The sequence below is a fragment of the Felis catus genome, chromosome A2, assembly GCF_018350175.1.
Source record: "Felis catus isolate Fca126 chromosome A2, F.catus_Fca126_mat1.0, whole genome shotgun sequence".
Classification (NCBI taxonomy): Eukaryota; Metazoa; Chordata; class Mammalia; order Carnivora; family Felidae; genus Felis; species Felis catus.
The window spans coordinates 152,412,195-152,912,030 of record NC_058369.1 but is presented as its reverse complement, the minus strand read 5'-3'; the positions used below and the strand labels follow the sequence as shown (position 1 = coordinate 152,912,030).

The following is a 499,836-nucleotide window of genomic DNA, read 5'->3' as shown; positions in this document are numbered from 1 at the left end:
TTCTGCCTTCGCCATCTCGGGATGCTGAAGAATGATGGTCTGGGCTTGAGCCAGGAGAGATGGCTTCTCCTTCAAATGGACAGTTGCAGAGGACGCCTCACACAGTGTCGTGCTCCAGAAACTGATGAAATGGTTGATAAAGGTCAATGCATTCAAGCAGAATAATGATCGTTCCATTGCAATTCCAGCATTCAAATTTAATTTTCTCCACCCAGAGAGAGTGAGGCTTCATTTGGCCTCAAAAAGAGTACCCAGGATGTTGAGATGAAAGCCATGGACTGGGCCTGAAAAACACTTTTTTTTTTTTTTTTTTAAGCAGCATGCTCATCCCTGCTTTGGTCTCCAGGGTGTATTAGTCTCCTGTTGCCTTTCCCCTCAGAGCACCTTGACCTTCTCTTCTGATCCTACACAAGGGGCCTTTCCCTGTGAAAGCTTTTTAGTAACTAACAAGAAAGGGAATAAAGGACCAGATGCTGCATTACTGATGGGACTGGGAGGTGGGAGGGCGGTCAGTTTTGCCCTGAGTTACAGGAATTGAGAGGCTTGAGTAGGGAGGCAGCCGGCTGTGAGTGGTAGAGGCTAGATGCTAATTGCCCCTTGCACTGCATGAACAAATGTGCCTTCTGGGGTCTCTTCTTAGTCCGAGAGGTAAACCTTCGTCCATCTCAAAAATTGTATCAAAAACTTTTTAGGGATCCCCTTTATGTAAGCACTTGTGCTATACCTAAAGCTCTTTCACGTGCCATCTAATGTACTTGGAGATCATCCATGAGGAAAGTGGAGAAGTCAGTATTGTCCTGTTGTTCAGTTGAGGAAATGGGGGCTGTGGAGACATGAATGGCCCTACATTAAGTTACACAGCGAGTGCAGAGCAGAATCACAAAGCATCCGTCCTGATTTCTGTTCCAGTCCCAGTCCCATTAGCCACGTCTCATCTGGGCAGGTGACACTCTAGCTGTCTAAGTCATCCATGACCCCTCCAGTGGGATCGCTTTCAAGGTGCACCTCCATATTCTTTTCCCTAGAGTTCTCAGAACTAAGACTTAGCTCAGATACATCTATTAGATCTATAGATCTATATCTAGAGATCTGTATAGATATAGATATAGATATATCTCTATATAGATCTCTAGATCTATATAGATCTATAGATATAGATCTCTAGATCTCTATATCTATATAGATCTATATATCTATATAGAGATATATCTATATAGATCTATCTCTATATCTATATAGATCTATATAGAGATATATCTAGATATATCTATAGATCTCTAGAGATCTATAGATCTATAGATCTATAGACGTATCTATAGATCTATAGATCTCTAGAGATCTATAGATACGTCTATAGATCTATATAGATATATATAGAGATCTCTATATAGATCTCTAGATCTATAGATCTATATCTATCTATAGATCTAGAGATCTATAGATATAAAAATGTATATATCTATTCCCCAAAGGCTCCTGGCTTTACAGAGAAGGGGGGAGGGGGAGGAAGACGGCTCATCTGATTTTTTTTACAAAACAATCCAAATCCCCATTTGAGAGGCTGGTTACCCTTGACCCCCTCATTATTTGATGAGCTTGGGCAGGTGGCACAAGTTGACGTTGTCTTCCGGCGGGCCCAGCTGCTGCTGCAGCTTCTGGCAACTTTAAAGAAGAGTCCTGCCCCCTGCGGAGCGGGGTGTTCTCCTCCTCCCTCTGTGCTGTTGTTTTTAGACGGAGGAACAAAAATAACCATTGAGGAATACCGTGAAAGCTGCCAGAAAGGCTGTTGTGCTGTTCTCCCAGAGTCTGTTTCAAAATGTTTCATGTTTCTTAAGTGAAAAGTATTTGGGGACTGGGGCTGCCAGAGTGTTCATGAGTAATGTCCTCCCCAGTATTCCTGCTAAAGTCGCTGGCAAGCTGGGTTTCCTGATGCGTGCCTGAAAGGTTTGTGTGCTTGGGCTGGCTCAAAGAAAAACCCTTCCCCAGGAAAAAATGTAAATACACAACCACCTACATGCTTGGAGACCACGAGGACAGAAAAGGTGCCCTCAATCCCCAAGACGCTTCCTTTCTCGACTGAGTTGTCATTTAAATGCTTTCCACGGTTGATACAGCTTGTTATCATGGTTTGAGATGGTTTAAATTGTAAATAAAGGCAGCAAAGAAAATACAGTTGAAATGGTATGTGCAATATTACACACATAATTCCATAGAATGCCCCACCCCAGGGCCAGTACTTGACTGGGGGTGTAAGTTGAACTAGGTTGGGCGCTATAGGGAAAGTCAGATAGGGACCGCATTATGGCATAACAGGGGTAAGAAAGAGGTAGATAGAATGCTATTGGAGCCAATGGCAAAATTTTCCTGCAATACAATGAAATTTAAAAATATTGCGGTTATATTGTATGTAGCTAAAAAACTTAAGGTACTAAAAAGCTCTTCTGGAAAAGTAGCAGTCCATTTTTCTGTCTTTTCTATCCACCAGTCCTACTTCTTGAAAGTAACCAATTTCAATTTTTTTCATATTTACCTCTATAGTTCCAAATAATGGGTTTATGCTGTTAATACTTGGTATATCCATTTTAGAAATTTACCATTAGTTATTCTTACGGTTGTAAGAATTTTACCACCTCCAACACACACACACGTGCATTTCTCTCCCTGTTTTCTTTCCATTTGGTCTCTCTGTCATGCTATCAACCTCCCTCAAAGGTCTGATTGGCCACTGGCCATCATTGTACAATGATGAATTATTCTAAATTTGAGAGTTAGGGGTAGGGGATATTCGTTTCCCTTTAGCCTAGTGTTCTTCAAACTGAGGGTCGAGGGGTTGGGAAATCAATTTAGTGTGTTTTGACCGACCAACAATTTAAAAAATAAATGGAATGGAATAGAACAGAATGAGATGTGTTGGAATGGAATGAGATGGAATGGAATTGCACAGAGTAAAGTAGAAAATATCAGCATCCATTGAAGGTTAACACTCTTTCATCTAACTTTAATTTCCGTTGTGTGTGTGTACTTGTGAATATTGTTCTGATCAGAAAAGTTATATCTTTCTGAGGGTCACGATAAAAACGTTTTAAATTCTCAAAAAAAAAGCATGAATAATAACCTCACTTTTAAAGAATTAAAGAATTCTCTGTAAGGAGATAAGGTGACAAGTTAGGCTTTTTTTGTTACGGTTCCCAAAGGGTAGCATCTGAGTATCTGGCACCATTCAAGCCTCTCAAGAGGGGAACATTTCAGTCCTGATTGTAACTGTGTGCAGGGACCCTGGGATCAGCATGGGGAACAGCACCAGGGAGAGTCAAATTATTCGGTACATAGTTTAGTGAATCCTGTTTTGGCCCCATGCTTCGCTTCTGCTTTCTTCTGTCTCTGGTGGCTTAAGCTGTGTTTTATTTGGATCATCTCAAAGAACCTCCAAGAATTTTCTAGATGACTCAGCACTTGCTGTCACCCCACCATTGCCTGATTGATGTAGTAAAAGGCTAGCACCAAGGATTAACAATGAGTGAGTCGTCCTCTCCCCTGCCCCAACTCCGTCTCCCTCTGCCATGGCTAAGCCTTTCGTGGTCTCTCATTGCTGTTTTCAGTGCTCTACAAGTGCCTGAGTTTTTGCACAAACAGAGGCAAAATAGCTCTGCGTGTCTACAAGAATAAATGTCATTAATAATTAAGAGCTAGAACTTTTGGCACAAATTTTGAAACAGTTTTCATGCTGGGATCAAAAATATATTCGAAGCTGAACAGATCCTGCCTTAAGTGGGGGGAGAAGTTCATATGGCAAAGAGCGGACCAGGACTGCGTGGCATTTCACACATCCTTGTAAGCTTTATTCCCTTTTCCTTTCTTGGATACCTGATTGCAGCAGCTTTGCAGGCAGAACTAAGAGGTAAAGTGGGTGGCAGCAGATAGCAGATCACTTGGTGATGGAATACCTATTTTTAGGGCCCAAACCTTACCTTTCCGAGAATAGGTTCAGGAAGCGCTGGCTTTGCAATATATCTAAAAGTTGCTGTTGTACATTAGGATGTGACTGTCAGGAAGTGAGTGCAGTTAGAACCCGCTTCCGGTCAAAGGAAGCAAGAGTCCACTCTACCCTAGTCGATTCACATGTGTAGTATTTCAGGCAGTTCTGGCTACACGTTTTAAAAGCACGTTTCATAAACCTTCTTAGGATCTGACAAATTTTTATCAGAATTGTTATATCCGTGTATTCATTTTTTTTTTACATTTATTTATTCTTGAGAGACAGAGTGAGACAGTGCATGAGTGGAGGAGGGGCAGAGAGAGAAGGAGACACAGAATCCGAAGCAGGCTTCAGGCTCTGAGCTGTCAGCACAGAGCCCGCCATAGGGCTCGAACCCACGAACTGGGAGATCATGACCTGAGCTGAAGTCGGACGCTCAACCGACTGAGCCACCCAGGCGCCCCATGTATCTGTTCATTCTTACATCCGCAATATATGTGTTCCTGCTTCCCGGTAGTAATATCAATGCTTGACTTTTTTTTTTTTTCAATTTTAATTTTCGCCAGTCTGATGGGTATAAAAATGGCATGTTGTGGTTGCTATTGTTTAAAGTAGAATACGTTGTATTTTTTTCAAGCGCGCTATTTTAGTTCTTTTCCTGCACATTTGACTTAAACATTTGAAATTAGTCAGTATGTTTACTTTTCTCTTGAACAACCTACAGACCTTGGCATGCCTTAATTCTGAGCAGCTCTTCTGTTTTCATGCAATTTCTGTGCAATATTTTAGTTGTAAAGTCGATCTTCATTATTCACAGATAGCTTGTTTGTGAATTCGCCTACTTGTCAGAATTTATCTGTAATCCCAAAATCAATGCTCACAGCACTTTAATGGTAATTCATGGACTTACACAGGACAGCAAAAAAAAATCTGAGTTGCCCGATGTACCTGTTCCCAGTGAAGGTCAAACAAGGTGATATTCTGCCTTTTTGTTTCAACTCTCATATTGTCAACAACTTTTGTGTTTTTGTTGGTGATCTTGCTGTTTAAATGCCCCCACAAGCATGTGCTGAAGTTCTGTCTAGCGTTCCTAACTCAAAAAGCAGTGATGTGCCGTACGGAGAGAGTATGTATCAGATAAGCTTCATTCAGGGATGAGTTGTAGTACTGTTGGCCATAAGTTCAATGATGATAAATCAACAATACAGTATATCCAGAAAAGGAAGAGGAAATCCTGATCTGGATGTGAGGCTACTCTGAAAAGTGCTAAAGTAACCTCTGTAATGAATGATGATGCTATTGAGAAGATGGAAAAGCAGCTAAGTTTCTGGATTTATGAGATGAGGATTCATTAAAAAAAAAAAAGCATAGTGGGCAGCATTGTTATGAAGTTGAAAGTCAAAGAAATTTATGGTCACATTAACTATAGTCAGGATAATGTTAAACCCTTTTCAGCTAGTGCTGGTTGGCTCACACATTTCAAAAAGCAATAAGGTGTGGAAATGTTAAGCTTGCAGGAGAGGCAGGTGCTATAGATCAGGAGGCTACAGAAGAATTTTTAAAATACCTGCTAAATGTTTCCCAGGAAAAGGGGTATGTGAGGGTCTTGTCTTTAATTTGTCTGTAATTATCTTTTATTCTTCCTAATCCTTAAAAGATAGTTTTGCTGGGTATACAATTTTATTTTTTACTGAGATATAATTGACATACAGCACTGTGTAAGTTTAAGGTGTACAATATATTATTTTGATATGTTTATATATTATGATTTTCATAATGGCTAACACCTCTGTCATGTCACATAATTACCACTTATTTTGATAATTTTAGATTGTCAGTTATCCTCTCTCAATATCTTGATTCCACCATCTTTAGGGTTCCAATTTTGGTACTGAGAAATCAGGTTTTTTTTTTTTTAACGTTTTATTTATTTTTGAGAGAGACAGAGACAGAGTGCAAGTGGGGGAAGGCAGAGAGAGAGAGGGAGACACAGAATCTGAAGCAGGCTCCAGGCTCTGAGCTGTCAGCACAGAACCCAACGTGGGGCTCGAACTCACGAGCTGTGAGATCATGACCTGAGCCAAAGTCAGACCCTTAACCGACGGAGCCACCCAGGCACCCCAAGAAATCAGTTTTTTTAGTTCTTGCTTATCTGAAGGCAATCTAGCTTTTTCTTCTGGCTGATTTATGATCTTTTCTTTGTCTAATAATAAACTTGATGTATTTACGGGTCGTACTTGAGATTCATTGTGTTCCCTTAATCTGAGGATTGGTGTATTTCATCACTTTCAGAAATTCTCTGCCATTATCTTTTCAAGTATTTCCTCTTCCCCTTTGCCTCTATTAACTCCTAAAGGAATTCTGACTATTCTTTTTTTTTTTTAATTTAAATTAGTTAACATCTAGTGTAGTATTGGTTTCAGGAGTAGAATTTAGTGATTCATCATTTACATATATCACCCAATGCTCATCCCAACAAGTGCTCCCCTTAATGGCCATCACCCATGTAGGCAACCCTCCCTGCCCCCACAACAACCCTCAATTTGTTCTCTGTACTTAAGAGTCTCTTATGGTTTGCCTCCCTCTCTGTTTTTTTTTGTTTGTTTGTTTGTTTATTTTTGGGAGGGGGGATGGGCAGAGAGAAAGGGAGACAGAGGATCTGACAGCTCAGAACCTTATGCAGGGTTCAAACTCACAAACTGCGAGATCATGACCTGAGTCGAAGTTGGATGCTTAACTGACTGAGCCACCCAGGTGCAACATACTTCCCTCTCTGTTTTTTTATCTCATTTTATTTTTCCTTCCTTTCCCCTATGTTTATCTGTTTTGTTTCTTAAATTCCACATATTAGTGAAATCATATATTTGTCTTTCTCTGGATGGCTTATTTCACTTAGTTCCATCCATGTTGAGGCAAATGGCAAGATTTCATTCTTTTTGATTGCCAAGTAGTATTCCAGTGTGTGTGTGTGTGTGTATACCACATCTTCTTTATCCACTCATCACTTGATGGACATTTGGGCTCTTTCCATAATTTTGCTATTTGTGATAGTGCTGCTATAAACATTGGGTGTATGTGCCCCTTTGAATCAGCATTTGTGTATCTTTTGGGTAGACACCTACTAGTGCAATTGCCAGGTCGTTGGGTAGCTCTATTTGTAATTTTTAGAGGAACATCCATACTGTTCTCCAGAGTGGCTACACCACTTTGCATTCCCACCAGCAGTGCAAAAGTGTTTCCCTTTCTCCCCATTCTTGCCAACATCTATTGATTCCTGAGTTGTTAATTTTAGCTATTCTTTTATTTTTGAAAAAATGTTTTAACATTTATTCATTTTTGAGAGACAGAATGTGAGTGGGGAAGGTGCCGAGAGAGATGGAGACACAGAATCTGAAGCAGGCTCCAGGCTCTGAGCTGTCAGCACAGAGCCTGATGCAGGGCTCAAACTCATGAACCGCTAGATCATGACCTGAGGTTGGATGCTTAACCCACTGAACCACCCAGGCACCCCAATTTTAGCTATTCTGGCGTGAGGTGGTATCTCATTGTGGTTTTGATTTGTATTTCCCTGGTGATGAGTGATGTTGAGCATTTTTTCATGTGTCTGTTGGCCATCTGGATGTCTTCTTTTGAAAACTGTCTATTCATGTCTTTTGTCCATTTCTTCACTGGATTATTTGTTTCTTGGGTGTTGAGTTTGATAAGTTCTTTATAGATTTTGGATACTACCCCTTTATCTAGTAAGTCATTCACAAATATGTTCTCTAACTCTTCTTATTCCAGATCTTGTTTTTTCTGCAATGTCTCTTAACTTTCATATTTGTCTTTCTGTGGACTGTCATTTCAGATCTATTTTTCAAGTTAATAGGTCTCCTTATTATAGTGTCTCATCTTCTGTGTCATAGGTTGAGTTCTCTTGAAACAGATACTATAACTGAATTTGGGGTATAGGCTGTTTATTGGAGATCAAAACCTGTGAAAGGAGAGAACAAAGCAGAACTAGATGGAGGAATAAGGCAAACAGCAAAGGAGTCCTAACAAAGCCTTGGCTAATCCGTGAGGGAGCTCTGTCCCATCATAGTCATCCTGCAGTGGGTTAAAACTGTCAGGGTCTTTGTATACCTCATCACTCAGTCACTGGATACAGGCTGCTCCAGTGACCTTGGGAAAAGCAGCTGTTAGCACCTGAGACAAACTCTAAAGAAGCTGACCACTGGAGGCTGTCTGATGACCACATTTTTTGCAGTTGGATAAGTCCTTCCTTGAAGGGGAATCTTGATGGCACATTTGTGAGTCTACCACATGTTTAATCTGGCTGTTGCATTTCTATTTTTAATTATCACTTTTTCCTGAAGCTCCATTTGTTTTATTTTTGTTTTTGTTTTGGAAAATGATTAGTTGTTTTGACTGTCATTTGCTCTTATATCACATGTTCAATATCTTCTTTTACTTTTAAACATATGAAACATAATTATTTTATATTCTGTTTTTACATTTCTCAGATCTGAATTTTTTGCAGGATGATTCTGCTGTTTGTTTTTTGTGGTCTCTTTCTCGTGGTACTTTGCCTCTTTATGGCTTTTGTGATTTGATTGTGAACTCATCTTTTTTCAAACTTCATCAATGGACATTGTTTGAGGCTTAGGTTTAAACTGTGTCCCTCTAAAGAATATCTGCTTTTGTTTCACAGGTGCCATGATTCTACCTACCTGGCATTAATACTTAGAGCTCTCAGTCTGTATTCATATAATTACCTGTGTTCATATGTTTAGTATGAATTCTCACCCCAAATTAACACAAATATAATCAGAAATTTCCTGAGAATACTTTTTTTTATTTCACCTTTTCCTCTCCTATCACCTTCTTCTCCTTCTTCCTCCTCTTCTCCTCCTCCTCCTTCTCCTTCTCTTCCTCCTCTTCCTCCTCCTCCTCCTTCTTTGGATACTTTTTTCTTATTTCATCTTTTCCTCTCCTACCACCTTTTTCCTCTTCCTCTTCCCCTCCTCCTTTTCTTCTTCCCTTCTTCTTCTTCTTCTTTCCTTCTTCTTCTCCTTCTTCTTCTTCTTCTTCTTCTTCTTCTTCTTCTTCTTCTTCCCCTTCTCCTCCTCCTCCTCTTTTTCCTCTTCCTCCTCCACCTTCTTCTTCTTCTTCTTCTTCTTCTTCTTCTCTCCTCCACTGCCACTACTGTTGCTTTTCCTTCACCTCCTCCTCCTTCTATCCTTTTCCTCCTCTTTCTTGCCTTCCACTTACGTTATTGTATTTTGTTGCTCACCAAGGATCCACATTGCACTCAACCCTACCAACTTCCTCTGTGATGTTGGTTTTTTCCCTAGATCTTCCACTGTGGATGCAATACATTGGGATCTTGGCTATGTGTGGGTCTTCAGTCCAACTTATCACCCTGTTTAGGCTTTATCTTCTATCTTCCAACTCCATAGTCCATTAATCATCCACTACTAGTTAACAAGGGATCAGCTTAATGAGTGAATCAGACATTTATCTTGTAAATGTTTTCTATATTTTATCCAGGATTATAGGTGGCCCATACCAAAGGAAATGTCTTTGGACAGCTAGTCCACTTTATTGCCAAGAATGAAGGTAATTAGCTGTGTAGCCTTGGAAATCTGTCAAATATTTTAGTCCTCAGTTTTGCCATCTTTAAAATGCAAGAAAAACACTGGTTGAAAAATGAGGCCGTTCCAGCCATAACATCCTATAATCCTAAATATATGAGTTCTTCATTATATGACAGATTTGTTCTCAAAGGGTTAAATTAGAACCCATAAACAGAGGTGAAAAAGAGGAAATGTTTAGCCTGGTTTAAGGAATCATACATGAATTAATTGGTTCTATAATGGGATTCTGCCCAAGAGAAATACCTACTATCTTACAGTTACTTAAGGCATAGATCCTGGAGCCAGACATGCAGAGTTCAAAGCACTAACTCTGCAGTGCACTATCTTTATTATCCTGGGAAAATCTCAAGCTCTCTGCTTCAGTTCCTTTGTGGCAACTGAAAATGAGATTTAAAATATTACCTACCTTTCAGGTTATTGTGAATATAGAGTGAGTTAATACAAGTAATATGTTAGTAATTATTACACAGTATTCATTGCATATGTTAGCTATAACTATTATTGTGTATGTAAGATTTCTAGATAGAGATTCCTCATTGTATAGAACTGTACCTATAATTTTAAACCTTCTACAAATTATCACGTATGCCGCAAAAGTTTCTTTAATGACTCTATCCATCCCAGAAATCTCTCCTGTCTGGAAACTGCTATAAACACCATTGGTTCTGCTGCAAGGGCGTTGGAAAACCATGCTACTTTATTAGATACTAACATTCACATCATGTCAAGTGCCCAGATTGTTGTACCCAGGAGAAAGCAACAAGCTTCCAGATCAATGTTTCTCAAACCTGCCTATCCATAAGAATTACTTGGGAAGTTTTTCTCAAAATGCCGATGACTGGGTTCCATTCCAATAGAATGAGAGTAATTTGATCTGGGGTGAAGTTCAGTGATCAGTATTTATTACATGCTTCCATTGAGATACTCATACTTTAAAACTTGTAAACATTCTTGTCTAGCTTAATGGCTATCCATGTACAAAAGAATGCACAGGCAGGGAAGAGGAAATAATTTTTTTGTTGGTTTTTGTTTTTTTAATTTTTTTGACATTTATTTATTGTTGAGAGACAGAGAAAGAGCATGAGCATGGCAGGGGCAGAGAGGGGGGAGACACAGAATCAGAAGCAGGCTCTAGGCTCTAAGCTGTCTGCACAGAGCCTGATGCGGGGCTTAAACTCACAAACCATGAGATCATGACCTGAGCCAAAGTCAGACGCTCAACTGACTGAGCCACCCAGGCGCCTCTGTTTTTGTTGTTTTCATGGAAAAAAAAAAATGAGTAGTTGAATGGACGGGTAAGTGGCACAAGTCAAGCACCAGGAAATGAAAAGAGGCATGTGAAATTGTGGGTGGAGCAGAGAATGAGAGAAACCAGTAAGTGAACCAGAGGTTCAAAGAATTCCTCAAAACCATTGTAACATTTCCCCAGCATTTTCTCAAGCTTTATATTAAATTAATGCCCTGGAAGATTTGAGGGATATGATAACTTGAGTGTAGATTTCAGACTCCCTGACCTTTCTGCTTTTTGCACGGGCAACTCAACCACTAAAGTAACTGTGGCCAAACATTGGAGCTTGGTGGACAGTCCATACAGGATGATTCCTGAAATCAGGAACCTGAGGGACAGTCCAGATGGCTATACCCAATGGGATTATCTCCAAACCAGAAAGCTGCAAAGGAGGCCTGCAATCTTCTGAGGTACCTTGGGCAACCAACAGGACCATCTTGGAGCAGAGGCTGAAGAAGTTTCCTGGCTGGGAAGAAAGCTGCCTTTTCCTGCTTTCTCTGGCAAGAACTTCCAGCATCAGAGGGGCATTTAGTGTTCCCTTCTTGACCAGCCTTTTTGCTGCAAGCCCACTGGAGAGAGAAATGATAACCTCATTACCTTTCACTTCTTGACTATCCACTTCTATTTGAGCGGCCCAACAGCTTGATTGCACTGTTGCTGAGGATTACTATAGGCTGGCTGGCACAGGCAGGCAAAGAAACATTACTAGCCATTTAAGAGACACGGATATTTGAAAAAGGAAGTTCAGCCTGAATAATCAGATTAAGTACTTTCTATGGAAGAACCGAAGACGATATTAATAAAAATGTAATGAGAGCTCTTCAGGATAGTTGCTTAAAGAACAAATTAGAGTTTCTGGAATCAAAAGAAATTCTGAATTTAAAAATTCATTAGAGACATACAAACTGTTTATTGTCTTTTGCTTTGTCCCCTGACACTCCCATGGACATTCCCACAAAATAGTAATCGTTGGCCAATATCTTTATCCTTTTCAAACTCGAAAAGCATTTCTTATTCATTTCCCTATTTCTGTTTTTTTGGTGTTCTTTATTACTTGCACTGAACTCTTTTAATGTCTCCATATCTTCTTCTAAAGAGGGAGGACAATTTAACCAGCCCAGTGGAGCTACCGTGTTCAATGTGATTATATGTCTCTACAGAAAGGCAGAAGCTCCCACCTCATCAACTGTTGGAGTAACACTCTAAAAAAGTCAGCATTCACAGATTCAAAGCAAATGACCCAAGTCCATTTGGCACCTCCCAGGTTGTGAGGAACAAACACATCCTTTTTGCTTGAGTTACAACTTTCAGCATAATGCGTCTTTCCTTCTTCCTTTCTATTTCCTTCCGTCTCAAAGAACTTATCCAGAGTGGTTTTAATAGTATCATTTCTGTTATTGTTATTTAATGTTTATTGAGTAATGGAGCAGGAAACCCATCAGGGAACTCTTGGACTTTAGTCATCCATTAGCTTTGATGAAGTGATCTTTTGGAAATAGTTCAATGTTCAGATTGGCAAACATGCTCATGAAATTACTTTATGAGACAAAAAAAAAAAACAAAAAACATCGAAAGGATCCATATCTGCTCCTCAGAGAAAGGGAACACACTGGTGTCTTTAAGAAGTTTCTGTAGTGTTCTTGGTGCCATTTCCCATTCTTCCCCGATGATGATAACTAAGGGAGGAATAAGAGAGAGGGAGAAATAAGAGAGAGGGAGAAATGGGGTGGGGGGAGAGATGTGAGAGAAAAACAGAATGATTGAGTAGTAAGGGTGTCATTCAGGCTGCTGTAGGACGACAAAATGTATGACAAGATGGCAATCTACCTCAGCTCTCCAGTTTCTACTTCATTCACAGGTCTTGGATTCTTGAGGTGGGAAAGAATCTTAGAGAATTTCTATTTCAACTCTTTCATTTTATAAATAAGAGAACTAATTATAAACAGAAGTTTGGTGACTTGCCCGAGGCCACACAACTGATAAAGGTAGAACAGACAGGGCGTGGCTTTCTCATCCAGCATCATTTCCATGACAAAGTCCTGAGATGGCGCTTTGACGATGAAAGGTATGGTTGTAGGTTTTCCCGGACTTACCCTATTTAATTTAACTTATTTTTTTTAAAAGAGGGCACACACCCTACTTTCTCTTTTTAAATTTTTTTTAATGTTTATTTATTTTTGAGAGGGAGAGAGAGAGAGAGAGAACGTGTGAGCGCTCGAGCTGGGAACAGAGAGGGAGACACAGACTCTGAAGCAGGCTCCAGGCTCTGAGCTGTCAGCACCGAGCCCGATGCGGGGCTCAAACTGACACACAGCGACATCATGACCTGAGGTGGAGTTGGACATGCTTAACCGACCAAGCCACCCAGGCGCCCCAGACTTACCCTATTTTAAATCTGGTTCCCACTTTCTAGCTAAGGATTTTAGTTGAATGAAAGTCAGGAAGTGTGAGTGCTCAGGTGTCCTGGTCTGAACACAAGTGGTAAATGGACCAGTACCTGTGGTGAGTCAAACAGAATCGAACCCATTTCCTGGGCAAAGTGGTAAGAATATCTTCTTTAACCCAGTGATCAACTGGTACAGATTCCAAAGCGGTAGATACTCAGGAAACCTGCATCAGTTCAGCAACCTCTGAAGCAAGGAAACAATTGGTCAACTATAATTGGTGTCAGTGGGTGTAGTTTTATGGGTGTAGGGAGAAGTCACAGAACCAAAGGACTTACCGCCCTCAAGTGACTGACAGGCAGACCGAGATAGATAGGAAACAAATGCTTTCGTGGGTATTAAGTAGATGCTGAGGGAGGGGTCGTGTAGAGTGATGTTCTTCAACTGATTCCAAGGACCTAGAGCTTCTGTTATTTCTCTTCTAAACTAAAAATTTTGCTTTGATTTATGCGGTTATCTAAACAATTAATATAGTATATGCCAACTTTGCAAGACCTAGACTATCCTCTCGATACTAAAAGACCTGTGAATTCAAAAGCCCCATTACACTGATCACTTAGTAGCACGATTTTGCAACTGTGGGCCAAGGAGCAAAGAACAGAGTTGGAATTATTATGTAAATGATGCCTTGGTGCTAAGTAAGGCCAAATGGCCTCAGGACAGGCTGTATGAGCAAAAGTTTTACAGTAATTGCAATATAGAAATAAGACCCGAGAGCTGAATATGCTCAAAGCACCCATCTCAAAAGAACTTGCTCTGGAGCAAACAGGGCCATATTTTTGTTGAAGGTGGTGATTCGCTTTGAGGAAAACAACGTTATCCATCATATATTGATACTGTGATTTTTGAATACTTGGGTTGTGCGCTTTTGTATTATATTTGTTTATTGAGTAACGGATTTGGGGTTTATTGTTATGTAACTAATGTAAGGACTCGAGGCATTGTTTTGTAAAACAATTAAGATGATAATTGAAGGAAGGTAAATGAACCTGTAGATGTCTGTAAGAATCTTTTTTTCCTCTGAGAGAGTTCAGGATATGAGTGACGCATGAGAAACAGTCGTCGAAACTATCAGTCGAATAAAAAGTTCAAATAAATGTAGTAGGAAGTGCCTTCAAGTCCCTTGGACAGCAGAAGCAATGGTGGACTAAGAAGGTTAAATTAGTGCAATTCAATTAGCGACCTGACTCACTTGCAACAAACGGGGAGATGCGAATGTTCCCGTGTGCCGCCCCGACCGACCGGTGGGTCGGACTGCCTGGGTTTTGCTAATTGCACTCCGCACCCAAGAGGGACTGTGAATAACAATGACGAAAGCCATCCTCTGAACACTCCGTCCGTGCTGCGAGTAAGTTCTGATCCTAAGAGCTGGAGCATTTGTCCTCAGGGGACTTTTCCCACTCCAATCAGTATCATCTCAGAGTGGCAGAAAATGGAAAACTCTAGTAATTCCACCCTGCGATCCTGCATTACCTTTGATTAATGAAGAGCAAAGAGCAAAGGCTCCAACCTACCGAAATCTGGTGCAGGGCTGGGCGCGGTCGGTAGTTTAGAGGGCTCCTTCAGGAAGTCGGTTCCTGCCTCGCCTTGCCCTGCCATTGCCCCCACCGGACTTCTGTTCGTTTGGACCCGTCTTCTTAGGAGAATTTATTCTTCTTGCTCATGGTCGGAGACTTAAAGTCAGACAAACTTCAAGAATTTGTGGCCTCAGCATGAATTCATTTTCTATCCCCCTCCCCCAAAAACATGGCTTTTTTTTAACCTTTGTTTCAGAGGCTTTCCACAAGTTTGTTTTTAATTTTTATTGTGGTAAAAATGTATAATATAACATTCACCAGCTTAATCTATCTCCTTTCTTTCTCTTTCTTTCAGAAGCAGCTCCTTTGGGCCAATATTTTCAAATAATTTTTTAAATGATGTTTATATTTGAGAAAGAGACAGTGTGCGAGCAGAGGAGAGCCAGAGAGAGAGAGAGAGAGAGAGAGAGAGAGAGAGATGGAGACAGCATATGAAGCAGGCTCTAAGCTCTGAGTTACCAGCACAGAGCCCGACGCGGGCTCAAGCCGAGCTGTGAGATCATGACCTGAGCCAAAGTCAGACGCGCTCAGCCAACTGAGCCAGCCAGGTGCCCCTGGGCCAGTTTTTTAAAAAAATGTTTATTTATTTATTTTTGAGAGAGACAGAGAACACAAGCAAGGGAGGGGCAGAGAGAGAGGGAGACACAGAATCTGAATCAGGTGTCAGGCTCCAAGCCATTAGCTCAGAGCCCAATGCCGGGCTCGAACCCACGAGGCCATGACCTGAGCCGAAGTCGGACACTCAACCGACTGAGCCACCCTGGTGCCCCTGGGCTTAATCTTTCTAAGCATACAGCTCCAGAGTGGTAAGTATATTCACGCTGTTGTGCAAGCAACCTCTAGAACTCTTTCATCTTGCAAAACAGATACTTTGTCCCCCATTAAACAACAGCTTTTCATTTCTTGCCACACGCAGCCTCTGGAAATCGCCAGTCTACTTTCTGTTTCTGTGAATTTGAGTACTCTAGGGTATGTCATGTAAGTCAAACTGTACACTACTCGTCATTTTGTAACGGGCTTATTTTGCTTCGCAGCATGTCCTGAAGGTTCATCTGTGTTGTGGCATGTGTCCGAATGCCCTTCCTTTTTAAGGCTGAATACTATTCCATTGTATGGACGGACCACATTTTGTTTACCTATTCATCCATCAGTGGACATGTAGGTGCTTCTACCTGTTAGCGCTTGTGAATGTTGTCTCCGCTATGAACGTGGGTTTGCAGGTCTTGCCTTCAGTTCTTCCGGATATATACCAGAAGTGGAATCGCTGGGTCATGTGATGATTTTATTTTTAATTTTTTGAGGAACCGCCACACTATTTTCCACCGTGTCTGCACCATTTTTTTCTCCCAGCAACAGTGGACCTGTGTTCCAATTCGTCCACATTCTCACCAGTTCTTATTATTTCCTGGCATTTTGTTTGGCTTTGTTTGGCTTTTTTGATAGTAGCCATCCTAATGGGTGTGAGGTAATATCTCATTGTGGTCTTGATTTGCATTTCCCTAACGATTAGGAACACTGAGTGGATTTTCATATGCTTGTTGGCTATTTACATATCAGTCTGTCCTTTTTTTGCCCTTGTCGCTTCTAGTTTGGTGTCGTGTCTAGAAAATCATGTCTAGAAAATCCAACGTCATGAAGCTTTCTCTCTCTGTTTTCGTCTAAGAATTTAATAGTTTTTCGCCTTGTGTTTCAATATTTGATCCATTGGAGTTCATTTCTGTGTCAGGTGTAAAGTGAATATTACAAATTGAATGTGTTCTCCGCAAGTTCCTACACTGAAGCCCTAACCACCAATGGGATGGTGTTAGGAGGTGAGACTTTTGAAAGAAAATTGGGTTTACATGAGGTCATGAGGATAGAGCCCTCGTGACTGGATTCGTGCCCTCCTTCTAGGAAGCAAAGACACCACACCTGCTTCTCTTCACCATGTGAGAATACAGATAGAAGGAGGCTGTCTGCAAGCCAGAAGCTCATCAAGAACTGAATTGCCAGCACCTTGATCTTGGATTTCCCAGTTTCCAGTACTATGAGAAAGAAATGTCTGTTATGTCATTTTGTTCTAGCAACTTAAGCTCTATGATATTTTGTTCTAGCAACTTAAGCTGACTATGGGAGTACAGGTCCAAATTCATTCTTTTTTGCATATGGATGTCCTATTTTCCCAATACCACTTATTTCAAAGACTATCCTTTCTCCATCAAATGATATTAGCACCCTTGCTGAAAGTCATTTGACCATATATGTATAAGTTTATTTCTGAGCTCTTTTTTTCTATTCTGTTGTCTCTGTGGCTGCCTCGACACCAGTATTTCACAGTTTTGGTTATTGTAGCTCTATAATAAGTTTTGAAATCAGGAAGCGTGAGACCTCCAACTTTGTTCTTCTCTTTCAAGATTATTTTGGCTATTCAGGGTCCTTTGGGAATCTAAAACGTTTTAAGATGGTCTTTTCTATTTCATAAAAAAAAAATGCCTTTGGATTTTGATAGGGATTTCATTAAATCTGTAGATTGCTTTGGGTAGTATTGATATCTTAATAATACTAAGTCTTTTAATTCATGAACACTAGATCTATCTTTCCATTTATTTGTGTCTTCTGTAATTTCTTTCAGCAACATTTTGTAGTTTTCAGTATACAGGTCTTTCCCCTCCTTGGTTAAGTTTATTGCTAAGTAGTATTTTATGCTTTCTGAGGCTATTATTAATGGAATCGTTTTCTTTTTTTCTGATTGTTGATTGTTAGTGTATGGAAACAACTGATTTTTGCATGCTGATTTTGTATCATAAAATTTTGCTGAATTCCTTTATTAATTCTGAGTGTGTGTGTGTGTGTGTGTGTGTGTGTGTAATCCAGGATTTTCTACACAGAAGATAATGTCGTCTGTGAACAGAGATAACTTACTTCTTCTTTTTCGATTTGGACACCTTTTATTTCTTTTTCTTGCTTATTGCTCTGGTTAGGACGTGGCCATCTTTGTCTTGTCCTGATCTTAAAGGAAAAACTTTCAGACTTTGACCAATAAGTGTAATGTTGGCCATGGGGTTTTTACATGTGACTTTTACCACATTGAGGTAGTTTCCTTCTACCTCTAGTTTGTTAAATGTTTTTTTTTTCTTACCATGAAAAAGTGTTGGATTTTATCAAATGACTTTTCTACATCAAATCAATAACCATTTGGTTATGTGTTTTTAAAATTTCTTTATTCTGTTATTATGATGTGTTACATTGATTGATTTTCATATGTTGTACCATTCTTGCATTCTGGGAATAAATCCCATTTGGTCATGGAGTATAATTCTTTCAATGTGTTGAATTCTCTTTGCTAGTGTTTTGTTGAGAATTTTGCATCAATATTCATTAGGAGTATTGCTCTGTAGTTTTCTTGTCTGGGGTCTTGTGTCTTGTCTGGTTTGGGGCTCAGGATAATGCTGGCCTTGTAGGATAAGTTTGCAAGTATTTCCTCCTCTTCAGCTTTTTGGAAGAGTTTGAGGAGGTTTGGTATTCTTCTATAAATGTTTAGTAGAATTTACCAGTGAAGCCATTTGGTCCTGGGCTTTTTCTTTGTTGAGGGTATTCTGATTACCAATGTAACTTCATTGGTAGATAGGTCTGCTCAGATTTTCTATTTCTTTGTGATTGTGTCTTGTTAAACATGACCATTATTTTTTTATTTGAACTCTCCCTTGCATAATTCATGTTTGATTAATCAGGCACTTGGTATGCTAGATATGGAAGTTTTGAGCATGATATATAGTTAAGACTATGTTAAATTTACTAGGTTCTTTGTGTTATTAGAGTCTGCCTAGAATTTCTGGAACTAATTGTTGGATTCAGCCTTGATTCTACCATTTCCCTCATTCTCTATAATTAATCCATTAAATACCTTTGGTTCTATCTCGGTAATGTCTCTCAAATATTTCAGCAATATGTATTCCTCTCCCTAGCCACTGCCTTAGTTCAAGACCTTGGTATTGCTTGCATGGATTATTTCAATAACCTCCTAATTTGTTTTTCTGCTTCTTCCTGTTCAGCTTTGTCCTCCACACTTTGATAGCTTTCTGAAACTTATATTTAATCATACCATCTTCCATGCCTAGAAACAACCCGTGATTTTTATTTGCCTATTTCACAAAGTTCAAAATACTCAGAATAGAATAGAAGGACTTCTTAAAGTCCATAACTTGCCTCCTTTACCTCTACTTCTCCCTTGCTCCTTCACTCCAAGTCTTTGCCATAGCAAAGTATTTGGTGTTCTAAAGCATAGTTCCTTCATTTTTCTGTGCTTTTGCAATGTGTTGTTTTGGATGGTGAAATTCCACTCAAACCTTCAGAAACAAGGCAAAAGCCACTTCTTTCCTGGGACTCCTCAGATACAAATTAAATCTTCTGAGGTCATGTTCTAAGGTACTTGGAATCTAGTAGAACATAAGCACTTAGGTCAATATGTCTTATATTGATTGCTTATATTATTGCTTACCCCGTAAGACTCTGATCCCGGAAGAATAGTACATTCCTTAACTTTAATACAGTGCCTAACATTGTCCAGTACATGGTAGCACAGAGTAGCTACTTAATAAAAGCTTATTTAATGAAGAATTGTTTGTTCTGGGGGATGAATAATGTTAAAGAAGGCTTGAACTGTACTCCTTCACTAACCATGTACGTGACCTTCAGTGAATCATTCAACGTTTGTAGGTGTTAGTTTCTTCACTTGTGAGATGCAAGGTGGGAACAGATAATCTCTCAAATCCTTCCCAACCCAGACATTGTATCATTGCATGCTTTATTGGTACAAAAGCCAATCTAATCATTAACATAATTTTATTGTCCATGACATGCAAAGAAGACATAAACCCAAATCAAATTCTTTAACTCATTCGATTCCACATTTCATGTTCATTCTTGAGAGAAGGAACCAGTCTAATCCTAATGAGCTTTCCTGATATTACAAATATTCACAACTGCACTGAATTAAAATCTTTTATGTTTATTTATTTAAATGAAGTATATAGCTTCGTTTATATTTCCAGCAACTCCAAACCAACAGTTTATGATACCTCTATCTTTGGTAGAGATAGAAAAAGTTTTGAAAGAAATGGCACTTAAGAAAATAATATTTATCTTTAAAATGTCTTATCATTGGGGGCACCTGGGTGGCTCAGTCGGTTAAGCATCCAGCTTTGGCTCAGGTCATGATCTCATGGTTTGTAGGTTTGAGTCCTGCATGGGGCTCTGTGCTGACAGCTCAGAGCCTGGAGCCTGCTTTGGATTCTGTGTTTCTCTCTCTCTCTCTCTCTCTCTCTCTCTCTCTCTGCCCCTCCCCTGCTCATGCTCTGTCTCTCAAAAATAAATAAACATTAAAAAAATTTAAATGTCTTATAATGTAACCATATAAATAATTTTGAAAACAATTAAAAGTCATCTGAAAGAAAACTATTTTTCTAATTGTGTATTCCTTTTCTGTCTTATATACTCATACTTTATCTACTTTCCACTATGATGTCATTCAACTTTATGTCCTACTGTTTTCATTCAGCACATCATCAGCAGCTTGTATTCGTTCTATATTGACTCATAATTATTATTTTAGCGGTCTGCATAACATTCCTTCAATGGACATTGGAAAATTTACTTAATTATTTTCCTATTGTTGATTTCTTAGATCACTTACTCGTCAATATAAACAATTCTACAACAAATATTTTCCTCTACTCAGGATCTGCTTACTAGGGATTTCTGCTTAGGATCCATTTCCAGAAATGGCATTATTTGCTTAAAGATTGTATTTTAACTTTACAGTTAATTTTGGAAATTATTTGGAAAAGTATGGTTTTGGGGGGATTTAGCCCAACTACCAAATTTGATTTAGGTTATTATAATATTTCAATCAATACATTATTTCTCTTTTCCGGATTCATTTGTGCCAACTAAAAGTTATGAATGCATTTGGCTACAAGCAAATGAAAACATGAATTCAGTCAACAGTGACTTAAATAGATTGGATTTTAATTTTTTCTTGTAATGAAAAGTCTAGTAGTAGGCAAGCTGTCCTAGGCTGGCAACTGCTCGAGGAAGTCATTGAGGACCAAAGACCATTGCATCTAACTTTTCCATCCTTAGTAAATGGTTTTTTGTCTTCATGGTTGCAAGATGGCTATTACACCTCTAGGCATTGAATTGAAGGAAGAAGAAGGGTAAAGGACTAAAGGGGCATATTATCTTTCTGTACTAATAAAACACCTTCCCAGAAGCCCCATCTGGTTATTTTGGCTTTGATCTCATTGTTCAGAACCAGGTCACATAGTCGCACTTCACTGCAGGGCAGTTTGGGAAAGAGAGTATTTTATCTTTTGTATCTTTGTAGTCTAGGAAGATGAGGGAGAAAGGGGATGTGAATGGTTTTCAGTAAAAAGATCATGGTTTCTGCCATATTACTTTTATTACTTTCAGTGAAAAAGAAAAGAAATGTGTTTCATTTATTACAATTAACTGGTAACCTTGTTCAGAGCATTTACTGAATCCATCTTCGAGCCCTTAGTATTAGCATAGTTTTCACATAGAAGAGGCTCAAGAAGTGCGTGTAATATGTTGAAAAGTAAAGATATGGGGCGCCTGGGTGGCTCAGTGGGTTGAGCGTCTGACTTCGGCTCAGGTCATGATCTCACAGTCTGTGAGTTCGAGCCCCACGTCGGGCTCTGTGCTGACAGCTCAGAGCCTGGAGCCTGTTTCAGATTCTGTGTCTCCCTCTCTCTCTGACCCTCCCCCGTTCATGCTCTGTCTCTCTCTGTCTCAAAAAATAAAATAAAATAAAATAAAATAAAATAAAATAAAATAAATAAAAAACATTAAAAAAAAAAGACAAGTAAAGATATGACCCCTGGAAATGAGAATAGGTTAATTCAAATGTCATTTTGGATTACCCTCATTGTCTTTACTATGGTTTCTTGTCTGATATTCTGGGGAAATGCCATAGAAATAGTATTGGACATAGTCCCTCAACTGGACTTAGGGAAATATGGATTCTGTAAAAGTCCAACTTGATGTTTTAATTTGGATTTCAATAACTATTCACAAAAGTTATTGATTGGAGCACTAGAATGTTTAGCACCAAGAGAGAAGAGTCTTTAGGTTTTCCTTGGTGAATCGCTAATTGCCTGGGATGGTGTATATCACATGTAGACAATGAGTAACTACCTGTAAAACAAATGACTACCAGCCTAGAGTGAGGTTACTGGGGATACACCATGCGTTCCCAACCTTACACTTTTTGGGATATTTATAAGTGAATTCACAGTATACTGCAGGTCAGATCTGTTCCTGATAAGGAACCAGGAGGGATTGTGAATGTAAGACGGACTTCAGATTCCAAAGAATTTTGGATGGTGAGTGGTGGTCAGATCACAGCAAGAGGAACTTGAATGGGAATAAATGTTAATTCCTTCAATTCGGCTTCCAAACAAGGTGCTCGAGAACAGGAACATCATAAATTATATTATTTGGGGAGGGGGGAGTGTACCAACAATTAGAATAAGGAATGACAATTTAAAAATGGGAAGAATTTTGGGGCGCCTAGGTGGCTCAGTTAGTTAAGCGACCGACTTCAGCTCAGGTTTTAATCTCACTTTCATGAGTTCGAGCCCCGTACCGGGCTCTGTGCTAACAGCTCAGAGCCTGCTTCGGATTCTGTGTCTCCTTCTCTGTCTGCCCCTCCCCCACTTGTGCACGCATGCTCTCTCGCTCTCTCTCTTTCTCTCAAAAATAAAAAAAACATTTGTAAAAGATGAGAAGACTTTTATGAAATAACCTGTTGAAAATGACTGTGTTGACTGCTTCGTAACTTCAACTGTTCAAGGTTAAAATGCATCACATGAAGGGATGCTGTGGGAGCACCAAGGATAGAAGGCCGGATTGAATGTTCTAAAGACTCCTTGCATCCTGGAGTGATAAGAGCTCTACTTTTTTAAAAAAAAATTTTTTACATTTTATTTATTTTTGAGAGACAGAGAGAGACAGAGCGTAAGCTGGGGAGAGGCGGAGAGAGAGGGAGACACAGAATCTGAAGCAGGCTCCAAGCTCTGAGCTGTCAACACAGAGCCCATTGTGGGGCTCCAGGCAATAGTCTGCGAGATCATGACCTGAGTAGAAGTTGGACACAACTGACTGAGCCACCCAGGTGCTCCTAATAGCTCTATTTTTTTTTTAAATGTTTATTTATTTTTGAGGGAGAGAGAGAGAGAGAGAGAGAGAGCGAGAGAGCATGACTAGAGGAGGGGCAGAGACAGAGCGAGACAGAACCTGAAGCAGGCTCCAGGCTCTGAGCTGTCGGAACAGAGCCCAGTGCGGGGCTCAAACTCGCAAACCACAAGATCATGATCTGAGCCAAAGTCGGATGCTTAACTGACTGAGCCACCCGGGGGTCCTGATAGCTCTATTTTTATTTAATCGTAGCCCAGAGACTGATGTACTAGAACATTGCTACCAATTCCTGTCTGTAGAACCTGAAAGATCCTCTCCATTCTGATTCACCAGGCTTCGACTACAGCTCCATATTTTGTATGGCATTGCTGTGAGTGTGAGAATCTGGGCTTTAACACACATTCCTCATGTAGATCCCCTCTTCCCTTCCTGGCTGGTAAATTTACAATTCCAGAACCCTCCTGGCTCGTTCTCAGATTATCCTTCTAAGCAGATGAATGTTGGATAACATTTATTTATTCATTCAGTAAACATGTATTATGTGCCTAGCACAGTTTTGTGGAACACATTAAGTAACATAGAGCTTATGTTCTAATAAGAGGAGAAAGACAAGAGTAAACAGATGACACGACTTAGACAATGGGGCGTGCTATGAGGAAAACAAAACAAATAAAAAGAAAACAAAGTCGTATGTCAGCTATGACCGAGAAAGGCATTTTAGGGAGTGTCAGAGATACTCCTCTGAAAAGGTGACATGTAAAGTAAGACCTGCATGATGAGAAGCACAGTGTATGGGGCCCAGTTTCTAGGACCTCTCCAGAATGACGTGGCCCCGCCTGTCCCCCCACCCTTTTGTTCATTTTTTTGCCTAACAGTCCCTTCCACTGACATGGACATTGCCTCCTATCCTACCCCTGCCAGCTTTCTCAGCTTCCCCCAAGGAGGGACGAGCTCTGGCCCAGCCTCCACTGAGACGGCAGGAGACTCACCAGCAGCTTGGTGTTCAGGTCCAACCAGTCTCTATCCTTAGAGGTTCCTCCCATCACTTCCAGGAAGAGATGAGGAGTCATGCTGTGGGGTGGGTTCTGTGTTCCCAAACAGTTGCCATAATGAGCCAGTATCACAACCTGCAAGTGAGGGTGAGTTAATTCCTTGAGGGACAAACTTCAACCGGTGAGAGACAGGACCCAAGAAGGAAGTGGCAGAGAAATGCCTCTTTCTCCCGCAGACAGAGTGTTCCCAGCTGCAACGATGATGTAAAGCCTGCCTGGAAGAAGTTCTGGTGACCAAGCAACCAGGTGCATTTATTTGTGAGGATGCAGCCGTCTCATAACTCACCCTCTTGGATTTATTTCCCTCTTTTTCTGCCGTCTTCTCTTTTCCCTTCACAGAGTGCTGGGATTATAATTCCCCCTAATGCCTTGGCTTGTGAGATTTACATCAGGATCTCTTTGTAGGGGACCCACACGAACACAAACACCATGGAAACGCTTGAGGGCAAAGCCACCGTTCCAAACTCTGCACGGAGGTGCTCAGGTTTCTGCAGTGAATTTACAGGGGCATTGCAGGATATTGTAAATTTTCAAGGGAAACGCAGTGATACTCAACAGCTGTCAGATGCCATGCAAACTACTCGCTCAAGGTAGCTGACAGCTTCAACAGTGGATCCACGTCCCTTTCTTTCCATGACATCATTATCTTGGCAGAGCTGGGTTTTCAGTGCTTGCTCTGATAAAAAGCACTCCCAGGTACAGGAAATGAGAGTGCTGGTATCTGATAGGGTTCCAAGGTTTGAGTTGTGCCATGCCCATTGCATCCCACTGATGAGTACTTGTGGCTATTTAAGAATGAGATACAAATATCATGATTCCTTTTCAATGTATGTGTACTTTTTTTTTAAAAAAAAAAACAACTGCTAAAGAGACACAACTGCTTAATAAATTGTTAGCACCTAACTCCCTAAGAAACAAAAATGTTAGCTTCTTTTTTTGGCTTAGTTTCCAGGAAAATTACTTACTGCGATGCTAAGGGTTATATGACCTGAGAAGGTTTGGGAAACCTCCGAGGTAGAGCATTGCAGGCAACGCAAATAGCAAGGATAAAGATGGGAAAGCAGGAATAAGCCTATACACATCAGCCCAACTTAGCTTTTTTCCTTTAGTGGTAGTGTTTTCAAAAGCTCTATTATCTTTTGGTTGGTCTACACATAACTGAGATCCTAAATGTGTGTGTCTGTGGGTTTATGTGTGTTACTGGCTTTTTCAAAATACACGATTCTGTGTTATTTCCTGAAAATTCTCCATCGCTACCAACATTTAAAAAAATGTTAGCTATAACGTTCTCTTTATACTGGTCTTGCAGTCTTTTCTAAAGTCTAAAAAAAATTTGTTCTTTCTTTAAAATTCCACGCTTGAAGACTTTTTGAACAGGCTGGCATTTGGAGACTCAAGTTTGGTATTTAAGACAGAGATGATACCTGTTTTAGAATGAACAGTGGTTGATAACAGAAAGGTGAAACAAGTAGCTTTAGATCCAGGGATGGAGAGATTGTCTAGGTGAGGTCTAGCATTAGGAGCACATGTTGCAACATGCTGGAAGAAGCTCATTTTCTTGTTTATGTACTTTGTTACTCAAAACACAAGATGAATTTTTAAGCCTGAATGTCAATTTCCTTTCCTGTGACTGGAATGCTTTTGATCCATTTCTAAGGATTCCACTTTTTAGAGTCAAGGTAACCAAGAAGTTGAATAAATAATTTCAAGGTTGCTTAGTGACCATTGAAACCAAAAAGGAAAATAAATTGTCTGAAAGAATATTGATCTTTCAAGTAAATTCTTAGAAAACCACCTACAAGAATTCATTTGTTTTGTGCTGGAATTATTTGTACCTCTTAGGGATAGGGTTTCTCTCTTTCTCTCTATTAAAGTCGGGTGCGTATTCAATGTCCATTTTCTTAACCCTACTTTCCTTTGTTTAGCAGCCCCTCTTTGTTGATACACTCTTTAAAAATGCAAATACACAGCTTATTGGCCCAGCTGGCTTTCCTGTTAGCAGTGGAGACCTTCTGTCTCCTGTTGGCATGTATCGATTTAATTGAGTAAAACTCAAGATTCTACAACTAGGGCCACTCTAGTGTGAGTGTCACTGTTTTCTTATATATCTTCCCTGAAATACTTTACCTGTAGCTATTCTCTTGTTTCTGTAAAGGATAGTATCCTAAGTACTCTGAACCGTGTTTCTCTTTTTTGAGCTAACATTTTTGAGACTGTTATGTATCAATATATATCAATTTGCCTTATTCCTCTCAATGGCTGCAGAGAATTCCATTGTTTGGATGAATAATAATTTAGGTAATTAGTCCTAAATTAACAAACACTTAGGTTGTTTCAGTCTTCAATTTTTGGTGTGCAGCTACACGAATATCGGAGGACAAATTCCTAGAAGTGTACTTGCTAGGTTAATTAGGTTGTGCATTTCATTTACTGATAGATATTGGCAAATTTCGCATCAGAGACACTGTATCCAACTACACCAACAATTTGAGAAAGTGTTTGTCTTCCTAATCCTTCATCAATGCCATCTATTAGAGGGAGGGATGTGGAAAAGGAGGCAGCAGACCCATGCGTGCAAAGATGGAAGCAGGGAGTATCTGAGATTTATACATAGTCCAGTTCAGAGTGGCATTATCGAAATAGTAAGAAGGGGAGGTGGTCAGGGTTGGCATGCCACCCACTAACGTGGCCTTGAAAATCAGTTCCGGGGTTGTTTGAACTTTGCCTTAATGACACCGTGGCATAATTGCAAGATTTTCATATAGAGGATAACATATCGGAAACATCTCAGGAGCTGAGCTAGAGAGTCGATTGGAGAAGTTCTGGTGGGCAGTTAGGAGGCCGTCCAATAATTCAGGTAAGATGATGGTTTTAAGATCATGTGGTTTTAATGATACACTGTATATTCATATATCTCATTTAATCTTGCTATTGAAGAACATAATTCTCCCAGGCCCCTCTGAAGATGAGGCAGACTGCACAGGGGTGAAGAGTAACCAGACAGCCTGGGTAGGATTCCTGTCTCTGCCAAGTTCTAGTTGCATGAGCAAGGTGTGTGTGTGTGGGGGGGGGGGGGGGTGGAGTTACTAACACATGAGGGGGGCTGTGACAATGTAGATATAGGCATTGGAGTGCTTAGCACCACACTTGTCATATAAAAATGAAGGCTTAATAACCACCAGCTGTTTTTTATCATTTTTATCATTACCTTTCCTCATTCCACTCCGGAAATGTCCTGACCTTTGGCTTACTATAATGTGCATATAGAGAGAATTACACAATGTGGAATTTCGGAGAGACTTGAGGTCTCTTGTTCAATCTCTTCATTGTAGTTATGAGAAAACAAAGGGAAAGAAATCAAGCAATCTGGGGTCCCCCAGCACCCACCTGCAATTCGTTTACCACAGGTACGTGTAGGTGTGTATTTTGGCGACTACACTTAGCCTTAAGTATGGATCTTTTTCCTATTTGTTAACAGCCGCGACTTCCGGGGTGGAAACCCTTAATTTGGAAAACAACCTGTCTTAGACACTTTGTAGCGCATCATTCAAACCCCATAGAGTTTTGGGTAGTAGGCTTAGAAACAAAAACTCGGGGCGAGGTGGATGACTAAATCTATAGAGACTGCAAGCGTGGCGTGCTTTTTAGCAGTGGGGTCTGACGTGGCTCGAAACCCCTCCTTGGGCGAGCTCCTCCTCTCCCGGCTCGACCGGGCGCAAGCACCCTTTGCGCCCATCCTCACTTGCCTCCTGGGTTCTCTCAGTCTTGCCGTTTCCCTGGCGGCCCTCCGATCCCAGTCAATCGAATTCACAGCCGTTTAGGAAGAGCTGGCTGCGTGTAAAGGAGACGCTGGCCTGGCTGGGCGACTCAGGGATGAAGGGGTCCCAGCCCTTATCCGGGGAAGGGAGGGAGGCGCTTCGCCTGTAGCTTCAACTTGGCCTCCCCCCTCACCGCTTACTTTACACCGCGCACGACTGCTCCCCCGGTTCGCCCTGAACTCGCTCCTACACCCCCCTGAGGTTTCCAGCGTGGGGCGCCGTCTGCCTGGCTCGAGCTCAGCCCAAGCGGGGAGCGGGGAGGGAGAGAACGCCGCCCCAGGCACCGGGCACCGGGCATCAGGGCACTCCCGGGGACCCAGGTGGGCGCTACCGCTCCAGGGCCGCCCGCCCGGGCAGGGCACCTCGCGCGTCCGGGTCCCCGCCTTCTCGTGTATTCACCGGGGCGCGGCACGCTCTCCTCCGAGTTTCCCTCCGGGGCTCTCCTCTCCCGACGCCGGGGTTCGCGCCCAGCGCCCGGCGGCTTCCTGGCCCCCTCCCTCCGTGCTCCTCTCCGGCAGCCCCCGACGCCTCAGGGCAGAGTTCAGGTTCAGCTCTGGCCGGTGCCCCCGATTTAGGAAAAGGCCAGGGTTGGGGGCCGGGGGGGGGGGCGGAGGACGGAGGGCGCGGGTTGGCGGCGGGGAGGCAGAGGGGGGCGGAGGGAGGTGGCCTCTGATTGGTCGGGGAGGGGGAGTGGAGGCACGGAGTTTCCCACAATGCCCCGGTGCGGTGCAGCGGCGGATGGATGCTGCGGGAAGGGGCTGCCATTTGCTGCCCCTGCCAGCGGCGCGCGGACCTGCTCGCTCTCCTGCGGTGGCGGCCGCCGCCCGCGCCGTCAGCCGGCCCGGCCTCTGCAGCGCCGCCGCCTCGGCTCCCTCCGCGGCCGCCGGAGCGGTCGCCATGAACCCCAGCTCCTCGGCGGGAGAGGAGAAGGGGGCGACGGGCGGCAGCGGCGGCGGCGGAAGCGGCGCCGGGAGTTGCTGCCTGGGCGCGGAGGGCGGCGCGGACCCGCGGGGCGCGGGGGCAGCGGCGGCGGCGGCGGCGGCGGCGGCCGCTGCCCTGGAGGAGCCCGCGGCCGCCGGCGCGAAGGAGAAGGACGAGGCGCTGGAGGAGAAGCTCAGGAACTTAACTTTCCGGAAGCAGGTCTCTTACAGGTAGGCGCGGGCGCCCGGGCGACCGGGAGACAGGTGCCGCCGCGGGGCTGAGACCCGCTCTCGTCCCTCACCCGGGCGCTTCCGCGGAGTTGGGGGCACCTGGCTCGCTGGCTCGCTCTCTGTTTCTCTCTCTCCTCTCTCTCTCGCTCTCTCGCTCTCTCTCTCTCTGTGTTTCTCTTTCTCTCTCCCCCTTGTGGGGAGACGTATTCTCTTCTCATCCCATCATTCTGGGCTGGAGGGAAGCTGGGTGCGCCCGGTTTCCCTCTGGAACAGGACCGAAGACTGGGTCTCTGAGATCAGAACAACAACAAAAATGCGTGTGTGCGCGGGAGGCGGGGGAGGGTGGGGGGTGGTGCAGACACAGACAGAGATGCCTAGTTTTCTTAAGAGAAGTCCTCGAAGTTGTCCCCGAGGCGGTGTCATCTGTAACCACTCCCCCCTACCTTCCAGATTTCCTTGGATGAACCTTTGGCACTAACTTGGTAGTTGAGATCACCGTCCAGGCAGGAAAGAACAGCGCTGTCCTGAGGGGAGATCCTTGTGGAAGTCGGACCTGCAGGGAGACCTCCTGTGAAGGAAGGGACGGTGTGGATCGAAGTCTGTAGATACTCAGCGGGTTAGGGGGTGACCCGTACCTGTGCTCTCTCCCTCTCTCCTGGGTGTGCCCAGCAGGAGGAGGTGGGGAGCCCGCTGGCCAGCCATGGAAGAGTGAGAGAATGGCACCATGCTTGCCCCTGAGGGTGGATGCATTTGTGAGACAAGGACAGTGTGGGCTAAATGGCCGCCAAATTATAATAAAAGATCAGCCCCAATTGTCTCAGGATCCAAAAAAGGAGAACTGAGGATTCATTAGGTTCTCTGCTCCACCCCCAGCCCCCCACCCCCGGGGCAAGAATAAAAATGTCCGAGAGATTCAGAGAGTTTCAGAGACTACCCTTACTGCTTTGTTAGTTTGAAAGTTCAGGTGATAAATCCAGCACAGAATGACGACAATTTGCACTTGCTAGGGGTTGGAGTATTTCTCGAAAAGGGGTCAGTGAAAACAGTAGTGTGACCCTGTCCTTTGAACTAGCGGTCCTTTCCAGAAACCCCTATGAAGTATTAAGCCTGTCACACCATGTGCTGTTATGTAAGCAAAGGCAGATGACAGAGGTGTGTGGGTTTGTGAGGGTGTGTGTTGTATTTATGGGGGCATGTGTGTGAATCATTGGGATCCCCATAGGCATTGCCTGGACCGGAGGCCCCAGTCACTAGGGCATGTGCTGCGTGTCTAAGCGTTGGCTTCTGATGACTCTGAGACGGTCTTCCTGGTCAGGTTGTGGTTCCCGCATTCCTTGCGTGCATTTTGTTCTCTGTGCGTCGAGGGAGTTTCCCACTTGACTTGCTCTTTTAGTTACTCGCATAGATGAGGATCAAATGAATCTTTCTCTTTATATTTTTTGGTTTCCAAAAATAGACAAGTGGTGGAGAGTGGGGTAGCTCTAGGGAGGTATGCTGGGACACAGGCAGCTCCACTTCCTCGTAATGATGGCCTGCCTGGCCCTTAGGGGAACAGGGACTGCATTCAGCCTAATTTAGGAACTGTGAGTTGGAGGGGGCTCATTACATTCGGCACATTGTGGGTCTGGGCTCCTGAGCTGAGAAACTGGCCTGTGTTACTGGTATTCGTCAGACTCCTCACTAGGTAGGGCTCCAGAGGCAGAGTTGGCAAGGGAAGTCATTTCAGCTTGCCTCTTGGCAGCGGTCATTCTCTGAGCTTCTCTCCTGGCCACGGGTGCTGTGTGGGCCATGGCTTTCCCGGTTGCAAGCTCACACATGCATGTGTAAGTGTGTGCACACACAAACAGAGACATGAACACAACATTTTTCCATAAAGGAATAATAATCCTGCGTTTGCCTTACGAACCATAGAGGTGGGTCCTACTTTGTGAACATTCCCTTTTCAGTAAAGCTGTGTAATCTCCAATTCAGGGAATCACCTCCATCAGCATCACCTCAGGTGGCTGGTTCAAAATGCCTGCTACCCCAGCCTTAGAAAATCAAACAGTCTGTGGGTGGAGATTTTTAACAGGCTCCCCGGGCAGTGCTTAAGCACACTAATATCTGAGGACCGTTGCCCTATTTTTTCCCAAAGGCTGAACAATTGATCTTTGAGCTCATAAACGGTGCCCGGCCAAACAAGACCAGGCAGTCCCAAAGTCAGAGGAAAGACAGTGAAAAGATAGTTGATTTCATGTGGGACATGTTTATCTTGGATAACCTGGAGAGTGTCTCCATTTTGATTCCCATTATTAGTTTTTTAGAGTCATGGTGAATGGTGGACCATTCACCGTGGGAGCCATTCCTGCCAGATTCAGACATAGCTGGGCCTGACCTTTTGCCGGTGGGTCAATAAATGGTCTGTAAGGAAGTACACCTCTGGCTGGAGTTGGGCATTGGCCCTTCAGTGGGGACCACCCCACCCCACTTCTGGGGGCACTCGAGGACAGTGACTGGTTGGAGTTCATGGAGAGAGGTTGGGAATACCTCACAGGATGGAGTCTGAGTGAAAGAATTCGGTTGGTGAATGAAATATGGCTGCTTGTGTAAGGGTGGGGGGAGTCATTTGAGGTGGGAAAGAGGAGATTTGCAGGTAGGTAAAAAATATCTTTTGAAGAACATGGGTATTTGCAGAATGACACTTGACAGGAAAGAAGAAGGGGGCTTTGGGAGAGGGTGTGCGTGTGCGTGTGTGTAGGGGGGTCTCATCTGCTCCTTCTGTTGCTAAGGAACATATAAGCTAGATTTTAAAAATAAATGAGGAGTGGGTGGGCATATGCAGTGACTCCTGTCTTTTTAGGAACTGGAGCCCTTTACAAAAAGCCTTTAAATAACCATTTCTGGAGGCAGATTATTCATTTTGCTTGACTTTTACTTTGTTAAGTAAAATAAACTCCTTTATATACCCCTAGATTTCCCCTCATTATCTTTTCTTTCTTGGCTGTTTTTGGGAACCATTTTTCCCATGAGAATTTTTCCTTTATTTCAGATTCTGCTCCCCTAGAGCAAATAGTCTCTGTAGACTGTAAAGCTGAAGGTTTTACAAGGCAATGCAAGTGAGCTGGTACTTTTCTCTTCAAATTACTACTTCCTTTTTCTTTGCAAATTATGGTGCTGCAACAGATACATATGTGCCAATGACTATATAATGTGTAGGAACTGTTTTTTTTTTTTTTTTTACTGCTGTAAGAATTCCCTTTTAGTAAAAAAAAAAAAGTCTTTCAGAAATGCACAGGGGAGGGGAAGGAGAAAGTAGCTGATGGTTATTGCCTTCTATGTACCAGGCACTGCAGTAACTATGTTGTATATTCCATCCTATTTACTCTTCGTGACCGCCCTATGGTATGATTATGGTTATGTCTATTTTATAGAAAATGAACGTGAGGTATAGAGCTTGGGTAGGAGGCAGAATTGAAACCCAGATCCAACTCTAAAGGACTCTCTCCTTAGACCACATTCTGCTTCTCTAAATATTCATTTCAGGTTGGAAGTCCCTCCATGTGTATGTAAGTGTGTGTGTCCATGTGTGTGCAGTGTGAGCTGTTCTTTTGCCTCCTCTGTAACATGTAGTACAGGTCATTATATATTATCTCTTGTACACTTTGGACCATATTCCTTTGACTGTATGATTTTAAGGATTTTCTCTACTATTTCAGAAAGAAAAATGAGGATCAATCCATGATCACCAAAGCTTATATTGGTTTCGCTTCATAGAACAAAACCACCTACATGACACCTGCCATCATTGTGGATACCCGTGTTAGAGTTTTAGATGCTTTTGTATAAAATGACACAGATGTTGTGTAGGTGAACCTAGATCCAGTGAAGAACTGGCCCGTGTACCTCTTTGAGCACCCCCGAAAAAACGATGAGGTGTGATTTCACTTATAAGAAGGCCTGGGCGATTAATGGTACTTATAAAATGTTGATGACGTGGTTCAGCTTCTCTGCTTATACACCAGAATAGTAGTACCAGACCCTCAAAGGGAGATTTTGGTACGAGACAGGCATAGCAGCAGGGAGTATTAAAATACTTAGGTTAGACAGCCAGGTAAAAAATCTTTTCTTATTTACAGGTTGGTGATAAGAACGTGGTAGTATTTCCCTTTGTGTTTTGTCCTGCAAAGCAAGATTATGTGATTCTAAGAAAGACAAGTGGAGTGTAAGAAAGCCAGACAGGACAGCATGGGCATTTTTTCTCCTTGCGAGAGAATCAATCCTGGGAGCGGGGAGTTTTCTTCTTCCGAAAACCGGTGTGCCAATATCCTCCTTTGTAAATCAGTTTCAGTTCTTTTATGTTTTTGTCTGTGCTTTATACATTTGTTCACTATTTCGAGTCTTTAGGGTCAGAGGAAAACTTTGGTTCTGATTTAATGTTTCCTTCCTCAGTAATCACTTCGGACTTAGCTAAAGGTAGACTTCCTCAATGCAGACACAAACTGGGCAAGATTGCACTTGAACTATTGTCCATAGTACTTCACCTGTTCGAGTTGACCTTTGAGAGCCTTGGTTTTTACCTGGGAGCGTGATGGCATCGGACCCTGTGGCATCAGGGGGTGGAGAAGTTGAAAGGAGTTTTGCTGGTGTTCATTTTCGCCGCGACAACCACAGCATTGCCTCACAGGGTCAAATCAAATTAGAGTAGAGTTAGCTCTTTGAAACATTTTACTGTCTAATAAGAGAAAATGAGGACTCCTAGTGAGGCCCCGGGCTTATTGCACCTTCCACGTCCTTCTGGGCTGGGCTCTGGGATACGCACCCCCTTTAGGCAACCCTGAATTGTTCTTAAAGTGGGCTGAGAGGCACTCATTCTGTGAAACTGGAAGCATCTAGAAGGACCACTGCCTAGATATTGTTGTGATGTTTGTTTTCTTACTTGGGTTTATGTGGGTTAACACCTGTCCAAATTATTTTTTCTGAGACCTTGTAATTTTTGCTTTAGGACAGCAGTTACTCCAAATTAACGGTGGGTAACTGAGGGAAGAAGGTAAGGAGCGAAACAAAGTCTGAGCTGAAAGGTTTCTTTTTTTTTTCTTTGAAATTTAATTTGCATGACATAACTATAAACGTGGACTAATTTCAAATTGTTTGAACTGGCTGGAACCATTTGCACTGTTGGAATTGTTTGAACTGGTAGGACTGTTATGCCTGCTGCAGGGCCTAACAAACCAATGCAGTGCAGGAAAAGATGAAAGAAATTAAAATGGTGGGGTACCTGGGTGGCTCAGTGGGTTACGCGTTCGACTTGGCTCAGGTAATGATCTCGCGGTTCGTGAGTTCGAGCCCCGCGTCAGGCTCTGTGCTGACAGCTCAGAGCCTGGAGCCTGCTTCGCATTCTGTGTCACTCTTTCTCTCTGCCCGTCCCTTGCACATGCCCTGTCTCTCTCTGTCTCAAAAATAAATAAAACATTTTAAAAAATAAAAAAAAAAAAAAGAAATTAAAATGGCAAGTTAGGTCTGCTTGAACACGCTGCTCCCATAATTCCTCTCTGGCCTGTTCACCAGGCAGACTCCTCTTAGGATTGCTCAGAGGTGTCCACTTTCTGTGGTAGGTGGTCGGTCTTCCCATGTCCTCACATGGCACTTGCAAAAAGCCGTGTTAGGACTCAGTTGTAATTTTCTGGTGTGGGAGCTTGACCGGGATTTAAACCTGGCACCTTCCGGCTGACCTTGGGCGTGTTGTGTAATCCCTTGTAGGCTCAGCATACTCATCTCTGAAATGGGGGGAATCATAACACGTACCTTAGAAACTTCTCATGAGATTTGAGTGAGTTACCTTATGCCCAGGGCGCACGCAGCACAGCGCCTTGCACCGAGTTAACTTTTCTAATTATTATTATAGAGTTGTTAGCCCCTTAGAAGCCAGAGATTGCACCTTACCATTTGAATCCCTGAATCCTGTTCTCATTACTCAGTAGGTGTTGCATAAATATTTATTGGATGAACGAATCTAATTGCCTTCTTTAAATAAACTACTGCTCTTACCATTCCCTGTCCATCTCGGGTTGTGATTTTCGTTTCTCCTGAAAGAAAGCTTTGCCTTTTTTCTCATTTACACTTTGTCCAACAGCCCTGAACTGTGTTTCCGTTTACAGCTTCCTGTATGACTACCTGCACCAGCCGTTCGGCCAGCTGTTCGGGGCTGGAGAGGGGTGGCAGAGCTCTTACTTAACCAGCTATTTGCAGCTTGTCAAAGAAAAAGCCTTAATTTGCCTTCTGAGTAGCACTAATTAGCTCTCTGGCTCTCTTTCTGTCTGTCTCATCCCTTTCCAAGGGGGCATCATTGATTTCCTCCTCGGGGAATTTTCTGTTGACTTTTTTTCCTGTGATTAGAACTTAGAAAGGCACAAAGATGGCTGCCCCGCCGTCCTGGAATCTGGCCTGACCGCTGTCCAGCCAGCCGGAGGTTTTTGCTCCCTCGGCGGCCTCTGCTCTGCAGTCCTTCGCTCTCTCCTTCCAGTTCACCCGACTGACTTTGGCGGAAAAGTTATTATAGGAAGAATTCCTTTGTCTCTTTGTAACTCTAAGCTTTTGCTTTGTTTTCAACTCGCTTAATCACAAATTCTGCAAAAAAGGGCCAGCTACTTTTTATGCACCTGTATTTATAGCACTTGAAGGGTGGCTGGTGAGTGTAGTGTTCAAAGAGAGGTGGCGGGAACGCTGCGGTGTTCTTTTAGAGAAAATCAGATCATCAGGTGTGTGTGCGCTGGCTGGCTGACGCAGGGGGCTGTGGTTGGGTAGAGGTGGGAAGAAGGGTCTTCGCAGATGAATTTTAATGTTCTTTGCTTGCAGCCCTGAGGTTTTGTGAGTCTCTGAAACGGAGCTGATACTGTTTTTTAAAGGCAACAGCTTTCTGACAGGGACTTGTGTAGTCCTTAACCTCTAGCCATTTTGCTTAAGTGGAGATTTGCCGTTAGATTTTCAGATTCATAAATAATGCTCTGATAAGAGCCAATTCTGATTTAAGCTATAACATGATGGTCTGACTTGCTGGATTGCGGTTGGGGCGGGGGCGGGGGCGGGGGTGGGGGTATGGGTGGGAAACAACCAAAACTTAAAACAGTAAGAAAGAAACTGCAACCAAATCTCATTATTCTTACTCTTCGATGTTGTGACAGACAGGTGGAATGATGGTTAAGAGCCCTGACTCTAGATCCCTGCCACCGGCTTCAGTTCTCCCTCTATCTCTGCCTGCTGTGTGACCTTGGGCACATTGCTTCATCGCTCTGTGCCTTAATTTCCCCTTGTATAAAATGGTAGCGACAGTGGGACCCTCCTTGTAGGACGGTTTGAAGGCTGACACGCATCATGCTCCCTGTCACAAAGTTAAGTGCCGTGTTTATTCCGGTGGTATCACCCATCCTTAAGTCCTGTTAGGGAGATCTGTTTATTAATCTTCAATGTGTTGAACATTAGTCAGATGTCCATGGCCAGTGATAAAATTATTCAGATAATAGGAAAGTCAGATAGCTGTATACTTGGGAAAATAAACGTACAGGTTTTGGCATTCACTGAGGTATGGGATCTGTACTTCTCCTTTCACAACTTGTTAAAAATCAGTTGACTCTCGCTAGAGGGTATGGAGAGGATCGAGCTGCCTCTGAGTGCTCTGGAAATCGGAGGAGGCAGGAAGCCAAGGTCGGAGAAGATGGGCATGGCCAGCGTGCAGAGCAATCAGCGTGCAGCGGCCCACACCCCCAAACTGGTCATCCGGGAGCAGGAAGCCAGACGCGGAGGATTGGGTAACAGGGTCTCAGAGCTCAGAGTGTCGGGAATAGATAAGTAGATAAAGACAGAGGTGCTAGAAATAGAGTTGCCACCAGGGACTCCAGGACAGAGGTTATTTCTCCTCTGGCCCGGCTCGATGCCGTCTGCTTTGTGTGTCCAGACAATGGCCAGCTGCCGCGTCCTGGCAATCAGAGAAAAAGCTTCCCAGATGCTACCTGTCCTGGATTATTTCAGAAATTGAAGGCTCAGCCTTCTGGGATGTTCTGTCAGTTTTCTCAACCAGGCCAAACAACAGAATTTACTTTTTAAAATTGTAGGTGATTATTAAATATTTGTTGAACAAATATAACTGGCTCAGGACTGTGAAATAAGTACTGAGGAAGTAAATTCATTTTTTTTTTTCCTATAAAAGATAAAGGAGAGGCAGTTTGGTCGCTTTTGTGTATCATGTAGATTTTCAGGAAATAGCCGGAAAATAGACTTCTTGAAAACTCCAGAATACATTTTTAAAATGTGTCTTGCCTTCATGTATCAGAAAGATGTAAAAAATCCTTTGGAAGAATACATTTTTGTTTTAAAAACACTTGAAAGCAGTTTGTTTAAAGGTGAGAGGGGTTTTATATAAGCGTATGTGGATGCAGTTGGAAAGGGTTCCATGTATCACTTTGAGACAAACTTCTGGAGCATTCTTCAAACCGAAAGGATTGTGTTCTCATCACTGTCCTTATGTCTGTAACTGGGTTTGAGGCAATCTCTCTCTGAGACAGAGAGCATTCCCTGTAGGGGTTTTTTGAGAAAAGAGCCTGATTTAAAACGGTTTCTTCCTTTTAAATTGGCCTCCTCTCCATGCAAAGACTAAGCCATGGCATATTTTTGTCTCTCTCCCATTGAAGCACTGTCCTCAGCATCTAAAGTGAGACAGGAAGTAGAGAAACCTTGAACTCCAGAAGCCTCCGAGCATGATCTTCTCTGGCAGAGTGAACACCCATGGGGCTGCTGAGCCTTCCCGGCCTACCCTGCCTTTTCTCACAGTGGCCAAAAAACAGCAGCCACCGCTGTTCTTGTCCTGCCCAGTGGCCTCTGACATGCCATTCCCCGAGGCAGCAAAGACAGCCCATGTACTTCCCAAGTGTTCGCGCGGTGCAGCTAAGAGAAGAAAAATGCTCTCCTTGGTTCAGATCTGGGCTGCAAGTGTTAATTTACTTAACTCTCTACTTGTGAATATTAATCAGTGTGAGGGACTGGTTTCAGTAAACGTTTCCTCTGAGCCGTGAAACATTTTATTTATGGCATTTTCACTTAACCCCCAATTAAGTAGGGGCTATCATTATTTCCGTTTTACAGATAAGAATACTGAGGCTTAGAGTTTAAGCAACTTGCGTGAGGTCCTGAGGCTTATGGCAGAGTTCAGATCCAGCTCCATATTTGCCAGCTGCTTCCCCAGTGCAGCTTTTTCCTCTGGTTCTTTCACCCATTCCCACTTCCTGTGTGCAGATAGCCATACTCGCACTGTCTAGTGGTTTATTAGACCACCATCCTTTGAGAGGAGAGACCCGTGGGCCCATCGTTTTGGGGGGCCCAGCCAGTCCTAACACAGCACATAGACAGAGGCTGATTGGCCGAGAGACCAAGAATTCCTTCCCTGTCCAAGCATGGACTCGGCTCTGTGAAAGCTGTCTGCTCCTGGCCGTTGTAGGCAGGCGAAGACCGAGCTCTCCTTTCTGAAACTATATGATTTTTCTCCATGGCATGGGGTGGAGGAAAAAATCCAGTTTCCTGGGGCCAGGGAATGCTCTGCAGGGATTATAGCTCAATACATGTCCCCTCCTTCAATTTCTATCTCCAATACAAGACCTTGTCACATGTTGTAAGCAGAGTGGAACTTGAGGGGCTGGTGGTTAATGGTACAATGGCGTGGGGTCCGGTGAAGAAGTTCGCACCAATTTATGTGTATTTTGTGTGGTTGAAGTGGCACAGTAAAAGCACCATCTGATTTTTTTGAGTATCCTTAGGAGAGTGGAGTCTTCACCTTTAACTGGAGGGCCTATTCAGGCTGTAAGTACTTTCAGTGTAAGTTTTTTCATAGCAACACCCTTCAGAATTCACAAGTATATGCATGTGTGCTGTTATAGTCACCTAGAAAGTTCCAAAGGATGATTTAAAAAACCTGAGTCATTTTTTCCTATTTGAAGAAAACCTTCAGAATTTCTTAGCAAAATAAATCTCTAGTTCAAAAATAAACGACAAAGCTATTTAAAGATTAAAACAGAAGCTTTCTATGAGCCAGTGTGGAATTATAACAAAATCTAAGGGATTTTTTTTTTTTTTAAAAGACAGATTTCTGGAGATTTCTTACACTGTTAATACCAACTAAATTTAAGTACTTCTAATAAAAACGTGTGTGGCGCTTTTCGGGCTTTGCCATTTATAAACGGCTTTCACCTGCTTGATCTAATTTTACTCTCAAAACAGTCTTAGGCAACAGGTAGAGCAGGTATTGTTTTTTAGAGCCATTGTACGTTTCCGGAAACAGGCGTGACCACTAGGTGACTTTCCCAAAGCCACAAGCCGGTAAGGGGCGTTGCCAGGCTTAGGCTAGTTTTTGGATTTGAAGTCCCATGTTCTTTTCACTTCATTACACTGCTTCCATGCCCCGCCGTATGGAAAGGTAGATAGCAGCGTTTCCCTTTCGTTAATTTTATTTACTTGACTTTATCTCAGTTGTTAATCACAATGGACAGAGTTGGAATCAGTCACTGGCTGGCCTACCAAACCCATATGGCATTGATTTGGAGGATGACCTCATTGTCATCCTCATGACTCTTTCTGTATATTCAAAAACATGGAACCACCAGCAGCATGGTATATGTTTAATACACCTTCTGTTGGGGAGAAAAAAAAGAAAAACATTCAGGCTCTTCCTTTGCATTAGTTGCTAAGCAGCAGCCATTTCATTGTAAAGGAGATTCAGTTCAAGTAATGACATAGGTATTCCAAGAATAGCATTTCATTTTTACAGCAACTGCATTTCACGTCTCCATATAGCATATGCTCCTGTGGCTCAGTGATTTTAGGGGGAGCAGTGGGCACCTCAACACATTTGTTGAATATGTGGAGAAAATTCAATATAGCTGATCACCTAATAACCAAACTCCCATGGTCTGTGACTAAGATTGTGCAGCAAGCATGGGCTGCCTGCAGTTTTAAGGATTTGGAAGCATCTCCAGAAAATACGACCGCCAAACAGGTATGTTTTTGAGGCCACATTTGACATTAACTGAGAATATCTCAATGGAATACTCTGGATAATTTAGAATTCTAAAGGTTTTTTTCTTATTAAAAATTTTAAGATATTTATTTATTTATTTATTTATTTATTTATTTATTTAGAGAGAGCGAGCGAGCACGAGCAGGGAAGGTGGATCGAGGGAGGTTGAGAGAGAGTATCCCAAGCAGGCAGTGAGCCCGACGCAGGGCTCAGTTTCCCCTGAGCTCATGACCTGAGCCGAAATCAAGGGTGGCACACTTAACCGACTGAGACACCCAGGTGCTCCTAGAATTCTAAGATTTTGAAGTAATATGACATAGAATATAATTTGGTTGCAGCAAGGAACTGGATTGTGGGCAAAATTTAATTGTATTGAGATATGGCTGGCAACTGAAGGCTCTTAAAAATGAAGATAAAAGCAAATCCTGTGCAAGCCTGGCAGAAGTCTAGGAGTTCAGTTTGATCAGCAAAAAGGGGGTGAGCATGGAGGAAGACGTGTGTGTAGGACGCGTGTGTGTACAATTCTTCTGTAGGTGTGTGTGTAAAAGAGGAGATTGTCAGATTACAGAGCTGCCAGGTGACATTTTTCTGATTGCACTATCATGAATTTTGGAGGCTGCGTGATCTGTGTGTGGAAGTCCGTGGCCCTGCTTCTCAAGGCATGTCTGTCATCTCTGTTCTAGCTGGTACGGGCTATTGTGAAACTTAGGGGTACGTAGACAAATAGATTTTCTTTAGCGAACTGCTTCGTGGGAATTGTTACAGGAGCAAACTTTGTTGTTTTCTAGGAGTGTGCTGCACCACCACCAACCCCCCTCCCCCGCCCCCTCCCCAAGCCATTTGAGAGAAAATACCTCTTTCCGGGAGCAGATGGGATGCTTGGAAGCTGGTCTTTAACTTCCAGTAAATTGACCTCCCATTTATGGCAAAGTACTTCTTCCAGGAACTAAAAGTAATGTTCAGAAGAAATAATACATGGATGAATCCACAAATGGCGAACAGTTATTCCCACTGTGGCGTGGGTTCATTAGTATAGTTGTTCTTAGCATCTCTCCAGCAATTAGTGCTTCTCATCTATTTCATTGTGCACTTTTTACAATTACTCAAAACGGCTTTGGTGGAGCAGTTGTGGTGTTCTAGGAAACCATTATCTACATGGGGAAATCAAGTCAAGAGACCTGGGAAGGAGAGGTCTGGAGCCACTGACTTCCCTCCTGGCATGAAACCACAGAGGAATAAGAGCCTAAGTGTCTTTCAGGAAAAGCACTTCTGAGAGGTGCTCAATGGTGTACCTTCAGCGTTAGTAATAGTAATATTACTAATAGCAGCAATAACATTTATTGAGGTCTTATTATATGTGCCAGGAACTGTGCTTAGCGATTAGCATACTTTATTCCAGTTAATTTTTACAACAACTTTATGAGGTAGGTACTCTTACTATTTACAGTTTTATAGAAGAGGAAACCGAGGCACAGGGTAACGAAGTACCGTCTCAGTACGTCACAGCTAGCAAGCAGTGGAGCCAGGATTTGAATGTCAGGAGACATCCTTGGCCAGTGCACTTAAATATTGCTGTGTGCTATATCCCAGTATAAATCTGTAGATATACCCTGTTTCCGTATTGGGAATCACTTCTCCCCTGTTGTGTGCGATCTTGGGAGACTGTACATCCAGATACCTGGCTCTGTGCCATGGAGGCCAATGAGTTCTTTGGAAGGTGTCACAGGTGGCTTCCTCTTACTGCACTGAGACTACCCTAGGGCATATGACCTGAGCCGGTACATTCAGACTCTTTGGGTCTGACCTCTTCAAGGCTATCACAGGGTGTGCCAGTTTGGTCGTATCCATTAGCAGCGCCCTTGTAGGACAGTTCCTCCTGCCCTCACTGCTGTCTGTTCCCAGCATGGATCCCTAGCTTTTCCATTAAGTTGTGAACTATCCAACATCTTCCCAGTGAACTTCCTTGTTGTTTAAGTAAAACAAAAAAAACACCAAAAACAAACAAAAAAAATAAAACAAACAGAAAAAAACCCCAAACACACAACAACCCCACCAAAAAACCCCCAATACCAAACACAGAAAAACAATGAAACAAAACAAAACAAAAAAACTCCAACCTAATTGATAAATATCATTGCCAAATGGTCCACCAGCAGAGGCTGGTGAATGTCTTCCATGTTAGGAGTTCTTGGCTGCATTAGGGAGAGTGTTATACCATTGGTTAGGTCTGATTGTTGGAAAGTTTTTGTTATAGAGAAAATTAGGTATTACCATTTAATGAATATCTAGCATGACTTAGGTACTTTGTGCCTCCTGTTTTGTTGTTCTCCTATTTAATTATCACAACTGTCTAAATTAGTTATTTCTATTTTACAAACGAGGACACTAAATCTTCCAGAGGGAAACAATTTGCTTAAACTCAAAGAGGTATTAGTTGAGTCAGAATTCAGACTCAGTTCTAAGTCACCCAAGGCTTACATTTTCCTCACGATCCTGTGCTGCCTCCATGTTGAGGCTTAACCCAACTCCTTTATTTTTTACCTACTGGCATTTACATTTGTGCTTCTGGGGGATATTCAGATTAACCCTCCCCTTTGTTTCCATGTGATAGTCTTCAAATATTTGAAGTCCGGTATCACATTTCTCTTTGGGCCTCTTTTCCTTGAACTAAACCATTTCCACTTTTATTCTTCAGTTATCCCTTATCTAAAGATGATTGCAAAGCCATTGTTCTGTCTGTCCCCAATTTGACAGTGTACTGGTTTATACGTGGCTTTCTTCGTAAGAGTTCAGCAGTAAACTAAAAACATGGCCCTGGTCTACCATTAGCACATGTGGAGTCTTTGTTTGAATTAGAAACAGGTTCTAAGTCTAGGTGGACAAGTTAACAAAAATCTTCCCTTACTCCTGAGCTCTGTCAGCCCCGGAGCCAGGATCTATCATGTGGTGGGTGGCACTTAGAATGGGGTTCATTCTCCCACCCCCTCTGGGTGTTCTAGTGCAGGGCACAACCTGCGTGTATGTGTGTGTGTATATATACATATACATACATATATATATATATATATATACACACACATATATCAATATATATGTGCATATATACATATATACGTGTGTATATATATATGTACATATATACATATATATGTATGTGTGTGTTTGTGTGTGTGTATATATATATATATATATATATATACGGCTCTCAGGACTTAGTTCCTTTGCTGTGGTCATTGGCTGCCATGAGTATATGGATTAGCAAGGGTTCAGGCCAATTGCTGTAAAACTCATTCCAAGAGCCAGATTCCTAGATTGGCGATTCGACAAGTTACTGATGACATTTTCAGTGTCTTACTTAGATTGCAGCCATTTCACTTAAGGTTTGTGATTTCAGTTTGGCTACATGTTTATTTGTCACGTTTCATATTTATTTCAGACACCAAGCACCTCTAGAATATTCAAGATTCCTTTTCCTTTTCTCTCTCCCTCCTTTTCTCCCTCCCTTTCTCTGTTCTTTCCTAAATAAGAAATGTCAAGCTCTCTCTTAAGAACTATTTACTGTTATCTCTATTTTTCAGACTTATGCCTTCATTGCCCTCCCCTTGACCCTGCTGCTGGTGGAGAAATGCCTGTGGTCAACCCTTCTAAAACTGGCTTAAGCTGTTTGAGAGGTTTTGGTGAACTTTCTTTTAGTGAGTTGACACAGAGCTTATAAAGAAATCCATCTGTACTTTGGCTAAACCTATATTTGGTGGCCAGGAAGATTACTTATTTTGTCCAGAGGATAGCGTTCTACTGTTTCAGATACGAGGGCTGCCCAGTACAGTAGATGGGAGCCACATGTGCCTATCAAAAGTAATTAAATACATTAAATTCAAATCCAGTTCCTCAGTCACACTAGCCACACGTTAAGTGCTTCATAGCCACGGTGATTGGTAGCCACCATATTGAGTAGCACAGATACAAACCATTTGTATCACTGAAGACAGGTCTGTTGAACAGTGCTTCTTTGAGAGATTAGTGTCGAGTCATTATCAAACCTCTAGAAACCTCTAACCAGCCATCCTTAAATGACAACCTTGAAAGATATAGTTCTTGAATTAAGAAGTCTAGTTCTCTGATTAAAAAGTTACCCCTTAGAGGTATAAGTAGGAAGAAGAGAGCATTGAAGACAGGGGCAAATCATTGTTGGTGTTCTCCTTCATTTTGCTTGTGTGTTCCTCCTCACTACAGTGGTGACTGATTTCCATAAGTGTAAGGACAGGAAATTTGTCTTCTTTGTAATCTTCATCTTCCTCTAAATTGCCAGACGTATGGGGCTCTGTGCAGGAAGGAACAAGTTCTATAGCTTTGGTGTAGACTGGCTGTTTTGCCATCAAAAATACTTAGTTTGTAGTAGTTGTTATTTGGAAGTAGAGTGAAGGGTGGGGGAAGAGCATCACTGCTTCTCCATCAGGAGATTCCTGAAATTTGGCAAAGGCATGGTCCAGGATGCAGGGTATGAACTTGGAATACGGATGTGCAGCTTTAGGTTCTATGTGGCAGAAATTTCTTATTGTGCTCCCTGTTTTATTCTTATATTAGTTCCCATCATGTTCAATAAATATTTAGTGTAAATTCACCAGGGAGGCATGGAAGTAAAAATGCATGGACTTGAACCTTTAATGTGGCTCACCTGGTTCTTATAGGAAAGACCATAGGAGTCCATGAAAAGGGCTTCAAGGACAAAGCAAAAGCCCCAGGAGAATCCTTGTGTTTGTGTGGATTCTCTGGTGCTTTGAACTGCCAATATTGCACACAAGGGTGTTCTAAAAATAACCTGAGTAATGTGCCTCCTCAGCTGAAGGGAGTGAGATAATTTGTGAGGATGATGAGAAATTGAAAAGGAGAGAAGCTTTAGAACATGAGAAATGAAATACATGAATCTCCCTGGTCTCCGAGGCTCTCCCACGCATCAAGTGCTTTCTTTGAAGTCTTGATATTGAAAATCAAGAAAAAAGTACTAAAAAAAAGCATCAAGGGGAGAATCATTGGGTTTTTCTCACCTATGTTTTATAACATGAGCAGTTCCCTGGATAAAAACTTACCAGTTTCATAGGAATAGTTGTGGAATACTCACGTGCCGTATGTGCAAATCACTATTTCAAGCCCTTGTTGAGGAATCCAAAGTTGAATAATATGATTTCTACCTTAACATTGTTTCAGATTGATTATAACTTAATGGAGAAACAACAACAACAACAATAACAACACGTGTTGAGTGCTTACTGTGTGCCAAACGCTATGCTAAGTGCTACAAATAAGAGAAGTAAGAAATTCTGCTATGAAGAATGTATGGTCTAGTGAGGGAGAGGGACGGAATTGACCCGTAACAGTACCGAGTGATAAGTTCAAAGGTGGAGGGATGGTTGGGGGCCCCAGAAGAAGGGTCCCTACATCAGATGGAAGAGTGGAAAAAGACCTTTAAGAGCAGATAATGGTTAAATATGCTTTCAAGAAAGAAGAGGGGATGGCCAGGTGGAGATAAGTGTATTTATTCATATCACTGATACAGTGGAGGAAACATACCCTAAGTTCCAAATGGCAAACTAGAAACAATTTTGGAACACAGTACATTTGCTTCTTCTCTTTTTTCAACAGCCCCTGAAATCAAACATTTGAGTTTTTTGGAGTGGAAGCTTTAAACAGGTTTCTAGCTTTAAACTACCTAGAAATTCACATATGAAGTGTCTTTACTAGGAGTTATATATCTTCTCTATACCTCTTAGACGTCAGAGCTTGAACAAAGGTAAACAACAGACATAAAGTAATGCACATGACTATTTCTGAGTTGTAGAAAAACCAAAGAGGGGGAGAGAAGTTAGTTCTGCTTGGAGGTTTTCTTGAGATGTTGGCTTTGATGGTTTGGTAATATTCCAACAAGAGCAGACAGGACACAAGGAGAGCAGGTATGGACAATCCAGGCAGAGGGATTGTCTGAGAAAGGACTTGGTGGTATGGAAATGAATAATGTACTGGGGCAGCCATGTGAATTGTGGGATAATTTTGCTTTGAGCATGGAGATATGTAGTGAAAAGTCAGGCAAGAGAGGTAACTTAATACTCTTTATAGAAAACCTTGAATGCCATTGGAGGAATTTGAATTTTGTAGTTAACAGCCATGGGAGGTTTTGGGAGAAGAGAGGTGGTGGTCTGTACCCAAATGTGAGAAAGTCTTTGTTCTTGCTGGATCCATTGCTAATTCGTCTTTCTGGAGACACTGTTATTACTACAGAAGCCATTGCTGCAAAAGTGACACCTCTACCCTGCCCTGCCATGAAACATTCCAGAGTGGACAAGAGCTTCCCTCCCTCCCTCCCTCCCTCCCTCAGGACATGAAGAGGGAAGGGAGATCCCTGTTCTCTCTGCAGTGGCCATGGTGGCTGAGAGCCATGTTCCTCTCATGCGTCTGGGACAATAGGAAGGAGGAAGGAGGACACGAGGAAGGAGGGTGAATCTCAAATCCATAAGAATCTGGGAAAGGTTGAGTAAGGAGAATGTGAGGTAGCCTCAGAACCTAAACATGAAACTAATTTTTACATAAAATAGTGTAATAAATGGTTAGATTTGATGTCATTAATTAATACTGTAGCTAGACAACCTTATCCTAAGTTCTAACCTGGTAACTATAGAGAAAATTGGGGAATTTAGATTGTCTTAGAGCTGGGAACTTTTTCTAATCTGTTTAGAGAAACTCCCCAAATCACATCATTGAACTTTTGTTAATGAAGTGGAAAGTTTTTTTCCAGATCCCAATACCTAGAAGTCACTGAACAAATTAATAGAGAAATGTGTGTTCTGAATGTATTAGAAAATAGTAGTCGAGCAGCTTAAACGTTGTTCACTGTCAGAGGGCTGTGTTACTGTCTAACGCTATTACATGAATAGGGATTGGCTGGACCAGTTAATAGAAATACAGATAATTTTGCAGCTCGGAAAGATTTGCTTTCAGCTGCGAACTGCACACTCTTTTCAGGCCTAATCTTCAGTAAATGGAGTGCAGCAATGTGGTGGAAAGTCAGTGTGACCAATTCTGTCCCCTGGCTTTCACTCCTGCTCCTGCAGGATCAGGACAATGCCCAGCTTATTCTGTGCATTATGTACATTGCATTGCAAGGCTTGAGAGCTGGCCCACACTCTACATTTTGGAAAACCATTTTTCCCATGTAAATGGAAAATAGAGAAAATTGGGTAGAAGAGAGAGCACCTTTGAGATCAACTTTGAGCAACTTCTTTAATATGCAAGAAGGAATAGGGGCTTCGTTGAGGGCCCCCCGGAGTGATGAGTAGTCTTGGGCCCACAGGCACACATGACCTGTCTGACGTGAGGATGCAACCTGCAAACGAATTTCAGAATTAAGATTAGAAAACTCTCTTTGTCCACCTTTCAACAGACCCAGTTATTAATGGTGTGGAGACCACCACTACCAAGCAGTGTCGTAATTCAGTCTGATAACAGTAAACTCCAAGACGCAAAACTTCGTATTCCTTTCCATGTTACTTAGTGAAGCCACTTTCGTTTTAAATGAAAAAAATATCGATGACCCTCAATTCTTTTCCTGATAGCCTTCTTTCATAAATGTTTATTCCTCACTCTCTTAGATCAACAGAGGCATAAATAAAATTAGAAAATAAGTCTGTTAACGTGACGTTGTTTACCCCTGTTACCGCGTGTGTGCACGCACGCACACGTGTGCACGCTCACAAATGGAGTTGGATTGTTGCTTGTCACTTGTTAACCCTTGGAGAGGTCTCACTCTCTCTGAAGTCCAGTGTCCTCGTTTGAAAAATGAGGCTGGTGGTACTTGCTGCACAGCATGGTTGTCGAGGCCGCATTGAACGATGTAGGCACTTGGTAAATTATAAACCCTATTGAGATGCAAGACACTGCTGCCCTACCACCGTGTAAATCATGTGTGTGCCATCTGCCATGGACACATGGGAAGACCTTGTGAACTTCCCAGGGTAATTACGTTTCTTCACGACAGCTCCGGAGCATAGGTTTGCCAATGGTGCACATCATTTTGGAGAGGTGCTAACGCAGGTAGTGAGGATTAGCCAACTTTTTGCTTTAGTTTTTGAACATAATATTTATTTAAATCAAGTGGTACATAAGTACAGCTTAATGCACAGTTCACAGCTAGCACAGGCTTAGAGCAAAACCATGATCCTCTTCTCTGTGTTTCTCCCATATTCCCATTTCCCCACAGCTGGTATGACTTGTTAGCTGTTTCTTCTAGGTTCGACATTTCTATTTATAAATAACATGTTTTGTAAACTGTCTCAACTGTTTCCTCTGAGAAGGTGAGGATATCATTCTTTTTTGTCCCACCTGCATGTATCCCTTCTTTCATCTCTCCAGTATGCTCAGATCACAATTTTATTTGAATCGTTCATATATGCTTCTGTTACCGACTTTGTAAATCTTAATGTATGTCTGGGCCACCCAGTGGGCTACTGAAGACATTTCCTTCCTTGTATTATTGGTCGCATTAAAAAAAAAAAATTTATGTGGACTTGTTCCTAATTCTTCCACAAACATCTATTTTTTTTATAATTTGTTTTTGTTTTTAAAGTTTATTTATTTTGAGAGAGAGCACGAGTGGAGGAAGGACTGAGAGAAGGGGAGAGAGACAATCCCAAGCAGGCTCTGCACAGCCAGCACAGTGGTAGACACGGGGCTCGATGCCACAAATTGTTAGATCATGACCTGAGCCCAAATGAAGAGTCAAATGCTTAATGTACTCAGCCACTCAGGCACCCCTTCCAGAAACTTCTTAAAAGAACCATACAACTTCTATGGCTTTTAAACATATCCAGAAATGTATCATTTTCCTTGTTTTTGAGTAGATGACCCTCCCAGGTCCCTCACATCTCCCCCTTTCTGGGCTGGTCGGGACCACAGCTCTCTTTCTTCCTCATTTTCTAGTTTTCCTAGATTTCGTCTTTGATTTATGCCTCGTTTGGTGGAATATACGAAAATTTCAAGAGCAACAGTACCCACCACATTCTTGGTTGGGTTTTTTTTTTTCCCATCATATTTTTCTTTATTTTTTTATCTTTTATTTATTTTTTCCCTGATCATATTTTTAGATGACCAAGTGGAAAAAGTTTCCCAAGAGGTGGCTTCCTTGGACTGGGTGCATAGGAGGTAGATATTTTGAGTCCTTTCATGTCCCAGAATATCTTTTTTTTTTTTTTTTCCTGACCTCACTCTTGATCAAGAGTTTTTCAGGGTATGGAGTTCTAGACCGGAAATACTTTTACCTCAGAGTGACGAGGGTGTTTCTGGGTTGCTGCTCTGCTTCCAAAAGTTGCAGTCAAGAAGTCCAAATCCATTTGGTTCTCAATAGCTTTTATTTTGTCATTCTCTGTGGATTTAATTTTTTTTCTCCTTCTGGTTAAAGAGAATATGTGCCTTAGCATGGCTGCATATATTCATGGTGTGGGAACTTTTTAGGTCTCTTCAATCTGAAAACTTTTAGTTCTAGGCAATTTTCTGGTTTTATTGTCTAGGGATCCTCCATTTTATCTGTTGGTTTTCTCTGGAATTTATATTATATAGTTACTTGTATCTAGTGGAATATTCTTCTAATTTTCTTTCCTATTAAAAGTTCTCTTTTCCTTTTATCTGCCCTCTGGGGAATTTCCTCATTTATTTTCAATCCTTTTATTGATTTTTTAATTTTTTGTGATCCTACTTTTAATTTCTAAGAGTTCTTTCTTAATTTCTAGAGTTCTTTTTTTATAGTACTCCATTTTTTTCTATGGCCTTAATATCTTCTTTTATTTCTCTAAGGATATTAATGATAATTTTTGGATGTTTTGTTTGCCCTATATTAACTGTTTTCTTTTTTTCAAAAAAAAATGTTTTTTTGTTTTGTTTTTTTGTCAGTACCTTCTTTTCATGTTGGAGTTTCTATTCAAGTATCTGATGATCCATTCATATTTAAGAGAGAGGCTCCAAAAGGCTGAATGGAAGCTCCATGTGTACATGCATGTGACTTGTGAGGCCACTAATCTTCATTACGGAGTGATTGATGAGGGACATGGTTGGTTTTATTAGGAAAACCCTAAACATTAATATTTTCTGTACAGTTCTCTGAGGAGAATGGTCTACTTTTGTTTTAAGAGGTTGATACCCGTTGTTTCTCTGTGACCGGAACTTTCACTATTTGGCGCGTAGATTTTTGGTTGATCTTTCTGCCCTAGGTGGAAGGGCTCAGACTCAAACCCAGTTATGATTGGTGTTCCTGGTTCTCTCCGGTTTAGTCTCTTTAGGAACTAAATCTCCAGCTTCCTGGCCTTGTGCTGCAGGAGTAGCCACCAGGCCTCTCAGGGTGGGGATCTGAATGGTCTCTGTAAAGCCTGCTTCAGGCCTTCTCCCACCCTCATGTTCAGGTGTACCTGGCACCTCCCATCCAGAACTTTCCTGGAGCCCTGCAGGGGAACCCACCTCCCATTTGCTTCTCTTGCCTCTGCCCTGCCTGCACTCAGTCACCTCTACTCAGTTCCCTGTCCATCTTCCAAAAATCTTGTTGTTATCCCTTTTCTGTTCTTGTGAAATTATGTCTCTTATTTCCTTTACTTTCATTTTAGCAGGAGTTTCCAGAGGGAGTTGGGATAGAGGTATGTGTCCACCTCACCATGGCTAACTGGAAGTTGTTCACTACGTTCTTCCTCAATAAGGATGATAGGAAATTTGACAAATCAGTATGTTCCTTTAGAATTTTTGAACGGACAGTAATGTTTTTGGTTCATCTAAAAGTTTCAGTAGGCATTTCATGCTACCTCTCTGTGATGGGGGAAGGGATGGGTCGTTTTACATCATTTTTCAAGCATCCAAGTAAAGGAGACACCTCCTGTCACATTCCTCAGGCATTTTGCCACAGTCCATCTGCATTCATTCAGCTCACCATTCACCTTGAGCCATCGACTTGAGTTTCATAATATCCCTTTGATTTCTAGAACCTCCTAACCTCTAACCATAGGTCACGTCAGACACAACGTTCTCTGTCTCCTGTTGGTAGCCTGTGCTCTCCTAGTTTTCTAGGAAGCCCTCAGACTTGTCATTCTAGCAGCTCAGATGCCATTCTCCCCAAACACCCAGCTTTCATTTAGCACCAAGGAGGTGCTCAGTCTGGAATTTCTGAGGGACTGTCACTGGGGAGAGGCTGTTACTAATGAGGTGCAAATTGGCAGTAGCTGGGGAGGGGCTGCTCTCTCTGGGCTAGGCCCCATGGGAGGGGTGGATTGCTACGACACTTGCAGAGGAGGCTGGCTGTGGGCTGGAAAGACTGATTCCTGGCAACGGGAAGCCCTTACACAGTGCTGGGAGATTGGTCTGGGCTCACACAGCCACACCCCTGGAGCGGCTGCCAGCTGGCTAATCTCTTGGCTGGTTTTCTTGGCCGGCTTTTCTTGCAAGTAGGAGAGGCCGTGCTCAGTCATGGGGCTTTCCCAGACAATGGAGAGACAGCCAGCAAGACCCACAGTCCCAGAGACTGTCCTTGGGGCTGGTATGCTGGAAGGTTAGGAGGTTGGGGTTTGGTAGTGGAATAGCAGTTCTGGGAGCAACTGATGGGAGAAGGGAGTGTATCTGTTGTTCTTGAGCTTTTGCCCACCAATCTTGCATGGAAGACTCTTATTCACTAACCTGCTCACCTGAGTGACCTCTTCAGCTGCTCTTCTAAGGCCCTAGAAGGTTCAGCCTTCTGACAGCCATTTTCACGTGCAAGTGTTCCCACCAGAGCTATGGCAGAGCTGTGGGTAGAAACTATGCTCAGCACCAGAAACGGTGTCCTGGTAGAGCGGAAATGGAGGGAGATGGGTGGATGTGGGATGTGGGATGTTGTATAGATGGCAAAGTGACTTTGTGCCTCCTGGGCTATATGACAGAGTGTGACTGATTAGAGTCCCTGGATGTGCAATCCGTGTGTCTATTTGGATGATCTTGAGCAAATCTCTTAAATTCTCTGATTTTAGCATCCGCTGCCTTTTCTTCTATTTCTCTTTATCTCATTTCTTCTGACTTTATAAAGAACTCACTGGGTGTCAGTCTACACACACAAATGACAGAAATGAATGAAATAAGGCCCTATCTTCAAGGAACTCACCTTCTAGTGGCAGAAGACAGATATGCAAATAACATGGATTTACACATGATGAGAGATGCACTATGTTAGAGGCATGTAAAAAGTGTCACAAATGATGGAGGAAGGGGCGATAATGCTTTCTGAAAGGGTCTGAGAATGCTCTAGAGCAGTGGGGATGTTCAAACAGATTGTTAAAGCTCCATTCTGTACAGGGACAAAGAATGAAAGTGTGCTCTAGAGAAGTCAGAGCATAGTCATGGTGGTTTGAAAAAGCATGGTATATTCTAGGAAATTCAGGTTATTTGTTGATTCTGGAGTGCGGGTACAAAGTGCCTGGCAGACAGTGGGTCTGGAAATAGATAGGGTCAGATTATGGAGGGTGCTGCTCGCTAAAGGAGTTTGGACCTCACCTCATTGGTGATAGGGCACTGTGGTGGGTTGCAGAGAACTGAGATAACTTACTAAATGAGAAGGCAGGGCTAGATCAAGATCCCTTGTAGTCTGAAATCCTTGGATTCTCTGTGTGGGTACAAAGATGTGGGTCTGGGAACACGGCTTCGTTGAAGAGTGTTATCTGGTGTAACGTCTGTGAGTAGGTGTTTAAATGTGGGCTGGACTCAATAGCTATATTAAGAGGTAGCATCAAGTGGGGTGTGGAGCTCCAGGTTTTGAGTTAAGCTAGAATTTAAATATCCAAGTGTTACTTTATTGATTAGGACTTTGATCCTGGCTAAAGCCCTTGACCTGTCTGTGCCTCAGGATGGCCACTTGTGAAACGGCACTTCAGTAAAGTTGGAAGGGTTTTTTGTTGTTTGTTTTGCTTTTTGTTTTGGAATAGTTGCATTTGATAATAACTTTGCTGTGGCTTAGGGCATTTGAGGAAAGCAAGTTATTTAAAAGTTTAGCATTATTTCCAATTGTATTTCTAGTTATCAGTAAGCATAGATATAAAAGCTATCTGTGCATGAATTTTGTGTAAGACACTTGTGATGAGTTTCTCTTGAGTTTTGGTTCATATTTAGAGTAGGAATCCATTGGGAGTTAGGGCAAGGAGATGGGAATATTTGCAAAACAGCACTGCAGAAACTAACTTAGTGAACCATACAGACACACGAAGCTTTAGCTTAGCGTTCCAGCTGGGCCATTTTAGGAATGTACTTGTGTGGCTGATGACACATTCCTGGACTCCTAAGTGTTAGTTTATGCTTGTTGAACTTTAAACCCCAGGGGATTATTATTTTCTGAAACCACATGACAAATACTTTGGCCTAATTCCAGAGCAGTTCCCACTCTCCAAGTTGCCTGTTTGCTTTTGAGTTGGGTGTATTTTCTGCAATTTTGCCTGAAGATTTTTTTGGTCACTAGCCTGTCCATTTTCTCAAATTACTCTCCAGTTAGCTCATCTTTGTAAATAAAGGGATAAATCGTTTCTGTGTGGTTTGGTCCTCCTGCTCCGAGACAGTGTCACTGATGATCTGACAGCCAAATATGGGTATAACCAAGAAGGATGTTCAAAATATGGAGCAACCAGCAAAATGTGGGCATGGACACTGGCTGTGGACAACTGATGGCTTCCTACCAGCATACACACTGTCTGGTGTCTGCCCTGCTCTGGCTCCAGAGGTGTGGGACACACATACAGGGATAAAACTTAGTAGATGTTATATGGTAAAGAGACTGGGCATCAGAAGATAATTTTTGGCCCTGGCCTAATTCAGACACACAGCTTGGGTCCCCATATTCTTAGGGTTCTTAGCGTTGAAATACTTCGCTGATATCTGCAGGTTAGCTCTGCAGTGGGAGTGATCGTATGAACCACAAGCATCCTCACATCTGGTCTGTGAGGCCTTTATTGATCACACGGTCTGTGACTATAGGAGTATGTTGGGGGATAGAAGGAGTCACAATTTAACAGCATACAGTATTTACTTTGTTCTGTGCAAATGAGTAAATACTCAGTGGAAAGTAACTTTTCTTGAATCTGAACTCTAATAACACTGTTGTTATTTCTCTTATGCCACATTTTATTTTTTGTATTATTTGAGGGTTATATCTGCATCTGTCTTGTTGGCCTCTAAGTGATTGTAGTATCCTTGAGGGCACAACAGTTCATTTATTCAACAAACATTTATTAAGCACCAAGGATGTGTCAAGAACCCAGTGTGTTTTAGGCATCAAACATAAATGAATAAGATCCATTTCTAGACCAGGAGAATCTCACTGATTAGTAGAGGGAAATAAACAAGTCGACCGACAGTTATAGCATATATATTATAGTGATAGAGATATGTACGTGGGATACTTTAAGTATTAAAGGATGAGGAAGAACGATTCAATTGAAAAGGGTGGGAAGGGTCTTCCACAGAGGTCAAACGGTCAACATAAGTGAAAACGTGGCTTAGAAATGATATGATTGTATAGAAAATTACAAGTGAGTTGATAATCCAGGAATATAAAGTAATGGCTTGGGTCAATAAATGAGACCAGATGACCGCAATTGTTATTCAATGAGTGTGATTTTGCCACAATCCTGGGGATGCTACTAGTATCTGTGGTTAGAGGTTAGGGGCACTGATAAACATCCTACAATGCATAAGACAGTCCCTCAAAAAATGTCAGTAGTGCTAAGGTTGAGCACCCCTGCTCTTGACCTTTTCATGTCTGGCTTTTATCATTCAAGTCTTAGCTCAAAGACTTCTCCTTTGAGTGTTAGCTCTGAGCTCAGAATCTTCTTGAGTTTTTGAGTCTTAGCTCCAGGCCACTTTTTTGGGGGCTGCCTAGTCACCCCACCTGTCATAGGAAAGTTTGCCTCTTCCTCTCTGTCACTGTCTGTCATCCCTATTTTCTTCTCGGTACCTTTTGATGCTGTCTGATATTATATGACGTGTTTATTTATTTTCATTATCTGCCTCTCCCTCCCACTAAAATATAAACATTGTGAGCTCTTTAATTTCTTTGCTGCTATATCCCCCAAACCTAGAATAGCGTGGGGCACATAAGCAAATGCATGGAAAGGTTTGGTATCTGCGGGTTCTCAGTGGAGACGTGCAGCAAGTTAGATGCAGATTCTGTGGTGCTGGAATAAAAACAGTGGTTAACATTTATTTTTACTATATATACACACCAGGCACTATTCTAAGCATTCTATGTATATTAACTCATTTATTTCCCAAAACAAACCTCAGGAGTAGGCATTATAATTATTCCCATTCCACATACGAGAAAACTGAGATACTGACGTAGCAGTGCTAGGGAGGAATAACACCTCATGTGATCGTTGTGTATTGGCCCAAGCTCTTTATGGTTATTAGTCTGAGTATGCTGTAGGGGGTGGGTAGGGGCTTGTGAATTGGATCTGAGGAATTTCAAATAATGTGCCCCAAAACAGAGATGCCAGGTAAGATAGAAATTTGAGGGTTGAGTGGTTGGTGAACATAGGAGATTTAATAATGAAAAGATTGGTTCCTTGCCAAGGATGGAGTTTGCTACCCTAGTGAGGGCGTCTGCTGACCCAGATAGGTCAAAGCTATTCACTAGAGGGCTCTTATTTAAAGGAATACCTTGGTTAGGAGGGCAGATACCATGAGCCCTGGCATCCATGACAATCCTGGGCTTGGGAAAAAATGTGTCTTAAGTAGTGGCATAATGCTGAGCAATACTTCTGACATAGGCCCATCAGAAGTTTCTACAGATCATTTCACGGTCAGGAATGAGCTACAGAGATAACTAGGATGCCAGCTTGGCTCAGAGGCAACCTCTGGGAGGGTCTCCGTGGCTAGGTAGCAGAGGATGCTTCTCATCACTGTGAGGTCGCTCCCTGCTTGCATCTACACACTTCCTGTCCTGGTGGCTCTGGAGTTCTCAGAACTAAGGACACACAGCTGGGTCATTTCATTCTATCTAGTTCCTGTGTGAGCACCCCAGCCTGTGTTTTGCGGGAGGCCGTGAATCTGACCTCCACAGATGACACTGCTGGCCTAGTGTGGCCCTGCTAGGATGGCAGTTGGTTACTGCTGTCCACTACCTGGAAACAAGGAAGATGACAGCCTTGTCTCCTCCCCCTCCCCCTCCTTCTCCTCCCCCTCCCCAACTTCTTCTCCTCTTCTTCCTCCTCCTCCTCCTCCTCCTCCTCCAGTTCTCCTTCACTTTCTCCTCCTCCTCCCCCTTCCCCTTCTTCTTCTTCTACTTCTTCTTCTTCTTCTTCTTCTTCTTCTTCTTCTTCTTCTTCTTCTTCTTCTTCTTTTCTTCTCCTTCTCCTTCTCCTTCTCTTCCTCCTCCTCCTCCTCCCCCTTCCCCTTCTTCTTCTTCTTCTTCTTCTTCTTCTTCTTCTTCTTCTCCTTCTCCTTCTCCTTCTCCTTCTACTTCTCCTCCTCCTCCTCCTCCTTCTTCTTCCTCTTCCTCTTCCTCTTCCTCTTCCTCTTCCTCTTCTTCTTCTTCTTCTCCTCCTGCTTCTCCTGCTCCTCCTCCTCCTGTTCCTCCTCCTCCTCCTTCTTTTCTTTTGCCAATGGTGGGACTGCAAGTGGGAGCTCAGTGAATTCTGGTGTAAATACATTTTATGGAGAAAAAGAGGGGGGGATTTCTGAGTCTTTAGTACATTTTACCTCTAGCTATTGGGGTTAATTGGGCAGGGCATATTGGGTTTTGAGTTTCTACCTTCTTTGCATGCAGTTAGACCTCGTGACACTGGAGGGCACTATTAGGTTATGAGGAGGGGCAAAAGAGGGAGGTGGCTGTACCTGTATCAGTGGGGGCTGCTGGTACTGGAATATGAAGAGCTTGGGGCTCCGTTGTTGAAAGCTGCAATCTCCTCTACATCCAGTGGAGAATAGTTCAACTGGGGCAACATGTAGATGTAGGTGATAGTGGTGAGCTGGGACCACCGTGCTAGGCTTGAACCCAGAAAGGGTCTTGATGTTTATTCTGCATCATGGTTTTTCCTCATGTCTAAGTTGTGTCCCCAGAAACTGGAGCCGTTATGGGACTGGCTGGAACCAATGTGTAGCAGTGGAAGGCAGCATGGGAGACTTCCAGTCTGAGTTATAGGTATAGCTATGTCTGGATGCAAGGACTTAAGTCAAACTGAGTTTGTCAGACAGAAAGTTTGGAAGAATAGAGTTGGGAGGTAAAGACTGGGAAATTCTTGTGAGAAAATTATGCAGAGGGAAAGCCCTTTATGAGAAGTCCTGGGCCCTGGAGGCTGATGCGAGGAGCAGTGAGTACTAAAAATGGAGGATATGTTGCTTTTTTACAGCTGGTATAGGTGGCTGTACATAGCAAAAGGCTGGTAGAGCAAGGTTTAGATCAAGGAGTGCATCTTTCAGATTCATGTCTCAGTTAGATTATTCAAATGACTGCAGAGGATGGGTCAATAGAGAATCTTGTGCCAGTGTAGCTGAGGGGAAATGGGGCAAGGACGGAGCTAGAAAATGGAGGGTATGGAGGAAGTCTTCAGAATTTAAAACAAAGAGAACTTACGGACCAAGTGAGTGAGACTTATTGGGAATGAAGGAAGAATCAAAGGTGACTTCCATGTTTCACATTTGGTTGGTTAGTGGCGCTAACACTTCAGATAAAGAGTAGAGGATGATGAACTACAGTGGATGGGGAAACGAATGAACAAAATGTCAGTCTTACTGCACGCAAGGTACCTGTGTACCAACAGGATGAGAAAATCTAATGTGCAAGGGAATCTGACATTCAAGATAACAGTCTAGTCCGGTCTAGTCTAGATTTTGTAGTGGGAGCTGAAATCACGAGAATGAACATGATTGTCTAGGGAATAGTCTATAGGATGAGTAGAAAAAGGACATGGGGAGCACCTGAAGTCACGTCAACATAAAAGAGCCTGTAAGGAAAGAGTGTTAAGAGTCACATCAGTCTGGAGTCTCTCCTCTCTGTTATAGAATTATTTTTCCTCACTTTGTTCTACCATCTTTTTTTAAATTTACGGTAGGATAAGTGATGTTATAGAAACTTTAGATGATAGCTAGTGTCATGAGTTTCATGCATGCTGCCTATAAGCTTCTTTAGGCATAGATCCTCATTGTTATCGATGTTCCTAGTATGAACTTGAGTGGCTCATGGGCAGTAGTAGGCTTTCAATAAATACATGAATTAGAAAATGTTTAATGAGAGAATGAATGCATCATTTTAGAGACTTTGTTTTTAACCCACATCAGAATAATAAATTTATGGACCAATTACGTGTTTTTTTTTTTTTCTCTCAATTTCACAATGAAATCAACCCCCAGTTGAGCAAACCAGTTAGCTAGTATCTGAAATTAGCTAGATTGGTGCCGTAGTTTATATCAGTACTGTAGACTTTGGCAGAAGCTGGACCAGCAACCCCCAAAAATATGATCCTCTAAAAGGGATCAGGTGTGCTGGTTTCTCATATGCAGAAGGCTTTCACAGTCTCCTAGCTAGCTCTCAGGTGCATACACCATTGTCTTTTCTTCACTTGTTCCAGGGCAAAAGAGGCAATGGCTTTTTAAAGATTTAGGGGAAAGAATGCAGCTTCTGTAAATACTCAAGAAAAGTAATGATAAAACAAATATTTCTACTTTCATGAACCAAAAGCCAGTGTTACTTAGTGCTGTTTATTACTGGGAGGCAAAAAGAGAACAGATCTTTTGGGTAATTATTGGTATTTCCATGTTTGCAGTGGGATTCAGACTAGCAAAGGAGAAGCTTATCTTCCACTGTCCAAACTTGGAGAAGTCTTAAGTAATCCAGTACTTGGAGAAACTGCTGCCCAAGGAATTGTTTTGTTTTAGTTTATATGCTTATTTGACCTAAGAACAGCATACCATTTGTTTTTAAATATAAATGATACACCTCCATAGTTTGTTCTGCCTCTGAAATGTTTGTAGGCTCATATTTCTTTCCATACGTCTTCTCTGGGGAGGCTTGCACCAGTTAATAACACTTAGTCTGGGGCACTTCTTAGTCTAGTTTCAAGCCTCAACTGTGTGCCAGGTTGCTTAGAACAGCTGAAATCCCTGTGGTCAGAGAAGCTAGAAGCTGTCGAATGTTCACAAGTGCAAGAGAGTCCCCTCTTCTAAGAGCGATGAAGTTGATGATGGAATTTTAACCCATTTCCCCACTTTGTACGCACAATCTTGCAGTGTTCCATTCCGGTGCTGAGAAGTTTTTCTTAACTCTTAAACTGAAAGCCTTGATATTAGAAAAGGCCTCATGAAGGCTTTTGTGAGTGGGGGTCATCATGCTTCACTGGTGGGTTCTCCTCATTCCTCTCCTCCAACCTTCATGTACCTCCATACCCACCCTTCCATCCCACTACGGAGAGCCTTTGAAAGCAGAGAATTGAAAAAACAAGCCATTGATCAAAAGAGGCAGCAAAGCTGCCCTTTGGGGTTTAATAATGTATCCTGCACTATTTTTGTATTTAGCAAAAATCAATTTTGCCTCATTATAAACGTATTTTCCCTTGGGCTTTCATTTCTGAGATTATTTCAAGGGAAATTATATCCATATATTAGTCTCATTTGTCCATATCTCACTCAATAACTATTAGAGTTATTAAATATCTTGAACCAGGAAGTTGTATATTGCCAGCATTAAATGCAGCTTGAAATTCTGAGATTCAATTTGGAGAAAAATCACTACATTTGAGTGGGTTAGAATATTGCCAAAAATGCATTTTCCATCTGTCTCAGGGTAAGAACTGTTTTAGCATTTGAAATTTATAGCCAAGGACTTTCTGCCATCTTTGCAAAGTGGTCTGGCACTGGAGAGTGTGACAAAGATTGTAGGTCCTTGGGAGCTGTCCTCATCGTGGAGGACAAAGTGGAGCGTAGAGGTCAGTTTTAGTTCCTTAAATGGTAGATGTATTTGATGTCTGTAATACAGTGAAGCCAGGACCAGCACACTCAACACCCAAGAGCGTGGTTCCCAGAGTGTTTGTGCTCAGAGCCTGCATATTCCCATGTGACGTGACCCACAGTGATGAGCATGGTTACTTCTCATCCTTTCTTCCTGACCTGCATCTGCCCTGGAAATGTTAGCCTTGGAGTCATCCTTACTCAGCGACTCTAACGCATGCAAAGAAGACTTTAAGTTTGCCAAAGCCAAATAAGAAACCAAAGGCCAAGTCAGGAATTGGTTTTCGGCCTCTTTGCTAACGTGGGCCCATATGCAGTTGTTCTGTATTGTCAGGTGATGCCCCCGAGAGCGATCTCTTCTCTCTGCTTTGCCATGCTGATAAAGCTGTGCCACTGCCTCCATCACAGACACTGTAGCTGGTTCCCCGAAGTCTGTTCTTGTGTGGATGGATCCTGCCTCTTAACCATTGTCAGTCGTCTGTTTACCTGGCTTAAAAAGGGAGGCTCCCTTCCTTTTGAGTGTGTGTCAAGTTATGTCCCTGCCATACCTCACAGTGTCATTGTTTGGGGCTCCGCTGTGTAGAATTCTTGATCATTTCTACTGTTCTCACAAGTTATGCCTCACTTCATCATGCAATAACAGCTTAAGAAACTGCAGTCATGGGGCGCCTGGGTGGCGCAGTCGGTTAAGCGTCCGACTTCAGCCAGGTCACGATCTCACGGTCCGTGAGTTCGAGCCCTGCGTCAGGCTCTGGGCTGATGGCTCAGAGCCTGGAGCCTGTTTCCGATTCTGTGTCTCCCTCTCTCTCTGCCCCTCCCCCGTTCATGCTCTGTCTCTCTCTGTCCCAAAAATAAATAAACGTTGAAAAAAAAAATAAAATAAAAAAGAAACTGCAGTCTTTTGTTTTACACAGCATTTCACAACCTGTATTATTATTGCCTCCAATATTATTATACACCTAATCAATATTGCATAGAGGCAGTCTGGCAGAGTAGGTAGAATGCACGCTTTCTGAAAGTAGATCTTGACTCTACCACTTTGTAGGTGTATGGAGTTGGACAAATTATCTACGTGCTCTTGGCCTCAACTTCTTTATCTCCAAAATGGGGATGTTAACAGAATCTGCCACAGAAGGTTACTGTGAGTGAGGATTAAATGAATTAGTACATGCCAATGGCTTGGTATAGTATCTTTCAGACATCAAGATACCAAATTTTAGAAGAGCAGGATTTCTTCATTAAGTCATTTTGCCCTGACACTTTACTGTTTATTGACTCCCAGAAAATATATGTAAAACTGCTTAAGGGGTTTGGTATAACTTTTGCCACAGTTAAATGCCTCTCCCCTTTATACTACATGGAACCTACATGATAATGATGTTGATGACAGCCAACATTTATGGAACTCTTATGATGTACCGGGACCCATCCTACACATTATATATAATCTTACTTATTCTTCATAAAAACCACATGGTGGGAAGCTTCTCTCCACTTTACCATTGAGGAAGCTGCAACTCAAATCCTCAGATTTGTGTAGGTTTGGGGCTGGGTTCATACCCAGGTCAATTCTGCCCAAAGCCTTTTGGCATTATTATAAACCATTATTTTTAACCATTATTATAAACTACCTCTTTTGTATTAGTGGACTGGTTGTCCTTCAAAGCAGAAGCCTGGGGGAAAGGGAAGAGAAGTGGTTCTTTCTGGGATCTACTGCTTAGGAGCTATTGGATCTTGAGGAAGGCGCTCAACTTCCCTGAAGTTCAGAGTTTTCAGCTGTATACTGAAGAAGACGATTACTGTGTAGGTTGTGAGAGATGTAGAACAGAGTAATATACGTAACAAAGCAAGAATAGGTGGGTACTTTGAGAGTTGCCCCCTACCTGGTTTTGCCAGGGCAATCAGAAATCATGAAGATTTTGTTTTATATACAGGTTTAATGTGTATGATGAAGGCAGGGCCGCTCATCCTGAGATTAGTTGGCATTTGTCTCCACAGTGAAATCAGAGCTCAATGGCCATTAAACAGTATGACCTGGGGAATGATTTTGGTCCAAACTGGGTGCACATGTTACAATTGTCCTGCACAGTCTGACTGATCTGGGAGGCTGTGACACAGCCATTATACTCACTCTCAGACTTTGTCAGTGTCAAGGAATTTACCTGACAGATTTCAGTTCTGTCTGATAGGCTTTGCAAAAACGCTGGCACTTCTCAGTGTTTCTAACAGAATATTTTATGATCATTTCCTTCTGAGGTTGGTCAGGAAATTATTTTGGGGGGAAGCTGGTTTTGTGGGCTGTGATTTTGGGTGATGGTGATGGGAGGGGGTGTATTAAATCCTTTTTGTCAGTTCTTGGTCAGAATGGGGCTTAGAATGGATTTTGCCATTTATGAAACCCATAACGCTTCCAATGTAATACCATTAAAGAGCCTCCTGATATCAGTAGGGAAGGAGTAACTCGGATGTTTCTGTTTAATCACTTCAGGCTCAATTTCATGTGTTTTTACCTATCTATTCTCCTTCTTTATCATTTCATCTGTGGGTAGCACACCATTACTTCAGAAGCAGAAATGCAGCAACAATTTTGGTTTCTTGACAATGAACATGTTAGATTGTCTGATCAAGTCTGATGCGTGAGCTTGATCTTTGGGATCGTGGTTAGTTAAAACAGGGCCAACTCTCCCACATCTCTGTGGTAGTCGTTGGTGCTGTTTGCTAAATATTCTGTCTCTCTTCACTCTGGGAGCATTGTAGGTTGTACTTCCTGGCTTTTTTATATTTGGGTGGGGCCATGTCAGTAGTTCTGGACAATATGTTGTGATTGTACATCATTCAGTCGTAATGTACTCCTACCGGGGATGGAATGTTTATTTGCCAACATGAGCCTATCCAAGGATCTCTTTTCCTTCTGTCATAGTTACAGACAACATTCTCGATTTTTGCCTTGGTCCCAGAGAGCCCCAGCCAGCCCTTTATAGAGAGGCCGCCCTGACTGTGGGTATTTGAACAAATGAGATATTGGTTATGTGCCTGCAGGATAAGATATCCTACTCCTCTCTGTTAATGCAGTGATCCATAGTCAAGGGCTTGCACTTTTGGGGGCAGTCAAGATATAACCTTGATCAAGTTTGTTTTCTCTGTTTTACTTTTACCATAAAATCTGTCTAGTGGTCTGAGAAAATGTAACACCTTGATAATAAATGCTTTAGGGGCAATCAAACTTGCTTCATAGTATAACTGTTTTCTTTTTCTTAAAAAAAAATTTTTTTTCCTGTATCTCTTTGCCCCAACTCCTAATATTTTGCCTGGCACATAGCAGCCACTCAATAAATGAATCGTGAATGAATTTGTACAAAAATCTATTAATTTGAAGAGAACTTGCCATTAGCATTATAGAAGTCTTTGCCTTTTCTGAACTTACTGTCGCCAATTATTCTGTTACCAATTCAACCCTAAATCATACTATTTTCCATTTTCAGGGCTCCCCCAATAACAGGAGCCCTGCTCTGGCTTATCAGTAGCTGCAGTGGCCTCTCTTGAGAGAGCAGCACAGGGCATCTCCAGTTTCTAAGCTCCAGTTTCTAAGAGCTCTAAGCTCTTCCTGGGTTCCTAAACCCAGGAAATGTATGGGAGTCTTGCTCATGCAAGCAGGAAAATTCCTTACTCTGGCATCATTTTTGGCCAAGGACACAGCACCTAAACTGTGGCCGGCTCTGGGAGAATTTTCGCCTTTTTAAATTTTCAAATCTGTGTAGTTTCGATGCTGACCCTAGAGAGTCATGTCTCTAAATTCTTCCCATTAGGACACACCTGAGATGTCTGTCAGACATGCTGAGAGGAAGAGGAACAGGGGTTAGGACAGCCCAAGGCTTCAATCTGGTACCTGGGGACAAAATACCAATCTTTTTAACATTAAGCACATATCTTGCCCAATTATAGATCTCTCTTGAAGCAATTCCTTCTCTCCATTTCTCCTGACATCACTTCAGATCAGGCTCTCAAATCTGTTGATTGCACTATTAAATCAGAACAGTGCCTGGGACACCAGTAAGTACAAGCTATTATTATCTGTATTATTGCTATTTCGGCAGCCTCATGTGTCCACGTTTTCTACATTCTAATCCATACTCTGCATCTTCTAAAAATAGATCCAATTCTGTCATTTCCCCATTTCTAAAGCCCTCTGGTCTTCACTGCCTAGGGGATAAAGCCCACAGTTCTCAGCACATTGTACTTTTTCAGCGGGGACTGTCACTCATGGTGGCCATATTGGAAAACACTAAGGGAGCTTGTTAAACTCTCCATTCCCCAGCTGTCTTCTTGAGGAGATTCTGATGAACTTATGGGTGATGTGGAAGGGAGACACATTCCTGGGGTGGGGATGTGCAGTTTGAGAAAGGTTCCACACCTAGCAACCCCCACCTCCCCGGAGAGAACCACTGCCCCCACGCTGCTCTCCCACCATGCTATCACGTGCAGTGTGGGTTCCAAGCTTCGGGGGCCTCCTCAACCTTACCATGCTCTGTCATACCCCCTTGCTCTGCACATGCATTATCATTTCCTTTTATGCTCTTCTTCCTTTCTCTGCTTGGGCCCATGGTTTTGTTTTTTGTTTTTGTTTTTAAACATTTAGTTTGAATGTCAGTTCTTAGGCCTTTCCCAGTGCTATTGGATGGCTGTCTCTCTCCTCTCGCGGCACTGTGCATTGACCTGCATTATTATACTTGCCAAAGTGCAACCTCATTATTTGTGCCTGCAGCTGCCTAGAGAGCAGAATAATGTCTTGTTCTGTGATCTTCTACAGATTTTAACTGAGTTTTGGTGCCTGGTAGGTACTTAATGAGAGGCAGCACTCTGTTGAAGTGTGAGCTTTGGAGGTTCCCCTGCTAGGGCCCTGTGACAATTAAATGAGACAGCACACAAGGCAGCCCAGTGCCTGACTCTTAGTAAGTGATCAATAAATGGCACCTATAATTTTGAGAAATAAATGTTTAGCAGTCAGTATGTATGTAATTCTCTCATTCATATGCTGAATTGTCTGCACCTTAATACCCATACCGGGATGCGTATTTTTCTCATCCAGATAATATATCAACTCCCAAGAATTGATTTAGCAATACTGGTTGCTGTGGAGAGTCTATTCTACATTGTCTCTGCTTTCAAAGAGATACAACTGAACACCACCAACACCCACACAAACACATGCAAAATAGCCGCGAGGCAATCCTAGGCAGAGAGGTTAATTGTGTAACACACCAGGCTATGAGTGCGCTGAGAATGAAAGGAGAATCAGCGAGGTCTCAGAGACAAGATTCACCCTTTTGGGAGCTACATTCACACGCACATCCCCACACTCACCCCTTAGGAAAAATGGTGGCAAGAGGGGGGTAGGGCTTGATGAGTAGGGGGAATACGGTAGAGCTGGCAGGTAGGCAGGTGAAAGGCTGGGCTGCACTGGGTAGGTATGATTCAGGGGCTGCTACTGAAGGGTGTCTGTGCAGGGCGGCATCGGCATTCCCTGGGAGCCTGCTAGAAGTACAGAGTTTCAGGCCCGCCCCCCAGCTCCCCTCCCCTGACCTGCCCAATTAGAAGCCACATTTTAAAAGCATCCCCAGAAGACTCCTGAGCACATGAAAGTTTGAGAAGCAATGACCTACAGGATGCTCAGGAATTTGACTTTATTGGCGGCTCATTTAGGGTTCTCCCGCGAGGTGCTGGAAATTATAGGGGGTCTGTAAATCCATCTGCACTTCCAGTGCAGTCTGAAAACTGCCCAGACTATGTAGCTCAGGCATAAACGTAATATTTCTTTGTTCCAAGTGTACCTAGATGCTATTATGACAAAATGCAAAATTCACTTGGAAGTGTTACTGGTTCCTAGTAGCTTTTCATCATCATGTAGTTTCTTAGGCACCCAGATCTAAAAGAAAACAGCTCTTGAGTGAAGGTTTTTGAAACAATTCATATTAAAAAGAAGTTTCAGTATTTGAAAACCAGTATTTGGAAACGGATATACATTCAGTGCTGTGTGATGCACAGTATTTTGAGTCTTCGCAGACAGGCGTGGGAATCAAAAGCGAAATGCATCCCTTCGTGAAAGAGAACAAATCACCTAACACATAGCCTGTTGCTCCAGTGACTCTGGACTTAGGGGTTTGGCACAGTTTTTACATTTGTGCCTTGTACTGTGTGAGCTTTTCCTAGGGCTCCTGGGATAGGGGAAGCAAGTACCTGCACGGTCCAATTCCTTCCCCTTTCCCGGTGCCTTCTGTCTGTCAGGCTGGTAGTGATGATTGGTGTGTGGGAGTGGAAATTTAGGGATTTTATACAATTCACATTCCACTTCTTGGTCTCGGTTGGGTTACTGGCTTGGACGATGTTATGCTTGGTGAGGAAGAGAGCAGAAGAGAAGCTTGGCTGTGTTAGTGATCTCGGTCCTGAGCAGAGTGTTAGCAGATGCAAAGTGTTAGCCCCTGGTTCTTCCCAGTCTCGTGGGGCCCTGACTTTGAAATCAGCTAGACCTCGCATCAAAACCTGTCTCCATCGCTTTGGGCTGGTTGCTTAGCCTCTCTCAGACTCACTTGCTTCATTTGTAAAATAGGAATAACAAATCTGATTCAGAGAGCTCTTCTAAAAAATGAAATGCAAGTTGCATGTCATTTGGCACATATTCACCTTCAGTAAGAGCCCCTACTATTGCTATATTCATTGTTACCGTTTGCTCTGTCTTCTAAAGACATCCCTTCACCTGTCTTTCAGGTAGGGGACCCTCATGTGGTAAGTCAGAATGCTAAAGAAGAATGGGCAGGGCAGGTAGAAAAGGGAGGCTGGGCAGTTACTCTTGCTTGCAAGTGACTCACAGTAGAGGCCAAGAAGAGGGAATGAAATACCCTGTCCCCTGATGCTTACTCAGCTCAAGCCCTGCCTGTATGATCACTTAGCATCACAGAAATTATCTTCTCATGCTTTGTTTAGTTCACCCCAACTCAGGGCCACAGCGCTGACGTTGGCTTAGCCTTGACTGACCTGTCTGGACTCAAACAATTTCCTTCACCTTCCTTAGCCTCAGTTTCCTTATCTTTAAAATGAGACCGTGAACCTTTGTGATCTCGAAGGTACTTCCAATTATAAAATTCTAAGAGATTATGCCCATCTGGGAGCAAGTGGAATTAATGAGATGAAGGGGAGCCCTCCAGGGGGAAATGCTGGAGATGGAGCAAGAATAGATGTGAACCATCTCGGTTTTGGGGCTCAGGAAAGCTTATGGCAGGTTTTGTATTTGTCTGCCTGATTGCATACTTACGCACTGCCCTTGTTTGGCCTTGAAGAACCTGGTTTTTTTCCATTGTTTCTAGTGGGGACAATACTGTATTGTTACAAATCGTTGTGTCACGTCTGCTTGGGAAAGCAAGCGCGGCTGCTTCTCTTTGGATCCTTGTCCAGGAAGTTCTCAAGCCAGCAGATTGCCTCAAGAATTCATGATGACTCCTGGTGGCTCCTCTCTGGCCAGAGACCTGTTCTCCCCACTGCCCCGGACGCCAGAGGGGATGGTAGGCGTTTTCTCTCCATTCACTCCCTCACCAGGAACGGCACTGGGGGTTGTCAGGCAGGTAAGGAAAATGCTGTCATGCTCAATAGAGATGTCAGACCAGACGTGAGTCAGCGTTAGCTTCCCCCAAGCACAGCTGAGAGACAAAGAAACGGATTTACTGGAGATGTACACAAACCAGAACCTATTGTGTTAAAAAACAAATAAAATGAAAGAAAAGGCATGCAGAGTGAAATTATCTTTTTAAATCATCTTGGCAAAATAGCACTGAATACACATCAGTACAATGGTGGAGTCATCCATGTGTGTCAACCTGTAGTTTTTAATGACAGGGATGTATAAACAAGTAGGTAATATACAGCCCAGCTGCTTCTGGGGTTTTTCTTAACCTGCTCCCTTTAAGAATGAGTTGGTGGAAACACAGCTGAAAGCACAGACTTAGAAAATGAGTAATTTAAGTTCAACATAGAAAAGGAGACGTGGATGAAGATTTAGAAAGAATATCTATTCAACTCCATAAGCCTACAAAGTAAGATTAGGCTAAATAGAAATTTTACTCTGCTCTCAAAGGATAAATATCATTTTCCATTTCTTTTGGTGGATAGGCAAAGCTATGTCGTGAACAATTTTTTTAATGCAGGATTCTTTATGAAAAGAAAAATACACCCCATTTTTTCTCCTTCCTGGTGTCCACTCAGGCTCTTAGCTCAGGAGTCCCTCTGTGTCTTCTCCTAACCTGCACCACTGCTAACACCCAGCACAGAAACACCAAAAAAGTTTAAATCTTGTGATTTTTTTCCGAGCCTGTGTTCTTACAGATAATTTGTAACAGCAGATGTGTTTTTATTTATGTTAAATGAATGTGTAGGGGGCCAAAGAGACTCGTGGATGATAGACTGAGAAAGGGACTTCTCTTCCAGAGAGGAAAAAGGGCAAAGAACCAATATGAAGTCTTATTAAATATTATTAAAGCAGATAAAGCTTGCTTTTATTTATATGCCTAGAACATTCCAGATACTTTTCTTATAGGATCTCCTTACAGTACTTTAAAGTGGTAACTTCCTTCATTTTTGAAGAGAAAACTGATGCTCAGAGAAGGTAAATAACTGGTAAAGCTCCCATATCCCATAGGGAGGCAGGTAGAGTGCAAGTACAGCACCAGTGCCTCCTTGCTTCCTTTTTTTGACAACAAGATCAAAATTAGGCACTAGGCACCTACTGTGTGCCAGCCATTTTGATGGGAACTGGAGATGTGAAGAGAAAAAGAACCAAATATTTACCGTTGAGTGCTTCACAGAGCATTTATTGAGTGCTTGCTGTTTTGTTAGGCACTCCCACAAAAGGGATATTGCAGTCAAGCCTCACAGTAGATAATTGTGCAAAGTGCACATACTTATTAGCTTATTTTTTAGGTGATGAAAAGCACGTGCTGAGACCATTTACCTTACACGGCTAAGATCATCCAGCGAATGAGTGTTAGAACTGAGGTCTGGATTCAGCTGTCTCTACGCCTCAACTCTTGCTCTTCTCCAATATGAATTTATTTATCTATCTATCTATCTATCTATCTATTTATTTGTTAAAATTTTAAAAATGTTTATTTATTTTTTGAGAGAGAGAGACACAGAATGTGAGCGGGGAGGGGCAGAGAGAGAGGGAGACACAGAATTGGAAGCAGGCTTCAGGTTCTGAGCTGTTAGGACAGAGCCTAATGTGGGACTCGAACTCATGAACCACGAGATCATGACCTGAGCTAAAGTCAGACGCTCAACCAACTGAGCCACCCAGGTGCCCCTCCAATATGAATTTAATGCTTACTGAGTTCTCCCAAGATATTTGATATGGACTTGGTATGTTACACCTGCAGAATTTTTTGTATTTTAATAGGAGATCCTGTAGGTGAAATGGCGTTTGTAAGTAATTCATAGGTGGTAAGTTGGGGAAATCACTTTGCTCAGGGAAAAATGTTAAGAGTCATCAAAATGACACTCGGTGTCAACTCTATTAGACAAAGACACCTAAATGTGAAAGGTGGATTATCTTAGCTAGTAGACCACATAAAAAAATGACATCAAAAAGAAATAACATAACGTACAAATAAACTTTTTAAAAATATTTATTTATTTGGAGAGACAGGGAGAAAGAGAGAGAGAGAGAGAGAGAGAGAGAGAGAGAGAGCATGCACCCATGTGAGTGAGCAAGGGGAAGAGAGAGGGAGAAAGAGAATCCTAAGCAGGGTCTTTTCTGTCAGTGCAGACTCTGACGTGGGGCTCGAACCCACCAACCATGAGGTTGTGACCTGAGCTGAAATCAAGAGTCAGATGCTTAAGTGACTGAGCCACTCAGACACCCAATGGTGATATAAATAGTATACATAACTCTTGAGAAAATTCGAAGTTAGTAAGGAGGATTCCTCTGAGGATCTATTTAATATACTCACTGATATTAGAATCATAAAATAGAGCTCCAGTCTTGGTACTTCCTTGTATGAGTACCTTATCTGACTATTACAAAAATCTCATCTTCTCACCATAATTTGAAATTTGTTGTCTTGCCTCTGTTCCTCCTTTGGCTAAGACCCTTCCATCTTTTCTCTCCAAACGTAGAAACATTTTAATCCACTTCTGTCTCCAAGATGACTTGGCTGTTATTTCCTTACTGCAAGTGACCTGATGTGCCTTTCCTTTGGACTCCTGTTTGAAGCGTTGATACTCACCTAGTGATCCTTATTTGCTTTGCTTTGTGTTAATTGCTTTTAGTATTCATTGTGCTTAACCTCCTAAACTATAAGTTTCTTGAGGGTTTTTCTCATCTCTTTTTATTCTTTGTAGCATCTGGCAAAAGGGTTTCACAAGTTGTGTTAATGAATATCTGTAGGTATTAGTTAAATGAAACCCAATTAAATAAGGGCCAGAGTAAAATATGCAGGCAGAACAGCCATGCGTCAGACTTTCTCTGACTGGTGCATAACTTGGCTTTGCGGCAAGGGGAGGAGTTGGAGGAGAGAGGAAGCCAGGAGAAGAAGGACCCTCTGTAATTTACAATGGAAAACCAGCATGTCTCCACAAAGCACCTTCACTCATCTGGTGAGGGAGAATATCTCCTCATGAGGCAGGATCTTATACAACTCAGCGGGAAAATCTCATAACCCCCTAAAGCCGGAACCCTACTGATGACAGCACATGTGGTTACGGAGCAACAATCATGGTATCACAAATAGAGTATTATTATGATTTCAAGTGCGAAAACAACTGCAACAGAGGATTAAAGTTAGTAACGAAAGAGAGAGATGTAGTAAATTTAGAACTAGAATAGAGTTCTTTCCAAAAACACATTTTGCATAAAGTTTCTCACATTTTGCAGTGACAAGGGGCACATCTGAAAGTTAAAGCTTTTCCTATACAGAGAGAGCTGAGGCCTGCAGTTTTTCCAGATAGCATATTTTGCAGCCACAAACCCGTATTTGTTTCTTCCAGAACATTTACTAATCCTCTTCCTCCTGCCCTCACCCCCCGTGTGTGCACGGTTGGGCCTGTAAACACACTTCATTCTTTACCATTCAGGATTAGGAATAATCTACATCATCAAAGAGAGTGGTCTTCGTTCGGTTCATAGAACTCGCTGTGAGGACTCAAATCACATTGTGCAGTAGGTGGCTGAAAGGGTGATAGTGTTGCTCACTGTGTAGTCAGTCATAGTAATTATCCATTTTGTGGTTGGTGAAACTGAGAGCTGAAACCTACAGTTTGACTTTTTCAAAATTGAATGGTTGGGAACTGGAGGGTCAAAGCTTTCTGCTCCTAGGACAAATGGGCTCATGTTTTTGTTGTTATTGCTCTTTGCTTTTGCCATATACTTTATTTTTTTTTATTTTTAAAAATTTTTTATTTATTTATTTTTTTAACGTTTATTTGTTTTTGAGACAGAGAGAGACAGAGCATGAATGGGGGAGGATCAGAGAGAGGGAGACACAGAATCTGAAACAGGCTCCAGGCTCTGAGCTGTCAGCACAGAGCCCGACGTGGGGCTCGAACTCACGGAGCGCGAGATCATGACCTGAGCCGAAGTCGGCCGCTCAACCGACTGAGCCACCCAGACGCCCCTGCTTTTGCCATATACTTTAGAGCTAGAATGAGGTAAAAGACATTGTTGTTACTTTTTTGATGTCCAGTCCCCCTTGCTTCTTCCAATCTTGATTTTTCCCCCTAAATCATGAGATTCAGAAAAGCTGATCCCATTTCTAGCTCCAGGGAGTAGGAAAGAGGCGAGCCCAGGTGGGCCTGGAGAGAGGTGATAGTTTCCTTCATTCTCTAGCTATTCTTCCATCCATTTACCATTGTTCTTTTTCTTCCTTTCCTTTTCTTCTTTTGTTTATTTATTTTTGCCTCCTTTCTTGTATGCTCAAAACAACATCAAGAATATCTTTGCAGGTTAAGAAGAAGACGCCTCCATGCGAGGGGCACAGTACGAGAGCATAGAGAAGGAAGTTGGATGTTGACTTGAAAGTTAGGGGGTCATTTGACCTTCCAGCCTTTTAAGCACCAGCTGGTACTTCCTTTTCTTCTCTCGCTCATCTACGAGTCATGCCTCATCAAAAGTTTCCCAGGCCCCTGAGGTAAAAATGACAAATCAGTGGGTATGAGTGATAGGAGAAGTACAAGATTTCATTAGATGGAGTAGAGTGAAACACTGCAAAATGAAGAATTGTAAAGAGTACTGACACTTGTACTACAGAAAGGGCATCAGCACTTAGCTGCCACTAAGCTTTGCATTTTAGGATGAAACCCTTGAAACTGAATATTATCTAAGGTGAGGCAGCAATTCTTTGCTCCAAGTTACACAAAATTCTTGCTTTAGAATCTGATGGTGTATAATTATTGAGGATCAACTGACAGTTGATTAGGCATCATGAGCATTGGATGGGGGCAGAATATTTAAAGACGGTGCGAGATATCAAAGAATGTACAATTCCAAAATAAGACTTGAATATCAATAAGATTTAAGCCAGAAAGTTTGAAAAGAATCTCCACTCTTCCATTCTTGTCCGGGTCTAGATTTATACTTATTAATAATGAGCACCAAACTGTTTTATTCCTTTCCTGAAACCAGTGAGAAGCCATCTGGATAGTGTATCACTAACTTGTTCTAAGGAGGTAGTAAATATTTGTCAGTTCTGTTGAGCAACAACCTCACACCCTATCCTGCCACATTCTCTAATGGAGAAGCTGGCACCCTCCTATCTCCTGGGTACCTGAGATTTTTCATCCCTCTTATAAAAGTCGTGGAATTATTTATCTAAAACAACCATGCCCTGTGTTCCTGCTGTCTCTGGTACTTTCTTCCTGCTTTATTCCCAGCAGTCATCTGGAGACAAGCATGTTGAACAGTTGAAATAGGTGATTTCTGATGTCATTGAATACCAAAAATCAGTAAGGAACTGATCAGTACAGAAGGAGATTTCAAAAAATTAAAGCACATGGTTCATAATCACAGTGAGTTTAAAATCTAGTTAAAGATTCAAACTTGATGCATCTGACGGGAGAGTAGGCAGGACTTATGTTGTATGGGAGGTATTGTAACTAATTTCTCTTTTGGTCCTTCTTTTATTCAAGCATCCCTTGACTGAGATGGATGAGGCTGATTGCTTTACCATTTCACATTGGCTTTCATGTTCTGACTTTAATTCTTGGAGGTTTCAAAATGTATTTTGATCCCTTTTCCTTAGGAAAATAGGTGATCAACTTCCTAACCAGTCTAGCCCAAAACTAATGAACCATAATGTCAAAGTGATTACTTTTAAAGGAATAAATTAGAGGCAGAATAACTGAACTCAATCTGTTCTTCTGAGGAATTTGGCTGTTTTTTTTTAATAGCAGCTTTATTGAAATACAATTTACATACCATAAAATTTACCCTTTTCAAGTATACACTTCGGTAGATTTTTAGTACTGTATATTCACAGAGTTGGGCAATCATCCACACTATCTATTTTTGGAACATTTTAATCATCCCCCAAAGAAACTCTGTACTCATTAGTAGTCTCTCTCCATATCCCTATTTCCTGCAGCTTTTGGCAACCTTAATCTACTTTCTGTCTATGTATTTGCCTATTCTGGACATTTGGAATAAATGGAATCATGCAATCTATGATATTTTGTAGCTTTCTTTCACTTAGCATGATGGTTTCAAGGTTCCTCCATGTTGTAGCACGTATGAGACTTCCTTCCTTTTAATTGTCAGCTAATATTCCATTGCATGGATATTCTGCATTTTGTTTGGCTATAATGTACTGCTATGAACATTAACGTAAAAGTTTTTGTGTGGACTTAGGATTTCATTTCTCTTGGGTTTAAACCTAGGAGTGATATTGCTGGATCTCATTTGAAGAACTGCCAAACTGCTTTCTAAAGTGCTGCACCGTTTTATAATCTCACTAGTGATGAATGAGGGTTCTATTCCTCTACATCCTTGACAATCTATATATCTATATATTTCGATGTATATATTTGTATATCTCCTACTGGCTCTGTTTCTTTGGAGAACCTGACTAGTACACAGGGTAATACTGGCCAAATAGAGTAAGCTGGAAAGGGCTTCTTAGTCTTCTAGTTTTTGCAAGATTTTTGAAAGACTGGTATTAATTCTTCTTTAAATGTTTGGTAGATTTCACCAATGAAGCCATCTGGGGCTAGGGATTTTTTTTTTTTTTTCTGTATGTGAGAAGTTTTTAAATTACTAATTCAATCTCTTTACTTGTTATAGGTCTATTTAGATTTTCTGCTTTTTTCTTCAGTCTTTTTCAGTAGTTTGTTTCTAGGAATTTTTCCATTTCATCTAGGTTTTATAATTAGCATAGGGTTGTTTATAGTATTTCCTATATTTATGTGAGGTTAGTAGTAATGTCTTTCTTTTATTCCTGCTTTCTATAATTTCCTTCTTTTCTCTTGGTCAGTCTAGCTCAGGAATTTTCAGTTTTATTAATCTTTTCAAAAAAATCATTTGATTTTGCAGATTTTCTCTATTATTTGACTAGTCCCTATTGCATTTATTTCTGCTCTAAACTTTATTCTTTCCCTCTGCTTGCTTTGGGTTTAGGTTTATTTTCCCCCTAGTTTATTAAGGTGGGAAGATAAATTATTGATTTGAGACCCTTCTTTATATATTTTTTGCTATTGTATTTCTTCATTACTGCCTTCTTTTTATTGAATATATATTTAAATATATATTTCTTAGTGTACCATTTTAATTACCTCCCATTTTAATGATATATTTTTTACTTATTTTCTTAGTGGTTGCTCGGGGGATTACAGTTAAAATCTTTTCTTATGAAATCTAGTTCAGATTAATACAAATTCAATTTCAATAGTACACAAAGACTTTGTTCATATGTAGCAGCTCAGCTCCCGCCTTCTCTTTTGTGCTGTTATCATCATACAAATCACCTCCTATACGTTATAGCCACACTAACACCGTCTTGGAATTATTAATTGATGCAGTTCCCATTTAAATCTGATAGAAAGGGAGTTATGAATAAAAATACATTAGTACTATCTTTTGTATTTACTATGTGGTTACTTTCACTGGTGATCTTTATTTCTTCATGTGTATTCAAGTTACTGTGTAACATCCTGTTATTTCAGCCAGAAGGACCCTCTTTAGTGTTTCTAGGGCAGGTCTGCTTGTGATGGGTTCTCTCAGTGTGCAGTTATCTGGGAATGTCTTAGTTTCTCCTTCAAATTGCAGGATGGTTTTACTGAATGTGGTATTCTTGTTGAGAGCTCTTTTAATAACATGTCATCCCATTGGCTTTTGGCCTCTACATTTTTGATGAGAAGTCACTGTTCATGTCATTCAAGACTGCTTGCCATGTGATGGGTCAGTTTTCTTTTGCTGCTTTCAAGATTCTGGTGGGTTTTTTTTTTGTTTTTTTTGTTTTTGTTTTTTTTTTTTTTGCTTTTGCAGTTTGTGAATCTCTAGATGTGGGTCTCTGAGTTTATCCTACTTGGAGTTCACTGAATTTCTTGAATGTGTACATTAATGTTTCCATAATCTGGGACATTTTCAGCTATGATTTTCTTCAACTACCCTCTATGCCCTTCTCCCTCCTTTCCTTTTGGGACTCCCATTTTGCATATGCTGGTGTGATGTTCATGTCCCAGTCTCTGAGGCTCTGTTTGTTTTTATTATGTTCTCTTTCTGTTCCTCAACTGACCTGTCTTTAAGTTTGTTAATTCTTTCTTTTCCCCACTCAGTTGGGCTGTTGGTTCTCTCCAGTGAGCTTTTCACTTCTGTGATTGTATTTTTGAACTCTAAAATATCTGTTTGACTCTTTCATAATTTCTCTTTGTTAATATTGTCTGTTTGGTGAATTATCATTCTAATATTTTCCTTTAATTCTTTAGGCAAGATTTCCTTTACTTCTTGGAACATACTTCTAATAGTTCATTTGTAAGTTGCTGTAGTAACTCCCAACATCTGAGCTTTTCAGTAGTTTTCTTGATTTTTTTTCCTATTTATGGGCCACACTCTCCTGTTTCATTATATGTGTCTTTTTTTATATTTGTTTTTTGTTTTTTGGTTAATGAAATTGGGCTTTTAAAATAATTTAATGGGGCATCTCTAGGAGTCAGATTATCTCTGTGCCCCCCATACTCGGTTTGTTTTGTTGCTGCATGTAGTAGTAGCAGTTATTGTTATCAGGGCTATTTGTTTGATTAATGACTTTATTAATTTTTAAAGTCGATATTTGCTGTTCTATGCACCATCTAAAGCATCTGTTTAATTAGCTTAGAGGTCAGCTAATGAGTGGACATATATTTCCTTGAATTCCTTTAACTAATAAGTTCCCACCCTTTTGCTACAGATATATATGTGTGAATTGGGGTATGCCTTCAATTTTCTGGCAGTTTACAACTCTGCCTTAGCCTTCACCTACTTGGTGGCCAGCCATAGGTGAGAGATTAAAGCCTTCTCAGGTCTTTCCCAAGAATATGCACATCCCTGTACACACATATGGCCCTCTAGATTCCCAGGAATATGTCAGAGCTTTACAAATCCCTCTATGGACATCTCATATCCTGGATATTTATTTTAAGTTTTTTGTTTTTTAATTAAGATAAATCCTATGGGTGGGAGTTTCCAGGGAGCTGCCAGACAATGGTGATAATTCTCTGAAGATGGGGCTTCTGGGGGAGCTTCAGACCTGTTCTCCTCTCTCAAATGGGTGGTAGAACACTGTTTTTCACAGCTACCATGTTTGTAAAGCTGTTGGTTTTCAAGGCTACAGTAATGCTGGGGAGAGGGAGATGGGAAAAGAGCAAGTTTAAATGCCACAGGGCTTGCTGTTCTTCTATAGAAACAGCCATCTTTCTTTCCATCCTTTGGTTAACTCATAGAATTCTGAAAATGTTTATTTTGACTGTTTTGCCACTGCTCTCATTGTTTTGATGGAGCACCATCCTGGAAGTGTTTTTCTTCCGGAGTGACCTTGATATCAGGGCTGCCTTTGAGACATAGATTTCAGACCCGAAAGTTGTTTGGTGAGTACAGAGCCAGAAAAATGGGAATGGGTGTACTAGCAGGGTACAGCTGGATGATTAAGTCTGGTTCTTGTTTCCACTCTGGGGAGATTGATATTTATGTCTCCAGGGGAATGTTGTACCTCATCTTTCTGTGTACAAGAGCCACCATGATGAGATATTTCCCTTAAGCCTTGAGATCACAAAAGAGGAGGAGGGGCACTTGCTGCTGCTGAGAAAGTCTGAGTGGAAGTCTCAGCTGGGAACCCTAATAAGGCAGCAGAACAGAATTGTGGCAGTGAGGCTTTGGAACTGACGGGCTGATCGTGAGCTGTTGACTGGGGACCCTTGAGATGTGCCTGCTGTTGATTGGCTACTTGATGTGTAGCTCAGCAACCACAGCACCAGCAGCACCCGAGAGCTTGTTGGAAATGGAGAATCTCAAATCCCACTCTGGTCTTGCTGAATCAGAATCTGCATTTTAACGAGGCAATTTGTGTACCTACTTAAGTTTGAGAATACATGCCTATAGCATATTTACATCTTTATGTGGTTGTCCTGGGAAGATTCCTGTAATTGGGGAGCCAATCACCATCTATTTCATGTGATTTTTATCAACCTAAATCCCTGATGTATGTCATCTGCTTTCCTAAAACTTCAGAGAATACCAGTCTTCACACAGTCTTGTCCTTGTAGTTTTTTATAGTGAAGATAAAGAGTTGAACTTCAAGATCTCAGAGAAGCAGAATGTGTGTGAGCTGGAGTGGTCTAGAAAGCATTATTTAAGTTGGACTTTGAGGAAAGGAAGGGGAGGAGGTGAGTGCATATCAAGGGGATGACAGAACATGGGCCAGCCTACAGAGGTGGGAATTACCTGTCATAGGTAGTAGATCTTCAAATTGCAACATTTTGGAGGGCGTAGATTATGTCTTGTTCATATATACGTCCTCAGTGACTGGCACAGAGTAGGCACTCTATGAATTCTTTATGAACTAAACAGTGGGAAGATTGGCATCACCAGAGGTGAGGATTTATGTAAGAATTATGGGAACTGATACAACTTGCTTAGGATATGACCAGGTGATGGGGACCTTGAAAGCTTGGTAGGAGTTTGTATTTATGTTTGTTGGATAATTTTCAATAAGGCATGTGGAAATGGAAGGAGGCTTATTTGGGGCTTATTAGAAAAATGATTAAAAATTAAAAAAAACCCTCTATTCAAACTGCAGAAAATAAAGCCTTCTAAAATCTTCTTGGCTCTTCTAGATATGCATAGATTTGAGTGAGAATGTACAATGGGAATCACCCATTTAGGAGAAAGAAAATTGGAGAAGAATGGTAGACAGTAGTGGCACATTTCAACTTTTTGTGTGTTGTAAGATCTTAGGCGGGGGATGCAATGTGAAAAAATGATGTTTGGCAGTGATTAAAATGCAGCACAATGCTAGCTGGATTGGAATGGGAAGAGAATGGAGTCAGATGGATCAGCTAGAGGACTGTTTTCAGAAACTAGGGAAGAAGGCAGGTGGATGTAGACCAAGGTCTGCAGGGCAGAGGATAGTTGCTACTGGAAGTTCCTGGTTTTATAAAAGAGACAAATCTTATCAAGCAGTTTGGGTCTTATATTAAAGAGAAAGAAGAAAGGAGAAAAGAGAGAAACTACCTGATGCAGTACGAGTTACAACCACTTTTCTTCACCATTCTTATAAGGCAATGGTAAGAATTGAATGAGCTAATTCTTGTAAGTTGCCTGGGTAAAAGCCTGGCACAGGGTAAGCATTCAATGTAAATTTTAGGTCTTACCTATTGTTTCCTGAAAGAAGGGACCACCTGGTGCTATTAAGTAGCATGTCTGTTCCTCAAAATCAGCACCCAGCTCAGTGCTTATTCGTAATAGATGCATAATAAATATTTGATGAATGGGAAATAAAAATATCTGTTAACGTAGGAACTAAATATATTGATTCCAAGTAAAGACACATTTTACTGTTGATATCTATTATAAAATATTATACCCCAGTGTAGGTTTGGGGGAAGGTGGTTATTTACCTCTCATCTTCTGCTCTCCAAACCAACTTTGTCTCTTTCTCTTTCTCTGTTTGTCTACTCCCATCCTAATGGTTCCTGTCATAATACCCATAACTCCTGGAAGCCAGCTGTCCCTGTCTGTCTGTGTGTGACAGTAGGTGCTCAGTAAATATTTGTGTTAATTGGTAAACCAATGTTTTCTAGACCTGTGGCTCACCTCTCACAGCATTGCTATCAATGCGAAAGATATCCTCGTTTCTTTGCCATACGTAATCCAGCCCTTTTAAATAGTTTGTCCTCTCTGAATGATCAGTAAAATGTTTGGTACAACCAACTTAATGACTTGTGACTAAATTCCTCTATATCATGGGGCTGGAATACGTTGAACTGCACATTTGTGCATGAGCCTGAATCTCTAGAAGTTTCATGATTACTTGACAGGATAATTGAAGAAGAGGGAAAGGACTGAGTGGTTCATTTTTGCATATATTTTTTCACCCGCCACTAAAATAAAATATTTTCCTGAGCAAAAGTCAGGAACTTTTCCCACCCCTATCACTGTATGATGGCAAGTTGGAGCGTGGAATTAAAATAGAGTTATCTAGCAACCTTTTCCAAGAAGCTAAAAGTTCTTTTTATGCCTCACCAGAGAATCTCTGTGATAAAAAAGAGGTTTCCACATGTGATGATGGCTGATTTTCATATGTGAGGAATCTTATAGGATCTTACAACTTTGAAGGGACTTAGTTTCACCGGAAGTCTACAGAAACCTGAAGTCCAGCTCTTCTGATCTCTTTGGATCCATTTAAAGTTGGCTTGCCTTTTGCCATTAAACAAGCCTTTTCTTTAATGCTTAACAATGGTGAGCTTTTTGGAAGAGATTTGCTATGGAGATTTTTGAACATGGGTAGAGCATCTATATCAGGGAAACCGACTCACCAAAAAAGATTAATTAGGTGCACTTAAGAAAGAGCAACCTAATTTAGGTTATTTGAAAGGAAATGTGAAATCATTAAATAGATATACTTTCTATCATGTCCAACTGAGAAAGGTGAGGCAGGAAACATAAGGGAAGAAATAGAATGGATCAGAAGAAGGAAAAAAGCAGAGGAAAATACGTACGCAGAAGTAGACAGATGCCCATAACTACAGAGAGGGACAGCAAGAAGGGAGGGCCTCTGTGAGTTCTGAGGTGAGATGCTTGTCCCATGCTGTTGCTCACTTGGACTGATTTCTGTGCTAATGAGTTGTTTAAACATTGCTTATAGCTCCTTCTACAGCAGTTTGCCAGGAGGAAAAAAAAAAAAGTGTTCCTTGGACTGTGGCAACATGGACCCAAGTGCTGTCTCTCTAAGAGAACAAATTAAATTCAGCCAAGAGCCGAAAGTTTGTCTGCTCTCTTGAAGGGAACGCAAGTGACACAGTTGAACCCTTATTCTGTAGCACATGTTCTCCATAGGTTATCTCATTTAATCCTCAGCGAGTCCAGCAACAGGCATTGTTATACCCATTCTACAGATGATAAGACAGTCAGTCATGCAAGGATTTGGCAGGTAGCACAACTACTTGAAGGAGGACCTGGAATCGTTACCATCCGTCTCCTGAGTCCTGTACTTTCTGTTTTTACCAGCTGTATCCAAGTGTCTTTCTAGAACTTAAAGGAACTTGAGAAAAGCATCCAGATTGGCAAATTGGTTGAAATTTCTCCAGGCTTCACACTGATAATAATTTGCGTTATTGAATAGAGATGCAGCACTGGGCCCCATGCCATCTGGTCGGGCTTCTTATCCATTTAAAGTAGAACAGCATCCAGTTGGTTGTAGGGAGTATTGTACCTACCCTTCTCTGACAGATGGCTTTCGATTTGGCTTTTGAAATTTTTCTGGGAGGGAAGTTCACAGTTTCTCTCTGTAGCTTATTGCAGTCATTTCCAGAGTCCGTGTTAGGATCATCAATACGACAATCCCTTGTTCCTCCCTTTGAGTGTGGCACACTGTGTGGGCCTGGCTTTCCTGCTGGGCTAATGATGGTGGGACGGTGTTTCCCAGACACACATAAACTGTGAGTTTACAAGGAATATGTGTGAATAATGAGTCAGCAAACTGTCACCCTTGGGCCTGATTTGGCTGGCTGTTTTTGCAAATAAAGTTTTATTGGAACACACTGTGCTTATTCGTTTGTGTATTGTCTACAGTTGCTTTTATGCTTCAACAACTGAGTTTAGTTAAAGTTGTGACAGAGACTATATGACCAGCAAATTCTAAAATACATATTACTTGCCTTTAAAGAAGAAATCTGTGACCCCTGCTATCGATTAACAAGTCACCTAGAGAATTCTTGAAGGGAAAAGGGAGCGTGGATGTTACCTAGGCCACAGCACGATGAGAGTCTGCTACTGATAATGTTTTGAAGGTGCCCCTGTTTGTTTGGGGGAATCCAAAAGGGAGAGTTCTCTTGGCTATGCCCTCGTGGTAAGGATCGAGAGTCCCCAGTAGAGATGTTACTTGTACAACAAAATACGGAGTTGTGCTGCTCTGTTCTGTGGTTCTTGTCCAGACAAGTTTGGAAACTGTGACTCCTGGAAACCATGTAGGAAGCCAAGTATTCCAGCTGATGTTTTGTGATTTTCCCCCCTTTGTTTAAAAATAAACTTTGTAGAATCTTTTTTTCTTTTTTTTTCACGGCTCTCTAAATATTCTGTTTTGAAACATTTAATTACCCAGGTTACTTATATGGAAAGGTCTGATAATGTTTCTATGGGAGTCTGTTATTTATTTCTTTTGCTAAATTTTATCTTATATTAGGGGAAGGGCTGGTTGGTTACTATGACAACGTTCTCAAAACTGCAACAATCCTATTATGGATGCTAAAACTATAGTCATTCTGGTGGGAAGGCAGCATGGGTAGTGGGTGGTAGTCTTTTTATTTTTATTTTATATATTTTTTAAGAAAACCGCTCCCACTTCCAACTCTTTTGCATTCATTTATTTTAAGCTTTGCTGTGTAGGGTACTGGAATGAGAAATGAACAGGAAAAAAGGGTGTCCTGTCTGTCTCCATTAAATTTCTGTAGTCTTTATCTGCTCCATTTGTAAGGATACCCTGCCTTCTATCTGATCTTTTATTCATTTATGCCTTCATTTATTCACCACTCTTTATACTGAGGCATACTCTGGGATAGAAATGAATAAGACAGAATCTCTTCTCATTTCTTCTTTTAAATTACAAATTCCTTGAAGTCATTAATTCACTTCACTTTAATTCAGTTAAATAAATATTTATGAGGACATATTCCAAACCAAGCCTCATGCTGGCATATAAAAAAAAGGGGGGGTTTGGTCAAGGAACATTGTTTTGTTTTGTTGGGCAGCACGAGGAAGGGCGAACCATTATGCACTGAGGTGATTAAAATAAAATTTGATCAGTGCTAACACAGAAGTATGTAATCCACTTAACTCTCCAGCCTGGAGATCAGAGGAAAGATTTTGCAAGGGAGGTAACATTTGGGCTGATTCAAAGACAAATGGACATTTTCCAGTTAGGGCCCTGGGGATGGGTAGGGCATTCCAAGCAACTCTGGACCAGCAAGAATGGGAGTATGGTGGTGAGGGAGGCCTTGGCAGTGTGCAGATGTTTAAAAACATGCAGACAAATGGTATTGGAATAGTCTGGAGGTGGGGGTTAGACCCATCAAGAGATGTTACGTCTGGAACGTTGGATTTTGGAGATTGGGAGCCACTGAAAAATTCAGATAGAGTAGCAAATTGGATGTTCTGGTTTAGAAAGATCTTTTTGTTAGTGGTGGGTGGGATAGTAGATAATGAAGGGAACGGAGCATATTGGGTTGGATAGAAAACATGGAGATTTGAAAAGATGGCTGGTTTCCTCTTGGGATATGGTGAGCTTCAGATGAGCCCCACCAAATTGGACACTCTAGTAAGCAATTGGAAATACGGGTCCAAGAATGAAGGAAATGTGAGTGGGAGCCAGAGACCTGGGTGCTGTCAGAGGCTTGTGGGTGGGATGGAAGCAGCTAGAACAGGAGCTGTTCATTATTGTATCCTCATAGTGCCTAACTCGGTGTTGTACTTTGAGTAAAAGATTAATCATTTAAAAAAATATTCTGAAGGACTGATGTGACCAAAAGAAGAAGAGTCATTAGATTCACAATTCTTCAAGATTCACTTGGGACTTCTAAGCTCAACACATGAGATATAACCATAAAACAGGCTAGCTTTCTCCTTCCATTCCTTCTTTAAACAGAGGAACGTGGTCAGCTTCTTCTTGCTTTCTCCACGATGCCTTTTCACCTTTGTCTACTATTTGCTAGCGTCAGTTGCAGACCCCTCTCTAGCTGAAGCTGTACTGGCAAGAGAGGAGGAGGGAGGCGACAGTTAAGTTCCTACTTGGCTAGTGATGGATTGTCCCCGTAGTCAGTGCTCTCTGAATCTTGCAGATATGTAAGTTGATTTTTTTCTCTTTAGAGTTCTTCTGCAGAGTTTTTACAGTCTTCCTTTGTCATTGCCGACAATCTCCTATTTGCAGTTCCCTGAGACAAGGGCAGCGCATTGCTCTCCTGGCTACAGTTTTCTCAACCCTTAGGATCCTGGTAGTGCTCCTAGCCAAACTGCTATGGTGTTTTAGGTAGTGTCTAAGCCAATCTTGAGATGACTTCTCTGGCACAGAGCCCACACCTTGCTCCATGGGACACACAAGCATCCTCTTTTAGGATCTATTATCTATTGTTTCTTGAGCCTCTCAGAGAGAATATTCATTGAAACATCTTGTTGCATATATATAACTGCTCTCTCCTTGTTTCCTTTAAACTTTCCAATCTTGTGGAGACAGTTTTGTTACACAGACGTAGGATTGACTGCTTCCGTGGTGGATTTAGTGGATGACAAGTTTGGAACCGGGTCATCATTGTGGGGCTTGTGTGCATACCTTCCGTGTAGATAGGGCGTCCTTAGATGATAAGCTGTGCATCTAATAGGAATGCAATTTACAAGATTGATCTCCTCCTCTCTGCTAATGGGTCCCAATCTCTTTGCAGCCCAGATGTCTTCCTGAGATGCAGACCCATTTATCTGACAGCTTACTGGGCTTCTCTGATCAAAATGTTACAGACTTAACTCACATCATTACTATGAACCCCACTCTTTATCCTGAGTACCCGGTCATCTTCATGAAATTTCTCTTTAGTCTTAACAAATAGCCCCTAGAAAACTCACTTAACTGCTCAAATCAGAAACCTGGGAATGATCTATAAGTTCTTAAGCTCTTATCCACCATGGGTGCCCCCTTTAGCAATCTAGTGAAATCTATTGACACTTTTCAAAATCATGTTTTTAAATATAGAGAACCATTATGGTGATATGAAAATACAGTTCTATTCTGGATGACTTGAAATCTATGAATTTCCCCTTTTCTTTTACCTCTCACATGGGTTTAGTTTCAGCCACCAGTCACCTGGGTAGCGGTTAGACTCATTTCATCTTGTCTCACTTTACTGCTACTTTCTTCATTCAGGCCTTCATCATCTTTCACTTGAATTGCTGCAGTTAAATTTTTAAAAGAATTTATACTGGAAAATTTCAAATATGTACAAAGTACACAAAATAGTATAATAAACCTACAGATAACCATCACCCAGTTTTGATAGTTATCAACATAATACCTCAACCCATTTTCCACTACTGCTTGATGATGGTGATGATGATTTTATAAGTTTTTTGTTTGTTTGTTTTTAGAGAGAGAGAGAGAGAGAGAGAGAGAGAGCGTGAGAAGGGGAGGGGCAGAGAGAAGAGAGGGATAATCTTAAGCAGACTCTACACTCAGTGCAGAGCTTGTCGTGGGGCTCCATCTGATGACTAGGAGGTCATGACCTGAGCCGAAGTCAAGAGTTGGATGCTTAACTGACTGAGCCACCCAGGTGCTTGGCCCTTCAGAGGGAAACGCTCTGACATATATATAGATATAGATATCTATATATATATATATATATATACACACACACATATATGTGTGTATATATATATATACATATATATGTATGTGTGTGTATATATATATATATATATATATATATATATATATATATATATATTAATCTTAGTTTAGTTTTGCCTGTTCTAGAATTTCATACAAGTGGAATACAGGATATATTCTTTTGTTTTCAACATCTTTCACTCAGCATAGTGTATGCAAGATTCATCTATGTTGCTGCCTGTATTGGTAGTTCATTCTTTATTAATGCTGAATACTATTCCATTATATGAATAAATTGCAATTTGCTTGTGGATCTTCTATTGATGGACATTTTTAAATTTTTGTATATTGTGACACCTAGGTGGCTCAGGTAAGTGTCTGACTCTTGATTATCACTCAGGTCATGCATGATCTCAAGGTTTGTGAGATTGAGCCCTGCATCAGGCTCTGTTCTGACAGCACGGAGCCTGCTTGGGATTCTTTCTCTCCCTCTACTGCCCCTCCCCCACCTGCATCACCTGCATTCTCTCTCTCCCTGTCTCTCAAAATAAATAAATAAACTTAACAATTTGTGTATATTGTGTCCCTGAACATTCTTGAAGTCTTTTTGTGGGGATATGTTTTCATTTCTTTTGGATAAATACCTAACAGTGGAATTTGGAAGTCAAAGGGTAGGAATAATGTTGATATTATTTAAAAAATGGCTAGATCTTTTCCAAAGGTACCATTTAGCTTCCCACTAGCAAGGTATGAGAGTTCTAGATTTTCCACATCCTCACCAATATTAGTTGTCAGTCTTTAAACCTGGCCATTTTGGTGGGTGTTAATAACATCTCATTGGGGCTTTATTTTGCATTTTGCTGGTAATATAAATGATATAAAGCATTATTTCTCATTGAACATTCACATACACAATTTCTTTTCTGAAGCATTTTTTTGCCTATTTTAAGTTGTGTAAAAGTTTTTTTTATTAGTGAGTTTTAGGATCTTTAAAAAAATTCTCTATATAAATCCCTTATCAGATATATATTTGGTGAATATTTTCTCCCAGTCTGATATATATACCTATTCATTCATTTTCCTAATGTTAATTTTCTTTTAATTTTATTTATTTATCATGAGAGAGAGAGAGAGAGAGAGAGAGAGAGAGAGAGATGTATGTGCATGGGGGAGGAGCAGAGAGAGAGGGAGAGAGAGAGAATACCAAGCAGGCTCCATGCTGTCAGCCTGGAGCCCAACATGGGGTTTAAACCCAAGGACAGTGAGATCATGACCTAAACTGAAATCAGGAGTCTGACATTTAACCGACTGAGCCACCCACCTGCCCCTAACATTATTTTTAATAAGCAGATAATTTAAATTTTTCTTTTATGGTATTGCTTTATATATATATATATTTTTTTTTTTTTCTTGTTTTTGTTTTCCATATTTTGTCTGAGAAAACTTTACCTTATCTTCAGGTCATGAAGATATTCTCCTCTGTTTTCTGTCTGTGATCCACCTTGAATTAATTTTTGTGCATAGTATGGGGTAGCAGTAGAGTCTCATTCTTTTTTCCACAAAGGATATTTAGCTGTTCCAGCATAATTTGCTTTGGTTTCAAAGTTTCCTATCTTTGTTCTTTCTTCAAGACTGCCTTACTGTTCTAGATTCCTTACATCTATATCTTTTAAGTCTATTTTTTTATTTTAAGAGAGAGAGAGAGAGAGAGAGAGAGAGCTAGGGAGGAACAGAGACAGAGGAAGAGAGAGAGAATCCCTATGTGGGGGATCTCTCAATCCCCCTATGTGGGGCTTGAACTCAGGAACCATGAGAATATGACCTAAGCCAAAACCAAGAGTCAAGCCTTAACCAACTGAGCCACCAGGTGCCCCATTTTGTATCTACATTATAAATTAGATTTTAGAATTAGCATGTCAATTTTTATTTTAAAAGGCACTGCTAGTGAAGAAGAAAAACAGTTCATATGCTGCTGGGATTATGATTGGTGTTGCATTGATTCCATAGGTTAATTTGCATGCATAGTTTATTGGTTAGCCAGGGATTTGGGGGAATTTTATTTGCAGACTTTTGGGCTCACTCCCTTTGACTTCCTCCCTTCCAACATTTCCTCCTAACTTTCTGACAGTTCTGCCTTCCCTGAAATCATCTGACATCTCAGTCAAGTAAGGAAGTTGTGGTTTTCTGCAGCCCCATCTTTGTGTGAATTGGGAGTGCCCTCAAGCAAGAATTTGCAAATTTGCACCTTTATCCATTGCAGTTTGCCATTTAATAGTTATCTCTGCTCCAGTTTTTGCCTGACCTTGGTCACTTTTCAGTGCTTTTAGGTAATATTTTTTTAATAGTCCAAATTTTGTCATTGTTGTCTGTGGAACAGCTATTGTGCCCAAGGTGTTGTGTGCTGTGTGCAGGGGACGACTCCCTTCAACTGCCCTACAGTAGTTTCCTGGCCTCCTTTTTTACCTCCACAAATCCACTTGTCCGTGGTCCCCAGAGTGATCTTTCAAAGATATAAACCTTAGCAAACCATTCCCTTGACTTAAAGCCCATCAATGGCTCCTCATTACTTTCACTGTTCCTCATTGTTTTCCCATCTTTTTTTTTTTTTTTTTAAGTTTATTTGTTTATTTTGAGAGAGAGAGCACAGCAGGGGAGAGGCAAAGAGGGTGGAATAGAGAGAATCCCAAGCAGGTTCTGTGCTGACCAGGGACTCCCATCTCACAAACCATGAGGTTGTGACCTGAGAGGAAATCAAGAGTTTGGTGCTTAACCTGCTGAGCCACCCAGGCACCCCTCCCATCTTCTTTTTCTAGATTCATCCATGTTTATTCCATGTGCTTTGTGACTTTATTGAGCCATTTGGCATTCCTTAGACACATCATCCTACCCTTAAAAATCTCCCCTCCTTTGTACATGTTATGGTCCTGGACTGAAATGCCTCTACCTTCTTCATAACCTGACTAACTCCGAAGATCCTTTAAAAGTCAGCTCAAAGCATCAACCCTCAAGAAAAGCTTCTTCAAACTGGGTTACTCATGCTTTCTTACATTCCCATTGTTCTTGTTATATTTTAGTGTCACAAAGCTTGTCAACTTGTATTTAATTGTTTAATCACTTGTTACCCCAACCGTCAAGGCTCTGAGGTCTTTGAGAATAGGGTTTTACTCACACTTGATTATCCATCGCCTAGCATTCATGTGAAGGAAAGACAGGAGAATGGATCGACTTAATAATTAAATTATGGTTGCATATAAATTGTAGGTAACTGACCATCTCCAAATATTTCCCCTCTGTCCTTTTGCTCATGGGTCTGGATATTTAAATGTCAATAAGATACTAAGAAGATAAAGTTAGAATGACAAAAATACAGTAAAACTTTGGTTTGTGAGAAAAAGTTGTTCCAGAAACATGCATGTAATCCAAAGCACTTGTATATCAAAGTGAATTTCCCCATAAGAAATAATGGAAACTCAGAGGATTCGTTCCACAGCCCAAAAATATTCATATAAAAATTATTACAATACAAAGTATAAAGAAAAATAAACAAATTAACTTGCACTTACCTTCGAAAACTTTCATGGCTGGTATGAGGGAGACAAGAGAGAGGGGGTTACTGTGGAGGGCGACTTTTACCATCACTAACGGAATCACTGCTATCTCTTGGCTCAATGGAATCTTCTTCTGCATTGGGGCCATTGTATACACTCGCATGGATGTTGAGTACAGTACAGTATTATTAAGTACGGTATATTGAGTACAGTCATAGACTGTATTTAATGTGACTGGCAATAGGACAGCAAAGCAAAGGGTCTACATCTGCAGGCAGCCTGACCCAGAATGAAGCAAAGCATTCCTAAGCTTATTCTTATATGGAAAAGTGACGGAATGTCCATGGGTACTTGGAAGTGACAAAAAATTCACTAGTGCCAGTTGTGGGCACTTTCCAGTGTTCTGAGAAATCATTTATTTCTGCCAAACACCACGGCCTGAGACTAAGCACCTGAGCATGGGAGATAATCACCCATAATCCTGTCATGAGAGAGAGAAACAGATAGTCAGACAAAGAAAAACCATTGGCTCAGTTGTGATCACGTGACATTCGGCATCACGTACTACTCCTATTGCAAGACATTGCTCGTTTATCAAGTTAAAACTTATTAGAAATGTTTGCTCATCTTGTGGAACACTCACAGAACAAGTTACTTGGAATCCAAGGTTTTACTGTACCTCAATTATCCAGTGTGTGTGTGTGTGTGTGTGTGTGTGTGTGTGTGTGTGTACATCCAGAGAAAAAAATATATAAAAATACATACACTGGGTGGCTCAGTCAGTTAAGCATCTTACTTCAGCTCAGGTCATAATCTCATGGTTCATGACTTCCAGCCCCATGTTGGGCTCTCTGCTGTCAGCACTAAGCCTGCTTTGGTCTTCTGTCCCTCTCTCTCTGCTTCTCCCCTGTTTGCACTCTCTCTCTCTCTCTCTCATTCTCTCAAAAATAAATAAATAAACAAAAAAAATACATACAGTTGATTACACATTTGTAAGTGTGTATGTGGGTTTGTACTCTTTTTTTAGCTTTAATTACAAAAACAATAAATATAAATAATAATATATACAGTATTATATACAATAATAATATATACAATAATATATTATATAGATACAGGGTATATAACATAATGATATATCACTATTATATAACTATGTATTTATAAATATATATATTTAAAGAGAATAAAGGACATCTATGAATAGAAAGCAGTGACAAAATAAAGAGCCAATGATGCAAAATATTTTGCCTGTTGAAATATGATTTAAACTATTGTGGACAGAAAGAAAAAGATTGATAATGATTTCAGAGATAAAGTGGCTCTTTAAGCTTTAATCTACATGGCCAGCCATGTGATACAGGGGAACAATGACAGAAGCTTAACCATAGCTGACAGTCTTGTGGGACACAGGAGCACATTAACTTGGCCTTTTCAATCTTTATTCTTTCCTTTTCTCTTTCTTTTTGTACTGCTACATAATCATATAGGCATTACTTACTTTTAATTTTTTTAGTATTTTTATTTATTTTTGAAAGAGATAGAGGCAGAGTATGAGTGGGGGCAGTGCAGAGAGAGAGGGAGACACAAAATCCGAAGCAGGCTCCAGGCTGTCAGCACAGAACCCAATGTGGGACTTGAACTCGTGAACTGCAAGATCATGACCTGGGCTGAAGTTGGATACTCAACCGACTGAGCCACCCAGGTGCCCCAGCATTACTTACTTTCAAATGGGTTCTTTCTTGGTGGAATCCCAATTTAAAATACTGCTTTCATGAGACGTCTGGGTGGCTCAGTGAGTTGAGTATCAGGCTCTTGATTTTGTCTCAGGTCATGACCCAAGGTTGTGAGATGGAGCCCCATGTCAGGATCTGTGCTGAGTGTGGAGCCTGTTTGAGATTCTCTCTCTCTCTGTCTCTCTGTCTCTCTCTCCCTGTCTCTCTCCTTCACTGTGCAGGAGCCCTTTCTCTCTCTAAAATAGTTAAAATAAAAAATACTGCTTTCGTATAAGTCATTTTTGGTGGGCAGTGACTTTTCCACTTAAAATTTTTTATCCTTCCATATCACCATCTTGTGCCACAACTAACTTGAGAATTTCTCCCAGTTTTTCAAAGGCCTTTCCTTGCAATTAGATATGATCTCATTATTCCCCCTTTTCTTTTGCATTTTCCCCTTCTTCTCTCCTTAGATTAATCTGTGAAAATTACCTTTCTGTGTTCATTCCACTTTTCCCTCAAGCCTTCCCACAGTACACCTGGACCTTCAGGTGACCCTTGTTTCATCGAGTTTTACAACGCAGATGCCCCACTTCCTCCATTAAGTTCACCTGCACTGATCATAAGTTGTTGATTGCCTGTTTCTAAGTGTGTACGGGGGTGTATGCTCTTTTAAAAAAAGCTTATGATTACATAAACAACAAATTTATTATTCATATAGAGGAGATAATAAAGAGTAAAAATGGAACGTTTCTCCTGCCCCAAATATATCTCTTCCCCCACCCCCAGGGATAACTGCATTACCTTTTGCAATTGTGTGTCTTTCCATGTTCTTTTCCTCAGCATCTGTGAATGCACCCGTGCTTACGTATAGGAAGATAATGATGAAAATACTTGCCCGCTGGTATGGTAGTATAATAAATATATTTAATTCAGCACTTAAAAACATGTTCTCTTCTATTCTCTAAGTCAGCTAACTACATATAAACTGTATATGGCTGCCAAGAGTTGTAAGTTAGAGGGCAAATCATTCATGAAGTCATAATGGTAATTCCCAAAGCATTTCTTGATTTGTAGCAGGTATGGTGCAGCTGTCTGTAGCTAAGTGCCAATGCTCCGTGAACCATGATTTGAAACAGGGAAGCACATGAATCTATCCTGCAATGTGCTTATTGCATTGATAAGCATCAGGTCCCTGAGCCTAGAGTTTTCTTAGAGCCAGAAGGTGGCTGGACATGCGCCTGAATACAGGGACTTGTGCAGCTGCTGTCTTAGCCCCAGTGAAGTGCCATCCTGGGCACTGCCTGCCCCTCTGTCTCACTAGTGCTGGTCTCTGGGACCTGGCCCAGTCACCTGCCTCCGTGGCCACCACTGGATGGTGTCACTGAGTGATTTGTAAACTCAATAAGCATAGGATTTCTGTTTCTAAATTGACATGAAGTATTTAAACAAATGGGCAACTGGTATGGTTGTACCAGTGTGTATAATCTGTATATAAACCTTGTGTATATTCTACATGTATTAAATACTGTGTGTGTGTGTGTGTGTGTGTGTGTGTGTGTGTACACAAGCATTTGTGCATCCACAGACCCCAAATCAGGAGCAGAAATAGAAATGGCAAAGCTACCTGTGCAGAAGGTAAGAGAGAAGAAGAAAGACTGCAGGTGCACAGAAGTGTCAGTATTTACCTGCCGGGAATGAGAGTCTGTCTGTTAAACTTCGGGAAAATTTCTTGAGTATTGTTGTTGTTCGTCATTGTCCTTCCAAGGATACTCTTTTTTTTTTCTCTCAGCATTAAAGATCACAAACTGCTCTCCTTGATTTTTCAACTGGTTTTCCTCCCATATGTGAGAAGAACTAATCCTCAGCGAAGCATACATTTTCAGGAGTCAAGGAGTTAAAAAAAGAGAGAGAGAGAAGTGAGTCAGAGAGCTGCTGCCTGTGTGTCTGAGTCAGCTTAGTGTGTTAAAGAAAAAGAAAAAAAAAGCTGTATGCAGAGACCTGCCTGGAAAAACTGCTGAATGGAAAGACTTGAGCATAGCTTATAGACTCTGATGGCGAATTTTGATGTCTTTTCAGAAATGGTTAGCAGCCACTAATAACGCTCCATGACATCACAGAAATCTTGACTCCTGCTTGTCCTTCTCATGCTCTTACTAAGCCCATCCCACTTCCTTTTCATATAGGATTTCAGCACAAAGGGGTCAGGGAGAGAAGAGGAGGGGATCAGGCAGGTGCAGCTGCTAGCCTACCTGGCAGCCCAGGTTTCCTCACAAATCAGGTGGTTTTTATTTCGGAGGCCATGGCCTTTGGTAAAAGTGATCTGTGAGTACTCGATGACTACCAGCAACTCGGACATGTGGGACCGCTGGAAAGAAAAACACCCCTGGATGGGGGGAAGGTTGAGTTGGATTTTGTGTTTTTGTTGTGTGGGGGAGGGAGAGGGGGGAAGGGCAGTGGTAGCTATATCTGCTGTGCATGCATGAACACGCAGCAGAATAGTGGCTGCGACTTTATTATATTCATGCACATAAATGGGAACGTTCTAATTTTATTTACAGTAGAGGAAAAAAAAAACCCTTCAGAGTTGAAGATTTGGTGATGTGGAAATTGCATTGAAGTTCCTAGTTTCACTCTGTTTTCACCAACAAGTAACTTTCTGAGAAAAATGTCCCTTTTGACTGACCTGTTTGAAAGCTTGATTTTTAAGAAAGCAGTTTGGCAAATTAATCCCTCCTTTTGAAACAGTGAAACGCTTTCAATGTGCTTTTCATGTTACCCAAATTATGACCATCAATTCTTTCTGATTCCATATTCAGTCTGTGGGAGAGTTTAAATACAGCCCACATGGAGGGCCTCCATTAAATGCTGTCTGCTTCACTATTTTGTTTTTGTGAAAAGTGGAATTTATCTTGTTTGAATTGGTGATTACTTTCCCCTCCAATGTTAGCCAGCACAGTGTGCTGTGTCAGGTTCTGGGTCATTCCTCATTAGTTTGTCTTTAAGGGGTAGTTGAGTGTGTGTTACCACCTCTCCCATTAAATGACAGGTGGAGGCTCCAGCCGAGGGCACAGACCCCCCAGAAGGCTTAATCGTACATGTTCTTCTTATTAAATGCTCTGTAAAACAAAGTTCACTTTTTTTTTTAGAACTAAAATTGCGCTTGAATGTCAAAGATCCTCTAGCCAGAATCTAGCAGAATTTTAAAACATTGGCCCAAATTAGTCACTCGGGAGGTATTTATTAGGCACTCAGTTAAGAAAGTAAGTTTAAGGGACTGAAAGTTGTTTGGTAAAGTTTCATGGAGACAGACTTGCTTATTTGTTTATCAGCCTCAGAGGTATTACCACATAGGATGTCTATGCACTTAGGTATATGATTTTTCTCACCTTCCAGATGTCTGCCTTGCCATGACAGAAAGAACATGGATTTAGCGCCGAACAGTCTTGGATTTGAGTCACTATTAACTTCTGTAGCCCTGTAAGCCTTAGTTTCCTCATCTACAAAATGGAAATAATGTCTATAGGCTAGTATTGGGGTGAGGGTTATAGTAAGCCTCAGTTCCACTATGTTTTCTTATTCCTTGGTTGTCATAATTTGTCTTTTTTGAGCCTTGCGTGTCTTCTCCAGTGTAGGTAGAAGGTGATTTTCTTGTAGTATTGAAATCTGGATTCTGCTAACAGAATCTTTCTGAACTGGTCTCTTGTCTTCCCTCAACAAATAGCCACCCATTCAGCCCAGCTCTCTGATCAATATCTAGTTCCTCAGTTCCTGTGTGCCTCATTGAATCTATGGAGGCACCACTATAGGGGTGTCCCTCTGGGTCACCGTTGCAGGGCTCCAGCATTTCCTGGGGTCTGGTCACCTTATCAGGCTGACTCTGTAAAACGGTAATCTGTTTGTCTGGCATAGAGCCTAATAGCGTCTTCTCTGCAAGTTAATCATATTTATTCACTCTGATCAGTGAGGATTTCCCCAAATTGTCATGTCTTTGCAGAGTGTTTCCTACCATTATGTGCTATAAATGTGGCATCATTTCATGTTCCTACTTGTTTTTGCTAATATTGGAGAAACCCCATTAGAAATAATTCCAGGAGATTTTGCAGATTATTTTACTGGTTCAAAATAAGAGAACCGTTCCCTGGAATGTGGAGCTGCTATGGTTGACAGTTTGCAGATATGAAACGGGGTACAGTACGACTGCCCTGTGGGTTCCATCTTGTACAGAATGGCACCTGCTGGGAGAAAGTAAAAAGGGGAAAAGATCTGTGCATCTGGCAGTTCTCCTCCTGCACCATTAACTCCAAGCACTTTATCCCATTATGATACTGACTCACCCTTTCTCTCCACCCCCATTGTCTAGTTCTGATGTGCTCTGTCCCCACTAATTCTAGGGTTGCAGTGACTTATGCCTTCTGCATCCTGAGGGGGCAAAAGCTGGTCTTTACTAATAAAAGTATGAAAACAGAAATGCCACCACTTCTGATGTGAACAATATATGTTTGTTGAATACATGAATACAACAACTTGGAACAACTGCCAGCAGTGTTTCCAAATATTTTGGGCCTGTTTAAGTAGAGACATGAATAATTTGAAACTGGCATCCCTTTCTTCCTCTTCTTCCCCTTCTTCTTCTCCTCTTCCTCCTCCTCCTCCTCCTCCCTCCTCCCCCTCCTCCCCCTCCCCCCCTCCTCCTCCTTCTCCTTCTTCTTTTTCTTTTGTGTTAGCAATAAATATAATGAAACCTTAAAGAAAAACTTTCTCAGTTAAGACTGGTTGTCTCCAGGGGCGCCTGGGTGGCTCAGTTGGTTGAGTGTCCGACTTTGGCTCCGGTCATGATCTCGTGGTTCATGAGTTTCAGCCCTGCGTTGGGCTCTGTGCTGACAGCTCAGAGCCTGGAGCCTGCTTCCCATTCTGTGTCTCCCTCTCTCTCTGCCCCTCCTCCACTCATGCTGTGTCTCTCTGTCAATAAATAAAAACATTAAAAAAAAAAAGGAATGGTTGCCTCTGGGGACTAGGACAGGGAATAGGTCTGGGGACTTAGGCTGTTCATGATAAACCATTCCGCACACTTATATGTATTACCTTTTTTTTTGGATACCTCCCTTAAGTAGGCTCAGTTTATTTAAAGTGAAATCTATTGAGTACCTTGTGCCAGACATTGTGCTGGTCTTCTGAACCTAAGGATGAATAAGGAATACCTCTTGCTTGTGAATTCACATTCTAGTTGGAGAGACAGAACAGGCCAGAGGCATATTTAAATAGATACGATTCTGACTTACAGAGGGGTAACCATAAAAGTATCTTCCTCCCCAGATGTTTTATTCATACTTAAAAAAAAATTCTGTCTTTACGATGAGTGTATCTCGACAGTGATCTAATGATCACCATTTTGGTTTTAGTGGAAAAAAATAGATGAGATCTTATCTTCACTTCCCCAACATGGAAGATTCTACAATGAGGCGGCACACTGCAAAGAGAGAGGCATAAAACCCATCACAAGTTTATTTTGCTACTTTCTTTCTGGGTGCAAGTGCACAATAGTGTAGAGCAGCCCTATGTCACAATTCAGAATGAGACTGTGTAAGTACCAGGACACTTTATTTCCTGAAGCACACAGCTGCCAGTTCCTGTGTCCACACCCAGAGGTTTCCACCGCTTTTCAATGATTCTGGAGCACCCAGGAACAATGGCATCTTATTATTAGAAAGTGTTTCCAGCTTGAGTTGGAGGCAAGCTGAGCAGCCGTTTCGGGTGCTAAGTACTTCTGGTTTTCCCGACAAAGCTTCCAAGTTCATCCAGGGTCTGTTAGACACATTTAATTCAATCTATCAGAGTGTTCAGGAGTTGATGAACAAAGAGCAAAGCAACATCACTCTGCATATCATCAGAGTGTACCAAGTCATTTTGGAATCTATCATTAAAGTGTCATTCAAATAAAGATTTATGTTTTGTGGTGTCTATCCCTCTGTCTTGTTCAAGAGAAATTTACTTAATTTTGTATAAAAATGCTTTTTGGCCGACTTAGTTTTATCGGTTTGTGATTTCCACAAAACTAAAAATATCTGCAATGTGTCTGACTCTTGTTTCTAGTAGGACTCTTGTTTCCACTAACTGGTAGGTAAAGGCTTTGTTAGAGATTTGAGGAAGAGTTTGATTTGTGCAAAAATAAATGAATTGACTTTTTTTAATTTCAAAGATAAAACGTAAACTCAGATGGGGAATAGAGAGCAGAATTGTACCAAAATGGAAGTTAATGATCACGTGGATTTAACCTTTACTTATTTCATTCAAGGGTCGCCTTAACATCACAAGTGCAGTAGGTAACTATCGGTGTTTTATCAGTTACCCTAAGATTATATGATACCAAGTCTTTAAATAAATAAACTTTAAAAACTCCTAACATACTGTGGCGCCTGGGTGGCTCAGTCGGTTAAGGGTCTGACTTCGGCTCAGGTCATGATCTCACAGTTTGTGGGTTCAAGCCCCATGTTGGACTCTGTGCTGACAGCTCAGAACCTAGAGCCTACTTCGGATTCTGTGTCTCCCTGTCTCTCTTCCCCTGCCCTGCTCATGTTCTGTCTCTCTCTCTCTCTCAAAAATGAGTAATACACATACACACACACACACACACACACACACACACACACACACACAATATGTATATAGGGGCACCTGGGTGGCTCGCTTGGTTAAGCATTCAACTCTTGATTTCAGGTGGGGTCATGATCTCATGGTTCGGGGTTTCAAGCCCCGCATTGGACTCTGGACTGACAGCTCAGAGCCTGGAGCCTGCTTCAGATTCTGTCTCCCTCTCTCTCTGCCCCTCCCCTGCTCATGCTCTGACTGTCTCTCAAAAATAAACATTAACAATTTTTTTTTTTAATAAAAACTCCTGACATAATTAAAATCTACTTGGGTAAAATTTATTACTTTTAAAAACTAATATTTAATTGTTACTAGGCAGTGAATAGTACTGGATATATCTTCCCTAATTAGAATAACTGGTCACACAGTTCATTTTGAACCTATTTTTTTGGTTGCGATAATTTTCGTTCCAAAATTTCAGGTACATTTGGGGCCAAAATCTTTTTTTTACTGAACTTTGCCTTCAGCTGCCGTGGCTGGAGTCTCCCTCAGCCAGAGTTAATCTAACCATGTTTAATGTGCTCTGGCTTCTCTGTACTTGCTCTAGATTTCTCTTTCTTCTTGAAAGTGGCAGAAGCAGAAAATGGAATTATTATCGTGTTGTTGGGCCCCATAATCAGAATGAATAATCCCTCTGCATAAATGCTGTCTTTTCTCAGAATTTCCTGACCCATTTTCCATTTTTTTTAGAAGACAAAATTGTCTTTCTTGCCCTCCTCACTTCTTCAGAAATCTCTTATATTAACTTGTATTTTCGTTAGCTGGCACCTCAACTATTACAATGTGCTTCTCCGAGTACAGAGTGGCCACATTTTATCTTATAAAAGAAAGACTTTTTTCTGCAAGAGTTAGTTTCTCTGATGAAACCACCATATGGATCATTTAATAGAAAACTCAAAAGTCTTGAGAGCACAATTTAACAGCCATTCAGTCAAGCTGCAGCAATTTTTTTTTGTCCTTCAGTGTGAAGGAGGCACCCAGGGAAGGTTTGGTTTAGGAGGTGGAAGGCAGGAATACAAGAGTGGGTCCTGAGAAGGGAGGGAAGAATCAAGGCACATTGGTACACTAAGGACCGCGTGATTTTCCCAGGGGGCTGCACACCAAGTCCAGGCCCTCCCTTTCCCCTGGAAACACTCCCTTTGCTTACTTTTTGTTTGAAGCAGCTGGAAAGATATTTTTTTTTGCTCTGAGTCAGTGCTTAGCTTTGGAGAAGCTGCTTCTTCAAAGTCACCTATTGTCATCCTTCTGGGTGTCAGCTCAGTGTGATAAGGTTACTTAAATATGTGTGTGTTCTTAAATGGTTATGAAAATAAACTGTTGGTATCAGTGCGGCTTACCCCCTCCCCACTTGCTCTCCCCCGGCAGCAACTTTCAGTTCTTCTGGCTGTTCGCCCTGGTATCCGTTTATCTCTACATTTTTGGATACTGTGCGTGTTACTGTGACCTCATCTGCCATTGTAGACGGTGTATACTCTCTTCTTCCTCGGAATGATAAGGTTTCAGACTGACAGCCTTGTGCGTCATCTGATGTCCTTCCTCTTTCTCTGTCTTCCTCATATATGTGCATCAAAGTGTTGGGTTAAATTAGTGATTGTATTATTTGCACTGTGACATTTTATAACATTTGAAATCCTAGCTAACATTAATTGGTCACTTCCTAGGTGCTTTAGATACATATGAACTTACTGTTATAACAACAGTATCAACTAGGTCTATTTTTTTTTTTTTCATTTTGCAAACGTGGACATTGAGACATAGATTAAATAACTCTTTTGAAGTCCTACAGGTAGTAGTTGGTGGAGGCAGACTTCAAAGCAAAGTAAATCTGGCTCTAGAATCTGTTTTTAACTGCTGTACTCCTTAAATTACTAAGTTTTTATAAATATGACTCATAGAGGAGCAATATGTATACTTTTTTAAAAAATTCATTTAATTTATTATCATTTCATGTTTTTTTCACTATTGCTTCGTTTATTTTGTTTTGTTTTATTTTTCTTTTTGGACTCCTAGTAGCTGAAAGTTGTGTGTCCTGAATTAATCCTCCATATTTCAATCTTTGCATCATCAATATCTTTTGGCCTATATTCTGGGAGATTGCCTAAACTTTGTCTTTTAACTCGTCTGTTGACTTTTCATCCCGTGATATTTTTAAATCCCAAGAGGTGTTTCTTTTTGGCATGTTCCTTTATTTTTCTTGTCCTTCTTCCTGACTTTGTATTTTGGTCCTGTCCTCCGTACTAGTGGTTTTCCTTCAGTGTCAGGAGATCTGTGGCCATCAGTTCGTATAGACGAGTGAGGCTTTAAGGAACTGAAGGGATGTACTCTGAGGGTGGCCTGGGCTTATCAGCCCATTGGCCTCACTGCCAAGTGAACTAGAATCCACATCTGTTCAGTTGGAGAATCCTCAGTTGTCATCTGGAAGCTTTTCCCATGGGCAGGTCAGACCAGCCAGAATAGAATCTTCCAGACCTGTTCTGGGAACACGTTCTGGCACAGGTGTTGTGGGAACCAAGTTGGGGAAAGGTGTTGACTTTCACTCACTTCTCCCTTTTCAGGCTCATACTTACCAGTGCACCCCACCCTCACCACCATATAAGCCCTACCCATTTGAGTCTCTGGTTCCTAAGGGCTGCCTTTTCAGTTTCTATAGAAAGAAAATCCCTCCTCTCCTGCACTGATGGGGAAGGCCTGGTCACATGCTGAGTGGGGAGCACGAGGGGGTCAGGAGGATTCTTTGCACCTTGCAGGGGTTCATGGTGCTACTTCTAATTACGTGGCCCTTCAAGGACCTGCAGTATTGACTGGCTTGCCTTTCTGACTTGGCTCTTGGAGAGTTTTAGCTTTCTTTGTTGTAATAGGTAAGTTGTGCCTTGTTTATTCGATTTCCATCGTCTGGAAGACTGTTGACATGTCTTTCTTCCTGTTTCCACCTTTCCTTTTCTCTTTGTCCTTGTGGAGCTTTTTAAATTTAATCACTTTCCGGGGCGCCTGGGTGGCTCAGTCGGTTGAGCGTCCGACTTTGGCTCAGGTCACGATCTCACGGTTCATGAGTTCGAGCCCCGCGTCAGGCTCTGGGCTGATGGCTCAGAGCCTGGAGCCTGCTTCCGATTCTGTGTCTCCCTCTCTCTCTGCCCCTCCCCCACTCATGCTCTGTCTCTCTCTGTCTCAAAAATAAATAAAACATTAAAAAAAATAAAAAAAAATTTAATCACTTTCCTTACACTGTTCGGGAAATTTGTTTCGTTTTTGTATTAGGCTGGAGACCCCCACAGTAATTGTTTCAGGACCATAGGGTGGGTTTGCTTTTCTTCCTTCCTGGTTGAGTTTTCCTAATGTATACCTTTCTTCCTTTTTTCTCAGGTCTGTAAATCCTGTAGGATCCCTTAGCAATTTTCCCTAAAGATCTTCATCTGTAAATGAAGGGGACTGAGCATCAGGTTTCAGGAACCAGATCCAACATTCAGGGAAACTTGTGCCACAGGATTCTCTTGGCCTTTTCCTTTCAAGGACATGCTCTGAAAACATTTCAGTATCATACTGAGGTATAAATGTCAGCTATCAGCTTAAGGTAGAAAAGGTAGAAATGTAACTTCTTTTGGGAATGTGGATAAGGCCTTGGGGATGAAACTCCAATAATGAATTTTTCTCTCTTAGCCAGTTGGAGGGCTGGTCTGCTTTGGGACTTGAGGGCCTTTTTGGAAAATAAGTGAATTATTCAATGGTGCGATTCAGCTCCATCATTTCTAGGAAGATTCCCCTGTTCACATTTCATTGCAGAAAACTGGGGAGAGATGGCTCTAACCTTTGACAAGGAAGTGCTTTCTGTAGGGACATTGCTTGGCACAGATAAGATGAGGAATGTTACCAGTAAACTCATTTTGAGATTTCTCCTTCTTGGGCTTATGCTGAGCAGTAACTTTGCCAGCAGGTTGGAAGAAGACACTAGAGGTGTGTTGATCGAACTTGTAACAGAGCTGGAAAGAATGGCCAATGTAATCAATAACGAAAATATGTTTCAAAATGATCTGGATATGCTGGAATGCTGGGTTAAAAATAACAAGGTGACATTTCAAAGAGATAAATGTAAAATCTGATTTGGAAGGTAAAAAAAATCAATGGTACTGATGGGAGAAAAAAAATCTACTGGCAGTAGTTCTGGTAGAGAAAAAGACATTTAGGTTTTGTTTGACTGAAGGCTCAATATAAGCTGCTAAATCTGATGAGGCAACTAAAAAGCTGCATTAATGGAACCATAATGTATCGATCTCAGGAAGAAACACCTCCTTCAATGGTTACACGGCACCGGAGACTTGTGTTTACTGGTACCTTTGATTAGACAGAGCAAGTAAGAATTCGCCAGAGAAGAGCAATTAGCAAAGAGCCTGAGGGTCTGGAATCAGCGTCTCAGGAGAAACCATTGATGGAACTGGGTATATGTGGATGGATAAGAAAATTGCCTACTTCTTGTTAGCTGTTAAAACTCCAGGCAAGTTGCTGCCTGTGCCTCAGTTGCCTTGTGTGTGAAAGGGGGAAGGGAGAGCATTTCTGTGTAGTAGGAATAGGGGGTGCATGGCAGGAATGCCTGAATGAGACTGGAGAGGTAGGAGGTGGGGACACTGTTGTATCTCAGGACAAGGGATTTAAAGTTTATCTTGTGCTGTAAGTAAATTATAAGGTCATCTTGTCTATTATCTTCCAAACCAGGACTTTGAGAGTAAAGGGGGGGGGGGCGGCTTCCTAAGTTTTGAATACATCAGATATAAAATGCTACTGGCAATTGTCAAAGGCACCCATGGCAAAACGGTAATGTGCACTATTGGGAGGGGAAGACTGTCTTTTGGGATGTAAATGACCTGCCTTTGGAGGCATTTAAACAGAGCAGAAGAACGTGTGTTTTGGATCAGCACTTCTGCTTTAGGTGGGGATGAACGAAATGAACTCAAGATCCTTTTTAACTACTGCTACAAGGGATGCTCAGTTGGGGGTGCATGAAGCACTTTAGACTGAAACCATCCTGCCCGCATTCCCCGCCCCCAACTTTTCTAAACGTGTATATTTGGCAAAAGGAGGGCAGACAGTCCATTCTGAATTATGGAGCTCAAGTGTCAGAGTCTGATCACCTTGAACAATCATTCTAGCGTGCTGCAGGGAGCTTCTTAAAAACACTAATTCCCAGGGTGCCCCCCTGGACTCACAGAGTCAAAGTAGGGGTGGGTCACATCGGGAAGCATCATCTGTTCTAGACTGACACCATTCCCATCTGGGATGAGCAGCAAAACATATTTATTAAATATTTGCTAGATCTGTGACAGGATTTGATCAGTCAGCCCAGGAGCCATCACTTGGCACCTTTACAGGCTTAAAATAAATATTATGATGAGGTGCAAACACTGAGCAAATGCCAAAGCAGTTGGACACCCTGTCACTTACTCAGCACAGTGGTTCTCAGGCCCCGACTACTGTGTCCTTACCGGTTAGAGGTAGGACGGCATGCTTTTATCGTTGTTACCTGACAGTGAAGAGTGCTCCATGAAGGGTGGGGAGGGCTCCCCGGGGACCAGGAGCAGGCAGGCACGGCCTGTGGTGCTGGCAGATCTCATACACAGAACAGTTCCTCTTACACAGGCAGGAACCTGGACCTCTGTGCCGCCTTGATAGGAACGTAAACATCCAAGCAGGTCAGTGAGGAACACTGGCCTTCTCACGACTTCTCTCCCATCGAGCACTGAAGTCATTACCGTGTCTATGAACTGGACAGGGGACCTTGTAAAAGGCGGGGTTCCCTCAGTCCAAGAGATCCTATGTGATCTTCTCTTGCCTTTCATTTGCACGTGCGAAAGGGACTTTTCTTGAGAAGGAAGAGCTCTGCCCTTGAGGATGGGTGACACTGGACCTAAGAATTCTACACCTTCTAGTTTTTCAAATAGAAGGATTTTATCTCAAAACCTAGAAAGGAGTGTGAAGGGAAATTAGAGAAAAAGGTCAAATTTGCTGAAGAAAAGAACAATTCCCCGTGAAAGGCAAATCAAAATTCCCAGACTAATTATAATACAGTTTCTATTTCAGAAGGCTAGGGGAAAAAAAAGTGGTATTTTTTTTCCTCGAAACTTGAATATACCTCAGTGACCACAGGCATGTAGAAAGGCTTAAGAACTCACGGTCCATCCAAGTAATGGCTGGCGAGCTGACTTCTGTAAGGACTCGTATTCCTTCCTGTATCTCACACTTTAGTGGATCCAGCCTGACTTGGCTCATTAAGAAGCAAGGTCGCTGAAGCCCTGGGCACCCGAGCAACAGCTAATATACATTTCAGCTATTTTTGTATCTGAAAAATACTTCTGAAAACTGAAGCAGGAATTAAAAGTTCAGAAAGCTTTGAACATTTCCGTCACAGACCCTCCTTAGGATGCCTTCAGATGTGGATGGATCTGTGTTTCAGGAACGCACAGCTGACGTGATGGCCCCCGAGGAGGGAAGAGCTCAGTACAGCAGGATTTGCCTGCCAGGAACTACGCACCTGCTCTTTAAACTCTTGGCTTGCGGCTGTATCCGAGAGCTCTTAGTGGGGTCTGAGCCGCACGGTCTCCTTCTGCCATTGCTTAGCTCCATTCTAGGTAGTCTGTGTTGGTCTTTTTTTTTCTCTTTATTTTCTACAGAGCCTTCCAGTATGCAAGGGGGTTTGGCTTACTCAGGCGTTCATTGTGAACCTCACATCAAACGTGTTAAGAAAGTTAAGATCTACGGGTAGGTCGTTCCCAGCAGTTCTTTCGGGGAAGTCTGCCACGCTGTGCTTGATGCGTTTAATTCTTCCTGTCATTTGACTTCTGACATTATTCTAGACCCTTTTGCATCAGGAATTATGTGCCCCAAATTACTCCTATGGCTTGAAGGAAGGCCTGGTGGCAATTTCGGTAGCAGGCGCCGTTTCTAGGAGCCTTTGTACTGATGTCTTAAAGCTATCCCCAAGATAGCGTTACTGTTCTCCTTATTTTGAAAATGAAGAAATTGAGACTCATGTGGGTTAATTGTCTTGCCCATGGTGTAAGATGTAAGGCCACAAGGTAATGAAGCTTTGATTCTTATTTTTGGTCTTTCTGACTCCACTCCTTTCTGTGTGTGTGTGTGTGTGTGTGTGTGTGTGTGTGTGTGTGCGCGCGCATGCGGTTATACCACTCTGCTTGGGAAAATCAATGGATGATTGATTTGCCCAACTCTATGAAGTAACCATAGAAGAAAACTAGTCCTAGTCCTTTTTCTCAGATTCTCCCTGGATGAGCTACATGATTCAAGCCTGTTGGCCTGGATGAATTACATTCTAGATAATGTAGGGAATCTATTGAATTACTATTTAGAATCTTTGGAGAACCGTGGATAATAAATGGAACAGGAACTGGAAAACTGAGATAGATGTTTCTTAGTTTTCAAAAACGCGAGGACTCAGATGAGAGAGTCTGGCATCATTTCCACAAAGCATTCTTGAACAGGGTATGAAACAATTTGTAAGTCCTTGCATGGGAGAGAAGTAAACCCAAATGCAAATACTGGCTCACAGAGTACTTCTTATCCAGGTTGCTTGACTCCTTTTTAAGAAATTTAAAGTTGCAAAGCCTAAATAGAGTTAAATACAATAGATATGCTATAGGTGGGGTTCAGCAAGGCTTTTGACACTGGCTGTGTCAGGTCATTTCACACCCAAAACTTCCTGGACAAGATCGGTAAGTATGAACTGTATAAAAGGACAGTCAGATACATCATCCCCATTTGAATGACTTCTCCAGGGTCCTTACATTCAGTGCCTCACTGATGCACAGAGTTTTCTCAGGTGGATTCTGTGCGTTGGGTCCCCCATTTGAAACTTTATAATCATAACTTAAATGAGGATAAAGAGAACATGATACCAAAGTTTTAGGTGATCTGAATTTGCAGTGAATACTTTTGATGAGCTGATTAGGTTTCAAACAGATGTGAACAATTGTGACGATGGAGCTAAATCCTATGAGATCATTGTCATTTACTCATCAATATTAAGTTCGCTGGTTGCTATGAATTGGACCAGAATCTAGGGTTAGGAAATACGCAGCCATAGGGGCTGTGGCTGGCTGAGCCTGGATGGCTAAGTCAGTTGAGCAACCGATTCTTGATTTTTGGCTCAAGTCGTGATCTCAGGGTCGTGGGATCAAGTCCTGCACTGGGCTCCACCCTGAGCATGAAGCCTGCTTAAGAGTCTCTCTCTCCCTCTGCCCCTCTCCCCTGCTTTCTCTCTCTCAAAGAAAAGAAAGAAATACACAGTTACAGAAGGGAGAACCAGACACAGACAGTATCCTATAAAGGTGCTTTGGTGGAGGTAGACCCAGGATGCTGGAGGACCAGAGATTCAATGAACCCCACGAAGCCTGGGGGAGCTCCTCAACCAAGCAAGTCCTGGAGAAGGTGGTTATCACAGCAATTTTGAAGAATGAGGACTTGTTGGCTGTGGAATCAATGTGGGTATGAGTGTGTTCCACATTCAGGGAACAGCATGAATGATGGTGTAGTGACCAGGAGCAGTAGGGACTGGGTATGAGACCCAGTCTCATGCAAAACCAGTTTACAAAGGTCATTAATGGTAGGGGCGCCTGGGAGGCCCAGTCTGTTGAGTGTCGGACTTAGGCTCGGGTCCTGATCTCACGGTTGTGGGTTCGAGCCCCGCGTCGGGCTCTGTGCTCAGGGCCTGCAGCCTGCTTTGGATTCTGTGTCTCCCTCTCTATCTCTGCACTTCCCCAGCTCGTGCTCTGTCTCTCTCTCTCAAAAATAAATAAACATTAAAAAAAATAAAATAAATCAAAAACGAAAAGAAAAACAAAGGTTGTCACTGGCAGGGATCCAGAACAGAAAGATGTGTTACAGTTTCTTCACTTTTTTGCTGTTGGATTATAGAATGCCACTGATGGTTTTTTTAGTGCTTCTTGCGAGTGCACACTTTCCTGATCGTTTTACACGTGTTGCCTCACATAATCATCACAATAACCCACTGAGGTAGGTACTGTTATTACCTCAGTGGTACAGGAAGAAACTGAAGCAATAGAATGGTTACATACCTTGGCTAAAATCACCCAGCTGATAAACACTAGGGCCAAGATTTGAACATAAGTCAAAGGGCTCCAGGGGCCTATCTGTTAACCACCACAACCACTTATTGGGGAGTACAGCAGCTAGGAGGCTAAAAAGTGTCCACTGAATTTAATGACAGTGAAGTTCCTCATAACCTGGGCTCTGCCATGGCGCTGGCGTGAGTTGATGCAAAACAAGGGAGTGAAGACGGGGAAAGGAAGATGAGTGGGCTTTATTGAGAGGGTAATGGGGTCAAAGCAGATTTTGTTTTAAGATGGGAAATGGTGTTTACATGCTGCAGGGAAGAATAAGTAGAAGGAAATTGGTTTATGATTCAGGAGGCTGAGACATTTTGGTTGGATTAGATCCCTAAGTGTCCTTACCACACAAATGAACAAACAAAAAACAAAAGAAAAGAAAAAGGAAAAAAAGGAAGGAAGGAAGAAGGAAAGACAAGAGTAACTATGTGAAATAACTATGTTAATTAGCTTGATTGTGGTGATTATTTCACAATGTATGCACATGTCTATACATTGAGTTGCACATCTTAAATATGTACAATTTTTAATGTTTCTCAGTAAACCTGGAATGGAAAAAGAAGTCCCGAGGGAAGCGGGAGGTAACAGAATCCAGAGCATCCAGAAAGGGCATTGCCCTGGACCACAGGAGGGAATGTCAGCCCTGTAGGCTGGAGGAAGGAGGGATGTAATGGCACAATGTGAAGAGATGGTTTCTGTAGAATAGGATACAAGGTCTTGCTCCGAGGGGAGCCCACTGGGTACAGTGGCAATGACCGGACCTCAGTAGGCTAAGCATGTAAGTCTTCTAGATGTCAGCCTCTTTTTGCCAACTGAAATAGCTCTCACTGGACTGACCCCTTCTTGCTCCTTTTTCTCCTTTTTTCCCCTCTCTTTCTAGAACTTGTGTAGAACCTTCCTTTCCAATCACTGGTTGTTTCTGACATGAGTGGCACTTTTCCACTTAGGAAGGTAATAGAAAACTCTCCTGATAAGATCTGGCAGACTGGGGGGGGGGGAGTGGGTGGCAAGGGAGTAGTTGACGACTGCATTTTCTTTTTATCCCCCAGGAAAGGAAGGACATGAGGACAGGGAAGGAGGGAAGCAATGAAGGACAAGGAGGTGGGGGTAACCTGGAGGTGGGTTGGAGTGAATGCAGCTTGTTTAACAAGCAAAGCAGATAAAGATTAGAGTAACCATGACAACAGCCTTCTGGCTAAGGCACTCAGGAATTGGGGAAGAAGGAGGGAGGTGGAGGAGAGGTGGAAGTTGTTGGCTGGGTATAAACCTAGAGTTTTGGAAAATGCCATTTCTTCCCTCAGGGCCCTTGGCAGTTACAGAAATCACCGTAGTCACCAACAGTGGCTGGTAGGGAGGAAAGGAAGTCCATCGGGAAAGATCAGCAGGTGCGATGGGTCCAGATGATTCAAAGAAAGAGGACTGTAACCCATATGGACTAAGCAGGGTTCCTGATGGAAGGTACAGAAGAGGATTTGGGGTGGTCGCTATTTGGTGCCTCAGTCTACCCCTGTGTCTTCCAGGCACAGGTGCACTATCCAGTCCTGTTTCATCTCTTAGCTGTGGTAGCAAAGGTGGCACAGACCAAAATGCCTTTTGTTTTTAGCTTCTCAGGATATCACATTTTCCACTTCTAAACAAGTGAGGTATAAGCCTCTCAAGACTCTTTGCTGAGGCCACTCAAAGTCCATGTGTGTGTGAGTGCGTGTGCACACGCATCCACATGTGTGGAGGTTTGTGAGTTCATATTTTTTACATAGAATGCTTCCTTAGTTTCAGGGCTGCAACTTCGTGAATTGATCAGGTTATACATTATACTGTGCTCACAGGGGTAGCTAGCATCAGTCCCATACAGCACCATTACCGTACCGTTGACCATTCCCTATGCTGTGCTGTCTAGTCTATGCCTCATTCAGTCCTGTGAGTTCATGTTAACGCAGGCTCTTCACACAGCCCAGGCCTGTAATTATCTAAGAACTTCTTGGAAGTCTTTTATCCCTGCTTTGTTGCCAACCACTTCTAAAGCTGCTGGAGAATCTCTATCAATATAGAGTGTAGATGCTTTAAAATACGTGAATGCAGTTCCTTTCTGAGTAAGCTCAAAGCGCTTGAATGGGAAATGTATGAAATGGCCATGATCCCCCCAAAATGATGCTTTTAGCCTAAGTATCTCCTCGTCGCACCTCAGTGAGATCTCACCCCCAAGTAGTACCAGTAGCACTGTTGAGGATATACATGGCAGACTTTCTCTTAGGCACCTTTAAAGCGATTTGCAAACATGGCCTTGAGAGTCCACTCCCTTCCTTCCTTTCCAACCAGGTCTTCCCTGACAGAGATGAAAGCTGGACCCACCATGGAATGGGCCATGTTCTGAGGTACAGAGTCACCGCCGGGGGATTGGAGCCCATGCCTCACCCAGGGGCTCTTAGAACCATGTCAGGGACGTGGATGTAGGTGTCACCGATGTCATTTCTGACATCTTGCAATTTTGACAGGGAAGGAGGTGATAAAGTGGATTCGTATCCAGTTCCCAATCTCTTTCCCTCCAAATAAGCAGGTATAGCCCAAGCCATTGGAAAAAGAAGGTTCTTTTGCCCAAAGGGAAATTAAAACAAGAGACACAGGACTTGAGCTCTTTGTTCCAAGCTGTCATAAATAGCTGTGAGAAGAGAAAACAGAGGACTGATTTCCCCAGGGTGCAAAGATCTTTCTCAGAGCTGAAAAGAGTGTGCACAATTCTCCAGTTTTGCTGTAAGCCTAAAGCTTCCCCTGGCCCTCCCCATTTTTAAAAAAAAAATTTTTTTTTTTGAGAAACCAACTTCTGTCAGGTAGATAGAGCCATCTTGTTCTTCTTGGCTCCATTGTAACTTGTAAACGTGTGTAGATCTGTTCGGAGGTGATCCAAAGAGTTCCCAGCCCCCTGGGGAACAGGCTCCACATTGAGATTTCAGTGCTTCTGAGGGACTTCCAGAACAAGTGACTTCAGTCTGGCCTCATGTTGTCAGTACCGGTCAAGGGAAGCAGGGTCACATGCAGTGGGAGGTAACTGGCTATGTGCTCCCAGTTGAGGGAGGATAAAGGACGGCACTGTTAGGAAATGATACAAGGTGATCCCGTTTGGGTGGGAACTACATTAGAAAAATTCAGGAGGATTTTGGGAGGGAATGGAGAAATGGTTCTATAATAGAGTCTAAAGTGCATTGATTTACTCCACTGTCCCCACTTGCAAATAAATCTCATTGTATAGACACTCATGCACGCACAAACCAACACACATATCTGTGCACATGAACACCTGCGTGTAAATCCAGAGGCCAACAAGAAATTCAGTTTTGCTCATTTCATTTACTAGGTCATTAATTCATCCCACAAGCATTTGTTGGACATTTTCTAAGGGTGGATCCTGAGCTAGACCAAGAGAAAGCATGACGATGCGGGTGACACTGTTTCCGCTCCCAGGAGTTTATGGTTAGTAGGTGAGAAGGAGCCACAAGCATGTAGTTTTATCACAGGATGGTGGATGCTATAATAGATGGGTAGTTGTACAAGCTATGAAAAAGCATGATCAGCTCTGTGGGGTGAGCAAGAGAGGGATTAAGGGAGGCATATTAGACCGCTCTGGATACCGTAACAAAATACTACACACTGGGTGGATTAAACAGCAGACATTTGTTTTCTCACAGTTCTGGAGGTTGGAAAACCCAAGATTAAGATTCCAGCCGTGTTTGGTTTCTGATAAGAGCTCTCTTCCTGGCTTGCAGACAGCCACCTTCCTGCTATGTCCTCACATGGCCCTTTCTCAAAGCATGTGTGTTGGAGGGAGGGAGAGAGGGAGAGGGGACTCCCTAGTGTCTCTTCTTATAAGGGCACTAATCCTTTGGGATTGTGGCCCTACCCTTACGACCTCATTTAACCATAATTACTTCCTTAAGGGCCCCACCTCCAAATACAGACGCACTGGGGGTTAGGATTCCAACATATGAAATGGGGGGAGGGGACACAAACGTTCATTCCGTAACAGAAGGCTTCATGGAGTGGGTGACAATTGAAATAACATTTTAAAAAGTTACCTGTATGAAGGAGAATGGGGATGCATTCCTCCCCCTGAAAAGGAACAGACAGGAAGGGATGGAATGACTTTATGCATTTTGGGGGGACTATAAATAATTTTAAGATATATGGAAGGTAGAAAGGGAAAGGGTAAGGGCGTATCAAAGGGCTCCCATTTACCTTGTAATTGATATGGAGCCACTAATTCATGTTAAGGTGGGAGCAGCATGTATAGCCTCACTGGAAGCAGAGAGACAGGTGGGATGGGAAGAGACAACATCCCGTTAGTGTGGCAGCAGCAGAGGGGAGGGAGGACTGGCTGGGTTTGGTGCCTGGATGTAAGAAATGAAGAAGAGTGGAGGGTTACACCTATTAAGCTGCTGTCCTGGCTTGAACTGTTTGTTCTCATAGGGAGTACGGGGCCGGGGTGCGGGGTGGGTGGGGGGAGGCACAGGTGTGGAGGGACAGAGGATGGGTGTAGTTCTAGACAGCTTGAATATGAGCTGGTCACAGGTAACTGGCCAGGAGGGAGGTCTCAGCAAGGAAATGGGGGGCCTCCTTGGCATAGGGGAGTAGCCAGAGCATGAGGATAGGAAATGATGCAGAGGAGACAGGAGGGCGGGGCACCACAGCTGAGGAAGGAAAAAGAGAAGCCTGGGAAGGAGAAGGGTTAGGAAAATCAGGAATGCATCATGCCTGTAAGTCAGAGGAGGACATTGTGGTCAGGAGGAGGATTTGGTTCCCAGTGTTGGTAGCTGCAGATGGGAGGGACTGAGAGAGAAGTCAATCGAATCTGGCCTTGAGGCAGAACTGGTGGCTTTGGTGAGAAGTTTCCCTCAAGCGGAGGAGGACGGAGGGGAAGGGGAGTCTGAGGACCTCCTATGAAGGAGTGAATCCAGTTCTAAAGGCAGCAGGATAGAGTGTAGGTACCCAGGAAAGCGGAGTTTGAAGTGTGAAAGGACAGCTTTCCTTTGTGTTAAAAGGGGCTCCTAGAGAATGTTTATTGATACGATTCAGAGGAGAAAACAAATACAAAAGGGAAATATTAAAAAAAACATGATATATGCAGAAATATATTCAAAATATATGGCACCCACATGGTTGAGAAAGATGGAAGGTAAGTAGATCTACTGGGGAGAAAGAAGCTGAAAACTGAAGGGGGTCGCAGGTCTTAGGGAAGGGAAGAGAGGGGAAGGGGGGAAGGGAAGATGTTGGGCGTTATGAACACGGCACAAGTCAACTCTTAAATCTACCCAGTATAGTCTCTGAGGCAAGTTCATTTTAAAATTGGAATTTAAATAAAAAAAAAAAACCTCCACAAGTCTAAATACTTAGTCTTTTAGATCCTAGAGATGGATGAAGTTAAATAGCTCTTTTAAGAACAGCACTGCATGGAAAATAACTAGGTTTACCCAGCTAAGTTTAGCATATAAAGCTCTTTACTGAATGGCTTCTTTGTCAACCTCAGGCTGGAGGAGTTCAATTCCTTTTTATTTGGTGAATTCCTTAATTGGATTTTGTTTGCCGATCTTACTTTCTCACATTGTAAGATTTTAATAAATCATTATAATCATTCCCTTATGTCTTGCAAAAATAACCTTTCTGACGGTTCCCGAATGATTTTTTTCCCCCTGTGTTTGCATCATGGGATTATTAGTGTAGCTTACAAATGAATCAGAAAGGGCTGTGCAGCCAAGGGTATATTTCCATCATTTCCTAGGTGTGAACTGGGGCCATGATAACCAGGAGCCCCTGAGGTCATGCTTGGCTGGGAGGACACAGCAGGTCTTGGCATATTATCTCCTGTCTGGATTATTGATGAGATGCTCTGCTTGGAAACTGGGCAGAGATCGCCTATCTGCTTGGTTATTAAGGCCTCTGCAGGAAACAGGTGTATTGGTGATATAGGTACACTAATGTTTCTGTTGTGTTTTCAGCTGATTCCTCCCTCTCACTTATGGTTGATGGCTGGTTTAAGGAAGAACTTTTTATTTGGTTTAACTGATGTGTTTGTTAAATGTCTGGCTTGAAGTATACCTTTCCTAAGACCCTTGCATGACTGATCTCTTTTGCTAGGAGGAGTTCAGGGGCGTTCTCAGTCACCCTTCAGGAACGGAGCCATGTGGACCCAAGCCCTTTCCTTCAAATTTCAGCGTATTCCACTTGGCTGCTTTGTTTGTAGACCCCAACACTTAGAGTTTAGGTAGTCAGTATCAGTGATCCTGACATGTGGTGATCCTTACAGAGACTGGAATTGGTCGACTTTCTACAATTTCTGTCCACTTTCTTACTTGCCCACTATTCTCCCAGACAGACCTGAAGTGAGCACAGGAGAGGGTCACCTTCTCAAGGCATGCACTACTTTCACTGCCTCCTCCTTGTGGGTGGAGCTTTGGGGAAGCTGGGTTGACTTTAGGGGGTGGGATTTTCCAGACTAGACTTGTTTATTTGGCAACTCAGTGCCCTCGGAGAATTAAAAGGCTTCAGATCAGTTTGTTTCCAGTTTGTTCCATGTGGGAGTAGCCAAGCCGAAGATCTCAGTGTTGACATAGAAGTAATTTTTAAGCCTGAAAGTTTTGTTCATTTGCCTCTGTTCTCTGTTGCTTTCCCTTTGTTTCTCTCTCTCAAATTAAAGGCCACCATCTTGAGGCCATCTGAGGAAAAAAAAAAAAAAAAAAAAGGCTTGGTTGGGAAGGTGACACCTTCAGAGCCCTGGACTGGCTCCCTGTTTGGTGATGAGCTTGTCGTAGGAGGTGTTGAGAAAGGCCTTGCATCCTTATAATTTGTTCCATTTATATTTCAATTTTGAATGGGTTTTTGCTACTTGCAACACAGAGATTCTCGATGAATGCTTCATGAGGCTGGAGGCTTTATTTTTCCTCTTTTATCTGCAGCGTCTAACATGTACCTCATTCATAGTCTCCCCGGGTACCGATTATGTATTTTTTTTTTAAGTTTTTAAAATGTTTTACTTATTTTTGAGAGAGAGAAAGAGAGCATGAGTGGGGGAGGGGCAGAGAGAGGGGGAGACACAGAATCCGAAGCAGGCTCCAGGCTCCGAGCTGTCAGCACAGAGCTCGACGCGGGGCTTGAACTCACAAACCGTGAGATCAGGACCTGAGCTGAAGTCGGACGCTTAACCGATGAGCCACCCAGGAGCCCCCCGATTATGTATTTGTCTACTTGTATGAACGCATATATGCCCTTGAGAGCAAAGTATAGAAATAAAGTTCCTAAACACACACACACAAAAGAGAAAAAAGAGAATATGGGAGGAAGAAGGCAAACGTTTTAAAACATGTGTTGTTTGAGCTTCTCTGCCGCATCTGTCAAACAAGCCTACAAGTTCCCGCACGTGTGGTATTTTTAATTTTGCTCCCAAATGGGGAGAAGCATCGTCTTCCCAGCCCTCTGCTGCTAACCAAAGCAACTCGGCAGGGCTGCGGTTGCCAGAGTGAAGCCGGCTCTCCCAAGGACCCAGGGGGAGCTTCTGGTTCTGCTGCTGCCATTCTTTGCTCAAAAGTTGGCAAATGCTGGTCACGTCGTGGGTCTATTTATAGTAGGCACACGTCTAACCACCTTGTTCTTTTCTTAGCATCAGCTTGACGTGCCATCAATTATCCATGAGGTGAATGACAACACCAGGGAAGTTATTTGAGGCAGGTGCCCTGAGGTGAGAGAGAGAGGGGGCGGGGGTCACACAGGGACAGCTCCAGATGAAAAGGGCAAAATGGATATTCCTTGCCGTATCTAAGCCAGTGAATGGTTCCAGACAGCTGGGGTGGGGGACGGAAATCCTGAGCTGATAGCCCAGCTGACTCTTACTCTGCCCTTCTTACCTGTGTCTGCTTACATTTGAAAAGCCCGTTTGAAAACTACAAGGAGCGGGAGGCGAAGACATGGTGATCTCCTTCCAGAGGTCGTTTTGTTACACTCCAGTCCCCAGAGGGGTGCGAGAGGCCCCAGCTAGGAAGCTGGGCGGTGGGGGTTGGAGTGGGTCAGGCAGGGGCTGGACAGCCTCCCTTCTCCTGGAGCATTTCTGGTGAGAGGCAGCAGCCGGAACCGAGGCAGGAGTTGCCCAGAGGCTGCTCTCTGAGCTGCCAAGACTGGCCCACGGTGGCTCCCCACCTCCCTCCTACACCCTCCCTTTGACCTCTCGGATTCTAGACTCGGTTTTGTCTTTTTGTTTGTTTTTGTTCTTGCTGCTCTTGTTTTGTTTCTCCTCGCTGACAATTTAGATTACGTTTTTGGAAACAATTTCTCTTCCTCTTCTTCCTCCTTTTTAAAAAAAAAAAATTATTGTTAACAGAGGGGCCCCTGGGTGGCTCAGTTGGTTAAGCGTCCGACTTCGGCTCAGGTCATGATCTCACGGTTCTGTTTGTGAGTTCGAGCCCCGTGTGGGGCTCTGTGCTGCCGGCTTGGAGCTTGGAGCCTGCTTCGGATTGTGTCTCTGTCTCTCTCTGCTCCTCCCCTGCTCGTGCTCTGTCTCTGTCTCTCAAATATAAATAAACATTAAAAAAAAATATTGCAACAGGGGCGCCTGGGTGGCTCAGTCGGTTAAGCGTCCGACTTCAACTCAGGTCACCATCTCGCGGTCCGTGAGTTCGAGCCCCGCGTCGGGCTCTGTGCTGACGGCTCAGAGCCTGGAGCCTGCTTTGGATTCTGTGTCTGCCTCTCTCTCTCACCCTCCCCCGTTCATGCTCTGTCTCTCTCTGTCTCAAAAATAAATAAACATTAAAAAAATTAAAAAAATATTGCAACAGAAACATTGATTGCCCCATTTCAGTGGGACTGGCTGTCCTGGTGTCGTCTACTGACCCACCTGCCATTCATTTGGGCTGCTGTGCTGTAGGAGCACGTGTAATATGCCACCAGAGCTGTTCTGATGATGCTGACGTCATTGCTTTAGCTCCGGGAATTGAGTTGCTCCCCGACATGCAGGGAGGGGGGCTTCTTTTCTGTAACCCCTCACTATCAGCCTTTTAGTCCCTGCCCTCTGCCCACCTTGGACTTTGAATCTGAATGAGAGAAAGACTGAGTTGGAGTCCAAGAGAATGGGAAGCGAGTTTGCAGAACCATTCTGTCAGCCTCGACTTCAGGTACAAAGTGGCTCCGGTTTTACAGCCCATCCTTCTCTAAAGTTTCATGATTTTCTTCTTCCCGCCTCCCTACCATTTCCTTTGACCTTGAGGGATTAAACCGTCCCCTTCGCGTGTGCTCGCGGACTTCTGGGGGACACAGCGGCTGGGTCCTGAAGGGCCCTGGAATCCTTGCGAGGTTCCTAACTCTATGTGGTGGGCACTGTGACGGTCACTGGCAGCCTCTCCCAGGGATCCCGGCTCCGGCTCTGTCACCATCTGTCCAGCGAATCCACTTTCCAGGCTGGTGTCTAGCGCCAGAGAGTGTCTGGGGCTGCGAGAGTCCTGGTGCCATTTAAACCGACTCCAGCTTCCCGGGGATCAGTTTGCAGCCTTTATTATCTTCTGGCAGAGCTGCCCCATCTTTTTCTTTCTCCTCCTCTTGGGAGTTAGACCACTCGAATTGAACTTGGTTTATTATTTAGGGACCTGATGGGGAGGAGTTGAGACAGTCACTCTGAGCACAGAGCACTAAGCTTCCAGGCAGATATTCTGTGTGTATGTGTGTGTGTGTGTGTGTGTGTGTGTGTGTGCCTGTGCACACGTGTGCACAAGCAACGCACCCAGCAGACCGGGGGTGCTCTTGACTGTCTTGGAAGGATGAATCCAGGATGGATGGATGTTTTTTGTAGAAGCTGCCGGAACCAAGACAGGTGCACGACACCAGTGTCACAGGCCTCGGATGACCGGTAAGTGAAGAGGAACTTCTTCCTTTTCGTTCTTTGTTGCAGGTAATAGCAAAAAATTTAGTTGACAAATATTAGATCTTCCTGTTTCCTCTTCACAGATGGAAGTTTGTGAACCAGAACCCCCTATTTATACTTGTGTGCGATTGCGTGATCTGAGTTTTTCTTTCTTTCTTTTTTTTTAAATTGTTGATCAAGTTATTCTCGAGTGGTGGGAGTTCACCACCCACACTTTTGCATTGTTATTATTCACCCAACTTTTCTTCATTGTTTCCTCCAGCTTTTACTATCCAGGGGGAAATCTATTTGAAGATTTCTGGCTAGGGGAGGTTTCTTCTGGGGATAGGTTTTGGAAATAGCCAGAGTTTTAGTGTGAAGGTTATTGTGGCAGGCCTTATGATTTTGCCACATGTTGATAAATTGTGTAGAGCCATGTATTTAAATCCATGGTCAATCATAGATACTTGTAGTAAAATACAGATGAATGATTGGCTAGTGCCTAGATATAATCAATAAACTGAGAGATGTTGCTCTTTGTTTTTTTTTTTGTTGTTGTTGTTTTGTTATTGTCTCTTTTCTTAACCTGCTCATTAAGAGTCCATATCAGATCAAATCTTTCTTGTTGAGATTGGCAAAATGGTAATAAGTTGTTCTTACACTTGCTTTTCTGTTCCAAGATTTAACTTAGGAGTTGGAAAACTGTGGCCCACAGTCATTCTGGCCCATTGCCTGTTTTTATAAATAAAGTTTTATTGAAACATGGGCAGACTCACATATATGTAAATATACTATCTGTGGTTGTTTTTGTGTTACAACTGCAGAGTTAAGTAGTTGTGACAGAGACTCTATGGCCCCAAAGCCTAAAATATTTCATATTTGACCCATGCTCCAGTTTGATTTCCTCTTTTACATACTTTCAGGAGATCTACAGTGATATTAAATAGGGTGTCTTTAATGGAAGAATGAATACTAGCTGTACTCAAGGAGATTTTAAACCAATCAAAATAGGAGGAAAGATATGCCTGAAACATGTGTAGGAACACATATGATAAAAATATATGAAAAACTACTCAACAGATATTTGTAGGACTGACCAAGTGCAAGTAGCCTGTCAGGGGCTAGGAGAGATACTCAAGTGAACAGAATACAGTCCTATTCTCAGAGTTAACTGTTCAATAGGAGAGATCTGCTAACATAACTAGAGTGTCTGACAGGCTTTACTAGCGGCTATAGAAAAAGACACATCATAATGGGATTCAAAGGAGGTAAATGGCTTTTATAACCCAGTCTAGTAAGTAGGTAGAAACTTTGGAAGGGAAGTTTGGAAATGATAGTGATGATTGCTTCTTGTAACAACAAAGGAGATCTTCATCTGTAGCCTCCAGCTGTTTGCTGAAGTAGACCTTTGCTTCTCTAGTACAGGGAGCCTTGGTTTTCCAAAGAAAGGATAGGAAGAATCTTAGTTATTTGATATGAGATTCACAGTTATAATAGACTCAGAGATGCCTCATTTTAGGGAGTAGATAGAAACAAAAATATGATTAAAACCAAAGTTTGCCTGGACCTAGAAGTGATGTGTAGAGATCATCTACTGATACACCACTCCTTTTACAGCTAAAGAAACTGAGGCTAAGAGATGTGGTTAGTTGTACAAAATTGTCTCCGGAGCCTAGGATTTCTGACATCTAGGTCTTTATTAAATGTCACTGTAGTTTTCTTTCCAGTTTTTAAGCCAGATTCTCTGTGGCTGTGGAGAACATCTCAGAATTAATCTGCAAGAAGTCTTTATGGCCTTAAACACCTTCTTTAACATGCTTGTTCTTTCCTTGATCCTCCTGAATCCCCAAACCACAGATGGGGGAGTAAAGTCTTGACAAAGCCCCTTAGGACTCTACCTGCTCCCAGCTGCCCTGTGGGACTGCTTGCTGGGCAGACCTTTCCAGGCTGGGTTGGGTGTTCTGCTCTACTGGGGCACCATCTGTTTAAACTGCTGCTGATTGGACACACACATCAGGGTTTATTATGGAGGACGAGGATAGGAGTGGGTAGGTGAGAAAATGACCCACAGGTAGTAACAGGGGAGGGCTTGATCTTCTATTAACTGCCAACTAGTGTTCATTGTGTGTTTATTTGACAAGTATTTATTAAGCACCTACTTGATTCCAGGCTCTGTTTTAGGCACTTGGGATACAACAGTGGTCTAAACAGACAAGGATGTTCCCTTAATGGGTCTCACATTCAAGGGTGCTTCACAATGGGAGAACGTTTTTCATGGGGATACAACTCGGAATGTGGACAAGTTGATGTGCTGAACCTGAGGTAGGAAGGCCTGGGCCTGGGCACAGCATCATCTTTTTGCCATCTCCATAAGTCTGTGCATCTCTTTACTCCTCATGTCCTTTCCCTGTTGCTGAGTGTCTGTCTCTATAATATCTTCACCCTGTTCCTCTAGGAATGTCTCCTCCCTGCCTTCTTTCCTGGTTCTACTCATTCTGCTTGACCTTGGGTTCTCCTGCTAGGTTCTCCTTTCATCTCTTGCTAGAGGCCCTGATGTCAGTTGTGTGCCCTTGTGCTGGCTTCTGTGATGCTGTGCTGTCTCGAGTTTTCCAGCACCAACCCAACCCTGCTAAACGTGTTTGGCTCTGGATCCAGGGTCCCACCCAAGGGTCAGCTCACCTCGGGGAACAGCTCCATCCCAGGCTGTCTGTGATCAGGACTTTTATCAAGCTGTTTCCACTTCTGTGACGGTATTTATTCACTGTGTACTAATTCACTCATTTAACAGTGTTTATTGGGGCCTCCTGGGTGGCTCAGTCGGTTGAGCGGCTGACTTCGGCTCAGGTCATGACTTCGTGGTTTGTGAGTTCAAGCCCCATGTCAGCCTCTGTGCTGACGGTCAGATTCTGTGTCTCCCTCTCTCTCTGCCCCTTCCTCACTTGTGCTCTGTCTCTCTCTCTCTCAAAAAAAAAGTAAAAAAATTAGAAACAAAACAATGTTTATTGGACACAATTCTAGGCAGGGACATAATGGAAAAGAAGGTCAAATCCCTGTTCTCATAGATCTCATATTTATGGATGACAAATCAGGGTTGAATTTTGGTTAAGTTCAGGGACTCATTCCTCATATGCAAAATGATGAGTTTGGAGTTTATAAACATCCTTTTTAGCTCAAACATCCATCCTTTTCAGCTCAACAATTTCTCCTTTTCAGTCAGTCACTCACTCTCTTACTTCCCGCTCTCTTACTTCCTTTGCCTACAGCTGATTGATTATTATATTCAGTTAATCCTATAAAAATGACTGGGGTTTTTAAAGGTGACCTAAATGAAGTGAAAGAGAGAGAAGAATGAGAATTCTTTACTTCCTGGATAAGACGGGCACCACGTGGATAGCAAAGTGGGAAGTGATTGTCCTCCGACACCTGGGAGTTGGGGTTCACCAGTGATTTGAGTGGGGACTCTGCCTGGGAAAAATTAACAGCGTCTATGGAAACAGTGGAGGGTGTAACAGCTGAGGGCAAGCGTGTAGTAGGGCAGGGAGCTCCGTGGTCCTCACCTTATTTTAGTGTTCTGCTCTTGCACATTTTGCAAATGGAGGAAACCCAAGCAGTGCACGTTTTATGGTTTGAGAAGAGGAAAGAGAAGACAGAGGAGCTGTTTGAGTTTATCTTAGGTGAAGTTAAGAATCTTGTTTTACTAGTTTGTTGGTAATAGAATGGCTAGAGCTGGAAAAGATGATTAAATTCATAAATACTCGATGATCATTCTGGATCTAGCAACCATGCATGCCAATTTCAAATAGCATATTCTGTTGTCTCCATAAATAATCCTGTCGTCATAACCTGCATGTCAATATTTAGTTCAGAAAGTATAATGACTGGTTGCTATTATTGTCTACAAGGCATGCTACTAAACTACCTTGTCATCCAATTCAATTTTTATCATTATCTCTTTGGCAATTTTGTTGGAAGAAACTGGTAACTTGTAAATCATAAAAGGCTAATAATCCCAGACGTAATTTCTTCCTTTACCAGGTGTCTTTAAGATGCCTTATATCAATTCTGACTACTATTTTTCTAAAGGTTTTTAAAGGACGGGATCATGATTTGTATGATGGGATTAGGTGGAGAATGGTGGGTTTTAAATTAATTTCTGATAGTGTGTAAAGAGTATATTCCTTTGAGAAAATTGAAACCACAGAAAAACATACAGAGGAAAAGAAAATTTCCCATGCCTTGCCCTTTCCCAAGAAATAATACTGGAACGTAAGAGGACGTGAGGAGGAGATATTGCCTGTCTTATTATGCTCTGTTTCTGTGCCAAGAAGTGCTTGGCAAACAGCAGACATGCAGTAAATATTTGTGGAATGAATAAATGACTGTTTTGTGTATTTCCTTCAAGTCTTTTTTTCTATATACATACGTATGAAGATTATATAATAATGATTACATTTACATCTTTGAATCATACTCTGTATTTCAGTTTTGTATCTCCCTTTTTTCATTCCAACCATGGGTGTGTTTATATTCAGGAGGTCTTTGAGGGATCAGAAGAAAATACAATGAAAATAGCATTACATATGGAATGATTTAAGAATGTTTTGTTTATATTTCAACTCTTGGTGATTAAGAAATCTGAAGTTGATGCTTTCTTTTGGGCTTTACTTCACCATCTATGCAACTGTGTTTGTAGAATCCTTACTTAGGTGCAGCTAGTTACTGTTCCACGATGATGGTGAGCTGGTGATGTATAGGCTTAAGGTTAAGAGCTTAACCTTAGGTTAAGAGCTTAACCTGAGGTTAAGAGCTCAGATTCTGAAGTCAGAAAAACCTAGATCTGAAATTTTTCTCTTCCAGAGGACGAGATTATGTGACCTTGGGCAAGTGTCTTGCACTTTATAAATCTTATTTCCCCGTCTGTAACATGGGTTTGCATTTATTAGATAGGCTAGCTAGAGTATGTTGCCATTAAAAAAAATAACCCCTGGAATCGAATTGGTTCAGGACAATGAGAGTATTTTTCGCTTACACAAGTCTGAGTCAGGTCTGGGCAGGTGGTGAGGAGAGGGAGGCTGGGGTGGAACGCTCTCCTCTTTCGAATGGCTCCGGATCCAGGTTACTTTCTTCTTGTGTTGCTGCCATCCCATCTCCGCATGTGACCTTTAATGTCTCTGCAGCAAAGGAGGAGAGGGCCTGGTGTGGCACCCAGCTCTGAGCTGTCTCAACATCAAAGTTACACATTCGGTATCATCTCTGCTCACATGTCATTGTGTAGATCTAGGCATAGAGCTGCACTCAAGTACATGAACCGGAAGTAAAGTTTTCAGATGCCGAGGAAGAAAAGGAGACCCAGGCATGGGTGAGCGCTAGTAGGTTTTGCAACAGAACCTAATAGCTGTACCTTCAACAAATGTTGGTATAATCCAAACCTTCACCAGCCTGTGATTGAAAAAGATTAATGCTTTGGCTTTTAATCTTGAATTACTATGACAAGGAACCTCACTAGCCAAATTGCTAGAAATTAACCCCCCTCAAAATACCTTTCAGTGATTTGAGGAATTCTCGGGGTCCTACTCCCGGTATTTTCTAAGAGGTCTTTTAGATTTCCTTGTCCTCGTGCCTCCTCTTACCCTTTGGCTAACTCTGCTACCATTGAGAGGACTGTGCCTGCCTGTCTGTCCTGCACTGGTGACTGCCACTAAGTCTTCTTCTCATGTTCTCCCTGGCTCCCTTTAGGACAGTCACCCTGAGGCTCAGTTTATTTATGTATTTATTTTTTTAAATATGAAATTTATTGTCAAATTGGTTCCCATACAAGCCCAGTGCTCATCCCAACAGGTGCCCTCCTCAGTGCCCATCACCCACTTTCCCCTTCCTCCCACCCCCCATCAACCCTCAGTTTATTCTCAGTTTTTTTTTTTTTTTAAATTATGCTGGCCCTATAGAATGTTTGGGGAAGTGTTCCCTTCTTTCTATTTTCTGAAAGATTTTATGTAAACTCAGTATTATTTCCATCTTTTTTTTTTTTAATTTTTTTTTCAACGTTTTGTATTTATTTTTGGGACAGAGAGAGACAGAGCATGAACGGGGGAGGGGCAGAGAGAGAGGGAGACACAGAATGGGAAACAGGCTCCAGGCTCCAAGCCATCAGCCCAGAGCCTGACTCGGGGCTCGAACTCACGGACCGCGAGATCGTGACCTGGCTGAAGTCGGACGCTTAACCGACTGCGCCACCCAGGTGCCCCTATTCTCAGTTTTTAAGAGTCTCTTATGGTTTGGCTCCCTCCCTCTCTAACTTTTTTTTTCCTCTTCCCCTCCCCCATGGTCTTCTGTTGAGTTTGTCAGGATCCGCGTAACAGTGAAAACATATGGTATCTGTCTTTCTCTGTAGGACTTATTTCACTTAGCATAACACTCTTCAGTTCCATCCATGTTGCTACAAAAGGCCATATTTCATTCTTTCTCATTGCCAAGTAGTATTCCATCGTGTATATAAACCACAATTTCTTTATCCATTCATCAGTTGATGGACATTTAGGCTCTTTCCATAATCTGGCTATTGTTGAAAGTGCTGCTATAAACATTAGGGTACGAGTGCTGCTATGCGTCAGCACTCCTGTATCCCTTGGGGAAATTCCTAGCAGTGCTACAGATGGGTCATAGGGTAGGTCTATTTTTAATTGTTTGAGGAACCTGCACACTGTTTTCCAGAGCGGCTGCACCAGTTTGCATTCCCACCAGCAGTGCAACAGGGTTCCCATTTCTCCACATCCTCTCCAGCATCTATAGACTCCTGATTTGTTCATCTTAGCCACTCTGACTGGCATGAGGTGGTATCTCAGTGTGGTTTTGATTTGTATTTCCCTGATGAGGAGTGACATTGAGCATCTTTTCATGTGATGAGGCCCGGTTTATAGGGCCATAGTGAAGCCTTGAGGGTAAAACAAGCAATACCCAGAGAGTAGCTCATCCTCGTTACCGGACGTCTTTGGACTCACGGAGATTCTGACCTAATCCTAACTTCAGAGTCTTGTGTTCTGCTAATTCGGGGCTCGCCTCCACCTCTTCTCACTAGTTTAAACCTCTTCATGCCTGAGAGTCAGACCCTTAGTGGCCTGGGGAGAGGACCAAATTAACAGACTTCCCTGCCCTATTTCAAGGCATTAAAACAAAACCAAACTAACAACAATAACAAAAAACCGTATTCTTCCCAGGATGGCTGCCAGTGAGAAACTCATTTCCCGTCAGGGTTGATTTCACAGTGTGGCTTGGCCCCCATATCCCTGAGAATATAATGCAATAATTCATAGTGCATGAATCCAAATCTGGGTTATTTGCACTCAAATCATGTCACTCTGGAATCCAACAGCCTATCCATGTTGTTCTTGGTTAAGTCTGTATTACCTTCCTGTGGCCTTTCCTCCAGGGGCCAGATGAGGGAAGGTGGGGCCTTATCTTCTGTCCTGATATCCTGACTTCTGCTTCACCTCCCGAAAGCAGATACCTGGACAATACAAGCATGGTATCTCAAGAACAAATCAGAATTTCAGGGATTGGTCAGTTCTAAATCAAACTTGGGAAAAACAAAAACAAAAACAAAACCAGTTCTGTGTCTGCAGACACAGTTCTGTTAATGCAATTTCCCAATTTCCCATTATTAAATAGATGCCTAATAGGTTAGAGTGAGTTTTCACCCTGGATTTCTTCTTTGGATTCAGGCTTTCCCAAAAAGAATGGGAAGGTACGTGTTGCCTTCCATCTGTGTCTATGAAGGGCTCACCAAAGCAATCCTTTCTGTAACAAAGATTCATGCTGCCCAAAAGATTAAAAAAAAGAAAACAAAACAACATTCTTCACTTTCTAAGGGAGAACCCCCAAAATGGATGTTTTTACAAGCTTCATGTCAATTTTAGTCTCATTTGTACCAGAACTCCCTTACATTAGGTATTATCATTATAATAAAACAGATTTACATTTTTCTTTCTTTGTCTTTCCCTGCATCACTTTATTTAGTCAACTCTGTTATATATAGAATTTTAGTCTTGCTAGTGGTTACTTCTGAGGTCGGGCCCTTTTTGCTCACACATACACTTAATTTTTTCTTCTCAACTCCAGTTTTTTTCTTAGTAACTTAATCCCCTTTCTTGTGGTAATATTGAGTAAAACATAAGCTATTTATATCCCGGGGTCTTCATTCCATGAGCATTATGTTTGTGGTTTGCCTCTCAGTCTTGTCACGTGGGTCAGCCTGCCTCTGCACCCGGCTCTGTGTGCGAAGGTCCTGTGTGTCTGTGGGGCAGGGTGGAGGCAATGCAGAGCTCCCATAGATGTTCTCGTGCACATCTGGCCACCGTGCTGGGTTCCAGCACTTGGGTTTGCCAGCACTTGTCTAATTGAAGCTCTGTTTCTGCCCAGAGCGACTCTCAGGTTTACTGCTGCTGCTTCTAGTGCAAGGAGACCCTAACTAAGAAGGATTTTAAAGTCCTATTTCTTTCTGCTTTTTTCCCCCTTTTGGAGGTGAGAGCTCACCCACCACTGCCAGAGCTGACAGAATTGGAATGGCAGTAGGTGGGTGAGGGGGGTGGGGGTAACAAGAGAAATGGCAGTCATCAGTCTGGGAACAATCTCTGAGCCAGAGAACTGCCTTTGGCATATAAGAACAATATGAGAGAGTTTGTCTCTGCCTCCTTGGAAGGGGCTATGCTATAAATCCGACTCAAGCCAGGAACTGTTTATGGGAGATCATTATTAAAGAACATATACCTGCTTTTTCAATTAGTACGGGCTTGGTGAGATAATGAGTTGGGCCACTAAGAACTGTTGTTCCTTGGTAACTTTCCCCAGCTATCCATAAGGCAAATCTAAATTCTCGACAGGAATCTTTTTCTGAGAATCAAGATAATGCTTGTGTATTGCATTAGTAGGTGTAAAAGCACTAACAAACCTAGGGCTTTGTTGTTAGATGGCAGCCCTGTGTTTTTCAGCATGGCTGGAATAAAGAGGTTTTATTTGCGTTAACTGTTGACTGTGTTTTCCCAAGTCATCCAGTGTTTCAGATTCATGAAATTGGAATGAGCTTCCACATTTGTCAAGAGAGTTAGAGTAACTGGATTCAACCCCTGAGCCCATAAGGGCCTGTCGTTCTCAGTGACTCAAATGGATATTTGGGTACGGGTGGGCATGTGTGGTAAGCAGGTGCCATGCAGATTCTGCACCTGTGGTTTGTTTGGTCTTATCAGGCAGGCACAGATGCCTCTTGGAGCATCGACCGCATCGTGCTTGCGGATGAAACCTTTTTGCGGAAACCACGACCTCACCACCATCCTAACAAGAAGGAGTCCGTGTACAGAGGGATGTGACATACTAAGAATCAGAAGCTGGGATAAGCCAGAAGGAATCTTGTGGGATTAACTTTCTTCTTTAAGTTGGGTAATGTTTTTTACATACCCTCTTTTCAAGCTTCAGCATTTCACTTGTCCATCTGCATTTTCTCTAACTATTGCAAATGTCAGGTTTGTGTGAAGAGGCATCTGTAAAGCTGTTGGCATGAATAATACCCCTGATATTTATGTGCAGGAGAGAGTGCCTGTGGTGGGCTGACTTTCACACACTTACTATCTTTTACGAATTAGAACCAAGAAGATAGCGTACCAAGACCTTTAATGTGCACACCACCTCTGATGTGCAGAATTGGTTTTCTCCTTTTTGGTTTTTGTTTTGTGTTTTAATTTTCTAAATTGTTTTTATTATTTATTTTGAGAGAGAGAGAGACAGAGCGTGAATGGGGGAGGGGCAGTGAGAGAAGGAGACACAGAATCCCAAGCAGGCTCCAGGCTCTGAGCTGTCAGCACAGAGCCCCAATGCGGGGCTCGAACTCACAAACCGTGAGGTCATGACCTGAGCCGAAGTCGAATCCTCAGCTGACTGAGGCACCCAGGCACCCCATCCTTTTTGGCATTTCTGATCGGGGAGGAGGCAAGATTGTCGGAATGGCGTGCAGCAGGCTGCAGTGGTGATGTCCTGCTACTCTGGGACAGCTCTTCACTGGTCTGCTGATGTGTATTTTTCTATCTCAAAATAACCCTGCAGGTGGGGATTTATTAGCCCTTTTTATAGATGAGGAAATTGAGGCTCAGAGAGGTTAACTAATTCACCCAATGATGCAGAATGTGATAGACTGGAATTTGGACTCAGAGCCACTTCTAAAGCCCATTCTCTTTATTTTTTTATATGTTTATTTAATTTGAGAGAGAGAGAGAGAGACAGAGAGAGAGAGAGAGAGAGAGAGAGAGAGCATGCAAACTGTGGAGGGGCAGAGAAAGATGGAGACAGGCTCTGTCCTGTCAGTGCAGAGCCCCATGTGGGACTTGATTGCGTGAAGCGTGAGATTGTGACCTGAGCCAAAAACAAGAGTCAGATGCTTAACTGACTGAGCCCTCCAGGCGACTCCGGAAGCCCATTCTGCCTCCAGTGTCATAGCTGCCTGACAAACAGTGTGGCAGGGTAGTCCAGGCAGCTTTTGCAGGAGAGAAGCCTCATTCTACGTGGATTTAGTGTATGTTGGATGGTTATTTAAAGTTACAGTCATCAGCTGAGAAAGTCACAGAAGCTTTCCAGAGATGTTTCCTTGGGCTGAATATTTGCACAACTTCTGAACACACTGAGCAACCGCGCCTGGGGCTGATTGTTGTGTAGGTGGAGAAGGACTGGGCCGGTCAAGGTAATTGCTAGTTTCCATTTCTTACGGTGAGACATTCTCTGATTCTTTAGTTTTGAGGCAGGGAGGAGTGTTTGCGGTGAATCCCAGGGGACAACTTGATGGACGTTCCCTCTACACCTGCCGCTGCTGAACCACTTTGCTGGGGGCTGAAGTGGAGACACAGGGCAGCCAGGCTGATGCCCCCGGGGAGTTTCTTATGCAGCCTGACCTCAGGCATCCTCCCTGTGCAGATTCCTCACGTCAGACGTCTCGCATTCATGCCAAGCAATACTGATTCGGTCTCCCTTTCCCCCCAAGAATAATGGGAATAAAAGTAGAAGCAGGAGATAGAGGAAGCTGGTCTTTCATCCAGAATTAATAAACCAAATAAATTTGTTTCTCAAGAATGTAGATTTCTACGGCGTGTCTCTCAGGTCTGCGTAAACAGAATTTGTGCTTCAATTTCTCAGAGTCCTTCATTTCTAAATTGTCTCATGGGGCTTTAAGTAGAGGAGATCGCCAGATTTAACTTGCTGTGCAATGCCGTATGGGTTTGCTTTTTGACTTTTATTCCACAGCAAGTGCTTAGTGGATGTTGTCTGTGCAGTGAGATGCTTCTTTTTCCCTTGCCCAACCTTGAAAGTTGTGTTTGAGTGGAGCTGCTGGGCAACACCAGGAGGAAGAATTCAAAATTAGAGTAGTTAGTTCTCAGTAACCGGAGAGAGACCGCAGCATTGCCTTCTCTGGACTGTCGGTTCCATGCTGCAAGTCGCAAACACAGACTGGAAAGCAGATGCCCACTCGCATATATTCTATGGGCAAATAGGAAAAACAGGAAAGAAGGGACTTGGGAGGCATATCACCCAAACTAACTTTCTCCGGACAGTCTGGAGGATAAAAGCCACCGGGAGGACCTAATACACATATTCCTGTAAAAACATCGCACATTTTACATGTGCCCAGAACCTTCATAGCCACCTCTCGTTGGCCATTCTGACTCTGTCTGTTCTGTCGGCAAGAGGGATGAGAGCTGAAGGCAGCTCCTTGGGAAATTAGCAGGAGATCCAGAGATCAGTCCCCAGAGAAGTCCTGCACGAGGTCCCACAGGAAGCCTCTGTGATCTCTAATTCCTGCTGTTTTATTATTTTTTTTCTCTTAAATCACACTGCAGCTCTGAAAAATCCAGGGAAGACTAAGCTTTTTTGAGTTAGAGTTTTAAACATGGAAGGGGGCTTAGAACTTATTTTGTTCATCTTTTCATTTTAGAAATGAGGAAAATGAGACCCAGGGAGATGTGACTTTTACAGAGTTGAACAATGCTGAGGTCCCAGCTAGTCTATAAAATACCTGGTGTGAATTTACAAAAATGCACCATGGGAGAACACGGCCCTTCGGGGCACGTGGCTTGGCGAGCTGAGGTGTCTTTGTGCAAAGGAAAAGATGCCCTTCTTTCAGGTGGACACAGAGCCAGGCAGGACATGTGGCTTAGATGGCTGAGCAATGGGACAGATCTCAGCTCCTGATCCCTGATTTGAGATGCACTAACCGCACATACTGTCTCAAGTGGTCCTGCATCGTTTTCCCAGTTCATTTAAAACAGATTTGGGTGGAACACAATACTGGCTGAGGGAGTAAGCTTTCCATTAGGTAGATGTGGGTGTCCATATGTCTACTAATTGCCCTCAGTTGGTATAAATCAATCAGACCCGGGACACAAGGGGTGAATCTTTCTTTCTTTGCAGTTATAGGCATGAATAATGAGGATGAAACCAGACCTGAATGTGCTGGTTTGACTGATGATCGACATTTTCAAATTGTAGCAAAGAAAAGAGACTTAATGAAAGTCTGGCAAACTTCACAATGAGTATCTAGTGAATTGGATGTGAAAAGGAAAGGAAAAAACCCTCACCTTTTCAGTGTATTAAAAAAAGAGCATTCATGCAAGACAGGGCTGGTAAGTTTGAAGAACTATTTTCCAAGCTTCTATCAACACCAGAGAATTTTCTCTGGGGGCCAGAATCTGAATGGACAGTCAGGTTGGTGTCAGTGGTTCATGATGAAAGCTTATAAATATACCTCCCCTCCACCCACATTACTACAAATACATTTTACTAATAGGACATTTTATATTGGGAGACAGATGTTACTATAACATTTACCAGTAGTGAATCATTCTTTGGGGGTGAGAATAGCCCCACATTAGAGTGACTAGACCCTTCTCGTAAACTGCCTTTGAGTAGCCCAAAGTTCCCTTTTGTGTAACTCGTTACTCTTTTAACGTCAACAACTATTTGTAGGTATGCATTTAGTGTGTGTTTCCCACAGTAGCCTGGAAAGGCAGTATAGCGCAGTGCCTAAGGGTTTAGACTTCGAGGTGGTTTCAAAGCCACTTCTGTCACTTAGCAGCTGTGTGACACCAGTTGAGTCCCTTAATCTCTCTGTGCTTCATTCTGCACCTACAAAATGGTAATCCTCATAGGACATATTTCATAGGGCTGTATACTGGGTGTATTAAATGAGGCCGTCCTGTGATTGTTAGCCTCATGGCCGGAATCTGGAAGTCCCTGACAGAAGTGTCGGCTGCTACTGTTGATGGAACTGGAAGGGACTGTTTCTGTCTTAGGCCCTCTGTTATTCGCAGAGTGTGGGGCACATAGATAAACATTTGGCTGAATAAATTAATGGTCTCATTTCGTCGTAGCTCTAGTGCAGTGAAGCCTCAGATTGCCAACAATGTTATGTGTGAAATTAGCTCCCATGTGGCTGGGCCTTTTCCGCGGTTGGTGTATCTATTCTGTCACACTTCATTTAACTCCAGATTGATCTGCCCTCACATAAAGACAGTAATCTATAGGGACCTGGAGCTCTGGTTCTTAGCTTCTTAAAAATTGACAGCTATTGTTAAGAGGTATTTCAAAATATGGTATCCAAATAATATGCAGGGAAATAGGAGATGTGTTTTGAGCTGATAAGTGCTGGAGAAAGGACCAAATCAGGGATTCTGGGTCGCAGTCCCAAGATCATAAGTGATTTCATTTCACCTGTTTAAACATAACTTTAGTTTTTAAATTTTTTAAATTTTTAAATGTATTTATTTTTAAATTTTTAAAATGTATTTATTTTGAGAGAGTGAGCAGGGGAAGACAGGGAGAGTGAGAGAGAGGGGGAGACAGGGAATCCCAAGCAGGCTTCGTGTTGTCAGCACAGAGCCTGACGTGGGGCTCAGACTCACGAACCGTGAGATCGTGACCTGAGCCGAAATCGAGAGTGGGACACTTAACTGACTGAGCCACCCAGGCGCCCCAAACATACCTTCATTTTTTTTTAAATTTTTTTTTAACGTTTATTTATTTTTGAGACAGAGAGAGACAGAGCATGAACGGGGGACGGGCAGAGAGAGAGGGAGACACAGAATCAGAAGCAGGCTCCAGGCTCTGAGCCATCAGCCCAGAGCCCGACGCGGGGCTTGAACTCATGGACCGCGAGATTGTGACCTGAGCCGAAGTTGGACGTCCAACCGACTGAGCCACCCAGGCGCCCCATCGTTCATTTTTTTTAAATGAAGGATTGATTAACCTGTATGATCTTCAAGGGCTTTTCTTGTTTTTATATTTTATGATACTAAGGTTTTAGTTATTTTTGTTAATTCCTTAAGTGCACTGATACAGATACAGCTTTAAATAACAGATAGAATGCAGATTCGGTTTCTGCAAATAGTGTTTCTTTATATTCTGAGGAATCCTTCCATGAATATTTCCTGTCAATCAAGAATCTTTTCTAATGTGAATAGTTTTCTTCCAATGTCTCTGCTTTGAAAATTTGCATGCATTGTGTTTTTTTTCTTAAATAAAGCCATCTAAATGTTTTCAAATAAATCTAACACCACTTAGTGAGTGTATACATGACCAGCGTAAGAAGCTAAGTATTTTGGGATTTACATTTTTTAAAAAACACTGTCACATTTCTTGCCATCCAGTTCTGCTCCTGCTCAGCATGGAGCTTCCTGTCCAAGTCTTTTGGGCCTCTAGTTTTTGGAGTTGGTTCACAGATTGCTCCAACTTCTGGTTCACCCTGACTTACAAGAGATAACAAATAAAGATCATTTAAAAGCACTATTATTGACGAGGTGAGGGCAGGTATTAAAAAAAACCGGACAGGGTGCTTATCGCTTCCCGCGGTCCATGTGACCTCTGATTAATTTAATCACAGCTCTGTATCTGATGTCAACAGCCTGACACAAGGTCTTGATTGACAAAATCTATTTCCTCCTCATATTCATTCAGGCCCCTTGGAAGCTAGAGACTTCTGATTAAATTAAGCTATTTTTTTAAAAAGTTTATTTATTTTGAGAGAGAGTGAGAGAGCGAGTGCACGAACGGGGGAGGGGGCAGAGAGAGAGAGAGAGAGAGAGAGAGAGAGAGAGAGGGAGAGAGACAATCCCAAACAGCCTCTGCGCTGTCAGGGCAGAGCCCAACACTGGGCTCGATCCCACGAACCAGGAGATCATGACCTGAGCCGAAATCGAGAGTCGGATGCTTAATCAACTGAGCCACCCAGGCACTCCTAAAATAAGCTATTTTTATAACCTGCAGAAGATCCTATATGGTCAATCTCAAGTTCCCTTTGCTTCCAGTATTTGTCCTAGATGTTTGTTTTGCTTAGGACAAGTAGTAGGCTATTTGTGGGTTTATTGTTTGACCTTCTCATATGAAAAGGTTTTAAGTGTTTTCTGTTTCCGCTATTTTAAAAGTTAAATTTATTGACTGCCAAGCTCTTGGGTGTATTTTCTCCTTTATTCTTCAGAGCAACCTGATGAGGTAAGAATGACTGTTAATCCCAGTTTACCTTTTCAAAAATAAACTGCAGAAGAACTAAATCATTTTCCCACTGTCAAACAGCTAGTAAGAGGTTGGGCCAGATCTGAAATTCGGATTCATTTGTCTCCAAAACCCTTGCCTAAGCCTTAAGATAGAAACCTAGCCTCTTACAGAAACCTAGCTTAACAGAGATTGCATGCTGGGTATATTCTGTTTTAATATTGGAAATGGTTTATTAATGTTCTCGGCATTTATATTGGTCAGGCTGCAAAATCTGTTTGGACATTTATTAAGAGAGTGAAGCCAAATTAATGATATCTTCTCTGAATTTTCCCTTGGCTTATCTTGGGAGAAGTTAGAATAAGCCAAGCAGGGAAGGAGAAGTGGGAGGAGTGCGTGCGTGTGTGTGTGTGTGTGTGTGTGTGTGATGGGATTAAACAAGTTAACACCGTGTTCCCCAGATTTGACTGGCCCCACACACAGCACATATGATCTGAGTGCAGAGCCCTATGTAGTGTGGTCAGACACGGTCATTCTTTGTTTTTAGCCATTGTTCTATGCTGTGATCACTGTGCCAGAGGCAGGGGCCAGGAGAGTCCAGCATCACTGACGTGGTGTTCTGCAGCCATTGGTGTTCAGCATGGGTCACTATCCTGGGCTCCCAGTCCCTTCATTTTTCAGGAGTTGTTGCCCTTCCTGTTGTTGGGCTTGGAAGGACCCATAGTGTCTGTTCCGACTAGTGTCTTTAATGTCACATTTGGAGGACCGGGAGTTAGGGTTTTTGCTTCCTTCCTTCCCAGAATTCCTTTGGGCTTCATACATAATTTGGCCCGCTTTCTTCATAGGGACCAGTTTTACATACTGGCACTTCTTAATCCCAAGAAAATGGCTTGCTATTCAATTGACATTTCAATACCTAAGAGGTGGCTTTGTGCCACCAAGAAAATATAATTTCTTTTAAAGAAAAAGTTAAAGGAAGAACCCCTCTACCTCATAGATACTATAAGTGTATAGCAGAAAGTGCTGGAACACAGGTATATCAGGGTCCCAGGAGAGCTCAGAAAGGGCCCCCTGACTAAATCTGGAGGACTCAGACGGAGCTTTCTGGAAGGATGACTTCTGATCTGGTCTTGAAGAATGATTAAGATTAAACAAGGTAGAAAAAGGTGGAAAGAGTTTTCAGGTAAGAGCACAGTGTGAACAAAGAAAAAGAGGAACGAACTGATGGTTTGTAAAACAAAATCAAAGTAGATTAATATCACTAAAGCACAAAACACATGGTAGAGGATGGCAGATAGGTTTGAACACATGGTAAAAGTTCTGATATGGAGCCCTAAAATGCAATGCCAATGAGACTGAAGTTTATTTTAGGCAATTGGACACCCCTGAAGGGTTGTCAGTGGGACAGATATGTTTTTCATGTTGATAACTCTAATGGTAGCGTAAAAGATGCATTTCAGGAGCAGTAGCTAGAGTAGAGGCAGAGAGACTTAGTTAAGAGATAGATGAGAAAGGGCCCACCCAAGTAGTGGTCATGGGGATGCAGAAGATTTCAGATTATGTAGAAGGACTAATTGACAGGCCTTGATGTTTGATTGCGATGTGTAAGGAGAGAGAGTAATTACCATGTATTTATTGACCATTCTCCTTTGTGCCAAGAATTTTAAAGTTCTTGGGATGTAGAAGTCTGGAATTCTAAAAACCTAGAGAATAGTTGCAACATCTCCCCTTATGGATGAGTTATCTATTGCTTCATAAGAAGTAACTCCATGCATGGCAGAGTAGAATAATTAAACTCTCAGCTTTCTGGCCAGTTCACTGAAAAAGGAAATCCCGTATAGCCAGAAATAAGTAAGGAAACAATGAAAAGGGAGAAGTTTTAAAAAAAAATGGCACCACAAAGTTGTTTATAAACTCCCAGGCTCACCCCCAAGCTATGAATGAAGGTGTCTGACCCTAGTCAGCACGCCAAAGTCTTTGAGAACTGAATTCACCGACAGAGCACCATTCAAATGTCAGAGTAGCCATTGGGTGGCACACACTTGAGACAGGTCTAACTAGTGTGCTGCACACATTTTGAGAACTGAACTAATTGAACTAACATTGAATCATATTACACAGAAGACACAAGCTTGTGGTAAGAATCTAATCAGGTTGATTGCCCATTAAACCTGATTATGTTCCACAGGATTCAAGTAAGAACCAAAATCTCATAACATAATATTCAAAGGGTCTAAGTTAAAAAAACTACTCCAAAACTTCGTGGCTGAAAAAAATCTATTTGTGGGTTAGGGATCCAGGAATGGCTTAGCTGGGGATCTCTGTCTCAGTGTTTCCCTTGAGGTTGTAGTCAGCCTGTTGACTGGGCTAAAGTCATCTCAAAACTTAGCTGGATCTGGAGAATCTGCTTCCATATCACTCGTGGCTAATGGCAGACCATGGTTGGTCTCTTGTCTTAGGGGCCTTCCCATGGGGCTGCATCATAATGTGACAGCTGATTCCCCAACAGTGGAAGCAATTGCGAGATGTGAGAAAGAGTGCCCAAGTCAGAAACTATAATCGCCATCTTGGAAATGACATCCTGTCACTGCGGCTGTATTCTCTTACAAGGAAGTCCATAAGTCCAGCTCACACATAAACAGAGGAAATCACACAAAGGCCTGAATGCCAGGCGATAGGAATCCCTGGGGACCATCTAAGGGGCTGCCTATCACACCTGTCTGAGTACAAGGCAAGGCATTAACAAGATCAGGAATACAATTGAAAAAGTAGATTTTAGGGGGCTAATGAGTTCTGTTTCATAAGTGAACTGTTGCCTATTCAAGTGGACATTTGCAGCAACATTAGTACTGGACATGTAGACTGGGGGGGGGGGGGCGGTAATAATTATGTTATAGGTGGATTTGAAGCTGTCAAAGTGGTGACCACCGTACCTTCTTCAGATCATTGCCCAGAGGACACCCTTCCAATGATGTCTCTCCTGACTAATCAAGTTAAAATTGTAACCCTTCTTTTTCTCTCTCAATAGCTCACCTCACTTATTATCTTCTATCATGTTAATGCTTAATTATTTGTTTTTTGTCTTTTTCCCCCCACCTAGAATGCAAGCTCCACGAAAGCAGAGTTCTTTTTGTACACTGATATATCTTAGTGCTTAGTAGAGTACCTGATGTATAGTTAACAATAGTTCTGGAACAAAGGATAAAGTTTTCCACAGATAAAATATCCTAGCCAAAAGGTGGAAGCAACCCAGGTATCCACTGATGGATGAATGGATAAAAAAATGTAGTACCTACATACAATGGAATTTTATTCAGTCTTAGAAAGGAAGAAAATTCTGACACCTGTTATAGATGAACCTTGAAGATGCTATGCTAAGTGAAAATAAGCCACTCACAAAAAGGACAGGTATTAGGTGATTCTTGTTACCTGAGGTACCTGGAGTAATCAAATTCACAGAGACAGAAAATAGAATGAGCATCGCCCAGGGCTGAGGCTAAGGAGGAATGCGGAATTAATGTTGAATGGGTAAGAGAGTTTCAGTTGGGGAAAATGAGAAGTTCTGGAGATGGACAGTGATGATGGTTTCACAAACAATGTGAATGTACTTAATACCACAGAACTATACACTTAAAAACAGTTAAATGGTACATTTTATGTATATTTTGGCACAAAAAAATTTCAGAGTTGTAAATGTACTTAAATAAGATAAGCACCAAGGATGCCTATTGGATTTACCAACACTGAGACCACTGGGGACCTTGATGAGAACAGGCTCAGTGGGTGCTCAGAGTAGAGGCTAGATTGTAGTGGGTTGAGGAGGGATTGAGAAGCTGGGGGATACAAGCTGCAGGAGCCTTCTTTACAAAGGTTGAGTGAGATTTGAGAATGTTTTCAGCCTGGGGGGAGTAGTGGCAGAGTGTGTGTGTGTGTGTGTGTGATGGAGAGAATCAGTGAAGGGTTGGGAGGCCACTTGGAGATTCATCTACTAAATCATAAATGAACAATAATTTAAAGGTGGGTCAGAGAAAGCGAGGAAGGATACTAAAGCAACCTCTCACGTCCACCCTCTTGTACAATGTCCAAGCTTTCCGAATAGCTAGAGATGTGGTACATGGGGAGGTTCGAAGCAAATAGTATAGTGACTTCAGATGAGTCACACAGTCTGCATCATTCAGAGGGTGTCTGTCAGATCCCAGGAACTTCTTTTAAGTCTAAGCTCCACTGCACTGTGGACAGAGGTCATTGGTTTAGGGCCTTTAGGACCACAGGTGGTAGGGCAGTTGTCATAGTGAAAGCCATTGATAGAAGTGAATAACCTATTGATCATTCTTCTAGTAGGTGATATTTGTGAGAGCCTCTGAATTAAAATATTTTACCATAACAAATACATTCATTGTATGCAAAGTACTCAGACGTTGCAAATCAGGCAAGGTTTAAAATGAGTCAGGATTAGGTTCCTGGTCTCTACCACACAGACTGCAACATGACCAAACTCAATTTAAAATGTCTTCGTAGAAGAGCTGTAAGACTCCATGGTATGAAAGGCATAAAAATGTACATTTACAAGTGTCCATTGAAAAGAAGTTATAAATACTATTGTGAGACTAGATCACTCTTTGGCCTACAAACTAGTATTTACATAACTAGCATTAGCTTAGCAGGTGCCAAATGCGATGGAATGACAAATGGCAGAACTACAGGTTTTTAAGAACTGTGAGTAGGCTTTTAAAGTATTGTTGTCAACAAATGGAAACTTTTACTAAGACATGAAATATTTACCATTGAATTAAAGACTGTTTGGTAAACATGCACGGTTCATTTAGAGTTACATGGTCCGACTAGAGCATGAGCAGTTAGTTGTAGGGAAGGCCTGATCAACCAGGTTTTATAATAGAGATATGGTCTGGGTTTTTATTGGGGGACCAGCAACCCTGGGGTTAATTTCAGCAGATTCTGGAGGGTCAGATGGGCCAGACTCCACGTAGAAGATCTGTGGTCTGTTCAGTGGCCAGACTTAGGAAGCTGAGAAAGGAAACATCATGGGAACAACTAGTTCCAGAAATCAAAATTGGGCAAGATCAAGGACTTGAGGAGAAAATGTAAGTTGAGATAATGGCATCGACATCAGAATACAGATGTTGGCCTGAATTTGGGAGGAAAGCAACTGGCCCACAGTTTATTTTAGAGTTGGGGGTTTAGTTGGTATGGCTGTGCTGGGGCACATCTGAGGATAACGATGATGACCATCACATTACTGATAACGTCTGACATTTCTTAGGTCTGTTTCCTGTGCCAGGCACTGCTAATTCAACAAATATTTTTAGTACCTAGTCTGTGCCTAGTGCTGAAGAAACAATAAATAGGGTTCTTGTTCTCATGAAGATTGACAATAAATGCATAGGCAAATGTATAGGAAATTGGAGAGTGATAAGCACTTTGAAAACCAGATGAAGCAGAGTGAACAGAACAGGACTGGGGAAGGGGGAATAATCTCATGTAGGATGCTGAGGAAAAGCCTGGCGTTTTGAACAAAGATAGAATATTAGTATGGGAACAAGCCAGACAGGGTTGGGGAAGCATGTTTTGAACAGGGGGAAGAACAGGCATTAAGACCCTACGGTGGGGAATTGCTGACAAATATGAGGAGCTGTGATGAGGTGAACCAGTAGGAAAGGAGGGCTAGATCCTGCAGTGCCTTGCTTGTGGTCATTTTAAGGGCTCTGTTTTTTAATCTAATGAAACAGGAAGCCATCGGAGGCTTTTCTAAGCTTTCTGAAACTTTATCTTATCCTCCCCAAACTTGTGTGACATAGACAACATTATTATCCCCTTCTTATTTTAAAGAAGAAGCTGAGACATAGAGAACTTAAGTGAATTGCCAAAGCAGCTTCAAAGGTTTGGAATGAGGATGTTAACCCAGGCGGTCTGATTTTAGAGCACGTACAGGTTGCGTAGGAGGGATTACAAGGAGATGCAAGGGAAATTTTGAGGGTTGTGAATATGTTCGTTATCTCGATGGTGGCGATAGTTTCATGCATGTAGATGTATGTTAACACTCATCAATTGTATACTTCCAATATGTGATGTTTATTGTGAGTCAAATGTACCTCAGTAAAGTTGTAAAGAAAAATGTTTTTAAAATGTGGGAGAGACCCTCAAGTGTTTTAAAGCACAGGAGTTACATTGACATTTTGTGAAGGGTGGATTGGAAATCAGAGACCCACCACAAATTGAGGAATCGAACTAAGGTAATATAGAGAGGAAGAGGAAGAGGGCTTGACTGTAATGTTGACAAGATCTGGAGACTATTTGGAATGAGGAGAGAGAGAAAGAAGGATTCCGGAATGACATCCAATTTGGGGGCTTCGTCCGAAGTGAACTGTGGTGCCATTAACCACAATGTAAAACTCTGGATGTTCTGAAGAAAGATGGTGGCAGTTGTAGACATGCTGAAATTGGGGTGTCTGTTAGCTGTGCAGGCCAATAGATAGTTTAACTTGGGGAGACTTCTAATTTAGAAATAGAGGTTTGGGAGTCAGTATGTGAGGTTATTTAAACCATAGGCAGAGGGGCGCTTGGGTGGCTCAGTCGGTTGAGCGTCTGACTTCGGCTCCAGTCACGATCTCACGGTTTGTGAGTTTGGGCCCCGTGTCGGGCTCTGTGCTGACAGCTCAGAGCCTGGAGCCTGCTTCCCATTCTGTGTCTCCCTCCCTCTCTGCCCCTCCCCTGCTCATGTTCTGTCTCTCTCTGTCTCAAAAACAAATATAAACATTAAAAAAAAATTAAACCATAAGCAGAAATGACATGGTTCTGAGATGAGAAAGAAATGGAGGGTAAGGCTCTGAGGGATATCAATACTTAAAATGAGATTAAAAAAAAAATTTGGCGTGCATTTTGCTCCATGCCTTTTTTCATGCTCATGAGAAACACTGCTCATCAATCATAACACTCTGTCCTTTAGAAATCTCTCAGCAGGGTGTTCTTAGAACCCAGTGCATTTGATCAGTGCTAGGAAGGAAGATGAGTACTCTTTTCCATCCCTGGTTTAAGCAGTGAGTATGAAACCGTTAAGGGAGGTGAAGGAGTGTGCCCTGGAAGCCAAGAAAACTTCAAGGAATAGGAAGTCTTCAGCATAGACCTTAATACTATAAGAACTGAAATGTATTCATTGGATTTAGCCATTAGAAGGGTAATAACCACGTTGAGAGCCATTTCAGTGGCATGTGAGGGCAGAGGCCAGATTCAAATGGAAGGAGGCATGAAAGGGACCGTTCCTCCCAGAAGCTCAGCACTGAAAGGAAGTAAGCATTTTATTGAAATAGCCTATATTAATTTTGTAAATTTCTTCCCCAAAGAGTTCAATTAGTTTAGTTTTTGTAGATTATCTCATTTGTTTCTTAAATCTAGGACGATCCTTGGAATCTCTCTGTTAGGAGACTTGAGAGCACAAGGCAGGTGCCCTTCTATCTGGGCAACATCCTGTCCTGTGGTCTGGGAGGAGACTGAGTGGTAGAGCCACTAGAATGGCTTCCCAAATGCTGGTCTGCCAGCCTGCACCCACCCCAGATCATACTGGAGCAGAAAGAGGTGCTTGTGGTGCAAAGAAAAGGAAGAAAACTAGGGGCACCACCAGATTCTTAGATTGTCTTTTCTCTTGTTTGGATTAAAATATTTTTAGTTAATATTAGTAGATGATGTTTTTGTTCTTTTATTTATCTTTTAATTTTTTTTAATGTTTATTTATTTATTTTGAGAGAGAGACGGAGCACAATCAGGGAAGGGGCAGAGAGAGGGAGGGAGAGAGAAAATCTCAAGCAGGCTCTGTGCTGCTAGCACAGAGCCCTACATAGGGCTCCATCCCATGAACCATGAGATCATGACCTGAGCCAAAACCAAGAGTCGGACACTTAGCAGACTGAGCCACCCAAGCGCTCCAATGCTATTTTTGTTCTTTTAAACGCTGTTATTTAGCAAAATAAGGAAGTTGGCAACCCTTGATCAGTCATCTTACTTTTTTCCTCAGTGATTTTAATTTCGTGTAAAGAGCCATCTTTTAAAACATACTTATCTTTTCTGGGCCAGAATTAATTTGGACAAAGTTAACTAGCTGGGGTAATGAAATCATTAGTCCTTGAGAGCCACTGACATGTAGCCTAGCTCCCAAGACCTTCAAAATAAAGGATATGAGATTACCCATGGAAATTGGATTTCAAAAGCTGTAGTAATGGAGAAGTAGAGTAGCTGTAGAAATAGAGTAATAGAGAAATAGAGAAAGTTAACTTAAAGATTCAGAATGGCTTCCCTGTCAGCCAGACTTGACTTTAATTGATTAAAACTATTAGTATGTTTAATGGAAGAATGTTTGATGAGCAATGAGGCGGATTGGCCAAGGGAACATAGAGAAGCCACTGGGACAAAGCTGGTGGCGCCTGTCTGAACACTGATTAGACAACAAGAGCATGTCTTTGGGGACGGGATACACTGGCAGAGACTCTGTGGGTGCTTTGGGTCAGAGAGGCTGGGCTGTGTGAGCCTGATGTCAACCTGCACAGTAACTGCATCTAACTGGCCTTCATCTATTTCTACCCTCTTTTTTCCTAGTTTTCTAAGTAGGAAGAGAATGCTATGGTGCTAGGGGGTGAGATATTGCTTCCCTAACAGACTGACAATTCAAGGCCCTGTGTAGATCTTTCCTCAATAGAAATTAATAAACTGGCATTCTGGATTTCTCCCTCAGTCTCACCCATGGGAAAAGGATTCTTTAATGTGCTGACAAAGTCTGGTTCCTGAGCCTGTGGGGATGAGACTCTGGTGATATCAGCCAACAGGACTCTGAGCTGTAACTCTCCCCAGGTGGGAACAAACTCTGGTGTCGCCACTGTTACTTTTTTGTTTTCTTCTCCCACCTTTATTGAGGAAAATTGACAAATACAATTATATGTTTTTAATATGTACAGTGTGATGCATTGGTATACATACACATTGTAGAAATATGGCCAAGATCAAGATAATTAACATACCCATCACCTCACACACTTAACTCGTGGGTGTATTGAAAATGTGAGATCTACTCTCACCAACTTTCAAGTGTACAATACTGTATTAACTACAGTCACCATGCTGTACATTAGATCCTGAAAAATCGTTCTTCTTACAACTGAAAATTTGTACCCTTTGACCTGTATCTCTCCATTTTCCCCTTCTCTAGTCTTTGGCACCCAGCATTCTATTCTCTGTTTCTATGAAATTGACTTTTTTTTCTTGATCCCACATATTAAGTGATACTATATATAGTATTTGTCTTTCTCTGGCTTATTTCACTTGAATTATGCTCTCCAGGCTCATCCATGTAGTCAGTCACATATGGCAGGATTTCCTTGTTTGTGGCTGAATAATATTCCACTGTAAATAAATAAATACACACATACACACACACACACACACACACACACACACACACACCACATTTTCTTTACGCATGCATCTGTCAGGGGACACTTAGGTTATTTCCATGTCTTGGCTACTATGAGTAATGCTGCAGTCAACGTAGGGTTGCAGATATCTCTTCAAGATAGTGATGAAGGGAACCCTTATACACTGTCAGGGGGAATGTAAATTGCCATGATGGAAGACCGTCTACTCCTGGGTGTATATCTGAAGGAAACATTGCCAGTGTTTTGGACTACATTGTGACTAGCCATAATTTTTATTTTGGAGTTCCCTCCAAAATACCATTTAGAAGAAAATACCAAATTAATAGAATGTTTATTGACCAGGCATTCTGCAGAAAATTGTGTTAAAGAATAACATTTGCCATTTTTCATTGGGCAGTTAGTTTGCAGTCAAAAATTTTTTTCATTGTTTCTTATAGAGAATAGCTTCAAGCTTTTGTAAATTTTTTTTTTGCACATAATTTTTTTCACGTGATTTTGGATTATTCTGTGGTGATAACCCCAAGCTGATTCCTCTTTCTTTGTCCTTAATTCTGACAGATTATTCGTCTTGCAGATCTTGAAGGAGGTGGGTAGAGAAGGGTATAATCATAACAAGATTATTCTTAGATACCCAGTTCTTATCACACACAAAATGTTTTAAGTTTTTGCTATAAAAAATTATATGCATTTTTTCTCATGGTTTTCAGATTATCTCACTCTTGAGGCTCAAGGCTGTTGACGTGACATGGAACATTTGGGGGGGAAATTTTTAAAAATACAGCTATTTGAGAGTTTGACATACATTTGGAAAAGTTCACACACTTGTAAACATTCTGCTTTGAGTTATTTGAGTTATTTCCCTACTTTCTTTTTTAATGTTTATTTTTTATTTTTGAGACAGAGAGAGACAGAGCATGAGCGGGGGAGGGGCAGAGAGAGAGGGAGACAGAGAATCCCAAGCAGGCTCCAGGCTCTGAGCTGTCAGCACAGAGCCTGATGCGGGGCTCAAACCCACAGTGAGATCGTGATCTGAGCCAAAGTCGAACACTCAACTGACTGAGCCACCCAGGCGCCCCTTCCCTACTTTCTTTATCTGCTCATTTGTCATTATGTAAATAGAGCCCTTCAGAGAAGGAGAGAGGGAAGTAATTTTTTGCCCAAATATCCCCCCTTTCTTTTTTTTCTTTCTTTTCTTTTCTTTTTTTTTTTTTGCATTTGATCAGAATGCCCTCTGTGCTTGATTCTGGGTGGGTATAGAGAGCTTTGTAGAGGAGCAGTGGGGTTAAGCCTGGGCCTTATGGGTGTTACCTAACTGGGCAGTTTGGAACAAAATCTTTTCTGGATGACAACCTTTTTGTCCTTTTTTTTTTTTTTTTCAATGTTTATTTATTTTTGGGACAGAGAGAGACAGAGCATGAACGGGGGAGGGGCAGAGAGAGAGGAAACACAGAATCGGAAACAGGCTCTAGGCTCTGAGCCATCAGCCCAGAGCCTGACGCGGGGCTCGAACTCACGGACCGCGAGATCGTGACCTGGCTGAAGTCGGACGCTTAACCGACTGCGCCACCCAGGCGCCCCCCTTTTTGTCCTTTTCATATGATGTAATTAGAAATGAAAATAAGATGAAATACCAACTAGTTGAAGTCTGCTCTTCTCCTAGATGAGGGTCATGTAGGAAAGAGTAGCTAGTAATTTTTGTCCCCTTTTCTTTCTTTTATATGACTTTAGACACCTGATTATTAATGCCATCTCTGGCAAGGATAAAAGTCCTGTTTCCATGGAAATGGCATTAGGAAGGAGCTTTGGGAGCTAAACATCTCTTCATGAGATAATGTTTTGTTTTCTTTTGCAGATCTTGAAAACAGTAGTACCTTTAACTAGGAATATGCGTAAATAGATGCTTTGACACATAAAATAGAAATATATAAAAACTATTTCATCAGAGTTTATATCAGACCTGTAATAACCAAGTAGCAAGATCATTTAGGAATGAGGAATGGACTCCCAGGGGAAGTCACAAAAGCTTTACCAGTATGCTTAAGATAAGAGTTTTTTGCGGAAATTAAAACAGAGGAAGTGATATACCATCATCATCTTTCATAAATGTGTCTGGTCAATGGTAGAGGTCAATAGGAATATAGCAACAATTATTGAACCTTAAAAGATATTTTTTAAAGGGATGAAGTTTTAGAAATCACCTCACTCTTAGGTGACTTCTTTAAGAAGTAAGGGTTGTTGATGATTTTGCCTGATATGTGAATCTTCCCCCCGCCCCCCGCCCCGTCGAAGAACTCATAGTTAGAAGGACAAAGCTCATGACCATATCATGTGTGAATTATTAAATTAGAATCTGCATTTTTCTCAGATTTGTGGAATTCTCAGATCTTTTTAGTAATTAACATTGTAATGTAGTATCATTATATTTTGAAGAATGATTTTGGTCTGGCAGAGTTGTTTTTGGTAACCACATTATTAGCTTACTTGATGTTATTTCTCAGAATGGTGTCCATGAGAAAAATATTTTGAGACTGTACTCAGACTGGAAGAAGAAAGTATAGAAGAGGAGAGACCAGTTAGGAAGTTTTCCCAGTAATCTAGGTGACGATGGCATGGATTGGTGGGGGGTGGAAAGAGGAGGTGTAGGGAATGGAGAGCTTCAAGACCTGTTGTAGAGGTAGAACTGCCTGGATTTAGTGATGATTGGTTGTGGAGGTTGAACGTGCTAGAGTCCTCCAGGAGGATTCCTAGCAATTGAGCAGGTGAAACGATCACTAACTGAGACAGGGAAGGACCAAAAGTTGGGGCATAATCGATATAGGATCTTCAGAGTGAGACACAGCACACAGTGGAAACTGAATTGGAGCTTAAAAATCTATGTGACCACCAATATGGCATGTTACAACAGCTGACATTCAGTGAGGATTTGAGTATTCTATTTAGTAACTGATTTTAGGTACTATGTGACAGCTATAAAAATAAGAGGTGATATAGTTGATAATACCCTCCTCCTCCCCCCACCCAAAAAAAAAAAAAAGAAAAGAAAGAAACACATCAGGTCAGGTCCAATAAAAATAGGTCAAGTGGACTTGAAGAGAGTAAGAGAGTTAGGCTCAAAGAGAAATGTAAAAGTTTACCATTTTGTTCTCTTTTGGTTTGATTTACATAGAAATTCATGCTTGAATGGGAAATAGACGCTGTTATCAGAAGTCAGGAAACAAAAGCAGAGGAAGAGCAATTAAACAGATTGCTTTACCACCAGTTTTGTTTTGCTAAGGTTAATTAAATCTATTTATGTTTTATAATGAGGAAAGTGTAACAAAAGTTATTTTTTTAATGACACAACCATTTTTAAGTTATTTGAAATAGAAATACGTCTGTTAGAGTCTCTCTTTTCTAGCTGAGAGGAAGTTTCTCAGCAAGCCTCAAGACTTGAATGGTATCCTGTGATGTCACCGGGTCACCTCAGGGACATAGTGATATAATAGGAAAAACCAAAGTGAGGATGTTATAGGCCAGAAAATGTAATGAATTGGGGGAAGATTTATTGGTGTAGGGAAACTATGGTTATTTCAACCATTTGCCAAGGTGGTCCTGCTTGTATCTCTGCCCAGAAGCGTATATTTTAAATATCTTGAGCTATAGACTTCTTTGTTTAAAAAAGTTTTTTTAATGTTTATTCATTTTTGAGAGAGAGGAAAGAATGCATGTGTGGGGGAGGGGCAGAGAGAGAGAGAGAGAGGGAGACACAGAATCCAAAGCAGGGTCCGCGCAGTCAGTAGGAGCCTGGTGTGGGGCTGGAATCCACCAACCTTGAGATCGTGACCTGAGCCAGAGTCCAATGATCAACTGACTGAGCCCTCAGTCGCCCCTTGAGCTATAGACTTCTTACACAGAAACAAACAAACAAACAAAAAACAAACTCCAAGAGCAACAATTCCACTGATTTATCATTTCTTCTCTAGGTTGAGTTTTTTGACCAGCTCTATTCTTGGCTTTGGTGCGTGCATGTTTGCGCGCGCGCGCGCGCACACACACACACACACACACACACACACACACACACACTTAGCACAGCAAAAATGGAGAAAGGGAAGAAGTATGGGGTATGCACCGGAGAGAAACCATGGATTATGGGAGGGAGTGTGATGAAAGAGCAGAGGGGAGATGGTATTAGCCGAATACCCATGATGAGGTTTTCCAGGAAACCTTTCCATACCTTCTCATCTCTCACCTGCTTCTTACCTTTGTGAATACTAATAACTTTGTTTCCACTCTGATTTTCCTCCTCCATCACCGGCTGCTCCTTTTAGCCTCTTTTGCTGGGACAGTCTTGCCTTTCCAACTTATAATTGTTCAGAGCCCCAGGAGTGGCATGAGCACTTCTGTTCCTCTCTGTCCTCAGATGCTTCCCGCTGGGACCTCACCTGGCCCGTGACTTTACCTTTATGTGCTGAGGACAACGGGATGTTTGTTTCCAGTCCTTATCTGCCTCCTGAACTGCAGACTACCTACTGGACATCTTTGTTTATGTGTTTTACAGGCCTCTTAGACTTCATTTGTACAAAGCCAGATTCTTGGTTTCCGTGTCTCCCAGCCCTTGGTCTTCCCTCAGTGTTCCTATCTCAGTAAATGTCCTGCCCTTTGTCCTGAAACCTTGGGTCATCCTTGACGTCTTCTTTTTGTTCGTTTGTTTGGTTTGGTGTTTTAACTCATAATCCACCTTCAGTCCATTAGCAGACAGCTCTGCTTTCAAGATATATCTTGAATCTTAACTTCTTCTTGCAACTGATGCTGTTACCATTCTAATCCAAGTCATCATTGTCTGGACTATTGCAGTAGCCTCCTACGCGCTTTCTCTGACGACACCTGTTCCCTCCCACAGACACTCAGATTTATTTTCTACGCACCAGCAAATGTGGTTCTTTAAAACATAATTCTGTACGTACCACTCCCTGGCTCAAAAATCTTTAATGGTTTCTTTCCATACTTCGAAAATCCAAAGTCCTTTTCATGGCCTAGGAAGCCCTATGTGTTCTGGCCCCAGACGCTGCCTCAGTGTCTTCCTGTGGCTCTTCCTCACTCACTGAGGTCTAGCTTCACTGACTTACTCAAACAGGACAGAAATCTGAAGTCCTTTGCGCCCCTGAGTTATGTCTGTCTGGTGTTCTTCTGGCTCTCTGTCACTTCATCTAAGGCTCTGCTCTCCTTCTCTGAGAGAACTTTGCTCACATCTTATCTAGAACAGCCTTTCTTACTCCGCTCTCATCCTTGTTTGCTACTGCTGCCGTTAGGATTTAAGTCTACGTTCCAAGTGTGTTTCTGTTGTCTGACTCTCCAGCCGGTGGTAAGCTCTCTGAGCCTGGGGCTTGGTCAGGCTTTCCTGTTTCATGTGTCATATTCAAAAGACTGCCTGCACATGAGGCATAAGTGTTAGCTTTATAAATATTAGCTGTCTGAACAGCAAAATCGATAACCAGGGAGATAGGATTTGATGTGTGTGACTGCCTACTTTGGCAGCCCCTGGGAAAGATAAGTCTTCCCAGTGCTTGCAGGTGTCTAGCATGGTGCCTGGAGCAAAGTTTGCACATATAAATATGCGTAGAGTGAGTGAACAAATGATTAAGTGAGTGGATGAAGTCACGTTGGTAAATCACTTACCAGAACATCTTCGTCTGCTCTTTAGATCCATTCATTGTGGGAGGGTTAGTATTGCAAAGGAATGCAACCTTGTCTAAAGGGCCCGTGAAGACCTCTTTAAGGAGGGTAGATAATAGCATTCTTAATCTATCACGTACTGAGTGCTTATTGTGAGCCATCTGCTGTGCTTAGTGTCTTATGTGCCCTAACCAGTTTATCATCAGTCCCATTTTACAGATGGAGAAAATAAAGCACAGAGAAGTAGACTGATTTTTTCAAGATCTATGGCTAGTAACTGATAGAGGCAGACCCAGGCTGTCTAGTTCTAGAGACTGAAGTCTTCACTGTGGTGCTGTATGTCTAAGCAAAGGACAGAATAGAAGAGTATCTTGCTAGAAGGAGGGTTGCAGTTAGGTAGGAGTTAGTGTTCGGGCAAATGGAATAATATGTACCAAGGGCCAGATCATGACCAGTTCCATTAAGTACATAACAGAGACATGCAAGAGGCTAAGAGATGAGCTTTGTTATTAAGCAGGGACCAGACTGTGGCAGCCCACTAGGCTGTGGAAGGAGTTCAGACTTACCTTTGGCAAAGAGAAACATTAAGTGATTTTAAGCAGAAATGTTAGGTGTACATATTTACCCTTTTAAATAGTCACGCTGGTGGCTCTGTGGAGGATAGGATGGATGGCAGGCAGGTGGAAGGCATGGAGACCAGTTAGAAAGGTCTTGGAATTGTTCTAGAAGGGATCATCAATACCTGGTCTAGTGTGATGGTGGAGACCATGGAGAGGTACTGTAGATTTGAGGTTGAACCAACAGGCTCAGTGATAGGGTGAGAAAGAGGTAGGTAGGTAGTGTCATTTAGAGGGACCAGTTAATCACTTTGCTTCTAGGGCTTTAGTCTACAGATGGACTAGTTATTGGTACATGTACACAGGCTGTATTTACAAGGATATTCATTGTAGGACTGTTTGTAATAGAATTAGACACAATTAGGTGACTCCAAGGACTGCCATTCACAGAGGAGACAATGTGGAGGGCTCCCTGAATTGGGGCAAGTGGCGAATTAATTGCTAAGTTACATCCAAACAATGATATATGATGCAGCAGTTAAAAAGAAAGGATGCAACTCTTTATGTATTGATGAATAATGACCTGCAAGATAATATCATTAAGTAAAAAAAAAAAGGTTCAGAACAATGACTAGTTTGCTCTGATTTATATTATAAAAATCTGTACATACTCAAGTGTATACCTATAAATGTGTAATGTAGTTCTGGAAAGATACATAAAATCTTTTAATGTAAAGTTTTATATAAAACTCTAAAGGGATTGGAGGATAATAGTAGGAAGGAAATTAACTTCTTTGTGCTTTTTAAATTGTTTAAAAATTTTTATTGATTTTTAGACAGAAGAGAGAAAGTGTGAGCAGGGGAGGGGCAGAGAGAGAGAGAGAGAGAGGAGAGAGAGAATCCCAAGCAGATTCTGTGCTTTCAGTGTGGAACCTGACATGGGACTTTATCTCACAAACTGCGAGATCATGACCTGAGCTAAAATCAAGTGTCAGACGCTCAACCGACTGAGCCACCCAGGTGCCCCTTTGCACTTTTCAAAATCTATAGGTATTAACTATTAAAATAATGAAATTTAAAAACAAATAATAGAGACTTTATGATAATGTACTGACAAATAATTAAGCAAATGGGAATAAAGCAAACATTATTACTAGTTGATAACCACTTTTCTATTTAAAAACCTCTGACACAATTAAAATTTAAACCTTAATTATAAATTTCAAAGCAAAATTAAATATGGTTGTAATAAATACGGGATTTGAAATAGTGTGGGGGGAAGGGCAGCATTTAAAATTTTGAAGTATATAATAAATTGTAACAAAAATTATAAATATAAAACATTTGTTATAGCATGTGAATGTAATTAATTGACTTTAAGGATTCAGGTGCACACACACAGGATTAAGATTGGGAAGAAAAGAGCTGGAGTTAGAAATACCATCACAGAAACTTTAAGTGTCTAATAATTTTACCAGAAAGCCCACTTTGCGAATTACTGTAGGGACATGAGGTTCTTTTAAGTGTGAGGATTCTTAAAGATTGATGAATTTGAGATTATACTTTCAGGCCTAAGATAACAGTAGTTCCTTGGGAGGTGTGCAGAGCTCAGCGTCCTGCACTAGGTACACAGCTGCTATCAGAGCTTTGAGGCTTTGCTGTGTTCACCAAGGCATGTGAGAGTCTTCTGCAAGATGAATGATCATCGTAAGCGAGAAGAGTACTGTGAGCAGGTCCAGAGTACTAGACCATGTCTGCCATTCTGGACTTCTTTATATTCTTATCCTGTAAGTAATTGCGGCCTTTTGAGAAGGGACACAGTTCACCAGCCCTCCTTATCTGTGTATCCACAAAAATGCTTTAGGACCAGGTTGGTGACTTTTTTCAGAACTTACCTGGGTTCTGGGTGAACTTGGAATTGCAAAACTTTACGACGGGCAGTAATAAAATTCCCTATTGTCATTATGTAGATGTCAGAAAACCTTAAAATTAGTTTTGAGGAAAAGGAATGACCAGTTAAAGGCAAATTCCCATTAGAAAATATTTTTTCTCCTCAAACTCAATTGAAAAAAATATATGTATATAATAAAAATAAATATACTTGTCTGAGTATCATTTCTCTCTAATCATCCTTTCAGAGACAAAAGTCCTAACATTGTGATGGCCTTGTCAGAGTTATCAGCGTAATTGTCTCTGAAGAATGGTGGTTTATGCCATTTTAAATGCAGAGAGAAGCAGGAATGAAGCTTAGGGTCTTTCCTTGTGTCCTGACAATGAGTCCGTATAGAATGCACAAACTTCTAAATTCCTGTCTTCAGCTTCTCACTAGCGATTTTTCTCTCTTGAGATCTCTTGGTTGGTCTTTCTCTTGCTACTTGTTGTCATAATCAGTGAGAACAGTGATGGTGGGTGGCATGAGATAAAAGGTGGTGGGGAACTTGGTGTACCTGAGTGAAAAAAAAGAGAAAACGATGGGCCAGGGTCTATTTCCTGTGAAGACCAAACAAACAGACACTTGGACATTTAAGGAACTCAAAAATATAAAATGCAACAATCTCGAAGGGTATAGGATATTTAAGTTATTCCCCAATTTTTAAAAAATGTTTGTTTATTTTTGAGAGAGAGAGGGAGAGCTGGGAGGGGCAGAACAAGGGGGTGGGGCACAGAGGATCCGAAGTGGACTCTGTGCTGACAGCCAAGAACCCAACGCGGGGCTTGAACCATCGTGGGGCTCAAACCCATGAACCGTGAGATCATGGTCTGAGCTGAAGTCAGATGCCCAGCTGACTGAGCCACCCAGGCATCCAAGTTACCCCCAAATTTAAACTCCAGTGCTTCCTTTTGGGTCTGTCTTCAACCTATCTGTGGAGTTTGCTCTTCTGGAACCCATGCTGTGTGGGGGAAAGTGCTCAACTTTGGGGATTACGTGGACAAACCTGGTTCAAAATGCTATTTGTACCTAATCAGATGTGTGAACTTGGGCATGTTCCAAAACTAACGTGAACCTCAGTTTCTGTATGAGTATAATGGGGTTAATGATCCTGTCTAAGTCAGAGAGGTCTGAGGACTGAGTGAGCGGATGTGTATCTATCTATCAGTATATATAAGTGGTCCCATTTAGTAGGCATTCAGTAAGTGTTCATTCTTTCTTTTGGCCGCCTCCTTTCCCCCACTAGGGCAGTGTGTTTTTTAGATGTGGTTTGTGGATAGCTGGCACCAGAACCTCCTGAGGCATTTATTGGAAATGTCAGTTTGTGGACATCCCCCACCCAAAAGCCACTGGGCCAGAATTCCCCTAAGGAACTGGGAATTTTGGGCTAACAAGCTCCCTTGGGGATTCTGATAGAAATAGTTTGGGGACCTTGGTGCTAAGGGGTGATGCCTTCCCAACCAGCCTCAGATGAATCCTGTCGAGGTCTCATTTGCCCACCTTTTTTCTATGGCACATTCCATTTTGGGGCCTCCGGAGGAGTGAGCTCCACTGGAAAACCTGGGTGAACTCAGCTCAGAAAGTGATGGATTCATGTTCAGGGGGAAATGAAGACATATTAACTCTTAAACTCTGTGATCTATTGACCAGATGCAGCAGGGCTCACCAAGAAAATCATCTGGTTTTAAGAGATAATCCTGGCAGAGTTGAGACGGTTGTAACTGGTCCTCGGCTGAGGAGGCTGCTGTGACATTTTGCTGTGGGAGGAGCTCCCTGAAGGGACAATGTCCCTACTGCACCCCTTGCAGCTCTAAGTCCATCAAGGGATCTGGCAACACACCCTTTTTACAGAAAGTGTTTGCGTGCCAAGGATCCTAACTGGGCTGCAAACAATGGTCAGGTGCCTTTTAGGGTACATTTAGTGTGGATTCAGGTTTTAGATCCTGTTTAAATTTCAGTGGCATTTAGTAAAGGTAGGTATAGAGTAGCAACTGGATACAGCTAATCTAGTCATCTAAGATGTTAAAATATTATGCGCTGGAACCAAGAACTCTCTGCTGACCAAAAAAAAAAAAAAAAAAAAAAATATTGACAAAGTAAAAGACCATGTCCCTTGTGTATTTTATACACAAGAAATCCATCCCAGTGAAAAATCTGGCCCTTTATATTGTGATCACACTTGTTATAAGTCCCTCCAACAGGAAAATTTTTACATCACCAGCTCTGTGCTCTTAGAGTCACTGGTGCCTCTGCTAGAAGCTTCTTTGCTTCTTCATTGCTTAGGGCTGGGGAGACCACTACCAAAGTCCTAAAGACCACTGTTCTCACTTGGAGGAATTATGAGCCTCCTGAAACTGTGATTTTTCCCATGTTTTCCACCATCCTCCCTGGACACTCTGGGTTTTCAGAGGATTTCCAGGGGCGGTGGGGAAGTCTGGCCTCAGCAAGTCTCCTGTTCTCCTGAGGCTTTGACTTGATGACTAGAGACGTGTTGGTTGGAGCCTTGTGTGTTTTACAGAGGAAGCTCTCAGGTCCCTCAGACTGTCCTGAGTCAGAGAGAGTGCCCTCCCATTTTTACTGGCATCGTTACTGTGCCTCTTCCTCACTGGCCTTGGTTCCTTTCTTAGCAACTGCTGCCAACATTTGTACCTCCTGGCAGGGTGGCCTGTCTTCTCCAAGGGGCTGTCTTTGGGGTTCAAATCCCCACTCCATCCTTTTTTAACTTGCTAAGTTATGTAACCTCCCTGGGCATCATCATACTCATCCAGAAAGCTGCTCTAACAAGAATGATACCATTGCCTAGTGTTGAATAGAAGGTAGATGTTCAACTGCTCATCATCATTATCCTTACAAGGCTAGGAGCCATCGCCAGTCCAGCTGGTTCTTGGTTTTTTGTTTTGTTTTTAGTTTATTTGTATCTTATCAAGAGCTATCCCTGTCTCACATTTTCTACAAGTACAGAGAGTTTTCTTTTCTTTCTTTTTTTTTAAGTTTATTTATTTTGAGAGAGGGAGACACTGAGTGCGAGCAGGGAAGGGGCAGAGAGAGAGACACACACACACACACAGAATCCGAAGCAGCGTCCAGGCTCTGAGTTGTCAGCATAGAGCCTGACACGGGGCTCAAACTCGTGAACCACGAGATCATGACCTGAGCCAATCAACTCACTGAGCCACCCAGGCGCCCCTCGTTTTATTCACTTGAGGTGCCACGAGTGGGTGGCAGCACATGACTAAGTCCTCACTCCTCATTCTATATGGGGCTGCTCTCCGAGCACATTCTTAGAAGGCAGCCTCTGAGGAGCACCTCTGTCCTGGTGGAAGGGCGTTGAGCTCACAGTCCACTGGCGGGTTGCATCATTTACAACAAGGATGTTAAGGGGAAGTTTAAAGCCATTGGAAGTGGTACATATGGAAACAGTTTGATGCTGAGATGTTTTTCAGCCAGGAATGGCTGTTGGGCAGCAGGCTTTGTGTGAGAAGGCTTCGTGAAGTGCGAAGGGGGGTGTGAACCCTGCTTGTCTTATTCCCTTGTCAGAATTTCCTCCTTTCCTCCTTCCTGCCTCATCGCCACCCCACATGATATTTCTCTTCTCCCTAATTTTCATGGAAACCTAATTTAACACTTCCAAATATCTATGTAAAAAATAAAAACAAGGAAATAAAGAATATTTCTGTATGACCATGTACACACACACACACACACACACACACACACACACACACAACGCAGCTGTTACTGAGTGGACCCATGCTTGATAATAAATGAGCAACTTTAAGCCTTGCAGAGGCTCCATGGCATCTTCTAAAATGCTGATGTCACCTAAAATGTGCTTGTCTACTCTTTGATTTTATTTCATTTTTCATTTTGCTGAGAACTCATCCCTGCAACCAAAATGCCAAGTACTCATTTTAAATAGGGTTCTGGTTTCTTCTTCTAAGTTACAGAAAGAAAAAAAAATACAATTTTTCTTTTCCTCCTTCTTCTTGAGAGCCCAAAACGCATGTCTGAGCCATTTCTGGCCATGATTTAGTAGTAGGGCCTCCACACCCCACAGAGTCTAAACCACCACATCGAAGAAGGCATCCCTGTTGGAATTTCTCTGTGTACAAGGCGAATTTCTTCCTGTACTTCCAATCGCATTCACAAATGTTGGCCACCTAGTATTTGCTTCTCACTTCATTTCCCCGAATGAGACAAGACCCTGTCCCCAAGGATTCTATAATCTAATAAGAAAGGTTAGAAAAAGTGAATTGATCTTATAGTCTACGTGGGATAGCACGAGCTCCACAAGAAGAGATAAGAGCCGGTCTTGAAGGAGAGACTCAAGTTAGCAGTGAGTAAAGGGTGTTGACATAATTTTCTGCAAGAGGCAGGCAGAAATGGAATAAAAACATTAGTGGAAAATTTTGCTTAAGCTGGGAGATAGAGCTGGTTGTTTGTTTTTGTTTTTGTTTTTTCTGCTTTGCTTTTTCAGAAGGAGAGGCAAAGGAGTAGGTCAGTAATGGTGCTGAAGCATGTTCAGAGTTGAGGAGGGAAAGATTAGGGAGGCATCCACTCGACCTTTGGGAGTTTGTGCAGAGCCTTTTTGCAGGGGGCGGGGATGAAGTTTGGGACTGGAGGAGAGAATCTTTCTCGGTCAGTGATCAAATGTTCACTCTCAGTGTCGCCTTCAGTTTTCCAACACATGCTGTATGTATTCAAGAGTCTACATTATCATTTGCTTTTAAAGACCATTAAGAGAGTAGTGATTTCATTTTTAATTACCTCCCTGCTGAGTTTGCCTCCACTAGCGTCTTGTGCTTTACATTTGAGTTAACCTGTTCTGGATCCAGCTGTCTTTGGGTTACTGGTGTGAAGCAGAAGTGAGTGGCAGGCTATTACAGCATCGGAATGTGAGAGCAGTTGGGGATACCTGTGGGAATCGATCATGAGCTTGAACAGTGTGCGAGCTTCACTTAGGAAATTTTACAGTCATTTAAAGTCCTTTCTTGCAGCTTTTATTCTGACAACGAACCTTTTCATGAATGTTCACATTGTCTGAAGATGTTGCAAATTTATACTAAGACAGTTGTAAGAATGTTCCGTGATCCCCAGGAAGCTATAACATTGAACATCCTATTTCGGTTCCATTGAAGTTCTATTAATAAGAAAGATTTGGCGGACCCGAATGAGAATGGGTTCTCTTATTTGGTGATTCCCATTGTCTGTGACCTCCCTAGTAGGCCATTCAAGGCTTCACTCTCTTGCCCTCAGCCATTCAATGCAGCTTTATGCTCTGTTTCTTTCCTTCACGTTCCCTACGAGTCCCCACAGTGACTCTTTGTACCAGCCCAAGACATTCGTGGTCACAGCTCTGGGCCTTTGCTGTGCTTTCGCCACTTCATAGCAAAGTTTGAACCTGATTCTTCATCTGGTGAAATTCTTCTCAGGCTGAGCTCAAATGCCATCTCATCCCTGAACCTTTCCCGGCAGATTTCACTCCCTCTTCTGTGGTCCTTGAAGACTAGCCATACCACTGATGTAACAGCTTAGGGATTGTGTCATAGTTATGCGGTTCGTCTTCAGAGAGTATGCAGTGTTTCTGGGTAATGCATGTTTTTCCTAGTTGCTCTGCCTACTCTTCTTCTTTTTGTATTATTTTTTTTAAGTTTATTTATTTTGAGAGAGAGAGAAAGAGAGACACAGAGAGACACAGACAGAGAGAGAGAGAGAGAGAGAGAGAGAGAGAGAGACAGACAGAGAATCCCCAAGCAGGCTCCATGCTGTCAGTGCAGAGCCCAACTCTGGGTTCAGACTCATGAAATGTGAGATCATGACCTGAGCCCAGATCAAAATCAAGAGTTGGATGCTTAACTGACTGAGCTGCCCAGGCGCCCCTACTCCTCTTTTTCTTTTGCACAAAACAGGGCGCTTTTGCATGCGCCCACACTTGCTTATTCTGTTGAGCATATGTCACAGTGCCACTTTAAATGAAGTTGGGCCTTTAAAATTTTTTTAATGTTTATTTATTTATTTTTTTTTGAGAGAGAGGGAAAGAGAGTGTGAGTGGGGGGGGGGGGGCGGTGTGCAGAGAGAGAGGGAGACACCGAATCCGAAGCAGGCTCCAAGCTCTGAGCCGTCAGCACAGAACCTGACACTGGGCTCAAACCCACTATCTGTAAGATCATGACCTGAGCTGAAGTTGGACTCTTAAGCAGTTGAGCCACTCAGGCACCCCTCACTGGCCTTTATAATGACTTGATTGGCGGGGGGTGCCTGGGTGGCTTGGTCAGTTGAGCCTCTGACTTTGGATCAGGTCACGATCTCACGGTTTGTGGGTTTGAGCCCCATGTCAGGCTCTGTGCTGACAGCTCAGAGTCTGGAGCCTGCTTCAGATTGTGTCTCCCTCCCTCTCTGTCCCTTCCCTGCTCCTGCTCTGTCTCAAAAATAAATAAACATTAAAAAATTAAAAAAAAAAAAAAAGACCCGATAGGGCACCATGTAATACCCACATGTTTTGGAAGATGTTAAAAGGGCATTATTTCTGGACTTTCAGAATGAGAGGGAAGAGGTGAGTGGACCTCATAGCCTTCCACCCTTCTTCGTCATGAGACTAGCATACTGTTTGGGACTAGGGTTCTCAATTTAGGCCTGGTAAGAACTGTTTAATAATACAAATGCCTAGGCCTCAGAACTTCTAATCTGGTAGGTCTATGGATGACCCCTAATTAAGAGCATGTTTCTGAAGCTTGACTAGAGACTGTGCACAGCTGGACTGAGGAGCATTGATCCCACAGTGACTTTTATCCCTGGCTGCATATTAGATCCCCACAGGGAGGTTTTTCAAATACCAGGTCCTACCCACACCATTTAAATTAGAATCTTTAAAACCAAACCACTGATCTAAAATTTGGTTTTTATTTATTTATTTTTATTAAATAATTTTTAAAATGTTTATTTATTTTTGAGGGAGGGAGAGAGATCTATGCTGAGTTGTCAGCATAGATCCCGACACGGGGCTTGAACCCACAAACTGTGAGGTCATGACCTGAGCCAAAGTCGGATGCTTAACCAGCTGAGCCACCCAGGCACCCCTAAAATTTAGTTTTAAATGTCCTCGTTTCTACCAAGAAAGAAGATATGGAAAGGGGCATAGCAGTAACCAGACAGGGGTGATTTTATTATAGGAAACCACAGAGGCTTATTCTTAGTAGTTTTTATGGTGGTTATTTTAATTTTTGTTTTCTGTAGGAAGGAGAAATGGAAGATAACAATATGAACAGCAAGAAGGTAAGGGTAAGGCCATTTCAGGTGGCAAAATTAGTATTTGTGAAGGTATGGAAACGAGTGATTTACTTCAGCTGATGGAAGAACTAAATACGTGAATTAGCAAGGTAGACCCTTGCATGAATGGATGCAGGGATACAGTGGGCAGGGAAACTCAAAGTCTGGGTTGAGAATGTGGATTTAATGTCAGAGTTACTTTGTTTTTCAGCAGGGAAGTAATTTTACATATAGCAGTTCATTTCAACAAGATATCTTATTGCTATGGGTAGGGTGTGTCTTAGCTCATGCTGCATAAAAAAATACCAGAGACTGGGTGGCTTAAATTACAGAAATTTATTTCTCATTGTTCTGGAGGTTGGGAAGTCCAAGGTCAGGGTGCTCCTTGATTCATTTTTTATAAGGACATTAATGCCATCGTTGGACCTTATCTAAACCTCTCAAAGGCCCCACCTTCAAATACTATAACAGTGGGAATTTGTCCGATATGTCATTTGCAAATATCTTTTCCCATTCCATCGGTTGCCTTTTAGTTTTGTTGATTGTTTCCTTTGCAGTGCAGAAACTTTTTCTCTTCATGAGGTCCCAATAGTTCATTTTGGCTTTTAATTCCCTTGCCTTTGGAGATGTGTCAAGTAAGAAATTGCTGCGGCTGAGGTCAGAGAGGTTTTTTCCTGCTTTCTCCTCTAGGGTTTTGATGGTTTCCTGTCTCACATTCAGGTCCTTTATCCATTTTTAGTTTATTTTTGTGAATGGTGTAAGAAAGTGATCTAGTTTCATTCCTCTGCATGTTGCTGTCCAGTTCTCCCAGCACCATTTGTTAAACAGACTTTTTTCCTTTGGATTTTCTTTCCTGCTTTGTGAAAGATTAGTTGGCCATACTTTTGTGGGTCCAGTTTTGGGGTCTCTATTCTATTCCATTGGTATGTGTGTCTGTTTTTGTGCCAATACCATGCTGTCTTGATGATTACAGCTTTGTAGTAGAGGCTAAAGTCTGGGATTGTGATGCCTACCGCTTTGGTCTTCTTCTTCAATATTACTTTGGCTATTTGGAACCTTTTGTGGTTCCACGCAAATTTTAGGATTGTTTGTTCTAGCTCCGAGAAGAATGCTGGTGCAATTTTGATTGGGATTGCTTTGAGTGTGTAGATTGCTTTGGGTAGTATTGACATTTGTGTTGGATATTTTTAACACTCAGTACCCTTGAAAGATTCCTAAATTCTTTTTTTTTTAATTTTTTAAATTTATTTTTTTCATTTATTTTTTTCAACATATGAAGTTTATTGTCAAATTGGATTCCATACAACACCCAGTGCTCATCCCAAAAGGTGCCCTCCTCAATACCCATCACCCACCCTCCCCTCCCTCCCACCCCCCATCAACCCTCAGTTTGTTCTTGGTTTTTAACAGTCTCTTATGCTTTGGCTCTCTTCCACTCTAACCTCTTTTTTTTTTTTTTCCTTCCCCTCCCCCATGGGTTTCTGTTAAGTTTCTCAGGATCCACATAAGAGTGAAACCGTATGGTATCTGTCTTTCTCTGTATGGCTTATTTCGCTTAGCATCACACTCTCCAGTTCCATCCATGTTGCTACAAAGGGCCATATTTCATTCTTTCTCATTGCCATGTAGTACTCCATTGTGTATATAAACCACAATTTCTTTATCCATTCATCAGTTGATGGACATTTAGGCTCTTTCCATAATTTGGCTATTGTTGAGAGTGCTGTTATAAACATTGGGGTACAAGTGCCCCTATGTATCAGTACTCCTATATCCCTTGGGTAAATTCCTAGCAGTGCTATTGCTGGTTCATAAGGTAGGTCTATTTTGAATTTTTTGAGGAACCTCCACACTGTTTTCCAGAGTGGCTGCATCAGAAAGAATCCTAAATTCTAAGGAAAGTAATATTAGTATTTTATATCTATAATGGACATGAAATTTTGTCCAGTATTGCTTCAGATAATTCCTTTAGGGAGAATTATCTTAAAACTGGAAGAGAGGAATAAATATTGATAATATGAAAAATCCAAGATCAAAAAGAATGTATTTCAAAATCTATTTTTTTGAAGAGGTAAGCTTTCCACATTCAAGTAAATTATACACAGATAGATAGAGATCTTGAAAATTTGATCATAGGACCATGGACCAATAATGTCTGAGAAATACTGAAAATGGTAGAGTTTCTGGAAGACTGGTGATAGGAAAATATTCTTATTGTCAAAATTGGGGAGGTGAATTTATAACTTAATAAGATTAACAGCAACCTCTACAAAATTCCTCTAAGAGTCCTTATATGAATGTTTTATGTAGACTTAGAAAGGAAAAATCACAATGAACTAGGCATGAGTTCCCTAAAAGAAATATATGAGGTTGGCCTCATTTCATTTATTGGACAAGGTTACTATAGTGATAGCTTTGGGAAATTCCATAGATAAATTATATCTAGATTTTAGCAGTGCATCTGATAGTTCTTCCTGATTTCCCTATGGACAAGATGGAAACCATCCCCATGAATATTATTAGTTAATTCCAAGCTGGAAGCAGGTTTCTGTTTGAGGAGGACTTCTTTACTTGGTCATGTCCTGGTTGCTTCTTTCATTGATGAGTTCGGTGAATCATACAGGCATGCTTATCAACTTATTGCCTTGCACTTTTTTTCCTCTGGGAACTAGAGTCAATGCAAAAGATGATGGAAATCAGATTTAGATAACTATAAACTGGAATAATGGACCAACAGTAACCCACAAAATATAACAAAAGATTATACATTTAGAAAATGTGGCAATTAGATTGATTGGTAAATATTCACACTCATTACCACTGGTGTCCTAGGGTATTTTGTTGTAGTTTGCGCTGCTTGGAAGTTCCAAACTGAAGCTTGGTGATCATTTGTCAGGATTCTTGGTACAACTAGTTTCTGAGTTGGGAGGAAAGTTGGATTAGATTACTTGGTTTGCCCCAAAAGTCTATTATTCTTTGGAATTACTTTGAGAAGCTGTTTTATGAAGCACATTGTCACCTCACTTACCTATTATAGAACTAAATCTCCCATCTCATCCATCACATTTGATTTCAAGTAACTTGTTGGTGTTTGACGAAAATAAAATCTATCCTCAAAGGATAAGGACTGTCACCAGTGAGAATGTTCAGAAGAACGGCTGCAGGTTCAGAAGACATTTCCAAAAAAAGAGGAATCTCTAAACTTGCGAACAAGATATGAGAATCTCTGGAAAATACTATGTGTTATTGAGGGGAATTTTGTGCATATTTTCTAGGGTGGCAACTTCGAGTGGACAGTAGTAATCTGACTGTATAAGGACTCTCCTGTCCCTTTTCTGCTTCTAATTTTATAAGGCTTAAAAATGCTTTTTTATTGGGGTGCCTGATTAAGCGTCCACCTTCAGCTCAGGTCTTGATCTCATGGTTCTTGAGTTCGAGCCCTGCATCGGGCTCTGTGCTGACAGCTCGGAGCCTGGAGCCTGCAGCCTGCAGCCTACTTCCTATTCTGTGTCTCCCTCTCTCTTTGCTCTTCCCCTGCTCATGCTCTGTCTCTCTCTCAAAAATAAACATCAAAAAATTGTTTAAAAATGCTTCTTATTGAAGAGAGAGGACATAAAATATAACAAAATATGTATAAAATGTAAGTTATGGGGAATAATAACCAATAAATATTTGAATATTCATTATCCATTTTAATAACACAGGGTGCTACCATGACCTCTGAAGTCCACATAGATATCTTCGTTAGTCCATCTCTTAGCCTCCTCTAACTGGCCTGAAATTTTTCCTTATTCCCTTGTTTTTCATTATTTTTTTCACCACATATTTATAACTTACATGATGATGGCAGTGTAAAACCTTGATATATAGTGTTTTGTGTGTTCCAGACACTCCTAAGTGCCCTATTCTTACTTAACCCTGTAACAATCCTGATAGGTAGGTAGACCAGTATCCCCATTTTACATATGAGGAAATGGAAGTATATAGAGGTTAAGTAACTGTCCAGTCATATAGTTAGCAAGTGTGGTAACCAGAATTCCAACCCTGTGGAATGTGTTCTCTTAACCTCTATGTCATGCCACCTCTCAAGAATTTCTTGCAGTCAGCCAAGAAATAGAAATAAAAGATGTCCAGATTGAAAAGCAAGAACTAACCAAAATGAAAGCAAGAAAGCAACCATAGTTATTCACAGATGATGTAATTATCCTTGTGGAAAATCTTGTGGCATCTCCAAATAGGCTACTAGAACTAATAAGTGAGTTGATCACGGTTGCAGTATACAAAGCAATGTATGAACATCAATTGTATTTCTGTATGCTAGCAATGAACAACTACAAGTTGATATATAAAAGGTCAGTAACATTTACAGTAGCATGAAAAATATAAAGTACTTAGAAATAAATATGACAAAAATGTGGAAGAGCTACATACTGAAAACTATGAGATACTGCTATAAGTTAAAGAAGATCTAAATAAATGGAAGTGTGTATATATATATATATATATATATATATATATATATACACCTTGTACATGGGTCAGGCGACTCAATATTGTTAAGATACCATACTTCAGGGGTGTCTGGGTGGCTCAGTCAGTTGGCCATCTGTTTTTGGCTCAGGTCATGATCTCATAGTTTGTGAATTCGAGTGCCACATCAAGCTCTGTGCTGACAGCTCAGAGCCTGAAGACTGCTTTGGATCTGTGTCTCCCTCTCTCTCTGTCCCTGTCCTGCTCTCACTCTCTCTCTCAAAAATCAATAAACATATACAAAATTAAAAAAAAAAGATACCATACTTCAGAAATACAGATTTAACATAGATTCAATACAATCCCAATCAAAATCCTAGCAGGCTAGTGTGTGTGTGTGTGTGTGTGTGTGTGTGTGTGTGTGTAAGTTGACAAGCTGATTCTAGAATTTCTGTAGAACACTAAAATATATACAGTAGTCAAAATAACTCAGCAAAAGATTAACAAATTTGGAGGACTAACATTATTTGATTTCAGGAATTCTAAAGTTGCAGTCATCAAGATGGTGTGTTTTTGACATTAAAATATACAATAAATCAATGATAAAGAATTTGTATCCTGAATATATAAAGAGTGTTTAAAGTTCAACAATAAGAAAACAAAGAATCCAGTTGGAAGACAGAGAAAAGACACGGACATGTATTTTACTGAAGAGGGCATATAGGTGGCAAATATGAAAATGGAAAGATGTTCAATATCGTTAGACATTCGGGAAATGCAAGTTAAAACCACAATATCACAATCACTACACACCTATTAGAACAGTTAAAATAAAACATTAGCAGTAACACCAAATTCTGGCACTGATGCCGAGAAACTGGATCTCTCACACATTGCTGGCGGTAATGTATAATGTCTCAGCCATCCTGAAAAACAGTTTGCCAGTTTTTTATAAAAGTAAACATGCAATTACCATACAGTTTAGTAATTTCATTCTCGAGCGTTTATCCCAGGGAAATGAATTTATGTTCACACAAAAACCTGTACAGAAATGTTAATAGCAGCTTTATTTGTAATAATCTCCAACCAGAAATTACCCAAATGTCCATCAGAGGGTGAATGGTTAAATAAACTGAGAGACATCTGTCCCATGGGATGCTACAAAACAGTACCAGGGATCAAATTGTTGATACGCAGTAACTTGGATGGATCTCAAAGGAATTCTGCCAAATGAGTAAAGCCATTACCAAAAGATTGCATACTGTATGGCTCCATTTATATAACATTCTTGCAACAATGAAATTTTAGAGATGGAGAGCAGATTAGTGGTCGTCAGGGGTTAAGCCTGGAGTAGGATGAAGGGAGGTGAATGTGTTTGTAACAGGACAACATGAAGGCATCTTCATGGTGATTGAACTGTTCTATATCTGTTGCTGAGTGTGTGGACCTATGCGTGTGATAAAATTGTATAGAACTAAATACACACATACACACATATACATAAGAAAACATACTGTAGCTCTGTTTGCATTTTTTAAATGTCACGTACATGAAATACAACTATGGTATTCTGTAATTGGCGTTTCTCAATCACCACTGTTCTGGAGTTTCACCTGAAGTTCATTTGTTTTCATTGCTACAGAGTATCATTTTATTGCACGACTATAATGTATTTATCCATTCTGCTTTCATCGGACATTTGGGCAGTTTCCATATTTTTCTATGATAAGCAGTGCAGATATGATGCTTTTGACATCCATGTGTGCCAGAGATACCTACTATCTGTAACTTGGAGCGTGACTGGTAATTCTTTTGCTTTGTGCACTTTTCGCACTCCCATGTAACACCAGTTTGTTTTCTAAAGTGATTGTGCCTTGTTGTTCTCCTTCTAACAGTATGTAAGTTCCCCATCATTCCAAGAGCTAATATTGTCACACTTTTTAATTTTTGCCAGGCTGTCAGTTTTGTAGTAGAGAGAGAAATGGGGTGGAGAGGAGGCAAATTTCCATTTCTCTGACTACTAATGAATTTGATCGTGTTCCCCCCCCCCCTTTTTCTATGTGGGTTTCCCCATTGTTAAAATCTTTGGTCCATTTTTTGGGAGGGGGATTCTTTTTCTTTTGCTTATTGATTTCTACTAATTCTTTGTCAGTTGTAATTGTTGAAAATAACTTTTTCTATTTTGTGCCTTGTCTTTTTACTTTCTTCATAATGTTTTGATAAACAGAATTACTTAACTTAATTGAATTTCTAACTCCTTCCTTTTAGGATATCTGCATTTTGTGTGTGTTTATTAATTAAATGCTTCCATTTTTATAAAAAAAGACACTTTCTTGTATTCTCTTCTAAAAGTTACATAGGTTTTAATTTCACTTTACCATATTTCATCTCCCTTGGATCAGTTTTTATGTATCACTTGAGGTAGGCTCAGTTTCATTTTTTTCTATAAGGATAATCTATTTTTCTGGGACCATTTATTGAAAAATATATCTTTCCTCGCTATTCTTCAGTGCCAGTTCTGTCATAAGTCAAGTTTTCATATATTTTTTGGTTTGTTTCCTTTTTTTTTATACCCCCCCATCGGTCAGTTTGTCTATTACTGTCTCAATACCACAGTGTATTAATTGTTAGCACTTTGTAACAAGTCTTGATATCTGTTATTGCAAGCCCTACTTGCTTCTTTTGGTTCTCCAGGAGTCTTGGCTACTTTGGTTCTTTGTTCTTCTATGTACGTCATGCAGTTAACCTGTTAAGTTCTTCCAAAAGCCTATAGGAATTTTGATTGGAATTTTATGAATCCATAGATCATTCAATGGAGAACTAACATCTTTACAATATTGTCTTCCAGCACGTGAACAGAGCTCTCCTTTTATTGGGGTGCTTTTAATGGCTTCCTAATATGTCTTCAAATATTGCCTCTACTCAGTTCTTCCTTTTCTCTTTCTGAAACTCTAACAGACATGTGTTAGATTTAGTTTCTCCCTGTTCCCTATGTTTCCTAACTTTCCTTTCCTTTCATATTTTCTACTTCTATTATGCATTCCAGTCATTTCTTCGCCTCCTTCTCCTTCTCCTTCTCCTTCTCCTTCTCCTTCTCCTTCTCCTTCTCCTTCTCCTTCTCCTTCTCCTTCTCCTCCTCCTCCTCCTCCTCCTCCTCCTCCTCCTCCTCCTCCTTCTTCTATTTATTTTTGAGAGAGAGAGAGCACGTGCGTGAGTAGGGGAGAGGCAGAGAGAGAGGGAGCCAGAGGATCCAAAGCAGGCTCCCTGCCTGACAGCAGTGACCCCATGTGGGACTTGAACTCATGAATGGGGAGATAATGACTTGAGCCAAAGTGGGATGCTTGACTGGCTGAGCAAGCCACCCAGGTGCCCCCTTGGGTCATTTCTTTAGATCTGCATTGTAGTTTACTCATTTTTCTTTTCTGTTTCTTCTATATGCCGTCTACTCATTTATACTTTTCTTTTAATTTTATTGTTTTGTTTATTAAAAGTTATTTTTATTCCTTAAACAACAGTTACTTGTAGTCTCTTGTTCTTCAATTTTAACTCCATCATTTATTCCTTTAAAGCCATCAAACATAATTATTTTATACTCTATTTATGACAGTTTTAATATTCTAGAATCTGTTGTTTTTGCTGGCTTGTACTCATCGAGTCCTTTTTATTTTCCTGTGTTTGAGATTTTTGACGAAGATTTCCTATGTTCTTGGTACTTATTTGGAATTCTCTAAGACCTGGTTTGCAAATTGGTCTCTCGAAGGGGGATTAGTATTTGCTTCTTAAGCACTCAGGGAAATTTACTGAACCATAGCCATTTTATACGAAATATTTGGATTGAAGTCTTTTGGACAACTCAGGATCCAACTCAGGTAAAGGCTACCTTGTAGTTAAAGATCCAAGGGAAGTCTTTATTTTCTTCCACCGCATAGTGCCAGTATTCAAGACAGATTTTTTTTTTATTGTAGACCCCATGGAGCTTTACAAATAAACATTTTTATTTTATTAGGTAGTTTATAGTCTTATGCTCTGTAAGCTGCTGTCTTTTCTTTTACAGTAGAGGAAAAGAAAGCTCAGAGCAGTTACATGGCTTCCTCAGAGTTACGATGCTAATAAATGTTGAATCTGGTTGCTTTGTTTTGTTTTTGTCCAGGATTCACATTTAGTGAATCCTGTATTTAGCGGTAGCAGTTGCCTTTTAAAAACCTTTACTGTGTTCCAGGAAAGTAATAGGAGAAAGATGCCTTTCCTATTCTTACTTAACTGAATCTTCGCAACAGCCCTGTGTGGTAAAAATTATTCTTCCTGTTTCACAGGTGAGGAAACCGAGACATTAAGTAATAGGGAGATCACGATGTCTTTATTAAGTGAGAGAGTGAAGCGTCCAGTCCAGGTTACTTAAATATTTTTTTAATGTTTTATTTATTTTTAAGACAGAGAGAGACAGAGCATGAGTGGGGATGGGGCAGAGAGAGAGAGAGAGAGATAGAGAGAGAGAGAATCCGAAGCAAGCTCCAGGCTCCGAGCTGTCAGCACAGAGCCTGACGCGGGGCTTGAACTCATGAACGGTGAGATCATGACCTGAGCTGAAGTCGGAGGCTCAACCAGCTGAGCCACCCGGGTGCCCCAAGTCCAGGTTACTTTATACCCTGTTTCTGTTGCCTGCTCGGGGTCACCGGTCCTATTCACCGTAATTCCCATTGTCTGCCACTTCTTCGTGTTGTACCCTTCACAGTAGTTACAGCTACCGGCCATACGTCGTATGTTTGCTTATTTATCTATTGCCCGTTTTCTTCGCCAGGATCATAAGCCCAACGAGAAGAGGGATGATGTGTACTTTATTTACTTCTGCACAACCAGCAATTAGTTTAGAGCCTAAAATGTAGTAGGCATTGAATAAAAATACTGAATGCCTGGAAGTCTGATTCTGAAACTCATTTTATGTTTGCTAAATACACTGCCTCCTCAATCCTTAAAAACCCTTATTGATTAGAGTTTTTCCCGTTATCTTGGAATTACAGCCAAGTCCCAAAGCTCAAGAGGACAAACGTATTAAGTATCCCACATTCTAAGTTTAGAGAGCTGCCATTGGCTATGGCCACACACCTATGACCAGAAAATTATTCTACGAAGCCTTCACCTCCACCTTTGTAAATCAAGTGTAATATAAACGGAGGGTGGAAGACAAGATGTCACTCCATCTGGAATAGGGTGTTGGTGAGGAAAGTTTGTTTGCTTCCCACACTCTGTTGCTTCCCCTAAGGGTAAAGGCAGAAGGCTCAAAGAGAAGAATCCCACAACTTAGGGGTGGCTGCTAGAAGGTACCATAGACATTTTAACTCCCATTAGGGCATATGCTCAGCTCGTGGACTTGGCCACCTGGCGATCTAGTAGAAGGAAAGAAATGGTGAAAAGATGTCTTGGTGGGATACTCCCAGGCACAAATGAAGCACGAGCTGGGTTCTCTCAAGTTCCGAGTTACCGCACATTTTGGAAGATTGATCCCGCCCATGCTTTAAGGCCCAGGTAGAGACTTTGATTTGACTTGATTTTTAGCGGAGACTTTGGTTCGGAGAAGAGGGGAATCTAGCCTTGTTAGTATCATCACAATTTTGCGTGAGTTGGAGGCAAACGCAACAACAACAAAACCTGATGCATTAGAAGGCTGAGACCCAGCTGCTGCCAACCTCTTCCACTCAAATGGTCATTTCCAGAGTTCTGAAAAAAGCAATTTTGACAATTTTCACTAGTGTTCTTACTGCTTTTACGAAGGAACATCTTTTCAGAATTCCTGGCACGGGAATGGGAGTGGCAGAGTGAGTCGTGGTATCTTTTGATACGTCTTTTGATAAGTGGGTTTTTTATTTTTTATGAAGTTCAGTTTATCAGTTTCTTCTTTTATGGTTAGAACTTCCTGCATCCTATCTAAAAACATTGTCTACTCCAGTGCATGAAGTTATTTTCTTCTGTTTTCTTCTAGAAGATTTATAGTTGTAGATTTTAGGTTTGTATCTGTGATGCCTCCTGAAGCATTATTCGTATACAGTGTGAGTTAGGGGTCAAGATTAATTTTTTCCCCTAATGTGAATAACCAGTTTTCCCAGCATCATTTGTTAAAAGAATATTCTTTTCTCCAGTGATTTGTTTCAGCATCTCTTTTAAAGCTGTATATGTGTGGATCTGTTTCTGGAATCCTTTTTTTTTTTTTTTCTATTGACCTGTCAATTCTTTCTTCAATAATCATATACTGGATCTGTTTGTCTTTATAGTGAGTCTTGAAATTGGGCAATGAAAGTTCTCCAACTTTTTTTTTCAACATTACTTGACTATTTTGTGTCATTTTCATTTCTGTAAAATTTTAAAATCAACTGGGTTGTGATAGGGATTGTGTTGTATCTATGTATCATTTTGTGAAAATTTGACATCTTAACAATATCAGGTCCTTAAATACACAAATACAATACTTTTATTCATTTACAACTTCGTTACTTTTTCTCAGCAATGTTTTCTAGCTTTTAGTGTAAGGTCTCATACCTGTTTTACTAAATTTAGCCCTTAATACTTCATGTTCTTAAATGCCATTGTTAGTGATATTTTGAAATTTTTATTTTTCAGTTTGTAGTTGCTTATTATAGGAATACAGTTGAACTTTTTAAAGAGCTTCCATGTACTATGACTGTAAAGTCACATATTAATTCTAGTAGATTTTTGTAGATTACTAGGATTTTACATGGTAATATCATCTGAAAATGAAGACAGTTTTGTTTTTTTATTCTGAGTCTGTATGCTTTATTTTTCTTTGCTTTTTCTCCCCCTCTCTTACTACACTGGCTGTGACTTCCAGTGCAATGCTGAACAGAAGTGGTGCAAGCAGACATCCTTAGTCTGTTTCAGTCTCAGGGAGAAAGTCTTTGGTCTGTAACTATCATGTATGATATTATGTGTAGATTTTTCATACATACCTTTATCACATTGAGGATTTTTTTTCTCTCTTTGGCTTGTTCAAAGTTTTTATCATTATTTCTTTTCTTTCTTCCTTTCCCTTCCTTCCTTCCTTCCTTCCTTCCTCCTTCCTCCCCCCCCCTTCCTTCGTTCGTTCCTTCCTTCATTCGTTCGTTTGTTCTTTCGTTCGTTCCTTCCTTCCTCCTTCCTCCCTCCTTCCTTCCCCCCCCACACTTCCTTCCTTCCTTCCTTCCTTCCTTCCTTCCTTCCTTCCTTCCTTCCTTCCTTCCTCCTTCCTCCCCCCACACTTCCTTCCTTCCTTCCTTCCTTCCTTCCTTCCTTCCTTCCTTCCTTCCCCCCCCACACTTCCTTCCTTCCTTCCTTCCTTCCTTTCTTCCTTCCTTCCTTCCTTCCTTCCTCCTTCCTCCCCCCACACTTCCTTCCTTCCTTCCTTCCTTCCTTCCTTCCTTCCTTCCTTCCTCCTTCCTCCCCCCACACTTCCTTCCTTCCTTCCTTCCTTCCTTCCTTCCTTCCTTCCTTCCTTCCTTCCTTCTTCCTCCCCCCACACTTCCTTCCTTCCTTCCTTCCTTCCTTCCTTCCTTCCTTCCTCCCCCCACACTTCCTTCCTTCCTTCCTTCCTTCCTTCCTTCCTTCCTTCCTTCCTTCCTTCATTCCTTCCTTCCTCCTTCCTCCCTCCTTCCTTCCCCCCACCCCACTTCCTTCGTTCCTTCGTTCTTTCATTCGTTCCTTCCTTCCTTCCTACCATAGTTCTGCAGTACACAAATGAGACATGAAGGTCTGGGGAGTGATGAGAAATGAAAAGAACATGTACACCTGTAGGCCATACTGGATACGATGGACAAAAGCCATAGAATGATAATAGAAACAAACTGGGATGGGTGAAGAGATAGAATTTCTATTCCTGACTCTGCCACCCTCAGATACAGCCTTCGCTCTCTACCTTAGCACTCAGAGATACAGCTGAGAGCCAAGTAGATCTCAGAGAGGATTTAGTAGAGTTGCAAATGTGACTAAAAGATTTGAAAAATAAGAAATATCAGAACGGATTGATGTGCCTCGGCTTCTTTTGTCTGCCAAAGAGAAGGCTAAGATTTGGATTAGTTTTATACTAATTCTGGTTTACTGCACCAAGACCACCATTTGCCTATTCTCTGGTTTCACGGTGCCTTGATATCCCTTTTCTCCTGTACCACGGGCTCTCGGTTTCTTTAGCTTTATTGTAGGTTTTGAGATTAGATAGTGGTTTGCTCCCTAATCCTACCTTTAACTACTTGCTTTATTAAAGTCTCTTCACTGGAACAACCTGAGGTGAATTTTTTTTCCCTGCCAAGACCCTTCCCCCACTGATACAAGTTAGCAATGTCTTCTTAACATCTAGGTATGTTTTTGGGTCTCTCTGTAAACCTAACCATTATGCCTCAGGCTGACCTCAAGGTAAGTAGTTAGGTCTCTGCTTGTGACCCTGACAACCCACACATACCTCATCTGTGTTTACGATATTTTGGATTGTGCCTTAGGAAAATTATTTTAACTACTTTGAATGTCATTTGACTCTATTCCTTTGGATCATGCAAGTTTTTGCATTTTTATGAGTCCCTTTTGAGAATGCAGATACCCTTATGAGGAACATATCCTAAACTGCCTTCAGTTGACAAAACTGTGCTGGGTGATCTGTTCAGTAATACCACCAGTCAAGCAGGATTGTGTTTGAGGCAGCGCACGTGCCAGGGCTATGGAAATCGAAGGAGCTGGGGAATGGTGTGCTAGACGGAAATGGAGAGTGAGGCTCTAACATTAAACTTTGCCTGTCGCTAGTTTTACTGGGAAGAACCCTATGGAAATCCAAATCCTTTCGCCTGAAATTTCTGTGAATTCCCAGAGGGCTTATGTTCTTAAGGTTATTTCTGTTCTCAGGCTCATGCTTTTTCTAAATTTGTTCAATTTCGGATTATCTTTCTATTCCGGTAGGCAATGTCTATTTTGTATTCATTGACCTAGATGTAAAATTCAGCCGCTTCAATTTCCACATTCATAAAACTCCACTGCCTTTAAGGCAAGGAGTAGACTTCCCTGAAGATTTAGGTGCAGGTGGGAAATATGGAGGAGGAGACAAAGAAAGCATTTCCATCACAGCGTATAGCAACTTCCAATTGCACATCAGACAGTATTCTTAAGATGTCCTTCAGCCACGCTGACACCAGGACATCTCACTGGCCGTTTCAGTCCACTGCACAGTCAGGCCTTGTGCTGTGTCTGGATCCTTCTCTTCTCTCTCTCTCCCTTTCAGAGAGAATGCAGAGTGATGGTCTTTGGAGCCAGACATCTGGGCTCCAGTCTTGGCCTTATTACTTATTAGCTATACGGCTTATATAAGTTATTCAAACTGTGTAATGTCGGTTTTTCCATTAGCAAAATGGGCATGATAAAATTACCCGTTTTGTAAGTGTGTCATGAGTATTAGAAGCGTGTAATGGAGGCTGTGTTTTGCTGCCCACATGTCTTCTCGGGACCAAAGTGCTCATCTTTCCAGCTTCTAGGAGCATTGGCTGCCAATGGTCTACAGCTGTACCCCTTCTCAGGCATGGCCCCTATGTAAAGAGAATCTCTTACCGGTGGCTACTTTGGGTCTAGTTTTGAAGTATGTGTATTTGCCAGTATGTGTATTTGAAGTATGTGTATTTGCTGTAATGAAGTAACACATTAAGTGGCTTAAACAACAGAAATTTAGGGGCATCTGGGTGTCTCAGTTGGTTGAGCATCTGACTCTTGGTTTCGGCTCAGGTCATGATCTCAAGGTTCGTGGGTTCGAGCCCTGTGTCAGGCTTTGCACTTAACATTGTGGAGCCTGCTCAGGATTCTCTGTCTCTCCCTTTCTCTCTCTACCTCTCCCCTGATCAAGCATGTGCTTTCTCTCTCTTTCTCTCTCTCTCTCTCTCAAAATAAATAAATAAATAAACTTTAAAAATACCCCAGAAATATATTGTCACACAGTTTGGAGACTACAAGTCTGAGATGAAGGTCCTGGCAGTGTTGGTTCGTTCCGGGGTCTGTGATGAAGAATCTGTTTGGGACCACTCTCCCTGAGCTGCTGCTGGTTGGCTGGCAACCTTGGTCTTCCTTGGCTTGTAGACACATCACCCTGGTCTCTGTCATCATCTTTACATGGTTTTCTCACCGTGTGAGTGTCTGTGTCCACATTTCCCCTTTTTATAAAGGCATCAGTCCTATTAGATTAGGACCCGCCCTAATGGCCTCATTTTAACTTGAGGTCTGCAAATAAGGTCATGGTTCACCCCATAACAGTATGATTACTTTTTTTCCATGCACAGGTTTACTTTTTTCCCTCAACTGATACCTTCAGAAGAATGCCATTAACTGCTGATGAATCCCAGTTGAGAAATCTCTCTCCCTGTTTGAAAATGAGGTTTATTAAAAAAAAAATGAGGTTTATTGCCACATCTCATGACAAGTCCATGCTGGCATTGCCTTAGGAATGTAGTTACGATGAATTAGGCTTGGGAAATAAATCCTGTTTAATAGATGAGTTCCCAGGTTCTCAGGGGCATTTAGCAACCAGTGTGCTTTACAGATTCAATCACACACAAAAATGCCTTTTTTGGCATTGCATTCATTTACATGAAGATAATTAAATAAATAATTTTAATGGCATTTAAAAAATATGTTGGTAAATTCGTCTTAGGGGAGAGTGTGGTGCTTTTTAATTTTGCACTGGGCAGGTAGGCAAGTTGTGGGGGAAGAACGATTCCTTTGGCAAACGTGGAATTATTTACCATGACTAGAAGAAGAACCTTCTGTTTAAATAACCCCTTCGAACTGCCTGACACATAATGGAAGCTTGTTAAATGTTTATTGAATGAACAGAAGTGTCCGGGGAACTTGGAATATTTGAGAGGAATCAAGTAAAAAGCACATATTTATTCAGAGATTTACTATCTACCTAGCTTTGGCTAGATGCTGTGGGGCTGCCAGTATGTGTGAGAATAATAATAGCAGTGACTATTTTTTGTGCTTACTATGTGCCAAGCATCCTGCACACTGCTTTTTTTTTTAATTCAAGTTAGCTAACATACAGTGTAGTGTTGGTTTCAGGAGTAGAATGTAGTGATTCATCACATATATAACACCCAGTGCTCATCCCAACAGGTGCCCTCCTTAATGCCCATCCCCCGTTTAGCCCATCCCCCCCACCCCCCAACCTCCCCTCCAGCAACCCTTAGTTTGTTCTCTGTATTTAAGAGTCTCTAACGGTTTCCTCCCTCTCTGTTTTTATCTTATTTTTCCTTTTCTTTCTGCTATGTGCCAAGCATCCTGCATACTGCTTTTTAAAACTATCTCAGCTACTCCCTGAGTTGGGTAATACTGTTTTTATTGTACATAAAAGGATGCCAAGGCTAAGACAGTTCAAGCAATTTGACTACATAGCTGGTGATTGGTAAGGTAAAGTGTGTTCTTAATCTGTACACTTGAATCCTCCCAGGCCGGCCTCTTTCTAGGAGAAGCTTATGTTCTTGTGGAGATGGGACATTTATAAGTGAGGCAATTGGAGATTTGGCATAGTAAGAGCCTAGCTGTCTTGTAAGTCTCTTTTGCTATGTAGTGTGTGCTATCAAAATTTTGTAAATGTATGAGCCGTGTCGTAGTTAAGTATGTACAATGTGGATTTAGATGCCTGGATCCATAATTTTTTTAATGTTTATTTATTTTTGAGAGAGAGGGAGAGAGAGTGCATGCAAGCAGGGGAGGGACAGAGGCGGGGGGGGGGTGGTGGGTACAGAGGATCCAAAGCAGGTTCTTCACTGTCAGCAGTGAGCCCAGTGCGGGGCTTGAACCCACAAACCATGAAATCACCACCTGAGCCAAGTTGCTCAACCGACTGAGCCACCCAGGCACCCCTAGACGCCTGGATTCAAATTCCACTGGGACTTCTTTCTATCTGTGTGATTTGGGACATACAGCTTAACCATTCTGTACTATCATTTTTATTTTAATGATAAAATAGGGCATAATAAAACTACCTCCCTCAGTGTTGTGAGGAGTACGTAAGATATGTAAAATGATTCTGTACCTGGCAAAATGTATTTCCTGCTAGAATATAAGCTTCACAAAGGCAGCGATTTATGTCTGTTTTATTCATTCATGCATCTTACACATTTAGAATAGTGCTTGGTTATAAAACAGACATTCAGTAAATACGTTGTTGGATGAATGAATATATTTCAATGTGTAAATGCCAGGGCTTAGTCACATTTGCAGACATAATGAAGTACTCACATGCTTGCACATTTATGTAGAACAGTGTTTCTCAGCCCAGGATACTCATTAGAACTACCTGGAAGGCTTTTAAATAGAGTGATGTCAAGCTCCACCACAGGCAAAGGTTGAACACCACTCTTGGAGAATCACCCTGAAAATAACTGCTATAAACATAAGGTGATACAGGCATGCTGTATTGAAGATTCAATACCAGAAGCAATTTTTTAAAATGGCTTAGAACCCTTAGGAAATGAAAAAGAACCTCTGTTTCAATAGTAATTACGTTCTTGAAAACTTCAATGCACATTAAAATTGTCAAAAACTACTTTGAGTTCATATGTAACATGGATTGGGATTTAGGCTCAAATAATTACAAAAGGTTTGCTCCCCTAAGTAAATCTCTGGTGGGATACTTGGAGTTTGTGTGGGGCTTGGGACAATTTTCTTTTTATCATGTGGACTATCCTTAACATTGCAGGCAGCTTGTGTAAATCAACCAAGAAGCACTGTGGGCTGCTTTGAATATAAACAAAGTTAGTGCCAAAATAGCATATGGAAAAAAGCACACCAACACATACACAATGATTAAGATCCCTCTTGAGGCATTTGGGGGAATTAAACCAAGGTACAGAGTACCTTTTTAGACAGCTGCTGCCTTTTCTAAAACGAAGAGATGAGTTCACCAGTTTCTAATGTGTCAATTGCTTATCTCAGGAGACTTCCTGGCTACGGGAACCTCCTAATTCTCTGGTGCTTCTTTGCTCAGCAGGAAGGGGGCCCCTTGCTATTCTATTCATAGAATCTCCCAGAAAGGGAGTGGGCAAGATGGGGATGGATTGAATATGGGAGCCATATAAACTTGGAATCAGAGTGGAACCAGAGCCAGTTGAGACAAAATTGCAAAATGGATAATTAGAGGCTGTCCCGGCTGAATACCCACCTACATGTTTTCCCGTAAATTTTAAAAAATTCTCTTCATGAAGAGCCTGTGCTGCATGTTTCTTTCAATGAATACATTACAAAAATATTAACACTCTCCTATGCCCTTTACAAATGTTATACCATTCGGGTTTTATTTTACGTTGATCACAAAGCCTTTTTGAGGTCTCTTAGGCTTCTTAACCCTGAATTCTACCTCTTCTGCCTTTTTCTTTCAAGAGCAGCTTTGAAGGATTTCTGGCCCTCTCCAGAAAGTAGATCACTGAAACGCACAGCCTGGGATATAATTCAAATCTTCCTAATCAGATTTCTCAATCCCTGATCTAATCAGCAAGCTGTTTTGCTTAGCTTTTTGGTCAAGTTCATTCATTAACTCAGAAAGCATTTATTGAATATATGCTGGGTCTACCCCTGGGCTAGAATGTAATAAGATTAGTAGATGAATTGAGCCCTGTCCTTTAGGAGTTTGTAGTCTTATTGAATGAAGTAAAGGAAATAATAGAATGCTATTTAAAATGTATGATGGCTTTTATACTTTAAATATGTTAGAGGTCTTTCACGGCAGGTAATTGACATTAACTGTGACTTTGTGCGCCTGAAACTGCATTATAGAGTATTTTCTTTTCGTATCTATTTCATAGTTAATATTGCAGTTCTCCTTTTCAAAGATTCTTTTGCCATCCCAACAAAGTGTTGCTGCAAAATTAATAGGAAGGATTGCTGGCATTTCACTGTTTCACTGACTGTAGGCTTGGGAGGATTCTGGGCAGAAGGAAAGAATAGGTTGAAACCCCATTGATTTTTTTAATCATAAAAAATTGTAGCACATTTGCTACAAAAATTGTAGCAAAAAAAATGGAGCATATTGTAACATAGAACCTCTGCCATTTCAACACGCCCCAAATGCTACCCCTCTGAAATGTCATTTTCTACAACCAGGACGAACCCACACAGAAAAATAACTTACACTAATTTTATTTGAGGTCTGATAAATAATGAAATTGTTTTTGTGTTTTGGAACAAAATGTGTATACCTACATGAGCTATTAGAGAAAAGGATTTTCTCACGTGGTTGTTGAGAAATATGGAGAAAGCTACAATCAGAAGTTACTTCCTACTCTGGTTTGGTACCTACAGATATTTTCCCTGTTCTTCTTATGTGATATCCTCTTGTAAGGCCCATTTACAGTTAGGAACTTGGAGCCACTTTGATGTTTCCTACTTGTTTCCTTCTACTAAGTGTTTATCTGTGTCATAGATACACAGTTTTCCTCTATTAATGTTACGGAAAACCAACCTTAAATTTGCATCCACAGTGAGGAATAGATAACCAGCAAAAGCCCTTATTTAATTGTTTCTCTTCACAGGCTGGGGAAGAGTGTCACTTTGGCTGTGATTTCACTGCAGGGCTTAGTTGGGTTGAAGGTTTGGATGTCTTCTTACTGCCACGTTGCTCTTCAAGAGACGCGCGCCTCCCTTGCACCCTGATTTAGTTGCTTCAGCAGTTTGCCCTCCTGTCTGTTCTGATTAGGAACGTAGGTTTTGGTGGTCAGTCAGTCTGCAACTTCTGGTGAGTTAGACTCATTTGTCCTGTGGTTTCTACTGTGCGAGGAGAATTTTATTCCCTTTCTTCTTTTTTATTCCTATCCCAGCTCTGGGACTGTTCGTGTAAAGATGAAGGACTTGTATTTTTCTCATTTACCCAAGATTTAGGAATTCTTCAGCTCTTCCAAGGCCTTGAGCATCGGCACCGTTTGTTATTTTTTGTTAGAACACTTAAATTTAGGTTATGTGTTAAGGAATCCAAGGTGGAACTTGTAATTTCTGACTCCGCAGAGATCTCATTTTCTTGGGACGAAAGCTGTGACTTAGGATCACATACCGGCTCCTTCAAAGCCAGAGAAAAGTCCTAAAGAAAAATGTTACAGAAGTTCCTTGAACCCAGGTGGAGAAAAATGCATGGGCCATGAAGGAGCACAGTATAAGAATCTTGAGTGTTCTTCTCCTATTGCTTGGTGGAATGGAAAATACTTTGGGGTGAAGGGCTGAGATATTGTGATTTATGACAAATATATATCTAGCCATCTGAATGACTAGATATATATTTCTCATATGAATTTGGTCTTCATCTGTGGATCTCTGCTCACAACTCCTGGAACCTGTGATAAGGGTGAAAAAGGTATTTTTTGTTATGTTAACGAAGGTGACTTTGTACCCCACTCAAGGGTAGGGGGCTGTTTGCCAGGAGGACCAATCTTGTGATGAGAGGGTTGGAACTTTCAGTCCTCTGGGGAGGCAAGAGGGGCCAAAGGTTGAATCAGTTGCCACTGGCCAATGTTTTAATGAATCATGCCTATACAATGAAGCCTCCATCAAAACCCAAAAGGATGGGGTTCAGAGAGCTTTTGGCTTGGTGAGCATGTGTGTGGAGGTGTGAGAGAGGCCCCTTGAGAGGACACTGAAGCTCTGCACCCCTCCCCCATACTTCACCCTCTGTATCTCTTCATCTGAATGTTGATACCTATCCTTTATCATATCCTTTAATAAACAGGTAACTTAAGCATTCACATCAGTTCTGTGAGCTACTTTAACAAATTAATCAAACCTAAGGAGGACATCATTGGACCCTCCAATCTGTAGCTGGTTGGCCAGAAGCCTCACAGCCTGGGGCTTGAGACTGGCGTCTGAAGTGGGGGATGGGTGCAGTCCTGTAGGCCTGAACTCTGAACCTGTGGAATCTGATGCTAGCTCTGGGTAGATAGTGTCAGAATTGTGTTGAATTCTTGGGCACCCTGCTGGTGTCCGAGAATCGCTTGATGTTGGGGGAACCCCAGCCACTCCCGCTCCCTACCCCCAACCTATGTGCCATCTTTGGAATTAGCTCTGGGAACTCAAAAAAGTTGGTGTCAGTGAAGAGGCCAAAATTGATGTTAATTATTTGCCTTGATGAAAGGGAGGAAAGGGAATATTGTGTCATCAGAGGGTTTCATTAAAGGTCTACATACTTGTAATGACTCTTTGGGGGGTTCCATAAAGCAACTACATTGTGTACTATCCAGGCGGAGCTTCTGAAAGTAGGCTATAGGCAAGCTTCATGTGATGACTTCCGACTACTAAAACCCTTTACGTTATTTCTAAGACTTCCTGTGTGGGAATATAAGAGAGGGGGAAAAAGGGCTAGGCACTTGCTGAGCTCTTAGACATACTTGGCCATTTATCAGTGTCTGCAAGATCTTAGATTCTTTTGTTGATTCTACCAAGCCTTTCGTTGGGTTTTGAGGCTACTGTTTATCTTGGTCAACTACAAATTCCATTTCTGGGTGGAGTTTGCAGAGATCAGTGAACAGAAAAGAGATATCATCTGCTTCTAGATTCCAACAGAGCTTTTACATTTTGCTCTTATTCCTCTCCCCTTCCCAGGCAAGTTCCCTTCCCTCCACTGGCTCCGTCATTATGGGATTCACTGTACATTGGGCCATCACTGCCTTCCTTTTCCCCATCTCCCCATCTGTAGCCTTGTTCCTCTGTATAGAGAGATGGGTAAAGGAGTCTGAGGATCCGGGGCTCCCTGGGAACCCCATGTGTCTGCAGGTCCAGTGTCCAAGATGGCAGATTCTTACTACAGTGTTCACATCCTGTGAGATAGGATGCTGAGAGCTAATGGGGGTAAAGTGTGTAATGAAGTTGCTGATGCTTTTCTTTAGGGCTTCCCCCCTCAATGGGCCTGGGTAAGTTAGTGCTCCCCCACCTACACAAATGTACTTGCTCTTGTCAACCTAAATAAAGAGGTAAACCAAGGCAAGCTTGAATTACCAGAAATTGAGTTTATTTGGGAATAGGAGAGAAGTTGCAACTCAGGATATGAAAACTGTAGCAGGCTACAGGTGAGTCCTTTACCAGTTTGGAGTAGGCTATTTTTATGGCCAGGAGTGCAAAGAGCAGGGAGTCTAGCCTGAGTCCGAGCAGCAAGTTCATTGGCTTGAGGATGGGGAGACAATCTTGGTGTTTGTTCATTGGTTGAGGGATAGGTTTCCAGTCTTCAGCGAATCAGTCTCTTAAGTTCTAAGTTTCACTTGCCTGAGGGAAATTCATTTCATACCCTCTTTAGATTAAAGCCCTTCCACACTCCAATAGAGCAATTTGAAAACTTGAGCTCACAGAAGGAAACACATGGGCAGCATGTGTGAGTGCAGATTCCCGGGCCTCACCCGTAGACCTATTCAAGGCTCAGCTGCAGGGTCACAAGACCCACCTGATTCTAGTTCAGGTAATTCTTTTTTTTTTTTTTTTCTTTTTTTTTTTTTTAATATATTTTTTTCAACGTTTATTTATTTTTGGGACGGAGAGAGACAGAGCATGAACGGGGGAGGGGCAGAGAGAGAGGGAGACACAGAATCGGAAACAGGCTCCAGGCTCTGAGCCATCAGCCCAGAGCCTGACGCGGGGCTCGAACTCCCGGACCGCGAGATCGTGACCTGGCTGAAGTCGGACGCTTAACCGACTGCGCCACCCAGGCGCCCCTAGTTCAAGTAATTCTTAAAGCACATGTAGACACTCCAGTAAAGGGAAAACTCTCCTTTCCAGGAAGCCACTTAGTTGATTTGTGAATCAGCACTTATATTTCAGCTTGAGACCCTTGTCTGGCATTTTTCATGGAGCTGTTCAGAAACTTAACCTACATTGTTAATGATGATACCACAAGATCTTGACACTTTCTTCCTTTCTCTTGCTGTTTGCACTCTCTCCACCAGGCTCTCATCTACCCTCCCTTCCCTTCACCCTAAAGCTAAAACAACTCCTCTTATTTCTTATCTTTGAAGACCAAGGTCAGGGCTGACTTTCTCAACCTCTCCTGATTCATTCCCTCCTTTCTGACCTGCACTCTGTTATGTTCCATTCAACAAACCTAATCTAAGCAACATATTTTGATTTTATTGTTCCGTGGGCCTTGGTGAGATACTGGTCTTTCAGCATGTGCCATTTCTTGCCAGATACAAATCAATCTTTTCCCATTTGGAATCTCAAGCTATCTGCAGAAGTCCTCTGCAAGGATGAGGGAGGATGTTCTTAAGAGGAGCAAGGCTGAATTTGGAGCCGTGACCAACTTGGAGAGCACTTTGTTGGGAAATGGAGGAATTTCAGTAGAAGACTCCCTGAGTCTGCTTTTGTTGCCGTTAGTCTCTGGCAGCTTTAAAATTGTCCAAGTATTGTGACCATCCAAGGCCTAGGTCTTTTTCTGTAAACGGAGAGACCTGCATTCTGCCCTCTACCCTGAATAGGGGCATCTAGAAATTCCATTTCTGGTCCTGAAGCAACATTGCCCCCCAAATGGTCCCCTCAATCTCCCTGTCTTTTGAGACTTGCCACCCAGTATCTTCACCATACACCATACACTTTAGAGACATAGACTCCAATACATTTGCGAAGGCTTTTGCATGCAGAAGACTAACTCAGGCGTTGTTTTTACTCCAGGGGAAATTTTTAGCTCTGTTTACCTTCTGATGTTGGTTTTTCTTTGTGTTTTTTCTTCTGGCTGCAGGAAAGCAATCTCCCGGGCAGGCCTGCAGCACCTGGCTCCTGCACATCCCCTCAGCCTTCCTGTGGCAAATGGTCCAGCGAAGGAGCCCAGAGCGACTCTGGACTGGAGTGTAGGTGTTGGCTTTTTCATCTAAACATAATTCAATTGCATGTGTGTCTTTCTCATTCTTAGGATCCCTGTGGCTACAAAGCAAGACTTGATAATTTTCAGTATTGCTCACTGATCAATCTTCAGATACCTAGGCCAGAGCTCCATTCTCAAACTCCCGGCAACATAGTTCCTTTATATGAAATCAGATGTGTTTCAGACTAAAATAAAAACTTCATGAATCATTTGAAGCGTTACTGCCTGGGTTTGCAGCTGTGCGATGAAAAGTACCTCTGTGCACATGCTTTATTGGTTCTTGCCAAGTTGATGATGAATAGAGCGTCCCCTTAGCAACATCCTGGAATCTAAGCTTGATTTCCTCAGATCAAGCTACCTTCTCTTCTTTTTTGGTGCTTTTTTTCCCCCCTGACAAAAGATGACTTCACTTTATGTTTTAGGCACTTCATGCCCTCCTGTCTGATATACTTCTTCCCCTAACACAAAGGTAGATTGGTCTTGTAAAAGTGGTTTGGGTATAGTAGCCAATTTTAACCAAAAACGCATCCACAGAAACTATTACCTTGAGCTGAAGATTGCATTCTGAAATTCTTAAGCTAGTTAGAATACATTTATTGAGGGTGTTCAGTGACTCAAGTTCTTGGGGAAAACATCTATAACTGTGGCCTGAAAGGCTTTGTCTCTTCCTGAAGGAATGAGTATAGGGAACAGCATGAAGGTGGAGGAGGGCTGCCCTGAAATTCTTCCAGTCTGGTCTTGATGGTGATTTTTGTTTAGCATTTTTCAGTTGAGTTGAACAATGGGGATAATTCACGTTCTCCCATATGAAAGCGCATGGCGGGATGGGGGAAAGGAGAAGAGTTGTTTTTCATTCATTTAATTTTTTATTTTTAGCCCATATGTCATGATTTAACGTCCTTTTATATTAAAACAATTCTTTGTCTCTCCCAAGAACACACTTACTGACATTCTTATTTGACATTCTGGGCACATGCCAATGTAGGCTGCCTGCATTCATGAAGTACTAGGCAGAAGACTGGACTTAATTGAGATACAGCTTCTTCCTTGATACAGCCCTGAGAATGCTCCAGTATCACCTGTGCGTGCTGAATGGGCACTCAGGAAGAATGCTCCTTTCCTGGAATTTCCCTTTATTCTAGGAAAATTACTTAATAAACTCTTAAACCAGGAGAGAGTATAGAATTTATTGGTACCAGTGTTTACATAATTAAAAAGAATTAAATGTGTAAACAAGCAGGTGAAGAAGATCAAAGAACAACATTTCCTGGACTAATGATGAGAATGTTATGAATCAGGGACCCAAGTCAGTTAGTTTCACATTCATGATACCCAGACAGTCTTCTGACCTAAAGTAGCAGGACCCTATGGGGGGCAAGATTCTAATGAGGGAGAGTTTAAATCATTTAGATGGCAAAAGTCATTAAATCCTTTTGCCCCTCGTGTGACATCACTGAAGTCACTGATCTCTTTCGGCCTCAGCATCCTCATCTACAGATGGGGACAGTTGTGGCCCCTCCCCAAGGGGGACTTCCTGGTGTTATTAGGATCAGGTGTGGAAGTAAGTGTGCAAGTTCTTATAAACTGTGCAGCCTGCAGATTTATTTAATCAGAAAAAAAAATCAATGAATTCATTAATTCATCACTGAGTTGAGCCCCTGCTTTGTGCCAGGACCTCTGTTGCTTCCTGGGGATTCTGAGGTGAGGAAAATGGGGTTTCTGCCTTCCAGAAGCTTAGGATGCAGTCAGCAGAGAAGAAAGCAACAGCAAAAATACCTAGAATAGAGGAGCCCAGCCTCAGGGAGTGCCAGGAAGGATGCTCCATCCCTATTTGATGGTGGAAATAGTTACCAGAAAAGGCTTTTAAAAAGAAGTGTCCTGCTTGAGCCGAAGCTTGGCAAGAAGGTATTATTTTCTGATTCCTGTAGAGATGTATGCACTCTAATATTTCATCAAAATGGTATTTTGGGCTAGTGGTGGGAGGCTGCACTACACAGCGGGGGAAGAGCGAGTAGGAACTAAGTTCTTTCTTCCTCTGTCCCCTTTGATTGTGGGCGCCCTGTCATGGCGCCCTGGTGAAATCATGGCATGGCAGGAAACACTTTGGGGATGTTTAACAACGGAGAGAGCACTGAAATCCTCCTCTTTAGACACTCCATCTGAGGGCATATTTGAAGATCTGACATGTAAGGAGCTGGAAAGATGTTGACTCTGAAAAAAAATTAATGAACTGTGGGCTGTTACTGCTATTAGTGAACAGAAGCCAAACAGTGACCAACACTACAACTCCTTGTTATGATCATGAAGAACATTTTTCTCAGAAGGGAGGAAGAAGCAGGTTTTAAAAAACATTTTAGACACCTTTATTTATTTATTTATTTTTATTTTTTTTTGTGCTAAGACTTGCCCTTGCTTCACAGTTTTTGGCTTTTCCTAACAAATATGCTTTTCACCAGTTTCATTTAGGTCACCGTAGTTTGCCGTTCTGTTCAAGTTGCTGAGCCAGGATTTTCTTTGTTCTGCTGAAAGTGGAAGCCCGGGCCACTGGCTTGACCAGTCCTGCCATTCCCTCGTCCCAAGCCCTGCCTGGCTCCCTGTGGAAAAGCGGCATGACTGTCTGTTCCCTCCACCAGCCCACTTTTCTGGACTAAAGTCATTGAAAGGATCAATTTTCACTTATTCACTCTTACTAGTCACTGAACTCTGCTTTTGGCTTGGAGCCTTGTATGAGTCTCCCAAATGAGGAGGCAGGTTTAGGGGGGCCAGGGTCATCTCAAAGTCCTGTAGGACCATGACCCCCTGACTTAGGTCAACTCCCCTCTCTGCGTGTCACCAGTCAGAAAACAGATACAGAAGTTGTTCACGGAGCATCGGAAGACGCAAGACAAATCAGGCTGAATTAAAGCTGGAATTAAAAGTTTAGTCCCTGTGTTTCCTACCTGTTATAGAATCCCAAAGGGGCCCTTGTGTTGACTCTGATACATGTGCCAAAGTCTTTCAAAGAGGCACAGCTCTTTCCTAAAGATTTTTGTGCAAAGGGCTTTGAAGAGCAGCCTGCTTGTGGGGGTGCCTGAGACGCAGGAGGGCACTGGCTTGGTGAGCCCAGACCATAGGCACCTGTGCACTTCGGCCAGGTGTATACTGTTGCAGGAGTCAGTTTTACGTGTTAGGTGCACAAACTTAATAGTTTCTGTCACGTATTCATGTTCTCATTTCCCTGCTCAGTGATACATGCTATCTCTCTCTTATTTTCAGCTGTTCCTCAAGGTCCTAAAACTTCTCTCTTGCTGTGATTTGCTCAAATAGTTATTATGACGTCTAGGATTCCCTGTCTCACATGATCTCATTTTCTCGGTGACCCTTCATCAACATTCACTCCTGCCGCCTGGGCACGAGCCTGCCCCTCCATGCATGTCTGGGATAGAAGCCTGAACGTTGATGTGCGGGGAGTAGTCGCGTCTTCAGAATGGCGCCCCAGCCTCCGGTTGACAACAGTAGACACGTGGAAATTGCTGTTTCCTGTCGAGATTTCCTCTGGCTCTCTGCCAGGTCATGCTCATCTTTTCAGCTGAACTAATTCTGTTTATTTTATTCACTTTTTGCTTTGTTTCCTCACAGTATCTCTACATGCGGTGCATTGTCTTATAAATCTTAGAACCAAATTGGTGGTATTTAGTCGCTTTTAAAATTCTAGGTCCTCAGTTTGATTTCAGGCTCCTTGAAGGGAGGGGCAATGTTTTCTGCTTAGATTTTCTTCTTCACAGTGGAGAGGACGGCCTTGTGGGCCTACCCGCTGTCTGGCTACTGATGCTAGGGGACAAATTGATTGTAGCTTTTCCGTTCAGTCAGTGAGAAGGGGATATTTCACCGGGAGTTGACCGGCACTCAGATAATCTCCAGTTCCTGAAAGGCTTGGTAGGCAAGAGTCCATAGCCTGCTTGAAAAACAAATAGATTTATGCTATTTGGATCTTTAAAAATTTCCTTCCTAGTACGGTGTATTGTGTTAAGTCTTAAAGCACAGCAGTGGTCTGATCTCATTCCTCCCAACTTACTCTCTTTCACCTTCACGGTGACAACCTGCAGGGGCTGCTCCCATGGACACCATGCCCTGTGTGTTAGTGAAGCCACTTTGGGGGGAAAATAAGCTAAATTGCCAGAAAGGGAGTAATGTTCAAAAAGGCAAAAAAAAAAAAAAAAAAAAAAAAAAAATCTCATCTCCATGGCTGGAATCCAAGTTTCCGGTTTAGAGAGAGTTAGTCCCTTTAGAAGTGTGTCTGTTGCATAGATAATGTGTGTCTTCTCTTAAATGTCACATGCCTTTTCCACAATGGAGACTTAATTTGGATTTAAGAGATTTCTTCCTTGTTTTCAGTGTTATAGCAGGGAGCATAGGAGATAGGCCTTACTCTGTCTCTGCTGTTGTATAATTTGCTTTTGCCCATTACACTGCCTAAAACAACTTTCAAAGCAATGGTGGAAAAGCCACCCAGATCTTTCTTAAAGGGCATGTTGGTTTTCACAGTGATTTTAATTTCAGTTCGTTTTTTTTTTTCCTCCCTCTTTTGAAAATTTCCTCCAGTTCTGAGGGCTATGGAAAATAGCTTCAACACAAACAAAGCCAGGTTCTAAATCCAGACCACATTTTCTTTCCTCTAGTTGATGATGCTAAGAAAAGAAGTGCTTTCTCCTAGGCAGGTAGAAACATAACATAGTTATACACCACCTCACCATTTGGTTCGGGGACAAGATTAGGGAAACAGAGTCTTTGTGCGAGATTGGTTTAAACTGGGTTATGAAACTAGGTCATCTTATCTTTAGAAACCTTGAATGAAGAGCCAGGAGGAGCCAGGTGAGTATGTGTGCGTGCGTGTGTTCTCATTTCAGTCTTATTTCAAGTGGCACGTCCTAACAGTCCTGTGCCGTCAGGCTTCAGCCCTTGTACCTTCAGGTTTGGGTGTTGTCCCTGAGAGGGACTCTCACCTCAGTGTTTTTCCCACTCCTAGCCCCATTTCAAACACTGTTAAGTCAGGTTAATCAAGGTGTCAGATGGCTGAGAGGTCATGAGGAGCTAACGACCTATAAATTTTTCCTATAAATCAGTGGAGGTCTTGCCCCTGGTCAGCCCTGTTAGTAGTGGGACAGATATAGCTTCATGCTATGATTTCATGCACCTGCACTAGTCCTTTATTTCCCCAAATTGTGAGAATTTTAAATTCAGTCACGCGGGCTCCTGGGGGATATCATAGAATCCTATAATCTCACAGGACACTGAGAAACATCCAAGTCTAAATTTCTGCCTCTAAGTAAGTGCTTATCTAAACTAACACTGCCCAAAAGAAACATATGTGAGCCATAAAGTAATTCTAAATTTTCTAGTAGCCACATTTAAAGAAATTTTTTTTTAATTTTTTAAAAATCAAAAATGTTAGTACCATATTTTGTTTAAGCAAATAAATCAAAAATATTACCATCTCAATATGTAATCAGTACAAAAATTATCAGCGAGATGGTTTGCATTCTTTTTTTTCACAGTGAGTAAAGTCTGCTGTGAATTTTACACTGACAGCACATCTCAGTTAGTGTTAACCACATTTCAAGTTTTCAATAGCCATATGCTTATTGGGCAGGACGGATCTAAACCATCTTAGACAACTTCTACCTATTACTATCTTGGAGATTTTTAGGGAGAGATAGTCCAGATTTCTTTTCCTTTCTGAATTTGTAAGGACATTTACATGAGATATGTATTTATAACTTTCTTATTATTTCAAAATATTTTTATAAGCAAATGCTTTCCTTTTGTGTAGATTATTTTCGTCTAGTGTCAGTATACTCTATCTGTATTATTCATAGTCTGTAAACTCCTCCATATCAATACATACATTTTTATCTTTTTACCTATAACCATTACTAGGACTTCAGTAGAACTTGAGACCAAGGAATCATATATGTATGTATAAATCTATTTCTGTATCTACCTAGATGAATCTCTACTCTTAGGTAGCTAGATCTGTCTTTATATACAGATCAATCTGTATGTATGTATATCATGAAATTTGTCTCAGCACTCACAAATACAGAAGAAATATTATGTTCATTTAGAAATGGTCGAGAGCTATTTATTTTTTTCTGTCTGGCGTGGATGGATTCTCTGAGTTGTATATTGTTTGAGATGGTATTTCAAGGTGGCTGTGTAGAGGAGAAGGAAAGAGGCTCCTGGGTGAGGAGAATGGACTAAACAAAAAACATGGCACAAAAGAAGGAAGATACGGCTATATTTAGAGAAGAAAGAAGAATAAAGAAAGTGTACAAAGATGAATACAAGGAAGGTTAAGGGTAGATTGGGGTCATCAATGGAAGGTCTAGTATGTGAGATTAAATTCGGATTTCATTTTATAAATAACAGGGCATACTTAAGCCTCCTGAGCAAGAGAGAGAGGCATAATCATAGTTATGTTCTAGAGGAATTAATTTTGCAGCAGTGTAAAATATCAGGGAGAATGTCAGAATTACGAGTTCAGAGCAGAAGAAACTAGGACTCAGATTAGACATGCTCTTCAGTACATGATAAGTAGCTGGGGGGCGGGGGGTACAGGTAGATAATGAAAGGAAATCCAGACAAAAATATGAGGCCTGTATTAGTTGAGGTAGACTAGGCTGCAGTAAATAAAATAGACCTATAATTGCTGTATAGAAGTATATTTCTCCCTCATGTAACAGACCAGGACTCTTCTGGGTAGGTTGAGTGGGAGGTGGGTCCTGTTCCACAGTTCTTCAATGCCCCAGATAGTTGCTCTTACATCTTCACCAGATGGCTTCTGAAATCATCCCAAAGGTTCACTTCTCAAGTATCCAGTAAGGGAAAAGAGAATGGAGGAGTGCATGTGGGAGGTTTCTATTGGCCAAGTCTGAAAACAGTACATGTCACTTATGCTTATGTTCCATTGGTTAGATCTTGGTCACATGGCCACATCTAAGTACACAGGAGGCTGGGTTATATGGTCTAGCTGTATGTCCAGGAAGAAGAAAATAATAATTTTGATGAATGGCTAGCAGTCTTGGGTACAAAGACCAAGGAGAGAAACTTGGATAATGCTAACATCTGTGGGTTAGAAGGGAAGGAAAACTGGAAAGTGTCCACTTTGAAACTGCCAGTTATTTTACCAGCAAAGTGGGTTTATTTGTGACTGGCAGAAGAATTGCAACTTGGGACATGTAAACTATGGCTAACCATAGGTGAGTCTGGAGATCAAAGGAAAGGAACGTTACTTTATAGAGGAAAGGAGGAAGTTGGGAGGGGCTGCTTTGAATGGAAGTCCATTGGAGGAAAGTGAGAGTTCAGGGAGATGATGACTTCTTGTTAGCTGAGTTGTGGTATTTTCATATTGGCTGAGCTTGTTGTTGGCAAGAAGAAATTCTTTCCTCCCGCTGGAGTAGTAATGTAGGCTTCTTCCTGTTGAGAATGCAAGGTAAGTCTCTTCCTTTTGGGGGTCTGCAGTTAATGCAAGTGGTAGAGTGTGACCATCAGGCCTCCTGATTCCATTTTAAATGAGGTTTCCTTTATTCAGTTTCATAAAAGTAATCACAACAATAATAATACAAACTGTATTGACCACCTATTAACTTCTTATTGTGTGCAAGGCATTGAAATTTATGCATTTTCACATTTAAATATCACTATGATCTTGTGAGTGAAGTACAATTATTATTATAATTTTAATGGTGAGTAAACTGAGGTTAAGGAGAGTTAGAGAGGTCCTACGTACAGAAGAGGTACAGAAGAGGTGCAGCACCCAGGAGTGTTTCACAGGTGGGGTTTTCAAGTGTGTTTGTGGACAGTGCTAACCCCTCCTAGCAACTATAAGTGACATATAGCATATTGCCAACGGATCTGAACCTTAGCGTCCAGAGTATTAACAGGGGGTCATGTAGACATGGCCGATTCCTACATGGTTGACCTTAATCTCAAGCTTCTCTGGAGGTTGAGCTGATATACGGCTCTCTGCCCCACCATAAGTCATTGTTCTCTTAGACCATCTGGCATGTCCCAAGGCCCCAAGGTAAACGGATACTCTTATCAGGCAGGACATTCCAAGCACTTAGAGAGATGACCTTCCTAGAGTTGAGGGCCAAGTCCAGACTTCCCTTTGGGTAAGTTTACTTCTTTATTATGTACTTTATTAAGCATCAGACAAGATAGATGTGCAAGAAAAGGATGAGACACGGGAAAAATGTAGTGTAGCAAAAGGTATGCTTCATCATTGTTTCATATGACTCTTTTTTAAAGGCTTCTCTTCTGTTTGTGATTTTACAAGACTGTCATGTTTCTATTAAGCATCCATGTAGACTTATCACAGTTTATTATTCCAGACTAATGGACAGATAAATATAATTATCCCTTTCTACCTTTTGGAATTGCATGTAACAAAAATGTGCATTCATTCATTTATTCATTGATCCTTAATCTTTCCAATTCCTAAAATTTATTTGTCATCTATTTTCCAGACTCTTAGTCAAGTGCTGGACAGTCAATGTTCACATAGAGCTTAGAATCTAGTAAATGAGGAAACATTAATCAAATAATTATGCCAATTAATGGATAGTTGCCAACAGAGGGAAAGGGAATATGGTTTTATGAGAGAAACTAACAAAATAACTTGACTTAGACTTTGGGGTCACTGATGGCTTCTTGGAGGAAGTAACACTTGATCTGGTGACCAGAAAGTGAATAGAAATGAACCACACAGAATCAGAATGGAGAGGAATAAACAATTCAGATATAATAAACATCATATACAGTGAATGGCCTTTGATGATGGGCTATTGGGTCATTCGAAGCCAGAGATTATGGAGGATCAGGTGGTAAAGTGGAAATGGTAAGTAACTGAGTTTCATACCCCCTTTGAAACTGGAGTCAGTAACATTAGCTGATGGATAGGAATGAGAAAGAGAGATCTAGAATGACTCCAATGTTTTTAGCAAATATTTGCAGCTGTAGGAATGGAAATACCATTTGCTGAAAATTTAGGGAGAAGATTAGAGTAAGAACCGATTTAAGGAGTATATCACAAACTGAGTTTGAGACTAAAATTTTGAGATGCTTATTGGTTTTAAGTGGAGATATTGAGAGGGCAGGTTTTTTTTTTTTTTTTTTTATAGATCTGAAGTTCAAAGAAGGGGTTTGTAGTGTATGAATAATTTGGGGGATAACAATTAATTGATGGAATCTAAAACCATGAGAACTAAATGCAATAACCTTGGGACTGGGTGTATGGAGAAGAGTAAAGATCTGAGAACGAGCTGTGGAACACTCTTAATATTTCGAGTTTGGGAATTTGGGAAAGGTCCAAGGATGAAGACTGATGGAGTGGCCATTGAGGTACAACCAAAACACCAAAGGAGTATATAGGGTTTCCAGGAAGCAAGTGTCCCTAAAGGAAGGGAATGATCATCTGTGTCAAAAGCTGTTGATTAAGATAAAGACTGAGAATCAGCCACTGGATTTAGCCATGTGAGGTCACTGATGATCTTGACCAAAGTAGTTACAGTGGAATGAGAAGAAAGAAAGCCTGATGGAATTGGGTTCAAGAAGTAATGAGTAGAAAGGAAGTAGAGGCAGCAAATAAAACTCTTTTTTGAACTTTGCCAGTAAAGGAAAAGAACAAGTAGAAATAACGAAAAGTGATGTGTGGGTTCAGAAATCAAACTACGGATATATTATAATTTTTTCAGCTCTTACTTGTATATAGAGTTGTGATCATAATATACAGGTAGTTCTGAATTTTATTTTTATTTGACTTTACATCATATAGTTTTCCATGTGGCCAATCTTCATAATTGTACTTCTTGATGACTTTATAATATTCCATATCATGTATTATTCTACTAAACATTCTTCTCCACTGGGCATTTGTGATATTTCCAATTTTTGATTATTGCAAGGTAGAAATAAACTTCTTAATGTAAATAGTTTTTCCTTGCCGTTAGGATTATTTCCTTAGGGTACATTCCTAAAGTGAGATTATTAGATAAGTGTATGAAATTTTAATTTATTCTGTTGCTTCTTTAAAGGCTTATGTGTTGACGACTTTCCCCTTATCCCCAGGATCTATCTTGTTGACCTTGAGCCTTCTCACTATGTATCCATAGTTTCATGTCTATTTGCTTAAAATCTCTCTGGACTGCCTTATGCCTCATCTCCCTTCTTCTCTTACCTTTTTTCTCTGGTGACTGTACAAGGGTAGAAAAGTATCAAGTCTGATCAGTCATAGACACGTTCTAGAATCTATTATTTGATAAGTTGATGGGGTAGGATAGGGTCCACTGGATTACGGGGCCTCAGACTCTATGCACATGAGTCACTTCAGAACGTTGAAAACTCATGATGTCCAGGTTTCACTTCATGTTAGTTAAAATAGACTCTCTGGGGGTGGTACCCAGGTAGTCTTAAAAACTCACTAGGTGATTTTAATGAGCAGTTAAAGTTGAGAACCAGCAGGTCAGAACCACTGTGGCAGGAAGCCTCTAGTCTTTTATTTCCCTCTTCCCTTACAAAGGACGGTCTTTCTAATCACATCTCCACTGCAGAGTGAGGTGAGCTAATCCTAGCAGCCCTGCTGTGCCTGACTCTGAGTCAAGGTTTATCAGCAAGGCTCTGAGCGCTTGCTGGGTATGTATTCAGGGGGCAAATAGCCCCTAGCCCAGAGGAAGCCTACCTGCCAGCCCAGTGACTTAGTGGGGTGCTTGCAAATCTGAGTCCCTGGGTCTTGACTGTTCCTGCCTGCTGTTGTTGACCTACCAGAAATTAATTTCTGGCCAGCCTAGTTTTTGGTGTTTGTTATCAATGACTTTTGACCATATGACCCACTGTAACATATTATTCGTCACTTTCTAAAACTTTTGGCAGGATTTTAGCATTTTTGGTTTCCCTAACATTTCATGCTATAATTACATGTTTAGTTTGCATGTATATATGAATATATATATATATATATATATATATATGTATTCATGTATATATGTATGTATAAGATAAATGTATATATACTGTCCTCATCCATTACTATCTGAAAACTTTTAGGGTCTAAACCTATAGCTGTTCTTTTCTTCCTTCTGTTGTTTTTCTACAAGATTGACTATGAGGGGAATCCCATTTTCCCATCGACTTCCATAAAAAATGATGAACATGACTTTCTACAGGAAAAAATGACTAATAGAGAAGAAAAAGTTTTGGTGACAAGATCATTAGTCACCCTTTGACATGGAGGGTGATGATTCTCATTAACATTGCTTTCTTTTTTGGAATGGTTTTGAGGCACTCTGAGATATGCAGGGCACCCCTGCCCCCCCCCCCCCCCGAGAGTTTCCTTGTCCATTGTTCGTGATCCCTCAATATCTGTATAACTTGTGAATTTTTCCTGCCCCTCACTTTCCTTGAGTGTTCTGAGAGTTGGTGTCACCTTTCCTGGATTGTGAAGCACCTATAACCATTGGTTATTTTTACCTGAAAATCATTTGAGCCTAAAGGATCTGAAAGGAAAAGTATTGTATTGGAATCTGAAGAAATACATTTAAGAAATAGATGACACTTTGTTATTTTTTTTTCTCCTTGGTGTACATTTCTGCTACTTCGTGTTCAGCTTTGGGATTCAGAGGGCTGTCATGTGGACATTTCTGGAGTCGGTTACTATAAAGATGACTCACATATAAGATAGAGTTCTAAATTGCTTGGTTTTTCTATAAAGTTCCTTATTAAAGTCATTTAACAAAACACCATAGCCTGGGTGGCTTAAACAACAGGAATTTATTTCTCACAGTTCTGGAGGCTGGGAAGTCCAAGATCGAGGCACTGGTTGATTTAGTGCCTGATAAGAACCCACTTCCTGGCTTGTAGACGGCTGCCTTCTTGCTGTGTTCCACATGACCTTTCCCCAGTGTATGCGTGAAGAGAGAGAAAGATCCCTCTCATGTCTCTTCTTATAAGGGCACTGTAATCCCAATCATGAAGGCTCTGTCCCCGTGACCCAATTACCTCCCAAAGGCCTCATCTTCAAATACCATCACACCGTGGAGTAGGGCTTCAACATATGAATTTGAGGGGAATCACAATTCAGTCTGTGGCATCTCCCACGGAAGCTGATTACATGCCCCGCTGATGAAACAGATAAAAACAAGAGCAATTTTCCTGTAAGATCAGTAGACGTCATCTCTTTATGGTTAACCCAATACAGTGCTTTCCTTACGAGCTCAGGGTCTTTTTCAAGCCAATGAACGAAATACACAATTAATACCTAAATCCATTATGTTTCCAAGGTAGTGTGCCAGAAGAAGGAATATGGAATCCTATTCATCATCCTGTTTAAGCAATATTCCACTCCTCCCCCGACCCCAACGAAACATTGTGCGTTCCTGGACATCAGATTGTTGCGCTGGTGTCGCCTGGCACAGCATGTCTGTTTGCCATCAGAAGTACGTGGCTCTTTTTGGAAGCAGGGAAATCATTCAGTTAGAGAAATCTAGAATTCTATGGGTGAAGGCCCTACTGAAGCAGGACAAGCGTGAATTAGTAGGAATTTATTATGCTTTGAGTACATAGTGACTTGAATTAAGTTTTAAGAAGCCTCTGTCTTAGAATATAATTTACCCATTACTGATATAAATGTAAATATGTCTTCAGTCTTTAAAGTGCTTTAATACTACTATCCTTCTTCTTAGCTAATTTGCTAAGTAAAGGCAACTTTTAATAGGATTTTAGTCTCAATTGTCATGGAATCTACAGTGTTGGGCCTAGATAAATATGGCCTTACAGTGAACAATCTGAGGGATTTTTTTCCTCATTTGTTTAATATATGTTTCACAGATTACCACATCTCTGGATAAAGCATTTATAGACCTAATGTCCATTTTAGTTATGGCTCAGACAAAGTTTTCCCAAACACCTTATTCTGTTTCTAGAACTTTGGTAGGATCGATGCCAACAGTATTTTCAGGGGTAAAATGAGAGGTGTTTAAACTGTGCGGGTTCACTTACTTTCTTGCCTCCAGAATCTAAATTTGAGATCTCCCCCTTTCATACCTGAAAAGAAAACTGAAATCAGGTGGGTCTTTCCCTTCCAGGAGAATGCCGTGAATGGAGAGCACCTGTGGCTGGAGACCAACGTCTCAGGAGACCTGTGTTACCTGGGAGAGGAGAACTGCCAAGTCAGATTTGCAGTGAGTGTGCTCCTCAGATCTCTGGGTTCTGCCCTTCCCTGGGGAAGGCTTCCAAGTTGAGTCTGACAGCCTGAGGAGGCCCGAATTTCCAAGGAGGCCACTGTGCCTGAATTTACAAGGAGAGGTTTGAAAGGGCCTGTCCCTTGTGAGACAGTTGACAGTTAACATGGCTTTCAAGGGGGCTGGTGTTAATGGCTTGAGGGCTTGGCTATGCAGGTTGAACTTTGGTATAATGTGCCACTTTATGATGATTCCCAGCGTCGGTTTTTATTTGTGTGTTGGAGGGAAGGGAAAGGGTAAATGTGCATGAGTGTTTGCTTCCGGAGGGGGTGTCTGTGTGGGGGGAGGTCTGAGTGTGGGGGAGGTGCGTCTGTGGGAGAGACCAGTCGGTCCGACAAGTTGGTCTTGTAGAAGAGCGCGTAAGGTGGAGGGGATTGCTGGTGCGTGAGAATGGGGATGGTGAAACACCTGTCTGGTGCTGGCGTAGGCTAGCAAATACAGGCATGCCTTGTTTTCTGATGCTTTGCTTTATGTCACAGACCTTGTGTTTTTTTTTTTTTTTTTTATATACAAATTAAAGGTCTGTGGCAACCCTTCCCCGGGCGCCATTTTTCCAACAACATTTGCTTACTTTGTGGTAATTCTCACAATATTTCTGACTACTTCATTGTTATATTTGTTATGGTCATCTGTGATCAGTGAACATGACTGGCTAAAGTGGACATAATGGTAAGCATTTATAGCAATGAAGTAATTTTTAATTGAGGTATGCACTTTTTTAGACATAATGGTATTGCACACTTACTAGACTGCGGTATAGTATAAATGGTAACTTTTATATGCACTGGGAAGCAAAAAAATTCATTTGACTCGCTTTATTGTGATACTCACTTTATTGCAGTGGTCTGGAACCGAACCCACGATATCTCTGGGGTGTGCCTGCAATTCAGATCAAGTTGTGGAGGATAAAATTCTAGAAACTAGACAATTAATAAACACATTGGAATATCCCTTGCTTTTTATTTATTTTAATGTTTATTTTATTTATTTTGAGAGAGAGTGTGTGTTTGTGAGCGGGGCAGGGCAGAGAGAGAGAGGGGGAGAGAATCCAAAGCAGGCTTGAACCCATGAACCATGAGATCGTGGCCTGAGCCAAAACCAAGAGTCAGACGTTGAACCAACAGAGCCACCCAGGCACCTCTCTCTTGCTTTTTAAAATTTGCTTTGTATGGCTATTTAGAACCACCAGTTTAAATGTCAAAATTGTCTTTATGTTCTGTGAAAAGAACACGGTTGCCAGGCGTTGAGTCGTAAGGAACTAAAATTTTATTGTTGAGAAAGTGAACTTAAAATTTTTGTGTAATTGAAAATTGTTGGTTTGAAAAGAGTAATGGGAAACATAGAATAGTAAAGAAGTGTTCTTTCTTACTTGGGGAAATGAGCCTTGTAAAGACATAATGCATTTTTTTCCTTTTTCATTATATTTGTTTATTATGTGAAAGAAAGGTTTGGGGTAGAATGCAGGACTTTGGAATTACAAGTGAATATTTTTCTATTAATAACTAATAAGAAAGAAATTGAATTTCCACTAAAGCTTACGGAAGAATATAGCCCTCAGGGACTTTTATCCGGCTGCCAGAATTGCAAAGCTCATGGAACAAAACTTTAAAAATTGCGTTAGCTGTTTTGACGACTGGTTTATAGGTTTTGTTGGGAAAACTTCATGAGAGTTTAGAAGACCAGGGTGTACTTGAGTGAAGTTAGGAGTAAAGATCAGTGAAAGGCCCAGCTGTACAAGGTCTCAGTTTGAATCTCACTGTTACCACTCACTGATATTGAGACCTCCTGTCTCTTGGGTGCTGGCTACCTTCTTCGAAAAAGAGAATAGGATGAAATTATTTTAAATTATGCTTCCAACCCAGGTCTGTACTTAGCTGTCTGCATTTCTCTTAATCTTGTAAATTCATTTGATCTAAATATCAGGATTTCCACTTTATGCATATGTATTTTTAATTAAAGTATAATTGCATAAAATTTGATTAAATTAACCAAAGACCAAGAAATGCTCAGCTGTTTGGACTAAAATGCTATAAATAATGAATTAACATTAGGATCTTAGTTAATTGCATAAACACTGGTCGTGGAATATCAGATAATGTGAAATGGAAAAAATGAAAGCCAGTTTTACTTGCATACATGCTTTTGAACTATTTCTGCTGATACTGCTGTCATCTGATGGACTGTAATTTGTTACAGAGTTCTGCATTATTTCCAAATTACTCCCTTTGATCCTTTTCTGGTAGTCTTTTACTGTCAGTCACATACTACCTCTCTTGGCAAATATATATACAGATACATCCACTCTTTTTAAACCTTGTATCAGCAAATGGCATCACTATTTACTGACTGATTATACCTGGGTCACTATTACCTCTAGACAGGGAAAAACAACAAAGAATAAGGGAAATTTATAAGTAGGATGCAACAGAGTTATGACAACCCCCGGTGCTCTTCTGAATCTTTCTGCTAATTTTATCCCCAATACTTGGCTCTATTAACTCACTTCACGGAGTGTCTGGAAGATGAAGAGCTCTCCTCCAAAGAAAGGTCGGTGAAAGAAGGAATAAATCAGCGAGGAAGCAGAAGACCTGTTGGCTCATTATAGGCTCCCAAAGGCTCAGTGTGTTCACCCATGAAGTGGGGCAAATGTTGGGAGCATTAGATGAGATAATGCATTGAAAGAATTTACTTGCCACAGCAACTGGCACAATGAATTAAAAGGGAAAAACAAACCAACATAGAAAAGGTGGAAGCAGACCATTCATGAAAGAACCACCATTGGCCAATATAGATCTGAAAAATATTTTAAAAAGGCACCCGGGGCGTGCCTGGGTGGCTCAGTCGGTGAAGCGTCAGACTGCAGCTCAGGTCGTGATCTAGTGGTTTATGAGTTCTAGCCTCGCATCGGGCTCTGTGCTGACAGGTCAGAGCCTGGAGCCTGCTTCGGATTCTGTCTCCCTCTCTCTCTGCCCCTCCCCCACTCGTGTTCTGTCTCTCTCTCAATGTCAAAAATAAATAAAAACATTAAAAACAATTTTTTAAAGGCACCCAAAATAAAACAACTACGAGGAGTCAGCATCATGTGCCTATTTGAAATAGCAAAGATTTACAAAATGATACCACCTGCTGGTTAGTTAAGCCTAAGTGGTATTCTCGTTGCCACCTGGTAGGAGGGTAAATTGATGGATGCACGGTTGACCCTTGAACCACATGGGTTTGAACTGTGTAGGTCCACTTACATGTGGAATTTTTCTGGTAAAAACTACTACAAATGTATTTTGTTTTATGACTTTCTTAATATTTTCTATAGCTTACTGTATTATAAACATACAGTATATAGTAGAGAATACAAAATATGTGTTAATTAACTGTTTATGTTATCAGTAAGGCTTCTGGTCAATTTTGGGAGTAGTCAATTTCCGGTTAATTTGGGGGAGTCAACACTTATATCTGATTTTTCAACTGCACAGAGGGTCAGTGTCCCCTAACATCCACATTGTCCAAGGGTCAATTGTCAGTATGTAGTAAAGCATTACAAATCTAGCTGTCTCTAATTTATGCATCACATTTGGGTGGGGTGGGAACATTGGCAAGCAGGAGAGAACGGGGAGAAGTGTGCTCAACTTGATTCAGGGTAGTAGGAGGAAGAGTGAAGTAACCTGGGTTGAAAAAGAATATTAACAAGGGGAAGTAGAGAGAACTGACATCTTCCAGTGTTTAAAGAACTGCCTTGAAGAAAAGGAAGGGTCTTGCTCTCCATAGTTAGGAAGGTAGAATTAAGTTCTAGGTATAGAATCCACTGCCTCTAGCATCGAATCTTACATGTATAATAAACATCACCTGGAAAGCCTGTTAACAATGTAGATTACTATTTCTCTCCTTGCTCCAAATGCTGATTCAATATGCCAAAGCTGGACTTGGGAATCTGTGATTTTAGCATGCACCTCAAATAACTATGGTACAGATGGTCCACAGACTTAACTTTGAGAAAGGCTCTATTATAAGGAAGAACCTTAACAACTAGAGCTGTCCAGCAAGAGATCAAGGTATCTGGAGAGATGGGCATAAAAGATGCGTTTGCCAACAAGTTGGATGGCCATCTTTCAAGGATGCTGTGGGGGTGGGGGGTGGGGGGAGGATGCACACCTGCTTTGGGTAACAGGTCAGGCAAGTTAATCTCCAGGAGAGCCTCCAGTTTAAATGTTCTTTTTGCAGCTTTCTTAGAATTGAACAACAGTTTTGTAAGAAAAAAGCATGTGCAAATGGATTATGCATTATATTCTCCTTTCTTTTAATGAAGCACCTTTGAAGATAGCCAACCTGTTGAGATAAGGACCAAATTACCATTACCAGGTACTACCTGCAGGCTTCTAAACAATGGGCAGGCAAGGCATTTGGAGAAGGAGTGAATCCATCACCAAAGATATGCCTTTCACTTCTTACCTTATTTTAGCAAAGCAAATGTCATGGGTATAAGTTAAGAGAAGGGAGAAATCAGTGTGGGTTGAGGTAGACAGAGGCGGCTTCATGGCAGTGGGGCTTGAGCACAGTTTGAAAGATGGCTAAGATTTACATAAAGGGAGTGGGGCAGGAGAACATTTCAGCAAGGGAGAGGAACATTAGCAAACTCAGAGTCAGGAGCAAGCTTTGAACGAGGGAGGAGGCAGTCATCAGGCACGCATGAGCACACCAAAGGGCATGTGTTAGGTAAGAATGGAAATAAGGACAGATGGGGGCTGTGTGTGTCCATGTGCTCTGAACGGAAACTCAGAGTGCATGTTATAAATGCCTGTGTGCTTACGAAGCATGGCCATATAATATATCATCTCAAGCAAGACAGTTTTCAGAGGGAGAGGCTGCTGGTAGGTATAGTGCTGTGACATTAAGCACAAACCAGAGCTGCATCGGGGACACTGAGACAGTCACCCTAACTTAGAGGGATGTTACAAAAGTCTATTGAAAACCAAGGCGAACCTGCACATCCAGGACTTCCTGTTGCCATGTGGACTGATACTTGGGGCCCCTATTGAAGGGGATTGAAAGCAAGGCTGTGACATCACAGGACACGAAGATATTTGTAGGAGAGTTTGCTCCAAAGTCTTGGGGCTGAACCAGATGACCTTTAAAATCCTTCCTCTTCTGCATTTCTCTGGTGGCAACATTTAATACGGTAGAATGTCTGTGAGCAGAAATGTAATGGGATTAAAGTTGTTCCTAAATCAGAGACAGTCCCCAAATTAGTACCTGTTTCTTTTTCTGGTCTAGAGAGGAGAATGGGATGTACCAGTAATGACATTGGAGCAGAAGGGTCACCGTTTCCCAACATGATTATGGGGATGAAAACTGAAATAAAATTCCAACTAGGACCACTCTCATTTGGTGCTGTTTATTGGGGTGGAGATTACTTCATTTATTCTGTAAGTGTTCACGGGCTGAGTGCCCTGTGCCACAAAGTGCAGACAGTGTTGAGAATGACGTTAAATTGTAAGTGACAGTATCAGTTTGGTAGGTGCACTCTGTGGAAACCCTTCTCAGCCTTTCTTGATAGTATATGCAAAGATGTTGAGCCACATGTTTGCTCCTAAAGAAATTCTTGCCTCCATTAATAATCAGTCGGGCACATACCAGTGCACACGTATCTTTACGCTGAAATGACACTTGTCTATGTCGCTGTATTGATGCACACAACAACCATGGCCATTGTCCGCAGCCTGCCTTGAGACGTGTAGACAGAGGTAGGCCACCTGGAAAGTGGGAAGGAAGTGGGTTTTGGGAGACTGACCTGGGTTTGAAAGCCTGCCGTTTGTGTACTGAGTGAACTTTGGACAAATTGCACCCATTTCCTCATTTAAAGTAATGTCATTAAGATCAGCCTCAGTGATTCTTATTTCTGGATGAGCATGGTGAACTTAGAACTCTTTACTTTTCCATTTTATTTTTTAGAGTGGTTGGTCCCAGCCCGGATCTGCCACATCAGGGTCTTTGTTGAGTGGCACCAGGTATGAATATGTTAAAAAAATAAATAAATAAAAAGACCCAGAACTCTACAGATGGACTCTCTGCTGTCACACATAGGTACAGAAGGACACTGCTCTACTTCACAAAGAGTGTCAGGACCCAACCAAGCGGACTGGTCTCAGGGCCTGGAGCATAGTGGCTGTTACGGGTTGAATTGTGTACCCCAGAAAGATGCTGAGGCCCTAAACCCCAGTCCCTCAGGATATGACATTATTGGGAAATAGGGTTGTTTCAGATATGATCAGTTAAGATGAGGTCACATTGGAGTGGGGGTGGGCCTTACTCGAATATGACAAGTGGACTTCTAGGAAGAGGAAGACACATAGGTACACAGGGAAGGAGGCAGAGACTGGAGCGATGGAGCTGTAACCCAGGGACCGCCAAGGACCACAGGCTGTCATCAGAAGCTGGGAGAGAGGCACGGGACAGATTCTCCCTCAGAGCCCTGGGAACAGTATCAACCCTGTGGATACCTTGATATCAGACGTCGAGTCCCCAGAACCGTGAGCAAATACATTTCTGTTGTTTAAGCTACCCACTTTGTGGTACTTTGTTAGGGCAGCCCCGTGAGACCAGTGCAGTCGCGTCCTGTTAGGTCAGTGATCTCATCTTGGCCACATGGCTACCTCCACGAGGCTCACAGATGCACAGACACCCAGAGGTATCTTTGAAAATGCCTTGATTGAGGATTTCGTTGAGACATTTGTGGCTTTCTGTATAAGTGAGCAGACAGGCAGGGAGGCGCCCGCAGCCGAGAAGTGTGAGGAAAGGAGTAGCTAGATGGTTAGGTGAGTGAGAATGTGTAGGTTGGGTGAGAGAAAAAAGGAACCGTCAGACTTCAGAGTGCTGTTACCAGATATCTTTTCTATTTCTAAACATGCTTACGTCACCTTGTTTGTGTGGGTAGGCTGGTGGATACTGTTTTCCTTTTGTTATTGTTTTGTTCATGTGTTTTGCTTTCATCTTTTCCTTGCGGGTAAGGTTTGGCAAATCTGGCCAACCCCACCTGACCTCTTACTTCTGTGATGTCTTCCAATACCGCTTGAAGCTTAACAAGTCTAGTTTTATTGAGTAAATGAATGAATTGCATGAGGGAGGCCATGTGATATGGGGGTGGGCAGTCTGGAGAGTGAGAAACCATGCAGATCCAGAGGCCAAGAGATCTGGATAAAAATCCTGGCTCTGCCTGGCTTCTCTGAGCCTCAGGTCCTTCCATAAAATAGTGATGATTGTGTCTGCCTCTCGGAATTGGTAGAAGGATTAAATTAGTTGACAAGCATTAATGTCCTTTCTTCTTTTATCCTGTTCCTAACTTCCATTTCAGTGTCATTAAGCTGAATGAGCTAATTAGTACTTTGGTTGGACTTTACTTTCAACAAGACCTTATGTTTGGGATTCTTCTGCTAACCCCACTGCTGACACTTAAACTTTTACCCATCATTTTACTGCTGTGTGTAATATCCATCGTCTACTAGGTCATGGGTGGGACCAAGTGAGTGCGGCAAATTGAAGTAACCCGTTCTGGAAAGCATCTTGTAGGCTGTATCTTTTTACTGGTGGGTCAGAAGCCCCATTGCTCTATCACAGCCTCTGCTCACAAGGAGGCTGGCCACATCATCGCTGGATCCTTGGGAGAGACTTGTAAGAGTACAAGGGCAGTAGCTCTCTCTGCCCTATTTGAAGAAAACTTTTAGCTTTCTGTTGTTTAAAAGAAAAAACAAGATGCAGAACCTGGTCACACGTTGTTTGTTTCATCTCTGGAGTACAGACGCCCTGGACAGCAGCCCGTGCGGATGCTGCTTCGTGTGTGTCTCTGTGCTGTGGGCGGACAGGCAAGTCAGTGCCCCGCACACGTTGCTGGGGACTTTGTGCCCATCGGTGCGTGCGGGTCTGGCAGGTGTGTACCACAGAGCACCCGCATTGGACTCGAGCCTCAGATTGCATCAGGACTGACTGCTTGCTGATCCCTCGCATGCCAGTTGTCCAGCATGGCAGATTGATGGGCCGCACCCCAGATGGCGACTTGGCTGAGTGGGGTGTGGGCTGTCAGAGGGAACGATGAGTGTGGCAGTAAAGCCCCAGAGGCTAAGCCAGCTTGCTGTTGTTTGGGTGCCAGCCTTGAAGACGCCATCTCCAGGGAGCTGCCAAAGCTGTGCTCTGCCAGAGGTCTCTCCCACCGTTAGGATATTGAGGAGCTAACGAACCAAGATGACTCAGGGAGAACAGAGCCATCAATGGAAATTGGCGTAGACAGATTCTCTGCTCCTGACCCCCTCGTCAGCAGATGTGAGTGGAGGAAAGGGCTGGGATGTTCCCGTGGGTGCAAGTGATGGTGCTCCGTATGTGTCTGGCCAGACGGTTGGGCATTTGCGTGAGATCATCCAAGGGCACACTTAGAACTGTGTCTCACGTGTGGCAGGGCCTCGGTAAATGTTAGCCATTGCTACTTTACAGCTATTGTTGTCGTTGTGAGTGTCCTTATTTGGTGCAGAGTGCTGTCCATACACTTGTGGGGAATTTAATACCGATCCTGCCCACTTCGTGCCGCAGAGCTGGCGATGGGTCACGGAGCCCAGGGATCTTGAGGATTCTGTACTCCTAGGTGACCTTGGATCAACAGTATCGTTGGCTTTTTGCACAGTCTACTTTAAAAAAAAGTCGTATTCTGGAGACCACTAACAATACGGGGTATTGTTCATTAAAGCGGTGTTATGACCAAATAAGTTTAGAAAACATTGAACACCTTTAATGTACAAATATGTGTAATGAAGCTGTAAGAAAGGCATAAGGTATGCAGGATTTCCTAGTTTTTTCCTCGGGGAAGGGATGCTTGTTGAATCTACTATTAGTCCCACAGAACATCTATTGGCATCTTGTGGGATCTTAGTATTCAGTGGAAAACTGAGAAATGCTCACATAATGTCATTTTCCTAGGCCTTGTCAAGTCAATAACAGGAAGAGGCAGTTTCCTCCCACCTAAAGGTAAAGGAATGTCAGAGAGGCTTAATCACCACCCAGAGTTTCATACCTTTTCTTTGTCTTTGTGCAATTATGTTGCCTTTATACTAAACTTTCATTGAGCCAAGCTGTGTGTGTGTGTGTGTGTGTGTGTGTGTGTGTGTGTGTGCGCACACGTGTATTTTATTCTTAGAGTTTGAGCCTCTGAGATAATTGTCTTCTCTTCTGCAATAATTTTAGATTGAGGCTATGTTTGTATGTGGGTATATGTTTGTGTGGAGAGGTTTTGTTGTTACTAAATATTGGCACAGTCCTTTTACTTAATGAAAATAATTTGCATCTGATTGAACATAGGGTTTACATCTCACCTAGGCAATGCCCAGGTATATAGAAATGTTTTCCCTTTTTCCAGTGTTCCCTAGTGTAGAGATCTAGAACAATAGAATTTAACCAACATTCTCGCTGCTCCAAGGCCCCAGTCTTGGCTGAAGCATTATTTGCATTAGCAGTTACCCAGAACTACTGCTGACCTCTACGTGGACATTGTCTCTGTTTGTTAGAATTTTAATGTTGTTTCTGGTTCCTCCCTCACATATGAGGCAGATAGAGATTTTAGAGGGTAATGAATGCCCTAAGAACATGAGGAAATGGAAAAACCTGCTTTGATGCCTTCATTTGAGGAGGCGTGTGGGCTTTGGAATCAAAAGGTGGCTTGGCTTTGAATCCAGGCTCTGGGATTTTCTAATTGTGTGATGTTGATCATCGTTTTAACTTCTTGTAGCTTCAGTTTCGCATCTTCAAAGTGTGGGCAATTCCTGCATCTTACTGTTGCTGTGAAACTTAAATGAGATAATGTATAGACAGCAATTAACAGCTTGGCAAGTCACAAACACATACCAAAAAGCAGCCCCTGCAATGGATGTTTCTCCTTCAGGGAGAAGTGACTGCAATGGATTGTCAGAAACTGATCCCCAAAAGGCAATGCCGGAGTACAGACCTTGGAGCACCTTATAACCAGCACCCCTCGCTCAGTGAATAAAAGAGAGGATGGGTCTCACAGAGTGAAACAACTAGCCCAGCTCACAGGCTGTCCCTCAACTCTGTGGCCCTTCTCCATTCTCTTGATCTTCTATAGCACACATCACTTTCTATTATTAAAAAAAAAAATTGCTCGCCTGCTTACCTGTGTCTCCACCACTAGAACATAAGTTCCATTTAGTTCAGGGACTGTGCCTGTGTTGTACTGTCCTAGATCCTCAGCATTCAGCACAGTGAATGCAGTGAGGAGTTATCCTGCCATTTTTCATGGAATGAATGAATGAATGAATGAGTTCAGGGATGTGATTGTTGAGAGAGACACACATACACACATGGACACCTGTCACCAGATCAAACTCTGCCATGTATTTAAGTATCATTATACTTAGCATCCAGGATGTTTGAATTCGTGCCTTACTTTTCAGGCTCTTCACAGGGAGGCTCAACATTCACTGCTAGTAGGCTCTTGTGGGGTTTTAAGCCCTGGCCTAGCCAGTGTCACGCCTATTGTGGCCCATCTTATTTGATTCTCATGGAGGATAGAGACTGCTGTTTACCATTCTTGGCACAGGGGGTCATGGAATTGTCTGTAGTCCATCGCTATGGGCTCTTCCGAGAATGGATCACCTGAAGCAATCATGTCAATTATGTCTATTTTCATCAGTCTTGTCCCCCTAACTTTTCACTAGTAAGGAAAGTGAGGGGGAAGTAGTAAGTTGTAATAGAAAGAGATAGCTTTGAGTCAGAAAGACTTGGGTTTCACTCCTAGCTAATTTATCTTGGGCGAGTTGCTCAATCTCCTGGGATCTCAGCTCCTTGGCTATAAAATGGGTGAAGTACCTGCGTTGTATGGCTGAAATGAGCTGTATTTACAGTATACATAATATGGATATCATACTAGCAGCCATACTGGTAAGTACTGTCTGTGGTAGTGATGTCCTCACTGAAAAATGGTATGGGTGGGTGTGTGTATGTGAGTGGAAATCATACTGCAAACTGGGGATGTGGCTAGCGTTGAGTGTACCGCGACTGAAACGGTGGTCTTCTTGGCTGGACTTGGGAAGACTTTCTTTTAATTATGTCACCAAGAGCTTGGGATGTAGGAAATGGCAATGAAGGAACGGCTCATTTACCACAGCTTGATATGGCTTCTTAAGTGAGTAGAGTATTCCATATTAAAGCAAATGTATCTAAATTATTTTTTAGAAACCTCAAGCTGTGAACTATAAATAACAAATTCCTTGATTTCTACAAAGTAAACTGATAATGAGGACATGTTAGGATGCATGCTGCGGGTTAGGGAGTGTATATGGTGCCATCACACCAGCAAGGACCGAAAGGCAAGCCTTGATGTTTCCTAGTTTATAGTGAGCCTCAGTTCTCTACACACTTGATATACTACCTTAGCATTAGAGCCATTAAGATAACATAGGTACACCGTTTCCTGTTAATTTGTCTTCATTATGACTTTTGTAGTATATCCAGCCCATTTTTATATCTGTCTGCTTGAAATTCATAAATGTACATCTCTTTGGCTATGTAGGCCTCTAGTTGCATGAATATTTATTAGTGTCTGTGTACTTATTATCCTATTTATGTACATTTTTTTGCACATATAGTTAACAGTTCAGGTAATCTATAAGATACATGGAAACTTTGACCTGAGATCACTTGAGAAGATTATAAAAATTCAACAGGTCACAAAATCGTCTGGAAAGAACCAAAGATAGGAAGATAGTGCACAATAAAGTTAAAGCCATTGACTGGCCGCAGTCATATAAGCAGGACCTTCTTGCATCTAAGCTGAGAAGCATAGAGAAAATGAATGGGACAGAAAGATACAAGAGAGAAGACAAGCAGGCAGAAGGGGAAAAAAAGAAGGAAAAACAAGAGCTGAGGGCAACAAAGCACAGAGAAAGTAAAATAACAACCAAGAGTAAGAAATAGAATTAGGATTTTCAAAGAGTTCTTCCAGGTCATTAGGCTGAAATCCTTTTGTTTTTTTAATGTTTATTTAGAGAGAGGGTGAGCATGTACACAAGGGAGGGGTAGAGAGAGGGAGAGGGAGAGAGAGAAGAGAGAGAATGAATCCCAATCAGGCTTCATGCTGTCAGCACAGAGCCCAATGCGGGGCTCAATCCCACCAACTGTGAGATCATGACCTGATCCAAAATCAAGAGTTGGTGCTCAATGGACGGAGCCACCCAGGCACCCCTGAAATCCCTTTTTAATGCATCAGGGTCATGAAAGAGGTGGCAGAAAGAATGCCTAAGCAGCGTAGCCGTCTCGTGCCCGTCACCGGACGCACACACTCAGTATCCCACAGTCCGGTGGTCTCCCAGAGCTGTGCGGTATTGGCATCTTTCCATCAGACGTGTGCACATTTCTCAGACCACACATTATGGTTTCCATAAGTGACAGCTGCGACATATTTTTGTGTCATCTCTCAATAACTACACCTGAATTTTACACAGACTTATAAAAGATAGTAGTGGTGTGCACCAGTTAAACTCAATTGAGTTCCAACATGTAGACTCCACCTAAGATTTTCATGTAGCTTTCTATTGCAACCAATCAGTACCTATCACTCTTTTTTTTTCATTAGAGAACAATGCCTTGAAATCACGAACATAAGCCACTCGTAGAAGAACTTGGTACAGATTTTATTGTAAGTGTGAACTACTGAGATTCAGCCAAGTATCTTCCCCTCAACTCCCACATTTAAAATGAATGTTGTGCCATTCTGACCACAGTTTTTACCAGTCTTAAGATAATGTTCAAAAAATGATGAGGTACCACTCTTTATAACCAACCGTTAACTTGAGCTTTGAATTAACACGAGTTCTGGCAATTTGGTTTTTACCAAACGGTTTCTCCGATGAGCCCCGATTGCCTGTTTCACAGGAGGAGGAGAGGTTTTTGTAAGATGTTTCTGTTCTCCTCTTCAGGCTTGCAAAGTCTGTCCCCTTCCTTTAGTTTTCTGTTCTAAGATTTGGGCTTGCTTTCTCTTCAAATGAAAAATAGACACCAACTGTTGAGGAAATAGAGAACCTTTATTTGTGTAGAAACAGTCCTGAGAAGGCACTTTTCTCCTTTATGTGTCTCCAGGGAAGCTGTGGAATCAACACGTCTGTGCCTTAGCTCAGGTGGCTACTCTTTACCCTCTAGATTTACAGGCATATCCAAGCTTCCTCGGGGGACAGTGTCTCTAGAAACATGAACACTTCACGTACACATTGCTTCACATAAACGTGTTCTTTAGAACACAACAAAATATGCTGTTTGAAAAGCATATTGAGTTTTATTGCAGGACGTTAGAGGCATCTCCACTGTAACAGAGTATGAGATTGTAGGATGTGTAGTCAGCCGGTACTCACAAGCAGCAGGCTGGCCAACATGTGGGTGTGAAGCCATCCTGGGCTGTCAATTACGCTATTCGGACGCCTAAGGCCCATGTAGAAGACATGCGTGTTAAGCTTAATGGAAGTCTGCGTGTGACCGGAGAGGGGTCTGCTTTATCACTTGATCACTCGTGTGCCTCAGCCTTCCGTATTACTGGTGTCACTCTCATTCAGGCTCTAATTGCCTAATACGTGAGTTATCGCTGCAGACTCTGATTACTTATTCTCTTTCAGAGAAAGCGTGTGTCTTAACCATGATTTGCAAGATCCCGTATGATCTGGCCTTCTGGTATTGTCTGGCCTCATCTCTACCTAGTTTTCTCCAACCACACTGGCCCCTTTGTCACTTTTTAAACATCCCAGGGCCCTCATGCCTCTGGGCTTTGCACTTGCTGTTGACCCCTTTGCCCGGAATGCTTTCCTCCCCAGATATCTGTATGACAAACCCGTACACTTCCTTCTGGCATTTCGCAGAATGTATCTGCTTGTTGAGACCTTTCCTGGCCAAATTCCCTCTACTCTTGGTATCTCTCCTATTCCTTATTCTCTCTTTAATTTTTCTCTTTAGCCCTTTTTTCCATCAACATTATATATATATATATATATATATATATATATATATATATATATATTTATGTATCATTTTATTGTCTGTCTCTACTAGGACTCAGTAATCTCCATGAGATTAAAACAATTTTTGTTAGTATTTTCTTCACTGCTGTATCCCCAGTGCTTGGCACCTACTAGGTGCCTGGTATTTACTGATTGACCCTGTTAATAAATTACTTCTCTCATTTCCTTTTGCCTTCCTTCTGCTTTCGGGTAGTGCTACCTAATGCGACCAGATTAAATGATGATTTTTGGCCACTTTCGTCTCAACAACTCTGTCCGTGTTCCATTGCCCATTAGATTAAAATTTGTGTTTCTCAGCCTAGATTTAAGAACTTCAGCAGGCTTTTCCTGGCTCACCCTTCTAGCCTGATCTGCATCACCTAACCGGGACTTCTATTTGGGAAGACTGGCCTACTTGCTGGCCCCAATTTTGTCTGGCATGTTTCCTCCCCACCCCCACAACCATTACCCAAGTACAGATTCCAGTTTAACTAGCCTGTAGATACAGGTAGAATAACGTGAGCAGCAGTAACACAGACTTTCTGTTCTCTACCCACTAAGACCTCAGTCTTCTGCACGGTAACCTTCCCATCCAGGGTCCCCAAGGCTCCCAGAAGGCGTCTCATTTGCGACCCAAAAAGTAGTGCAGCTGTAATCACCACGAAGCCTCTGTGCTGTTTTCCCTCTCTGTGCAGAGGTCTCCTGTTCCTCAAACACCTGTAAGGTAGCTCATTTTTTCTTTTGGGGTTGCCTGCTGTGAGAATGCCTGCGTCCTGGTGGACATTTTGTCTCACAATCCCAAGGCCACCAGTTCTCCAGACTGGGGCTGGGGCAGGGGCTTGAAAGGGAGAACGCCCTTCGCTGCAAATCCTTCCTCTTTCCTCCCTCCCTTCCTTCTGGAATGTCTACTGGGCTCCTACAGTGTTTAACCAGGGCCTCTTGGGGATAGTTCTTTGCCATTGTTCTGACAGTCCCTCATGACACAGCTCCTCTGGCCTGTTCACACAGCCAGCGGCCCCACTGCTCACCTCTGTGCATGCCCTACTCACCTGACCTCCACCTGGGCACACACAGAAGCCTCCACACTCCAGCTTCCGACCTGGCACCCAAGAACTCATGCCAGTAGACACTTGTGAGCCCAGTGACTCTGTACCCCAACAGACGTGCCCAAGCCAGTCTCCGTTCCTTTGGGAGACGTCAGTGTGCGCTACATAATGAGATTTTGGCTTGCTCTCTTTTGGGGTGCCCTTGATTTTTGAAACGTTTATCTTTTAAGGCCCAATTCAAGAATTTGCTTTTCTGTCAGGTCCTTTTTACTGACTCAGCCTCTGAGAGCTTATCCTCCTCTAAGTGATGACTTTCACTGTCTGAGCTGCTCATTTAGCATTTAGCTATGTGTGGCCTTCTCCGTTAACGACTGTTTTTTTTTTGGTTTTCTTTTTTTTCCTGAGTCCTTCCTATCTCCTCAAGTGGCTTGCCAGCTTTTCCTAGGAAGGATAGAAGCTCCTCCCTCTTTACTTCCTGTACTGCATGTAGCATTGTCTCACCTTCGTAGGCATGGTTAAAATTGTTTATTGACTGAACACGTTCATAAATATCCTTTAGAAAAGTCAGGGGTTAGCATTGTTTCGGCCGCACGGAAAACTCATTTATGTAGGGCATCTCAGACCATCGTGACTCCAGAGGGCAAGCATATGCAGGTTTAGGTGTACTTGAGCGTAGCACGAGTATTTTTGTGCACCCATTTACATGAGTCCTCGACCCAGCCTCCTGTTGTTCCTGCACCTTATCTTTCAGATATTCTGGGCTACACCTGGCATTTAGAATCGAGGGTGTCAACGGTGAAAAGCAGCTATCTCAGAGGGATTCAGCCCTCACCGAGACCTTGTCTGCCCAGAGGACACAGGGCACAGACACACAGGACCTTGGCAAATGAAGGTCTTGACCTTCCAACATGGGCCAACAGTCCTCATGCTGAGGGCTGGCCCCTTTAACACAAAGCGAGGTCTCTTTGCGGTAGATCCTATGCGGCAGCTTTGAGAGTACCTTTGAGCCACAAGCTCCTCGAGATGTCTGGCGTTTTGCTCCTTGGCCCGGGATTTTTGAAATCTTGTCGTCCTAGACTTACTTGATGTAATGAGGAACCACAATAGGGGTGCACTGGGACTTCAGCTGAGCCGCCCTCCTGATTTGTCCGAAATGTCCTGTGTTCTGTTGGAGGAAAAGAGGAGCCAGCGTGAGTGACCATGGAGGCTGTGCTTGGCTCTGAAATCGTATTAATGGAACTTCCAGATAATGTCATTCTTCATTTTTCCTAATACCAATTTACAGATTGCATCCCAGGCTCCCCAGAGAAGCAGAACCTGCCAAGTATGCTTGTCATTTCTTCTAATTAGGTTTTTAAATAAATCAAAGAATCTTGTTTTCATTTACCTTGGATTATACAGCGACAGTGTTCTTGTTCCTGTGCCCATAGAGGCATTCCCCACTGAAAGGACACCGAATTCCTGACACTCCAGAAGCTGAGGAGCCCCTTCCCTCCTCTCTCCTGAGCACTCTGTTCTCCCACCCCTGGAGAGGAAATGGCCTCACCCCAGCCCTGTTGCCTCTCCTGTTTCCCCCTCCCACCAAAGTGCCGCATAGACTGAGCTCTGTGGCTGAAAGGGAGCAAGAAGGAAGGATACAATTCTTCTTGCCTTACTTGCTCTTTCCCCTTTTCCTGATCTCCAGCCCTTCCACGTATCTTATTCCTTTTGGCATGATTCTTTGGATCTGGGATAAGCAAAGGAGAAGAAGAGAGCTGGCCAGAGCCTGAGGCTAAGCCCATTCCCCCAGCCCCAGCCCCCCCATCTTTTTCTGGCTCTGTGCCCCATCCGGGTCCTTTCCCCAGAGTGCCTTCTCTGCCCCTTTCCCTGCTCCCAGCATGATTGGGTCTCTGCCTGGAGGAACCCTTCCCTGTCCATTCATCCTTTTATCACTGTGGCCTCATTGTTAGAGGTGGAGCTCCAGAGAGCAGTGATTCCTTGCGTTGGGTCTGTCTGGGAACCCTGTCTGGAGAGAGGTGCTCCGAGCCCGAACTTTGGCGTGCAGCGGTTCTGGTCTCTAAACTCTCCTGAAACAGGGAGACCAAGACAGGGTTGCCATGCCAGCTTTGAGGACTCTTGGGTATTTCCTCCCACTTCTCCGCTCCTGATCTGGTCCGCACCTGTGGATTTGCGTGGGGGTGACAGCAGGGGGTGTATCCTTAAGAACACAGCAGGAGAGATAAGGTCAGCCGGCAGGTAAATTTGGTCCGTCTTCAAGGACAAACAGGTTTGGTGTATGTCTTGTTGGGAAGGGGCACAGCCGGCCTTGTACCTGCTTCTTGGGGTCAAAGTTCAGACTGTTAGGGGTAATAATTCAATTGCCTTGGGTACTAAGAAGCCCCAGCCCTTTTACAAACCAGAGGCCTGTACGGCTGGGTCTCCTTTCCCTTCCCTCCCCTTCGCTCCTCCCTCTTCCCTCCCTCTTCTCTCTTTTCTTTCTATCAAACCTCGTTCACTATCACCAGATATTCATTGTTACCTAGAGAAAATCACATCTCTGGCTCAGAGGAAGAAACTATAGCTTTCTTGGTGGTGCATATGAATCAGGGACTTAGGACCAAAGGTGGTAGGTGGGTGGGAAGGTGTTAGATCTTGAACTCCTCCACCACTGCTTGCCTCGGATCCTTCTGTCCCAGGCCCAGCTCCCGTGGTCTCAGGCTGAGATAACGTTACTTCTGTGCTTGATAGGAGCTGAAGTTGGGGAAAGGGCTGTCACTGCTTTGAATGCCAGAGTGCTTGCAGCATGGGGAAACATGGAGGGCCAAGTCAGAACTTAGAGTGTTGTTTTACAGTCGCTATTAGTCTGCTAGTTGGATTGTGTCCACTGTCGGGAAGTACAGCCTATCTTTGTGTTAGTGTTATTTAAATAGATGTTGGTCATGATGTGATAAGATACCATCTGTATTATATCCTCTATTGTCTTAATTTTCATAGATGTTATGTGCGTGTACATACACACACACACACAATTTACAACCTAATGGATTTCCTTTGGATGCTAACATTGAAGTAACTTTACGTGATATTTCTTTTTTTCTTTCTTTCTTTTTCTTTTTTTTTTTCAACGTTTATTTTTTTGGGACAGAGAAAGACAGAGCATGAACGGGGGAGGGGCAGAGAGAAAGGGAGACACAGAATCGGAAACAGGCTCCAGGCTCCGAGCCATCAGCCCAGAGCCTGACGCGGGGCTCGAACTCACGGATCGTGAGATCGTGACCTGGCTGAAGTTGGACGCTTAACCGACTGCGCCACCCAGGCGCCCCAAATTACGTGACATTTAAAACATTGGCCTTTAGGGGCGCCTGGGTGGCGCAGTCGGTTAAGCGTCCGACTTCAGCCAGGTCACGATCTCGCGGTCCGTGAGTTCGAGCCCCGCGTCGGGCTCTGGGCTGATGGCTCAGAGCCTGGAGCCTGTTTCCGATTCTGTGTCTCCCTCTCTCTCTGCCCCTCCCCCGTTCATGCTCTGTCTCTCTCTGTCCCAAAAATAAATAAATGTTGAAAAAAAAAAAAAATTTTAAAACATTGGCCTTTAAATTCATTGAAGACAGTGAAGTTTTAAAATTTTTAAGTTTCATTTTGCAAACATGTGTGTAATGACTTAATGACTTTTTAAAAGTTTATTTATTTTGAGACCAGAAAGAGAGAGAGGGAGAGAGTGTGCATGCATGTGCAAGAGTGAGGCAGGGGAAAAGACAGAGGGAGAGAGAGAGAATCCCAAGCAGGCTCCACCGTGGCAGCACAGAGCCCGACAGGGGGCTCGATCCCACCATCTGTGACATCATGGCCTGACTGGAAATTAAGAGTCAGACACTCAGCCAGCCAAGCCCCCCAGGTGCCCCTTAATGACTTTTTTTTTTTTAACTTAACACTTTTCATAGTGAATGAAACATTAGTTTAAATAACTGATTAAGAGATTTTGGGCTTTTTTTTTTTTAAAGGAAAAGTAAATACTTACAGTCTAGATTCTGACATTTTGACTTTGTATTTAGTTTACATCCTCAAATAAAAACTAACGTAACCAAGCACAAAAATTATTTCTTTTCTGAGCAATTTCTGCCCAGAAGCTTATTATCCACCTACTTTGAATAACTTTGACCCATTGAAACACATAAACCAAGAAGTCAACAGTTAAAATCTGATTCACTGAAACAATTTTTATTAGTTGAGGGACTAAAATCCATGTATATTTTATTACTATGGGAAAAGACCTTAGGCCTTCACCCAGAATTTACTTAATTTTGCATATGATTATAAACCTTAATTACCTGATTCCTCAGATTATAAACTATTTAGAAACTGTCATTTAAGAAATTAAGGACAACAAAAGATAAGCACAATGACACTGAAGGGATCTCTAGTTTGTTAGAAAAATAACCGTTTTTTGTAGTAAAATGCATCATGTTGATTCAAGGAACAACAGATGTTGGTGAGGATGCAGAGAGAGAGGATCTCTTTTGCATTGTTGGTGGGAATGCAAGCTGGTGCAGCCACTCTGGAAGACAGTATGGAGGTTCCTCAAAAAACTAAAAATAGAACTACCCTACGACCCAGCAGTTGCACTACTAGGCGTTTATCCAAGGGATACAAGTGTGCTGTTTCGAAGGGACACGTGCACCCCCATGTTTATAGCAGCACTATCAACAATAGCCAAAGTATGGAAAGAGCCCAAATGTCCATTGACAGATGGATGGATAAAGAAGATATGGTTTATATATACAGTGGAGTATTACTCAGCAATCAAAAAGAACAAAATCTTGCCATTTGCAACAACATGGATGGAACTAGAGGGTGTTACGCTAAGCGAAATTAGTCAGAGAAAGACAAATATCATATGACTTCACTCATGTGGAATTTAAGATACAAAACAGATGAACATAAGGGAAGGGAAGCAAAAATGCTATAAAAACAAGGAGGGGGACAAAACATAAGAGGCTCAAAACACAGAGAACATTCTTATTGCACTATATATATGCTAACTAACTTGAATATAAATTAAAAAAATAAGTAGTTTTAAAAAATGCATCGTGTTGTAGTGTTTATGAAGAAAAATTCAGATTATGGTCTGTATATTCTGGCTCTAAAAGCATGAGAGTATGTATTTTCTAATGGTCTTTTAAAATTCAATATCATTTAAATAAAGTTGGTTTTATAACTGAAACACTTGAGTTCATACGTTATCATCTGGAGAACATGCCATACTGAATTGTTCATATGAATGATGTTGGTATATTTACATGTTATCCCAGAAAGCTGAGAGAGGACATGTCTTAACCTTGTGGTTGTCAAACTCTTACTATTAGCCCACATCCCTTTTTCAAAAGAGATTATGATTTAGAATCCTGATATGGAAAACAAGGAAAGGAAGAGGTATTCTGGTTTCACAGAGTATGCACGGGTCCCTCCGCCTGCTTGGTGCTCTTGCTCCAATCCTCAGTGACCTCTGAGGAGCCTCTTAGAGTCCCTGGAGCCCTACAGGTGCAAAGCCAGATGGGAGCAGGGGTTATTGGTAAGGAAGGAGGCTTTTCAGGCATCCTTAAATCATACCCATCAGTGATCACCTACCATGAGTGGAATTGCTGTGTTTGCAGCGTGATCTCCCACGGGGTTGGTGGATAGTGTGTAGACTGGAATTCACTCCAGTTTCCTTAGCATCACTGCAATACTGAGGAGCGGCAGGACTCAGGTGCCCCATGCACTTTCTGCAGGTGGTGCTGCATCAGTGATCTGTACCAGGAGATCTGAAGGAAACAGGAGAGCAGCACAAATTTGCTTGCGGGAAATCTGCTCGTGAAAATTTGCAAACTAGAATTTTCTTATTGTTGCCTTGAGTGCTGCTGCTGCTTCCACTACTGTTACTTCCTCACCCCCCTCCCACACCCCTTCCCCCCTCCCCCCTCCCCCTCCTCTCTTTTTAGTAGTAGAGCCTGAGACACTTTCCAGTAGTGTAACTAGATGCCTGGATCTCCCTTATCTTTTGCTCTTTGAAAATTCAGTGGGTTGTCCAACTTACTTCATGTTCCAGAACGTGTTCTCTCCCCAGGCAGAGGAGAGCCGTCTGCAGGCAGGGTCCCTAACCCCTCGCCGGCAGGGTGAGACCGCGGGTTGGGTTGCCCCAGTCCCGCACGGTTCTAGGCGCTTTGTGGGAGTCAGACACCAGCGTGCATACCCCGCGTGGAGCGAGTGGAAGCATCCAGGAGGCAGGAGGCTCTAGTTGCGTTTCCGATAACTGTCCCTTCCGGGGGGGGGGGGGGGCTTGCAGTCCCTTCTAGTCTTCTTTGGCAATCGTAATACTTCAAGTTTTGGCTCAAAAGTGATTATCTCAGCAAGGGAAGCCACACATCAGAAGAGGGCAGTTTGCCAACAATCTATACTAGCACCTTTCCCAAGAAAGGCAAGGCCTTTCACACTCGAATGCTTTGATTCACTATTTTACAGATTAGCTTTGTTATAATAAGCTGCTTTCAGTGCTCAAAGCCCACAGTTATTCCTGCAGACCTACCTTCTAGCCTGTGCTTTGCAGGGAGGCCTGAGCATTCCCAGCTAGGATTTCCGTGGAGCTGGCAGTGTTAAGATTCCACCTGTTCCTCTTTGACCCTGCTGCTCGTTTTGTATTGTTAGAGAAAAGATACACCTCAGAAAGTATATTTATTGTTCGTTGAAACTGGCAGTGCCTGTCAGAGAGGCCAAATTGTGTGATGCTCACAGTCTTGTGAGCTCAGAGCTAGACTCCCCGGCGGTGCTGTGTCCTAATTCCGAGACCTTCCGAGCTGTGGCACATCACTTACTGCGCCACAGCTTTGTCATCTGTAAAATGGGAGTAAAAATGCTACCTGTTGCGTAGGGTTGTGGAGATTGAATGAGTTACAATTTGTAAAGTGCTTCTAAGAGTGCCTGACTCATAATGAGTACTGCATTCATGTTAGCTGCCGCTGCTGGTATTGTTACTACTTATTGCTATTGTCAGGCGTGAGAGTTAGGTTCTCCTCTTAGTTTCCCCAAGATGTGTGGGTGAAGACCCAAGTAGCTTAGTGTAGATTTGTGGCTGGGATAGAAGCCTGAAGCTGTTGGCCTCTTGAAATGTCAACTCTTGGCAGTCGGGAAAGAGTGCCTGTTTTGAACTTAGACCTCATTCTGGATGTTGGTCCTGCTGCTTAACTACCAGAGTAAAAATGTAAAAAAACAAAAACAAAAATCAGAGGATACTAATGCCTGCGGTTGTTAGGTTATAAAACTTAGAAATGACAGAATAAAGAGCCTGGTTCATATTATATGCTCTACTAGTTCTATATAGCAGCTGTTATATTTATTATATTCTGGAGAGGAAATCTAGGATGCCCTGAGTCATGGAGATATGGAGGTAGTAGGTAGGTCAAGAAGGACTGTTGAAGTTTGCCCTATTATCGAATGCTTAAGATGACGTTTTAAATTTGCTTACGTTTGCTTTGTTTATGTATACTCTCTTTACTACCAGGGAACTCTTCAGAACAGACTGTTAATATTTCTTCTTGTATTTTGAATTGAATGTTGTAGAAATCGGCCCTCAGGAGGAAGTGTGCGGTCTGTAAAATCGTCGTCCACACCGCCTGCATTGAACAGCTAGAAAAGGTGAGACACCGCCACCTGCTGTAGTGTTGGCTACACTGCAAGTATTTGGACTTCAAAGACCAGGTGTCCTTTCTTATTTCCACCTTTTTCAAGAGAGTGCCCTTTAAAAAAACTGGAAGACCAACATTATTACTGGATTAGTAACAGAAAAGCAGTGCTTAAGGTTAATTTGCTCGATTGCTTCCCAAAGGAAAACTTGGTATCATTCTATGTTGCCTCTTGGGAGGAGGAATGGTAAGGTTAGAGAGAAAAGACTAGCACACACTAATTTTCTTTACAATGACAGACATCGTTACTCACCCATTGGATATTCCACAAGAATTTTTTTTTAAGAAAAAAATCCATAAGCTCTTTAAAATGATCATTTAGATTCGCCTGATGTTCGTGAGTTTCTTTTTCCTAAAGTGGCTGCAAGGAAGACAACCAGGCCAGAAGCCAGCTCTCCTTCCTTTCTTGGGGTGGTGTTCTGCTTGCGCAGCGTGAATGTGTGGGTGGGCCGGAGGTGACATCCCCATGGTGTCTTGCCTCCAGAAGAAGTAGATTCTGTAGAGTCCATTGAGCGGTCGTTTGTGGGAACGGGAAGGCTCCAGTCATGAGCCAAACGCTGTCCTCTTTTGTGCCTCTCCTTTATTGCCATGTGCGGGTCTCTGTGTTATCTATGTTCTTGAGCTGTCATGTGTCAATGTGTTGAAATATTGTAATCCCCTGAGACATGCATTATTTCACAAACACATTACCAGTTGTTGCCAACTGGTATTTTGTGGGGACGAGTACTAACATTTTTTTTCTCTCTGTCTCTTTATCTATCTATAGTTTGGTTGGGTTTTTTGTTGTTGTTGTTGTTGTTGTTGTTTATTTGTTTGTTGCTGTCCCAACCCCATTTACTTATCCCCTCCTTCATTTCTGTATTCCCTTCACTTTATCAAGTAGCTAAAGAAGATGTCCATGTTTCCAGGAGGCCTGCCCACCTAAAAGAAAGGCAGGACTGCAGACTTAAAGAAAAATTTGTGCATGTGAAATCATCATCATCATATTAAAAATTTCTCAAGTTTATGTTGCCCTACTTTTTTTTTTAATTTTTTTTTTTTTAACGTTTATTTATTTTTGAGACAGAGCATGAATGGGGGAGGGTCAGAGAGAGGGAGACACAGAATCCGAAACAGGCTCCAGGCTCTGAGCTGTCAGTACAGAGCCTGATGCGGGGCTCGAACTCACAGACTGTGAGATCATGACCTGAGCCGAAGTCGGCCGCCTAACCGACTGAGCCACCCAGGCGCCCCTATGTTGCCCTACTTTTAAAATCTGCAGCATAGCTGCGTGATTTCAGCTGCCTTGTATGTTTTTTTCTTACTCTTTATCTCTTTTCCTCAAGTTTGCAGTGTAAGAGCACTATTGTTTAAAGATCTGTTGCTTTCATCAATGAGAATGAAGAGACGTGGACTGGAGATATAGGATCACTTGGGACCCCTATAGATTATCTGGGGTGATGATTTCAAGTGTTAAACTGTGGGGCTTTTGTTTTGTAGTCTCACTATGTGTATCATTGTTGATTTGTTCAAGTAAGTCAGTCTAGTCTGATGCTTATCCCTAATATAATGCACTTTTCTTTTTAAATGACAGATTAATTTCAGATGTAAACCAACATTTCGAGAAGGGGGCTCAAGATCGCCAAGAGAAGTGAGTGTTTCAGAACTCGACTTCATATACCACCTTTGTTTCCCATTGATTCACTGGATTAACAGATATTCGCCTGGATTCAGAACCAAAGTCTAGCTCTATCCATTCCGCTCGGTTTCTTATTAACACATCCATAAATACCACCAGTAAAATCTCCCAGTCTCCTCAGCACGTGTACATTGCCCTATAGTATTTTCATGAAATGCACTGGGGATGAAGGTTTTAATGAGCAGGTAGGAGGCAGTGGTAGAACTGAAGAGGTAAGAAATACATGGCATTTTATTGTGCTGTGGTCCATTGTCATTTCATTTTTTTTCAATTTTGAGTGGGTAGAAGGTATTCAGGGGGGCAGCATAGTTACTGAGTATTCCCATGAACACTGAAGCCAAACTGGTTTCCATACCAGTCTTGATGCTGTATGATTTGAGGTATCTCACCTAATCTTTCTGAATTGCAATGTTTTCATCTGATAAGTGAGTAAGTGGGTAGGTAGATAGGTAGAGAGATCCACGGAAGGACTACATTCAGTGCTCAGTCCTTGACTTCACGGCCGAGTAGTGAAGACAAAGAGATAAATGGGAAATCATAAGGAAGAGCAATTGCCCTGTTAGTCATAAGCAGAGGGGAGGATAGGAGAAGAGCTGCGTTTAGACCTAATTTGTCTGTTTAATTCTTCTTCGAAGAGACTGAGTACATGTTGAAAAGTTAGAGAAGGTAAGACAGTTAGTAGAGGTTCTCAGCCCTCCTGTGTTATCCTGGATAGTTTATCTCCTGGCCCCAAACTGCACTCTCCAATTGGCAAAACAAAAGGCTGCAGTGAGCCCGTCCTCCCTGGAACAGAGTTGAGCTTTCCAGGTGTTACCACTGTATATGGTGCTTTCAATAAGAGAAAGTGGAGGAAATGCCATTTTTGTAAAATATACTTCCTCCATTTCACTTACCTTCCTGGTGAGATTATTTTCAGTTCTAAATATAGGTTTGTCCTCTTGGAAACCTTCCCAGCTGGTGTACTCCTCAAACTAGCTCTGTGCACTGATGAACGGGTGAGAGAGGTTAAGACACCAGAGGAAGGGCTTCCTGGAAGAGGTAGCAAGTAAACTGAGACCCAGAGGAGTTATCTTAAGTGAAGGTGTGGTTAGAGGGAGGGTAAGTAGGAGGTGAGTGACAGCCTCCTAGACAGAAAGAGCACATGCTCACAAGCACAAAAGTGAGAAAGCATAACAAGTAAGATGTGAAATTCAAGAGATAAGCAGGAGGTAGGCCATGAAGGTCCTTGTAAGCCACATTACAAGTTGAGTGTTTTATCATCATGGTAATTTGTGGGAGGGCGGGACATTAAACTGTTTTAAGCAGAATATATTATTTTGGCTGCAGTGTGGAAGGAATACCATATAGTTCCAGAGCAGCCATATTGGAGTCATGGAGAGAATTTAAGGAGCTGTTCTGGTGGTGATCTGAACTATGAGTAATCCTGAGGGTGAAGAAAATTAGTGGATAGGAACTTGAAGGAAATAAAGTTGACAGGATGTAATAATTGGTTGGATTAAGGACACAAAGAGGAGTCCAGAGTAAAGCAGCCTTCTGTCCTAGAAAACCGATGAAATGTTGGAAAATGAGTTGACCTGAGAATGGGTTGGGGAGTTGATGAGTTTAGTTGTAGGATTTTCAAGTGTGTGGTGTCCTTGAGGCCCCAGCTGGAGATGCCCAGTAGACAGCTGAGTGGGTATGTGTGTTTGGAGCTTAAGAAGGAGTTTGGGTTAGAGGTAAGACATTTGTGAATCGTCAGCATACAGTAAGTAAAATTGTGAGAATAGATGAATGTGTAGAAAAGGAAAAGAAGCCGTGTGAGTACAGACTGTGAGTATGGAGAGAGTCGCTGACATCTTATTGACAAATAATGAAAAAGTGTGAAAAAAAGACATCTCGTTGTTACTAATACAGGAAGATTAGGAGAAAACATGAAACAGAGTACATTGGGAGTGGAGGTTGTGGAGAGAGGAAGAATAATTGTCCCTGTCCCTTGTCCTCTCCCACTGTGTTTGGCCATTGTATCAGCAATAGGAAGGGTATGGGTCATACATAAGGTGAGGAGAGTGCGAGAAAAATGATAGGCTTGTGGGTACCCTTAATGCCACCCAAGTGCACTATAGCATTGGCCAGAAGATAACTCAGTAAGTACTCTAATGAAGGAGAAGATTCCTTTAGGACAGTAGATGGAATAGTTTTGTGTTTTTAACAAGAACTTAGTGAATTTCCAATCAGGGGATCCATATGTCCAGACAGCTTCCCTGTCCTTTAATTTCTCTCTTTCTCTAAATAGATAGTGGTAATTGTTGTGCACCATTTTCTACTGCAAGGGGTTATATATTGTTCTAGTTTTTAATAGTGGTATCATTTCTCTTCTGTGAAGCCAGACCCTCCTCCATAAGTGCTTTGAACACCTTTTGTCTTTGTAGCAAGGGCTTGATATATTTTTCATTCCTAAATTTTTACCTCTTTCACCCCTCCTCTAGATTATTTCCATCACCGCGAACATGCTCTGACATCTCCCATCTTAAAATAAATGAATGAAAATGTTCCTTAACCACCAACTGTGTCTTAGCTGCTGTTCGATTCTCATTTTTGCATTCACTGCTAGACTTCCAGAAAGTGTTGTCTATATAATTGTTTTGATTATATCACCTCCTAGTCATTTTAGCCTGTTCTGATCTGGTTTCAGATCTATTCTGAATAGATCTATCTATTCACTGAAATTGCTTTTTTCAACATCTCTTACGTACCAAATCCATTAGATATTTTTCCATTCTCTTCTTATTTAATCTTTCAGATATATTCAAATTATTCATGTTCAAATATATTTCAAATATTTTCAAATCCCCTTCTCAAAATTCTCTCCTGCCTTGACCTCTTTCCTAATTTCTTCTTATTTCATTGGATAGTCCTCCCCACTCTCTTTCATTATTCAATCCCCCTGATTTCTGTGTATTTCTCTGGGCTTGGTATTTGGTCATGTATTCTCTCAGCCCACTCTTGTTGAGAGAACTCATCCAATTTCATGGCTTTGAAAATGATGTCTGAGCTGACAACTCCTAATGTAGTAGTTCCAGTCCACACTTCTTGGGGTTCTGTTTGGCATGTCCGTTGAATGTATCACAGTCACATCAAATATAACACATTGAAACCAAACTATTTATTAACATCACCATAAAAACTTTTTTTTTTCTATTTTTTTTACACCTCAGAAAATGAGATGGCTATTGATCCAGCTCCTCGGTCAAAAAGACTGGGGGATCATTGATTCCTTCTCTCATATATTCCACACATCTAATTCTTTTGCCAGCCCTATCAATTTTATTTATAAAACAGATTTCAAACCATCTACTTATCTTCGTTTCTGTTTTTAGCACCCTAGACTAGGACACCATGATCTCTCTTGACTACTACATTAGCTTCTTCATGATTCCTTGATTTTCCCCTTCAATCCATCCGAATTTGAGAGAGTGATTTTTAAAATGGAAATCAGATCCTGTAATTGTTCCACTGGTTTTCACAGCAGTTAGAATAAAGCCCAATTCTTTATGAAAAGGCCTGTGTAGTCTTGCTCAAGCACACCTGTTCAAACCCATCCAGCTGCCATGTGGACTTTCTTTTAGTTCTTGAGGCATGGACCAAGGTATTCCCCACAGATATTTATGTATTGCACTGTTGTACTAGAAGTCTCTTTATGGCTAACCGTTTCTTAGAGTCAGGCCTCAGCTCCAATATCATCCCCTCTGAGGTCTTCCTTAATGATCTCCTCTAAATAGATTGCACATTGTTCTTTATCAAAGTACCTTGTTCTGCCCCCTCAGAGTACTTTGCATGTCATAATTGTTTATGGATATTACTCATTTGCTTGTTTGTCACCGCCCCCCCCCCCCCAAAGTGTAAGCCTTGGGAGGTCACTCAGGGAATTCATCCCAAACTCATTGTACCAGGACACAAAGGGTGTGATTTGTTGACTGTCTGTTGACTAAAAGCATTTATAAACGAGTTAATTTCTCCCCAAATGCCTAAGAACTCTTGTTGTAAGAGGACAGTTTGAAGATGAAACTTATGGTAGGCATGACTCATTTGAAATTCTTAATTAAGAGACCTTAGGTAGTTTACTGAATGTAAATGAAAGAACAGTCACTTTAGAAATAGTTTGGCTTGGGTTCAAATGATATTTCTGCTTCTTTCTACTCTGGGTATCTCTAGTTCAGGGATCTAGGGCAGGGATTGTTAACCACAGTACCTTATGCTTTGTGGAATGTCTGACCTACGGAAGTTTTTTAATGAATGTTGGTTGAACACCTCTAAGATGAATCTTTCTGGACCTCAGTTTTCTAAGATATAAGCTATCTGGATTAGGTTATAATTTCTAAGATTCTTTCAAGCAGTCTATGAATAATGTTAGGAATTAAACTTGTCGTTTGAGAAATAAGTGAGCAATTGTGTTATGTATGTCTGCTAATGATACTGAATTATAAACCCTGAAGTGATGTATCACAGATTTTGAATACCCATAAGTAATAGTCCTTTCCTTCCCCAGTACTTGAAGATAGTATATGAATAATTCAGAGATTATCGACGAATAATACAAAGGTGTCATGGTGTTAGAAGCCTTACTTTGCTATATTAACAGCAGTATGTCAACACTCGTATTTGTAGTAGAAGGATCCTGAGTCTAATTTCAGTTCCATAATTTAGGAGATGTGAAAAATAGCCAAAAGGAAATAGTGTGAAAAATGAAGGTGCTTGGTAATGAAGGTTAGAAAAGAGAAGTGATTCTGTAGAAATTGTTTTTTCTTCCCCCTCTGATTGATATCGTGATTGATAACCCTCCCAAGTGGCAGCTACATGATTTAATCATCAAAAATTAGGTTGACAATTCCATTCCACTCAACACGTGTTTTTGGATGTTTGTTCAAACTATATTAAAGCAGCAGCACAGAAGTTTCTTTTAGGCCTGTGAAGACCTGTTAATAAAAGGATGCTTGACCTCTCAAATCAGAGCTATGGATGGGAGACAGTTATTCAGTTTCTTCTAAAGTAGTGCTTTTGTTTAAGTTACTTTATCTGTGTCTTAATTTGCAGCCTATTTTCTAGAAAAATGATATTAAAAATATTTCACAACTTTCTGAGTCATATGTTAATATTTAAATAAACAATTTAAAAATGTTCCTTTCTATTCCCTAAGTAGGTTAAACTACATGGTATTATAAATCTGTGTACCAAATGACACATGTTGCAACCATAAATGATTCATTAAGTCAGTCTTATAATTTCTAAATAATTGTTGATTCCTGGAAATTGTTGGTTTAATCTTTTGATTAGAGCTGTCACTAGCTAAATAACCCCATGAGTCAGCCATGATTTCATAGGCAATTGCATCAAATTCTTCCAACATTTCCCTCCTTAAATTGATAGTCATTAGGTGATGTATAATCTCCGTAAGTGGAAAATTTCTCTACCATCAATGATATTGTTCATTTTCCCACAGCTTTTGCTAAACTAACAGCAATTACGGTAAATTTTTCTCTCTTATAGTACTGATGTTTTTGTATATTCAGTGTTTCGACTACTGTCATTGAAATCATTTACTGAAGGAGCTTGATCCTGAGATTTCGGAGCGGAGGAAAGGCACAGCAACATGGTGGTTAAGAGCATAGGCTCCTTTGCCAGCCTGCCTGGGTTGGAATCCTTGTTCTCACCCTCACATCTGAAGTATCTGCTCAATCCCTTAGCTTTGTAATTTGTGAAAGGAGGGTGATCGTGATAATTCAGGTAAAAACCTCCGATAATGTGTTCAATGGTGTTGTGAATTGAGATAGGGTGTAGTTGGCAACTGGCCCAGTCCTCCCCAGCCCTATTCTTAGGCAGTGGGCTGGAGGGCCAGCAGGGTCCAGCAACTTCAGCCCCAGTGGGTACTTTGGGCACTGATAAATGGGCAGATTTCTGACTTGCTGCCGCTCTCCTGGAAGCCACAGCCAGCCATGGGACCCAGCATCGTTTGTATGATATTGAAGTTCATGCAGGCAACCACCACCAGTTGAGCACAGCCCAGGATTCTGGGTTTGCTCAGGCAACATGATTTGTTTTCAAAAGAGCGCTCATTGGAGGAGGATCCTGGAGACCTTTTATGTCAAAAACGAACATTTTAGTTGATTAATAGTAAGAGGGGGTAGAAGTGGCTTCCAGTGTTGAGGGGGTAGGGTGAGGTGCTGTGGCATTCGGGGAGGAGCCAGGAGGATGGTGGGGGAACTAAACTAATTTATCAACAAATATAGGAATATTTCAGTATTTTCACAACAAATGGGATTTTTTCTGGTACATACTGACTGGCATCTCTACTGATAGAAATTTTCATGAAAATTAAAATAATTATTACATTTAAAGTATCTAAAAAGTGCCAGGCACACAGTTAGTACTCAAGAATATTATTACTAGCTTCTTAGAACAATATGAGAATTGTGTCCTTGTGTTAATTAAATTGCCTCAGTGGGGAAAGCAAGACAAAAATTAGACTAATTAGTGGGACCGTTATGCTTCTTTATATCTTATTACATTCAAAACACCATTATTCCTCCAGGCTCTTTGTTTAAGCTTTAGCTTGAATTGATTTGACATTATGAAGAGAAACAGAGGTGGCGTTTTAGAACTGATAATGCTAATGTTTGTCAGAGGTAGTTTTGTCACTCTGGATTTCATGTGTTGATATAACATTTGTTTTTCCTAACACGGATCTATTTCCTGTATACCTGTATACTTAAAACAGTGCCTGCCAGATAGTAGACATCTAGTTAAGTATTTGCTGAATGACTGGATATATATTAGAGGGCCTTTCAAAGGGAAAATATGGGTTGTGGCCTCATGATGGACATGTTAATATAGGCTCAAGGGTGTTTTCTCAGAAAAGGACAGGAGGAAAAAAGAAGTATTTTAGGTGTATTGGTATAAGAGGGATGAGTTGTATGTAAGTTTATCGATACCATTGGGCCTGAAGACAACTTTCTCTCCTATGATATATCCTAACAGCAGTGGTAATGGGTCTCCTTGACTCCCTGCCCGAGGAGTGACTGTCTATTTGAGAGGAAAAGGGCTTTCATTGTTTCCTAGGGCCCAAGATAAGAATAGACCTTGAAAGCTGATCTTGTTTAGAGAACCCAAGGACAGTTGAAACACAATGTCATTGCAAAAACGTCACAATGGGCCCACATCTCTTGCCGTCTTCGGCATCTTTCTCCTTCATCTTTTCTTTGCCTTCACTTTTGCGAGTGAAAGATTCTCCTCCTCTGTGTCCTGAATGAGGAGATCTGTTTTTTTCTTTTTTTTTTTTTTTCTGAGAATTTAATTTCTTAAAGTTCTTCCTAGCGTGGATGTTTAATACAGTGCCTGCCTGGCATATATAAAGCATTCAGTACATATTTGTTTTTAAAAATAGATGGGGTTTCATCTTCCCTTCACCTTTCACTTCTCTGATGGCATTTCAGTCACCTCCCACATCTGCACAGCATTTTACTAGGAAGAAAGCGGAGGAAGAGCTTCACAATGTGGCCACGAGGAAGACGTGGAGGGAGGACACGATTCATGATTTCTACAAATACGGAAGATCCCTGGGCATGGGGGTAGCTTCGGGTTTTCCAAGTGGATTGATATTTATTGTCAAACAAGTCATACATGCACGTGTTTGGTATTGTGCTAATACGGGCTTAGGTTATAGTTTAAGGAAATCTATATGCTTAAACATTTAAAAAACTAATAATGGGCTTTGCAAATTTAAACGTACTCTTTTACTTTTGTTTTCCCACAGAACTTTGTGCGTCATCACTGGGTGCACAGGCGTCGGCAGGAGGGAAAATGTAAGCAGTGTGGTAAGGTAAGGGGCCCGGCACCCCATGGCCACAGTAGGAGGCTCCCCAGGCCTTTACAAACGCCCCAGGTAGATACATCCTGTCACCCGAATCCAGTGCTCAGTACATGTCTTCGTTTCTGAAAGGCTTTATATCTCCAGGTCCCTTTCCTTAGGAGGGGTTTTAGTCATTGTGGAACTCACTGCAAGAGTCAGGGGTCTTAATACCGGTAGTAGCACTTTTTACGACAGATGGATACACTTTTACAGTGAATTTCCTTGTCGATGGCTAAAAAAAAAAAAATAACACTTCCTATTTTGTGACAACCCCCTTCTGAGGACTGCTGGCCCATCACACTCCTTGCTCAGCAGCAGAAAATCAGTGGGTTGTTGAGCAGCACTATTTTTGTTGACACATTATTGTGTTGAACAGAACTCAACACAGGAAGGACGACACAGAGGCAAGAAATGTATTCCGGTTCCTGGAAAGAGATGGCTTCCTTATCTGTGGCTATTTATGTCTACTCTGTCTCTTGGTGTGACCTGTGAAAAGCCTCTTGGGGTGCAGGGCCGCTGGGAAAAGGAAGGTGGGGGTGGGTCCTAAGACCACATGCTGTGAAACTCCCTCGCTGCCACATGTTAGTGACCCCAGCAGATTTGGGTTATGGCTCTTTTCATTGTACAGAGATCTACTTTAGGAATAAAAGGACCCTCTGGGAAGGTTAAACTGGTGGTGAATCACACTACAAAGATTTTTTTTAGATGTTTCTCTATTTGTTTTGAGACGGAGTGAGAATGTGAGTGGTGGGGAGGGGAAGAGGGAGAGAGAGAGAATCCCAAGAAAGCTCCACACTGTCAGCAGAGAGCCCATCACCGGGCTGGAACTCAAGAATCATGAGATCATAACTTGAGCCAAAATCAAAAGTCGGACACTTAACAGACTGAGCCACCCAGGCGCCCCACAGATTAATCAGTAGTAAGCTGAACTCAGTAAAGAGAAGTTCTGCTTTGGTAAAGTAAGATAATTGGGGGGAATATTTTACTCATCAATTAATTCCTAATTTGTTTATTTATTCATATGACTTTTTTGGATCACATGCTGGGATGAACTGACCAGTATAGCACTTTTCACCATAGAGGGATACAAGGAAATATTGGCTATCTGAGGTAGGGATATTGACGGTGAGTGAGGCCTGGAAAAAGATTAATTTTGCTGTTTTGCCTGGTGCTGAAAGAGAATATCATCCTGTAGCCTCAGTTACCAAGTTTTCCTTTGGAAGGCTACATACCTTTGCTTCCAGGGTATGGCCTTCCATTGTAAGTGGATTATCTCCTCAGTTCACAGTGACTTGTAGCTGGTTCCTTTCTAGCTTGTAAAGAGGTGAGATGAAATAGGTTGAAAAGGGAAGGAGGTGAAAGGAAGAGGAGGAGGAGGAAGTAAAACGATTCTTATTCTTAGCCATTTTAAGTGGTTGGGAAGAAGCAGGTTAGTCCTCTGTTCTTTCATGACCTTCCTTCATTGGCTCCATCTACCCTACGCTTTCTGATGGTGTCTTGGGGCTTGTGGACTTTCTCTTGCTTAGTGGATTATAGACTATCTACAACTTTCCCATGAGAGAGAGAGAGAGAGAGAGAGAGAGAGAGAGAGAGAGGGAGATATGCAAGAAACTGGTAGACAGGCACAGCCAACTTTGAGTTAGAGATGTGAAAGGTAGGAAGGATCTGGACGATCAAGCTTTTTGCCTTGCAAGCATATCTTCACTGGACATTCTAGTAGCTGGTACTATCCCAATAACTTTCAGGCCATAGTAGAGTTGGAAGAATACATTAAAAGAAAATCAATAAACGTTATATTTTGTGACAGGTATTCCCTAGTGTCACATTATGCTCCATTTTCTGGTCTTAGGTTCTGTTGGCATGATCAACCAAATGGGGAAGACTGGACTCCCCGTACCCTGAATTGCTGTGGCCATGTCTCCTTCTCCGCTTCCGTTCTCAGGCGGCAGTCTTGGAGTGCTCGAAGCTCTCTGCACATGATAGCTATTAGCTGAGAAGTCAGTGATCCCAACTCTTCACACAATGTTCCCATAATAATGAACTACTATATCCAGTCCCTGTCTATAATCCAGCTACTCACAAATTCTCAGAGACTCAAGCACTGATGGGATGGGACGGGATGGTCTTCGACCTGTGTGTCTCTTGCTGGACAGTAAATAATCCTTTGGATACTGGCTTGTAGTCAGGTTTAGAGGAAAGTTAGTGGCTGTATTTCCATTTACAGATTAGGTGACTAGAAATCAATTTCAAACTCTGGTGCTATGCCTAATTTTCATCAGTAGGGATGTACAGTCTTACATATCCAGGGATTCTAAACCAACACACACATCCCCAATACACACATGTCCCTTATACATTATTCATAATTTATCCATTGGGATGGGGTGAAAGATAATCACTTCAATTAGCAAATTTTTTGTTTCATCTGGTAGTTTGTAAAAGTTTGGGGTTGTTAGGGAGTGTTTATAGTTAAAGAGTGTTTGTGGTTTTAGTTTCTAGTTTAAAAAATCAGAATAAAGTAAATATTTGGGCTGCCTTTCTCTTGAGCCTTGAATATGTGTTTGGCTGAGCGTGTGTGGCACTTAATGGATATCAGATGAGAGAGCTCATGGTTCAGTTGCTCCGTGCTTTAACATTTGCTGACTGGCTGCCATGTTTATGAACATTATATCATTTCACATTGTTTTAATTCATAGTCTCGTATTACATAAGAGTTAGGGTTCAGTCAGAAAAGAGATGGCACACTGAACCTTAAAATCATGTAATTTGATGAGTATTTAACAGAGAGAATATTCAAAAAGTGTGAGCAGAGTATAGAGAAACCACAAGGAATAGTGAAGAACTCAGCAGGGAGCCATGGTCAAGTCACGTCTGAAGAGGTGAGGAGATGGAGAGAACCCGTTCACACAAGCTGTAACCTTTAGTCACAAGACTTAGCCAGCTCAGGTAACCTACCAGCTGGGGGGAATAAATACCCCAACTCCACTCACCTTCAATATATCTCCAATGGCCAGATCCAATAGAAACCAGTAGAAACTGTTGAAGCAATCCATAAAAATGAACTCTTTACAATGAGACATGGGATAAAGAAAGATATTGGGTCTGGAGAGGCAGTGGGATTGATCTAGCACATACTGTTTAATGTAAAACTATATTCATTCAATGATGAAAAGAAAGATGCATACTTACTCTGCAAACCTATCTCTTACTGACCTTTACCGCATCTATACATTTTATTCAATCAAAGTTCGCTTAGTACTTGAAAAAATTGACAGGCAAAGAAAAAAATATACTCATGATTTTGGCTAATTGGACCTTTCATTTTTGAAGGAACCAAGCATCCAAACTGAGCAGTGTGGTAATTGTGAAAATCTGCTTGTAAATCATAATTTGAGACCTTATCTTTTGTTTCTTCATTTAGAAACATATAAAAGTTATAAAAATAAATGAGCTAACTTTTTGAAACTCGGAATTCTCAACTTTCAAACATCAAATATTGAAAGCAATTGTTAATACAATGATAGCTACTTAAATTTTGGTCTGCATTTTTGATACCTTCCAGTTTGCTAACCAACATGCAACATCATTACAGATTATTTGTCTGTAAATCATATATACTATTATGTATAATTTAAGTAAATTAAAGAGCATAACATTAATTAAATGGGAAAATGTCAAAACTACTTTCTTTTTTAATGTTTTTACTTATTTTTGAGACAGAGAAAGACAGAGCATGAGCAAGGGAGGGGCAGAGAGAGAGGGAGACCCAGAATCCGAAGCAGGCTCCAGGCTCTGAGCTATCAGCACAGAGCCCGACACGGGGCTCAAACTCACAGACTGTGAGATCATGACCTGAGCTGACGTCAGACGCTCAACTGACTGAGCCACCCAGGTGCCCCCAAAACTACTCTTTAATGAATATTGTTAAAAATGAATTTAAAATGAACTTATGGTACAATATTTGAGACATACACAACTAAAGGAAGTATATTTAATAGAATTTTTTTTTTATTGCAAAAAGGAGAAAATGGTTAAAACCATCCTATGGGGGTATGGTTGAGATAGTATATGAATAGTGAACGGCATTAGAGAAAAATAATGGAGATAAAATCAAAATAATGGAGAAAACTGACTTGGGATTATGGGAGATGTTCCCTTACCACCTTAAAGCACCATTCTCCACTCATCTGAAAATGTGTGTGCCCTGGGGTCAGCTATCAAGAGACACTGCAAGGTTAGGAACAAGGAATGGAAGTTCAAGAGTAAGGATATATTCACTGGTTAGGCAGTTTGTGTTTGCTATAACAGTGGGATCTTCTGCCCTTAACTTCAGGAGGATCAATGAGGAGGTGTAGAGTGGGTAATACAACCAGGGCAAAGAAATCAAGCCTCTCCATGGAGCCCCTGACAATGGAGCTGCTGGAAGCCTGGCTTTTCTTTTTGTCCTTGGCTGAGTATCAAGAAAAGAGACAAGGGCAGTCAGCATTCTGCTCTCTTCTTCTATGTGTTTGACTGTTTTTAGTTTCTCATATAAGTGGTATCGTATAGTATTTGTCTTTCTGTGTCTGGCTTATTTCACTGAGCATTAATGTCCTCCAGATTCATCCAGGAAGGGAAATGGGGAAGTATTAGTCAAAAGGAACAAAGTTTTAGTTATGCAGGACGAAATGAATCCTTGAGATCTGTACCACAGAGTCCCCGTTGGGAACAGCACAGTATTGTGGACTTAAAATTTTGCTAAAGGGTTAGATACTATGTTAAGGCTCTTATCACAAAATAATACCTACTAATGAGGGCAGGAGGAAACTTTTGAAGGTGATGGATATGTTTGTGGCATAGATTGTGGTGATGGTTTCATAAGTGTATACTTATCTCCAAACTCATCAAGTTCTACACATTAAATATGTACAGCTTTTTGTATGTCAATCATACCTCAATAAAGTGGTTTAAAAAAAAAGAAAGGGGACATGGGGGTGAGGGCTCAGAAGTAGTGCACTGCAGGCCCCAGTGGTTAAGTCACTCAGCATCTCATCTGTAGGGCCACTTTGCTACTGCCACTGTTCCCTAGTCTTTGGCATGGTCAGTGTCCTGGTAGTCGTAGCTAATGCAGTGCTTGGTCAGTCTGGTCCCTGTTGCTCTTTCTTCAGAAATGCCTTCACTATGAAGGCCCTAGGGTTGTGCAGAGGGAGGAGTTGAACTGCAGAAAGGATGCCCCAGTGGGTAATCTGGGTGCCAGATATATTCTTCTTGCCTGTATTGTTAAATGACAACTGTACCTCCACTTAACGATCGGGATCAATTACTCCTGCCAAAATTGTGACTCCTTCCTGTGCCTGCTACTCTCTTGACACAAAGATCTCAGCGTCAGTAGCTGCAGTGGTAGTTTAAGGTTTAAGGGCCTCCTATTATGTCCTGTGGTGGGGATGTTCCCCACATGGGATTCAGACCCTCAGAGCCCAGAGTTCTGGGGATGGGAAACATAAATTCCCCAAGCAGGCCAATGGGATGATGGTAGGCATGGCTGCTCCTAGTCTTACTCCTTGGGTTCTGCATCCCTATATTTTACCCTGGAAACAAAAGCACCACGAAATGATCCTGGATTTAGTGAGTACAATGAGACTGGAGGATGGTGCTCATAGGGTGTCCTCTGAAAGCTAGTGTCTGTTAACACCTTCAAAAGCCATTCCATCTCTCTTTTAGGCCTGCAGCTTCTGGATGCTGTGGGATGTGATGGCACCAGTGTATTTCATGGCTGTATGCTCACTCCTGCACCTCCACTGTTGGAAAATAGTTTCTCCAGTCTGACACAATGTTATGCAGGATCCAGTGTTGGTGGGTCACACACTCTGTAAGCCTTTATATGGTGGTGTCAGCCGAAGCCCAGTCAACAGCTGCTTGATGGCAAATTGATCCCACTGAATCCTTTCCACTGTGGAAGGGGCAGCAACTTATCTTGACTAGAATCAACATATGTTCTGGGTATGGGCTTACCATTCCCTTCTTCTGGGGTGACTGAAGCCCATCCCCTTTGAGGGATGGTGCCACATTGGATGCTCAGCCTTGGAATCTTTTGCTGGAAGGTTAGACATTCAGCAGGGGCAGTAGCCAGCTCAGTTTTAGAATCCTTTAATGTTGGATCCAAACAACATTCATCACTGGTATCATGGTGGTACATGGACAGAAGTCCATGGATGGCTCATGACAGTGTGCAGTCTGAGTTACTATGTCTGAGTTTTTAGTTCTTACAAACTGAGTGCTCTCTGGTGGGCATTAATATGTAATATAGGGATCCTCACTCCTTATACTTACTTTCATATGTGCATCCATATGCCTCTTCCCCACACCTCCCTGTTTGCTTCCAAGTCTTTGATCAACTAGCCAAGCCATTCACCATTGCCTGTAAGTCATTAGGTTTCATATATCAGGCTACCTATCTTTTCACACAAAGTGGGTCACCAGATGCTCTACCTGAAGTAATGTTGATTGGGAGGATTTCTTCCTATTTACATTTCTCTGGGCCATTCCGGAGTGGGCTGAGTAGGCTTTAGGGAAGCAGTAGTACATGTTTGCCCTGGACTCATATGCCAAGTTGACCCGTCTGTAAACCAATTTCAGCTTTTTCCTTTCTCTTTCAGATGATCATTAGGGACTTCCTTATTTCCATAGGTGTGAGTCAGATGAGAGGCTTGGCGGTGGGGGTGGGAGGGGGATGGGGGGGTAAGGGGGTACCCGGATGGCTCGGTTGAGCGTCGTACTCTTGGTTTTGGCTTAGGTCATGATCTCATGGTTCATGAGTTCGAGACCTGCTTTGGGCACTGTGCTGGCAGCCCGGGGCCTGCTTGGGATCCTCTCTCCCCCTGTCTCCCTGCCCCTCCCCTTCTCACTCACTCTCTCTCTCTCTCTCTCTCTCTCTCTCTCTCAAAATAAATAAATAAACTTAAAAAAAAAAGAGGCCTGGTTTGATGTATAAGAGATGATGTAGAGAGTCTGAGTTACCCACCCATATGTTGTACTTGTGCTCTTTCAAACCGCTCATGCTGGATCCCAGATGGTCCCAGTTAAATGTGATGATGGATGGCAGCTGGGTCCACCCAACCTTATGGCTTAGTGATCCGACAGGGCCCGGGTCACGACCTCCTGGTGATTTGTAGTCAGGCATTCTTCCAGCACAGCATAGGAGTAGAAGAGTGGTTTTTTGAGAGATATACGGTTCTCTTCTGCACAACCTTGTTTCATAATCCAATCTGTGTTGCGATTCTCCCGTTGGTGTTTGCCATAAACTCCAGAGGGCATCTCCTCTCCTGCCTAATATCTCTAGTAGCATGGGGTCTTCTTGGTTGTATGGCCCAACTGACAGGGCCTACTTTCTTTGCAGACTGCACCTGGTCCAGAGTTGTTTTCTGCTCTAGGCTCCATTCTAAGCTAGAAGCATTTAATGTCATCCAGTAAATGGATCAGGACAGTATTCCTCAGTGTAGAGTATGCTGCCTCCAGAACCCAAAGAGGCCTACTGAGTGCTGTGGTTCACTGCTAGTAGTCAAACTTGTGAAATGAAATCGTCTTTCCTTTAAATTGGATAGGATATTCTAGCATGCTCTTAACCACTAACCCTAGATGCTTCACTGATTTGTGGGATCTCTGATTTCTCATAGTGCTTATCTCCCCACCTTCTGTCTTATTTTAAAAAATTTAATGTTTATTTTTGAGACACACACACACACACACACACACACACAGTGTGAGCAGGGGAAGGGCAGAAACGCAGAGAGGGAGACACAGAATCGAAAGCAGGTTCCAGGCTCCAAGATGTCAGCACAGAGAACCTGACATGGGGCTCAACCTCATGAACCATGAGATCATGACCTGAGCTGAAGTCAGATGCTTAACCGACTAAGTCACCCAGGAGCCCCACCTACTGTCTTATTAAGCACCCTCTGGTGTACTTGCCATTTCTTGCTCATCCATTTTGACATAATGTGATCGATACAGTGAATCAAGTGGTGTTCTTCAGAATGTTCAAATGATTCAGGTCCCTTTGTACTACATTTGGATAGGATTCAGAGGGTTAAAAGCCCTGTTAACTCTACCAAGTGAATGTAAACAATTTTTGATTCCCTTTCCAGAAGGGATGGAAAAGAATTCATTTGTCACATTAGTGACTGCATGTCATACACTCAAGGCCAGAAGATGCCCAATTTGGTACAGTAGCTGCATTTAGATACACCGGGTTGAATTTCCGGTAGTCCAGAATTATTGTCCAATGTAACGTCTGGTTTTGTAGGAGCTCCACGCGTGAATTAAATGGAGATATTTTGGGGAACACCACCACTGCTTCTTGTAGTCTTTCAGGGTGGCATGTAAAGAGATAATAACTTTAAAAAATGTAAATACGATACCATTATTATAACTTAAAAATTAATCATTTAATATCACCTAATACCTATTACTTTTGAGAATGTGGCATTGGTTTTGATTTAGATATGACTGAGAGGATGGTGTGGGGTTTCATGTGGGTTTCCTCTCTGTGCTAGCTCTTACACAGCAGACTAGGAAGCCAATAAATGGAGTTCCTCCAAATATACAAGATATGTTCACTCCAATTACACAATTAGGGACCAGGGAAATTAACTCTGGTGGCTTTGTGGACCAGTAGACTCTCTGTGAGCCAGTCTTGGTCCAGGACTTCATTTTTTTTTTTAATTGGCCTTGTACATCCATACTCTAACAGGGCACCAAGATGTTGCTTCATACCCAGGTCATTGGGTACACGTACCAACTTGGACTCTAGTCCAGTAGTCTTTAGAATATTTGGACAGTTCTGCCCAGTGTACATCTTCCCAAATAAATGTCTATAGATCCTTTTAGTTAGAGGCTGGGGAAATGTTGCCATAGACCATTGCTAGGATGTTGCAGGATTTTTCTCCTGCGGACTTGCTCTCTCTAATCAGTGAGTTTTCCCTTTGAAAACTGGTGTGAGTCCAGAAATGAGGCAAAAGATTATGACTCATTATGGGAGTGTTTGTCCTCCCATCTCTTGATCCTCCATTCTTGATTTCTTTGGATTGTATTGGTTGAGTCATACCCATTTTATCTGATAATCCTTCTTGTCTCTAGAGAGGTCATGCTATATTAACCATTTGATAGCTCTCTGTAGGTCAAGCCCCTTGGCTGCAACTTCAGTGTTGGAGTAATTGTACCCACATTGCTTCAGTGGTTAAGTGCTGCCACATGGTCTCTATCATCTTGAGATTCCATAATTCCAGTTGCTGTCAGAGTACTCATTCTGTTAGCCATTTCCTACCCTTAGACGTAACCTCCAGAGAAGAGCTGCTCACCAATGATGGTGTCCTTCTTGCCAGTTTTTCATTGCTTTTTTGAGAGGAGTATCCTTTGCATCCTCTCGCAGAACAGAGTCAACTAATGGATTTTCTAGCTGTACCTAATATAGCAACTCTATTGTGCCTACTTCTGTGAGATTTTCATCACTTCCTCTATCACAGGGATTCTGGCATTTCCATTTCACTTAACACGAATCTTTCTTTATTCAAGTTTTCAGAATGCTGTCAAGTGTTAGTAGCACGATCTTCTGAGGTTCCTGATAATGTGTTAAATGCTCAATTGTAGAGGAACACTCCCACATTGAGAGACTCCTTTATCCAGCTTGAAGTCCTGCCCCTTTTATTCTGAACCTTCAGAATGCAGTCCCATACACATGTTCCCATTCCAGCTGGTACATACTGGTGAGGTCCTGCAGCTAGACCTTTTGAGATGAAATCTGTTCTTCCGTTGTGCCTATACACCTCCTTGGCTGGGCATGCTGGTGTGAAAAATAATTAGGCCATTTGTAGTACTACCAGGAAGAGTAATGTAACACTCTATGGTGTTTGAAAACTTAACCACAACAACAACAAAAACAATATCAGTCCATGTTAAGTGGAGTAGAAATGCCAGAATTGCTGTAATAGAAGAAAAAACAATCAAAATCTTACAGAAATAGTTGATATATGAGGCATAGCTGGAAAATCCATCAATTGACTGTTAAACCCTTAAAATGAAGTCAAGACTCTTTCTAGACAGCAGAATCCTTTCTTTCTCTAAGCATACAGCATATGGTAATAGTACTTTGACATACATTCATGAAACCGGGGTGGGGGAGGGCACAATTTGAGTAATTTTGGCAACTTTTATAAGTCTCTTTCTCAACTGTCTGCGAGCCATTATAGCAAAATAGCCCAAGTTTACACAAAAACAAAGCGTAGTTAGTTCTGCCGGCAGAAGACCATTTTCCTCTTTTAGTTAAGGGTAAAAGTATAACCACTTATTTCCTGGAATGTCATACTGTCAGCAGGATTGTAGATTATATGGCTTCTCTGAAAAGCTGCAGTGATTTGTATCGGTAACTGTAGTAACATCAGTCCCATCTTTAGGAAAAGTTGTTTTCAAATAAAACAACCTGTGTGGTGAATATTATCAGTGTTATAATTTTATTGGTAAGTGTATCAATTATGGGACAATCAGATGAAATTAATTTTCATGGATGATCATTACCATGATTAGCTGCTTGTATCATTAGGAAAGTACTTTCATGTAAGGAACTTGCCTCGTATTCTAGGACTAACGTAAAAACAATGGTTAACATTTTATATGCAGTTTTGGACATACTGAGTATAACACTAAGTACTTGTATAAAGTATTTTTGTCCTAGAATCAGGATAGTCGTAAAAATATGAGCTATAAATATCACATTTAAAAATAGTTACCATGTAAATCAATTCCCATTCTTGTAGAATTATTCTAATTATTCCTTACTTACAATATTCTGAGGTAAGCGGTCTGCTTCCATAAAGTCATCTGTCTCTGAAATGACTAAGTTCTGGAAATCAAGTCTTAAGCTCTTCGGACAGTCTGACAAGTTCATAGTAACTGTTAACTTTACTAAGAAGACTGCCCCAAATTTTGCTTCCCGTCTGCTCAGCATATTTAATTTATGATCTGTAGTTTATTTGTTTTAATGTTTATTTATTTAATTTGAGAGAGAGAGAGAAGGAGAGCGCACATGTGCACGAGCAGCAGAGGGACAGAGAGGGATGGTAGAGAGAACCCAAGCAAGCTTGGCACTCAGTGCAGAGCCCAACACAGGGTTTGATCTCATGACTGAGAGATCATGACCTGAGGTGAAATCAAGAGTCAAACGCTTAGTCGACTGAACCACCCAGGCACCCCTGATTTGTAGTTTATAGCAGGGGCCTTCAGTTAAATTGATGGAAAAAGCTGAAACTATGAGAATAATGAGACTGACTCTGATCCATGTGTTGTAATTCTAGCAATAGTAGGATGGAAGGACACAGAATGTTTTATTGAAAAATAATACAGTCAATCTGTGTGTAAGTCAGCGATTACCCTGGAGTGAGAGCATATTATGGACAATAAGGTCATTGATAAATTTTCAGAACCTTTAAATAATGCTGTTATAATAAGCCCGATAGACAAGAATTTAAGATTCTTCAAAGATAATTATAATAAAGTCACTGTAGATTCTTAATTTGCAGCACTGTCAGAAGTTATAAAGACATCGCTTGCTTTAACTCCATTTATAAAGACTTCACTTATTATAATTCAATTTAGATGACCACATGGGTTTACATTATGAAAATATTGAAGATTCATAAAAATTTTAGCTTAAGACTAGTAAAATCGGCATGGGAGATGTAGGAAGTTCAGGTGGATTAGATTTTCTATGAGTAAATAAACTATTGTTGCATAAGCCAGAATATTAGCGTTGCCCTTTATTCTGTATTTTTTTTTGTTTTCTTATTAGAGTACAGTTGACACAGGGTTATATTAGTTTCACGTATAACATAGTGATTGGACAAGTGTATCTGCTGTGCTCATCACAAGTGTGGCTACCATCTGTTACCATACAACACTATTACAAACCATTGCCTATATTCCCTATGCTGTACCTTTTATTCCTGTGACTGACTTATTTCCTAACTAGAAGCCTGTACCTTCACTCCCCTTGACCTATTTTGCACATCCACCCACACCTCTGTCCTTTTGCAACCACCACTTCTCTGTTTACCGGTCTGTTTCTGTTTTTCATTTGTTCATTTGTTTTGTTTTTTAGATTCCTCATGGAAGTGAAATTCTCTGTTTGACGTAGTTTGCTTAGCATAATACCCTGTAGTCTATCCATGTTATCTCAATGGCAACTTCTCATTCTTTTTTATGGCTGAGTAATATTCCATAGTGCACGTGCACACGTGTTCTCTATCCATTCATCCATCGATGGACACCTAGGTTACTTCCATATCTTGGCTATTATAAAGCTGCACTAACCATGAGGGTGCGTATATCAATGCTACCAAATTCTCACTGAGAAGAGCAAGGAAAAAGGCACATTGTAGAAGTAGCCTAACATCTGCTGATTCGCATTGTCAGGCAAGGGTACACACATCAGTGAAAGACTGGAATGAATAGTTCCTTGAGGGGGAAAATGTCAACAACATCTGTGCACTAGGAAAGGGATTGGTTTATGGTGGTTTTGTTAATTGAAAATTAAAGGTTGTTGTATGTAAGTGATGAATCACAGGAATCTACCCCTGAAACCAAGAGCACACTGTATACACTATATGTTAGCTAACTTGACAATAAATTATATTAAAAAAAAAAAAATTAAAGGTTGCACTCAGGAGAGGGCAGTATTCCTCTGTGAGTCTGTAGATAGTTAAAACAAGTGTCATTTTTTATTAGTCAGAAAGAAGTTTTTAGATCGGTCAGATTAGGTTGCTGTGGGTCCGTGCTGGGGTCAGTCTAAGGTCAAAGAAGTACCATTTTTTTAGTGGCTAAAAAGATGTTTTCAGTTAGGTTGGTGTGGGTCTACTCTGGAGTCACTCAAAGGTCTTAGTTATTTATCAGCTTCAGCTGGTGGTGCTCAACTGTCACAGTTGTTTGTGAGCCTAAGCTGGTTAAAAGCAGTTGCACTGAACCCACACCACCAGTTTGAGATCTTCAGCGAGGTACTGCCCTGATCGGAAATGTTCCCTTTTTTATTGTATTAAATCGCCATGGTATTCATATCTCGTTGGATAAGTTTACAACTTACAACTTTACAACAGTTTTATTTTATTTTATTTTTCTAGAAATAATGAACTTGCATCTAACTTCCGAACGTTTTAGATGTTAAATCTAGAAAGTGTAAAAGTATATCTATTTTTCAAAAATTCTAGAAAGTACTTGAGCAAAAACGCTTCAAGTTCTGTTTTGAGATAAATATTGACTTACTCTTATCATTCCCTTGGGTTTGCCTTTTGCAATACTTTGTGAATCTTGGACATGGGAGAGATACAGGGAGGCTTGGTTTGTTTTTGTTGTTTAAAAGTTTGGAGGCAAGGGAAGTATCAACAATTCTGTTGGATAAAATGAAGTCAAACAGGGACTCAGATGGTGGTCGGGAGTTTCCCTTACCCAAACCTCGGTTAAATACATAAACAGTAAAATAATTTCAGTTCATTTCAGATAAAGCCCTTTTTTTCCCCTGGTCTAAGCCAAGGCTGTGGAACTGACTGCCATTGGGTATATCCCCTAGATTGCAGAAGAAAAAGAGATAGCAAAGTTTTAGCTGCTCAGAATAAATGTTGTTTAAATTGTATTCCAAAGGTTTAATTCCATTAAAAAAATCAACCAAAAAGAGGTTCATGGCATTTATAATTCTGGAGCCCGTTAGATCTAAAGCATCTGGCCCTCCCATCCCCATTTTCCTTTGTGATAGTGATGAACAAAATAGTCCTTAAAAATCCTAGTCAGTTGAAATTCAGTAGGGGCATCTGTCAGTACCATAATATTAGATTTGGGCCAGCATTTTAAAATGGGTAATTAGGAATCTGGCTCTTTTTGCTGTGCTGAGATCCCGGCCAAAACCTCCCCATCACAGGTGGTCTGTGGGAACTTGGTGCATGAAGGCTCTGATGTGGTTCTATTTATGTCTCCATGTTAGACAATAACCCTGAAGCCGAAGCTGCTGTGACTGTGTCAGACTAGCATTCAAAACAAAGAACAGACCTCGTTTCCAAGGGACCCACTACAATTCTATATGAGCAGAGTGCCCAGAGCCCTAGTTGTTTGTTTCTGGTATCGTCCTGGCTGTTGGGACTACAGTGGATTGTGTCTGTTTCTCTCTGAAGCCAGAAGGCCAATATGCAGTAGAGGGCTGGGCTAATATGCGTACTCTGTACCATCAAATAGAGTATTACTAGTCCTTTTAGTCACTGGGGGACTTCATCAGCAAGGTGGTGGGAGAGGTTCCTGTTGATGGATCTTCGCAATAAAAATATTCTTTCATTTATACTTACTGTGTTATAAAGATCTTTCAGGTAAATTGCCTTATTTGATAAATAAAACTATTTTGTGGTATAGGAGAAGTTTGTATTTTTATTCTCATTTTCAGGTGAAGGGAGAAACTCGAAGTGTTGAGTGATTTGCCTGAGATCACCAGGCCAATAATTAGAAGAGCCAAGAACTATTCTTAGCTTTGCCGACTCTCCGTAAGCTTCTATTTGATATACCATCATCTGTTGTATGAATTGATAGAATAGTGGCTGGGTAATAGTGTTTAAGACTCTGTCCACTTATACATTTGGCACAGAACAGTCCGACTTCTAGTTGAGGCTACTGCTCTTATGTCACCAATTCTACCATACTGGTTTTCAGCCATGCAACATGTCGATGTCACAGATTTAAGAAATGAAAATTAGAACCCCAGTATGCTTCCCATGCCTATAGGAGTTGAGGAAGATTATGTAAGGGGCATATTTTCAGGTGGTTTGGGTTAGGTTTTTAAGGTCTGGATAGCATAAAATTCATAATTGGATCACGATGTGGTAGCAGTGACTTTCTTCTTCCATTAGAAAATATACCCTGCCTATGATTTTCAAAGAACTATGCTGGATTGTAGAGATCTGTCAAGAAATATTATAAGCGCTTCTCACAAAGAGCTCATAATTCCATTGGAGAGATAATTCATGTGCGTATAAAATAACCAGCAACTTAGGGCACTTCATCAATGCCAGGTGAGGGCCAGGTGGAAAGGCTTATAATCCAGGAGGAGCCATCACAGTGAATTCAGGTGATCTTAGAAGACTTGGAATTTTGTAGTGCAAGTAAAGTTCAGATACTGTATGTGAAATATTGGTAGGCATTCTAGATGGTGGCTTGAAGAGAACAGAGAAAAAAATGGGCAAAAACATGGAAATGAACACAGCATGTTGAAAATATAACGAAATCCATCCTACTAAACACAGGAATTTATAATAGGCATGGGAGATTGGTGTCGAAAAATTGGGAAGATTATGGGTGGCTCTAGATGGCAGTGTGAATAGTTGATCCTATAATTTTGAGGAAAGAAGTCGCTATTTGAGTATTTTGAGACAGCCACTGATATGTAAGAAGCAGTATTTTCCCTGGAGGCCATGCCCAGGATAGGGTGAAGAATATAGGGGAAAACAGACCATCCCAGGAGAAACAACTTAGAAAATGGAGCAGACATCCAGATGTGGAGTGACCAATCTGTGGAGCCTGATGGCTGCTGGACACGGGGTGCAGGATAGAAGGGCCTAGCTGCATGGCCAAGACTGGCCTCAGGAGCTCCTGCACAGGCACTGCACCAGCATCAGTAGCCTTGCTCTTGGCTGCTAGCTTCCTTCCTCCCGCAGTCACAGGTTGTTTCACTGGCTCTAAAGAGAAGTTTTATTCATCTCTCTTTGGCCCAGTCCATCAAGAGTGCCTTGAGAGATGATGAGGAACTTGGCAGACACCTCCCATGTGAATTCATTCCTTCAGATTTGGTGCCATCATATATCACATTGACTCCTATTGAATGGAATTCTATCCCACTGAGTTGAAAAGACCTGCATACATAACCCTTTGGCCCCAGGACTCGGTGTCCTCTCTGTAAGCTGTTTCTGTCTGGCCGTTCTAAGTCTCCGTGCTGGGGGCTGTGTGGGTTGTTGGTGGCCACACAGCACTGAACACCACACCTGTCCTCATAATTCAGTCCACGTGTGTTTTACAAACAGTGTGTCATTTCCTGGGGGGAAAATGATAGTATCATTGACAGAAAGAGGCATTATTTGGGGAGAGGTGAGTGTGTTATGGTCCGTAAGACCACCTGTGTCGAAGATTCATTAGGATTACTCCTAGGACTCAGTATGTATTACAGCTCTGATTTATCACAATGAAAGGATCCAAAGCAAAATCAGCAAAAGGAAAGGCACATGGGGCAAAACCTGGAGGAAACTGGGTACAAGCTTCTGAAAGTCCTCTCCTAACAGAGTCACACAGGGTGTGCTTAATTCCTCCCATATGAGTTGTGACCACACTTGTGAAATGTTGTCCTCCAGTCTCATTAGAGGCACAGTACACAGAGTTTTTACTGGGGGCTGGTTACATAAGCACCTTCTGCGTGGCACATATCCACATCCCAGAGTCTCAAAAGGAAAGCAGGTGTTTAGCATAAACCACATCATTTGTACCAACATTTTAGGTGCAGTGAGCCACTCTTAACTGTTGGGGGAATGGGGAACCCCTCTGGAAGTCCAAGTTTCTAGATGCCAGCCAAGGGCCAGGCTTGCAAGCAGCTATGTAAAGAGAGTGGTCACCCCCCCTGCTGTGTTCACTTCTCTGCACTTGGAATGATTGTTATCACTTAAGTTGCTGAGAAAGGGATATTGAAGGAGAGATTTTTCAAAATCCAGGAGAGTCTGATGTTAAGTCATGTTTCTGGAAGTGAGATTTGAGTTTGGGGCAAAAGAAAGGGATTAAAGGAGGAATCACAGAGTACAGAGGACTGAAAGCGGTCCTGGTCCTATATCGTGTGCAGGGGACCAGAGAAACAGGTGGAGAACGTGAATGTGTTTTAGGAGCCCAAGAAGAGGGAGAGGCTCAAAATGGAGAAAATGCTCCATGGCATTTAAAATGCTACAGATTGGTAGGAATTCTGGGGACTGCACAAAATGCCATTGAGAATTCTTTTAATAATGTGTAAATTGATTTTTTTTCTTAAGATTATCTGTACACATTAAAGCAAGACTTTTCAGCCAATGTCTTAATAGCTTCCCTGCCTATCACATCTTTGTGTTTTCTTTTGATCACTTTACAAAATCCCTTTTACAATTTTTTTTTTTTGTCATTGCTTTGCATTACTTTATTCGAGTATAGATGTCAGAGGAAGATAGAAATGGAAGAGCTTTGGGAAGGCTAAACGAAATTCTTTGAGCATTACTGCGTACTTACTTCTCTCTGATAATTCTTTAAGGATAGCAACAGCCAAAAAGCGCCTCTTCCATTCTTGATTGAAAAGTAATTGTTCATTTAAAAGGATTGTGTTCGCCATTCCATTAATCTCTTTCCTGCTTGCTGGTGAAGAATAAACATTGAAAGCTGCTTGTTTGGAGCCCCAAGGGGGATGGTGAAAGTGTTTGAAAATCCTCCTACACCCTCGGACTCTTCCACACCCCTGCTTCTAGGTCCTAACTCTGATACTTAATTTCTCTCTCTGTGCATTCTCAGATGTTAAGGTTGCACAGCAGCTCTGAGATGGATGCCCATCATTGAAAAGAACTATGTGGCCCAATAGTGGCTTTTCTTTTGCTTGTAATAAAACCCTATCCAAACCACATTTATTCGGGGGAAAAGAAACAACTCTCTTTGTGGCTGGCTTGAGTACTTAGTGGCACAGCAAATGATGGTGCCTCATCTCACACTCTAGATGATTCAGGGGTAGGAAACTCTTACATGGCAGAGGGTGGGACGTAAGTGCTGCATGTGGCATTGGCAGTCCCAGTCACCTTGAGTGGTGGGGACACATCTGGCCTTCCTCACTTCATTGGACTTCAGGAGGGCAAATGCGTGCCGTGATTGAAGTGGTTTTAAATTCTCTATCTCTTGTCCTAACCTCCCAGGGCTTCCAGCAAAAGTTCTCCTTCCACAGTAAAGAGATTGTGGCTATCAGCTGTTCCTGGTGCAAACAGGCGGTAAGTTTGGGAACGAAATGAAACAAAGTGGGCTCTTGTTTTATCAAAATGAACCTATGTCATTACTTGAGTTGCTGTCTGTAAACGGAAGGTCATCCTAATTTATGTATTATTTCTCTCACATAGGATCCTTGAAGGATTAGATTAAACCATAGGGCTAATGCCTCTATGAAATGGGAGAAACTAGAGATTCAAGTAACCCTTTAATTTATACACACTGAAGCCTAGGATCAGAGCCTGGGAAATCCTCCCCTGTTCCTACCCTGGGTCTAGACTCGAGGACTTCTCACCCCCTAGCATGTATTTCTTCCATTGCACTAGATTGTTGACAACTCCTCTATGGTTGGAAGTTGCACCATTGGATAATCTTTCTAACACCGGAATCAAGCCATCTTGGTTCTTCTGTTTTTGATGTGGGTGCCTTTTTTATGGGGCTGTACTGGGGTAAGGAGTGGTCTTGTACCCTTCTTTAAGCTTGGATATTGTTATAGCTCTTTGTATAGCTGTTCCTTACATTTGAACATATATATGTTCGTTAGGATCCAGTGATGTTTTCCCTATTTTCCTCTTTTGTCTATCCTTTTGACATTTTTTTTTAAATACCGCTTTTCAACCAGAGGGTTCATTTTCTTATTTGCCTACATACCTGTTCTTTTTTTAACCAGACAATGCTAACTTGTGGATTGGCCAGCTGTGGCCCATAGGCTAAATCTGACTGCTGCCTGTTCTTATAAATAACAGTTTACTGGAACACAGCCATGCCCATCCATTGATGTTTTGTCCATGTCTACTTTCATGCTACAATAGCAAAGTTGATAGTTGCCACAGAGACAGTATGGCCCCATGAAGCTCAACTATTTACTATCCGGGCCTTTTATAGAAAAAGTTTCCAGACCCCTGCTCTAATCTCTCAGTTCACCTACTTGGTTGAATGACTGTGTAATTGGGACAGAGTCTGTTCATTGCACAGACAACCTGAAAAGACAGGGCTGCAGTGTTTCAGCTAAGGGTTTGCAGGAAGACTTTGGCCCCCTACACACATGAGATTTAACGAGCCAACCTAGCCCACAGGGCCAGAGCAGATGAATTTAGGTGAAACACATAAAAGTGACATGTTTGTAGGTCAGCTGCTTTTGAACTTTGGGAATGTTATAAAGTTTGACCCAGTCTCTGTAGTATAATTTCCCTAGGCCCCCACGTATCAGGAGAACCCATTGTCAGTAGATAGGGTTGCACTAGTCTGGAAAGCTCAGTGCTTGCTGTGTCCCTATCCTGCCACATTTTCTAGGCATTTCCATCTCCTTTCAGTTAATTTTTACACAAATAATCTTTGTTCAAGAATCTGCTCACAAATACAAGGTCATTCTAGTTCTTGAATGAAACTATCCTATTCCATCAAGGCACTATCTCCACCTAGAGACAAAGAAGCTGATTCAAGTTTCAGGTGTCCCTAACAGTATATGTGCTGCTGATTTCCCTGATCTGTTGAGACGCCACCTGTGGGAGAGTATTGGCAGCGTGGGCTCCTATAGGCTGCATCTGTTCCGATGCTGGAACTTCCAGGCTGTGGTGAGATGGTTTATCCAGAGTCCATTAATTTGGGAACTCAATCCCACTTCACCTGGAGCACGTGTTGTCTTTACATTAATTCATAGTCCAATTGAATCCCATTGTAGGTGATTTTGCAAGAACTAGAAATATAAAAACTTAAGACAAATTACATTGGTGATATATTTCAGCCCTACAGGTGATTCCTTCTAGGATATCTAATGTCAAATAAGTGCCCTCTGTAGGCACTTCCGGCAGCAGGAAAAAACAAACAAACAAACAAACTGGATTTGAGAGCTGGGCTTTTGGGTTTAGGCTCTGACTCCACCTTGTAAAAGTTATGCACTTTTGGACGTAGCTCTCTGTCTAGATTGGAGACAACACAAGTACAAATTAGGAGTTGAAACAGGCTGTCTCGGAGATCCTGGCCATTTTAGAAATGCAATGAAAATGGGCATTTACGGGTTTATCTGAATTGCTGAAAGAAAATCAGTTTTTAAAGAAGGTATTCAAATAATATTTCTCTAGTGCATCATAGTTTGGAGATCACAAATAACTGATGGTAGGGGAAATTAATAATTTATTTTGTGTTTATACTTAATTAGTAATTTTCTACTGGACCACATCAGACCTTGACGATAGGCAGAAATGAAGGCAGATTCTCTCTATGACAGGATTGGGGTGGCCATATTTGCCAGTTTTCCAGAGACCGACCTAATTTATGTCTTTTGTTGCAACGTAATTATTATTAGTGCTCCCTTTCATTCTTAAAATTGTTCCAGTTATGATGACAAATTACGGTTCCATTAAGTATAATGCGGTAGAAACTGATGTTAAGGTTTTTAAAAAATCCCTGATTAAAACTTTAAGGCCCATAATTATTGTAGCATGTGGATTTTGTTTATTAGGAAAATATTATTACCACACATCACTATCACTTTACACACAAAAGAGGATTGAAAATGTGATTGGCCTATGGTCACTTAGTCTGTTGGTACAGAGTTTAACCACTAATCCTGAAGTATTGCTACGATCATCAGTCTACATTTACTTCCTTCCTATCAAAAACAGGCAGCATTTTAGATTTGCCAAGTGTAATAGGTTCGTTGTATTTTTCGGCAGCCCCAAACAAACCCAGCAGAGGCAATCTCTTTGTTTCCCCTTGAGTTAAGAACTCTCTAGAAGAGACCTCTTGCTTCTTTCCTGGGTGTCCTAAACTGGAGGGACTACCCCGGGTGGATTTACATCTATGATTAGCAAAAAGAGAGGAACTGCTCTTCTGCTTGCCTTCATTTCCTCCTCAGCATTGTTTCCCGTCTAGTCTGTGACCAGCACAAGTCAAGTGCAACAAAATTATATGCAGGGCTAGGATTGATAGAGGCATTCGAGACCTCGTTATGTAAATATCCTATTAAAAGCTTATAAAGTTTTAGCTGGCCTTGACCTACAAGGTTGACTTCTTTATCTGTTTGTAAAGTGGAACGAATTCAAAATCTGCTCACTTCCAGGGCTGTTTGGGTAGTGATAAGGAGCGTGTGTCCTCAGTGTCTGTGCCTGTGGGCGAGTGTGCACGTGCACATGTACTTACTCCTCGTGCCCATGTGTGATTCCTGGATTTGTTTACTGGCCTGTTTTTCTCCTCAGTTTCACAATAAGGTGACCTGCTTCATGCTGCATCACATTGAAGAACCCTGCTCCCTGGGGGCTCATGCTGCTGTCATTGTCCCGCCCACCTGGATCATTAAGGTGAAGAAACCTCAGGTAACTTCTGGGACCCTGGTGCTGCTGGGCCTGTGCAGAGAAGAAGGAACTGCTGCTTCTTGCTTTTCTTGCCCTGACTTTTTTTGGGGGTTCCTAAAAATCTCTGCTCACTCATCCCCACAGCCCCATGCTCAGCTTCCCGGGTACATTCCATTAGCCCATCACTTTACTGCAGTTGGGCTCTCTCATGGAACCAGCCTCCCTTTCCCAAAGAAATCAAAGTTCCACAGCAGGAATGTTTCCTTCCCATTCATGTGCTAATGATATTCTCTTTGGGTGTTCTCCTGAATTCATTAAATACAAGTGGTGGGTGCAGCTAATTTCTTACACAACTCTCTTCTCTTCCAGCCTGGGCATCCCCAGGGAGTGAATGTGAGGGCAAACTGTGCAGGCTTCCGTGTTTGGTTGAGATTACCACCACTTCCAACCTGACCGGCAGACTGTGGGTCATGACCTTCCTAAATACACAAGGCCTGCTCAGAGAGCAACACTCTTTTCTTAAGGCAAAGTAGAATTTATCCTCTTAATACCTAATCTCATTCTGTATTCAATTCTTGTTGTACATTCTGTCCTAGAGTGTCTCTGCAATATTCTGGGAAACCTTAGTGGTTTCTCAACAAGGTCGTAATCTTTGACAGCAAAATTTCTACCTTTGTACTAGACATCTTAGACCATTAGCTCCAAGGTATGGGTTGGCAGACTTTTAATGTGATGGGGGAAAGGTGGTACCTCCCCTGGGGATGCAGCTACTTTAGGATGTCCTACTGAGTGTAATATCTTTATAACCTGTGGCAGTCCTACTTTATATGGTCTTCAGAATCATCATGCATTTTATTCTCATTGACTCAGTTTTATTTTAAAAACTGGTGGATCATGGACACTTTTGCTTTGTGTGTTTTTATTTAAGTTCAGCTTCTGTTGATGAGTAACAGTAATAATCTTTCCATGTTACAATCCGTGAAAGCCCTGGGGAAATCTTTTCCAGAGGCAAGTGCAAGATCTGTACATTAAAAAATGGGAGGCTTAGCTTTCTCATCTTACATTTTAGAGCCAAATGCTAAGAGCTGTTAAAGGAGGTGCCCAAGGTGATAGCAAGTATAGTACTGTGTTTGAAATTCAAGTGTACCGATGTTCAATTTAGTGTTAACTTAAAAAATCTAACCTTTTTACTTCTTTGCTACCCTTTGGTTCCCCAACCCCTGAAATTCAGTAGTGTCTCCAAGAACTTTATATTAAATTTTCAGTTCAACCAATATGTTTTCACTGAAAACCTTGATGGTTTCGGGAAAGCTACTAGGCATTGTGATGTAACATGTGGTGATCCTTGCTCTGAAGAACTATGTAGTTCTCTTAAGGAAAGATCAGGGCGAGAGCCTCATGAAGGAGGTGGGTTTTATTCTACCTCTTTAAAGATGGGTGGGATTTAGATCGATGGAGAAGAGAGGAAAGAGCAGGCAGGAGAATGATACCAGCGAGGGTGCTGTATCCAAAATTATACTCGTGAGGCTGTGAGACTAGTTTGCACTACATCGGGGTGGTGTATTTCTGTAGTGTTGCTTTCAAAGGAACAGAATATGAGATTGTTCCCTCTTAGCTCTAAGACTCATCAATGAGTTCTGGAGCTATCCTTTTAAGCCATCTATTAAAAAGTTGTCCATGAGCCTTTCATCTGTTTGATCCGTTAAGGATGATTACCTAACTTACTATTATTTTATTAGAGATTACCAAGAGGTGGTTTTTCTAATTTGTACTCTTCTTTATTTTTCTGCTGGTAATAAGGGAACTAAAAAATAAAGCTAATACATGACAAATGCTTGAGTATGTACCTTTATTTGTAAATTTTCAGAATAATTGCTTGGTACCTTAGCAACTTTATTAGTTGGCTAACGATGGTGGTGGTGGTGGTGGTTTGTGGAGAGTATCTTTATGAATTATTAACTTACCTCATGTGATGTTTGTATATATATATGTATATATATATATATATATATATATAAAACATATGATGTTTCAGTCCATTGGCATCATTTTTTTTATATTCATATTGTTTTATCTTTTACCAGTTAGAACCCCTTCCAGATGGCTTTTATCTCCATTTTTCATAAGCCAGGATGTTTTTGATACCTTCCTTTGTTTCATGAATCACACCATGTTCCAGGATCATCTTAAGCATTTCCTGTTCATACCTGCAAGCAGCCATTTCTCTAAGGAATCTTGGTTACTTTTAATGGAGGATGGTAGATACAGTTCGCAGTCTGTTTTCATCACACATGTTTTTATTGTCCTTTTATGATTCAGAACAGTGTAATAATGAGAACAAGGATAGCTAACACTTATGAATGCTTTTATATGTATCAGGAACTATTTCAAGTACTTTACTTTCAGTATCTCGTTTCACCATCATAGAACCCTATGAGGCAGGTATCCTAATCCCATGTTGTAGCTGAGAAGTGAGGAATTGGGCAAATAAATTATCCAGGGCCATAAAGTTATTAACTAGTTTGAGGTAATATTTGAACCCAGGAATTCTGAGCCTGGAAACCAAGCTCATTTGCTGCCTCACAGTCTTACTATAACAATCCTTGCTAAGTCACCTATCTTTAAAAATTTTGGTATCCCTCGTCCTATGGACCTCAAAAAAGAAGTAATCAATTAACTAAATTCTCTTTGAAATCCGGTGTATGATGAGCTTGGGGGGCAATACAGTAGTGCTTAAGAGCTCTAGCTTATGAGTCAGATCGCCTAGATTCATATGCTTGCTCTGGTATTTAATAACTTACACGATCTCAAAGAATTAAAACTCCTCAACTTTTCATCTTCAAAATGTAAATAATACTAGTACCGAATTCACAGGGTTTTCATGAGGTCTAATGAGCTAAAAAGTAAAAAAAAATAAAGCACGTAGAACAGCACCTAGCTCACTGTAAGTCTCAATAAATGTTAACTCTTGTTATTTTCCTTGTTGAGTATAGGATATCAAATAAAGTTCTACATCAACAGAGGTGAACCTTGAACAGTCACACGGGGGTCAGGACAGAAGTTACTGTTCCCTGACCCGTCCGTATTACAATGAGAGGAAATGGGAAAAGGATTCTCATGGGGAGAGAGGCAGCGTAGGGGCCACAGCCTGTTGTCTGGTACCCTGTTGTCTGTGCTCTCGAGTGGCCCTTGAAATGCCACTGTAACTGTTGTATTATATACTGTAGTGGGATTGTGTGTTCACTAGCATGATTCTTATCCCATGGGAGAGAGTCAAGAGCTATTCATTTACTGAACTGGAGAACTGAAGCAGACCGGGTGAGCATCTACAACAAGAAAGTGAAAGGAGGAAGAGAATCCTACAAAACAGGGAGAGAACACAGAGTTTCATTATTAAAAACAGAAAGAAAAAGACGGCAGTCATCAATGTGAAATTCTGAAGACGTTAAAAAATCATGGATTGAGAAAAGTCTTTGTGTTTGGGACTAGATCATTGATGACCATGAAACTATAGTTTGAGGAGTGCGGGTGGCAAGCTGTTAGCGATGGTGTGGAAGCAGGCAGTTTAAAGACTTCACTGGGGACTTTGAGAAACAATTTAAAAAAAAATTTGGAAATTAGATGGAGGACAGCAGACAAAATGTTTTTCCTACTTGTAGAATTCATGTATATTTTTTTCTGTATATTTCTATATTGGAAGATACTGCTTAAAAACAAGAAGATACTCTGAACTGAACGAAGTAGATATTTAAGTACATTCACGGATGCCACTATGTGCAGTGGGAGGCCCAGAGATGAATCAGATATTCACCTGATGTCCACGAAGAGTGGACATAGAAGAGTGAACTAAATCATTAGGCAGAGAATTTGTGGATTCTGGAAGAGGAATTCAGCCACGTGTAAATCCTTAATGAAGAGTGGTCTCACATAACGGGAAGGTTTGCCTTTGTCATTGGTGTGCATCTTTTAGGAGGGATCCGCACAGAGTGGGTGGCAAGAAGAGATCCCACAGGTTGGTGGAACTAGCCATGGTCTGTGAGAGGCCACACAGGGAGTGGAAGTGTGACCTGAGATGTAGGAATGAGGCGGAAACATGAAGCAGACTTGAGCAATTTGGGTTCTGGGGATCATTGTAGGTTAAACATAAAATGTTGTTTGTGCTTGGTTTTGAAGGACGTGAGGGACCTCACTGGGAAGAGGGATGAGGAAGGACAGTACAGGTTTATAGAACATACTGAGAACAACAGTTAAGGTGGATCCCCAAATAAAGCCAGCTTTATTTGTGATGTTTATGTCTAAACAAATGACTCTAGAGAGGAAGAAACCAACTTTGAGTGTATTAAGGTCAGGAAAAGCATGCTGCAAAGAGGTGGATTTAAACCATGTATTTTCCTGATCTGTTAAAAGATGGCTGCTTCTGAGTAGATCGTCACTCTGTGACCAGCTGTGTGGAGCCTTGATGGTAAGGGGAGTGAGGGCTGGTCTGGATGGTTTGCTGGGTTTCATCACCAAATTATTTGGAGGGACCTAGAAAATAAAAGATGATAGATTTTAGATGACAGTAAAAAATTAAAAGAAAACCAAACTTTAAGAACCAAGCACAAATCTGTTCATGCATTTAATGAAGTCAACGTTATAGTTCATGTTACAGATGTCAGGGCTTTTCCTCTCGACAGGAAGTGTTAGAGGATAACATTTTGATCAGATAAACAAATTAAAGATGTTGAACTACTAGTGCAAGCACTTGGAGCTGATGAAGAAAGACCTGGGTTACATGAATTTTTGGTGGGGTCAAGTTATAGGAGACCAGAGGTATGTGTTTTTAATAAATGGCATTATTCCGTATATAATACTTTAAAACTGGCCTTTCCTCATTAAGAATGATCTTGAGCAAAAGTCTATATTAATACATCTAGATTTAACTTTTTAAACTGCTGTATGTATTTCATACCATGAATATATTACAGTTTATTTAACCAACTCCCCACTGATGGATATTTGTACTGTTTCTAATGGCCTACTTACAAAAAATGCTGCAGTCAACTCCTTCCTAGCCTATATGGGCTTTCTTCATGTTTCTTCATGTCCCTGTTCCTTATTGGATAATGCTGAAATGCTGGAGACTGAGACCCAGGATATGTAACAGCTATGACCAACTGTATCTGTCAAAATTTCTCAGGCCATTTCCTTTGGTCAGTTCTAAAGGTTAGCCAACACTTGCTGTAATTTAACCAAACATGTCTGAGAAATGCCTGAGACCCTGTCCTTATCTTTTGGAATTAGTTTTCTTTATTTCTCTGCTTGCCTGTCCTCAGGACAACTCCTGTCCCAGTGTTACAGCTAGAACAGGGCAGAGTAAGAGCGCTCTCTAATAGACCCAAGTCCATGCCTCTCCTGTAATCCATCAGAGTTTTGTCTGGTGTACAATGAGAGAAGGCTTCATTTGGGATGATGAAGTGTGAGATGTCTTCTGTTTAGATCTCTTGTTACAACCAGTCCTTTGTGATCTCATAACCTGGGAAAATCCCTGAAGAGTAATAACAGGTAGTTAAGTTTTATTCACAGTTGAGTGATTTACCCACAGGCATTTTTCAACAGCCCAAGAAGGAGTCCTAACTATGATAGAGACTTTGTTGGTAGGATTATTTCTGTAGCGAAATTCAATACCTGGTTATTTAAAAAAAAAAAAGCCTTTATTCTTAGGACTTGAACAAAAGAGTGGGCACATAACATACAGTGGTAGATGCAGTTACAATCTGAAGAATGCAAAAATCCACATGAGGGTACAGCATTTCACCGTTTGGATGGTATTGAACTTGCTAAATGAAGCCTTTGTATCACTGAGTTAGCTGCCCTTGATGCCGGGGATGCTTTGTTTTTGAACGCAGTACATGCATCGCTGGTTTCTTGAATAACAGCACCAACAATTCGAAAATATAACTTCTTGGCATAATTTTTATGTTCTTGAAAAGCCTGCTATTTTAACTCTCACAACAAGACTGACCCAGGCAGGATGAGCAATGTCTTAGATTAGCAAGACGAGGTGACTTATCTTGTCATGGCTGAAACACAACCCAAATCTGCTTTCACATCCATCTGTTATGATGATACTTTCTAAAAGAAGTTCTGTGTTGGGACCGAGATACATATATACACATGAACAGAAGGAAGCCTCAAGAATTTCAAGGTGTGCTGTGAAATTCCATACTGCTTATCTTTTGCTATTTGACTACCCATAGGGCTGTAAGCTTAACTCAGAGCTCACATAGAAGCATCCAGGTACTGTAAGTCAATCACTGTGCTTCATCTTGGCTCCCTTTTTATGTTCTGTGAGATGAAGAGGACCTCACATGCATTTGGCTCCATGAGGCCCAGAAGCATTTGTATTTGCTGCATCTGTGTTAAAAAGGCCATTGTGTATGTCTGTTCCCTATTAGAGTTGAGTTCCTTGCCTGCTCTGTTTTCAGACATCAAGTCTTTTTTTGATGTGTTTTGCTAACTCTGTTTCCCAAACATGCTTGATCAGCAGAATCACCTGGAGAACTGTGATTTCTGTGATGAGGCAAGTTTGGGAAACAATCTTAGCCTGATCCATTAGACTTCTCTCTTAGAGTTTAGTTACTGACTTGTGCCAGGAACCAAGGCCTGTAGTGTGTTCGTGAAAGCACTTGGCTCCCTACCTTGCTCTGGGCAATAAATGAACTAAAACAACAAAGAAGCTAGGAGGCAAGCATTCACTTCCGGGGGATCCTTTCCAATATCAGGAAAGACTCAGTAAGTGCTGGGAATTACAATACTGATTCATTTCAACAATGATTCGAGGTGCCAGGCATTTGGGCTCAGTGCTGGGGATATACAGCTGTGAATGAGGCCACATTGATGGAGGTGCTTATCATGGGCCGACACCAAGCTAACTGCTTCACATACCTTTTTTCCTTTAAACTTCACAACTGTCCCGTGAGGTAGGTATTATCACCTTCATTTTAAAAATTAAGAGACTGTCATTTCAAGAGCTTGACTTCCTTGGCCAAGGTCCTAGATCTCGTAACCGGAAGACCCAGAACTAACATCCAGCAGGTCAGATTCCACAGCTCATGCTCCTCATCCCATTGGTATTGTGCTTTAGTGCAGTATGTATGTCTCTTCACTTTTCCCTTTGACTTCAGAGGTTCTCCGCTCTGGCTATGCACTAGAGTTGCCTGGGGAGCTTTTGAAAAGTATGTTTGCCTGGGTTTCACCCCAAACAAAAGAGTATTTGGAGGTCCACGTGTCAGCATTTTTAAAAGAACCCTGGATGAGGCCAATGTGTGTGATTGGTTGAGAACCACGCAGTATCATTAATTGCCATCCTAACAGTCTCTCGGATTCTTCTTGGGACATTTGGCCAATTAAGTGTTTAAAATTTCCAGATGGTTTTTTCCAGATGGTTTTTCTTCCCTTTCTAAACAAAGTAGTTAAAATATGGGAAAGACTTTAATAATGCGAAAGTTTTTCCAAAGTGGAACGTGATAGCAGACCCATTTAAAGAGGAATTCAGAAACTTGGAGCTCTTTTTGAAGGAGAAGTATAGTCTACAGTGAGTGGTGAGAAATGACCTTTGGTCTAAAGCACCCATGAACTTCTGGATCTCTCTCCTCTGGTGAGACTCAGAGCCTGAAAACTCTTTTAATCTGATGGGGGAAGAAAACTTTGGGACAAATGGTGCTTCAAGAAAATTTCCTTCATCCTCGACGAGCTCCAGCTACAGAGCAGCGTGTTTTTGTTTTTGTTTTTTTTATGGTCCATACGAAAGTAAAATAAAAGTTAAATAGCTTCATTCTTGCTAATTCAAATGTGTTAATATGTGTACTCTAGAGTAAGGTTTATTTTGAATGCTCTAAGAAAAGAAATACCCCGCAAAGTAAGAGTAGGTCTCTAAGTTTCTTGAAGCTGTTTGAGAATCTTTAACTGCTCAAGCAATGCATGTGTGTATGCTCATATAAACTTTTAAGTTAAGAATTCTGTGTTTCAGGCTTTCAACATTTGTTAAACATCTATGATGTGATAGTAACATCTTGCCTTTGTGAAGATGGCAATCTAATTAATTACTGACTCTCCACTAATTAAACCAGTGAGTTGTGACTGTCCCCTAAGAGAGGTTCTTCGCGAAGCGTCTGTATCATATATTAAGAGTTAGTTGAAGTAATCAGAAAGTTGTGGTCCGTATAATTCCAAGAAAGAGAAAAACAGGGAAAGTAAATTTGGGGGTCACTGTATTTCAACAAGTTGGAGGCACTTCTATGAGAAGGACAAATCAAGGCTACCAGGGGAGGGAAGACATTTTAAACCAATAGGTCTTTAGAGAAAGAGAGCACTGATGTCACTCTAGTAATAGAAGTAACTTACGGTGAGTCTTATCTCTGTATTTTAAAACTTAGCCATCAGTGCTGATAGGATAGTTGAATCATAATGTTCCCTTAGGGTTGAATCACTGTATGACTATTACTAGAAAGGTCATTGCCAAAAAAAGTAAACAGAAAAAAAAAAAAAGAAAATAGAAAAACATGAAAAATGGCCTCCTTTTTTACATTTCCACATAGGTGATCTCCATACCAGGAGATGAACTTGAACTTGGTTGGGCGGGAGACGGACCTGGTTGGGCGGGAGACTGGAGCCCCTCAGAGAATTTGGGATTCTTCCATTTTTACTGGGAGGGTTGGCAGGTATAACATGTGTTGTTATGTGAGTCCATGAGAGCCTCCAGGGTTCTAACTCCCTGCCTCTCCGTGTGGTGGGGAGTCAGTCGCTCACTCTGAAGCACTCGACTGGTTTCTGTCTGTGGCTTACCCATGAACAGTGGCTTGGAAGTGTCAAAGCATGAGAAGCATGCGTGGAACAGCATGTGCTGCCCTCACCTCCTACATGGTTCTGCATGGGAAGCTCCTGGGCTGTCTGCCTCTGGGCTCAGGTGTTTCCTTCTTTCCCTACAGAACTCGCTGAAGGCTTCAAATCGGAAGAAGAAGAGAACAAGCTTTAAAAGAAAAGCCAGTAAAAGAGGAACTGAAGTAAGTGTTTTAGGACTATGTCCCGGTGAACTACATCCTCCTTACTGTAGCCACCCCTGTCCGATGTGATCTGGCCCCAGCTTATTTTTCTGATAAGTTTTCTACCCTTCTTCCCTCCTTCTCTACCCTGTGACCACATTGGAATCCTCTCTGTTTCTTTAAGATGTCTCCCTCTCTATAACCTCCTGCTGCTTCAGAATCAGAGCGTTTGCACTTGTCCATGGAAGTGTCATCCCAAAGATGATGAAGATAAAGATGAAGAGCTAACATTTCTAGAATGCTCAGAGTGTACAGAGTCAAATCAGAAGCATGCTTACTTCCCAAGGGAAAATTATAGCTTGAGATCCTTTTTCTAAGCTTTATATGGACTGTCTTTTTTAGAGTAAGCCGTGTAAAATAAGATGTAGCTTTTTTATTTTGGAGGAGCAAGGGTTAGGGCCGGTGGGGGTTCTGGTAATAACTCCCTTCCATTGCTTCCAGGCCACTTGTCTGAGTCATGGATGGATGTCTCAATAGTGCTTTCTTCCTTCAGCAGGAAAACAAAGGTCGACCTTTTGTGATAAAACCTATCTCTTCTCCTCTCATGAAGCCCTTGCTTGTGTTTGTGAACCCCAAGAGCGGAGGCAACCAGGTGAGTCGTTTTCATGAGTTTAACTTGAAAATAGTTCTCTTGAAAATAGTTCTCCATAATTTCTGCTTCTGTTTCCTTTAGGTGTGCATTAGATTTTGTATTTGGGATTTTTCTTGTTTCTTGAGATAGGCCTGGATTGCAGTGTATTTTCCTGTCAGGACTGCTTTTGCTGCATCCCAAAGTATTTAAATGTCCATCAACTGATGAATGGATAAAGAAATTGTGGTTTATATACACGATGGAATACTACATGGCAATGGGAAAGAATGAAATATGGCCTTTTGTAGCAACATGGATGGAACTGGAGAGTGTTATGCTAAGTGAAATAAGTCATACAGAGAAGGACAGATTCCAGATGTTTTCACTCCTATGTGGATCCTGAGAAACTGAACAGAAGACCATGGGGGAGGGGAAGGGGGGAAATAAAGTTAGAGAGGGAGGGAGCCAAACCATAAGAGACTCTTAAAAACTGAGAATAAACTGAGGGTTGATGGGGAGTGGGAGGGAGAGGAGGGTGGGTGAGGGGGATTGAGGAGGGCACCTGTTGGGATGAACATTGGGTGTTATATGGAAACCCATTTGACAATAAACTTCATATTAAAAAAAAAAAGAAAATAGTTCTCAACACCAATTTAAAACAGCACCACCTAGGACAAGCAATGGAAGACAACCAGTTTCTCAGGGACATGATGACTGTTGCTGCAGTAGGGGACAGCCATCCATGTTTCCGGGTTAGGCAAAACCTAGAGGTTCTATGATTTATCCCTCAGCTTCCACCATACCAGAGATGCACCAGAAGCCTAACTGCTCACATCTCCCATACAGATTTTCAAAAAAGGTCATCCCCAAATCTCTTAGTTAATATGTTTCAGAATTTCTTAACTCTTATAGTTAGGAAACTCTTAACGAACTTCTCTTTATTGCTTCTCGTTGTAGGTTAGATCTGACCACTTTTGTCCCTCTCCTCAGAGGAGAGTGAGAACAGTGAATCACTCATCATTCCCAATGATCATTAACAACAAATGCCACCAATACTATCAAAAATATCACCTTCTAAAGGTTTCATTTGGTCTCTGCCCAAATCTTGTAGCATAATTAATAGCAACCTCATTTGAGGATAAATAAGTAGCCTAAGAACACTTATGTGTAATGACATACCTGAAGTTACACAGATCTTTAGAGGACAGAATTTGTTCTGGAATCTAGGCTTTTGTCTCCTCATATACTTCTCTTCCTCCTCTGAGGCTTCTTATCAAGACTCTTCACTGGCTTTGATTTTTTTTTTCTATTTTCATGTGAGATTGGATGGTAAAATATTTTCTCTGTCCACTAAGTGCACATTTTACATTTTGAGGTGAGAACCCTTGAGGTTTCACACTTAAAAAGTAAAGATTTGAAACTGTTTGGTTACTCCACATAAGGAGGGGAATCATATAATTAGGGTTGACCCAACAGTCCAGAATGATGTTCTTACTACTAGGGATATTGGGCATTTTCCAGAATGGATTAATTATAATAAAGCTTCTCTTATGAGAGCTTGTGATATAAAGACAATATTTTTTCTCCCTTTCTTTCTTTCCTTTAAAATTCTTGATAACTTGTTCTGTTAAAAATCTTTGAACATTGTGGACAACAGGGCAATGGGTTATAAGCAGATACCTAATTTCAACATCCTGCTTTTTTAAGTTGGTGAGTGATGATCTTCATACGGTAATGATCCTAAGACTGGATCTAATCACTGGAGGAGATTTTCAGGAGTGAGGTTCATTTTGCCCTGAACTGTAGTCACTCCCTAGGTCCAGTCTCCCCATAGCCTCATGAGGGTTGGGGGTTTGTTTGGGGACCATAGAACAGAGCAAAGCTAATGTAATGGACTCTGTGATTTGGGCCACTTGAATACCACATGCTAATTTCCAATATATTTTTCCATGAGATTCATTCTAGAAGATGTACTCCTTAAACCATAAGTCTTTTTCCTAGGGCATTTAGAAACTTGCAGGTGATCCTGCCTTTCAGGAGTAGACAGTTCAGTAAAGATAGAGCCCATTCCTCTTGGAATCTCTGCATAAATTGGTAATGCCACGGAGTTCAGAGATGATCTGATGTTGCTACCTATTTCACTAAATAGAAAACAGCTCAAGAAAGCTTAAGTAAATTTTCTAAGGACATCTTGTTAATGACACCAAAAGGGCAAATGGGAAAAATAATTCAAGCAACATTAACAATATCATGAGTTCTAAATTGAGTGGATCAAACTGAGAGTGCTCTGGAATTTCAGAGGCAAACAGTGACTTGGGAGTGGTAAGCAAATGGTGCCATTGAAGTAGCTGAATTAAAGATGGACTACTTAGTTATGCAGAGAGAGAAAGCTGGAGTCATGCCCCTTGCCTTCTCTCTTGGTGGCCAATTCCTGTTCATCCTTTAAGGGTTGGTAGCACTTTTCTGAACCATTTCTCAAAATTAATCACCCTGTCCACCGTGCTCCCTTAACCCTCAGAACAAACTTGTATTTTGTGAATTGAAACATAAGTGTTCTGTTAAGATACAGGCTCTCTCCTGCCCAGGGCTGTACCTTCCAACCTCTGGTTTCTAGTATGTGGCATATAGAAGTGAACAAATAATTGTATAACAAGCAACCAGCATTCTACAGAACATTAGCAGGACAGTGGCTTTGTTACTGATGAGTATTCAGGAAGGGGAAGAATTATTTTGGAAAAAAAGTTATGACGTGTTTGAGGAGCTACAAGGGACAGCGACATATTCAAATAAAAAATGCCCAGTTTAATTAGAGACAAAAGACTGAAGTGATTTGCTCTCATTTTGTGCTTTTTGGCTTATGAGGTTACTTCTAGACAATCTAGGATTCTCAGAAGTATGGCTAACCAAATCAGAATGAATGTTGAATAACTTGACATTTCTACATACTTTCTCCATAAAGTAGAATTCCGTACTAAGCCTAATCACTGTAAAGAGCATTGTTTCTAACTGCAGTGTGACATGTTGAGAAAGCGTTAAAGAAATCCAAATCCCTACGGGCAATCGGAATCATTCAAACTGATCTCCGTCTTCAGTCTTAGGAAGGCACAGCTGAATCCTCAGTTGTAGTGAGTAGGGAAGGGCCACGGTCGGAGATGACCCACCTCCCCCGTTAGGACTAGCCTCTTCCTATGCTGTGGCTGTCCTGTGCCTTCACATCGCAGATGAGGGTAGATTCAGCCCTGTAATGGGGAGTCAGCAGGTGAATAGTCAAGCAGTTTCTCATTTCTCGGCTCCCTTGAATCTTGTTTCCTCCATCATTTTGCCCTCCCCCACCCACCACCTTAGTTGAGACTAAAGGGTCAAAAGAGAACTGAGGGTGGCAGTGAAAACAGGGCATGTGGACCCCAGGCAGGTGGCCCTAAGATTCTGCTTTTCTAAGAGGCTCTCAGGCGGGTGTTACTGCTACTCAGAGACCACACTCTGATGAGCCAGGGTTACTGCAACCAATGGAGAAATAGTTCATTGTTGTTGTTAAATCCTGTTTTGTTTTGTTCTGTTTTTTGCCTTTTAATAACTGATTTATTTTGCTTATCATATAAAGCACTCCATCTCGGAAGCTTAGGCTTCAAACCTTTATTTAAATTTGCTTGGGCAGCAAAATTTAGTTTCTCTTAAGTAAATAACTAGACTGTATCGCCATCTTCTGGCAAGAAAGATACCTACAGCTTTTACAATTTCCGTATTTTTTGTGTGTACAGAAATTCACCCAACACTTTGCAGGAATATATTGAGATGAACACATTTGATACTGCTTCCATGCCCTTTTGAAACAATAATTTGTTTTAAACAGATATTTTATAATAATTGTTTTCCCAACACTTAAGGGTAGAGATGATTCTGGGTGTTTTGAAAGTTTTTGAGATCGGCAGCACTATCTTGGGTCGGATCTGAATCGTTCAGGGAAACAGGAACTGGAATCAGGGACCCCAGCATTATGTTTGAGTGTCTCCTGTGGAGCAGACGTAATACCTGGGAGATAAAGTTTACCCCGGCAAGTCCCCTCCTCTGTGTGGAAACTTGAGGACTCAAGCCATAGGCCCTCCCTTATACTCACCTCTGCTGTAACTTTAGAAGTTAGTGTTTGTCTTGGGTGTCCCTGACTCAGTAACATCTTTTTTCTGAGTCTTACATTTCTGACCTCTCCTGATGTCATTTCACACAGTGTCTCCTGCAGGCTCCATCTCAGGACTTCATTTCCATTGACTTAGGTTACAGGTTCAGGGTTAAACAGGTATTCTGACCACTAGAGTGATTCCACCTAGTCAATCCTGTGATGGTCAAGGGCATCCGGACCCTGGCTTCTCACACTGTTGAGCGTGAAATCCCAGGTTGAGGGGTGGCATGAGTTGAATACCTGATTTGGATTCCCAGGGACCTTATCAGTAGGTGACAAGAGGAAAGGGGTATCCAGTTGGTGGACAGGCTCATGCTGAGCACACACCATCATCTCAGGATAGGCCGCCTCAGTCCAGGGTCATCCCCACCCCCAGGTCAGGCTCAAGTCAACTATGGTAGGAGAAGGAGACAAAAAGTCAATAACCTCAAATGTTTGAGTCCCCAAACTTTCTAAATACTTGGCCAAACAACCTTAATTATTTTCTGTGATGTTCAACCTGGGGATAAATCAAGAACCATGATGTTTAGATAAAATTTAGGCTCCTAATGCTTAGAATAGGCTGGGAGGTGGGCAGAAGGGTAGGCAGTGGATGTTCTTCTTGTCAAGCCAGCCTCAACAGATGGAATTAAAACAACTAAACAGTAAATCTGTGGGAAGTCCCTTTTCTAAGTTACAGTACTGGTGGGAGTGTGGGGGTAGCTGTCTTGGTCTACCCAGGCTGCTATAACTGAATCCCATAGACTAGGTGGCTTAAATAACAGGAATTCCGTTCTTAAACGTTTCTCGGGGCTGGGAAGTCTATGATTAAGGCATCAGCAGATACTGTGGCTGGTGAGTTCCACTTCCTGGTTGGGAGGGCCATCCTCTCGCTGTGTCCTCTTGCTGTATCTTCATGTGGCAGAAGCGATGAGGGACCTCTTTGGGGTCTCTTTTGTCAGGGGGCTAATCCCATTCATGAGGGCTATGCTTCCCCAAGGCCCCACCTCCTTTGCTATGGGTAGGGCCCCCCTGGATGTCTACGTTCTTAGTCAAGGTGTGAGTGGTTTCCCGGACTAAAACATTTCTGTGACTCTTCTTGCCTATAAAATAAAGCCCAAGCCCCTTAGCAACTTCATCTACAAACTCACTTGGGCAGTTTCATCTCCCAGCACTCCTGCCTCATGGTGCAGAGACTGAACAGAATGGAGTGTCCCCATGGCATGTCTTGTGTTTTGTGTGTCATGTGCCTTCACTGTTCTCTTCCCCACATACAGAGAAATGGTTAACTCGTCTTCCAAGAAACGGTTCAGATATCATATATAGATGCCTTCATCTAATCCCCAAATTTGGTCTTAAGAGTATCTGCTCTGGCCGCTCCTACTTCTCAGTAGGCATCTCTCCCGTGGCATTCGCCGTCTTCAGTGGACTGATTTCTTTTGCATCTGTCTCCTTCTGAGCCTCCTGAGCATACACATGTGCACAGAGGAGGAGCCTAATATGTTTAAATAAACCAGGTATTCTTTTGGGATTGTTGGAAGCCAGTTTGAAATAACGATGTCTGAATCTCTCTTTTCCGCTAGCTTTTGTTGTCCTCAGGACTTTCTGGGCAGCTTTTGCCGTGATCTAGATACTACCTCTGTGGTGTAAACCAAGGCATGCTTACTTAGTAAGCTACCAGACTGTTGCGGGCTACAGGGCAATTTTGGTGCTTCTATTTGAGCCGATTCATTCTGAATGGGCCCTCCATACCACTAAGTCATTATCATATTTTCTTTTATGAATAACACATAGAACTTCCTCTGGAGGGCAAGATCTCTGTTTTGTCCATTTCTCTCTCTCTTCTCACCTAAGACTGTACCTGGCACCTAGTGGGTGAGTAGATGAAACCTGTTTATTTCCCTCTAGAACAGTCTGCCTATTTTCTGGGAAGTTGTTTTCTCCTGTCCCAGCCTGTTCCCCAATGCCTGGAGCCAGAAAGAACAGACTCATCACTCCATTGGAGATACCCAGTCTCCCAATATCTTAGCAGGCTCTGTAGTCAATGAGGAGGTATGCCTACAACCGTGTGTCTGAGGACCTCCCACAGTGGGTTGCAATTGACGCTCAAGCGATTTTTTTCATTTAGAGAGATGTATGATACTCTTGCAGAAAGTTGCAGCTTTTTTCAAGAATAAAACAAAAGAAACAAACCAAAACCCCTGAGTAACCAGTATCTGAGGCTTACGAGGGCCCAAGCCTAAAAGTTGTAGCCCATGAACCCTCTACCTCCTTTCCCGCTCACTAATTGTATGACGTTAATGTGACGTAATAGAGGACTCTGTGTTCACCGTTCGCACACGTTGTGTCTTTCTTTCCTCCTAGATTTTGATGAACTTTAGGGCAGTTTTGTGTTTATCTTTGTAGTCCTGGGGTTTAACTTAGTGGCTTGCCCTTTCCATGCTATAGCAGGAGTGAAAGCTAGGAGGAAAGGCAGGTGTATGGGGAGAGTGGGGGGAAGGGCGGGAAGAACAAACTGGCAGAATAGGCTACCAAAAAAGAAACAAACGTTGCAGCTTTTGCATTTGTCATGTTGGGTCTCACGACTGGGAGCCTGTTTGGGACTCCTTAGTGAATGGCAGTTGTGTCAATGACTGGTAGGTTTAATCCTGTCAGTGAGAGAGAAATTACCCCTTTCCTGGTGAATTAGCGTTTGTCAAACCATTCAGTTCTATTGAATAAATTACCTAAGCCCGAAAGTAGCTCATCCCAGAGGTAACCGCTGAGTGAACAGAAGGGACTTAGATGTGTTAGACCTTTTCTGTCTCCGCCCGCCACGACTGATTTAAAACAATGCAGCCCTTTTCAGACCCTTCCCGTTTTCGCTAAGGAATGTATTTTAGAATGACTACTTTTAAAAGAAGTAATTGTATCACACCTGAATGTAAACTCTGAAAGGGTCGCTGTGTACGGTTATGCACATCATTGCTACCCAGCACCAGAGCACGGTCTTGTGATAGGCTGTGCTATCGACGGCGCCTCCTAGAGGCGTTCAGTGCAAAACTCACCAGCCTCGATTCCCCTTCCTCAAAAGGATAAATGTAGATACGTAGGTGTCCCCATGAACAGACTGACAATGAGCAAAAACAAGACTGTGTGGTCACTCAAACCTTTCAGAGAAGTCTAGTTGAAGACAAACCACATCTCAGTGCCTTTTGTTTTATTTGTGGAGGGTGTTAATTACCTGGTATTGTATGCATAATAGAAGCGACATTAGCCAGAAGTGGAAAAGAGTAATTAACATTAACCGGTCCTATCGCTCTAGGAATTTAAAACTGAAAAATTAATTTTCTAGCAAGTCAGTGGAAATTTTTTATAAATTGGTCATTAAAATGACTCTGGTGTTACCTATTAAACATAAAAGATTGCTCAAGATAATCCCCAGCTGATGTGCTAGCAAGGCCCAGCATGGGAAGAGAGAGAACAATCCAGTGTTTAGTTAGTATTTTGTATCTCAATCAGTTTCTGAATTTTATGGGAAGCAAAATGTGTCCTTTGGTGAAAGTGAAGGATCAGTTGTGACAATTAAGGATAGAATGTGATTCCTAAATTTATAGCAAGCACATGATAAAGCAGAACTTTTAAATTACAGGTTTGGATGAAATGTGGAACAAAAGACCTGCATTGGCCTCTGTAACAACTGGCATAACAATGTGATAATTATAAGCTATACTTTAGCCCTCACACCCTCAAGTGCAATTTAATGAATAGATTAACAAGGAGCAACAAAGAAAGGGACTAACCTTTATGAAGGCTATTTTGTGCCACATACTGTGTTAGATCCATAACTATTACTGATTCATTTAATTCTCATTATCCCCCAGGAAAGGAGCTGTTGCCCTTCTATTTAATATGCTGGATTTCTGCAGGATTTTAAATGCTTATGCTCACCTAATGAGAACATCCAAGTTATTACAGATGCAAATACCATACTATTTCTGCTAAACTAGAATGACTCTCAAATACAGCATAGTAGGTGTACAAACTTGGGAATATTTTAAGGAAGAGCAATCTTGATATCTAATAAAGGAACTGTAATTATAGGCAAGAAGCACTGCCCAAATGATGACATGTTATTTGCTCTGGCTGGTAATGACCTAAAATGAGGCACCCTACTAGGTTTTCAAGCTCTTTTGATGCTGCTTAATAAAAAACTTTCATTTTTTTCTTTGCTCAATGCACTATTAAGAAATGATCTCCTTAGGGGCACCTGGGTCGCTCAGTAAGTTGAGTATCAGACTCTTGATTTCAGCTCAGGTCATGATTCCAGAATCCTGGGATAGAGCCCCCATCTGGCTCCACACTGAGCATGGAGCCTGCTTGGGATTCTCTCTCTCTCTCTCTCTCTCTCTCTCTCTCTCTCTCTTCCTTCCTTCCTTCCTTCCTTCCTTCCTTCCTTCATTCCTCTCTCCCTCCCTCCTACCCTCCCCCTCCCTCTGCCCCTCTCCTGTGTGCTCTCTCTCTCTTAAAAAAAAAGGTCTCTGGAACTGCCTTATCTTTTCCATGGTGATCTGTTCTATAAATGTTGATTATAAACTATTTAAATCAGTCAAAAATGTTCATGTGAGAACTCTTGGACTTAGGTAGGGACACAGAAATGGGAACACATCAAAGTAAGATATAACTAAGGAAGTTAAATATATATATCTATCTCCTAAATAATAGGAGCCTCTGTTCTTTTGCTTCAGTTTAGAAAAATCATTTCAATAAAATCATACTTTGCACACACCGACTATATTCACATTATGCAAAGATAAAAGTAAGCTGTGCAATGAAGTAAAAATTAATCTTAAATTACGTGGACTGACAAATAATTTCCCTACATGGATTTTTATGTTGAGTGATGGTAACACCAGTAGATACCATTCATTACACACTTAATCGATGTGCCCCTCAAATGTTACTGCATTTAATCCTTGCAACAAGTCTGTGAACTAGGCATTCTTGTCTCCACATTAAAGAGAAGGAAGCTGGGGTGCCCAGGCGGTTCAGTCGGCTTAGCGTCCAGTTCTTGATTTCGGCTCAGGTCATGATCTCATGGGTGTGAGACACAGCCAAAGGTCAGGGTCCACGCCGAGAGGGCCGAGCCTGCTGGGGATTCTCTCTCTCCCTCTCCCTCTGTCCCTCTCCTGTGCATATGTGTGCTCTCTCTCACTCTCAAAATAAAAAACTTAAAAAAAAAAAAAAAAACCTCATAAAAAGAAGGCAGCTAAGCTTAATGAAATTGAGGAACTTGGCCAGAGTAACACAGGTTGGATAAAAACCTCACTTGGACATTCAACCTACGTATTGATGGCCAAAGCCCCTGATTTTTTTTTTTTTTAATATTTATTTATTTTTAAGAGAGACAGAGACAGAATGCAAGTTGGTTGGGGCAGAGGGAGAGAGAGGCACAGAATCTGAAGCAGGCTCCAGGCTCTGAGCTGTCAGCACAGAGCCTGATGCAGGGCTTGAACTCACAAGCTGTGAGACCATGACCTGAGTCAAAGTCGGCACGCAACCGACTGAGCCACCCAGGCGCCCCTAAAGCCCCTGATTTTAACTACTACTTTATACTGTTTATGATTAGGTGGTATTTTAGATAAGAGGACTTATTTTTATTTTTTTAATTTACTAAAAATATTCATTTTAATGTTTATTTATTTTTGGGAGGAGAGAGACAGAGCATGAGTGGAGGAGGGCAGAAAGAGAGGGAGACACACAATCCAATGCAGGCTCCAGGCCCTGAGCTGTTAGCACAGAGCCCAATGAGGAGATCGAACTCACAAACTGTGAGATCATGACTTGAGCCAAAGTCGGACTCTTAACCAACTGAGCCACCTAGGTGCCCCCATTTTTATTTATTTATTTACTTATTTTTAAATCTTTATTTTTTAAATGATCAGCTCATATTTGGAAGTTTCTGCCTATTGTCTTTTTTTTTCTTTTTTTTCTTACAGGGAACCAAAGTCCTGCAGATGTTCATGTGGTACCTGAATCCACGACAGGTCTTTGATCTATCTCAGGAAGGGCCAAAAGATGCGTAAGTCTGGAAATAATCCCCCATGATCCATACTGCTTTGGGCAAGTGAGAAGGACTTCTGCTGTGGAGTCAAGCTTCATTATTAGATTGCCTTGTGAAATATTTTCTGACCATCCCTCATTTATTTTCTCACCTGTATTCCCCTCCCTTAAAACTTCATCTGACGTTTCTCCCCCTACTCTTCATTGTGCTAATTCCCTTCAAAACCAGCTACTTTGTTGTCAACTCAGGGCGTACTTCTAGTGTGTTTGCTGCTTATGTACATGCACCTGGAGATTATTTACAGATCCGCATTGAGAAAAGATTTGTCCTTTTTCTATGTATGCACCTACAACTTTAGCGATGTACGTTAGTAAGAATGTAAGTATATCTTTGGAGGGTGGCCATATTTGTTTATGAGTATGTTCGTGTATGTAAATTACAGGTTGTGCATGTGCATCAGTGTCTATTTGAGACAGATTACTTGATTATGCCTATTGATTCCACACCAGAGTGGGAAGACATTGTAATTCCCGCTCAATCCCTTTTCCAAACTTCTCAGAAATTTCATTCTATTTTTGTTAGAAACATTGAAAATAAAGTTTAGCCATAGGTAACAGGTATCCTGTATCTTCCCTTTGGTGATGGTGATGGGGTACATGATGGGAAAGAGCAGGGCTGTTTCTGCTACTGTCTGATTCCCTTTTCAAAACCCATGTATTGGGGTTCCTGGGTGGCTTAGTCAGTTAAGCGTCCCGACTTCAGCTCAGGTCATGATCTCGCGGTTCATGAGTTCAAGGCCCATGATGGGCTCTGTGCTGACAGCTCAGAGCCTGGAACCTGCTTCAGATTCTGTGTCTCCCTTTCTGCCCCTCCCTCACTTGCGCGCGCGCGCACGCGCTCGTGCTCTCTCTCTCAAATAAACATTAAAAAAAATGAAAAAAAACCCCATGTATTAAGATAGTTTGGATGTCATCTGGGAAACATTAGAACTTAAGGGATACTAATTATTTTTGAATAAGTAGCAATATCAGAGGCAAAGAAACATCAACTCAGATAATTTCTAGAGAAATAATATTCGTGTGTAAAATGGAAAAGTTGTATATTTGAAGCATTCAGGAGAATATTACATATAAAAATTAATTTCTCCTGTCATTCTTTTAATCTGTGAACTTCTTTGCCACTAGAGTTCGCTATAAAACTTCTGTATTTTTTTCTGTATTTGGATGGACTCAGGCATATCTGTTACCTTGGCGTCTGCCCTGTCAGAAGGGCAAAATCATAAAATCTTACCACTTTGGTTACACTTTAGGTAGAGACTTCATAGATCATCATGAAGAATGTGACCAGATAGGAGATATTTTCAGAAAAAACAAAACAAAACAAAACAAAGATTTACAAGGTGATGTCTTCTAGAACAGAGGCGTTTAATCGCTTTGCTTAAGCAAATGTTTTAGCCGGGGGATGGGGCGGGGGTCTAATTGTATTTTCTCAAGAGCCAACATGAAAAATGATCTAACTTTAAGCAGACAAATTTTAAATAAAGAGAAGTCAGTAAGTCTTCCCTCTTTGGCCCGAGGAGTATAAATTTGGTTCTCTCTCTGAAGAGAGAGAGCTGGGATTGTAGGTGTGGTCGTGTTACTAGTAGGTATCCTCCCAGCACCCTGTCTCTCTGAAAAGGTTTATTGGGATTAAGCGTAGAAAGTAGGTTTCAAGAAGGTTTCTACTTTTTGTTTGTTTCAAAAAAAAAAAAAAAAAACAATCCAGGAAAAGCTTATAAAGTATGAGGAGGAGACATACAATCAGCATTGACTATTGATTCATGATGATTTCCTTTGAGAAAGGAGGGAAGGGTATGATGGGAAAAGAAAAGGAAGTCGAAACTAACTAGGGAAACGACGTGAGTTGATGCATTAATAGCAATTGTGGGAAACGAAACCCTGGGACATCCTGAAATCCCATTCCAATGTCAGCCATTTAAAAATTGACTTTTGCTGCCAACCTCTGATGCAGTTGTTGGGGTCTCTTCCCTCGTGATGACTTGGTAACTAGTTTTGACGACATTACATTGATTATACATTTTCTCCAGTGGATATCCCAGAGCCCTCTTGTGCCCTGGGTTTTCTCTCTGTGATGGCCAGTGATGTGCTCATGTTTAATTTGTCTTCTATCTCCTCTACAGGCTTGAGTTATATAGGAAGGTACCAAATCTACGAATTCTGGCCTGTGGCGGGGATGGAACGGTAGGTCCTTGAAATAGAATCCAGTTGTCTCCTTTATTTCTTCCATCTTTCTTTTGTTTTCCCTATGACAGTTCTCCTTATTTATTCCCACCTCACCTCTTTCCAGTCCCCTAAAACATAGGTCTCTGTCATGTGAAGCATAGCCCATAAAGGGTTATAGCAGACTTGATTATTGTTCTCATGGATTCATACTTGGTCTTACTAAATTATGTTTTACTCCCTCAGTTTGACTATATCGTTTCCTATTCCACAAGGTAAGGATGTGGTCGTATTATTAGAATGAAGGTTATAGATGACTAAATTCTTTAAAAAAAAACCCTTATTTAATTTGTTCTTAATTGGTCGCAATTAAGGAGAAGTATATGGACAAAATTATTGTCTTCATTCTTTTACAAGTGGAAATAGAACTTAAAATGCTGACATTGGTTTGCCTTAAAGATCATTGATTGGTATCCTTTGTATTCATTTTTGAAGAAAAGATGGAATTGGGCTGAAGTTTAATATTGTCACATTTTCCTCTCTTTGCCTCATCTGTCTCTCCATTTGCCCTCTACTTACGTTGGTATATTTAGCAAAGGCAAAGAATTGAGAACCATGACATTTAGATGCTGCTGTCCAGTGTCTTTTTCTTCTGTATTTGGAGTCTGCTCTCCCAGGATCTAGGATTTTATTATGAACTCTCTTTGATTTTTCTCTAATCTCCCTAATTAGAATGTTTTATTCTCAAAGGTAGCAACAAAATCTTCTCTTTCTGGTAGCAAGTGAGCACTTAATGTAGCATTGGATACGTATTATGCACCAGTAAATGCAACTGGGGAAAAAAATAGAACAGTGTTTCCACCAGTCCCTTAAGTTACTCCATGGAGAAGAAAACATTTTGCAGTTGGGAAAACAGTGTTTACTGTTTGTTAAGATTCACAATACACATTATTAGCTTATAAAATTCAATGTAAGGTCTTATAGCTGAGAAGCCAAACCTATTTCACTTTGTTTAACCCAGCGTTGTCCAAAATTATTTGACCAGGGAATTTTTTTCTGCCACAATACCAATTAAATTTCAAGCATTTTTTGTGTTCTAGGGAGATATACTTAGGGATGGGCTACTGTGAAAATTTCCCAACCTTTTTTAGTAGAATTATATCCAAACAAATCCTCTGAGGAGATAACATATATGTGTATACATATATGCATATATATATACATATATATATGCATATATATATATATCACATCATATATATGATAATACACATTAATTGATGTGTCTGATATAATATACATTAGATACATATATAGTGTGTATTTATATACATATATACATTTATTTAATTTATTACATATCACTTACACACGCATCGTGTTCTTCTTAGCTCAGTGTGTCTTTTATAGGTACGATAAATATATATTATGTTTAACGTACATGCACACACATTCCTAGCTCAGCTGTCCCCAGATAGTTATCTTAATTAAAGTATAAACTTATTGTGACCCTTTACTATAGTGCTCTTCCTTGTTTTAGAATCTCCTTGTCTTCCTATAGGACTTCAGTATTTGCGCCCATCTTTTCTCCCTCTCTAAATCTCAGTGACAGCAGCAGACCAGTTGCTATCCTGAATTCATAGTTCTTATCCTTTCTTAACCTACGTGTCCATGACCTCAAATCCACATCCCCTTCCTATTCCATCTCTACATCTTGAGCTTCACCATTGATTGAGCACCACGCCTTCCAAACTTCTCCCATCATCACCGAGCCTCGTGGCAGCTTGCTCTTGCTTCTCCTTTCTTGTCCTTTTGCTCTACTCAGCGGGTTTGTGTAGGAAGGACATTCTAGGTTGTATGGTTTGAGGCATTCCCTGCAACTAGAGAAGTATTTGGAAACCTGGGGTTTTCAAGCCTAAAGGACAAGGACAAGAGAGCCAAGTCCAGACATTTGTGAAAGAACTGCAGTTAGGGAGTCCGGGCCAAAGTTCAAAAGGAAAATGGAAAAAATAGCCATAGAAAAGACCACCCGTAGTTTATTCTGTCAAGAAAAAAACCAAATAAAAAAAAAAACAACACAAAGGAGTTTCAAAGAAGGAGGCAGTGGTTATATCCTGGAGGAGAGACTGCAGAATTATCATTGATTTTGGAGACTAGGGTGTAACTAGTGGTTTTCAAGAAGCTTATCTGGGACAAAACCAGAATGATGAGCAAATGAGACTTGGGAGATTGCTAATGGATCCTGAAGACCAGGCCCGATTACAGTGTTGAATATCTGTGAATACGCCCTTGTGCCATTAATAACACCTTTTGACATGAAGACTGTCTGGTTCTCCTACTTAGCCTGTCTTTCCTAGCGTCCTTTCTTTAAATACGCCATAATTAATAGGTACTTCACAAGGCTAGATACTACTTTTATTTTCCAGGTAGGTTTTCCTCCTAGGGACCACATCTATGTTCCTGACTTCGTTTTTCGCATCCTTCCACATCACTCACAAATGCACTAGATGTTTACCCTCGGTCCCTTGCAACAGGCACGCCCCAAGGAAAATAGTAGAGTTACCTTAGAGCTGGTAAATTACTTTAATGCCCAAAGGGAAAGTAGCCGATTTACCTTAGAACTGGTGCATGCTTTTGTGTTAATTATTTTCTCAGTAGTAACCTCTGTACTTTAATCACTCAGGATCAAAACTTTGTGTATCTTGTACCTTACGCAAGACCCAAGTTTTAGTTTGCTTTACTTGGCCAAAATGGATGTTTTGTGAAAGATGCATGGAATTTGAAATATTTTTTCTAGGTCAGTGATTGATACTTTTAATTTTATTAGTTTAGAATATGAAACTTTAAATTTTGAGTGGGGGCAGAGTTTATATATAAAGACAAGGCCTCCTCATGGATTTATGAAGAAAGATTGCTGGCTTTAGGCAAGTGAAGAATGGTTCCTGAGAGTGTCAGGTATACATTTGACTTAAGGCACTCAGCCTTTACTCAGTGAGCATATCTATCACCATAAGCCGTCAGAATTCTGTCAGTGCAGTGACAAGGTTCCAGGGAGAATCAGGAAGGGAATTTCTTTTGACTGATTAGGAAGGGGATGTATTAACCCTTAACTGCATCAGTTTGTGCACGAAATATTATTTAACGTATAGATGTCTTGCATTGATTTGGAAACCATTTCCTTTTTTTATTAAAAAATTTTTTTTTAACGTTTATTTAGTTTTGAGAGACAGAGCACGAACAGGGGAGGGGCAGAGAGGGAGACACAGAATCTGAAGCAGGCTCCAGGATCTGAGCTGTCAGCACAGAGCCCAATGCAGGGCTCGAACTCATGAACCCCGAGATCATGACCTGAGCCAAAGTCGGACACTCAACCAGCTGAGCCACCCAGGCGCCCCAGTTTGGAAACAAGTTCTTAGGCTTCAGTACTCGTTTTGTGTTGCTCTACCTCCTTGCACTTTTCAATAGCCCATCTTCCTGCATTCCACTTGAAGGCAGAAGACCCCGTTGGGTGCCTATATTTCCGTCACTTTCAGCAGGTTCCTTACCCTCCTTTGAGACCTTCTAAATCTGCAAGGGGATACATTTGCATCCCTAAGTGTCTTCATAGCTGTAGCATTACAATAGTATAGACCATGGCTGTTCAAGAGAACTACAATAGAAGCCACATTTTTAAGTTTTCTAGAAGGTACTTAAAGTCAGAAGCAGGTGAAATTAATTTTATACTACATTTTATTTAAGCTAGTATCTCCAAAATATTATCACTTCAACATGCAGTCGTAGAAGAACCACTCACGAGATTATTTTATATTCTATTTGTGCTGTCTCCAAAATCCAGCATCTGTTTTGACTCAGAGCCCCTCTGGTTTGTATTAGGCACATTCTTGTGCCCAGTCGCCGCATGTGGCCAGTGGATGCTGCAGGGGACGGTACAGGTGTGATCTCTTTGTAACTGGTTAGCATGATCCTAAGGCTGTCACACGGTTGTCACATCTTCTCAAGGCCCTAGGAGAACTCCCCTAGCTCAAGAATGATCTCAGACCTCATGTTTGTAAACCAGCTCCTCTTGGGTTATGCAGTAAATTTGTATTTCTTCCCTTCCTTGGGCACATCTCTACCTGTCCAGCTCCCCATAGCTGTCGTTTTGCTCGAATAGTGAAGGGCATGTGGACCAAGAGCCTAGAGGCGCCCGTGCCCTCCCCTCCTTATGGCTCCTTACGGTGCAGCGTGGTCCCTACCTATCTGGCCCCTGACCTCGATAACGGGGCTGGAACAGCAGGTCCACCTTTAACCACGTTGCCCTCTTTCCGGAGGCTAACCTCTGTAGCCAGCTCCTTCGTGCTTATTTCTTGATCAGTTGGCTTCCCTAGATGAGGATACACCCTAAACAGAAGGCACCTCCTTGCTGGACTTTGTGCAGCCACAGCAGGGAAGAAAGTACTGTTTCCCTTTAAGTGATAGTGCCAAGCACATCATCCCAAACCCCTTTTCTCCCGAAGTGCTAGCCTAGCTATATCCCTCCCCCACCCATTTCTCTCACCTTCTGTCTTGATTTCTTTAGGGCTGATTTTAAACAGTGATTTTCATATATTTTTATTTAAAAAATGTATGTTAATTCATTTATTTGAGAGAAAAAGAGAGCGAGAGAGCATGTGTGTGCACACAAGTGGGAGAGGGACACAGAGAAGGAGAGTCAGAATCCCAAGCAGACTCTGTACCATCAGAGCAGAGCCCGAGAAGGGGCTCAAACCCATGAACTATGAGATCATGACCTGAGCTGAGATCAAAGTCAGACGGTCAACCAACTGTGACACCCAGGTGCCCCTTAAACAGTTCTTTTTAACACATGATGACCTAAAAACTCTTAAGTACAAATATAAATGGAAACATCAGAAGAGTCCTAATGTACATACTAGAAAGGGACATCCAGTCGTTAAATGCCATCTTGATGATCTTTCAGTTCAGAAATGTTCTACTTCTTTTGATTTCTCAACATGCACATCCTTCGCTTTTTGCCAGCATATAAGGAACTACGTGTATTGGGTCTGTTCGAAAGAAATGTCAATTCGCTGTTCTTGCCACCCCTCAGCCGCCTCTGATGTTAGTACCTTGCAGAGTGAAAATATTGCTCGCAGTGCACTGGGGACACATGCAGTGACAGCTAAAGCATAGCGTGGACAGGGGTGGCATTGGCCAGCTGTGGGGACAGTACTGTGGGGCTGCTCAGGGACAGAGCCCAGGACCGTGCTGTTTCAGATCCCTCAGCCCTGCTCCTCCTAACACAAAGGCAGGAAAGAACCTTGCGAACTCAGAAATGATTTCACCCAATCTGGATAGTTTTCTTCAGCTGTGGTGGAAAATGTGCCAAGTGCTGTTTTGCAATTAATTAAATATAACTGAAGGAGTGCTGGATGAGCTGGTGGAGATGATTTGGGGGAAATGTGATAGCCTAGCAAACATAATCCCTGCTAAGAACCTGAAGCCTGGACTTCCAGAAGGAACAGGTTGCTGGTAAGCGAGAGGCCCCAAGAACAGCTTTGGGCCTGAAGATCCTTTGTATAGTTCTGCTTTTATAAGGACAGATACAGATTATTACTCAAGGTCTTTTCTGTCTCCTGCTATTGTATTTGTTTACTCTCTCTCTCTCTCTCTCTTTCTGTCTCTCTCTCTCTCCCATCCCTTCCTCTTTTGTAGCACCTCTCTGCTTCAGTACAGCTTGGCTTTTCTGTGTTTGATAGTGTGTGAAAGACTTTGTGACTGATGGCAGTCAAAGGTGGGATTGATTTGTGAACTTGAGGTTCAGCGTTAAGTGGAGAAAAAGGAAGAGGGCATTTTGCTTCTAGGAAACTGGACCTTCATGGAGGAAGTGAAGAGGAAGAAAAATAAAGCCTGATCACAGCAGCTAATGTTAATTAAGCATCTCCTATTTGCCAAGCTAAGAAATGTCTACATGGTGTTTAACTGATAACATACCCCTAACAGGCTTGAGAGACAGATGAGAGAACTTGGAGTGACAGGGTCACTTGCTTAAACTCACCCAGCCCACGTATGATGGAGCGGGGTTCACTGAACTCTGTCTCCCTACACCCTATGTTCTGTTGCCTTTTGGGGAAGCTGCTATTGAGTAATGTAGCTCTTGGATGAGAAACGCTATTGAGGACTATGAGAAAAGATCCAGACCCTCCTCTGCTAAAAGAACTACTAGCCTACTGGTGGCACTTAAGAGAACTTCATGACACATCTTGGTTATGAAAGGCAGGTGACATTTGATGACCCTAAGGTTAGGTAATAATGGGTTACTAAACCTACCTGGTTGTATTCAGAAGAAAATATTTGGCTATTGGAAAAAGAAAGTAGAATGTATTTATGCAATTCTTGATCAAGGGAGATAAGTAGCTGCCCATCCCGCTTTTTAAATCATGTTTATTTAATTTTGAGAGAGAGAGAGAGAGAGAGAGAGAGAGAGAGAGAGAGAGCACGCGAGCCAGGGAAGGGCAGAGAGAGACAGGGCAGAGGATCTGAAACAGCCTCTGTGCTGACAGCAGCAAGCCTGATGTGGGGCTCGAACTCATGAACTGTGAGATCATGACCTGAGCCAAAGTTGGACGCTTAATCAACTGAGCCACCGAGGCACTCTTACATTTATGCAGTTCTTAAATCATTGAATAAGAAAGGGCGAAATCCTTTAATTCAAATCAGTTATACATTTTCCTCTTCTGTTAGGGCAAGTGTGAGAGAAAAGGAGATGGTGAGAAATCCAGGGGACCTGAGGGCTCCTGCCATTCTGAGGAACTGTATCACAGTATGGCGTGGATTCTTGGCAACTTTTTTTGAGAAAACAGCAACAGCTTAAGAAGATTTGGATGAAGGCTGTTATACCGATTAAAGATTAGAAGATACCCCATCAGGGGCACCTGGGTAGCTCAGTCAGTTCAGTGTCCAACTCATGGTTCATGAGATCAAGTCCTGTGTCAGGCTCTGGGCTGCCAGTGCTGGGCTTGCTTGGGGTTTCTCTCTCTCTCTCTCTCTCTCAAAATAAATAAACATTAAAAAAATTCTTTAAGAAGATACCCCATCAATTCATGGAAATTACAGGACACTCATTTCACTTATTTGAAAAGTATTTGTATTTCACACACTGTGGACTGATCCTTCCTCTTCCCGTCCATCTTGGTATTAGTGTTCTTCCTGCGATTTAGAATTTTTCTTTGCAGGGTCCTCTTCAGAGGAAGTTATTTTGTTGTGTTTGGTCTTTCCCTTTTCTTTCTCTGCATCCTATCACTATCCCTTCCTAGTCCTTTGCATGGTCTCCAGCACTCTGAGACTCGAGTGGGTTTTCCTTAGATGACTAAGGCACCCATCCTGAGGAGGTGTTGGATGTTTGAGGTACATCAGCAAGCCAGGGGGAAGGTGAGCCCACTGCTGGAGGCTTTCTCCCTCCAGCCGCAAGGGGTCTCCCCTGTCTTTGGGCTGTGGCCTCAGGCAGGGGTTCTCACATTCTTTTCCAGCCTCTCTCCCGCTGGCCAAGAGGGACCCTTATTTATACATGGCCCCCTGTCAGGAGGGGTGAACTTCTACTCCCTGTTACCAGACAGAAGCCAAACTCCAGGCTTCATCTGCTTGCCATTTTGTGTTTGCTTTGCTTCTGGTCCCTGAGGATTTATTTTTCCTATCGTTGTGTCTGGAGTGCATTGGGTATTGGAAATGTGAACACATGACATTATCCTTACCAAGAAAAGAGAGACCTGTTTCAACTATGCATAAGAAACGAATTTCCAATTTAAATCTACCTGAAAGAAAGTAGACAGATTTGTGAGTACAGTTCATAAGGGGGAGACAGAGTGATCATCTCTTAGAAAAGTTGTAAAGAGATTGCCTTCTTTGTATGGGATGTTGAGTTCGAATTTCTAGAGTTCCATTGCATTTCTGAGTCTCTAGTTCTCAGGGCTATTTGCATCTGCAATCAGTGACCCTGATTGTTGGGATTTCTGAGTTTTCATGTCTTGTAGTTTACTAGAGGGATCTGCTTCTACTGTGTGTAGTTTGTGCACAGGTAGCTAAGCAAGAACGGTATCTAGCATAGTCATCAGATCTATTTTAGCTTCTGACTCTTTTTCCCCTCACACTTCAATAGCAAGCTTTGTTTGTACTGTCTGTAAGACAACAAAGAAAGTGTTAGGTCAGAATCTAAGAAGTTGTCTGGGAGGGAATTGCCCAGGGAGTGGAGGGATTTTTGGACACTTCTTTAGATCTGGATTTTTAGTTCATCATATTGGGTGAACACGGGGGTATGCCTTTCTAGAAGGTAAACACAATTTCAAGCTTCTTGATGGACGGTCACGTTTTACATCCTGGAAGGAATACTGTGGTAGCGAAAGGATTTTAGATGGAGTCAAGAGACCTGATACGATCATGACATTGACACTCCTAATTATCTAGTCTTGAGCAAATTGCTTGACCTCTTTGCACCTCAGTTAATAAATCTGCAAATTAACTGAATTGGTTTCAGCAATTTCTAAAGTTTCTCCAGCATTCCAGAGATTCCAAAAGTATATGCCTCTGTCTTCAGCATGGTCAGGCCCTATCCGGAACGGGGTTTGGGTCTTTACTGAAAGGCTCTCCGTCCCAGAGTGGCTAAGAGGTCAGCCTTGGGGTTTAGCATACCTAATTTTGAATGCGATCTGTACTACATAAATGGTATGATATTACCATAGTAAGGGTATGATATTACCAAGTTTTGGCCTCCTTATCTATTACATGGAGATGAGACTTCTACCTACCTTACAGAGTCATTTTGAAGTTTAATAATAAGAGAACTTTGCTCAGAAATCAGCACATGGAAAGCAGTGATTGTCTCTCTCCTTGTTCCTTGTAAGCTCCTTGGGAGCAGGCATCCAGTCTAACTTACCTTGTTCCAGCTCATTCATCTTATTTCAGTTGCTTAGCTTGTTCCAGCTCATTCATCTTATTTCAGTTTTGTGTTTTATATGTAGTGTGCACTACATATACTGTTAACGTACTATTAAAAAAATAAAATAGGACTCATACAAATGTAGAATGAATGCATGTCAAATTTATTTAGCTCTTTGACGAAGAGCTTAGCTCAAATTTATTTAGCTCCTCGCATCCAGCAAGATGATAGAGTTCACTTATTGGAGAAGTAGAGGGAAAGGATTATGTAGTTTATTCCAAAACAATTTTTCTAAATGTGAGATAAAATCAGTTTATGGCCGTATGGGGGAATAAAACCATAACCTTTAACATAATCTTCTATTCTCGACCTTTGTGTATCCACAGGACAGAAATATTCCAGTTAGCCTACAGTTATAAAGTTCTTAGGCCTGTAAAATGCCACCTTAGTAGGACTTTGTGAGGATATGCAAGTTTCTTTTTGCCATTTCCAGGTTTTGGGTAATTATTCTAAACAGTTGCAAGACCAAACCTAAAGTATTATTTATCTTAGAAAAAGATTAAATGGGAATATGATTCTAGTATATAAGTATCTATTTTCTGCCCGAACTTATAATAAGTACTAGGACCATGCATAATTATGTTTTCATAATGTTTCATTACAGAGAATATGGGGATCGTTAGGAAAATGCTACTAATTTCTAAGATGGTGTTATGGAGGGTAACCATTTAATTAGTGCTTACATAGACCATATTAAGGGCTTTATATGCATTTTAGTTTAATCTGTAAACAGTCTTGTGAGGTAGGCATTATCTCCATTTTGAAAATCAGGTAAATAAATCTCGGTGAGGTTAAATAATTTAATCAAGATTATGTAGCGAGTGTGACCAAAATTGAAATTCAGTCTGATTGTAAGTCTTGTATTGTCTCCAATGCCTATATTGTAAACCTCCCCAGATTTTAAACTGTTCTAAATTTGAAGGTAGATCTCAAGTTAAACATACAGATGAGTGGGTCCAGTTTTGCTTATATGACAGCATAAACAAAATGGTCCTTCTCCCTTTAGGGACTCACCATTTTGAAACGGTTTGAGATAAGTGGTCTGTTTCTTGACTACCAGATTAAATCGTACATATTTTAAAGAAAAATCAAACTATATCATTTGCTTTTTAAAGCTTCCTTCTCTCAGGTTGTCTTTGTAACTTACCTGTCTTTCTCATATCTCTTCTGGCCCCCGAAATGTCTGTAGGTGGGCTGGATCCTTTCTATTCTGGATGAACTGCAACTGAGCCCTCAGCCTCCCGTCGGGGTCCTTCCACTGGGAACTGGGAACGACCTGGCTCGAACTCTCAACTGGGGAGGGGTAAGAACTGTTCTCAGGGACCACCCATGCCATCAAGCAGGGGGGTCCCTGAATCCACAGATGTTCTAACGGAAGGGGAATATGCTACTGTTGTCCAAAGAATAAGTTAGAATGGAGAATTAGGGTGCCCCTGCTTCATGGTTTTATCTGGGACCTTCTTCAGTTCAAATTTAGAATCATCTAGAGAAGAAAGTATGGTATAAAAAATGGGGGTTAGTACACAGGCCTGGGGCTTCTTGAGGTATCCACTGAAAGGTGGTGGGTGGGTTGGCCTCAAGTCTTTATGTAAAACAAGCACACGGACCCGAATTGATCCTGACCCTCAGTCTTGGCCAGAAGAGCAAATCTGGTTCAGATTACAGTCCTTTGTTTAAGAGAGTTACGGGTTTTATTGAGCATTTTGTTTTTCTGCTTGGTGTCATCATGGCTTTGTGAAACAGATAGCCAACTGTCCTTCCCACCATACAGCCAACTTTAGTTAAGCTTAGTGGAAGAAGTTCACCTGTCACTCACCAGCTTTTTTATTAACATTTTTACAGCGTTAAGATAGTAAGGAGGCACAATATGCTAACATATGCAGCCCTACCAGCTTTTTATCTGCTCATATGAGAGATTGGACTGGGCTCCATGAAAATGCTCTTCAGATATTAGCAGATATGAATTTGACCTTTGGGTGAATTAACCTCCATTAGGTGATAATTCTCTTCAGATATTAGCAGATATGAATTTGGCATTGGGTGAATTGACCTCCTACAGTGAGCATAGTATAAATGATAATAAATTAGTTGCTTCATGTAAATATATTTATCACTGTTGACTCCTCGATCCAAATCAGAGACTTGACTGTCCTTAATAATCATGCTGCCAGTAAATACATGCTCAAGTAGTAAGTGGTTGCATAATAGGGCTGTGCCTCAGACAGACTTGCCTTCAGCCATGGAAAGAACGGTGTCCCATTGCAAAGTTAGGGAGGTGAAGTGGAATGTTAATTGAAAAAGTTGTGTCTCATATGCCACCTGGATTCCTTTCCTCCTTTTCCACACATACTTGTCCTATGTGTCTCTCAAATTCCTCTAGTAGGAGACCTGGGGAGTCCTCTTGTCACTCTGATGGAAGCAGCCATCCAGCATGGCCCTCAAATGCCTACCGGTGACTACTGGTTCTTGGTGCTGGCAAAAATTACTCAGCTCAAACCAGTTAGAGCAGTATCTCTATGCACGTTACCTGTGACTTTGTCTTAGATTCTAAGTACTTCAAGGAAAACAGTTTACTTTCCCAGCCTTGCTAATCGCAAAATAAACAGAGCTACAGCAGAAGGGCTCTTGCTTGCATGAAATACCTTTGGCTGTACTGTTCGCTACTCCAGATGGCAGTGGGTATATTCTTTGATTCCTTAGGGCTACACTGATGAACCTGTTTCGAAGATCCTTTGCCAAGTCGAAGACGGGACAATTGTACAGCTGGATCGCTGGAACCTCCACGTGGAAAGAAACCCAGACTTGCCTCCAGAAGAACTTGAAGATGGTGTGTGTAAGGTGAGAGAGCTCTTTCCTCAGCAGAGAGGAACCCTGGAGCATGTGCCTGAGTGACAGGAAATACACTCCTGGCTGGAGAATCATATGCTGATTCCTTCCTATGAGATAACAGGATAATGTTTGAGTTTATGGCCACTGGGGCTAGGAGTCTAACACTACTCAATGATTCTGCCTCATTAACTTCTAAAGACTGAGATCTCCTACTCCTTGTCTTCCACACCAGAAATACATATATTCATTTTCTGATCTCTCAAGCACTGCATCTCAGAACCTATGGGATGGTGAAAAAATATGGATATTCTGAAGCATTAGGCATACGGTTTTTTGATAGAAAGATAACCTCCTGAGATGTCTTGTCTGATACTGAATATCTCTTACGTTTAGAAAGTATTAACTGAGCCAGTTTCATCACTTGGTTGGGACGTGAAGATGCCTAAATAAATGTTTTGATTTCATATTTTTCCTTCAGTGATGAAGCTTTCATTTCCACCCAAGACAAATGAAGAGACACAATTGTACACATGTTAGTGCAGAGTTTTGGTGGTAAATTTGGTTCGAAGTTCCCACCTCAATGTCATATAAATTTGACAGGTTGCCAAGTAACCTCTCCTTGCATATTACTTTCCACTTTTCTTCTATGAGAGTGTTTATAAAGCTTTTCATGCATAAGAAACTCCACATGTGTCCGTGAAACATGCAGATTATGGGGCCCAGTCTCCATCGATTCTGCTGAAGTAAATGCAGGTTGAAGGATCAGAATCTGTACTTTAAATTTTTAAAAAAATTTTTCTTATTAAATTTTTTAATGTTTATTTTTGAGAGAGAGAGAGAGAGAGAGAGAGAGCGAGCAAGGGAGGGTCAGGAGAGAGGGAGACACAGAATCCATAGCAGGCTCCAGGCTCTGTGCTGACAGTGGGGCTCACACTCATGAACCGTGAGATCATGACCTGAGCCCAGGTCGGAAGCTTAACTGACTCAGCCACCCAGGTGCCCCTACATTTTTTTTAACGTTTACTTATTTTTGAGAGATAGAGAGCATGAGTGGGGAAGGGGCACAGAATCCAAAGTAGGGTCCAGGCTCTGAGTGTCAGCACAGAGCCCGACATGGGGGCTCAAACTCCTGGGTTGGAAGATGATGCTGAAGTCAGCTGAGCTGAAGTCAGACGCTTAACCGACTGAGCCACCCAGGTGGCTCTCGGAATCTGTACTTTAAATGACATCTCTGCTTTATTGGATTATGCCATTGATTGAGGTCAAGATTGTCTTGGGTATTTCTTTTCTTTTCTTTTTTATTTTCTCTTTTTCTTTCTTTCTTTCTTTCTTTCTTTCTTTCTTTCTTTCTTTCTTTCTTTCTTTCTTTCTTTCTTTCTTTCTTTCTTTCTTCTTTCTCTTTCACATTTATTGTCATGGGCATTGCTGCTTTAAAATAAATTGAACCTGGGGCGCCTGGGTGGCACAGTCGGTTAAGCGTCCGACTTCAGCCAGGTCACGATCTCATGGTGCGGGAGTTCGAGCCCCGCGTCAGGCTCTGGGCTGATGGCTCAGAGCCTGGAGCCTGTTTCCGATTCTGTGTCTCCCTCTCTCTCTGCCCCTCCCCCATTCATGCTCTATCTCTCTCTGTCCCAAAAATAAATAAACGTTGAAAAAAAAATTTAAAAAAAAATAAAATAAATTGAACCAGCTATCCTTTTGAACCCAACCAAAATCTATTTATTTATCGACACCATGATCCTAACCAATTGTGATAAACACTCAAGTTTCTTAGTTGGCTAATATAAGTGAAAATACGTTTTATCTTCTCTTCATGTTTTTTCCCCTAAACCATGATCCAGAAATTATAAGGTTTCTAGTAGATACCATGACTGCTTAGTTGATTTTTATTCATAATGTCACAATGTTGCTTAAACTGCAGGTATCATCTTGGGATATGATACTTTCTAATGTGTCCGACCTATAGAAATTGGGTAGAAACTAGCCAAAGTGAAAATAATTGTATGGAAATTTAAGGTCCTTTCTCCACCAATCTTAGAATGCTTAGGCCCTCAAGAGAAATCTCTATTTGCATCTCTTCCTGACAGCTTAAGAAATGGAAAGACTCCTTGGTGCAGCCAAGGAACATTAATCCAGATAATTAAACGGCTTTGAAAAATTGGATTTTTGAGATGTGTAGAAAATTGAGGCAATTTTTCCTGAAAAATAGGAACAAGAATTTAATAAAAGACTAAACTGGGGTATTATTTAGGGGATGGTAACCAAATGTTCTCCCCAGTTATCAGTGAATGCTAAGACATGGGTTAGAATTGTAGCCAAGAAAACAAATGGTAGAGATGAACCTATCTGTGCTTTTGGCAAGATCACCAACCCTTGCTCTCATTACAGAGGCTTGGTATTTTGATTAAGTGCAGGAACTGGACATTCTCAAATATGAAGCCCGGAGAGTAAGACATGATTTTGGCACTGCTCTGTGTTTATTTTCTCCCCTGTTCTCCAGTCAGTTGTAGCCATTTCTAAGGGGGCTGATTTGACCTCTGAATTGTTACGAGCTCTGACTCGGGACCTCCCATCGGGGTTGGGGGTGGGGAGCCTTCATTCTTTTCTTCCATTGGAGGCCAAGGCAATCTGTTTGGTTTTTTTTTTTTTTTTTCTGTATTAATATCTCTTTCTGTTCCTCTCCCTCTCATTTCATTTATCTCTTAATGGGACAAGGTCCACATTCTAGTCAAACAAAATCTTGCTGATCAAGGGTCGCATAAAACAGTGCAGTAAACTTACTTTTGGGATCTTGAGGGTTAAACACTTATTTCTAACAGAAGACAAGTATATTTCTGTCTGGAGTCTAAACCTGATAATTATCTGGAAACATTATCCAAGCTGAGATAAAATTGCCTCTCTATTTAATTTAACATTTACTTTCCACTCTGAGCTGCCGAAGGAAAAGTGGAAGAACTACAATTTCCTTTCTAGCACTTTTCACATGCTTTTCTGATTGTTCTAACATTGAAGCCTTAAAAGCACATGAATTTTGCACTTTTGATGAAGGATTTTAGTTTGTATTGTCCTATCCTTTACGGAGCTGGCATTGCTAACAGCCAGGGACCCAGAGGACTCTAGGAAGGCTTGTGTATGTCCCTGCATGTGTATCTGCATGTTTCGTGATCATATTAAAGATCCAAGGTCTGATAGACTGAATAGAAATCTGGATGATACTGACAAATATGTATACACATGTATATTTCTTTCCCTATAGATCAAGGATAGCTGAATGTTTACCACTGCATAATTGCTTATGACCTATGTCAAAAATAGATTTTAAAAAACCAAAGGATAAGCATATTAAATGTTATTCATTTTAAGTTGCAATATTAATATGGTGAACATAAATTCTCAAAAAAGTATATCCTCTGAATAAGTAGCTTGCACATGATCCTTGCAATTGAATCGACTCTCTAAGTTTGTTTAGTGAATTAATTCTTTAAAAAAATTTTTTTTAGTGTTAAATATTTTTTTAATGTTTATTTATTTTTGAGATAGAGAGTGAGCAGGGGAGGAGCAGAGAGAGAGAGGGAGACACAGAATGCGAAACAGGCTCCAGGCTCTGAGCTGTCAGCACAGAGCTCAGTGCAGGGCTTGAACTCACAGACCATGAGATCATGACCTGAGCCCAAGTTGGACGCCTAACCAACTGAGCCACCCAGGCACCCCACTTAGTGAATCATTCATTGTAACTTAAAAAAAAATTTTTTTTTACTGTTTATTTATTTTTGAGAGAGAGAGAGAGAGAGAGACAGAGCATGAGCAAGGGAAGGGCAGAGAGAGACACACACACAGAATCTGAAGCAGTCTCCAGGCTCCGAGCTGTCAGCACAGAGCCTGATGCGGGGCTCGAACTCACAAACTGTGAGATCATGACCTGAGCTGAAGCCGGATGCTTAATCAACTGAGTCACCCAGGCGCCCCGATTCTTTGTAACTATTGTACATGTGTTTCCCTGAGCTGAATTTGGCTCTCTTACTAATATCTGCAAGACCAGTTCTCATTTAATAATTTGTATTTGTGTCACTTGTTTCCTATCCTATTTAACATCCTTGGGAGTGTTATTTGATTTGAGCTTTCGCTAATGAGTTCAAAAATCTGTGCTCTTTCTACACAAAACCTTGTCCCTTGGGTTACGGCTTCTCTCTCTCCCAGGGATTGCTCCAGAGACAGGTGCCTGGCATCAGGCTTTCCTTGACTCTGTCTGGTTACACACCACTTCACCTCTACTTTGTTCATCATTGCAGCTTCCTCTGAATGTTTTCAATAATTACTTCAGCCTTGGATTTGATGCCCACGTCACACTGGAGTTCCATGAATCCAGAGGTGAGGACAACGTCCCATTTCCATCTCCCAGGGAGGAAGTTTCCAGCAGGTGTTTTGCATGTTCCCTTCTGTTTGCATATCACCTAAGTGTTGACAGTGGGCTTCAGTGTTGCTTCATTTTAACTTTCATGGCAACCTTGGGAGCTAGCGAGATAGGAGCTTCTTTCAAATAGGTCCCTGAGACCCACTTATTTAGAGTCTCAAAGATGGTAAAGGACAGCACTAGGTGTACGTTCGAGGTCTCGGACTACTAATTTTAAAGTTTGACTAGAAACTTTGAAGTTAGTGAACTACTAGGAAGTGATGAAGATTCTTTCACTAGAGTCATTAGGATCTTCACAGCTTCCGGAAATACCAGTTGTTAAAGTCCAACAGTTCATATAAACCAGGGCCATTGAAATCTGGTAGCAAAAACATTCAAGTCCTCTCTGTGTGCGTAAGAGAGACAAAAGGCATTTTAGAACAATAGGGGAAACTGATAGGTGGTTTGGGTTGAAAGAAATGGTATGATGGTGATTTGATTGGTTGCAGAGGTGCGGGGAATACCCATCGGACGAGAAAGAGGAGTGAATGAGACCCAGTAGTAGTTTCAAGGGCTAAAAGAGATGGGGTCACAATTAGGGAACAAAACCACTTTTGAATGAGATAAGATGAAATAATGTCAAGGAGTTAAACACTTCGTAAAAAGATTTCTCATGCCATTCAGAGCTGGGAAAGTTTAGGATTTGAGCTTATGTTTTGAATCTCCAATCTTCTGTGCTCATGCTCACTCAGTGTCTCTTCATCTCTCTCTTAAAATCTCTTCTTAGTAATATAATATGTACATCTGTGTCTTTGCCTGGATCTATGTCTGTACCTAGTCCCTTGTGAATATGTTAATATATAACCAAAATAGTGCCCCGCTACAGGTTAGTATAAATGTATTGTGAGATAAAAGGCATAAACGAGAGGATTATTTTACTTCTTTTTCTCCAGATTCTTCAAGAGCAGAAGTGGTTTTAACTCCTAGAATTTGAAATACAGAGACCTTAAGGCTAGAATTCAAATGTTCGGATTCTAGTATTAACACAGAGAAAATTATGATAACACTCTTAGGCACTAAAGGTCAAGAGTGAAGTTGTGGGATTAAGGGTGTTACAATGCAAAATCTAAGTGAAGTCCAAACTTGTAAGTCTCAAATTGAATTCAGGAATTTTGGTAGGCTTTGCCTTCCTGCTTTCATGAGGCTTGGAAGGTCAAATGCTATGTGAAATAAAAGCAATACTGATCAGAGAGAGCCAAAGTTTGACTTTTCTCTCTGAAAAGTTGGTTGATTACAGAACCACAAATATCAAATACCCAGATCAGGAACACCACCACCCTCCCACCACCCTGCCATAGACAACTATTCAGATATGCAGAGTCCTACGTTAGGGACCACATTTATAGTCTGTTGGTCTCTCTGTATTTAAGGAGACTTAATTTGGGGAAGTAAATGGAAATTACTTTCCTCATTTCTTAACCCATTTTTTTCCCCTCATATTCTTCAGGAGACTCTGGATCTGGGCTTCCTAATAAAATCCTTAAGTTTCTTAATAATACTTATAATTATCACCAATGCATGAATCTTCCAAAATAGACATCCTGGCACGAAAAGAGGCCTAAATGAGTAAGTGGCAAACAATGAGCTCATTTTAGGGAGCCAAATATTTTGTCTAATTAATCTGACAATCTCCTAATGATACACTTCCTTGTACTATGATGAAACTTCTGCGTCTCAGAGTGAAAAAAGCAGAAAGAAACGTCAAGGTGGAAACACCAGGCTTAGAATTCTTAAAGGAAAGTGATTCTTTTTTTTTTCTTGAAGTTATGGGACTATTTCATTCGAGAGAGGAGTATGCAAACTGTGGTATATGTATATGTACATCATTTAGTATGTGTGTGATTACAAAACAATTGGTTACAAGATGCCAAGCATTGGTCTTCAAATAGTTAATTGTTGAGGCTTAGCATAGTGCTTTCATGCAGCATGAAATGGAACCGCAGCCATCTGCTCTGCATGGAAGATCAAGCCCTTGAAAACCAACCCCTGAAGGGCTGATGGGGAGAACTGATGTTGACTGAGACAAAGGGCTGCAATATTTGTGAAGATGATAGGGAAATAAGTATTCACAAAATGCAGGAACCAGATTTACTGGTTGATAGACCTAGACCAGAGGTGTGGACTTCTTAATATCTGTTTATCTATTCATTTTGCATTAATTCAAAGTCATTAATTCATGATGAAAAGTATAATTACCCATGGTGGTGGTGGTGGTGGTGGTGGTGGTGGTTGTTCTCCTCCTCCTCCTCCTCCTCCTCCTCCTCCTCCTCCTCCTCCTCCTCCTCCTCCTCCTTCTTCTTCTTCTTCTTCTTCTTCTTCTTCTTCTTCTTCTTCTTTCCTGCTCCTCGTTGTTGTTGTTGTTCTTCTTCTTCCTCTTCCTCTTCCTCTTCTTCTTCCTCTTCTTCTTCTTCTTCTTTTCCTTCTTCTCACTTTTTACTGTTTTCTGTTTGTTTGGATTTTCCCCATATTTTTTACCTGGGTAGTCAAGAGATCTAAGTTCACTTGCAGAAGGAAAAGATAGTCTGGCCACATTTTCAATAGGTACAGACTTTCTTATTTCATTGGTTATTCTCTTGGCTGTTCTCAAGCCAAGAACACTTAAGAGTTGAGATTTCATACTGTTGTCAAATGCAGACACTCACAGTTTGAGGGGTCATGACAAAACTTGTATCATTTGCCATGAAATAGTTGGAGGGTGACTCAAAGCCTCATGAGAGCCATTATAAAGAATGAGCTGGGATAGAACAACCTATTAGGTATTAGTGAACACACACACACACACACACACACACACACACACACACACACGGACAGTGAAAGGATTATTTTACTTCTTTTTCTCCAGATGTGTGTGTATGTATTTGGGAATCATACTAATCTATCTATATGAAATGGGTCATAAATACAGATCTCACTAAGGCAGAGTCTTTAAAATTGTAATTGCTGAAACAGTTTTTGGCATAAATGTGAAATAGCCCATCAAACAGAGGGGATAATTAAAGACATTTGAGACAGTTTCTTAGTGACATTACTGTGTAAGTGCTTTTAGAATTGCTGGTAGTAAAGCAGGGAATAAAGATAGTCTTAACATTTTGACTGACTTTGTACATAAAGAATGCAAACATTTGAGTAATTTGGGTTTCTATATTTGATCAGAAGGTAGGTTTAGTTCATTTTATTGGAAGATAGAGATGGCTTCTTATTAAAGTGGCTACACCATGCACGGTTGAACTGTTGCTTGCATATCAGCAAGTGCAGTCATTTGGAACAAGATTTGGAGATGTAATAGACTTGGTCATTTAATTGTCAGTTGGAATCTTGCCCAGAAGTTTAATAATTACTGCATTATGACAGTGCTTGAGGAAGTACATTGAAAATATTCCCATCTATTAATGTATAGCCATGTTAACAATGATTATGGTTATCAGGTGGCATAGTTAGGTCTCACTTTGCCAGGTAGATGAATTAGATTGTCATTTTTTTTTTTTTGGACATGAAGGATATTCAGCATCTCAAACTTTTAACCTGAGATGTGATGCTTAAATTTTACTGTCTCACTGAAATTACCTATTCAGCAGAGTTGAACCTTATGCTTCAATGTCAAGAAAATACAGTTATGACTCTAGAGGAGGCAGTATTTAAATTTGACTTAAGATTTACTATTTTCACTGAATATACAGAAACATGCAGATCAGCATGTTTCCAAGGATTATGAATGTTTCATAAATGAACAGATTTCCTTAAAAAGATATTTTAGTGGATTGCTAAATTTCATCATCACTGCAAAGGACATACTACGAGTCTCATGTGTAGGTACTGAGACTCAAGCACGATTTGCTCTGGAGAAACTCTCACTGTCCAAGGTTCTCTGTAAAATTATTTTCCATTTTGAATCTCTGTATGGCACTCACTCTTCATTCAAGAATCAAGTGTACCTGCCTCTGGAACACTTTTTTTTTTTTTTCGTTTATTTATTTTTGGGACAGAGAGAGACAGAGCATGAACAGGGGAGGGGCAGAGAGAGAGGGAGACACAGAATCGGAAACAGGCTCCAGGCTCTGAGCCATCAGCCCAGAGCCCGACGCGGGGCTCGAACTCACGGACCGCGAGATCGTGACCTGGCTGAAGTCAGACGCTTAACTGACTGCGCCACCCAGGCGCCCCTCTGGAACACTTTCTTGATCGTTCCCTTTACGTGGGACTCTGACTTCATCTGATCTGTGTATGGCATATAAAATGTGCTGTTTTACTTTGATTTTCAAGCCCATCTCCTCCACTCTAAACTCATGAGGGCAAAAGACCGTATCTTCTTACATTCCCTGTGCCAAGTCTATGGCTATCTCAATAAGTGTTACAATAATGGAAAGTGCAATTGGGAGATAGGCCCCATATATAATATAAAAGGCAACAGTAGAAAGGAGGATATAGTAAGGACAAGATTAGTTGTATAGGCAGCAAATAATATAGGAGTTTGCCAGAAAAAAAGATATTGGGGTAAAATTTCCAGAAAGGGTAGGAGGGAGCTGAGAGGTAAAGGAAGAATGTGATATATGTAGAAAAGAGCTAAAGTTGGTGAGGGCATTTCAGACAGCATAGGGACAAATGAGCTTGTGGTAAAGATGGGTTAGGATGTCCAATTAATACATAATGAAAGATTTTTTTCAATGATGTTAAAAAATGAATAATGTCGGTAAAATATTTGTCCTTAATGGGAGATGACATTGGAAGAAAAGATCTTTTTGGATGCATACGATTTGAATTGAAGGTGGTGTTGTTATTGTGGGCATAGATTTTGGAATCATTTATGTATACTTAGCTGAAGTCTTAAGATTAGGTACATATCTAATACAGAGAATATGGAAACTGTGAGTTCTGTGGAGTTCAAATTGCTTATTGGTTTTCATAAACATAGAGTTGAACTCATATTTATGAATATCTTCCTTAATATGCCAGACCAATTACAGACAAAAGTAGGGTTTAGGATCCTGTTCTGGTGGCACAGATATTACTGTGTTGTACATAAAGATAGGATTAATATATTAAATCAATGGAATTGATTATACCCAGAGCCTTATTATCATTACAACTGGCTTATATCTAAAGCCAAATCATTTAGGTGATTTAGATGTTGAGATTTGAGAAGTTTGAGCTAATAAGATTTAGGTGAGATTTTTAGATTTTGAGTTAATTCCCTAATAGGGATGAGACCTTTGGGGACCTTGGAGGGAATGAATGTTTTTCATATGGGAAGGATGTGAATCATGGGGGCCAGATGGTGGGCGATGGTAAGTAGAATTTTGGCTCTATGACCTTTGCCATTTGGTGTCATGCTTGTTGGTTAGGTTATTTTACATGGCAAAAAGACTTTTTTAATGTTACTGAGGTTAATAATTAGCTAACCTTAAGATGGGAAGATAATTCTGGATTATCAGAGTGGGCCCAACATAATACCATGAGCCCTTAAAAGGGTAGGTGGAAAGTTGAACAGGAAGTTAGAGGGATGTGGCAGAGTTGGATAGATCTGAAGTGTGAGGACTTGATGTGCCACTGCTGGCTTTGATGGTGGAGGGGATCCCAAGCCAAGGTCTGCAGGAGGGCTCTAGAAGTTGGGAATGAACCCTAGCCAACAACAGCATGGAAGAAGAACTTCATTCCTTCAACCATAAGGAAATAGATTTAGCCAACTACTGAATAAGGTGTGAAGTGAATCCTTGTTAGAGCCTCCAGAGAAGAGTCCTGCAGACTGACGCCTTGATTTTGGTTTTGTAAGACCCAAAGTAGAGGGCTCAGGAGAGCCCCGTCCAGATTTTGGCCCAGAGAATAAGAAAATAAATGATAATTTAAGCTGCCAAGTTTTCAGGAATAGAAAACTAATACAATTAATGTTGGTGTCCAGACAGGTTATAAATAGGTTAATGGCCTAGACATACATAGTGAGTATTTAGATCTCCCTTGGTTACACCCCATTCTTGTGGAAGAGGAAGATGGGCAAAGAACTTCAGCAATAAGCCACGGATACTTCCACTCTTGGAGTCTTGGTATACTTTGAGGATTATTGGCATTTCTTGAGAATGGCCTTTCATGGTTGACCTCATACCAATTAGCAGATACAACTCCCTTAAGGATCAAGAATGCTTAAACTTTCTTCCTGGCCCCGTCCCAATTCTGTATGTCCCCTTTTCTTGATACAGCTGGGGTTCATGTTCCTTGGTCCTCCTCAATGACCTGTCATTTCTTACACATACACATAGACATATTCAGCCACTCAACCCTTTAAGAGCCACTAAGGAATGATTAAGTACTATTTTTTGCAAGCTACCCCTTGCTTTCGTATGGCCTGGCTTCTGCAAGGAGTAGCAAAGTTCTAAAGCTAGCTGACATCCGTCTCAGCTCCAGGCAGCTGTTGTTTCTGAGGCTATTTGGAATAGGGGAGATATTAAAATGGAAACAGGGTTTAACTGTCAGGGCAGGTTCAATCAGGGAGCTCACAGTGTGATACCATTATACTATGAGGAGAGATAACAGAATTTACCTCCACCTTTTCTGTTCTCTAGGCTAAAGCACATGTGTGACTTCCCTACTGTTATCCCTCTGACACCTCTTTAAATGCTAGTGTCTTGATCTTGTTTAGTGTTGCATATTAATTGAATTTAATCTAGGTAAATTACATCTGAAGTGACTCTTTTCATCAGCTGTGTCAATGGAATCACCAAACACTCCGTTTATTTTTTCATTTTCTTCTAGTCTGTTTGGGTCTTACAGAGCATTCTCTTTCTCTTGAGATGAAACTGTTTTTTTTTTAAAGAGAAAAAAAAAAACTTAGGCTCATAGGAAACCTCTTAAGAATGTGAATCTTTCCAAACCATAAATTAATGTTTTTAAAAAGTAAATGTTAATAGTTGATATATAATTTACTTAATAGCTGTGGATGTTGGTGCCCTCAAAAAACTCTGCCAGAAATGTGTGTGCTGTTTTCAGTTCTTTATTATAACTTGCTTGATAGCCAGATCTGACTTTATTTCTTTCATTCTTTTTCAAATTAGGGACTATGTACCCATGATAAATTGCATAGCAACAAAAATTCTAATTTTGCCTCTGATTCCGTAAAAGCAAGAAAGAGTTAACGGAATTGAAAAGGACACCCAGCCAAATCTGGGTTAAGAAAGGTAAAAGCAAGCAAGCAAACAAACAAACAAACAAAAAACCAGTGTTACTCAGCGGCCAAATTTATCCTAAAGGCCCAGACTGTAAAAAATGGTGAATTCTGGGTCCACAAATGGGGACCAGGGAGATAGAGCATTTTAGTACCACTTTGATCTTTTTTTCGCTTAGGATAACCTGCAAGTTAGCCTTTAACTTGTTTTATTTTGTTTCCAGGGTTTAGAGTACTTAATTCAATAGAACAGAGTGAATATTTAAGGAAAGATGTGAGATACAGAAACCTAAATATACCAAAACTCTTAAGAGCCGATGTACAAAATACTACCTTTTTAAATTTTTTTTTTTCAACGTTTATTTTTGGGACAGAGAGAGACAGAGCATGAACGGGGGAGGGGCAGAGAGAGAGGGAGACACAGAATCGGAAACAGGCTCCAGGCTCTGAGCCATCAGCCCAGAGCCCGACGCGGGGCTCGAACTCCCGGACTGCGAGATCGTGACCTGGCTGAAGTCGGACGCTTAACCGACTGCGCCACCCAGGCGCCCCAAAATACTACCTTTTTAAAGTTTGCAAGCTTTCACCCCGTTTCCCTGTCATGTGCTAATAATATAGTCTAATAATCATGAGAATAACCTAGTAATCCCTTGTCTTGGATTATTTCCTGAAATCGTGTAGCTCGTATTCTGCCCAATCTTAGTGAGTGAGCTCTTTGCTATTTTCTTCATCTAGACACTTGTTGAGATTTGCTGTTCAAACATAGGTCCAGGACTGGAACCGTTTTAAGCTAGTCATCCAGCTGCCTGATGAGAAACAATTTGAAGAGAGACCTTGCCCTAAGAAGACATTAATGAGCATATGGGATAAAATAGCAGAATGAAAAACATTGGCAGTAGGTCCCTTTGGAATGTCTCAGAATTCTACTAGAAAGAATGTAAGGAAATAATACTTCACTTAGGGATTTTATAATCCCTTGAATTCATGTCAGCGTTCTCTGATGCAGAATCTTGTTTAGCCTTTTTGTAGTCTTCAACTTATATGATAAACAGGATCAAAATCAAAATTAAACCACTTTTCAGCCTTCTATGTCCTGAGTCCAGTTAGCAGTTCACCTGCATATATGTATATTTATATATCTCCAGTAAATCAGATAATTTTTCAAAGCCTGTTGCCAACAAGAACACAGATGGTAGTTTGGAGTTTTAGAAAAATGTGAAAGCAAATTATCTATTACAATTTTTATCCAAATTTTGCATATTTAATTACATTTGGAAGCTGCATGAATAGTTGATAGAAGACATGCCCTGTAGAAGTCAAAGCAAATAATCACCCCTCAACACCCTCCCTTTATCCTATCACCCCTGTCCTATGTCCCTGCCAACCCTCTATTCTGAATAAATAAATATTCATTTTGAGATAGAGAGCGAGAGCGAGTGAGCGTACCAGCATGGGAGGAGCAGAGAGAAAAGGAGAGAGAGAAGCCCAAGCAGGCTCAGCACTGTCAGCACAGAGCCTGACGTGGGGCTTGACCCCACCAACTGTGAGGTTATGACCTGAACTGAAATCGAGTGGGGCGCATAGCAGACTGAGCCACCCAGGCACCCCAGAGTGTCTGAACTTTTAATGTACATGCAAATCAACTAGAGAACTTGTTAAATCATGATTCCTAGACACCGTCCCCTAAGCATTATAATTCAGTAGGTCTGGGGCAGAGTCTAATAACTTGCATTTCTAACAAGCTTCCAATTGATGCTGATGCTGCCATTTGGGGGCTATACTTTTGTAGCACTGGACAACTTTACCAACTGGCGTAAAACTGAGGAAAAGATGATAAGGCTTTTGAGTCTGATGGATATGTGGGGTGGGGAGGGAGGGGGAGGAAGAGTGCTAATGGAGGCCATTACCTTTAATGAGGTCTCTGTAACAAAACTACCTGTCTCCTTTTACAGAAGCAAATCCAGAGAAATTCAACAGTCGTTTTCGAAATAAAATGTTCTATGCAGGGGTAAGTATACATTACACTTAAAATTATTACATGTTATTTAATACTAATTCACTATTGGTAATAAGGATACTAACTCTATTAAAAATAATTACACGTCTCGGATGTTTACAAGGATGTCTATGTTATGCTTAAGGTTTAATGTCTTGGCTTAAAAGTAAATATACTTATTAAGTTGGTAGAAAGAGAGCTGGTGTTCATCATCTTTGAACTTTAAAGCCTTAAAGCTTCATGTTGACTGAGGAGATGACATTCAAGGAGTGATGTGAAAAACATCAAAGCCAATTTAGAGAATGGGGGAGTTAGGCAGCCTGAAAGATGTGTGGAAAAGCCTGGGTCGGAATGTGGTGTGCACAGCAGTACGTATGCATCGATGTTTGGATGAGAAATTGACGGAAGGTGTAGCTCCTCATGGAAGCTTATATATGAGTAAATTGGGTCTTGTTTCCTTCTTCTCAGGAACATCCCTGGGGATGAATGGCTAGCCAGAGGGGAGGCGGAAAGTCCTCCAAAACACTGATTTTAAAGAAAATGTAGTTAATTTACACCACCGCATAGAGAGAATTGAAATGAAAGGGGAGAGGGTGAAGCCAGACATTCTTAATGGCAAGTTAAAGATGATTTCAGCACCCTATAGTCAAGTAAGAGGTCAAGAAAGATTGTCAAAATACATCTTCAAATTGACCCTTGGAATTATCTACTCTTTTACTTTTCTACTGTGTTCTTAAATTGTATTATAGGTCGTAGTTTGAAAACAAAGAAAGTTTTCATCTTGACAGCCACTGCATTTTGTTTTGGATTCAGAAAAAAAAACCTCGTTTTATATTTTTGAATAATTCAGAAGCAATAGGAACTATCTATAATACATAAGCAAGGATTTGGCATAACCATGTGATTAAGTTTATTTTTCCCCCTTTTTCTCCTTGTGGTTGTAGGCAGCTTTTTCTGATTTCCTACAGAGAAGCTCTAGAGATCTTTCCAAACATGTTAAAGTTGTTGTAAGTACTGAATGTATTGACTCGTTTCATTTGGTTTTTTTTGTTGTTGTTTTTTATCATGTATTTATTTAAATTCAAGTTAGTTAACATACAGTGTAGTATTGGTTTCAGGAGTAGAACCCAGTGATTCATCACTTACATATAACACCCAGTGCTCATCCCAACAAGTGCCCTCATCAATGCCCTTCATCTGTTTTTCCCTCTCTCTTCTCCCCCCCCCCCCAATCAACCCTCAGTTTGTTCTCTGTATGTAAGAGTCTCTTATGGTTTGCCTTCCCCTCTTTTTATCATATTTTTTCCTTCATTTCATTTGAATATAAATATGCGGCAAAAAATGTACCCCAAATACCAGGTTATATACTTAGATTAATCAATGGGCCACATTAATTTCAGAGATGATTTCATATAGTTCATTCAACCAACATTTCTGAGAATTTAGCTCTGTGTTGGGAAATGTCTTAGTCTCGTGAATGGATGGACAGCTAGTTTCACTCCTGAAGACACTCAACAGTTCAGTTGCAGAAATGGGCATGTAAGTCATTGCATAATACTATTTAATTAATGTTGTTGACAATGTATGCATTATGGTGGTGGTACAAAGAAGGAAATGGAAACCGACCATGGTGGGTTCAGGGAAACTTCATCAAAGTAGTGATGTCGAGCTGAGTCTTGATGTAGAAATAGATGCTCACCAAACAAATATCTTTATTCCAGGGCTATTTGAGGAGTCTCCATTTTAGAAAAACGTATTTAATTATTTTGTAATGATTCCCTCTGTAGCCTGTAGCCTGGCCAAGGTTCTTCACCACTAAATGGTTGGTTAGTTTGTTTTTGGTGCTGTTTCTATCTCAGGTTTTAGACACACACTCCTTGGAGGCATGAGAGAAGGAAAGTTACCTTTTCTCTAGGAGCTAGATTTTAAAATATCATATTATTAGTTATTAAGAAAGACATAAAATGTTTCCTTATAGTAACCAAGTTAAAAAAGGAGCACAGGTGACTTTGTTGTATAGAATTGTCTAAAGAAAAAGAAATGAGAAAGAAGTGGGATATAGCAATGCATGAATTTATCATAGCATAGATAAAGAATAGGATATGTGATGAGAGGGGACAAAATAACAGAAATACATTAGAATAGAGAAAAATATATATGAATATGGAGAGGATCAGGAGAGGGATATAAATTAAAATTTGTAATCACCATGCAGCAAAAACAGTTCTAAGAGGGAAGTTTATACCAATACAGACCTATCTCAAAAAACAAGAAAAATTTCAGGCAACCTAACTTGACATCTAAAGGAGCTAGAAGAAGAACACCAAAGCCCAGAGCCAATAGAATGAAGGAAATAACAAAGATTGGAGCAGAAATAAATGAAATAAGAGACTAAAAAGGCAATAGAAAAAAGATCAATAAAATGAGGAGCTGGTTATTTGAAAAGGTAAACAAAATCGAGACACTTTTAGTGAGACTCAAGACAAAAAGAGAACTCAAATAAACAAAATCAGATATGAAGGAGGAGGAATAACAACCAACACCACAGAAATACAAAGGATTTTAAGAGAATATTATGAAAAAGTATATGCCAACAAATTGGACAAGTCAGTTGAAAGAAGAGACAGAGGCTATTACCACTGCTGTCCACGACCCTTGGCATCACATTCAGGTAATTCAGTTCTCTTGCAATAGCAGTGAAAACAAGCGTCTCTTAGTCATAAAGACTCTTGAAAATGGAGGTTCTGCCTTCTTAAAGCTAGAGGCAAGAAAGACAATGGTCCACTGAGCTATGAAGCTCTTTTATTGATAAAATTATGGCTATAAAATTTAAATAGCTTAAAATTTAAGCAACCTCCCATCAAACTTCCCCTGTTTCTTCAGCTCCTGGCAACCCAGCCAAAAATAAACTTGCCCTGTTTTTCCAGTATTTTTCACACCGAGAGCAACAGCGGTGGCACATGCCCAGGGGCAGTGTCCATATTGAATGACGTTGACTGTTGAAGTCAGCTGCAGGGAAATTAAACTCTATATACTCCCTAACCACTAGACAGTTTGTTTCTCACGTCTAACAGCCCCCTTGTTGATGAATGTCTCACTCCCAGGTGGCTTATATAGCAGGAATTAAAGGAAGCTTACAGAGAAGTGAAAATGGCGGCCAAATAACTAGGGAAGATTTGATATCAGCCAGTACAGGAAAAATTCCAGGTGGATTTGTTTGTGTAACCCTATCTTTTTTGTATGGAGGAGAAAAAATATTAGAAACAAGATCTAAATGTTTGGGATTCAGTCCTAGGTCCACCTTTATGAGGTATATGACCTTGGAGGAATCATGTAATCTTTCAGAAGAGTTTGCTTTCCTTGTTTAAAACAGGTCTTTGAAACAACAATTACTGACCAGTGTGATGTATTACACAGGGACCCAGGATATTTCTATAAGGACATCACTCTATGTTTTCTTGAGTGAGAGATGAAAAGGATAGAAGATTAGCTAGTGATCCGATGTGTAGATACCAACAGACCATTTCATTTTTGCCACAGGATGAAGTCATTGTTAATCTCTCCCACAAATGTAAAGTGTTTGTATGAATACTATATCAAAAAAAGCATAGGACAGGGGTGCCTGGGTGGCTCAGTCGGTTAAGCGGCCGACTTAGGCTCAGGTCATGATCTCACGGTCCGTGAGTTCAAGCCCCGCGTTGGGCTCTGTGCTGACAGCTTGGAGCCTGGAGCCTGTTTCAGATTCTGTGTCTCCCTCTCTTTGACCCTCCCCCATTCATGCTCTGTCTCTCTCTGTCTCAAAAATAAATAAACGTTAAAAAAAATAAAAAAAAAAGCATAGACAATAACAAAATCCTACATACAGCATTCTCTGTTCTCCTTATGATTTATCAATACGTGAACTTTTGTACGGGAACTATTTTATATGCGGATATTTTCCTTTGTGTGTTTGAAGTAGGAGAAAGTTGAAAGCTGCTGTTCTAAAAAGACACAAAATTTAAAGGTAGTAATATGTAAGAAAACTTGATAAAGCATGATACATTGTAAGGTACCCATCTTTATGTAATTTGATGAATTCCCAGAGTCGCTGATATGTTTTCCAGGAAGAAAAAGTAGAAAATTAGAAAAGATTTCTGTTCTAAATACAATAATTTTATAGTTTCTTTCTGTAAGGCAAATAATACTGCTTTGTATGAAATTAATGTATCATGTCCTATTTTTTTAAATTTTCAAATGTATATTTGTCTTAGAGAGAGAGAGAGAGAGAGAGGGAGAGAGAGAGACAGAGTGCCAGTGGGGGAGGGGTAGAGAGAGAGGGAGACACAGAATCCGAAGCAGGCTCCAGGCTCTGAGCTGTCAGCATGGAGCCTGATGTAGGCCTCAAACTCACGGACTGAGAGAGCATAACCTGAGCTAAAGTCAGATGCTGAACCCACTGAGCCACCCAGGTGCCCCATCACATCCTAGGTTTTAAAATTTTAGTTACTTACAGCACTCAATTTTGATAATGTAAAATATCTTCCTTGGTAGAGTCATCTGTCAACTCATTTCAAGTCCTTAAATTAGGAGACTTCAGATTTTCTAACTACCTGAGAGTATTGTAAAAACACCTTCAATCAATACCTAGAATTTGATTTCTTCCTAAGTAACATTTTAAAATGTAGTTTATTTAGGGCTAAATGTTTCCTGGAATCAATTTTTGGAGCATGCTCATGAAAATTGGGCTGTGTTAAGATCAGCCGGGAAAAGAACGAGACAATAATGCTAGTAGAATCATCGTTCTTAGATTGAAAACTCTTCTTAAAGAAATCTGTAACAATTTGCAGGGAGCTTGGGAATACATTACTCTGCCCTCCAAGGGAGAAGATGATGGGGAATTCTGTGATGAGGGTGTGGAGAGAGCAAGTACAAAAGTACACCTTTGACATTGAGAAGTCCGTAGTCGTGACTAGAGTTTTCTTCTTTTGGCTTTTGTCACCTGTGGGAAATGGGAAGGGGCATGAAAGCCTTTTCTTTGATTAGTCAGAGGATACTCAAGGCAAGTGCTAACTGGTGAGGGAAACTCTGCACAGAGGTATTGAGGCCAGGCCAGCCTGAGGCCCTTGAGACACCCAGGGTTGCGTCCAGATCCAGGAAAGCAAGTTATGTCAGGAGACCAGTCAAGTCTGTAAGACATTAAATGTATAAGAGCAAATCCCTAATGGAGATACCACTAATTTATAATAGTTTTTAAAAGCTTGCAGTATACCAGGTCACGATCTCGCGGTCCGTGAGTTCGAGCCCCGCGTCAGGCTCTGGGCTGATGGCTCAGAGCCTGGAGCCTGTTTCCGATTCTGTGTCTCCCTCTCTCTCTGCCCCTCCCCCGTTCATGCTCTGTCTCTCTCTCTCCCAAAAATAAATAAACGTTGAAAAAAAAATTAAAAAAAAAAAATAAAAGCTTGCAGTATATATTCCTCTTAAGGAGTTTTCAAAAAGTTAGTGTGTAACATTTTCAAAATAAAAATTGAGCTCAGACAGCAAATAGAATAAATGATTAGATTCATCCCCATTGTTTGGGTCAGATAACTATGGTGGACATCACTACTGCCTGAAGTTGAGGCTTCCTTTTTTATTTCCTTAAGGGTTCATAAATATTTTAATGTTGATACTCCAATTCAAAATACCCAATAATCCAAGGTTGAGAATGATGGCAGTTCTTTTGTTTGTAAGACCAGGAAAAAAATTGTTTTGATCAAATGGCAGCTTTGTTTTTACATTAAAACAAAACCATGCTCTGAACCCTGGGTCTGCTAAAGTTAAAATCAGAGTACATTTCAGTCATGGTACTGAACATTCACTTAAGCAGCAGTGGGGGCAAGGGGAACACCACATGATATATCCCATGGTGTCAACCTAGTTATCTTTTGATAAAGTTTTTAGAATCGTGACCACTTCAAACCCCCTTTTCTGCTCTGATTGTTGCAGTGTGATGGAACAGATCTCACTCCAAAGATTCAGGAACTGAAGTTCCAGTGTATAGTATTTTTAAATATACCCAGGTAAGCTCTGTTCATACTTTTTCTTTGGTTTTATGTGAGCTCTGTTTGACTTGAGGTTATTGGTTTCATTATAGAAAATTTCCAGGTACAAACAATGAAAGTAAGTCACCTTAGTGGCTTATTAGGGGTTTCTAGGTCTGATAATTTTGTTCTAGTTGGTTTGTTTAGTGTTCTCTGTGGTGGGTGGTTTTTGTTTGTTTGTTTGTTTGTTTTTAATGTGATGTGGCATGCATGGGATACACATCCGTCATTAAGAAACCCAGGCACCCCTATTTACTGGAACATTTTAATGTAATTCTCAATTACTGATTCCCTCTCTCTCCCAAGAATAATAGGCTTGAATAAATCCCTGTTCTCAGTTTCCCAAAAGCTGTTAGGAAACCATCCAGCCTGATTTTAGTATGGAACACATTCAAAATTGTTGCTAGATGATTGCCTTGAAAAAAATAGGATCAATTAGAGTAGCATTTTCTAGCCAGGATGTCAACTCTCTTTGGTGCTATTATACATCTCAGGAGAAAGGGATATTTAAGATTAACTAGACTCAAAATAAGCACATTATCTCAGAGGTACAAAATTAGAGTCTAGGTTCCCAAGCCAAGATTTTGGAAGGGATGGATCTATGGCCCTTTGTTATTCACAAACCACACAACTCAAGACACAAAATCTGCAGATAAGTTGTATTTAGACTGAATTTAACTGAAATGAGAGTTGTATGTAAATCCACAGCTAGGAAAATATACTATAATCTCCTGATTATTTTTGGCAATGCTCAGTATAGTTACCTACAATCCTTTTCCAGAAGGATTTTCATCTTTGTTATTTAAGTAAAAGACCTAGATGGGGTACCTGAGTGGCTCAGTTGATTGAACATCCGACTGTTGATTTCAGCTCAGGTCATTATCCAAGAGTTGTGGGATCAAGCCCTATGTTGGGGTCCATGCTGAACACAGAGCCTGCTTGAAAGTCTCTCTCTCTCCCTCTGATCCTCCCCCCAGCTCACGCTCTTTTCCTCTAAAATAAATTAAAAAATTAAGTAAAAGACCAAGATTCTCAGGAAACATTGTTTATTAGCTTTCTTTAATTTTTTCTCTTTTTTTTCTTCTTGCTTTCTCTCCATTCCTCTTCCTCTACTTTTCTAATTCCCTTTTTTCTCCTTCTTTTTCTTAATCTTTTACTTTTTCCGCATATCTTTCTCACTCTTCTTCAGTTACCTTTCTCTGCTTACCTTCCCAGTGGTTATTTATTATCTTAGTTCTACACATAATAACCAATGCTTACCCACCATGGTTTCCCTTCCCTTTTCTACTGGCATGCAGTGTCTCCCTCCAAGACCCAATTCTGGAACTCATGGCATATCATAGAAGAGACATAATGGATCACTGAGTGAGAAATGTTAATAAATAATGGGTGAGGGGAAAGTTGGACACACAGGACACCACACCTGTGGTCCATTTTCACAGATTGATATTTGGAAATGATAAATCCATTTTCTTTTCTACTGGAAGGTATGCACCAAGAACAGAAAACTATTCTTAGGTGAGATACACATTGGATCTCACTGTGAGGTAATACCTAATATCAGTCATGAGGGGAATGGAATAAGTGTAATTCTTTTTTTAATCTCCTCTTGCAGATATTGTGCTGGCACAATGCCCTGGGGGAACCCAGGAGATCACCATGATTTTGAACCTCAGCGTCATGATGATGGTTATATTGAAGTAATTGGATTCACTATGGCCTCTTTGGTGAGCAATACGATGTTATTGAAATGAAATACATTTCAGTCACAGAGTTTATTCAGTCATAGATTTTTGGTTTTCAGTCTTCAATTTTCTCTCCTGCTTTACCAATTTATAAACTTTATGCAATACAGAATTGCTTGGGGAAAACAAGAACAAAAGAACAATTCTTTATGTCACTAAGGAAATTGTGCACAATTGTAAGGACTTCAATAATAAATATTATTTGCTAATTATCCTGGTGAATTTTCTACCAGAATGAAATACACAGCTTATGGAAATGAAAAAGCATTATGCCACAGACATATTCCAGCATTCATGCAGAAACCTTGCCATTGGATACCTTTTTGTTTCCCTAAGGACTAGAGTGTTAAGGTAGAAAGGAAGGCAGTTATTTCCATTTATCTTTATCATCACAAAATACCTGAATAAAGAAAGACATCATTATTGTGACATTAATGAATATTCATTTGCTACAGTATTGACATTACCTTTGCATTTTAATTTTGTTTACACACATCAAATTGTGAATTGTGGTGTAAGGGCAGTTTCCAGCAGGTTTTCGCTGTGTATTTTACCCTATTATTGAATGAGGAGGAAACCAGTTAAAAATTACACGTATCACCTTACGTGGTGTAAATCAGGCTGCACTATCAGTTTATAAAGTGAATTAAAAAAATTAAAGCTTCTTGCGGCCCATGGTTAGCACTTGGTTTGTGTTATGCCTGATGCCTGCCGGTAAGAAGGTTGTATCTCTTGTTCTAAACAAGCCAAAACAGCTCTCTTTGTATCTCATCTTGTGGATTCCTACTGACTTTTCCTCAATCACTTCGGGTTGCTGAGATCTAACAGAATAGCCTCTAGTGGTTGTGGCAAGAATGCCCATCACCTGAGATGGTGATATTGCTCATTAAATCTGCCATCTCTGGGATGAAATGATTGTTAAGTGTGGAAGATTGGTCTGGATGGATCTAATTTTCAGGGTTTTAGCTCATACACAGCTCTTTCTCTCCAAAGGTCTTTATGCTAATTACAGGCAAAGAGATTCAGGCAAGAGTAAACATGGGAATCAATTCAAGGAGCATGTATGCAAGGTAGAATTCTTGGAGGTGACCAAAAAAACCTTAAACCTGGCCACGTGTGTTTCACTCATTCATTTATTTGTGGATTCAGTGAACATTTATTGAATGTTTACCAATGTGCCAGAGCTTCCTAGTCATGACTATGTGGCGGCAGAAGGCTGTCAGGGAATGTGTAAGAGAAGACGATTCTTCACATAGGCTTAGGAGGGCAGGAAGAATATTGGATATTTCCCCATCACTCTCAGAATCAAAGTCTAAATGTAGGCCTGCAAGATGGAGTTTCTCTCTAATTCTCCAGCCTTTCCCACTGCCCTCTTTGCTTTGTAGCTCAATTAGCCTCTCCAGTCAAGCTTAGCTTTGAACACCTCTTGTTGCTTTTGTACCACCGGCCGTTGCATATGCCATTTCTCTCTAAAATGTTCTTTAACTGTCCATCTTCTATAGCTTCTCAGTCCATATCTATGCCAGATCATTCTTATAGTCTTATTTCGGTTATTTTTGTTTACAATTGTATCGTGCCTGGACAGGAGAGAGATAGCCGGCTGAGACTGGGTAATTAGAGGAGTGTTTATGGAGGGACTCTACAAACAGTGAACTTGATTTGTGAGAAGGAGCATTGGATGGTGTGGATTCCTGACCTGAAGGTGCAAAGGTAAGGAGGCAGTCAGCTGTACCCGAAGGGCAACTATTTGGGAAGGACCACCTGATAGTGTTTGCTAGGCAGAAGCAGTCAGCCAGTGCCAACCTGGCAGGCAGAGAGCTGGAGCCCTAGATGCAGTGACCTTACTCTTCTTGGCCCTCTAGATCTTCTGCTGGTGCCTTCCTCTGGAGAAGTCTAACCAGAAGCTAGAGGACAAGGCAGCCACTGATACGGTATAAGTGGGTCAGGCTCACAAGGCAAAAAGGGCAGGAAAGGGTGGGGTGCCAGCCAGGAGTGGCAAGTGGCGGATATCCGTCACTCCAGTGTGTGTCTGCCACACGGCAGACAGCCTGATACCCGGGGTTGGCATGAGCAAATGTGGCAGAGTGGATGAATTTTGCCGGGAGAAGAAGAGTGGGATTTGGAATTCTGTAGAAGGCTAAATTCATATACACTTGCAGGTATGAGGGATCCTAGTCCTCAAAATCATATATTGAACCCATCACCCAGCTTCTATAATGTTCAACTGACAGGCAGTCTTCTATCTGTCCCCACCTGCTTTGTACTAATGTGAGGCATATCTCAGATGTCATATCAGTTATTTGCAAATACTTCTGAAGGTGCTTTTAAAAGATAAGACTTTGTTTTATGAGCATGACTGCACACCTTACATCTGAAAAAAATAAGACAGTAGCATCTGACTATCACCGTTTACTGAGTGCTTAAATCTCCAGTTGCCTGGCAAATATCCTTTGTTTTCTTATGCTCTGTTAGTTTGAGCCAGGATCCAAGTTAAATTTAGTTGTTGTGATTGATTGATAGGACTCTTAAGTATCTATGGGTTTCTGTCCATCTCTTTGTCTTCTTCACTTATTTATTGAAAAAAATAGTCTTTTGTCTTGTGAAGTTTCCTTGAGTCTGAATTGTGCTAATAACATCTCTTAGGTCTCAATTAACATGTTCTTCTGTCTTGCTGTTTCCTTTAAGTTGACAGTTGGATGTAGATGTACCACTTTCATCCCCCCCGCCCAACAAATCGACTTTGTGGCTAGTGTTTTCTTCTTCCAAAAGATGATAGGTAATATCTGCTTTTCCCTCTATTTTGGTTAATAGTCCTTGAGGGTCATTGTCTGGATCTAGCAATCATTGGAGGTTGGCAGAGTAGTGATATTCTAATTCTACCCTTCTTCATTCATTAACTGGAATATTTCTCTAAAGAGTAATTTCACCTAATACTTGGTTATTTCGTTATATAGTTTGTGTAGGAAAAGCAGGATAACTGATTCTTTTTCTTTATTTATACACTTTCAAAATAAGTAACTGACTAGCATCTTCTGATGGTGGCTGGTTTTAAATGGATTCTGAGTTTTTGGACACTTACCCCATTACGAGTTTGGGTCTATGCACCATTCCCTGGAATCTGGGTGAGCTTACAAATACTTGGCAAATCAGGTACAGTGGAAGTAACACTAGGTAACTTGTGATGCTGGATCCTGAATGGCCACGCAGCATATGGGAAATACAGGCAACACTGATGCCTCTAATTAATAGGAATTTTATAAATTCTAGTAATATTTGTTATTAAAAATATCTCCCTGCTTTCATGCACTTAATGTCAGTCATAAGTATTTATTGAAAATTTATTGAACCCACAAATGCTTATTGAATTCACTCTGCTATGTGAAATGATTCTGAAATGGGCCAAGAGACAAACCCTGTCCTCAGGGTACCCACAGTTCACTGTTGTGGGGGGAACATGAAAAACAGAAGCAATTGCCATCTGGCATAATAAATTCTAGGAGAAAGGCACGTGTAAAGAGAAGAAGAAGAATTGAAAGCAGAAGAGTGTTTATAAAATGGGGAAATCAGCAAAAATTGCACAGAGGAGGCAAGAGCATCTGTGGATGAGATTGGAAGCGTCCGTTCCATGCAAGATGAGCCTAAGAGCTCATCTTGGTATTCTAGAGCTCCCTGGTGGCTCAGTGACGACACATATGGTGAAGAAAGACATTGATGTGGCGAAAGATAGGACAGAAGGGTTTTGTTTCGTTTTTGGACCTGTTAAATGGGGGAGGTTGAGAGAGATGGAATGAGACAGAATCAGATTTGCGGTTTAGAAAGAATACCTGGATGTCTGTGTGGAAGGGGACCAGAATCTCTACTGCTGGAGGCAGATAGACAAAGCAGGATGTTGGTACCTAAGTCCAGGTGAAGAAATGAGGAAGCCTAGAAGCCTGCTGTAAGAAAGTGGTAATGAAGATGGGGGCGGAGGGGGATTGGCAACTTCAAGAGTTATTCAGACACCTTGACTTACTGTGAAGGGTGAAAAAGGAGTATGCATGAATCCCGGCTGGGTAGCATAGGCCATTAGGTAAACAGTGACTACATTAGAGATGTAGGGAAAATAGAAGAAAGATAATATTACCAAAAAATGAATTGTGGTTTTTTTTTTACTATATTTTGAAATTATATTTGAATTCCATTCTACTTAACGTACAGTGTTAAATTAGTTTCAGGTTTACAGTATAGTGATTTAACAGTTCTGTATATTACCAAGTGCTCACTTGTGTTTTATATAAGTTTGAAACCCCTGTAAGACATTTAAGGAGATAGAGGCAATTTGAAATACATGTTTAGAGCTCAGAGGATCCCTCCAGGTTGTTAGAGAGGAGTCTATCAGATTTCTTTCTCTTCCATACCATCATTGGTAGGAAAAAGAGAAAAATAATAGTTGATGAGAGTTGGTGAAGAGCAAATGGAATGCTAAAATTATGTCCATTCTTTCTCTTTATACGATACGCGTCATGTAAAAATGGATACTAGGCTAGCATCAAATGTGTGTTTGGAGCTCAGATTCTAGTGACTTTAGATTGCTCCCAAGATTAAAAAAAAGTTCTACTTGAAAAAAAACAGAGTTAAATGTAGTTTATACTGTACAGTTTTGAACACCCTATGCTCTCTAAAGAATATGGGCATATGTGTCTATTTTCAAACACATCTCACCTGACTGCTCATATAACAGTACACCATTGTTCAAGAAGAGAGAATCTAATTTTCAGGACTCTAGTTTCACATTTCTTGAAACTATTATACTGATTATGTTTCTAAGAACATAAATTATTTGAAAATTACATGTGTGTAAGATGATCGCATAAACAGAAGAGTGTGGTTATTTGGGTATATGTGTGTATTTTTGTGTATTTTAAAATATTCAGAGTGGCACTTGAATAGATGAGAGATTCAAATAGAATTACTAGATGGGAATAGATGTCGTTTCTTTTAGACTCTTTATCTTCCAATTGCAAATTTCATGGCTTAAGTCTTCAATTCACTCTCCTGGTTGAAATGCATTCTTACGAATTATGATGATTCTTCATTGGGTGCTTGGTAACCTGATCACCTTTTGGGTTCTCCACAGACCATAACCAGGCATTGTAAGTTGTATTTATTTCCACCACAATTTTTTTTTGCCTTTGTGGTTTTGAAGGTCTTTTCATCTTGAGTCTGTTTCTAAGTAATCTAAAACTCTTTAAGATAGTTCAAAGCATTCATTATTCAGATTGAGGAGCTGGTGGCCTAATTTGCTATGCAGTGTGAAATCCAAAGATTTCAGTCTTCTCAGCTTTAAATAAAGTATAGCCAGCTTTCTTTTTGTTAATTGAAATTGGAATATGTGATGTCTTTTATATTTATGAATTAGAAACGCAAAAAGTTACTCGACGAGAAAAATTACACGGAGAAATTTCCAGGGCTGAAGTTTTACGCATACTTAGATAGTATAATCTTTACTTTTTATGAAGAAATGGCAAATGTTTGCTTATTTTGATAATATACATAAGAACTGAAAGTAAAAATATTAGTCATAATTACATGATCTGTAACTATTTACATTTTGATGCATTTTCTTCCAGTTGCCTTATTTCTGTTTTTAAATATATAGGAAATCATGTTATTTATAAGTAAAACCCATAATACAAATGGCTGACTACTCTTTCATACATAAATACCTCAATTTATATAATAATTATTCCTTTATGGAAAGATCCCTTTATGAAATGTTTAAGTTTCTGGATGTTTGGTGGTATAAATAATCTTGTAATTAACATAATTACTCATAGACCTGTGTTCATATTTCAGAATATTGTCTTATGACATATCCCTGCAAAAGAAATTATTGAGTCAATGACATAAATATTTTAAAACCTCTAATAATGGTTATAAAACTGCTTTCTAGAAATGTTGTATTGTTTACTTGCCCAATAGCAATGTGGGAGAGTACCTGGTAAGAAGTAATATCCCACAGGTGCTGGAAATGTGTTAACAGAAACGAAAAGCTATTAGAATATTGCACTTGAGGAAACAGAAGAAGAAATGAGAATAAAATTACATCCCTAGAGAGAAACAAAGAAATCATGTATGTTTTGTATAGTCCATTAAGTCCTCCTAAACAGCAAAAAAAATGAGAGTAAGGACACATTGTTGTTCAACTTTATTGTTACCTTGCATGGTTTTTCAAAGTGTGGTTTTTTGCATATTTTAGTGGGCTCTTTGTCTTTTCTTGTTGAATTGCAGGTGTTATTTATATATTCTGAATACAGGTTGCTTGACAGATATATTTAGAGCAAAAGATTTTCCATCTATTTTTATTTCCTTAAGTTTGTTTTGATGAAGAAGTTCTTCTGAATTCCAGTTTTATAAGGCAGGCGTATATCACATTAGGGCTTTTTGTGCCCTTTTTAAGAAACCTTGCTTATTCCAAGATAAGATAGTCTCCTGTGTTTTCTTTTTGAAGATTTATAGTTTTACCTTTTATGTGTAAGTATGTATTTCAACTCAAATTAATTTATGTGGATTGTGTAAGTGATTCAAGATTTAGTTTTTAGAAATCCTTTTTTTCCCCAGCGTTCTTTGTTGATTAGACTTGTCTATAGAATTACCTTGGTTGCCTTCACCCCTCGGTTGTATGTGGTTCTATTCCTGGACTCTATCCTGTCCCATTGACTTATTTCTTTACACTTATGGTAGTACCACACTGTTTTGATTATTATGGGTTTAGAGTAAGCCTTCGTACTTGTAATATGAAACATTTCACTTTGCACTTCTAAGAATGTTTTGGTTATTCTGTCTTTTGTATTTGTAAATAAATTTTAGAATTAGTTTGACTGTGTTTGCAAAAAAAAAAAACTGATAGGATTTTATTTTTTTTTAATTTTTGGATACGTATTTATTGATTTATTTTAATTTTAATTTTTAAAAATTTACATTTAAATTAGTTAGCATATAATGCAACAATGATTTCAGGAGTAGATTCCTTAGTGCCTCTTACCCATTTACCCCACCCCCCCTCCCACAACCCTCCCAGTAACCCTCAGTTTGTTCTCCATATTTATGAGTCTCTTCTGTTTTGTCCCCCTCCCTGTTTTTGTATTATTTTTGTTTCCCTTCCCTTATGTTCATCTGTTTTGTCTCTTAAAGTCCTCATGTGAGTGAAGTCATAGGATTTTTGTCTTTCTCTGATGGACTAATTTCACTTAGCATAATACCCTCCAGTTCCATCCACATAGTTGCAAATGGCAAGATTTCATTTTTTTTTTTTTGATTGCCGAATAATACTCCATTGTATATATACACCACATCTTTATCCATCCATCCATCGATGGATGTTTGGGCTCTTTCCGTACTTTGGCTATTGTTGATAGTGCTGCTATAAACATGGGGTGCATGCGTCCCTTCGAAACAGCACGCCTGTCTCCCGTGGATAAATGCCTAGTAGTGCAATTGCTGGGTTGTAGGGTAGTTCTATTTTTAGTTTTTTGAGGAACTTCCATACTGTTTTCCAGAGTGGCTGCACCAGCTTGCATTCCCACCAACAATGCAAAAGAGATCCTCTTTCTCCGCATCCTTGCCAACATCTGTTGTGATTTTAATTGGGACTGCTTTGAATCTATAAATTAGGGAGAATTGACATATTAACAACAGTATTGAGCGTTCCCAGTCTACAGACCTATCTTTCTCCATTTATTTAGCTGTTGTTTAGTTTCTCTTAGCAAAGTTTTACAGTTTCCTAGTTTCAGTGAAGTTTTCAGGTTCTTGCATATGCTTTACTAAAGTTGTTCCTAAGTATTTTATGTTTTCTTCTCTGCCCCTGTCAACCCAGAATTGTCCATGATTTTCATCAGACAGCAAGTAGAATAAGGGCTTGAGTAGTAAGAAAGAAGGTGAGGCTTTTGGGGGAAGATGGAGGCAAGTATTATGGAGATAGTGTGGAGGGACCAAAAGTCTCAAGCCATACACCTGTGGCATGAAGGAAAGTTATGGTCTGGGCCACAGGGCGATAAATGGAGATAAGTGGGTGCACTTAGTTCAGGGGCTTTCTTTGTTTTCCTGTCAAGTCCTATTCTATCAGAAAGGCAGTATTGGACGTTTTCACAGGAGTAATACATGCTGGATTAAACAAATAATTGAATGTCTGTCGTTAATAAACCACCATATTATTACTAGTAAATAATTATCTCCAGCAAATTATGGGGGTATTTGTGGTTAAGCCTAGACCATTCTGAGTGATGAAAAAAAAAGCCCACTGTTTCATTTTCTTTAATTTTTAAGTTTATTTATTTATTTTGAGAGAGACAGAGACAGCATGAGTGGGGGAGGGGCAGAGAGAGAGGGAGAGAGAGAATCCCAAGCAGGCTCCACACTGCCAGCACAGAGCCTGATGTGGAGCTCAAAATGGTGAGATCGTGACCTGAGCCGAAACTAAGAGTCAGACAGACACTTAACCGACTGAGCCGCCCAGGCACCCTGAAATATAACTATTTCTAATAAGTATTTAAAACATTACCTTTATTCTAACTTGTTCCAAAAATAATGTGGCTGTGCTAACAGGAATAGAACTGTCTTTATCCCAAAAAGCTCTTTACTGTAATTCTCCTTGTGCCTGTGCAGTGATCTTGGATTGATTCTGAAATATCAGCGGGACTGCCGTTGACAGCTATTTGCATGTTTGTGGTATTGCTGCTGTTCTATTTTTGAGGCTGAGAAGATGACTTAAAAGTGCTCTACAGTACTGTGTATGCCTTCTGCATACCAAGGGGTTGGGAAGTATTTAAAACGGTTTTCAATTCTGTGAAACTCAGAGGACTAAGTTCTCACCTGGAAGGTCCTGCATTTTTGTTTGTCATTAGGTCTAGTCAAGGTGGGGGAGGGGGGAAGGTAGAGAGAAGAAGAAAATGGTGTTTCCAGAACAGTGGATGAAGAGATACATTCTCAACTGCAAGTACTTGAAGTCAAGGGGAATATATTGGAAAAGTTCCAGAGATGAGATAGTGACTCTGATCCATTGACTTAAGTGGAGCATTTGAGTACAGCCAAGAGAAACTTTCAACGGAATAACAAAGGAGTGGGTGACAGGCCAAAACGAATTATACTAAATTCTCACTGCATTCTGCTCTGCTTTTCTAGTTTTCTCAACCAGTTTGACAAAATTGTGTGCAAAGTACACAATGGAATGCTTTTAACATTAAAGGTGATCAATAAGAAGTTCTTCTCAGTTTTTACTTTTTGTCCCTTTGTGCTTTTCTCTTCGCATTTATAGACAATCAGGTTTCTATTGTTCGAATTAATGCAAATGGAAAAAAAGAAATTCAAAGCATCAGATAAATATGAATGTCTGGCAACCAAATAAGGGGAAGTTGACATCACAAGTCTCAGTTCAAAGTTTATCCCTCATTCACAGAAAAGAGACACATGGAAACAAGTTGATTGTATGTTTTAATCTTTTAGATTTTGAGCAAGTTAGTATTAAAATCCTTTTTTCTATTTATTATAAACAAATGGATGACTCAAAAGGCATAATATAACCTTAGTGAAAAATTATTTAGCAGTATCTGCCAAAGTTAACTGTACATCTAAACTTAGTGGCATAGCAATTCTTCTCATTGTATGTAGCCAAGAGAGTATGTATGTACTAAGAGATTCATACAGGAAAGTTTACGTCAACAATAGCTACAAACTGGAAACAACCAAATGTTTATCAGCAAAAGAGTAAATAAATACATTCTGCTATATATTACTCAAAAATAATGATGAGAAAAAGATGCCAGAGACAGAAGAGTCATCTAGTATGGTTCGTATGAAGTTCAATTTCAAACAAATTGAATCTATGGTAATAGAAGTCAGGGTATTGGTTACTAACTAGTTGGTGGGAAGGGTATAAAAAGACTGAGAAAGAGCACATATGAACTTGTAAATTATCTAAAGCTTGATCTGGATGGAGATACACAATGTGTATTCAGATTGTATACTTTGTGGATTCTTTTACAACCAAACATGTATTATTTTCATTCATCCCTAAAAGGGTAAAGGAGATATATATATATATGTATATGTATGTATGTATATGTATGTGTGTGTATGTATGTGTACACACATACACACACATACACACACACATATACACACACTAATATATATAACATAAAAATATATAGCATAAAAATAATATAATATAATGACATAAAATATATAATATGCACATACATTTTAATTAATGAGGGAAAGCTCTATTGATTTGTTGTTCTTCTCAACAACAGGCTTTTAATGTTGGATTGACTTTCCATTCTGTGGCCACAATGGTGAACTGAACTCTGTGTTTGATTTTGATCCTCAAAGCTGTTATACTTTTCACAATGCTTTTAATCAAGTAGTTAATATTATTTTGCCTTCTGTAGATCTTATACAGACTGGAGGTAGCTTAAGGAGGTTTTAGGTAAAAAGAAAAAGCCTGCCCACGTTTGCAAATTAACCAAGGGTGGGCTGCATATTTAAGTATGAATATATTTAATATATAATACATAGTTACATCTTATAGCACGTTTGTGTATACTTGTTATACATACATATATATGTTATGAAACTGTATTATGTACTTATATTTATATAATATATATTATAATATACTTATATTTAAACATAGTATAAAAGCTGTCTTAAACTGTGCTTTATCTGTTTTATTTTCTTTTTTCTCCTTATATTGGTTATTCAGTGGGACTGACTAGATAACACAAAGAACAACTTTTGTCTTAAAGTAACATGATTAATACCGAATTTTGGCTATTGATGAAAATTTGTGGTCAAGCTCATCAAAAGTTTAGAAATTTTAGTTTATTTTTGTTAAGGTGATTTATCCAAGGTTTCCCATTCTGCTCCTGGCTAGCAATTTTCAACATGTTTATCAAAGGCCTTTTGGTTATGTATAGAGGACTTGGGGTTTCTAGCTTTCCTGACTCTTAAGAACTGACTTCTAGCTTCCTTTTGACTCTTGAATTTACAGGCTGCCCTGCAAGTTGGGGGCCATGGGGAAAGGCTACACCAGTGTCGGGAGGTCGTGCTGCTCACTTACAAACCCATCCCCATGCAAGTGGATGGGGAGCCCTGTAGGTTGGCCCCAGCTATGATTCGGATCTCCTTGAGGAATCAAGCCAACATGGTGCAGAAGAGCAAGAGGAGAACATCCATGCCTTTACTCAATGAGTGAGTTTGCCCCTTGCCTACCTTTGTGAACACAAAGACCATAGAACGCCAGGCGTGTGCATGGTCTAGGGGTCTTACTGTGTTGAGAAGGGAACAAAGTCCAAGAAACAGCAGTTCCCTGGTCTCTCTCACATATTTTTCTTCATGTTTATTGCACAGTGACCACACTCTTCTTGTAGAACCAATTGCTGTATTGAATACTAGATAGATCACTCTTCTTCATTGATCACTTTGCTGTATATTTCTTGGGAACAGCAGAAAATCATTAAAGAGTGATTCTAGGGTCATAAAATGCATCAACCTAAACATGTTCCATTTTGCTTTAAGAAGGCATGGTGTTGGCCTTCTCTTTACCCAGGTCACTTGGAGAGTGTTGGGTTCCCCGATAGTGGGGAGGTTGGCAGAGCTGGATTTTTGGAGCTCACCTCTCTCCACGTTGTCTTCCCTTCTGCCTGTTAGTGAGTTATCACTTTCCTGATGCCCCCATTTTGGGGTCCTGAGTCCTCTGGTGCTTCAACTCAATTTCGCTGTTCTGAGTGGCATCCTATTGTCTAAATATAACCTAATTCACTATTCAACACCTAAATAAAATGTATCCCTCTTGGACCCTTCTTTCCTTAGGTGTGCTGATGAGCTGATTTGAAATAAGGTGGTAATAACTAGATATTTTGAGTATATTCATTTTATAGCACCCTTTAAGTTTTTGGTGGAGATGTCTGTCTGGGGTGGAGAAGGATGGGGACTTGGGGCCCCTTTTTGAGTATCTTCTATATTTAATGCCCATATGCCTAATCTAACTCAAGGTAAGGCTGTTTTCAGACTCAGCCTTGGGTCATCACTCTGTCATAGTGAGGGACCCTCCAAGGTGCGACTCCTGTTTGTGGCCTGTGATGCATGGTTACCTATTTGTATTGAATGGCTGGCTTCTTGCAGTGCCTGTGAAGCAAGGGTATGCTTTGCCACGTATTTATGGAATCACGATGGTAGTCTTCAGAAATGCCTAGAATAAGCCAATAACACAGGTGCCGTAGCTCACTGCCAAAACCTGACTTCACCTCTCTTCCTCGGATGGCATATGTTGAGGAATAGCGTTAGACAGGTCTCTTAAAGTGTTTGCATTTTTGGCATCTGCTTTGAAGTCTGAGGCTGGAATGAGAGCTCCTCTCTCCTCTGCTTCCTCCCTTCCCAGAGTCACTCTGAACATCAGAGTCACTCAGCACTTTGCTCAGATCATTATCCAGACAACTTGTTCAGTTGGATTCCTTATTTCATTTACATTTTGCAGCTGGTGAAACCCCTCGCTCATTCCTGATGGCTTTGTTTTCTCCCTGCCTTAACCTTCAATTAGGTTGAAAATACAACCGGCAAGTATGTAGGTTAAAAAGGTATGGTGTCAGCAATGATATGTGGTTGACCGTACTCTCTCTGGAAACGTTAGAGTCCATCCATGAACCATTGGTCTGGGAGAAAGCTTTGGAAAACTAAATGAAAAGCCATTTCGGAGATAGTATGGCAGCTCAGGTTGTTTTGGGTCACTTGTATATAGTTAAGAACTATAATAAAACTAAAAGTGCTTAATATCTACAGGCAAAGGCCTCCCATTCTCATGCCTGGCCATGCTATATTTAATAACCTTATCAGATGTGAAATTGTCTCCAGGTGCTAGTTTCAAACAGTTCTTGCCCTTGAGCTGAGAAAGAATTTGTATTTGCTCAGCCACTGTATTGTTAAGAATTCATTTGGGCCTTCTTCACATACAAAAACAAATATGAATAGTTGTTTTTTTTGTACTTAGAGTTTATATGGCAGATGATGTGACGGCATCGATTTAGCTGTGAGGGTGTTCAAGAAACAACCTCAACTCAAAAATAATGACTTCCCACCAGGGGGCAGTGGTGTGTCCATGTAAGCAGCCTCAGGCCTCTGGAAATATCTATGTGAAATGGCAATCGCCTGCTTTTCAGTTCCAAAAAGGATACTTGTAAAACTTAACAAAGGTATTTGTTACTACTTAGGATGAATAACTATCAGAACACTATATTTTTTAGAAAATCGATCCAGATAGCACATTTTCAAAGGAAAACACCTAGTTATCATGTCACACTTGTTCACTAAGGCCTCGAGTGCTCTCCCTTACTGCTATTGCTTACCCTCTGCAATTAGATTTCTTGTGCCTGTTTTACTAGAAACCCTTGTTTTCAAATCTGACCTTTCCTGCTGGATTTCCAAGTAGAGTTTCCAGTGTGAGGGTTGTCTGGACAATAAGACCTTTCTACAAGTTTTCTCCAGCCTTCTGAGTCCTCCAGGTTTTTTTGTGTTTCAGCCATGGTTGTGCCAAGTTCACTTTTGCAGCCAAGGCAGAGAGATATTTATTTCCTCCCCCACTCCCTCCGTCCCTCCCTTCTTCTCTCTCTCTCCCTCCCTCTTTTTCTTTCTTTCTTTCTTTCTTTCTTTCTTTCTTTCTTTCTTTCTTTCTTTCTTTCTTTCTTTCTTTCTTTCTTTCTTTCTCCTTTTCTCATTGTTTACTAGGATTATCTGTTTCTTCTGTTCCATTCGCCCGTCTTCTTTCAGAAGAAAGAAAACTGGTTTTCAGAAGAAAGAAAACTGGTTAAAAATATGTAGAGAATTTGTTTAGAAACCTCCGTGTGTGATGGGCTAGAGAGTTAACTAAATATTTGAGAAGGAGGCATTGTGGTTCCCTAAACAACTGGCTCCCTTTTCCACTTGAGCGATGGTGTTCCTCACCGGTTTGCCTTTCTGTGGGAGATCACATCTGTACCCCAGATTTCATCTATGACTTATTTTTTTTTTAATTTTTTTTTTCAACATTTATTTATTTTTGGGACAGAGAGAGACAGAGCATGAACGGGGGAGGGGGGCAGAGAGAGAGGGAGACATAGAATCGGAGACAGGCTCCAGGCTCTGAGCCATCAGCCCAGAGCCTGACGCGGGGTTCAAACTCACGGACCGCGAGATCGTGACCTGGCTGAAGTCGGACGCTTAACCGACTGCGCCACCCAGGCGCCCCATCATCTATGACTTATACGTGAATAGATCTCACATCCATGTCTTCTATCCAGGCATTCCTGTAGAAGCTAACACTCGCACCCAGATATCTTAGCCGACATCTTTACCTGGATATCCGCTAGCAACCTCAGACTGCAGGCTAAAAACGCGCTTGTAATTTTCTTTCTCTGCTCATCAGCCAATGAGCCCCTGGAGTCGTCACAATCACCTGCACTGTTACACACCCCATGTGGCCTTAGAGGTCTACCTTCTATTTATTTCCCATGTCTTTAACCACCTACCTCCTCTGCTAGTATAATATGGCTTTTGTTCAAAGGCTGTATAAGCTACCTCTTCACAGCATCACTAAACTATGCTCATAATTCCTTGTCTCCAGTGTCCCTGCCCTTCACACACTACTTTTTCCAAAAGACTGATTGGAAGGATCTTTCTAGAAATGTTAAGCTTCTATTCCTTAACTTTGCACGCCCTTGTGATCATTGTCTTCATCGTTCTCTTCCTGTGCTCCAGAGATCATTGCTCTTCTGGAGCAGTGGCCTGCCTCGTGCATCATCATACTTTTGCAGTTCTGATGCCTTTCTTGCAGTACCTTCCTTTCTGCCTTTTTGTCTGTTGACTCTTGCTCAAGTTCAAGACTCCACTGAAGTATAACTTTCCCTAAGAATCCTTTTCTATCTACTTCTAGCCATTAGATACTCCTGTTCTACGTTACATTTATCACACCATTTGCCAATAACAGTGTAGTCCTTGGTTGACTTATCTCTTTACCCTGCTTAGAGTTTTCCTCTTTGAGTCCTCAGGGCCTACCAGTATGTCTGAGACATGTTTATGTGTTAAATAATGGCTGGCACATGGATCAGTTCTGTTAATACTGTATCTATTAACATTTGTCCAGGATTGTTTCTAAAATAACATAGATCTAAAACCCATGAATCTAAAACTAATAGAGATAATGTCTTGATAACATTTGATGTTAATAAATGGATGATACATACGAATTTTAAGATCTGGTTTGCATGGATGAGGGGCAGATTCCCATGAGAAATGGTTAAAGTAGGCCCTCATGATGCCATTAGATCTTCACTTAGGCAAAAAAAGAAAATTATTCCCCCCCAAAAATATTTCTTGATCTATAATCCAAGTTGCTATTACTACATAGAAACTGAAGGGCTAGCTCCAATGTGTTCAGTCAACCCCCCCCCCCTCCACTGGTACAGAAACATATCTCATTTTATAAAGTGAGAACTGCAATACGTATCTTTCCCAAAAAAAGTAATAGAGGAGATTTATCTAGGTTCATATTCACGTACTAGTAACATGGTGGCCAGATAAATTTGATTATGCTGTTTGAAAGGCACCTGTGAAAGAGATTAGAAATTTAAAATTTCTCAGGTGTGTAAGGAGATGTTAAGTTGGCTATAATCCTGAGCTCAATGGTAATTAAGACTACACTGTGAAAAGCAATCATGTTATTCAGGGGCAAGATTTCTAGTTGGTGAACTTTGAATTGGGCAGTGCAGTTGATTGGATTCCATCATCCTGGCTGCTCAAAAGTATTGTTGGTTGTAACCGATAGTCCTTTGAGGAAAACAAGGAGTTGATTCATGGGACTTCATATGAGAATTTGTGTACCCAGCAGAAAACAGGGATCAGGGAGCTATGTCTGCTGCAGGTCCTTTGAAGCTCTTCAAATCGTCTAAGAGAGTAGAGAGAATGACTATGTAAAGGTGACAACACATTTTTTATTTAGTTTCTTCAAATTTACATTTCATCTTTTCCAACAGCAACCAAAGGTTCTCTCTTTTATAAAAGAAGAGAGAAAAGGGGGACGTCTGTGGTTTCACTCTTCTACCAAGAGTAGAGTGAAATTTTGGCATCACCGTGATGAATTTAGGCTTTCTTGGTGTTACCTTCAGAGTCGTTAAAGTTTCTGTCAAGCCACTCTTTGCAAGATGGTTGTACTTTGACACAGGTTTCCTACAGACTTTGGAATCATGAGGACTATGGTAAAGGATTAAATTTACCTTGACTCTCCTCAAAGATGAGTTTACTATGCCAGCCTACCCCCCTCTCTAGTGAGTGTGTGTGTGAGTGTGTGTGTGTGTACTTGTGCACATGCGCGCATCCTCTCGTTGGATATCTCGAATGACCTAGAGCGAGAGAGGACCACGATGCCTCCTGCCCGCAGCCCCGCCCAGTGTCCACGCTTCGGTTGCATCTGCCCGCGCCCTGCCCTTCGCTCCAGTCTGTGGCTTGCCGTAGAGCCAGCCCTTGCCCTGTGTCCTGTTGGCTTCGTTGCTATCACCGGCTTTTTGGATTATGTCCGTGGCTGGCTGGATTTCCCTTTTCTTTTCACTCACTGTTTGGTGACGCGCTCATTTAATTTTTGTTTAAATTTTGTGTGTCTCTCTTTCTCTCTCCTGGCTTGTTCCCTGTCTGTCCACGCTGTTGTGCTGACTGTCTTCGCTGCTCATTCCCTGCTGCCTCTAGTATCCATCAGGTGCCAGCTGCCGACCTGCGGAGAGTATCTGCTCCCCCTGGCTCCTTCACCACGTGAGTACAAAGCCGGTCTGTTTCTACACCTTGTCGAGCACCCTCATCACCTCCTCAGGGTTAGACGACCTGCCTCCTTTTCCCTCACAGGTCTGCTACTCAGACAAGGACCCGCCAACCCTAATTGTCTTCATTACCCCTTTGTGATTTGAGACGGAGCTGTCTAGTTCTTTGTGTTCTATTTGTCTCAGTCCTCTAAGGGTTCAGGTTTAAATTTTTGATGAGAAAAGTTAGGGCCAAAATTGCATGAGGTTGTAGAAAGTTCCATCCTAAGCATGATTTTTGATGGAAAGTCTGTGAGAGCAGCAGATCATTCTGTTATCTATAGCTCAGGGATGATGTTGAAGATGATGTTGAAGGTGTGCCTGCCGACCTTAATTTGTGAATGGACCCCTAAAATTTTGTGTGGAGTTTTGAGTTCATGCAGGCATCTGGGCCTTATTTGGGTTGAGGATCCATGGTTGAAGTAAAAGATCAACGGCCCCAAACTGTCACTGAGTTAGCGAAACACACTTTATCCATAGTTAGTAATTCATACTTAACGTATTCTATGCTTTTATTTTTTTCTGGGGACAAAAATTGTTTTTAGCACTTCGGGACTTCTTTTTTATGTTGTTGCCCTTTCTTTTCATTTATCGTACACATACATAGCTTCTGTTAAGGTTCAGGTACTGTTACAGGCGCTTTACATTAACTACTTAACTAATTACCCCCCCCCCCCCCCCCACAGCCCTCTGCCACCTGTGGTATTGTAGTGAGGAAGCTGATGCACAAAGAGGTTAAGTAACTTGCTTAAGGTCACACAGCTAACAAGTGGTAGACTGGGTTGCAAACTCAGATGGTCTGGCTTCAAAGATCAAACCTCCGACAATTTATAATTTGCCGCCTTTCCTCTATGAGGATCCTATGTATTTCTTAAGCCCTAGTCGAATCATTGGTTCTTCAAAGAATTCTCTGTGGCTTCTTGTTGAATTAGTTACCTTCTCATTGGACCTCACTGTTGATATACTCATTACCGCTCTCAAGGTGTAACAGGCTGGTACTAATTATGTTGGCTCTATATGTGTGTGCATATGTCTCACACTAGGCTTAGGCTACTTGAGATCATTGACCATATCCTTTTTGAATTTTCGTGTCCCCAGCCCTGATCACAGATCTTAACACAAAGTATTCTGAAACCAAACAGAGTTGTCAGTTGGCAGAATGAATGAAAGAATTTATGTCTATGTTGAACTGTACAATATCTAACGTCTAGGGATATGCCAAAGTGATTCCTAAAGTTCAATCATGTAATTTTACCTTCAGTCCTAATCTTATAGATACACATTTATTTATTCACTTATTACAATACATTTTTTTCAAAAGCATTACTTTATACTTGCTCTCTGTCCACTGTTTTGTGCTTGGAATCTAATGGTGGGCACAGTAGAACATTGCCTTCATGCAAGATAAAATTGAGTGGTCAGAGAAAGAGGAAAATAACTTCTAATTTTCAATTTGGAGCTTATTCTGGGGTATAGCCTATATTCCTACAAAAGGCTTCTTCAGTAAATTGGAGTCTAAGGAATGGGGTTCAGTGGTTATTTTCAGTGACTCTGTTGATAGTGTTCAAAGAATCAAGAATGTCGACAATAGAGGTGCGTGTAGAATTAGTCACATTTCTATTACAGTTTAAGTTTGGGTCGTGTTTTAAGTTTTAGTTATATAATTTAAATGGGGCTCTTTTTTTCTTATTGTAGGTGCATACACTACTACAGTAAGGTAAACTGTCCTGTTTTGATTGGGTATATCAGGCAGAGTGCCTATGTGTGGCCACTTTAAAACTTGAACATGGCTCTAAAATATTTTATATCTATATATGATATATCAAATATTATGTATTATAGATGTTAGATTTATGTGTCTCTGAAATATTTCTGTAATAAAAATTTATTAAAATAGAACATTTTAAAGGACATGTAAAAAAACACTGTCAAGGAGCTTGGGAGAAAAAACCAAGAACAACAATAAGTATTGTGCCTTTATATATTATGGCAGTGGTTAACAGTTTTGACCCATTCTTATGTATCTTCAGCAGTGTTTAATAATCACATTAATGTTGCTTTGGTCCTCATGAAAGTCAGGATCCCAGTATCTTGAACTCTCAGCTTGTCTTTTTTTTTTTTTTTTTTTTTTTTTTTTTTTTTGACTCTTGGTCAGCCATTTATTGCAGAGAAAAACTCTTCTGTAGATGATCCCTTCTGGGGAGAAGCCTCTCTTTCTACTGTTCCTGTAGGAAATGTTGGTTTCCTAAAGCAACTTGCATGATCTTTCTTTCTCTCTAGCTTTCTAATAACTTTGTTTTTCTTTTTCTTTTCTTTTCTTTTTTCTTTTTTCTTTTTTCTCTTCTCTTCTCTTCTCTTCTCTTCTCTTCTCTTCTCTTCTCTCTCTTCTCTTCTCTTCGGTTGGAATAAAGTCATGGTGGTGACAGTGTAATGCATGGATTATTAAGAATTAAGACATACTGGGGCACCTGGGTGACTCAGTTGGGCGTCCGACTTCGGCTCAGGTCATGATCTCATGGTCTATGGGTTTGGGCCCATGTTGGGCTCTATACTGACAGCTCTGAGCCTGGAGCCTGCTTCCAATTCTGTGTCTCCCTCTCTCTCTGCCCCTCCCCTGCTTGTGCTCTATCTCTCTCTTTCAAAAACAAACATTAAACATTTTTTAAAAACCAAAGCAAATAGAATACTTCACTGCACATATTGTGCATGTAGCTTAATGAATTATTAGGGCAATACCTCAATTGAAAAAATTCTTTGTAGTTGACTTCATAGTAAAGTTCTCACTGAAGGGCACATATGCACACTGAAATCATGAATATTCATGCTAAATGTTCCAACTACTAGCTTCTGTTCAGTTAATGCCAAAAATAACACAAAGGTGTGTAATTGTAAAATGTCTTTCTAAAGCTTTAATCCTTTAGTGACTTCTTATTAAATTCCATTTTATACTTGTTCTTCTCCACCAAAATGAAATAATGTAAACCATTTATGCCTGATTTAGTCAACCTTTCATCTTTCAAAAAATATTGAGTGCTTTCTTTCAATACCAGGAGTTCTCTTTATACTGGAGATACAGAGATTATAAAGCTAGGGTTTCTGTCCTAGAGAAATGGACATGCCAGGGATAGACCTAGTTTGTTGCTTACAGTACAATTACAATGCCACGTGACAAGTATTCAAGTACAGATTCTGGTTGTATTTCCATGTGAATACCTGAGTATTGATTACATTTGTTTTTATTTTTTAGTGTTTAAAATCAATGTACACTGAAATAGACTTTTTTGGTATACAGTTGGGAGTTTTAAGACAGATACAGATTCATATAGCCAACACCCTAATCAGGATACAGAACCATTCCACCACCCAAGAAATCTGTCTAATCCTCGCATCTCCCATCTCAACCTCTGGCAACCACTAATCACTATAGTTTTGTATTTTTGAGATACCACATAAATGGGATCATACAGTATGTAACCCTTTGCAATTGGCTTATTTCGACATAACATCTTTGAGATTTATCAACATTTTTGCGTATATGAATCATGTGTTCCTTTTTATTGCTGAGCAGTATTCTGTTGTATGGATGTTTCCATTTATTTACCCATCGACTTGTTGAAGGACATCTGGGTCATTTTCAGTTTTAGGCAATTGTGAATAAAGCTGCTCTAATCATTGATGAGCAAGTTTTGTGTAAACATAAATTTTCATTTCTCTAGGTTAAACACCTAGGAAGGGAATTCCTGGGTCATATGGTAAGTGTATGTTTAACTTCATGAGAAACTGGCAAATTATTTTCTAGAGTACAGATCTTGCATTTCTACCAGCAGTGTATGAGAGAGAGAGTTCCAGTTTGTCTCCATCCCTGCCAGCATTTGGTATGGCCAGCACTTTAAAATTTTAATCATTTAGTCACGAGTGTCTTTTCATTATTTGCCATCTATCTTATACTCTTTGATGACACATCTGCTCAAGTCCTTTGCCTGTTTTTAAATTGGGCCCAGTTGTTTTTTTCCTTTGACTTTTGGGATTTTGCCACATATTCTGGATCCAAGTCCTTTGTTACAGATGTACTTTGCAAATGTTTTCTCTTGGCACATGTCTTGTCTTTTCATTTTCTTTACAGAGTCCAAATTCTCAAAGTTTTCTTCATATGTGTGTATTTTTGGTATTATGTTCAAGAACTCTTGGTTCAATCCTAGGTCATAAACATTTTCTCCTTTGCTTTCTTCTAGAAGTTTTGTAGTTTTATGTTTTGCATTCAGTTCTATGATTTGAGTTAATTTTTGTATAAGATGTGAGGTTTAGGTTAGTGTTTTATTTTGTTTTTACATATAAACATTCAGTGGGTCCAGCATCATCTGTTGAAAAGACTATTTTTTTTTCATTGAATTTCCTTTACATCTTTATCAAAAATCAACTGGATGTATATATGGGGGGTATGGATATATATGGATGGATAGATATCGATTTCTGTACTCTGTTCTGTTCCATTGATTTATATATTTGTGCCTTTGTCAATGCCATGTTCTTTTGATTATTGTATCTTTATGTTAAATCTTAAAATCAAGTTGTGCTATTTTTTCACTTTATTTTTTATTTTAAAAGTTGTCTTGGCTATTCAAGTTTCTTTACCTTTCCATATAAATTTTAGAATAAACTTACCTCTTGTGTTGAATCTATAGATCAATTTGGGGATATAGACATCTTTACCAGGATGAGACTTCCAATCCATGAATACTGTATGTCTCTCCATTTATTTATTTTGTGCATCATTGTTTTATAGTTTTCAACATACAGATCTTGTATATATTTTGTTGCATATGTGCCTGTGTTAGATATGTGTTAGTTTTCAATGACGATTGCTAGTATGTGAAACTACATTGGATTTTCATGTATTGTCCTTGTATCCTGTGGCCTTACTAAAATCACTTTTTATTACAAGGAATTAGATTGCACCCTTGGGTTTTTCTGCATAGTCATTCTTGTCATCTGTGAATAGGAGTGGTTTTGTCCCAATCCATATGCCATTTATTTATTTATTTACAATAAATATAATAATATAATAAATAAAAATATAATAATAAATAAATAGCACTAGCTATTATTGCTAGTATGATACTGAATATGAATAGTTAGAGTCGATATCCTTGCTTTGCTTCTTATATGAGGGGAAATCATTCCTTTTTTTCACCATAAAGTATGATTCTTTGTTGTAGATTTATTTGTTAAAGTATATTTATTAAGACATCTGGGAAAGATTAGAGAGAATTGGAATTATTTATCCTCTACATGTATGTTAGAATTTTCCAAGAAACCATCTAGTCCTCATGATTTCTTTTTACCCTTTTTAACGGTAAGTTCAATTACTCTAGGACTTATAAGAGTACTTGGGTTATCTATTTCATCGTAGGTGAGTTTTAGTGGATTTTTTATTTGTTTTGTTTGTTTTTTTTTTTTAGTTTATTGAAGTTTTTCAGGAGTTATCCATTTCATTCCAGGTGTTAAGATATATAGAATTATTGGTAGTATTTATGCTTTTAATGTCTTTGGGATCTGCATTGATATTTCCCTTTTATTCGTGGAATTAGTAATTTGTATCTTTTCCCCTTGACATTCTTAGTAAAGGATCCATTTTTTAAAAAATATGAAATTTATTGTCAAATTGGTTTCCATACAACACCCAGTGCTCATCCCAATAGGTGCCCTCCTCAATGCCCATCACCCACTTTCCCCTCCCTCCCACCTCCCCAACAACCCTCAGTTTATTCTCAGTTTTTAAGAGTCTCTTATAGTTTGGCTCCCTCCCTCTCTAACTTTTTTTTCCCTTCCCCTCCCCCATGGTCTTCTGTTAAATTTCTCAGGATCCACATAAGAGTGAAAACATATGGTATCTGTTTTTCTCTGTATGACTTATTTCACTTAGCATAACACTCTCCAGTTCCATCCATGTTGCTACAAAAGGCCATATTTTATTCTTTCTCATTGCCAAGTAGTATTCCATTTTGTATATAAATGGCAGTTTCTTTATCCATTCATCAGTTGATGGACATTTAGGCTCTTTCCATAATCTGGCTATTGTTGAAAGTGCTGCTATAACATTGGGGTACAAGTGCCCCTGTGCATCAGCACTCCTGTATCCCTTCAGTAAATTCCTAGCAGTGCTATTGCTGGGTCATAGGTAGATCTATTTTTAATTTTTTGAGGAACCTCCACACTCTTTTCCAGCATGGCTGCACCAGTTTGCATTCCCACCAACAGTGCAAGAGGGTTCCCATTTCTCCACATCCTCTCCAGCATCTATAGCCTCCTGATTTGTTCATTTTAGCTACTTAGACCGGCGTGAGGTGATATCTGAGTGTGGTTTTGATTTGTATTTCCCTGATGAGGAGTGACGTTGAGCATCTTTTCATGTGCCTGTTGGCTATCAGGATATCTTCTTTAGAAGTGTCTATTCATGTTTTCTGCCCGTTTCTTCACTGGGTTATTTGTTTTTCGGGTGTGGAGTTTGGTGAGCTCTTTATAGATTTTGGATACTAGCCCTTTGTCCAATATGTCATTTGCAAATATCTTTTCCCATTCCATTGGTTGCCTTTTAGTTTTGTTGATTGTTTCCTTGGCAGTGCAGAAGCTTTTTATCTTCATGAGGTTCCAATAGTTCATTTTGCTTTTAATTCCCTTGCCTCTGGAGGTGTGTCCAGTAAGAAATTGCTGCGGCTGAGGTCAGAGAGGTTTTTCCTTGCTTTCTCCTCTAGGGTTTTGATGATTTCCTGTCTCACATTCAGGTCCTTTATCCATTTTGAGTTTATTTTTGTGAATGGTGTAAGAAAGTGGTCTAGTTTCATTCTTCTGCATGTTGCTGTCCAGTTCTCCCAGCACCATTAGTTAAACAGACCGTCTTTTTTCCATTGGATACTCTTTCCTACTTTGTGAAAGATTAGTTGGCCATACTTTTGTGGGTCCACTTCTGGAGTCCCTATTCTATTCCATTGGTCTATGTGTCTGTTTTTGTGCCAATACCATGCTGTCCTGATGATTACAGCTTTTGGGGCACCTGGGTGGCTCAGTCGGTTGAGCATCCGACTTTGGTGCAGGTCATGATCTCATATCTTGTGAGTTTGAGCCCCATACCAGGCTTACTGCTGTCAGCGCAGAGCTAGCTTCCAACCCTACATCCCCCTTTCTGTCCCTCCCCGACTCGTGCATGTGCTCTCTCTTTCTCTCAAAGATAAAACATTTTTTAAAAATCAGCTTTTGTTTTTGTTGATTTTTCACCCTTGTTTTTCTATTTGCATTTTCATTGATTTATGTCCCTATATTATTTTCTTTTTCTGTTTACTTTGGGTCCATTTTGCTCTCTTCTCCCCGCCCCCCCCCCAATTCTTTAAAGAAGAAGCTTAATTATTTAAGTAATCAATTGACCCAGTTGAGTTCAGGCTACAAAGTCTGACCCACCTTCTGAGAGTTGTGGCTACAATGTTAATTCTGTTTTCGAAGCCGTTGCAGTGCTGTTTATATCTGTCTGGGGTGTATGTACCACCAAGTTGCCACTATGGGACCTTGGTTATAGGATCTGTTGTGTAGTTTAATTCCTAAAGTCTTTGGTATAGATGCTGACGGCCAGATTCACCCATTGGCAGCCTAGAGATGAACCTGAGAGTTCATGAACATCTTTATGGAGCTGTTTTCCTGAGCCCTCCTTCTCCTTTGTCATCCTGGTACTTTCCTCTTCTCTAGAGCTCCTCATTTGGGTCTTTCAGCCAGAAAGCTAAAGTTTTAGCTACCTTGCTCTATTGCATACCTCCTGCAACTGTGTTAACGTGCAGGACCAAGCAATGCTATGGCAGAAAGGGAGGGAATACAAGCTATTGGTTTATCCCATGCTCTTGGGATCATTGCTCCTTTTATCAGAGAGGACAGCTCTCTTCCATTACAATTTTAAGCACCTGAAGGCTTTTGTCGATGCCACTGCCAGTGTGAATGCTGGTGTGTAGGAAAATGGTGAAGGGTAAATGTCCCTGAGTTTCTCTGTGTATTCAGAGTCCCTTTGCCTTAAGCCAGAACTCAAGGGCTCTCCTGGGGCTTGCTCTACCTCAATTTGGTGTTCATGTCAAGCTTTCTGCTGCCTGGGAGTCCACACCAGGGTTGATTGCAGGGAAAAAGAAGGAAGAGCTTACCACCATTTGATAGTATTTTAAGTTCAGGTTTTAGTCTGCTGCTATCATTTACTTTTCAGATCCTCAAATAGCTGCTTTATGAATTCTGGCCAGATTTTATAGCTGTATTCATTGGAGTGGGAGGGGGCGGGGGTTGGAGAAAGAATCGTGTGTGCATATTCACTTCACCCAGAACCAGATGTTCTCTACTGCAGAGAGCTGTGATACTGTATCCCTTTTTCTCCCACTGCAGTTTAGTACCATAGCTAAACTCAGCAAAACAAATCTGCAGAGAAATCACTGTATTTTGAACTACAATCAACATATGTTAAGTGTCATATGCCATCTTGCACAACAGTTACAATTTAAACATAAACAAGATACTTCCCACTGCTAAGTTGTGTGGCTTTGCTGGTTACCTTTGGGAAGGCAGAGTTGGACACAGACCCATGGAAAAAGCATGAATTGTCATGTTTGACTACAAGCTGAATATGATTCAGCATTCTAAGATTGGTTTCAGTAAATGAAGTCTTCATGGTAAAGGATGAAAGTAAATTGATTTTTGTTCCAAGGAGAGAGGGAGTTTTACTAAGAGAAAGAGAAATATTCTTGATATGCCTTTTTTTTATGGTTCTCTTTTGGGTTGAGTTTAAGAATTTTATTATAGGATAGAGCCAAGAATCTTCAATCTTCATGACTGATGAGAACACAAACTGGTCATAAGTGGTTTAACATTTGCATGCTGGCCAGCAAAGCAAACTAGATGATTTTTTGAAGTGCTTTTCTAAAAATGCTGCAATTCTATTCTTCCAGCTGGTCACATCAAAAATTTTTTTAACACTTTTATGAATTTGTCTAATGCACTATATAATGTGTTTGTTTATTTTGTTTGTTTAATATTGGACCTTTAATTAGAAAATAAGATGTGACCTGTTTTTATTTAGACCCTTTCTCTTTTCCTTGGTTCTTTGTATAAACTTCACTCTGCTACATACTAGACTCTATCAGGGAGTAGCAAAAACATTGCCAAAGTAGAAATTTACATGTACGCCTCTGTAAATTGTGAGGGTACCTCTAAGGTGCCAAGAAGATCCATCATACATACTTTGCCTAAGAATGAATTCAGTTGATGGTGGCTGACACACAGATCTTCTTGAGAAGCTCAGGATGAAAAGTAGTCCTGGACCATTGCAGCCTCCCGAATGATGCTTCATGTCTGGGGCAGAAATCTGTCCCGATTCTGATTGCATAGAATGTAATCTTTAGGTCGTGGTTTCTGGACCCCAAACCAATTGTGAGGATTCCAAAAGGGCCTAAGCACTCAAGAAATTATGAATATATTTGTTGTTGATGCTTTTGTTGTTCTGTATCCTGGGGTGATTATCTCTGAGTGACGGGATTATAGATAATATTTTATTGGCTTCCTGTATTTTTGGATTGATTTTGATGAACATGCATTACTTCTAAAAGGGAGGAAAAATTGGGGCGCCGGGGTGGTTCAGTCCGTTAAGCATCCAGCTTCGGCTCAGGTCACGATTTCATGGTTCATGAGTTTGAGCCCCTAGTCGGGCTCTGCACTGACAGCTCAGAACCTGGAGCCTGCTTGGGATTCTGTGTCTCCCTCTCTCTCTGCTCCTCCCATGCTAATGCTCTGTTTCTCTCTCTCTCTGTCTCTCAAGGATAAATAAACATTTAATAGTTTTTTTAAAAAACTAAAGGGAGAAAACTTAAAAGTTTATTTCATTTTATTTATTTTAATTAATTAATTAATTTGTTTTGTGAGAGAGAGAGAGAGAGAGAGAGAGGGGGAGAGAGACAAAGTGTAGGTGTACCTGAGCAGGAGAGGGGCAGAGAGAAAGGGAGAGAATCGTAAGCAACTTCCACACCCAGTGGGTGTTCAGTCTCATTACCGTGAGATGATAACCTGAGTAAAATCAAGAGTCAGATGCTTAACCTACTGAGCCACCCAGGCATCCCAAAGTTCGTATTTTAAAAAGGGTACAAGAGAATTGCTACATGCACAGAACAGGAAAAAATGCCATTTACCGAATCTCAGAGTCAGAAAGGGAAGCAACAGAGTTAGCTTGAGGCTTTCTGGAATGCAAAGCTGTTTGCTCTCTGAACCACTGAGCAGAGGAAACTGCTAACATCGTCCTTCTCTCTTGCTCCCACTCACATTTTCTGGGTTATCTTCTGAGTGATTTAACTTTCCAGTACCCATTTCCTTGACCTTCAATAATGTCAAAATGTCATGTTTTCCTTTCTTTTTATGATACCCTCTCCGTTGGTTGCATAAAACAGATAAACCAATTTGAGAATTCCAAAGAAAGGTAGGGAAGTGTTGCTTGAGCTTCCCCTCCTGTCACTTGTCAGACTTGAGCCCAGGCTGCAGCACCGGTGGTGGTGGCTTTCTTCCTTGCACTCTGCAACTTTCCCCCAAGAGTTGCCCCTCTCCACCTGAGGTTTTATTCCCACTCACATGGCCAGAGTGGCCTAGTGCCTTAAAGAAAAGGGGCAGCAGGAACAGACACAGGTCTCTAACTGGAGCGTCTTCCTCCTTATTTTGTAGCACCCCCATGGTAACATTCTACTCTTTTGGGTGTCAGGGGGAGCTCTCTTTTTGTGGTATGACGTTGACCAAGTGTTAACCTCTTTGCATTCTGCTTTTTCAAATATTAAAAAAAGAAATGCAGTTGTTCCCCTGGATTTCTATCAGCTCTGAAGTTATGTTATGCTAAAATTCAGGTCATGACCCTAGATTCTATGAAAATCTGCCCCAAAGGGATCTGAGACTTGAAGTAGGCAAAACTCTTCATGGGACATTCATCCTTTATCCTAAGACTGATCAGGAGGCCAGGCCCTGTACTGTTTTGGTACCTTTAATGGAGGTTTTACCTTTCTCTCAGCAAGAACTCAAGTGTGTTTTTTCATTTAGCCAGAAAGATAACATGTGTCTGATATTATGCTAATAAGCACCTTGGCTTGTGATCAATTTTAACATCTCGATAACTGTGGTGACAGTTGCCATTATTCCCATTCCATGGTTGGCGAGACCGAGAATAAGAAGTTTTCGGAAACTTAACTAAGATTGTATGCTAGAAAGTAATAAAGTTAACACCCAGGGCTTTCTGCTTTGGAGACAGCATTTGAGACCCTACACTCTACGATTGCCATAACCTCTGATCATTTTCTTGTGTGTGTTTATTTTCGTAGATATGATTTATATATTTTATTCAATCATGCTGTGCAAACTTCTTCCTTTTTCAAAGAAAACTTGGAAAGGAGTGATGACTTACAATTCAGTTTTGAGTGTTTCAAATGTGTGACTCTTTAGTGTTACAGGTTTGCAGTTCAAGTGTTATAAGAAAAACGTCAGAATGACAATCCCGGTTAAAAATAAGTTCTAGTACAGCTAAGGAACCCAGAGAGTCTTTTAGACGTGTCAGTGATGGCGTTTGGTCTGGGAACGTGGCTCCTCAGGAAGGGTCATGCCCTCAGCTGTGGGGGGCGGATGGCACCTGTGTTCTTCTCTTAGCAGAGGTAAACACAGACAGCAGCCTCTGGTACAGTTATGTAAGGCATAATACATTTAGGACTCCCTCAACACTTAAAATTATATCTCGTTGCTTTTAAAATTTATTTTCGGAGATGAATTATTCATGTCTGCGTAGGCGTAGAAACAGTCTTACATTTAGGAGTCAGCACTTCTCGTAAAGTAAAAGGTCACTTCAGAACTTAAGGGAATTTTCACTCAGGTGTTGTTGGCTTGAGGTGCAGGGCCTAACGAGGCTTCAGGGGCAAGGGGAGAGTCTGCAGGAAGGTTCGGGTGCGGCGTGTGCCCCAGGCCCATTGGGCAGGACAAAGGAGGAGGAAAATGTATGAATTCCTTCGTTTGTATGTTTAATGGAAATAAACTTTAAGCAATCACAATTAAAAAATGACCTTAGCAGTAACATTAGTTCAAGAAACACAACTCTATATATATTTAGATTATTCTATGCACCTTGACTTTTAGGAGAAGCAGAAATTAAGGTCTGAATATCCGAAATAGGAATGTCAAGCCAGGTTGGAATTTTGGAAAGCGATGCATTAGATGCCTCTTATTCTTCCACTTATGTTACCTTTATAATCAGTAGTTGTAGGATCAAAATAAAATCTGTTCATTCTCCTAGTGATTCTCTTTAGTAGGCATTCGTGTAGTTTGCTTGGGCCGCCATAATAAAGTACTACAGACTGAGTGGTTTAAACTGCCGAAATTTATGTCCTCACAGGCTAGAGGCCAGAAGTCTGCAATCAAGGTGTTGGCAGCCTTGGTTTCTCCTGAGGCCTCTCCCCTTGACTTACAGCTGGAGGTTGTCTTCCTGTGTCTTCCACAGTCTTCCCTCTGTGTGTGTCTGTCCCAATCTCTTTTTATAAGGACACCAGTCAGATTGGACTAGGGTCCACCCACATGACCTTGTTTTAACTTAATTCCTCCTTAAAGACCCTCTCTTCACACACAGTCCCATTCTGAGGGATTGGAGTTGGGACTTCAGAGCATGAATGTGGGGAGGGGAGGGGTGCCCAACCCAGCCCATAAGAGCATCATACTAGATAAATTTGACTACATTTTAGTTTTCTTTTCCTATCACCAGCTGTATAAAGATTGAACTTTGTGTATCTGACTTGTATTGATGGTTTAGTTCTTTTATTTACTTATTTATTTAAAAAAAATTTTTTTTTCAACGTTTTATTTTATTTTTGGGACAGAGAGAGACAGAGCATGAACGGGGGAGGGGCAGAGAGAGAGGGAGACACAGAATCGGAAACAGGCTCCAGGCTCCGAGCCATCAGCCCAGAGCCCGACGCGGGGCTCGAACTCCCGGACCGCGAGATCGTGACCTGGCTGAAGTCGGACGCTTAACCGACTGCGCCACCCAGGCGCCCCTGATGGTTTAGTTCTTTAAAATCTTTTTTATTAAATGGTAGAAGAAGGGCTGCAGAACATTGCTCTTTTATTTATAGCAAATTGTTGGTATTAGCTATATGGGTACAACAAATTTGTTGTTGACCTCTCTGGACCCAAATTCAATTTCTGTAAAATAAGGTGGTCAAACAATATGACCTTTAAATTTTTGTTCGTCTATGAATTTCTAAAACATTACTGGAATAGAAGCGACTATAGAAACACAGACTACAAATGGAAGGAGAGGGGAGTCATTTTGCTAGTCTTTGTGAGGAAAAGATTTACTTACAAATGTAGGAAAAAACACCCTAATTACTTCCGGAAAGTGGTGTACATATATATATATATATGTATATATATATATATATATATATATATACACATACACACACACACACACACACATATATACATACATACATATACATACGTATGTATGTATATATATGTATATATATTTACTGTAGATATACATACATGTATATCTATCTAGATAGATAGATAGTAGATAAACTGCAATCTGTAGAGTTTTTAATAGATTTACCGCTTTCAGAAAGAAAGAGAAACCTTTCACTCCAGTATTACAATAACAGCTGATATATATTCCACCATGGAGTGGGAAGAACATATCAATAACAAAGAAATCTAGACGTTTGTTTTGAGCGTGCCAACAGGGTGTTTCTTTTGGATTGTTGTGCTCAGGTAGCAATAAGCTGCAACGCACATTTCATTTGGAGAATTTTGATGTAATTATACCAGTGTGATTGACTTTCCTGGTCTGTCATGCCACCCTGAAACACTAACAGGAAATGGAAAGGGAATACATTGTTAAAGGGAGAAAGAAAAATTCCATGTTGCTGCTGCACTCGGTTGATCCCAGGCCTTCATCCCATTTTGTGTCAGAAAATGAAATTCTAAAAATGAGTTCAGCACGTTTCAAAGTTGTACCTAAGATATTTGACTAAAATGGGAGTGGTGCTAGAAGAATTATAAATGGAACAAAAAGGCCAAAGTTTTCAGCTTTATAACAGAGAGAACTGTAATTAGTTTCTTTTTCTTCATCGTTTAGACTCTCCTGCTCTCACGAGAGCGGATTTATGTTCTCTAATTGGGACATAAATCTTTTGGCCCGATGATATTTTGTTGCTCAGGCAGAGTAAAACAATTAACATGTTTTCCTGATGAGAGGCTCTTGGCTTATGAAATGTTAAAATACTGCCTTTGGTAGAGGCTTGATCTGTAATATGGTAAGTGAAAGAGAGAAGAGCGTGGACAGTGGGCCCAGGCAAAAGCACCCCAAGTTATTTTCATATTCTGTCATGAAGTTCTCAGCAGAAACCATTCTTTTACTTCTGTCATTTTTTTTTTCTTTTTAGCTTTATTTTAACTAATTGTTTTGTGTTTGTTCTTCATCATCCAAACACTGTTATTAGTCTCGGACTAAAAGTTTATCTTATGGGACTTCTTCTTCTCAAGTTTACTATCAAATTTTACAAAGTTATTTTTGTAAAATTATTAGCAGTTGCAGTGATAGAACTCTATGAGTCCCATTTGGGCAAGGTGTCTTTGTTCTGTCCACTTTGACACCAATAAGATGAATGATTTAAAAATTAAAAAAAAAATTCCTCTGTTCATTGGATTAGGGTTTAGAGAATGGTGATGACAGTTTCTGCCTAATTGGCTCAATTTACTGAGTTGGAAAGGGGAGTTGGATTTAGGGGACTCTGATTTGTTCTTGGATCTCTGACAAGGAAACAGGAGGTGACAGGAGCACATCTGTGAGCAGGGGACTCAGCTTTCCCCCAGCTGTAAGTGGATGACTAGGACAGACGTGGTGTCCTTTCACTCTCCAGAGGGACGTGGAGCACTACTGAAATATTCCAGACCTTGGCGAGCCATCGTGAACCAGAAGGGAAAAAGGAGTTGAAACGTAACATGGTAAACTAACAATGACCAATATGAAACATAGCTTTGCGAATTTTCTTAAATACCCACATTTTAAGAAAGTACGTGTGTCCTTTTTAAACTGTTTTCTGTAGAGAGCTATAGCCATTTAAGGAAATGTTTCTTATGTAATGCCATTTATTGTTAGGCCAATACTTAACTTTTTTATTTTCTTGATCTAAACCCAACACAGACTCTCTTTCTTACTGAGCCTGTTCCCTGGGGATGCAGAGTTACCTCCACATAATTTGCACACAAGCTTTTCAGTAGGAACACAGCTGGTAATTCATGCGTTCAGTCTTTTCTCAAATAAAGTGGGGTTACATTTCTCCATTTTAATAAGATGGCCATGTTTATTTTCACACCATTATTGCCTTATGCATTTTTGGATTCTGCTTTGTTGGTTCTTTTTTCTTTTTTTTTTAAATTTTTAAAAAATGTTTATTTTTGACAGAGAGAGAGAGAGAGAGACAGAGACAGACAGACGGAGCATGAGTGGGGGAGGGGCAGACAGAGAGGGAGACACAGAATCCAAAGCAGGCTCCAGGCTCTGAGCTGTCAGCACAAAGCCCGACGTGGGGCTCGAACTCACAGACCGTGAGATCATGACCTGAGCCGAAGTCGGATGCTCAACGGACTAAGCCACCCAGGCGCCCCGGTTATTTTTTCTTAAAAAATTACCAATTTTAATTTTTTTCCTGTAGGTTCATAAGTGTTTAAAAATTTTAAAATATACATGTAATCTAGGTTTTTTTTTAAATAAAAATGCTGTTCTCATGGTACCCTCACTCAAATACCACCACTTGATTCATCAAAGTGCGTAGGGTTACTAGAAGATGAGTAAATATATTAGTAGTTGCAGCCTAATTTAGTCCTTCATGATATATGTGAAGGGCCACACATTTCTTTTGTGAAATGACACTTTTTTTTAATGTTTATTTTATTTTTGAGAGACAGAGAGAAAGAGAGCGCTGGGGAGAAGCAGAGAGAGAGGGAGATACAGAATCCGAAGCAGACTCCAGGCTCTGAGCTGTCAGCACACAGCCAGACGCGGGGCTCAAACCCACGAACCTTGAGATCATGACCTGAACCGAAGTCGGATGCTTAACCGACTGAGCCATCTAGGCGCTTCTAAAATAACACTCTTTTAAACTATACAAATCCCAGTCCTTGCTCCACACCCCTTTCCAACCAAGAAAGTCAGTTTATCAGTTGCAAATATGAACAGGATATCCTAGCTTGTGATTGCAAAGCCAAGGCATTTTAGCAGTTAAATAAGAAATAAATGTAAGATTTTTCCTTTTGTTTGATACATAGAAATTGAAACCTGAAAGCTCTCCCTTTCTGAGCACATGAGATCTGAAGCCATTTAGGTGGCTTGAGATTATCCTGTTATATCTCGTTGGTTCAGGCCCAGTGGTTCCTTACTCCATTGGAGATAGTAATTAATGGACTCCTGGACAATCACAGCAGCGAAAGTCTTCTGCAAGCCACTTCAGGCTATGCTACTAAAAGCAGCCCATGTTAGTATTTTATGATAGAATCTTTAGTCCTTTTTAATAGCCAGGAAACCTCCATTAAATGGACTTCTCTCATGGAGTGGAAATGATTCTCGCCCACTGTGATGAAAGACTGGCCTTGAGTTCTTGTTCCCTTTCCAGCTGTTCTTAACTCTTCTTTATTTAGCAATATGAATATTCAGAATCCTACAAAAATGCATGTTCCCTCTACCTCTACTTTCAGTCCCTCTGTATTTCCTGGGGCATTTGCTTCCTTTACCTTTCCCTGTGATAGTTTGTCCCAACTCCTTTAAACATAAAAGAGTATTGGGGCGCCTGGGTGGCGCAGTCGGTTAAGCGTCCGACTTCAGCCAGGTCACGATCTCGCGGTCTGTGAGTTTGAGCCCCGCATCAGGCTCTGGGCTGATGGCTCAGAGCCTGGAGCCTGTTTCCGATTCTGTGTCTCCCTCTCTCTCTGCCCCTCCCCCGTTCATGCTCTGTCTCTCTCTGTCCCAAAAATAAATTAAAAAAAAAAAAAAACATAAAAGAGTATAAATAAGAAAATAAGTGGGAACTTCAGGTCTGAAACTCCTATAAAGTTTTCTGAAAGAACGTCCTCTCTAGTTGCCAACTGAGCAAATAATAGGGCAGGAGACTCTCGGGAGATTTAACTCTGTAGGTGGTATCTAATTACAAGTAGAAATTTCTCTCCACTTGTATTAACCAGAGGTAAGCCAGAGAACCAACCGCAGCTGTGAGGGTGGCATGAGCATTGAGATTATTTTTTGTTTGTTGGTTTAGTAATGGGAATAGATTTTTCCCTTGAACCAAATTCTGTTTACTGGTTCCCATCCTAGCCAATGGTGGAATTACATAGCACACACGATTAGGTGGGATAAAGGGGCACCTGGATGGCTCAGTCGGTTGAGTGTACATCTTCGGCTCAGGTCATGATCTCACAGTGTATGAGTTTGTGATATGGAGCCGCACATCAGGCTCTCTGTTGTCAGCACAGAGCCCATTTCAGATCTTCTTTCTTTCTCTCTACCCCTCCCCGGCTGCGTTGCTCTCTTGCTCTGTCTCTGTCTCAAAAATAAACATTAAAAAAAAGAGAGAGAGAGGGAGAGAGAGAGAGAGAGATTAGGTGGAATGAAGAATGTAGTTAGTTGTCATGAAAAATAGTTTTTCTCATTTCAAAATTAGTAAGTCCATATGGGAAGCAGCAGCTCAACAAAGATAGGTCTAGCTGGGCCTCCTGTGCTCAGAGAGCTCATGATTTAATGGGGGAGCAAAGTCACCACGTCATGATCGCATTTACATTTCACACCGAGTGCTTTGTCTGCAGCAATGGGTCTAGGAGCAAGGTGCTAATAGCTTGGTCTGTCGGGGTTTTACTGGAGGGTGGAGAGAGGCTTACGTATTTGAACACCATTCAGAGGAGAAGGAATTGCAGGGCAGATAAAGAGGGAGCAGATGGAAATTTAGTTGGGAAATCAGAAGTATTCTGAACTGAAATCCAGAGAAAAGGAGCAGGGAGTTAACCAGAGTGTGGAATGCTGCTGAAGGGGGATTGGAGTGAGGACTGAGAAGTGGATTTAGTGAGCTGGAATAAAGAGAAAGGAGAAGGGGGAAAGACAGCCTGATCTTCTGTAGAGGAAAGTTGGAGGGTCTATGACTTAAAAAATAAATCTGTGACTCTGGTGCCTAGAAGTTGTCATGTATATATGGGGCGGTTCCGCCTAAAAGTCTCGGAGTTCGTGACTGAGTCAGGAACAGCTGTGACATTCACTATCAGAAAAGGAAATGGATGGTTAGGAGAATTTGAAATATAGATGGAGGCAATTGGCCTGTTTCTTTTCCTTTTTTAAATGTTTATTTATTTTTGAGAGAGAGAGAGCATCAGCAGGGGAGGGGCAGAGAGAAAGGGAGACACAGAGGTGGGGACTTCTTAATATCTGTTAATCGATTCATTTTGCCTTAATTCGAAGTCATTAATTCATGATGAAAAGTATAATCACCCAAGCTTGTTATTATTATTCTCTTTGCTTTTTATTGTTTTCTGTTTTTTTGGGCTTTCCCCATATTTTTTATCTGGATAGTCAAGAGATCTCTCCAGCTCACTTGCAGAAGGAAAAGTTAGTATGGCCACATTTGCAGTAGGGGCAGACTTAGCTCCTTCATTGGTTCTTCTGTCAGCGCAGAGCCTGGCGCGGGGCTCAAACGCACGAACCGCGAGCTCGTGACCTGAGCCGAAGTTGGATGCTTAACTGCCTGAGACCCCAGGGACCCCTCGTTTGCTTTAAAACAGTAACGAAGCTGACATGTTTGTGGGGCTGCTTTGCAGTGCCACCAAGTGAAACCACTCCCAGTTCTTTGTCTTTGCTTCTCCTCTGCATGCCAGGAACCTGACGCCCAGCAGAAGAGACTGTCTAGAATAACCACATGCTAATTTCACTCTGCTGCATGTTCATTTATTATAATTTCAAAAGCATAACAATTTATCTCAATAGAAAGCATGAAAATGTGCACTTCAATGTGCATTTGAAGAGCTCAAGAGAACGTAAGAATTTTTGGTTTCAACCAATGGCGTAAAAGCTCTCTCATATTTGGTCCTTAAAATAACCATTTTTTAATCTGTTAGCCATGAAGTTAGCAAACGGTTTCTTTGATATGTGTCTGTCTCTGGTGCTTCACATGTGCATTCTTTTGCCATGAGTGTCTGTGGCTGATTATCTCAGCGACTTAAAACCCAATTCTGACCCAAATAGTAGAAGAAAAGCCCATAAACTATGGAGACAGAGAGAGAGATTCCTTAGGTAGAATTTACAAATGCTTAGAGTCGTCTGAACAAGGAATAGGGCACTTCTGTCCTGCACCTTCCACGCCTGATGAGGGTCAAGCAGAGACAGAGCGGCCATTTAAAGATGCAATCATAGGGGCGCCTGGGTGGCTCAGTCGGTTAAGCGTCCGACCTTGGCTCGGGTCATGATCTCACGGTCCGTGAGTTCGAGCCCCGTGTCAGGCTCCGTGCTGACAGCTCAGAGCCTGGAGCCTGCTTCAGATTCTGTGTCTCCCCCTCTCTCTGACCCTCCCCTGTTCATGCTCTGTCTCTCTCTGTCTCAAAAATAAATAAACATTTAAAAAAAAATAAAGATGAAATCATAGCATAATAACAATCAGAGGGAGTAGCAGATAGTGAATTAGTGAACCTCTAAGTTTTCTTCCAACTCTATAATGCTTTAATCCCATAATCTTGTTGGAGGTGTGGAGGTGTCTCAAATAATTTGTAACTCTGACATATTAACCACCTCACAAAGGGATGCCTTAAGTCAAGAACTTATTCAACTTCTATTGAAAAAGAATTAACAACCTTTACAAGTACTGTCTATTTTGGAAGGGGAAAAGCAAGTACTGTCTCTAGAAAAACATGTTGGGCAGTGGCAGCTCGTGATTGCTGCTGATGTGATGTTGGTTTATCCTTGGTCCCAAATTCAAAAACTCCTTTACAATTTTTTTTCACATTTCTGAGGCATTGTTCTCTACTCCAGGCAGAAGACAACTGAATTATTAGAGTTCTCTTTGAGCCCCGCAGGTGTCCAAAATCCATTTTAGATCTCTGTTCAGAAGCCTTGATTCAATTTGATTTTACTGCTCCCTGCAAAGAGGCCCACTTGAATGTGTTTTTGGATAGGCTGTTGTCAGTGGCAGCTTGAGAATGTCCCAGGGTAAATTGCAGCAATTTCTAGGAAGCCACTGAAGGAAACTATTGAGTATAATTATTTCTAAAGAAGGCCCAGTTGTTATCTGATGAGAGAATGGGTGCGGTAGATGTTTCTCATTCACTGTTATTTAATTGAAGAACAGGCAGTCCTGAAATGGTTTACAGACTTTTTTGGCAGGGACATCTACTATTTGTATGTTCTTTTCTCTCTATTTGTGCTGATCCCCCTAGAGATAAGATGCCAAGAAACGTAATCCAGCATGGATTACCTCCAGATCTCAGAGAGCTGGATGGAAAAAGGACAGAAATGGACAGCCCAATCAGGGTTTGCCTTAGGACTCACAAAGAGAAAAACCTCTATGAGGTGGCTCAGAGATGCTCTCTTGTCACACTGTGCTAAGCTGCAAGGCCATGTGTAGTCCCAGGGGAATTCAGCTCTCTTGCGTTTCATTCATTCATTTGTTTTAAACATTTATTATAAACAACATGGGGCAGACTCTGTTAGGTACTGGAGTTGTAACAACGATGACTAGTCTTTTGTGCCATGAATTCACACCAAAGTCCATTCATAAAACACAGGCCAGTTCAAGTGAGTCCTATCAAAGATTAGTTAGAAATAGACTTTATTGGGGCACCTGGGTGGCTCAGTTGGTTGGGTGTCTGACTTCGGCTCAGATCATGGTGTCACTCTTTGTGAGTTCGAGCCCCACATCGGGCTCTGGGCTGACAGCTCGGAGCCTGGAGCCTGCTTTGGAATCTGTGTCTCCCTCTCCCTCTGCCCCTTCCCTGCTCTCTTTCTCTCTCTCTCAAAAATAAATAAGCATTAAACAATTTTTTTTAAAAAAGAAATATACTTTATTACATCTTAGGTTATGATTGGGTAGAATCTCACGTTTGAAAGAAATGAAAGCAATGTATCAGTATTGAATCAGACTTGGAAGGAGAAAGGCAGACAAAGATGTGATGTTTTCTGCCTTACAAAGGACAACTAACTGTATAGGAGTAGTGAATTCCTGGCTAAATTACAGTTCATCATAAAAGTGAGTGAGTCTACATAATGAGTTGTTTTTTAAGTTTATTTATTTTGAGAGAGAGAAACAGCAGGGAGTATTGTTGGGGGGTGCGGAGAGGGAGAGAGAGAATCCCAAACAGGCTCCACACTGTCAGTGCAGAGCCCAACATGGGGCTTGACTCCTGAACCATGAGATCACGACCTGAGCCAAATCAAGAGTCAGACACTTACCTGACTAAACCACCCAGGCAACCCCATAATGAATGTTTTAAGGGGCAGGTCTTACACTGAACCACTGAAGAATGTTAATGAAAATTGGACATTTACAAAGTACAAAATGTAGAGTAATTATATAACTTTAAGGGTCTCAATGAGGATTTATATTCTCAGTATAATTTTTTAAAGATTTTATTGTATTAAATTTTTTTTTAATGTTTATTTTTGAGAGAGACAGAGCATGAGCGAGGCAGTGGCAGAGAGAGGGAGAAACAGAATCCGAAGCAGGCTCCAGGCTTTGAGCTGTCAGCACAGAGTCCTACACGGGGCTCCAAGTCACGAGCCCTGAGATCATGACCTGAGCCGTAGTTGGACACTTAACCGACTGAGCCACCCACGCACCTCTAAAGATTTTATTTTTAAGTAATTTCTACACAGTGTGGGGCTTGAACTTAGAACCCTGAGATCAAGAGTGGTACATTCTTCTGACTGAGCCAGACAGGTGCCCCCATATTCTTAGTATCTTTAAGATATCTTGAAACATTCACAGCCCCTACTTGGATTCTCATCCAACAGACTATATATGGCTATGTAACTCTGAATTTTTGTGTCCCCGTCTTGTGTTATCAAACTGTCATTCTGCTAAGGTTTGGTATCTGCTGACCCCTACTTAGATCTGTGACTGTGGCTTCTGCTATGATATTACCTAGGATTAAATTAAAAAACTTTTTAAATATTTATTTATTTTTGAGAGAGAGACACACAGAGCATGAGTGGGGGAGGGGCAGAGAGAGAGGGAGACATAGAATCTGAAGCAGGCTCCAGGCTCTGAGCTGTCAGCACAGAGCCCGACATGAGGCTCAAACTCACAAATCACGAGATCATGACCTGAGCCAAAGTCGGATTCTTAACTGACTGAGCTACCCAGGCACCCCTATCTAGGATTAAATTAAAAAAAAAAGGCTTGTAGAAGTTGAAGCATCAGGGTATTAAAAAATACAACAACATTATATTCAACACTTATTCTTTACTAGGGATGTGCTAACTGCCTTACATGTATTTTCTCATTCACTGTTCACTGTATTCATATTATCAGTTCCATTTTCAGATCAGAAAATGGTTTGGCCAAGGTAACTTCACAGCTCTCAATGTCAAACATGTATTAATTGACAGAGTTCAGATTGGAACTGAGATATTTCTGAGTTTACATCTTGCTTTGCACACTGGCTGTAGTGTCTTAATATTAAAGGATATGATTCCCGTATTATCCATGTTACCCATGAGTGGTGTGGCTGGTCTGGTCTGGTTATGTGGTGTTGCTGGTCTGGAAGTGACCCTGGGGAACAAAAGCCCCCAACTCATTCTCTTTGTCCGTAAACGGTATCCATGTGAGAAGATTGGAATGAGGGGAGTCTGTTATCAGACTAAAAGAAACGTGTAGTAAAGAAACTGAAAGCGTGAAGGTTGAAGAGAGAGGAATGAGAACTGGGTGTAAGTTGAATAGCAGTGAGCATTCTGGGAGTTGTCTCGATCGCACTGCCAACTCCCCCCAGCCCCCAGCATCTCAGTGAAACAGGTGTGTGCAATGTGAATATGAGAAGGTGTGGTCTGGAGCCCAAGTGAGTGAATTTATTGCTTTCGTTGTAGTTCTTGAGGGAGTTCTCAGGGAGACTTTTGGGAGTTACATTCAGAGCCATGCACTTCTGACGTGCACAGAAAACTCAATCTTGACGTTTCACAGGAAATTTGTGAGAAGATGATAGGTTGAGGCCACTGTCTGGGTTGCGGAGAGAATTCAAATATTGCTGAGTCCCTTTTAGGAACCTTCAGTGACTCCTTGGAAGTCTGGTTTAGAACCCCCCATACAGAGCCGAATTCTGCAGAAGAGTTTGTGGTAGATGTTGGCGTGCAGGCAAATTCAGTTTAACCAGGACGTTTATCTCTTCTCTGCTCCACTAACTTTCTTGGAAAAATTGGATTTTAGAAAACTAATGGCACTGCTATTCCCCAGACTCTAAGGAACAGCTTTGTCATCATCCACCTCCACTCAGCCATTAATGGGACATTAATATATTTTGACATAAAGGGACACAATTGAATTACTTGGCTTTCATTTAACATCTGTGTATTTTCTCTTTCCCCTGTTCTCGTTGTCTGTTTTCATGTTACTGGTTGGCCTGTAAAATACCTGTGGGAGGAGATCCAGGAGAATGATGACATTATTGAGGCTAGACGGTTTCCCCAGCAGCTTGCACAGGTGCCTAGGGAGGCTCCTGCATATGCCCTGACCTTCTTCCATGACCCGGCAGCAGCTGATTCTATTGTTTATTAGCAGAACCTTATGTAGGGTTTTCAGAATAATAATTATGCCGGTGATAGCTGGTATCCTGAGCACTTTCAACGTGCCAGACTTTTTTCTCAGCATGTTACCCGTATTGACCCATTTAATCCTTGTAGTCGGTCTGTGAGGTGGATCCTCTCGTCATCTCCGCCTTACCTACGAGGGAGCTGGAGCACAAGGTTACCTGATTAACCAATAATTGGAGGAGCTTTACCTCCCATCCGGGCAATCTGACTCAGAGTCTGAGCTCTTAGACTTGGCTGAGCTGCCTACCCTTCACGCCAGGATCCAAAATTACTCCAAGCAGATTTCCATCATGGACCCCGTGGTTGCTCTAAAATTTGCTGGTGGGCCTCAACACTTGATAGCAAGCCAAGCCCCAGGTCCCCTAGTCAGAAGAGTGGGTTTAAGCAAGCTGCTGCTGGTGGGAACATGGGATGCATTGTAAGTCCTCAGGAACAGACGGGAGCGGCCCGCAAGAGAGAGGGGGTGTGTAAGAAGGTGGGATGGGGGAGAGTGATAAGCGGTGAGTTTTCTTCTGCCTGGCTGATCACTCTGGAGATGAAGTGAGATAATATGTGAATTCATTTGGATTCTGGAAAGTTCCATTCAAATGACAGTTCATGTTGCTTGTGCATGGTGGGCCACCCGTAAGGAAGGTCGGTGGAGGCCATGGTTCAGTAGGCAGCAGTGTGTGGCTGGACTGGGTGGGCGCCGACACAAAGCTGGGAGGTGGAAGCCTGTGGACAGGGGGCAGGCCCTGGTGGACTGTGAGAAAGGTGGTAAACACTGGTTAGCTAGTGGGGAGCCCCTGGGACAAGGCCGTATAGCGACTGGTCTCTAGTCATTCCTTCAACCCCATTGTCCACGCGACAGCTACTGCTGGAGCCAGGTCTTAGTCCTGACATCTCCAGCCCATTGGAGAAGACTAGACTTCACTGTCATTAGACCTACTGTAATCTTGAAATGTATGGAAGTAGACGTCTTTCAACCTGCATCCTCCCCCACCTCCCCCCGGAGGGTATGGTGGGCCACTACATTCTGTGCTTCCAGCTTCCCTCTTAACCTGATGTACTTGTGGGGAAACGTTTGCTAAGTACAGTCTTTGCAGGTCACTGGGGTGAACTTGAAAATAAAAAGATCGGACCCCTCTTAATTTGGGGATAAGCATTTGATACACTGTATGGTCACTCTGTCAATTGCTTAAGTTCTTTCCTATCCTTTCCTATCTATTTATGTCTAATACCTAACACCCTTTGCTGTAACTCTTATTTTTACTCTGGCTCTGAGTTACCATTTATTTACATATTGACATACTTTTAAAATATTTTCCTAAAAAGGATGATTCTCAGTGTGAAATAATCCCTAAATCCCATCGTGTAGAGGTAACTGCTTGGGATAGCTTACTGAACATTTTCTCCAGACACTTGTGTACCTTTACAGATGCCGAGGTTCCACAGTTTACATGAAGGAGATTATTCCAGATATAATTTTCTCTAACGTTTTTTTTTCACTTCACAATGTTATAGTCGAACTTCCCTCCAAACAAAGGCGGATCTGCACACTCATTCGTACTGTTTGCCCAGTGTTCTCTTGTTTCAGTGCACCAGAGTTTACCGAGCTATCCCTCCACTCACTGCTTATTGATAAGAGTCTGAACACCACAGAGAGATCATTCGACTTTGTTAATTCAGGCGCTGTGGTTTTGCCATCAAACCCATGGGATTCTTGGCCCCGTATAATAGAACAAGCACGAAACCTATGAGTGAAGAGTCCAAGACTCTGCTCCCAGCTCTGCCACTTAGTAGCTCTGTGACCATAAAATCACTTTACCTTTCTGCACCTCAGCTTTCCTCTCTATAAAAGATGACATGGTAGGCATGATATTTAAGGTATGTTCTAGCTTACAAATATGCCTTCAAATCATATCTCCCATCACTGCTTATGTCAGTTTTATTTATCAAAGCTGATTCCATGTCCGGCACAATGCCCGTTACAAAGTGGACACCCAACAGACACACTTTGAACGGACCGATGTATTGATGTGTCTTCTCAAAACTTTCCCTCGCAAATATCAATCTTGTCATTTCATATTGGCTTAGTTTTTAGCCCAGTGAACCTCAGACATTTTTGTTTGTCCACCATCTCTCTTTAGAATTTATGCACGTCTATCTAAATATCTTTGTGTGGGAGGGGGGAGGAAGAGGACTATGTATGAGTATGCACATATGTGTCCATAGCTGGATATATATGTTGTTTTAAGGTATTAGAGTGGGAATCTACCTGGAGGGAGTTACTACTATACTTTGCCCTACGATGAAGCATTAGACAATAGAATGAGATTGAATTATTTCCCCCTCCTTCTTCCAGAGTTGCAGTGAAATTCCATACATGTGTGTGTGAGAGGTGGGGTGGGGGGGGGTCTCAGTATCCAGGCAGTATTTAATCACTCCCTCCTCCCTCCTTCCATCTATCTTTTTCTTCTTCCTTCCCTCTTTTTCTTCTCTTTTTCCCCTTCTTTCCCTTTTCCATTCCTTCCCTTCTTTACTGAAATGAAGAGTAATGCTATTCTTTCTCCTTGGGTCAATGGTGACTTTTATCCCATAATACAAGACAGGGGAAGCAATCCTTTATTTGCTAAAATTATCTGAACCAATGAAATCTAAGTATAGGGAAACAGTGAAGGACGAGTGGGGATTGTGCTCTATTAATCCATTGAAGAAATGTTTTGATCCATAGGAGTGCTGGCAAAAATTACGTTGTTTCGCTCAACTAATGCCAGTGGTTAAACTAGCCTGAAAATATTACTTAGTCCATGGAATCCAGGTAAAGAAATTCTGTGGGGGAACAGGATGCTTCAGAAAGCTTGGCACTACCCCCTTTCGTTTAACATGTGTCGCGAATTCTGTTAAAATGAATTACAACCTCATTCCCTTTCTAAAGAAAGTACCTTAGACATATTTTCATTTTTTTCCTTCATTTTGTGGCACTCAGAATCCCCACCACCGACAGCATTTATTGTCATAAACTTTGACTGAGAGGTGCCGTTAGACTGTTGGAGCCATTTTGAGCTCAGCCCTGTGTTTTCTCAATTCTTGGTCTGCTTTTTATAGTTTTTGTTTATTTGTTTCTTCTGAGGGTCAAACTGTCATAAGAGGCTGGTATGGACATACCTGTCTACAGCAGTTTTTATATGTCTACACCGCTTCTCACTATTTCAGATTAGCTGTGTCTAATTTATCATGGAAGTAAACACATGATCTTACTAGACTTTTTAACACATTAAAAGCAAATAGGATTGGAGGAGCTTCCAGAAGCTTTTTCTGATTATTTCCACATTCTTACCTAAATTCCAGAAACTTGAGGTTTCTGTAGATGTATTCTCCAGATAATGGCTGTTGTCTGGTGTGAATGAGAACTTTTTCTTCCAAGCATGAAGAGATGTTTTGCCTTTAGTCCTTCCAGGTGCATGTGGCTCTCAATTCTACCCTCTCATTTATGTCTGACTACTCGGTTCTTGTTTTGCAGTCCCCAATCTGTCCCAGACCGCCTGAGGATCCGGGTGAACAAAATCAGTTTACAAGACTATGAAGGATTCCACTATGACAAAGAGAAACTTCGGGAAGCTTGTAAGTTGGAAGTGCTTCGTTGATTTCATGTGATCAGCCTGTCTTCAGCTTCTCGATCCTCCTTGGTTTGGATAGATTCATCTTGTGTCTGAAAACAATGGTTAGAGAAATGATGGAAAGTGTAGTAATACGTGAATGCCAAGTGGTGATTTATGGCTGAAGGAAATGGAACTGGAGAAAGGAAAGCAGCAGAATAAAATTATGTGGAAGATGCCAAGTTAGGATCTCCTGGTGTATTAACCACTTTAGTCTCAAGGTTACCTAAAATGAGAAAGCAGAAGGCTGGCGAATGTCATGTGGTATAGTAACATGTAGAAAACTCTTGGGACAGCATGAGTCTTTCCCTGGAGCCAATATTACCAAATATTATCCTCATTCTTTATGCAGATGTGACATCGTTATCTATAAAGACATGTCTAACACTTCTAGCTATTATGTGATTGCATAATGTAAAAGGCCCACAGAATACCCAATGCCAGGATAAAGTGATTGATGGGTGGTGAAATCCTGAAATCTTAAACTGACTCAACATATGAATGTTTCTCAATGTTCATATTTTCCATATGCTTCTTTAAATGGATAACTAATTTTAGTTCATCTTGTCTATCATTTAGTATTTATTGAGCACTTTTTATATTCCAGTCACTATTTTAGATCCCTGTCTGTATTGTGATACATGAGCTAACCAGGTAACGTAGACCGGAAGATGTTAAGACCACAGGTATGTTAGATAGTGGTGTTCTTGGCTCCCCCCTAATTGGGGAGGACGGCAGTCAAGTACAGTAAATTCAGAGACGATCAGGTCCAGTGTCCCAAGGACACAGGCGGGGATGCTAACAGAAAGGAAGGAGTTTGATACAGAACCAGAGGTTTATGAACTAACACCCCATACTAGCTCTAAGCACGGACCTATCTAGGGTTGTAGAAGACACAAATAGCTAACACTGGCAGGAATAGAGTAGGGACCCATTCCTGGGATAATGTCTTCCAGGCTCTGATTTCTGAACCTGTGATCCTGGAGTGGGGTTTAGTGGATGGAAATCTTGAAATCTAGGGTCAGTTTAAGGGGTGGGTGCAGGGACGTTCCAATCTGGAAGTGGCATTGAGTGAGGATCCATTTTTCTGGTAGTCCATCCAATCACTGAGCCTCCCAGAGAATTCTGGGTGAAATTTCTCCTTTCTCAATTCTCTCCACCACTTTCGCTTCCTTAACCCTTCTGGTTCTTTTCATTAAACATCAGTACCTTCTAACTTCTCCTCAGCCTTGCCCCCAACCTCTGTCCCTCACTTTCATTTCCTTGGATGGGAAAGTTTTTTTTTTTTTAAATGTTTGTTTATTTTTGAGATAGAGTAAGGGAGGGAGGGGCAGAGAGAGGGAGACAGAGGATCCGAAGCAGGCTCTGTGCTGACAGCAGAGAGCGCGACATAGGGCTCGGCCTCACTAACTGTGAGATCATGACCTACGCCGAAGTCGGACGCTTAACTGACCGACTGAGCCACCAGGTGCTCCATGATAGGAACGTTTGAAGTGGAGAAGGAGCAATTCCCTGAACTTTTGCATTTCTGCCTTCTATAAATGGCAGGTTATATTTTCCAGTATAAATGAGATTATAAATAACAGACCAGCCCAAATCTAATGTAACTCGTAACATGATGGGCATGTATGTTTGCCTTGGGAGGTGTAGCTCACAGTGTAAGTTAAACTGACTTTTGGAGGCTGCTAATTACAAAGAGGAGTGTTTTATGTTCTTTCTCGTTTCACGCTTGTAGACACATAGCTTATAATTTTTGAAAAATTAAACATAATAATGGATCTCAAGTCAGTAATGTTTTTCAGTTTGCCATCAACTCTGAAGAAAGTCAGTTGGGAGTAGGGAAACATTTGAAATTTGGGGCTGAAATGAGATTTGAGGCTTATCTGTGGATTTCAATTATCTGTTCTATCTTTTCTGTAGCATTATCTGTCCACCATTGCCAGAGGTAATTGTGATTTGAGTTTTTACAAGAAGATGACATTTCTTGGCAAGTGCTTTACTCATCATATCTTATGTGATAAAACTTCTCTGTGAGGAAACTTCTTATCTCAAACTGGGGAGGTAACTTGGTATAAGTATAAATCCAATAAATTCAGGTGTCTTTGGGTCCCAGAAGGACACAAAAACATTCCAAGAAGGAATCAGAGAGTTACCTAATTCTAAATATTTGAGTTTGAAGGAAACAATATATTAATTAGAAGTAAAGATGGCCAACTCAGGCATCCCACATTGAATATGTAGTTATGATGCATCTAAAATGTGGTTGCTCAGGGAAGTTTGTCCTTTGGGGTTAAATATTTGATTCTTACCCTCACTCTCTTGCCTGATTCCAACTCGTAACCAACTACAGATTCAGTGGAAGGCTGGCAGAGCTCACAATGAGCATAAAGACAAAAACCAGTTCAAGTCCATATGTGATACACAATGCCAAAATAGATCTGTTATTTCAGAAGCATTAATTAAATAAAATATATAGAAAACATATATAAAAGGGATTTGAGGACAGTACTCTGACCTGCATCCCAAAGGGAGCGAATCCTCTTAGGCCATTTATTTATTGTCAACATACAAAGCCTAAAACTAAGGCAGTACTGCATTACCAGGTTTAAAAAATTAGTTCTCTTTCTTGATGATAACACTGAGTGATTCATCCAGGCAGCATGTGGCCGTTTGCCATCACTGTTTAATAGATCTTGCTCATGTGTCTGGATTGTTTTTTGTATTAGATTACAACTCCAATGTTTGTTGTCTAACAAAGCCCCACTTCCGTCCGTAAGGCAGGTTTCCTTGGTCATTACAGATGGCAGCTCTTTTAATTACCTTGCTTATTTTAGCGTAGAGAAAGATGACTACATTATTTCAAAGATTTGCCATCCCCCTTCCATTTAGCTCCAACTCGCCTGGGGGCCATTCCCCCTAAAATAATGCACAAAGAGGGTTGGTCTAGGCCAGTCCCTTCCTTGGCTCTTGCTGGTAAATTTCAGACTTATGTAAAAGTAATTAGAATCTCATTACTGGATTTATGAATTATTAACCATCAAGATAGTGGCTATGATGTCCAAGAGGAAAGTCTATTCAGCTTAAAAGGTAGAACGTAAAGTGGTCATGTTAGAAAAAATTCTTAATGAAATCCATAAAGATAGCTGACACTTACTCCCATGATCTGAATCAAATCTATTGAATGAGTCCTTAATAAAGCATGTAATCATATAGTCTAGGAAAAGGATGATGGGTTTTTGAAAATCTTTTATATTTCTAACTCCAAAGGAGTTTCACTGATGTGACATACATTTTTTTTTTTTAATCTAGAATAACTTGATACTGGCCGAGATTTAACTCTTATCTCATATAAACTGGCTAAACTTGACTTCTGGCATTAGCTTCTCTGCCCTTTTGAATTGCCCTGATAATTCATACTAGTCCAGGTCCTAAATCAGAAGCAAAAACAAGGTTGGAATTTATTGAAAATAGGTGTAGCCTATTAAGGTAGGAGAGGACTAACATTTGCTGTATATCAGGTGTAGTGTTCATAACCCCTTTACATTTTTTCAATGTAATGGAAATTATATGGATGTTCATGCATATATACAATAAATATATAATATCTCAGTATATTATTCTCTGGCTTACATTAATGATATTAGGATCGTAGCTTAGACAATTGTTTTTATGAAATTCCCTTGTCTTTGGTTTACCGATTTAGTGGAAGGGTCAGAAATATCTGTGTTGGAATTGCAGTTGCAACCTTGACCACGTAGTTCATCTCTCTGATGATCCTAACTCTCATCTCCAAAATGGGAATAGAATTGCTGCAGGAATGAGAGAGTGAAATGTAATCTTGCGGGTGAAACTGTGGTGCAAAGGATGGCACGCTACCATGCTTTCCCAAAATGGTAGTTATGGTTGTTGTGGTTGCTGTTGCTCAGGACACACTCCAGGCCCGCTGGCTGCCCCTCGGTCTGCAGGTCGGGAGGCCAGCTGACCTCTTCCACACGTGGCTCCCACTTTAATGTGCACGTGCTTCTGATCCACTTTCTCACTTTCAAAAACAGCATTGAAAACACCAATAGATATCACAGAAAGATTATGGCAAGAGAATACAATTAATCATTTGATTTACATTTATTGTGTCTGCCAGTACAAGAGTGCTCTGAGGCTGGATGTAGAAGCATATGAGATGTGTAAACACTGCCCATATTTGGTGATCTAGCCAGGTATCTGCACACTTCATTAAAAAAAATTTTTTTTTATCTTAGAGAATGAAAGAGAGAGAGGAAGAGAGAGAGAATCTTAATCAGGCTCCATGCTCAGTGCAGAGCCCAGTGCAGGGCTCAATCCCACCACCTGGGATCATGACCTGAGCTGAAATCAAGAGTTGGATGCTCACCCGAGCCACTCAGGTGCCCTGTGTACTTCTTTCTTAAGTCCCAAGACAGTTTCATATGTGTATCATCTGGTATCCAGCACTGATTTAAAAAAAAAACTTATTTTGGAATAATTTTAGATTTCTAAACAAGTTATGAAGATACTACTGGGAGTTCCTGTACACCCTTTACCCTATTATGTTCCCTATTGTTGAACATTGTATATTACCATGGTACCTTTGTCAAAGAAACTCATATTTGCTTCGTTATTCTTAACTAAACTCTAGACTTTCTATTCGAGGACCCAGTCCAGGATATCACCTTGGATTGGGTAGATATGGCATATCTTCCCAGCCTCCTTTGATCTGTTTCTCAAGTTCTCAGTCTTTTTTTTTTTTCTCCCCATAATGGTCTTGAGGAATACTGGCCAGGTATCCTATAGACTATCCCCCAATCTGGCTTTGCCTATTATTTTACTCATAACTAGACTGGAGTTGTAGGTTCTTGAAAAACAAATACTGCAGAACTGAAGTCTGTTTTTGTCCCATTATCTTAGGGATATATGATATCCACATGACATCCATGATGATGGTAACCTGATCATTTGGCTAAGGTTGTATTTGCTATGTTTCTCCACTGCAAAGCTAATTTTTCCCCCTTTCCCTATGTTACTTTTTGTAAGTCACCAAGTTTAACCTGTCCTCAAACTTGGGGGAGGTGGATCACTTGAATTTTCATGCTTTCCAGTTTCCATATTTGACCTCAAGTGAATGTAATAACATTTGTCAAAATGGTGGAGCCATTCAGTCAAGATGCATTCATGCTTCCAAAAGCTATATATTTGCAACAAATATATGCCAGATACCATGTTAGATGCTAAGCATTAGAAGATGAAACTGGGACATTGAACATTACAGTATCATTTATTCAGTACACATTTATTCAGTGCTTACTCCAAGCAAACCATGGTGGAGGAAAAAAACCAAAACAGAAATAGTCCCTGATTCGCTGGAATTTTTTTCTCATGTGATGAGAATTGCAGTAGGGCTATGGAAGTACTAGGTACCTATTTTCCCAGCAAACACCACTTAAATAACTAAAGAAAGGGATAGGAATTTTTAAGCGAGAATGAGAAAAGCCAATTTAAGCACTAATTAGTTGTATGACCCTGGACAATACATTTAGCCTCTTCAGGCTTTAGGTGCTTTATCTGTGAAATGCAGTGGTTAAACTAGGTGTTAGTTTAGAAAACTAACATTAGAAAATTGTGAACGTTAGAAAATTGTGTGTATGCATTTTGCTTCATGAATTTGCTATAAATACTGACTTTTCTTTCTGTTGATTACTTCATCTAAAATTGAATATTTCCCCCTCATTTAACAAGTTGATAACTGGGCTATTCAGTAGAGATAAGGCCTCCATTTGGTGGGGGTAGGTGTTCCATTTTGAAATCTGTCTCAGGAGTTAAATGGTATCAGTCTGTTCTCTGAAGGGCACTGTCCATCCCTTTGTGTTTGTCTTTTCCTATTTTCATGGGTTGGCATTTACCCAGAGTGCTTATGTTCTTTACTGTCTTCTCCATCTTTTGTCTGTATCTTATATTTCTCTTTTCATTTAAAATGTAATAATAAGTAAAAATAATAGTCAACTCATAGTACACTATCACTGTGAGCAAGGAAATGTCTTAACATTTCTACTCCTATCATTTAATTTAATTCTCCCCCAAATTCTGAGGTTTTGGGCTGAGCAACTTGGTAAATAGAGGTAGGGGACATGTAGAGGACCCACAGTGACCAAGAAACAGCACATGGTGAGCTAGAAAACAAACAGACAGACAGCCTGTTGATTGCAAGCCTAGAGAAGAAAAATGTTTTATGAAACAACAGTGAGAGAATGCTGTGAAAGCCCCAGAGTCAGAGAGGTGGAGGAAGAATTGCATGCTAAGAGCTGATCATTGGATTTGGGCAGAGGGCGGTTATTAGTCACCTCACGAGAGGTTAAGGGTGAAAAGATGAATAGAGTTGGTACGTGTCCACACCGGAGTGAGGGAAGTAAGTCTGTACAAGTTGCTCTTGTTAGATGTTTAGCTATAAAGGGGAGGAGAGAATGGGCTGGTGGCTGGAAGGGGATGTGGTATCCAGGGAGGACATCTTTCTACTTGTCAGATAGTGCAGCTGTCTCTGCTGATGGGGCACATTTACTGGAGAGAGAGAACTCGATTGAAGAGAGAAGGTCAGCTGCAGGGGGAATGGCTTTGTGTGGGTGGAGATGGGACCTAGGGCCCAGTGAGAGCTGGAGGCAGGCTCTGCAGAGTACAGAGCAGGAAGGCAGAGGAGCGATACACAGGCAGGTAAGTTGAAGGTTTGGGTACTCGGGAGAAGACGTCCCGTTCTGATGATTTTTATTTTCTCAGTGAAATAAGAAGCAAGGCTGCGGCTAATGGTTGGGATAGGAGGGTATCAGTGTTCAGAAAGAGCAGAGAAAGTTGGAAATAATCAATTTGAGGAGCAACACAATGAATGGACCAGGCAGGATTGCTGAGCATCACTTTAGATATAGATGATTTAATTCACTGGCTTTTCATAAGAATGTGTGGAGTCTGACTCATCAGTTCCTAGGGGTCTTGACTTAAAAATGAGTGCACTCTCAGGGGCACCTGGGTGGCTCAGTCCCTTAAGCATCCAGCTTCGGCTCAGGTCATGATCTCACAGTTTGTGGGTTTGAGCCCCGTGTCACTCCCGGCTGGCAGCTCAGAGCCTGGAGCCTGCTTCAGATTCTGTGTCTCCCTCTCTCTCCGGCCCTCCCCTGCTCGGGCTCTATCTGTCTCTTTCTCTCTCAAAAATAAGCAAACATTAAAAAGAATTAAAAAAACAAACAAACAAACAAACAAACAAAAATGAGTGCATTCTCTTTCTTTCCAACTCCAGAGATTCAGATGCCAGGAGAATATTAGACATGAAGATGATAATCTTATTTTTAATATAAATCCCTTTGTAAGCTAACTCTGATTATCATCCAAAGCCTTGCTTTGTTTACAAGAAAAGACGCTTCCAGAACTGCGGTGAGGTCGATGCTGATGACCGTAAGTCTCAGGCTAGGAAATAAGCCTAAAGTGTTGATATTTATTTGATCCTTCTTTCATTGTTGAAACTTAGCATTTGGTAATGAGAACCGTCAACTCCAGGTATAGCTTCAAGTCTCCGCCCGAAGGAATATTTTTCATTTTCATTAGTTTATTCTGTGCACACGCACAAAATAATGACCAGTTCTTACTGCTTATACAGCATCCTAGTTTGTTGGGACCTTCCTGGGTGGACAACTCTAGGGTATCAGCTCAGATGGCAGGTAGGCTTCTCTTTAAAGACTTCCTTCTAAGAGCTTTGTATAAAATGTTTGCTTTTTAATCCTCATGTTAACATGTGAGTGGTGTGGGATCAGCCGCTGCAGTCATGGCATCATATTTAATAATAATAACACCTAGTGTTTGCCCGCTGCATCATGGTTTACAGAGGGTTTCTCTATGTGCTGTGTGCCTGTGTTTTCATGGGGACACTTTGATTCATCACACCGTGACAGGATTTGAATTTACATGTCTCTTCTAATCCAGTACACTGTCCTTTTTTTTTTTTTTAAGTTTATTTTTTTTTGAGAGAGACGAGAGAGCACAAGCAGGGGAGGAGCAGAGACAGAGGGGGGACAGAGGATCTGAAGCAGGCTCCATGCTCACAGCAGAGAGCCCGATGCAGGGCTCGAACCCATGAACAGTGAGATCATGACCTGAGCCGAAGTCAGACCCTTAACCAACTGAGCCACCCAGGCGCCCCTAGAAATGTGTTTTAAAAAAGAGTTTGGGGTTATAGTTTTTGTTATTGGTTGGGTTTCCTCAGAAACAGACTCTGAGGCTTTTGAGTTTTACATGTATGAGGCTTATTGGGGATTCTCCAAGAGGGAACAGCAGTTGTGAAAAGGGAGAAAAGTAGCGTCAGGCCGAGGAGGAAGTTGAGCTGTAATAGTTGCCAGAGGGACGTTTGCATCTGGGATGGCCATTTAGGATTGTCCCCGTTGAAACAAGGATTGTTTCCTTGGGAGGAAGCAAACCCTGAGTAGGGTAGCTTCCTTCCTGGAGAGGAACTCAGCCGTGAGCTATGAGTAGAGCCAACAGCCAACACTTCAGCAGCTGAGGGAACGAGCGCCTCAGTCCCATCGTGGATCCGGGTGGGGCACTTCACTTCCGAAAGCCTCATCTCGTTTATGTAACTGAGCTCCTGATTTTTAAGCTAAGGCCAGGAAGGAACCACCTACATGCTAGAAATCCTTGAGTCCATTCATTCACTTCTTCATTAACAACTATTTACCGAATACCTACCATGTACCAAGCGCTGTTCTAGGTGCTAGGGATTAGACTCATACGACCACTAGCCTCCAAAGTTTTCTTTGTATTTTTTGACCCTACCATTCCAAATTCAGGGAATTGGAATATAAGTTACCTTCTTTTGATGTGTCAGAATTTGGTTAAAAAAAAAAACCCACAAAATGTTAATGATGACCTTTTCTTAACGGTTCTTTTTTGACATGAACTATTATTAAGCTAAATATTCTCCACTTGGAATTTGAGTGATTAAAATTGGAAACTGAAATGCAAGGCAATCTAAATTTCAGGCTATTTCTAGCCTAACACTGGAGTCAGAATTAACTCCAGAGTTTGATCTTCAGCAAGATGGACATTTCTTCTCTGTATTCTTCCAGTTTATTGGTAAAACTATTGAACTGAATAGACCTAAGGGCAGAAATGTGTGCTAATGTGAAAATAACCTCTTTGCAGATTGACTCAGAACGACAATTGTATGTGCTACTAACATTAGGTAAAAGATGTAGGCTTTTCATAGTTCATCCTGGGGAAAGCACTCTTTTTTAATAATACTTAGTGGGTTTCCTGAATGACTGATCCATGGCACTATTTGGGAGTCACTGATAAATAGAATTAGAGAGTCTCCTGGGTTGTCAGATTCTAAGGATGTGTTTGCTTAAATCTGCCCTATTTCACATCTCTCCGTTAGTGGCTGTCTGCTTGTAATTAGTTTATTCTTTTTGCTTCCAGAAAGAGATTTAGGCCTCTTCAGAAGATTTTAGGAAATCTGTCATTAATTCTGCACATGTATCCAATGAACTCAAATTCACAGCTGCATGACTGAATGCGTCCTCAGTATCTAACTGTTGGTGACCTTGCCCATCACCATACAGTACAATGGACAGTATGACATGCAAAAAAAAAAAAAAAATGTGAAAACATTTGAAGTTGTGTCGCTAACTATAATTTTGAGTATTTAAGTTTTGGAACAGTTAGTAATCTTTGCTTTTGGATACTTAATGTTTCATTTGACTTCTGTATTTATATGGCTGGCCGGGCCACGTAACCAAGATTCCACTGTCATAACCAAGTATTTGTTAGCTCCTAAATACTAGAGCACTGGCTCTCATCAGTTATCCGTGATGGTTCTTCTCTGTAGCTAGGAATTTTGCAAATACTACCTTACGGATAAATGTACCTGGGAAAAAATTATGTTGTTTTCTAGTGTGCATCATCAAGTATATTCTAGAACTCACCATTAAAAGCTGCTATTACATTTCACACTGGGAATAACTCCCAAGGGATTTTATAACACATTTTGTCGTTGCAGAATTTCACTAGAATTTCATTGTGTGTGATATTAGGAATTTTCATTGAAATGGAGTTCTTACCATCAAAAATAGAAATTTACATCATTGTTGGTAAATTTCGATATTAAGTTGGAAGATTATGACATTTCATAAAATTGTTTCATCTGGACCTTTGGTTTGTATTATAGTAAGAGTATTGGGCCTTTGCCCATACTTTCCCCTAGATTATCACTGGTAATACAAGAGCCAAATTCATCAGAAGTAGGGAAAAAGAAAACTTATGCAATTTTAAACAGATTAGCCATTATTGGGTTGCATTCTCCATCTGACTTCTATTTTTGTTCAGAAGACTGTTGTAACTTTTTTTTTTTCTGGATTTCTCTTTCTTCTGCTTTTCCATTGATTATGCCTGTATGCTGGTGATTACAAAGAGGAAAAGAAAAGGATCTATTGCTGCCTAATTCTGATTTCCTGAGGGACTGTAGTACGGGCTTTGGATGGATGTCTGGGGGTTAGGACGTGGTCTTTCTTCCTCCTTCCTTCCTCTATTCTTGGTTCTCCAGGCTTGAGAATATTGTCTAAAAAAAACTTTAATGCTTATTTATTTATTTATTTATTTGTCATGTTTATTTAGTTTTGAGAGAGAGAGAGAGAGACAGAGCATGAGTGGGGGAGGGGCAGAAAGAGAGGGAGACACAGAATCTGAAGCAGGCTCCGGGCTCTGAGCTGTCAGCACAGAGCCTGATGCGGGGCTCGAACTCACAGACCGCGAGATCGTGACCTGAGCCGAAGTCAGATGCTTAACTGACAGAGCCACCCAGGTGCCCCAGTGCTTATTTATTTTTGAGAGAGAGAAAAACAGAGAAAGAGAGCGTGAATGGGGGAGGGGCAGAAAGAGAGGGAGACACAGAACCTGAAGCAGGCTCCAGGCTCTGGGCTGTCAGCACAGAGCCCCATGCGGGGCTCGAACTCACAAACTGCGAGATCATGACTCGAGCTGAAGTCTGATGCTTAACCGACTGAACTACCCAGGTCTTGAGAATATTCTTAAGAATTCTGCCAGTAACAACATGCTAACTCAGAAACCCCTTTCAGATAGTTTAGGTGTTATCAACTGCCTTTGAGGCATTTATAAGTGGTCTTTGTCATCCATCATTACAAAAGACACTTTTATGTTGTTTTCATAACCCAACCACCCAAATCTCCCTCTCTTTCTCTCTTAATGTCCCTCCTCCCAGCCCTCCCTGACCCTTCATCTCACCATCTGTTTCCTCCACTCTCTCACGAGCTCAACAGGCACCAGTCCACTGTGGCATTAGGGAGGTTACAAGGAGGTTATAGCTGCCATGGCCACTCTAAACAACCTTGAGTCTCCCTTGTGTCTTTTCCTTTTCACTCTCCAATTGTTCACAGAGTTGACTGCTTGACTTTAATCTCTCTCCCACATGTCTCTCTCCCACAGTCTTCGCTTCTGGGCTTCACCATTGCTCTTCTCCTTGAATGCTAAAGCTCTTCCTAACTCACCTTCCTGCCACTCACCTTGTCTTCCACATCTCCTCCAATGATTTTTCTAAAACGTCAAAGAAAAATTGCCCTGGAACAATTAAACAGGGGAGGAAGGATTTATTCAAGAGTATTGCAATAGAGAACCAAGAGTCAACTCTGTTGTGACAAAAGGCGGGGAATTTTTAAGCCCTGGGGTGAGTGGGTAGAAAAGTAGCAGAGGATATTAGCAGGAGGCTAGTCAGTGTGATCAGGCCATCTGTGCTTGCTGCTGATTAGCAGCACTTGGTTAGGCTCCTACCCACCCATGGAGCCTCGAAAAGCAGGACACAATCTTCCTTGAAGGCATCAGAAAGATGCCTCCCAGATCTTTGAGAAAGACATTCTAGGGTTGCAAAAGTCTGAGAGGCTGGGAGAAGATTGACATCTTAAAAAGACAGAGAAATAATTTACAATAGAAAGTCTTCTAAATAAGAACTGAGAGGTCAGGCACTGTGTCAAGTATAGTCAAGCCAGGGGTCACATTAAGGCCTTCTAGGTTGATGTAAATCTGAAACCTTTACCATCTGTTGGAAACCCTATAATGTCTGCCCATCCTTTTGAGAATAAGGCTCCACTCCTTAGTATAAAAAACCCCCACAAGCTTCTGGCCTTGACCTCACCTCCTTGTACTCTTTACCCACTTATTTTTGTAAGTCCTAAACATTTTCATGCCTTGGTTTCTTAGATCTAAGGATGGTCTAAGACTGAGACTTTCCTGTGCCTGAGAAATTCTTGTCTCTGTTGCTAAACTCCCTTACTGTCTTCATTTGGGGTAACTTTTTGTGAAGTGCGTCCTGTCCTAAGAAATGGGCAGCTTCTCTGCGTCCTATGCACACTAGATTCTCATTGGTCAGAATTGAAGTCACAAGGTCTATAAGGGAGAGGATGTATTTAATGTCCCTCTTCCTTTCCCGGTCTGTAACACCTTGAGGGCAGGTACTGAGTCTTAGTGTTGCTTCTCACCTCCTAGCACCAGTTGTCTCTGGAAGAAGAAAATCCTTAAAGCTTGTGTGCTGAATGATTAAGTGGAGGACTTGTAGGCCTGAAAAATATTTTCATACGCTATCTGTTACACAATTGCCTAGTTAAGTGAAAGTGAATACTAGGAGTTGTTATGTGAGATTATGAACGACAAAACATTTAAGAGGACTTTTTAAAAAGTGAGTTGGATGTCCCTTGGGTTGCCTTCTCAGGTAGTTTATAATTGGGATAAGAAGCAGAATTGGGATCTGTGGTTTGAAACCCAGATTTGTAGAGAAACTGCTACTTTGTAGAAAGCACACCTTGAAAATACTGTCCTCACATAGAATGCAGTAAAAACTACATAGTTTACTTCTATCTTGTGGATGACACTTGGAACTAACTGTGGAAAGGTTAAGCTCAAGCTACAGAGTCCAAACTCTAGGATCACTGTTAATCACACGAACCAGGTGTCATGAAACCTTTTACAGAGGCCAGCTCTGCCATGGTGAAGTATGAAGTTCTTAGGATCTTGTGTTTCCTTTTGAATGCTAATATGCCTATTAATTTCCCCTGTTGGTTCCATTTGAGCTGTGGCAGTTAATGACGACAAGTTGTTGTAAAAACAGACCTGTGGCACCTAGGGAGAAAAATTGAATTGAAACATTGCCAACTCATTCTCTTTAATTATTGTCAGCCATCAAGTTCGAACTTTAGTTCCCTGATAACCCTGACACATTCAAAACTAATGAGAACCACAGGAAGATTCCACTCATCCCCTCCCATCCTCCCTTAGGGCTTTGCTTCCTTTCTCTAGAGTCCCCTGCCTTCCTCCTTGATTTTTACTTCTAGTCCCTTCTTCCCATCATCATCTTGTGACTTCTTGAATAGTGTTAAAACTATGGCCAAGAAAATAGATATTATTTGTTTTTCTTTATGTAAGTGGATTCTCTGATATGAGCAAAGTATCTATATATAGGAAACTCAGAGCCTATTTTTTCTTTTCTCTTGTGTTTCTATTTTTTTAATTAATAGACTTTATTTTTTAGAACACTTTTACATTTACAAAAAGATCAAGTGGAAAGTACACAGTTCCATATATCCCCTCACCGTACACCCTCCACCCCCGCCCCCCAGTCTCTCCTATTATTAACATCTTGCTTTAGTATGGTGCATTTCTTGTTAGAATCGATGAGCCAGTGTTAACGCATTAGTACTAACTAAAGTCCATACTCCGCATTAGGATTCGTGCTTGTGATCTATACTATAGTTTTATGGGTTTTCACAGATGTGTGACGCATATTCACCAGGACAGTATCATTCAGAGTAGTTTCACTACACTGAGTAACCCCTGGGCTGTACCTATTAACCATCCCTTATCTGTAACCCTTAGCAACCACTATTTTTTTTTAAACTCTCCATAGTTTTACCTTGTCCAGAATACCATATAGTTGGAATCATGAAGGGTGTGACCTTTTCAGACGAACTTCTTTTACTTAGCGGTCTGCCTTTAAGCTTCCTCCATTGTCTTTTGTGGCTTGAAAATTCATTTCTCTTTGTTGCTGAATGACATCCCATTGTATGCTAATGAGTTTGTTCATTCATTCACCAACTGAAGGGCATGTTTGTTGCTTACAAGTTTTGGCAATTATGAATAAAGCTGCTGTAAACATTCATGTGCAAATTTTTGTGGGGACATAATTTTCAGCTGGTAAGAATTTGTTTAGTTTTGTAAGAAACTGCCAAGCTGTCTTCCAAAGTGGGTGCACCATGTTGCATTCCCATCTGTGATGAATGAAAGTTCCTGTCGCTCCACATTCTCCCTAGCATTTGGTGGTGTCGGATTTTTTTTTTGTTTTCAATTTTAGCTATTCTAATAGATCTATAACAGTATCCCATTGTTTTAATTTACAGTTCCCTAATGGCATATGATGTTGAGCACCTTTTTCATGTGCTTACTTGCCATTTATTTGTCTTCTTTGGTAAGATGTCTGTTCAGATCTTACCTTAGTTTTTAATTGACTGTTACTGCTTTAAGAATTCTTTGCATATTTTGAATACCAGTCTTTTATCAGATATGTGTTTTGCAAAGGTTCCCCCCCCCCCAATCTGTTTGGTCTTTTCATTTTTTTAAAAATATCTTTGACAGAGTAGATGTTTTAATTGAATGAATTCCAACTTACCACTTTTCTCTTTCGTGGATCATGCTTTTGGTGTTGTATCTAAACCGTCTTTGCCAAACCCAATCTTGCCTAGATTTTCTCTGGTGTTATTTTCTAGGGAACAGATTCTTTTTCAGACTATTGGTTTCTAAAGCTGTGTATAAGTTGATTAGAAAGAGAGTGAGCTTTGGACATAAACTGTATAGATTATGTCAATAAGTCTAAAATTGATGCTTAAGGAAATGTCAGGTTTTAAAAAGGGTATTTCTGAATAGCATTAACATAAAATAAATGCATTTTAACATTATCTATGTTTTTGATGATTTCCCATATTATTCATAATGCTTCCCTATTTTATGAATTTTTGACACTGATTTATTCTTTTCAGGACATGACTGTCTTTTTATTTAACCTCAAGACTCTGCAATTCTAATATTTTTATGTATATATTTAGGACTTATAACTCAATCTTTGCAAATCTGTCCGTTTTCTGAGAAGCTTTTCTCTAAGGTCTCATACCTTCTTTTAATGATCCCATTGGAGATAGTTTTGTTTGTGTTTTGAATAGGTTAACAGCCCCATTCAGCCGCAATTCTGTTCTAACAGGAATTACACCGTAATAAATAGAGATAGAGATAGACTGGCTGACCAACTTAAACTTCACCATGTACGGAAAAGATGATGATTTCACTTTTAGATGAAGACTCTTAGGAGAGATGGAAGGAGTCTCTGCATCACTGTGTGTCTTCAGCTTCTCTGAGAGTGAGAGTGCACATGAGCCCATTGTAAGAGGATTTAGGGGACAAGTTAATGATTGAATTCTGAGAAACATTGGTGAGGGTGTTAGGGTGCATTCTAGATATCAAGCAGAAATATGGTTAGAGGGAATGAACTTTGAATTCTTCTGCTCCACCATAACTTAACTCTTGCTCTCAAAAGCAGGTTAAGGTAGAGTATATCTTGGGTGATACGGTGTTGTTTGTGTGTGTGTGTGTGTGTGTGTGTGTGTGTGTGTGTACGTGTGTATATGTATGTGTACATACATATATATATAAAAGAAACTGGTTCAGACTCGCCTGGGCTCTACCCTTGCATTGAAAACTAACTCCAAGGATGATGAAATTTTTTTTTAAGTTTATTTATTTTTGAGAGACTGAGACAGAGCATGAGCAGGGGAGGGGCAGAGAGAGAGAGAAGGAGACACAGAATCCGAAGCAGGCTCCAGGCTCTGAGCCATCAGCACAGAGCCCAATGCAGGGCTCGAACCCATGGAGTGCGAGATCATGACCTGAGCTGAAGTCAGACGCGTAACCTACTGAGCCACCCAGGCGCCCCTGAAAATTTCAATGATGATAGCTGTCCACATAGCAGTCTTGTGAGTCACAGTGCTCCAGTATATATTGTTTGGCGGCCCGACGGATTTGTCACCCTGGGCTTGTCTAGCCCCACCTAGGAGATTTACTTTGGTTCCTCTTCTGTGTTGTGTTCCCCATGTGTTACGTTACATGCATTCCTCAATCTTTTGCAAACTCAAACTGTTGTTAGAGGAAGTATTGCAATAGCTCCTTGAAAGAGAATGTGTCTTTCATTCATCCTTGCAGTTGTTTGATAGCATGGATCATGTGTAAAAGTCTAGAACGCTGAAGGCATTGTTTCATTGCCTGCCCGACCATGCAGTGGCCTGTATAGTTTAAGACCATCTAATCCCTGATCCTTTATATCAGTTTTTCCTCTCTGGAATCTAGTTATTCCCCTCTGGAAAGTCATAGATACTTCTTTGTCCCCAATATTGTTAAATTTTATTTTATTTTATTTTATTTTTTTTTTATTTTTTTTTTAACGTTTATTTATTTTTGAGACAGAGAGAGACAGAGCATGAACGGGGGAGGGTCAGAGAGAGAGGGAGACACAGAATCGGAAACAGGCTCCAGGCTCTGGGCCATCATCAGCCCAGAGCCCGACGCGGGGCTCGAACTCACGGACCGCGAGATCGTGACCTGAGCCGAAGTCAGCCGCTTAACCGACTGAGCCACCCAGGCGCCCCTTGTTAAATTTTAAAATACAATGTCTTTCTCTTGTTTTATTATCATCATGCTGGGCACCTGTCGGGCCACTTTAGTTTGAAGCTAATGTTCTTCAGTCTAAGAAAAATTTTTTATTTGGTTTATTTCTGGTAATTATTCCTTTCTCTTTTCTCTGGTTTTTTGAAATTCCTATTATTTGAATGTTCAGCCACTTGGCTGAGTCTTATTTTTCTTAGCATTTCTCTTGTATTTTATGCCTCCTTGTATTTTTGCTCTACTTTTATGGCAATTTCCTCAACTTTGTCTTCTATTATTTCTATTAAACTGTATTTATTCTATCAATTTTTTATTTTCAAGAATTTTTTTTTGTTTTCTGAATGGTGTTCCTTCTCCTTTTTCTTCCTCCTATTACTTATTTTATTTTTAAATAGTTTTTTAAAAAATGTTTATTTATTTTTGAGGGAGAGACAAAGCATGAGTGGGGGAGAGGCACAGGGAGAGAGGAAGACACAGAATCCGAAACAGGCTCTAGGCTCTGAGCGGTCAGCACAGAGCCCGACGCGGGGCCTGAACTCACGGACCGCGAGATAATGACCTGAGCCGAAGTCGGAGGCTTAACCGACTGAGCCTCTCAGGCGCCCCCCTCCTATTCTTTATCTTCTTTTAATATAATCTGTTTATATTTCATAGATGGAATATTTTATTTTAACTCTTTGAGGATTCCCCAAGAGGAGGCTTCAGATCTCTTTCCAAAAAGGCAGGGTTCTGGCTACTAGCTTTGGAGAGCCTAGTGAGGGAAGAAATCTGGGGATATGTATTCTGCAGATAGTCAGTAAGTCCCCATTGTCTATAAAGTAATTGTACCTGCTAAGAGTGGCTGGTGGAATCTAGTGATCTATTTTAGCTGCCCCTTCCACCCTCAGTTCTTGAGGCATGTGATGCTGACAGTTTGCAAGATTCCTGGGGGTTTTACTATAAAAATCATGTCGGTTCTCATCATTCCCATCCATGGTTTAGGACTGGACTCTATAGGGGCTGTGGGTCATTTACCAATTTTCCATCTGCTTTATCTGTTACTATCTTCTCACTGTTTCTCCTCTTTTTTTCTTGGTTTATGTCTTTAAAAATACCCATTTACTGTAATTTAGTAGCATTTCGGACAAGAGAAAAGGAAGTATTAAATCTGTCGTCAGAATTGAAAAACCAGCTTGGTTTTTATTGCTTAAAACCTATAAATTCCATTTGATCCCTGCAATACAAGTTCCATTATGTAGGCTGAGTATTGGTTGTTGCTTATTGGAGTCGAATAAAATCTTTAAGGCCAAAATAAGATGAATCATCAGGTTTGGGGATAATGACTCTAATGCTCAAGTGACAACCACCTTCCTTGCTCTTAATTAATATGAAGGAAACTTCTCTGAAGTGGTAGTTAGTTGTCAATATTGTAAAATGAAGGTGATAATTTTCTCTAAATTTCTTCTGCCATCATGTCCAGCCCCAGATGGAACTGTCAGATTACAATATTTTTATACTACAGTTATTTTTCCCATTATGGAAAGAGTCGAAGTTAGTTTTAAGAAAACAGGAATATATCTTATGCAACTACCAGCTAATGCTGATAAACTGAAAGATGTATGATTATATGTATTTATTTTCTAGCTAAAGTTGTCCTAAAGATAGTAAAGGGAGTATAGGAGAAAGAACATTGATGTTTTGGTTATTCATTTTTAAATACAGCGTTGCATTTAATCTTCATAAAATCCTAGAAGGAACCCATCCTAAATACCATAGTCTTCACTTTAAGGATTGGAGGAATTGAGTAACTTGCAGGACCAAAGAGCTAATGTGAGTAATTCCGTAAGATTAAAGCGGTGCTGAGATTCGAATTCAAGAGGGAATGACCATACCCCCTTTCTACTGCACACTGCTCCTTTCATAGGATAAATTTGACAGCAAATTGTCAGTAATCATGGTATGAAATTGTGGCAGAGAATGCCCTTTTTTTTAAGCCCAATTAATAGCTAACATCAATCAAAAGCACTCTTTCTCTTACTTGACTTCTAGAGGAATAATGCAAAGTAGCTGATTTTATACTTATAGTAGAAACAAATGACAGATCTTTGAAAACTTTTTCCCGGCTCTGCCTTCTTCATTCTAGGTCTGGAATATCTACTGTCTAATTGTAGTTTGAAATATCTGCTCAAAGTGCATTGAATTTGTGACCGGTTTAACTCCAAGCATTGATAATAGAAGGAAATCAGAGATGTTAACAGGATTCCTGCATTTCTATAAAACGTGTCTCTTAATTCAAGTAAATAGATGATATTGATCAGATTTTATTTCTCTACGTTGGCACGTTTGAAATTAAGAGAAAACATCAAGCCTGGGTGGCTCAGTCAGTTGGGCAGCCGACTTTGGCTCCGGTCATGATCTCACAGTCCATGAGTCGGTGAGTTCAAGCCCTGTGTTGGGCTCTGTGCTGACAGCTCAGAGCCTGGAGCCCGCTTTGAGTTCTGTGTCTGCCTCTCTCTCTGCACCTCCCCCGCTCTCACTCTGTCTCTCTCCTCTCAAAAATGGATCAACATTAAAAAAATTAAAAACAGAGAGTAAACATCACTGAACAAGATTCTTACATGGGCTATAATATCATGTTAGTTACGGCTATATTTTATTTTCACAACATTTGACTGACTTCTAGGCAAAAATTCTAGATTTTCTTCCTCACTCCTTAAGTGATAGAAATCTTTATTCTCTCCTTACTTCAGTAGGTAACCTATGTAGGCTAGCTGAGGATGATTACTTTAATCACTACTTTTAGGAATCTCCTCACTGAATTTCCCTTCCATTTCATTTAAAGATGCATGATTACCATACTAATGACTTTTCTGATGTTTCTGTTTATATTCAAAGAAAAGAGACAAGGTATTTCTCCAGATTATTATTTCCTCCAAACATGGGACACTTTACAGGGCTCCTCATGCTTTTGCCTACTGACTGTCTTGCTTAGCTTCTGAAAGAACAGGTAAAGGCAAGCCCCGGGTCCAGTACATGCTCCCTCTCCTGCTCCAAACCTTTGTTTCTTTGCCTCCCCTGGAAAGCTGACTTAGCCCTGAAAGACATACTTTCTCTTTCACGCTCGAACATGCTCTAAGCCCTTCTCCCTCTTTTCATAAACTTTTTCTGAATGTCTACCGTGGCTCTACCAGACATTATGGTTGTGAAGGCAAATGAGCATTCCTGATGAGAGAGTTCATACTGAGTCATATGCCTACATAATTCTACAAGATGATGGATGCTTTCAAGACTTACGTATGCAGGACATGGTTTCCACTAGAGAGGTTCATACCACACCCTGTTCCTCCAGGTTGCCAGTCTAGGAGGTAATACCAAGAAACAAGTGATTTCTTTATCTCTAGACTACCCTCGCTGCTCTAACTAAAAGAGCCAGCGGGGCTTCATATCTTATGGAGAGCCTAAAATTAGTCCCTCTGTCCTGTAGTTTTCAAATGACTAAGCTCATACTTTTATATACCCTATTACAGTTATTATTTTTTGTGTGTCTGCATGTCTTCTCTACTACTTTGTGAGTTCCTCAAGATTTTTCCATACATTTTAAATGTATTTTATTTCTCTATTGTTAATTTTTAATGCCCTCCTGTTGTGCGCTTTCAGACCTTTATTGATGATGAGGCTTTAAAAAGTCAGTGAGTGAAAGAGTTTAGAAAATCTTCAGTGAACACCACTGCCATATCATGTGCTTGCCAGTCTCTAGTTGGTTAATTCAAAATTTTGAAGGGTGTTTTTTTGTTATGTTATAGATTTAATAGTGTCACCATACTTTTAAAATTAGAAATAGGCAATACATTTTTTTAAGTTTGGGGAAGGAGGCTGTTTTTCAGTACTGCAGGAATCTTACAGTTATACCTGAGGGGGGAAGTTCTATCCATCAAAGTCCTTGTATAACATTTACCACCTCCTAAATATATAGGGTGTTTAAGGCACATAAGAGCTTTTCCTGTTTCCTGAAGCCCTGTTATTATCATGTTTACACGGGCCATCTTTAAGATCAGTTGGATTTTTAAGCTGTAAACCTTCTAGGAGCTTTTTTGTTTTTGTTTTTTAAACATTTTATGCCTATTTAGTTCTGGTGGTGGCCAGCCAGCAGGTGGCAGCACCTCCGGAAGGGAGTCTCTTGAATAGGGAACCATTGCAAACTGACAGAAAGACTAAGCCCCATGCATTCAGGAGGGAAAGGGGGTAAGCGTCCAGAATCATGATTTTTAAATTACTCTCTGGTGGTACATTGACTATTGAAAATGCAGGCATTGATGATTAGCTGGCTGTGAGCCCCCTCCTGGTCCTGCCAATCCACCGTTTCCATGACATTACCCTCCATACCTGGGCCACCAAGACAAAAGGAAGGCTGGCCAGGTGGCCAGGGACAGCACAGATCATGCAAGGAAGGGAAGGACAACTGCAGAAATAAAGAGACTGGGTCACAAGGAAGGTTTAAGGAGAATTTTGGATAATGAAATGTCCAAAACACTACTTACATTTCTGAGATACGTTTTTAACCATAAGAAACACATTTTGCCAATCTAGAAAAATCAAATATGTTATTTTAGACTTTTCTCTTTCCTTCACCCTTAGCTATCCCTCTGGGTATTCTAGTTGTGCGTGGAGACTGTGACTTGGAGACTTGCCGTATGTACATAGATCGCCTACAGGAGGTGAGTTTCTTTAGCCAATCGTTTACTCTCAGTTTTCCATTTCTGTAAGCAATTACCAACCGTATATATTTGCTTCTGAAATGATGCATTTGAGAAGGAAATGGAAACGTGGTGTCCTTGTCTTTTAAGCATCGACCAGATCGTCTCTCTCCCCAGCCCCACTGCTATTTTCCCTCCTCCCGTGGTTGAAATGGGAAAGAAGGTTGCTCTAGTGTGATCCATAACCATAGCTTGGAACTTCTTGTCTTCTTGCCACACTGCGTATCTGTATTTTTTGAGCTATATTGAATTTCAAAGGGCCCTGATGAATAATGAAGGAAAACAGAGAGTTAGGTGGTTTAATGTTATACGAAACACACAGACTAGCACAGACTTCTGTCAGAGATCGCTACATTTTTTAAAAATGTAACTTCTACAGGAAAGAAAAACCTTCTATACCTCAGAGAAATTTGTGTCAGAACACAGAGGAATTCTCGATTCTTTCCCTCAATCTGGCTTACCATAGAGGAAGACAATGGAGGAGACCTCATAAATCGCATTCTCATGAATTTGAATTGCACCAGCAAAGCCAGGGACCCAAAGCGATCCCTGCAGTGGCCACTGATTGTTCTTGCAATACTTTGACGGGGAGTATTCCCTGTCTTTATTCTACAAATGGCGAAAGCATAAACAATCACTTCTTTCATTGTTGTTTTTTTTTTTTTTTTTTTTTTGATGAAAGATGCACATTAAAACATTTATTTTCTGGATGTGGTCTAGACATTGCTATTTTTAAAGCTACTGGGTAATTATGATAGATACCACAAGATGAACAACTCCCTTCTAGACGACACATTCTACATAAGTAAATATCACAAATAAAGAAGATAAATAGAACTTAAAATCCCTTCAAATTGTAGCCACTTAGCTTTGAACATTAGATTCTATTTCTCCGGATAGAAATAAATACAGGCAGAAGGCATAAAGTAAGGTGAAAAATTATGACTTTTTTTCTTCACCATTTTTAAGGATAGAAATGGAATTGTGAACACAATATATTTTGATGTAGATACCAGATTTTGAATACTGATATGGGTGAGAGAAGAAAAGTCAACAAATTTTACCCTTGTGGTTTCATTCGGCTGTTTTTTACCAAGGATAACTTTAACATGTTAAAATTTGTGGACTTTGTAGTGTGTGACTCAGGCCCAAATAAATATTCCTGGAACACAACATGTCTCATTTTTCAAAATAATGGTTTTATGCTATTGTGCAACCTCACTCAAAAAACCTGCAATAAAAAAGCAAATCATAAATGATACCAAACCTTTTTTTTTTTTAACTCATAGGTAATTTGAGATTTCACAGTAGCAAACTACATGACTGATGGATTGACTTTGTTGAAAACTAACCTATTAGCATGCTTATAATACTAATATTCAACTAAAAGTAGGATTAAAAAAAATAATGAATGAACTCAAAGAGAAATTTTAAAACTAAGTTGGGCACAGAGAGTAAGTTGGTAAAGCCCCGTGGGAAGCAGGTATGAGGACAAAGGAACCCAGGATTGCCGACATCTGTAAATAGAATCACTACACTCATTAACAAGGAAACCTTCAGGACATGACCACGGTGACAACTTAGTTATATACTTTATAAAGGGATTCAGGCTCTCAGAATCTGCCAGCAAAACCTCATTAGTTTCAACCCTATTAATTTGCACTTCGTGATAATGCAAAGGTGGCCAACGATTTTCTCTTCACCGACTATGAAAACCCATGTTTGCCTAGTACTTCTCAGTATAAACACAATTACTGTGACAGTTTGTATTAGGTCTAAGATGAATAAATTCTTCCTAAGTACTTAGAGGGATTTTAGAGACTTTCTTCATAAGCCAAAAGTTCAGGTGCAAATTAAATATGACCTCTTTTTTATTAAAATGGGCTGTTTTTTACTTTTGGTCTTCTCGATCCTTGGCATTCTATCACTAAACATCTAAACCGTTCTATCACATCTAAACCATTTAAAATTTACAGATTTCAGTAGCTAAATGGCCTTTCTTCTCTCAGTCCAGCTTGGTATGCTTTTGGTATTTGGGGCATTATCTTCTTTGTTTAACCTTGATGAATTTGGAAGAGTTAGATACTTTCTAGCTGAGTTTAATAATATTAAATTGGGCGTTCAGTTGATAGAGTGGTAGAGACAACTTGTTAAAACTCATTTTAAGGTATGGATTTTTTTTTTTCCCATTTTCCCATTAGGACCTGCAGTCAGTTTCTTCTGGCTCCCAGAGAGTTCATTACCAGGTAACACATAATTGAACCCCCTTCTTTTTTTTACCCCCTTATCCCCCCAAAAAGAAGGTCCATCTTTCAATCAATGCTTCATTTGGATTAGAGGCCACATCTTCCCTAGGGATAGAGTTTACTCTAAGAATCAAGTGAAGTGGACATTCTGATTCTTTTACATTTTCCTGGTTTTGGGCAATCCTAGTATAGCACAAATTTGGGTTGTGAACTTTCTCCCAGATCATTTAGAAAAGATTATAAAATGAAGTGCTTTTAATGACAAATATTAGAAACTCAGTTCACACTAGTTTGACGGGGAAAGTGTCTATCATTTCACATCAGCAAAAAAGTTCAGATCAAGGGTGGATTTAACGTACGGTTTGGCCATGCTTCATGCTCCATTTTTCTGCTGGTCTTTCTGCTCTGTTCTCTTCTTTCTGTCAATTTCACCTCTGAACTAGATGTTTCCGTGTCCAAGATGGCTGCCATTAGCAACCAGGGCTGCATGTGTCTTCTTCACATCCAGGAAAGTGAGTTCTCTGTTTCCCACAACCATCAAGCAGATGTTCTAAAATGCAGTCTGACTGGTGCATCCTGGTCTTTTGGACAGGATCTAAGAAACCCAGCCTGCCTGTCTCTCGTGATCCACATCAAGTCCACAGGAGAACACTCAGATATCCTTTGCCCCAACAGTCTCTGGGAGGGCTGTTACCTCCCCACTTCCCTGCCCCTACTCTGCTATACAGGTCTCTCCAGCCATCCTCTTAGAAATTAGATTTCTCAGGCACGGTTCAGATCCCATTGCGCAGTATACCCCAGACTACGGGGGGCAAACTCAAAGCTCTGAGCAGTCCCGGTAAAGTCCTTTTCTCTGAGAGGTCAGTCCCCTTCCCTGCGGGAGGGTGTGTGGGAGTCAGAGCATGCCAAGACTCCCTCCAAATACCCTGTCCTAGACCTTTTTATAACTCCATGTGGGGGGACAGGTGTTTAAAGATGTCTAAATCTGTGAATCCTGGTTTAGCACCTCACATCTGTTTTTGGTTTCTTTGATGCTGCACCTGAAATTTGCACCTGAATATCTTTTTGTGTAAACAACAATGTTTAAAAACTTTATACCTTGTAACATGTTGGTAGCTTCTCCTCCTGCCAGTGGATAATGCCCTGGGTCCAGGCAGCCTAATTATCCTGATGCTTAATGACAGAAATAGTCTTGGTGTTCTTGTTTGTTTGTGGGTTTAAGTTTCAAACAAAGTACCCCACTATTCAAGAGTCCTTTCTTCCATCTGGCTGCAATAAAAGGGATAGGAATTCACTTAGGGTGTGTTTACATTGAGGAAAAAAAAAACAACACTAGTTCTGAGACTGCTTTTTATCAACCACGAAAGGGCAAATTTCCACTTTATTTTTAGATAGAGCACAACATTCCTCCCGGTAGCTACTTGCATATTTACCTAAAGCCACTATTTCAGTTTCATTTTATTTTTAAAAGTTCAGTACTTTTAGAGGCTAGGGCTGATCTCTGCTCTTTAAAAATTGACCTATTACCCAAGATTTTGCGAGTCTGTTTGTCTGTGTTTTTAAAGAGTTTGTACTCTTTTCTCATGGATGTTTTGCATCTTTGCATTTTTATTTAGACATTTCAGATATTTATTCTAACTAGTTTTATGAGACCAATACTATTTATTATCCTGGCTTATTTGATATAGTTATTTTGCTGTGAGAGTTGTGACAGGTAGATATTTTGTACTGTGTTTTCTCTGCACCACGTTTGTATGTGTTTGCACAGAGATCAGGAGGTGGTTGTTTCATTTATTATTTGGTAACAAAAACATGCAGAAGAATTAGTGGTATTTATTGACTATATCAGAAGTTTGCTGTGTTTTTGTTTGCTTGCAGTCAAGTCAAACTTGGGTGTCAAAACTGTTGTATTGTCAATGTCACTTCAGAAGATTTTATGCACTGACCATACAGGCTAGCCAATGCAGTGGCCAAACTTCAGTGTCTGGAGTGTTATGTGCCCCCACCCCTCCTTGCGGAATTATAAAAATCAGGGGCCTTTGGGTATTAAGGGAGGAGTGGGAAAAAGATCTAGGGTCTAAGCCCAAGATCTGCTCACTGAACAGGCAGCTTAAGTGAGAGAGACTGTTTGAATTAACATGGCCAGAGAGTAGGGAGAGGGTGGTGAGGAAATTTCCTGAGTGGAACAAAGGAGAGCTGGTTAAGGGAAGGAGTTGGGGGAAGATGAATGTACATGTTTGCTTGGGATCTTGGGCAGTCAGGAGGAGGAGGAGTGAGTGAGAGGGGTGGTGAATAGAGAGTTCTGTTTTAGCCACACTGATTTTGTTATGCCTATTAGATCCAAGAGGTTTGGGTGTGTAGGAAATTAGATGTACACATTTTAAAGCTCGAAAAATTCAGGCCTGGAGATAGAAATTTGCACATCGTTAGGAAATGGATGGTATTTAAATGATGAAGCTGGAGGACATCACCCAGGGAGACTTTAGATAAAGAGGAGGGCTTGAAGTCATAACACCATGTACTAATGGGTCGAAGGTGGTATCATGAAAGCCAGGAGTGAAATGTGTCTTAGAGAAGGAGGAAACGGTGAATTGTGTCATTGCTGCTGAGAGGCTGAGATGAAGGAGACTGGATTCTAAAATACTCTGAGGATGTGTAGAAAAACCACGGGATAGAGGTGCTGTTAGCTTTTTTTTTTTTTTAATGTTTATTTATTTTGCGGGAGAGCGAGGGTGCAAGTGGGGGAAGGGCAGAGAGCGAGACTCCCAAGCAGGATCCATGCTATCAGCTCAGAGCCTTTTGTAGGGCTCGATCCCATGACCATGAGATCACAACCAGAGCCAAAATCAAGGCACGCTGTGATGCTTAACCAACTGAGCCACCCAGGCACCCTGAGGTGCTATTAGTGTTAAGAAGAAAGTGACTAAACCAACTGGCAGGAAATGATTAAACTGGCAGGTAATATTTTTTAAGATTTTTTTTAAGTTTATTTTGAAAGAGACAGGGACAGTGTGAGCGGGAGAGGGGCAGAGAGTGAGGGAGACACAGAATCCCAAGCAGGCTCCGTGCTGCTGCCAGCCCAGAGCCCAACACAGGGCTTGAACTCATGAAACCGTGAAATCATGACCTGAGCCGAAACCAAGGGTTGGATGCCTAACCAACTAAGCTGCCGGGCGCCCCTAAATCTTTGTTTCCTAATGCAGAAACTGATCATGTCAGACTCTGTAGTTAGTCTGTCTTGGTATTGGGGTGTGGGGGGTGATGTAAGAGAAAGAGACCTGTCAGAATGTCTTAAATGCTTTGAAATGGACTTTTTTGTGGATGAGATGGCACTAAGTAAACTTGGAGAATTAACTGTGATGGAATGAATAAATACAAGTAAGTTAAATAAAAAAAACAACTTCAGAAATTCCTATCAGCTCACTAATGGGCAGTTGGCATTTTAGCTGTTTTCTAAGGCTAGGAAAAACTCAAGAGAAAGCACAGCATTTAGAAAGGCGTATGAGTGCCCAAGTCACCTTATTAGCGAGGCATGTGGCAGTTCCTAGCCATTTAGGCATGTCTTTGCTTTGGTTTCTTCTTTTACTAAATTCAGAGCGAGTTGCCAACAAAGCACGAAGGCTCAAAAATGACACCTTGTATTAACCTAACAAGGCATTATGGGTTATCCAAGAATGTGCTGGATATTTATAGCCTGCTGAAGATCCCTGCCTGCACTGTCTCTGAGGCCCGAATACAAAGCCCCTCCATCTTAATGGCATCTCTTGTAACCTGTAACTCATAAGTTAGACAAGCAGAATGCACGGTGCTGGCAGATTCAGGATATTCCTGAGCTTCACAGATAAAGGAGAAGTCAGAGAGAAATTGAACTCTGCCTACCTAGTTGATAGAAATGCCTCTTGAGGCCACCTGACTATGAGATAATTCCTTCTCTGCTGCCGCCCTGGTCTTCACATATCCCATTTTAACCCCAAGTCATTAAGCTAAGGAGCAGAAGCGGACACAACTGTCCCAGCGATTCTCAACCAGGGGGAGATTTTGCTCCTTTATATGGGACATTTGGCAGTTTGGACATTTTTGTGTGTCACATTTAGGAGAGCTGATGCTGCTGGAGTCCGTTGAGTAAAGGCCAGGGATGCTGCTAAACACGTTACAATGCACAGGACAGCCGTTCACACAGCAAGGAATTATCTGTCCCCCTACTGTCAACAGTGAGGGCCTTGAGAAGCTCTGAGTCATTCTAATGACTCTCAGGACATGACTGGGGACCACGGGCAGATGTAAGTCCTAGATGAGAAGAGGAAAAGAAAAAGGAGCAGGAAGAGAAAAAATAGTGCAGGAAAACAGAGGCATCTGTGGATATGGCAGAGAAGAATAAACAGAGAATCATGGGTAATAGAACCAGGAACAGTTAGGGTTTTTTATAGACACTTAGTTTCCCATTTCCCCTGGGTAGTGCTCCATGAGGTACTGATGTAGTTGCCACACAGGAGCGTGCCTTCCAAAATATTATGAGCTAACAATTTGAGCTGTAAAAAAAAAAAATACAATAGGATTCAAAAGCAGCTGCAAAAAAGGAATCCATCCAGGTGATTCTTCTTAAGAATTAATTTACTTAGGGGCACCTGGGTGGTTCAGTGGGTTAAATGTCTAACTTCAGCTCAGGTCATGATCTCATAGTTCTGGAGTTTGAGCCCCGCATGGGGCTCTGTGCTAATGGCTCCGAGACTGGAGCCTGCTTCAGATTCTGTGACTCCTCTCTCTCTGCCCCTCCCCTGCTCTCTCTCTCTATCTCTCCCCCCACCCCTCTGTCTCAAGAAGAAATAAACATTTTAAAAAAGGATCTAAAATATTTTTTAAAAGAATTAATTTCCTTTAACACCAGAATGGCTGGAATATTTCAAAATAGATGGAACATTTTTAGAAAGTTCTTTCATCCTTTAGAAATGTCTGTCTCTTCCATAAGAAAAAACTCTTGGTCACATCTGAGTCTGTATCAATTTGTTCATCCTCTGATCCTTTTCCCCCACTTTACATAACTACGTGATCTTCTGGGAGATAGATCTATATATGCCATCAGAGGCTATCCTAGACAGACAGCCTTTGCCCACAAATACTTGATCTGTTTCTCCTCTCTTCATATTGACTATCCTTATTCATCTCTCTCCTTTCTCTGAAGCCTCTTTCTCCTTAATTTGTTTTCTGGATTTTAGAAGTCTTTCAATGGATGGGTTAAAACAAGTTTAAAGGAGTCGTCCTGGGAATTAATTTATCTTGTCTTAGAGAAGGACAGGGGCTAGCTAGGAACTTAGTATTGTTCCTTCAAGCTAATCAAAGCTGTCAGCGATGGATCAAATGAAGAATTAAAATAAGACTTGCCTGGGGCCAGGTCTGTTGCAAGTGAAGGCAATACTGCTAATGACACATGCACACAGTAGTTGTTGTGGATAGAGGACTTTCTCACACGGAAGGGCTCTTAAAAATGTTTGAATATCTCTCATTTTCATCTACTACCATCATTATTTCTTCATTTTTCAAAGCTACTTTTGGAAATGGGCATCCCATTTCTATTTCTGCTGCTGTAGGAGCTATAGTAAAGTAGGTTTGAGGAGGAAGGGTCGCTTATTTTTTAATTTTTAAAAAATTTATTTTGAGAGAGAGAGAGCATGAGTAGGGGAGAGGTGGAGAGACAGGAATAGAGAGAATGCTCTGCGCTGTCAGCACAGAGCCCAAAGCGGGGCTCTAACCCGTGAACCATGAGATCATGACCTGCGCTTAAATCAAGAGTCAGGTGCTTAACCGACTGAGTCACCCAGGCGCTCTGAAGACAAAGAGTTTTGAAAGATAAAAATAATAGTAGCAAGTCTATTAATTGGGATTATAGTTGGATGGAGATGTTTAAACATGTGTTTGTAACCATCCCTCATGGATCTGTTCACCAAGGATGAAGAGAGATGTTTATACAACTTGGTGATGAATGGAGAAAAAAAAATGAATAGATGGGTTGGGCCAGAAGATGATCAATGTAAAAGTAAAGTGGTTATTGACTGGACATTATTGAATAAAGCAAGGATTCCCAGCCCAAAGGGACTTCTGGTTTGCCTCTTTGCCTCTTCCATCTTCCCTAAGTTGTATGAAAGGAAAAAAACATTCCTTCACAGGGAAAGTATAGTTAGATGCTAGGTGAATACTGCTTAATTGAATTAACTACTGGAGTGTGTAACGGGGCTGCTGTGCCTTCATTAAATTATGCGTGCATCAGCTATGAGTAATTGAATATAAATTAAGGGCAAGTTTGCCATATGCGTGCCAAATAGTGGTTCAGATAATTTCCTTATCAATTACATGTAATTGATGCCAGTTGACTTTCAAAAATATATATGTATGAGAAATAACAGGTTTGCTTTTGTGCACGTGGCTGTATTTTTAGCATGAGAAACTGGTTTGCCATTAGCATACATTTAAAAAATTCATATTATCAGGGATTGTTTTGAAATGAATCTGTTAATATTATTCATTGAAAGAGCATGCAATTTTAGGAGATTATTACACTTAAAGTAGAGAGGAGCGTGGGATGTCCAGGGCTACACGATGCAGCCTGCGTTACAAGACAAGGACAGTCATATTCCTCTACGTCACGCCATTTATATGAAGAAAATACCAGAACATAAAATGAGCAAGTATCTTATTTCTTTGATGAATCGAAGATTTGATGATTCGTTTGAGAGCACTGAAGAGACTAGAAGCCCTGAATTAGCACCAGAAGCATCGGTGGCATTGTCAGGTTCTTCATGTGAATCTCCCGTGCAGTGTTGCTACATTCACACAATTGTATTTCTTAACTGTCTACAGCCAGATTGCTTTCGAAAGGTGCATGTTTTTAAGCTCGTTCTTGCTTCTATCAGAAATTGAGTCTCTTTACATTTATTTTCGTGCGCAGCATTCACAAAGCCAACATCTTCCCGGCCACTCTTGTTTAGTGACGTGGATGTTGCCGTGTTCACCCTAGAGGGTCCATGAAGCCCAGGTCTGCCCTCGGGGCCAATATTCGCCCTCCTGTGAGGGGCTGTTTTGTTTTTCTCACTTCCCCTTTTCAGCTCCAGTCTGACTTATAGTCTGCACTGCACCGTTGGCCACCCTCCTGCCGCCCCTAAATCCAGGATTCCCTAATGCCAGGGCCACCTGCTCTACCTGTGTGCCAGGCCCAGTGTGAGGATACGGTGAGCTGTTGACGTGATATGAGGTACATCCCCCGCAACGTGTTAGCGATACCAGTTAATTTCAAACAAAATTATTTCAAATTCAATATTACCTCCATACTATCACTTGTATTTTGATTCTCTCTCCTTCTTTCTTTCTTTTTTTTTTTTTTTTTTTTTTTTTTTTTGAGTAGGAGAGAAAGGGATGTAGATAGACAAGATGTAGGAATTATCTGAATCGTGGTCACCTAGTCACGAATGTGGTCCATCAGTAGTGAAGAATGTCAGCGTAGGAAGAAGTTTATGGACCCTGGCTTTAAGTTACTGTGAATTATTTGTCAATAATCATCTCTTTATTCCTGCTCCAATTTTAATCCATCCACATAGGCATTGGTCTTTGATACTAATGTCCTCAAGGTATTCCTCTTTGACTTCCATTAGCTACTTGAGTAGTGAAGTCTGACAGATTTTATGATCTCGGTTTATCTTAATTTTCCGATTATGTATAATTCTAGACTTCTCTTTGGTTTTTAAATCTCCACTCAAAGTAGACCTTAGGACCACACCTTTCTAGTGTGCACCTTTTGGTACCTTTCTGCAAGTTTATACAAACACAGGCATACCTGGATACATATTTGGTTTTTCTCTTTTTGATAAAAATGGACTTGTCTTCTTTGTACTTATTTTTAATAGTAATATACCGTGGAGATTATGCTTTGCTAATAAATGAAGCTCTAACTCAGTTTTTAAAACTACTACTCTATTCCATGGTATGTATTAACACTGTCTCTCTGGATAGAAATTTAGGTTATATACAGTTTTTGCCATTGTTTTTCTAAGCAAAATTGCAGTAAGCATAGTTGTACAGATTTGAAAATAAAGTTGTAACAGAAGTGATAATCATGTCACATGCTAAACAACCTGTTAATATTGGTCATTCCTATGGAGTTGAGAATTGCAACCAGGTAACTCTTACAGCAAACTTCTCTTACACTATGTAATCATAATGTCACTTACATGAATTTTGTTTCAGTTTCTCCTCTCTGGATTGTGGTTCACTGTACTCATTGATTGCCATATTTAGGTGGGATTCTTAAGCACATGGAAACGTGGGGATGGAAAGTGCCCAAGCAATGTGACCAGAGAATTTGAGAGAGGAAAAATTTTGAGTTACCAGGCAGTGAACTCTGATAAGAAATACAGATTAGTTTGACAGTTAATGAAGGCTGAAACTATGAAAAATCCTTCAATGCCATAGTCAAAGGAACCATTTGATCATTTCAAATTTCTTCATGTTTTTGCTTGAGCTGAGTCAAAAAACAACTTCTCTCAAACTTGACCTGCATAAATTCCACCCACCCCTCAAAACCCCCAGTAATTCCTCTAAAAGCCATAAAACTAAGTATATAAGACCATGAGCTTTGAAGTACAAGAGGCCTGTGTTTGAATTGCACCACTAAATAGCTGGATAATTCTGAGAGTTTACTTAAATTCTCAGAGCTACCGCTCATTTACAGCTCACTCTTAGGTAATGGAGAGGAAGTTCAGGAAGAGTAGTGGGGATAGGGGCGTCTGGGTGGCTAAGTTGGTTAAGCCTGTGACTTTGTCTCAGATCATGATCTCACGGTTCATGAGCTTGAGCCCTGTGTCGGGCTCTGTGCTGACAGCCCAGAGCCTGGAGCCTGCTTCGGATTCTGTGTCTCCCTCTCTCTCTGCCCTCCCCCACTCACGTTCTGTCTCTCTCTCTCAAACATAAACAAACATTAAAAAAAATTTAAAAAAAAGAGTAGTGGGGCTAGATCATACAACCTTCTTAATGACACACTGGACGTGCCCCAAGAACATGGCTTAAAATCAGCCTACCGAATGAGACAGTAGCCTAATATTCCTAAATGAACTCTGTGGAAGTGGCCAGGTAACCCTAACACCAAGAGGATGGTTCTGTGAATTTGATATAATCTTTCCCATACATATATACTTCTAAGGGGAAATGTTTCCAAATATAGACTATTAAGTAGATACAACAACGTAAAAAGACTGGTGGTCTAGGTTTTATTCAGTCCAGAGCCACCAAGGAATACAGAAGTAGAGTTATGTTGATGTAAAACTCTCCGCAGTGAAAAAAGAACATATTGTAAAAGGAGGAAAGGAAGGAAAGTTTACCAGTCACCAAATGGTTACGCACTGAGTAGTTGACGGTTGAGATTACTGTTTCATACCCTTTAGTGGCAGACGACGGGCGATGAGTCAGGGCAGGGGCAGTAGGTGGAGGGCTTCAAGTAGCAGGAAGGATTGAAGGACAGCAAGAGCCAACAACGTTCTGCTCTGTTTGACATCATGGCCCCGTGTGAGTGGCCCGTATGATTCGGGACTGTGCCTCTCAGCACGTCTTAGCTGTATGTCAGCGTATGGCTACCTAGGGCCAAAGACTGGTAGCCCCACATTTCAGACCTGAAAGGAAAGGGCCTTCTCAAATGTGAGCTGAGCCTTCCATTTGCTTTCCCTGTTAATAGCCTCTGCAATCTTTATTACCAGGCTCCAGTTCTTTGGGCAGCCGACTCAAAATCCGCTTCCCAAAATCAGTGGCTTTTGACAGTATCTAGGAAATAAAATCACAATTAAAATAGCCGTGTCTTGAAAAAAAAGGTGTTGGAATCTGCCAATGCAGACATACAGCTACTCCAAAAATTGAAATGAGAAGGTGACTTGGGGGCATCCAGGCTGCTTCTCAGGGCAGTGGTCACCCTCGGGAGACACAATCCATGCTTTGTTCATCTTTGTGGCCCTCACATCACATGCCTTGCACTTCATTAGCTTTAATAAATAAAAACTGAAAAAATCAAATAGGGATAAGAGTGATCAAAGGGATAAGAGTAATATAGAGCCGTGTGACCCCTGACAGTCCAAATCAGTGAATGAAAAGATAACAATTTTGGTGAAACTAAGTGAATATCAGACACAGTTACTATTGAATGGGGAAAGGGCGGTAAAGAGAAGTGTTCTGAAAAATATTGCTGTTGGTGACAGAAGACATTCAGGGTTAAAGACGGTACTGTGTATTTAAGACAATTTATAGCTTCTAATACTGTGAAAAGAGGTGCTGGGTCACTGATTTCAGCCCCCGTTTGATGTCATTCTTTTTTGCGTGTCTTCTCATACAAATCTGTTCGATTTCTGTTCTTGAAAATCCACATTCTGAGCACAAATACATTTATGGATAAAACAATTTTGTGCTGGTGTAGCGTCATCTGAATGATCTGGTCTGAGATGTGGTTTGTGTTCCATGAGCCCCAAAGGTGATTAAAGGTCAGAATGGTGTTTAGGTTAAAAAAAAAAAAAAGTCCCAGCTGCCCAATATTACTTCTGTAGCATAATAATATCAGCCTATCAACATGTGCCGGCCAGTGGGTTAAGCATTTTACATATCCTTTCATCTGTTTCTTAGAAGAACTTTTTACAGTATATACTCGGGTAGCCATTTTACAAATGAGGTATCCAAGATACAGAATAAATAGATAGGAAATCTCATAGTTAGTAGGCGGTAAAGTCCAGGATTGTCATGTGCACAGGCTGGTGCTCTTGGCCACCAGAATTCCACTGCCTCTGGGCTTGCTATTTGAGGCTGGATCCTGGGCCATTGATTATACTATTAATTGCTTCTCAATCTTACATCTACCTTTCCTAAACACCTCAAGGGCAGAAACACTTTCGTTGTCTCATTTCTTAGTCTGATGATGTCATCCTACAAAAATGAGTTTTCGACCCCACCACTATGCCTATTGACTTAACTTTTCGATATTAAGAATTTATAGTGTGATTATCTTTACTGCTGTCTTTAGGATTTTATTACTCAAGGGTGGCCAGTGAAAAATCCCTAGTAGTCTAGGGATTGAGACTACTCAATCTCTAGAGTAGTCTAGAGATCTAAGAATCCTAAGAGTCTCTAGGATGAGATTCAACATAAGGAGTTTCCTTACTCAAGGTACCTCTCCCTCCTGAGTTCCACTTACAAAATTTTGACATCATTGACATAATTCACAAGGTCAGATAAAAATGGACCTGTTGGGGAAGACAATTTCCATTAAATCTAAATGTAATGTAATCACACAACAAACAGTCTTGTAATGATGGAAACCCCAGGTCTGAAAAACTACCCCTCAAGTACCAAATCCAGCCTACTGCCTGTTTTTTCTTTTGTAGCCTGTGAATTAAGAATGGCTTTTAGACATTTAAATGCCTGGAAAAAACCCAAAAGAATATTTTATGATTCATACAAATGAACATAAATTAAATTTCAGTGTCCACAAATAAACTCGTATCAGAACACATACGTACACACAAGATCAGTTTCCCAAAGCAGACTTCTCACTAAAAGTAGCTTTTTGCCCAGTTTTTCAACTCGAGTGGAATACAACAACCTCAGCCACCACCAGATTTCCTGTCCCTAGCCTGCTCTTTACCTCCTGTTTCCCTCCGGTCTTTTAGATGTCCTAGTGCTCAGTTATGCTGAGTGGCTGGATTTCTTTGTTCCTTATTTTATAGATTATTGGTATATTTTGTGGGTGTGCTTTAATTTTGTTCAATCTGCCACATCGAAACATCATTTTAACACTGATTTCAAGTAATTTCCAACTTTTAGGGTTGTGATGCAAGTGAGACCTTTCATCTGTATGTATCTATACATGTGGACTACATTAGATCCAAGGGGAAATTTTTGTTGAGACTTGATGGCTTTTATGTATCTTTTAGACACGTTAAATTTTGAAATAAGAGTTTAATTGCATTGCATTATAAATCCTTCCCAGAATGAGGTAGATAGTAATTGCATTTTTACTTTGGAATTCAAATGCCTTTTAACATAGGACCTCATTATATTAATAATCGTCTCTTTAAGAGCTCATGATTTTTTTTTTTCGAGCAAGGTTGAAAGAGCTTTATAAAAGGAGGGAGAGGATGCAAACCTAGTTCAGGGGAGCTATGTCAGAGAAGTCAGGGCTTTCCTGCACTCCTCTAACCACCTTCTAAGAAAGGCTGCTGTTTAATATGCAGGTAACCAGGAAAGTATCCAATTATTGTTCAATGACATTTTTTTCCGTGAGATTTTGGGATTCCAGGTCACTTTGATAATCTGTAGAAAGCAGTGAAAAATGCACATACACACAGACACACTGAATTTAGCATAAAATTTCAGGGAGTTAAGGATTGTTGAATTTACTTGAAGAGCCATTTGAACCTATTTAAAATATTTGAAAGATCTCTGTCCTCTGGCAGCCAATGTGTTTTCACAGGGCAAACTGGTAACATTCTCTTTAAATGACACTTCCTTAAGGGATTTGAGTTGTAGCAAATGCTTGTGAATCAAGGCGTAGAGAAAAGAAATGAACAGAAAATACATAAAATAAATAGTCAAGCACCTGTATAAAACTCCCAACACACAGACATTCCTACCTAAAAAGGTGCACAGCTATACCCATATTGCTTCACCTGCGTGTGGGAAGCTGGTCACGTGGCTGAGGCAATATATCAGTCTGCATTTTATTAACCTAGACTAAATAATATACAATATTCTCCAATTAGAATACTCCAGCAATAACACTATCCATCTTTAGGTTTTTAACATGATAAATCCAGCATTTCTGTGTTCTTTCAGAGTACATTTTTCCCGAGGGAAATGGGATTGTGTGTGTGTGTGTGTGTGTGTGTGTGTGTGTGTGTGTGTGTTGCTCTCCCTGTAGCAAGCACATTTGACATCCAGTTTCAGAAACTGTCCTTGGTGTCTAAGCCATGTTTATCTCTAGCGAAAACAGCCATGCTTCTGTTTAATATCTTTGCCTAGTAGCTTTCATAGTTGTCACTAAATATTTCAAGCCACATTTAAATTTCTTGGCTCATTACATGTCACACCAAACTGACATGTTGGTAACCTTACATGTTCTATAAAAATATATTAAGAACTTTAAGTTTCTGTCAAGCAATATATCACATGTGTCAAAATGTAATTCTCAAAATGCTACACACAATTGTCGCACAAATAGGTACTGAGCACGTGTCAAGATTTCATTTGGGGCAATCAGCAAAGCCAGTTCAGAAAAGAGATAAATATCTCTGTATCCACAGCTCCATATATATCCATATCGATATATATTTATAGCTGTATCAATTCTATATACATACATATAAATTTTGGTATTACACCTGAGACCAGTGTTTTCTTTATCAAGTTATTAATTTAATTTGCAGAATCCATTCTTATTAAAAATTCCATATACCCAAGGTTTCTAATAATAAAATGGATCCCTCTGGTTAGGCCTGTGCTTTTAAACCTTTAGCGTGTATCAGTTTCACCTGAAAGATTGCTGGCTTCCACTCCCAGAGTTTCTGTAACTCTAGGTGGTGCCAGGGAATTTGTATTTCTAACAGGTTTCCAGTGGCTGCTGCTGTTCCACAGTTCACACTTTGAGAACCGCTGATCCAAGCACAGGCTTTGCCTGAGGATCAAGTGAGGCCTCAGGGACTGTTGGTCAAAACCCCAGGGAAATCAATGCAACCTCCGATTGGTTCTCTTATTGTCCCTCTTACATTATCCCCATTTCCTTCTCCTGCCCCGCTCAGTGCACACCAGATCATCCACACCCAGCTGCACCCCAGGGATGCTCCCTATATTGGAGCATCTCAAATCCTAATGTGGGTCAAACTCCCAATGCCTTCTCCACAGAGATCTAGCCTCCCTCCTCATTTGTCCTATTTCTGTCAGTGATTTCAATTTCATGATGAGCCAGGGATAGAATGCTCCGAATCATGTATTGTAAACTAGAATGTGCTTTTTATTTTTAAATTATCATTGACAAGAGTTTCTCTTAGGGGAGATTGTTAGTGTTTGAAAGTTTGGAATCATAAAGAGATAATCCCTTCTGCTTTCAATCTGCCAGTTCCCTAGTCTGTTCCTCTGTGATGTGGCCTTAATTCCTTGTAAGAAATAAAAGCTTCAGAGATATTCAGAAGCTTGGGAACTGACAGTAGTATTAAATCAGGAAGGATGCTAGCCCTGGTGATCTCTTGGAAGGGCAGCTTTCAAAGAACGTCTCATCAGAAGCTAGCCTTCTAGAGATTGGGCCAAAATGGTTAAGAGGTAGCTGGAGGCAGGAGTTAGTAAAAGCCTGAGTCAGGAGTTTGGCAGGGCAAGGAAGGAAAGATTAATTTTCAAAAGCTATAACAGGATCATTTAAAGGAATTTGTTTTGGAGAGGGGGAACCATTGAAAGCAGAAAAGTTAGTGAATTTCTGGGTAGCGGAGAGGGTTTCATTAAGAATACAGAACTAAGTTCGAAAGGAAAGAAGAAGGTAATCTGGAGAGTAGATGAAGTGGTTAGCTTTGAACAGGAAAAAAAATCTTTTTGTCTAAGCCTAGAGGGAAGAATATGGTTCTCAGATGGCCTTGAGATCACACATGAGAGGGAGGGAGGACCAGGCATCTGAGAAAGCGAGAAAGCTAGAGAATGCCAAGGTGGATGAGTATGTCGTTGGCTAAGTCAGTGTTGGACAGATGATATTGTCATCAGCCAGCCTGGTAAAACTTTTTTCCTCCTTGTCCACTACTCTGCAGGTTCAGTGGGATAAGGCTGAGGTAATAATGGCCTCAACATATGCATTGATTTTCTTTGCTTTCATGCAGACAAATTGTCCTGTGTTAGAGATGCTACTCTAGTTACAAGGAGATTCAATACTGCATATGGATGGCCTCTTGTGTTTCTTAGATGCTATAAGTCCATTCTCACCAGGAGATGAGGCTCAATTCTTTCCCATTTTGTTACACGCGTAACCCAAGTGTAAATGGCAGCCAGCTGCCGCTAGTTCCTCAGTTTCACAAAGGGAAGGAAATTCCCTAAAGGAGGTAAATGTCCCCAGTTATATCACTTACGGATGCTTAACAGAACAGTTGAAAACTTCTTGCATGGTTTTTAAAATGGTTTTGATGTTTATTTTTGAGAGAGAGACAGAGACAGAACACGAGTGGGGGAGAGGCAGAGAGAGAGACACACACAGAATCCAAAGCAGGCTCCAGGCTCCGAGCTGCTAGCACAGAGCCTGACGCGGGGCTCGAACCCACGAACCGTGAGATCATGACCTGAGCTGAAGTCGGATGCTTAACCGACTGAGCCACCCAGGCGCCCCTTCCTGGATGTTTAATGTGAGAGTTGTTTTAAAGGTTCTATTGAAGTAATTTATTTCAAAGCAGAGCCTCTCTTTCTAGTAAAAATATGATTTGGTCTCTCACCAGTATTTGGTTTAGGACAGGATGCTCACTCCTCCAAGTAGTTGATATGATACAGTGGTTAAATCCCTCAGGTTATTCATATGGAGTCAGGAGGATATATGTGTCTCTTTCCAGGACCACGAAACCTCCTTTCCCAGGGCGCTCTCAGCCCAGAGACTTTCCCCGCGGTGGTGCTTTCTAGATGGTGAGTGTTTCTGTATTTCCTGGAGTGGTGGGATGGTGGAAGCAGCAGGACAATGCGTTGATAGATGGAGTGGATGGGCCCTAGTTTTCCAAGGGATTATTCAGAAACCCTTCACGTGGCCCTACAGGGTTGGCATTTGCATCCCAAACGATGTGTTGCCACACACTTTCCTGAAGTCATTTTTTCTCAAAGAAAATTGGTGAGCTTGGGCTGAACTTCACAGCACCAAATTTCCCTCTCAGTGCGCCCCCCTCCCCCGCCTTTTTCCAAAAACATGTTGAATGCTTATCTTAAATTCAGACCAGTAGATGGATCTAGTACATAGGTACTAATTCCTCTGTTGTTTGCTTATGGTGGAACTTCCATATATTTTCACTAGCCATCATTTCAGTAAGATGTATACATTTTTACAAAAATGTAGAAATTCTCTGTTGCATTCAGATCTGTGCCTCTGAGCATGACCTATTGGATGCATAGTATTTTCGTTATTTTCCGATCAGTTAATGGGTCCATTTTACATCGCAAGTATCACTTACTCCCTAGATGCTGCTTAACTCTGCTTTTCTACCCAGTTACCCGTATAACAGTACACTTCCTGCTTACAGCGTATCTACTACCCAGTATCTCTCTTGTCTGTGTGGACATGTGTTTTTCACTGTAGACATTTCTTTAGTTGATCTGTATATGCATCAGAGAGGATATAAATGTGGACAAGAGTGTGACAGGGTGTGTGAGTGATCTAACCCGTGTGAAACATGACATAGGTTTTCATTAATAGCTTGTCAGCTGCCTCTGAAGATAATTTCTACTTCTCCTCCAGCTCCTTTATTCCCTTGTGATGAGAAGCACAATCATTTGTTTTTCCTGAATCTACAAACAACTTATATTTGAGAAAATTTTTGAAAATGTCTGTGAATTGTTCTATATCCAGTCTATTCCATATACGTTCTTAGATGAAATTATAAGTGTGGGTGGTAGTGTTAACCCAGATATTAGTTAAATTCCATAGATAAAAATCCTTTAAAAAGTGATCGCATTCATGGTTACAAAGAACAAAGTAAAGCAAGTCTTTCTCAGATAGATTTTACTCCCCTGTTGCTTTTAAGGGGCAGCAACCATGATTATCTTGTTTCTTAGCTCATTTCCTTTGGAGAGAAGCTACTCATTAAATATTTATGATTTTTGAATGGTTATTTGCATTTTGAGTTATTCCCTTGAGTACTATGTACTTTGTAGAAAATCTATTTATAATATATAGAATCTGTTAGATAGATTTCGGTGAGGAGGAACATAATTCTTCGGAGTATTAAGAATAATCAGAATAGTTTCTAGAAACCCAAAGTTTGCAAGTTTTTCCCTCAAACCACAGATGCAGCCCAGTCCCTTTTAGGAATGGTTAAATAATTATTTTTACTGTTTTGGCTTTCTTTAGACATGGCTTAGGGGACTGGGTCTTGAAGTGAAATGAATCCTTTAATACCAGATGTGGTCCCTGGCTCAGCACCTTCAAGATTTTTTTCAAAATGAGAACCGCTTCCTTGGAAAGTCTGGCTACTGAACATTTTTCCCCCCTAACTTCATTTACTTAATAAATACGTACCAAGTCTCAGCTCTGTTTAAGGTCTTGTGCTAATGTCTGGAGACATAAAAAAGTCAATGAAACACAGACCTTTAAAGAGGCAGATATCTCATAGTTATTTGTGAAGATAGATAGTTTCTGTAAGAAGTATAAACACAATGTAAATACGCATAAAGGCAGGAACAAAGAATTCTGTCTGGGGTAGGGAGGATGGGATTGAGGAATGTTTCACAGAGGAGGCAGCACAGAAGTTGGTCCTTAAGAGACAAGTAAGATTAGCGGTGGGGGAAGAGGGGAGGAGACGGAACGGGGGAAGGGCATAGCAGTAGCAGAGACATGGAAATCCTGTTTTTCTAAATTGATTTAGGAACTGGCTGGTGGTCCGGCATGGTTGGAATATAAAGCTTTTGAGTGGCATAATGGCAGAGAAGGTTGTACATCTGATGCCAGGTCACAGGACTCTGAATGCTGTGTACATTTTTTTTTTTTCTAGCAACTTCTGCTGATCGCTTTTACCGAATAGACAGATCTCAGGTAAGCTTTCTTGAGCCTATCTGTGAAAGCGAAAAACTCCCACATAAATATATTTTATTGGTGGCTAATCTTAGAATTTTTTATAATGTAAACACTAAAACATTTACAAATCCTGGAATGGTACTCATGGACTGAGCTATGAGCTTTTTATTTGTCTTCACACTTTTTGTGATTTGTGGACTCAAGATGATGTTGCTTGACCTTGCGAATGAGTACAGAAAATAACTAGGCTTGTAGGTATTATCACCAGCCTGCACTCCAAATTTTCTCTCACACAGCTACTTTTACTACTTCCTAGCCCAATTTTATGGCATTTTAAATTTATTTTAGTTAGCAAGCTTGACACCTCAAGTGTATGTTCATGCTACCTACTTGGAGCTCATCAATTCCCAGAGTTCCATAATGAGACAAAACAATGCTTGTGCCCAATGATAATTAGTGTTCCCACTGTCCAAATTCTCCTGAAAAAATAAAAGAAGAAGAAGAAAATACGGTATGGAATCCAGTGATACAATCAGTTGTTAATCATGCCACTTGGCTTTGGCCAGGTCCTGGGGATCCAGGTTCAGCTTATTGCACAACTCATGCTGGACCAAGCTGCATGTGGGGGGTTGCTTCTTTGATGATATTTGGGAAGAAGAGGCAAGACCATCCTTGGTGGTACCTGACGGGATCCTGGTCAAGTAGGAACCCCAAACCAAGAGGGATTCAGCTCTTCCCCTCACCAGCCTCTTGCTACAGTGTTGCTTCAGGGACGGATGTCCGCTGATTGGACCTCTGAAAACACAGTGTGGTCGTTTGATATGTCATAGACTTCCATTATATCCTCAAGACCAAGAATGCTTTGTTCTGTTACTTATCAGACGACAGGTTTGAGTGTCCTGTCCATCATCTGACAGACTTCTTTTTTCTTGCCTAAGGAACATTTGCACTTTGTGATGGAGATTTCCCAAGATGAGATTTTTATTCTGGACCCCGATATGGTATTGTCACAGCAGGCAGGGACACCTCCCGGAATGCCTGACCTGGTGGTGGAGCAAGCCTCAGGGTGAGTGTGCTGCTTCTTTGGCGATGTGGTGGTGAGGGGAGGCTGGCCACAGGATGGCATCCGTGTCTGACTTGGCTTTGCACTTGACATATCTAATGACCTCAAACTATTTTAAAATAGAGGTTTTCTTGTTGGGTTTCATTAGAGTGTTCCATGGCTGGTCTGTATTGTGCATAGCTGTGTAGAACTACCCTTGCCCACCACAATTTGCACCACATTTGAGCCTTCTTTATTCACCACACGCATACTTTTTAACAAACTATGAAATACTAGTATTTGCATTTATGTGCGTACATCTATAATGCTTGTATGATCCAAATGAAAACGGGCGCAGGTGGTTTGACGGTTATTTTTCTCCTCCGCCTCTTCCTCCTCCCCCCTTTTTTGGGCTATATCCAGGCAGCCTGAGACCTGTCGATTGTATAACAATAGCTATGATACATGAGGCACTTACTATGAGCCACATGCTGTCCTCAATGCCTTTCTTAAATCCCTACCACCACTTTATAGTGACCTAATCATCAGAAGGACTCTGTGCTTATTTCCTGATCTGTAAAATGGAAATAAAACCTGCTCATAGAATTGTTTGAAAATTAAATAAGTTGATACATGTGAAGTATTGAGGATGGTTCTTGAAACTTGGTAGACGCTCATTAAATATGATGTTATTGAAATAATCGTCATCATCACCATCATGCCACAATGCCCTGCAGATCTGGTACTGTTATTATCCTAAACCCTTAGATAACAAAATTGAGGCTTAGAGGGTTTTTGTAACTTTGCCAGTATTGCACAGAAAATAAATGGCAAAATTGAGATTCGGTCACAGGTTTTATTGCTAACATGCATACATGGAACCACCAAGATATTGTTAATATTTCTAGCGTACTTCAGCAATTCCAAAATATTTGTTTATAGAGCTCTTTATGTGCCAGTACTAGTAGAAGCACGTAGGAAACAACAGAGCAGAAATAAAAATTTGAAAAATCTCTGCCCTTGCAAAGAATGAACTTCAACAACGTGCTGGTACATGGAGGCCAAATAGTTAAAATAAGAATTTCCCTGGAAAGCACACACACACGCACTCAAATAGCATTTGCATGTTGTACACACACACACACACACACACACACACACACACACACACACAAGATGCTTAATAAGCAGACAAGTTACTCCCCTGCACTAATTCATTTGACCGTTGCTGTTATTTCTGAGTATCGTCCACTCTGCCAGGGGCAGCTGATACCAGTGGGATGTATCAAGTCAAGAGAAGACAGAAGTGGCAGGAGAGGGCAGGTGTACAGCCGTGTTAGGAAGCCAGAGCCAGTGGTATCAGATACACGTCCCTGGGTGTCCCCCAAGGGGCTAGAGATGCCCATCTCCACGGTGCCTGTACTGTAAATCCAGCCTGTCAGCTGTGGGGAAAGCGAGTGAGGAGATGCTGGGTCCTTGTGCAGTAGCAGTGGGCACTACAGTCTAGGTGTCCTCTCATCCACCCGTCCTGATCTAGGCCACAGTCTTCAGTCTGGTAGAGTGAACCAATCCTGCCATGCCCACCCCGGTCTTGGCCTTCTCAGTCATTCTCTCAATGTCAGATAACGGCCGAAAGAAATGGCCTAGTCCTCGGCTGGGCCTCTCTGTTAGCCTTACCTCCAAAAACAAAGGAGCCTGAAAATCCACCAGAAGTTGAATCAGTGTTGCCCCTCCGGAAATGAACTAGGACAGGAAAGCCGTGAAACAGGGTGGGCTTTGTTCTTTCCTAATTTGCATTTCTACATCAGGCTCTATTTTTTCTTCCTTGACGTCACATTTAAAATTCCTTATTCTTGAAATGCAATTTTCTCGTCTGTAAAGAGGGCAGAAACATACAGAATAGTTCAAGACGGTTGAGAAAATGAAATAATAGATGTGAAGAAGTAACTAGTAAATACCCAATCAAGAGGCCTCTCCCATCTCCTGTTGAGAGGAGAATCCTCTTGAGGAAGAGCAGAGCGAATCCTGTGGCTGAGTTTGAGTTTGAGTGCCTAAATACCTGGTGCCCTTCTTCCCCCCAGAGTGGCAGACTGGTGGAACCCTGCCCTTCGGAAACGCATGCTGAGCGACAGCGGGCTGGGAATGATAACTCCGCATTATGAAGACTCAGATTTGAGGGACCTCAGCCACTCCCGCGTGCTACAGTAAGGGCTCTCTCTCCTTTCTCTCCCTGCGCGCCCCTGTGATGGCTGGGAGGGATTACTGGCTGTCTCAACAGTGGCAACGGTTCTCTTTTCCTTGGTGCTTCTCCTGTCCCCTGTGCCAACCTGTGCTCCCACCTTTAGTCACTTTGCTGACTTGTCCCACCCCCAAGCTCCCGGTGGAGCTTCGCTTCCCGTTTCTGTAGCTCCTGAGCCACACTGAGACCTGGCACGTGTGTCTATAAATACTTTGAACCTCACCAGTGTTTGCTTTACTGCAGTCCGGGGTGTACTAGGTGTTCCTGTGTTTGCACGTCACGAAGACATGCATGAGAGAGATCATGAGCAGATTGGAAGTGGTGTATACGTTCTTCATTTGTGTGAACGGTTCCACTTGCTGTGATGACGCTCATTCGTTTGTCTCCAGTCCTGAGCCTCTGGAGGTGTGCTCTGTGTAGCATAGCCAGGTGGTTGTGTTGGCCAACGTGGAGCTGCTCAAGGTTGTGGTTTCAGAGTCTCTGGGCAAACAATGCAGCATTTGTTCATAGATGAGAGTGGTAGGTGTGCTTTCTTCTGGGGTCTCATCACGGCCAGAAAGGAGGGTGACTGTTGGAGTTTTGCGACAGTGTTGGCACATTTATGTCTGGGGAGCCTTTTCTCCCTGTCTTACTTCCTTGCAGGAAGAGATTAACGGACACAGTCTTTCACGCCTCAGGACAGTCACCCCACCTCAGGGGTTATGCGAATTTGCTGCAATTCATGATTAGGCGGGTTTCCAATCCTATCCAAGATCCTAATTGAATAGGGAGAATGGCTGTGTTACCATGTAGTCTCACAAACATTTTTACCAAGTAAAGAGAGTAAGATTCTTAGAAGCCTAGGGTTCAGTGAAGAGGGATTGTTTCTGAAGGAAGACTGCAACCATTTTGGTATGACACAGGGGGAAAAAAGTGAGAAATCTGGAACTAATTACTTCACTGGTGAAGGTTCTATTCAGACATCCCAGGGGCAAAAGGCGACTCCGTTTTCATTGCTTCTCTGTACTACCTCTTTTGTTGTGTGAAGAGCAGAAAGGAAAACATGAATCACTACGGATTTTCCTTTGTAATCAAACCATATAGTTAGGTTTTGATCGCATTTTAATTGCTTACAACTCAGCGTATTTTTCCATTTCTTTTTTATATGGAATTGAGGCTTGCTAACCACAATGAGTCAGCTATCCATTGATGGCGAAAAACGTGGCCATGTAGCTGCAGGCAGATTAATTTGAAAATTAGAGGTTATTTAGCCACAGAAATAGAAACTGTGCCTCGACAAACCAGATGAATATCGTAGTTGTTCTTATATACAGGCTGTTTCCAAAAAAGTAGAGGATGTACTCACTCTCACTCGGGTTTCCTATACCCTGATTTTTCTATATGGAATACATTAAACTATGTATCTCGATATGTGAAGTGATTGTTCCTAAGGTAGTAAATGTTCTTCCCAAATCAAAAATAAACGTACCACTTTATATAATAGCCAAGTTCTTAAAGCCCCGTACAAAAGTCAACTCTTATTCGTTATTCGGGTTATATTATCCTTTCAGAGATTTCTCTTAATTTTTTTATTGATCTTCACTTGGCTGCTGCCATTTGTTCTGGTCGTTTATGTGACCTGAGCTCTCCAGTGCACGAGAGCAGCTAACTGTAATTTTTTTTTTTTCTGCCGAATCACCTGGAAAGCAAAGCCATATTCAAACACTCACCCCTAGCCTTTGAGTCTGTCTAACTGAACCTCCAGACATGGAGCAGACACAAGTTATCACTCCTGGGTTCCCTGTGCATCTCTGACTCAGAGAATATAGGAGCATAACAAAAATGGTTGTTTTAAATCACTAAAAAAAAGGTAAATCCTGTACCTTACCCGATTTTGCCTATTCATTCTTTAAATTTTTTGTTATTCTTATGTCCATTAATTCCTTAGGAAGAACATCTCTTTATTTCCTTCATAGATCATCTCTGATGCAAAGAAGTATAATTGCGGTTACAGAATAATTCAATTATATAATACATAGATATTATATACCATGTTAGTAACAGTTGGTATTGATAGAATGTCTTCCTTTTGCTTTGTGCCACAGCTAAATTATCTTCAATTCTTTTTTTAAAAGTTTAGTTATTTATTTTGAAAGACAGAGAGAGAGAGAGTGTTGGGGAGGGGCAGACAGAGGTAGAGAGAGAATCCCAAGCAGGCTCTATGTTGTCAGTGTAGAGCCCACTGCGGGGTTCTAGCTCACAAACCCTGAGATCATGACCTGAGCCCAAATCAGGAGTCAGATGCTCAAGGACTGAGTCACCTGGGGGCCCCTGTCTTTAGTTCTTCTAATGCCTTTTACATCTTACCATTGCTTAACAGATAAGTAAACTGAGGCTTAAGGAGATTAAAAGATTCATCTTGGTGGGGCACCTGGGTGGCTCAGGCCTTTGAGTGTGGAAATTGAATGGAAATTGTGGTTTAAGTCAGGATGGCTAGACTTCTGACTTCATGCTTTTTCTGACCATACTATACTATCTTCCCCAAGGGCTGGTGCAGAGGCATTGCACCCAGAGCCCTGTGGCCGAAGAAAGGTTTATTTTGGTCTCTACATATGCAAATATACATAGGCAAATAGTCTCCCTATTTAGAGTGTTCACTTTATATGTATTATTATATATATATTTATATTATTATATGTATTTAGCTCAAATTAACCCAGAAGTAAATATGGTTGAGAATGAATTTTAAAGCAATTTTATTGCATTTATTTATTTATTTATTTATTCATTCATTTAATATAAGGAGATTCTTTAAAAAAATTTTTTTTAAATGTTTATTTATTTATTTATTTATTTATTTATTTATTTATTTTTTGAGAGAGAGAGAAACAGAGCACAAGCAGGGGAGGGGCAGAGAGAGACAGAAACACAGAATTGGATGCAGGCTTCAGACTCTGAGCTGTCAGCACAGAGCCCGACATGGGGCTCGAATTTGTGAGCAGTGAGATCCTGACCTGAGCCAAGGTCAGATGCTTAACCGACTGAGCCACCCAGGTGCCCCTGTTTTATTGCTTTTAAAAAAGATTGCAATTTTAAAAAATGACAGACTTACATTTAAAAAATAATTAAATATATATTACATTTGCCTCAATCTAAATAAGTATAAAAATTATATGAAAGGTACTCATGTGCCAAAGAGCCTGAAATGTTATGTTGTTGTATGTTATTATTTTCATTAGGTCTTTCAGTCCACAAACAATATACAGTAGCATTAAGGCATATATTGTTTTATGGACTTTTTTGTTTGTATTATCTTTTCACTTTTCATTACCTGTATTTTACAATGCATACACTTTTCACACTTGCCATTTCATTCAATGTCCTATTTTTAAACTTTGTTCATATTGATACATGTGGTTTTTGATTAACTTTATTTAATATAGAATATTGCATCATGAATATCCCATAACTTATTTCTCCATTTTGGTAGTGATTTCTAATATTTTATTATTTAAACAATGCAGTGAAATCCTGCAGCATGTGTCCTGTGTGGCAGGGTGTATGTGTATATGCAGTTTCAACTTGGCTTGATGTTTCCATGAGGAATATTAAAAATAAGTATGTAAAAAAAGTCCTGAGGAATTATTGTAATATTTTGGTTACAACTGACATCTGTTGCTTTCAGCTTTGAAGCCCCAGTCAGCTCGGAGCTAGGAAAAGTCCAAATTTAACATCGTGTTCACAATATTAAAAAACCCACTATATAAATAAATCAAAAGGGAAATTTTAAATGCTTAGAACTGAAAATACTATCAAGAGTTTGCAGAAATAACTAAAGCCTTAGTCACAGAGTGATTTATGACTCTAAATTCACTTATCGAAGGAAAAAATGATTCATACAAATAAAGCATTCAGTTTGATAAACTGAATCCCAGAATAGAAAACAAAGAAACAAGGGGGAAGAATAATAATAAAGACAAAAATGAATGACAAGGAGAATAAAACAAAGAAATGATTAACCAAGACTAAAACGTTATAATATCGATTCTTTAAAAAGGTAGAGAAGAGACAAAATTCTGAGAAGACTGACTTTAAAAATAATAAATATGGGAAACTGGAAGGAATGTAACTATATGCTTTCTCAGCTCATTCTTCCTCAGGGACACCCAGTCTGCACCTGCTCAAGGTGACCCTCTCCCCTCCACCCTCCAAATGACCCACCCCCCGGGATCTCCTTAGAGTTGTCTCGTAGTTTTAACTTTGGTTTCTAAGATCCATCAACCTCCCTCTTACTTCAGGGAGAGTGAGATGGAATGGACAAATAGAATGAACTAGATTTTTATTATTACTGGAACTGGTTACATTTATATTATAATTCCATTAAGAAACACCTTATACATTTTTAAAGAAGGGGTGTGTGTGTGTGTGTGTGTGTGTGTGTGTGTGTGTGTGTTGTCCACTTATACACAGGTCCCTTAGGAGAGACTATAATTACAAACAAGTATGTACAACACATATAGGGTCTTCAAAACCTATGAACATAGTAAAAAACAATCTTTAAGAACCAATTTTGAGATAAATTGGTGAGAGGTGGTTGACCACATTATTATTTCTTGAACTGCAATGAATTTGTCTTTAAGTTCAAAAAATGTTTTCAGTGTCTAAGAAAGCTCTACTTAAAATAACATGATCCTGGAAATACTTTTGCTCTTATCATTAATTATACCACTACAACTAGTGACAAGGCTGTTTTTCATTTTGGCAGATTTGTAAGGAAGGAATTTAACTGAAATTTTAGCAAACAGAATCTCAGTTTTAAGGAAGACTTTTCCCGACTCCAGGATCTATGATACTTCAAAAAGAAAAAAAAAAGAAAAAGAAAAAAAAGCACTGAATGAAAACTCTAGTATATTCTCAACAAGTTATTTTTTGAGAAGGACAGACTTAACCTGAGTCAGATGGGTTAAGGGAAAACAGGTAAAGGACTTGGGAGGAATTTAATTTCTGAATAAGAATAATCTTTTCTCGGGGCACTGGGTGGCTCAGTCGGTTGAGCACCCTCGATTTGGGCTCAGATCATGATCTCACGATTGGTGGGGTCAACCCCACATTGGGCTCTCTCCCTTTCTCTACCCCTCGCCCACTTGCGCACACACACACACACACACACACACACACACACACACACACACACTCTCTCTCTCTCAAAATAAATAAATGAACTAAAAAAAAAAGAATATTTTTTTTAGTTCATTTATTTATTTTGGTTTATGTGAAACCCCTCAAACTGACTGCAAGAAATGCACTTTTTCTTAGTATCTCCAAATCCTAAAGCTGAAAGAACTAAGATAAAGGTCACACAGGCAAAAATAGAATATCTTGCCACAGGGCTAAGACAAGGGGGAAACAGTGTAGTGAACCACCTCAAGGCAGACATTCAATCCAGTCATCTGTGTCTAGGCAGGTATCTGTCACCTGATCAGCTAAGCAGGGCGACTGGATTTTTACGATGGGCAGTATATTTCTGTCTCTAACAAGAGATAATGTTATCAAACATTGAACTGTGATGTATCTGGTCTGATTACTTGATTTTCATTGGGATTCTAAGAAACAGGCAGGGCCATTTAGTTAGTCATTCATTTATTGAGCAAATAAATATTGAGCACCTTGTAGATAGAAACTGTATATACAGTATATACACTCATACACACGTAGGCACTGAAGATGTAAAACTAAATTCACAATTATTATTGCCTTGAAGAGCTTATATTCAAAGGGGAAGTATTACACAAACCAATTATTATGGTTCCCTCTGCTAAGTGCTGTATGGAGATAGGCATAAAGTGTTCTGGAAACAAGAGGAATAGAATTTGCTGCTTCCTCCAGATTTCATCTTTTTTATTTCTATAGGAAAAGAATGAATATTTAAATAATTAAAATGGTAGTCTCAAAGGCAAGACGCTTTTTTTAGAGTGCTCCATGCTTATTTTCTTCAACCTTTGTACATGAGCAGATAAGTATCTGCTTTTCATCATTATATAACCCGAGGTGCTCCTCAAATAACTGAATGTACTCGGTGAGAGTTTAGCATCACTCTACCCAATGTGTGCTTAAAGAATTTTGTACAACTAGCAAGTTATTTGGGGATATCTAAAACACCTATTAATACTTTAAAAATTGGCTTTTTCATGTAGTCTAAAATTCTGAACCACCGTATCAAGAAGATAACCCTGAAACCTCCCCCTTCCAGAAACTCAGCAGTTCTTGGCTGAACATAGGAGTAAGAGCTTCATTCCCCTCTCGTCCTCAACTATTTCCTTTACCCAGTTTCCTGGGGAACAATAGGTGACGGCCTGACTCTAATAAAAAGGATAATTGTGCTTATTGTCACGGCTCCAAGTGCTCAACAGGACAGACCATTGGGCAGTGATTGGGTTGTGGAAATATTCTTTCAGCATCACGATCAGATAAGGCAGAGAAAATTAATCTTCTTAGTGGGATGTGGGTTTGGCTGGAATCTATCTTAGAGATGAAATCAATGCTGTCTGGATGGAGGCACAGTCCCTTGCATCTGTTTCACTAAGATAGTTGATTCCCATCCCACTTACCTTTGGCTGGTCTGAATCTTGTTCTCCCTGCCTAATCACTGAAGCTGGAAAAATTACAGTTTATCTGACGTGTATCTTCCTTTCTTCTTTTTCTCCCTGCCTTACCTCCAGTTGTTAACCTCCCAGTTTAGCCGCGTACATAGTACTCTGTTCCTCAGTGTGTGCAAAACATTTAATGAGAAGTTTTGCTCTGTTCCTTCTAGAATTGCTCCTGAAACAATTATGCATATGGAGTCCCTAAATCTTTTGTCAGACAGGGAGTTCCATTTTCAAGTTCACTTAGTGGCAGAACCAGAATAGAATCCTTTCTACGTCAAGACTTTATTTTAACCGACATTACGATGTTGTTTTTCTACAGAAAAAAAAAAAACTTGCTGAGGTAAACAAGCTCTAATATTAAACACCACTCTATTTAAAATGGTGCCAAGAAACTCTACCCTTCCATTTTGAGTTGAAGTTCGACCAGTGATTGCAGCATGGAGAAATGCTCCTTGAAGTGGCTCTCTCTTGTCATTTGTTAAAGAAGTGGTGGCTTTACCTCCTCACACTTGAGGGACATGGTGCATGAGGGGAAGTTGATCAGATCCTTTTTTAAAGCATGTGAGTTCCTTGGATGAACAAACTGTACTGCTCGCTCTGTGTCTACAGCACTTTGCACCATGCCGGAGACAGCAGGCATCCAGTGAGGCAGGCTTGTGGAATGAATGGATGAATGTGGGATGTTAGAGAGAAGGCGCTCTATCAAACCTAAGTAGAGATATCTATTTATAATACTGCAGCAGACCCGGTTTTAATCACATAACGGTTGTAAGAAAATGATACATTAAAGGTCAAACATTTTTGGTAAGCGGTGGAATCGGTTTATATATTTCAAGCTTTAACACAAATGGTTGACCCAAGGGATCGACGTTAAAATAATAAAGACGTATTGAACCGCTGACTCAGAGGTTACTTTTCTACAAGTGAGAAAGGCAATGATGGTGAACATAGAGAATTGTAGGCACTGTGGATGAGCACAAAGGTGAGATGGGGGCAGGGGATGGAGGGGAGGGATCCTATCTAGAACTCTGTGCATTGGGAGGCCAGCATGTCCCCCATGTCTGATCTCTGGATCTTTGGGGTTATACCAGAAAAGTTGAGTGCTTGAAGAGGTTTCGGATATTCTTTGGATGAAGGGGAAGAAAGTTGGCAAGTGGGAAACCATCAACTGTTGAAATGTCATGAATGGAAGAGAATTCTGGGATTTCCCAAGGATTTCCAACCCAAAGAGACAAGACAAAGCCAGAGCATGCAGGAATAGGGAGGCAATATGTGCAGAAGAAAAGCAATTTTCTTGAGTTCCTTTAACAAGCGGGGAACAGTAGAAAGGGCCTCTCAGGAAATTATCAGAGTCTTCTTTAAAAATGAAACAAAGGAGATTTTTCTCTCTCGTTCTAACAACACACTCTGCTTTAGGGCATTAAGGAAAGCTAGGCCAGGGGAACGGAGTCTCTCATGACCAAAGTGCTTAGGTGCCATTCTGAAACTGGGAAAATAACCCTATCTCCCTCTGTGCTCAGAAGTGAAGGCAGGGGTTGTTAAGCCACTAGAGGAGTGGGAATTTTTCTTGTTTTCAGGGGCTATGCCACAAGTAGAGCCTTGAGTGCACCGGAGATCTCTTCGTGTTCCTGTCTTGTGTACCCTGGGAGTAGCACGTGCAGGTGGCTGGCTCGCTGTGCCTTGCACTTTTGCACAGTTGGTCCTCTCTTGTCTGAACCAGTCCCTGGATCTTCTTTTAGGGCTTGCCATTGAAATCTCCTCAGTTTGGTACAGGGTTTTAGGGTATGTTGAATGGATCCAAGCTATAAAAACAAAAAGCAAAAAGGGTGTAGGGGCTGTTAGATGTTAGTCCTACAAAATAATGGCACATCTGTCCTTGAGGGCCCAGTTTTTCTAAGCATCAGGATTAAAGTTTCGCCAAGAGCGATAAGAATCATCTCCCAGAGCCTGCTGGGAAAATGTTTGGACTCTCAGGCAATTGTGCAGTGTCTGGGGACTGAGAGATCAATGATCTTTCCTTCCTTCCTGAAAGAGTGCAAAGTCCAGAGCTGGGTCTTCTGTCATGTCGTCCCCAGAGGGTCCCACCCTGTGGGGCTCTCGTTCCTTGGGACATGAGCTAGGTCCTCGGGCGTCTGTAGCAGGCTTTGGCAAGAGGAGGGAAGACGGGACGCAGCTTCTCTTTCCCACAGATTCTCGTTTAATAAGTAAGGGTGCCTCACAGGATCTGGGCTGAATGTTTGTTTCTAATTTGGACAGTCAGAGTAGAGAGAAGAGGCCATAGTTTTTCCTGAATATGGTGTTGGTACACCTCCCTGTGACATGAAGTATTTCTGCATCTAAGTCCTCTTTCCTGACCATGGGTCCTGGGACTCACCCTTCAAAGGTGGCCCTCCTCCCCACCCAATCCTCGGAAGGTCCTGGAGGAATTAGCTCAGGCCCTGCCGCCTCATTCCCTCCTCCTCACCTGCGCACAGAGGGGGAAGCCCTCAGGGAACACAGGTGAAGGGGTGCTGCGGAGAGCAGGGCCATCTGCCTGAGTCTCCAGTCCTGCCTTTCCGCTCCTCCTCCCATCAGTCCTGCTTCTCTAAGTCCTGGGCATTTGGTGTTCAAGAGTCTGTTTTAAGGTTTCAACTGACTTCCAAAATAGCCTGTTCATCCTTTTGCACCTTTCTCAAACTGCCACCCAAACACTTCTTTTCTCAGTGCCTCTGCCTTAGATGAGTAATTTGATTAAACTGGTTTAAAGTATGGGTGATAAATTTGAAATCCTTCCAAAAATATTTGCCCATGAATCTCATGCTGGGGGGATATTGATACTAGTAATTGCTCGGTATGTGCAGGCATGGGGTCAGGGTGGGGTCAGGGTCAGGGTCAGGGTGGGGTCAGTCATGGGGTCAGGGTGGGAAGGGACTTCTTTATTGCCTTTAGAAATGTGAGGGTAGGTGTAGGGGGTGGAACTTCTCTCAGGAACCTCTGGGGACCCCTGAACCCACCATCCTGAGGAGACCAGCACAAGAAAAATCTCTCCAAGGTAGAGAAACTGCTTGCTTGGAATCCAGGGAGACGGCGACCACATTTTCCCTTTTCCTAACTTCTCCGGCTCTCGTGCTAATCATCAAGCATAAGAACACTAACAACAAAAATTGCCTCACAATTTTCTCCAATTCTCTCTTTGATGTTAGTCTTACTCCATAAACCCCTTGGAGTCTCCTTAAAAGTGGGATAAAATGTTGTAAGTTCTGTATCTCCACTTCCTGAAATGGAGTTAAGTTTATGGCAGTGGTTGATATTCACACATGGAATTATTTATTTTCCAAGATAGAGTCTGGGGAGCCCACTTTCACTTCTTGTTCTCACTATTACTGTAATATATTTGTGTTAATTTATCATTTTCTCATAGAGCTCATTTATGATTTTGTGTTGTTTCTAATATATTACTCAGAAACTGTCCTGCCCTTGGACACAGAAGCGTGGGGAGGAGACAGACACTTTTCAGATTCTGTCTCCCATGCCAGTGTCTTGAACATGAATCCCCTCTTCTGAGAAGGGGGTGAAATGGGAGATGTTGTTAGGAAAATTTCTGGAATGTATTGTAGTTATCTTCAGGAGAAGTGCCAAAGCACTGTCCAAACCTCACCTCTTTTTTTTCCTCTTCCATTTTCTAAAGCTGGATTCAGAAGTTCTTATATTTTTGTAAAGTTTAGTGATTAGAGAGAGAGAGAGAGAGAGAGTGCATGGGAGGGGCAGGGAGAAGGAGAGAGAGAGAGAGAGAAAGAGAGAGAGAATCCCAAGCAGGCTCTGCACTGTCAGTGCAGAGAACACCGTGGGGCTCGAACTCACAAACTGTGGGATCATGACCTGAGCCAAAATCAGGAGTTAGATGCTTAACCAACTGAACCACCCAGACACCCCCAGAATCCTTATTTAATGAAAGTAAAATTAGTTGTGGGTAAGCCTTTGCTTAATTACCATGGCCCCACAAGGTAGATATTGCGTATCCTAAGTATTGTAATATGTGTGATGGCCTTTTCTGCAAGTTTCTTGTGTTACCACTAAATGTAGCACTCACGTGATTTGCCTTCTGAGCCCAGAACTTCATTTCAATTTATGCTTAAAAAAAAAAAAAAGTCCACATTCACAAAACTCCTGGTTGATCATGCCTCAACAGGACTGTTGGTCAGCATTTCCCAAGTCACTAAGCTTTAAGAGCTAATGGTCTCTCCCTGCTGATACTCCCTATTGGCTCTCTGCAGGTGTATCTCCCTTGGTTTGAGTTCAGAGTAACACGCCTTTTCTATTCCTTTATTCCCCCCCTCCACCTTTTTTAGGAATTAAGCAGGCAACTATATTGCAAAAACTGATTTCTAACGTGAAGTATCACCTCTTTTGTAACTGCACGGCTGCACTGTGTCTATTACACAATTAGTTTCATGTTTTCAAAACACTGACATGCTTCCTAGGCATGTTCATAGTTTAGGTAATAAAAAGTGCGATAGTCAAGTTTTCATGTTGAATGAACTTGGTCAGTATTGGTTTCGTCAACACTACCTCTTTCATCTGTTTCTTCCCTTTGTCCACTGCCCACTTTTGCCCATTCGCCCTCATCTTTACCAGTGGATTTCAAAAACACCTTTCCCATCATTTTGTTGCAGTTCTTAGGGATGAACATGAGGTGGCAGTACAATTTCAAGCTCAAAGGGTACTTAGGGGCTTCCTGCTCAGCAAACTGATTGTGGAGGGTGGATAAGAGAAATCGAATTGTACAAGCCAGTGGTGAAACAGTGGTATTTAAAAAAAAAAAAAGCCAACTAAATACAGGAGCTTAAAAAAAAACAGAAGAGATTTTAAGAATTGCTCATGTGGGGATCATCAGGTATATAGTTGAGCAGGAGAGTCTCAAAGAATAAGAAATTAGGAGCCTGAAGGGAATTGAGGAAATTCACATCAAATGGAGAATTTACCAAACAGCCTTTATTATTTAAGTTCTGGGTCTTATTTCTTTACCTCCACACAATTATCCATCTCTCTCTACTTCCTTGGAGTTTGCTCTTTCCTCAGCCCTTTGCTCTGTGGTGAATGTTACCTTTGAGGCTATTTGGCATTCCCTGAATGGGTTTGTGACCACTTGAATAGAGAATGTATTTGTCTTTCTCATTTCAATGCCACTTTGTATGGTTGCTGTAACTTTCATCTCTCTGGCTCTCGTTCTCTGTAGCTCTTTTTTACTGTATGTGCTTTGTTCATTGTCTTCATAGCAATATTCATAATTAGAGGAAAGAAAAGCAAACAGAGAGAGGATTGTATGGTTGATGGAAATTCTCAGTGCCAAGGGATTTCAGTTCTGTTTTACCTAGTTAGGGATGCTTTGGTGCTAGAATAATGGCCATGGAGTGGTCACCTAGATCTGTGATCTCACTATTTCTCCCTCAAACTCTCAAAATGATGTCCTAGGCTAGACATAATAGCCCTCTAGGCAGTGCGTATCCTTGAGGGAAGCTCAAGGGAAAAAAGCCGTTGCCAGAGATGATAATCTATAGCCATGCTTTCAAATCACATTAAATCATCCCTTTGTTTACTTAAATGAAAATTCTTTGTCTACCAACAGTTTCAGGAAATAAATTGAATTTGTGTATCCTCATGACTTCAAGGTAAAACAAAGGAAAAATAAAACAGAGTTTCTGCAGCAGTGGTGTAGACTCTTGAAATGTGTCTGGAAGGGATGTCCAGCTGGGAAACCAGCTTCCATTTGGGCTACTTCTTGGGAGTTTGTTAACCGGCATAGAGCAGTGATAGTTTAGGCAGGGAACAGCACCCAGCCCAGGGAACTTTGCCCAAGCCTGAATGCTGCTGATGCTCTGCACTTGGAACAACAGCATTAATTAGCACATGATGAGAGGCTGTGTCAAAGAAAGATGGGATTCTACCAAAATGTGAGAAAGGTGGATGAGATAAGCCCTGGGAAGGGTCAGTGCTGTCATGAGGAGGAAAGAGAAATAAAAGTAGAATGATGAAAGGGAGAGGGGAAGAACATTCAGAATTGACACAAATAGCTACAAACCAGAGTCCTCTATTTTCTCTTCCTCTTCCTGAGTAGGATGGATGGTCACCTTTGCTTATTGAAAGTGGTATTTTTGCTGTGGTCCTCCTGTCTAAAGCTGGAGGGTAAAGAGGGAAGGCAGACAGAAAAAGGAACATTGATAAAATACTCGTAGAGAGAGTTGCTTTCAATATGTGGACATGGGCTGCCTTCCTGAAGTGCACCAAGTGGACTGTAGAGGTCGCATAGCTTCTGGCTCACCTTACCACCTCGTTTGCTTTCTGTTATCATTCCGTGTTAGTAAGCAGGAAATAAAGGGGCCCTGGATCTTCTGTCCAGGTCTATGAGTTGGCATGAGTATTTCAGATTTTCCCTCCCCCATCCACAATTATAGAAATATTCAATTGCTCAGTATTTTCAGAATATGGATCTCTGCTTTTGTGTCTATTCAGACTTAGTTCTTATACCTGTCCTGTATGTTTATTCCAACTTCATCTCTATGTGGTAACCTCTTTCCTTGACCTAGCCTCTATCAGGTGATGGTTTAGAAATGCTAAGTAGAGGGTGTATAGATTGGGGATACTGGGAAGGGAAATTGACATTTATTTATGAGTGATTCTCTCCAAAAAGTAATGGACCCATGCAGATGGGTCCCCAGTATTCATTTAATCTGTCTTTAAGAAAAATTTTATCTAAACTGGACAATCTATGGATCTCCTACCCTCCTCCTAGGAAGGAAATGATACAGACATTCTAAGAAGGGCCAAGTAGGAAAGCCATGGCTGCTATTGAATTAAAGCCATGAGATGAAAAGAAAACAAAATACTGTATAGAGGCTTTAAAAATAGAGTCAGGATAGTATTATTCAAATAAAAAGATATAGTATTAGGATGAGCTTGCAGGTTTAGAGCATTTCATGAAGGTTGCCAAGAAAATGCGTTCTTCAACGTTTATTTATTTTTGGGACAGAGAGAGACAGAGCATGAACGGGGGAGGGGCAGAGAGAGAGGGAGACACAGAATCGGAAACAGGCTCCAGGCTCTGAGCCATCAGCCCAGAGCCTGACGCGGGGCTCGAACTCCCGGACCGCGAGATCGTGACCTGGCTGAAGTCGGACGCTTAACCGACTGCGCCACCCAGGTGCCCCGAAAATGCGTTCTTCTAAGATGTCTTGCAAAGCATCATACCATATCCCACAGGCTGAAATGGTCGTGATGTTCATCATTTCAGTTCCAGATTTATGATTAAAAACAATAAAACATCACAAGAGAAGTGTAGTACTTCTTAAAGACTTTTGCCTTGATAAATATATTACTCTTTGGTTCTTATGTGTTACATTGCTGGTTGAAGACCGCACATTTTTCAGTGTCTTTAAGCCTTGTAATTGATCTACTTGAAAGATTAGAGGTCGTAAAAGGAAACTTGCTGATGGAAGGAAATCTAAATAACTATCTTTGATTTTCTTGAGATTCCTAGTGTCTTGGTGGCTGACAATAGGATCTACAAGCTGTGCTCTTCAGTACAATAGCAACTAGCCAATGTGTGCCTGACGTCTCATTCCTTCAGGTTCTTTATATGTACATACATTATCCTGATAAAATTATTTATTCCAAAATGTTATAACTGTGTATAGTTTCGGGTTTTCAGACTTGGAAACACTCCTATTCTGAAGGAGAACAAACTCACTCCATTGAGGCCTTGGGGACAGTGCCTGAGGCCGACTGCCACAAACACAGATTTTGTTTTTTAAGTTTATTGTTTTATTTTACAAAGTCAAGTGACCTTTGCTCTAGGATCCATAATATGTCAGTGCTGGTTTCAGTAGAAAATAATATTTTAATTTTTACCAGGTAAATTACATAATCCCCCATCTAAAAGTAGTGTGTTGTTTTGCCTGGGACTTCCCTTATTTTCAAGTTCCCATGTATATCCTAGTTTGAGAAGTATTGCCTTCATTTAAAAGGAGAGAAAAGTATGAATATTCTACTTAGCAGGGTTAACATTGGGAAGAGAACTTTTATCAGCAAATCCGCAAATAGAAATTCATAGTGAAAGTAGATGTAATTCTTGGAAGTTAGCCATGGAGTAGGAGGACCCTAGGCTTGCCTTGTCCCCTGATTACAAGTAGGTAGATATCAGTTATCCTAAATACCCCAGAAATTGACCTGAAGAATGGCAGAACAAACTCCAAAACTAAAGGTAGAGAAGAGGCCACGTCAAAGAAGGTAGGAAGTGCAGAGACATGGTTTGGGAAATAAACATGTGGCTGCTGTGGAAAGGAGGGAGCCATAGTCATGCAGAAGGGCAAGAGACAGATTAACATACAGGGGGAGTGCATGGGGAAAACAAATTCCCATAGCAATTGGCTTGGGAAGCAAGGGGAACCAAATTTTATGAGTTCTTGCAACCAGCATGCTGGTCTTAAAGCCTGCAGTTTTAAAGGTCAACAGGCTTGACTGGGATAGAGCCTAGAGAACATTGCACTGCTCTTGGAGAAAAGGCAAAGCAAACAGCCCACAGACATATAGCATGGAAACAGCAATCAGAAGACCACCTGGGGCACACAATGGGGAGGTTATTTGCTCATCTTGGAGCATGTCCCAGAGGGACAGCATTCATGGAGAGATACCTCTGGGAACAAAAGAACTGCCCAGTCCCATTTCCCTCCCTCTCCCCTCAGCATAAGTGCAGGGCCACCTGCGGGAACCAGCACAGGACTGACACTCACTACTTAACTTGCTTACATCAAGCCCCACCTGCTGGTGGAACCACACCTCCCAGTCACACTTACCTCAGTGCCAGCCCAGAGAGGACCCCTCCCCCAAGTGCCCAAGCCCCTACTCACACTCTCTCCCAGCATGGGAGTTTTATAGAGCCTCAGTTTGGGCAGCAGTGGTGACAATTCTCATTTCATAAACAGATCAGAGCAAACCTAGTTAAAACACATCACATTCAGGCCAGGGACCAAACACTGCTCACAACAGACAAAGAGAGCCTCTGCAGATGACTGGCCTGAAGGATGAAGGACCAAGACAAAACAGCAGAGCACATACAGCACACATTAGAGATACTCCTAGAAGCTCCAGGCCCTGGGGACACAGGGAACCCTACATGGCAGGGCACTACAGGACCTCTTCTCTATAAGGCCATTACCCTCAAGAACAGGATATATAGTTGACTTAACTAATACAGAGAAACAAGCACAGAGACTTAGACAAATAAGAAGACAGATAAATTTATCCCAAATGAAAGAACAGGACAAAGCCACAGTCAGGCATCTAGGTGAAATAGATATAAGTGACATACCTGATGGAGTATTTAAAGCATTGATCATAAGGATACTCACTGGACTTGAGAAAAGAGTGGAAGATATGAGTGAGACCCTTAACAAAAAGATAAAGAGTAACATAGCAGAGATAAAGCTTCAATAAATGAAATGAGAAACATGCTTGATGGAATAATCAGCAGACTGGAAGAAGCAGAGGAATGAATTAATGACCTAGAAGACAAATTAATGGAAAGCAATCAAGTTGAACAAAGAGAGAGCAAAGAATTACGCAAAACAAGAATAGTCTTAGGGAACTCAATGACTCTCATCAAACATAATGACATTCACATTATAGGAGTCCCAGAAGAGCAAGAGAGAAGGGGGGGGTATAAAATATATTTGAAGAAATAAAAGCTGAAAACTTTCATTAATCTGGGGAAGGAAACAGATATCCAGATCCAGGAGGCACAGAGAACTTGCATCAGAATCAACAAAAGCAGATAGACACCAAGACAAGTTGTAATTGGCAAAATACAGTGATAAGAAAAAATTTTTGAAGCAGCAAAACAAAAGAAGACAGTAACTTACAAGGCAAAACCCATAAGGCTAGCAGGGGATTTTTCGGCAGAAACTTTCCAAGTCAGAAGGGAGTGGCACGATATAGTCAAAGTGCTGGATGGGAAAAATCTGCAACCAAGAATACTGTATCCAGCAAGGCTATATCATTCAGAATAGATGGAGAAATAAAGCGTTTCCTAGATGAACAAAAATGAAAGGAGTGCATGACTGCTGAACCAGCCCTGCAAGAAATATTAAAGGGGATTCTTGGAGTGGAAAGGAGAGACCAAAAGTGACAGGATAAAGTTAGGAAACTGAAGGACTAAAAATGAATATTTATGTAAAAAATCAGTCAAGGAACTCACAAAATAAAAGATGTAAAATATAACAACATATACCTGAAACATGGGGAGGAGAAGAGTAAAGAATGGATTCAAACTTACACTACCATCAATTTAATATAAACAGCCATATGCAGAGGAGATTATGTACAAACCTAATGGTAACCACATACTAATAAATATGCAAAGAATAAAGAGAAAGAATTCTAAGTATATCACTAAAGAAAGTCAGCAAAACATGAAAGACAAGAAAGGATAAGAGAAAATCTTCAGAAACAACCACAAAACAAATAGTAAAATGACAATAGATACATAGCAGTCAATAATTACTTTGAATGGAAATGAACTAAATGTTCCAATCAAAAGACATAGGGTGTCAAAATGGATTAAAAAAAAACAAGACCCATCTATATGCTGCTTACAAGACACTCATTTTAAACCTAAAGACACCTGCAGATTGAAAGTGAGGAGATGGAGAAAATCTGTCATGCTAATGGAGGTCAAAAGAAAGCTGGAGTAGCAATACTTACATTGGACAAAATAGACTTTAAAACAATGACTAGGGGCACCTGGGTGGCGCAGTCGGTTAAGCGTCCGACTTCAGCTCAGGTCACGATCTCACGGTCCGTGAGTTCGAGCCCCGCGTCGGGCTCTGGGCTGATGGCTCAGGGCCTGGAGCCTGCTTCCGATTCTGTGTCTCCTTCCCTCTCTGCCCCTCCCCCCTTCATGCTCTGTCTCTGTCTCAAAAATAAATAAAAACGTTAAAAAAAATTAAAAAAAAACAATGACTACAACAAGAGACAAAAGGACACTGTATAATAATAAGAGAGAACAATCAACAAGAAGATATAACAATTGTAAATATTTGTGCACCCAACAATGATGCACCCAAATACATAAAACAGCTAATAAACACAAATGAACTAATTGATAATAATACAGTAATAGTATGAGACTTTAATACCCCACTTACATCAATGGACAGATTATTTAAGCAGAAAATAAACAAGGAAACAATGGCTTTTTAAAAAGTTTATTTGTTTATTCATTTTCAGAGAGAGAGAGAAAGAGGGAGAAAGAGAGAGAGAATCCCAAGCGGGCTCCTCACTGTCAGTGCAGAGGCTGATGTTGGGCTGGAGCTCACGAACCATTAGATAATGACCTAAGCCAAATTCATGAGTTAGGCACTTAACCAACTGAGCCACCCAGGTGCCCCAGGAGACAGTGGCTTTGAAGGACATACTGTCCCAGATGGATTTAACAGATCTATTCTGAACTTTCCATCCTAAAACAGAATGCACATTCTTTTCAAGTGTACATGAGACATTATTCAGAATGGATCACATATTAGCCCATAAAATAAGCCTCAACAAATTCAAGAAGATCAAAGTCATACCATGCATCTTTTCTGACCACAACACTATGAAACTAGAAGTCAACTGCAAGAAAAAAAATCTGGAAAGACCACAAATACATGGATCAGATAACATGCCACTAAACAATGAATAGGTCAACCAGGAAATAAAAGGAGAAATTAAAAAATACATATAAACAAGTGAAAACAAAAACATTAGGGTCCGAAACCTTTCTGATGCAAGAAAAGCAGTCATCAGAAGGAAGTTTATAGCAATACAAGAAGCAAGAAAAATCTCAAAATAACCCAACCTTATACCTAAAGGAGCTAGAACAACAACAATAAACAAAACCTAATACTGGCAGGAGGAAGGACATAATAAAGACTAGAGCAGAATTAAATGATATAGAAACTACAAAATAATAGAACAGATTAATAAAACCAGGAGCTGGTTCCTTGAAAAAAAATCACTTAAATTGATATATCTCTAAGCAGACTTAACCAGGAAAAAAAAAAAAAACAAAGGAGTCAAATAAATAAAATCACAAATGAGAGAGGAGAAAAAACAACCAACACCACAAAAATACTAACCACTTCAAGAGAATATTATGAAAAACTACATGCCAACAAATTGGACAAGTTAGAAGGAATGGATAAATTACTACAAACATATCAGCTACCAAAATGGAAGCAGGAAGAAATAGAAAATTTGCCAGATCAGTAGCCAGCAAAGAAATTGAATTAGTAATCAAAAAGCTCCCAACAAACACAAGTCCAGAGCCCTATGGCTTCATAGGCTAATTCTGCCAAACACTTAAAGATGAGTTAATACCCATTCCTCTAAAACTATTCCAAAAAATAGAAGAGGAAGGAAAACTTCCAAATTTATTCTATGAAGCCAACATACTTAAAGTAAATAAAGACACACTAAAAAGGAGAACTACAGGCCAGTATCCCTGATGAATGTAAACGCAACACTCCTCAACAAAATACTAGCAAATACAAACCAACAATATATTAAAAAAAATCATCTACCATGATCAAGTGGGATTTATTCCTAGGTTGACAGGATGGTTCAGTATTCACAAATCAACCAACATGATACATCACATCAATCAGAGAAAGGATAAAAAACAGGTGATCTTTTCAGTAGATGCAGAAAAAAACATTTGACAAAGTACAACATCCATTCATGATAGAAGACCTCAACAAAGTAGGTTTAGAGGCAACATACCTCAACATTACAAAGGCTGTGTATGAAAACCCACAGCTTACATCATCCTTCATAGGGAAAAATGAAGAGCTTTTCCCCTAAGGTCAGGAAGAAAACAAATTTATCCATTCTCACCACTTTTATTCAACATAGTACTGGATGTCCTAGCAATCAGACAGCAAAAAGAAATAAAAGGCATCCAAATTGGCAAGGAAGAAGTAAAACTTTCACTATTTGCAGATGACATTATGCTATATATAAAAAATTTGAAAGACTCCACCAAAAAGTTGCTAGAACCAATAAGCAAATTAAAGTTGCAGGACACAAAATCAATGTACAGAATTCTATTGCATTTTTATGCACCAGTAATGAGGCATCAGAAAGAGAAATTATGAAAACAATCCCATTTACAGTTGCACCAAAAATAATAAGATACCTAGGAATAAACCTAACCAAAGAGGTCAAAGACCTGTAGTCCGAAAACCATAAAACACTGATGAAAGAAACTGAAGATGATGCAAAGAAATGGAAAGACATTCCATGGTCATGGATTGGAAGAATAAATATTGTTAAAATGTCTATACTATTCAAAGCAATCTACAAATTTAATGCAATCCCTATCAAAATACCAATAGCATTTTTCACAGAGTTAGAACAAAGAATTCAAAAATTTGTATGGAACCACAAAAGACATTGAATGGCCAAAGCAGTCTTGACCAAGAAAGGCAAAGCTGGAGGCATCACAATTCCATACTTCGATATATTACAAAGCTGTAGTAATCAAAACAGAGGATGGCAGCGAAACAAAAAATAGACACATAGATCAGTGAAACAGAATAGAAAATCTGGAAATAAACCCACAACTGTATTGTCAAATAATCTTCAAGAAAGCAGGAAATAATATTCAGCGAGATAAAGGCAATCTCTTCAACAAATGATGTTTACAAAACTGGACAGTAACATGCAAAAGAAAGAAACTGGACCACTTTCTTACACCATATGCAAAAATAAGTCCAAAATGAATTAAGGACCTAAATATGAGACCTGATACCATAAAAATCCTAGAAAAGAGCAAAGGCAGTTACTTCTCTGACATTGTCTGTAGCAACATTTTTCTAGATGGTTCTCCTGAGCAAGGGAAACAAAAGCAAAAATAAACTATTGGGACTACATCAAAATGAAAATCTTCTGCACAGAGAAGGAATCACTCAACAAAACTAAAAAGCAAACTACTGAATGGAAGAAGATATTTGCAAATGACATTCCAATAAAGGGTTAGTTATACAAAATACATAAAGAACTTACACAACTCAACACCCAAAAAATAAAAAGCAGACACTTCTCCAGTGAAGACCTACAAAGGGCCAACAGACATGTGAAAAGATGTTTATCATCACTTACCATCAGTTATGATGCAAATCATAACTATAATGAGATTATCACCTCACACCTGTCAGAATGGCTAAAATCAACAACACAAGAAACAACAATTGTTGGTGAGGACATAGAGAAAAAGGACCCCTCGTGCATTTTTGTTAGGAATGCAAACTGGTGCAGCCACTGTGGAAAACAGTACAGAGGTTTCCTCAAAAAGTTAAAAGTAGAACTATCCTACAGTTCAGCAATCACACTACCAGATATTTACCCAAAGAATACAAAAACACTCATTCAAAAGGATATATGCACCTCTGTTTACTGCAGCATTATTTATAATAGCCAAACTTAGGAAGCAGCCCAAGTGTCCATCGATTCATCATCAGTGGATAAAGATGTAATGTATATATACAATGGAATATTGTTCAATCATAAAAAAGGATGAAATCTTGCCATTTGCAATGACATGGATGGAGCTAGAATAAAGCTAAGCAAAATAAGCTAGTCAGAGAAAGACAAATATCACATGATTTCACTCATGTGGAAGTTAAGACACAAGATAAGCAAAGAGAAAATAAAAGAGAGAAAGAGGGAAAGTGACAAATCAAGAAACAGACTCCTAACTATAGAGAACAAATTGATGGTTACCAGCGTGGAGGTGGGTGGGGGGGTTAAATAGGTGATTGGTATTAAGGAGGGCACTTGTTATGATGAGCATGGTGTATTGTATGGAAATGTTGAATCACTATATAGTATGCCTGAAACTAATATAACACTATATGTTAACTAACTGGGATTAAAATAAAAACTTTAAAAAGCCAGAAAAAAATTTACAGAAAAATAAAGTGAAAAACAGCAAGACACTTCCACAAAGCAGATACTTGAATGGGTGAATAAATGAATAGATTATATCTTAATATATATTTTAGTTATTAGTCACCTTTCAACCTCCTTTTAATATTCCTCTCCCAGTGCAGTGGTGACACAGTGGAAAGAACCCTCAAGCTTTTCCTCAAGAGTTTTCAAAAACTCTGGACCAACTTTTGCTCTTTTCTTCTGCTATGGTACTAGGACTGTTTCATAATTATTGTGTTTCTTCTTTATGTTTCTGTTTGCGGAGGCCCTATTCCATCCTTTATTCCTTCCTTCCCCTGCTCCCTCCTTCCCTTTTTCCATTTCTGAATTTCATAGAAATCTGTTAACAACTGTCACGTGCCCCACCATTATCTTTTTAGTGCACTCCCACCTTCAGTTCTGTTTGTCAGCAGATCCTTATTCTAATTTCTTCTTGGAGTATTTTCTTGTGGATATCATGCTGGTTCCTTTTTACTTATTACTCATATTTGTACTGGAGGAGTTCTTTTTGGAACCACTAGTTTGGAACAGATAATTAGGGATAGTGGGTCAGTGTGTTTCTGGAAACTTGACTCTGGGTCTGTTTTCAACTTCTTTTTTTTTTTCTTTCTTTTTTTTTTTTTAGCAACAATACCCTATGGAGTTCCATTCTACTTTTAGCTAGCAAGACACCTGGCTCAGAGCGGAGGGCTTTCTGCCAGCTTTTGTGGTACATTGTATAACTTATATCATTTAAGTGATCTGAGATCAAAATACTCTTTCCCTGTCTCCCTGAAACTTGGTCCAATTTTTACTGTACTTGGTAGCTCTTCTTTATAGATGATTTTGGTTTATAGGCATCTTCTAGTTTAGTCAAAGATAATGTTTCCTTTTGTTTCTCCTTCTCCCTGTTATTTTTCATGAATTTCAAAAAGAAGAACAGAAGGTTTGCAATAATAGTTTTTAACGTCTTCTGCCTTTATTCTTACATTTTCGTTCTACACTGTGCACCCTGCCTGGTCAGAAGCACAAATGGGAATGTGTGACTTCCTGCTTCAGAACCTTCATTTAGCTTAGAAGGTTAAATTACCAACACTTTGAAATGGGCCGTCAGGCCCTGTATGTAACAGCCCCTGCCTTTTCTGTCTCTAGTCCCAGCCAATTGCTCCTTTACATTTTAGCAACACGGAGTTACTTGCCTGTCTGATAGCATATTATGAAATTTCCTGTCTGAATTCCTTCTCATATGCCTGGTGTTTCTCCCTAGGCTTCTTCTCCTTTCTTACTTACCTAACAAGCTTCTGCTTCTCCTTCCAAGGCTGGCTTACATGGTCCTTGCTTGTTGAAAGACCTTACTATTTTGGGACAGAATGGGTCTCTCTCCCATGCTCCCTCTTTACTTCGTACATGTTTTGATGATTATACTGTTTTCACTGTAGTCAGGTGTTTACATATTTTTCTCCTTCACTAGGTTGAATTCCTTGAAATTGGTATCTTGTTCATCTTTATATCCCTGTCACAAGGCACAGGGCCTGGTACCTAATAGGGGCTCAAATAATAATTACCATTTAGGTTTGGGTCATTATAAGTAGAAAGATTGAAAATAGGAGGGAGATTTTAAAGTCCAGGACTTGAGTTCTTGTTTTTATTATTTTACTTTGCTGAATTTGAATGAGATATTAATAAAAAGGTTTAAAAAAAGGGGGGGTGCCTGGGTGGCTCAGTCTGTTAAGCATCCGACTCCAGCTCAGGTCATGATCTCACGGTTCATGAGTTCGAGCCCTGCGTCAGGCTCTGTGCTGACAGCTCAGAACCTGGAGCCTGCTTCGAAATCTGTGTCTCTCTCTCTCTCTCTCTGTCCTACCCCCACTAGTACTCTGCTTCTCTCTCTCTCTCTCAAAAACAAATAAAGCATTACATTTTTTTAAATGTAAAAAGAACCTCACAAAACAAACAAAGCTAAGCAAAATCAAGTGCAGATACTCTGTGGACCGTAATAAAAGACTAGGACTGAGGAAAGAGGTGAGGAAGACCTGAAATCCTGGAGTTATTTGAATGCTAGTCCTACTTTGCATTACATGAGCAGACGCTATCTCCAGGATAAAGTGTATCTGGAGGAGAAACGAACAGTCTGCAGCCGAGCCACAAGTCTTGCAGGTGCAGTGGGAGGGAAACTCAGTGAGCTTTCCCGCATTCCTCAGTTGTCAGGTTGAGGAAGATTATCTGTTCCTGGGGCTCAACCTCTCTGTTTTAAAAATAACTACTTATATTGCTGATTTCATGAATTTCCCTCTCTCCTGAGCTAAGTTCTGTAAAACTTTTTATGCCCATTTCCAGCAATAATGGATGATGTGCATGTCTCAGTAGTATAATTTAGTGACTCGTTAAGAGTGAAAGGTGAAATACTGAGTGAGGATTGAAATACTCCATATGTCTTAAAATTCCACAAATCCAGGCATGTGGGAGACATTCAGCACAGAAAACTCAACATGACTAATCCTTAGAAAACACTCTGAAATTGATAGTTCTTCCCCACTGCCTGGACGTACCGCAGAATGCATCCCCTTGGGACTTGAACGAAGCCATCTGGAATTTTTCAGATTTAATATTAGTGCTTTGCCTTCACAGAAAGGCATTGAAAGCTCTGCTTTGCAAGCCTTCCACCTGAGGCGTTTAGTCGTCTGTTGGCATGGATTTTTCTTTGTTCCTATAGCGCTGTGAGAAATTAATTGCAAACAATCCAAGATGTGTTTTTGCTTAATTCCCGTCACAAAACACCGGGGCTGAAGATGTTACCTTGTTGCTGGCTCTCTTTGATGCCCTAGAAATCTTAAGAAATTATCTTATTTCAAATACATGCTTCTCGGTAGACTCAACTTCCAATCCCAGCTCTGTTCAGCTCTATTCAGCACTCTCTCCCCGCTGTGTTTTTCCTAATCGTTAAGGCAGATTGTGGGTCTCTTTTGCTGGGTGCATTGGATGTCTTTTGGCTCTTCGAGTGCTCACATTATCCCCATTCCAGAGCTTGGAGCTTGTCTCCTCCATAGGCCCTTCCCTCATGGCTGGCCTAGGAGCTGGCAAACCTGTCTGGCAGACAGTTTGCAGGGGACATGATGGTTTTTTGAGGAGCTCCATAATGTGTCTGAGTCTAAACACCAGTGTGGTGGGGCTGGCATTAATTCAATTCAACACATTTCAGTCAGGGGCCTATTCTATACTAAGTAAGACATGGTCCTATTTTTCTTTTTGCTCACAACTCAGTGAGGAAGACTAGTGTGTGGATGGTATAAAATAGGGCACTTCCAAGGAGAGCATAGATTGTCTTCCCCTGGGGAGGCCAGTGGCATTTCTCAGGCAGCGAACTCTGCGGGGGACTGGCCTGGGGGAGGGGGTAGCCTGTAGCAGGTTCCCTTTCAGTGCTCCCTGTGTCCATGACCCCGATGTCAGGTTTCCCCCTACCAAATCTGGGGACCCTCTATTGTTTTCACATGCAGAAGTTTACTTGACAAGACAGGTAAGGTTGAAATGATTTACCACGTTGCCCCTAACAGAAATCAAAGGCTTTCTCACCATGACTGCTGTGTCTTTACACTTTACTGATCACTCACATAATGAACAGGAGTATTAACAATCAGTAGATAAAGTACAGCGTTATCAAGCGTCCCAAAGTAGCTAAAACCTTCCTTCCACCTCTGTGCATCCGCCAAATCATTCTTGTCCCAACATTTGTCATCATGTCTTATAAGTACTAGTTATATTACTGGGTAGATTACCAAACTCTCGTGCTAGCCTTTGGTCCCCTCCGTGCTACAGATTCCAGCAGGCTGGTCATTTAGAAGAGAGGGTGCTTCCCGGCATTTCCCTTCAAAATTCCGTGAAAACAGAATTATGTGTCTCACTTTATCCTATGAAAAGGACGAGCTGGTGGAGTCAAGACTGTCTTTTAAGCCCGAAGGGAATTCATCTTCAGGGTTGTGTCTGTACCGTTCAGAGCAACTCAATGAGTAGTCAGCTGCGGAAGAAAGAAGGATCTTTATTGTGAAGGGCTCGATAAGATGCTTCATGGGTGCCTTCCTCAAATGGTGTGGAAAAGTCATAAAAGTCATTGATTTATAAAAGCTCTATGGGACCCCAGTGGTTTCCCTCTTGCCTCAAACTTGTTCTTCCGGGTTTAGAACTACGAGTCTGGCACGCAGAGGGCCTATGGCGTGCTCACTGAAACATTCAATTCCACAAAGAATGGAAACAAAAACCAATAATGAGAAGGGTACAATACCATTTATTTCACTTATGTCTCATTTTTTACCGTCCCAAGTAGATTTCTTTTTACTCACACTCCATCTGGTGCTTATTTCCATCCCTGGCATTTTCTTTGGAAGCCTGGCCTTGGGCATTTGGTGACATCACAGGATTCCATCCATTACCACATTTCTCTGACTTTTCTGTTTGTCTGTGATAAATGCAGACTTCACTAAGTTTGTTGCAGTCCTATAACACCATGCAGTAGACTGAAATTATATGAACTCCAATCACCCAACCAATCCGGGTAAGCTTTGAGAGTTATTGATTAGAATAAACTATTTGACCAACAAATTAATTATACTGTCTACTGTATTGACTTTCTGTTTAACTGAATTGGGGGGGCATTATTTCTAGTTTATTCTTGATCGGTATTGCATTTATAAAGTGTCATTTACAAAACACTTATCATGCTTATTATCTCGTTTTAGGTCACCAGTCTCTTCAGAAGATCATGGTAAGAATCTGTTTTACTTATACTAATTCAGGATTAAAAGTTGAGCGCCGTTCTTGCATTTCATTGTCAGAGGCAAGAATTATCTGAGAAAATGTTTCTAAGACGTTGGCCTCATGTATTTTTTGTGTGTGAAATGTCAAGCACTTTAAAAACTCAATGCATCCTAGCTAAGTGTGATATCTCATAGTGTCTTCAAATCTGTATATAACCATTTTGGTGGACGAATATTACAAAGCTTAATTTATCTGCCTGATTTCTGTCCCATCACTGGATCCTTTTTGTGACTTGGGGCTAGCTGTGTAACATCTCTGAATCACAGATTTATATCTTTTTTTTTTATTTTTTTTTTCAACGTTTATTTATTTTTGGGACAGAGAGAGACAGAGCATGAACGGGGGAGGGGCAGAGAGAGAGGGAGACACAGAATCGGAAACAGGCTCCAGGCTCCGAGCCATCAGCCCAGAGCCTGACGCGGGGCTCGAACTCACGGACCGCGAGATCGTGACCTGGCTGAAGTCGGACGCTTAACCGACTGCGCCACCCAGGTGCCCCAGATTTATATCTTTAAAATGAGGGTTTGTAGTAGATATTCCCAAAAGTCCCTTCAGGATTGGATGTTGGAATTTGCTTAGTCTGAAATGAACCTAATTGGTAATGGTCTGAATTATTACCCAGCCAAGGTGAGTTATTTGCATTTATGACACAATTATTCCATTCAAAGGATAAAATGTATAGATTTGTCACATTTAACTTTGAGAGTTGTTCATTTTTTCCTTCAGTCATACAAAAATGTTCACTGAGTGTCTACCATGGGTCCGTTCTGCTATATAATCATGTTATACAAATATGCTGTTGGGGGCTATATGCAGGGACAATGTGGTATGTGACAGAATTGTCCCCCTCAAGGAGCTTTATGAGTCTTGTGGCGAAGGGGTGGAGGAATGACACATACCTCTCGCGATATAAAGTGAGATGTGACTAATCTTATAAAAGAGAAATACACCAGGACCCTGGAACTACCGGCATTCCTCCTCCTGCCATCCCCAGGTTGGCCAAGGGCACCATTACCCCCTCAGCCAGCTAAGTAAAGCACATGAAGGCGCTGTAAACTTCCCCCCTCATCCCCTCGTTCTGTTTGGTCACCAAATGCTATTAACTCTGGTTTTTATATTCTTTTATCTCTATTCTCTTTTCCATCCCATGGCTATAGCTTGGGGCCTCTCCATGTCTTACTTGGACTTTTAAAATCGTCTTATTAACTGGTATCCATGTCCTAGTTTTCCATCCTCCAGTTCACTGTAGACTTAGCACCACACTTGACCGTTCTACAGCAAAAATCTACTCCCATTGCTTATGGGAGGAAACCTTACCAGTAGACAAATCATTGTATTCAGCTTTCCAATATTGTATCTTCACATGGAATAGAAATAGTAAATGATGAAATCTTTGTCTACCTCTACTGCTTATTGCTTCTTTTGGCCTGTGTTCCCCTTTCTGCTACCCATGCTGTATCCTCTCGCCATGTAGTATCATATGTAATTTCTAGACCTCACCATGTTTTCATGTTTCCCTGCTTTTATCGGTGCTGTTGTTTGTGACAGGAAGCTACTCCACTTTTTTGCAAGTTACACAGTTTATACTTACCATTTGAGACCTTGTTAATCATCTCATTTTCCCCGAGAGCTTTCTGACCGACTTCTCATTTGCAAGAAATATATTTCTTCTAGAATCTGACTCATAGATTTGATACTTGATTTACCTATCTCCCCTGCTAGACTGTGAGTTCTTTGATATAGATCCCAACAAATAGCCAACATTCAACAGATGTTCATTAAATGAATGACTTAGGACAAAGAGAGGGAGTTTTAGGCAGGCCTATTCTGTCATATCATAAGATCTCTCATAGTACTGAAATGAAGATGTATCACATTCTCTGAAGATCACAGCACAAATAATGTTTAGACCTGTTAAGTAAGAATTAGGAAACCAATCACCAAATAATGACCTATTATGGTATGCTGTTTTGCTCTTTGGTGTTGGTACGACCAGGTTTTTTATTGCATGGTTCCAGGTCCTTGGGCCTCCAAGTTCCAATGACTCAAAGCTTGGGTTCTGGTTTTTATTTTGAACTAGGGTCCCTCTAAATGGCCCTTGCTTGTTTTGACCTTCCAGTCTATTAGAACTTATCTTATCCCCTATTCCATAAAAAGGGGTATGTGGAGAGACTTCTGAATTGCAATTCTGTAGTTTGCTAGGAATTAAGGAGTTAGGAGCCGTCAGTGAGCATTGGTGGTGACCTTGGAAGTCCTTGAAAAATGATTACCACCAGAAAGACTTGCTCAGTATAAATAGTACTTCAGAATTGATCATTTTAAGACCCCATATAACTGGTTCTTAACTAGTATTAAGTACTTAACTAGTACTAGTAGAACTAGTTAAAGAAATATTAACCAAATTTGAGGGGTTTTTATTCTCATGGCTTCAAAAAACTTACTATAAAACCATGCGTCTTAGTTTGAGTCTGTAACTTCCAAAAATCTCTGCGAATATGTAATTTGAAATTACAGGGCTGATTTTTGTAATCTTATTAATTTTCCATCATCTTCTAGCTCATGTAACCTTGGAAACATATTCTTGTCCTTTTCTTTATCACCAGGATTTTCTGTTAGCACTTAAAATATGTTTTCTCACGTTTATGCATTTTTAAGTGTTCATTTTTTCTGCGGTTCACATTAAACCTCCTGAATATTCTGTCATCCAGTTTACATTTGGACACGATGATGACATTGCAATATGTGTGCTTTTAAAAATGGTAAGAAGTGACATTTTTACTTTCTCAAACTTAGTGATAGAAAAATTGAGGCTTATTGAGCAAATGGAGAGTGAAATTGGCATATAAAACCCCATGCCTCTTGACTGTTTTGTTAGCTTACTACCAATGACCTTTCTTTTCTCTTTAGTAATCGGTTACTCTGGATATCTTCAAAACAGACTTTGTTCTTGAGAAAATCTAATTTTCCGAAGTCTAATATCCCCGGCGTTCTCAATTCCCACAGATTACCTTTCATAGAAAATAAGCTTGAATATCATGGCTCTTCATTCATCCTCTATTAGCTTTTACTTCCTTATCTGTGAGGTGGAGCTATTCAGGTCTACCCTGCCTATGTTATGGAATTAGGAGTTCAAGTGGGAGATCATCTGCAAAATCACTTTCCAGTTTGTTAAAAGTACCCCAAACACAATGCTATCATTGTCCATGCAGTCAGTGCGGAGGTGTGAGTTGATTAGTGATATTTACTCAGCACTGCATACTTTGATAAGGTAAAAAGAGAGGTGCTTGGGTGGCTCAGTCCGTTAAGCATCCAACTCTTAGTTTCAGCTCGGGTCATGATCTCGCAGTTTGTGAGTGGAGCCCTGCATCAGGGATTGTCTCTCTCTCCTTCTCTCTCTCTGTCCCTCTCATTCAGTCTCTCTCTCTCTCTCTCTCTCTTTCTCAAAAATAAATTCTCTCTCTCTCTCTCAAAAATAAATTCTCTGTCTCTCAAAAATAAATAAACTTAAAAAATAGAGAAGTTAAAAGATGTCCTGGGGGTGGAAGAGGGGCAGAAATCTGTTTCCTTCAACATTATCATTAGATACTGAATTTACATTGGAAACCTTTTTATATCGGGATGAGGAAGAGTGAAATGGTTTACACACAATGTAGCTTGTGGTGGCAAAGTAAAGATACAGTTCATGATTAGATGTGGGGTTGCGTAGAAAAGAGACCATATACGGCATAAATGAAATGTAACATGTTTCTATTTATATAATATGGAATCAGAGTCATTAAGAATAAAGGCTAAAATTTATTGAGCACTTTTTGTACAGAGGCACCATACTAAAGTGCTTCAACTATATGAGAGTTCATTTCATCCCACAGTAGATGTGTTATTCTCAATTTTTTAGTGCAGGAAACAGACTCACAGTGCCTAACTAACTTGCTTAAGATCACACAGCTAGTCAGTGGTAGAGTTAATTTTCAAACCCAGTTCTAACACCCAGCCCTTGCTTATTTATGTCCCCCATCTCTGGAAAACAAAAGAAATGATTGTCAGCGTTAAGGTGAATTGATAGAATTATAGAAGGAAAGGAAAAACTCCCTTTAACAAGAGTTTATTTACTACTGTGTAAATAATCTCTTTTTAATGACAAAACAAAACAGAACAAAAATAACAACCTGTCTCTCCTGCTGGGAATGATTTGTCCCTGTAGGAAAAGTAAATACCAATGTCACATTCTCTCATAATTAGTTAACTGAGTGAAACCGAAGCTTCAGGGAAACCTGCCACGCTGAATCCCAGTGGAAACATTACATTTTAATGTTACAGCTGCAAGCTGGAGTCCTCCCCCTTGTCGGGAGATAAGCTTGGCAGGGATTGATCGCCCTGTCCTCGGAGTTCCCTTTGCATTTAGTGCCTCTCACCTCATCGTTTAAATTGCTCCGGGAGCCAACTGCTGTGCCCAGGCGGCTTTGCCTGAGCTCTCAGATTCTGTTCTGTCCTCTTAGCCTGCTTATTTTATGGGCCTCTTAGGATGCCTCTCTCCTGACACTGCCTACACCCATGCACTGGCAGACTCATCTTCCAACTGATGTCTGTTCACGTAAAAATACAGAACAGTGGGGGCGCTTGGGTGGCTCAGTCGATTGAGTGTCCGACTTCGGCTCAGGTCATGATCTCACAGTCCGTGGATTCAAGCCCGAATCGGGCTCTGGGCTGACAGCTCGGAGCCTGGAGCCTGCTTCGGATTCTGTGTCTCCGTCTCTCTGTCTGTCTGTGTCTCTCTCTCAAAAATAAACAAACAACAACAACAACAAAAATACAGGACAGTAATTGACTCTTTTTTATTTAAAAGTTTTAAGTTTATGTATTTATTTTGAGAGAGAGAGAGAGAGAGAGACAGCATGAGTGGGGGAAGGGCAGAGAGAGATAGAGAATCCCACGCAGGCTCCACGCTGCCAGCTGAGGAGCCCAATGCAGGGCTCGAACCCACAGACCGTGAGTGTAACTGATTCTTTAGCGAGGAAGTGCCAGCAATCTGTTAGATTCCCCTGGAATGTCTGAAGCAGGCATCTCCTTACTGTCTTACCTCCTAGACCTGTTGGCAGTAATGGTTCTTACAGAATATGGTAGCTTTTTTTGTTGCGGCAGTAACACAGTGGACAAGGATGAGGGAGTGGCGGATGTTTGGAAATAGAATTTTAAGAACCACAATGACTAGGGTAAGTGCCCAAGGATGCATCCTCTATCAGGCTCGGAGGCAGTATTTCTTTGCAGCAGGTTGTGCAAAAAGACACATTGTGGGGTGGCCTAATGCTCTTTCATATATCAATAGCTGTCTCTTGGCTCAAATATCATAGATTCATTTTTTCCCCCTAATATAAACATATGTGTATGTACAGTTTTACTGACATAGATAATATTCATAAAAATGAACAAAATTCATCAGCTCATTTTAAATGATAACCAAAAGGAGCTACTGCCTGCCCAGCCCCCAGCCTAAGAAATAAAATATTTGTAGCAATTTAGAACCTTCCTGTTTGTCTTTCTGTTTGCATTCTCTTCCCTTTCCTGCAGATAACTTTATTCTGCTTTTTTGTGAAGAATTTCCTTGTTTCTTCTGATCATTTTACTACATGTACACATATTCCCCATATGAGTGTGTGTGTGTGTATATATGTATTCCAGATATATGTGTGTCTATGTAGATAGATATGCATATTTTGAAGTGTTATAAATTGAATCCTGTTGTAAACTCTTCTGTGATTTGCTTCTTTTGTTCAGAATGTTTTTGCGATGCATCCTTGAGTGCCATTTTCACTTTACTAATTTTTCATGTTGTATAGCATTCTGTTGTATGAATATATAACAATTTGTATATCCAAATTCTGATGAATGTTTACGTAGACTCTGGGGGTTTTAGTTTTGTTTTTGTTTTTTGCTATTGCAAGCAGTCTCATTACGAACATTATTTTTCATAACGCCTCTTGGGTCCATGTGCAAGAATTTTTCTAGGGTTTAAACCTGGGGATAGTATAGTTAGGTGGTAGGTTATATGCCTACTTAAGGTATCACATAATGACAAGTTGTTTTCCAAAGTGATTATTCTAATTTACTCTCCCAGCTACAGTCAAGAAGAGTTCTCATTCATTCACATCCTTGCCAACACTTGATAGTAACTAATGAAAAATATTTTGCCAATTTGGTTGGAGTATCAAAGGGTTCTTGGGGGTTGAATTTATGTTAAATTATTACACATCATATTAAGCATTTTCATATATTTATAAGCTGTTTGTATTTACTTTTCTATGAAATGTCACTTTATTTCTTTTGTCCATTTCCTCCCCACTGGGCTTTTTCTTAATGGTTAATAAACATCTTTGTGACTTCTAGGTAAAGGTTTTTTATCGACTCTGCATGTCGCAAATTTATTCCAGTTTGTGATTTATCTTTCTAAACTCTTTTGAGGACTTATATATTCTTTAATGTAATCAATCGTTAATATTTTCTCTCTGGTTTATACCTTTGGTATGTTTTTTAAGAACTCCTTTCATAGCACAATCCTTCTTCCATTATCTCTTCTGCCGTTTTTATAGTGTTAACCTTCGTTTGTCTCTATTGTCTTAGAAATGATTTTGTGGTTTGATGGGAGGTAAATGTCCAGTTTCATTTTGATTTTTTTAGTATATATAGCCAGTCATTATCATTTATTTCCGTCACTGACTTGCAAAGTGCCCATATGTGTAGATTTCTAAATTCTCTGTTCTGTTTTATTGATCCATATATCTATTCCTGTACAATGCACATCGTTCTAATTGCTCTAATTTTGGTATAAATCTTGCTATCTGGGAGAACACATACTCTAAAATTTGTTCTTCTTCAATGTCTAAATTGTACTTGGACCTTTGCTCCTTCCTATAAGTTTTAGAATCACCTTACCAAGTTTTGTGTTGCAATTTTCATGGAAATTAAATGAATCCATAAATCAGTATATAAAGGGAATTGGTATTATGACAACAATCCTTTCCATTTCAAAGCATATCTCTTTACATTTCATTGGGATTTTTTTTTAAGACTAATTGTCCTTTTGAAAGGACTCTCAGTAGAATTTCATAATTTTCTTCATGAAGAGTTTGGCCATCTGTTGTTCAATGTATTCCTAGGTACTTTACATTTAAAAAGATTATATTTTATGTTTTAAAAGTTGTATTTTCTAGTGATCATTGTTGGCATAGTAAAATGAAGTTGGCTTAGAGTCTTGTTTCAAGATTCTTGCTTCAAGATATTGAATCAAGGGACACCTGGGTGGCTAAGTCGGTTGAGCAGCTGGCTCTTGATTTCAGCTCAGGTCATGATCCCAGGGTCATGGGATTGAGCCCACACTGAGTGTGGAGCCTGCTTAAGATTCTCTCTCTCTCCTTCTTCCTCTCCCTCTCTCTCCTTCTTCCTCTCTTCTTCTTCTTCTCTCTCTCTCTCTCCCCTTCCCCCTCCCCTGCCTCTCTCCCCAGTTTGAGTGTGCTCTCTCTCTCTTCTCTCTTTCTAAAAATAAATAGGTAGGTAGGTAGGTAGATAGATTGATCAATCTTGAATCAAGATTCCTGCTAAGGTTTTAAATTCACAAACTTTACTTGAAGGGTCTTTTGTGAGGAAGGAATTCTGCAGGGGCATCTGCAGTAATGAGAATTTTGTTTCATCCTTTCAGTGATTATGCTTTGTGTTTTTAAAAAAAAAATTTTAACATTTATTCATTTTTGAAAGACAGGGAGAGACAGAGCATGAATGGGGGAGGGGCAGAGAGAGAGGGAGACACAAAAACAGAAGCAGCCTCCGGCTCTGAGCAGTCAGCACAGAGCCTGACGCAGGGCTCGAACTCACGGACCGCGAGATCACTACCTGAGCCGAAGTCGGATGCTTAGCTGGTCCTTTCTGTGCTGATTAGAACCTTCGCTACACTACTGAACAAAAGTAGAGATAGCATTGTTGATTTGTCCTGATCTCAGAGTGGATACCATCCACAAGTCACCAGTGTGAACTTTCCTGCCAGGAACAGCACTGGTGGTGTTGGTTGTTTGCTGACAGCCTCTTAAGGATTTTCCCTTGCATCCAAATGTGTTTAATTCAACAGGTATTAGAATTTTACTGAATCCTTTTTTCCTCATCTTTTGAGATAATCATTTTTCTTCTTTGGTGTTATGGTGGACTTCATGTCCTAGAAGAAACCAATGTTTTGCATGAGATGAACTCAGGTTAGTTATATTTATCTTCTTTACATATTCTGAGGTTCAGTTTGCTCATATTCTGTTCAGCATTTTTGCATCCATGTCTATCTGTATGATTGGTCTCTCATTTTCCTTCCTGCTGTACAGAGCATGTGTGATAGTCCTAGTGATAAAGGGAATTATAAAGTGTTGCCTTGTTTTCTAATCTCTGGAAGACTTGGTATAACATTTGACTTACCAATCTCTGGAATATCTTAGAAGATCCCATCAGTAAAACTCTGTGGGGTTGGCATTTCCCTGGTGGGAAACATTTTAATCACAGATTATTATTATTTGTTTATAGGGCTAGTGAGATTCTCTATTTCTCCTTGAATCAGTATTGGTAGCTGGGTGTGTGTGTGTGTGTGTGTGTGTGTGTGTGTGTGTGTGTGTGTTTTAGGAATTCATCTATTAATGTTTTTCATTTTGGGGCATGAATTTTTATATCTTGTTTTCTGTGTACTTTCTGTGAGATGAGGTTCCCTCTGTCCTTTTTCCAATATTTTTAATTTTTTATATTTTTAATATTGTTTGTGCCACCTTCTCTCTTTTGTGTCTCTCCCCCCATGCCCCACAAAGCCTTGGAACTCTCTCTTTTTTTTTTCAAGAAACTTTTTTAAGTTCATTGGTCCTCTGTATTATGTATTTGTTTTCTGTTTCAATAGTTGCTTATCTTTAGAATTTCCTTTATTCTAATCATTTGACTCATTTTTATTATTCATTCTACTTTTTTCTAACATAGAAAATTTAAGTATAGACGTTACCTGAATGCTTTTTTCTCTTTATATCTCCTTCTGGAATCTGTTTAGATGTATTGTAGACCTTTTCATGCCATCCTGTATGTGTCCCACTCTCTTCTATATGTTACTCCCTCTCGTTTTTGTGGAGTGCATCCTGGATAATTTCTTCAAAGTCGTTTTCTTCTTTTTTACTAATTTATATTTATGTGTTTTCGATTATTCTTTAAGCCACTCATTTCCTTGGACCTTTTTGCATGAGAATTCTTTAAGTCCTGCAGAGAGGCTTACCAGTCACCAAAGAAAACTACCAAACTTGGTTGATTTAAATTAAATTCTCCTCTGGTGTGTGTGTGTGTGTGTGTGTGTGTGTGTGTGCATGCGTGTGTGCGTGCACGCTTGTGTTTCTTCTTTAAGATACGTGGGGAACACAGAGACATTAATTCAGAGTACATAGTATTCAGTTGATGGCAATAAATTCACTTAAGAGTTTTTTTTGTTTTTGTTTTTAAGCCCACAGAGCATCAAGTTTTCTTGTTAAATCCTTTATAGGCTTTATTTATTATTCATTCTATCCTGATTTAGCTCTTCAGGGGCACAAATTTACATGGGGGGGGGCATCTATTTGGGTGGGTTCCAGCCTTTATCTTCTGTCTCCCATGCCTCACACAGCCTTCAAAGAGTGGCTCAAAATCCTCAGGGTTTGGCAGAAACCTTTTGAAAATCAGGTAGTTTGGGCACCTGTTCACCAGCTAGGTTCAGTGAATTCACTTTGTTTAATGGATTTTATAGATTCCTAACTGTCTTTCTTAACAGGAGGGAATGTGTGTGTATGATGAGTTTTTAAAGGTACTTTATTTTTGTTGTAAAATAAAACACAATGCATAGCTTAGCACATTATTATCATGGTAACACCCTCATGCCCATCACACAGGCCAGAAAATGACATTCCTTCCAGATGTCTCCATCCTCGTTGCATCTCTCCAGGCCTCTAAAAATAATTACTATCTTGACTTCTATAGTATTTTTTGCATATCTATAAAATCTTATCAATCACTGTTTTATCTAGCACACTGTAGATACTACAGTTTAATCTTGCCCCATTTAAAAATATATAGTATGTCCTTTATGTTTCTTTTAAGTACACATTCTCCATCTATCCCTTTCTTTTACTTAGAATTCATTTGTGAAATGCACAGGCCATTTGAACTACAGACTTGCACACAGGCTGGATTTTGCTGAGGGCTCACTACTGTAAGGAGGCTTGATGAAACTCCAAGATTCGTGATCTCTTTGGCGAGTCTATTGGTTTTCATGTATTCTTTTTTTCGGGGGCAAATGATGTCTGTATTTCACTGTTTTGTTGGTATCCAATACCTAGATTTAGTAATTAGGGTTATAAGATAGTGCCGTTCTAATTCTAGCACTGGAGTTTTTCCAATTCCATCATTTTATAAAGAGCCATGTCATCCCCTCTAGTATTTGATTATTCAGTGAAACAGTGCCATATAGGAAAACAGAATGTTTGTCTGTCCTTTTATTTATATGGTTATCAAGATAATGAATTGGTTCCTTATCACTGTAAAAAATCATCCATTTCCAAAAATCTTAAATTTTTTTTTTAATTTTTATTTATTTTTGAGAGAGACACAGTACGCAAGCTGGGGAGGGGCAGAGAGAGAGGGAGACACAGAATCCAAAGCAGGCTCCAGGCTCTGAGTGGTCAGCACAGAGCCCGACGCGGGGCTTGAATCCACAAACCGTGAGACCATGACCTGAGCAGAAGTCGGATGCTTAACCCACTGAGCCACCTTGATGGTTAATCTTTTATTTTACTCCCACACAATTAGGATTACTGAAAAGAATTAAAACATATTTCCTTGCATTTTTATTGATATGATACAATGGTATTAAGATCATACAGCCACTGCATACTCTTAATATCCTCCTTTAATATTCATTTTTTACTTAGCTGCGGAAGTAATTAATGCCCAGCATGAATCATTACATTGAAGTCTCTCTAGTTATGTTAAATGAACCATATTTTCTGCTAGATCCCTTAGGAAAAATCTCCTGAAAACAGTATTTTTTAGAGTTTTTCATGTAATAGCTTGTCTGGGTCTTTTATCCTTAAAAATTAGTTGTGCTTCATACAAGCTCATTGTGTGACATGTTCTTTCCTTGATATTTTAATTTTTCCATTTTCTCCTGGCATAAAGCATTGCTGTTAAAGTCTAATGATGATATTCTTCTTATTGTCTAATATTGTCTAATACTGTCAATATTTTTCTTTAATGTCCTGTACCTTTATGAAATTACACCTTGGTGTAGATCACTTTGAGACATTAATGTTCTCAGATACATGATACATTTAAATGTGTGGTTCATTTTTTAAATTTCAGAACAGTATTCTTTTTTTAACATATTATTTTTTTAAGTTTATTTATTTTGAAAGAGAGAGCGAGCACAAGTCAGGAGGGGCAGAGAGAGAGAGAGAGAATCACAGGCAGGCTCTGCACTACCAACATGGAGTCCAGTGAACTTGAACTCATGTTCTGTGGACTTGAACTCATGAACTGTGAAATCATGACCTGAGCCAAAACCACAATCCAGATACTTAACTGACTGAGCCACCCACCCAGGCATCCCCAGAACAGTGTTCTTGAATTAAGTGTTTATATTTGTTCTATTCTCTTGCTTTGGTTTTCTTCTTCAGGAACTCATTTTACATGTTTGATCTTCACCTGTCTTTAACATTGGCCATTTTTCTCACTTTCTTTTTACCCCTTTCCTTATTTCTTAAGGTTTTGTTTTTTATTTGTATCTTCTACTTTTCTTAAAGCTTTATTGGTTGAATTTATTCTTGTGTTTCTTTTAGTTTGCCTTGATTGGAAAATGATTTTATTTCTAGTTCTTTGTTATCATCTCATTTCTGAATTATTGTAGTTCTGACTCATGCCATTCTTAATATTGTGTGTCACTTTACTAATGCCTTTAAGCTTATTTGAGACAGTATGCTACTCTTTTTTTGTGGGAGGTTTTTGTGGTACACTTTCATTGCCTACAGGAATGTTATTCTGTTCTTTGTTCTTTTTTTCCCTAAAATAACTTCATATGAGATTTTACCTTTTTCTTTGCTATTTTTATATGAAATGCACTTTTTCTGAATTTTGGAGAGAAAAATAAGTTCAGTTAGCTATTCTCATTTCAGCGGGCTCTTTGTTGGTTTTGTGCACTGCTGAAAATGTGGTAGCTTGCTTTCTCAGACTTCCTGGTTTTGATCAGTGTCCTTATTTTTATCCAGACCTCTTCCTTTAGTCCTGTTAGCCCTACTCAGCTCAGTGTGTGTTCTACTCAAAAAGTCATCCTCAGACTGGGTCCTGTCTTGAAGGGGTGTCCTGGGTGGTTAACGTTAAGAGTTAACAGGAGCTACAACCTTCTAGGTATTTCAGTTTTTACTGGGGGGCTCTCGCACGAATTTGCCAAGGGAATGGGAAAAACTCGTAAGGCTGTTCTCCTGCTGTCACCCTCTGCTTTTCAGGGACCGCCTGTTGGCTCTTGGTGGCATTCTTGCCATTGGGTACACCAGCCGTCCACTGCTTCCCTACACTCTCCCAATGCAGACAGTGGTAGAAGGCAGGGCCTTCGCTGGCAATGGCTTCTCCCCAGCTGTTTGTAATCTCGAAGTTTATAAGGATACCTTGTTACCTTGTTTTAAGTATGGACCATGTGTTTTGGTTCTTTCACCAACTTTCTTTTTCTCTGTGGAGGTTCAGATATGTATAATGGAGGGCACTTGAGGTGAGCGCTGGGCTTTGAATGTAAGTGATGAATCAGTAAATTCCACGCCTAAAACTAATATGACACTGTATGTTAATTAACTGTAATTTAAATAAAAACTTGGGGGGTGGGGGTAAAAACCCAAAACAACAAGAAAGAAGTATTCAAAAAGTGGGCTGTGACTATTACCATCATCTTCCCATATTTCCAGATTTTTAAAAATCCATTATTTTAGCCTAACTTGTTAGAGAAAGTTAGTGTCTGTGATTCTTCTTACTATCAAAAAGAGAACCCTTTATTCATCTTTATTCAAATAAAAGTTAAACTTCTGGAAGTTTCTATGTATTTTTACATTTCTGCTATCTCCTGAAATTGAAAAATTGAAATGGGAATAGTTGATTTTGAGAAACTGAGGACGGAGTGATTAATGGTTTGGGTCCTTGTATTTTAGCAAAATAATTTCAACTACTCCTTGGAATTATTTGGAATAATATATTCTTACATGTACTTAAAACCTTAAAAAGGTCCGTGTTGATTAAAACTTAATCGGTGCCAGGCATTGTCCTACGGTGTGTTCTGTTGAAGTTAAGTAGTTTCTTCACGGTCACAGCACATTGTTATATACTGAACTGACTACTACAGATGTTTTACATATGTTGAATCTACAAAACAATCCTAGCAATACTACTAGCCCTCCCATTTTACAGGTGAGGAAACTAAGGCACAAACCTTTTAGCTGACTTGTCCAAGGTCCCATGCGCAGCTAGGAAGGGTTAGAATTTGGATTTATACTCAGGTAATCTAGATCCCATTCTTAGCCACTCCTCCATACTGTCCCTCCATAGCATTGCTAAAGGTTGAACTCATGTAGTAGGAAATCTTGACTCTTTTGGTCGAATGGAGGTCTCCTAATTATTGGGCAGGAGTTCATCATTCAAAATGAGGTATGTATATTTTTTCATATCAGTGACCAGTACCCTTGACACAGAACAATTGAAAGATGTGTTGTTGATCCCGCTTCTCCTATCCTCATATTTCATCATCAAGGAAACAGGGATCTAATATCCTGTCAGTAGCCTCCATTTGTAAAAAAGGTAGAATTCTCAATAGGTAGCTATTTCCTTAAGTAAACATCACAACAGGTAGACAATAAGACGACCAGAATGCTGGAGTAGATTAAGAAAGTTAGATGTTATTCCTTTAATTTTCTGTAAGCTGTTAATTAGTAAAATGTGGTGAGTAAACTCGGCTGATCCTACAGATGGAAACCTCACAGATCTTTAATTGCCTCACTGGGAAGGGTTTTTCAACGTTGGCCATCACAGTATGCCACTTTGCAATGACTTTGGACTAGCTAATGCAAAGTTGCTAGAGTGTTCTTTTTTGCCCCATATTCTGTTTCTGGCTATGGAATCCCCCATTGGCTTTTTAATTAGATTCAAACATTTCAGTGCTCACTTTTGAGGCCCTTTCTTAGCCTGGTTTAGCTCATGTTGCTTTAGTGAATTATTTCTACTCCCCAGCTTGTGGGCCCCTCTCCAGGTTCATCTCCTTTGTATTCACCCAGCCATATGGTCTGTATCACCTCCTACCACCTCTCTGGCAGACCACCTTCGCTGTCTTTCATTCAGGTCCCTCCTTGGTCCTCATTAATTCTTGCGTGTTGGAACCACCTGCATAGATTCAAAGGACAAACAATGATGAATTTTCCTGACAACTCAAATGCCCCCAATTTCTCCTTCCCTATTCACTTACTGTTTTTTTGAGTGTATTCCAAATTTTTTCCCCATGGGTGGTGTTGCCCTTCTTATTTGACTATGAACCCAGTGAATAGAGATGTTGCCCCGTTCGATGCTGTTCCCTGGCACAGAATTGATTTTCTCTATACAAGTCTCACTGTTACATTTGCTGCAGTATATGGTGTTGGCAAACAGAAACTTTCAATACACATCTTTGAATTCCGTTGTAGCCTCATTAACATTGTTCCTGTTAGTCCTGGAAGATAGGTTAGTCCTGGACCTTTTCCAAAGAAATTCAGTTGGTAATGTGCTGAAAAAATGGCCTTTTATGGTGGTCTCACTGGGTGCTCCCTAAGGACTGTGTGAAAGGAAAGGAATAAAAATGACAGCATGCTTTTCTTTGGCTAGCCTTCTTTCACATTTCATAGGAAAACAGACCATCGCTGCTGATTAAAAAACAAAATAAAGCAGAACAAGCAAACAAAACAAAACAAAAACCCCTGGGCTTTCCAAAATCAGGTTATATCGCTTTCTATGTGTCCTGACCCTGCTCTTTTCTCTCCACCCCCTTTGTTAAATCTCACTATTGATTGTAACCATATCATCCTTTGATCCTTCTGGTTTCTTTGGAATGCTATGTTGGGGATCATTATCTAATTATCTTTTGAAGCCCTGTTATAGCTGAGTGTATGTTGAGAGGGAAGGGTGCTCTTTACTGAGATTCACTTACAACTTGGCTCGACGTTCTCTGGCCTCAGAGAATATGTTAAGCATTTAAAACATTGCCAAATAAGAAAGTAACAGGAGGGGCGCCTGTGTGGCTGGGTCGTTTAAACGCCTGACTCTTCATTTCGGCTCAGGTCATGATCTCACGGTTGGTGAGTTCAAGCCCCCCATTGGGCTCTGTGCTGACAGCAGAGAGGAAGAACCTGCTTGGGGTTCTCTCTCTCTCTCTCTCTCTCTCTCTCTCTCTCTCTCTGCCCCTCACCCACTCTCTCTTTCTCTCTCTAAATAAATAAATAAATAAATAAGAAAGTAACAAGAGAGAGTTAGGAAGGGAGAAGGCTAACCTGGTTGTCTGGTAAGTGGATGGTTCAGAAGAGGTCACCATGTGTCACGGCTCCTCTGGCAGCAGATGAAGCCATCACAGATTCCGTTCCTGCAGATCCGTCACTTATCCTACAGGTAAGTGTGTGAAAGGGAATGGAAAGTGCCCGATTTGGCCTCTATGTCATCACCTGTAAGAGCAGAAATGAAAAATCAAATTGTGCTAACTTTTTTAAAGTTTACTGGGTTGATTTATGCTTTTTACTGTATGAAATGGTAGGATCTGAGCTATGTTAACACCCATGTCTCCAAGGGGCCAGGCAGGTACACTGATAGCTACCATAGTCCTTATTTGAAGATCATTGTTACTCCAGTTGTCTGTCTACTTGACTACAAACCCCAATATCCAATGAACGCCTGTCCCCCAGTAAGCTCCACCTAAAGCTTATTTTTCCTTTTGATGACTTCCTCCTGCAAATAATGAGATGGGTGCTGGTGACTCGTTTCCCTTAATGACAGTCTGAGCCTAAGCATCTCTTACCATGATTACCGGTTGCAAAATACTAGAACACACTGTCACTTTTTCAGTGGGTCCCTGGAAGATTAGCCCTGGGTATTTTACGGTATGTTCCATACTGGAATGTTCCAGTTGGAAGCATTTTTTTTCTGCGTGAATTTCTGTTTGCCCAGGCTGTCTACTCTAGCTCCTTAGGCCTGTGCTGTCCTGCATAGAGCTGTGGACATAGCCATCAGTCCGGCTTGTTTTCAAGATCATGAAGTCAACTAAATGCTGCCTTATTTTGCCAGACTTCTGTATCAGTCCTCATTTTCTTGGTCCACTTTGGGTGCCCTGCATGTCAGGGTACGACTTTCCTATCCCCATGCGGCTGTCCTACCATCAACATGACTCCACATGGGGCCTCTCCGTGGTTCATTACTACCCACTCCCTTCCCCTACTGCTGCAACCTTCCTTTCTGTAGCATCCCTCATCAGAGCCAGAGAAGCATAGGGCGTGGAGACACTAAAACTGCATTCCTGGCTGACCAGGGAGAAGATGGGAAGAGAGGACCTTGTTTTACCACCTGATGACTAAGGGAGGCAGTGTAGTGCCTCGTCCTACATATCAGTGTTTCCCATGCTAGGTTTCCATCCTGGCGTTGCTGTGTATTAGCCCTGTGGCCTCCAGCGAATGACTTAACCTCACTAAACCTCGGTTTTTCATCCTTAAACAGGGGTGCTGACAGTGACAGGACCTATCTAGTACATGTATATTGAGGGTTCAATTAGATAATATTAGCTCGATGCCTAGCACAGAGTTTGCTTGCAAGAAAGGGATAGAGCAGGAGAGTAGACGTGCAGGGGAGGGCAAGAGAAGTGATCAAACAACCAAAATGGGAACAGCTCTTTCTATAAGTAGACCTGCAATGTCCTACTTGTGGCATGGACTTGAGATACTATCCAAGCCTGCCCTTTTCTAGATTTGCTGGCACTAAACATGTCCTTCAGGTTACAACCCGATGGGCAAAGAGTGTATCCCTCCTCCACCTGAGCGTGGGTGGTAGCATCGGGCAAGGACAGGAGCCTTTCCTCAGAGTGGGGAGACCAGGCCTGGCCCTGGCTGCACTCCCTACTGGGTGGGGAGCTTGGGCAGATCATTTCCTTTCGGGCTCGGTCTCTTCAGAGAGCAGGCTGAGGTGGCTGATATCTGAGGCTTCTTCTGTTCTCTGGACTGAGGCCTCTGAGGCAGACAAGAATACTGGGCAATGAGATCACGCGAGAAAAAACCCAAAATGTCACCTTCGGTTTGGGAAGGGTCTTTAGGAGACACCGATGTCCTGCTTTCCACGGGGCGTGCATATAGATTCCTGCAGATGGGTGCCAGTCTGTTAACATTCCTGCTCGTGATGACACAGGCACTTCATTTCCACACCTCACCAGGTACTCGCCTTCTGAAAAGAAAGGAAATCAACTTTACGAGTGCATAAATGCCGCAGGCAGCTTTCACACTGGTAGCTTTCTTTAACAAGGTAACAAAATACATTACTATTTAATTATGCAGCTTCCAGCTTTGCTTCTGACAAAGCAACGCCCCCGGTGCTTATTGAAAAGGGGATTTGTAATCAGCCAAAATCCACTCAGTTTTGCTCAGTCTCATGACATTTCCATCCCCTCTTGCACCCTACCAAGTAAAGGCAATTTTTCAGCCGTTGCCAAAAAGTTAGAGGTGGTGTTTTATAAGACCACAAAAAAGTCATTGAAACCATACTCTTTGTGTAGCTGTTTGTTCCGTTCCTCTGACCATGTGCCTCACTGGGCCCCATATCTTCCCCAGCTAACTCTGTGGGCTCCTTCTCATTCCCAGAAATCCTGGCTCACCCAGAGATGTTCCTTGGGCATCTGATTTCCCAGCGATCTTTCTAGTTAAGCTCCTTTTATATTTGAGGGAGAGAGTGATAGTCTTGGCCCCTGTTGTATTCTGAAAATGGAGTTGGTGAGTGATTTTTGGTGACATAAAAAAAAAAAAGTTTTTGGATTCACATTACTCTCTGAATCTTGGAAGCTGTTCTCCTGGGATGCCCTTTTCACTCCCTTCCCGACTCCTCTCCCCCTACCCCCGTTTCAGACATCCCACTTTATCAAGTGAAGCCCCCTACTCCTTGTCCCCCCATGCCTCTACACCAGCTGGTCTTTTGCACAGAAAACTCCCCACCCATATTTTCTGCCAATGCAGATCTTCCCTTTTTGGACAATTTCTTACAACCTCCCTAGGAAATGGTTCCATGCACCACTCTCTTTCCCTAGCAGTCAGGAGCTACATGTGGATATGTAAGTACACATGTGTTACTTTATAGATACTCTTTAATTCCTTAAGAATATGCAAGTTCCTGGGGCACCTGGGTGGTGCAGTCGGTTAAGCGTCCGACTTCAGCCAGGTCACGATCTCGCAGTCCGTGAGTTCGAGCCCCGCGTCAGGCTCTGGGCTGATGGCTCAGAGCCTGGAGCCTGTTTCCGATTCTGTGTCTCCCTCTCTCTCTGCCCCTCCCCCGTTCATGCTCTGTCTCTCTCTGTCCCAAAAATAAATAAATTAAAAAAAATTTTTTTTAAATTTGAAAAAAAAATTAAAAAAAAAAAAAAAAGAATATGCGAGTTCCTAAGAAGAATGAAGGTTTTGTTTTGATTTCTCTTCACGGCAACTGGACAGTAAAATCTGCTCTTGAGTGGATATCCTTGAAGATTTGCTCATATACTGAAACCTATTCTATTTTGTATCTTCCAGGCAAGCTTCGACACTAACCTTTTTCTTTAGAATTCTTGCTTTTAAGCTGTGATTCGGCCTTAGTCAACTTAACACAATGTCAAAGTGAAAGTTAAAACTCACGTTTCACTTCTCTGAAATGAAATGCTTAATTTTTCTATGTTTTCAATTAATATCTGTCCTATGCCAATATGGGGAAGGTTCAAAATTAGCCTTTTATTATAACCTAGTTACAAGTACAGATTGTCTGCATTTACAGTTACAAGTGAGAGCAGGCTCTAGAAACTATCTTTTAAAAAAAATTGTACACATTTGCTTTGTGTGCATTTGTTGCTCTATGTCCCTGAAAGTGACCTTTGTTGTGTTAACGCCTCCCTGGTTACTTGTGTTTCGGTGAGGAGGGTTTTGGCTACACCCGTTCTTAGTTCAGCAGGCCTTCATCATACAGAGTGGCCAGTGTCCTGGCAGGCATTGATAAGGCACTTACTGAGCATCCCGATGACCGGATGTCCCATAAACCCATCATCTTTATGAGCTCCCGAGCACACTCATTTGTACTTGGATCCTGGCCTTAAACACCATTTCCCAGACGCAGTCTTGATGTTTGGGTAAAACCAGTAACCATCCATTGCTTCCAGGCCACATCGCATCTGCTTGCGGCTATCACTGAATGAAATATGAAGGCAGCTTTTCAGCCTAAGTTCCTTTTAGAGATCCTGAAGGACACGGCTAGAGTACATCAGATGAGTTCAAGGAGACCTATCACAGGAGGAAGGGGGCCCCACGTTGAGAGGCGGGATGAAGCCAAGGTTCTGAGGCTATCTCTGAGGTCCTCGGGGAAAGTCATTATGAGCCGAGTCCAGTGGCCATGCTGCTTCTACTTAGCACCTTCCACTCACCTGTGAGGCGAACAAGACCCTTATTTATTAGTTCTTCCATTTCTCATAGTCTCTTAGGAAGATAGCTTTACCATCCAGATGCTGGGAAAGCAAAACTAAAGTTCATCATTCTAAGTCAAATTCTCTGGGCATTCTAGAGATGGAATACTTCTGGAGAATACTGAAACAGTCCGAATGTACTGAGAACTTTAATATCTGTTACTTTATTCAAATGTTAAGGAGGAGAAACAATGTCATTGTATGCTATGATTATTTGAGGTTCATGAATTTACTAAGGTGTAACCAGATTAAAACCCTTTGTGTATGTATGAAAAACCTTCCCTGTTGGTGGAAGCTTAATATTTATTGAACAAAAATGGTTGATGGGATTCTGTAATATTAATACTAAAAAGGAATTTCTATTTTTCTAGATTTAAGGGAACAGTTAGATATGACTTTAGAAGGTGGTACTATATATTTTTCTAAATGCTTATTTATTTTTGAGAGAGAGAGAGAGCACGAGTGGGAAGGAGCAGAGAGAGGGAGAGAGAGAATCCCAAGCAGGTCCTGTACTGCCAGCCCGGAGACTGACGTGGGGCCCCATCTCATGGCTGAGAGAGATCAGGACCTGAGCCAAAATCAGGAGTTGGGTGCTTAAGCAACTGAGCCACCCAGGCACACTGGTACTCTGTCTTTTAAAGTGTTGGCCACTACATCCAAAGATGGTAATATTAATATATTATCACTAGAAAAAACATTAAATTTGAGTTGCATAGATTCTCGAAAGATATTTTCAGGAACCTCTCTCATCCCCCCCTGGGACTGTTGGCACATAACCTACGATGTTCTGGAAGACTGAGGAAGACCTATGAACTTGTCTTCTCTAACCCAGGACTCAAAGCAAATTTACCCATGAAATTTCTCTTAACATTGATCTAAGGTTTACCACTGATGTTCTAGGAATAATTATTGCTTGGTATAGGGCTCTAATTTGACCCATAAGATAAATATTTATGATTTATTGAGATACTTACAATGCTGTTTCACTGCATCTAATAAACACTAGATACCTAAAGAGATTAGATTAGATTAGGTGCCTAAAAAGACATGAAAATATTTTCAACTCCAAAACCAACTGCCAGGTGTAGTAGGAGCCAGTAAAGTGGGTTTTCCTTCACTCCTTACAATGTCTTCCTTGATTCAGAGTTTGAAGATTGAATGATAGCTCAATCAGTAGACCACAAGTATCAACCGAGTATTTATTAAGCCTTCATATATTTCTCGTGCTATAGTTTTTATTGAAAGACAGAATACAGATAAAATAAAAAGGAGCAAAGTTAAAATGCAGTCCCTGTGCTCGTGGCTTAAGTGCAGAGATGGGGCTTTCACACGTGAAACAACCAGAGAACAATTTCGCAACCACAGGTAAACAAATGGGGTGTTTGGGAGAGACATCTGGTCCCCACACTGTTTGTAGCTAATTCCAGGGGAGAAATAAGAGAAATGGAACGAACTGCTTCTAAAGGGAGCACGTCCTGGTCCTCTGGCAGCAAGGTGGAAGTTTTCTGCCAGGAGGGAACACTGGATAGGGGGCTGTTTGTTTTTTCTCCAAACAGGAAACTCCTTCCATGCCAATAGTATCTTCAAAAAGATTGCTGCAGCAGATGGAAAGAACCCCTATGCATTCATGCATTCGATTAGCAGGGACTAATTCAATCTGAGGATTAACTCTGTCATTAGAGAGAAACAAAACCTATTTATGTCTCCCATCTATGCTTACACCCTCTGAGCTCCATTGGCACAGGTGGTGGTTGAATGTTAGACCACTGTAGCATTTATTCGTCTTCAGATGCTGCTGATGGATGAATCCCAATGATGAGGAGATATCTGAAGTGTGTGTGCTCTGATCCCTCCACTCCATTTCTCGGCAGTGGGGGAGAAGATAGTAGATCGGGTGTGAAGGACGTGGGACTAGAGTTTGGTGAGTGATTGCTTGCTTGGCTGGAGGAGAAAGAGGAGGAGGCACAGTGTTTTTTCTTACATATGATTAGTAAAGAGAAGTTCAGGGTAAAGTCTACTTTAGATGGAATTCTTAATTCAACTCAACAAACATCTGTTGTCTGCATCATCTTCTACTTGCCACTCCTAAACGCTGACCCTTCAGATAAGCAGTTGTCAACCTTTTGTATTTTTGAATGACACTGTATGCAAAATACATTCCCATGGGTGACTCCGGTAAGAAAACTGTTGTTCATGGCCATTTCCCAATGCTGACTAAAAGTCAACATCAACCCTCTTACTCAAAGTATGTCACAGTGCAAGTGTATGATGGGACAGACTGGATTTTCCAAAAACAGCCACAGCATGATCTCCCATCCCATACATTCTTCTTGCAATATGACTTTGACATTCTTTTCATTGAGATGTGGGGTCTGTGTTTTCTTGAATATGGACCAACTTAGGACTGTAGCAGCAGAAGTGACTCCATGTGATTTCCAAGACAAGGTGACTTCCACTAGGCCTTCTTGGGGTGGTTGCTTTTGAAACCCAGTCACCATTTCAGAAGGAAGTTCAAATGGCTCACAGAATGTCATGCACAAGGAACTAAAACTCCCAGCTGAAACCAGCACCCAGTTATCAGTATTATGTAGTCGTCTTGAAAGTAGATCTTTGAGGTTTCCATGGAGCTGCCCCACCTGATGTCAGGTGGAGAGGAGACAAACTTTCGGCTGACCCCGATCCCAATTGCAGATTTTTGAACAAAACAAATAATTGTTCTGTTTGAAGCCACTATGTTTTGGGATGGTTTGATGTACAGTAACACCTGATCCCAGATTTGTGTATCATTCTAAGAATAATCTTGGATTTGTTCCAGGATATTAAAAACCCTCTGTATTTTAGCTATTAACAAATGACTTGGCACATAGCTGATTATCAATTGTCAAAACCTCCTCTAGGCTTATATTAAAATGCAGAGGTCTTTTGCAACATCTAATTCCTCCTTTCTCTCACTTCAACTTGTTCAGTATGACTATGTAAAATAATACTAATTAGAGTCATTCTCATGAGCTGCTTCTCACTTATGCCTAATTACTATAATTCCCAGTAGTTATCCATACCATTAAATAAGTGTTAGCTACCTTTGCTGTATTTGATGATTATGCTGACTTCCATTTTGGGGAGCTAAGCCTTCACAGTTTGTTACTCATGTACCATGACTGACTGCTTACAAAGTAGAAAAATTGGACAGAATGCTTCTGATAAGGAAAATACGGGAAAAGCTCTGCAGAAATATATATCTCAAAGAAATAGACTCTTGGGCAGCTGACAGTGCAACCTCTCTGGTAGCTAAGCAGTAGGTCACTTTGAATAAAGGAGAAGTAGGAAGATGCCCGTCGTCTTCCGAATAACAGAATGGTGAACGCAACATCTGCCATGGTGCACTCAGGGTCTCCCTTGGCATAAGAAGAGGTGGACCTTAAAGCCGTAAATTGACTTCATTTTCCATGTGACGCATTCATGAAACTTTTATTGGAGGTTGTTTCTATTTTTTCCCACCTTGCTCCAGGTTACAGGGGTAACAGCATGGTGGAAGGAATTCTAACATGGATCATACACAATAATGTTAAAGAAAATATAAAAGAAACAAAGAAAAAAAAGAGTCCCTTTGTCAGCTGGATTGCTAGCTATCTGTCTGACCTTGGAAGAGTGTGGTTACCTCTCAAGCCCCAGTTTTCTCATCTGTGAAATGAGAGGGTTAGGGTGGGGTCAGAAATAGCCCTGGAATGTAGAATATGTCCATTTCTGAAGGAATAGTTCTAGGATATGCTACTTGCATTGCAGATGAAATATTGAGGAGTAAAAAGTGTGCAGAAGTTGGCAAAGCCTTATATATGTTTATACTTTCAGTGCATCAACTGGTTTCTCTCCCAACCCGAGGACAAGCTACTCTTTGTTCAACATCTGTTGTTTGTACTTTTAATTTTTTTCTTCAACAGTTTTTTAAAAACAGATTTAAGTGACTGCTACCATTAGTAGGTGACAAACTGTCTTGTGATAGAATATTAATTTAAGAACTGAGAAATAACATGAAAGATTAAAGTTTTTAAATAGACATAAGTGTTCAGAGTTGAAACTATATGATGTAGTTATTTGATTTATTGAGAACTACACGCACAAGGCTTTGCCAAGTCCTGCATGCTTTTTATTAAATATTTTCGTTGGCATAGCAAAAACCACAACCTTAAACTATCCCTTTGGAAGTAGTCATATGCCAAACTCTACAGCTGTAATTGGCCTTCTGTAATCTTACCTTCTCCTTTCATAGGTGAGAAACGGTTCTTTTTCTGTATAATGAGGTCAAAAACATTCAGTGTTCCATGGTGTTCTACAAAGAAGATCGTAACAGTCAGATCCTCTGTTCCTTGAGCTTATTTGCAGAGTCTCAAAAAGAACTGATTTTATTTCATTTTTCTAATGAGAAAACTGAAGTTTGGTAAACTGTAACTTGCCCAAGTTTACAGCTAGTTAATCGTGCTCACAGGGCTTAAATTCAGGCATCCTGAATCAGTTCCCGTATATGCCTTCCTAATTTGGACTTCTTGCCAAAACATCAGTTTCTGGCAAGGGGTGGAGTTTGCCTTGTGCAGTGGTATCCCCAGAACCTCAAACAGGGTGTGGCTCTGCAGGGAAGGTGGCCAGCCAGTGACCCCAGGGGTTGTTTTCTCCCTGTCCTGATTCCAGTGGATAGCATTGTTCCTTCCATGTGCAGATTCCTGAGGATATCCAGACCCTTGGGAATTGAGACCCAAGACTGAGAAGGAAGACGGGCATTCCTTCCTTGCAATTCTGACTTGTCAGTTCCAGTTTTCTGTCTTATGATGTTTATTGGATAGCAGTTTACTGGAAGGGGTAGCACTGAGGGGAAAAGCAACCACTTCACATAAGTTAATGATTCAGTTTCTAAGCTCTAAAAACGACAAACTTCTCAGTTCTCTACTCCCTTACTCTCCTGTCTAACTGTGTAAGTTTATGTGATTTAATTGTCCAGAAAACTTACTATCCATCCACTCAATAACCTTTACCTCCCCCTAGCAATTTGACTTCCCTTCTTTGCATTTGGGAGCATGATTTCCCCAGTTGGGGAGAGTTTTGGAAAAGGCAGGAAGGCGAGCTTAGGGACTGAGAAATAATAAAGAACAATACAATAATCATAACAACTCATTATTTGTTTTTTTAGGCTTGATCTTTCAGAAGGTACAGTCTGGAGTTGAATACTAATAGATGCAAGCTCTCTGTATGCAGAAGAAATCTTAAACAGTAGTGGTCATGGGGAAGGACATTAATCAGGAGAGAGAAGTGAGCCTTGAGCCTAGTAATGTTTGCATAATAGCTACCCTTGCGTGTATTGCTTGACTTAAAAATAAATATCCACGCTTTCCATCTCCAGTACAATTGGAAATTATTTGTGGTTATGACTCTCTTACATGATTCTCTACCTGTTCATGGGGACTTTAAACCAGGAAGCTGCTGGAAACCAACAAACATAGCAGTGCTTCTGAATGAGTCTGGGGGAGGCATTTAAAGAGGCTGTAATGTAGGCAATCTGTAGAAAATGAGCAGAGAGCAGGTCATAACTCTCTTTCCAGGAGGGGAAGGGTACGATCAGACTGGCATGGTTGACATTTATATGCTTTCCTGGCTTACTTTGAACTCTGCAATAGTTTCTCATCACCTGCAGGATAAACCCCAAGTGCCTTATCTTGACAGAAGAGGTGCTCACTGTGGGGGGGGGGGTCCTTTGGTCTCTGAAGCATCTTATCTGCGACCACTCCTCACCTCAGGGAGGATAATATACAGCGTTTTGCAGCTTCCCTTAGACATCACAACTTAACTTCCATGTCTTTGTTCAGGATCTTCCAAATCCTCTTTGCTCATTAATTCTGCTTACCATGAAGAGTTGGCTTAAACTTCACCTCCTCCAAGAAATCTTTGAACTCTACAGCTAGCCAGTAAGTTTTCCCCCAGCTTCTAATATTTTTCTCTCTTTTCTTTCTCTCCATCTTCCCTTTCTACCCTTTTCCTTTCTTCTCTTCCTGGTTCTCCTTAAATAGACTTTGTCCTGGGGAATTTCTTTATTGTCTTGATTTATTGCTTGTATGCCCCAAATGTTATTACACAAGGGCTTTAAATTAATGAATTCATTTTTCTTCTTTTCTCTATTTCTCTTTTCTTTTTCTTTGGATTTCTGGGAAATGTTTTAATAAAATCTTGAAAAGAATAGGCTCTATAACTGTTTTTGAAGCTCTGTGTTATTTCAAGCCCTGCATGAACTGCCCCCCGACTCAGGCAATTGCCCTAACCTTATTCCTATCCTAATATGGAGATTCTACTTCAGTCAGGAGAACATCCTATAGTATAAAGATCTGAACTGATTTGTTCTTGCAGACTTGTGATTGGCTAATATTTTCTCCTGCTTCTCCCTCCCTGTCCTCTGATACAGGGTTTACATCGTAGGGTTAAGCAGCACCCACTGACTCCTTCATCCATGCCTCTCCTCTCATAAGTGCTGTGTTCACAAGATATGTCTCCTCGACTTCCCATACCAATTTTGCCCTTCCTTTCTAGGCTCCTTCTGCAGTGTCTATCCATATGTCTTCAGATACTTAAGTACAGTCGCAAAAGTACTGAAAATGACCCCTTCTGTTGACATATCTACTTGTAAAGCTTTTGTTTTTTGTTTGTTTGTTTGTTTTATCCTTACTATAGACAGATGAGCAGCTATTACTTTTATTTTACAAAAAAGAAAATTGGTTCACAATCATTGACTTGTTAAGCTTACAAGTCTCCTGAGTTAAGTTTAGAATTAAACTCTAATCCAGTGCCCTTTTGCAACACTATAAAGGCTTGATAACCTATAAAGACTACTTTCTTTCCTTTTCTCCAGGCGTCACAGAGCCTGGGGGAGCTCTGCCTGGGGAGCTCCCAGAGGGCACTGGACAGAGGACTGGACTGGACACTGACCTGCATTATGGCCGCGATTGGGCCACTACTGGCTCTGTGCCCCGAGACAGTCACTTTACTCTGAACTCCAGTGTCCTCATCTATAGCAAGAAGAGTGAGGCATGTGTTTTCTTTGGATTCTTCTGACATTAATTTCCTTTCTGTTTCTATCTCTCTCCCATCTGGCTCCTTTTCTCTCTCTGCCTTCAGTCAGTTCTGCAACTAATCGTTGCACATCAATACCGTACAGAGCATTGTGCTAGGAACCCTAGGGAGATGCTTGCAGCTCATTATGGAAAGGGAAACATTCTTTCCTCTTTCCCATTCTCCTCCTTTTTATGTCTGTCTTTCTGTCTATGTCTTCCTCGAGTGCTCAAGTGGCCCTCCTTATTTCCATGGGTTTTCATGGTTTCTGCTGTGGTCTAGGGCAGGGCCTTCAGCCCTGGGCCAGTGAATGGGTTTAACCTGCCTGTGGTGCATCCAATCACTCGGGACTGGTAAGTACTCAGTATGAAAACCTGGAGGGCCTTGTCAGTGCTGCTCCAGGGCTATGTGCATTTGGATGCACAACACAGCATTTTTGGCTAACTCTATGTGAGAGTAAATGAGAATAAAATGCCACTCTGAGAAATTTAAAATTTAAGTTACTCTCTTCTAAAATTCTATGCCATTCATGCCTTAAAATAATCTTTTTTTTTTTTTTTTTTTTGAGTAGTTTTAGAATCTAGGTATTTATTTTTCTAAAGGGACCATTTCCAACCTAAGACAAATGTTCCCTTGGGGAATCATTGCTGTCATTAGATGCTCACATCTTCTTGCCCTTGTTAATCAGTTTTCTCTTCTCATTCCCCTTTTGTCTCCCACATAACCTGTATGTACATGCACTTCTAGTTTTGCCCCTAAAGCTACATATTTTTACAATTAGTTTAGGTTTCCTATGACTCTCAGAGTTCTTTCCATTTGAGTTGCCAGTGGATGAGATGCTGACCACATGATCATTTTCCTCAGAACAGAATTCAAGTATACATGTCCCCTCTCTACTACCTTTAGTCTTCTTTATTTCCATAGAAGTGGATAGTTGTTTCTCATTACATAACAAAATTACTAGTAATTTTTGGAACTCCAAGAGGATACAGTAGAAGGAACTGGAAAGAAGGAAGCAAAAAAATCATGGTTAGGCACCTAGCCTGCCTCAGTAGATGAGTTGAGAACATTCATATGGTTTAATCATTTCAGTAATTCTGTAAGATTTAAACTTGATGTTTATGTGGAAACTGGATTCAGAGGGGTTCCATGATCTACCCATTGTTCCACAGCTTGTGAAACAGCTAAGATCTGAACCTAATCTCTGTGACTCCAAATTTCATGAGGGGGTGTTGAGGTACACTCTAGAATGTTGGACAGAATGGGTGTCCGGGCAGGGAAGGGGTGAAGAGAAGGCTTTAGCCTGATGCAAGATTCTTGGTATGCTTCTCTTTCCCTTATTCCTACCCCAAATGTAGACTATTTTGGCAAAATATAGATCCAGCCCTTTGTGGTATTTTGATGAGAGGGTCTTCTACTAATGGGACATCTCTCTTTTGTCTTTCACAGCAATTTTGCAGGCAGTAATAGCTGGTGATCTTATGAAGGTAAGCTATCTTCCTACCAAAATTTTTGGTGATTCTTTAACAACTTTAACCTCATTTCTCACCACATTTTCATGATCTCTCGTATGTCATCTATCATCCATCCTTCTGCGGTGCTAGCCGACTCGAAAGGGGAAGGATGTTCTTTGGGGAACTGGACAGAGAGGGCCAGAGGAGTCTTCATAGCATCTCCACATTTCCTAACAGCAAAGGCTGTGTGCAGGGGTACTGCGCTGGTTGCCTCCACTCATAACATGGACTGCATGTTCCCAGGATGCAATGCTCACAGTACCCCAAATTCCCGCTATCTAGGAGCTGATATTTGGAGTTTTAAGGTTTCTTCTTAGACAGGTCTTGAAATGAATGCATTATATGGATAATACCCAGAAATACACTCTCCGGGCCAGAGCCTCCAGCTTCTAACATTATTAGAGTTTTGTCCTTCAGGGATCACAATTAACCAAAAGAAGATGCTTGGTCTGATCTCCTTTGAACATTTTCATTTCTGCGTATATGTTCTTAGTTCAGAGGGAAGGAAGTAGTCACTGCTGCCTCTGGAGTGAATACAGATTTGGGAGTCAGACTGCCCGCGTTCAAATCTTGGCTCTGCCATTCATTGTATGTGTGACTGTATTTAATTCTCTCTGTGCCTCAGTTTCTTCATCTGTAAAACTGAATAATGTTGCCTCTGTCCTTTGTCATGAGAATTGAACCTAACGATACACGTAAAGCTCTTAAGACTGTTTTTATTACATAGAAGCGACTCTGAAATGCCAGCTAGTAGTGTTAGTCTGTGTCTTTTTAATAAACATAGTGGAGATGCAAATATTGTTATAAAGTGTGTACAGTCTATAAGTATTCTAAAAGTTATATTTAGTTTCATGTCACTTTCAGGCATTGGGACTTAGGACGACCTGCATATCCCTCTGTAACCCACACTGGCTTGATCTGCTCTGTAATATTGGCACCTGCGGGAGACAGAGGCTCTACCCGCCAGCCTGTGGAGAAGGGTGCCATTGCAGATTGAGAAACCAAAAGCCTTAAAAGAAAGCTGAGAAGCACTGACCTTGCGTGCAACTTCTTCTGAAGTGCATCTATTGAATAAACTGAGAACCCCCTGTGCGACAGTATGAAGAGGTTACTAATAGGAAACAGTCAGAAGGTCCCAAGCATCCTGACAAACTGCCGTCTTAGGCACATAATCCTGGAAGTGGTGCCTGTGCCACTGTCTGGGTCATAATGTTACCAGCCATTGTCACCCACAAGAGAAAAGTGCTCTCCAAGTGGTGAACCTAGGAGTTTGATGCTGTTGCCCTGCAGTGGATTAAACCAGTATTATCCTATACTCCCTGCAAAGCCTTATGCGAGATGCTTTGGGCAGTAAGATGTGATTCCTGCTCTTAAAGAGCTTCTAAGCCACAAATTATTTGCAAAACTACTATATTTGAAATCCTTTTTGATTTTTCCTCTGCTTTTAGCCTAGGCAACATATTTTCCAGGTCCCTGGGTATATAGCCACATTTTTTTTCATACTTAATAGAGAACTATTTGAAATATGGGAAATTACTATATTCAGTGGATTGTCTTATTACCTTCTCTGTTATAATCATTTCCTAAGTGCCTGAGAAGTTACTTAGCCTTATTTATTGGGAGATGAAATATAATGACTTAGGGTGTTTCTTTCTCATTCTTTTACATTCTTTCCCTCCCAAGTATTTTTCTTCCCCTTTTCTTTCTTCTTCCCCATCTTCTTCTATGTCTCTATTCCATGCAGAAAGCACAGTACACATTAACTATTAAACTGTGTGTATGTAAGAGAGAAAGTGCACACCAAATAGCAGAGAACAGAAGAACCCAGGAGTCGGTGTGAAGGCTGTTGGGAGTGGTTGCTGTGTAACTCAGCGGCATAAGATACCCATGGACTAACTGAAGGGCCACAGTGTCAAAAACACTACAGAAAGGCACAATCAAGGCAGCTGATGGATGGGCCTGTGCTTCTCTGTTGAGCCCGAATCCTTTGTGCCTCTGCCTACAAAGAAAGGGAGTATCATTGTAAGACTATCGTCGAGCAGTACTGGACATGTTTAGATTCTTTGTGGAAAACCATTAGCTACCTCTTGCTGTCCTGTAGCCTTGTACTTTAGAGATAAAAGTCCCCGTATGTTCTTTACATCCATTCAACTATTCCTTTTTGATTTATTTTCTGGAAAGTCTTCTGTGACTCTTCTTTACCCGTTAATAACCTCCTCATGTTGTTCTCCATTCCCGTGTCTGTCTTTGCACATCGGTCTCCCCCATGGACTGCGAGGTCTTGAGGCCAGTGACTGAGTCCTGTTTATACTTGTTTCCCTGGAATCTGGCACATGGCAGTTCCATGGTTGGATTTGACTGAAATCATGAATTATGAGTTGACTCTTTGACCTTTTGAGATGTTTGATTTTATATATATATATATATATATATATATATATATATATATATATAATGTGCCATCTAATTCTTTCTTGGTGATAGTTACATTCCTTTTGCTTGGTACCTTCTGGATTATTTTATTCTTATTTTCCCTAAAACTACCCTTGATAAGCTGCAGAAAGACTCTGTGTCCTGCTGTACTGCAGTTTGGAGAACAGAAACCCACTTACACTTTCTATAATGTTCAGTATTTCATGAAATTAGACCATATCCTCAGTTCACCACATTATTCTCAGGCTACAAAATCTGTGGGGTTTTTTTCTAGTCTGTTCTCACAGGTGTTTTAGGTGTCTACTACTACATTCCCTGCATCCTTTTGGTTCTCACCCTGGGGGTCATCTCTAGCCTTCTTGGGTATGGGTTGGGTGGTTAACAGAAGGCGAGGGGCTGGACGGCAGATCAGGGTGAAGAAGTGAGGCCGTGCAGATGTGTGCCCGTGTCTGCTATGCGCACGTGTGCTGTGACCTCCCGCAGGAAAATGGGAAGCAGCTTCTGGATTTGGTAGCTGGGTTCATTAGAGGTTGAAGAAAAACTGGGGGCGAGGAAAGGCGCTTAGCTACGGGACACCAAGCTATTCCTGTCTGCAGCCTTGATTATCCTTTCACTCAGGAGAGAGCTCAGCCAACAGAGGAAAACGTTTATTCTCTTCGCTGCCCTTCACTCCCTTGGGACAGAGACCAGTGCCCAGAAAAGAAAAAGACATAAAGCAGAAAAGAAATAAGTAACTCAGCATGTTTCAGTTTCCTTGGGCTGTTCAGTGCCCACAGACCCTCTCCCGAGTCAGGTGAGATGCTGGCCATCTATTTGAGTGATAACACAGACCGGGAATGTTACTTCCTCCCTTTGACTTTTCTGTGTCCTCTGCGGCTAGAAGCATTTGTGGTTTGCTCCATCACTCTTCTTTTTATCACCGGTTAACTGTTTTCCTTGTTCCGGACCCTGCCTGAGCTTCTTTTCCTATGTCTCTTTTGCAGCTAATAGAAAGCTATAAAAACGGAGGGAGTCTGCTAATTCAGGGACCAGACCACTGTTCACTCCTTCACCATGCAGCTAAAACCGGCAACGGGGAGATTGTGAAATATATCCTTGACCACGGTGAGTAGGTACAGTGAACCAAGGATCACTTCTCCATGCAATAATTGAATTTTCTAAATTGACTTTCTTCCAGGCTATGTTCAGAATGGTAGAGATGCTCTCCAAATTTTAGCTCACTCCCCCTGCTTATTGGAGGCAGACAGAACTGCAGACCACTGACACATGTCGGTCACCATAATCAAACATTTCATAGAAATAATTTTCATAGCAAGGTCTTTGCAGGATATTTTTGAGCTAAGTAAAAAATAAAAGACAAAATCAAATGCCACCTGATGTAATATGCTGTATTGTTTTGTGAAGAGTGTTAAGTTGACTGGTTGGGACGAGGTACCAAATTCGTGGTGATAGCATGATAAGCATGTGTTTTTCTTCCCCCCAGCTTCCTGGCTTCTCTCTCTCTCTCTCTCTCTCTCTCTGTCTCTCTCTCTCTTGCTCTCTTTTTCCGGTTTGAATCTCATTCATCTATCAAATTAAGCCACATTTCATTCTCTTTGAAAACATCTGGTATTCGTGTGTCTTCTGTGGTTAGGTGATTTCGACATGTAGCATGTACGTTAGCATCTTCCCCTAATGGCCCTTTAAAGGCATAAACACATGAATGGACACCAAATCTTGACCATTACTTTCAGCTTCCCATGTTTATAGTGTCTCTAGGAATACTACACTTGATCTTAGCCAAAAGGCCGAGAAGTGATAGTGTCTCTAGGAATAAAGAGCAGGAGTAAAGGGGAAAAAAATCTGCCTGGCTTGGGTGTTTTTGAGGAAGCAGGAGTGGAGTAGCCTCTAGCTCTGCTAGGTATAGGTACACAGAGACCTTGGAAGATTTTCTGTGAGCCCGGCAGTGACCCTGTGGCATCCAAATTCAGGCCATAAATAATAAGCATATTAGTAGACATGCACATTTGCACATTACTTTTTACTCCTCTTTTATTCAGTTCAACACACGTCTTACTCCTTTCAGTCATTCCACAGATGTTTGTGGAGTGCCTAACAGGAACTACCTGTTATAGACCAGTGGACACACACACACACACACACACACGCACACGCACGCACGTGCACGATACAGTCACTAGTTCCAGGCAATTTCCGGCGAAAAAATATAATCATATGCAGAATGAAATTGAAAACAGTTCTATATAGATGGTTTAAGTCTTATTGTAAAGCCACAGGTAGATAACACAGCTGCCATTTGTCACACACTTCTCATATTTCAGATGCTTCTACTAAACATATCCTATGTCGGATGTGACACATCGATTGTCAGTTACATTTGACACACCTGTTTTGTCCTCAGTTCCTCCTCACCATGAAGAGTTTCCTGGAAACCTTGGCCCGAGTGATGGTGGGAAGAATGGCTTAGGAAAAAGAAAAGGTGTTTGAAGTCGGATGGTGGTTATTAGAGCATTTCTTGCCCCCTGCACGCTGGGCCTGACAGTCCCAAGCCAGTGTACTTTGGAAAGCCTGGGTGGTTGGCTGTGTTCTTAGTACTGTGTCTGTGGTGTGTGTCATTTCATCCCCTGTCCCCCTGCCCATTCTACCGCCTGCAATGAAAGCGTTTCTCTTTGGGCAAGACTTACAAAGCAATGGCGGCATGATCTCTGCTTGCCTCCTTCACACGCACACACACATGCACACACTCAAAATCATAGGTGTTTTCTCTTCTCCGTAGTGACTTCTCCCAAAGCTAGTGAGAAGCAAAAGCAAATGTTAGAACCCGGCCCCACGGGCAATGAAGCACAGAGCTTCTGTGATTATTTTTGTCTTAATAGAAAAGAGCTCAGGGTTTCTATTGCACAAAATGCAGATGTGCTTTAGATATACAGACTGTCAGTTTGTCTTTAGCTCAAGTGAAGGTGCTCCTGGTTGCTGTCTTCTTGACCATTCTCAATCCTTTCTTACTCGTTTGTCCTTTACCCAATGGGATTGAATGCTTGCTCACATATCTTAAGCTGTTCAATACCCACATCTCCTCTCTGGAGTTAGGTGTGAGACTGGCCATCTGTTTGAATGCTAACACAATTTAGGGTCTCTGTCTCTCTCTCTTCCTCTACCTCTCCTGAAGAGCTAGAATTCCATCTCCACGTCCCCCTCGCCCCCGCCACGGGTTCTGGAAAGCTCTATCAGTTACCTGTTGGTATCCCACTTGGTCTCACTAAAGAGGCTGCAGGGAACCACACTTGTGACTGAGTCTGTATTGAAGAGGGACTCCCCAACATGTTTGGGGCTCTCAGCTGAGATGGCTGGGATGCCCGGGACACCTGGACCTTTCTCTATACCTATCCTTTTATCCCAGGCTTCTTCAGGGCATGACAGTCCTAGGAAGGAAGGAAGGAAGATGGAAGCTTCCAGACGTCCTGTGGGCAGGCTGGAAAGTTCTGTATCATCTCTGTAGTATTCTGTTCGCTAAAACGGTCACAGGGCTGGCCCTGACTCATGGAGGGGGGAAATGGCCCCCACTGCTCTGTGAGAGGAGCTGCAAATAATTTGTGGCCAGATTTAACCTACCACCTTCCTAACTCTATCTTCTTCAGTTGAAAATGGTGAGCCTACCTTCTCAGTGTCCTGAACTACTGTGTCACCCAGGATCCCCTGGGCCTCTGCTTTTATATGTTCCTTTGGTTCTCAGTCCTAAGGTTGACTAGCAACAATAATTCTTTGAATTTGCAAGTTCTTTAACAACAGTTTCCCCTCTTTTTAGCATAAGCATGACCCATGTAATATTTGGGACATACTTGTACCAAAAACAAAAACAAAACCCCTCTCCTCCATTGCATGTCCCCAGGGGCATGAGATGATATTGGTCTAGACCCATGGATTTTTCACTCCCACACTACTTTTTCCACTGCCTTAAATAAGAGGGCCTCTAAAAGCTTTCTGTTTCTAACCCCATCTGTGGACTGGTGCACGCCTACTTTGCCTGGTGTGAAATCAAGCTGGTACTTTCGTTAGTCTCTTCGTGCTGTAACCAAAGCCTGACACCCCAGTACTCAGCTTGTGTCTCTTCCACCCCCAGCACCTCTTGCAAAGCGTGAGTCACATAATACAGCTCTCTCTGTCAAAATGGAAGGACACAAAGCAAAATTAACATAATTTGGGGGGAGGGGGTGTTTATTTTTCCAGGATTTTTTTTGGTTCGATTTTAATAATATGTTTAATAACTATGATAATGAGGGAAAAAAACCCTTGAGATTCCAAACATCTCTACTTGCCTCATGGGCAAGCCATTCCCAAGGTCACGGGAGGCATCTGATACCCTCCCCGCCCCACCAGGATCTCTCATTGGCCGGTACATACCTGAGAGTGAGACTGGAGATACGAAGCACAATCCATCTTTCTGTTGGGAAATAAAATCTCATTATGCTCTCTAGTCCCAGAATCACTGCAATTTTGAAGGATGGTGATTTTTAACCTTTTAGTACCATAGCCAAATAATAGGAACTAAATTGCAGTTGATTTTTATTGAAATTAGTACTAGCCAACCTGATAGGCCTCATCAATTCCATCTCCCTAACACTGATCTCATTATTTCTCTTTATTCAGGAATACACATGCGAAATCTTTTGGCATAGCCAGTCTAATCCAGCAGGTTCTTAAGAGCTAAGCGCTTCAGCTCAACTGTCTTTATTGTTGCTGTTTGTTTTCGTATCTTTAGGTGCTGATATAATTTCATTAGCCTGTGCATTTTGAAAAACACATCTCTTTTAAGTTATAGAAACCTCTGTAAATTACAGTGTTCTTGAAGTCAAGGACAAGCACACGGGAAACATGACCCTTTCTCTTCTCTGTACCTATTACCTTAATGTGATCTCTGTTCAGTGAAATAGTCTCTCCTAATTTAACATGATGATGGCTCTAGAATCCCCTTGGTCTGACAAGGAAAATAGCCTTTTCTAAGAGAATTTAGTGAGGCTAGGGTTCAGGATGTGTATCAGACTGTGGCATTATGTTTATAAGCTAGCGTCAGTTTTGTGGTAGACAGGTCTGATCAGTATGAATTCATGTAAATGGGGAAAAAAGTGGAAATTTTACACTGCACCAGAGTTGGAGAGGGACATTCCTCCTCATCTCTCAAATGCTGCAGATCTTTTGAAGTTCTAATTTTTTTTTTTTAATTTGGTTTAAGTCTTTCCTGTGACTTCATATGCCATAAATCCTGAAACCTGTTCGAAGACCTGACTGTAAAGATGTGCTAATGACAGGGCTCTGGAGAAATCGGTAGGCACTTTGCAAGTTGCCTGAGAGCATACTAGCTGGTTTTCTGTCCTGCATCCTTGCTCAGGTGGGAGCCCCTCTCGCCTCTGCTTTGCCCACCTCTTCGCTGGTTATTTGTGGTGAGCAGTGGGGTCCACAGTCGGGAGGGCGCCCCCTGAGCAGGAGTCGTGAGAGATTAGCTGTTCCCCCAGACACCACAGTAAACAACACATTTCTGTCCTAAGAGTTCTCTGGAAACCGGGCTGTGGGGCTAGGGGCAGGAGATGTGTGGTGAGTTCTGAAAAGCCACAGGAGGCTGGAATTGTTTTCTGTCCTCCTTCTTCTTTGGGACCTTTTCTCTCAAATACACAACCTGCTGTTTTCCTTTCTGAAAAACTGGAATTTGGGCATTTGGAAGGTTGCAGAGAGAATGGAAGAGGAAGACAGAGAGCAATCCCACAGGGCCAGGGTGGAGAGGGAAGGACGCGAGGGGCTCCATTCCCGGGCCCCCAGTGGCTCCCGCTTTTCAGCTCCTTTCAACCATATTTTCTCCCCACTCCTTCCTCCCTCCTTAAACCCCTCGGAGGGACTTTTGTGTTGTTTTAGGCTTTTACCACCCCGCACATCTCGCCCCTTTGTTTTTATCCCCCCCACTCCCACCCCTCTGCCCCCCTACTGCGCGTCCTGATAGAAATCTCACTCATGCATTTCCTTTTTGATTTCAATGGCTTATTTTGTCTTCTCTCCTTTTCTGTCTTCAGTCTTTCTTTTCTTTTCTTTTATTTTTACCCCCCCCCCCTTTTTCTGCCTCTGGTCCCCGAGAGAAAGGACCACCGTCCCGCTGGGACAGGATGACGGTGCGGTTCGAGTTCCCAGTGCCAGCTCTCCCCACATCTGTGCAGCTTTTGTCCTGGGGCAGAGGAGGATTTGGAATGGTCTGCTGGCAGCGTGGGGGAGACTAATGGGAAATGAGGTCCCGGACAGAGAGGCCACGGAGAGGTGGAAGGGATAGCAAGGGGGGTTTGGATGCCTTGGTGTGGGAAGCAAATTAAAGGATGCGTGCGACAAAGGACACATCATATATAATACAAGCACAATATTGATGATAGGGTTGTAGCAGCAAGAGCAGGGGGGGGGGGCGGGTATCCAACGGAAGAGCCAATGGAATGAGCCCGGGCAGCAGACTTGCCATTTAGAAGGCTTGACTACTTAACCTCACTGTTCACTTTCTCACGTTGGGAGATTTGTGAAATTTTGCTTCCTTTCGCATTCCCCGGCTTCGCTGGAATACTGATGCGTAGATCTTCTCAATACGTCTGTTCCCCCCTGATTTTTCAGACCATTTCCCGTATAGCACAGTCTTTTGAATCCATGTTACGTTTATGGGTCTTTCTCTGAGAAAAAAAATACGATACTGGCTGGGATCCACATTGATTTTTAAATGGCTTTCATTCATTCATTCAATAAAAAAATGAATTCTGTCCCATGAACTTTTGAGAAAAAATGTTAGAGTAATAGTCACTGCTAACTTTGATTGCTCTAAATGCTTCATATGTATTCACATACTTAATTCTTAAAACAACCCTATGTAGGGAGTTCTCTTCTCTCCACCTGACGGGTGGTGAAAACCGAAGGAGAGTGAGGTCAGGTTACCTGCCAAGACTCACGTGTAACATCTGGTCTCTGCCCTCCATATTTCTAAACCCCGGTGAGGGAAATGAAACACCACCACCTCGCAGGGTAGTTTGATGGAAGCATTACCTGCAGAGTTCCAATGACAGCTAATGCAGGGCTCTGAAGGGACAGCGATTGTCTGCCTCTGAAAACTTCATGGAGAAATTGGCACACATGCCCCTTGAGTCAGATTTTAACAGTTGTTTTCTGGTACAAGTCAAATATGGGGTTGAGTGTGGACATTGTAGCACACCCTAGGAGGCAGCAGTGAACCAAGACTTGGTTTTATATTCAGGGAATAACTGAGTTCACTGCTAACAACGTAACGGTACTCCTTCAGATTCCCGAAGGGACATGGCGTGATGTTCACAGTGTAGATCTAAAATATAAAATAAGTTCTAGGTCCAAATATTCACCATTGATCTAAACTGAAAGAATTCCATCCTCTTTTCTTTCTCTTGTTCTCTCCCTTATTAGTGACACTCAAATGAACTTTCCCCAAAAAATCATAGATGCTATTTTTTATTATTTATTTATTTATTATTTTATATTTAGTTTTATTTCTGAGAGAGCGGGAGAGAGCACTAACTGGGGGAGAGCAGAGAGAGAGGGGGACAAGAGGGATCCCGGGTGGGCTCGGCGCTGACAGCAGAGAGCCCAACGCGGGGCTCGAACTCATGAACCATGAGTTCATGACCCGAGCCGAAGTTGGACACACAACCAACTGAGCCACCCAGGCATCCCGGTGCTATTTTTAAAATAGTGTTTCCTTTAAAGAGCATTTTTGCAGTCTGTGCAGATGATTTTTGTTTCTCTGGCCATGCCCCCTCTCTGCAGACCTCATACTGATGCTGCTAACCTGCACAGGGCACTAGTAAACAGCCTGAAATACTACAGCTCCCAGCAGGCCACTAGAAGCAGCATAGGGAGGGAAAATCCAGCCTCTTCTTGGGCTGTACCTGGCACTCAGTCCTCTTCTCAGCTCCTCCTCCACCACCCCCTTCTTGCTAGCATTATGCCAACACGGTTATTTTAAAGCGGGTTAAGATATTGCTAGAAAAGGTACCTGTACTGCTAAAAATAGCTCCCTATGCCTGTCTGTCATCAGTTCACTGCCACCCTTCCCTCTGCATTGGGGATTCACCTGCCAGCATGCAAAATGTTCTGCTCTTTTTGTGATTATCTGTACTGGTGGAAAGAGGAGGAAGGTTTGGGTTAATTAAGTCCATCATTCCAGAGCCCATTTCGTTCCAGAAACCTGTAATTGGAGTTTCATCAGATTTTAATTAAGCAAAAGTATCCTGTTTTAAGATCAGCACCTCTTCCTCTCACCCCTGTCTGCTGCAGCAGGTCAGAAGGAGAGAAGGGGGGAGTGATAAGCAGCTACAGGCTTGCCTGACTCATAAATTGGATAATCAGCTCTGGGATTGTTCTGCATTGGCTGCATTTGTGGTGATTCTTGTCAGAAACTTGAGGAACAAGGTCCTTTCTCTTCCTTGTCCCCCCTTTCAGAGTGTCAAACAATTGCCATTTTAGCGCAGATTGAGTTGGTTCCACAAACTCTCACATGGCGGCAGGGATCCTGGAGTCCGTGGACCCCCCATGGGTGCAGCCCTGAGCACAGAATGGAGGGGGAAAGGAGGCGGGGCCTCTGGTGCCTAAATCCGCATGCACTCAGCAGTAATGGTGGGAACAGAGCTGCCAGTGAGGCTGGGTTGCTGGTATTCATGGAATTCCTTTCCACATGAATTGCTCCAAGGGTTTGCCGAAGAGGGCATTGGGCCCTGTAAGCCTTCTTGTTCCTAGCCTTGCAGAGAATGCCCTGCCCGCAACTGAGGAGGTCTGGAGTATTGGTTCTCAGGACATCAAAGTTGAATCAACAAGTGGCTTCAGAAATAAATGGAAGGAAATGCAGAGTCCGGTACACTTCCTTCCTTTACTGATGGTCCACATTTTGATTTAGTGTAACCTCCTGGATTATGCCAGAGAATAGGACACTTAATATCTAACCTTCAGGCATGTAGTGTGCCATGACTGAGAGATTAAATGAACTTGCGTGAGGTCCAGTAAGTGGTAGGTAGAGCCAGAATTTTGGAGCAAGGAGGTTCAGCTCTAGGACCCATCACGGCGCTATACTGCTCTGCACTTCTTCGGGTGTTTGTTGTGGGAATTATTTGTTTGTCGTGAGAATTATTGTTCACTTTTCCTTAGAAAAATGTTCCTAGTTTGTTGAGGGACAAAAATAAATGAGTCAAGTCTTTGTTAAATCCTTAATGTAGGATAGTTGCTAGAGGGATATGATAATGCTAGAGGGAAATAATAAATATTCTTACACTGCAGAGATTTAGAAGAATTTGTTTAGGGAGACAAGGCATATGACTGAAAATCAAATGGCAAAAGGGTAGAACCAAGTAAGTGCTACAGGCTTTCAGAGAAAGGGATAGATCCCTTCTGTGAAGACTGGTCTTTTCAGAAGACCTTGTCACAGATTGGGCTTTACAGAATGGGTAAGACTTAGGTATGTGTCTAGAAAAGGGAAGGCTGTTTCAGATCGGGAGAGTGGAGGGAACAAGCTCTGGGAACCGGGCGGGCCTGAGAAATGGGTGGGTAATGGTCCAGTTACCAGATTAGCTAATGTGAAAAACGGAACCTGGGAACAAATTGAATAAGGGCAGTTCCAAATGAAAGACGGTGAACTTTCATGTTTAAATACTTGGGAGTAAGCAGTCAATATGCTGAATTGGAAACCTGGAAATCTGAATGATATGAGGCTTTTCACTTTTCTTAATGTTTTCACTTTTCTTATGCTCCAGACAGAGACCTATTAGGAAGCCTGTTTGTCAAATAGGACAAAGAGGAGACAGAAATAGGGCAGATGGTGCAAGAGAAGATTCACCTGGCCTTGATGGCCAGTTTCTGTGAAAGAGGAGGTAAAGGTGATGAGGTAGCTCTCGGATGACCAGGAGGATTGTGAAGGTCCCATAACACCTCAGCCATCTTCTTGGCCAGTGACTTTCATGGATGGGGAGTCCTAACATCTTCCCTTTCTTCTTTTTTATGTAATAGGTAATCACCTAAGCACATTTTCAATAATAATGATATCTGACAGTAAAGACAGCAAATGAACAGGATAGTATTTCTAAAGACTAAAATGCTCAATACCTAGAACTGTGCTTGGCGTGTCTAAGCACACTTATTCATTAATTCACCCCAACATTTAAGCATCTCCTTGGTACTAGGTTCAATGCCAGGCACCAAGGAAGGATATAGTGGTGGATGAGGCCTAGGCCACGACGTCAGGGGATTTACCAGAGACTAGTGGAGGGACACATCAGCAGGTGGTTTTGATATGGTTTAAATGTCTTGATCAATAAGGTAATTGTATAGCCCCACCTGTGTGGTATAGTCTCAATTTAGATGACGAATTATCTTACCCTCCCAATTACAGAACATAGGCTTGGTGTCCAAAGTGGGAGTGCACATACATAGGCAGGCCACTTAATGCAGTATTTGGAGTGGGCTCATGCAGGGTTTGATGCAAAATGTGTCTCAACTGATACCTGCAGGCCAATTAGAGTTAGGGAGGGCTGGGGAGGAAAGCAGTGGTGCAGAGAGTGGAAAGGTGGTCATTCCAAGAATTGTTTGCAGATTGAATGAATTAGTTGGTGAACAAATAAAACATCAGCAGTGCAGAAACTCACCAAACATCTCAATTGCTAACGAAGTATCTATAATCATTGGGTGTTTATGTATAACATTTCTTCCAGGTCTTGGAAGGGAAATTTTTTGAAAACTATAATGTTACTCTGTTTCTAAAATATAGATGTTAGACTGGATGATATCTATGGTATTTTATAGTTTTAAAAGTCTGTATAAAACCCCATCTCAAACAACCTGCCACTGGAGAATGATAAACAACCCTTCAAGCCCACTGAACTGTCCCCTTTCTCCCACGGTAGCCACTTAGTTATTTCTCACTTATTCTATTCCAATTAATTTTATTCCTTCAAGTTGACTGAGAGCTGCTTTACAGGCAGAGACTGTATCATTCCTATGCAGCTCCCATTTCACACATGTTGGCTGGTGGGGGTTGGGAGGTTGGTGAGGGGGAATAGAGAAGTCCTTTCTTTTCTGGGGGTGGGGGCAAGGGAGGCAGTCTTATTATCCCTATCACCAAATGGCTCTTCCTTATTCAGCTTGCCAAGGCATTATAACTCTGTGATTACAGATTTTTTTTGTGTTGTTAATGGTTATTTTTTCAACTTTTTTTGATGGACGTCTTACTTTCCTCTTATTTAGGACCTTCTGAGTTATTGGATATGGCAGACAGCGAAACGTGAGTATTGCCTTCCATTACATAGTCTAGATTATTTTCTTTAGATATGTTCTTTAGAACCTATCTAGGAGAAGAATGTAGTCTATAGGGCATACAATAGATCATTGAAATGTCAGTGATAAAGAGTTCAGTTTCTTTTTTTTTAATGTTTACTTATTTTTGAGAGAGAGAGAGAGGGGGAGACCATGAGTAGGGGAGGGGCAGAGAGAGAGGGAGACACAAACTCCGAGGCAGGCTCCAGGCTCCAAGCTCTCAGCACAGAGCCCAACCCAGGGCTCGAACTCGCGAACTGTGAGATCATGACCTGAACCAAGGTCAGATGCTTAACCGACTGAGCCACCCAGGCGCCCTAAGAGTTCACTTTCAATAGTACATATAACTGTGCAGGGCTAATCTCCTAAACCAATAATTACACAATAAAAATTGATGACAAGAATCCTAATGATTACGTGCACAGTCATTGCTATTCGTCATTTAGAGCTTCCTACAGGCAAGGAAGTTCTGCACTGGTACATCTTGGACTCCTGAGAAATCTAAATAAATACACTTACCTTTTTTTTATTTACTCTTTCTCAACTGGGATTTGTGAGAAAATGAAGTCCTAATACCCTATGGCATCCTTTGTTTGTAATGAAACCTCTACACTGAGTCTAGAATGGAAGAAGTTACATACAACCATTGGAGAATTAAGAATATGGGAATTCCAATCATTGTAATGTTCTGTGGTTCAGATGGGCAACCCTGGTTGAGAAAATCATCCACTTTGGGGTGGTCCCCAAACTGATAATGTTTGTACTCAGCTTTTTTTTGTGGTTGTTCTTCAGGCAACAAAAATAGCTACTGCTCCCCAAATAGGAACAAAGAAAGGGTAAATGTCTAACTCTGAAAGCCATATGGAAGCACTGTAGAACTTGACAGAAATTTGAAAAGAGTGAAAGATAGATGGGGAGTAGCGAAGCAGGTCTGGAGGAGGAACAGTAGGAATGAATAGAGCAAATGAGTAGGAAGGGGATAGTTACATAGTTATGAGTTACTAAACATGGAAGAAACTGTCCGTTGTTGCAAAGAGTTTGTCCACATACCACGTCCTATTGACAAGATCGTCACCCATTTGTCTTGTCTAAGCCCTGCATTTGACTTTTCGTGATAAGCTTTGGCATGGAACATCGTTTCCATTTTGGACTCAATTGAAATATCTTCTTCCCTGTACTGCCCATGAGAGGGGGTAGAAATAGTTACTTGGCCTTACCCTCTTCCTAGACCGAGTGGCTGGCCTCAGGACTGCTGCCAGCAGGGGAAAGCTCGTGTCCCCACCTCTCCCGGATATACTCTGTGGCTGCCCGCACCCTCCCACCTGCCAGTCACATGAAATCAGTAGGTAGGGCAGCTTGTGTCGACCTGGTCCTTCAAAGTTGAGTCCCCAAGAGATACTCCACTGAGGGCCCCAGGGCGGTCTGCCAAGCACTGTGTGATCTACCTGAAGGGCCTGTGGTTTTCCATCACTGTTCCGTGTGTACCATATCCAGTGCCCCTGTGTTCTGCCCAGATGTGTCCACAGAGAAAACTGTCCCACAGTGCTCAGACACATCTGTACTTATCAGTCTGTTTAATAGTGCTGTTGAGTATTTCCTAAATCAAGCATTAGCGGTTGAAAACAAAATCACTCAGCCTAGTTAACACTCTTTAGAAAAGAGATTGGAGTCAGAGATTACGGTTAGTTGATGACTAACTGAAGACGTTTTTAGATACCCCGACGTCCATCCCCCCCCCCCCCGCCCCCCCGAATGTGCCCAGCAGCCGCGAGCTCAGCTGCAGATAGTGAAGGAGGCCGAGGAGCACAGAACTTCAGCAGCAGGGATAGGAGGCCACCCTCACCCCCTCCCTGCCGCCTCCACCCCCACTCCCACCCCTGCCCCCAACCCTTTTATGGGTGGTTTCCCATTTCATCTTTGATTTAGGGGTGAGACCGCACTGCACAAGGCTGCCTGCCAGCGGAACCGGGCTGTGTGCCAGCTTCTGGTGGATGCGGGAGCATCTCTGAGAAAGACGGACTCCAAGGTAACTTGATGAGTGAGTGCAAACATCCTCCCACTGGGCAAGACCACCGGCACCATTGCCTTCACTTGTGCTCATAGCAAAGGCATCCTTTCTGTGCTTATGGAAGTGCCTGGGGCTTTGGAAAAAGGAGGAAAAAATAAAGTGCTTCATTTAGAGTAACTGTAGTTTAAACGTATAAGCACAAAGGGAAGGGTGTGTGCTTGCCTATGGGACTTTATAAACCCCTGAATGGGCTGGCCTTGGGACTTTGGGGGTTGTCCTGCTGAATGCCAGCAGCCAAGTTGCGGAGAGGTGAGGTTCAAACCCTATGAGAAGGGGTAAAAGACATTGGCCTGCTACTGAGAGCCCCTTCCCCTTCAGCTACTTTATCTAGTGTAGCTTAAAATCTGTGATTTATGTGGCCCCATACATGGGTGCCCAAGCGATTAGCGGCCACAGTGGTCAGCCCTGACCTTGAAAGGGTCATAATCTTAAACCTGATACGTGTATGTTGGCTTTTTATTTTTAAAAGTTTCTTCCTATTTGTTTTCTTATATTTTCCCCTAAAAGTTAACCCCTGAAGTTAGGGTGGGAATTACTAATTACTCTCATTGATGCGAAAACTGAAACCAAAAGAGAGTTCTATGCCTTTAGACCAGTAGCTGAGCCCAAATCCAGTTTCAGCTCTTTTGACGCCCAGCCCAGTGTGGTTTCAGCAGATCAGTCATTCTCACTTGGTGACAGAATACCACCGCCACCCCCACTCCCCCCCCCCCCCCCCCCCCCGCAAACTGGATCCAACAAGATGAAGAGTGGCAACCTAGTAACAAAATTGGTTTTTTTCCCTATGGTTTGTATGTTTTGTTGCCTTACGGTGATAGCTATGGCGTGGTGGCTTGAAATGTGGTTAGTTTCCCTGCAGCAAAAGTCCTATAAATCTGGATTCAAAGTGTGTTAATGTCTTAATGAGAGGGCAACGAGGCTAGAAATTGATAGCGGGACATATCTGCCAACCTTGATCAGAAAAACATCAACAGGTAGAGGTAAGGAGGAGACACTCAGTTGGGGAGAACTGACTTCAGGCTGCACCGTGAGTTGGTCATTTACAGAAAGCACCAAAAAAAAGGGCTGAAAGCTAGAGTGAGGGAAGAGGCGTAGCTCAGTAGCATTGACCTGGGACTGCAGCCCAGGAGACGGGGAGATACCGAATGCAGAAGATCAGTGTCACAGAGGAGCCTGATGAGGTCTGAGAAAACACCACAGAGAAACCCTCAGAAAGGACAAACCATTTAACTGTAGAGGGTTGCAGAGAAGAATTTTAACATACAGATGAGGATTTCATTATGCAGGCATTGAATAAATAGCCTACATTTGGGGCCGGTGAGTATAGCCAAGGAACACAGACATATGACTTACATGACTTGAGCCCTGTTAGACTTATTTAAGTGACTAGCCACTGATTATATGCAGTTTGCCTCCTGATTATATGCAGTTTCCCCAAACTGCAGTGAACACTATGAAATAACTTTTTCTCCTGTGTGGACCTCTTTTTCTGCCCCGAGCCAGTTCTGAGCCAGTGGTGTGGCGTGACGGTCCACTCCCCCAGCAGCCCACCAGATCCTTGCTCTCTGCCTGAGGTCCCCGGCCACCTCCATTCCTCCCTTAGGCTGTTACACATGTTAAGCTGCATCTTGGTTTCTAGCGGGTCTGTTACCTGACTGGTTAGCTGAGTGGGTGTGGGATTTCAAATGGTTTGCTCAGTGTGATATTCTTCCCAGCTGATATTTGCACTGAAAGTGTCTTTGTTACATAATCTGATTGAAAAACACACACCAGGTAGGCAGGATCAATGGAGGCCGTGATTTCAGGTAGGGTTGGCCTTGTTGGGACCACTCACTCTACAGCATGGAAATTGCCTGTTTACCACACAACAGACTGGCTTACACTCAACTCCGAATAGAAAAAGAGATGGAGGACAACATGAAGTAGACAAAAGACTGGGCAGGAGACCTGGCCCCTTTTTTTCAAAACACAGCTTCATTATTTTTATGGTGATGAGTAGAGTACATTCTTATATGGAAAACTCTAGCAATGCAAAAAATATATAAAAAGATAAAAATCACTAGAAATCCCACACTGTAGACCTATATACTATTAAAATTTTAATGATCCCACTTCACATGCAGGTATGCCTGTTTTTCCCTCTCGTTTGTTTAAGTAGGTGAAGTCATACTATTCATGTTATTGTAGAATGCAAATTTTCACCCAACATTATGTTCTAGAGGCCTTACCATATGAAGCAGTATGAGTCTGAGTCATCCTTTTGGGGATCTGTTCATTTTTCCATTTTGTAATTTTATGCTAAGTGAAAGCAGAGCATGATAATTATGACTGGATATTCTAGAATTTTTTTTTTTAATTTGGAGAGAAGCATATCTTGAGAATTTCTCTTGATACAGGACATTTCCTTTAAAATCAACTCAAGGGTCACCCCAGTCCTCCTCTCTGAATATTTAGAAACTAGTAATTCTATATACCTCATTAATGTTGAGGTAAAGACCAGATAGTCTACTAATACTGTAAGCAAGTTGGGAAAAATTATTACAGGAACTTCAAGCTGGTGGTTAAATATTAAATCCCAGCTAACTAAGTGAAATTTTAGAAAGAATCCAGAGCCACTGCTACTTTCCTTTTATCCTCTGCCCACATACCCTTGTAGGCTGCCGGAAGCAAGTTTAATTAAATTTGACACTCTCCATTGCAGTGGTTCAGATGGAGGCTGAGAAGCCTTCAGTAATTTTTGTAATACTCGTGTGCATTTATACATGTGGTGTTTCTTTAGTACAATGATCATGCCTCTGTCTTTTCCCTAGAACTTAGTATCACTTTTTAAATAGATAAAACCACATCATTGAACAAAAATTAGAAGTTTCAAGGAGTGTTAACTAATATCTATAAACATTCAAAAGAATGGAGACCTTCCTGCCTTCTGCTGAATTCTATTCATCGACCTGATCCCCAAAATATCATGTGTGTGTATAAATATACACACGGCATTATAGTAGGCTGCAAGAAATGATACATTCGTTAAGATGGTGTAGAAGATCACTGAATGATGGAAAAGATTTGATATATTAGGGGAAAAAGCATGTGATAGAATAATATATAAACAGAGTGTGGTTTTCTTTTTATACAAATAATTATGTGTAGAGCTCCAGGAAAAGACACAACAGTCACTCTGCAGAAGGTTAACAGTGGTTATCTTAGTGTAGTATAGAAATTATTGGTGAGTTTTATTTTCTTCCTTATGCTTTTGTACTTTTCCAAGTTTATTTTTAATCCACACCCGTCACTTTTATAGTCAGAAATTAACTCACTTTTTGGAGAGATGAGATAGTTTTGAATTAGGGGGAACTTAACTGAAGGCTTTAAAACCAGCAAAGAAGCATCCCTAGATCATTTATGCCCATCCCATGCTATCATTTTCTACTTGCTGCTTCCCAGAGTTTAGTATAATAGAAAGAATCCCAAATCAGAAGTCTGAATGCCTGCTCTCCCACTTTTCTGTTCAGTGATTTCTATTGCTGAAGCATCTGGGTTCCAAAGCTCACTGTGCCACACTGTTTCCTGCTGTGGACCCAGTTACCGTGAACCTCTGTTTCCTCAGATGTAAGCCCCAGCTGTTGAGTGACAGTCTCTTTCTCTTAAACTTACCTATCTCACATGTTTAATGGGATAATAGATTTGAAAGTGTCTTGTGAACTCTAAAACCAGAAGCATGGAAAAATCCTTTAGTGAGTTATCTTTGAATACCTGTGTTTCTGCATTTAAAAAAAAAAATCTCATCCCAAGTATTTGTGTCTCCTTCCTTCCCACTGTTACCTGTAGGGTAAGACACCTCAAGAGAGAGCACAGCAAGCTGGAGACCCAGATTTGGCCGCTTACCTAGAAAGCCGCCAGAACTATAAGATCGTTGGCCACGAGGACCTGGAAACTGCTGTTTGACCCAGGTAGATCACAAAGAGAACTTGAGCGAGCATATCACCTGTGCCCTCCCGGCGATCGGGCAGCTCCCCTGGAAGAAGCTGATGGAATCCACTGTCTCTCTCCTGCAAGAATCAATCTGATACCATGTCACCAGTTGTTAAGGGCTACCAAGGCGTCCAACAGAACATGATAGCCCACCGAGGAAGAGGCAGGATACCTGGAGATTTGTGGAATACAAGTTCCACGAAATTTGATCCTTATTGCTTCCAGCAAGTAGCATGAACTTCTGTGTTCACCTGTATAATTTATTTTCAAGATTCAAAGGATGTTCGTATACATGGCACTGCTCCCGCCTCCCCCTGTGCATTCATGACTCCCCTGTACCACACAATTCTACTGTAACTACTCACCGTTCGAAAAATATGATCTGTTCTCTTTACATTCAGTCTTTGAAGACCACAAGACCATCTGAAGGTCTTTGAAAACCCTCTGGATGTCCTGCAGAAACACAACTGTAAAGCTGCTTCCATTTCCCAGATGAAATATACCAAGACTATTAGTGACTTTTTGCATGTTCCCTCCCTCCCACCCAACCACCCACCCAACCCCTTATCATTAACTAGGAGCTGGGACGTGCCACATGGATAATGTCAACTTGTGTGCTCTTATCTCTGAGGTATGGTGAGGTGGCATGGGAGGGAACCCAGGGGCCGGCCCGGGGTTGTGGGGCTGTTGCTGATAGCCCCGAGGACTGGTTCAGCTTGGGCTGTTTGCACAGCTCCGTACTGCCTACGTGTAGCCATCTTTGCCTTTTGCCGCAATAGAGACGAGCGAAGGATTAAACGAAGGCCCATGGCTGGTTTGCAGAACCACTGGATTTTTAAGTGCAGTTGAAGTTGCCCGAGCAGAAAACCATGTGCAAGAGCTGCGATAACAGGAAACGGAGCACTCTGACAGCGTTTACCTGTAGACTTTCTTGAGTGATAATAGAAAGCAGGCTAATTGACTTGAAATGAAACAGCCAATGCAAAAGTAGCAACATATTGAGTCAAAACAACTCACTTGAGCAAGAAAACGGTCACTGGAATATTGCACAGAGGCTAATAAGTATAGACTCTTAGGTGCAGTGGTGGAAGGGGGGGCCATTTTAGCTTTTCCTTCTAAGGTTTTGGTTTTCATTACCCCCAAGTAAGCCTTGTCCCAAGGATAAAGCCTTGTTTTATGAGTTCCACTGCCAGATTTCCAGGATGGCTGGATCTTTCTGATGGATGCCTCACCTTTTACTTGTCCAGTCCCAGGTTATGCTTGATAGCACTACAGCCCCATTTCTCCTGTACGGGGTAGTCTAATATATTCTCTTCTCTGTTTTCCTCTGCTGGAAAATTCTTAGTACAAACCGCTGTGGGAGCCTAGCCAGAAATGTGTCTCTAGAATTGGAATTGCAACTTCTAATCCTGCCACAGATCCGTTGGTCCACACAGGTCCCTCTACTGGGGATTCTGTGATAACTACGATAGCAAGAGAAAAAGTCTAACTTTCAGTGAAGATATCTATTCGACTTGGGTGTAAGTGAGAAATGAAAGCGGTGATTAAGGGTTGTTTCAGACTAAAACCGATGTCTTCTGAGCTTTCTTCCATTTTGCTCTTAGACACAAACAAAGTGCTTCTCTGGTGTTTCTGCATGTGAACGTATAAATGATGGTTTTTCTACATTTACTGAAAAGGTCCAGTGGTGACGCATTGCTTATCTGAATTTCGTCTGGTCACATAACATTTTGAAAGGACAGCTATGAATACTGGATTAAGTAGGAGTAGCTTCTCAGTGGATGGGAACGTCGTTCCAAAGTCAAATCGTTGGTGTTGTTTCCAGCTGTGGGAGAAGAGGTTGGTCATGAGTAATCTGTTGTCATCTAACAGTCTTAGTAATGGAATTATCTGTTGGGTTTTATGGCGAAGGGAAGGAGGACTGCAGTAGGTTGTTTCCAGAAGCTGGAAAAAATATGCTCCAGGAGATTTTCATCACTGGGCTTCATCTGGGAGTTTTTCAGTTGGTGGCACCATCAAAGAGATGTTGTGATGACAGAAATATAATCTCTAAAACCGACTGGAGTCTGGCCTTGAATGGTGCCTTCCATTCCCTAGGTTTAGCCAAACAGTCGACCACGCCATCGGTTACCCAGCTGCCATTTCTGGGATGAAGGACTATTTTCACCAACTACCATCTCACATTTCTTTGTGATGCTTCAAAGCAGCCCAGAGAAAATTGAGGGTATAGATGGCTATGGGCCAATTCAAATAGGTCCAACTGAAGTCACAAGTAAATTCCTGGTATGAAAGTAGATTAGCTAATGATTACTGTAGGAGTTCTGGTACATTTGAAAATAATTCCAAGCCAAAAAAAAAGCTCTATGTTGTTGATGGGAAGCATACAACCAAGGCAAATAACTCTTTGAAAAAGCAAATGCCCTCAGGACTTGGGTTTTCTAAGAAAAGAACATCAAAAATGAGCAGAACAGTTATATATTCAGTGGATTCGATATTAAACCTACCTCCTGTAGCATTTTTAAAAATTGATCTCTGCGTGTGACAGTCCTGGGCTTTAGAAAGGCCATATGTTCCAGCAGTTTCCAGCTCAGCCTAAGTATATCTTCGCACCTTTAATGGGCCATCAGAAAGTATAGAAGCAAATGGTCTGGCCCTGGTCTTTAAACCCACATGCATTTAATTTAAAATACATAAAACTATATACTTATAGAAATAGCAATTTCTACAAAACCTCCTGAGACAGTACTGGAGAGAGGCTGCCTTAGCTGGCATTCATTCCTCTGTGTTTGGCTCAGAAGAGCCCCTCACGTGGTGGTGCTTTCTGCTCTGGGATTCCATTTTTAGGTTAGGCTGACAGGGAGGGGTATGAGAAATGGCGAGTTATTACAAGACAACATCATAGAACCCTGAAGGTAGTCATTTTTGAGGCCGTAGATTCCAGTCGCACACATTTAATGAAATAGAACCCAGCTAAGCTGTGCTTTATCACATTCAAGGACTTGATAAAAAACAGAAGCCAAGAAGGAAATAAACACCATGGCTGCGAATTTCACTTGGAGAGTTCTGGTTACCTCTTGTGGAGGCTTTAACTTAAAACCAATGCAGTTTCTGAAAAAGAGATCTTAGCTGGCAAGTGCACAGCCATGAAGTTAGCGACAGCTGATGGGAAACCTCGCCCACCCCGTGGCTCCCTAGGCCATCATGGGAGCTGGCCCTAGCGCTTAGGCAGATCTTTTTGCATTGAGAGATACTCAGCAGGTAGCTTTTGTTTGGACCTCATAACCATTTCTTTGCCTAAAGTGTTTCTGAAATGTATTTACCAGACTTCTCATAATGTCCATGTTTTACAATATGTGGGGCAGCAGTTTTAAGTGTTTATGGGTCTCTTTTATTTAAATTGTTTTATTTTATTTAGATCGTTTAATTTATAGAAGTCAAACGTGCTTTTTATCAGAAGTTCGAATAGCACAGATGAGAATCACGGGCAAGGTCAAGGTGTTCCTCTGTGCTGGTGTAGTGTCCTCAGCCCCCTCCCCAGAGATAAGCGGCGTTAACACCAATAAACAGTGTCGCTTGTATGTTGTCAGAAATACTGTGTACGCAAGCCTCCCCCCCACGTATAGAAATATATTTATTTGTATACGTGTGTGTATATCTGTACTATACACACGCTATTGCATAGGCTTATAATAGAACATCTTAGAAGCATGTTAATCATCTCTGTGTATAGTTAACACCAACAGGCAAAGACAGGCTAACAGAAAGTTCTCATTTATTCTTTGTTGTTTTTACCGTTGCTAAGCTTAGTTCTTTTACTGCAGCACTCCAGCTACACATGGCATTTGCTGTGTGTCATAAAATCCATGACCAAGAGGTCTTATAATGGTTTATGTTACCTTATGTGAAGCATGAAACCTACGTGAGCCCAGAGCCTTGTCTGCGCTATTTTTGGATCTCACATGGAGAGTTTCTTTCTCTGTCCTGCTCACTCCCCTTACCAAGGCTGAGTTTGCAGGGCTAATAACACTCCATACACTGCCTGATGATATTTAATTAGGGCCAGCTACTGACAGGAAGGTGTAGTAACTTGGATATGGGCTGGGGTCTGAAGAGCTTGGCTTCCTTCCAGTAGGAGTAGCTAATGAAATCACTGAAAACAGTGTGATCTTTTACTCAATTATGCTGTTTAAAAATAAAATAGATCTTTGTTGAAATGACTCCTCATAGCCATCAAATAAAACTAACTGCTCTACTTAAATGGATTATCTTCATTTTAGCTAAGAAAAAAAGTAGAACATCTATTAAATGAGAAGACTTTTCTAACTAACCTTTAGCACTTATTTGTGTAAAATAGTCTCTGTCCAGGTCTCCCTAGAACCTTCTCTTAATCTCTCTACTTTCTCATTCTCTGAATTCCATATTCAGCTGACTGGTGTAGTTTTTTCTCTGCTGAGCCTCTCAGATTGACTTTGGCCCCAACCCTTTCTGTGACCAGGTCATCATCCATCTCTGGTCCCTCCAATTTTTCTGACCATGGCAGTAGTCCTTCTGGACTTTCCGCCACTACCTTTGTAATTTTGTCATACAGCTGCCCAGATTTTCCCCAGGCATTAGGCTAAAAATGGATCAAAATGAAATGACCCTCTGGGACAAGTATCCATTTTGCCTAAAGGACAAATAGATGTCCACTGACCTTGATTATCTTATAGAGTTACAACAAGCCTTATTCTGAAAAGTCATCTGCCACAGAGGTTTAGCACACGTCTGTCTTGGCGTCCTCAGTCATGGCAGCTTCTTCCACATCTGGTGATGTAAACCATGTGCTCCCCGAAGTTACCTAGATGACTGGATTATATACGTGTTAACCCCTACTGGCCACCTGTGGATTTTTAGGCCGTCTCCCCACAGTTTAGTGAGAAACCTAAATACAGGAACTAAGCAAGGAGTAGTGCCCTTGGACAACCCACTCTCCCAGGACACATAGCAGTGACCTGGTCTCAAAAAGAAAGCAGAAAAAAATGATTCTTAGGCTGTTGAGGCATTGTCTTTTAAAGCAGAGATTTGAATATTGAATAATATCCTCATGGTAGACAGATTCCAGGGTCTTTATATGTCTTCAGGCATCCTGCGGGCAACCATAAGTTCATGAGCCAATCATACCTTTGGGTATTTAATCATTTATTTCAAAAATATATTTATCCCTTACTCTGATGCAAGCAGCTTGCTAAGGATCTAAGAATCAATGAGAGAGCCCAACCTCTTGGGTCCATGGAGCTGGCGGCCTAGGAGAAAAGACGGATTCCCATGTGATCAGTTGGGCATGGGAGAAGCACAGGGTGCCAGGAAAGCACGCAATGGGGTGTCCGTCAGGCCTTTATTGTGCCTGTCACTCTTCAGCCCGCAAGATTTTAGTTTTATGAAATATGAAATGAGAATGTGAAGGGGATGATATTTTGCATTTCCTTTTCCTTCGAGTCTTGGTAGTGTTCTTAAAAATGTATTTGCGACCAAGACTTTCAGATGAGACAGAAACCCTACCGAAATGACAGCTAAAACTCATGCTATTTCTCAAGAATGAAACTAGAAGCAATAGGCAAAATTGGCAGTGGGTTTCGACCTAAATACAAAAATGAAGTAAAAACCGTCAAACAGTGGAGTGGACACCCTGGTGGAATTACACACTTCTGGACCCTGGGACTGTTTGAACACTACTTGACCACCTGGAGGGATGATGCTGTGATTAGGAACGTTTATCGAAGGGGCTGGAATCAGATTCTGTGAGTTTTTAAAGTTTTATTTTTAATGTGGATGGCAGGATTTCAGTCTTAAAATTTATGAAAGTCTTGATTTTAATCTTTAAAACACCATTTTGAGAGGGAAAATCTTGGAGAGAATGACTTTTAGTTATCATTAAAAATTTTTAAACCAACTAAGCATGAATTTAAGAGCTAGTGAAAAGAAAACATATTACGACATCTGACTCCAGAATACTTCTGGAAGCGTCATGGATTTTGATACATGTTCTTAGGCATCCTTAAGTCATCTTAGAAATCTGTTTTACTGTCTGTCCAGTGTAAAAAACAAAAAAAACAAAAAAAGTGGCGTGATTTGGTATTCTTACAGTTAAACGTAATCTACTATAACCGCAAAAGAAAATTTTGCCTAGAAGATATTGGGGATCCACACAAGGCAATCATGGAAACTCCCACTTGTTTTCGCTGCAGGTGTGAGAGCTGCAAGGGAGGGTCCACCCATGGAAACAAGTGATGATTCTGAACGTTTTCCCAAGGTTTACTGTTTAGAGCCAAATGGCATCTGAAAGGAGTCCCTTAATGGTGGGAACAACTGAAACTGTCTCGTTTCTCAGTCCTTTGGTGAAACACATGTGTCTTTCAATAGAAAATAGTTTATACAACTCAAATCTATACCATTTACTGTCAGTTATACTGTTCATTATAATTTCAGTAATTTTTAAACAAAGATCTCTAGACATGACAGACTAACACCCTCACGGTAGATGTTTGCTAAGTAAACAGTGTCCCGCCATTGCCTCCAGTGCTGTTTTACGTCGTTCCGATTTCCACAATTTAGAAGGTGCCTCCTTGAAAAGATATTGACTTGGCATCCCACAGCAAGAGTTGGGTAGAACTGAGGAATAGGAAGTTAAAAAGTCAGAGTTTTTGCTCTCAGAGGCTTCTCAGGTTGGGTAAATGTCCAAGGGGAAAAAAGGGTCAAATGTTTGGTGCCATGGTGGACTTCATGAAAAAAACTCATACTGAGGGTGACTTCTGGCTTGTCTATGATTCTCAACATTTAAAAAATGTTAGTACTGTTTTCTCTCCTTGGAAGTCGCTATTGGGATGATATTTTAGAATGCTGTACCAAAAAGTGTTGAAAGTGGGCTTGCCATTCAAGACTCCATTGCTCTCATGGGTATGGAAGCCATATCTGCCACACAGTCACATACACAGAGGTCTGATACACCTGTGGGAAGTTCTGCACTTGAAGCAGAACGAATAAGCAGGCCTGAGAGATTCTCCAATTCTGGATCTCTTCTTTTACAGAGCACCTCTATAGGCAGATCAGTGTATACGTAGAAGGCGGCTATTTGATCTGGAAAGAGAACAAACTAAGATTAGGAACAGGAATGTTTGGAGGAGACAGGTGAAGTAGGACTATGTAATTCAAGTTCTGTAGGGCAAGTAATTTGTGAATTAAAGCAAGGACAGAAGAGTTCAGGACAGACATGAAAAGGAGGTAGCTTTATTGGTTTTGGATGTCTTTTTTCCTACCCATCTATCCAGAAAAATGGACTGGGCTTTCTAAAAAAACAAAGTGACTTTACTGCAGCTAGGGTTTCTTCCACTATTTAAGCGAAAATTGAACAGCCAAATCCGTGATCATGAAAAAGCAATTCCTTTATTGTGAGGGAGCTTAGACTAAAAGACTTATGTGATATTTTCTAGTTTTAGATTTCTTTGATTTTGGACTCAAGCAGCACTGTTAGAGTCCCCACCGCCTCTCGGTTCCTGCCATGTAGGTGGCAGTTACAGCTTTTTTTAACAGTGTCAGTCATTGCAAATATATCCCAGGTCATTGAGAAGCAGGTATTTCATGACCCTAAAACAATTTGCTTTGCTTATGTACACACATGCATGCGCGTGCGCGCACACACACACACACACACACACACACTGTCCATTGCTAGCCAACTCCCAAATCTCCCGAGTAGGTGTTTCTACTAAGGCAGAGCAGGCTCAGGTTCAGGAATTAAAGAGGAAAAAAGGATCTAGTGTTCATTTTCTTTCTACCCATTTGTCATTTGGGGTGTATGACTGTGGCTGGGGTCTGGACAAATGACAGATCTCTGTTTTCTGGTGAAGAGCCATAGAGGCATTTTTTAAATGACTTATTGTCATTAAGTAGGACTTAACCTTGTATTGCTAGACTAATGTTGCTACAATGTTTGTGGACTATAGGTTTAATAGCCCATCCCCCCTTCCATAATAAGAAGACCTGAATTCTTGGATTTCAGGTTGGCTGGATGGGAGTCACTCTTGAGATAATCTTTAAAAATAGACCATTATCTGGGGTTTTGCTGAGAAAATGCCCCCCCCACCCCGCCCCGGCTTCCCCTTCTTCCCCACCTTGTCTTTGCTCCTGGCTTGGGAAGGGAAAGGAAGAGCAGAGAGTTAATGGGAAAGGAAAAAGATTCTCAAGAGCAGGACAATAATAAGGCTCTAGTCTTCACACAAATTGCCATGGCAACCCACAAATAAATAATATATACTCTCAGTAAACTTTGATCCTCATGAAAAGCAAATCCAGAAGATGTAGAAAAAAATTGAACTTGTTCAAAGTGGCTTCGAGGAATATCATGAAATTTTCAATCTATGCAGCTTAGAAGAATTATGTGTGGAATTTAGGGGAAGAGACAGTTCTAGAAAGAACTTTCTAATAGAGCTTTCCTAAGGATTAGGTTGTTTTTGGAAGGAGTTTCTCTAAGTGCTCATAGGAGGTTAGACCTGTCCATAGGTGTGTGATTGTCTATGGTAAAATTTGTGAGAAATAAGGACAATTTAGGGTTTTTTCATAAATCTAAATATATTCAACCCTTAAAAATTTAAAGACAAACTTTTTTTTATCTTGGGGTTTACATGTAACCTTAAAATTATAGAGATAGGAGATGTTTACAAATTGTCTTTACTTATTAAAGTAAACCAATGACAGCTGTAAATTGGTTTACTCTATATTTTGTTTTAAATTTATGGGTAACTCTGAGATATGTTGGTGAGATTGGTCATTTTTAAGATACTATCTGGCTTTGATATTTACTGTACCTTGTATAATGAAACCAAATGGTTCCTAACCTTTTGGGTCTTATTAGCACTAAAATTTTTCATTCACTGACCTCCATCCCTTCTTGGTTGGACTGAGGTTCTGACCACATGCATAATTTTCATCACAATTAGAATTCAGATTGATGTTTGCTCACATTCAGATTGTGGGCTGGGAAGTGTGGGTTTCTTGCCATCCTGGGAAATGAGTTTCAGAACTTTGACAGACAAAATATTCTAGCACAATAGAATATTTTGCAAAGCACATCTTTGAAATTTATTAGTCCAGTTAGTTTCAGTAAAGGTTAGCTAGGCTGGGTTCTTATTTATTTATTTATTACAAATGGTTAAGAGGCAACCGCGAATCTGAATATTATATGGATCATAGCTGATTGAAAGTGGGGAAAACCATTCCTGTAGGGAGTTCAGGAATAGAGGACAATGTCCATTCCCTAAGAATGAATATATTTCATTTCATTTGATTTCTGAGTGGGAAAAGATTCTTGGGCATCCAGAGTACCCTTGGCTGTGGGTAATTCACTCTCAAAGGCTACATCTGTATGAAGCGTTGCAGTCACATTATAAAGGGCTCTTTCATGATTTCTGATTCTGCCCTATCACATCCCAGAGCCATGCTTTTGCAAAGCTGCCAGCTGGCAGGTGGAATCCCCCCCAAAAAAGTAGCAGCTGTGGCAGTAGGTTGATGAAGTTTTATTTCCAGGTGAAGTGGGATCCAGATCATATGAAATGGAGGGAGGGAGGGTGGGTGGGAAGGGTGGGCTGGGGAAGGGAAGAATGGAGTTTTTTGTAACAAAGTCATAAAGTATTTTTCCCTAATTTTCTTGCATTTCCTATTTATATAAAGTATCTTGATCACTGTGTTGCTCTACAGAGATTTTCAACGGAATTAATTTGGGAGACTGAACTAATCTCTGAAAAAGAAATTGACTAGTTACAGTTACTTTTTGGACACTTTTTCTGTATTGTGAATTGTGTGGAAATGTACAGAATAAAAATTAAGAAACATAACTCGTTTCTTTTCTTCTGTTACTGGCTGTTGGATGTAATTGGTGTGAGTACTGTCCTTAATGGTGGTTAAGTTAAATTTTTGGTATCAGGAGGTAAACAAAGATTGACTATTAGGCAGGAACTAAAAGGGATCCCTGATAAGGCAGAAATTTAAAAAAAAAACCTCTGCTTTCAAGATAGACTAATAGAGGCCAGATTTACCCTCCCACCTGAATAAAGAACATCCCTATAAAAAACAGTGATTGTTAACACACCAGGTGTCAGGCAAAAAAAGACCGTGATCCCTAAGAGACGGAAGTTAGTTGCATGATTACCCCAGTTTACGGCCTTCGGAGTTTCCAGGCAGTGGCTCAGGGAAGGGTAATTCAGGCAGAGCCTGGCAGATTTCCTGACTTGGGCAGACCAAGGCAACTAGAACTTACAGAGAAGAGTGTCGGGAAACTGCACAGAGAGAGAACCCCACAGATCTGCAGAGACCTGTACCTCGGTATTCAGTAAAACACTTACAGTGGATCCACATGAGGAAGCTACGCAGACTTTGGAGAGCCGTGCAAAGTGCTTAGAAGGAACAACGACCAGCGCTCACACGCGGCTGGGAATAACATCCTTTGCCACTGGCCACACCGCGCCCTTACCGTCTACTCTGCCACAGCTTTTGTTTCTTAACAAAACATCACAGATCTGTTTTCCCACGCTGGTCCCTTTTCCTCCCCCCTCCGGGCACAGTGGCAATCACCGTGATGGTTTTGTGTGAATCTTAACACATCCCCATTCCTTCTCCCCTCTTCCACTTCTCAACATCTGTTAACTATATTCCATGTCACAGATGTACATTTTATTTGATTTTTTAAAGTTTTGCATTTTAATGCCAGTCGAGTTAACATACAGTGTTATATTAGTTTCAGGTATACAATATAGTGATTCAACACTTCTGCACATTACTTGGTGCTCATCATGGTAAGTGTACTCGTAATCCCCATGCCCTGTGTCATTCATTTCGTCCCCCCTCCCCTCTGGTAACCACCAGTTTGTTCTCTATACTTAAGAGTCTGTTTCTTGTTTTATCTCTCTCTTTTTGTCCTTTGTTTTGTTTCTTAAATTCCACATATAAGTGCAATCATATGGTAGTTGTCTTTGACTTATTTCACTTAGCGTTGTACTCTCTAGCTCATTCCGTCTTATTGCAAATGGCAAGATTTCATTCATTTTATTATGGCTGAGTAACACACACACACACATACACACACATACTGTCTCTTCTTTATCCATTCATTTATTGATGGACATTGGGTTGCTTCCATAGCTTGTCTATTGTAAATAATGCTGCAATAAACATAGGGGTGCACATATGCTTTCAAATTAGTGTTTTTGTATTCTTTGGATAAATATCCAGAAGTGCAATTACTGGATTATAGGGTAGTTCTGTTTTTAATTTTTTGAGGAACCTCCATACTGTTTTCCACAGTGGCTGCACCACTTTGCATCCCCACCAACAGTGTATGAAGGTTCCCTTTTCTCCACATTCTCACCAACACTTGTTGGCTTGTTGTGTTTTTGATTTTAGCCATTCTGACAGGTGTGTGATCATATCTCATTGTAGTTTTGATTTGCATTTCCCTGATGGTGAGTGATACTGAAAATCTTTTCATGTGTCTGTCGGTCATCAATACATCTTCTTTTGGAGAAATGCCTGTTCATGTCTTCTGCCCATTTTTTTTTAATGTTTATTTTTGAGAGAGAGAGAAAGCAGGGGAGGGGCAGAGAGAGAAGGAGACACAGAATCTGAAGCAGGCTCCAGGCTCTGAGCTGTCAGCACAGATCTTCTGCCCATTTTTAATTGGGTTATTTGGTTTTTTGAGTGTTGAGTTGTATTAGTATATATTTTGGATACTAACCCTTAATTGGATATCTTACTTGCAAGTGTCTTGTACCGTTCAGTAGGTTGTCTTTTATTCTCATTGATTGTTTCCTTCACTGTGCCAGAGTTTTTATTTTGATGTAGTAGTATACGGATGTACATTTTACATTCTATTTTGTACCAATGTTACAAGTTCTTTGTGTTGCTGATTTTTTAATTCTAAGATTTGAAAGTTAAGCACATGGAGATGCATTAGCATGGCATGTTAATGCATACCTCAGAGGCAAATAGTAAGCTGCAATTACAAGTTTCTTCTGAAAGTTTTCAAGGCAAGGACTCCAATGACAATGAAAGACAATGTTTCTATTATTCAGATCAAAATACTTTTCTTACCATTTTTTTTTTTAGATTGGTCTCTTTCGTATTTGGACCTTTTCATGCTGTTTTTCTTTCTCTTGGTGTTGGTCGTCTTTGTTTTTGTTGAAAGATACAACACACATTTTTTTCAGTATGTCTCTAGTATCATCGAGCTCCCTTGTCATTCTGGAATCCATTTCATTCTTCCTCCTAAAGGCATTCCCAGAGTCCACTGGCTTCCTGTTCCAATTTTGATGAATATTTTTCCCAGTCATTCTGTACCATTGTCACCTTAGGCTTTTCTTCTTTGGACGGCTGCATTTGTCTTATCACTTTTGACTCACATATTTCTTAGTTTCTTGATTTTCTGGAGCATGGTCACAAATTACTTCTGAAAACTAAGCACTAGGGAAATAAATTCTTGGAATTCTTGTGTGTCTGAAAATGGCTGTTTTGTCCTTTACTTAGAGTTTGTCTTTGGGATTCTGATTCCAACGTCACTTGTCATTAGAAATCTGGAGAATCTGAGGAAAAAGAAGGCCCATGTGCTTTGTGAGAAATAGAAACGAATTCGCCACTACATTAAGATCATCGAGTCACATGTTATGGGAGCAAAATGATACCAGAAACCATGTTGAATAACTTTATTTTGCACAGAAGAAAGCCAAGGGTCAAAGAGATTGAAAATGTTCCTCAGGATCACACAGCTTACTGGGACGGGGAGACCTCACCAAAGCTCTGGGGCTCCTTTTGTGCAACTTTTATCGCAGTAACATGTTCAAATGCTGTAGATGCCACGTGAAGGAGCTACTGGGGTGAAAAGAGATGTTTGTAGCAGGAGAGAATACACTGGAGTCCAGCCCCAGATCTGCTCCTGAAAGGCTATGCTTCTTACTGTCCTTAGGCCCAGCTTTCCTCATCTTCAAAACAAGACTGTACAACTGATGATCTCTGGAGGGCCCCTTTCTTCTCTCAAATGGTAGGATTCTCTGAAGGGGATATATATATATATTTTTTTTTAATTTTTTTAATTTTTAAAATCTATTTATTTTGAAAGAGATCATGAGCAGAGGAGAGTCAGAGAGAGAGGGAGTGAGAGAGAATCCCAAAGCAGGCTCCATGCCGTCAGTGCAGAGCCTGATGTGGGGCTCGATCTCGTGACCATGAGATCATGACCTGAACCAAAACCGAGAGTCAGACACTTAACCAACTGAGCCATCCAAGTGTCCCTGAAGGGTTCTTTTAATAGCAGGTCATTTTAAAGATTTAAAAGCTTCAAAATGATCTCTATTCAAGGTCCTCCCTTTGGAAAACTTCATTAAAGCTACCCCCAAAACATACTGTTTGAACTCTATTTGCCATAGCATTCATGATTGGTTGGCATTTTTAAAATCTAAAACAAATGCCTTTTGTAATAAGATGTCTATGGCTCCAGCCCTTGAGAATTTGTGTGTGTGCTTATTTTCAGAAATCGGTACAGTGAGTCACAGGTTGCTAGCTGCCCGACTCTACAGGCTATCCCTTCAGAGGTGTAAAGATAATTAGCTCAGTTTGACACAGATGGAAAGGACCAGAACTTACATGGAGCACGGATGCTTAATAACTCTCAGGTATTATTACAACTACACGGCAGCTATGGTAATGATAACGAGGAAAGGTGTTTCTCTTTTACGGACCAATCTCATTAGGTCATGGGGTTTCTTTTTCTGCTTGGCATTGTCTGACTCCGTGTGGACCGCCCAGGGTTTGGCACCTATGTTGCTGATTACAGGTGGGGTGAACTTGGTCACGGAACACTCTCAGCCTCAGCGTCCTCATCAGAAATGGAGAAAACAATACCACCAACCGAATGGAGTTTTTGTGGACAGGAAACGAGAGATTGGCTGGAAAAACACTTAGAACAACGCCTAGCACATAGTCGGTGCTCAAAAAGTTGTATCTATGAAACCGTGCTGGGGAGGATTTCACTGACGGCATGCTCATCCCATTTCCCACACGTTCCCTGCACTGTGGGGTAGGGGGCAGGCACAGAGAAAGGGGCCTGTACGTCCTCACCTCAGATGATTTAGTTTACTTAACTGGCTTTGCGGTGGCATTAAAGTTCCCGACCTAGAGTCTGCCTCAATCCTTTTTCTCCCTCTGGCTTGTAAAAATGCCTTAAAAAACACGCTTTGACAGTGTTAAGTAGGGCCCATTTGTGAAAACTTGAATGGAGAGAATATATGGAATAAATAGACCCAAAAGCTTGAACTGAGAATGGAAAAAAAAAATTCTTCAGCTTGTCCGAAGTCTAGCTTCACATGATGCCAGTCTGGGGGCATTGCCGGTTTAAGAAGGCACCGCTGGGCTGTCTCTTCTAGCATAGGGCCTGTGCACATAACCCGCATTATCGGTTTATTTAAGTCCAGGGATAGTTTTCTTGTTTTAATTGGCCTGTTTTTAAACTGTCTTCGTTCTTCTGAAAATCACCACATTTCCAAACTCAGATGGCATAGGGCCAAACTTGTGAAGATTCTTTCATAACGTGAAAACCTCTGTCAATGTATACGCTGTAGAGATATTCTGTATGTTCTCCCGATGATCCGCACCATTCAGTTGTGGTTTCTGTGTCTCCCACTGCCTGAAGCCTCTCTTTAAACGTCCTCTATCCGTAACTTTTACTCTCAGCTTTGGGATTACATTGGGTCTGGCTCCTCTGATTTCAGGGTTCTGGGGATTTGTTTTTGTTTTTGTTTTTGTTTTGTACTCTACAGAAAGGAAAATGCGTCTTCAGCCCAAACCTACGGTTTGCCCTGAAGACCATGATATAGTCCCATGAATTAGGGCCTTTCATTGTCACTGATGATGGGTATGAAATACAGGCATCCAAGCTGTTTTTAATCATCTGTATAGAAAAATCAATGGCCGCAGTTTTCACTGGCTCAGTGAGCGGCTGGCTCTTTGCAGGAAGAGATGACAGCTGGTCTGCCTGCCAACGACACCCTCGTTCCTCTGCCAGAGGCCATCAGGAGTGACATCCTCAACTCCGTTAGCAGTAGCCTCTGGTGAAAAGTACAGGCTTAATTACCAAATGTGAAATGGCCATTGAGGTTGTCAAGAGAAGGGCGATACCGATGGAATGGAATTTTCTTGCTCTGACCCAAACCCAACTCATATTTTTCATTCTCTTTATCTTGTCTGAAAAGAAGTAGGGAGTAAAGGTTGGATGAGCAACAAATACCAAATATCGTGCATGGGGTTTGTGCTGGAATAATGTGCTCGTCATTTGATTGAATAGCTCCACTCAAGAAAACTGGATCTTTCAGAAATTTCTTGGTTCTCTTGTCATTTTTATTTTCAAGGAACAAAACATAGGCTGTGGGTGCCTGGATCAGAAGCTTTTCTAGTGTCCTCACGAGGATAAATTAAACCAGAGATCCCATACTGGTATGTCTGGTTGATTGTTATTTTGTGACTCCAATGAACCCTGCCTCCTGATGTCAGTGTCCGGTATAGTCCGCTTCCACACTGACTTTGCGTTTGTCCCTTTTGCTAGTGTCCCTTTTCGCTGGTGTAAAGCAAGTGGCGGTTTGATGGGCACTTGCACACTGGGCTGGTCCCCCTGGTGCTCCTTCTGGGGACCCAGCACCGTTGTGACAAATCCCAAGTTAGCCACACAGGGAGGCAGGCAGAGAGCGAAAGCTGTCGAGCTAGCCCCTATCTGTTTCAGCCACCCCCATGCAGGTACCCATCCAGTGTGTGATGGAAGAGGGTATCTAGGATGTTCTAGTCCCAGTGTGGGGCAGAGCAGAGCTGCCCTGACAAGTCCAGTCCAAGCTGCAGAAACACGAGCAAGTTAATGATGGCTTATTTTTAAAGCCACTAAGTTTTGGGTGGTTTGTAAGAAATCAATGAGTTTGTGAATCAGTGAATCAGCGTCTCAGTATCTGAAAAGACATAGCTGGATTGCCTTGACCATTTGTGGTCCATTCCCTTCTGTTAGTGAAGCCAGGAGAGGGGACAGTTACGTGATTTTTTTTTTTTTTTAGTCCAACCGGTAACTGAATTTGTGCATTGAAGCGGCCCATACAACGCTATAGAATCAGAAACATGGAGTTGGAGAGCTCTCCCAAAGTATCTACTTGTATTTTCAAAATCTCTACTTTGAAAATTCAAAACATATATATTGGAGTCCACGAAAGGGAAGCTAGGAATAGAATTTAAGCCTCATGATTCTCCCAGTATCTGTATTTTGTTGACTCCAGTGGTTTCCAACACTCTCAGGGACACGGACCACTGACTGGAATTTAGTAATTGCTAAATTACATTTACTAAATTACATTTAGTAAATGCTAAATTAATGTGAATTAATTTGTTTGCTTTATTGTAATTTTTCTAATATTGATCTAAAGCTGTGAGATCCATGGCTGTATCCATATCAGAGAACATAGCATACGCTGATAATTAGGTCTTTGAGAGGAAAGGTGAGGTGAAGGAATGAGAAACTTAACAATTTGAAAATAGCTTCCAGGTCTCTATCAGTGACCACTGATTTGAGAAATCTGCTTTAAGTCTTGCTGAACATTTAAGGAGCTGCAGTCCCATGCTTTCAGGGAACTTGAACTCATTTGTTTACTTTCTTTTTTTTCTTCCTTTCCTCCTCCCTTCCTTCCTTCCTCCCTCCCATTCTTCCTTCCTTCCTTCCTTCCTTCCTTCCTTCCTTCCTTCCTTCCTTTTTTCTTCCTTCTTTCTTTCCTTCCTTCCTTCCTTCCTTCCTTCCTTTTTTCTTCCTTCTTTCTTTCTTTCCTTCCTTCCTTCCCCTCACTCCTCTCTTTCTCTCTCTTCCTTCCTACCTTCCTCTCTTCTTTGGTTATAAAAAACAACCCCACTCACTCAATGACTTGGAGGAGTTTTGGGCTCCCAATGAAGACATACGTTAGGTTCTTGGGGAAGATGAGGCACACCAATCATTTGTGAGTTTCCAAATCCCAAGTATGAGGTTTGCCAGTCTGATGAGCCTCTAGCTATGGGGTCAAGGAATCACAAAATTTGAGGTTAGATAAGGTGCTGAAAGTTATTCCATATTGTAGGGTCTTAATATAGATCTCTGAAGTTTAAAAAAAGCTATGACGTATTTTTATCAAGTTTACAATTAACTTAAGGTAGTTGACCAGTAATATCCTAGTTACTCAAGTCTTCATCTTTCAGGTTTCGATGGTTGCAAATGTCTGGTAGATCAAAAGTTGCAGTGGTGTCAAATCATTAGATTTTGGACACACCATTAGCAAAATTAGTCTCTAATTAAAGAGTCTTGCATTCTAGATGCTAGCATCTATCCTCAACTGTTCAACGAAGATCTTATTGGGCAGTCTCTCACAGATTTTTTGAATACTCTAATAGCTTACAATACAACATACTATGAGAAAATAAATTATAGAGATAAATCACCTTTTTTTTAATTTTTTTTTCAATGTTTATTTATTTTTGGGACAGAGAGAGAGAGCATGAACGGGGGAGGGGCAGAGAGAGAGGGAGACACAGAATCGGAAACAGGCTCCAGGCTCTGAGCCATCAGCCTAGAGCCTGACGCGGGGCTCGAACTCCCGGACCACGAGATCGTGACCTAGTTGAAGTCGGACGCTTAACCGACTGCGCCACCCAGGCGCCCCGAGATAAATCATCTTTCAAAAGACAGAGAACAATGACAGTGTTTTTTGTGGCAATGAGAATAACTGAAAAGCAAAGAATCAAGAGGAATCTTGGAGAATTGATGAGAGCTTTACATATTACCTTGTAAATATAATCATGCTTCGGATTTAAAATCTGAAAGAAGACATATTGCCATACAATTTTTTAGAAAAACCGAAACAAACTGTACGTTTGACTTATTCATTGGGTTAATACTTACAATCTAAATTTGTTCAATAATATAAATAGTTTCATTCTATTCTTCAACATAAAAAAATCCCCATTTATAATGAAACGTTGACCCCCTATCTGAAAATATATTTTCTAGGTTCTGATTATCCTGAAATAATGAATCCCCACCCCTGCATTTATTGACTGTATTATATGCATGATTCAGCTTCTGATGCTAAGGACAGAAAGAGATGACTATTGAATGTCTTTTACATTCCATGATCTGCTCTGGGCACACATTACATTTTTTTCTCATTATTAATCCTTGTTACAGCCTTCTGGAGCAAATACCTCCCAGTAATCCCATTTTATAGATGAGAAAAACCAAGCCTTAGTATTTAAGTAGCTTGTATAAAGTCAGATACGTATTTTGTGGAAGAAAAGGAATCACGATCACAAGTTTTTTATCAACGGCATTCAAGGAGTCGGTAAATAATATACCACTTTACTCTTCAAGCTCCAAGCCAACGGAGACATTAAAAACAAATACAAATAAAATAGGACAAAGCAAATTGGAGCCCCAAATATGCTTTTATGAATGATAAATCTGATATCGAAAGCGTGGTTCATATGGAAGGACAAATGGGCTTCCTATTAAGGCTTCTAGAAGGACACAGCCCACAGTGTCACATGTTGTTCCCTTAAGTCTTCTCCCTCCCCAAAGCGGAAAAGAGCTATGAGTTGGAACAATTGGGGTCTAGAAAATGCATCGATATATATGATTGGCTGGTCAGGAAAAAGAATCTTCTTTAGGATAAATTCTTCCTTTAATAACATTTTCCCCCACACACCCTTTTGTGCCACTGTTAGAGATAAAATATTTGGCTGAATGAGGCACTGGTATCACTTACTGAAAGTCTATCTTATGCTGTAAGTGGTTTCTTATTCTAAACACTGTGACAGAAAAAGTGCTTGAAACATGAACTAGTTATCAGCAGATCTTGCTAAGGAGTTCTGAGTTTATATGGTGAGATCAACAAAAAATTCCAAAGAGACTGAAATAGAAAATGAAACGTTTAAGGAAAAGAACAGAACTGCTTACAGACTGTTACCACAGGCAGAAGTAAGTGACTTGATGGAAATGAAGACTAAAATAACTATTTTTCTTTGTTTTAATTTTTTTAATGTTTACTTGTTTTTGAGAGAGAAAGAGAGAGAGACAGAGACAGAGTGTGAGCAGGGGAGGGGCAGAGAGAGAGAGAGAGAGAGAGAGACACACACACACACACACACACACACACATAGAATCTGAAGTTGGCTCCAGGCTCTGAGCTGTCAGCACAGAGCCCAATGCGGGGCTCCACCTCAAGAACTGGGAGATCATGACCTGAGCCAAAGTCGGACATTTAACCAACTGAGCCACCCAGGTGCTCCAAAATAACTATTTTTCCATGCAACAGCTTTTATTAAGCCTGTGGTAATTGAAACAGGAAATTAAAGTGTTGCTAAAACCTGGTACACATAAAGGAGCTGAAATCCAGCTTTAAAAAACAAAACAAAACAAAACCACCGAAAACCCAGGTAGGTGCAGGTGACTAACCATGTTTGGTCTTTGGAGGAGAGATCACATGACTACAGTTTATTCTTCATACCGAGGGAGGACCGTCTGCCTGTGCATTGTGATAGTTGCAGCAGATGTCTGTTTGCTACCCCATGCCCTTCTACGACCCCTATCTCCTCTGCCTGGCCCCCATTATGGAAGCTGAAAAAAGTCTTAACTCCAACTTACTCAATCTTTCTTCCAGGAAAGGTCACATCTGACCCTATCATGGCTAATAGCATAATAGTAAGGACGAGTCTTCGGGGGCCTTTGGAAGGATTTATACTTTCCCCATGGGAAGGAGATACTCAAGGAGAAACCCTCCACTGAGCACCACTCCTGAGACGTCGCCATCTTGTGAGACGCAAGGTGCAGGACAGCAGCGTGACAGAGACACCAAATGGGCTCTGAAATCTTGGAGACGCTGAACCAATGCCAGCAGCGACCACAGACTTCTGGAAGTCTTGTTATGTGAGATATTGCTAACCAGGTTTTCTGTTGTTTGAAGCTAAAAGCATTCCTAACTATTCCTAAAAATGGAGGACACAATTTAGGATAGAACTGTTTCTTCTCGTCTGAATTCCATCATAGTTTTCCCTCTAACGATTTAGTTTCAAAAGGTAAATAATCGAAATGATTCACTTCCCACATATCAAAATGTTATATAATGTGGCAAAAATATAATGAAAAGTCTGGGAAGATGATGACCAAAAAAGGTCAGAGTACATTCTAGGTCCGATCTGGCTCAAACCTCGACTTGACCACCTCAAGCCGTGTGATTTCATCTGAAAAATAGGGGTAATGAGTCATTTACCTCATGGGGTTCTTGTGAGGATTACATGTGATCTTTATGAATTGCTTACCCCAGTGCCTGGAAGATGAAGATAATTATGGCCTGTCATCACGTACTCCTTAATTTGCCAAATAAATGTTCAACTGTATAGTCATCTTCTTGATATCACTTTGCACTTTTCCAGTTTTTTAGGAAACCTTTGTTCTGTATTTACTTCTCAAATATACTCATTTTTTCTTTTCGAGAAAATTCCTATTGGTGCCAAGTTTTTCTTTTTTTATCTTTATCTTTTTAAAAAATGTGTTTTTTTATTTTGAGAGAGAGAAAGAGAGAGAGAGAGATCAAGGGAGGGACAAAGAGAGAGAGAAAGAGAGAGAGAATCCAAAGCGGGCTCCACACTGCCAGTGCAGAGCCCATTGTAGGGTTCTAACCATGAGATCATGACCTGAGCCGAAATCAAGAGTCAGATGCTCGACTGAACCACCCAGGTGCCCCCCCCCACCCAGTTTTTTCTGAATAGTCACTTATTCCAATCCTTTAGATATTATGCACAAATCAACCATTGCATTGTTCTTACCACCCTCTCCTTGACTAGGATGGGACCAAAATTAGTGTCATGTAAGGGAAGTTTGGAGAGCAGGGTGCACGATGGCGATGTAAAAGTTATTGGAGACAAAGACCCAGCCCCACACACGTGAAAGCAATGCCAAAGCCATGTGAACTACCTGGGGTAAGGGAATGGAACAGAAGTTAGGGTGGCTCTGATTCTCTCACTCATACACACAGAGAGCCGAACAAAACAATGATACAACAAGAAAGAAGACTCACAAACTTACACAAAACAAAATAAAAAGCAAGTAGGATGTAAGACATTGAAATTATAGGCCTTAGGCAATAGCCAAAACCTGCTGACAAATGTACTAAATATTCATTAGGATAATTGTTTAAATGGATAAGAGAAGGGGGAGGGGGACTGAGGTGGAAAACAAGGCTTAGCTGAGCTACCAACTCTGTCCCTTGAGTAGCGGATAACCAGATTTTTATCTAAACAAGGACACAACTTCTCTTTTCCCAATCACTCTGATATAGGGAAGCTCCAAAATATGGTTACTTCCAACTGGGGGAGAAATGAAAGAATTAGTCATTAGCAAAATTTCTTCTTTTCACTTTGGACATGGAAGCCCCGAGAAGATCAGCTGAACACCCCGTTTAAAGGGCAGACTCTAGTTTGGGAAGATTTTTATTACAAGGTTGAGAGCTTCTTGCACAAATTGACTTAGGCATTCTAGAGGGACTAATGAAAGCGAGTGGCCCAGAGTCTTAGATCATGCTTTGAAAATACACACGAAGTGAATTGAAAATTGCCAACTTGTGCCGTGGTATATACTTCTTTTAAATCTTGCTTAAATAACACATTCTGTGCTTAAACCTCACATAAGCCTCCAGACTCAGCATTTCTTTTTTTTTTTTTTTTAATTTTTTTTTCTTTCAACGTTTTTATTTATTTTTGGGACAGAGAGAGACAGAGCATGAATGGGGGAGGGGCAGAGAGAGAGGGAGACACAGAATCGGAAACAGGCTCCAGGTTCTGAGCCATCAGCCCAGAGCCCGACGCGGGGCTCGAACTCACGGACCGCGAGATCGTCACCTGGCTGAAGTCGGACGCTTAACCGACTGCGCCACCCAGGCGCCCCCAGACTCAGCATTTCTAAGGCTGGACTCATTTCTAGTTGTCCAGTCCCGTTCCCTGCCTCAAGGTTTGGCATCACCACCCGCAAAGCTCAGAACGTAGGGGTTATTTTTGATCTTTCCTTTTTTCTTTTGCAACCGCCATGATTTCCCGGCTGGATTGTCCCCACCGGCATTCCTGCTGTTACGTTGACTCCTTCTCTTCCATCTGCTCAACACAGCCAGCGCGAGGCCTTCAAAACGGAAATCCAATATGCGGTGCCTCCTGGCTGACCACCTATCCAGGAATGCCCGTGACAGTAAAATGAAGCCTAACTTCCATAGGGATGGTGGCAAGGTTATCCATGGACCTGACCCACACTCATCTTCTCAGACGTGTTTGCTACACCCTCTTTCGAAGCATGCGACGTGACGGGCAAAATGGCAAATTTATAACAAGTGGTCAGATGTATTGGCTCAGTTTTGATTACTCTTCAACCTATGTACAGAAACTGGAAGGGAGATCCACGTCTGTATGTATCTATGCATTGGCTTCTCCCTTTACCTTTTATTTTCTCGTCTGGATTTCCACCGAAATTTCTACCAGTGTCAGTCCCAACTGACCCGATCCAAATACAACCCGATTAGTCAGCAAGGTCACAGGAGTGCTAGGAAATTAACTTCTTACAGCAATTACTATTCATCTACAGTGTGAAAGAGTGCAGACTTCATGCTGGAGTACGTTATGGCGCGATTCGGAAATGAGAACAAGTTGGGATTAAATGAGGTCGTTCCCAATTATTTTCATTTGCAACGTTCTAGGCCTCTCTTCACGTATACTGAGCCTAATTCTTAGAAAGTAAGTTGTTGCCAAACCTCTGAAACTGAAACTTAAGAAGTTACACACCATGAACACTGTGGTTTCAAGAGAAGGCCTCAGAACACGCTGGATGTGAATGGATGCGGAGAGCCAACTACTCAGAAAGGAGCTGATTGGGGCACTCGAGTCCCACTAAATAATTCAGAATCCCTAATGGAAATCAAATCCAGTGTTTCCCCAGTGGAGACACAGCCTTCTCGGTTACCCGGTATCCAGCTAGCTCCTCAAGAGCTTTCGAAACAACAATAAAGTAAGAGGTAAAAAATATTTTAATGGCGTTCATATTCTCCTGGGTGCCTTCTTGGCCTGAAGTTCCCAACTTCCTGACAGCTGCTGCCATGGTGAAGAGACAGGGAGAGAAAGAGAAAGAAATCAATATTTAAATCTGAAACAGCGAGAAAGTTCAATGAGGGGTGCCAGTATTAACTGGTTTGTGTATGTGTTCGGCCTTTCAAAAGCCCCCCGTCTTAAGAGGAGACGAGGTATTCTAAGTAAACAACTCATTAAGAATCACACAGCAACATGTTTAATTTAGGGAAGAATATTCATGTGAGGCTTTGTCTAGAAATTTCAATAGTAGAATGAACTGTTGCATACAGTAATATCTCCCTCTCTCTCTCCCTCTCTCTCTCTCTCTCTCTCCCTTTCTCTCTCTCTCTCTCTCTCTCTCTCTCTCTCTCAAAACAGGAAGAGAATGTTGATTTCCCAGTCTTGGCCACCAACACCACGCCTTCTCACTATAAGCATTGAGATGAATGCATTGGTGTCTCCAAAAGCACTAAGCAATCTTCAAGAGAGCACCGCTTTCTAAATAAAAAGCTTTATTATTATTGGGTAGAAATGTTAGAGAGAAAGTTGGAGCTCTTATCAAAGGCTGTTGGTGCCCCGGCATTTGCTGTCAGCTCTGAAAAGGTGGCTGTGAAATTCATTGTATCCAATCCTGGTTGGCTTGGGGCCCAGCATACAGTGGGATTTCTGGCCAATGGCCCCGTACAGTGGGACGGCTGGCGCCCAGCCCAGGGATTAGAGAGCTTTCATTTCTTTGTCTCATTGATATTAGTCACAGAATCTCCCTTTTCATGCACAACCCAAGCCCGTGCGGGGGTGCGGGGGGAGAGGGCAGAAGCAGAAATCGCTGTGGACTCTGAGCTCTGGTACCCCTAGGAGTAAGAAGAAAATTTCCATTTCCAACCCGGCAATGCAACATCTGCATCTGTTTCGTTATGCACATTTAGCAGGAAATGGATGGTCTGGTATGTCCTTGAAAGGAAAATTGCTTTATAGATATAAGACACTGCGGGTTAACCTTGGACAAACAAGGTATTGAGTATCTTAAGGCTTCTTGGGCTTTCTCCCTCTCCAATGAATCAATGACTTCTGAAATTTCATCTCAAGGAGCAATTTTGGTAAACATAATTTGCGGGCACATTTCGTTCAATTTCTAGATATTTGCGTTCACGCCCACATGCGTGTGTAGATTTCCTTCGATTCCTTCTTTGCATGTGCACGTGCGTGATCATGTATTTGTGTGCAGGCAGTAGTGTATGCTTTGCAGAATCCATCCGTACTAATAGGTCCTGGAGCCACGTTATACTTGAATCTCTCAGAAAATGTTCTGCTGAATTCCAAAGAATAAACTTTGGTCTCAAATAATAATAATCTTGTCTTAAATATTCATATGCAATGGAAACTGAAAGTCATTTCCAAAATAAAACTAGGGCTATGAATTGCTAAACAGCAACTGATCTTAAAATAAACCCACAGAGTCCCAACATATCATAACAAAATGACTCAGGCTCACATCTCTTTGCCTGATCCCCCTAAAAAAACCTTTGATACAAGAAAGGAAGTATCAAAGTCTTCAGGAAGATCTAAACTGAGTACATGTGCATAGGCTAAGCTCCTTTTCATTATATTACAGAACTGTCATTAGTGAGAAATTAATCTCAGATATAAAATATGTATATTTTCTGGAACCGGCTGAGTGACAGAGGGAGTGAGTGAAGGGTGGGGAGAGAGGGCATATAAATGCCTCTGTGAAAAGCTGTCACCCTCCTCTCTCCTTATTAGCCTATTAAACTTCTGTCCCCCTCCCAGCTATAAAGTAGTAATAATGACATTCATTCTTACAGGGTTCCTGATGTGTATCAAATGAGAAAATATATGTGGAAGGTTTCATAAAACTTTCATTATTCGAAGCAGGGTAGGGTTGCATGGCACTTGAAGATGGCAATACTTAAGGGCTGAAATGAAAAGAAAGTTGGAGGGGAGAAAGGATGCATGGCTCAGTCAGTTAAGCATCTCACGGGTTCGTGAGTTCGAGCCCCAGGTCTGTGCAGACAGCTCAGAGCCTGAAACCTGCTTCAGAGTCTCTGCCTCCCTCTCTCTCTCTGCCTCTCCCCCCTTCCCCTTTCTCTCTCTCTCAAAAATAAATAAACTTTTTTTTTAAATGAAAGAAAGATGGATCTTGTTCCAGTGAGTTAGGGCTTTCAAATTCCTAAAATTACAATAAAATGTCTAACCCCATACTCACAGTAGCAGGAATCTTAAAGATTCCTGGTCCTATTGTATTTTAAAGAAAATCAAGGTCAAAAGCCATTAGTGATTTATCCAAAGTCGGAAACTAACCAGCAGCAGATGAAGGGAGTCTCACTCTGTACTTTTCAACCCCATACTCTTGCGTCCACATTCCTTACAAATGACAACTAGCTGGTTTTGCTGTTGTTGTTGTTATTGTTGTTTTGATAAAGGGACTATGACCCCTGAGAGAGGTGGTGATGGGGCAGCTCAGTGTGGCTGTGTAATTCTGGAAAGGCTTCATGGCGTAGGAGGAACTTGACAGAAGGGTAGGGTATAGGTAAATGCAGAGCCGGCAAGACCTTATCGGTGCAGAAAATAGCAAGAACCAATGAGGCACGAAGTGGAACGTTGTACGCAGGGGTCACTGAGGACAGCTCCCTGGCTACACTAGAAAGAATTCATTGGAGACCAGAAGAAAGGAAGTGCATTATCAAAGGCCAAATTTTAGATGATGCCCTTCAAATAAATTTTACACGATTCCGTAAGTCTCGGTTCTTGGATGAGAGATTGACGAGATGACGTGTTCTTAATAGATTTTTCCTTCATTTAGGCGGCCTCCATGCTTTATACATCAGCCTTCCTAAGGATTACTGTGTCACCGTGTCCGTCTGTTTTAGAAGCCCCTGTGTCTCTGTTGTGTCTACAACAAACGCTCAGTCCAGATCTGCCACACGTGAGCCTCACTCCAGCTTCGGGTGGCTCCCCTACCTTCGCTTCAGCCAAAGGTGTCCATGAACTATCCCGCGTGTTCTTGCTGGACTTTGTGGGCTCCACCCGCTGGAATCACTGCCATCTCTGATGCTACCCATCACTCTCTTTCAAAACCATTCTTCAAAACCCAGTATAAATCCTTCCATTTCTATTAAGTGTTCTTTCGTAACCTTTGATGTGGATCCTTTTCCCTCTGAGCTGAGAAAACCAACTTTTACTGTAAACTCTGATGTTTTTATCAGTCATGCTGTACGCTTCATCTCTTTGGTGACAGGAGGCACGCCTTCAGTGCGGCACTGCCTTTTTATATCCCACACCACCAATGCCGCCAATGCCTCCCTGAAGCGGGATCTCCGGGGGTGGGCTGGTTGGCCATCCACACACTGCAGACATCCTTCCGGTTAACTATCCACTGAATGTCTATTAACAACAGCAGTTAGCCATCTACCTTAGGAAATAGGCAAAGAAAGATGGTTTTCTTAAAATAAAGGAGCTTATGGGGCGTCTGCGTGGCTCAGGTGGTTAAGCGTCCGACTCTTGATTTTGGCTCTGGTCATGATCTCACGGTTCCTGGGATCAAGCCCCACATCAGGCTCTGCACTATGTGGAGCCTGCTTGGGATTCTCTCCTTCTCTGTCTGCCCCTCCCTCCCTCCCTCTCTCTTTCTCTCAAAATTAAGCAAATAAAAACTTTTAAAAATAATAAAAAATTTAAAAAAAAATAAAGGAGTTTACTTTTGAAAGTCTTAAGATACAGCTTGTTTTTATATGCGTCGACTCCTAATTTAATGCACTGTCTGGCCCAGAATTTAGTGTGGTGATTTTAAAGAGGCTTTGTTAATGTAACAAATGATTGTATGGTGTTTATTAATTAGCGAGTAATGTTCTGAACATGTTAAAATCTTAAAGTTTCTTAGCAAACTTGTAAGGCGGGCACTGTTATTATCCTCACTTCACAAATGGTAAACCAAGGCCCAGAGCGGTCAAGTAACTCACCAAAGGTCACACAGCCAGTAAGTGAAAGAGCTAAGCTTTGAAAACAGGCAATCGGACTGGAGCCAATGCGGTTAAACACTATGCCACGCTATCTCTTTATTTTCTTTTATAAATAAACTCTATTGAGGTACATCCAATGATTTTAGTCATATACAATAAAAAATACCCATGTAAGGCGTACAGTTCGATGATTCTTGACAAATGTATATTTCTGTGTAATCACCATGTCAGTAGAATATCTCGTGGTTCTACCCAGCTCTCCAACCTCAACTTTTTTGTCAATGTAGATTCTTTTTCTGTAATGTCATATAATGGAATCACCCAGCATGTGCTCACAAGTGTCTGTTTGTTTGGCTCAGTGTAATGTCTTTGCAGTTAGTCTATGTTGTTGCAGGTTTCGACATTTATTCTTTTATTTCTGAATAATGTCTCAGTGAATGGGATCTCTCAGAGTTTCTCAACACATTCATCAGTTGACGGATTTCCAGTTTGGGGCTATTCTAGATAAGGACACTATGTGGACATTTAGGTGCACAAAAGTGTGTGGGACACGTATCTGCATTCAACTTGAGTACGTACCCCAACAGGGAGAAGCCTGGATAGATGGTAGATGTAGGTTGAGTTATGAGCAGCTGCTAAACTATTTTCCAAAGTGGTTGTACCGTTTTATATTATACTCCCACTGATACTTGGGATTGTCAGTCTATTATTATTATTATTATTAAGGAGAGAGAGAGAGAAAGAGCATGAGTGAGGGAAGGGCAGAGAGAGAGAGGGGGGGGGGGGGTCTCAAGCAGGTTCCATGCCCAGTGTGGAGTCTGACACAGGGCTCAAACTCGTGAATGGTGAGATCATGACCTGAGCCGAAATCAAGAGTCAGACACTTAACCAACTGAGCCACCCAGGCTTGCCAGGATTGTCAGTCTTTTTAATTTTAGCTCTTTCAGTAGGTATGCGGTGGTATCTCACTGGGTTTTAGTTTGCATTTCCTTGACAAGGAAAATGATGTGAAGAATTTTTTCAGATGCTGATTGGGACTTATGAATTTTTTTGTTTTTTTGTGAAGTGTCTGTGGAGATCATTTGACCATTATTTATTTATTTATTTTTATTTTTTAAATGTTTATCTTTGAGGGAGAGAGAGACAGAGTGCGAGCAGGGGAGGAGCAGAGAGAGAGGGAGACACAGAATCTGAAGCAGGCTCCAGGCTCTGAGCTGTCAGCACAGAGCCCCATGCAGGGCTTGAACTCATGAGCCATGAGATCATAATCTGAGCTGAAGTCAAAGGCTTAACTGGCTGAGTCACCCAGGTGCCCCTTGACCATTTTTAAATATTGCACTGACTTCTGATTATTTAGTTACATGAAGTCTTTAATATCCTGGATCACAATCTTTGTCAGATATGTGTTTGAGAATATCTGCATTCTCAGGATTGCCTTAGTATTATTTGCAGTGGTAACTTTCAAAGAATAGACTTTTAATTTTTATGAAAGTCATCGGCATTTTAATAACACTTTGTGCTTTTTATATTTTTTCTAAGAAACCTTTTCCTACCCAAGTTAACAAAGATGTTCTCCTATTATTTTCTCCAAAAATTGTACAGCATTTGCTTTTCCTTTGGATCCACAATCCATCTTGAGTTTTTTTTTTTTTTCTCTGGAGTGTAGACATTTATTTTTTCCACATGAATATTCAGTTCTTTTGGGACCGTTTGTTGGAATGACGATCCTTTCCCCGTGAAATATGTTCGAGTCTATTTGTAAGTTGACGGTTTTGTTCTCCATTGATCTAGAAGTCTGTCTTTACGCCAGGATTGCACAATAATCTTGATTATTTTAGCCTTTTTCTGGGACTCGATATCAAGCAGTGTGAGTCCTCCATCTTTGTTCTTTATTTAAAAAATGGTTTGCCGGGGCGCCTGGGTGGCTCAGTCGGTTAAGCGTCCGACTTCAGCTCAGGTCACGATCTCACAGTCTGTGAGTTCGAGCCCCGCGTCGGGCTCTGTGCTGACAGCTCAGAGCCTGGAGCCTGTTTCAGATTCTGTGTCTCCCTCTCTCTCTGCCCCTCCCCCATTCATGCTCTGTCTCTCTCTGTCTCAAAAATAAATAAACTTAAGAAAAAAAAATTTTTTTAAATGGTTTGCCTACTTGAGATCCTTTGCACGGCCATCGAGATGTTACCAGTCTGTCAACATCAATTGGAAAATCTGTTGGGATTCGGTTTGGCTTACACTGAATCTGTAGATAAAGATAGAGAGAATTTACATCCTAACAGTTTTTAAGTTTCAGATTGATGAACACAATGAATCTCTCCCATTTATTTCTGTGTCCTATAATTTCCATCAGAAATGTTTGGTGTTTTTCAGTGTCTAAGCCTTGGACATGTTTTGTGAAATTTATCTCACTAGTAGTTTATGCTTTTGAGATACATGTGTTAATATTTATTTTTTCCACTGATTAATTGCTAGAATATAGAAATAAAATTGACCTTTATAATTTGAACTTGTATCTAGGTAAGGGCACTTAATAGTTCTAGATGCTTTTCTATGAATTACTGACAATTGTCTCTCTCTACATATATCATACATATATGATATATATATATACACCTCCTTCCATTATTTTTACTTCTTTTTTTCTGGCCTCATTTTACTGGCTAATATCTCCAGCACAACATCACATAAAAGTGGTAGGAATGGTAATTTTTGCCTTGTTCTGAGTCTTTGATGGAAAGCATTCACTTTCGCGAGAAAGTGTCACATTAGCTAGGGGTTTTCTGCAGACGTGCCTTACCAGAACAAAGATGTTCAGTTATATTCTTAAGTTGCTGAGAATTTTTATCACGAATGGGTGTTGAGTTCTTTCTAGTGCTTTTCCCTGTCTAGGTAAATGTGTTCCTTTTGCTCCTCTAATTATTCTGTTAATATAGTGAATTATGTTGTTTGATTTTCACGTGAAAAACCAAACTTGTGTTCCAGGTACAAACATCCAATCTGACCTACAGTCTTCTATTTTTTTTTTTTTTTTTTTTACACATTACAGGCATTGATTTGATGATATGGGTTAAGGGCTTCTGCATTTATGCCCCTGAGGGAGATAGGTGGGTAGATTTTATTTTCTTGTAATGGGTGCTCAAACTCTTTTGGGTGTTTCAGGCTTGATTTTCTGGGGGAGTGTGAATGAGGCCCAAGGCCAGCTCCTGAGCTTTGTCACTTTAGAACCTTGATATTTTAGCAGCTCTTGATGAGAAGGGCGAGGTTGAGGGGCTTACATTCACAACACTTAGATTCAGAACAGCCTGATTGATCAAGGGTGAATTCATAAAATTTACAGGCATGGTGGGTTGCTTCCCAAATCCGTTCTACCCCTTCCTTTTGCTGGCGTGAGCTGTGTGGCCACGTGACTGGGGTCCCCTGGGGTCTGGGCCTTCTTTACTTGAAGCCAGATACGCCTGAAGCTCCTTGAAACCCTATTGAAAAGCCTTGGTTCACGAATTGAACCGAATTGAACCCACTGCGGAGTCAAAACATGGAAACACCTGGTCCTTGAAGGCTTTGAAACCCTGATTTTACCAACCTGTCTCGTTTGAGGCAAAGTCCCAAAATATTTAAGCCATTTTTAGCTGAGTTTTCTGAAAAACAAAATAGCATAATCCTTACAAAAATGATCAAATAGAGAAGTTGGAATCTAGTCACGGTGATTAAGAAAAAACAAAGTTGTTTTACAAATTACCTTTGGAATAGTTCAGAGACAGGAAGAGAAGTGTGTTAATGGGCCTTCTGTCGCGCTGCGTGAGCCTGCTGGATTCTGCTTTTGCCTTGTAGGGATCTTGCAGCACCCGGAATGGTGATCAAGAGCCTAAACGTCCTGCCAGGCAGGCAAAATCCAAGAGACACTCTGACAAAGTTTTCATCAGGTCCCTTCACATTTTTTCACTCCGTGCTGATCACACTTCTTGTATTCGTCACCGCAAAATCAGTGGCCTCGTTTTCCAAAACACCCTTAGGATATGTTATAATTTCTATGGCTTTCGATGGTCTTGCATTGGCTAATCATGTAGCATTCGTGCGGGGGCTCAGTAACTACACCTGGAAGGGCTGGGCACCGGCAGGGAGCAGGGAGGGGCGGGCCTTACCAAGACGCACTGGGGAGCTTCTGGGGGCAGAGGAAGTGTGAAAGGGTGTCAGTGATTAGCCATTCCCCACAAGAGACATGGAGAAGTTCGGACAGTGGATTACCGCAGTAGCCTCCTCTCTGGGGTTTCTGCTTTCTTCCTTACCCACCTGTGGTCTTTTCACCACAGACCATCATAAATCAATCAGATTTTATCACTCTCAATGGCTTCCCACCTCGCTGAGAGCAAAAGTAGAATTTCTTACGTTAGACCAAGTCGTGCATGATCTGACCCATTACTTGCCTGGCCTGGATGCCTATCTTCACCCACCAGGTTCCTTCCACAGTGGCCTCCTTCCTGGTCCTCTAACACACGGGGCAAGGGCAAAGACCCCAGGGCCTTTGCACTGACCGGTCCCTTTGCCTGGTAATTCTCATCCCAAATATTTATTTGGCCAACTCCCTGAGTTCTTTTAAGTCTTTGCTCAGTTTTCACCCCAGGGAGCCTTTCCTCTCCCAAATTGGCAATTTTATCTTCCTTCATTGTCTTATTTTTTTTTTTCCCACGGCACTTCTCACATCTTTTTAAAATGTAATTAATTGTTTATTTATGTAAACAAAAATGTAAACTAAAGCATAGTAGGAATGTTTATCTGTTCTTGTTCATAGCTCTGTTCACTCAAAAACTTGAGTCTTCAAGGGGCACCCGGGTGGCTCAGTCGGTTGAGCATCCAACTTCAGCTCAGGTCATGGTCTCACAGTTTGTGAGTGTGAGCCCGGCATCGGGCTCTATGCTGACAGCTCAGAGCCTGGAGCCTGCTTCGGATTCTGTGTCTCCCTCTCTCTCTCTGCCCCTCCCCTGCTCGTACTCTGTTTCTCTCTCAAAAATAAATAAACATTTAAAAAAAACTGAAAAAACCCCCAAAACAACCCTTGAGTCTTCAAAGAATGTTGACGAAATGAATAGAATGACTTGAAATCTTGAATCAGCAGACCCAACTGATGCTGTAGGTTGGATGTGGAGTGACCACTTGAGAGAGCACTTGAAAATATCTTCTCCTTGAACTTTGGATACCAAAATGGTATCCTCATATGCTATCAGCTGTCCATTGAAGTGGTCCTTGCTATGGGGTGTGCACCCACCTAAAACACAGGTCAGGCATAAAGTTTGGAAAATATCTTCTCCTTGAACTTGAACTTCATATAATATTCCATTATATGAAACAAAATATGATGGTTAGTAATTTAGTTAGGGTTTCTTAATCTCGGCGTTATTAACATCGTGGGACAAATAATTCTCTGCCGTGGGGGCTGTTCTGTGCACCACAAGGTAATGGCCTCTGCCTCCTAGACACCTGTTGCAACCCCCTCTCCCAAGCTGTGACAACCAAAAATGTCTCCAGACATTGTCAGATGTCACCTGGAGGGCAACACTGTTCCTGGTTGAGAACCACTGATGTAAATAATCTTCATATATTCCTAGCTGAATAAAGTGTTGCATTTTGGATTCAATTCATGTAATTGTATCCAAATCATGGGCATGTCATGTTCACTGTATCAACCCTGCAGAGAAGCACTGTCCTAACTGGCAGCAACATGTTACATTTGCAAATGTTTAGATGAAGTTTAGGAAGAAATGGAAGAGGGATGACCCCTTGTTTAAAGGCCCAGAAACTCTACCTGCCGGAGTGACAGCGAATGTGGAGAAGTCTCTTTCAGGAAAGAGCCTTGGCAAAAAATAAACCTAATAAATAACAATGGGCATTCCTTCACGGTTCACGCAGGTGAAACCACACTAAAACCAACACTGCTACATCATTGGGAAAAGGGAATCCTAAAAGGCAGAGGGGCAACATGAAATCTGCAATGTGGAGGGAAGACAGCTCCTTATTAATTTATTTTGCTTTAGGATGGTGCGTGGCCTGTGTATGAAGAGTTTGGTTACGGGGATAAACAGGAGGCTTACATGTGAATCTCTGATGCCTCCCCTTTTGAAAAAAATAATAAATAACTGATTAAAAGGTCTACTTGCAGAGATACCTCTTTGTCCCTAGCCGGCGCCTTCATGGGACGTCTGTCCAGGTAGCAGTCAACGTAAGAGCCCAAAGTTTCTAAGAACTACTTGCCACAAAACAATGCTTCTAATTTAGGGGTTTGGTATGGTTCTAAGCAAATGTCCACATTAAGAGTTATACGAGTCGCTTAGTAGATATTTATCAGATTGAAGGGATGCAACCTGGGAACTGGGGAAGATGGAAGTATATTTTGCCACCATTCGGGGAGGATGCCATCAAACGATGAGCTTCAAGGAAGTAACGGGAGGCAAGAACCGATGAGTACCAGAAAATCTCAAAAGTTCCTTCTTGAAATGTTGGGGGAAATTTGTTTTACACTCCGGAATTAGTAATGCAATACTTTTGTCACATCTGTATCAAAAATATCCATCTATGTGTTATTCAAACAACCCCAGCTGTATTACCTTAGCACCGTTTCTCAATGAAACTTTACGGAAATCTAGAAAGCCACCCAGCGCAGCCTCTGAGTTTTACAAAGCCCAGAGTTTGAGCTACCTTAAGCCCCCAAAACTCTTGGGTGTCAAAGACATGTCACTAAATAGGTCACTAAAGGCACCAAGGAAGCCCAAAAAGGAAAAGCCCCCTAAAGGAAAGTGAAATTTAATTGGGAACCTTCAGACATCTGTCACTCTTTGTGACAAGCGCAAGAAAGGACTGCTCACATTTGTGACGCGCAGGTGGGACAGGACTGACAGCTGAAGAAACCGGAGCTGGGTGCAGGGGAGGGGTTTTGAGCGTGGGGAGGAATGAGAGTGTCCTTTTGAAGATTGGGCTTTTTCATCCCGAATATCATTAAAAAGCAAAACAAACAAAAAGCCTGGGGCCAAAATGGTAT

At 41.2% G+C, this 499,836-nt stretch overlaps 1 protein-coding gene across 9 annotated transcripts; it reads left to right on the top strand.

The window, feature by feature from the left end:
* The first annotated feature begins 28,696 nt into the window (after positions 1-28,696).
* On the top strand, positions 28,697-467,728 carry DGKI (diacylglycerol kinase iota). Of its 9 annotated transcripts, none has more exons than XM_023250596.2 (35): positions 28,698-29,138; positions 179,686-179,794; positions 192,927-193,022; positions 215,725-215,799; positions 217,420-217,476; positions 225,311-225,376; positions 243,364-243,435; positions 246,628-246,729; positions 255,693-255,767; positions 256,300-256,398; positions 266,509-266,591; positions 268,753-268,813; positions 278,950-279,063; positions 280,461-280,598; positions 284,879-284,957; positions 294,145-294,200; positions 295,133-295,195; positions 300,153-300,226; positions 301,863-301,974; positions 313,022-313,221; positions 318,739-318,801; positions 346,205-346,305; positions 367,704-367,783; positions 370,024-370,068; positions 370,512-370,580; positions 385,656-385,725; positions 387,798-387,838; positions 388,759-388,886; positions 390,944-391,066; positions 417,437-417,462; positions 445,795-445,832; positions 449,276-449,396; positions 459,564-459,600; positions 461,559-461,658; positions 465,526-467,728. In XM_023250596.2, the coding sequence occupies exons 1-35, from the start codon at positions 28,726-28,728 to the stop codon at positions 465,640-465,642; spliced, it is 3,303 nt and encodes a 1,100-aa protein (XP_023106364.2). In that variant the 5' UTR covers positions 28,698-28,725; the 3' UTR covers positions 465,643-467,728. The 9 variants fall into 9 exon arrangements, with proteins under 9 accessions (XP_023106367.2, XP_023106364.2, XP_023106363.2 ...); XM_023250595.2 differs by having other exon boundaries at positions 246,628-246,744; positions 256,303-256,398; XM_023250594.2 differs by having other exon boundaries at positions 28,699-29,138; positions 246,628-246,744.
* The last annotated feature ends 32,108 nt before the right edge of the window (positions 467,729-499,836 follow it).

What these genes read in the sequence shown, in the direction of transcription:
- DGKI (XM_023250594.2), top strand. Translation starts at nt 28,726, where the DNA reads ATGGATGCTGCGGGAAGGGGCTGCCATTTGCTGCCCCTGCCAGCGGCG. An exon ending in GAGCGACTCTGGACTGGAGT is followed by an intron (nt 179,795 to 192,926) that starts GTAGGTGTTGGC and finishes TTTCCCTTCCAG; the next exon opens with GAGAATGCCGTGAATGGAGA. An exon ending in GATTCACTATGGCCTCTTTG is followed by an intron (nt 301,975 to 313,021) that starts GTGAGCAATACG and finishes TTGAATTTACAG; the next exon opens with GCTGCCCTGCAAGTTGGGGG.